The sequence below is a fragment of the Camarhynchus parvulus genome, chromosome 12 (assembly GCF_901933205.1).
Source record: "Camarhynchus parvulus chromosome 12, STF_HiC, whole genome shotgun sequence".
Classification (NCBI taxonomy): domain Eukaryota; kingdom Metazoa; phylum Chordata; class Aves; order Passeriformes; family Thraupidae; genus Camarhynchus; species Camarhynchus parvulus.
Window position 1 is genome coordinate 7,829,397 of NC_044582.1, and position 566,753 is coordinate 8,396,149.

At 41.4% G+C, this 566,753-nt stretch overlaps 13 protein-coding genes across 28 annotated transcripts; 5 read left to right on the plus strand and 8 right to left on the minus strand.

Moving 5' to 3' along the window:
- Positions 1–4,944: 4,944 nt before the first annotated feature.
- ARHGEF3 (Rho guanine nucleotide exchange factor 3) lies at positions 4,945–110,455 on the minus strand. Its single transcript, XM_030956758.1, is given in 17 exon segments — positions 4,945–5,985; positions 6,937–7,123; positions 8,103–8,273; positions 8,440–8,697; positions 10,087–10,163; positions 10,265–10,361; positions 10,656–10,718; positions 12,461–12,631; positions 17,652–17,759; positions 55,596–55,658; positions 76,059–76,125; positions 98,506–98,601; positions 109,903–109,994; positions 109,996–110,123; positions 110,126–110,193; positions 110,195–110,367; positions 110,369–110,455. Coding segments are annotated over 17 exon segments (2,223 nt in total). The 3' UTR covers positions 4,945–5,668.
- Positions 110,456–117,999: 7,544 nt separating this feature from the next.
- Positions 118,000–174,149, minus strand: IL17RD (interleukin 17 receptor D). Of its 2 annotated transcripts, none has more exons than XM_030956588.1 (13): positions 174,081–174,149; positions 135,637–135,694; positions 132,302–132,427; positions 130,391–130,509; positions 129,619–129,739; positions 128,540–128,584; positions 128,294–128,445; positions 127,846–127,911; positions 126,934–126,988; positions 125,890–126,000; positions 124,097–124,281; positions 120,951–121,887; positions 118,000–118,477 (listed from the first exon to the last, which is right to left on the minus strand). In XM_030956588.1, exons 3-13 carry the CDS (start codon positions 132,390–132,392, stop codon positions 118,362–118,364), a joined length of 1,998 nt encoding a protein of 665 aa, XP_030812448.1. In that variant the 5' UTR covers positions 132,393–132,427; positions 135,637–135,694; positions 174,081–174,149; the 3' UTR covers positions 118,000–118,361. The 2 variants fall into 2 exon arrangements, with proteins under 2 accessions (XP_030812448.1, XP_030812446.1); XM_030956586.1 differs by lacking the exon at positions 174,081–174,149 and adding an exon at positions 157,938–158,136.
- Positions 169,729–176,179, minus strand: HESX1 (HESX homeobox 1). 2 transcript variants are annotated; one of them, XM_030956590.1, is made up of 6 exons: positions 175,952–176,179; positions 174,081–174,182; positions 171,568–171,826; positions 171,254–171,459; positions 170,834–170,935; positions 169,729–169,920 (listed from the first exon to the last, which is right to left on the minus strand). In XM_030956590.1, the coding sequence occupies exons 3-6, from the start codon at positions 171,779–171,781 to the stop codon at positions 169,822–169,824; spliced, it is 621 nt and encodes a 206-aa protein (XP_030812450.1). In that variant the 5' UTR covers positions 171,782–171,826; positions 174,081–174,182; positions 175,952–176,179; the 3' UTR covers positions 169,729–169,821. The 2 variants fall into 2 exon arrangements, with proteins under 2 accessions (XP_030812450.1, XP_030812449.1); XM_030956589.1 differs by having other exon boundaries at positions 175,023–176,179.
- A 168-nt stretch (positions 176,180–176,347) lies between these two features.
- On the plus strand, positions 176,348–200,803 carry APPL1 (adaptor protein, phosphotyrosine interacting with PH domain and leucine zipper 1). Its single transcript, XM_030956676.1, is given in 23 exon segments — positions 176,348–176,479; positions 180,801–180,899; positions 181,413–181,472; positions 182,189–182,198; positions 182,201–182,259; positions 183,027–183,114; positions 184,634–184,675; positions 185,476–185,534; positions 185,983–186,129; positions 187,515–187,597; positions 187,700–187,858; positions 188,608–188,796; positions 189,273–189,315; positions 189,929–189,985; positions 190,508–190,599; positions 191,171–191,353; positions 193,261–193,310; positions 193,689–193,863; positions 193,967–194,003; positions 195,016–195,162; positions 195,340–195,390; positions 195,745–195,834; positions 196,025–200,803. Coding segments are annotated over 23 exon segments (2,124 nt in total). The 5' UTR covers positions 176,348–176,425; the 3' UTR covers positions 196,175–200,803.
- A 1,345-nt stretch (positions 200,804–202,148) lies between these two features.
- On the minus strand, positions 202,149–209,237 carry ASB14 (ankyrin repeat and SOCS box containing 14). The gene is made up of 10 exons (XM_030956810.1): positions 209,110–209,237; positions 208,528–208,582; position 208,350; positions 208,042–208,173; positions 207,786–207,944; positions 205,827–206,072; positions 204,978–205,149; positions 203,513–204,056; positions 202,569–202,722; positions 202,149–202,474 (listed from the first exon to the last, which is right to left on the minus strand). Exons 1-10 carry the CDS (start codon positions 209,235–209,237, stop codon positions 202,281–202,283), a joined length of 1,785 nt encoding a protein of 594 aa, XP_030812670.1. The 3' UTR covers positions 202,149–202,280.
- A 1,485-nt stretch (positions 209,238–210,722) lies between these two features.
- DNAH12 (dynein axonemal heavy chain 12) lies at positions 210,723–268,887 on the minus strand. Its single transcript, XM_030956935.1, has 74 exons — positions 268,828–268,887; positions 267,936–268,099; positions 267,632–267,722; positions 267,337–267,360; positions 266,230–266,419; positions 264,894–264,972; positions 264,266–264,424; positions 263,391–263,586; positions 262,822–263,010; positions 261,875–262,025; positions 261,674–261,765; positions 261,240–261,418; positions 259,848–259,983; positions 258,963–259,088; positions 257,194–257,328; positions 256,160–256,353; positions 255,096–255,312; positions 254,379–254,564; positions 253,817–254,017; positions 252,561–252,755; positions 252,208–252,329; positions 251,805–252,087; positions 251,082–251,201; positions 250,537–250,693; positions 250,144–250,316; positions 248,669–248,821; positions 248,027–248,266; positions 247,337–247,582; positions 246,915–247,034; positions 246,099–246,208; positions 245,282–245,465; positions 244,397–244,537; positions 243,410–243,493; positions 243,138–243,326; positions 242,359–242,478; positions 241,395–241,583; positions 240,585–240,736; positions 239,749–239,887; positions 239,496–239,662; positions 238,177–238,432; positions 237,689–237,988; positions 236,802–236,980; positions 235,051–235,243; positions 234,770–234,931; positions 233,269–233,463; positions 232,342–232,475; positions 231,957–232,119; positions 231,426–231,506; positions 230,410–230,586; positions 229,900–230,031; positions 229,382–229,471; positions 228,284–228,424; positions 227,909–228,150; positions 227,421–227,568; positions 226,357–226,502; positions 225,732–225,946; positions 224,650–224,842; positions 223,667–223,859; positions 223,065–223,237; positions 222,395–222,535; positions 221,105–221,263; positions 219,950–220,094; positions 218,978–219,128; positions 218,479–218,732; positions 217,790–217,930; positions 216,972–217,109; positions 215,655–215,888; positions 215,084–215,269; positions 214,448–214,551; positions 213,190–213,394; positions 212,885–213,022; positions 212,397–212,488; positions 212,096–212,163; positions 210,723–211,252 (listed from the first exon to the last, which is right to left on the minus strand). The coding sequence occupies exons 2-74, from the start codon at positions 268,097–268,099 to the stop codon at positions 211,062–211,064; spliced, it is 11,853 nt and encodes a 3,950-aa protein (XP_030812795.1). The 5' UTR covers positions 268,828–268,887; the 3' UTR covers positions 210,723–211,061.
- Positions 268,888–269,708: 821 nt separating this feature from the next.
- On the plus strand, positions 269,709–275,836 carry PDE12 (phosphodiesterase 12). Its single transcript, XM_030956565.1, has 3 exons — positions 269,709–270,978; positions 272,011–272,089; positions 272,789–275,836. Exons 1-3 carry the CDS (start codon positions 269,731–269,733, stop codon positions 273,229–273,231), a joined length of 1,770 nt encoding a protein of 589 aa, XP_030812425.1. The 5' UTR covers positions 269,709–269,730; the 3' UTR covers positions 273,232–275,836.
- Positions 275,837–278,248: 2,412 nt separating this feature from the next.
- Positions 278,249–289,802, minus strand: ARF4 (ADP ribosylation factor 4). Its single transcript, XM_030956566.1, has 6 exons — positions 289,496–289,802; positions 283,485–283,565; positions 282,891–283,000; positions 281,679–281,750; positions 281,039–281,164; positions 278,249–279,523 (listed from the first exon to the last, which is right to left on the minus strand). Exons 1-6 carry the CDS (start codon positions 289,560–289,562, stop codon positions 279,437–279,439), a joined length of 543 nt encoding a protein of 180 aa, XP_030812426.1. The 5' UTR covers positions 289,563–289,802; the 3' UTR covers positions 278,249–279,436.
- A 1,514-nt stretch (positions 289,803–291,316) lies between these two features.
- On the minus strand, positions 291,317–312,935 carry DENND6A (DENN domain containing 6A). Of its 2 annotated transcripts, XM_030956875.1 has the most exons (20): positions 312,737–312,935; positions 310,077–310,115; positions 309,930–309,972; positions 307,149–307,261; positions 306,100–306,180; positions 305,651–305,756; positions 304,475–304,554; positions 302,973–303,032; positions 302,287–302,342; positions 301,822–301,944; positions 301,550–301,645; positions 299,436–299,530; positions 297,640–297,705; positions 297,484–297,548; positions 296,771–296,860; positions 296,024–296,077; positions 295,833–295,942; positions 295,184–295,286; positions 293,666–293,740; positions 291,317–293,188 (listed from the first exon to the last, which is right to left on the minus strand). In XM_030956875.1, the coding sequence occupies exons 1-20, from the start codon at positions 312,914–312,916 to the stop codon at positions 293,057–293,059; spliced, it is 1,767 nt and encodes a 588-aa protein (XP_030812735.1). In that variant the 5' UTR covers positions 312,917–312,935; the 3' UTR covers positions 291,317–293,056. The 2 variants fall into 2 exon arrangements, with proteins under 2 accessions (XP_030812735.1, XP_030812736.1); XM_030956876.1 differs by lacking the exon at positions 302,973–303,032.
- A 6,312-nt stretch (positions 312,936–319,247) lies between these two features.
- Positions 319,248–399,037, plus strand: SLMAP (sarcolemma associated protein). 7 transcript variants are annotated; one of them, XM_030956402.1, is made up of 24 exons: positions 319,248–319,320; positions 319,425–320,783; positions 351,151–351,298; positions 356,808–356,880; positions 357,702–357,738; positions 359,155–359,217; positions 360,221–360,316; positions 360,589–360,660; positions 361,323–361,463; positions 362,105–362,242; positions 363,485–363,653; positions 363,739–363,789; positions 364,331–364,381; positions 367,902–367,964; positions 373,595–373,651; positions 377,070–377,155; positions 377,397–377,475; positions 382,057–382,179; positions 382,762–382,836; positions 384,107–384,427; positions 385,250–385,367; positions 385,680–385,851; positions 387,236–387,370; positions 391,915–399,037. In XM_030956402.1, the coding sequence occupies exons 2-24, from the start codon at positions 320,586–320,588 to the stop codon at positions 392,002–392,004; spliced, it is 2,556 nt and encodes an 851-aa protein (XP_030812262.1). In that variant the 5' UTR covers positions 319,248–319,320; positions 319,425–320,585; the 3' UTR covers positions 392,005–399,037. The 7 variants fall into 7 exon arrangements, with proteins under 7 accessions (XP_030812262.1, XP_030812261.1, XP_030812255.1 ...); XM_030956401.1 differs by lacking the exons at positions 319,248–319,320; positions 319,425–320,783; positions 351,151–351,298; ... (5 more) ...; positions 367,902–367,964; positions 373,595–373,651 and adding an exon at positions 390,809–390,898 and having other exon boundaries at positions 360,234–360,316; positions 377,416–377,475; XM_030956395.1 differs by lacking the exons at positions 319,248–319,320; positions 319,425–320,783; positions 351,151–351,298; ... (5 more) ...; positions 367,902–367,964; positions 373,595–373,651 and having other exon boundaries at positions 360,234–360,316; positions 377,416–377,475.
- An 18,811-nt stretch (positions 399,038–417,848) lies between these two features.
- On the plus strand, positions 417,849–506,779 carry FLNB (filamin B). Of its 5 annotated transcripts, XM_030957074.1 has the most exons (50): positions 417,849–418,093; positions 420,956–421,031; positions 434,514–434,614; positions 435,741–436,148; positions 459,428–459,676; positions 460,684–460,781; positions 461,657–461,804; positions 464,910–465,028; positions 465,763–465,840; positions 466,619–466,781; positions 468,058–468,255; positions 469,941–470,078; positions 471,198–471,324; positions 471,845–471,981; positions 472,353–472,546; positions 472,866–472,979; positions 473,484–473,627; positions 473,966–474,089; positions 474,355–474,515; positions 475,039–475,129; positions 475,367–475,536; positions 477,568–477,685; positions 478,364–478,626; positions 479,256–479,853; positions 480,076–480,249; positions 480,621–480,783; positions 481,170–481,330; positions 482,003–482,170; positions 482,774–482,863; positions 483,660–483,783; positions 484,043–484,199; positions 485,780–485,969; positions 487,777–488,024; positions 489,781–489,855; positions 490,562–490,664; positions 491,554–491,694; positions 493,202–493,330; positions 493,814–493,987; positions 494,141–494,299; positions 494,675–494,878; positions 495,434–495,586; positions 495,888–496,010; positions 496,558–496,824; positions 497,058–497,195; positions 497,286–497,401; positions 499,211–499,343; positions 500,348–500,524; positions 502,896–503,114; positions 504,069–504,272; positions 504,977–506,779. In XM_030957074.1, the coding sequence occupies exons 4-50, from the start codon at positions 435,800–435,802 to the stop codon at positions 505,162–505,164; spliced, it is 7,959 nt and encodes a 2,652-aa protein (XP_030812934.1). In that variant the 5' UTR covers positions 417,849–418,093; positions 420,956–421,031; positions 434,514–434,614; positions 435,741–435,799; the 3' UTR covers positions 505,165–506,779. The 5 variants fall into 5 exon arrangements, with proteins under 5 accessions (XP_030812934.1, XP_030812930.1, XP_030812931.1 ...); XM_030957070.1 differs by lacking the exon at positions 482,774–482,863 and having other exon boundaries at positions 417,851–418,093; XM_030957071.1 differs by lacking the exon at positions 482,774–482,863 and having other exon boundaries at positions 417,851–418,088.
- Positions 506,780–515,215: 8,436 nt separating this feature from the next.
- Positions 515,216–520,754, minus strand: DNASE1L3 (deoxyribonuclease 1 like 3). Its single transcript, XM_030956838.1, has 8 exons — positions 520,561–520,754; positions 519,002–519,090; positions 518,276–518,368; positions 517,871–517,983; positions 517,267–517,379; positions 516,791–516,948; positions 515,863–515,959; positions 515,216–515,649 (listed from the first exon to the last, which is right to left on the minus strand). The coding sequence occupies exons 1-8, from the start codon at positions 520,696–520,698 to the stop codon at positions 515,521–515,523; spliced, it is 930 nt and encodes a 309-aa protein (XP_030812698.1). The 5' UTR covers positions 520,699–520,754; the 3' UTR covers positions 515,216–515,520.
- Positions 520,755–527,762: 7,008 nt separating this feature from the next.
- On the plus strand, positions 527,763–542,807 carry ABHD6 (abhydrolase domain containing 6). 3 transcript variants are annotated; one of them, XM_030956668.1, is made up of 10 exons: positions 527,763–527,866; positions 531,209–531,277; positions 532,946–533,093; positions 536,383–536,539; positions 536,928–537,041; positions 537,303–537,435; positions 538,650–538,807; positions 539,586–539,640; positions 540,061–540,161; positions 540,984–542,807. In XM_030956668.1, exons 3-10 carry the CDS (start codon positions 532,975–532,977, stop codon positions 541,158–541,160), a joined length of 1,014 nt encoding a protein of 337 aa, XP_030812528.1. In that variant the 5' UTR covers positions 527,763–527,866; positions 531,209–531,277; positions 532,946–532,974; the 3' UTR covers positions 541,161–542,807. The 3 variants fall into 3 exon arrangements, with proteins under 3 accessions (XP_030812528.1, XP_030812529.1, XP_030812530.1); XM_030956669.1 differs by lacking the exon at positions 527,763–527,866 and adding an exon at positions 530,949–531,080; XM_030956670.1 differs by lacking the exons at positions 527,763–527,866; positions 531,209–531,277 and adding an exon at positions 531,853–531,953.
- Positions 542,808–566,753: the final 23,946 nt, after the last annotated feature.

Sequence of the window (566,753 nt, forward strand, 5' to 3'; positions counted from 1 at the left end):
TTGGACCATACAATCTCTGAAGTCCTGCTTATTTACCAAGCAGCACACAAAGTTTTCCTCATCACTTGCTTTAACAAGCTATGTCTTTGCAGTTGTACAGAATTATTTTTCTGTATTAATTAACCTAAGTCTGGGAGAGATGATCACAAAAATTACCCAGTACTAATTGATAAATGCTCCAGCAATTCCAGATCACTGCAGCACACTATGCATCTTAAATCCCAATAGATATCAAACAGGTGCAGTTCACAAAACAGCAAAAAACACCATAGGAAGAGGTTACTTAAATACTCTGAAGTGAAAAAAGAGGTTATAAAATCTGTCACCTTATTCTCTCTCTAGTTTCTGGTTTCTGTGGTTTTTGATACTTGCCAAGCATTCCACCATGACTCCAGGGCTTGCACCAAGTGGTTTTCCACCCCAGTACAAAGATCTCTTTGATTCTGAAATCAGATGATTTTAACACATTAGTAATACAGATTTAGATCAGATTAAGAGCCACAAAGTAAGTCAGAAGGGAGGGTTGCATGCTCAAGGAGCAAACTTGGGTGCTTCCTCCAGACATTACTTCAGTATCCTGTTATGAATGTAAATTTAATAATTTGAAAACTAAAGTAGAAATTTGAAATTAATCAATCAGAGTATATAATTACAATTTAAATAACCACAAATTACTATTTTACTTTCCCTTACTACTGTAATGATGCAAAACACACCTAATTTCTCCAAAAGCTTAAGAGTTAACTTTGTACCAACTAAATTTCAGGTTCCAGGAGATCAAGGATAGAAGAACTGTCTAATTAATCTTTCTTCCTAGACCATGCAAAGAGAAGAATATTTGGAAAACTCAGAAACAAAACCTAATTTACACACTTGGAAAGAGCTTTAGTATCATTTACCAGCCATGGAGAAAATATGCCTATGATATTAAAAGGTGAGATAAAATGGGGCAGGAGTCAACCTGGCTCTGTAAAACCAGGAAGTAGTAGCAGAAATTCACCTAGTACTTTTTGTTCCTAACAAATATGTGATCCTCAGGTAAAAGAGTGAAAATATCTACTTGTATTTTTGTAAGAATTTGTAAGAATGAATACTTTCATTTTATAATTAATGCATGTAATATCTTAAAATATTTAAAATTTCCTGTCATCAAATTAGCTGTGAGACTACATTATTTCCAAGAGATGGCAGCACCAACCTGCAAAACACATATTTTAAAATCAGTATTCATTAATAAGCATTAAACATGGAAAAGCTGCACATTCTGGATCTGAAACCCCCTTTTAAAAGGACACAAATCATCTTCCATGCATGTGGAACTTGGTTTCAGACTCTGTTAGATCCTGGGAATCAAGATTCATCTAAGTGCCAGGCAGTGTCACCATAAAACCTCATTTTTATCAAAAAGTACAATCCATTAAACTGCTATCTGAAAGTTCTGATACAGCTTTCAAATTCTGGAAATTCAGTGAAACTTTAAGCAACCTGGTTCCCACTGTCACAGAAGCATTCCAAAGGCAGAAGCCCTGGTTCAGGTGGGTCACGCTAAACAGGAGAAATACTTTTTGTACCTGTGGAATACAAAGCTGTGTTTCATGTCAGGTACATACAGGCAACATGTGTATTTGTGACTGTAATATGTGTGGAAACCGACCATGGGACAGTTATAAAGATGAATTCTAATAACAACTGAGGAAAGTAAAGCATGGAAGAAGGCCTTTGAACCTATCCTTTGTTTGCAATTAACCTTTCTAAGTCTTAAGTTGATTTAGGAGCATTTGAATTAAAGCTTTAAGGATGTTGTTTTTAGACAGGAACTTTCTGCTTGTAGTTAAGCCTTAGAGTTTTGAAATAATAACCCTTTGAAGTGTAATTTTAGAATATTGCTTGTAGTAAGGATCTTTGAAACTATAGCTTTAGAATATATAAAAAGGAAACGTACTTATCTCACACCTTGACAAAACAGTGAAAAGCAGCTTGAGAAAGGAAGATGAACATCAACTCAAGGATTTATAGTTTCGACCAAGGGAAGCTGGACATCACTGTTATGAGATTTATAGTCCTTGCAATTAAAAGATGGACCCACATCTGGAGAGCTGGACCTCACCAGATGGGATACTCCTTCCTTCTTTCGGAAACCGGACCTCACCATCTGGGGATACTCCTTTCTGGGATACATCCTGAGAAAAACTAAATCACAATAGTGTATAGAATTGTGACGTAAAAATTTGGAATAGAAACTGCTGATGAGTAAAAACTGGGAATAGAAACTGCTGAGAAAGCTTATGAGTACCCCTATAAATACCTGTAAGCCTCAACTATCAGTGTGCAGTTGGAGAGAAAACTTCCCCCACCTGTACCCAGCGCTGTAATGCTCATACTTTACCATACTAATTAATAAATTGATTGCTGCTTGAATATTGGCCTAGTCAAGCTTCTCATTTATAACATACCCTGCAATTTTGGCCCTATCCTTACCCAGATTCCAGCAACTGTTCTTGGCACTGAGCTTCACAGATCTTAAACTTACAGTTCCTGGTGTCTCATTACAGACCTTGGCGTTCCCGTCGTCATCCTGGCTTTGTTCTTTTCAGTGCTGCAGAGCAAATCTAGGGAAACAAAAGCCACAGACAGTTCAATTTTGTGTTGCAGTCTCAGAGGACCCACACAGTTCACAGAGTCCCAAGGCCATTCTCTTTGCTTACCTTTCCTTCTCAGTCACAACAATTTCTGCTTTTACCTTATTGCTTCTGGTCCATCAGGTCTTTCATAAGCTACAGCTACACTGACTCTCCTCATCAGGAGCAGAAGAGCAAAGAAATTTGCCACAAAGGGATGGATCTGCCCCCTCAGATCACTGACATCCTGCCCTTGAGAGCAGGCCAGCTCATCACTCACCCTTCTCCCTGAGTGGGAGATGCAGAGTGTTCATGCCTCAGGTTCAGAGGTGTCTCTATCCCTCTCCTCATTTTGCCATCTCCTCGTGGTGATCCTGGAAGCACTTGACACCTCAGGCTTTTACTCACTGCCTCTTGTCTCTTCAATGCTGCAACCCCAGACTCCCCTCTGGACACCAGAATTACTGACAATCATGAACATATTTTATGTATATGATTCTTCCTCTTCACACTCATAATTTTACATTCTACCCGTTCTTTTTGGTACATTTTATTGTCCAAGCCAACCCCTCCACCACCATCCTCCTGCCACAATCAAAAGTCATCCTTTCAAAAGCAGTGGTATTTTAAAAGTGCTAGAACTAAAACAAGCTTACCAAATCCAGCATGATATCAGTATTCTTAAACTGGAAAGCTTAATCCTTAGGATGATTTGAAGAGAAAAACCCAACATCATTAGGATTAGATCAATCAGTAGCTAAGTGCAGGTCGACTACAAAGCACAACCAAAACACTCCAGAATGCTGAACAGTGATGGGTGGATAAATTATAGTAAACAAATGTAAATTAATCTTCTGAGATTCCGTGGCTGGTTGGAATAGCCCAAAATTAATAATTTCAATTATTAATTGTGACCCACAAGGAATTATGAGAGAGAAACTGATGACAGGACAGTACATTTTTGTTCCACCTACTTACTAAATTAATTATGCCATACAGAACCTTGGGGAATGTGGTGAATCTGTTACTCCTGTGCATTTAGCAAATTAGATCCAAATATGAACCACTTTATCAGAAACAAAATACAAGCTTTGGTCAATTACATTAAAGCCTCACTGCATGTGCCACTGAAATCTTTTTGTAGTCTTCTTCCACAACCAACCAAACCAAATAAAAATCAAAATGGTTTAATGTAATTTATTTGAAATGCTTCCAGAAAAGTTTAAGGCCATTAGTAAAAATAGTCAAAATACACATTCGTTCTTTCTTCTCTACCTGAACATTTTACATGCCTTTTGCTCTTTTTCAACATTTTTGCTTAACAACTTCCCTATGCCTTTTCTTTTGCAGATTTTTCCTTTCATCTTCACTCATTCAGTTCTAAAAATGAAGCAGTTGAAATAAATTACAAAGCCTGAAACAGAAAAGAAAATTGATTTTTTTAAAAACTATAAATACAGAAATATGTTCTATAGGGTAAAAATGCCATTTTTTAAAAAATAAAAATACCTTGTTTTATATTGTTTATCATCTTGTCACACTGATTTCTGTAATGCACATCAGCATATATATATGTAAGATAACTAGTAAATTTTATGTAAACTTGTAGAACACAAGAAAAATATTTTTGGCAATAACTTAGCAGTTTTTCTACTTTTGTTGTTACAAGTACTTTGCACAGGTTATCTTGTGTGATACCAAGAATCATTTAAAATTTGTAATATATCATTTTCATAGGTTGCCATACAGCACTGGCATTATTTCTTACAGTAAGAAATAAAATACTACCCAGGGATTCCTGAAAAATAACAGGATGATCACTATGTGTTTTAGACTGCATTTAAGTGACTCATCTGCTTCTCATCATAATGAGTAGGTTAAATCAGCCACCAGAAAACACAGTAACATTTCCAATTACAGTATGAAATGAAACAAAACAAAAACTTTTAAAACAAAACTTGAGGAAAGTAAAAAGGATGTAATACATCCTAAAGGACAAAAAATTCCCTTTTTGTTTAAACTTTCTCTACATAATCCCACAGGGTCTATATGTAGAGCACCATTTGTATAAAATCATCACTTAGTTTTAAAAACCAACTACATGTAATTGTAAACAGACATTTACAGAAAATTAAATGTTTTAACATTAGTGGTGCTTAAAACCAACTGTGGAGGTCAGTGGAGTGCAAAATGCTGAAGAGGGCCTATTCACAAGCAAAGCTCCTTTCCATTCTTATTCTGTATGGGATAAGATATATATATATGGCACTGAAAGCAAATTACCAGCTTATTTACAAACATCCAGTATTCTCAGCTTTTCATTTAATTCAGTGCTGGCTGTAAAGGTTTGGTTGTGGTTTTTTCAGTTGATTATTTTTAGCATTACATTCTTTGAAAAATAAACCATCTTACTCTGCTGACCATTTGAAATGTCCAGATTTTAGTAAGTTTGGCTCTTGAATCTTAGGACAGTGCTTCATTTTGAAAAATATCCCTAAAGAGTCCCTGGTCCCCAGAGGCCTGCTGTTTGTAGTTCTTGCTGATTTAATACCACAGGAGTTTGGATAGCTTATTGCAAGATAGTTTTCTTTTTTGTTCCAAGAAACTACTTTTTCTTTCCATACCTTTAAGAAAACTTATTATCTTGATACACATCCTGAAATTCCATATTAAGTCCACATCTTCAGCTGCCCCCTTTAAAGGGCAAATAAAGTACTTAAAAATTAGGGAAAGGTTATTTATGTAATGCATATATAAACAGTAGTTTAGAGATTCTGTTTACAGCAGGACATTGAGAATAACTGGTCAAGTACCTCTTTCATCCACCTTGGGTGTTTATGGAATATAATCACAGGACACAAGTTGCAAGAGATTCCAGCTTATACAGATGGGCAGTTACAGTACGACACTCACAGGTACAAATACAAGAACAGCATTGACATTGTCACAAAAAAATATTCTAAAAGTGCTTCTCCGAATGGTTCCACGTATGGAATGCAAATACTGTACAGGTAAGAGACAGACTTTCTTCCAGGAGCTGTAAGTTTTTGTCAAACATTGGTTTCTATTTGCTTTTGGCTGTCCCAGGAGTTCGTCTGCTCCATGCGCTCGCAGTCGGCGCCGAGCTCGCTGGTGTCCATGCTGCAGTCAGACTCACAGTCCGACTGCTCCATGCGCTCCGGGGCCTCTCCCCGGGGGCACCCAGGGAACCGCGCCTCTGCCGTGCCTGCCGTGCCCGCCGCCACCTTCTCCTTGGCCTGCCGGATGCAGTTCAGCCACTGCTGCTTGTTGAAGGAGTCATTGGCTTGGAGAGAGTGAGTCTGGCTTTGGGATCCATTTTTGAAGCTGACTCTAAAGAAGTTTTTGACTGAAAGAAACAATATATATATATCAAACCCCTGAATGCTTTGGCTGAATGGATTTTATAATCAAAGAGCATATTTAAGTAACAAAATTGCACAATTTTTGCCTTAGGGTCAGACAAGACCATGTGGGACCAGAGAAAAGAGTCTGGGTATCTTCTTGTTTCTGGGAGAAGACCACAGAACACTACAACTAGTTATTTCTAGTAACTTCATATTGCTGGGTTAAATAATTTTGGTTCTGCCATGCATGAGCTATCCATAAAGCTTAAAGTGAATCAGCAAGATTAAAGCTTCTCCCACACTTTAATGCCGCTCCTCCCACCTTCCTTCTCCTCTCCTTTCCAGAACCTTCACTGAACGCAGTGTCCTTGTGCCAGCCAAAGACTGCCTCATCTCTTCCTTTCACTTCACTAACAGAGGGGATACATACAAAAACCCCTTGAAGTTTTGACCAGATGAGATTTAAAGGACCCTTGTAATAGAAAAAGCATCTTCATAATGTACTTAGCTGGAAGGACATAAACATGAATAGCTGCACTCTTGACCCTGAGTACTACAGTATCTGCCAGCTTCAAGTGTTATTGAATAACAAACAGTGTCTCCAGTACAAGGAAAGGCAAAACAGCTCAAGATTTCAAAATACGCTTGCTTCTAACTTCACCTTGCAAAGTTTGCAAAACAACAAAACTGTGCAGTTTTGCCACTACAGTCTGTATGTTCTCCCCTTCTCAATTCAGTACAGGCATGTGGAGAAATTCTATTATCAATATAACGAGCTTTGAGGAAGAATTGAAAAGAAACAACTTAGAACGTAATAAACTAGCCTGAAACAAAATTCAGTATGTTGGATGGGGATAATGTTAATTTTAGAGAGACTATTCCTATGTCCCATTGGCTGGTATCTCCCAGTTCTGATGACCCCACATGAGCAAACAGAAGCAGCTGTTCCATACTTCTCTCGTTGTTGCTGAAGGCCCCGCGCAGGGAGCCGCCCAGGCGCACCTCTCCGTCCTGCAGGTCCTCCAGCAGCAGCTCCCGCACGGGGATGGGCTGCCGGTACAGCTGGTAGCACAGCTGCTCGTTGTGGGTCACGGCCCGAGTGATCACCAGCACCTCCTCAAACAGGAACACGTGCAGCTTCTGTGAAAAGATTCGTAGGAATAATGCTGTATTACCTTTCTTGAAACATCATTAAACCAAATGGAACTAATAAAGTTCGCCAGAAAGATGAAAATCGCCAGTTTCTTCCTGCTAGTTTGGTACTGAGCTACCTGCCTGACCTTCATCGGGTGAGCCAGGAAACAGCACCTGTTCCACCTTTCATTCTCAGCTCTGGGGTGAAATAGGACCCTTCCACTATGCATAACCATGCTCCATAGAAGCAGTTCCACAGCTGAAAAAATGCACTGCTTACTTTGTTACTTTCTAAAATAAATTTTCCCGAAGTTTTATCTACTTCCTTAAGTGTCATACTTCCATTAGTGTCAGCAAAGAAAAAAGATCTTTTTTCATTGTTTGTCCATTCAAAAGTTCTATTTAACATTGAGGGGAAAAAAGCTAGGAAAGACTGAGTTCCCTTCTACTAATATAATTTTTCCCCCTTTTTAACTGAAAGCTCAGATTGTGAAACTTATCAGTAGTGCAGTGTCCCAAAGACTGGAATTCAAAGTACCAAATTTCTCTAGTCAATAAATTAACCTTGATCTCAACAAAGAATCAAGTAAAACATTTTGAATAACCACAGCCTTTGACAAATGTAAAGTTTGTTGGTACATTTTTGTCTACAAAGAACACACATTTTGTGTGTTCTTTATAGACATCAATATCACATGTCTGAGACATAAATTTAGGCGTTTTCCCTGCAAGTATTGAAATTGATCAGGTTTACAATTTATCCAGGATATTGCTAGGCTCCATAAGAGATATAATAATCTTATTATCTCCCTATACAGATACTTAACTGCTAACAAAAAAAGATTAGTGTTATATATAATAATTAATATTTTTCAACTTCCTATATATTAGAGAATTATGTTTATGTGCACTCACAGCTCATTTAGCTGTCGTGCAAAATGAAGATATCTTTCAAGTTATTTATGAGAAAACATCTATTCCTTACCACTCCCCTGTTGTTCTTCAGTTCCCCATGACAACACACAGCACGTGAATTATCAATCAATGAATCCCTTTGGCCTTCTTCGAGATAAATAAGTCTCTCTTTGTAATACTGGCATTCAGATTCACCAGTCTTTATGTTGATTTCAGCCACAATGCCCTGAATTATATTTATCTGCAGAAACACAATGAAAACACATGAATTTTAATTACACATCCAATATTCAGCTGTTCATTTAAGCATTTGTGTTTTTTTATATTTTATATCGTTTCCCTTAATTCACTAATAAGCTAGAACTGCTATAATCTCCTAAAAAACCCCAAACCCAACAGTAACTCACAGCTTCTTCCAGATGCTGTTGATCTGGATGATCATTTGGTGTGTGTCTTAAGATTTCTCTGAGCAGCAGTGGGTATTTCACCAAACGGCTTCTGGGGATGTCAAGGAAATTCCACAGGTCCAGTTTGCGGCTGAAGGGAGACTCCAAGCACCGCTGCAGGAAATCCTGCACTCTGTGGTCTTGTTTCTTGTGGTCCAATAAAGCTTTGGCTGCTACTTGATTGCTGCAGTAGCTGTCATACGAGTTCAGGCATGGCAGCTGAGGAAAGAATAAATTATTCTGTAGCTGAAGCAAAGCACAATTTCCTGCACTAAAAGGTTCAGGTGATTCAGGACATCAGAATTCCTGCTGAGACTCCTTTAGCTGGAGATTTATCCACAGGTTATTGATGTCATGTTTCCAACAAATATAACCTTTACAAGGGTCCTCAGACCACCTTGTTCAACATTTAAGTAATTTAGAAGCACTTGCCCATCACTCAGATCCTACAGATCTCGGTTACTATTGCAAAGCATTAAAAATATAAATTACTTAAAACTGAGCACTATTTAGTAGAGACAACACTAAGAACACAAAAGCCTGGCTTTAATTATGAATGGAAATAAAAGCCTAGGAATGAGTACTCCCAAACCTGGCCTTTTTCAGATCATCAAATTTCTCCAATCAAACTTCTATATTGCCCACAGGAACCTTGACCAAACTAAGATGACAAAACTATATATATATATATATATATATATATATATATATATATATATATATATCTGAAAAAAAACCCTTGACTGTTGATTAGAGCAATATGTACCCTTACAAAACCTGCTGTATTAAAAACCAAACCCGCAAAATATTTTAAGAAAGGAAATTAGGCTTGAATATATCTGAACCAAGAGAAGTTCACTGATGTTCAACACACATGAGAAAATATATTTTAAATTACTTAATGCAAAGAAGATTATTTTGACATTTAAAAATTATTTATCATTAACTATTTGCATTATATACATTATATAATGCTTCCCTTGTTGGCCATAGGCCACACTTTCACATAGGGCTGCTAAATATCATTACTTAATTCCATACAATTTCGAGCCTTTTTTTCCCCTGCTAAATTTCATTACTTACATTTACTTAAAAGCATACTTCTCACATATCTAAAACCAAAAATAACTCTTTCTGATAACAATGAACAATTTTATCAACAAAACCAACAAAAGCTATTTTCAGTATTTATGCTGTTGGATGCTAGTGAACATGAACCTATCTACTTTATCTTTTATGAGGGAGCAGCATCTCTCTTGTGTCCCTGTCTGACTTTCCAAGGAAAGCAGAAGAGAAACATGAGCAGATTCTCAAAGGACCTACACAAGAAAAACTCTAGTCTGATGCTTGATTTTTATTTAAAGTATATTAAATAGTGCTCAACTCCTGAACAGCAAAACCTTTAAAACAAATATCCCAGTCTAAATCTTTTCATGGAAAATCCCTGAAAAGAGAAAATATTCTATTGTGTTCCCAAATAGTTGCCTTAACTTTTAAAAGTATTTTGAGAATATCTTTTTGACACATTATAGAAAGGAAATTGTCTGAGAAAAACTACATTACATCTCCAGACTAAAGTCCCAAAATTGGTTATAAACTCTGCCTTACCCAGCCCACGAGGATGTGGCCAACATGATCTGTTGATCCATCAGGTTTCCTGACTTCTTGAAGTCGCCTAAGAAGATCTGAGAGTGAATAGAAAAAAAGAAGAGAAACCTCACTTTCATAAACCTGACTTTAAATCTATCTGCTATAATTATGCAGCCGAAGACTATTAGAGTTTTACCTTCATGCAGAGGAATTAGAGAGTCCAGTGTTCCAAAAATTTGGTTCAGCTCTTGCTCTGTCATTATGGAAAGCTTAAGCATTGGGTCATGATAAGCCTGAAAAGAAAAACAAATATTTGCAGTTTGTTGGTTGCAAAATTCATTATAAAATTTAGTGGTCTCTGTAACTAAGTTTCATACCCATATATTAAACTACCAATTTCATACTAAAAAAAAAGGCAGCACACTTAAGTGTTTCAGAAAGAACGGGAAGATTGAAATATGTTTTGGATTTTTTTCCTCTTTTACTGTCTTAGCAATTATAAAAAACAAAGATTGTTTTAAATTTGTTATGAACCAATTAGTACTCTTTGTTGTGGTTTGGGTTTTGGTTTTGTTTTTTAAACAGACCTTTTTTGCCAACTTCAGATCTTCTATCAGATCTTCTTCTCCCTGGGAAAGTTCAAAGATAGCCTGTAAAAACAGACACAAATATTAGAAAGTATCTTTATTTAATCTATGCTCCACTTCCTGGGTTGATGTTATATTTTGAACAGCTGTCTTAACACCATGTAACAGCATTTCTCTGCTAAATCTAGAGAAATAAAGTAAGGCTTTATTCCATAACTACAGAATCAAGTGCATTGTTTTTTAAAACAGTTATACTAGAATGTTCATTAAAAGCTTATCTCAAATAGACAAATAATTTTTTTCCAAAGGGATGTGTTCCCAGATGTAGGAATTCATTTTTGTGGTGTTTTGACTTTGACTTAGCCACTTATACAATTGCTTGCATATAGGAGTTTGTTGTGTTCCATTTCAGCACAGGCAGTGGCAGAAGTTACAGGGGATTCTACCAAGAAGGAGACAGATCTTACTTAAAGTATTTCATGGTACTGAGCACTTTTATTTTGGTACCAGTTCATTTTTTTATTACAAAGGCTGAGCTTTAGATAACTGTTGGCTGACGTTAGTTCCTCTTAAAGCACATTTGAGACTTTAAAGCTGGCAGATGAAAAATAACACCATCCTAATTCACTGGTTTAACAAACCCCCATTGTTATTAACTTTTCACCTCCTTAAAATGGGGTACAGGAAGAGTTAAGGACATTTTGGGCTAGAATTCCTTGCTTTACAGTCAAAGTTTTCAACCAGTATAAATCATGGAAGCCCATCCCCAGCTGGAGCAGATTGCTGGGGCTCAGGAACCCCCATTCCTGCCAGGTTTGCCCTAGTGCAGCTCATGGGCAGCAGGTCAGCTGCCTCAGCAAAGCACACAGGATGGGATCAAACACACAGCAGAACCCTCCTGCTAAACCTGCTGGGACACAGCTCACTTATTTGGGTTGGAGCAAGGATCCTGGCTCCTGCCCCCACATAGCAGTGACTGCTATACACTGTGCAAACAGTTTCTACAGTTCAGCTTTCAGTAAGCTGCCTTTGAAGTTCTCAATTACAAATTTGTTTCCTATGAATTCCTCTACAATGTTAAAATTTGCCTAAGAAATGCTTGACACTATTGTTGTTTGATTTATGACTCAGTCCCTGAAATATTCTCAGGGAGATTGTTACAAGCTTTGTTGATACAGCTAGAAATTTCTTTAGAAAATAAAAATACCTCAATTCTAAAGGAGCTGTGTGTTGACTATAATATGAACTATTCAGACTTTGTCTTGTCTGACACATTAAAACCCCTGGCATGCTTCTGTTTTGCTTTGGAAGACACATTTTTTGATCACTGTGTCATCTGTCTAGCACTGGAACCTTCCTCAAAGAGAATCTTTCCCAAAAGGGAAATGATGGTGCATGTTTGTGTGTCTGTATCACCTGATGAACACCTGTTCCTGGCACAGCATGCTCACCTCACATTACTAGAACAACAAAATCAAGCACCAAAATATCAACCATGACTACAGAAAGTGTCAGACAGAACATGTACACACTTGCAGCCAGCCACGAGACATCTCAGTGCCTTTGGTTTGTTAAGGAAATACAATGAGCTGGATTGAACAAATAACACATTAATCTAATATTGCTCGAATTATAAAGACTAGAGGTGGAATTCTGCTTCTAGAGCAGGTGCTGACACATTTGAATTGCAGAACATCTTCAAGTGCTGCCCCAATGCCTGCGGGCATTCCCAACTCTACGCTTTAAAGGCGACTTTTGAACATGAAATTTATGATTAAAAAAACATTCCATATCTATATCTGTACCTCTTGCCTCTTGATTTCCTTGGATGTAAGCATGTGATTGACACAGACATCGAAGGTCTCACTCCAGAGTTTGCTGTCCCTCCTCTTGGTGTTGGCAGGGGGCACATTGCGGGACCACGGCCGCGGGCTGAACAGCTCGGGGCGGCTCTCGCTGCGGAAACTGATGGAGCGCTGCGGAGAGACAAGGGGGCTTGTGTCACTTCAGCTTCAGGTCACACCCTCACTCTGCTCATTTCTAAGGTTCAGCACTACAAACAAACGCTCTCTGATCGGTTTTTCCTTTGAACTTCATAGCAACATTTAGTACCAGGAATGCAAGAGAAATTATTTCAATACATTCTCATGGAAGGGCAGGGCCTCCATGCCTGCAGCGAACTCTGTCCATGTCCTGTCCTCAACATCTACAAAACTTCTGCAATGCATTCCCATACAACTGGCACCAAGAGAGTACTAAGGGGATAATGCAGAATGGTGCAGCACACTAAACTCACAGAACTGATCAAACACAGAGTTTCAGTTCAGTGAACAGACAGGAATTACTGGTACATTCACTTCTACTTCACAAAAAATTTAGAATTAATGCAAATATTAGACACTCTACCTCTATGTACCAGCATCTCTGTATCTACTATCTGGTCCTAAACTTCAATAAAGCCAATTTCAATTTTAAGAGAGACTTGAGAGTTCTAATTGCCTGTAAACTCTTAAAAGGATTTCAGGCTAAGGATGGATACTTGATGCTCTTACTATTCTATTTTGAAAAGGTTTCTTTTTTGCTTCATTAAAATGCAAGGCTTCTTTTTGAGGTCATACCTCTGAAATGCTTAAACTATCTCACATAGTTGAAATACTCTACATTTTTATTGTTATTTAAAACCTGCCTTACATAACAAAATCATCTTTCAATTGCCTTGGGTAAGAATATTCAAAACAACATAAATTCTCTCAATTTCCAGGTTGAAGGCAGCATACACAAAGGACAATATTTGAAATTCTTCTCTTAAGATAAGAGCCCGTGAAATGCCAACAGAGCCTATAAATACTATGTTTTCACTATATCAGAAGACATGATATAAATTTAAAAAATCTATCCTTTAACAGAAGCCATTCTGAGTTGTACTTCGAATTGACAAAGACCTTAACAATAAACACACACGCCTTCCAAAACTTTGCAAGTCAGGTGCTAGTCTTCCTTCAAGAGTTAAGAAGATACAGAAACAAACATGAAATCACATGCTTAATTTCACTTGTTATAATGAGGAATCATGGAGCAAACTCAAATTAGGCAGTATTTTGGGAAAAGTGACCTTTCACATGCACTGACAGAATGTTCCTCCCTGCTGCAGGAGAACACTCCATTCAACTCTCCACAGCCATAAATTGGGCAGAAGGGGCACAGAGAGGCTAAAAGACTCAAAATGAAACCAAACTCCCCAAAATCCTGCTTGCTTGTTTGCTTAGCATCCTTGCTCCCTAGATACAATGAGTAAATATTTAATTGATTTCTCTCATCCATCAGCCTTTTCATGAACCATACAAAGTGTACCTTGCTTAATAAGGGACACAGAACTGAGGTTATTTATTAGTGGAATATAGCCCTAAACTGAAGTGCTACCAAAAAATTCTAAAAGCAAATTTGAAGACACTCTGATGCTATCTTTGCTTTGTACTTGTCAAGAAGGAAAAATTTAAAAAAACCAAAACAGTCATGTGATAGAATCCCTTGAAGGAACTGCAGGAATGTCAAAAGAGCATTTCTACATCTCTTTTTAAAATATTTTTAAAATATTTTCCTATAAGGAAGTTTCTGGCTTCCTTAAAAAACATGTCCCACACAGTGCTTAAAAATTATGCCTTGTGGGATGATGAAAATTTTCATGTAATTCCAAAAACTAAAGGAGCTGGGGAAAAATCCATCCACAACACCTCATTTTGTTTACCATATTTCTCTTGTGGCAACAGATTTTCCTGGCTCTTCTAAGACTGTTTCTTGAAGGGTCTACGTGTTACCAATGTTAATCGATACAATTAAGAGCCCTTAATTAGAGCTGCAGTAAAGCAAACAACTTCATATACTGGGCAAAGGCCACTAGTGATCAAAGCTGTGGCATTCAGAACTGATATTAAAAACAATTTTCTTCTTGAGGATATTTAGAAATTTTTGGTGTCCTAAGACAGAAAAAAGTAATTTGGACTCCCTACTTAAATTCAAGACACACTGATTAAAATGGAAGTTGCAGAGGAAGCCAGCCAGACTGCAATTTCTTTCTTCAGCATCAGCTGGAGTTCTTTTTCTGATCCTATTTTCTGCTTTAAGCCAAACAGCACAGCTGTGAATAAGACCAGGCAGATCACCACAATCACTGGTGTAGCTTGATGGAGACTGGAAATACAGCTAAATAAACTGGCTTCCCAGGTGGGTTACCAAGTAAGAATACCTGCTTGGCATTAGGTATCCTGCAGCGGCACACACAGAGTGTGGCTGGCAGAGATGGACTAACAGCATTTTATTGTTCAGCTGTTACACACTGCCCTACATGACAGGAACACAATGACTACAAATAGTCAATAACAAACAACCAAACCAACCAACCAACTAAAAAAAAAAAAAAAAAAAAGAAGTCCCTGAAAGAAAACCTGAAAGACTTCAAATATTTTTTGGAATCCTTATGAAAAAAGCATTGAAAATAAGTGGAAAATTGGAATAAAGTGAAGTACACACCAAAAAATCAAATACTTCTATAATCAATAAAATATGCAAAACATAAAAAGTAGCCAAGAACATATCTCAAAAAAAAAAAAACTACACAAATCCCAGACAGAAATTTTTTCCTGTCCTCAAAGTCTATTAATGTCAAATTGAAGTCATATGTACAGAGGTAAGGAAAATGATACACAATAAATTTTTTCCCCTCTTGCATAAAGCTTCCATTTAGAAGAATATCTAAGAAGGTTTGTTTGAAATGCCATAAAGGAATCTCAGAATTTTCTAACTCATTTTACTGATGCTGTTGGAGTGGTCTTTTTAGATGGATGTTTTGCTGAATTTGTTTTGTTTTCTTCCAGGGGAAGAAGTTGTTTGTTCTGCATGTTGTGGTGATGAATTTGTTTTGTTTTCTTCCAGGGGAAGAAGTTGTTTGTTCTGCATGTTGTGGTGATGACAGAAGTTTTCTTCATTTTACAGACACAGAACATCTAACAGCAATGCAAGAAGAAACATGGGTTTTGACTGAAATAACAATGAAAATACATAAAAGTTCACTCAGTAAGAAAAATAAACATTTTTTTTTCTTTTTTTGGGGAGATCACATGATGAAAAGAAACCTATACTGTTCCCAAGACACAGTAACAGCTATGTCAAAACATCATGAAGTGAAATAGCCATAGGTACTTCCCGGAATGTTTCTAAGTAATTCCAAGTGGGACACCTGAGCACAAGGTCAGGTGCTCTATAGCACCTGCTATATATTGTCCCTGCTCTGTAGCTATTGAGAAAATCAGATAAGACATCAATTTACAGCTGGGACATCACCAGCAGGATCTAGAGAACATAGAAGCTGATTTCTCATCGCAGCTCCTCCAAGCACATAGAGGGGATGGTATAAATAACATCACTGTTTCATCTGCTAATTAAAATATATTCTCATGGGCAGTATGAACAGAGCAAACCAGAAATGTTTGCAACAGTAGGACTTCCAACAAAGCTGTTATTTTCCCTCCTATTTTTGACAAACTTTACCCTGAAACACATTAATATAGTTCTCATTTTGGAAAGCTGCTACTGCATACATGAAAGGATAGTTGTTTTGGTTAGTCTGAAACAACTTTATTAAATACAGTATTGTTCTGGGCACTGCATTGTGCAGTCCCAGAGGCTTTCACTGCAGAACAATAGCACAGGTACCTAAATGAGGCCAACAGCTGCCTAAGGCTGTGGAAAGGGAAGCATCCTGCTCAGCAGCAGTTTGGCCAAAAATTAAATCCTTTTCCACACTCCTCACAACTGGAACTGATGTGGCCCTTCCAGAGCAGAGCCAGTTTCCCCTGGAGGCAGACTGGCAGACTCTGCAGGGGATTCACAGAGCCCAGGGGATTCAGGGAGCTCTGCTCCAGTCACGCAGAGCTCACCTGCACCGAGCCAGGCGGGGGTGCAGACATTTGGCTGATCCTCCAGCCCCGTGCAGAAATCTGCACTTTCAACATCACAGGAACCAAAGACAGGAAAACCAATGTCAGAAAACCCTGTAATATCAATTTTCTAGGTAATTACAACTACAGAAAAATGGAGTTCTTTCCCATGACTTTTTATTTCTCAATAGACTCTGAAGTTTTATTTCTTTCCTCCTGAACAGGTAACTTCAGTAAAGCTCTAATTTAGGTAATTTTGATTAAGGAACATTTCTAACACATTCAAGTTCCTTTTACAGCTCCTCTTGAAGAAATTAAGCTTGTTAAATAATTATCTTTAGATCTTTGACATACCTTCTTACATAAACTCTTTTAAAGAGGAAAGAGTGGCTTTCTGAGCCAGACCCAGAGCAGTGCTGCAGCTCCCAGCTGTCACTGCAATTAGGAGTTGAGCACCCCAATCTTTTGCCATCTCTAGGTCTGAAGGCACAAATGCTTTATAAACTAAAGTTCCATTAGTCTCCAAGTATGTATAATATTACATTCTTAATCTGCAACATCAAAACTGCATTTAAAATTTGTTAGCCTTTTATTAATTTTCATCATCACCTTCAGAAAATGACTTGGAAATTTCCAATTATTCACTAACTCTTTTGTTTAGCTAAGGTCAAAGTTCACTCTACAGGAGGAAATTTAGCAGTCCTACCTGACCAACTATACCAAAAATAACACTTTCAAAGAAACCAACCAACATTAAGAAAAAGCATTACGTAATATTCTCTTCATCAAATTTTTAAAGCAACTGTAATCCTTTGGTAAACTATTTTTATATGATACAGGTGCAATAGTTTTCTTCCTGGTAAGTGAAAAACATTAAACAGAGAAGTGATTTTTTTGAGGTAAGAGTTTTAAGCTGAGTGACCTTGTGGTGACAAGGCGCCTAAGCCTGTTTGGCACATTGCAGTGGTGGGTATCTGTGTACATCCCTGCTGCAGGAAGGCAGCTGCAGCTGAGGGGGAGCAGCAGCAGCAGCTGCAGCAGCAGCAGGAGGTGCTGCCCTTACCTGCAGGGTCTGGCTGAAGCGCTTCAGCGGAGTGGCTCGCACAGGGGGGATGAGGCTGGCCAGGGATGTGACTCTGGAAAGAGGCTTGACCCGTTTGTTACTGGGCTCCTGCAGCACAGGGAGGAGGAAGGAAAGGAAAAAAAGTCAGCAGAGTGTGAGCATAATCAGGTAAAGATCACTAACAGTTCTGCTGATTTTCCTAAGAAGGCATTTGTAGCAAGAGCGTTTGCAAACCTGGTCTATCATTAGGGCAGTAAATAAACAAAAGCAGTTTCAGATGCTGACAGTGACAGATTGCTCTTGGCTGGTACATACAGGTCCTGGAAACTGCTGGAAAATGTAATGATGGAAAAGCTGCCACGGCCAGGAACGGGGAAGGGAGGCAAAGTAACAGAAAATAATTTGATTATTTTTACTCATTCTTAGCAGAAAAATTTTCAGCAGTGCTCCACAGCTAATCCACGTTATGATCTTCTCACTGAAAGGCACACTTTCAAATATAAACAATTCTGTGTGTGCCTTTGCTTCTGGCACTGTCAGCATGTGACTCTATTCAGTTAAATGTATTTTCTTCCAGAATATATAATTTAGACAGAAATCTTTACCTCTTATTGTCTCTGAATGCATGTTCTTATGAAAATACATATACAGACAAACACATTAATAACATGCTTACATACACCTATTTTTTGCATACACTATAAAGGAAAATTAACAAAATCTACCATAAAGCACTGAATTCAATGTTGTCCTTCTCATATATATTTTAACAGCACAACAGCACCCAAAGTAATGTATAACCAAAGTAATATGCCAATTGTCCTGTAGATATATCTTAAAAAAAAAAAAAAACCAAACAAAAACCAGAAATTGTAATACAGAAAAAAGTGACTATAAATACATAAAAAATAGAGCAGTTACCCTTGGCTTCCTAACCTCCATCTGACATTTAACAGATCTCGAACAGCACATGCAAAAGGCAACAGAAAAAGAGCCAAACCTTCCAAGTGAAGTTAAAAACCCCATCCAACACCATATTTCAAGGACATCCTAATGCAGTTCATCTTTCTTTTTCAGCCATGCTTATAAAGTTTGTGTAGGTTTGCTATGCCTCCAATTGTCTGGACATAGCTTTAAGAAAATGAAGCATGCCTATTATCCTTTTCTTAAGATAAAGAAATATAAATCCTTCTGGAAATAATGCAGATTTGTCATCCTTCTTGATACCAAACAATAAATCTCAGCAGCGATGACCACCATCTGTATTACTGGCAAGAAAAATTCTCTTCCATTAGTGCAGCAACAGAGGAAAGGTGAGAAGCAGCTACATATTTAATTTACTTCTCAGCAGGCAGACCTGGAAATCCATAAAAGCCAGCTGAGATGAGCGACAAAGTGTTCAACCCTCTAGCAAAAATAATGTATTCCATCACACACGACACCTGGCATTAAAGAGCTGTAGCAATCTAAAGCAAGTTAAATCCTTATCTTCATCACTGCACTGTTATTCATAATCCTTCCTTTTCAGCAACCATGTCTTTGAGGCAGGTTTCAGGAGCATTTTTTTACGTCATTGCAGCACTTGCTTATATACTCCCTCACCTCTCCAGCAGCAGCATCCCACCCCTCCCCCCCCCCCCAAAACACAGGGAAAACCTTCCAGATTCCAGTGCAATTCTCCTCTAACTGGTGGCACAAGCATGAGCTGGCTGTGCCTGTTCTGAGTGCTGGTGCCCAGAGCAGAGCCCCTGGCAGGGCCGGCTGGTCCGGAAGGTGCAGCACTGCAGTGCAGGGACACAGAGCCCTGGGCAGTGCCAGCAGCACAGCCTGTGCCAGCAGCTCTGCCTCAGCAGCACGGGCACTCAGCACCAGCACCCCAGCCCTGCTGCAAAACCTGGAAATGAACATTGTAGGGACTTCCTAGGAGATAGGGAGAGGAGGATTAGGATTAATAGAAATTATTATTCCTTCTTTATGCTGTTTCCCTTCTGGCATCCATTGCCCCCATCCATTTCAAGGAGAAAAGTGCTAAGGCAGTATAATATTTACTAATGTTCATGTTGCAAAACCTCACCGAAAACAGAAACTGATTTTAAAGACGAACTCCAAGCAGAGTTTCAGCCACCATCAAACACCATTAAGATCTTGTGGAACCTCTTGCTGTGAGCCACTAGAGGCCAGCCGTTCCCCCAGCAGGCAAAGCCAGGTCAGGTAACTGCAGTCCTGCCCTTCTGTGCCAGCACCCCACCTTGAACTCCTCATGCAATCTTATCGTGCTCTGATTTCACATGGAAAATTCTGACCAGAATTCAGAACAGTTAAATATGCAGTCCAAACTTAGAATTCAATTTTATGGAAAGAAATCAGCATTATTACAGGATTCTCTCAAATAACATTACTACAGATAACTTCAGAAGCCTGAGATTTTACACCTTTAGCAATGAGTTCTGAAATAAAATCTTGTTAATCCTAAATTCTTAAGTATGAGGAAAGCTTTTCTAAATACTAACAACATGATTTTCCCCTTCACTAGAAACTGTTTGGTAGGTTAAGATACTGAGCTGGAAGTGAAAACTCATCAAATCTTAGTGTTCCAGGTGTCATTTTATTCAGAGAAGTCTCACAACAAAAGCCATCAGCACTGTGTCACCCTTTCTACTGTAGAAAAATGAAATTTGTACAAATAAGGCTTTGACTGTGCAATGAAAATACAGCACTACCAGAGCAATTCTAAAACTGCCAGACAGTAATGCTGAAACCGCTGCACATCTGATCCCAGGATTTCTGCTGTACTTCTACATCCACTCTGCCTCTGCCTCCCCTCTCATCAGCAGCCTCATTCTCAAGCTGTGTCACCTCTCCAAATCAGCACTGCAGAGAAGCTGAACAAACTACTGAGGCCAGCAATCTGGAGAGGGAAAAATTCCACAGTCAAGGGCAAATTCTGAACAGGTGGGTGCTTTTCTCACCAAGGACTCTGTTCATCACAGCCAATGACACAAATGGAAAGGGAGGACTGCATGAACTGTTCCGCTTTACCCAGAAATACTGACCAGAATCTGCACTTGCACATTAGTCCAACACGTTCATTATTTCACTAATTTGTCTCTGAAGACTCTCCAATTCTCCAGTTAACCAGAAGTCCCACAGCCATAAAACCCTTTGGGGTATGAATCTTGAGTGGTGTCTGCCCAGCACAAGGAGGCTCCATGAGGACACACTGCACTGGTGGAGTGAACACCAGACTCCAGGCTGTCCTCAGAGCTGCCAAAGGCATCCCTGCTCCTCTCCTCCTGCCTCCCCCTCACAGCTCTAGGAACTTACAGGGGATCAAGAGAGAGGATTTAGGGGCTGGATCCACTGCAACAACCATCACCTGTCCAGACAGGGAAGCAGGCCAAGTTATAACAAAAAAATTCAGGAGTTACAATGTGCTGCCTGACCTTTTAAAGCCATTATGATTGGTATTTAAAAAAAAACCCTTATTGCAGAGTTTTGAAATTATCACATGTTAGACTGTATTTTCAGTTATGAAGGCTTGCCAAAGCAATACGGGAAGTGAGTTGAAAAAAAAAAAGACCCAGACTACAGTTTGGCAGAGTTTCCAAAATGTGGAGCTGGTATATGTGAATAAGTAACATTAATCTGACAGGGCTTTAAATTTGATATAAGGCTAAATAAAGCTGAGGGAAACATGAGTGCAGGAACTTCAAAGGCTGAACAGTCGAGTGAAGTCAAATTAATACCTGACTAGGCTAGAACAATGAGCAGATGGCTTTTGGAGGGAGCTGTATATTTGAACTCAAAATGACTTCGGGAACATTTGAATTCACAGACAAAAAAAAATTTAAACTGCAAATACCATGAACACATGCAGCCTCAGAAAGAACTTGAAACTGTGAACAAACTGATAAAAGGAGCAAATCTGTGTCCAAAATATAGACAGCTCTGAAAACCAGACAATGGACATTTCAAACACCTACTATGTCCTTCTTTGTACATTTTTCTAATACACTTTTCTGAAGAATTAGTAGGAAGAAAGACTAATCACCACAGCATAATCAGTGATTATCACCAATTTAAGATGGGAAACTAACAAACAAGAAGTTTCAAAGGTGCCATGCCTCCAATTAGGCATGAAGGACACAGGGCTTCCAATCGCTTCTTCATTCTCATTTACTTTTTATTTATAGGTACAATTATATCTCCAGTATCTTCTATATATTAAACTCTAACCCAGTGGTTTAGACTACTGAGTAAGCAAGGAAAGCTCTATCTTTTAATGTATAACTCTCAAAAAAGACCCTTCTGCTGTGGGACAGCAGGAAAATGCAGCATTCAGCTCCAACCAGAGCATTACTGGGAAGCCACACTGAGCAGACTAAAGCTGCCAACTCCCTCTTCAGTAAAATTTAAGTCTTTTTGCCTTGCAGAACCGAGTAATGTCTTGCTTTCTAAACTGTGATATGGTAGTTTCACAATGATGACATCCTGACAAAAAGGTAATTTTTGTATCATTATTTTGGATCTGATGCACAGACCCAAACAGATGGCTATTTAAAAGCCTGAATCTTAGCACACAGCACCTGCTCCAAGGGCACGCTGAGCATTCAAACAGCCATGGAAGTGTGTAAAAGCAGAAGATCCTGTGAAGAACTAGGCACTTACATTAGCTGCAATGCACTGACAGCTAAGTTCATATTATTCATGCTTCTTCATTAGTGAAACTGGCACCAAATAATTGGTTATACTGTATCCAAGAACACACTACACAGATATGAAATCTTCTAGAAGGCTATTTAGGAGAAGAAGGTAATACTTTGGTGCTCTTCATCAGCAAAATTTAAAAACCCTCTTTTACAAGTATATGTAAAGAATGGAATATTCCCGAAGTTCAAAGCACAGTGAGTTAAACCCATTTAACTGTATCAGTTTTTGATACATTATCATTCAAGACCACACACAGCCTAATTATCACTCTTTGGTGGATAAATTACTCTAGCAAAAGACTGCTTTTCATTTCCTAATAAATAGAAAGAAAGGAAACAAAAAGAATGAGGCCAGATTCCCTCCATATTGCCCTAAGAACATCAGAACCAATGACCTGGATAACACGTGCTGAATAGCAGTCTAGGTACCATATAAAAGGTCTTCACTTGCTCCAGTACCTCACTTCAAAATTCTTCCACTCTGTGCCCCTCAAGGGCTTAGGCACTGATTTCCTGCCAGTGAAGAGCCAATTATGTTCACTGCTGCTATGATTGTTTTTCCACCTGACTCCCATCTCTTATCAGCAGCTTCAACAGCGGTCTCCATGTCGGAGGGCTGGTGCTGAATCCCACAAACAAGGGAAAATGTTTCCCTGAGGGGCCATTATTCTTGTGTCTGCTGCACTACTGTGACCAGGATATTGTGTTGATTTTTCTGATTGTATTTAAAACCAAACTCAACAAAAGGAACTTACAAAGGTTTTTACCCAGCACAGAAAATAAGTGCTATGTGAAAACTGGTACAGAAACACAGCATTTTAGAATAGTAGAATTTATCCTGTTTACCTTTAACCTTCAGAGGCCAACTGGACCCACACACAAAGTGGCTCAAATTGCCAATGCCTGTTAGAATCTCAGCTTACTGGAGTTCAGCAAGTTCTGAGACATTTACAGCAGTAATTCTGGATTTAAGGTAGCTACCTTGCTTCACATTTTATAAAAATCATGCTGGTTAACTTTTTTCTATTTTTGATGTGAATCAGGACAAACAGACATCCAAAGCATTCATTCTGTGCTATGGGAGCATTCATTAGGGAAAAATGTCTTAAATTAGTCTCAAGAGTGTTAAGAGTGTAATAAACAGAAGACACTATAAATTGAAACAGTACAGTAACCTTTGTTTCATACCTAATTCACAAGCAGTGCCAGGAAACTCTAACAGAACCATTCTGTTTCAGATTTCAAGTAACTGGTTATATTTCCATAAAGGTTTCCATACTTTAAAGGTTATTAGTTTTTAGTCAACTTTATAAGGGTAAGTCAACATTTGTCATGGCAGGAAGCCCAACAATATTATTTTTGTTAGTCTGCTACTAGTTAAATTGGCCTCAGATTAAACAGCTCTAATAAATGCCCCTGAAACTTGGAGTTTAATAAAAAAAACCACATTCAAGCTCTGTTCCACAGGATGTTATCAGTATTTAACCCTCAGCAGGATAAAAAACAAAACAAAACAAAAAAGGTTGAAATAGAAAAACAACCTATGTTACAACAATCCTTAACGCAGCAAACACTTAAATCTAAAAATAAATTAAACCAAGCATCTCAAGCTTTGTGTACCTTCAGAGCGAAGCAAGTCTAAAACCAGAACAACATTCTCAATTGATTTTGGCACTAAAAAGACTGGGGTTTTATACTGAAACAGCAGAGAATTTCCCTTTGCTTCATAGTATCTTAGAAAGATTCTGATTGGAAAATTATAGAACAGTGCTTCTTCTAGAACTGAGGTGTATGGTAAAGAAAAACAAAGCAGGTGACTCTAAAGCAGTTCTAAGTATAGTTCAGTGTTATACAAAGGTAACTAAATCAGCCACATGAGTCCATACTAAAACCTGGGGCATCCCTCTACTAAACTGCTAGCATCTCAAGGAGAATTTAATGAGCAATTTTAGTGAATTGACACAAAGGCAACTTGATCATACAGTTAAGTGTGTGCATTGCTGATACAGTTTTCCTTGAAATCCATAAGGTCCCATGCACCACCTGCACTCCCTGATGGTAGCAGGAAGAGGTTTGTTGTTCTTCCTCTGTCAGTCTCCTTAAAATCAGCAAGCAAACAAAGGAAAATCCAGAGCCTTTTTTTAATCACAGCATTACAAATAAGAGAACCTGAAATGATAGCTGGGGTTCAATGAACAACCATTTAGGGAAGTGATGAAATATTCCTGGTCAAAGACAACAGTGAAGTTTACATGATGTTATCCCACCATGTGTTAATCAAAGACTGGCTCCTGGCTGCACACAGGCTGCCCTCCAGATTTCATTTGCCATAGGCAGGGCAGAAGCACTCAAGTGTCAGCAGCATAAGCACAAGCTGCATCCAGCAATCTTGACTGATCATTTGTCTGCAATATCCAGAAATCAATACCTCTATCAGGAGTTAGGAAATGAAGGCAAATTAACAGAAAAACCTCACACTGAGGTGAATTAACACAAGCAACAGAAACCCTGAACAACCCAGACAACTAATGTAGAGTTGATTAAATTCTGCATTTCCTCTCATTACAAACTGCTTGTACAGGCAATCTAGAGAGACCTTTTCCATTCTGGAACTGACTGGATATTAACCTGTACTGCCAATTAACCAGCAGATATCATACAGTGATTTACTGAATGGAAAATAAAGACAAGCTGTTTGTTTCACACTGCCATTAAGCAGAACAGATCAGCAATTCCAAGTGCAGGGCTTTGACATGTTTCCAGCTACACTGCACATGAACTTACCTGAAATACGTCAAAACTGCAACTTACCAGTATTTCATTAACATGAAATACATACATTTAGCAAGATCAAAGAAAATTCATGACTTGGAGTTTATCTCATAATCTTTTGGCCTCTCTCCCTCTGGCTCCACGCCTGGTTCCCTGTTAATGATGTGCCATGGCCTAGAGGCCGCTGGGTTCCCCTTCACATTCCCCGTCCCCACATAAACACAAATAAACACCATCCCCCAAATAAACACCATCCCGAGCACCAGGCAGCCCAGAGCTCCTGCACCCCTGCTGGGAGGATGGCAGGAGACAAGAAGAGACAGGCTGCAAACAGCCCTGGCTCCGAGGTCAGGAGCACTGTAAGGGCTATAAGCAGACATACAACATCCTGGACACACAGAGGAATTCTCTGCCCCTGTTGTAGTTTTCAGAGCCTAAATCCAGGTACTGTGTTAGATCCTGTATGGCAGAGCATAACATCCTTACCCTGAGGAATTTGGGAGTTCCTTCCCATGACCTCACATTCAGACCTTTAAACTTCAATCTGTGGCTGTGAATGCTCCTTCTCACCTGCTGCCCACCCAGCCTGGGTGTTGGCTTTAGAAAGGGAAAAATGGAAAACAGTGTTTGTCATCAGGGAAGGTGTGGGGCTTTTTATAACTAGAGTAAGCAAGTTTCAAATGTTACTAGTTGTTTCTATTTTTGAATTATAAAAAAGTTGGGAAGAACCCAACCCCTCTGTACTGTTCATCCCTAGAATTGTACTACAGGATTTTATGTGGGGCATGTAAATGGTTCAAGTAAAGACCTTATAGTATTTGCCATATTAACTCAGGTACTAGGTACTGCAGTATTTTGCTGCCCTTAAACTGCACTTTAAAAGAACTATGATGACTTGGACTAGAACAACAGTTTTTTATCAGAATCCAGATTTTAGTATTTACATATATTTTGGAAATTTCATTTGTCATTGTTTTATGACTGTGCAACTTTCCACAGAGTTTATGCCAAGGGAGCTGGCATAGCTGAAAGAAAGAGCCGGAAGCAGAAATCCTCAGTTCTCTTTTCTGCCACTGACTTGTTCCTCAAAACATCTATATAGCAGAAAATCTGTTCTAATCCAAACATACCAACATTTATGCACAATTTGAGTTATTAAAAAAACCAAACAACTTCACATGTCAATAACTAGAAGGAAACTGGTGTTTGCAAGGGCAGAAACGCCCAGCCCGGACCCGGGAGCGCTCTGCTGCAGTAACACCCAGCTGTGGCAGAAGGCGCCCAACAGCTTTAATTCCCCTTGTAAATGCTAAAAGCTGAAAGAACAGCTTCATGTTAGAGCTTACGGATTTTTCCCCCGTACAGATTTCAAAGAAACAGGCTGCATACACCAGTCCTTATAATGCCTTTCCCAAAGAGTAGCTTTTATTTCTGCTTTCTTAATCAATTTTTTGGAGTGGTGAGTGATCTTACAGGATATTTAAAAGTTTCTTTTTCAGAACGCTGGAATCCCATCCTACTCTCAGAAAACAGCTCGAAAGCAGAAGGGTGCATTTTCTTGTTCGTATAAAACACAAGCTGTTTTCACGTTGTAATTTTGATTGATCACATCTGTTACTCAATACTTCCTCATGCTCTCAGCTTTCACTGAGTCTTTTTCCTTGGAATTTGATTATAATCAAGCTTCCTAACTGTAACAGAGCAACACTTTAGCTCTTCAGATCTGACAGTTCTATTCATTCACAAAAAATCCCTTCATGCAGTAAAGGCTAAAATCATGTTTCTTTAATATTATCATTAATATAATGAGTCCCTTTGAGAAGAACATTCAGTACCTAACAGCTTGTGTTTTCCATAGACGCATACACACACACTTATGTTGTTAATTTTTCAAAAACACATAGCTGAAAAGAATTCCACTTCCCTTAAGCTCCATAATTAAGTCTCTCTATGTAAAAGTACACTGGAAAGCAACAGTGCAGCATCATCTCAGTTCTTAGCTTAACATCATGATTAAATAAGGTCACTGGGCTTATGTTACTTTTACTTTAGACCTAATCAAGTGGGGAGGTAATTAATCTTTGATGGAGATGTATTAAATGAACCTAACTTAATAAGCTGTCTTCAAGTTACTCAGCAAACAAGATTAATAAAGAAACTATATATTTAAGTAATAAAAACTTTCAGATAAATGTTCTGCCTTCCTCCAGAGCAGTCACAATCCTTAATGTCACTGTTTTTTTCCTAAACACAAACCAACATTAACCTAAAGTATCAAATATTTAAGTTTTTCATGAACATTGCTGAATTTGAGTTAGTGAATAAGATTTTTTTAATGTCACTTGAAAGGCTTCCATGCTTTTTAAGAAATGGAGCAGTCCATCTGCTGACAGGACAAGATTTTCAGTTAACTGTACATCAGATTAATTTTTTGTTTATTGTGATGAGGAAAAGACAGTTAATGTAAATGGTGTCTTAAAGTTAATACTTTAAGACACCATTTTACTGATTCCCTTCCAGGTCCTACATAAGTTTAACAATTTGTAAGTAATGCTTAGTCCTGGAATAAAATACAGCTAAATCTCTTTAAGCCACTAATGTAAAACAGGTACGTCTCAATGAGCTATTTTAAAGATTAATTTCCCTAAAGTGACAGATGACAAAAAAATCTAGATTCCGTTTCTGGCTTTATTCCAAACGAAAAGTGAATACCTAGAGAAGGCAGTAAAGGATGCCTGAGCAAAACGGGTATCCATACACTGCAGCCTGTTCTCACACCACGTTACTTTTCCCCAGAGCAATGCAGGTCACACAATAAAGAAAAATAAACCCTGTCAAGCAGTACCTCGGTCTCCTTAGCCGGGCTGGTCACCGTCTGCGCTTCCAAGGCGAAATTCGCCCTCTTGGCGGACAGGTAGCAGGGATAATCCTTGGCCACCATGGTGGCTGCCGGAGCGGCGCCCCCGGGGCTCGTTGCCGGCTCGGTGCGAGCGGCGGGCGGGAGGCGCCGGCCGTGCCCGGCCCCCGGCAGCGCTGTGGCTGAGCTGCGCCCCGGCCCGCGGCCCGGAGCGCGTCCCCGCGGCCGGCCCGCCGCACACTGCGAGCTGCGGCAGCGCCAGCGCCGGGCCGGGCGGGCCCGGGGGCGGGGTCCGGGCCCCTCACACACCCTCGGGGCCCGCCCGCTGTCGCTGCCGAAGGAACGAGCGCCTTGGGCCTCGCTGTGCCTTCCGTTCCCCGTTCCGGCCGCCGCAGCACTAAGAGCGCACGGGTACAGGGATGCACTGACCGGGCGCTGCCCGCAGGATGGCTGCGAGAGCGGCTCTGGCAGCCGAGTGTCCCGCAGGAGGACAGGACAGGAGGGCAGGACAGACAGCGCTCCCCAATGGCACAGACCCCAATCCAGGCCGGGCTCCAGCCCGGCACACGGCAGCGGCACCCACATTCAGTGATCTGTGCTCCCCTGATCTGAGCGGAACCTGCATCATGTCACCGATGTCACGGTGCCACAACACAGAGCATCGCTTTAACTCCCTCCTCAGCACGCTTTGCTTTTTTTTTTTTTTTTTTTTTCCCTTCTACCCATATTGCTGCTTTTTTCCTGTCTGGCAGGCTGGAGCTTGTTTCTTGTGTTTTTGAAGTTCCACTTTTGTTGCTATGCAGGCTCCCCTGCCTGCATCTCTCATTGTACCAAGCTGAGAAAGTGGAAAACTGCTTCTGCCTAAGGTATCTCACAGGGCATTTCAGTGTCTGTGCAGCCAGGCAAATTCTGTTTGATGGTTACCTTAAAACAAAGCTAGTGAAAATTTCCTGAAAACACAGAGGAAGCATTAGGGGCCCTGTTTGCAACACAGGATCAGTCTGACAGAGACTATAATACAGGGGACAAGGAAAAGGAAATTGAGTAGGAAGCTGGATGGGGGAGGAGGGAAGAATATTTTCAGCCACACGGATGCAGCCCAAGCAAGAAGAACTTCACAGACCTTGAAAATAACTGATTTTAAAGGAAGATTATGTGATGGATGTGGCTTTACAAGCATCTATTTTTCTAAAGGCTGTTAATCAGATAATGATGACTTTAGAATAAGATTAGTCAAATGGCAAATCTAGTCCTCATTTGGACACTTTCCTTTGACTTCACCAACATCCCAAACATATAATAAGCTCTCACACTTACCCTCCTAGGCCTTTTGAGGAGCAGCTGCAGTACAGCCAGAGATGCTCTCCTGTGCCTGTCATGCACATCTCTATTTTATCTCTATTTTATCCTCTGTCTTTAAAACAAAAACCCACTAGCTTCTCAACCCTGAAATTCCTGCAAAATCACTAGTACAGTTATCAGTACTTCTAGACGTGCAATGATTCTAGAACAAAATGTGACATTGGAACATTTGGATGTTCTGTGCCTCCTCATCTGCATCACAGTAGGGCAAGACAAGGTTGACTGAAAGTGAAAGTGCTGACAAGAGGCACAGAACAGCTTTCATGCAGATAATGGTTAAACAGATAGGACATACAGAAATGAGAGAGATTAGAGCAGATGTGATAAAGACCTACAAACCACAGTTGACAGAAGCAAATATGGAATGATTTTTCACTGTGTTCAACTACAGCAAAAAAATGCTGCATCAGATTAAATCACATGGTGGCAGATTCAGAACAAAGAACAAGGAGCTAATTCTTCATATCATATGCAACTTTTGTATTATACACAGCAGATACACAGTATCTGTCACAAGGTGCTGCTCCTAAGAAACATTCTCAGACACAACTTCTTGACTGTTGGGGCAATATTTTGGGAAACACCACAAGCAGCTATTTCTAAGCATCTACTTCTCACCATCACTAGATATTTGGTGTTAGGTGAGATCAATTCTTGCAGCCATCATGTTACTTTCCATATTAAAAAAGGAAAAAATGTAGCATTTTATTTGAGGACTACATACAAGTGTTAGCTCAGGATTTCTGAAGCTATGAACAGTTACTTCAGTCACACGAATGTAGACTCACTTCTGCAAATCATCTTCCATGTGATGTTCAGAGGACATAGCTCTGAGCACAACCTGACAATGTTGGGCACTTTATCCTCACATTTCAACCACATTAAAATACCACTACATAGAAATTGTAAAAAATGGTCAAGAATCTCCATGAGAACATTGCAGCTGCTGTGTAATCATTTAAACCCAAGCAGCCTTGATTTCAAATAGCATCTGTGTATGTTTGTTTATGAAGGTGTATGTTAACACCATTTCAAAAATCAGCTTCACTTAAATCATTTAGACAAAATACCTTCAGGGCATGTTCTCAAAAACAATCTAATCCTGTAACATGCTTCATGGCATGAACAGCACTTCACACAGGACAAGAGTGTACTGGTTTGGAGATTGAAATAATGAACTTGAGTTTATACACAAAAAAATATGCCAAGAAAGGGATCCTGTCATTTCTCCATTAATCAGGCCAGTGCATTTCAGCTTGACTAAACATTCTTAGGCAACACAAGAAAAAATAATTCTAAAAGGAATATGATTTTCAATAGGCAGGACCTTCGTGTCAGTAAGTTTCAGAGCATCTTGTATCTACAAGATAGACTTCAATGACATGGAAAGTAGGATTCATTAGACCCCATGGACATTTGTTTACTCCACCAGAAAAGTGTAAATATAGTTTTAGGAATGAAATTTGGACCCAAAGTTCATTGATGAATGGCACTGAACTTTATAATATTATCTGATGGAATAACAAATGCAAACAACTCTCAGAGAGTTGAATGTCTGTAGAATGCTATGTGCATTTATAAACAATGAATTATGATTACAGTTCAGCCATGGTATTGAATCCCCTTTGAACTGTGTATCAAACACTTGGAGTCCCTTCTGAAAGATCTTACAAACTTAGTGTGATTTATACTTCATTTCTACATGAATTTAGATTGCACAGTGGCTGCCCATCAATAGTCACTGCATTGTGCATGTGCACAGGGGCCCAGGCAGAGCCAAACATCAGCTCATAAACCTGTGGCTGAAAGACTCCCTAGAGAACTCCAGTTGTACAGCAGGAGAAACAAAGGTTGCAGTGATTCCACTAAGTGTGGAACCAGAGAGCCCATGCTTTCCTTAAATTATAGTTAGACTACAAGTCTACACTAACACTATAAAAATTGTGAATCTGAATTGTAAGGTACTTTCAAAAAAACCAACGAGTATTTCAGATAAAATGATGGTAGTAACTAGATTGCAGAGCAGGCCAGTGCATCAGTTTTGCCATTTCTGGAACACATTTTTTGTGGGTCTAGTTCAGTGGAGGAGGTGTAGGAGGGTTTTAAAATCTATTTAGGCCAACAAAGAATTTACTTACCTGTCAAGGAGAAGTAAGGAAAGTATTTGGTAAGTCTGGAAAGCCCAGCTCAAAGGGGCCTAGCACTGCTGACCTGGTTGAGGTCTGAAGTTCACTGACAGAGCTGTTCTGTGGTCATGGTGTTCACACCTACGCCTTTAGTTCATTCCCTCACAGATTCAAAACTTAACACAGAAGTAACTCTTGCTAAAACATCTGTCAGCACAGCAAAACCCTTTGAGATGTGCTCAGGTTCAAACCTTACAAAAGTCTTAAATTAAGTAGAAATATTGCAGACACATTTCAAGGAAAAAAACCCCAGTAGTTTGCAGTTTATGGAATATCTCTCATATAATCTATGCACCCTTCCTTTCATTTAAATTGAAAGAAGGTAGATTTAGATTAAATATTGGGAAAAAACCTTGTTACTGTGAGAGTGGTGAGACCCTGGCACAGGTTCCCAGAGAAGTGGTGGATGCCCCACCCCTTGAAGTGTCCAAGGCCAGGCTGGATGGGGCTCCCACCACCCTGGCCTAGTGGAAGGTGCTCCTGAGCATTGCAGGGGGTTGGAATGAGATGAGCTTTAAGGTCCCTTCCAAATCAAACCATTCTGTATTCCATGTATGTGGTTTTACAACAAACAAACCAACCAATAAACAGAGGCTACTGCTTAGGAGAGGCACTATTCACTGCTAGGAATATTAAAGCAAAGCTACAATTCCTCCTATTCTGAAATGAGCAGTGAAAGTCAGCCAGGCTAATGCTGCACATACTGAGTATTTCTAAAGCCTCTCTCCAACATGCTCCAATCTTTAGGAAGCTTTCCTTTCAAGAAACAAAGACAAACCAACAACCACCACCACTGAAACCACATTCAAACAATCCAAAGAATTTTTGAAGCAGTCTTTTTAATCAAACTTGAAGAATTTGAATCTTCTCAGAAGACGGAATGCAGAACCACTGGCAGTGTTGAGTGAGAAGCCAGAAATCACATAAACTGCTAAAAAAAAGAGCATTTATCAGGCAGTTACCCAGCTGTTCAAGAAACTGCAATTTCCTCATTGCAAATACAGATTGTTCACATGGTAACGAGTTCAAATTTACTAGGTAATAAATATTAGGAAGACACTGCTTGATTAAACACTTTGGTGCTGAGAAATTCCAATAAAAATATTAGATAGTTAGTGATTATCATTAAAAATGTGCTCTCAAAAACCATACCTGTAATTTTTCCAGATAGAATTCTAATCATGGAAATATCAGTGCAGAAAAATGAAACACATCTCTGTGGAACATGTGACATCACAAAACTGAACCCCAAATTCCTATTCTGCCTTGATTCTCCGTTTGAAGACCTTTCACAAGTTCATTATTTGTGCCACGTGAGGAGTACCATGAGAAGGAGGAAATTAAGTTTCCTCACTATTATCATGGGTTGTGCTTTGGGATTTGCAGCCAAGATGCCCTGAACTATTCCCCAACTTTTCAGCCAGTAGCAGCAGTCTCCCTTGTCTCCCACTATGAATGATGGCTATTTCAAAACACCACCCCTAGCCTGAAGTACACTCATGTCAAAGTGATGGTGAGCCATGGTTCTCACACCAACCATCGCAAATGGTTTGCTGTATAAACACACATCCAGTTCAGGCTGCAGGCTTTCCAACTCACACAGCGCTTCTTCATACAAATGTCACTGGTAGAACAATTCTGCACTGGAAGAGAAACAGATCAAACAACCTGCCAAGTTGTTTTGATTTGTTTTTATTTTGTTAAATTCATGTAACTTTTGATTACCACAGGAAATATTGTACAGTTAAAGGATGCCTTGTAACAATCACTTTCATACTGAGGCAGAAGCACTCCTTTCACGAGCTACTCTAGGGATAAATAACAGCCCATTTTGAAATCTGCCTCAGATTCATATACAAAAATCGTTTTGGTGACTGGCCTGCAGCTCAGTGCTAAGGCTGGCTGGCCTGGAGACACTGGGAAGGGTTCACACTTCTCCACCCCACACCCACACCCAGCACTTGGAGCTCCCCGAGGAGGGAATCACAGGGTGTGGTGAGTTGGCCAAAATGATCCTCCACGAGTCACACTTACAAACAAAGCAGTTGGTTGAGTTTGTCTGAGTACACTTCCCTGGGGACAGCAGAAAGGAGGAGGATAGGGCTGTTTCATCCACTTGGACTTTAAACAGCTGCTCAAATTCTGTAGAGGGTGCATTGATCACCCTAAGTGGAGAGTCCTTTCCTGAATTTTTCATTGAAAGGCATTCTAGGGAGAGGAAATTACTGGAAACACTTGTATGATGTTCAAATGAGATTAAATGAAATTAAAATACTTTTGTTTAAGTTACAGGCACTGGGGGAGCAGGAATTTCTCTCTAGAGCACCTATGCTGACTGGAAAATTAAGTAACAAATTTCTTTATGAAAAATCATTATCCCTAATACACAATGTTCAGCAAGACATCACAGTAGTGGCCTATTTTATGTTTTGATTAAATTTTATTACAAAAACATTTATATTACATGAGTAACTCTGTAAAATTAGTCCTCAGAGTGGACAGTATTTTGTAATTTTCTGCTTATGTATTCATGTATGTTTTGCTTATATATGTATGTATGCCCAGATAAGAGCAAGAAGAAAATTCTGTTCTTCTATTCAGAAGCAACAGGAATTTCCCCTCTCTGTAACTGATCTCACAATACTGTCCAAATGCCACTTGGTTTGACCTTCCAACCATCCCCTCCAAGTGCAATATGCAAAGCAAAGTTTGGGGTTTCTAGGGTTTATTAGGCAAATCACATAACTGGGGGATGAAAAAAAATCAAAATCCAAACCAAAGTCTACAAAAAATCTCAAACAAAAATAAGTAAACAAAAACCCTAAAAAACCAACCAAACAAACAACAAAAGAAGAGCTTGCAGCTACAAAAGTCCTTTTCAGGTCAGAAATAAAACTAGCAAAAAAGGACATGACCTAGGTCTTTTGAGTTGTCTTTTCCCATTTACCTCTTTACCTAACCATATAAACTTCAATCCTTATTATACATTTCTTAGTGTTCAGCTTGACACAGCTTACTGTGCTGCACTCAAGGCCCCAAGGGCTGACACAGAATAGGATTTAACAGTATGGCTGAGGGGGGGAATTAGCAATTTGCCACTTGTACAAGTATAAACCTCACTCTACCCAAATTCCTCTTCCATTGGCACTGTAACCTCTCCCTGCCACCTTATTGCAACTCTAACATTCATCTCCTCACACAGGTAAGTCAGCAGTCCAAAAACCCAAAACCACTTTCTGCTATTTTTGTGAGCTGAACAAGTTACTGTGGCATGAGAAAAGCACCAGAACTCACTTCAGATGCTCTCAAAGCTCTCAGGTACAAATAAGGACAGGACAGGGAAAAGGCTGGTTTTTCTCCTCCTAGTAGCTCTAAACTGTTAGCTCAGCTTGTTTCATGAAGTCATACCCAAAGAATATTGTCATAATTTCATTCTTTGGATGAGAGATTTGGATCAGGAGCCTTATTTATTTATTTTTAAAAACAAACCCACCTATTAATTTCCATAACAACTGTACACTATTACTCATCTAGTTGGTCATTTTTGCCAATTTGACTATCTTAAAATTAGAACATTGTACCTCCTGAATAAACATTTAGAACACAAATCTTGAGACTGATTTAATGTTCTCCTTAATTCTCCTGAATTAAGGTTGGAAAAGACCTTTAAGATCATCACATTCAGCTGTTAACCCAGCACAGCCCACACCACAATACATTAATTGCAAAAGGTATTCAGAAAAATTAAATTTTGCCAATTAAGATCACCAAGCAACTCTAGAAGTTTAGAGGTAACGGGCCTTATGAAAGTCTAACCACTTTAGGAAATTAAATCAGCAGCATGAAAATTACAATTCATGTACTCTTTCCCAGACCACAGCCAAGGATGTGCCAGCAGTGTTTCCAGATCCAAAGGTAAGCAAATAAAAATTGTTTGACACAGATTACAAGACACCCATGGGAAAGAGTGGTGAAAGTCAAGCAAAACACTGAGACTACTAAGGGCTTCACAAACAGAAAGAAGAGTCTGATAAATCCACTACAGTGAAGCAGCCTTGAACCTGAGAGGTCTTTTTTTCACACTGCAATACTGACTGATCACCCATTGCAGAAAACCTCCACATTTGGTCCTTAACAAGTTCCTTGGATCACTCAATGCCTTACAATCCAGATTGCTACAGTGATTATGCAAATTTCAATATTCCACTGCAGTGGTCCATTAATATCTTCAGAAATGTTCAATTCCCCTATGCAGTGACCTACTGTACAAACACATCAGACAAAAATGAACACAAGAAACTAAACCATCTTTCTGTTGCCCACATCCTCCCCCCTAAGAGCAGGCAGGAAAACCATGTTATAACTTCAAAAAGAAGTGTCCTTGCAAAAACTGGTAATGCTTCAACAACTGATAGAACTACTCTACTCCCAGTACAACTGCACTGCTGACCTGTATCCTTAAAGATGGTGTGGCATGAAGTAATGATGTGACTAATCTTCAAAAGACAGCTGAAATGGGACATAACATCTTCAAACAGACAACAACAACCCACACTGAGACAGAACTCCTTTGTTCATATTCCTTTATCAAGGATTAGGGAATGGAGAAACCATTGCCAGGAATAAAAAAGGTTTTATTTAAAGTTACAAAATAACTGTCTTCCCACGTGTTAATAGAATGATGTAATTCCATCCCATGGTACAGAAGTTACTATAACAAGTTTTAATTGCCACAGAAATACAAATTAGAAGATTTTACTCTCCTGATTTAAGAAAGTCAGCTGTAATTTCTGAAGGCTGTCTCCTCTCTGGTCAAACTGTTAACCACAAACTGCTCTGACACTGCTCAAGTTCATCCTGCTTTTATGGGATCATTATCAGATCTCCAACCACAACACACCACAAGTGTTCAACCATGAATTTTGGACAGGTGACTAATGATCACAGTTAATTTAGTTCCCAAGACAGCAGAGAGAGTCAATAGTTGGGAAAATGTCTCAAAGTAATTCCAACCATCACAGAGAAAATATTGTTTACTACTTTAAAAGCTAAGAAAACTCACAACTGCATCAGAACATACTTCTTGTATCTAATAATCTTGGAAACATAGCAATTGACTGAACACAAAGGCATGATGTTTTAGCAAACATTCTGATTTTATTATATAATTGGGATTGGTGTTAAATTACATGGATATCAAATATGATATCTTCAAACCTCCACAAAACCATGAACTCTTAATAAACCTCCTACTCTAATAAACAGTGAAGTGTTAATATAAATGACAGTAGAACAACATAAGGAGACTTAAATATCAACCACTGCCCTAAAATGACTTTGTTCTAAGAATGCCTGTTAAACAGAGAGTATAGTGGGGGAACAGAGAAGCCATGTACATTTAGTGCAAGGCACTGCTCTCGGGGCTAAAGAACATGAACAGCTGACAAGTGTGTTCTGACCAACATGTAACTTTTGGGAAAGATTCTTCTGATAAAATGGGGATGTATAGCAGGAGAAAAGCACACAGATTAAAAAAGTAAATAAATAAAAATCAAGTTGAGAATGAAGGCTGTTATTCTAGACCAGACAGGAACAGAAGTGAACAACCTGAATGGCAGGTTTATGGGATTTGTGGGATTGGGATAAATAATTTATCTATCCTTTCAAAAGCCTTTGCAGTTTCTGATTGATGCACAATAGAAGTCATTAGAGCAATGCAAAGAGGAGCACAGAACAATCAAAGTGATTACCTAGGAAAATGGTAAATAATATACAAAATTAGATACAGGGTATATAAAAGGCCCTACTTCTCAGTATGATATTGATGCCATTCAAGAGCACAGCAAAAGAATTTTAGAAGAGAAGGCATTGTCACATTAAATGAATTCTTGTATTATGGGAGGCAATATGTTCCTTAACTGATGGGTAGAACAAATTTAGTGTTGAAGGCTCTGTACCATGAATACCCCACGAGCAACCCACACACTACCCTGCCCAGCATGAAATTTCCAGAGACAATCTTTTTACTTAATGTGACCTTCATTTACTCAACATTTTCAGAGTCCTTTTACATGATCTTCAGCCCTGCACACAAGCAGCACTTTAAGTAGACATGCAAGAGATCTTGAATTTTTTTTCTTTAAATCCCTCCCAAGCAATCTTATTTCACTCTTCAGCTGTCAAACCCTGAGTTTGTGTGCGAGTTCTAGGCTGCTACAGAAGAGAACAAGGTTACATAACACTGCTTGGTAACTAAACTAGCTGTAGGAAATGGGCTTGCAAGCACTTTAACAAAGAACTGCTTTCCGTAATAAAAACAGAAAACAAACTTGTAACCATCCAGAACTGCTAATTTTGATTGAAGAAAAATATTTTGTCACCTATAAAAGTTGAAAGAGGAAAAGGAAAGTAAAATGTGCAACAGGAGTAAAGCCTATGTTTTTCCAGGCTGCAGAATTCTGCACTTTCATTTTGATTAATAATTATCCATTAGAAACATGATAACATTTCACTGTCTCTGTACTTATCTTATTCTAAACCAAGTAGCAAACAAGTGGGACAAAAAAGTGAGCAGTCTGCTGGCATGTAAACACATTGCAATAAAGCAGAAGGAAAAATGTTAATCCTTGTGTCGTACTTCAAGCACATTGTCACACATGGTACAGGTGTTCTCAGTGTGCTCTGCCAGCTCCCCTGGAATTCACTACTCCATTCCTCCACAAAACAAAACGGGACCCAGGAAGAGAGGCACACACTGAGTTTTCAAGACTACCCTAAAGGAGTTCCAATGACAATCCACAAGGAAAAAGGGGTAAGTCCTATGAAAAGTCCAGCCATTGCACTGATGAATCCAAACTGAAAGGCTGAAAGGACAGCTTCATAAAAGCATAGCTGTACAATAAATATTAGAATGCACCTCATATCTGCAGTAGAAACACAGGTATGTTATTACATACTGTTCTCTGGAATTTGGTGGGTTTGTTTTTGTACAAACACTTAGAGACTACCTGCTTCTGTTCCTAATTGCTTCCTGTAGGGCTGGTATTTTTATTAAACTGAAGGATATCTCTCCAAATGATTGCAGTTTTGCCACAGTAAGAATCCATCTATGTTGTTAGTTCAGGAAGTGCCATTTGTTTCAGTACGTGCTATCTAACAGCAGATGTGCATTAAAACGTGTCATTGCAGGATATATTAACCACATCACATGAACAAGCCAAACAGCTGAAATAAGAAGCTACAAAGACCTTTTTGAACATGAGCAGCCTCCCTGATCTCTATGAAACTAAATCACTAGTCTGGTATTACTTGCACATATGGGAAAGGTACAGTAACTGGCAACAGATCTTATGGAAGGCACAGTCTAATGCTTTGCACTTGTTTTACATTCGCTACCTACCCTACAAGCGTCTCTTTTTTTGTCCTGAGTTATACATTTACATACCTACAGTGTATCTACAATTGAGTTTGGATACAGATATTATTTCCCCAATATACAATAGCTCAAGGAGGATAGCTCAAGGTGTACAGGTTTGGATTTTTTTAATCATTGCCTTGCGCTCACATTCTTACTCAACATTTGCAGCATTTGATCAGGAAAAATCTCTAAATCAATCAGCTTTTGACCCAATATTTCTGTTAGTATTGTAATATCCCCCCCACCCTCTGCAAGGTCCAAGGTAATAAAAAATCCTATTAGCCAATTTTTACATTTGTACCCAGATTATGAGAAAGAAGCTTTGGGTGAGATATTGCAGATTTTCAAAAGTAACAGTAGCAGAGATAAACCCAATTAACAAATTAGATAAGAAAGATACTCCTTGCAAAAAGACAAAGTAGAAGGACGGAAATAATCTTTAACCCTGATCCTATCTCTGGTGTTAGGAGATGAGCAGCCTTCACTATGACTTGCTATCCAACTCAGTATGAAAATGTTACCAAACATCATGCTGAAAAGTAACATCAGAAATACTGTCCAGTATTCCTCACCCTCTCCTTAACCTTACAGAAGCATATAGCACAAATCCAGTTTTGCCTCTGACCACAAAATACCCATGTACAGTTATCTCTGTAAGCACAATTTGCAGGCAAGTGGCTCAGGAATTGGACATTCTTTGCAAAGAAAAGCTCCACAGATTTTGTACTGGGAATCCCCAAAGTTTAGGGATCATGGACAACAATATTAAGCAAGGGTATGTTTACCAACAGCTTCAGGCTTGTAGTTAGGAAATTTTTATAATTTTTTTAATTTCATGTGGCCACAAGAATCATTAAGGTGCTCTCTGAGACAGTGTTATCTGCCATCCATAATCTCACGACTACTTTTTCAGACTTTTTTACTAACTGTGACAGCTGTATTTGTGAGGTGATCGATATTCACAAAGTGCCTGAACAATTCACATTGAAAAAAAGAACAAAATAACAGAACTGAATGACACTCAATACCCATCCCCTCCCCCAGTACTAACCAGTGGAAAAAAGGGCAAGAATACTAAAGATATATTTCAAAGAGATAACACTTTGATCATAGTTATTAAGATTCTTATACGATGATTTTGTTAAATATTTTTCCATATGTGAATGAATTCCACTACCTAAGACCACAGCTTCTTTCCTACTGTATTCACTTCTTATAGGGTGAGGATTATGTCTTGTTTGTGAAACTGGCTGGAAGTTTCTAATGGTTCTTTTCAGGAAGCATGCATGTGTTTTCCAAACCTGTTCCTTCCTAAACTTGCTAAAGCTGGCCCCAAAAACGTATCAGGAAATAACCAGAGGATGAGGGGGATGGGGAAGGAACTTCAAAGACACCTTTTCTTAATTAAATCTCGAAGTGTTACTTCTTCCTGTTGAACTGAGTCACGCAGGGCTTTAGCTGTCACACCTGACAGGGGGAGGGGAGGTGTCAGCACGGACAAGAGGTTTGTGTTTCAGCTGCCTCCTGTAATTGGCAGCCTGGAATTAATTAATGAAGTGGAACCAGCACACACTTGAGTGCAGCACACAATTAGGCACGGCAAGGAGTATCAGAAACCACTGCTGCTTGCTTTAATACTCTTTCATTGCTACAGAACATGGAGAGGTAAAACAGGGAAGGCAAATGCCAATTAACAGAGACACGAGGGTGCCTCTGGCAGCCACTGGTACCATCTGGGTCTCAGTCTGCTGCTAAGCTTTAGCTGAGCAAGCAGTGAGAATAGTTATCTTACTTAATAAACAATAGCCTTTCCCATTTTTAGTCTTTTTTGTCTCAGAATTATTTAAAATATTCTGTCTAAAGCCATATGATTCATGTGGCTGCTCCAAGTAGTCTCAGCTGGAACTTCTCAGTTCACTGTATCAGCATTTCAACTACCAATTCAGCTGGAAAGCCAGGGTCAGGAATGTGTCAACTCCATGGATTCATCGACTCATGACAGGAATGTCATTTCTGTAACCTTTCTTCTTGATCAGCTCTTAGTGCTCAGCACAACCCACCTTCCCATAGATGAGGCCAGATATTTAACTTCTGTATTTTAAAGAACAATCTTTGGAGGGGTATGGACAAAAAAAAATCCCCAGTTATTTTTGGAGCATTTCCTTCCATTTATTTTTGTTGTTAAGTAACAGCAGATTTTACATGCTTATTTTTGGGTTCTGCTTTAACTGCCCTGACAGAGTACTGCAAAGCAGCAGCTGATTCCTTCACAAATGATGTGCCTAAACAAATCAGCACAAGTGACTTTTGTAACTTTACAGCTACATTACATCAATACCTACCAGAACCTGAGTGCCAGTGACTGCTGCTCACAGGGTAACTTGCACCCATTTGCAGCTGCACAGAGTTGCTGTTGATTCAGTTTTGCTGTACATAAGCCTCAATTCAAGTAATTATGAATCCTATAAAGGAGAAAGAAGCCATTGAAGCTGTTTTCAGGTGATGCCATTCCAAACTCACAAGTGCAAGCTTGGCTGGCTCAAAGTGCTTCCATATCAGGAAAGGACAGCAATCTGAGAACAATAAAGGGTTCCTTCATTAGCTGTTGCAATCCCCAAGGATAAGACCTACTTTTTCCATATAGAAGCTTCCACATGGAAGAGCTATAACATTTTAGCTTTTCTGATGATCCTTTAACAGACAAAAGATATTAATGCTGCCACTAACAATTTGCTCCTTCTTCCATTTCCTTTTTCTTTACACAATGGGAAATTTCAACTCGTTTTTGTGGAGTTACTTCTAAGAAGTGGAAAGTGATGCAAGGCAAAATGAAATCTGTCACAGCTTCATTACCAGTGTAGCTGTACCTACATACACCATAGCAACTGTTTCATAAAGGCTTTATCAATTCTCCCTTTCCCACTTGCATATAGGTTTATTTTTTGGAATGACCTCACACATCAGGTTACAAGAAAAAAACCTGAATGCTGCTGAGTGGACCAATTCTTTGCTTCTTAAACTAAGGTCACTAAAAGGAGACTGTAAGATGAGAGCTTTACCAGTAAATCCATCCAGCACTTACATATCTACAACTTTGTGGTCTGTTTAATGTTAAGAATTACTTTATAAGATGTCCTCATCTGTATCTCTCACTTGTAGAGGGTTTTTTAGCCTACTTAAGCGAACACCACAAAGAGGAAGTTATTTTTAAAGAGCACTAAGAAGTGACAAATGTGAGAAAATATATCCAGCAAGAGATACACTGTTGCTTAACTAGTGGATGAAAAATTATTAAAATGTTGACATTATGTATGTTTTCTGCTAATGTAAATAAAACTAAAAGATGACAACAGTAAGAATCAGAGTATAGCTCTACTGTTGGTGCTAAAGAAATTACTTTGGAAACAAGGCATCTCATTTGATGGAAGGGAACATTCATTAATATCATGCCATGCCATATCCCCAGACACAGGAAAGAAAAAGTCTCCCTGCCAGGATGCCAAAGGGAAAACTATTTTTCCTGAGACCAACTATCTTAACTTCCTGAGGAGTTAGGCAAAAGCTGCCAGTCAGGCACCTAATCCTACCCATGACCCAAGAGTCCACTTAGAAAAATCACTGAATTTAAAAATAGAAAGTAGAGGAATGATGAATGAGAAAGGCAACAACAAATAGGAAACAAATATTAGCTGTCTCTGACCAGGTAGTGTATTTTGGAACTTCTGTAAATGACATTTTTAAAGCCTATGTGCAGAATATTTCAAGTGAGAATTTGATACAGGTGCTGGCTAGAAAGTATTCTGGCAGAGATCAGTACATTTAGCTGTGCTCTAAGGGCTCTTAGCATTTTGGGTTTGGGAGTTTTTCTTTTTCTTCTTACTCTATGACAGAAGACCATCGCATTGACTTCATGCAGTAAACTGATATTAACAAATTTGTACTGAAGTACTTCCTGGCACTGCTTTTACTTTGCTTACTCCACAGCTATGCATCCTGCATCAAAAGACTGTCTCAACGACAGCAGGTCCTGAAATTCTGCACCCAGACCAAGCTCAATTACATCATAAATGAGTACAAGAATAGTAGTTTCCATTTTTTTAGCAACATTTCCATATTCCTTCAGGTTTGATGTCTACATTTTCTTAGTACCCCTAAGGAAAAATAAGCTCATCAGCATTTCACAACCACAAAACCAAGCCAGAGAATATGTAAGTGATAGATGAAGTTCATGAGAAATATGTTCTGTAACCACAAACAGATTTTTAACTTCAGGCAATGTCAAACCCAGCCTCCACATCACTTCCTTGGCCAATTTCACATAGATACGGGCAGCAAGGTCATTATCATAAGTGTTAAAAACTTCATGTGAGCAGAAAAAGGCATAAAAAGCCACTTATTCAGACAAGAGGTTAAAAATGCAAAAAAGTCTTCAAACATCAAACCACTCAAACTGCTTGAATTCAGAGCACATTTCATAGAGTGCAGGAAGTCACCGTGCTATTCTAAGTGATGGTACAAAAGAAAAAAAAAGCCACAAAAGAAGCACAACAAACATGCTGTAAGCAAGAAATACCAGAATATAAAACAAAAAAATCTCCCAGAAACAACACAATGCATAAATGAATAACATACTGTAAACAACATTTTCCAATACAACAATGCTCTTACAACTCAGCTTTATGCCTCAAAGTTGACTCATTTGTCTTAATTAAGAAGCAACTATGGAGCTTTCATAAAAGAGGTAAGAAACACTTCATCCAACTACTCTGTACTACCTATAAATACTTTCAGAACTTTAAATAATGGTTAATTAGTAAATAGTATAAGAAAAACTTGTGTAGCCTCTCCAAAAACGCTTTTGCTCTCATGACAAACCCACTTGACAGAGTTTGCCTCTTTCAAAGTCTCATCCTGTTCCCATCCCATCACATACACATCCCTGACCACCTCTGGATCCAACAATAGATAGAAATTAGACAAAAAGTATCTGATTTAGAAGATGAAAGATCTGATACATTGATATCTATAATCAATAAATAAGACCCAATGCCTATTCAAACTTGCAACTTGTCTTTGTTAATATTTTCACACAATCTGGGTTCCTACTCCTTAGATGAAATCAATAGTTTCTGGAAGTAATTTTATTAATTTCACAGGAAGAAAGAATTTACTGCCAGCTTCTCCCCCTCCAGCTAAGGGCCTGCATTTGTTTTGTTCATTATTGAAGTTCTGGAAGTGTACAATTAGTTTAATTTATTTTGAAAGGTCTTCACTAACCTTTGCAGAAGAGTAACTTATGACAAGAACACAGAAGATCTTGACCAAGCTTATCTTTTTAAGCCTCAACTATCCTACCTTGCCACTGCTTGTCTCATAATTGAACGCTACAACAAACCAGCGAGATCTCTTGAAAGATGAAGAATTCACTGAAGGCCCAATAATACATAACCAGTTTTTACATTTAAGAACCCACCTCAAACACTGAAAAGGAAAACCACAGAATCAGAACTTGGACCTTAAGCAGGTGAACTGCAATTCCAGCAGTCCTCTGGACACTCTCTGTAATTATCAGGGTCCCTACACAGCCACCAGCTACACCAGCAGGAACATGTTCTTGTGTTAGGGAAAAGGAATTATTTAAAGCTTTAATTGTTGTTTAATTGTTTAGATGTTTATCCACAGAATTGTAAAACTAAGCCATCATAAATCGGAAATTTATTTCAGTAAGAGGCAGCTGATATAGGATAAACTTAATATTCACAACAGTACCATAATGCTTTGTTTTATTTTATGAAGTAGACAAGTCACTCAGGCTGTTGATGCCTCACCAGGTAAGTGCCCTGAATATATTAAGATCAAATTTGTTCTGAAGACAAGGATGACAAATTTACATTTCTTTACAAACATGATTCAGTACAGTAATGTAATTTGGAAGGGAAAAATCTCAAATTATAAGTTTTAAGAGGAAATACATAAAAATTCATTACGTGGTTTTAATCAACATGCTAAAGAAAAGCCAGATGAGTGGACTGTTGCTGTCCTCTGAATTGCATTTTTAGAAAATCAAATCAAAAATCAATTACATTCTCACAATGAGTTAAAATTGAGTAGAACCATTAAGCACAGCAACAGATATTTAAATATATTAAGTTACCTACAGTAAGATATGGAAATTAAATGCTTCAGCACCTTTGACAATTCTATGCAGATGAATGCATTCATCACTACCTAAGCATCTTTAAAAAAACCCGGCATAAAATTCTAAGTAATGCAAAGGAATACCTCTGGCAGCTAAACTGCCTGCATTCCAGGAAGGAGAGCTTTAAAAGATTGTGGTTTTGTTTCCAATTCTATCAAATGTTCACTAAAGAAGCCAGCTGACTGAGATAAATCAAGTGACTCCCTCCTCCATGAAGGGATTAAGCTCTTAGAGGCAAACAAAACTCAAAGGGCAACCTCTACCACAAGTACAAAGCAAATATATACAGTTTAAATAATGTATTTTATGTACAAAAATAGTAGATGAAAGTCTGAACATTTCCCAAGAGAAAGTCAAATCCTTTCAGTATTGGTTTCTTTGAGAACAGTGGTGAAAAATATCAGCTAGATTGTTATAAACATTGCTTTAAGAATTACAGATCAGTTAAAAAATAGATCTTTTAATCCAGCTAATGGCTGATATCACAGATCAGACAGAAGAGAATATAGTGGAAGTAAATGAAAAATCTTCTCATATAGCACCCAATTTACATTTTATCCTGCAAATGCAGAACTGGGTGAATGAACCTTGCAGGTTTATAGCAATTTTTTTAAATTTTTTGCTGACTCATTTTTGTAGTCATTTAAATTAAGAAGTTTGAATAAGTGTAAATATCTCATAAGTTACCACTAGAGATGTTCTGTCCTCATCCAGGTGGGATGACTTAACAAAATACTATTGTTCAGTCTTCTGTATGTTAGTGGGTATATCTAAACCACCAAGAGTATTACTCTGCAAGTTTTAGTTCTCTTTTTTCTGCAGTCTTGCTTATCATCAGCAGAGGTGACATGCTAATATACTGTTGACAAACACATTCATACACTTGGAAAAAATAACATTATGGTTATTTGTAAAATGCTCTTGGAGCATTTAGAGACACTTGTTAAGCTTCTACTTGCTGGGGGCCTTCCCCTCCTGGCTGCTTCCCACAGCATGGAAAGGGAACAGGGTGCAGGTGCACAACAGAGCCAGCAGCTGTAAGCAGATACCCTTCAGCTGTCCTGATTACAGAGTTACAGTGATAACAGAATGATAGAAAAACAATAAAAATTTTCTCTAAGAGATAAGAGGATCTAAAGGCTAGCAATGAATTCAAAAATCACCGCTATGCAGAGATCATTTTCTAGGATAATTGTGGCATTACCACAGCATTCTAAGATTACCCCAGAGAAAAGTATGAAACTTTTACGACAAATCAAGTTACACTTCTCTAAGATTCACCTGCTTATGTCTCCCTACACTGCCCTGCACTGGAGGGGGGCATTGGGATGTGCCCTTCCCATTGCAGTCACAGCACTGGCACTACAGAACATCTCCCAGGAATTTCTGTGCTTTGGTCTCAAAGCAGGTCAGGAAAACAAACACGGATTTGTTGCATTTTTCAGATAAGGATCTGATCAAGAGAGAAGTCCAATGAGCCACTGAAGGGTACACAGAAAACTTAATGCTCATGAGGGAATAAAAACAAGCCAAATAGACCATGTAACCACAAATATCTGAGCGAAACGTCTTATCTCTTTTTTAAAAAAACTACTTTCACCAGCTAAAATTATGAAGTACCTACTAGAAAATGTTTAACAGTAAGCTTGTCTTTGTTTTCCTTGTTACTAAGCTCTTGCTGAAGAAGTAATTTGAGAATGACTTTCCTGCTAAGATGCAGCTTGTTTTAAAAAACACAAAGCCCAGTATAAGAGGTTTCTTCAAAAGATGGAAGCAGATGATATCTATTATTTAATGAAAATTACCTCAACATACTGATAAAATTACTTTAGCTTCACATTAGATGAAACAAAAATACCTCCTCTGACCTACCTAAGGAAAAGGCACCATCTGAAAGAACTGGTTATCTCTAGGTCCTGGCTACAGTAAAAAGTACCATACACCATACAGTAAAAAAGTACCATACACCTGTTCAGGGGATTTTATACTGATCTGAATGCTCACATGTGGTATAAGATAGTGCAAAACTATCTGTAATGAATAATTTCAGTATCATTTAATTCAACCACCAGGAGATGGATGGGACAATGCCCTTACAAGGCCTGTCCTAATGCTATGATGTAGAGAGGCATTCTGGTGTATTTATGCACCAACTTTCATTTCCTGTTATGGTTGGTCACTTCTAGAGGCACAGCCAAAATGTAGCTGGCATTGCAAAAATGTGTGGACTTTAACTATACAGCCATGCTAAATCAATGAATCCTGACTTGGCTTCCACTCCAGACTTCAGAAAGCACTGGACTATGTCAAGCACTCCCAGTGGATATTATTTGAGGATGAATGGGCCATCCTTTCCTTCTTCCATAGAATAAATATAGGTAGACTGCTTCAGTCAAAAGTTTAACATAACTTGAAAAACCTCAACTCTTTAGCTCCAGGCCACACACAGCACATTGCTTACATGGTGCCTTCATTTTTTTTACAAATTATGTCTGCACAGTCCATATTATAAATTCAATATAAAATACAGTTACCAATAATGATGTATAAAACTTAATTTTAGAAAATGTATGGCATTATACGTTATTTATGTCTATAGAACTAATATCAGGGTTTATTTCGACCTCTAAATAAACCAAATTACAGTAACTCATTACTTGATTCAATTTCATTATGAAAACCTCCCCTGCAAGCCTTCATCAAACCAACCACTACACATATTGCTTAACAGATATCCAACTTCATAGCTGCCAATAACATCTGGCTAATTTCAGTTCACAAATGCTCCCAGTCTGCCATGTGGAAAATAAGCAAATGTCAAGCCTGTTTCTGTAACCCAAAAGTAATTTAAACTCAATTCAAACTTCAGTTGCCATTTTCTGTTATGTAGAATATCATAAATTACACTGTTATTACTATACAAACCAATTCTTCAAAATAGAACACAGACTTATGTACACTGCTTTTGACTGAATCAGAAAGATAAACTGTGTTACATGAAAATATTATAAAAATTACAAAATCTTCATATTTCTGAAGATAAAGTTATCTTCCATCTCATATATTTCTCACTGAGGTAATTTGCTGCTATTGAGAGCTAAGTCCGCAGACTGAGTGCATGTTTTCGATGAAACCTTAGCTCCTTTTCTTCTTTTATCAGTATAGCCAAGGGAAGAAAAAATTGGCACCTCACCTAACAATTGGTATAACCTGTTTCCAGATTTTTATCAGAAGCCTTCTACAGTTCCCAAGACTTTATCATAATCTAAGATTTGACCAACAACTAAACCCCACAGCCAAAGTACAAGGGATAGCTTTGCAGTGTCTGAAAACCATCAGGTTTGGGGTTTTATCACATCTTTCTTGCTCCACAGTGATGCACATTTCAGTTTCAGAACAGTAACATTGAGCATGCCTCATCAGGAAAAAAAATTTGAAGAAAAATAATTTTCTAGGAACTGACAAGTTCCCCAACAAAACTTCCCCAACAAATCCCCCAACAAAACCATTTCATGGCTTTACTTCCCCCTCAGAGACTGCAGAATGCCACAAACTGTATAAATAAAGAATTTCAAAGGAAAGGAAACTGCACATACAACAAATTGATGATGTTGTATCAAATAATGCCTTGCACCTGAGTTTAAATAGAAGCAGACAAATAGATGGCAGCAAGTCACAATAAGATAGTGCTGTATTTTGAGTTAAACCATTAAAAAAGTTAGTTTTAATGATCATACTTCATTTAAGGTATCTATAGACCAGCTTTAATTTCTAGAAACCGGGTGAAAACATACAAGAGATACATTTTCTTACTCAATTTCCAAGTATGTTTCAAGAATGTTTGGTGTGTGTTTCCAAAGGCTTGGCATATTTGTACAGGCAGATTGGCACTGAAGATGTTCATCATATATTCGCTGTCTTCACCAAAATAATCCTTGAGATTTAATGGAACTATTAGCCAAATTCTGAGAAGTTGTTCACATAAATAAAGAGTAATTGTGTAACTACACAGGAACTCTGAGATCATACTAGAAAGCAGAGGGGGGAAAAATGCAGCCTGACCAGCAATTTACACATTTTTCCAATAGAGCATTGTAGGCCTTATCTAATGAGAAATAGCAAGAGAATTAACAGAATAGAGCCTTAAGATACAGAACATTACCCCAAATAATGCCAGCAGCAGAGGGTGTAGTCTATGACAATCATATGAGGCATTAATAATGGATTAAGAATAGTCACTGTATAATGAAGTCAGAATCCAGATGAGCACTGACCACCCTGCTGCATAGCAATATTCAAAGGTTATGAATAATTCAAACATATTGTATAGATCTTACTGGGCAAGCTGAAGACCTTTTACACTATGAACATGCAACAGACCACACTTTAGAGAAATAAAAGACGCAGATACAATATATATTTTAATTATCTTGACTCTGATAAACTGATGTGGAAATAATCCTCTCTAAGCTTATAAAGCTAGCTTGCCATACCTTAGCAATCAAATATAATTGAATTTATAATGAAGTTTAATTAGGTCAAATAATGTTTCAGCTATATTGACTATTAAATACATAATAAATGATCACTTTGCACTAAAAGCAATAAAAATTAATGAACTCTGGTGTAGCGTATGCAAATGTAGCTCAAGTCTGGGTACCTTTTCGTTTGTATTTTATACTGAGACAAATTTTAATAACTTGCAAATAGACAGATGAGCAATAAGACATTTCCAGTTCACTCATTGGTAAGTGACTAATAGGAAGAGCTTAATTTTCAGAAATGATAACTGTTCGATAGAACAAAAATAAATGGCTCTTCTGAAATTTTACCTTTACATGTCTAGTTCATCGTGTATTTGTTGTATGTTCCTTCTCAAAATAACAACAACAGCAACTTCCACGAGTTTACAACAAATCTGCACACAGTCAATTGCAGAGGAGAACTGCACACCATTGTCCTGATTCTTTTTCTGGATTGAATTTTCCTCAAGTATCATTTTATTCTGAAAAGCCCAAGTTTTGTATTAGGTTTTACCAGCTTTTTGTTCTGGAAATCTCCTGAGTTACTTATGATTTTACAGAGCTCAGACATATAAGGCACACAGTATTATGACCATTACAAGATTTCAGCTATGCAGTTACTCCCTTACAACAGCCATTAAAAATGCAGTGCTGGTAAGTACATTGCTGAGTGCAATGATCTCCAGATAACAGTGTTCACCACCACTTTGCTCAGTGGGATGAATTAACTCTATTTAATAGCTATGGAATACAAGAAAGAACCAGCTGCCTGTGCCTGACTAAGGAGCACAGCCCTCCAGCGCTGCACCAGGCTCAGGAGAAGGTTGCACTGAATGAAGAACCACATTTCAAAGCTGGGTTATGAGGAAAGAACAAAAGTCACAGCAGCAACGAGGAGCAAAAGCACAGACAGAAATAATCCAGAAGCTGCTCAAAATTTAACTAAGGAGAGAATGTCTGCAACAGGAGGAATATAGAGCAGGGCTCATTGAGGTGTTCTAAACACAAAAAATACTTTGCCCTCTATGATCATTAAAGCTGTCTCAGTTTACATGCCCCAATTCCCCAGCCTTTAAAGAGACAGCAATAAAATCTGAAGTTTATGTAAGCCAGGTTAGTTACATAATGTCTGTAAATCATTATGCATACACAGATCAAGAAGCTATCACCATTCTAAGAGCACAAGCATGAAACACCACTGGCTGAGTTAACTGGACAGACTGAAGTCCATAATTGACTGAGTCCATTATTGACTGATGAAGCCTCCCAGTGGAGGCCAACATGAACAAAGCCATGTCAGATATTAGGCACATCTCCCTTTAAATAAACTCCTGACCGCTGTGGCCTTGTACGTTCATGCACTCAGCCCTCACAGTCTGCTGGCCACATCTGTCACAAGTTATCACAAACTATTTGACATTCAGGAGATTTGCAAATCCACTTATTTAAGCTGGCAATAAAATGAGCCAAGTCCAACCAGTCAGTTTAATAAGCCAGTTTATCAACTCCTGAAGCATCAATGCCAGTCCAGATCACTAAACAAATACAAAGATCATTTAACAGGCTTAGGTTACCAGTCCTTGTCCTGAGTCAGCAAAGCTCCAAGCAGTGTTTCCTGTGAAAGGAAATTCTGTCAGTACGACTTATTCCCTTGGAAAAGACAGGTATGTCTGGCAATGGTCAATCATAAAAAAAAAAAATTAGATCTATTTTTGTAAAAGGACTGTAGACACATGATGATGTAATTGGCAGGATACCCATATGGATGTTGCTTTCCAAGGTATGAAGTAATCCAGTCATTAAATAGTTAATAGCCTCTTTCTCTGCCACCCCCACCATCTCCTGGACAAAGGAGGCCACCAGATACATTTACACAAATTGGAATGTCAGACAGTAAAGATGGCCAGAACTTTCTGTTGCCAAGCACAAAAACAAGGTCCATCCCTGAGGTGATGCCTGTGAAACCAGCACAGAGTGAATGCACCACCAGCTTCTCACATCAGCAGCTCAGGGAGCTGGAGACCTGACCAGACCAGCAGCCATTCAAACCAGACAGTGTGCTGCACAGGAGAGCCTAATACACTGATTTGTTATATACATACAATATTTAATAAAAAATAACCAATTTTGTACACAGCTTGAGAGATTTATTATTTGTAAAAAGTTAATGATCTATCATTATCCCACTGAAAATCTGAATATGTAATAGGGAACACATGCATTCAAATTTTCATATTCTTAGGCCTGGAAAATAAATTCATTCACTGAAGATATATAAACAATTTGGCACATCTTTTCAGGGCATAAGAGAGTTGCTAGACAAAGGAACCTGAACATTTAATTACTTACCTCATGCTCTAATCCAAAGACTCCAATTAAGCATAGAGCCCTCATTAAGTAATTTCAAAATTGTCATTGCTTGGAAGAAAAGAAGGTATTGCATCGGGCTAATCAAAGTCTCCTGAGAATAGCCATGACAGGCTAAGGATGGATCTCAGGTCAGCACCACTCCCCCAGCAATAGTGAAAAAAGCTGTCCATGTGAAAGCAGAGAACACCTGGTGACAGACACATAGTCTGCTCTCCCAGACTCAGAAATATGCAGCTTCAAGAGCTTCCTCAGATGGATGGCTTCACTCAGTCTAACAGCTCTTGGCAGTTTTTTCTTCCATGAATTTACCCTACTTGTTTGTTGAACTTCTGCAAAACCTCTGGTATCCACAACATCCTGTGCCAGAATTGTGCCACTGTGTGGTAGGTGAAATGGCATTATTTTGCTTTGGTAGGAACCTACAAACAGCTTTATTTTGTTCCCTTCGTTCCAAGAGAAGGAATAACGTTACATGGACCACTTCTCATGGAACTAATCATGTGCCAAATTGTTCCCAGGATATTTTATTTCAGTTTATATAAGTTCCAGTGTATTTGACTGGTTTTTAAACAGAAACTGTTCCAAACTTTTAATTATTCTAGACACTTCTCACCCCTTACATCAGCCCCCTCTCCATTTTTGGGCATTAGTTACTCTGTATGTGAGGCAACAGAGAAAGGAAAAGTGACCTTGCATAACACCACCACAGCTGGTTTCTGTGAGGTATGAACTGATTCTTTTTGACATTTTCCTTCTTTTTGAAATTTGCCATCACAAACATGAGAACAAAAGACAGCCAACTCTCTGCTTCATAACAGAAATCTTGAATTACCTATAATGTAAGCTATGGCTCTCGAAAATCAAAACCCAAAACACAAAAAGACACATCTCTACTCCATATAAATAAAATTTAAGAACACACAGAGAACAAAATGCTTCCACAGGTAAGTATTCAGCCAAGGACTGCCAGATCCCAGCCATCCCTTTTGTGCCACAGCACCCCACAGTGCAATTAGAAGATCCTCCAGTGTTTTCCAAAACCACAAGCCACTTGGTATTCAGTCTAGTTGCATTCTCAGCACTGTCTTTATCATGAATCATAGAAAAATATGATGTGAAAGGAAAAATAAAAGTTTATTTGCCATGTCTAGGAGGCTCACAAAGGTGATAGTCCTTCTTTACTAGGGGTGATGATAATCTAATGGGCAGGAACACAAGTCATGGGAAAATGTAAACTCTTCCTGTCCAACTTGTTTTAATGTCAACAGCACCTGGTTTTGATGGGCACACTTGAACCATGACCTGAAGTTAAAAAACCTGAGGGTGTTGTTCTAAATTCACATGCCAGGCTCATTTCTTAACCAAAGGCACCTACCCTCTCCAAGTCAGTTTTCTTGACAGTTTAAGTCTCCTGCCACAGCCAGAGGCCAACTGGCCCTAACAGCAAGTCCTGCCAGAGGGGAGGGCACAGTACCACATGCTGAACAGGAACCTGCAGTTCTGCAATGTGCAGGAGTTCAGGGCAAAGCAAGCTTCAGAGACGCAAGAGACAATATAGTCTGTACAGCGTAAATCAATCAGCACTTCCTGGTAACAGAAAAAAGGGGTGACAAGCTTGAAGTTATCTCAAGCAGAAAAAGATAAATCAACTCATGTTTATATAAATTGTACATTTAAATAAACTGATCATTCTTCAAGATGCAATGCATACCCTTTATATCCTCATGGGATATTCTCCACCCTGTTGGCCTGAGTGATTCTGAAGCACTGTAAGGAAAGATTCAAACTTCTTCACCCATTCATTTTTCACCCCTATTTTCTAACACCAATTCCAGCATTCATTTACATTGAAACAGTGAAATTCTGCCTTGATGATAGTGGGAAGAATTTTCTTAACAGCCCTTCACACATTTTATTGATAAGATCCCTATAAAGTAGGGATTTACAAATCTTTTAATGAAAATCCAAATTCAATGGTTTCATTAGTCATTGTCTTATAGATCAATGTTTAGCGAATTACTTTTTCTCTTCTCAGATTCATGTTTGTTTTGGCAATAATAACGGTTACACAGCAATACTAAGAAAATAATAGTTTATAAAATTTAAGTGGTATTTAATAACTGCAAATGAAGGACATTGCTACTATTATTGCTGTATCTATTGCTCATCAGAAAAGCACAAACCTCACTCTGCTCAGTGCTCTGTCTGTATTTCCGTGGAGCAAACTCAGAGCTAAGATCACATTAGATCACCCTCCTCCAGGAATTCTATTAGCAGAAATTGTCCCCTTCAAGTAGAATTTAAATCTTTAGCTATTAGCCAAAGGAGAAGCTATATTCATCCAAAGATTTCTACAGCAGTGTAACAGATCCTACACAAGGAAATTCTACCTAATTGTCTTAATCACTGAAGAGTAAAATACACACATTTTCCAGAAACGTAAAAACAGCTAAACCCAGCATTTTCCATCCCAGATGAGAGTTAAGCATCTAAAAATTATCAATTAGTCCAAAATAATAATAAATAGTCAACAATTTCCAATTTTCCCTGAAGAACAACAATTCCTTTCAAACTCCTTTAAAGGAATAACAATTCCTTTGAAGTTGGGCCCAGTGTCAGGTCTGATGGGATGAACCCACATTAAAGTATTAGCTCACAGACAAGGTCAGGCTACTGTGGGTTTATGATTTCCAGAATAGTGCTGGATTCTACCCAGCTCACTTGAAGTGTCTGCAAGACCTTGTGTTTGTCTGCAGCCACCCAGGCAGGTGAGCCCTTAAATGTAATTAATGCTTCAAAGAACAGGTATACTTCAAACCAAAAGTAACATCTGATCATTAAAGAAACCACAGCACTAAAGCAGTGTTGATTCTCTATTTTTTCCATTACTTTTTCTGTCTGTACTATGTGAGAGGTCTACAGAAAAGGAAAAGTGGTTCAACAGCTGACTGTAAACAGAACACTGCAAATATTGATGAAAACACTGAAGAGAAGGAACGGCAAATTTTCCTACCTCTATATTAGTTCCATGGATCTGAAACTATAACTTCAAGTGTACTTTTATGTCACAAGTTTACAAGAAAAACAACACTCATTGCTGTTTACTGCATAATTACCCTCATTAATACTTTGATTCAACACCCACCATCATCAACAGGAAGAGTTTGGTTCTTACAGCTTGCATTAACCACCACTGACAACTGAAATGGAATTTCTCATACACCCATTCAACAGTATAAAAGCTCTATATTTAAATCCTGCATTCACAAAGCCCTTTTATCATGTTAATTATTTACTAATAAGAGATTCAATGCTTTACAATAAACCATCATTATGACATCATTTTTCTTTTAAAGGTTTAATACAGAAAATGAGAGAAGTAATATAACAAACTTTTTTTCATAACAAGCAGAACAAGTTATTCATGCTATGTATGAAAACAACACAGCTGAGAAGATGGAACAGGCTTATTTCAGAATACTCCTAACAGCCATATTTTAGTTTCAGGGGGTAGAGAGGGAGGGCAAGAAAGAAAATTAAATTACTCACACTTGTATCCAGGCTGCAGATACTGATTGTATCTTCATCCTGAGTACTCTGTTTCCGTTTTTTCTAAAAAGCAAAATGAAAAGAAAGCTCAGTTTTGATGAACAGTACCAACTGCCTTTGGCTTGATCCCAAGACAAGTATACATCATGATGTCATACACATAAATATATGTGTATATGTATTTAACTTACTCTCATTATCATTGTAATCACCATGTATGTGAATATAAACTCTCTTTTCAGGAGTTGAAAAGCTACCTATTAGCACATAGTGAATCAAATGCTGTTCCTTTTCTGCTCAGATAGGTTCATTGCAATTAAGAAACCTACTTCTAACTAAAAGGATAAGTAATTACTCCATGTTGGAAACTGTATTTTGGCACTTGATACGAACTTTTGTAACTAATAAGACCGTTAGAAAGAGAAACTCTTATTTTGTGCTGAAAGCCTACACTTAAGATTTTTCAAGGGCTACCTTCAGCAATCAAGTCCTATCCACAGACAGTCAATATAAAAGGTGAAATGTACTGCAGGAATCACATGAGTGCATGTTAGGGTTTCACTCTCCATGTTAGTGATTTGCATTCTGCTCCATATTCAGGTTTTGGGTTTGTAAATGGTAAGCCCTCCCTCATGTCATTTTGCAGGTTCACCGCAAGATTAATCTTCATGCACTTTAAATAAGTGTGAAATGTCATTTAACAGAGCTCTGCATTGTCTACCAAGCCAGGAAGCTTCAGGAAACAAGAGAAGTCACAGAATACATACATGGCTCTTATTTATCCAGCTGTGTTGTCTTCCAGTGTCAACCAGAGATAAGCAGTAACACACAATTATAGCTGGGATTTACTTTCCACTCTACAGAAGTGAAAGATGAGCAATTTAAAGACCAAAAACTCCAGCCAGATGCCATACAGAGTTCATAGCTTATGGGATGTCCAAATCTCAGCTAAAAGGTAGAAGCTGCACACAATGAAGGTATTTCTTATTAAAAAAAAAAAGGTAGAAAAATTGTATCTCCCCCATCTCCAGTGTTCATGCCCCCAGCTCTTGTGAAGCCAGGGAAATAACTTCAAATCTACAAGGTCAAGCATATGGTTTCTGAAAACTGTTTCTTTGATGAGAAAGAAATTATAAAACTGGAAAGTACCAGCCCTCCAAACAGTGGGCACAAGTTAAGTAAAAATGAAGGGCATTTGGATTTGGAATACAGCTTTCTACAAGAGAAGGATAAATTAAAATTGTGCATGGACCTGGTGTACCTGAGTCTATGCTAACTGATGCTTCCAGTGCACGGATGGGCAGGATGCAACTGCATCCACAGCTTGGGATGGTGTGGCTTTAAGTGTGACATCTTAGACTTGATTTCACTGCTAATGGAGTGTGACCAATGACCACACACAACAAAAGGGCAGCTCCTTTGTTAAACAACCAACTATGAGATTCTTACTGCAGTCACATGGTTACAGATTAACACAGAAGGTGGCACTTCCAACACTGGCCAGCTCTAAGGAAAGTGGATTGAGACTATAAATTACATAATATGAAGTAATAGGCAAGGCTACAGGATTAAAGTGAACTTGAATGAGGCAAGGGATAGTTTTACTGCAGAGGGAAGGTTACACAACAACTGTGTGTGGGTTCTAACAGCTCTGGGTCCAAAACACCAGAGGTACCATGGCCAAAGCAGTGGCCATGAGGACAAGCATCCATGGCAAGGCTATTCAGGTAAAGCACAGCACAAAATGGAGTCAGCAGGAATTAAAATACTCATATCTTATTTTAAGGCAACCTTTTTAGTTATATAGTAAACATCAATATACTCCTGAGTTGATAAAAATCAGTATCAACTGTGATGTACAAACCAAAAGCAATAACAAGATAAAAGTAAAGTGTAGGAAAAGCAATTACATATTGAGTTAGTCTGGGGCAGCCTTCACAAAACAGATCTCTTGCTCTACCCCATACTTCACTGTGCTAATCAAAGGATCATTCCTCACTTTATTTTAGATCTTCTACTTACTGAAAAGTACTGCACACATAATATAAAAGGTACTGAATATGAAATGTTATCTGGAAGCTTGCAAATATTATACTCATTATGTTCTCTGTGAGCCTCAGTGGTTATGCAACACCAGACATTTCAAACAGAAATTGTTAAATATTAACCACTGCAGGCAAGATTAATGATTTAATATTTCTGAGAGTTTCAAGAGCTATTATCATTGTATAAGTGGGGGCAGGACTTCATGGCAAAAAAAAATGCAGTAATTGAGCTACCAGACCATATATAAATTTCTTTGCCCATAATAAGTGGATTAGAAGCAAAGATTGCAGTGGATATTGTGCATAGAGCATAAGGTGCTCATTAAATTAATCCCTGCTCTTTGTGAAGATCTTTTCCCCAAGGGGGTTACAAGTCTTATCTTAGCTGTCATAGCACAATGCAACTGACCCCTGAATCTGCCTGTCCCACAAAATCACCCCTTGATTCTTGCTCTGCATTTTCTGTTTTAACTCACATGGCACATGAAGCAATACAAACCTCTCCCCAAAGCAGCCCCAAAGCTCAGCCCAGTGTAGCAGCCTCTGGCAGAGCCCAGGGCAGGGTGAGGAAGCACAGCAGGGTCCAGCAGGGCAGGCTCAGTCCTCACTCCAGCTCTGCTCCTCCCACCATCCCCAGCACACTCTGCCCTGAGTGTCCCCCTGCAGCAGTGTGTGACACTGACCACAGGACACCCAGGGAACTCCACACTGGGCTATGAGCAAAGGGCAAATGCCATCTGACCACAGAGCATCTCTTCATCAGAATTTGTATGTGCATGAACCAGACTAAATTGAAAAATATTATGATGCTGTTTGCCTTGCTGGGAAAACAGCAAAGCTTGGAACACTTTGATAACTTTTTTTGATAACAGTATTTAGAGGCCTTAAAAATGGGCACACACCTGCATGAAAATAGTAGCAAGTACTTGTTCTGATGAGAAATGTGTCTGTGTTTTCTGACTGACCACACAGGTGCATTACCTGCATCTGAACATGAACCTCTGGGCTGAAAAAGCTTTTTCTATCATAATTTTGAATCCTAATGTTTGTGATACTGTTTTCCAAAAGGCTGTGCCTACATCCACAGTTATACAGACAAACTTCCTGGCCTTAACACAGCAGGAAAGAGCTGCTTTCCATAATTATCTCACAGGAGATGAGAAGGCAAGATATTCAATTATATATTAAAGTATTGATTTCATTAAAGGAATTAGAGCAATAAGACATTATTCCTTACTCTTATAAGGATTAACATAGTCTCCATCACAGGGTTTTAATTATCAATACCACAGATTTATACTTTACCACCTGGGAGATGAAATGCAAAGATGCACAAAAATAGCTTGACAAAACCCATCTTCTGATGGGGAAGGAAACGCTTTTCAGAAGAGCTGCTGACTTTTGTTAAAACATCTCTCCATTCTAGATGCTTAGAAATGGGTCTGCACACAGACTGTTATCGAAACAAATAACAGCTCAAGATAATGTATTTGCATAGGCACATCATACCCTTGGACCTTCTTAGTCAGAGACAGACGCATTTCAAAACCAAACACTAAAAAACTTTGAGCCTTTTTTCATACCAAAATCCATTCAAATGAAACAGACCTTTCCCATGTCTCCAAAACAAAAAGTCCAAAACAAAGAAAAATTAGAAACCATTCAATTAACCTGTATTTCAGATTGTTTTCATATGAAAATATTTTCTAAAACAGCCTTTCCAGAACATACACCTGAACATACCTCAATACTGCTAACTGGAAGAAAATAACTTTAAATAACAGAGTTTTATGATTTAAATAAATGTAAATAAGTAGAAGTGCAGATATACACACCTACACACACATATAAAAATATATACATATTTTATGTATACATACATATAACAAGTGTAAATACATATATACACACTTGCAATAATACAGAAAAGGGAAACCATTTAGCTAACAAAGTTTTGTATCATTTTTACTGCTGAGAAGAAGGGAGGAAGAGATTCAGCACTCTGGGATTTATGTTCCTCTCTAGCTTATGGCACACTTTTATCACAGATAATATCTGTACCACACTAAATTAAAAGACAAAACTACCCAAAGACAAACAATTTGAAGAGATCAGGTAGAGCAAAGATAAAAATCAAAAGGAATTAATGTGGAAGAATGGGGAAAAACTGATCAAAGACTTAATAAAAAGTCAAACATCACGAGTCAGGTTGAAATCACACTCCAAAGGGTGGATTATGTCTGCATGAAAAGCAGCATTATTACATGATTGTTTTTATTTTAATTTTAGAAAGCAATCAGTATCTCCTGAGCCAGGTAAGAACCCCTCTACATCTACAAGGAACCTTTCCACCCAAAGCCTGATGATGGCTTTATGCCCTAGGAATCACAGCTGGTGCTGAAGTAGCTCAAAATAAGGCAGGAGCACATCATTTCTTCACAGAAAGACATCAAATCACAACAATAATCCAGACTTTCATGTGAATTTCTGGTCACATTTTTATCACAAATTTTATACAACTTTTTTTAAATCCAGTTAGCCTATAAATTCTCTTAAGGTTAGTTGAATAATGACTAATTTAACTTTTCCTGCTACAGGTGATGGGCTATAATCCCACCAAGCAGAGTTCAGAAGAGAACCAGAAGAGACAGCAGTGGTGTTGCACTACCCAGCTTCAAGCCAGAATGATACTGAAAGAAACAGTAAGCCTCACGTGGGATTAGACACTTTCCATCATATCAGACTCCTGCTGCACTGGCATTAAAGCATCTAAAATGAAATAAAGGCAGAGAAGATACACACACACACACAAAAAAAAAGCTTGAGCCTGGCTGATATAAAGCACAGACCTAGAAGGTCTGTATAGCAGGAGAATGTGACATATTAACCACACAAACAGCTTGGTGTGCAATCCCCAACAAGAAATATCTGCATTTCCTGTTGATTACAGGGCTTGGTTACGAGATAGCCAATTACAGTTTCACAATGAAGTGACAACTCGTTCTCTAGAGTTTAAGCCCTTTCTGAAAGAGATGGATCTTCTTCCACCTTTAAAGGTCAGCACTCTTGGCCTTCACCACAGCCTGTCACTCACCTTCATGCCAATACCTGTGAGCCTTCCTGTTCATCTCCCACTTCTGTGGCTGTACCACCGACAAGAGTTTGAGGGATGAGGAGATAAAATCATCTTAAAACAAGTTTTCCCAGAGCATGATGCCTTTTTTAGCTGAATAATGCATCATATACGTTTTTGGAGACCATAATCTCGGAATAGTGAATTCTAACACAACATTTTTTGAAGTCCAGAACTTGCTACCCTGAATTTCAGGGTAGCATTTCTTTATGTTATATTGCCAAAAGGAACTTACAATCAAAAATTCTTTAGTGTTATAATAATACTTTCCATGTATATTGTCATGTATATTTCCAGGGCCCTCTCCTGTTTGGAATATCAGAGACATTTCATTTTCTCAAGAGTGACACAAAATCCTTAACACTATTTCTTTTAAGGAGAAAGTGCCAGAGATGACCTGACTGCAGTCTTCACTGAGGCTGGTCACATCATGGGCAGTCCAACTTCCCACCCTGCACATGTTCAGCTGGCAGGAGCCCTGGATACCAGTGTAAGGAACAGGACTTGCTTGTTCCTGATGTTCCAAAGAAAACAAACCAAAGAAAAAAGAGACTCTGCTCTGTTACAGCACAGCAAAACTGCAATGGAGGTGAAATAATCTCTGCCACTGATGACTTTTACACTTTTCAAGCACTTCCAGGAGTCATTACATCTCTGCTGGCCGAGATGGCAGCTCCTAGGCAGCCTCCCCTCAGCACAGCCAGCAGCTCTGCTTCTGCACTGCTTGTTGTGATGGATTGGAGATTTTCCGGTCAATGTAATGTAAAAGGAACACTGAAGTGAACAATGAAATGAAAGTTATATTCAATGTGTTTAACATCAACAACAGGAAATGGGTGTGCATGTACGGGATGCTGTAAGGACAAGGATTAGCACAGCTTTGTTTGAGAACTGGTATTTACTTTGTCTTTATTTAACCTTCTTCCTTCCCCTTTTGGAAGACAGAGGAGAGGACCAGTAACTGGAATCTAGAACAGTTAAATACACTGACACTTCTGCAAACTTTACAGTAAAGTCCAAACCAAATTCAGCTAAATAAGTCACATTTATTTCTTCTGCACAGAAGGTTTTTGTTACTTGAGAATCCTTTCTCAGCCAAAATCTGAACACTCCTACATAAGTTATGCTTCTAATTAACACAATCAATATCCAATGATTTTAAACTCACCAAGTATATAAATAAAAAATAAGATGCCATGTGAAAGAGTCCATACACTATTTAGATTCAGCTTCTGTTCTTCTTTCAAACACTTTTCAGCTGGGATCTGTCAGATCCAGTTCTGTATGTCTCCAAGTAACATAACCAGTCAGCATGCAAACATCCCTGGATTCCTTAGTCTTCGGCAAGCTGAGGTGATGAATTTGCAGCTCCTGGCCTTGTATGTTTGTGCTGAGGAGTTTAGCATAGGATTGGTTGTAAAAGCAAGAATAATCAAAGTTGGGGTGTTTTAATGCTCTAACTCTATCCTTAGAGGTTTTGGCACTTGCAGGGCACACAGGCTCTTGAGCATCAAGTCACAGAATCCCATAGGTTGGAAAATCCCTCTAAGATCACCAAGTCCAACCTTTAACTCAGCACTGCCAAACCACCCCTAACTCACATCCCTCAGTGCCACAACTACATCGGTTCTATAAACCTCTTGGGATGGTGATTCCACCAGTGACCCTGGCAGCCCATTCCGGTGCTTGACAGTGCTTTTAGTGAAGAAATTTTCCTTAATACCCAATCTAAGCCTTCCCAGGTGCAACTTGAGGCTCTTCCCTCTTGTCCTGTCTCTTGTTACACCTGAGAGAAGAGACTGACCCCACCTGGCTACACCTTCCTATCAGGTCTTGTAGAGCCATAAGATTTCCATATCCCTGATTTGCCTCACACTACAGTCCCCTGCCTTGATCACATATTTCTGAGAACTTCAAAGTATAGTTTTAGTCAACGTACACATAAATATTTTGAAATAACTTGGATTCCTAAATGAGAGGAATTTTTAAAGTTTTCCAAGAAAGGATGTTGGGGCTGGAGCTGCAAAATGTGAGATCACATCTGTTCACTGGTGTCCCTAATGGGATACTCTTATTCACATATTAACAGTCCAAAATCAAAGTTCAACACAAATCATTAAGAACAAACAAGTACTAAATGCTAACCACTGCAACATGTAAGACAGGAAAGTTTTTATACAGCAGTTTGAAATGACAGATTTTAACTCTGTACTTTGTTCTACTCTTGATGAACATGACAATCAGGAAGCATTTAATCCCAAGATATCTAACCTGAATCTCCCTTGCCATGAAAAAAGCCCATTTCTTCCCATCCTTCACTTGGCAAATACAGAGAACCAGTGCCCACTTCGCAATTGTTTACACACGCTCAGATAAGCCTATACTCACATCTTATATCATCTTGTTTTTCTATACACAAGATGCACTGAATATTTTAAACCTCTCTCAAATGCTGTATTTTCTACAGTTATTATCAACCTTGCTACTTTTCTGGCCACATCTCTTCACCCTGCAGTGTCCGTAACAGCACCCAGTTTTCCAGGTGCTACCACACCCACATGCTACAGAGCAGAAACATCCTGCAGAGTAAGTACAGTGTAAGTAGGATGTGACATCGCTTGCACTTTGACAATGGAGACAATAATGCATCTTGCTATAAATATTCCTCTTTGAGCCCTAGCATAAGCTAAAATTCACATTTTCAGGGTAAGAGACTGAGGCAGAGATGTTAACATGTGTATGACAGATAAGCAGAAGCAAAGACCTAAACCCATCACCCTGCAGCAACAAACAATGAATACAGAGAGAAAAATAAACCATCCTCCATCCCATTGGGAATAGCAGAGTATGTTACCTCAACTTTTAGCAAATTTCGTCCCTTACACAAGGAAACATTACTGCCAAGCAACATTTTGCTATCATCAATACCCTATCTTAAATCCTGGCATGCTTGGAAGGAGTATGTGTGCAATTCCAACTTACACACAAACAATAAAATGTCCCATGATCCCGATTCATGCTTACCTGATGATGCACAAATAAGCAGCACCACACCATGAGTTATTTGTATTATACTCAGATTTTAGCAGGTTTCTCAATTTTCAGCGTGACAGTGGAAAGCCTTTGCTACAAAGGAGTCCCTCTGTCTGTCCCTCAGTTCTCGGCAGGAACTCCTCCCCATGCAGCCTCACAGTTTGCTCTCGCTTCCTGTCATGCAGTGCACTGCAAGTCTCAGAAGCTGATCTGCACTGCTGTGTCTATCTCTGTCGTGGCTTTTTTCTCCCACGCTGGTTCACAATAATATTTTAAACAGACAAAAATGTTTTACAAATGGCCAATAAGCAAACAGCACCAGGATGGCGAAGGTAAAGATATCACTAACAGGTTTCTAAAATAACAGGTAGGTGTTTGGGAACTTTGAGCCTCAGTAACTGAAACGATCCACCTCCACCTGTGCAATTCTTACACAGCAGCAACGGGCTTTCAACTCAAGGGCAGACAACTATGTCCAAATGCAGATGTCTCCGCATACAAAACAGCTGGTAGATACTGGGCAGAACTTTTAAACATTTTACAATTTTTTAACAGTTGAGAAGTTATGGGATGTGTTTAGGAGATCTTAAATTAACAGAGGCATAATGGTAAAAACAGATTGTTTTAGAATCAGCCTAGAATAAAGGAGCAAAGATAAGCATGGCAAAGCATCCCAATTTTGTGTGTAAGGACAAGGGCAGACTTTGATTTTATCGCTAGAAATTCAATGTAATTACAAAGAAAGAATTACAGCTCACTCTTGATCTGTTCCTATCCTGTTTAGTCTTCTGTGACTTGCTCAGATCTACAAACACAGAGCTGGTTTTGCTATCAGCAGAATTCTGCATTCTTCCAGTAAGAAGAAAGTAAAAAAAAAAAATTAATTTGGGTAGCAAGATAACAGCAATTCCAACTTCATCTTCAAAGAAAACAAGTTCTGAGAGAGCTGGTGCAATCTTTCTTCAGAATAAAAAACTTCTGCTGAGCTTGGAGGAAGAAGATAAAGGTGAAACTGATACCAGTGAGCAACCAGTTCCCTTGAGAAGAGGAGCCTGACATCTCTGCAGACAGAAAATACGAACTGAAAGATCTTTCAGAAAGCAGACATTTTAGGCCAAGACTTAAAAAATTACTTAAGTACATCACTCTTGGTGAATGCTATTGGCCTGTCTTCTCTGCCCAAAAGTGAGGGCAAAATCCAGCCTAGCCACCTTCTTTTCAGATCCTTCCAGCAGAATATAGTACACTTTTCCAAGGAAATACATATAAATTCTGTATATAAGCCTACAATATTTTTCAAGTATTATTTAGTCTCTATTAATTTAGATTAAAGTTATTTCTTAAATAATCTTTTATCCCATACAGGAAACCCTAATCCTCTGCTATCAGAATTTGGTAACACCTGACCCAGGATCAAATACAGGAGTGTAATTTTTTCAAGTGTTATGCTATCCATAGCTCTTCAATTGCACCAAAGATGAAGATAGGTAGGCAGGTATTTCTCAATCAGATTTCCTGGTAACATCTGGATTTCTGTATTCCACTTCCTGGAGACCAGAACACATAAAGACTTTAACTTGCTATGCTTCTTTCTATTTGCACTTGCACTACTCCTTAGGCTGCCTATAACCACCTGCCTCAACAACCATCAGCATTTAAGAAGCCCAAAGGCAGACACCACAGATTTCAGCTTTCTGTCCGGCTTTCTCTCATCAATCTAATAAACAACATTTAAAGTCTTCTGGCCCCCTGCCTGTATCAATCAACACAAATTAATGGGATGGCAAAACCTGCTTTCTAAGGTCTGAGGGAAGAAAACATTCTATCTGTGTTTTTTCCCTGCAGTTGCACAAGAATCACCTCCAAGGTACTCTGCACTTGGTTGACAGCAGCATCAAGGGTGTCCACCTGAAATAAAGTGCATCTTGAATTTACATTGTAGACAGCCACACAAGTACCAAGGAAGGAAATCTAAGATACCCTGTCTAGATTCCAGACAGTAACTTCATCCAAAGAATAAGGTCCAGAAATCAGAACTGACAAACTCTGAATATGTAAATACATGAAAGCTGCTCCTTTGGTTCCTGTGCAGTTAAGCAGTTCTGTCCAGTCCAACCAAACATGAAATGAAACAAGGCAGTACCATGAACACAGGATCAAATAAACAGCCAAAAAATCTACAAAGCTGAGTAAAGGGAATTAAATATTGCTGTAACTATAGTTTTCAAAAACAAAGGATGAACACCAGCTATTCCTTTTTCTTTTTTTTTTTTATTAAACAAATAAATCTGACAACACTGTATTTCAGAAAGTTTCCTGCCTTAGTATTCTCACTTGTAAAATGCCCCCAGCACTGTGGTGGCATAAGGCTGCAGCCTGTCAAATGTCTGTAACCAGCAGCACATGACAAGTCTTTATTCAGACAGCACACGACAAGTCTTTATTCAGACAGCACACAGACAGTTTCTAGTTGCTGTGTCAACAAACAGCAAAATGCAAGCAAAGCTACCTAAGCAGATTCACTGTTGCTTTCTTCTCCAGAGTTGTAAAATTACAGATATTACAAACAGGAAAATAAATCATAAAATCCTTCTTCCAGGGCAGTATCCTACTGCTGCAACCAGGTATTTCACTGCACAAAGGGGAACATACACATCTCAAGTGCTGTGAGGTTTGACCTGGCTCTTTCCAAGGGCTGGGAAAGACACTCATTGGTAGCAAATTCCCTGCAAGACATCCAGATTTGCCCACCCCATCTCCCATACTACAAACCATTGAGTTTGCAGCTTCTCATCTATTCTCCCAGAGATAAAGATCAAGGGAAAGCTCAGACAATGCTTCCCAGAATGGGGAAAAGATTACCATGATTTGTACAAGACATTTGGAAGAGAATAATTTTTTTTTCTGAGATTAATTTTTTTTTCTTTTTGTAGTACAGAAGCAAGCACCACACCAAACTGCACCAGCCACTGCCCAGCTGAGGACCCTCAGGATGCACTGCAGCTCTCTCCCATCTCCTCCTGGTATCCTTGCAGTCAGGACATGCAATCTGATCTTCTTAGGAAGATCAGCACAGCTGCCCTCATTCTGTGACCTTTGCACAAGGCTACAGCTCTGCTTTGGACTCTTGGAAGGGTCTGGGAGGACACAGGGTTTGTTGAAACTTAAGACTGCTACTTCTGAGAATATTTAAGGTCGTGAACTACTGAAAACGGTGCTTGGAAAAGAATTAAGTTTCGCAAATTCAGTGAGGAGCTTGCTGGCACAGAGACAGATTGAAACTGTTTTCTCATTGTGCATTATGAGTGCTTTAAGAATGATAAATTTAACTCTCTCTGAAAAGCTGTACAAGTAACCACCATCTAAAAACAGACAGACACAACCTGTGTACAATTTTTGCATCAAAAACAATGTAATAAATATTTTAAAGTGAGCATTTTACATATTCTGAGAACATAACCTCAAATTATGTTAGGATCGTATTATATATCCTGAATATATAGACTGTATATATACATATCATATTATATTCATCTTCCATTACAATGGGATATCCCATTTCAAAACACATAACAGAACCCAGGAATTACAAAGATTTGTCATCATGAATGAAATTTAAGAGCTTCAACAGAACCGAATTTACTTCAAAAATTTAATTTAGTATTAATAAAGAAATGTAACAGTATGTTCTTACACATGCTTAGATTGTAAATTCTTTGGAGAAGTATTAGTTTATTACTATGTTTGTGTAATATCCAGCAAAACGCAGACCTTATTCCTACTGGTTCCTACTGTAATAACAAAATTTGTTTCCAGGCTGCAATAAATAGAAGGTACCATCATATTCTTCTAACTAAGCATTTGTGTCAGATTTTAAAAGATGGCCATCACTTAACTGCTGCGTACATTCTAACCACAGCATTAGCTTTCAAAAAGAATCTTGCTCTTATGTTTAGAAATAATTAGGATTCATACTACAACTGAGATGTTTGACCAATTCTGGTTGTGAAAGCACCTCTGTGTTTGGAATGAAGGGGAGTCCTCATGGAGAAACCAACAAACCCCCTCAAAATGCTTCCTCAAAATTGAGAAGAACTCAAATTTTCTTTTCTTTTCCCATCAGCTTCAGGACTGTTTATAAGCTGTTTCAGAAGTTCAGAATTTTTCAGGAGGCTTTCCTTCTCTCCTGGTCCTTCAAAGCATTTTGTTTAGCTTTTGGTCATGAGTACAACTTGACAAACTAAATTAGAACCTGTGGGAATGCAGAGGGACTGCAAATGGAGAGGAAGATGTTGGAATAAAACCACCAGTATGGAGGATTTCCCAACTGTCTTTGGATATACTTTTGAAACCTTTTCCAAATTTGTAGTCCATTTATTTACTTTTTTAAAATTTAATCCACAGTTTCAAATAATAATACCTAAGCATTACCTACTTGAAAACTTATTACAATCAACTTAGAATGATCACTTAGGTTTTGCACTATAAGCACTAGGAGATTAGACAACAAACCATCAAAACAATTTGGGGAAAATGGAAAGTTACATTAATAATGTATCTTTTTAACAAGTTGTGATAACAACAAGTCCCCCTGCAAGCATCACTAGTAAAACCAAACACAACAGCAGTTCAAGCCCATGTGAGCAGCCCTTCATTTGCACAAGACAATTGAAAATAAAACTGCTAATATGAAAGAGTGTAGCATCAATGAAATACCAATGTATAGTTCAGAATTACTTCTAAAATGTTGATTTCTCAGACTGGACAAGAGCATCACTCAGTTAACCATTAGAGGTTTCTGAAACAAAGTTATAGGAAATAGTAATTTCACATCACGTGTTCTCAAAGAGCAGCCACTGGTGGAGTGGGGGAAAACAAAGACAAAGAAATGGGCAGAGTTGGGTTGGAGTTAAACTGAACAGGGGTCAAGTTCATCTGCTGCTGAACAAAGAAAAGAACAGTAAATGACAGCAGGAGTACAAGGTAACACCCAGTCTATGATTAAAGACAGGAAATCTGCTCTATAACAGAACATCCAACTTAGCATAAGAGAATCACAATTGGACCTATCTGCTTTATCACATGCTGCTTCTAGCTCAGTATTGTTTGTATGTACAAAATAGCTGGCATGGAGGGTTTACAGCATATACAGAATATTTCTACTATAAATAACAAACCACACCCGGAGCAAAAATAAACTTGCTACAAAGCACTGACAAAGATCATAAAACAAAAGCCTACAGGAGTAGCAGAATGACCGTATGAGGTATTAAAAAAAAAAAATCCATTCTTTAAAAAGATAAAATGAAATTATACAAAACCCCTCCAAATGGGAAATATCACAGTATTTCCATTATCAGAAAAATTCAAGCTATTAATTGAATAACTGAGCTTTAGTAAGCAGAGTATCTACCCTTTACAACAAAAGTCATGGGTGAAAACTCTTGCAGATGTCAAAGTCAGTAGAGGTCTTTTCAGGAATGCCCCAGCCAAGTGCTCTATGAGGGCCTCAATACTCTTGCCCCAAGAAACATAAATCTATATATAACTGCCATGTAATCAACTTGGAAGCATCTCTGTAAACTAGGTGGACAGTTTAATGGCTATGTACTTAACTCAGAGATGACTTCTTGGGAGTCTTCTTTCACAGATGTAAACGCTGTGAAAGTTTTATAAAACAGCTACTGAATTGAATTAACGAAGTCAGCGCAAACTCCTGAGCAGTACAGCACTCCCTAGGTAGCACGAGCAGTGATAGCTCATAAAACATGCACAGGTTTGTCTGCCTGAGTCCCCAACTATTGCAATCTTGGAATGTTGAAGTCTAAAAGCCAGCCAGCATCATTCTCCTTTGTAACTAATTATAAAAACTCACAGCTGTCGCTCCAGCCCATTCCTGTTGCCACACTACTCTATGCAGAGGACCTTGTAACTTACAGTACCCATTGACCCTACAAAGAAATATGGCCATTTATTACAGGCCTAAGAATCCCACATATCAACAAACGATGTTTGGCTGGAATTTCAAATAAAACATTCTAGTGTGACATGGCTAATCTTACATCACACACTGTGGGTAGAAGTTGTGGTGATTAAGCCATGCTGACTCAGCACATGGCTTTGGAGTAATACATTTTTTAATTCTTCAAATTTTATAACTGGTCACTCTGAATTTGTACTTGAATTCAGTGTATACATTAAGAATATGACAATTCTGATGTGTTTTGAAACTGCAGATGGAACTGACTGCTATCCAGTTACGCAAATGCCACACAATGAATTTCTGATAGCATCTCCATTTGTGTGCCAATATAAACCTTGCTGTTCCAAGAGAAATTAGTCTTGTGACTAATCAACAGCAGTTCCAGTGGTTTGTTCAAAACCAAAACCAATAACAAGCTAAACCATTTAAAGCTCCATAGATTAAGCAGGGAAACACCAAACCCAACTCTTTAACCAACAAAAATTCATGTCCAGGGTGAATATTTGGTAGCATTTATAAGCTCCTCTCTTCTGAACCAGAAACTGTGTATCATGGGAGGATATTCATAATCAATGGTGTGGAGTAAAGCTTCCCTGCTCCTGCAGTGCTCCCAAGAAAGAACTGCAAGAACAGACGTACAGGATTGCTTCTTACTATTTCTGCTGTCGGGTATCAGGGCCATCCTGGCCCAGACAAGGTCAGTTCTGGACAGCAGCACAACAGCTCCTCCACAGAGGCAGACTAAAGGCAAGTCTGAGCAGAGCCAGGCAGTAAAAGAGAAGGGCTGAGACAAACTCTGAAACAGAAGAGCTTGAACCCACTGTAAGAAGACAGAGGAAGAGATCTAAAAGGAGTGAGTGGCACACAGGAATCCACCATCCGTTGGAAAGCAGAAAAGGAATATGGAATTCTTCTGTTCAAAGACAAAGGAGGAGGAGACAGGTCAGAGATTAAGCAACCATGTATCTTTAACCTGCTGCAGGTTAGAAGACATGGGACTCTGCAAAGGCAAAGGGAGGAGAGCAGCCATGGGGAGCAGGGATCCCAGCTGAACTCTCCTGCTCGGAGTCTCTCTATGGCACAGGAAGGAACTGACTGCTGACTGCTAGCTCACAACAGGTACAATTATTCCACTCCCAGCTATGCTGCGAGTACACAAAATACTCACGTATAAAACATGCTTAAATGCCAAAGTAACCATCCCCCTCTGAGGAAGCTGCTTAAATTGTGCACAGGAGTAAACTGAACTAACAAAAAAACACATGTGTTTTTTAATGCATATGATACCTTGTGTTTTAAAATCTTACTGGACATACCAAGAGATTATGGTATTTAAACACATTTGATTTAGAGACAGTAGTGCATAACATCGTTTCAACAAGTACGAAAAAAGGCCTGTGTGATACCACTTCTAATAAGTTTCTGTTATAGGTAACATCATTGCTTAGGCAAACAACTATCAGTGGATACAGAAATTAAGTAAATCCAGGGAGAATTCAGGAGAGGTACAGAGGTGTTTTCTATGGTAGCAAATAAGCATATAGTTTATCCAATTATTCATCAATTTAAAGCCAGGATAAAACTTCTTTTCTCTCTTAAAAATTTTTATCTTGTTGAGATTTGTGCACCCTGAAAATGGGATAACTGAAGTGTGCCAGTCTGCACAATAATATACTGTTTCCGAAATATTGTCTGAAAAGTGTGGAATTCTCATTTGGCATGGCAGACACCTTTCCCCCCACAAACACATGCGCAGTACAACGAGCACAGAAACCACTTACATGTCTAAAATTGACTTTCCGCATATTTAACACTTTTTTATGACAAGTTTCTCATAAATTAGATCAGCCTTCCTCACAGGTGACCACATCTGCAGCTCAGCTAGATGCTTTTAAAAACCAGAAAGGAAACAAGGAAGGAGGAAATAGGAAGAAGCCTCATTGCAATAAATTATCTTCAATCTTCAGGCAACTGCACACTAAACACATGCCTCAAACTATTTCAAGTACAAAATGTTGGTTTAGATTTCACTATTTATTTTCAGCACTGAAGATCTTCAGCCAGATCTGTTGTGTGTAGCAGAGAGGAAATAAAGAAATTATCATAATGGTTCAGATGTTTGCTTAAAGCATGCATTATGCTCTCTCAGTGGAACAGTGGAGAGGCATATCAGAGACAAGTGCAGACAAAACCAGCATCCTCTTCAGTTCTGCCTACAGCCCAATATTCTTCACTGATCAAGTAACTGCTTTTCTTTTGACTGACTGGCAATTTCTTCATAGTCAACTCAAATGTCATCATAGCAACACTGTAACACTACTTCTGCAATTTTTTTTTTTAACCCAATCATTTGAAGACTTCCATTTGTATATCTAAGTCTAGAAGTTTATCCTGCTGGCATAAACAAAGTGGGCACTTTTAAGGGAGCAGGAAGGGAGACAGATAAAGCAGCCAAAATCTCTAATTCTCAAGAGATTCTTATTCTTCTTGAACTCAGAACTTCCTTGTTTATAAAACTGACTGCTCTTAGCGAGGCAGAAAATAGCATACAAGCATATAACTCAAGACTGTATCATAACTACCAAAAAACCACAGAAGCTTTAATCCTCACATCTAATTGTGTGTGGATGACTACACACATGTAATCATCATTTGATGGAAGGCTTTGTGAAATGAAGCTGTTTCCCACTCTACACAGCAACATAACACATTATTCCACAGACACTCAGAGCAGCATATTGACCTGCTCTCTCCTACTTATAAGCACCAAACAGTGATGCAGAGGAAAGCCACTTATCTGCATCAAGGTTTTAAGGGAAGGGTGGCATGGAGATAGGATGGACAATGAGAGTTAATGGTAATCAGAAGATAAAGCAAAAATAGAATTAATAGTATTTTTTGGGTCAAGATCTGGGCTAGTATTTTCTTTATATTCATTATTGACCTGCCTCTGAACTGCCCTATCCCTTCAGATATTTGTGCTTCTTCTCCTTACCAAGTCCCAGGCACAATTTGTTCCCCACTGACATCATCTTGTCATCTCAGGGTCAGCACTTTCAAAGGCTGAACTGATAAACCTGCAGTGCTCTATGGATTTCTGCCTCCACTTTTTACTTCCATCTCTCTGCTTTTATACTCAGTAGCTTTCCTCCATTTCTTGACTCTATCCATTTCCACTCTCTCTCACAGTTCTTTCACAGCTCTTTGCTTTCTCCACCCTGATTATCCCTCTTTCCAAGTTGCAGATTCCTCCTCTTTCCTTCTCCAATCCTATATCCAAGATAGGATTTTGCTTTTATTCCTTTTCTATAGTCTATATTTTATATTCCTTTGCTTCATTCCTTTTCTATTTTAAGTACCACCTCTAACACCTAATCTCCTACATTCTGGTCTTTCCTCCAGTATGGGATATTCTTATCTCCACAGGGTCATTGTTTCTTCCTCTGGAATGACAGTTGACACTATAAGTACTTTTCCTTTATAATACTCTATTTGCTAGATACCTGACTATAAAAATCTCTTCAAACCCCAAATTAACCTGATGCTTTCTGCGTATGCAGGAGAAGCTTGCAGCAAAAAGATTTCGCTGCTCAGTAACATAAAGTCTAAATTTTATCTCAACCAGGTTTGGTTTATTCAGTTTAAAAAAAAATTAGTAACTCCTTTCTCTCCACTGATATCTAAACACTGCCCAACACTCTGGAAGTCACTGCTACTACTACCTAGAAACAACAGAAACGCGATGTCATTCTGACATGAAAATCCCCATTGAGAGAGTTGAACATGACCTCTAACCATGGAACTCAAAAGTGCTGCACAAGATGGAAATCTGCTTCTTCTGATAAATTTAAGTAAGGAAAAGAGAAGTGCAGAGGAGTTTCTTTGGTAAATGTGTCACATCCGGGCCTTCCTTATCTTACTCCGAGGTTTACGTTGGTGTATTTTCCAGGTTTCTTTAGCATGTCCTTTTATCAGCATGATACTGAGACATTGCAACAGAGTGAACTGACTGCAAAGCGAGGACACGGAGATGAACACAGTGTTGCAATTCTGTGCTAATCATTTTATTCTTTGTTATTATTTGTGACTGTTGAAATGATCCTGTATTATAGTCTGTAATAACAGAAATAGAAGTTAAAAAAAAACATAGCCATGAATAAGTCAGCTCCAGAGTTGTTTGTTACACTCAGCTATGGCTGTGCTCCACTGTCAACATTAACCTAGTTATTTTAGCCAGTAAGGTTTTAGTCCTGTTTGAGAAAAGACATCAAAGCCAACCTATTATCTTTCACCATCTCTATGAAAACCTGTGTGGCTTCAAGTCTGCTCACTGGGCTTTTCATAACACATTTTTTCCACCCATCAAAATAAAATTAATGCTCACACAACGCAAATATCAACCGACACTTAGCTCTCTCTTTTCCAGTGCTCAGCTATCTTGGCTTCAGCATCCAATCAGACCAAGTGAACAACTCAAACAGGTTCTTCCCTTGATGCAGCCATTTATGTCTAACAATTAACTGCAATTGCCTACTATACACTATATGAAATATTACAGCTGCAGAAATTGACATCTGTGTTACTATCTCATAAGTTTCCTTAAAAATAAGGTGGCAGCCACCTGCCACAGTTCTTCATTTCTACACATGAAGGAAGCAGCTTGAAGGTCCCTTAACTTGTTGCCTGTTTGCTCTCTAATACACTATTCCTACCTGCTTTCAGGGTCTTGATTCTGAAGGATTTTACTCCCCAGTTCTCTGGTCTTTGGGTACAGCTCACTCCACCTGCACCACACTAGATCACAGACCTCATGCTGCCACTGTGAAACCAGCCCTAAGTCTTCACTTCATTGAGTTTCTGCTCTGAACTTGGGATCACTGTTTCTTCAGCTACAACTCACACCTACAGTACTCTTCCCACTATTTTCATATCCACCTTCTTCCACAATTACTTTTACAGCATAGCTGGGAGAGAACTGAGGGAAATGCTAGAGTCAATTTTATTTTTATACTGGCTCTGAAATGTATAATTAATCTATAGCTTAGAGGTTGTTGGTATTTTGCCTACACTCTTAACCATGCCCTTGTGAGGGAACTATTTTCTCAGTATCACCGACAACTTCACCCTGGTGTGATACAAGAAACAGTGACAACAAAAAGCTCACAGTGAACAATAGCGGATGCTCTACTTACAACACCAAATTAGAATGCAAAATTCAGTGAAAAATATTTTTTGTTTTAATGAAGTTGACCATATTATGAACAACACAGATCAGTAAATCCATTAATGCCATTAACTCTTTCAGCAAAGCATTTAAGTAATGTCTGTCTACTTAACTATTTTGTTGGAAGGAGCTCAGAGGAAACAAATTTCTATGGTCTCCCAAATACAAGTCAGTCCACATTAATGGTCATTCAGTGCTCATTATACTTAAAGAAGTCTGCAAGGTAGAAAAGCCTTTTCTTTTAACCAAAAGATTAGTATGACTTAGATACAGCATGCAGTGACTTCTCCTGCACTGTATCCCAGGCTCCAGTACCTACACACACAGTGAACACACCATTGCCACAACACCACCACCACAGGAAGTTTTACACCAAATGGTGTAGAAGGGCTCACAGTCCATATGGGACAGAGAGGGGATAACGCGGCTGACTCTGAACAAATTAACCCACCAAGAAGCTACCTCTGAAACCTGAAGAGGACAAGAATAAAAGCTCCTGATATCAGCAGCAAATATAAAGATTTTTGATGTCACTTGCATTGCTGTTTCATGTATCTTTTCAGTCAGTTTCATTGGAAACACACAAGCTTCCACATTTCCTTACTCAGCCAAGCAAAGAGAAATAAAACCGATTCCCTTCTGCCTTAGAGACCCACATAATTTTTGTTATGATCTAACTGTACTTCTGCAAAGTTCACATATGCAAGCTTACAATAACTTTACAAATATCTATATTAGAATTAAACAGTATCAGTCCAGTTTCCATTATTTATTTTCACATATGAAAACACACCATATTTTTTTTAATTTAATGTTGGTTAATGTACAGTGTGATTACGTCCTGCATCCCTCAGAATAATACAATCAAACACATTAAAAAAAAAAGCTGGCATTGTTAGAAAACCTTTTAAGGAGGGTACAAAATTAAAATTTCCAGTCTAATTGTTCGCCATGATTTTAGTCCTAAGAGATCATGGTTTAACTACAAAGTTACACTGCAACACAAGGGAATGCTATACCCTGAACAAAACAATACGAAACTTACCCCTCTGAAATTCCAGCCCTTGGTAGAAGAAAACAAGGAAAAATTATTCTGTTGCTGCTGTTTCGGCCTGCAAGATGAGACAAAGAAAAGTGTTTACACTTTCAGCTGCCATATTTTCTATCTCAGTAACAGAATAACAATAGAGGGAGAAAAGAAAAACACAGGCTTCAAGTACTGAGACAGTTAGACTTCCTTGGCTGTACCTCTGACAGGTTTCTGTCTTCAGTGCAGTTACATGTTTTAATTCAAACTGAGCACTATGGGACATGGCAGCCTGTCAAGCAGTCAGAGATGCTCTGACTTGATATTTGACAGCAACTTATTCCTCCCGCTGATTTTCAGCAGAGAGAGCCCCGACCCAAACAGTTTGTGAAGCCACAATTTTGCCACGTGATGCAAGATGGTGCAGCTGGACTGGAGGGGGACATTTCAGAGCCTTTAATCCTGACAGTGGAGCTACACAAAGCTGTAAAACAGCAAGTTAGCCAGCCTCCTGTGTGAAGCTAAAGAGTAGAAGCTGACTTCTGGTTTAACTCCTTCCAAAAATCTTTCTCCTACCCTATAATTAACACTAGTCAATTATTTCTGAAAAGTAACCATAACATGGCTCACTTCTCTCCTAATGAGTGCTTTTTACCAGTATGATCCTCAATTAGTTCACACAGGTAGACAAACATTGCTGAGATTTTACACATGAAGTCAGATCAAAGCTCGAGTGACCTGCTGAAGCTGACCAGACCAACACATGGTTTGGCAGCAGGACCCAAGTGCTGAGCACGCTGCAACTCCAACCTTGCAATTAGACAGGTTACAGAAACGACCACAAATAGTAACAGGAGCACAAAAACTTGGTTAAAAACCAGCAAATTAAATGGCTGCTTGTCAAATCTCACCATCCAACAATAACACAACGTTAAAGCACTGAACTAACACACAAGTTCTTCCTGCTGCTTATAGTTCCTGAAGGACTCCAACACACCATATTTTTTTCATACAATCAGGATATGAATAGTTTCCACTGTCTTTTTTTCTGTCTCCTATTTTTTGGTGTAAAATATTTGGTGTATGAACATTTTTGTTTTCATGTTCATTAAAACACATCATAGAATTGTGATCACAGTAAATATTTTTAGATCACAGCATAATGCAAACAATTATAATCATAACAATTAATTTTTGTAACACCAAAGGTTGAGATATAAATCTTCTTAGTTTTTCACTGTACCAGCCTGCCAACCAGAAAAAAAAATGTTGATATTGAAGTGCATTGCTAAAGAGCACAAGGCAGCACACACAACAGACTTTAGTAGTCCCACTAATAAATCCTCCACTACAGCTTTCCAAGTTAAAATATTTTGAAATTCAATTTCTAACGTAAAAGCCTCACTGGAACAGTAAGTGCATTATAAAAAGAGAACAATGTGATAAACAAGAGTGAGTTACACAGATTATCAATTGTCCTAATGGTATTTGACACCTTTTTATTCACAGATGATCTCACACTGGAAACCAGTCAGGTTTTTGAGAAAGTACTGTGAGCTTTCTATGAAGTTGTGCTCCATAGTAATTTTTTTAAAAAGATATGTTTGAACTTACATTTCATAATTTTTATCTTATATTTTAATGCCGTCTGTGCATTGCTTTTCCCACTTTGTTAAGAATTGCAGTAATTCTACACTAACTAAGATGAATGTAGGGGAAGCAAACAACATTTCAACTTCAGTTTATGACAGTTTAGACAATATTTCAAGGGAAATTAATGACTTGATTAAAAATTATCTATCCCCCCAATCATTCTGTAATAAGAACTGAGAACTCTGTAATGAGCAATAAATTTGTCATATCATCCATCTACACTCAACTGATGTCCATCCAGCAGAAAGAGGATGACAAAAGTAATTGTTATCATCAATCTGCAACTTTGCCATTCACTGACAGCAATGCAGACTACACAAACACAGTCTTTATAAAGAGCAAACACATCAAATCTACATTTTGCAATAGGTATTCTCTTCCCTCTTGTCAATCAAGAGCCCTACTTCATTTTGATGAGAGTCAATCTCCCCATCATTCACAATGGCCTGCTAACTCTTCTTTTTAATGCTACTGTGGTGTTATCAAAGGGCCTTAAATGTAGCAGCCTAATCAAATAACCCAGTTTTACCAAAAGGAGCTAATTAAAAAGTCAGAGAAGCATATGGAGATCACTGTGTGCTCCTCCATGACTTGCTGACCCAATCTGATATCAGGGTACAAGAAAATTCTCCACAAAGTATTTTTTTCCACCCAATGTGTGCAGCACTCTTCTAAAACCAGACTGAAGCATTCCCTGTTTTCTACTCTGTCAGAGGTATCTGAAGTCTGGAACACAGTGAACGTCCCAATTCTCCCTTCCCATTACAAACAAGCACTTCATACAGCCCATCTCAAAGGTACCGAGATATTAGAACTGCAGAACTAGCCCACCGTTTGTCTGAAAGACTGCTTCAGAAATCTCACTGTTCCCATTACTAGGGATGATCTAGATTAAACATATTTGTAAATTGTTTACAATCACCATTCTGAACCAACATTTTTCAGCCTAACACACCCTCAAGTGAAAATGAAGTAACATAAATCTTCTGATACTCAAATGCACCTCAAGTGACAAAATTGAGTTCTATCAAAAGCAAGGCCTCATTTACAGTTTTCAGTTTGGTCCTTCACTATCTTAGTTATTTTGATCACTAGGTCTTCCCACTGTCAACATCAATGAAAACTGTACTGAAAAAAAGAAAGAGCTGCAGCTTTTTCAAACACATTTTAAATTAATGTTTTGCTCTTTTTTTATTTTCCGACTAACAGATTACTAGTGTTACCTCAGATCATTCTGTTTACTGGATAAATCCTTTCCGAAGTGCTGCAGAATATGAGTTAATTAAGAAACAGCTTGTGTTATAAAAGTATTAAAATACTAAATAGCTATTTGATATTTTAAATACAAAACTGTCAAAGAATTCTATTTTGGCAACAGTCAATAGATATTACACTTTGGTAGGAGGGCTATGTGTCCAATAGTGTATTAGATACATCTAGTTGCATAACAAAATAATTTACAAGACCAATAATAAAAATCATCACTGGCATAAGTAGGTAGCAGATAGAACAAAATAAAAGATCAGCTTGAAGAAAAAAAGAGGAGCTATTAATGGGCATTAAAAGCAATGAACAGGCCTGACTTTTAGAGGCAAGTAAATCTAAAATAAATTATTCAGATACCATCATAAGGATTTTTCAAATGTCAAGGGGGAGTCAGAGATGGTTCCTATAACTGAAGTACAATGATGAACACTCTTGAAATGCACCAAATGGGTTATCACAGACTAGATCCTGGTGAGATCACAGAGATTGAGACAGGAGGAGTTCCTCCCTAAAATTACTTGTAAGAGAGTCTCGGAGCTGCAATTTCTAACATGTGACCTTTCTTACACATGGATCTCTTTTCGTTTAGCTAAAAGGCACCAAAACATTTTCTCCTGGGCACCATAGTGTTAAGAAGGAAAGACAAAGATATAAAAGGGATATAAAGGAACTCTTCAGACAGTGGGAGGGAGGGGTCACCAAACCCTCCATCTGAGCTTGGCTTGGGGATCGCTATGGAAAGTTTACCTTGGGAATAAAACCTGAAACCAAGTCCCTCCACTGTGAGTAAACTGTAAGTGGGGTTGGTCCCTTGGAGAGGCAGCCCTGGAGAAACTAAGCATTGAGCTCATCCCTCTGTCTGAGTGACACACTGCTCCTCCTCATCAGCACAAGTTTTAACTGCATATCCTCCATTTCACCTTTCAGCTCCAGCACTGGCAGTATAAGCCAGGAAATGGCAGCTTCACTCCTCAGCAACACAAATATATCTCGGACCCCTTGAAACATTTACCAGGGAATGACTGACTTGCTTACCTGCTATTTCCTAGTGATCCTGCAGTTCAGTAAGAACCATTTAGCATTTTGCCAAACTAAACTTTTATTACTCTGTGCTCTGGCACTTGCTTTGGCAGGTGCTTCCACCACTATTTTGTAGCCTAGGGAATAAAACGCGTTTGTCCTTAAGATATACAGGGCTTTCTGTTTAGGTTCCATCACATACACACTATGCATATATGATAAAAATATTTTTACAAAATAAATTCACATGCCTTTCAGAATAAATCAGTGGAGCTTTTTTCTGCAACCTTTACTTTGCTGTAGGTTAGTTATATAATGACAACTGGTAGGTAAAAGTGTATAAAGGAATCTAAAAACTAAAATACAGACTGTATGTCGAAAAGTTTGTATTACATTTGCTAACAAAATGTTTTATCTGCCTTGAAGCATGATAAGTGAACAGTTTATGGCAGTTTATATTAAGCTCACACAACTTTTACATCTTCATCTGATCTTCCAGTCTATCTGCACACAGAATCACTGACTACAAGAGTATTTCTAAGATATGAATATCCAAACTGTGCATGTTTTGTTTAAAATATTCCGCTGCTACATCCGTTCAAAGATAAAAGCTCATTTTTCAGATCTACATGAGTACTCAGATAATGAAAAGAAAGCTCAAACCACTTGGAGACAAACTGTGCTAACTAAAATTTCTTTTCAATCTGCAAAAATAGAGGTTGTTACTACGGCTGTAAATATTTTACAAAGATACTGTTAAATAATAAATAGTACCTACTGCTCAGATCTGGTCTTTGTGATGTCATCTGCTCAACCCATCAAATATGTACACTAAAACACTGGTAAGAAAACACATTTATTTTTATTTTAATACATTGGAATAGTTGTGATACTAAATTCCATGCACAAAACATGTCAAAGTGGTTTACCTGGTGAAGCCTGAGATGTGCAAGAACATTTTAGCTTTGAACAGTAGTTTTGAATACAGACTTTCTCAGATATTTAAATAACAGGTAATAATAATGTACCTTTGGTACTGATTTTAAAAGCTGGTTAAGCTCATGCTTTGACCTACTTAATAAAAAACATTGAATCATCCACTTGTAATCTCAAGCACTATTTCTCTTTTATACTAAGACTGTGCATTTTGGCACCAAACTGAGATTGTGGAAAATTCCATTTATTTTCCAGAAGTGTAAAGCAAATCTAACACAACAGAATTTGGCTCTGAAAATATTTAAGTTCATACAGAGAGTTTACTCGATAGGTTTTTCTTGCTAAAGGCAAAGTAACTCTAAGACTGGGTGCATGTTTGATTTGCCAGGGCCCCATCCTGCAGACAGAAGCTCATCACAAATGGGTAACTGGGGGTGGGGAGGCCCCTCAGCCGAGCAAGACTGAACACTTCGTGTCTTGAGAGAAACAAAAATACCAAGGAAAAAAAACAGATGACTGATTTTCAGCTGCTGTGCTGACTTCCTGAATGTGAACATAATCTTTTACTGTCCTACTCTCATGAACTGGCATAAATGCATTAACAAAGAAAAACAGCCCCTGTGAATGTGGCTGCAGAGCCAAAGCAGGTACATGTAGCAGTGAGCTGTCACACACCTACTCTTTTCCCATGCTTTCTGCAGAACATGTTTATTTACACTGTAAATCAACGCACCCTACCATAAAGTAGCTCTAACAAAACCCAAAGAAGCTACAAAATGCATTTTTTCATTTCTGTATTTGATTCATTTCCTGCAAAAATTAAAAACATCCTTATGAAAGATGAAAAAATGAAATCTGAAGGCCAACTGAACAGCTACTTTCCAATCTAAAACTCAGACACTCCACATGATGTAACATTTCACCTTCTGAAGAATAACAAGCTTGATTTAAAGCTTTAAAGAAATAATTTGTTATGTCTTAATTTCTAATTATTGCAGGTTGATGCAATAAATGCCATCAATATACAGGACTATAAAAGCATCCTCCTTGATATACATGAACTCTGGTCACATCTGAGAGAGACCTCCCTGGCTCTAGCCAGCAGGAGGACCCAGACTTTTCTTTGTTACACAAAGGTACAGCTGTTATCTTTATGTTTCTATGAAAAATATCACTTTTTCATGAATATTACAAAAGGCTGAGATGAGAGATATAATTCACAGCTTTGACTATGCAGCCTAAAAATATTCCTGTATCGTTTCAATACTATTTGGAAGAAAAACTGGCAATAATGCTTGTAAATTTTTAGTCATTACCTCAGCCCATTTCTGTATCTCACAGACACACTGAATTCTTTACAGGGAGTACAACTGCTCATTCAAAAGAAATGTTTGCTCATTTCCACCCAACAGCCAGAGAGGAACCTCTGGTCCATGGAGAAACAAGATCTGGTGGTAAGGTCTAACTGCCTGCATCATCACAGTCAGAAAAAGCCAAGCCACGGGGCAAAAGCCCCACAACACTCATGCTCAAGGAAAAACAAGTCTGCTTCGTTTTGTTTTCAAACTAGAACCTAAAGCTGGGAAATCCACTTAGGTTAGCAAGACTGAATACTTGCTGGTTAGACAGGAAAAAAAAGGTTTCAACACAGAGAAATCAAGCAAGGGATTTCTTAGCTGTTCAAAATCCACCCAAATAACATTTTCATCTCTACCACAGAGAACCTACTGACACCGTCAAAATCCATTCCAATGCCACCACATCATATTCTTGATAAAGGAAATGGGTGTGTTCTGAAAGCCCTTTCTGTTTGGATGTATCTCATCTGGCTCTTTCTGAAGGTAAACTTGAGTTCCTGTGGAGCTGTGATTCACTAACAGGCATTCAGAGAGATCAGAAGCACTGAACAAAGAGGGCAACAGTATTTAAAACAAGTAACATCTGGAGGGAAGTCAATCCTATACACAATTTTAAAACTTTTGTATTGCTGGTTCCTTATCCTTCATTTGCAACTCCATATTTTTTCTGCATTACAGCTTGCATTTCACCTGAAAGGGCAAAAATTGTAGGTTTGTAATTAAAATGTTGTATAGGATCATTATAGTCAATTTCAAAGGCTTTTCTGTGTTGAAAAGTAAAACACTCCTACACACCTTTTCAAGAGAGCTGCATGATACTTTCACACCTTGCTCTCAAGGATATGGCACTAAGCCAGTCAGACAAGGAAAGAAATCTGTTTTTATTAAATGTGATCAGTTATAGAGGACTAACTTTCAGCAAAATGGTTCACTGAGCGAGACTGTTCTTGCTTGAAGGGTTTCACACTGAGTGACAAGAACCTCTCCTGCAATCTCTATGCAGACAGACCAGAACATCTTATCTTGAGATTGTAACAGGTCTGTCACCACCAGAGCTAAGAAACTAAACTTTTCCAGTGGATGCAGCCATGCCCATGACTTATCTTCAGCATGTAGTAACCACCTCTCCTGAAAAGTCAAATTATACCACAATTTTCTGTCTCCATTAGTTCTGCCTTCCAACATGCCTAAAGGATTGGAGGCTGCCATGGCAAATTCCACTTAGCTACTTTGTCACATACAGGTCAATAATTTGGACATAAATATCTCACCAAAGATTAAATTCTGCAGCATCCTGGGGCCTTGCTCAGAATACAAGTATTTTATAATGTCATAACTACAACATGGACAACAGACATTCTCCCACACATTGTCAGTTAAATAAAGAACAGAATATTAAGAAGTGGGGGGAAAGTCAGAAATTCATAGAATAATACAGTCATTAAGGCTGCAAAATACCTCCAAGATCATCAAGTCCAACCTTTCACTGCCCACCACCATGTCACTCAAACCACAGCACTGTCACATCCAGTTGTTTCCTGAGCTCCTGCAGGGATGGTGACTCCACCCCATCCCTGGGCAGTCCGTTCCAATGCCTGACCACCCTCTCAGTGAAGAAATCCTTCCTGATGTCTAATCTCAAACTCCCTTGATGCAGCTTGAGGTCATTTCCTCTTGTCCTCATCACGTTATCAATAACAAAATCTTTCATGGGATGTTGCAATATTTATATCAAACCTGAGGGATAAAGCTTCAACTTTTTCAACCTTTTGCCATTTCTAGAGATTTTACTTAGAATTTTTTTTTATCCCAAATCATGATATTTTATCTTTTTCCTTTGAGTGTTGTTTCAAGGACACGCATCCAACAAAAGTTGGGAGAGAACACCTATTATCTATTTGATTACCAAGACCAAGTACAGTAAATGCAACAAAATATTTAAGAGACAGCTGAAACATCTGTAATGCATGTGATATCAGCATGTGATATATAGATACAAGTCATCAAGATCAAACCATGTAGCTTTTAGACTTACAAAGACATTTTTGCTTCTAAGACTTTCACCTGCATTACTAGCAGATTGTACACCACAGGGGCCCAAATAAATAGTGATTTCACCTCCATTTCATCACATTTCCATCTGCACAGTAATTCCTATTAAGTTACATAAATAACTTAAGAGCAACTATCAGGCCCCAGGGCTTAGAAAACTGCTTTCTCCTCATATTTAATGAAGTGCTCTTCATTCATATTCAGCTTTAACATATTTCTGTAGATCTCAAAAATAATTACCAGAATCTTGTAAATATTTACTAGTTCAGTTTCCCTTTTTCTATACCTATAAGTCATTAGAACTTTTCTTTGTGGCCACAAATCCCCAGAGTACCAAAAGTATTTAGTGTTACTCCATGACAGTGAAGCTACCAAATCAAGCCCTGCAATGCTTTCAAGTTTCAAAGTTTATTCATATCATAAACACCAGACTGGCTCCCCCTTTGTTCTGAATGAAAGTGAAATAAATATGAACAAGGCAATTGTATGCACAAAGGCCAGTTTACAAGTACAAGGAGAGCTAGATGCAACAACAAACAGTTTCAGGATATTTCATTTAACACTGAAAAATTTATTTCTGAAAAAAACAGAAGAGTTTTTGAAGGAAATTTATAAATAGACATTGAAGTCAACAAATACTGACCTCTACCATCTGACTTGTGTGATCCTGACCTTTGCTGCACAGTGAGGTCAGAAGGCTACTAAGACAGTGCTTATTAACAGCATTTGTCATATGTAAATGATTTACATAATTCTTCAAGATAAAACTAAGTTATAGTTCCTGAGCGGATTTTATACTACAAATCTGGCCAAGGAAGTTTCTTTACAGCATAGAACATTTGAAGCCAGTGACAAATTTTACACCTAATATTTGTAACACTTTTCATTGGTCTTTGGGATGATATTTCAGCAATACATTGAAAAGGTGTTTCTACTCTGAAACCAGACACACCTGTCAGCGTATGTGGGGTTTTATGCAAGAGAATGACTTCCTATCAAGTAAGCACCCCCCATACTTTCAATGGAGGGACATTTAACATGAGATGCAAAAGCAAAATGTTTTCAGTGAGTTATTATTCACAGCTGGGTTCCCGTGGGAACATTTTCTGCATCACTGTTGCCATAGTAATTACTATAGAAACCCTGAATGCAATGGACTCAAACCTTCAGACAGTGGTACCATTAAAGCTCCATTCAAAATATCCACTCAGGACAGAAGATGTTCACTTATGTCTACTTTTGTCAGCAACAAGTTAGTGTATTTATATTGAAGAGAGTAGAAAACCTAACTACATTAATTTCAGCCCAAGACCATTTCACAAGAACATACAAGAAACCTTGTTAAATAATTTTCTTAAGAGCACAGAATCCTATATTTTAAAATAACATTATACCAGTGATGGCTCTAAAATGGTTTATTTTTTGTCCCAGGTCAAAGAACATTCCTTTAAAAGTGCATTTCTCAGTAGGAGATACCTGGAGCTAGTTTTTTTTCCCAGAATGCATATACAAGCATATATAAATAATAAATTTTATTTCTATGGGTAGATACACTCCTATGCTTTTTCCCCTCCTTCTTGATTACAATCCCTGCAAAACCAGGCATTAACACATGAAGTGAGGCACAAACTGGGATTTTGTTGTAAAGCAGAACAGTGATGAGCCACCAGTGGAGGAAATTAGTAGCACTTGCACATCTGCACAGAGTTTTGTTCTTTATTTCCATCATGATTTGGGGTTTTTTTTCCACACACTCTCTGCTGTTACGTTTCCTCTGAAACTTTTAATGCCATGCCTTTAAAATAGAGCACATTTATCTTTGTTCTTACTCTGCTGATAGCTAATGTATTTGGCTTTCAACAAGGTACATTAGAGACACGCACTGAAATATTTCATTATAAAAACTGAAAATCCCCCCAGTCACAAACACAAAAGAACAGGCTGTTCAGTCTCTGTACAGAAAGCACTGGAAGACATCGACAATATCCCCAGTCAGTGCAGCAGCTGAAGTAAGAGTCGAACCACAAGGGAAGAAATTAAACACATGTTGATTTGATCAATGATGATGCAAAAGTATTAAACATTTCCTTTGTGGTCATGGATACCAGAACTGCTGTTGGTAGCCTAGGTGAGTGATCCTCCTCCTTTTGAATACATCAAGTGTGTTTCTGGAGCCAAGCTGTTGGATTTTTTCCAATCACTTACACTATATCTCTTGATTAATAAAACAGTATCTGTGCTTTCAGGACAGCATTTTTCATTTCCAAATACATCAAAAACAATGTTTTATGAACAATTGATGTGAAAAGAGTTCACTTCAGCTGAACTCTCACCACCTCTAACTGAAGTGGGGGTCACACATCAAGGATTTCAGGCTGCTGCAGGATGCACTGAGAATGTTATCTAAGAGCCCTCCAGGCAGATCTCCCAGCCCTGACAACTTCAAACCCAGAAAGAAGAGAGATGCAGCAGATTTGATAGGTCGATCACTCGGGAGAAGTGGCACAGTAATGAAGGATAAGTCTGCAAGTCTGATGTCACACTATGGGCTCTTTGTTCAGGGTAAAGATTGAAGATAAAAGCTGCTTTCCTACTTCCAAGAGACTAGGCGGCACCAGAATGAGGTGAAGCAGCACTCACAAGGCACGGGGTGAGATGTGACCTCATGGTCACAGCCAGAGCTGAAGATCTGAGGTTTGGCACTGAGCACACAGGCTGACAGCAGAACCCCACCTGCTGCAGGCAGACTGTGCTGGGGCAGCTGAGGAAGGACCTTCCAGCGGCAGCAGCCCCCAGGTTGTGTGACCACCTCTGTGAGCCCCTGCCACGCCAGGGCTGTGCCCAGCTCAGGCAGCACCTGTGCTGCTGCCCTCACCGAGGACAGAATGGCCACGCTCTGCGGGGACCTCCCTTGCCAGGCCGGCACTGACCGGCACCTCTCACTTCAACCACACACTTCTGCTAACACTGGAGCTTATTTGCTCTGGCAGTTTTTACATCTTCTAAAAAATGAAACCAGGCAATGAGTTCAAAAGTTGCTGGCAAGACTAAGAGCAGAGTCACATGTCATTTCCTGAGGAAACCAGGCTCTCTTCAAACCACACAAACCACACACATGCACCTTCTTTCTGCAAGTCTGACTTGCTAAGGTGCCTCAAAAAGCAAAGAAAATGGTTTCAGAACTCTGAGCTGCCATGTCCCTTAGTGTCCTACTGAGAAAGATAAAAGTTTGGGGAGTTACTTGGTCGGATCTTTAAACTCAAAATGGGTCATAACTTTCATTCTTCAAGTAAATCTATGGAATGGGGGAAAAAAGCTTGTTCTTTAAATTGGCATAATGAATCAACCACCCTACTTGGGGAGAAATGAAATTATTTTTTGTCCAAGTTCGTAAAATTGGGTGGCTCTTCTCAAGAAAGAACTATTTAAAATTACTAGCAAGTGAAAAATTTTAAATATTAAATCTTATCCACAAAGACAAACATTAACACTGTGTCTGATATGTAAACAAAGAGTTTTAAGATGATCACTAAACTCAACTGCACTGTGAAAAAAGATGCAGAAAGAAGCATCACAGTATTTTTACGTTATCTTTAAACGGAAACCAGATCAAAGCAGTTATGTCTTTGCTTTAGTGAAATATAAACAGAGTTGCAGTACACTTGTAATGGAGTTCTACTGTGAGCAAAAGCCTCAGTTAACAAAAGAAATTGCCCTGTAGTGCATTTGAGATGTAACTGATTGCTAAAAGGCTATTAAGGCATTAAATTACCATAGCAGACATTTATTGTAAGCATGCTCTGGTATCAGGAGAGTCAATCTTTGCACACCAATTACAAAGCCTAATACACAATTAACACATGATAAAAAGTGGGTGTAACTACGGTTTTTCAACAGCTCCACACAAAAACCTTTCTGTTCTACAGAAATCTCAAAACATGTACAAAGTACTGTGTAAAGAACCTGAAATTTTAGACATTTCACTTTCAAATAAATACAAGCACTTGAGTAACTCAGCTTGTTTTCCTCCACAAGTTAGCACTGTAAACAAAAGAAATTCACGAGCTTTGTTAAAATCCCGTCTTGACTAAGTCTGTAACAAAGCAAGACAGCCGGCATCCATACTGATCCCAAATCTTGCTCTGCAGCACCAGAGTCTTGTTTACCTGAGCAATTTCTAAACTGCCGGGTTAGGCTGAGAAAACAGCTCAGCATTCTCTCCAGGGAAACACAGCTTGTTGCTTCACAAGACTACAAACTATCCTCATCTATTCACCTACCAATGCAAAATCCTAAATCAACAGTGACCTGGTGATTGATTAGACAGTTTTAGAGACTACCAATATCTTGGCAAAAGAATCACAGATTCCTAACTGGACAAAAAATAGTATTTTAATCATCAATTAAAACAGTTTGACTTGAAATTGGCAAGGAAATAATACTCAGGAACTTTGATGGGATTTAACACAAGACCATTTCCTATAAATAAGGACACCAGAGATCCAGAATCCAAACCAAGTTTTTACCAGTTCTCAAGTCTTTGGTCAATCTTCCTACCTGCCCTTTGTGACAATTATGTGTTTCTGTAGGTAGGAGTCAGTTGCTGAAAAGCCTGAGGCAGGAGCATGGTAAGAGAAAACTGTGATCCCATCCTACCTTTATGAGAAAAACAAACAGCTGAACATCCATGGCCTGTGTTCCTCAGGGAGACAGGGACAGCTGCTTCAGTTACATGAAATTACACATTAGTAGAGGAACATAAGAAATCACTATTTTGTTTATGACCACAATATTAGAATATACAATTTTTCCAAACTAAGCGTACAGAGTCAAGGGACGTCTCACAGCTGTCCTCCTGCAAAAGAAACCTGCTCAACCTGACAGGAGAAAGCCCTGCAAAGCACACCTACAGAAGGACACTGCTGGTCAGCGAAGTCCAGCCCTACCCAAACAGCGCACACACACACAATCAGCAAAACCACACACATACAACCTTCAGAGAGGAAATGCAGAAATGGTTCTGGTGCTAAAGAATTTACCTTTTCAATACCTCGATACACTAAAAAACTACCACGAAACTAAGTATTGTAATTGTAAGAAGTCCTACAAAACAAGGGACAAACACCAGTAGGTGGGAGAAGCTTGGCTACAGTTCAAATGGAATTAAAACATGACATATTTCCTAAAGGAAACAGCCCGAGGTGGGCCAGCCCCCACGGCGAGGAGCGCCCTCGTGGGCACAGCGCGGGCAGCAGCGACTCGCACAGCCCAGCGCCGCTCCCCTGCTCCAGCACACCGAGAATGGGAATAAATCTTTCCATTTTGGTATTTCAGGAAGAATAAACCAGCAGATTATCAAATAAATTTCAATGGTTACTGATAAACTAATTTAACTCTCTATAAAATCCTCTTTTTTTCTCTCGGCTTTCTTCTTCATTTGTATGGAGATCAGATATTTCCCACAATTTTCTGTTTTGTTATCAGTGCCCCATGTCAACACAGCACAGGGGAAGAAGATGAAAGAGTTCTTTGGGTCAGTTGCTAATTTAGATAAAGGAGGATGTCCGGGGGAAGGAAAAAAATCTCCAAACTTACAAAATCTGATGGATGGGACAGAGAAGGTGCTATATACCAGGGCAGACAGAATAAAAGCATATCAACACCTTCCCTGTCTGCGCTTTGCTGCAAATCCCTTACTGATCTGTAGCTGACTCAGCGTGACTCCCTCCCTGCACTGAGTTAGGGAACAGCAGATCTGAGAGGGAGGGGAACGTGCTGAAGCATGCCCAGGTACAACCTGCCAGATCTAGCTCTGTGTAGTAATAAATAATGGATTATAAAGTGTCAGATGTCAATGTATCTAAAGAGATTGCAAAGAGACATCAGTTTTTTAAAAAACTGAGTGCAACTTGTCTTCTTTTTTTGATCCATCTAGTCACATACAACTTGCTTTTAACCTGTGGAATATAAACACATTATATAGCTTTCAAAATAGAGTCACATTTATCTTACTGTTCTGTACAGAGTGGGGCTGGGGGGATGCCAAGAGAGAAAAACTGAGAGCTCCTCCTTTTTGGTGCAGTTTGCAGCAATTAATGAGTCTTTGAAACAAAATCTTCTCTACAATCAGAAGGATAGTAGCAATGGAATTCACTGTTTTAAAAACAACTATAGAATCCATTTTTTAAAATGAAGACATAACTAACCAGACAGCTGACAAAACACAGTCAGCTCTTGGCCTTCACCACTGAGTACAAAGCCTGACAGCGATGACAACAAACCACCTCTAGTCCTGCCAACAGGTTAGGTTAATTTTTAATTTATGCTTCTTACAATAATTAAGTTCAAAGTCAGGAAAGAAAAACATGAGTTCTTCATACTAACCAACACAAGAGGATATTCTGAAATATTTGCAGGTAGTTTTTTGTCGCATATTTTTAGTGAGTTTCTGTTCATAATGACCTTAATACACACAGGTTTTCTTTTTCCACATCAAAAGAAACAAGGCTGCTAAGAAATCTCCTTGTGTAGTTTTAAGGCAATGGAATGACAACCTAATACAGAAAAGCTGTCTTCTGTATCCCACAGATTTGCAGGTGACCAAATGTATTCAGCTTGAAAGATATATACTCAAATCATTGTCTCTTAAAACACTTAGCTATTGAAATTTCCAGGGCCCCACAGGAAAACACAGATAATTTAACCAGTTCACCTCCAGCCCACCTTCCCCCACATAGGGAAGATCAAATTACAAATCGCCCTTTGTTTCTGATCTTCTGTTTCCAAATACTGCAATGTGTAAATATTCCCAAGGAAATACCGTTTGTGCTCCTTAAAAACTTTATCACCAGCTCCCTCTACAGCCAGAGAATTAACATATGTAAGAACTACATTTCTGGGGGGAGGGAGGCAAGGAGAACTGTCTTCCTATCAGTATGAGAGTATTAACTAGAAACTCAGCTGTAATACATGCTGAACAAGTGTATAAAATAAAACACACTGTTTGTAAGAACAGATTCTGGAGACAGTGAAAAGGAATCATGACCAAGGACAAGAACCTTTAGAAAGAGAAGTAGGGTAAGCATACAGGAAACAGATGGTTACCAGTGGTAGATCACTGGGTTTGGGGGGTTTTTTACATTAAAAAAAGGTCACAATTCATATAGACACATTCACCCACAGAGAGAGAATCAAGATGTTTCAAAGAGATTAGCAGAAACTCACATTCACTGTCCCCTGCTCTGCCAGTGAGGAGCTGCACAAGAAGGGATGGAGATGGTCAGGGCAGCTGTTCCAAGCTGGCCCCAGGGACATTGCACAGGCCAGGAGGCCATGCCCAAGGGACGGGCACAGGTCAGTGACTGGTGAGCAACCCCCCTGTGCATGGCTTGTTTGTCTGTGCCTTCAACTGCAGTCACTGCTAGTGCTGGGAAACGCTGTGATTGTAACAAATAGGCTTTGAGTCTCCTGAATTCCTTTAGTGCTAGCTAAAGCAGGACAGTGCTGCATCCTGAATAAATGTGTGCAAGTGGTTCCTGCAGCCTTAAAGACCATGGGCCTGAGCAATGCTGATAAGAAGCTGCATCTCAGCCAGACCACGCTGGAGTGCACTCAAAGAAAAGGTACCTTTTTTTTGGAGGCCTCTGACCAAAATGTGATGATTTGAGGAACAGAATGTTCCCCAGATGATCACCAGAGACCCTCTAAAGATGCCTACTCTAAATAAGCTCCAAGAAGTGATTTGAATATACAAAGAATTTGTGTGAATGTTTAGCATGTATGTATGAGTCTTGGGAAACGTAATGAATATGTATTAGCTACATGGATTTAAACCAGTGCGTTAGCTAGTGGGTTAGGCAGAAACATCCCCCTCACCTGAAATCTGGCACCTAAAATAAAAGTGATGCCTCTTCCTAATACTGAAATTACAGTGCTAGAGAGTTTTATTTCTGACTTTTGGTGATACTATCATCGTCGTCAGTTAGGGTTAAGCTGTGACAGCTATGAAGGAGGGATAGCAGTGTTTTCCTTTACTTGGCTTGTTAACATGTTTCATATTTTTCAACAAGAAATTTTGACTATTTCTGCAATTTTTGTGGGTTTTTTCAGAAGATAATAGAGAAGGAAAAGAAATTACATCAAGATGCTGCATATCTGAATGAGGAAATGAGGCTCTATAGCATGAATAAGAACTAAGACAGATGACAAATTTCATCCTCATTCTAAACTACGCAAACTCATTTACTTTATATTGGCAAGACAGCACTGAAGGAGATGTTTTCATCCTCTATAATCATAATTTCAACTTATAAATGACCAAAATCTGAGTTAGAGATGGTGAGGCCTCCTTCCATAGTGTATTCGTTACTAACATTGGTGATCCAAGCATGATCACCTGTGTTATTAATCACCCTGATAGCAGGCACTCTCTAATTCATAGAGGGGGGGCAGGGAGGGGAAAATGAAAGTAACTTTAAAAAATTTCACATACCAAAATGTGAAAGCCTGGTTCCTTATTTAAAGCTATATAGATTCAGGTTCTCAGTACCAGTGATTCCTGTTCCAGCCAAGCGAGTTATACACACACTCCAAAGTGACATTTTCTATTAAACTTATTTTTTTAGATTTCACCAGGAGAGCCCATAGGGAAGAATACAACAAGATACTTTTAAAAAACAGATGGACTGACAGATTTTTACATTCCTTTCCTACATCAAAGTAAAGGTTACAGTTTTAAAACATTCTGCATTTCTTTAATAAAGAAATGTATTTCACTCCCTCTATACACTCCCGGTGAGCACTCAATTTATTTGTCAGAGTACAAAAGCCCTGTCATCAGCCCATGCACTAACACACATTCATAAGCAAAATACCATTGAGGGCAGCCTAAAGATGTCATTACCTTTTACTTGGATAAAATTTCTTGACATTCAACTGGAACCAATCAGGTATTTCAGAAATGTTTCTTGTAACTCCCTCTCTCAGCTAACAGCTTTAATAAAGAGACATGTAACATTAAAAAAGCAGGTAGGACCCAATGGAGTCATAACCAAGTATTCAGCAAATGTTTTAAGAGACACACAATCAACAAAAAATTATTTGCAGTATGGCCTAGAGACAATGTAATCACATGCACAAGATGCAGATTACAGCTTGATCTAGGAACCTCGTGAGTGATGATATCTCACAAAAAAAAAAAAAAAAAAAAAAAACGAACCCCCTGCAAAAACCCACCAAGCAGTAGCCTTAGCTTAGTAAGGTGTTTTTTGAACAAGCAATTAGTAACCCACCTCGGCTTCTGTGTCCTTAATGTGATCCCAGAAAAAAAGCCAAGGGCGGGGTGGGAAGGGGGAAGGAGAACAGCCAGAGAGGGTAGTGGGCACAGCCCCTCATCCGAACCACGGCTGCCACCTCGTGGGCTCGGGCCGGGAGCAGCCCCAGCGCTTTACTTTCTCAAGGCAAAATCAAGAGGTTTTTGATCCCATCCAGGATGAGGAAATGCAATCCATACTTAGTTTTGCAAGACATAATGACTGAACATATGTTTAAACTTGTATTTGCCTCTGGGGCATATTTTCTTCAGCTACAAAGCCCATTTCATGTATGCATGAGGCACAGTCAGCAGTTGGCGAGTGCACTTACTTTAACCATTTCAGCACATTCTCATCCCTCACTGTTTGTGGGTGTGCTCAGAGCCTCATGAGTCACCCTCTCCATGTCCTACGTCATTCTCCTGGATCTTCATCCACTTCCTTTAAGGGACTGCTCAAGGGCTGCAAGGCCCAATGCAAGTGATTCCCTTGTAACAATTTTCAATTCTACTACTCCTTTTATGGGCAGAGAAGTACTTTAAATAAACTGAGAAAGTTAGGTAAGATAGAAGTGATTTTACATACATACAGTAAATATTTATCTGCTTTATTAAAAGTGGTTGGTGATGATTGTTATGTTATGCTAACTGTCCTGAATATTTATGGCTTTCCAAGAAAAGCATTTTCTCACTTTTTAATAAGACATACTAGAAAGCAACTAATTCAAGGCCTCTTGCAGATAAGATTAATTTTACCCAGCTATCTGAAATGTTAATCTGTAATTTATGGGGCTTCCTTTTTGCACACACTGTAACCTTGTATTCCCTGAACATGTATTTTGTAATCAAACATCTGCAGTTAAACCACACTTGACTAGAGCCAGTTTAATTCAGTTCTTTAGGATCATTCATTTCTACTGATTACACAAGGATATAGGAGAAACAGGGAAAGTTGTGAAACTTGTTTCTCTTCTTACTGTAATTCCAGACACATAATTCTTCCTTCATCAACTGGCAGCTGGCAAAAGCTGCAACAGAGCCATGATGATTTATTGTCACGAAACCTGACTTCCCACACAAGCTACGAGTCAGCCTGTGCACTTGTCTGCCTGAGGTACAGAAGGCAGCAATTCAGCTGCTCCCTCCTGATCCTCACTGGAACAAGGGCTGTGTGATTAAAGCCACAGGCATTAAGGTAAGATCTATGTGGTATCTACTTTGTTCCTTATGAAGTGAAGATGTGGATTTTCAGCTGCTCACCATTGCTTTCCTTCCTGCTTTGACTTAGTCATGGGGATGTCAGGTCAAGTATTGTTTTCATCTCAGTTGACTCTGTTATTTCTATTTTGTTATTGAACAGATGAACTTACTAAAAAAAAAAAAAAAAAGCCCTTCAAATACAGGTTGTACAATACTCCAGAATAATTACTTTTTCTATACGAAAGAGTTTCCAGACATCTGCACACTTAGATATGACAGCAAGCTGCTCTTTTTCAATGTATGCAATGATGGAGCTGGGTTTAAAGTTAGTTTATGGAATATCTAAATTCAGTATCTAAGCAGGTCTTCCTTCTCACTCTATGGACTTCTTCATTTCCACTCTATGGACTGCAGTTTCAATAGCTTCCCTTCTCCACAAAGTCACCAGTCTCAGATTAGAAAAGAAAGCTGAAACAAAAACAGTCTGTTACAGCATAAAACAAAAATGAAAAGATGTTACAAAGTTTCTGTCCTCAAACTCAGTTTAACCCAAGTCATAAGTACAGAGTCAGGATCCATTAGAGTCCATATATAACAGTGCTTGTTTGGTTAGTTCTAAGATTTATAGATTTATTTATTCATAATAACACAGACAACTTTCAGAGAAATTTTGTCTAAAAGTGATTAAAACTCTGTTATAGAAATAGCAGAACACTGCATACTTCATAAGGAACATGGCACAGTATTTGGAGACAGAAATAGAAAGCCAAGGCACCAAAACTGTCATGAGACATCCAGAACCCAAATTTCAATTATTAGTTTTAAAAGGATTAAATACTTCCCGATTTAATCCTGAGTAACATCATGAAGGAGTGACTAGCAAAATTTCATCCAGCCTAGAGGAAGCACGTTATAAAATCCACATACAATAACAACACCTGGAAAATTTCCAATTCTCCTGCACATTTGTTTTGAAAAACAATGTGCCAGCCAGCTACTTTCACAGAAAGCCTGGATGAATTGACACAGTTCCCACTTGCTCCCTAATCTTTAGTTCCTTTCTTGCAATTTTCAACATTAAGACACTGAGAATCTGCCAAATCAGGAGCTTCTACAATTTCAAGGCTCTCAAGCCTTGATTGTTCAACACTCTTGCACACCAGCTCAGAGAGCTGATATTGTTGATTTTATGACCATCCACCAAGTTCCTTCACCTTCCTGCTTATCAAGAGCAGCTTAATTTGGTTTGCACATGAACTGTGCCACAATACCCTGCAGTTATCAGACATTCACAGCAGTCACACTTCTGCTACACCAGCATTCTCCTGATGCTGTAATCTTGTTTATGTATGTTGGGAGAGGAAAAAGCAACAGAACCAAGTGAAGCATTGCAAGCTTGAGAATTCAATTCTTTTTTCATCAGGTAGATGCACCAAACTATGCAGATGCAGAACACTGATACACCAGCATGGCAGACTTGGTGAATGGCTGTACAAGGTAACTGGGGTTCAGTCAATTATTTACTCTCCCCTCTGTTTCTAGGGGGCCTTATGCAACATCAATGCCTTTTATATGCATCCTAAGTGATGGTTTAAATGATGATAAGGTCTTGCTCAGAGCTTTTCTCTGTGGATGCTTTTGACTTAATTGAATATATTACCCCGCCACTGTACACTTTTAACAACAGACATTTCTAATCTTCCTATGACTAACACCAGTCCTTACCAATACTCATATTTTCATGAAAATAAACCCAGAACCATCAGAATGTAAATAAGTTCCAAGAATCAGACAATGAATAAACAGCAATAAAAGAACAATGCTGTAAGGCAGTGCACCATTGAACTTTATTAGGCTGAGAAAAATAATGTTCATTCAACTCTAGTATTCACAGAAGCCCAGAATAAAAAATAGTATTTTAGAAACCTAACCAGACATGCACCACACTGCTATTGATAAAGTCCTCTCCGGGCCTCCTTATCTCCAGGTTAAACAATCTCAATTCCCTCAGCTGCTCCTCATCAGACTTGTGCTCTAGCCCCTTCCCCAGCTCCCTTGCCCTTCTCTGGACACTCCAGCCCCTCAATGTCTTTGTGTAGTGAGGGGCCCAAAACTGAACCCAGGATCTGAGCTGTGGCCTCAGCAGTGCCCAGTACAGGGGGACAGTCACTGCCCTGGTCCTGCTGGCCACACTATCACTGATACAGCCAGGATGCCACTGGCCTTCTTGGCCACCTGGGCTCACCTGGGCTCATGTGCAGCTGCTGCCAACCAACATCCCCAGATCCTTTCCTGCCAGGCAGCTTTCCAGCCACTCTGTCCCCAAGCCTGGAGATGCAGGGGGCTATTGTGACCCAAGTGCAGGACCCATCAATTTACCTTGTTGAACCCCACACCACTGGCCTTGGCCCATGGATCCAGCCTGTCCAGATCCCTCTGCAGAGCCCTGCTACCCTCCAGCAGATCAACACTCCCATCCAGCTTCGGGTGCAACCTGCAAATGTACTGAGGGTGCCCTCCATCCCCTCATGCAGACACTGATAAAGATATTAACCAGAACTGTCCCCAGATCAATACCACAAGCAGGATATAAACATCAGCAAGACAGCAAAAGAAGAAAGTGTTTGTGTCAATTTCCCACCCCTCAAGTAGATTTCAGTAGATTTGTGAGTCAGGAGGGAAGCCCAGAGTTCTTCCTCATCCCGTCCTTTTATCCAAAGATTTTTTTTTGAGAATGTTCCAGAAGAAATGTTTAAAAGAAGCTACTTTCAGGTATTATTATGCTGTTAGTTTAATATTACATTAAAACCAAAACAAAAAAAAAAGATTATTTGATTTCCTGACAGCATGCAACAGGAAACAGAACATGAATTTTCTAATATTTCTTTAATTCTTTAGCTTTTCAAGAGTATTTCTCAGACAACAAAAACAACATAAGGTAGGTTTTTGTTCATATGGGTGTCATGCTTCCTGTCATGAATTTACTGGTTGTTTGCCACATGGTAAATAAATAATGCAAAAAATCCCTAGCTAACAACAGCAAGTAAAAACCAGCAGGCTCTCAAGAAAAGGCTCATTAACCCAGGTGGAATAGTCTCAAAGCCTTTTCAACCCCCTGTTCCCTCCATGGAAACAAAGCAGGTGCTAGAAATTGCATAGTCTGTGGCAATTTTCACCAAAAAAATTGTTATGAAGTGTAAGCATTTCTCCACATCTACCCTTGAATATTTCAATCGCTTTTTTCCTCTAGCACAGAGTAAATTTTTTTCTATACACAAAGTAGAAACTATTGGCTTTGTAATGTCTCCCAGGGTAGGAATCTCAGGAACCTCAGAGCACTGAAGGTCCTGGTACCAACATGGCCCAGCACCCCAACAGCAGTGGGAGATTAAAACATTTGCCATATGTGAAAGATCCCCTAAGCACAACTGCTGCACTGCTGAAATGAACAGGAGTTTTTCCACAGCCCATCCCCCATGACACCCTGTATCATGTCGTCTGCTAAAACCTCAAAAGCAAAATAAAAAATTTCCCTTTCTCCTTCTCTGTTGTTAAATAATGCAGACTTAATGCATCACTTAAAACAAATAATTATTTTACCTAATTTTCAAACTGCATCTCCCAATATTGCTGCCTACTAACCTCTTAGAAAATTAGAAGCAATGCTTACCAAATTTTTTCTTGTTCCATTCCTCCTCTGGCACACTGGTTTATTACAGCAGGGTTACTCATGGTAAGAGGTGAGCTTTCAGAAATCATTTTGTTTCTACAAAAGAACAATAACAAGAAAAAAAATGCTATTTAAGTAAAGGCTGTGGTTACTAATTAAGTAGAAAATGGAAACTTTAGGACAAGAACTTTTAAAAACCAAATACAGTATGTTTTACTCATTTAAGTAAATGTCCTACATCAATGACATTAATTGGATGAATACACTGAGAAGGATTTGGCAGTTTTATGGACTTGCTAGTTATGCCAAATCCAACACTGATTGTCTTCTGTTTACTTTTCTGAACACAGGCCAAGAGAGTTGATGTCAGCAAGCCTGTAACCAGGGCTGTGCATCATGGCAGCTCTGCTAATTCAGAGCAGCAGCCACAGCCAGCACTGCTGTGGATGATCCACACACACAACATCAGGAGAAAACTTCCATTTCTAACAGGTAAAGCTTTACAGAAGCTTTTCAGCATATTTTAATAACTTAAGATCATACTTTGCCACTTTGCAGAAAACAACCATTCATGGCTGAAGTCCCTCTCTAAAACAGCACAGACATATTCCAGTTGCAATTGCAATTCCCAAGTTACAGCACCTACAAAAGATCTATATGGTCAAATAAGTTTCCAATAAATGACTTGCATGGCAAGAACAAATGAAGACTCTACATTAATGCAAGTTAATTCCACCATGAAACAGTAATCATTTTTAGTAACAGGATCCACAATGTTAACCTGAAACTTGTGAGTCCTATAGCTTCCCTACCCACTCCCATTTGCTTTTAAGGGGGGGAGGATATTTTTAGCTATCAGTCATCCTATTAAACTTGATTTGACACCTAGTTTGTATTATGATCAGCACAAGACCTAACCAAGAAATCAGGCTCAACTGTATATGAATTAAAATCTACCAGTATATAACCAGAAAATAAGCTGTGCTTGTCAAGATAATAATCCCTTACTTTTTTCAATAGGTACAAAGAACCATTAAAAAGCTGGTTTGACCTATGTGAAACCTGGGTCAAAATCTGACTTGACAGATTTCAGGGACAGCATGAAAAGCTGAGCACAGGGCACACGTCCCATCACTGGCAGGTACATAAAGCCAACCTGCACAAACTAAACGCTCTGAAGAGAATGCCCATCTTGGCTTCAAAAGTCTGCCCATGCAGGAGTGGATAAACAGCCCTGGCAAAGCCCCTCTGTGAGGGCAGGAACAGACACTCAGCCATCTAACCTTTTTGGATCAGCACTTGACCTCAGATTTTCTCCTGATTCTCAGGTGGATCATCTCAGAAGAAATTAAGAGAAAACAAACAAAAATGCCACAAAGAAAAAAAAAATCAGCAACACAAAAACCCCACCAAACAAATCCACACAGAAAACCCTTTCTTTCTAAAAGTGGCTCAAGCAGCAACATGTGTTGAAAACAATTATTACCTGCCTCTCTAGTCTAGAATAGCACAGGAAGAGTTTTTCTTAAATACATGTTAGAGCAATATTACCAGAGTCCATACTTAACATCTTCTGCAGAGTTCCCCTTTCTGAGGGAGCAATTTCCTAACCTGGGTAAAGCCCAGATTCTTCAATGACCACACAAGTTATGGCAACAAGTGCAGGCACCTGTACCAGTAAGATCAAAGGTCCAGGGCAAGGTTACAAGGAGTCCATTAAATCTCAGAGTTGGAAGGTCAAAGATTCAGATTACAAAACCCCAAAGGTTGCCATTCCAGGAAAAAAAGGTACAACTTCCACTGTTTTCTAGTGGGCTGGTACTAGAGCAGTACTAGCTCAGCACTCTCCTCCCCATCCTTGGAAATATCCAAGCCAATACTCCATACCTATCTCTGCACTGAGGCTTCCACACTCAAACAGCAGCAAAAGCAGAGTTAAAGTTACTGTCTAAAAGTTATTCTTTTCTATGAACAACTGATGATAAATGTTGACATAAATCTAACAGAAAATAAATGAAATATGAAATATGAAAAATGAAAGCATTATGTTCTGAGATGCTCTGCAAAAGAAAACCACATAAAATAATAGAGAGGAATACATCTTGTCAAACTCCCCCACATTCCCAGGCTGATATCTGAGAACAGCAGCAGCACACTGTGCACCTTGAGTGACTTTTGTCTGTATCAGCTGTCCACATCAGCTTCTTCCAAACCACACTCCCTGGTTACTGTCTGTGGAGATGGAGGCACTGCCAGGGCTTGGAGGCCACCTCAGGACTGCACCCAGCAGCTCTCCCCAGCCACACCTGGCAGGTGGGACAGCAGGGGCTCAGACAAGCTTTGGGGACACACTTTTGTCACACTATTCCTCTCAACAGGTCTGCACAGGTCCTTTTCACTCTCTACCAGGAGCAACAGGTAATTAAAGAGCTGATCCCCACAATACTGACAAGTTTTATGGCCTTGTCAAAACTCCAAAGGTATTCTAATTTATAAATGGCAAACAGAAAACTGGTATCTGTCAAAACTTTACAAAGCTAGGGAGACCAAGTATTACCACAGCTTCTCTTACTTGAAAGTCCTTTCAGAGAAAGATTCTCAGCCTGTAGATTCTCTCCTTACTCACATGCCACAGAGTTCCCTTAAGACCCTTTCTTGAGAATATTTTTTTTTTACTTAAAATAAAATTATTTAAATATGTAAAAGAGGAATATATTTTTTCAAGCATTAAGAATATTTTATGGACATATTTCCAATGAACACATACTGCTTCAGCTGGTCTAAAATAAAACTGAATTTTTTTTTGTGTAAAGAAAATTGTAAGGCTTATACTCTTTAAAAAATATTTTTCATATTCAAAGTGAGCCACAGAAAATGAAAGCCAAAACTAGCAAAGGAAAATCTTGTATATGTTTAAAAATATATATGCACACAATCAGAATACTATCACTATCCTCAGAAACCAGCCTCCAGCAACAAAAACATCTTAGAAAATGAAATGCAACTCAAGAAGCAAAAGAATAATGTTCAGAAAAAAATACACTGTTCACAGGTGCCTCTTTCTGTATCACCATCCAGCTCCTGTTTGGACTTGAACTCTACAGCACAGGCAAGGTTCATGATGAAACTTGAACGAGGAAAATAAATCTATCATCTTCCCTCCTAATAACTTGAAGCCAGATGCTAAGACAAGTCAATGAATATTAATTTAAGAGAGTGCTCAGACACATTCTCTTCCTCAGCCTCTGCACACTGAACCTTGCCTGTTCCAGATAAGGGACACACTCCTGGATTAGGTGCTGTCCTGGAGATCAGGCTGTGCTCTAATAGCAGGCAGTGGTCAAAACACAACTGCAGAACAAACACACAGCAAAACAAAGCCAGAGTGTTTATTTATAGCAATTAAGTTTATCACTACTCTCTCTGTCTTACTGAGGAAACTTGAAGAAACATCCTTGCTGGTTTTGATGAGACATCTGAAATTCAGGATACTTAAGTCTTCTATGACCAAGTATAGGTTGCTTAACACTAGAGTCCCCAGAGGGAAATATAAACCCTAAATTCTCTTATGTTATCTCTTCTATACTTCCATTGAAAGTATTAACTCTGTTAATACTCTAAGGCCCACCTGCCTTAGAGTAGATTCTTACATCACATAATGGTAAAGAAAAGCCTAGCAGTGGTAAGCCACTAGCTCAAATACTGACAAGTGTGTTATATTTAAGTATATTTTATTTATTTGTGTTTAATTTTGGGAGTTCTGCAATTGCCCTTAAGGGGACAAAAACAAAGCTGGGGGAAAGGCTCTAGTGTAGCACAGCACTGAAGCCCCTGAATACCTGCACAGAACAGCACTGCAGGATCTCTTGAACAGAAAAACATGAGAAGGTTCAAGAAAAGTATTCAAGTCACAACACCCCATAGGCTCAAACCTGACTTAGATCTGGACAAATGGGGTAAGTATCAGCCAATCTCACTAAAACTGATTCCCTATACAAAGCCCATTTTCTCCTCCACCTTTTTTTTCCCCTTGCCCTTGTGTTACTAAGTGTAGATACACTTTGATCCTCAGGCTAAAAATATTTTTTGCCTTTCCCTCCACACCCTATTTGTATCTCTAGACAAGATATCCACAGTAGCCGTAGTTAAAAAATAACATATCTTTCAACAGCTGTTCACTACAGTTAAAGCAAAAATAATTAATATCTTCTGATGAAACATGTTCCCACAGTTCCTCACCCTCACTAAAATGCTTTGCATTGTTGAAACAGTATCTTGTTGTACTTAGCTGATAGGGAAACCATGAGGAAAAAAAAAATCTTTTCTGAACTCTAAGAACCCTCAATGCAGAAACTATTATTCTTCTTAATGAAAAAGAAGGCAGTAGCAGCACTATGTAATGGGCAAAAATGAGCATCTACTACAGGGAAAAAGATGTGTTACTCACCACCACTCTCTGAAGCAAATGTCTCTACGCTCACACAGCCTGAAGAGCTGGTTACCTGTTAGCAGGTTTAGTGTGACATCTCTGAAGAGGCCATTCCTATTTTCTCACCAACTGTCTGAAATCTGCTGTTTCTAGTGAATGACCACGTTTATCCTTGCACTGCTCTCTGAAAAGCCACCTTTCCCCACCCAAAGTCAGCAAACACGAGTATCTCCCATCTCGAAAGCACTCAGCTCCCAGCCAGCTGCCGCCTTAGGCAAACAGTTTGCTAAAGGGCACATTTGAACTTTAAACCAAACTTCACTATTTAACTGCATAACAACAAATTCTAAAAACAATATTTTCTTGACATTGTTTTCCTAAGACTCTCAGATATGGGAGCTGCAAAATATTTTTATGCAACTACAGCAACACTTCAGTGAAACCAGGTGAAAACTCAAGAAGCTCTTGAGGAATATTTCAAAGTAGCAGCCAGGTCTGAGAATTCCACTCTGTATGAGCACTTCAATCCAAGTCATCCATGCAGCATACCATAAACTTGGTTCCACACACACCATGGTTATTTCAAGTTTTGACCTCATGAACACGTGGCATTTTATTACTTACTCTCTTTGAGTCTTTAAAAATGCACCTGATGCTCTAAAGAACTATGTTTTAGAGGACCTTTTCAAATACCTATTTTTGAGAGTTTTTATTCCTGTTCTGAAGGCATCCTAGCAAAAATATATGCCTTCTGTCCTCTTCAGAAGTGCAGTTAAATCTTATACAGGTACTTTAGAGAAGCATATATACAAAGACATTTGGAGGCAGCACTTCAGAGAACCACAGATGCTGCACATTTTGGTGAATCTGTCAGAACTCTTCAAGGTGACAGAGAAGCAGCTTTAAAGGAATGATCCTGCTTCACATCAAGTGTTGAGTTTGGCTCCCTCTCTTATAGACACACAGTTGCTATGGACAGCGAGACAGTCCATCCAGCATATAGAAAAGACAATATTTAGTTTTGAGAGAGCATAAATGTTGTACTTAGTCTCAGCACAAAGTACATTAAAAGGCAAAAGACAACTATTAAATATATAAATAGATAAAAATTCAATCCAGGCTGAAGCCAGACCACTGACATGAAAGAGTGCTCCATGCTGGAGAAATACAACCCAATATGAGACAACATTATCAATAGAACCAGTCCTTTGGCCAACTGAGCCTTTGCTCTTTTCCCTAAAAATACCAAAATCAATGGAAGGCAATCAATAACATTGTAATCCAGCTAACATTACCATCAGTGAAAGCCCCTGGAGAAGTTTCCCAGCATCAAAGAGAGGACAGGGTTACATCTCAGACAGCTTTCAGAACCATGATAAAAAAGAACAAGAAACAATTGAGAATGCTGGTTTAGTCTGTCTTGCACATCAGCATATTAAATAATGCTGCTCATCAGTGCCAGGAATAGAGGAGCAAGGACTCATCCACACTCTCCAAACTGCAGTAATCAGGAGCTGCCAGTGCTTTCAAGTCAAACTCCAGCAGTGCAGGGCACAGTAGGGAATGTTTGTGAGCTGTGTTGTCACTTTTAGGCACAGTAGTTGACTGCCATATAAATTTTAAAAAAATTAAGGCTTCAGTATTCTTGTATCTTAAAACTTGCAACCAAACCACTCATCTGATTAGGACAAAATTGAACATTATAAAACACTTGCAAAGACTTCAACAATGCATTTTAAAGAGAAGGTTTAAAATGCAGAAGGATACACACAAAATGAAATATACTGTTTAAGCAGAATACAGAGAACACTAAGTACTATACTCTATTGAATACACACAGGTATCAAGAATTTTTCTGTCATTGATGTTGAAATTACATACTTGTCCTACATCAAATCTGTTTCTCTCTGGACTAAGAGATCCAGATGTTCCTATTTCAAGTCTCTGGCTTCAGCACCAGGCAGCAAACAAAACAACCCATCCCTTCTACCAGCATGCAGGGAGATTTCTCCAGCACTGCCCATTGCTCTACCCTTTACCCCTCTCCAAGGTTGTATTTCTTTTCAGCAAAGCAAGCAAACAAAACACATCAGGATGATAATGCAGCTTCCACTGGAGACTTAATGCTAGCCTTTGGTCAGTTTCCCATGCAAAAGGGTATCTGACTTTTATCATAAACTATGATTTCAAATGCAAATACAACTACTTTTAAGCTAAACATATTGTATTGTGTTTTGCAGTTGACTAAGCAGGAAAACAATGTGGAGAGGTCCTTTCCAAAGAATATGAGTATTTATGTTCTCAATTTAGTGACTCATACAACCAGCAATTTGAGATTTATTTAACTCTATCCTCCTCAAACTTCTGTATTTGAAAGCAAGCACTAAGTTTCCATTCAAAAGTTGTAACAATAAAACACAAATATTTTTTCTATGTTTTTTTTAAATCTAGATTTTATCTAGAGGAAAACTACTTCCAGAAGTGTCTTTTTATGTTTCTTTTCGTGAAGAATATTAAAAGGGCTATACAAAGCTAAGTCAATTTAAGGAACAACTTACTAAATAAACAAAAAAATGCATTTTCTGAAACTAGCACTGAAATTAACCCTTTTTCATGGTAAAGGCAGACTCAGAAAAACAGAAGAAAAATGAAATACAGCATGCATGCCCAGTATAAAGTTAAGGCAACCACTGTCCCTTTTCTTCATATCTTCTCATCCTTTCAGCGTATTCCTGCTTCCCTCATAATAAGGAGGTTTATCCTCAAAAAATATACATTTAGAAAAAAGTAAAACCAAGAGAAATAGCACCACATTTTTCCCTTTATCAGAATCATCACTACCAGGAAATGGCAGCAGGTTAAAATTTTATCTGCTTGGAAGGGTATCATATTTTCTGCCTAAAATTAAAATGATCATGCTTTTAGCCTACCATCTTAATAATCATAATTATTCTATTCAGGATTATTGCACAGTTCAATACAATTCACGTTTGTCTTGCATTTATATTCTTGGTTATTCAATACATTGAAAGACAGACAAAGAGTTGTATTGCCCTAAAAATTGAATTTTTACAGCGTTTCACCTGCAATTGCTAAGCACAGTCAGAATCCAAACCTACCTGGGAAAGTTTTCAGAATCCAAGCCCACATGGGAAAGCTTGCAAGACCACCCATCCACACAACAATCAACTCACTTGAGTGAGTTTTTTCCTTGGTATTTAATTATTTATCTATGGAGCATCAACAAATGTTAACTTTGACAGCACTTCTGTAAGCAAAGCATTTCACCTAAGAACCTCCCTGTCCTGGGGGATGTCAGGCCTGGGACACCCTCAGCACCGCACATGTCCACACAAACCTGCTGCTGCTGCAATTCCTACCTGCCTTTTTTAACCTCTCCCAAGTACAGGCCATACATAAGCAGGAAGAGTCAGTCACCCCCAAGATACATCCTGTCCAAAGAGCTGATTGTCATCTTCAGGAAACAGGCGATAGCCCTGAAGGAACACTAGGAAGGAACACAAAGCCTTCTGAAGGAACACTACACGGGCACACTGTTGTATTTATAATAAAACCAATAGGATTCCTGATACAGTACACACAGTAGAATGGACATACTCTTCTCCTCATTATAATACCGAAAATTAATTACGGAGAAATGGTGAAGTGTTTAAAATAAACTAAAAAAAGCTGTACTTTAACGACTAAAATGTCTAAGAGATGATACCAGCAGAGCAGCTGTTCTTGTTCTACAGAAACCACACAAGTCCAGATCATTCTTGCCAACTTTCCAAGTTTATGTAAGCTTCAGCAGTGTAAAAGCCAGTAAGCTTTTCTGGATGCAAGTTGTACCTCACATTGATTCCACCTGAGAGCTATGAGGGCAACCAGAGGACCGTGAGGGTAATTAACTCTACAGAAAGGGAAAAAGGAAGAACAACAGTATGGGGCACCTTCCTCATTACATTTCTGATTGCATATATAATGATTTAACACAAAAGGCCAAAACCCCCTCTCATTACCAAGAACATAAACTTCTACTTCTTGTCCAGTTCAAACAATTTTTTGGAGGAATTGCCACATTTTACTGCTGGCCATACCTTCAATCACTGCCCTCAGCAGTGGTCTGGGTAACACACAGGTTTCTGCAAAGACCTCTCCGGCCAGGCAGCAGCCTCCCCTCGGGCTACTGAGCAGCCCTGGTTGGGAAGTAAATGAAAAGTAAATGAATGTACACACCCCTGTGTTTGGGTATTAACAGCCTGGTCCTTTGGCCAGGAACCCTTTCAGCTGATCCCGGGCTGTGCCGAGCACTGCGAGTTAATCATTGCCCACATGTGGGTACTTGACAGCACATCCCTGCACGTTCTGCCCCGGCCGGCACTAGAGGGGAGAACACTCTGTGTGTGCTTGCACATCCCCTGTGCCACATCTGGGGTGGAGACCAACACAGCCACATCCTAAATACACACTCATTTCAGAATAGTTACTTTATATAAGAAAAGCAGGAGGTGCGAGTTAATCACGCATTAATGGAGTGTATTTACCAAGTCCTTTATTTTCCATTTTTTTTTAGATACTACATAACAGTAAATTTACACACTCCTAAAGACTTATGCAAGGCCTCAGCTATTTGTTAATTTCATGTGGCCCAAACAACTGGAATCCACAACACATCCCCACAAGTTGAGAGGCACACTTTGGTAACAAAGCAAAGACACATAAAGAGACTACTTGAATTAAACAAAATTGTCTTCCACAATTATATCATTCACCAGTTTCCCTCCATATCTCACAGGAATTAAAAGGCAACAAATTATTTCTCCAAATGCAGCTCTCACTCGTACACTGAGTATAAGTTGTCTTCAATAAAATACAGCACCTACAGAAAGCATTGCAAAAAGGACTCTAAGTGCATTCATTACAGCATTTGTAGCAGCAGGCAGATGCTCTCACCCAAAAAAAAAAAAAAAAAGAAAACCCCGAAAAGAAACCCCAAAAATTTCTTTCATCAAAGGAGACTGCTCAAAAACCTAAACCACGGAAACATACAAATAAAACACCAGGATAAACAAAATTTAAGAGGTCAGGTTAATTTCCTTCAACACTTAAAGCAAAATATTTAAGATAGGAAAAAAGAAACACTCAGGAGCTTTTTAACCCGGGAAAAAAGCTCCTGAGTCAATATGAAGGTGTTACACATAAACTCCCGAGCAGAAGCGGGTGTCACCCACTTCAATTCATGAGCAGCAAAACAAAACAGTTTTGTTTAAGGCCACGTGGTCTCACTTGCTACTTGCTGGAAGCAACTCCACATAATACACCTCCAAATTACGTGCACAAACAACTCCCACAACTTGGAATCAAGCCAGAACAACTGTCTACACAAAAACAGTGCTGAGAAGAAATGAGCTATTCAAAACAGAGCGGAGGTCTGTGAGAATGTGCAGGGAATGATACTGAGTGTTACAGTGGGTCACAAGGCCTTGTCACACTGCTAACCCATACACACCGCTCCTATGGAGAGCGAATGGCATCTCTGTTCAAAACAATAACATTTTATTTACTGACACTGTACTGACACTGCCTAACAACTATTTACTGAGAACAGGTATCATATCATACATATGAAAAAGTTAAATACGACTCAATCCACTAAATGACAAGCCAGAGATATACCCATGCATTCCCTTACCTCATCCGCACCAGGGCAGTTCTGTTTCACACTCTCTACCACCTACATTGTGCAAGCACTGTAATTCTGCAATAAATACTTAGCTCCATTCGTTTCCAAATCCCATGGGTTCTCCTATTCTGAACTCAAATTCTGTACAGGTACAACATCCATCTCATAACTTGTTGCACTCAGCAGACCTCTGTACATGCTGCAGAACGAAGTAGGCAGCCAAAGTAATGCCATAGCAAGTGTTTGATGATGAGGGAATTTCCTCTGCCCTTTAACTGTGAAAAAGTACTAAAGGATAACATTGAACTGGAAATTTCACTACTAAATGTAGGTAGACATGGAAAAGGTACACAAGAACGTTCATAAAGTCGTAAGATTTAAGAGCTATATAAAAACTCAATTTAAAAAATGAAATTCAGGGAAAAAATTACCGGAGTTGAATTTCTTGCATGGATGTAAATGGTTCCGCAGCAAATCACAGTTCCTGGCCGCCGCCGAGCCCAGCACCGAGGAGCAGCAGCGCACTGACCGCGCAGCCACACGAACCGCCCCGCGCCTTCACCTGCGCGCCGCAGAGACCGCGCTGCCTCCCTCACAGCCCGCCGCGGCTGCGGAGCCTCGCTCCGCAAGTGTAACTCACTACGCTCCCCGCTTGTTTTTTTCCCCTTTCCTTTCGGCCCGAGCCTCCCCCACCTCCTCGCCCGAGGCGGAGGGAAGGGCCGAGAGCCGGCTCCGGGCCCCGCCGAGGCAAACAAACAGCAGCAGGGCACAGCCGGCCCGTGACAGCCACCGCGGGGCTCAAAGCAGGCGGCCGGCTCCGGGCACCGCGGCCCTTCCCTCGAAGCCGACGCTCGTGGAAAATTGGCCACTACACAAACGCTGAAAGTTCTTCAAAAGCATAAACTAATAGAGGCACCCGAGAGGGAGCGGGTCGAGCGCCCGCCGAGCCCGGAGCCGCCCCCTCAGGGCCCCTCACGGGGCACGAGCGGCGCCCGCACCGACCGGGGCAGCGCGGAGCTGCGGCCTCCCTGCCCGGGGCATCCGGAGCGGGGCGAGGAGCTGGAGCAGGACCGGCCCCGTTCCAGCCAGTAGGAGCTGCCGGGAGTCCCCTCCCGACCCGCCGCTACAGCTCCGTGCCGAGTCCCGTAAGGCGCGGCGGGTTCCCCCGGAGCGACCTCCGCTCAGCTCCGCCACTGCCGCCGCCGGCTGCCCCAGGAGAGCCGAGCCCGTCCAGTTCCGCTGGGCAGAGCCCACCTGGCCAGCCCCGAGGGACAGCACTCACCTTGCGCCCTCCTGCTCCTGCCCCGCTCCGGGCATGCGGCTGGCGGAGCTGCCGCCCCGGGCCGGTGGCAGCGAGAAGGAGCTGCGGAGGGCGGGCACGGGGAGCCGGCGGCAGCGGGCGGGACGCGGTCCGGGGGCTCCGGGCGGCTGTCACGGCGGGCGGAGGCAGGGGCTGGGTCTCTGTGTGTGCGCTCGCCTCGCCCCGCCGCCCGCCCCTCTCTCCGCCCTGCCCGCTCCGGATCCTTTCCCGGCTCCAATCTGCTCCTCGGTTGTGTGTCCTGTCCTTCCTTTCCCTCCGGGTCCCTTCTGCACGGCTCGCCCCGGCTGCTCGGGCCCACAGCAGCTGCGTCCGCAGCCCCGATCGGCCCCGGCCCCCGCGTCTGCCGGGGCTCCGGGCTGCGCTGCCCCGGCCTCCCCCCGGGCAAGGTGAAGGAAGCCAAGCTGGGGATGAGAACAGCTAAGGACTCAGACCGACCAGAGACAGGCAAAGGACATCGCGCCACGCTGATTGTCTCGAACGATATTAACAGCAAGCTACCAGGAGCCGGTCCCATTAGGTTAAAAACTTGCGGAAAATAGCGACAAGTAACGTATAGATGGGAACAGGCCACGTGTGTTTTGGACAAAATAGTAGTATGGAAATACACTCAAAAGCCCTAGACCTGGAAAACCATAGCAAAGCGAAGATGGAGGTAGATGATGAGCACTTTAGATGAGGAACTCTTTCTAGTCTATGTTTGTACTGTGCCTGGTAAAGATCATCTTATTTTCTTGGACCGAAGTCAGTATAATAATAATAAATACTAACAATTACATCACTTTAAACAAATACACATTCAAAAGACACGTAGGTGGTAGGTCTCTCACAGTAGTAGCATTGCCAACATAAAACAGCCAGCGGAAAAACAATAATAAAAGGAACTCATCACGTTTTGTAGCCCAGGCACCAGAAACACCTGACAGCAGAATAACTAATACTTAACTATGGCTTGGCCTTACTTTCTAAACAACACCTTGTGAGGAGATTTCATCTCTCAGTTGTTTCTAATTGCTGAGGATAGGAATGTGGTATGGAAGAGACATATGGACATCAGACCTTGCTTTAAGTAAATGTCTCCAATTCCATGCCATTTCTGCAGGTTGAAATACTACAGTAATCTCTGAACTCCACACTGTATGAAATGAAAACATTCCAGAATTATCATTTTTAAAGATACTGGTTTGTAAGGTGAATTATTTTTAAACTAAGGACAATTCAACTGGATAATAGCCCTCAAGATGCCATAGTAGTTTTACGTAATAGTTTACAGCTGGAGGGTTTTTTTCTGCTCTTAAAGTAGCAATTCTCATAAATTACACAGGTGTGTGGAGACTTGGCACTTCTCTTGCCCTATGGCCGAATCAGGAATTTATGTTTTAAGCAACACCAGGTTATGGGCAAAACCTGGGCTCCCAGCAGCACTGATATAATCAGGAGAAGGGAGAAACCTGTGAGGTTGCTCAATCTGATAATTTCTGATGGGTTCCCCAAACACTGACCCTTTGTCATAGCTGCAGCCAAGATAAGGGAAAACAGACATCCCATCCCCTGCTTTGGCAGTGCCCGTTACAAAAGCAGAGGTGCACAGGATATAAGTGCATGTCCCTTTTTCATCCAGGACTTACCATGCCTGTCATGGAAAGCAGCAGTTCCAGACCTCTGCTTTAAAGCTTAATTCGATAGTCATTATCAGAAAATGGGAATAGATGCTCTGTTTAGAGACCCTTAACTTTTAGAGTATTTTATATGTCCACAAAATTTCCACTTACTTATGCACACAGTGAAAGAACAATTAATTGATGTAACATTCATAATTATATAACAAACTAGAATCTGCTCAAACACACCAACTAAAAACATTGTCCAGAGAGACTGAACACTTTTGAGTAATTACTAATTGGTATTTTCTGGGTTTAAAGACAATATATTATATAATGTAATTTGTAATTGTCGTTTATTCAGCATTTTAAAATCATGGCGAGCATGGAATTTTCTTTAGTATGCAAAATATAAAATTCAACTGTTAAATGTATAATTACTTCAGTCCCAAAACATTATCTTAAAAACACAATGATATCTGACTATTATACTTAAAAAAAAGTTTAGCAAGCCAATTAAAGGTTAAAAACATGAATATCCAAAAAAATGCAGTGGTATTTCTCAGCTTTGGAGGCAGCCTAGGCAAAGAGGGGGAAGGTCAGAAACACAAATCCTGCCCTGTTTTCCTGATTCACTGCCACTGGTATTCCCACTCCACCCTCAGTAAGCATTGTCCAACTCTTCAGTAAAGAGATGGTGCCTTCCTTCCTAACACCTAAACACACCTTGGCAAGTTTGCAAAAGCTACAGTAAAGAGCAGACAGTTTCCTTTCTGTTGGTGACTCACAGCTTTTATGGGTACATCCCCTCTATGAGACATTGCTAAAGACAAGTAGGTCTAATCCTATTCTCACTTTTAATTATTTTGAAATAAGTATGATGTAACTGACAGCAATTAAATCACTTTAGATGTTCATCAAAATTATAAAGGAGTCATTCTTGCAAACCAGGTTCTCATCAAGCAGGGCACTTCCAGAGGAGCAGCACCAAGGAGTGCTGTGGGGCTGAAACAGGCTCCTGCAGAGCCTGCCCCGAGGTACCTCACACTTCAGAGGTCTCTGTGGGGTGTTGTGAAGGAAATAAAACATTGCTTCATGTCTGCCCCAAATCTACCTCTTCCTCCTGCTGCAGGTCTTGCTGTGCCTCTGTTTCCCACCATGCTCCAGCAGTAGATTACTGCAGTGGTGCTGCAGCACTCTGAGACATCAACCAGTGGCCTGTGGTTCCATCACAGAAATTATTGCAAAACACCAAAGCTGCAACAATAATCTCTAACCAAACACACTGACTGCTCACAGGATCACCACTATGGCTCAAGACATGAAGCCCTGTGCTCTGCCTTCAGCTGACACCAGCCCACCTCCATTCCCAAGGGATCCATCTGCTCTACTTCATCCAGCTCCTACCCAACTCTCACATAACATGAGGACAGTAACACTTGCTCATGGCCTGTATGTGACCAGTTGTGCACCTATAAAGAAAACTCTTGTCTCATCCATGTCCCACTCCCATCATTAGTATCTGATTTCATAACCAGACCCATTGAGATTGGTTGAATCACTTGAGAAATAAAGCATTACAAAAAGGGTGTGGCCACTGCCTTCCAGAAAGGCCTAAAGAATTGCCAAAAACACTTTTATATCGTGATTATAGTTCTACAACTTGCACCAGAAATTATTCTCACCAGACAGTAGCTTGCTGCCCTGAAAATATTCTTGGCACTGATTTCCTCAATGTAAAATCCTTTGGGGATTTTTTTTTCTTTAAAACACAGTTCAGTTTGGCAACTCTGTGAAAAATAAATAAACAAACCCATTCTCCAAGTGTTTAATTTTCCCTTTTACCATGCAAGGCATCCAATTTGACAAGTTTAGGTCTCTGTAATTGAATTAGAAATAATTTTTTTTAAGCATGAAGAAGGTGACTTCTGTTTTTAGGTTTGATCTGTATTTTTACTGTACTGACAAATGTAATGAAGAACTCCTGGTTTGCAGTTATTAGAAGCAGTCAATATTCCAATGAAAGAGAAACTCTAAAGGTTAATTTAGCTTAAAATGGAAAAAAAGACTGTATCAGTTTCCTAAGTCCTTGGTACAATCTAAGGTTCTATGGCTGTTAAGATACGCAATATTGAAGAAACTGAAGAAATGTTGTGTTCCTAGGAAAATGAATTATGATTATCAATAGAAAGTATTATAGGTTGAGTAAAATCTCATCATAAACCTGTCTGGTTCTTACAAAAATTCAGAGCAAGTTCTGTGAGCAATTTGAGGTTGATTTACAGTTAAAGGGTTAACACAGAACTTGCACAGGGAGCAGATGGTCAGAGAGTTTAGAATTACATGAAACCACAGACATACACTTCCCCCATGGAGAATAAAAACCAAAATGATGGACTGCCACAAAACAAACTTACCTGACTCTTATAATCAACAAGACTGCCTCTCTACAAGCAGGTTTTTTTGCACACCAGTAGCAGCTAAATAGTTAGAATTCCAACTAAATCAGCAGCCCAACAGGACAGCATTCCATACACTCACTCATGCTAGTTCAACCTGCCATCTATTGCCAAGGCCTGTGACCCTACCAGGAGAACTTGGAAAAAAGTTTGATTTTTGTAAATTGGCCTTCATTCCTTCATTACAGATTTAAGTCTTTTTATTACGTGATGAAGAAATTTCTCCACATGTTGACTTCTTCTTGCATGGATTTTTACTATTATAACTACAAAGCCTATTGTATCATAAATTATTGCATGTCACAGTTGAGAGAGCCACGATACACAGAGTATCACCACACAATTCCAGAAGGCTTTAAACATCCATCCATACACAATAACACCTCACCTCAGCAGAAGGCTTCAGGCATCTGCCCATGCAGAGTAACATCCCATCACTTCAGGAGGCTGCAAGGGTCTGCCCTTCTTGTTCTTCAGCCCAACCTTTTATCCCTTCCTGTTGATGCACTGCACCTGTGTGCCCTCTGCTCCCTTTGGTGGTTGGTCAGTGCCCCTGGGCACTCCATGGCTCGTTGCTGGCAGTGCTGCTCTCAGCTGTAACCCATTGGGGATGATGAGGCTCAGCCCCACTCCCAATTACCCCAAACTGTGTACCTACAATTATATCTAACATTATGTAACTAGATCCCCTTCATTTACCCAAGTAACATAAGGAATCAGAGTGGTTTCAAGGCTTACCCCTAAAATTACAGTTTGCAGGGTTCACTGACTGGAACAGTGCTTTGAAATCAGCTGGATGAAAAAAACTCACATATAAATCTTAAGTATTTATCACATCCTCTTTGATAAAATGAATCCAGGTTACTACAGTTTTGTGGAAATGTGTCACCTGGCACGCAGAACAACCATGTACTGCTAGGAGACCTCCAGGGAAGATACAGGGAAAAATTACATAAAATCATATTAATGCAATTTTATTAAAAAATAAAATCTGACCCAGTCCATCCCATACAGAAGTTTTAGAAGTTAACATTTCTTAGAGCTGCTCAACTATTAAAAAAACCCATCAAAACAGCTGCTTCCCTCCCAGCTGCAGGGCATGAACAGCAGGTAGCAGGTCTGGCTGCTTGTGTGTTGTGTTGTGTGGAACTGCACTCAAAGTGTGCAGGACAAAACCATTGCACTTTTCAGCCATTTCTTTTTAATAGTATAAGAAAAGCCCAATGAATGAAATGACACAAAAATATTTTATTTTGGTGTTTAACTTCTAAATTAAAGTATGACAAAACATTATTTCTGAAAATGTCAGGTGCAGTCTAATTTCAACAGTTGATGTGTCCATGGACAGGTATGAATTATGGCAACAACTGTATATATACTCCCATCCAAAACGCTGAACACACTGTCACATCTTGAGCCTTCAGCTTTCCAATGTTTTTTCACCCTCCCAGAAAATACACTATATGAAACATCCCATGTCCACACACTTGAGTGTAGCAGAAATTCAAGGGATCCTTTCACCATTACCATGATGTTTAGAATTTACTAATGCTTGAAAACAGTAGTAAGCTAACCTCTAGTATGTGTGTTAACATATCTTTAAAAAAATAATTTTTACAAGGATTTTTGCTGCTATTCTCAGCATAAAGAAGTCTTGCCAATTCAGTACTATGTCCTCCAGTATCTCAATATACACAGTATCTAACTGTTTTAGGAATTGTGACTTTGTAAAAAAGCTATACTAAGTTAAAGTATTACTTCTCTTACTTTTGTAAACTTTAGGTGTGGGCCATCCTAATCTATATTTTCACTTAATTATGTTGTCTTTCTTCTGAGTACATAAAATATGCTGCTTCCACCTTAAGCTAAGAAGGAATAAAGGAAGTTTTCTTCCTTCCCACCCCTAGATGTGACTGTCATCTGCATAGACTTTTCATAATTAACAAATAAGTGTTGCAAGATTGTACAGCAAATTTTGAACAAATAAAAAAAACCATTAATGACAAGTGATTCTTTGTGCAACTGCCTTCATCCCTTTTCAACACTCAGCTTTCTTAGAGCTCAAAATGAAAACTTAATTTCATTTCATAATACCGATTCTGCCACTGTATTTAATGGAACAAGGAAAGCTTCCCAATCTTTAGCCCAGCATTAAATAACAGTAAGTGAGCTGGAACTTCCCATGGATGAAAGCAGCATTACCTTCACCAGCTCACTGCTAAGAAATGCCTCCTCCTCCTCCTTTCATGTTGTGCAGCTTTGGATTTCTATGCACAGCAGATCTTCAGCACACAGGTTGTGTCACCTTTCTGATTTGGCTTATTGAATCCAAACCCTTTCTCCAGTAAAAAACAAGAATTGCACCAAATCATAGCTGGATATCCCTCATAGCTGGATTTAGTGGAGGAGCATTTACCTCTAAATGCTTCCCTAGTGTGACCTTCAAGCAATGGGAAAACATGGAGAATTTTACCTTCAATAAGGCCCAAGGCACAGCATTAAAAAAATATCAAAGGCACAGATGATTCACTATGTGTGTAAAATTACCTAGACTTAGATGTTGCAAGTTTTGAAATTTTCCTGGTAACGTTCTTTGAAATTCAGAAAGCAGAGAAAAAAAGGAACATTTCATTACTGGACAAGGCCCTCCAGATCCAACACATGCTGACCCAAATGATGACAGAATTCCATATTACAACTGCAAAGCATGTCAGAGTCCTGCCATTAATTGTTATACACAAATAATTGTTACAGCACTTTCTTACTCCATCTGTGATAACCATCTCAAGAGTCCTTTGTTTGGAAATTGCAATGATTAAATAAAAACTGACACAAAGAAACCCAAAACAAAACAAAAACAACCCGTGAGCTTTACAGCTACTCAGCCAAAATCATCACTTAATAGTTCTATCTCATGCTATTAAAATGGATAATAAAATGTAACAGTTAACAATGTCTAATTCTCATCTATTAAAACTAAGAGAATATTTGAGGTATTTGAGTTCTCCCTTAATTATCTTTAAAGTAACCTCCTGCTAGTGGAATGTGAATTCAGGTTAAATGAGCCAGAATTTGACTCTGTGACCAGAATGAGCAAAGGCACATTGGTGAGGTATCCTTTAGTATTTGCTGTGCCCATACTTACTGTAATAGTGCCTGGAATTGCAGTTACAGAGACGCATTTCATTTCAGAAAACTTGCTCCTGGGACACAGGAGGGACATTTTGGATGAAGCTTTACCCACCTGGTCACTGCAGGAAACAGGACATGCCTGCTCTGTATCAGCACATAAAAATGGCCAGTGGTAGTTTTTGCATTTTTCCTTAATATAACACTATTGACAGTACACAATCTTAATCACTAAGTGATGATAAGTAGTGTAAACTGCAAAATAACTCACTGGCTTCTGTTAACTGCTTGGCTCAAGACAAAGTACTCCTGCTTGTTAACTGCTGGTCTTGGCTTGTTTTAGCCCAGGTGGTTTTGTAGCACCTGTCCTTGAATGATATTATGAACTCCCCATAAATCATACTCCTCTCATGGCTGAACAAACCTAGAATATCTTCAATATAAGCTATGGTCTTCCTTCTCCCATCTCATTCTTTATATCAGCCCTTCAGGAAGAAACAGGAAGCTTTGTTTCCATGGTATCATTCAGAACATGGAGGACCTGTATTTTTGTCTATTTAGAATGATGCTCAGCCTCAGAATGGGGCTGTCTGTGAGTCACCACAGCCAGACTGCAGAGGAGACACAGGAGATCAATGCAGGGGAGGGAGACATGCACTGGAATTAAATACTGACACACATTAGCATCTGGGAAAAGGAGGCTGAGGAAGAGAGCTCAAACATTTTGAAAAGAAAATTAATTCTGATGGAGAATTTCTTGATGTCACCTTTGGCATTTTATCTTGCTTCTGAAAAAAATCCTGTTCTCATTCACTACAACACTCCTGCCATCAAGTACATCAGCACTTAAAACTAGAAGCTGGACTACAAAATTTCCTAAGGCTTAATGTTCCAAACTATTTTATGCCCAGTTGCAAAGTTATTCCTAGCAAAAAATAGTACATTTTGATTATAGCATCTGTAAACAGTGTAATCTAATGACATTTAAATTATAACAGGAATTATTTTAAATGTATGCTCTTCTGGTTTTCCATGCTACATTTTTCAAATCATGAAAGAGTTTTTATAAAAATACCAACAGATTCAAGTTTACTGGCCACAAAAAATGGAATAACAGATCTTCTTCAGGGGCAGTTTGTTCCTTCACGTAGATTTGGTGCTGAGACAGTGTGGTAGTTAAAGCACAATCAGAGGCTGTTGATAAAGTGGCAATGCATAACAATGTTGTAATGTATTATAAAGGAGCAATTGCCTGCAGTTCATCAGTGTGGATGTGGCAATGAAGTTCTGCTTTACATATTCCAGGCACTAAGAACTTTGTAGCAGTCATTACAGGAGGTTCTTCTTCCCCTATAAAAGGAAAAAAAGTGACATTCATTAATTGAAACAGAGATTTTGTACTCATCATTTCAGAAACAATGCCAAGAAAACTTATGAAGTGCCTCTGCACCACCTTGTCAGGCACTCCTGAGGCTAAACTGTCATGTCAGCAAAATGTTATCTAGAGGTACAACACTGATTTTCTTCCCAGGCTGGACTTCTTCGGGAAAATCTCATTAGTGAATGGCCCTAGTAAAGGTTTGGTTGTTGGTACTTCATCAAAATTAAACTGGTTTAAACTCCAGTTGAGGATGCCAAATATGATGATATCTTTGAGAATCTTTACTTTGCAGACCAGTAGTCTGCTCAGGAACTGCACTGAAAGATAGAAAGGATTTATGAAAGATAAATCAGGAACTGCACTGAAAGATAGTAAGTTAGGGGATTTATGATTTTTATTCAAAAGATTATATCAAACTGGCCTTTAAAGGAAGAAAGGAAAGATCTTTTGAGATTCTAAATGTCAGAGCTATTCACATCTGTTCTGACCAAGTAACAGGTAAAATAAGTAAAAAACTGAAATGTAGGGTGAATTCAGAGCAATAATTTGGATGTGTCTATCTCTCAGAACAAGAATAAAAGCTTAAAAATTCTATTTACTCCTCTCATTAGCACACATACAAATATTAGGGCTGTAAATGTTTTGTATGTCTGGGACACTAAAGAAATTTAACGGGTTGCAATCTAAAAGGGAGATGATGGTTTTAGAGCCAGTTCCAGTGCTGTCTCCTCTCCTTTGTGACCTGCACCTCATCAGGGCTGTGGTTTGGGTGAGGGAGGTTTGGGGGAGCCAGTTTGGGTGGTGCTTTTGGATGAGGACAGTAAATGGGAAAATGGCAGAAATTGTGGTTTCTTGAGACACTGGAACATCAGTGCAAAGATCCAACTCTATCAGCAAGAGCTCTAACGTTCAACCTCTACAGCTGGAGCATGTTAACAAGGGGGTATGTGACTTGAGAATTAATTACTGGGAAGACTGCCTCTTTCTTCCTGTGCCTCCCTGCAGCTGGGACACCCAGCTGACAGCTCAGCCATTGAATCAGGAGGGGGACACTGGGAAAGCATTCTTCCAGGCAGGCCATACGTTTTACACTAGCATCTGACTTTCACTAGAACCTTTACAGAGATCATCTGCACTTTTTCACACAAATGTGAGAAAAGACTCAGTTAGAAGATGGTAGGAAAGTAAAAAATATAGTTTTAATTCTGGAAACAGAGTAATTGTGGCTTCATTAATTAATTAAAACAGGAAATCTGTATTTTTTTCCAACTGGAGTTTTTTTCAGATTTTAACTATTCAGTCACATAGACTATCTAACTGATAGGTGCTATATCTGTAAATCAGCATTTGTATTCTCTTTCTCCAAGATCATTCTGGCATCAAACATTAGTCATGAATAATCTAAATAAGAATTTAAAAAATCATTTACCCAAGAGAAAAGTCTAGTTAATGCACTGTCAACACTTATTCTAGAAAGCAGAATAGCATACAACCATGAAAATACAATATTCACCTGCAGTAGCTGTGTGGGAAATGGATTTGTACAGAGTTTAAGTTTTACACAGCATACTGTGTAAGCTTTGTGTTAAGTCTTAAAAACTCTCTACAAATCCATTTCCCACATGGCTGCTTAAGGAAAATCTCAGCAGAGCACTTTTATCATATCAATGCAATTGCTGAAACATTCCACACTGAGATAGTTGTGATGCCAGTTCAATATCCTGTAACTAGTAAGGTTAGATCAGTCTTTTTATACAGCCTGAGGCAAAATTTACACCTTCTAACTGGAGGTATCTGAGCTGGGTGTCTGTTCTGGAGAGTGTCTTCCAAGCATTTAAATTACTCCATTGAAAGCCATTTGTTCACTCCCCAGCCCTGTATCTGGTGAGAAGCCTGATGTCATTCTGAAACTTGAGTTAACCACAGTACAGAGGATACCCCTAAAGGATCCAGTATGTGCTGGAGCCAAACAGGATGCCAGGTTTAGATTTATGGCTGGCTGTGAGAATGCTTCACCATTCTGGATTACAGCACACAGCTGTCAGCTGAAATCCCAGCTGCCAAGGGGTCCCTGGAAGGAAGAAGCTATCTCTCCAAGAATAGGTCAATTAACGAGCAGTGACTTATTAATAGAATTTTAGTGAAATCTTATCTAGCTAAGATTTCCTCCACACACTGTAAGTTTAGGAAAAATTCATTTTTCCAAAGTTACTCTACCTATTTTTATCTTTATATGATATTTTTATTTTATATATTATTTTTACTTTTATTTTATATTTTAAAATATTTTAAATTTTGTGTTTATTTTTACCATCTTTACAGAATGTTCACCTTTCTCTGCAACCTTTTATATGGCTCCTCACATATTAACTTACCTATTTGGAGATGGCAGAAATATGCACAGTAACTGAATGTAAGTTTGGATACACTGCTGTATCTTACCTAAACCTGATGATGAAGAAACACTTCCTGTAATGGAAGATGTTTCCATTTGGTCTGTCAATAGTCCTTCCATTAAAGGTAAAGATAATTCAGATGAAGGGACAGATGAATCATAGATCCCAGAATCTCGAGGCATGTCTTTCAGATTTGAAGCTTTAACAAGATGTAGCAATGGCTGAAGGACAGAGCTGCCACCACCCTGAATGTCCTGAGTTTCTATATCTTCTCCAAGGTTTAAGTGCTGAATGATACAGTGAGAGTCTGAATTCCCCACTGAAATGTTTAGATCTGTTTTCAGGTAAAAATCACTATCCATCACCTGTTTATTCACCAAGTCATTTAAAACCAAGCCTGAATCAAATTTTTCCATGACAGGCTCCGAGTAGTGTAAAGAAGGTGGAGGGAAGGGAATGAATTGTTTCTCAAACCAATCTGGTTCCTGATCAATGAACTGATGCATGTTGCAAATAGCAACATAAAGGGACCTCCCAGATTTGCTCCTGAAATAATTCCTTTTACTGATGTTAACAGGAAACCCCTCTGAATCCTGCACACTAAGATCTCTGGAGTGTAAGTGTGAATAGAGCTGGGGGAGATTGTCCATGAGTTTGTATTTTGTGCTCAGATCCAGAATGGCAGGGATGTCTCCCTCACAGGAGTAATCAAAGTAGACTGCAATGAACTTGCAGAGGTCAGCTGAGTTCTGCTTGGCCTGACGAAGCTTCTCTGCAACTGTCAACACAGCAAAGAGAAAGGGTTCTCCTTTTCCTGCATCTTTGGCTACTCCTCTGTGCTTCCAGTTCTTTTTTTCAACAAAGTATTTCATTCCTTTGGAACACACAATGATGATAAACTGTGACTCATTTATTTTTTTAATAAGCCACTCCTTCTGATCTTCTTTACAGCTTTTCAGATCTTCCCACAAATCTAAAGCCACCTAAAAAAGTGGGAAAAAAATCTGGTTAAGTTTAATATATATAAACCCAAGTGGTTCCTTAAAAAAACCCACTATGGATTTGATACATAGCAATATTTTTGGGGGAACAAAAAGAACATAGAAAATGTGGCTGGATGAAGTAAATTACAATTAACTTATGTAATCAAATTTGTTATCATCAATCGACAATAAACAATTGTGCTTGCCTCAAACATTTACCATTGTATGTCTGGGTCCATAATGTGCTGAATTGAAGAAGACCTTTAAGGTCAAGTCCAACCATTCAGCCAGCCCTGCCAAGTCTACCACTTAACTGTGCCCCTAAGTGCCATATTCACTTATCATCCTTGCATATTAATGAAGTGTGATGCCAAGAATTTTCATATCTAGATAGAAACACAATTAGTGCCTATAATATCAAGATCTTCCAGTTAGGATGCAAAACAACAGCAATTTTATCTGATGAGAAAGCTCTGAAAGTTTTATCCTAGGAGTTATTTTATTTTGTACTTGGTCAAGCTTTCTGACCATTCTACATTATCTGAAATGCTTGTGTACACCAAGATGAGGGACACAGTGCTTCATCTCACAGGAGGAATGAGTAGTAGGATGACAGAAAAAACCAGATGTAAAAAACTTGCATAATGGACACACATAAAATCACTTATAAAATCTTTGAAGCATTTTCCAGAGAACAACAACTTTTGCTCTGCTGTGTCACCCACAGCAGAGTGGAAAACTTTGCCCTATCAGAAGACAGAGTAGGTGCATGCCCAGAACACAAGGACTCCTGAAAACTGCTGCCACACAGTTGGCTACAGGAAGCAAGTGATCCTGCCTGAGGTGCTGGTCAGCTGGACTGAAGATCATTGTCAGCTCCTTCCAAACAGACAGCTCTAGCCTGGGGAGGAGAGGTCATTTTACTGCTGCCTGGGAGATGTAGGTAGTTTTGTGTCTAGTTTTGTTTCTGTTCTTCAAAATCCTGTGTGGCCTGCTATTTGTGAGAAAGGATTTTTATTATGGACAAGCTATTATTTTAAATGGCTATTAAATGTCACTGGTTTTATCCTTTGAGAAAACATTCCAATTCCATATGAAAAATACTTGTGCAACTCTTCTGTTATGCGTTAAGCATCACTTTTTATATTAAACTCCACAGCTTTAATAACAACATGTATTATTTCTGTACATAGGTGCTATCACTATTTTGTTATATCAATTTTGTATGCTGTCCAAGACCATATATTCCATGGTTAGAGCACTAAGAGCTCATCTCAACACTATTCCAAAGAGGGGCAGTGTAGTAGGGCTGAAGTACGTCTCTAAAAGGAGTTTCAAGTAAGTTAGTTACAAAATAGTTTATCCTGAACTATTTTAAGCAGATGAAAAAGCTGTGACCATCCCCGCCAAGCACGAGGCCTCGGCTGTGTTTCTGTGTTTGGTCACCAGAGAGCAGAGCTGCTGTAATGAAACCCAGCTCCAGTTCAGGCCAGTCACATCCCAGGGGTGGGGGAAAAAATGAGGCACAAAGAGATCAGCAACTGTCCTGCCTTTTCCAGCTGGAAAGTGAAAAACGGGTCACATATTGATTCCATTTCAGACAGCAGTATGAGATTCTAGGCCTGCTCATTCAAAGTAGCAATTCAAATGTCTCTCTCATACCATTCAAACAAAAACGAAAAAAAAAAAAAGAGCTGCTGATTTTACAGTATTAATGTAACAGATGGGAAATAAAAAATAAAAATCAATTAGTAAGTACATGCTGTCAACAAGTAATGATAATAATGCAGTTTTTGCTCTATGAGCAGAAGTCTTGATAGATTCAACTTCTTTTAAATTACACTTTAGGAACACCAAAGTGTATCAGGTAGACAACAATACCTCTTTGTGGCTGCTGACTCTAAAGATGTAAGGCCTACTGAACAGAAAAAGCACTTAATTCAAAGCAAGCTAAACATGGCTGAATGAAAGTCCTGAAATCACGATCTTTTACTATTCTCTTGGTTTGGGTTGTTTTGGTTTCTTTACACTGGATAAGATCTGTTAATTTCCCCCAGTAAAGAAAATTCATACAGCCTAGATTTAGAAAAATAACAAAAGTTATCTCTTTGGAAAGGAGTGACTGAAATACCAACTTTTCAAGCACAGAATTTCGGGAGTGCTGTTTCAATTAAGGAAAAGTTGTTTACATATGAAATGCTGAGTTTACCTCACAGCCACAGAAGTCCTGAAGAAAATAAGCAAAGCACTGGATGACATTAATGTGTTTCTGGCAGTCTTTGCTGGAATAGCAGATGAACACTTTTGGCCGGGGTCGAAGTCTTTCCACATGGAGACCTGCAGCATATGCTGAAGATTCTGAGCTCTCCTCATCTAGATGGGAATATATATTTTCTAAAGTGCAAGAGAAAAGAAAGTTTTGTTTTGGGCTTTTATTACTTTTGTAGGCTTTTTACTAATGCATGCAGTAATGTTTGGTTTTTTTTCCTAAATATTTTCCTCTCCTTTCCATCCTGAAAGATAAAAGTTGTACACACTCTATTTATCCAGCTTAAGAGTTGCTGCATGTGGAATACACTTTCAAAGTCAAATGTGCAGTTATTTCTGCCCAACTCAGAAAACACAAGGAAGGTTTATTTTATAAATAGAATGAAGTTGTTTCACCTTTCGATCTCAACAGTCTTCACATCTCTGTTCAAACACTATAAGCCTAAAAGATGTATCATCTTCAAGAGTTCCCTGTCTAACAAAGTCTCTTGTTAAAAAAACCCAAACCACAACATAAGGAAGGTAAGAAAATTAAACTCCAGGTCCACAGACCCTTTCAGGATATCCTACAAGATTTCTCTAGTATATATACACACACCCATGTTTGGACATTAATTTGAATTAAGATATGATTAATTTAAACCAAAATAGCTATTAGTGTTTATTTCCTTGCATAGATCCTTTTATGCTGGAGCATAAAAGTCTGGCCTTACGCCAGACTAATTCAATCTAGTTCTACAGCTGATTAAGCTAATTTGGAATAAAGTATGAGTATTTCAAAATACAAATATCCATCCAGGGATTCAATTCAGAACAATTCATCAGGAATAACTATTCTGGAACAAATCCTCAGAGATTTGTCTGGGTTTTTTGTTGGAACTGTGCTAGCTGTGAGCAAAAAGGATATATACAGAAGACCAGGAGGTAAAAGGATTTAACCCAGCTGGCATATAGCACTTGTAGTATATCTCAGTGCCAAAATTCAGGTGGATAATATAGATATGTGAGGTTTGGAGAACTAATCTCTTTTTCCATTATTCATGAAACCACATGATTCTTTAAATTCAGTATAAAAAGCCAAGGTATTTTTAACATTTAAATGTATCAAGTGTTGCTTGCCAGCTCCTGGATACAGAGGAGAAGTCAGCAAGGAGGAACGGAATCTAAAAACATCTGCAAGCAGGGCTTACAGTAAATTTAGGAAGATAGCTTAAAATGAAAGGTAAAGGCAACTTCCAGGAAAGTGAGCAAATCTGGAATAGCAGCTGTATATAGTATTCCAGACAGCACTGTGAATTGTATTGGCATCACATGGCTTTACTTTCCTTCTGATTCAAAATAAAGATGAATTAGGTATTTATGAGTAAAGTAAGGGAATGTTTAAAACATACCCATTTACAAATCTGTTTGTAATCTACATGGTCACGTGGTACTTTCTCAAAGAAAAAGACACATGAAATAAAAAATATTTTCCAGTATTGCTTTTGTTGTCTCCTTTCTACAGTGAAGTCTTGGTCTGTGATACAATACTGTCTAGGCAACCAATTACCATCAAGCATGATTAAGAATTTGCTGTAAGTTTCAGCACGCATAAAGCTGAGGGAAGGAAGAACAGAGAAACAGAAAAGCAAGCTTTTCAGATAAAGGTATTTCTGGAGTCAGCCTATCAATGAGGACTGTTTTGGTTGCGAAAGCACATCTGTCAGTGGCACTGCACTGAGTGCACGCTCCCACCTTGCTGTTTCTTGCGGCACATCACGGTGAAGAGCGTGGCAAAGGCAGAGATGACAACCAAAGGCACTGTGATGGCAATGGCTCTGATGGGGCCAGCCCAGGGAGAGTGCACTGCCAAAGAAAGCACAATTAGCCACATGCAAATCAGCTGCATTACAATTATCAAAACAAATCCTCACACTGGGAATGCAAAACTGCTGCAGTACTCTATTATCAGGTAATTGTCCAAGATACAAGATATCAAGTATGCTCAAATATCATGTTCTCCATTTCAAATTAGGTTTTATGGTGGTTGCCCCACTGCCACAGCATCAGTGACTCTCGTAAGTAACAAGAGCTGCAACTCACACCAGCCCCAGGAGAACAGTCCCATGACAAATAGTTTGGATGAGTTATGCAGTAGTCATTTGGACCTGACATGTTTTGTTCCAGGGTGCTGAACCTGCCCCTTAGAAAGAACTGCCTTCCTGCAGAGCTCACCCTGAGAAATGTGCATTAGGATTCAGTGCATTTTATCCACTGCCTCCATCTGTGGCTGTTTTGAGGTGCAGTTGCACTCTGAAATCCCTATTTAGCTTCTCAAGACCAGGTCTGACCCAGAGGCATGTGAAGCATTCACCTGACAGTTCTCCAGACTGCTGGGTTTGGTACCAGGGCTGAAAGACACAGGTGATGCGATCAGGCTGCTCCCACAGTTTCACTGCAGTATTTCCACACTATTGCACTCTCTGTTGTATGCAATTAAGGTTATCATTCCTCTCATCCACATATACAACAAAAGCCACCTTTCCACAAAGATTTCTCATAGTGGATTGATCTAAACTCCACTAAATAGAAATGCACAGAGATGCACATGTGTATGCTCAAGTGTGCGTCTCTATTTCTTTTTCATTAGATCAAAAAAGCACAGCACAATTATCTCAATAGTCTAGATTATGGCAAACAGATAAAGGTCAAATAGAGATTTATTTCCAACATAATTAAAACTGAATCTAAATTAGTACAGTAAGTATAAGTATATTGTTTAAAAAACAGAATTCATACCTGGTTTTAGTGCATAGTGCATTGTTTTCCTTGTTGTATTAGTGTCATCAACCAGCTTGAAAAAGTAAAAGATTAATTTTTTTTTTTCAATATGAAAATAACTGTAACAGCTTTTATGACCAAATGTGAAGAAAGGTACTGTTCAAAAGTTAAAACTAAAGGGCAGCACAAACTAGTATAATAAAAATTGACCAAGAAAGAGAATTCCAATTAAAAAAATAAAAATTAAAGTCCAGGAATTATGCAGGCCCACAACTTCAGATTAAGGCACAAAGTGTGCACTCATGGAAGCAAAGCTATGGAAAGGTCAAGAACATTCTGATGCCTTGAGATTCTAGTCTTTGTATTTTTATGTATTCATCCTGTACCACATTAGTGCACAACTCTAAACTCCATATCAAGTGCTAGTTAACTGTCCTCATGTTGTGGTGAGACAAACAATCCCTCTGGGCCTGTGATCCAAGGACACCCTACAGCCTCAGGCCCTGAAAAGTATAAACAAAAGTGAATTGGGGGAGAACAAACTGGGGGAATTTGACTTCATTAGCTGAAGCTGTAATTGGAGGATTAACTCCTGATATGTAAATGGACCAAACTTATATCTGTGTGAATAACTCCTGATCATCATCCATTTTGGGTGTAGCCCCCTGGGGAGGCTTCATCTGCCCTTTATATACCAGAAGGCCCTTCATTATATATCTCCGCTTTTATTCTTCTAACTTTGTCTGGCCTCTGTTTCTAGGTAAGCCCTAAAAAGGGATCATTCTAGAAAATTTATGTGCCCAAGTTACTTCAGTAGGGATACCTGGAGTTCAATTCTACCAGTGTGATTTGAAATATTTTAATTTTACTCCATTTTCCCATTAACATTTTCACTTAGGTGTTGTACAGAAGATTGTTTAGAAATGTTACCTCAATGATATAATCCCCTGGAGACACATTCTGAAGCACACAACTTGTAGTGTCTGTGTTCTGCTCCTACATAAAGAAAGAATATTTTGCAAGCAATTCACATACTTTGAAAACCTAATAAAGAATTCACATTGATTTAGAAATAGGCAATGCACTCCTGTATTAACACACCTTAGACCAGCAGAACTCAGTCTGCCCATTCACTGATACAATGTCTGCTTGCAGAACTGACTTGTGCTATCCAAGCCCAACGGAGTCCCCAAGCCTGGCTGTGACTGATGAGTGCTGTCACAGCCCAACTGTTATTTACATAACTAGTTCCAAATAGTTTTACAATTTTAAAACTGACACTATTTTATAGACAGTTTTTAAAGTTTCTGTAAGACCTTACAACACCTCATGTTAATGGGTGCTGTGTTTTTAAGAGCTGCAAAACTCAGCCACGTACCTGTCTGCAGGTCTTTTGCTTAAACAGTCCTTCATGCTTCAGTTTGTAGTGAAGAAAGTAGTACCTAAACCCAAAGTTGTGAGGGGCATGATCAAAGGACACTTGCATGTTAAAACCTTGCTGGGTAACATTCACATTCCTTGGCTTCCAGTCTGTCAGAGGAGACATTCATGAATTGCAAAATGACTCTTCAAGTACAGAAACTTTTTAAAAGATTAATATATAGAGATATTACATTTTACTTACAAGGTTTGCAGACAAGGTTTTCTGGCTGTAGCAACAATTCACATGCTACAAATATAGAGAAAAAATATTAATTATACAGTATCAAACTGCTATGCTATTTAAACAGTAAAGGAACAAGGGCCAAAGTAGGGAGCTCATTTTGAGAACTCTCACTTCTTTCCCAGAGTAAAAGTGCCTGGACTAAATGCATTTTGCAAACTTAACTCCTTTGTTATGATTTCAAGTCCCTTCTCATCTTTATATGAGAAACAGAGATCTATTAATGTGAGTATCACATTTCTTAGCCAGAAAAAAGGGATAACACCAGGCACAGCACATCAGGAGAGGAAGTTAAAACTAGTCTTAAATGTATTTACTCAGAATAAGTAAGTATGCTGAGCACTACTACTACTGTACAGCGTTAACAGACAGACTGGAAAATACCTTAAGCAAGTTTTACAGGGGAAAAAACCCTTAGCAGGACAAATATCAACAGTTCACCCCAAAGGGTACTTGGAGTTTCTCACCATACTCTGTGAGAACTGAGGAGCTTACTCAAATTTCTTCTCTACACCTCCAATGAGAATTGCTAAGCAATTGCAAGAAATCCAACTTGATCTGCTGCTATCTAATTTTAGATGTCCTCCCTTACATCTGTCTGTAGATAGCTGTTTTTAAATTGTAATCTCAAAGGCAAAAAACAACCTGCCCTTCTTCACAATGTCCAGAGAGGAGCAAACCATCTTCAAGAGTTACCTGAGAACCACAGGAACAGTCCTGCTCCAGGCAAACCTGAGATAATCTCAGGCCTACCTGACACTTCTCTTCTGGTTGCTGCCTAACACTTATGATCACACATCACACATTTATCTACGGCACGCAAATTCTTTCTGCTTAACACCCAGATCTTCCTTCCACAACAGCGTCAGTAACTACTTAACCCAGACTCACCCAACATCATCACCCACTACAAAAAAACCAAAATGTTGGGAAAACCAAAATGTTGAGGGGAGGAGAGGCCCACTGAAGAGATGATAGGCAACACTATACAAAATGCAACACTACAGTACATGCAACAACATATTATGTGCAATACTTACATCTAGTTCTGAAGAAAAATGGGTGATAATTACTTTCATTTTTAATGGAAGGAAAAGGAACAATCTTTACAAAGTAATCTGTTTCAAACTTCAAGTTTACAAAGGGCTGGGACTCCATTCCCTACAAAAAAGACATGATTACACATATTTTCAAATCAATGATCATAGCTGAAAGTATTCTTCAAAACCAGCCCACAATTTTGCAATCAAAGGCTGAAATTAATACATTAAGAATCCTTTCTCTACCCCTCTATTCCAAACTGACATGAGGAACCTCAATCCATAGCTGGATGTAGACTATTACAGATGTGCATTTGTACTCCAGTCACCAAAATGACAGTTCCCAGCTTCAGGAAAGTTTCTATCAAAAGGAACAAGATCTGTCTCTAAAGCAACCAATATCATTAACTTCACCAATAATACTTTTGGGACTCTTTTACAAGGGCATGGAGCAATAGGACAAGAGGGAATGGCATCAAACTGAAAGAAGCAAGGGTTAGATTAGATATTGGGAAGAAATTCTCCAGTGTGAAGGAAGTGGGGCCCTGGCACAGGTTGCCCAGAGAAGCTGTGAATGCCCCATCCCTCCAAGTGTTCCAGGCCAGGCTGGATGGAGCTTGGAGCACCCTGGGATAGTGGGAGGTGTCCCTGCCCATGGCAGGGGGGTGGAACTGGATGACATTTAATGACCCAAACCATTCTAGGATGACAAACACCTTCAAGACTACTCACAGTCACACACCACAAACTTGTCTTGAAACAAAGCACTTACTGTTCGTTTAAAACTGGGGCTGAGCTGCTTTGGATCTTTTAAAACCATCTGCTGGCATTGTCTTCCCTCTGATTTTAACTCCTCAAGTATTACTCGAAATCCTTTCAGGTATTCAATCCCTACAAACAGCAGGGCATTTAAACAGAAGGTTAATATTTCAAAATGCATAATGTGGTATTTAATGCAATTTCAATATATTTCATTTAAGAATAAAACTTATCAGTCATATGAAATATGTTTGTATTTAATAGCTGTTGCTGTATGTCAGTTCTGCATATTCCATCTTGCCTGTCTAGAGTTCAGTCTTTGGCCAAGGTTACAATCACTGCATACTTGTGTAATGCTTGGAACAGAGGGGCCCATGTCTCATCAGGGGCTTCCAAATTACCACTGCAATGTAAGTTATCAGTTCCCTTCTTCACGTTCAGAAATACTCCATAGTAACTTCACATTTCCATTTTAACAATCAAATATAACATTTTGGTAAATTATAGAAATAGTCCTTTATAAATTTTACTATCATGTCTGAGACTACCAGATTAAAATGGTAACAATTGTTACAACTTCTTTAGTTCTAGTACAGTAAGGGCTAACAGAAAACTTGACTTAAATGGAATGGAATTTATTCCAGTGCATGTATACTTCCAGTTATTCCTAACTGCTGCCAGAACTACACCCATTTTGTTCAAGTTACTCTACTGCAACTTAGCACAGTGTCTTTACAATGTTCTCATCACAGAATTACTTCATGATATGACTAAACTGAGTCACACTGATGTGAATATCCCAGGAAAATGCCGGTGTTACCCTGTGACAGTTTTGTGGCTCAGGTATTATCAAAGGCACCACACAGCTCTTTAACTCTCACTACTCCAGCTAATTGCATCTCTTCAACAGCATTACACATATTTATCAATGACACAGTCACAGCTTTTGTAAGCTAAATGCTACATAAATCAAAATTGACTCAGTTTATGCTGTGCTTGTCAACCCAAAAAATAAAACTCCAAATGTATCATTTTCCACCACCTCCTCTGGTTCACTGGTTTTCACAGGTTTGTGTGTTTTGATTAATGTGTCACAATTTTGTAGAAGATAAAGTGTTGCCAAATGTGTTCTTAGCATTCATGGAACAAAAGCACTGTTTGTCCTTACACAAAGACCCTCAAAGTGCCCAGTTCCCAGGTTACCCAAGATTCCTGAACTGCGGTTCTGTCCTCAAGCTCTCCAAAGGATTTACCTCTGGTGATCACAAGGAAAAACCCAGGCTTTGTTTCCCATGGATGTTTGATTATCCAGTCTGCAGCTGAGGATTACCAAATGCCTTCAACTGCACAGTTCTGCAGAATTCAGTGGAATTTTCACATATTCTTTTAAAGCCCATAAATAAGTTTCTCAGTGGAAATGGATTTCTGCACATCCTCAGTTTTGGACACTACTGCTCTAATGGGGAACAAGATACTTCCAGTGACATTGAAGTATTTGAGGAATACTCTAAATCACCAAACCTGGCAAGGAAACACATTGAACTCTGTATAGCTGTAATTAGAAAATGTTTTCCACCTGTAAGACAATCTGCATCTTAAAGAACCTTTAAGTGTATCAGGAACTGAACTCAATCAATGCCACTGAAAGGCACCAAAGCCTTCGGGCAGAAAATGAAACCAGGGACAGTTTCACAGCTCTGAAGAGCAGGAATTCACTAAGCTGGGATAGTAAAAAGCAGTGTATGACTGCAGAGAACATCCTAGTTTTAAGAAAAAAAAAGGATCTTTGCAAAGGTGTTAAGAAATCCTTTCTTTTTAGGCAGTGTGCATCATTGAGTCCAAGCATAATTTAATTATTTGATTTAATACCTATGAGCATGAAGTTATTACCAAATCCATGAGTCCACTTCCCTCCAGAACTTACCAATGGCATTTGCTGTCCAAAGGATCACCACAGCCACCTGTTCCTGGCATGCAAACTGACTGATAGTGATGTTCTGCACATCTCCAATCATGTGTCTTCCCACTGAACTCAGATACGGAGTGCAGTCTAAAAACATGGACAAATAAACACTTGAAGAAAAACATTCTAGCTGACAAATTCCCTAACATGTGTTCAAGACTGAGCAAAGTAGAAGTACCAGTGAATTATTTTCTATACGGACTACACTGCAAATCTAGATGAAGTTTTTGTCTCAAGACCCAAAACCCCTCAAAACCTCACAAATCACTGAGCACAACCACCTGCACTGTGTCACAGGACTCCCAAGGATGTTAGCAGTTTATACCACCAGTGTAACCTGTCACCCATCACGTGTACTGGGACTCCCAAAAGAGAACAACTTTTACTTATAGCAGTTGAAAATACTATGAAGACTGACATTAATTTTGTTCGTGTACAGTGCTCAAAGCAAGAGCATGTTGGTCAATGATCAGGCACATCTGAGAACAATAAACCATGAGAACTTGAGAACTGTTCAAGAAGTGCTTTTAACCACGATCCTGCTTGATCCTGACCACAAAGAACCTGCTGCCTAAATCCATCTCCTCTCTGCCTTCCATTCTGCAGCCACAGCCCTACAGACCACTTAACTGCCACTGGCTTCACTCAGGACTGGTTTTGTCTTGCTATCCTCACAAAATACAGTTTATTCCCTAAAATTACAGTGCCACAGCTTTCGCTTTAATCAAGAAAACAAAATATAAACAAAAGATTCCTGAGTTTGTTGTTGAACTTGTTCTTTTTAAAAGAAGAAAACAACCCCAAATTTTATTACTTTTAAAGCTTTACAATATTTAGGCTCATATTTTGTGGCAGGAAGAGAAGTAGCAGGCAGGGAATTCACTAGTTCTGGAGCACAGAATACATGAAGACAGGTGTGCAAAAACAAACATTCTGTTTCTGAACTACTGAAACTAACAAAATCCAGAAAAAATGGATCAGTAGATTGTGTGTTACTGACTGATGATTAATTAAAAAAAAAAAAAACGAGAAAATTTATATGCTATATATTCATCTATAGAGAGCTTGTAGAAAGGAAACATGAAAAATCAAGTGCTATGATATGCCAGTACAGGAAATTTGAATTTAATTCAGAGGTGTGATCTTAAAGGCAAGGAAAGAAAAATTATTAACTGTAAAGGAGATTTAGAAAATGGCTTTTTACTATGAATAACCATGGCAAGGGGTCTTTTCTATAATTGTCACAGACATAAGAATAGAACACTACAACACTGCCCTTTACAAAAGCTGGTGCTTGGTTCTGACTCCACTGTTTGTAGAGCTCAGTTGCTATGAGGGAACTCAGGGACAGCATGAACTTCCTCCTAGGAGAATAGAGGATCTCTTTCAATGGAAAGTCTGAAGTAACTGGTTTTTGCTAGGTCTGGATCTAATTAATAGCAAGCCCAAGATTTTGGATCCTGGTTACCAGAATTTTATGGCCAAATGACAATTTGCCAAAATGGGATCTAGCACAAATGCCTGAAGTTTTACTGCAAGTTACTGATTCACAGTTATAAAGAACAACAGTTTTACGAAGAAAACAGCATGGAAAAAATCATACTTTTTAGGAAAGCACTTCTTTTACTTGAATACAAGTGACATACTAAAAATACAGACATTTCTTTTTCACATGAATAAATAATCCAACTAATTTAGCATCATAAAACACATTTTCCTAGAGTTGCTCAGTGGCAAAATAAGAGCCTTTAAACCACAGCCAGCAAGCCAAATTTTCTTTTGTGCTGGCTTATTAAAGGTAAACACATATTTCCTTACTACGTGAGCTCTTTAGTCTGCATATCAGCAAACTCTTTTCCTAGTCCTGCAGAACTCAAATAACTCCTTTGTCCAGGAAGCACACAGTGCCAGCAGAATTGTGAATTAATACTTCTCATTGGTTAAACACAGTTTCTAGTGCCAGAATTAATGGAAGAAACATGACACATACTGGGATTTAAACAGACTCATTGTGTTAACTACATGTGGGGATCCCTGTTCTGACTGGTACCATATCCTAGTTTTTGTTATGCAGATTTAAAAAACAATACAACGAAACTTTTTCTGTAGTGACCACCTACATCTTGTACAATCTGACACACTGAAATTTTGCTAATTTTAAGTATTAAGATCAAATTAGATTAAAAAATTCACAGTGAAGGATTGCACATTCAGAAATTAACATAAAAATAGAAGAGCAAAAGGTTGATCAACAATGAAACACATCAATATTGTTAGGTTTCCTGATGCACGCTCTCTATGATGAAACTTTGCCTACATTCTGCATCTGAGGTAACTTCTTTGGGTAGGCAGAAAAAAACACCTATGACTTGCACTGACATTAAAACAAACACTGTTTTAATGTAAATCAGCACCTTGTCTTGACTGTACACTGAGTTTATACATGATGGCCACTAGCTGCCCACATAAGGATAAATTCTTAATGTAGTTAGCAGTCCTGCTTTGACAACTAGACAGCAAACATGATAAAACATCTAAAATAACCTCCAACAATAAGATACAGCCATTTAGCAGATGTTTGAGGAGGTCTGAAGTATTAGTGCCCAACCTGTTTAGCACTGTTACTCGGCAGAGATGACTTTATCTCAGTTTAGCTGCAAAGCCCAGCAGAGCTGCTGCAGTTCTGAACCCCCTCTCTGCACTGCAAATGCAGACAGCAGTGTTCCACTGGCCTGGGCCCGTAGCTAATGAAAGGTTCTCACTGATGCAACCAAATGAAAAGAAGCTATTCAATATTCACATTCAATATTAATCCTTGAAAAGACATTTTTTAATATATTACCTGTATACAAATACAAACTAACACATTTTCTAGCTTGAGACACACATTATGCCATTTTCACCCAAAATTACCCATCAGAGAAAACCTGCAGAAAGCTCAAAATAATCCTTTCCTATGTTCTTGTGTGTACTGAATCTTTCAGTGACTATAGTTTTCACAGAATAAAATAATTTCCTATAATGTTTCAGTCAAATACTGGGCAAATTATGTAGGCCAGCCTGAAAGAGAAACTACTACAGATTCTTAGATAGTTTCATTATCAGAGAGACACAGAAGGAGAACATCTACCAGACCCAGCAGACACAGATTTTCTAGATTTTAAAATTATGTCAATATTTTGACATTATTTTGCATATGCCATTCTTAGAGCCATTTTAAGAGACATGTTGCTATATATTGACAACTCTGATGGAGGCCTTGATTTCTGTGAATATAGTGCAGATTTTCAACTTACTGTCATATTTAAAGGTGATGTTGAGCAGTCCATTGTTCTTTGTGACTGATGACAGTCCCTGCAGAGGAAAAACAAAGATATGGAAAGTCTGAATGTAGTATTTGCATGAAGACATGAAACTGTGGCTGAAGTTGTATGATCTGCCAGTATATGGGAATCATAGAAGCTAATTTTTGGGAGAAAATTATGTGATATTCTCAACTTCCACCATCCAGGTGAACTGTGCATGTACAAAACCCATACCTTAAATCGAGGTTTAATGACAAACCAAATTGGGTTCTCCAGGGGAAACAGGGTGCAAGAGAAGAGAGGAGAACATCAGCCAAAGAGCTGTTTTCCACTCACAGCCATGAAAAAGAGCATCAGAAGTTCCAAGAGAGTGACACTGCAGAAACTCATCATGCTACCTCAGACACTCTTTTCTTTTATCAAATCCTGTTAAAGCAGATACTGCAAACTGAAGAGCAACCAGAGAACTGCCAGGGAGAAACCCAGGCTGATGAGTCTGCTGCCTCTTCTCTACTTAGAGAAAAGAACTCTGGCCTCAGACATGCAACACCTTCCCCTTCAGAAAGCACTGAAATTGTTTTGAAACACAAAATGTAGCATCACCCTCACAAGACACCAAGCTGAAAACTGGAATGTTGATTTTATGATACAATATCATTCCCTGAAAGGCAAAATACATCATATTTACCATTAGCTTAAAAAAAATACCACCCATTTACACAGAATTGTATCTGTGTTCACTGCTACAATGCAAACAGCAAAATTCATCAGTTTGCAGGTTTGCAGCAGGAATTAGATGTTGTCAGGATCATGCCTGAGCACTCCCTGGGTGCCTCTCCGCAGTCAGACCCAGGTATGTGCAAAGAAAAACAAGGTACGAGTTGTCAAGTTAAAGAAAACTAAAACACTTCCTCCTAAAGGATGAAAGCAATTCAAACTTTGATAGCACTGTTACAAGTTAAATTTGTAATCTCACTTTCTTCTTAGGTAGCTTTTAATTGTTCAAGTTTGATTTAGTTTGGCATTGAACCAGCTGTTATACAAAAAAGCTTCCTGAAACAGGAAGTTTTTCTTCTTGAGTCTTTCTTTTCAGTTGTAACTTTTCTATTAATACCTGTTCTAGTCTGACTCACTTTCTGCTTCTCTAATCTTTATTAAATGTCATTTAACTTAAAGCAAAAGAAAGACATGATTTGCTTTTAAAAATCACAAAAAAGTAACTACTGACTTTTTTTAAAGGGAGGATAAACCATCAAATCAATTTCTACTTGTCTTCCTTTTATCCTAGAGCTGAAGTTTTGGGAGACATAAAATTTACTAAACTCCACAGAAAATTAGCACATGTATTTTTATTCATTAGATAGGATTTTTATGTGCTATGTTAAAATAAAGAGACAACACTTCTCCTTTAATTGCATTTCTACTGGGATTATGGTGACATAACAAAATATGTAACAGTATAAACATAAAGAAATATACCACAAGCATTGATAACTTAGAAGTAAATACAGACATAACAGAAGCCAAACTCTGCTGAACTTATGCAGTACACAAGACTCAGAAGTGGCAAAAATTTTCTCTCAAGTGTAGAAAAGGTACAAAAAGGCTGCAGCAATTAGTGAGAGAATTAGGGTCTCCCCAAAGTATTGAAATAAATAATTATTATTTTAGTTAGAAGTTAAAACATGTAAGCTACTCAGATAATTTCATCATGCTCAAGTTCAGTATTCAATCCCTCAAGGACTTACTGCTGAGAGTTTAAAAATATATTCTTCCAGGAAGCATTGCCTTGGTTTTGAATTAAAGTAATTGTGCTATTTAGGCAGCTTATAGCTAGGAGAACTTGTTTAGAGCATCCTACTTCAAAACTATAAATACCAATGTTATGGCCTCAGGGCTCTGAATTCTTAGCTAATTGTCCCTGCCATGGGAGGAGGGTTGGAATTAGATAATCTTGACTGTTCCTTCCAACCCAAACCACTCTGTGATTCTATCATTAATTAACTAAGAACATTTGTTGAATTTCCATTTGTTTAATTTAATTTATTCTGAGCTTTACTAGAAAACAAGTCTTTGCGTCCTGGAGCTTTTCCTACAAAACCCCTGTGGTCTACATACTTCTATACATGTGGACTGAGAAGAAATACATAGGAAAGAAAACAGTCAAAACATCTTTTCTGAAGAACTCTAGACCACTGATCTTTGAACAGATAAAGTTGAAACGCACACATATTAAATTACAAATAACCTTATTTGTCAAAAAGCTGGGGGAGCAGAGGAGGCATTAGTCACATTAAATCTCACATTATGTGAGCTCAAAGCACAGAACTCCACAGAAAACATGATAAGCTAAAATCCAAATCCTGTATCTATACTGGCCAAGCAAACCAGGAAGAATTTCCATCACACACCTCAAATCACAGAGATCAGCGCTGGATCTGTTCCTCAATCTGTATAAACAGCCTGGATAATTAAGGTTAAGATCCCCAGATATCCCAAGTCAGCACAGATCTAAATGAGAGCAATCCACATCATCTCCTGAAGAATGAAGAGCTCAGTTGGATGTTCAAGGCATGTACAGGCATTTCATTTCATTTAAACATCCATCTTTCAACATGAAAGAGCACAAGTATTAATAAAAGACAAAGACTATTATATGAAGTTAACCTCTATTCTTGTTTGTTTAGATTTTTCTAATACCCAACCCTCATTTACAGTAACAGCTCAGTAATGAAATGCACTCATGACAACTCTTTCACCCATTACTGGGCCAGAGAGGAACAAAGTTAGGATTACATATCCAGAAATAAAGCTAAAATGCAATTTGTAACCACAGGAACTAATTGTGCCTCCAAGAGAAGTTAAATTTAACTAATATCTGCTGCCAGAGGCATAAATTAAATACAGTTGAATGAAATTAAAACTTTGTTTGATTTTATTGAACTTTTCCCTTTTCTTTTTAACCTAGAACATATAGTGTTTCATATTTGAAAGAAACATCTATTTTTCCTATCCAGCAATTCCTGCCAGAGATAGCACTGGTGATAGAAATGGATGGGTGATTTCAGAATAGTTCTATAACTAATGTTTATTACAAACAACATTGAAATACACTCCAACATTCTTCTGTTGAGCAAACACTCTTTCATTCAAGAAAGCCAATTGATGTGTGTGACTAGGCACTGTCAGGCAGCCACTTGAACATAAATACAGGGAAACAGAGAGAGAAGCTAGCACTAATTACAGCAATCTGGCAGAGGAGGTAGGAAATCACTACCCCTCAAGCACAGCCTTGTGCAGCAGACCAAAACAGTAATCATGATTCATCTTTCACATGTTGTTCATCAACACACACATGGTCCTAATTTCACACTCCCATGAGGCAAACTGAAGGGACAATTGTTTTTGAACTTTAGCATCAAGATGAATGATCAATGTTTATCATACTCATTGCTCAGTAAAACAAGGGCTTTATATTTGACATCTGCTCTTCTTTTTTCAAAGCTTTATTGATGCTTTCAAGCAAGTAAAAATATTTTCTGTTTCTAGAGTCATCAGTAAAATGATGAATTATCTGTATTATTTAGATGCCTGCATTTTGAATTACTTTCAAGAGAATATAACAGAATACATAATCCATGTTGATGTTTGCTATATAAGTTGTGTGTACTCCACTGACTGCAGAATGAATTCTAAGCCCTGGTGGATGGGTTTGCACTGTTATTACTTCCAAACTTGGTGTGACTGACAACTGCAACCAGGAGTTTTGGTCAGAATTACCTCTTTATATATATATATATATATTCCTGCACTGCATGCACAAATTATGAGAATAGCATTTTAAAACACCTCTCAGTGACACTGCAGAAATAGGTTTTAATTTAAGTGAATTGAAGTTAATTAATGCAACAGATTTCTTGGTGCCTATTTCATATTTTAAAGAGGAACCTCGACTCTAAATAGTTTGGTTTTAACTTCTTTTACTCATTTGGCATCTTTTGTGTTTGTTCTTATGTAAGCAGCACCATTTACAAGAAGCTCACAGATTTTGGCTGGTTCTTTGTTGGTGGCTATTTAGTGTTTTCACTGCTTCATCCACAGCCCCTGCACACAAGTTCAGCTGCAGAGGAGCTGAATGTGTCTCCAGAGAACCTCAAATTCCACCTGAGACACCAAAGGCAAAGCACTGCTTTTACTTCATTGTAAATAATTTATTGGCTGGGAAAGAAAACCATCACTTGTGAGCACGAAGGAACATCTTAGAATAATAGGAGCATTTAGGCTGGAAAATACTTTTAGATCACTGAGTCCAATCACCAATGATGGTTTTATGGTTGACTTCCTACATTTTGTAATTACATTTTGTTCTGAACAACTTCTGCCATTTTGAGTAGATATGATATTCTTGATGTCCTCCTATCAAGAAGAAATATTGAATTGAACAGCTGCTGGCTTAAATCCCACAAGGGGAGGAGTGGTCCTGAAAGGTATTCATGGATACTCATTTCATGGGGTCTTTGGGGATTTTTGAGGTGAAACACGCTGGCTGAAGAGCATGAGCCACAACACATCCCATCTGAACAAAAGAAAACAGAAAACCTACCAAACCAAATAAATAAAAATGCCTTTCCATTATGCCCCATTCCTGCCTGGTTTAGTTTCTATTTTCAAAAGGCAGTGGAAGGTTATCTTACACTGCTCTGTCTGACAGAGCAGTGAGAAACCAGTGCAAGGAGAAACACTGCCAGAAGTACTTACAGCCCAACTCTCCAGATGCTCACAGCCTTGTGCAGCTGCTCCCTGAAATGATGTGAACTGGTTTCTTTAAGGAACAGGCAGCAATTAGGGGCACAACAACAAGGGAAGCAAGTTTAATCTGCACTGCTCACCACCTACTGTGAAAATCTTAAATCTCTGAGTCAAACTCAGGAATTTAATGCAGCAAAGCATGGCACAGAATGGACAGTACCAGCTCTGATTTCTCTCATGCAATTTGAAAGTTTGCCTAAGAAGTTTTCTGTTGTTTGCACTGACACAGTTTATTTTTTCCAACATTCTTGTGCAAATAATGTTTGGTAAATTAAAAGCCTTCTCAAAACAACCAAAAAGCCTCCAGAAGTTAACAGAATAAATATTTTCAAATACAGCCCATTTCCCACAAACAATACTGAAATGTGCTGGTCTCAAGATATTTGGCCAAAAGCCAAAAGTCTGTAGCCAAAGCAGTGTTCTCTTAACTGTGGGACATGACCCCTGGCAGGAGAATTCCCAGAAAAGAGGTGTTTGGGAAGGGGAAGGGGGAGAAAAAGCAATGCCAAGACAGGTGCAGGAGAGGTGATTATGACTGGGAAGGAAAGGGGCTGGAAATGGCAAAGCTGCTTTTAGAAGGACCCAAGACAAATTAGTTTGAGAAACACTGAGTTGTGCTCTAAACAACAAACAGAATAACACTTATCTGAAATAATGGAGAAGAAATTAATGAAGCCTGCAGTGGATGTTTACTGTTTAACACTGCACAGCACACTGTCAAATCAACAAGCTCAGAGTGTCTTCCTCTGTAGGAAGTTACCCACAAGCTCAGGAAGCCCACAGGGTTCCTCACACTTAGTGGAATGATTACATGTGCACTGAATTTTAGCTTATGCCCAAGCACTTCTAAACTAACCCATCCATGAAACAATTAAACAATCTATTTTCATTCATTCTATTGTCTGTGCACTTAAGGTGCACACAGAGCCATAAGCTGAGAGGCACAGTCTTTGTCTCATAAAGATGCTGAAACACAGAAGACAAACAAGAAAATGTTTCAAGAAGTGACTGAAGCATGATAGATCAATGGATATATGTTATTCATATTAACATATATATCATTTATATGGGTATGTTCATTCATTCCTTTTGCTCACCACATTAAGAAATTATGTAGTTTTCAGAGGACAGAACATCAGATAAAAAAGAAAGCAAAGAAAAATACTTTAGAGTTATGAACTGTATCTTTCAAGATTTTACGCACATAAAGGTTTGCTGCTTCTCCTAAATAAGTACTTCCAAGTGAGGCAGATCCAAAAAGAAAGTCTTTGCCTTTAAAGCTGAGCAAATGCAATGGCACCTGGAAAACAACTCATAAAGGGTTCCCTAACAATTTTTTGCTGCCAAATTCCTGCCTTTCAATCTGGAAACTCCTAGCACAAGCTCTTCATTTGATTTCAGTTTCATCCAAAGGAACAGAAAATCTGCAAAAGTAACTAGCACTGACTTCATAGGTTCAGTTTTAAGCTTCAGCCAGAACACAATTCACAATTATGACTAAGTCAGGGTGGGTTTTTCACTCTTCATTTCTCAATACAATGCCAAAGTGCACATACACACACACAAAAAAAATCACTTGGGAAACTGTCATCAAATGTGGATTAACTGCTTTACTCATAACTGCTTGACCTACAGAAAATTCTAATCTGAAATTTACTGCAATGTTGGACATTTTCATTGCAAACAACTTCAGAGCAAGCAGACTACAAATACTCTATTTGCAGTACAGGGTGAGTTTATCCAATCTGTAACTTCTGAAAATGGTAAAAACAGCTGCTTTCAAGGAAATCTTTAAAGCAGAAGATCACATAAAGGCTGGAATGTGAAACATTTGACATAGCACATCTATTTTGTTTAGGTGTATTCAGACAATGTTTCCTCCCAGGTGCTTCTCCTGCACTATTTGAAAGTCACTGAAATTCTTTGAGAGTTTGTTGTCAGAAAATATGAAATGCCTGTTCTTAGAAAGGTCATTTTAGTTCTTACTTACATGAATGAAACACACAGGCACAAGTACAGAAAGTATTACATATTCACAAGAGACCATAACTGCAAAGAATATTAATGTACATTGGTTTTGTGGGACCAACATATAAATAGACCAAGGCCTTGGCTCAGGAGGAGGTGGTGGCTAGGTAATTTAGCAATAACTGCACTGATTAAAGTGCCACAGAACTCCTAAAACTTTTAAAGTAGATAGGATTTGGGATTCTTCCATCTTAATCCCTCCCTTTGAAATAACACAATTATTTTGGACATAAACCCCTATTCTTAGGGATTTAGAAACACACAATTGTTTAGAAACACACACTCATCCACGAGCCATGAGATTTTAAAACTGAATTCATAAGCAGTATGGCTCTAGTCCAGGAATAACCGATGATTTACTGGTCAAACCCCCATGTCCTAGCTTTAAAGAATCATTTACCATTCCACAAATAGTGTTTATAATACTTCACATGAAACTTGGTTTTACAGGAGACGAAGCAAAAAAAAACCTCTCCTTAAAATAACACAAGCATCTCCTCCCAAAGCTCCCATCCTTGTGAGCCACAGAACCTAAAAAGCTTTGGGCTTGAAGCCAGGACTTGAAATGTGACAGGGACCAACTCAAGTGGCAATGAAAAGGTGCCTTGGGCACTAAGCTCACCATCAGGGGGCACAAGAAGTGCTACATTTATTCCATACACAGCCATGCTCTACATTTTGCTCACCAGGAGTGAGGGGCAGGTTGGTGCAGTCTCAGGACATACCAGCATGATGACTGCTCCAGACTTTTGTACTGTGGATGAGCAGAAAAAACAAGCCAGAAAAACGGAGGGGCCACCGTGTCAAACACAAGGACTAAAAATACTTTTGGGTTAGAAGTGAATGTTCCTGTACATCAACTGTGCTAATAAAACCAGTTACCTTTCCCTACAGATCCTAGGAAGAAATCAAGTACTCCTCCTCCCTTTTCCTCTGCCCTCAGTTAATGGAGAAGCTGCAGGCAGACTCAAGCTCAGCTGTGCTGCCTTTCCCTCAGCTGTGCCATAGACACAGGCTTTGGTTCTTTTGCAGTTTTTTACTCCCACCTCCCAAAATCTCTGCCAAGAGAGATTCTTACTGCTGAACTATGCACTTTTAGGAAATAATTCCTTCTCAAAGCCTCTGTCTAGTCCAGGTCCACAGAGAAGATGAAAACTGCTCCAAGCTTAAGCAATAATACATTGAACAGAGAGGATTAGAAGGTCCAGCACTTGCTGGGTACTGATGTACATGGCTGAACTTCAGAGACACAGGCAGATACTTTTGGTGGCTGCAGATTTAAAGCTTTGGCTGCCAGGGAATTTTTACACCCCTGGTTCCCCTCTACAGAGTACAGCCATCATGTCTGCAGCCAAAAAAACTCAATTTGGAAGTGTCAGAAACACACACAAAGCTGCACAAACACTTCTTGCTCACCTGAAGGATACCTGGAAGAAACAGTAAAATATTCCAACTATACCAGCCTGTCTCTGCAGGCAAACTGGAGCTCCCCCACTTACAGACAAGCAGGAAAAGCTCCACCAAATAATCAACACTAGGAATTTGAACACAACAAAATAAAACCATCCAAAACACAGTTTTCTGAGGAAACATCCATGAGAATGTTTCTGAGAACTGCCAACCTTGAATAAAGTTCACCTCGTGATTCACCCACTCCTTCACACTGAATCCTTTCTGCCATCAGGATTCTTGAGGCTTTTCACAATGAAAAAAGGGATGAAGAGAAGACAGAATACATTCAAATTTCCCTGTGTACTTGTCTATCTTTGGTACTTGAATTAGAAATGCATTAAGTATTGCTAAATTTTACTGTTGGAAAAAAAAAATCAGGGCAATGTGTGTGTTTTAAGTATATCTGTACGGGCAAACTCTTTGGGCATTCTGTGCTACCAAGTCCCTTGCAGTGTTTAACTACTATAAAAGGGAATTTAGATACAAGATTTGAAAGAGAGCTGTAAGGTTTGAAATGGTACTGAAACTCCAGTCTGAGTGCACTCAGTTTCCACTACTGAAAATCACACCCTATGGATAACCCACTTTATAATCCACTTGATCAAGCTGAACACTTCAAGAGATCCATTTTTTCCTGAGTATTTTATGTTAAGTGCTTTTGGAAATTGGCCAAAGCAAAGGTTACACATCCTATCTGTGTGGTACATGGCAGTTCATAACTGCCCTTTTCATACTAATTAATTCAGTACTTGACATGAAATGTGATATCTGCTAAAGCACTGACACAACCTGTACCACAACCTGCTTGGGCTTTCAATTACTTCACTGGTGCCATTTGCTTAACTACTATTTAACCACTTGCAAGATTTCCATTCTATATCTTTTTCTAGAACCTTGGAACACTTTTTGTCCTTTTATTATTGGTTAAAATTTAATTATCTAACTAGAAAAACAAAACAAAACAAACAAACATCAAAACCAAACCCACAAACCCATGGCAAAGAAAATCTATATCTTGAGAACATTTAATTTTTCAGTCAAATCAAATTTTTTGAAATTAAAAATTTCAATACTCACTAATAAATAATAATAGGAAATTGTACTGTGGGAAAAATTACACAAACATTAAAATCAAATGTCTGAGGTACAAAAGCAGGCTTGGCATATGGATCTGTTCTGTCATGGCCTACTCTGACAAGATGCAGGAAAGGTACAAAGTCAAATTAGCCTCAGGAAAAATCCCCCTGCTGTGCTGCACTAAAGAAATACCTCTGGTTTCCACACAAGCAGCACCAATAAGATCCAGACTCATTCCACACTGTCCTTACAAGTCAGAGGAACCTGCAAGAAGGGGATCCTAAACTGTCATTTCACCCATTTAACTAAAATTATAAAAACATAGAAATTAAAAAAAAATCCTTTCAGAATCCTACATCAAGCAATGAGCTGCTGAAGTAAGCACAGCACACAAGAGGCAGTTTTCAGTTCATATCCTTCCATGAGATCCACAGTAACTAACAATGAATCCTTAGATTAAACTTTTCTTATCTTGAAAAGGCAGAAGTGCTTTGTTTTTATGTACAGATTTAATTAATTCTTTTTTAACCTACACCTCAGATAATAAAACTGCTCCAAACTGCCCAAATTAAGTAATAAATCTTCACCTTATTAAGGCTTGTTTCCTATTTTGTGTTCCTGCAAAGCTGAAAAAAAATTCTACACACCTGAATAATTTACTTGATGTAGGGTTGAGTATTTCAGGATGTTAATACATGATAAAGATAAAAATTTACATCTTTTTTTCTGTTTGTTTTTTTTTCATGACCCCTGGACAATCATGTCCATTTAAAATGTAGTTAATTGAAATACTTTAAATACTTCAAAACATAGAACTGTTGAAGTACTACTTAACACATGAAAAACATACCAAAATTTCCTCTGCTTGAAGTTTCCATTAATAAAGTTACAGTCCATGGATCTCACACTTTATATTACATTTGAAGAGGAGACAACCTGAAGAAATGCACTGAGCTGGAAGAACCCAACCAGCACATAGGAATTCACACTCTTAAAAACCCAACCAATTACAAACACAAAGCTCTGAGACTTTGAAGCAGTTTGGCCACTGCACAGCAACTCATCAAATTGCTGCTTACTTGGCACACAGAGGTACCTGAATAGACATTTCTGCTATTCCTTGAAAAGGTTAAGGGATCAAGACTGAAATAAAGAAAATATGTGATATTAATAAGCAGTATCTGCCCATAAAATACTATAAAGCAAAAAACCATATTTGAAAAAGTTTATACTCTTCTTAAATATTTCTATTATATGGATATTCACAGTGATTTTCCTGAAATCAGACACTTTCACCCTAGACCATAGACTGAAGTGATTTGAAATGGAAATATTTCCTGTCCACTCACTGCCAGTTTCTGTTCCCAGAGTGATATAACAGATGACATCCAGTACAATATATTCTTTTATTAACCATAAATTTGAGCCTGCTTTAGGGATTTGAAGTGTTCAGTTTCATGCTGAAAAAATATAACGTTATCCACAGACCATCAGCATGTGTAACAAAAACAGAGCCACAGGTTATGTGACTTTGATAAAATTATGACAAAATTTCATCTGAATTTAAAAATGCTTGTAAAACCATTTATACTAATTGTTTAACCTTTTATTCTTAAAGATCCATGCACATTATCTGATTTTTTTTTTTTTTTGCAGGAAGTAGTCACTTCTAAGAAATTAAGTCTCTTTACAGAATGACAATGAACAAGTTGTCTTCTGGCATTCACCTTATTTAAGAAGCCAGAATGCAATGGAAGTTTTAAGACAGCATTTAAATACAGAGATTAAAAAGTTAAATTGAACCTGTGTTTCTCACAAACTTTCACTTAACTCCTTTCTATCAACATTAAACTGAACATATATGTAGCTAATCCTAAAACACTGAACAGGAATATACAAAATACAATCACATTATTGTAGTAAATTCAGAAGTAAATCCAAAGATTATCAAGTTTCACTTCCAGTAGAAATTACAGCTTTCAAAAGGAATACTACTTGGATATAATTGTAAGATATATACATGGAAACAAGTATTTTTTTTTGTTGCAGTAAAACCAAAGTGGGAGGAGAGGGAGGAATCACACCTAGAAATCCAAGTCAGCTTGCCACAGACAAGCACACAGATAAGCTACTGGAGCTTCAATGGTTGAATGAAATATAATAAACAATAAATAAAAGATGTAAACCAAATGCAATGTGGTTACACTGAGCAATCATCATCCACAGCTACCAGTATTGTTAGACAATATTGGATGTTATTCTATCACTTATTTGGGGCTTTGATTCCTACATTTACTGCCAGAAGGTAATAAAAAGAAACTTCTGTCGTTGCAGCTCATTCTTTAGTGAGCTGAATGTCCCATTTTCAAACCTCTGCATGACATTTCACGGCCAGTGGTCCTTAATGAAAAAGAACCCCAAAAGTGAATGGCATGATTACTGAATTACTCTTACAAATGAAACTATAAGAGAAACCTAAGCTAGCCCAACTTGCATTATTCCTAGCTAATGAATAAAAGATAAAGGTTTTGTTTCCTTTGATGTTCTGAAGAAGCATGGAAAAATAACTTTTCACCTGTTAAGGATCTGGCTGAGTTAGGTGTTTGTTTATTCTTTTTGGTTCTTATTTTAACTCTTTTCGTACTCAACCTATTCCCCCTGTCAGAAGGTAAACCAAGCTAATTATTAAACACCACCAACACAATTTGTTCAAAACAGAGAATTAAACAACAAAGCAAAGTTGTAACTATGCAATAGATCATTTTACTGGTTCTTTGAAAAGTATCTTAGCTCAACTTTTTGTAGTAAACAACAGAAAAAGCAAAACCCTTAGATATTCTTTCATAACTAGAGCATAACTTGTGAAGCAGTACCAGAAGACCTCAGATAAAATTTTGACAGAGTAAACAAAATGAAAGCTTCTTATAATGGGGAATAATCCTCAACTGTAGTCCCTGCACAAATTTGCTCACAGACACTGTATTAATAAGGGATGCTGTCTTTAGAGCAAGGTAAGAAAAATACAGAGTTAATAAGACCCTCTGGGTTGTTCTGTAATTCTCGTGGTAAGCTGACCAAATTCCATTCACAAACTGCGGGCTGGCTGGTGAAGTGCCCCCCTTGGGTTACAAATGAATACCCTGCTCTTCATTTCCTGGCAGGAAGGGCTGGATAGCCTTACCCTGAGCTCTGTATTCCACCACAGAGCTGGCTGCATTTCAACAGATGCTGAAGTGATTTCTGAAACATTATCATCTTCTTGCTTGTGAAAAACTCACTGTTAAAAACACTCCTATGAAAAATGTTGAATAATTTATATGCTCGTTATACTAACCTCAAACTCTTTTGATGAGATACTTCTAAAAGAGAATCTAAATTAATACAACTTAAGGGTGGGAATGTTAAAAACATCTGAATAGCTACATGGAACACTGGGCCTAATCACAAAAATAGCCTGGGGATTTCCTGGCTCCCCTGTCCAGTTCCTCTGCCTCCATGCTGTAGTTCACCAATTCTGAACATATACTTGACGTAAATGCATGGGGACCTCATTTTATCCATGTCATTGAAATTACTCCAGTTGTGAAAAGGGGAAAAACAAAAAAAGTAGGCATACTTTCAATTCAAGCTGCTTTAAAAATGTGATTTGCATTGCAGCTGACAAATAGGTGCATTAAAGCAGGTGGAGAGGGAAGGGCAAACACCAACACCAAAGTGGGAAGAAACAGAGTGAGAATTTCACGAAGCAGCTTCACTGCTGAGTCAATATAAAAACATATCTATACCCCTGAGCCACAAAAGAAATAAACTCCATTGAAGTTAATAGAAGTTAGGGCACTCCATTCTTTTTCAGAATCCCACTCCAAGCTTTTCAGGGTCTGCTCACACTTATATGGTAAAGCTTAAATCACCCATTTACACCCCATATCTCTCAAACTTCAAGGCCAAGCCCAGCACAAGCTTGAAAACTTTGCCAAAAAGGTTTGTGATTCAGCAACACCCCCTTCCCACACCGTATTTAAAGTTCATTCAGACAGAGCACCCTTTATGCTCAGCAAAAATTGCACAATTTGCCAGTTTCAACTTCCATCCTCGTTTTGTTACCACAGCCTACAACTAGGGGCAAGCCTAGACAGGAGGATAAAACTGATTCCCATAGAAGCTGGAGGAAGAGGAAGCAGTGCAGGCAAGCTTTACAAGGGCTGAGAGACAAGACACAGACTGGGACCTTAACAGCTCAGACTGAGGAAAAGAATGGAATTCTTCATTGGCTGGGCAGCTGTAACCAAAGTTATTCTGGTACCTTTGATTCTTCATTGGCTGGGCAGCTGTAACCAAAGTTATTCTGGTACATTGGAGGGGGGGAAACATCACAGAATCATTAAGGTTGGAATCAAGGAAGTTTTTCCTCTGGGATAAACAAATTTCCAACTTCACAGCACACTCCCCACTTCACAAGAACACACAACATGGGCTGTTCCAGGATACACCAATGAGACTGAAGACAGAAATCATGAACAAAGCCTAAGCAGCAGCCACTGCCCAGCTGTGGGCCAGCTGTGCCCCCAGTCCTGCTGTTCAGCTCCCTGGCTGCACTTTAAGGTGGCTCTGTGCAGCTCTGCCCCTGCTGAGGACAGCACCCAAACCCACCCCATGGATGCCCTGGGGAAGTGAGGCACTGTGAGCTTGGGACCTCTGTCACCGGGCAGGGGCAGCCCCAGGGCCACCCAGAGGAGAGGCTGGCACCACCCAGCTCCTGCATGGAGCCAGCCCCAGCAGCTCAGTGCCAGCCAGCACCACAGCATCAAGCCACTTCAAGTATGGAAGAAAACCCCATCAAAACAAAAGTCAAAGTGTTGCCACTGATTTTAATAGGTAGGTTTTAGCTCTTCAAACAAAACAGCCAAATGAAACCAGAAAGAAATCCCTTAGTTATCCATGTTTGAAAGGAAAACAGACGGGGGTGCTGTTCCTACAAGCAGATGATGGAGGCCTGCTTGGAGTTTGCTTAAATCACAGTCTAATATAAAAAGAACATGTGACTGTTGTTTCTAAAATTGTATTTTTTGGATGCTTTCTGATTTCAGACCAGTCACACCTGGAATTACATGTGCTTAACTGAGCAGCTGATAACTTTTAATTTTAACAATTTAGAAGATTAACTCTTTGGATCTAAACATTTCCATATTATGCTTTTTATGAGCTACACTACCTTCACATATAATTTTAACCTGCATTATTTGGAAAAAAAAATTCTCTTTTAGCTTACAAAATTAAGGTTTCAAAAAGGGGACTTTCACAAATCAGATTATTCTTCAGTATTTTACATACAAATAGCTGAAACTTCAGTATAGATAAGCAAACACAGAACAAATTTTCTTTCATAAATACCAGAATTCAACCCAGCAGCCTCCTCATCTTGGAATTACCTAACTTTTAAAGGAAAATATTAGAAAACATATGGAAATATTATGCTATATAATTGCAAAACTCAGGAAGACAAATTTTATAAAGGAAGGGTGAACTTTAAGCATCAATATGAGTTTGGGATTTAGTTTGGAGAACTAAAATCCTCCATTTGAAAATACAAAGCAAAGTTAATTAGAAAACACAGTTTGAGCAAAGGGGGCTCTTGCAAAGAGTTCTTAGAAAGGATCACCTTGAATGTGTTTGATGCTGAGGCGACACCATAACTTTTCTTCACACAAAAGCAGTCATCTACAGAGCACAACCAGATGTTAAGTTTTCTTTTCTTAGTTTCTGTAAACCTCTGTGACCTCTCTCAAATTAAAAAAGGGAATAGCATTTTTAAAGCCACGGGAGCTATAATTAGTGAAGCATTCTAAGGATTTTCATTAATTCATAGCCAGCCAACCAGGAATTTTCCCACAGCCGTATACAAAAAAAAGTCAGGGAAGTCAGTGATTGCTTGGTTGGATTTGAATGTAGTCAGAAGTAAGATCAGAAATACCTAGTCACTCCCACTGATATAAGAGTGAAGAACATAGGCAAGGTCAGAAATTAAAATCCAAGTCTGCCCACCAACCATGAGGTAAATCCAGCAGGGCCATATAGCAGGGGGTATAGAAATGGGCATTACACACAATTTTGTGAGATAAAGGATCATACGGCTAGATCATTCCAAATCAATCATTTGGAAACCCAAAGCCCCGAATGTGCAGCCCCAAGCAGACCTGCAGGCCTGTCATGGCTCCAGCCAGCAGCGCCAGAGCTGATTGATGCTGTCCAGTTGTAATGTTCACAGCAGCTCACGGCCCCCACACACACTGATGGAGCCCTTTGAACTCCACACGCTCCGGAACAGCCCCTCATTGTTCCTGTGAGCCCGGGAACAGCACACGGGGAGCGCCAACCTTCGGGTGGGATGCTCTGAACACAGAGGGTGCGGGGAACAGAAGGGCAGGATCCAGCGGCAAGAGGCGGCTGGGCCCCGGCAGCTCCGCCATGGGCGCGGGCAGGGGCAGCAGGAGGGACAGACAGACCCCCGGGCAGGAGGGACAGACCTGCGGACAGGGGGGACAGGAGGGACAGACAGACCCCCAGGCAGGACGGACAGACCCGCGGACAGCAGGGACGGACAGACTCCCGGTGCGCTGGATGTCTCATTCCGCGCCGCCACCAGACTCTGCCTCAGGCAGCGGCGGGGCAGCGCCCCGCAGGCACCGCCGAGCGCGGGCACGGCACCCAGAGGAACAGACCTGACTCAGCGGTCACGGACGCACAGTTGTGGCTCTCCTCCATCAACCAGAACACACATGCCAGAGCTGATGCTTTCAGGTACCATACCTGATGTAGGAGTCCCCTAGCACAAAACTACCTCTCACATTTATTTGGGCTCATTGGAGCATGACTGATGCACCCCAAAAGCAGATTTACTGTCTTGCTGAATAACAGCCCAAAGGGAAATAATAAAAATAGGATGTCTGGAACAATCCTTCAAAGCCAATAGTGACATAATGTTGTAATAGCCTTCAAGTGAGAGAATTTCAGAGAATACAGCATCTCCTGGAACATGTTCTGATGCCTGATAAAACTCTAATGCAAGCTTCAATTATTTTTAATAATCAAATCAAACTTTGTGAGAACAAATCCCAACCTGCACATTTGACTTTCCTCACACTTCTGGAATCTACCATGCAGAGATGAGAGGTGACAGGAGAACAATGTACCTTTAAAATCCATAAATGGTGTCTTGGACATGACACTGAAAGTACAATTCACTAAGAGAAACAAGTTGAAGCATGTTAAAACACACATTTATACCCTGGTTTGGCTGGCAGAATTTTGGCTAAGCAGAGTGATAATACCTGTGTTTCTGTTGTATGGATATTGCGATGAACCTATCCATTACTGGCACATGCCTGTATTCACTACTGTACTAAGTATATATCTGGTCAAAGTTTTTATGATAAAAACCCATAGAAATATTGGGTGTCAGGATGTGCCACTCCTTTTGAGGAGAGCTGGGGAGGACAGTGAAACAATTATAAAATACTATAGGCATGAGAGGATAAAATCCTTTTTCAAGTCTGCACTTAAATTTTGACCTTTAAATGAAGTCTCACATTACCATAACCTAAAACCTAAAGTATTTCAGATGTACTGACCTAACATTATGTTAGGTTTCTGTAACTTAAACTTCCATTCAATCCTTTTTTATAATTCATAGAGAGATAAGGATATAAAAAATAAGCATTCATGTAACTCGTACTACTTTTATGTGGTTTTTCCTAGGTGTGATGTATTAATGCATAATATTAATTTTTAAATATAAAAACAATATAAATATAAAAAGTGCTATAGGAACATCAGCACTAACCTAAACTTTTAGAAAAAATGTATTTCAGATCCACCTCATTATACTGGTAGCAGTAAATATAATATCAAAGTAATATGATTGAAAAAAATTTTGCTTTTAAAAACTAAAAATGGCATTCAAGCTTAACAGTTCTGCAGGAATACTTCACACTCCTCTTGTTTGCTTCTAAAAACACATGCTAAATTTATGGGTAGAATTCAGCCTTTGAGCATAATTAAGCAGGCAAGCTCACATCAAAGCTTTGTTTCATCATCTTTAGACTGATCTGCTGGACAGCCGGTCCTAATTAAACACCCTTTAAATGTTGCAGTTTCAAGTAAGTAACATCCATGTTATATTAACATTACCAAGTAATTAACTAAAGAAAAGCCAGCATCAGCTAATCATGACAGCTTAACATCCTTTCACCCGTGGACTATAAAGTATTAATCTGTTAAAGCAGAACTTGTTCTTAAATAAATGTCTCGAGATTTTCAATTAACAAGTCTACTCCAGCAGTTTCCATACTTGTACTTACTGAAAAGCAGATTTTGAGGGGAAGTAAGGCAGGGAGTGGAGTTCAGCATCTAAAGTAAGGGACACATTCTAGAGAGGAAATCAATCAAATCTGTAAAGAGTCCCAAGTGACTCCAACTGCAGAAACCCTGTTAAATCAACAGCTGATAAATTATCATCACATTCAGATTGCCCAGTTCCATGCAAACACATAAGGAAATACACAATTTTGTTGGAAATACTGAGAGTTAGTTTCAATTACATAAACATATGTTTCCATATTTTTTCCTCTAGGTCATGTATTTGAATGCTCATTCTGAAAACACAGCATTAAACTGGTAGAGCCCCACAGTTCCTGAGGAAACAGTCATCTGTGACTTTAAACATGAACATATTTATCCTACTTTGTGCATTTTTAAATAGGCAGATTGTCATCAACACTTTCTGACACCAGAGTAGGAACAGGGTCTCATTCTTTGCTACATTTTTCAATCAATGAAATTCAAAAGAAAACCCCAAAACAAACCCTGGAGGGACCCAGAAGCCAAACTCTAACTAAACAAAAGTAATACAGACGCCTACCTGCATGGCTGACCATGCCTGCAAAGTCTTGCACTCAACGTGTTGCATTGTATCTAATCACAGAACACAGGAAGCTTTAAGTGACACATCTCATCAATTCTGAAAGGCTATCACATTGTTCTAGATGCCAGGGAGAGAAATCCATTGATTTTATAAATTCCAAAAAAATGGCAGCCAGGGAACTGCTGGCATCTGCTCTGCAGAGCTTTAAAGCAGCTCTGGAACTGTCTATAGAGTAAAGAACACCCTGATGGCAAACATTAACACCTTCCACCATGCTCCATCATAGGGCTGTCTTCTGCCTAATACCTTTAAAAATTTTTAAATACTCTGCAAGAGAAAATCTGGGTTTTTTAACTGTTGGAAAATAACATTAAATAGAACGGAGAAATTTAAAGTTTGGTAATTTCTTACCATTTTACAGGGTGTGTTTCCTCCAAAATAAAGTTCCCAAAACATGTCCTCAGCTGAGAAAAGTATTTTTGGATGATCTAGCTGTGTGCCTGGTAGATTCCTAACTGTGGAGAAGTATAAGTCTGCTTTGGTATGCCTGAGGAGATAAATGTAGGGACACAGCAGCTTGAGCCTAAAGAATAATGAGGCAGGCAGAGCTCCCAACAGTGGAACAGTAGGAAATCTTCAGTGTCTCTGCTCTGAAGTGAAAAGGAAATAGAAAATTCCTTACATAAAGAGCATAGGAGGGGACACAGGGAGTTTCAGGGAGAATGCACGGGAACAGAGCTCTCCAGTCTGTCTGAGCAGCTTTGCTTAGCAGAGCAAAGGAAGGTACAACTCTCTGCTAACAAGGAGGGGAGGGTTGGTAAAATGCTGGATTATTTATTCTTCCTCATCATACAGCCACATTAAATTTAAGCTTTATACTGAACACGATTTAACGCCAGGAACTCCAGAGGAATTAAACATGAAAAAAATTACTTGTGTGTAGTCCCATTAGAATCTACAAAAAAGATTGAGAGTAAAGTTGCTCATGTGTTTAACACTGAATAAATGAATCAGAAATATATTCAAATAATCCACAGATCACATGTCTGTCTTCTCTGTGCATCTCATGGCTTGTTTATAGCATGAGAAAAATTCAGGGTCTACTTTTCCAGAATAGCTCCCCATGTGGACACACTTATTCTAGATTGAAACAGGCCCTTCTCTGAACTACTTCTATTCTGGATAAAGGTATGCATATGAGGTCCTAAGATCATCCATATGGAAAACTACTTTGCAGTACTATTCTACTTTAAGCAAATGGCTACCCTAATGTGAAATAATATTAAGTGTTGGAATACATCAAAATTCCTATTAAACATCAATGAAAGGAATCTTACACCAAGCAAAGTCAATCCAAATTCTACAGTCCTGAACCCACTGAAATCTGATAATTCTTAGCCACAGTAATGTTACTTGTCCTGGTATTAATTGCTTTCCTGCTACACACATGTAGAGTTTGCAAGACAAATGCCAGTGTATTACCAGAGAAGATACATAATACAGGCTATAAATATATTTTGTGATGGCAGTTGTAAAACAAACAAAAAGTCACATCTAGAATGGGATTTAGTTTTTAGTTTTGAAAACGTTAGATATTAACAGTTTTAGAAGCTATGAATAAAGCCAACAAATACTTCCTCATCAAATTCTTTTAACCATAGTCCAGTAATATGCTCTCATTAAGTCAGTTTTTTACTGCTACAAAATACTAAGGATACTTAAAACCGTATTTTGCACAGTGAAAGAATCTTGTGCATTACTTGTGCATGTATGTATATTACCTCTGTGTGTATGGAGAAAAATGGAACATGGATTCTCAAAAATAACATTCAAATGATGAAAAAAAGATTCACCATAGGGAACTGCAACCCACCTTTATAATTTTAGCAGAGGAAAATACCCAATGTGCATATATCTAAATGCACATACAAACCCAGCTAGCTACATTTTATTTTTCCTTGAACAACCATTAAAAGTTAAATTATATACTTTTAGATTATTTATGCCCTTGAGAATTACCTCAATTCAACCACTTCATTTAATGCAAACTAGACGTTTTTACTTTCTCTATATAAAATGTTAAGATTTATTCATGCCCTTAACATACATTAATTAGACACTACTTATAAATAACCTGCAATAAGAATAACTATTTGAATAGGATACAATTACTTAGGGCTTGTGTCCTTTCAATCAGTCAGTGTCCCTGCAGTGTTTAGAGTGGCAGAGGGGAAGTGGCCTGTGGTTAAACAGAGGAAATACCAAGGAATTTTAATAGAGCAAATAGTCTCTTTACTTCCTACAGGGTACTACTTCAAAGGCAGCCCTGCTCCAGAGCAGACAATGTGTTAGAGGGGCCATCAGTCATTTAATAGCATGTCAAGTCTACTCAAAACTTACATGCAGCCCAAGATAAATACCACATAACTGAGACAATGGGTACCATCCTGCAGTCATTACTCTAATAAACGCTGCCCTGCCGGCAGTACGGAGGCAATCATGTGCAAGGCTGGTATTGCGAAATCAGACCACAAAATTATCACTACACAATCAGACAGCGTATCTAATAAATTGGCTAGGGAAGTCTGAACTTGAAGCTGAAAATACAACAGAACCAGAAACTAGTACAAATATTTCAAAAGCTAAAATGGTACATTAGTTGTGAGCAATAAAGACAAAGGGGGGTTATGCTAATTGGAAAGAATGTAAGTTCTGCTGATTTAAAAATCACTGTATTAAAAGAATTACATTGTGATAGATTCTTGTTTGACACACACAATGACATTATGTAAGCAAAAAAATAAATCCAGAACAAACTGTGTTGCATATTTCTATACAATATATATTAATTCAAGTGTATTACAAGTCATGTACTATGACTTGTAATAGTGATAATTTACTTAATAGAAGATGGAAAACTTCACACAAATACACAGAAGGTGTTATGAGCCTGCTGAGTATCCTGCCCATGTCTGGTGAAACACACAATAGACGTACCGAGCCAAAACACTTTATTGCTAATTCTGCGAAAAAGACCAGACAGGGGAGTCTAAACCTGTAATTGCTCCATCCAAAACAAAGGTTTAGATCTTAAATTTTATCAGGGTTTGAAGTTTGTTTTTTCACACTCTCCTTTTACATATTTTCCGATGCTTTCGCCTTTCTAAACTATGCCCTACAAACTTCTGAACTCTGTGTTGCAGCAACGTTCTCAAAGGATCTGATCTGAACCCAAGAAAATCCTTAGTGACAGTCTAACAAAAAGGAAAAGCAATGAAAGTCAGTTGTGTTCCCTCCAGCGTTCCCGGATCACCACGCTTCAACTAAACCTGTAACCAGCCATCAGGAGAAAGGACAGGAACGAACCAAAACACACAACTCAAAAGTTACTAAAAGTACATTTTAAAAAATTAAAAAAGAAAAAGGATATGAAAAGCAATCGAGAAAAGTCTGACAGCAAAACACACCAGAAAGGGGAACAAAAGGCAAAGACCAGTAACAAAACGTTTATCACCTTCCTCCCCTCTTCCCCCTCCCGTAAATTTCCTACATCCTCTGTATAATGATCAGGCCTGGAGCTAAGACCCCAAGCCGGCCTCGAATCATTAAAATAACAAAGCCCCAGCGATCGCTTTTATCCAGGTCGGCTCGGGGAAGCAGGGAGCTGCTAAAGGACCTGTTGAGTGACTTCTTCACACTCGCCGGCTACGAGCCGCCTCTGCCCTGGGCGAGAAACCCATAAATATCCCCGGCCGGGAAATGCCACCCTCCCTCCCGGCCGCAATTAACTTCCAGATGCAGAGCCCCGGGGCAGCGTTATTTGTTGAGAAGTGTCCCCAGGGCAGCCGCTCCCTCCCTCCCTCCCGCACGCCCGGAGCGCTGCAGCGCCCCGCGGAACCCCGCGCAGCTCCCCGCGCCTTGCGAGAGCCCCGTGCCCGCCGCGGCCGCTGCGCGGGGAGCCGGCAGCTCCGCTCTGCTCAACTCCGCTCTGCTCCGCTCCACTCACCCTCCCTGCGCACGCATCGGCCGCCGGGGCCCTCCTGCCGCCGGCCGCTCCCGCAGCGAGCCGGGCAGCGCCGAGGCAGGCGGCGAGGGCCAGCAGGAAGGAGCCGAGCTGCAGCCCCGGTGCCATGGTCCGCAGCGAGCCCGGCGCGGGCGGCGGTGCTGCCGCCGGCTGCGTGCCTGTCTGTCGGTCTGTCCGGCTGTCTGACTCCGCGGCTGTCTGTGCATGCGCGCCCGGCCCGGGGGCGGGGGGTTCGCCCGAGCCCCGGCCCCACCGCCCCCGCCCCGCTCCAGCCCTTGCGAGCGGCAACAATGGGAGGGAGCAGAACCTCTTGCGGTGCTTTGCTTTGCACCCTGCCCTTCCCGGGGAGCCCCCCGCTCCCCGGGACACCGGCGGCTGCTCCTGCCTTCCTGCAAATCAGGGGATCAAGCCAGTACCGGGCCGATCCCATCTTCGTTCCGTGCGGCGGTACCATATTCCTGATCCACTCACTACATTGCAATGAACAGAGGTACCAAGGAAGACCAGTCATAGATCTTTGACATAATTCCATGCATTACAGAATCACAGAATCACAGAATCAATTAGGTTGGAAAACACCTCTGAGATCATCAAGTGCCGTGTCCAATCTTTCCTTAAACACTTTCACAGGACAGTGACTCTTCCATCTCCCTGAGCAGTCCATTCCGAAGTCAAATCACCCTTACTGTGAAGAAATTCCTCCCAATATCCAACCTCACCCTCCCCTGGCACAGTTTAAGGCTGTGTCTTCTTGTCCTGTTACTGCCTGGGAGAAGAAGAGACCCCACAGGCTACAACCTCCTTTCAGGTAGCTGTAGAGGGTGATAAGGTCACCTCTAAGCCCCCTCCAGGCTAAACACCAGCTCCCACAGCTACTCTTTAATTACTCTTTAATTAAGGAAGACAAGCTGGAAGAATATACTATCATAAAATTTTCAATTGCTGAAAATGCAAAGGAAGTCATACGTGGCAATAAATATTTCAACTTTTTCAACTGGAGTTAACTCTGACATTAAATTTTTTGATGAAAACACTTTTCTTTAAAATAAAATAAATCACATTTCTGATAAATAACAAATGCAAGGTGGTCTAATATATCAGCAAATTATATCAATTTCCTCCCCTTTTCCTCAAAGTTATGTAAGAGACAGAGCAGCCCAAGAAGGCTCCTCCAAGACACAGGATGATTCAGCTTGGAAAAGACCTCACGGGTCACTAGGCCTAACCCTCTGCTCAAGGTAGCCCTAACTTCAGTTTCAGAGACAGCCCAGGGCCCTGTCATGCACCACTTTCACATATCACTTAACTCCAGTTATTTTGAAAACCTTGATTTTAGTACATTCTGTTTGCTATGATTGATCTTGGACAAAAATGTCATCCTAATGGAACAGACAAACCCATCAGTATTTTATAAAAGACATTAATTATAGTTTGGATTAAAATAGTATGTAAAACCACCACTAAGGCAATCAGTTGAAAGGAAACATGACCAGCTGGTAATTTTTAACTACTAGTGGTTTTGCACCTATCATAGGTTTTCCATCCTTTGTGACTAGTGGTGAAAATAATATGATAAAGCTTTCTTAAACTGTTTGTTTAAGTTGATGGATCACAGCCCTAGCACTCAGAGTTACCTTTGAAAACAGGTTTGTGACTTTAGGATGGCTATTGCCGTCCATTGTGACATGAACAGAAATTACTTTTTTTACATTAAACATTTTTTGAGAAAAAATTAGAGATTAGGCCATTGTTCTTTGCTGCTCTGGGATAAAAAAGGTTCTTTTTGATCTCCATTTCCCCTGCAGGCTGGAATTCTGAAAAAGGCAATATTAAGACTCTAGGTGGAATTCCACTGACTTTATAATAAGATGTTTTTGGTGGTCAAGTACATCCAGGCCGGAATGGAAGTTTAGCACATTTTCTCACTGTACACCACAAACTTCTGTCTGGGTATTCCTGCTTTACCTTTTCCTTGCATTACTCAGAAGTCATCTAACAGGCTTTAAAACTATATGAGCATATGAGCATTTTTATTTTTAATCAAGTCAGGCTGCGTAAAAACTGTAAATAACTAGTCCTTTTATGTTTGAATGAATTACAAACACATAAAATACCACAGCATCATGGCTAAAGAAAGGAAGACATATGTACAGTTCATTTACAGGTCAGTAAATACCTCTGTTTTCCATAGCCACCTATGACAAGCAAGAATTCCCTGTTAACCATAATGCCATTGATCTGCAACTAAATCTTCTAAACCATGGGGGAAACTGTTTAGCTTTTTCTGTTAACTGAGATCTAGACTGCTGGAGAAGCTGTAATTTTTAAGTGAAGACAAAATTAGCATTATCTGAGCTATTGATGCATTAGCCTATGATGTTTTTAACAAAAACAGACACACAACAAATAGTGCCAATGCCTTGCAAGCAGAACAACTGAAGAACTCACAGGTGCCACTGGTTACACTGGCAGTATCCAGAAAGCAGCAAAATGGTTGGTCATATTTACTGAGAGCTCAAATCTAGCAGCACAAAGCAAAGATGCTGTCTGACAAACCAGCACTGATACTTCCTTCCCAACAGTTCAGCCTAAGCTAATAAAAAATGACACATCTGAAAAACAATTCCTCCATGCTGCCACCATGTCCAACTTATCCTGTGAGTGCACTGGCTGAACACAGAAGTATTGCATTGCTTCAGATCCATTTAAAATAATTTCCACTGAATTCTTTGGTGAAAAACAGTAGTGGAGAGGCAGGAATCAAATGACTGCAGTTAATGTTTCTAACTGGAGTCTCCAAACTGCTGTGAGCTCATGGAAGGGCAAAAGTGGCTGTGGGGACTCTGCTTGTCTGTAGGTTCCTTTGTCCTTTTTACAACAGTCTCTTGTTTCTGAGTAGTATAGAATGCATAATACCCAAAAGTCATGGGTATCAATATCCTGCATTCTACAGCTGGTTTTGGTTGCCACTCTCCCATCTTGCTTAAAGCTAAAAATCTGGGTTTTTTTTTTCCTTCTTCTTTCTGAGCAGCTGTTCCCAGATGGAGGAGACAGTGAGAACTCAGCAATTCCTATAGAAACATGAAAACTCATGGACCAAAAATTTTCAGTAACATGGTTAAAAACTCCCTACAAAATCTTTCTATTGCTCAGAGAAAATTCATTCTTGGACTTATGCTCCATCCACAGTTCAGATTTCTATCACTGAATTCTCTCCCAAGAGAGATTGACCTTAACTGCAAAAGAAACCATTCAAACAGCTCCCTTTGGGGCAGAAAGGATGCATCAGGCTTGCACAGTATTCAGCTAAGTTAGACAATCATGGCTATTGCAATATCACAATATGGCAGTAAGTCAATAACTCCTGTTACAGACACACTGCCCACTGTTAGGAAAGAAACATCAGATGCAGTGAACCAAGCAGACAGTGTGCTAAAAGAGATCCCAAAACAGAAATCCCTCAATGTGAGGGTCTTCTGGAACTTCATCCAGCAGATCTCTGAAGATAGAAAATCAGATCTTTAGAAAGTACCCATTTACATGAAATTGTCCCACTTCCATGGGGATGGTTTATCTATGGGATGAGCACTGAGCATAAAATAGAGGAAGAACCATCCTCCATGATCAAACCTTAGGAACAAAACTAAGAAGTGTGAAATGGATGTGGACACTGCCAGCACGGGCATGAAAATTTCTACCTGTGTCAGGGGTCACAAAAATTCTGTTTCCATGGAATCTTCTGAATTAGAGCATGCCATAGTTTCAAATGATCTGGCCAGGCTCAAGTGAAAGGTTATCAACTGATAAGAAAACAACCACAAACCATAAAATTGAATTGAAATTTGAATCAAATCTATAAATTGTTATGAATACCCATCTTGTTCAAGGCAACTGTTAAATCATTATGCTTTGAGAAATGTGACAAAAATTCATGAAACACAGAGTTCTCAAAGAAAAATCTGTATTACCAGTGTCACTTTATAGATGGGGAAACTAAAGCACCAAGTCATAAAGACGCTTGCTTTTATGTCTTGCACACATACTCAGGGCTAAACCAATAATTAGATTTGGAGTTAGGAAAGACTCTGTACCTCAGTAAGACAGGAAAAGACGCGTGTGTAGCTTTCTTTGGTTTTAATTTGCTGCTTTCTGTAGAGACATACTCCACTTGCTAAGGTCATCCAGGCAGTACCAGTGGGTGAGAGCCTCCAGAACAATTCCACTCCAGTGGTGCTGCTCTCTCAGGAGTGGCAAAGAGCACCCAGCAGGCTGTCCTGGCAGCCAGCTGCCTCCTGCTGGAGCCATGTCTTTATTGGCACTTCTGGAAGAGCTGATGCTGTGTCCAGATGGGAAAGTGGAATTGGATGCATGAATTCTACTTTGACACTGCCAGCCATTTCTATATCCAGATGCTTTGCAACAGGTCCTGAAATGGAGCATCCAGTCCTCCCTGCTGCCCAAGCCACATCTCCAGAATCCCACAGAGTTTCTCTCCTGCTCACTTTTTTTTGGTCACAGTGTCATGTTTGAGATTTTACTCAAAATCTCAAGTCCATCTCCAGATATTTGGGGATGTTTTGAGGCTTGTAGAGTTCTGAGAGAAGGGAGGGAATGGTCTTGTGACCTTTCTGGATGACTTAATCCCTTCTACAGGAAATTGCACTTAATGACCGGAGAAGTTTAAGTCCTATATTCCTAGAGGCTCAAGTCAGCATCAGATGTAGGAGTATGTTATGGTGAAAAGGAAATGACTGAACTAAACCAAACAGCTATTATATGAAAATTACTTCTGATCACCATCAAATTAACAATTTGTCAGTGATCCATGGATGCAAATCTTCATATAATGTTACCCCTCCCCAGACCTCACAGTTCCCTGTATCATATAGACCCCTCCTTCTTCTACTGTCAGAAAATGTTTGCAGTCAAATGTCTATTTTCTGTATTTCTGTTTAGTTTTGTATCTGTTTATTCACATGAACATAACAAAGGAAGTTCTCTAAGATTATTCAACTTAGTGATGTGCCACCAAGCACACTCCCCCCTGCTCCAAAAGCACACCAAAGTGACTCACCCTGTGGCCACATGTTGTTTCTGAGGGAGCAGGGCAGGACTGCATCTTTCAGCAGCAGTCTTCTGTTACACTGGATTAGGGGTAATATGAAACTGCACTTTTAAAGAAGAGTAGATTTATGATGCAAAGAAAATTAAAAATTGTATGGATGAGTCATTTTTCAATAAAAATTCCGTTGAACTGAAATTATTCTGAACCAACACTGTATCCCCAAAGTTATCTATGTTTTATTATTTAACAAGTGAATAATTTGTAATGTTCAATTTTAAAATAATATATTTCTGCAATTTAGAAATTTTATCTCAAACAGCTATTAAAAATGCAAACCAAGATCCTCATAATGCAGTTTGAATAAATGCCAGAAATTATAATGAAGTAACACCTTTACAAAAGTTTCCAGTTTTAATTCTACCCTCAACCTTTTCTTACTGCAGCACAATGCTTCCCATGCAGACAGCCTGTCATTTTCCTTCTGCAGGGAAATACGGGGGAGGGAGGTGGGGTGGGAGAACAACCCTAACCTGATTTAATAGTCCATTGTACAATTCAACAGCATCCTGTGGCAATGTCTGCAAAATTAATCCTAGCACACTAAGGGACCCCTCACTGAGCATAACCTGCCTTAAACCCTTTCCCATTTAACTGAGGGAGAGCTATTTGCTCAAGCACTTTGGGATGACATCATTTGCTATTTGAGGCCAAAAGCTAAGGGTAATTAAGGCTAAAGAAAATGTTCTGAAATTTTTGCAATTAAAATGCATAGAGACACTTGTAACAGATACCACTGCAGAACAATAGAAACATGACTGGAAGAATTAAGAAAAGTTTGACTATTGTGCAACCAGTGTGGAAGAAGACTGGAAAGCCCTTTGTCAATAGCACATCATTCTATTCCCACAAGGGGAAATACACAAACAAAAGAAAATACCAAGGCTGGAGGCATATGGAAATTTCCTTTTTTTTTGTTTATATGATAAATATTCCCCAAAATATTCCAGTGTAATTTTAGAACACTTTATAACAGATTTACGAAAGAATGCACAGCAGTTCTACATGACTGGGCTGAAGAAAACAGAGGAAGGGCCCTATTAGGAATGACAATTGTTGCTGGCAGCTCTACCTCTCCAACAAACAAACTCATGGTTCTTTCTCTCTACAGTCTGGCATATTATTTTAAAACACAAATCTGAAGCAGTTGGATATCAGGATTGAGTTAGCTGCTTATTTTTGGAAAGAGTAAGATAAATATGCAGATAATAACAGACTGAAATGCAGTGAACAAGATTTGTTAAGGCTCCATGGAAAGTTAAATCCTGTTAACATGGTAAACTACAGTAGATTAATATTATTTCTTTCAGTAGCAACCACTTAAAACACCAGTCCTCCTAAACCATAAATTGTGATAAAACTAACTGCCCAGGATTGTATGTTTACAGAGGAAAGAAGGAAAAAACTGGATCAGTTTTTTTTATTTAAACAAAAACACCCCCAAGAAAAGATTTTCCATGTAACCAACTTAAATTTTACAGAAGTCTCAGCATTCTAAGGGCAGTGCTGATGCCTCCTGAGAATGCTTCCCTCTGACTTCCTTTCTCTGCCAAAATGAATTAGAGCAAACTACAGGAATATTGTCAGATAGACACATCCCATAGCACACAATGGAATGCTACTCTGAAGTTAGAGAATCCTACAAATATTTGAATCATGACAGATGGATAATATCATATTTTCTAATATTTTGCTCTGACTGAATTCTTTGAAAAGCAATTAGAATGGTTAAAAAGTTCACAGTATTTAAACAGCACACAGTAATTTCTTATCCTTCCAATGTGATGAAACAATGAAAACTGAAAATCTGGTGGCAATAAGTTTTTTGCCTGGCAAATATTTGCATTGACAACACTGTATTTATTATCACAGAAGAATTATATTAGTAGATATTGTAGCAGAAGTCATTCTAAGTTTTACACAATAATGAGTGGAGTTATTCTAGAACTGCAGGATACTTTGTCAAAAGCTTTCACAGAATCATTTAGCTTAGAAAAGACCTCTAAGACCGAGTCCAACCTCTGACCAACCATCACACTCTGAAGCAGACCACTGCACTCAATGCCACATCCAATGGTCTCTTGAGCATGTCCAGGGATGGCAAATCCAGCATCTCCCTAGGCAGCCTGTCCCAGTGTTTAACAACCCTTTCTGTGAAGAAACCCTTCCTGACAATTCCCTTTTGGAATGTGAAAATATTCTCCTAAATAAACTGACAAAGCCGGGCAGTCTTACAGACACAGAGTCCCAACAGCAGCCTAAATTCATTTAGAGGTAAAAGGTTGGGTGTTCAGAGTATCAAAAAACATTAAGCATCCACTCATCACTAAGTTCTGTTCAATACTGTGCACAATATTGTGCACAATACTGTGCACAATACTGTGAGCTTTAAAAAATCAGGCCTTGTACGTGTGCAGAACATCAATTCGGTCACAAATGTTGTGTAATTGGAAGGATCAGTCAATCCCCTGCGGGCATCCCGCGCCCCGGCCCCGCTGCAGAGTGCGGATTAAATCCCACAGCAGTGGGGCTGTCATTGCTAAATCCGGCCTCTAGAGGACAGAAGCAGCCCAGCACTTCTCTAGGCAGTTCAAATACAGACCAAAACCGTTTCAAAATGTATGACTTTAAAGCCTGAATTTATATGGAAAAGCCAAAGAAACAGCCAGCGATTTTTAGTGCAGAATACTTTATCTGCTATCTTCTTAATTTCCTTAATATGGCATCATTCATAGAAACTGAATCCCAAGATATTTTGGAGTATTACTATGATCCATACAAAATTCTAATCATTAAAAGTAGGAAATTTATCAATAAAAGATTTTTTTTTCATTTTCATTTTATAAAACATAATTCAGTTATATAGACAAGAGAATGCCCCAGCATCTAGAAATTGTGGTCAGGCACTTAAAACCTTAGAAGTAGTAAAATGTCATGGACTGGTAAAATAAAAATTCAGTTCTAAGAGAGCAAGAAAGGATCAGAGAAAAAGAAGGTGCAATAATTGAGTTGATGCAAGGTTATGGATTTTTTTTAAAGGTCACAATGAGATAATGAGTTTGAAACATACGCAATTTAAATATTGCAAAGTCTCAAAATTTCATAGTGATTAATAACAAGACTAATGACATAGATAATTTTTAATGAAGAGGACTATCTTATAACACCTGCCTACTTCTGTCCTTCAAGCCATCCTAGTGGCAGAGGAAAACCTGCTTTAGGAGCTAGGAGAAAAAAATCTTGGAACATAAATGCGGAAAGAAGGAATATTTACCTCTCTTTCAGTCTAGGTGTTGTATCAATTTTACTGGTCACACATATACATCCTTACAACATCCCAAGCCTGCTTGAAATTTAATATCAAAAGCACAACCTGCACCTGTGTGATTCCACAACATACTCTGTTTGCTCAAGATGCTGAACTTCACAGCCACTGATTCACAACATGGATCAAAACACACTTGCAAAACCTATCACTTTACTGCATTTTTTTTCTCTTTTTCCTTTTAGATTTTAAGGCACGAGCAATGCAGTGCTTATTCTGTCACTCTAATACCAGCCCCATAGCACATCCCTGTGATCAAATATAAAACTTACCCAGGGGAATGAAAGTCACTGGCAATCACACCCAGCTACACCAAAGCCCATATCCCCAAGCATTTTTGATCATGTTCTTACCTCCTTGCTTAATAAACAGTGTCCTGCAAAAAAACAGGTATTAAAAGAAATCCAATTTATTGCTGTTTCTAAATTCAACAAGTATATGATTAATTTTCCATTTTCTAATTAATCTAAGAAAGCAAAACTTCAGTGGTAACACTGGGCCACGCAAGGCAACACTTCACTCTTCCTGGGATTCTCCTGAAAATGCTGCTGGCCACCAGTATCAATTTTGGGTGCCCAAAATAGACAGACTGGTTTCCATATTTTCTGTAGCCCTTTCCCCTCATGTCACACAAATCCAGGCACTATTCCCCCACAAAGGAATCTAGAACTGAAGGCTGTTCAGCAGGCCTGGTTTCCTCTCCCTCACCAACAGCTTTGTTTGCCCACTGTGACCACAAGAGCTCCCTTTCTGAAGCAATCAGGTGGGATTCTTATGCCCCCCAAGAGGTTGGACAGCCCCAGCTCCCCCTCATATAATGATTATTATACTTTGTCTTTTTATTCTTTCATTATCAAATACATACATAAGATATTATAAATTGCTCATATAAAATAACAGAATGTGATTTTGATTCAAGATGAATCCATTAACGAAATAACAGGACATGAAATAATAATTCAGGTCAATCACTATAGCGCCAAAATATTTTTAAAAATAAAATACCTTATATTTCCCATCCAATAATGTAAGTCCTTTAAAATAAAGGGACAAAGATCATATGGAAACTAAATCAATCTAAGGAATGAAAGAGCAGGGCTGGATTCCAGCATGCAGGGTGGCCTCCCCCACTGCTGTTCCTGCACAGCAAACACAACTGTCACATACATTGCCAAGGGAGCCCTGCATATTGCCAGGACAAGACAAACACCCTGTGAAGTCCAGACTAACACTTTTCAAGGTGGAAAAAAATCCAGCTGTATTTGAGAAAGTGGTGGGCACAGTTTAAACCCACGCTGGCCAAAACAGGTATAAATGTAAAGTGAGAGGCTCTTTTTTGACTTGCTGACTCCTTTACTCTGGGAAGAACACGCTAAGCCAAATGAAGCAAATAATTCAACTCTGCTTTTAAATTCTTTTCCCCCCAGCACTGTGTGGGACACTCCTAGCACCTCACACTAAAGATCCTGCTGGTAGCATTTGCTAATGGAGAGCAGGATACCAGGGCCGGTGCTATTATTATTCTGCTACTACTCTACAGCTTCTCTTAAATTGCTTTGTCAGACTTCCGTCACTTGAGACAAGTTCCATTATAGCAGACTTTAGGTGTATTTAGGTATTTGCCAGATAATAGAGTAAGGTTCTTAAGCAATCAGTCTGTACAGATTAGTCTAATCTGTTGCTGCTGGAAACTTTGTTTCCAGAAGCAAAGTAGACAATAGTTTCAGATTACCTGCAATAAGGTTAAGCTATGGGCAATATACGTTTTGAGGTGTGAAAGGTGTGAAGAAAAACAAAATAAAAGAACGCATTCCCAATATTGTCTTTGCCTTTACCAGATCAGGCAGGTATCTGAACTGAGATTTCAATTTCTCTAAAAACTATTTCTAATGGATCTGGCTCAATTTAAATTGCTTTACTTGTGTTTCTCTTAAGTATTTTGGAATGCAGGATACAACAGAATTCAGTTAGGAATGTTATTTCCCAAATCCAATAAAGCACAAAAAATAATGCTTCAATATCAGATAAAAGTTTGTTATTTCCGTATTAAAATAAGATTTCCAGAAGCAAGCCAAACAATTCAAGATTTTTAGGATTCTGCATAAAAGGCAATGAGCCAATGAACACAAAAACATGGAAGGGCCAATAGCTGTCACCCAGTTCTAAAGTAATGCAGTTTTTCAGTGATATGTTTCAGAAAATATAGAAATGTTTTTATTTAATCTCTTGTAGCTCAAACTATAATTCAAAATACTAAGTAAGGACTGTCAGATCATCCCTCCCTTTAGCTTTTCCTAGTATGAGACTACATAAAATGATTTTTCTATCATCCTATTTTATCAACTTACCTTTCATCCTATTGGACAACAGCTATGGATACAAGCATGAAGAAAGGAAGAGCAATTCTTTGTTCATGAGATAATGTAGAATTTATGTCGAGCAAGAAACACAGGCTGGAGTCTCACTGAAGGTCACCAGCACATGAGGCAAGTGATTAGAGCTCTGCTGAACAAAGAGCAGCATCAACCTGTACTTACAATGTTTCCTCACATTATGCACATGAAGAAAGAGTTGAGGGGTTTTTTTTTGGTATATGGCTCTCCTTGACTTCAGGTTCAGTATCAAATATAAGGATAATTAACTTTCATGTACTGTTTGATAAAAACGAATTCAACACCCTAAAATTAATGGCAATGATCTGGATATCTGGCCTGGCCCCACTGATCTGGTCCCATGAAATGCTACATTCTGTCATTAAAAGATAATAGGGCAATTTCCATAACTGTAACAGTTATACTGACAAGAGAGGAGAAAACCAAGTTAGAGAATTAAATAGGCAAATAACCTAAATTAATTAAAATTACATTAAAAGATTATAATTGTCAGCTTCTTTTAACTGAGCAATGGTTAAAACTGAAGTCAGTTGAATATTAGTCCTTCCATTGGAGACACCTTTTTCTAAAAATTATCTTATTTATGCAAACTATCATGTTCTTATAGATAAGCTATTTAAACTCCAATGCAACAAACTGTTTCCTGTAGCAAAATCTATTTTGCATACAGTTTATTTCAAACTTGAAACAGACTTCTTCTAGAACCATAAAGCTTATCAAGTTATCTGCAGTAATTCATAATAGGTAAAATTCTCGTGCAACCCAGGGTTTGCATTGTTTTAAACTGCAAAAATATCTCAAAATCTCTGAAAATACTTACTCAAATATATATAGGAAAAGTTCACTTTTTCCACAAAAAGTAGATTAGAATAATACTTCAAGTATTTACAGTTTATTTGAATGAAAATTATAATAAACTTTCAAATCTGGGCATTAAATCATAATTACTATATCATTACTTAATACAGGTTATGAACAATTTTTCATTTTCTGTAGCAGTACTGTAACAGCAAGCCATCCTTCCTTCTACTCCAGCAGGCTGGAGGTGAAACTATTTTTCACCATTAGAAACTGAGATTCTCTGTGTGATCTTTTCAGCTTTGCACGGCGGTTCTGAAACCAGATCTAAAATGGAAAGAAAAGGGATGCTTTTCAGAAACACAGCAGTGGAAGCAGAATAATATTTGAAACTTAAAAGTATTCACACAGTATGGCAATATTTTGTGTGATGACAGCAGTTTGCAAGTTCAATATAAATTTAAAATCTGCAGATGCCTGTAATTTTAACACCACAGACAAAGAAAATAATATCCCCAGGTTAACTGGAAAATGAGATCAGCTTCACTTAATTAATATAAAAGCTGGTATTAAATTCCATGATAGAATCAGATCTTGGAAGACCCTGAACATCTGGAATTCACACATGTCTTATGGTGCTATTTCTTCAGCTGCTTAACTATTTGCAGCATCAAGTTTCTCATCAAGCCCCATATAATACTTGCAACAAAAGCCTGATAAACAATAAAGCAAAGCCCAAATTCTTATGTTTACAGTATGCTTCTTATCACATTGAATTGCCTGGAAATCAATAATTAACATTCCTGAACAGATTTTGTTTTTGGCCAGAGAAAGACATAGGTTCAAACACTGGTTTAACACATCTGTGCTCTGCTGGCAGTCTCACAAATTATATCCATACCTGTTTCAAATTTATTTTTCAAATATGGTGACAAGTAAAACATAAAAAATTATTAAAGAAATTATCAAGTTCTGCAGATAATAACTAAAGATTAACAGAGCAGATATTGTGGAAATATTACAGTGATTAATTCCTCATCAGTGCTATGGAAGGCTTTAGATTTCAGAAGGAATTCAATGGTTTCCATTTCACAAATCATTGAAGGCATGTTTCTTGTATATACATTGGTTTAAATTGAGAGTATTAAATTCTCATTAATGCTGTCAAACCACTTATGTACATAAGCAGAGAGTACATAGAGCTGGAATTACAGAAAAGTTCAAATAAGTCTTTAATTACCTGGATCCTGTCTTCATCTAAATCTAATTTGTGAGCTAGCTCTTCTCTAATATCAATGCCGGGGTAGGAGTTCATTTTAAAAACATTTTCCAAGACTTCAATCTGAGGAGGTTAAAATACACTTGTTGAATAGGTAACACTATGTTCATAGCAGTAATACATAAAATAAATAAAATAATAAAATAACAGCTTCGTTTGTTCAACAGGAGACTTCTGATCAGTGTTTGCACAATTCAAATTCCATGTATAAACACAGATCTGCTGAAATTAGCAACACTCCTGTTAATTTACACTAGTTCCTGATTACATTTCTCTCTGCAGAGGGACATCACACTGAGCTTATCAGCTGTTAGAGGTTTCTTCCAACGTTTTACTAAACTACATTGTTACCCATTTGTTAAATGCTGAGAAAAGCCCTACCTGGTTTCTAGTGAATGCAGTTCTTGGTCTTCTACCCCGGTACCAGCTCAATTCTCGTTTGAAAGACAGCGTTTCAGTGACTGAAAAATATTTTTCACATTTCAAAACGGTTTCCTCTTGCACTGGACCACTTCTAGCATGAAATAATGGATTTTCAGAACAAACAACAGGGATTTGCAGATGGGGATTACTGTCATCACCTAAAACTAGAAAGAGCAAGAAAAGGAGAGCTTCAGTTTACTGGTTTGTAGTAGAACCAAGACAGTATTTTTAAAGGGTAAAAGCTTAAGAGGTTACAAAACAGACTGTCTTACCCAAGCTGGTGCATGCATCCATCCAGGGTCTGTGAGGTTTCCCAGCTGGAATGCCATCTTTTTTCTGCTCCAGTCCCAATATACTCTCAATTGAGAAGGAGCAGTGTGTGGTTTTGCTGTCTCCAAAGCCGGGCACCTTGTGGCGCTGCGGAGAGGCCGCCGTGGTGGCAGCACAGAGCGAGGGAGCAGCCATGCCTTCGCCCTCAGCCAGCATAGCAGGGGCACTGCGCTTGCATTTCTCCACAAGGCCTACTTATAGCTATGTTGACAAGGGGGTTGGATTTGTAACGTCATTAATTAAAATCTTTTATTAGAAAGTTTTAGCATGTCAATGAAAACTCTCCCACCAAGAGGCACGAGGAGTTAATTGTTTATTTGTTTGCAAGTAATTAGCAACTAATGGTGACACTAGGGGGGCCACCAAGGGGGACAAAAAGTGTTATCTCTCCTAACCAGAGCATCGACTTCACTTTCTCAAAAGAAGCTGTGCACAAATATAGTACTTCTCTTTTATTTGAAATCATTAATGTATAAAATCAGTTTTTTAAAAAACGTTATACTCTAATGGACTCCACTTACCTAAACATAGAAGCATGATAGGAAACCAGTCAAGTAATAAGTAATCTCATTTAAGTGAATTTCCTTCCAAGGAAATTTAAAAAATAATCTCTTAATGCTATTAGGGTAATCCCGATGAAAATGCCTCTGTTTTTTCATATGCATATGTAATGGTGAACGTGGTCAATAAAACAACAATAGCTTTTGGCATAAGGCACTGTGCAGTGGGTTGGCAGTGTTGTCAAAGCTCAGTGTAATTGCCTTCCAAGTGCCTGGATTAGTTAATAGGAACAGTTGCACCAACTATTTTAAATAATTCATGCATTCATTTTTCTTATTAAAATAACTTTGTTGCAGCCTTTTTGAAACATACCAGATGTGAAATTTCCTGATAATTCTTCGCTACATAAAAGCAAAATTTCAAATAATAGAAGCAGTACACTCAAATTTACAGGTTTAAAAGATGCAGAGGTATTCTTCAAGTCATTACAATTACATTTGTTGCAGTCAAATTTGTAGCTCTAGTAAAATTTTTTCTCATAGATGTCTCTCCCTCCTTGTGGGTTTATAGCAAACAGAAGTATATTTAAATCCTACAGAGCTAACACTCAAAATCACACAAAAAAGTTATGAGTAATGGGAAGAAAGGAGATAAAGGCTTTGTAATAAAGACTGACAGAATTCTGATTTCATCCATTATAATAAAATACACACTATAACATTTTTATATTCAAGCTCATCTGTCAGTCACACTGCAGTTTACATCACGCGCTCAAAACCAGCTTTTGGTTCGGGCAAAGAAAAGGAGGAATTTCTGTAGAGACACTACAAAATCAAGATTTGTCCAAAAAAAAAAGGCAAACACGAACACAATATTTTTATTTGAGGAGGAAAAATCACCCCTCCGTCTGGCCTTTGTTTTGTGCAGTAAGATTGTTGTCAAACCAAACTATTAAAAGAGTGACAATTCTAGAATTCATCTTACCAAGGACACTTCTCACACATATCAATGGGTCTTGAAGCAGCATGCATCCACCTGCAATGTTCACTTGCAAGATGAGCTCCAGTCACCGTTTATGGACCTTAAGCCTTCTCTTGAAAGCTGTATTTCATTGTTTTGGCCCATCAGTATTGAGCACTGCTACCTTGCAACCCATTTGAAATTACCTATGGACTTCTAACTAAATGCCTTGGTAGGGGTAATTAGAGCAACACAGCAAACATTAAGTTGGGACTCCTAAGTAACCAATAATAGGAAAAGTCACTGCTCCTTGGATATGCAAATCCAATCCTCTTACAGCATCATATACTTGATGAGGCAGGAAACTAATCACCCTTTCAGATTTTGCACCACTGTTTTTTGCCCAGGGACAGTGGAGTTCATCTCTTTAGGAGATGGGAAGCCTCCACTGGCTGTTTGCACCAGCTGAGGAGACCACACTGAGAGCTCTTGGGGGCTTTGGTCTGAAGGCTCAGTTCTTACTCTTGCTGCCTTTTGCCCTTCTCATCCACTGCTGGGTCACCTTTCACTAGAGCTTGGGCACCATTTCCAGCTTTTAAAAGGGTCTAAATGGTAAATATTATCTTTCTTCATTACTTACCATGCTCCAAAAATTCACCTTTCCCACAACCTCTTTACCCAGTATCTCACCACCTCAGAAGTCATGCTGCATAAAGTTCTCTTTCAAATATGTTTTTAACATGAATAACAAGTATTATATTCAAAGCCAACTTCAGAATTCCCAAGTTTTTTTAAAGCAAGAATACCTCAAAATGGTAACAGCAATTTTCACAAAACAAAAGCAGTTAGCTATTTCTTGGTTGAAGTAAAAGCTATTTTGACACAAGGAGATTAAGTGAATGCAGGTAAATTCAAGGTTAATCCAAGGTTGCCACCAGCAAAAGTATGAGGAGCAGTGTATTAAAAAGTGGGAAACACTGCAAATAAAGCCTACCTTACCCACACAGCTACCTTCACCCTCCAGCAGAGGCAAAATGTTCTCTCCACAAGGGCACACATCTGGAATCCTCTGAAGATGTGTTCACTGCTCTTCTCTCTGTTGACAAAGTGCCAAGCGTTAGTTCCCCACATTTTTAAGGCTTATTAGCAGATATTTTGCAGAAAAAACAACAACAAAACATAACAAACAGAAACCAACAACCACCCCCAAAAAACCCCAAACCAAACAAAAACCCAACCCCACAAATCAAAAAGCCCAAACAACAACAAAAAAACCCCTCACACACTAACAAAAAAGGTCTACAGTGCTGAAAAGAGTGTCAACACTACAACCACAATTAGAGGGTGCAGAGGGGTTCTTCAATTCATTACTATTACATTTGTTGCAGTCAAATTTGTAGCTCAAGTAAAACTTTTGGATGCCACTTAGAGCTGTAAACAAACAAAGACAACTAAACCAAATCCATTTAAAGTGACCACCTTCCTGAATTCCACTGGGAAAACGATCTTCCAGTACAAAACAAAGTAATTTCTTATTGCTGTAAAAACTGCTGTAAAGCTTGGTCACAAGTTAACTGTCTCAAAACCAGAAATCACATATATTTATTGGCCATGAACCAATGTTAATGTCCTGTCACATGGCTGAGATACAAGACTTAGTCTTTACAACACCTTGTAAGATAACCCTGAATTATTACCCCTATTGACAGGAAAAGGGAGAGGTGCTGTGACTTGCTTCAGTCAAGTGAGTCACCAGCTGAGCTGGCAAATTAATTGACTGAACAGTATTAACTTGGAAATTTCTTCACCACTCCCTACAGGGAAAAACAAACCAACACAACAGCAAAAGAACAAAAACAAAAAAAAACACCTACCACCCATCAAAAAACCCAAACCAACAAAACAAAAGCTACCTCAAAAAAATTTAACTGCTTACCATTTAACACACCAGTCCTGTCCTTTATCTGCTTTTAATGGTAAATCATAACCTGATACAACATAAAGAATGGTCTCATAGCAAGACTGCATAATCATTAATCATTTGCTCTGCTGAATGATTCCATACACTTTCTAATCTAGTCTTGGAGTAAGTTCATCTGGTCCCAAAAAGGCAAAACCAACAAGGGAATTGGTTTTTGTTTTTGTTTCTTCCCCAGCTAAAAACTGTCATCAAGTCTACTAAGACTTGCTCTCTCAGACTACCTGAAAGGAGGTTGTAGCCAGGTGGGGGTCAGTCTCTTCTCCCGAGTAAGGAGTGACAGGACCAGAGGAAACAGCCTCAAATTGTGCCAGGAGATGTTTAGATTGGATATTGGGAAAAGTTTCTCCATGGGCAGGGCGGCACTGACAATCACCATCCCTGAAGTGTTCAGATGTGAGGATCTGGCACTTGGGCACACGGTTTAGTGGTGAACATGGGCTCCTGGATTAATGGTTGGAGTCAATGATCTCAGAGGTCTTTTCCAACCTTAGGGATTCTACAATTCTAAGTAATTTCAGAGCTAAACCAGTTCACAAGTCCAACCAATGATCTGTTTTGATTTCAGTGAGCCCTCACAGTAGTTTCAAGCATTTAAAATTTGCCACCAACCTATGGCACCACAATTATTCAGTCCAAGAAAGCAGAGATACTAATCTTTAATATCTAATCAGAATCTCTCCTGTCTCAGCTTAAGGCCTCTTGTCGTCTCACTGCAAGCACCATAGAACCGACTGGCCTCCACCTGGGGCCTATCCACATGGCAGGGATAAGAGACTTGGCAAAAGGGATGCTCCAGAAAGAGAGTGCCAAAGATGCTCCAGAAAAGCATGGCAAGAGTGCCAAAGATGCTCCAGAACGGCAGGGAACCGATAGCGCTCCCTTACTGTGGAACGGCCCTCAAGATAATTGTCTGTGAGGAGACGACAGCAACCCGCGGAGCACAGTCAGACAGGGCTGGGAGGACACTTTGCTTGACAGCCGTGACCGCACTGCCGGGCAGTCATCTCAGCGGGAACGGGGACGGGGACAGGGACACGGCCCCGGCTGCCTCGGCGGCACTCCGCACACGGAGCCGCCCCCGGTGCCTCAGCCCTGAGGGGCCGCGCGCGACGGCCTCATCCCCCGCGCCTGCGCGCGAACGGACAGGCCCGCCAGCCAATGGGCAGCCGAGTGGGAGGAGAGGGCGGGCCAATGGGGAAGCCGGGCGCGCCAATGGGGAAGCCGGGCGCGCCAATGGGGAAGCGGGGCGCGCGAGGGGCGGGACGTCCGGCGCGCGGCGGGCGGGGGTCGGTGCGGGTCGGTCCGGCCGGGCTGGCGCGGGGGCAGCGGAGCCGCGGGGGCTCAGCGCGGTGGCCGCCATGCCCGGCATCGATAAATTGCCCATCGAGGAGACGCTGGAGGACAGCCCGCAGGTGAGACAGGCCCGGCGGAGGCCGCATCGGGCCCAGCCCCTGCTGGTGGGCCCAGCGCTGCTTCCTGTCGTTCCCGGCTCGGGAGAGCCGCGGCGGTGGCGGGAGAGAGGGTGACGCCCCGCAGCGCGGCGGGGACGCTGCCCGCACGGCCCCGCGGGCTCCGACCGTGTCGGCTCGGGCTCTCCGCCCCGGCCGTGCCCTGCGAACCCCGCTCGGAGCTCCGCGGCGCCGTCACCCGCTGGCCCTGCCGCCGCCTCCGGGGGTGCCGCGGGCTAGGAGAGGGGCCGGGGCTCCGGGCCCGGGTGCTGCGGCACCTCCGGCGGGGCAGTGCCGGCAGCGGCACCGGCTTTCTGATCCCCACCCCCGCCTTCGCACTCAGGCTCGATTTTGGACACGTCCTGACCACAAAACCCGCGTTGCCTCCTCAAACTATTTTTCCTCTTTGTTTTTCACCAAGGCGCGTTAAGGTTTAACAGAGCCGTGGGAGCAGCGGGGCTGGGTGAGGTTATCACGGCCATGGTCAGTGCGGAGCGCGGGTGGGGAGCACATGGTGCTCTCCGTGCTCCGACCCTGCTCTTGCATCGCCGCTCCCTGATCTGTGACAGCGATGCTCTGTAGTGCGCTGGAGTTTCTTTCTAAAGTAGGAAATGCTTTATTCAGTGTCTCTGGTTTCTCTTGTCGGCAGCAGCAAGTCCTTGTACTGTATTTCATAGATGTTGGAGAAAGTTTGCAGTGTATTTTCTTTTATGGCTGCCTTTTGAATTTAGATCCTTGTTCTGGTGCATGGTTTACATAGGGAGCAGTTTGTTCTATATTGCAATAGCATGTGTATTGGTAGTTCTAATTCCTTGGTCATAGGAAGAGAAACTTTCACTTGTTAAAAAGGGAAATTTAGCCCCTAAAATGACAGTTCCTTTAACAATTCTATATGAAGTGGAAGGACGACTTTAAAAAGGCAAAAGAAGGCCATGCAGAAAAGGAATAATTGATTTCCTAAGGACAGTGCCCCAAATAGGTCAAATGCTGAATGTGAGATGAGATCTCACCTCTAATGTGGGTTCTGGTCCGGGAGCCAAACCTGTCATCTCATGAAGAGGAAACAATTCTGAAAGTCTTGTAATAATACTGATTTTAAAAAACTATCTCTTGAAGGTCTTTTCTTACTACAAGGAAGTCAGAACTACTCATATTTATAGGAAATGGCAAATGTAACATGAGTTTAGGACCATCTGAGGACGTTTGGGAAGCACATGAAAAAAATGTTACTTATTGGAATGCAATTGTAGTTCCAGAATCTTCCATGTGAGGTTAATTGTGGTACAGACAAGCAAAGACAGATTCAGCCCAATGCGTTTGAGATGCTTGAGTAATTGGATTTGTCAATATTGTCTTTTGTAGAAAATATTTGTCAATGTTGCCTTTTGTAGGTAGAAAATTTACATCTTTCAGTCAATTTTTCAGATGAATTCTGAGAGCTGGGTCCTCTAGTAAGGACTCAGTGTTCTGTTAGGTTAGTCCATTTGTTACAGTTAATTACAGAAATAGTTAATTTCTGTTACTTCGAAATCAGTGCAGTGGAAATGGCAGCAAATGTTGCTTGAAGAAAGCAGAAGCCTCTCTCTGGAGGAGCTGCCATGCCTTGGGTACATTCATGCTGAATATTGCACAGCCCACCAGCCTGGGGGGTTGTTTAGTGCTGCACCATGGCCTGCAGTTTGAGTTTCAGACACTGACTGTAGGTATATAAACATCATATCAAACTTATTCTGTGTCTGAGGAAGGAAAGGCTTTTCAAAAATGTCAAACCCATTCATTTCCTGTTGTCACAGGAGCAAAATCTAACCACTGTGCTTGTCAGGCCTAAAGCAAAGGCCAAGTTTACACAGTCTTTTGCTATGCAAAACAGAGCAATTTATTTATTAACCTAGGACATAAATTACACACACACACACACACACACACACACTCAGTGTGTGTTTAGAGAGACTTTCTGCTCACACTGATTTGCATTCCCCAAGCATTGCACAACAAAAAACCCAAGAGACTGGTGGCACAGGCTCTGTCTCCTGTCACCTGCAGTGGCCTCCATCTGATGGCATGGAAGGTTTAACACTCACTTGTAATGAGAGGCTTCTTTGTGCAGCTTCTCCCTGGTCCTTTCCTGCTTGCTTGCTTGCTCACAAACACGGATTGAAAGAAACCTAAAGAAAATGGAAGAGGATGCAGAATTTTACTAGAAACATAAGTAAACAGTTGCTCTCATTTTCTGGTAAGCGGAAGTCTGCCATAACTTATTTACAGGTTCAGGTTAATTTCTTTCCATCAATATCATATGATGTTGTTTTGATGGTTGAACATCAATAACAGACATTTTTAAAGTAAAACAAAAAGATATTTTTTTTCCATGTTCAGTTTTAAAGAGTCAATATAATCCAGAAACCTTACATAATACTCCTTTGAAATTACAAGCTCAGGTTTATTTATGTTCAGGTTTAAAGGTCATGGGTATGTAATTCAATGGTTATAGTACCATGTAATTTTTTCTTTTGCATTTTTAAGTCTTTGTCTACCTTAATGGGAGAGTCAAGGCTGTTAGGATGACACATGTTGCCACACCTGGCAAAAATTTGAGTTCTCCTCCACCTCTTTCCACTTGATTTGTAAACTAGAACCAGCATTAAAGCTATTTTTTTGCTGATTATGGGGTTTGATTATATTTTTTAATATTTAAATATTTTTTAGACATTATATAGCATGACAGTAGTTGTGATAGAGTCAGGCATCTAATGCAACTTAGATAAAAGAATCTTATGTCAGAAGGAATTATTAAATAATATACTTTATGTAGGTTTAATATGTCCTCTTTGATTATCATTAAAAGCAAATCATCAGAAATAGCTGAAAAATACCTTTCATGCTTCAAGGGGAGATGGACTAAAGACTTCAGTAATTTCAAGACAGTCTAGGGAAGACCAAAACACAGAATTTCCAATTCCAAGTGTTTAGCAATCATAATTTGGGGAAAAAAACAATTATGTGCTTATGATTCTTTTAATTTTCTGCCTGGTCATTAATTTTGGTGTAAACCTAGAAAGAAAGCACGGTCCTTTTGCTAAAACATTGCCAAAGTATTTCCTTTGTGGCTCTTGCAAGCACTGCTCCTGCTTCTACAAAGAAGCATCCCAAGCAATGTTTTAAGAAAAGTCAGTGTGGCTGTGCAGAGTTACTGGTACATCCTCTGCTTTTCCCCCTTTGGGATTTTTGGTGGAAGGAAGCCATTCAAAATCCTCATGGTGAGGAGAAATAACCTTGCTTCCAAGTGCAAAAAGGATGCAAGAACATGCAGTCAGCATCTCATTTAAGCTTACAGGCAAATTACACCTGAGCAACCTGATTGCCTTGTTATGGAGTCAGTCCCTTGGGCAGGAGGGAGTGCAGGGGATGTCAGTCACCCTGGCTTATGCAAGGACTCTGACATGGTCTGGCAGCATTCTTCTGGCCAAAAGGGAGAGGTATGGACTGTGACCTGAGTGGAGAAACTGCCTGGCTAGTTGGGCTTAGATGGAGATCAGTTTTAGTCTAATAGGTGGCCAGTGATAAAAGAGGTTGGTTTTTGAGGTGGAGGTTGTTAAGCACCATAGTGATGCACACTGTGCAGTTGGACACAGGAGTCATCAGGTTTGTGGGTGACACCAGCTAAAGAACAGACAGACTGACAAGCTGGGTACGGACAGATCTTTTCTCTCCCTTTCAGTGGTGAGAAATCTCTATGTTGAGGACAGTCAGGTGCAGGTTGTATTGTTTGTTGTGGTTTGGTGTAGTTCCTCAACCTTTTGATCACAGAATTGATGGGTATTCCACAGGTAAATCATAGGTCCAAGCACAACCAGCAGCTGTCTGTGTTCAGGTTGGACAGTATGAGACAGTCACAGCCTTTATTTGGATCTCACTGCAAAGGAAATTAGTATACCTGGCAAGCTGTTTAATACCAGTAATCTTCACCCTTCTCCTTAGGGATGTACCATAGTGAGCCCAGTAGTTGCCCACAGTTTCTGTATTTAAAAGTTGTCCATCTCTCCTGGCACTTTCCTTTGTGAAAATGTATCAACCTGGAGAGAGGCTGACAGGAGGAGGAAGGCTGAGCTTGGCTATCTGTGAGATTCTTTGGCATGCAACAGGTATCATTCCTTTAAACAGTACTGGAGGGTTTATAGAATTTTCAGTAATGAAACCTGAAATAATGCTATTTAACTCTGAAATTCATTATATTTAAATTCTTCTAACATGCCATGGTTGTGTTTTGGCTGTTTGATTGTTGCAGACCCGCTCTTTGCTGGGAGTATTTGAAGAAGATGCTGCTGCAATATCCAATTACATCAATCAGTTGTTTCAAGCCATGCACAGAATATATGATGCTCAGGTAGGGTTAATAAAATTCTTGAATGCATTATTAAGCTTTGGAACCACATTTCATGTTTCTTTAACTTCCACATGCTTTTCTTTAACTTCCACATGCTTTAAATGTAGAAGTGAAATCAAGTAAGAATTAATGATTGCTTTTCTTATGTTAGGGAGTGCTAAGACTAAATTCTTATGATTCATTTTACAACAGAATTTCTTATGTTCTTTCTATAAGTGAAATTATATTCTCTGTTCTCTAAGTAACTCTAATGTATTTCCCAAGTGTTTCTAAAATGTTGCACACACTAAAATGATCTCGGTGCGTATAATGGTATGTATCAAGTGGGAGGTGATTTTTTACCCACAATATATTCATGTTTCACTCATCTAGAAATAACTCCACTTTTATGCCAGATACAGAATCTATTTTGCATGTTTTTCTAAAAATTTGAGATTGTCTGTGTTTTTAATTTAGATATACTTTACCTGTTTGACTTTTATTGATTTTCATGTTTCCCTTTTTTTTAATCAGAATGAATTAAGTGCAGCAACTCATCTGACTTCAAAGCTTCTGAAGGAATATGAGAAACAGGTACTGCATAAATCATGTTGTCTGTGTGTGGTCAGATACTGTGCTCAAAATACTGTGTATTTCTGTGGTATTTTATCTCCCAGAGCACAGTGTAGAATGAATTTGGGTTCCTGATAAAAGGAACTGCTGTGGTTGGTGGTTTAAATTGTTGCCAAAGTAATCTACTGTCTTTATTTTAGTTCTTCCAACTAAACCAGAATGAACTTCCTCTTACCATGAAGAATATTAATAACTTTTGAAATATTTTACTTTTGGATTAGTTTTTTTGAGAATTGCTTAGGATAGTTCTGTTTGGTTTTAATTTATAAACCTGTTTACCCTTAAGTGCTTAAATATCAATAGTCCCAAAGAGAAGAGATTGCATTGCAATCTCCAAATTACAACCATGATTTGCTCTGTGAGCATAATTCCATCTCTGAAAGCACAGACTGGAATCCATAACTTTCTTCCCTCATAACCTGTACTACGAAGGGTTCTCTGTAGCTTTGCTGCTTGGTCCCCTTTTCTGAGGTTAAAAATGTTAAAAACAAAAATTTTCTTCTTTTAAGAGGCTGCTGGTCCCTATCCTCCTTTTCCACCTAATGAGATGAACTGCTTCAGTATATCTTAACTGTGTAATAATTTAAAATAATGGAATACCTGATACACTCATAGAGATAATTAATCCAGTTTTGTGAATGGCACTGGAAACAACAAAACTCTTTTTGCCTTCTCAGCGTTTTCCACTTGGGGAGATGATGAAGTCATGACTTCCACTCTGCAGCAATTTGCAAAAGTGATTGATGAGGTAAGTCCTTGTATGTGCTTTCCTAATGCTGTCAGGTACAGACTTTAACTACCTAATTACTCCTTTTTTTAAGCCAGGAGGTACAGAAATGACATTCATTTGTCAACAAGGTAACAATTAATTGTATATTGCAGCATCTATTTAAAGTTGCATAACCTTGACATAAAGAACAAATTCAGCAAAATGAGGATACATTGCTGAAAAAAACATAGTTGAACTACTAGAGATGGAGCCAGAACCATTTCACAGTGGCAGTTAGCAGCTCTGTACACGAGGGTGTCTGTATTGCCTGATTTCAGGTACCTGACTGCCACAGGACCCTCCTGCTGTCTCTCTTGGATACTGACTCACAGGACACACAACTGAGCACCATAAAGAGCTGAATCAGGATTTTTGTTGTGATCCCTCTCCTCACTTAAACAGCATTTTAGGAGGAGGATCACATTTTGTTCTACCTCTGTGAGCTGTGAAAGATGGGCTGTGACGTAGCTGGAGGGAAACTGGAGAAATAAACAGACTAGTCAGGATGGATGAGGCTGGTTTTGAACATGATCCAGTAGCTTGGAAAAGTTCAGAAAAAAACTAAACTAAAGGTTTTCTGTAAAAAATTGATGATGAGATCTGGAACGTAGAAAAAAGTAGCTGCAAAAAAAGGAACATGCAAAAATGTGTTTGAGTTGTACATGTTGTCTTTGAGTGACATTGATTGTGATTTGATTTGGTCTCAGCACTGCTTTCCTAAGATTTTCTTCTTTTGTCTTTTTCAGCTCAGCTCTTGCCATGCAGTCCTTTCAACTCAGCTTGCAGATGCAATGATGTTTCCTATTACCCAGTTTAAAGAAAGGGATCTAAAAGGTAGAGGACTTGACCAAATACTGTTTTTTTTCAACAGCAGCAACAATAAAAACATAGCATTTAATCTTCATAGCTCTTGTTTCACTAAATAGAATACACCACTTATTTTTCAGCTCTCAAAAGTATTCATCTCCCCATTTAAAAAGCAAAGTAAGTTATTTCTATTCATGAGAGTCTTACAGTTGGACTTAACATTGTTATTGTTGCAACAAAAATATTACTTATATTAGGGAAGCACTTCTATTCAAGATGAACAATTAACAGCTACTCAAAAACATTAAGAAAGAATAATTTTCAGATAATTTGCATTTTCAGGAAAGATTTGTATATCAGATCATGACATCTGTATAATTGCTGGACTAAGTTCAAAAGGCAAAGTGCCAAAGTTGTAGAATTTACCATATTGAGATTTAGTAATATGGTTATTCAATTCTGCTTGTAGCACAGGTGACTTCTAATGTGCAGACATAAGGTGCTTCCAGCTTCTTATTTTTGTAATAATTGTACTTGTGCCTGGATAAAATAACATCTGTGTGATGATGATAAATTTTATTCAAGATACTGGAGTGAACAGACTACTGTGGCAAATGAGCTTCCAAGTAGAAATTAGGAGTTAAACCCCAAGTAACTTAAATATCCCTATTGTGAACATTCTAGAGTGGGTGTGCCTAAGACATGAATATCTAAAGTCTAAATTGAAATAAAAATTACAAGTCTTTCATAAGTCTTCTAACTCTTCATGAATTTTGGAAAATACTTCTTTGGCAATAGGTCACAGCAAAATTATGGATTGAAAAGATTATGGTTTGGTTGGGGTTTTTTTTGAGCAAGGGATCATGACTATTCCAAGGCTGATATTGCTTCTCAGGACCTGAAAAATCTCCTGTTAGTACTTACTGAAGAGGCATCCCTGAGGCAATAATTGCAAGTTACATTTTCCCACTGCAAGATTTAGCCACCAGCTGATGCAGTTTGTATTGACCCTCCACTTCTTTATGGGCTTCACAGGCACTTCCTGGTTCTCTGCTGGTTTGTATTGCAATATGGCACAAACCACAGCCAAGATCAGAACAAGTGTAAGGTATTGTGCTGGTTCCTGTTCCTGGCACAGTGAGGCAATAACTAGCTGGAACCCAGCTGATTTTAGCTAGGAGGAGTTTTGGGCTTTGACAGTGCCCATCTCCCATGCTTGCATTTCCTCAGCTCAAACCAGAGCCCAGACTGGAACTGCAGGAGACACGTTTGCATTGGTGATGATTTTCAAAGATTTTTGAAAAGGAATTCCTCCTTACAGTATCACAATACAGTTTTTTGGGGGTTTTTTTGGTAAGCACAGAAATGGTCCTCAGGCCCTAGGCAGGAGCAGACTTGCCTGGCCATGGAGTGCCTGTGCTGGTAGCTCAGTATGGTACAAGGTGACATTGAGATGACTGTAAGGTCAAAGTTACATGAGAAACTGTAATACATGAATTTTACACTAATAACAACTTACTGAAATTGTGATCTGTTGTTTTTCTAGAGATATTAACTCTAAAAGAAGTTTTCCAAATTGCAAGCAATGGTAAGTGTTAAGTACTTAATCTTATCAATATTACAATACAGCAGTGTTATTGTAGATTATTATTTGTCCTTAACTAGTGGAGTTAACCCTGTAGTCTTAAAGTAACTAATTAAGGTGTAATTTTTCTGAGTGATACTTAGGCACTCAACTTTCCTGGTTCACCTGTAAATCTCTGCTCTGTGTACTGAAGCATTAAGGCAAATTGAAAGGGTTTTTTACAAAACCATAAGTGTTTGTATGATTATTAAATAATGTAGGATTATGCCACCAAAATTACAAAAAGATTAAGGTGGTAGCTCATTTCTTAAAGACAGGACCTGATCAATAAAAAAAAAATTACCTTCCTAAAATGAATTGCATAGTTCTCTTCCCTATTATCAGAAGTTATTTTTTAGCTGCCTCTAATATATCCATATAGAGAATTTATTATTTAAATAATATTCTACTTCTCTCAGTGAAAACTGTATCATTGTTTTAGATGCAAAAAATATTAGATACAGGTTTTCATAATGTAAAATTTCTCTACTTAATGGACAGTTCTTCTTTGAAAAATAGTGGATGTTTAAGGGAACTTTGTCACAATTTGGCAACATTTGCATCTGGTTAGAATTTTTCTTCAGCCCAACTATTTGTTGCTGTGAAGTGATTATAAACAGACAAGAACTATTCCTAAAGGTGCTAATATGACAGAACTTTGCATTCAGCTGTCTGTGTAACGCTGTGATGTAAAAGGTTTTCTGCTCTGTTTCATAAGTCATTAATTTGTGAAAATGATCATAAATTCTCTCTTGATTGCTTAGACCATGATGCTGCCATTACCAGATACAGTCGGTTGTCAAAAAGAAAGGAAAATGAAAAGGTTTGTAAACCAAAATCTTAATATAAAGATTTTTAAAGAAGCTAAGAAATAATTTTCATTTCATATATATATTTATGATGGAACACAATGTATGGCAGATTCTGTGTGACATTTGATAGCTTTTAGCAGTCTAGACAGCAAAGCAGGTTTCTCCAATACATGCCTGTCCTGTAACACTGACAGTGCTTTAGGAATAATATTGTGATGTCATATTCAGTTTGTTTTTGTGAAGAAATAACCACACTTTCGAGGTATTTGTATTTGTTTTTCACACATCTCGTGTTTAAATTAGGGAAGTAGAATAGTAAAATATGCAGCACCTGGTGATAGAGGGTAGAACATGACTGTGGGCTTTTCCATGATGGCTATAAAGCTGTCCACAGGGCATGTGATCAATGCCAGTCTCAAACATTCCTTTTTTTCTCTCCCCTTGCCTGTGTCTCTTCAGATCAAGGCTGAAGTTACAGAAGATGTATATACTTCAAGGAAAAAACAGCATCAGACTATGATGCATTATTTCTGTGCATTAAATACTCTCCAGTACAAAAAGAAAATTTCTCTGCTAGAACCCTTGCTGGGATACATGCAAGCTCAGGTAATTTCAGATTCTGAAAGCTGTAGGTCTCAAAGAAGAAATAAAAGTCCTTCATGAAGGTTGATGTACTGAAATCCATTGCAAGCCCTCTTCTGCAGTCCAAGGAAGGAAATGGAGAAAAAGAATCATCCATCCATGTCTCTGGGCTGCCACAGTTGTGCCCTGATGGTGCTGGCAGTTAGCACTGCTCATTGCCCACTCACTGCAGGGATCTCTTCATGAGACGCCCTCACTGCCATCAGAGGGTCTTTTAGCAAAGTTTGGTCACAAATATAATGGTTCATTTTCCCCTAAAACTCAGATGGCTATATTTGATGTAATGCCTAGACTTTCACTGCTGGGCACTTGGTTCCACTAAATGGAAGAACTGATTAGAGCTTTTATGCAAGTGCACATAGAAGTGAATCTTCTCAGCAAATAACATGGAGACAGTTAAACTCATTCCTATGGTAGCTCTTCTGAAATGAAATACTCACCAAAAGCCACAAAACTTCTGTTGCCACTCAAGGCTATGGAAGAGCCAGAATGCTAAAAAACTTTCTGCTTTGGTTTTGCTTAATATTATTAAATTCATTATTGGTTTACTTGAAGATGGGTGCATCAGAAAGTACAACCATAATAAAGTTATTTGGACAGAATTAATTTCTGGTTTTGGAAGTCTGTTATTACACATGAGCTTTGGGGTTTTTTGCAAGTCAAGCTTTCCAGCATCTGGCACTGCTACAGTGACCTGAGTAGAAATCAACTTCTGCACACTGTCTGAAAGCTTTCCAAAGTCAAGAACTCTTGTTTTCATTTGAAACTTTGCAGCTTGTATTTAAGAGCCAAGTTCTGCATGTTTTGTGCAGTAAAGTAAATGCAACCTGTTCTTAGGGTGGAGCTTTTTGCTGAAACAGAGGGGCAGGGCCATGTCCCAGGACTTCCTGTTCTAACCTCAGTGTAGCTGTGGCAGATTTTCTGGCCTACTATGGAGTACCCTGGGCTTAAAATACATAAAAATATATATTGTTACTTCCCTGTGTATGGCTCTGGACAAATCTTCCCAGGTTCTTTCCTATGTGCTCCAAATGCCCCCCCCCCATGACAACAGCTAGCAGAATGGTGGCATTGAAAAAGGACAGAGGGACCCTGGGAGTGTTTCCTCTGTGTTTCTGTATTTCCTTCAGGAAAACCTCTGTTCACGTCCTTGTGACACAAATGTCACTGCAGTGCCAGCAGCAGCCTTCAAACACACATTCTGCTGCTTTTAGGAAGAGGCTTTGGTGGGAATGAGGGATGAAAACAGATTTCTGAGAAACTCTAACCTCCTATGACTTCATCTGTTAATTGTTAGTGTAGTTTTATTAATGACTAAATTCTCCCTTTTCCTCCTTTTCTCTTTAAAGATAAGCTTTTTTAAAATGGGTTCAGAAAATCTTACTGAGCAACTGGAAGAATTTTTGACCAATATTGGTACAAGTGTACAGAAGTAAGTTGGCTTTATTGAATTTTGAACTTTTATGAAGATTATTTTTTTTCTGTTTCTACTATTCATAAATTATCTTTGTTAATAACACATTTTTTATCTTAGTGTTCGCAGGGAGATGGATTGTGAAGTGGAAAACATGCAACAAACTATAGAGGACTTGGAAGTAGCCAGTGATCCACTGTATTTGCCTGATCCCGATCCTACCAAATTTCCTGCCCATAGGAATCTAACAAGGAAAGCTGGCTATCTCAATGCAAGAAAGTAAGAGTAACTTGTTATTAAAAATTCCAGAGTATTTCATTTTGGGAAAGGAAAGCTAAAGTACCTGGAAAAATTTTTAAGATGTTAGCATTGCTGGTTTTATGTATTTAGTTGAATAAGTCACATAAGAGCTATTCTGTTTATTTCTTTGGACTTCTTCACCTAGTTAGTATTAAATTCATTGTTACACTGACATAATGTCATTCAGATGCAAAGCATAATTATCCTGATTTTAGTCTAATTTTGCCTGAATTTTCACAGTTTAAAAAAAAAGGTTTGAGAGTGTAATTTCTGTGCATCCTAACTGGGAAGTAACAAGATTCCATCCATCAGGATTGTTCTGGAAGTGTCTGTTAAAGCTTTGGGATTCAAATTACTAATAAAACATTGTAATTTTGATCTAAAAAAGGCAAAACACTGTTAACCAAAATGCCCTTGGAAGGAGCTTCTGGATTCCATGCAGCAGTGGCTCATTGTCCACAGGAGGGAGCTGTGCCTCTAAGAAAGTCCAACAGCTGTTTTTCAGAGCTACTAAAATAAATTGTAACATTTAAATTTTTTACTGTAGTTTATATAATAAGCTCCAAGGAATTAAAAAAAAAGTTGATTACTTTTACAACAACAGCTAAAGCAAAAAACTTATTGTATGTGGCATTAATTTCTGTATTAGAACACAATTACAGCAGCTAATATTATGGAGTGTCTGGGCAGAAAGGGAGGCTAACTGAGGACTTGTTTTTATCTTTTAGTAAGACAGGGCTGGTGTCCTCCAGTTGGGAGAGACAGTTTTACTTCACTCAAGGTGGAAATCTGATGAGCCAGGCAAGAGGAGATGTGGCTGGGGGACTTGTGATGGACATAGACAATTGCTCTGTGATGGCTGTGGACTGTGAGGACAGGCGGTACTGCTTTCAGATAACGTCCTTTGATGGCAAAAAGTGAGTGCTCTTACACTGCTGCTTCCTCTAAGAAACACTGGACTCACTGATTAGGGAAAGGAAGATGGTCTGCCTTTGGCCAGATGTTAACTTGATATATTCTGTGGATATTTAGAAGCAAAATCTTTTAACAGTGTGAACTGGATTTTTGTTTATTAACTCTATAATGTAGCTGAGTAGTATTTCAAAATAAGATTATGGTAATTAGTTAACAATCACATGTTATTGCATTTTGTGAATACTTAAGTATTACATGGACACAATTAGAATTGTGTTGCTTTTCTGTTTCCTGTTGAAAGGAAAGCTTAGGTTCCTCCCCATCCTAATTAAATGTTGTCTGCTTTCAGCACAAGCAATCTTCAGCCTTTCATAACTTGTTGTTCAGTGTGTAAATATGAAAATGTAATTTCTTGGCTGACTGTATTAGTCAGGCATTTTAAATACAAAAAACTGTGTTTTCCATTCTTCTCTTTCAGGTCTTCAATCTTACAGGCAGAAAGTAAAAAAGATTATGAAGAGGTAAGCTTGTAGGAGGTGTGCATGGAGCCCAGTGATTTTCTGCTGCACAGAAAGAATGCATTCCTAACCATAGCTGGACACTGCATTTTTTTTTCTGTTTCTACTTATTGATAAATTATCTTTGTAACACCATCTTAGTGTTCCTGTTAGTTTCCTCCTTCAGATAAAAGTTGAAAAGCCAGGAACAGGAGCAAATGGTTTTCCAGAGCAGAGAGAGAAAGCAGATTCTAGCTTGCAGATGCAAGAAATGAGCAAATTCCACAAAAGCCAAATTGAATTTTTATAATGTCTTGAGGAAACAATGTCATCTGCAGCACAGAATAAAGAACAGAGAATCCTGATGAGTTTTTTTTAAGTTCTTTGGAGTTGTGATTTAAGCTTTCTTTAGTTTTAGTATGACTAAAATAATTTTTTTGAGGAAAATCTAAAAGGGTAAGGTGCAGTATGCAGGTGGCAGTGAATTTAATGACAAGCTGGGTGTGCAGAATATTTGGCTCCCTGAATTTACAAAGAAAGTAGAAAAAGTGCTGAAACAGCAACTCAGGTATTCAATCCAGTTTGTTTAGGAAACATAACAGATTAATTTCTTTTCTTTTTCCTTCCTCTTTTTCAGTGGATATGCACTATAAACAACATATCTAAGCAGATATATCTAAGTGAAAACCCTGAGGTAACTCTACTAAAATTTATGAGTAATATGTTAATATTTATATTTATAGAGCAAATTCATATTGATAAAAACTTATATAAGATTTTTGCTTACTAAATTAGGGGAATTGGCCCACTAAAAACTGTTTTATAACAGAGCATGGATCTGTATATGAAGTGTGTCTTTATGGGTTTTAGTTCAGTTGAGGGCTGCATTTCTCAAATGAGATTTTTATTTTTGTTTTCCTGGCTACATTTGCTTATTTTGCCAGCATTATCATTGGAGCTTTTCTGTATTGCTGCCTTTTATTAACATTTGCAGTATTTTAAGGCCAATGTGTTCATTTAAATTGAGAAAGTTAACATCAGGTTAAGTGTGTGAAAAAAAGCTGGAAGAAAATGCTGGAGTTGTGTTGGTGAAAATTTAAGAATGCAAGATTCTCATGCAGGGCTGAGTTTGTAACTTCTCCCAGTTACAGATAAATAAAATCTGAAAGTTTCTTCTGAGAAAAGTGTTTTGAGTTCTTGTTTGCCACCTCTGCAGGAGACTGCTGCCCGTGTGAACCAGTCAGCTCTGGAGGCTGTCACTCCTTCCCCTTCCTTTCAGCAGAGGCACGAGAGCCTGAGGCCAGCTGTGTAAGTGAAGCAACCAGAGGCCATTTGAGGTGCACATAGAAAAAGAAAATCCTGGATAAAGTTACAGGGGAAAAAAAAAAGCCTTACAAACCTACAGATATTTTTGTGATCAGAACTAAATCTTTGATAGGTCAGAGGAAAATCTCCTGAACACACCTTTCACTGCTGAAGCACTGCTGAGAATCCATTGTCACAAGTAATCCTAATGCCAGCTGGTGGACTCTTTGGTTGGTTTCATCACAGCTGTTTTGTTGTGTGATTTCATTATGAGATTTTTCTTCATGTGTCCAATTCCTGGAAGCAGACCTCAGATTTTATTATACTTAATACATGATTATATATTGATGTTAAATCAATCTGATGCAATTATTAATGGAAGTAGTAACTTTAACTTAAATTTGAAAAACAAAACATAGATTTGTTTGCTATACCCCAACCTGCAGGTTTTTAGTTTTTGTTTTGTTTTACATCTCAGTTCTCAAATATTGTATTGGTGTCCCCTGTGGTTGAATTCATTATCAGCCAACCTGAGCTCACATACCCTAACTGTGCCTTTCTGGTTTTGTTGCAGGCAATCTCGTCCTCCTGCAGCTCGTACCAGCAGCACAGGGTCCCTGGGGTCTGACTCAGCAGCTCTCTCAGCACTTTCCTTGGATTCCCTCGTGGCCCCTGACACTCCCATCCAGTTTGACATCATATCTCCAGTCAGTGAAGATCTGCCTGGCCAAGCAAAGTCATCAGGGCAATCGGGCAGGTAGGAAATGTAGAGAGAAGGAAAAAAATCCCTAAAGTTAATGTTATTAATTCAAAAACCAACAAACAAGAAAACCACATTTAAGATGCAGCTCCAGCACACACATTGCCTTTTTCCTGACTGATGTCACAAATTTTGCAGTGGCCATTGGAGCAAAAAAATTTGTTAAACTGTTAGTTGGAATTGTACAAAAAGGCTTAATTACGTCACTAGAGTCAAGGTGTAGTTCTCTATTTTGCAGCAGCTTTTCTTGCTTTAACAGCCAGTGCTTTTATTTATTGATTTATTTTAAACTTTTGGTTTCACAAAGTATTTTCCTTTCCTATTGCTTGCTCACCCAGCAGCTTGGGTTATTTCCTCTTGGAAACTCAAGAGAAATTTGGTAGCCCTGCCTCCAGGTGATGATGGCATACGATGACTCCTCTTAAGCTGAAAGGTGAGTGAAAATGGTCTAGGCTTCTAGAGTAATTCCACATACAGACAACTTAAAATCATCTTAAGAGTTCATCCAAAACATAAAAGCATTTTCTCCTACTTGTTATTATATTTGAGTGGGAGATGTACTAAAAACCAAAGACCTGTAAATCATCACTGCATTTCTAGAGCTGTATCTATAGAATTCAGATATGAACAAAATGTATTTGCAGATCCAGCCGCTCCTAACAATAAAAAAAAACAGCCAAAGAGATGAAAACTAATTTATGTGATTCTTGTCACAAAAATGTGTTATATTCCCCTGCCTCTAGGAAAATATCTGATTTTTGAACTGCATCTCACAGATGTAAGAGTTGAAATTATATATAAAAAACTATTTCTCCCTTTTTCCACAGTTTTCTTTTTATTGTTGGTATAGCAGGATAAGCAGGTGGCCAACTAGATCCTTCAGAAGACGCTGATATAAAATAGACTTGAACTGTATTGCAGGAAGTGGAGAGTTTAAGATTTAGCTGAACTCCTGTCAGCCTTTAATAAGATGGTTCTTGATTGAGTCCATGTTATCTAAACATTGTAACAATGCCATCTTGGCTTCAATCTAGAAAAATTTAATATTTTAAACCAGACATCTCTTAGTTAAAACATTTCTGACCATTGATAAAATAAACTGGCAGTCAGTATGTGTAACTGAACACTTTTTTCCTCAGAGTTTTGAGATTTGTTTTTAGAACACTAACTATTGAGGTAACACTTTGATTAATCCCATAAAAAAACCTAATTTGAACTGTATTGACCCCTTACCAATAGCTTTTCAGCTACCAATCATCCAGAGCGAAAGGGTCATTTCCTCTACATATTTTAAATAAAATGTTCCCATTTCCTGTGCTTATTCCTTTACTGTTTTTGAAAAATGCAGACTTGGAAGCCTAGAGTATTTTCACTTTTCTCTGTAACTGATAGTAATTCTGTCTCTGAGAGCCAGAAATAGCCACATTTCTCTTGACTCTAGGAGTAAAACCCCAGTGATGTTTGAGAAAGCTGCATTTGAAACATACTCAGGGGCTTCTCTTGAGTAAGTAATTCAACACCTTGACAGTGATGAGAAGTGGATGCTCTTATGGAATACTGAAAGGGGCTGGTTTTTGGCTGTGCTTCCTGAAGCTGTTCTGTGAAATTTCATTCCCTAAAACTATACCTTCTCAAACATTACCAAGTGAGCAAGACCTTCTGTGGCAGCAATAGGACAAGAATATCTGGTATTTTCCCCATGATGTGGGCCCTCAAATACAGCAAGTTATGCCTCACTCCTGATAGAATTGCTTCTAGAATTGGTTCACGATACATTATTCCTCCAGATGACAAATTTGTGAACTCACTACGTGTTGGTATTTGACACAGCATGAGACTACTGCACTGTCCACGAGTGGTTCCTGTAATCTGACTCCTGCTTTAATGTTTTCATTTTTTGTTAGACGCACAAATCCTTTCGGTGAATCTGGAGGCTCAAAACCTGAAACAGAAGGTAAAACAAAACGTCACTTCAATGCAAAATAAAAATAAGTTTTGACAGTTAGAGTTTTGTTTTCATCTCTAGCTTCTCTCTTCTAATTTAACAACAATTTTAAAAAGCTTAATTACATTGCAAGGTATTTGATAAGTTAAATCAAACTACTGTCTGAAAATCCACTGTAAAAATGATTCATTGCATTTTTGTATCATTAACCAAATGCGAAGATGTGTGATGTGCTGTGTAGTAACTGCACCCCTAATTATTACATAGGAACAATCTCTTTCCAAGTTAGGAGGAGCTTGGAGTTTTCCTGACTGCAATCCACCTTTGGTTTTGAATGGGAAACCCAAAATGGAGTTTGTTTTTTTATCAATACTTTTTTTTTCTTAGATTCAATTCTTCATCAGTTATTTATTGTGAGATTTCTTGGCTCTATGGAAGTGAGGTGTGATGAAAGCCCAGACGTTGTTTATGAAACAATGCGTCAGATACTCGCAGCTCGCGCCATCCACAACGTCTTCAGGATGACAGAGTCACACTTGTTAGTCACTTGTGACTGTTTAAAGTAAGTTTGCTTCCTGACTTCTACTGATGTTTATTTACAGAATGATCTTCTTTCACTTTGGTAAAATTTACTTTCTGGTTTGTCTTTAAAAACAAATTTTTAGGTTAATTGATCCACAGACACAAGTTACAAGACTACGAGTAAGTAACTTTCCATTTTAAGATAAATACCCAGCAATGTAATTCTTTTACTTTGAAAATATTATTAGATCATAGCAAAAATCACTGATAGCATGAGATTTCCAGCCAAATTTCCAGTGTTATTAGGACACCAGTGCAGACATTTAGAAACACTTGCAAATCAGGTTTAGGGGAGTGATTTCAATAGGTTAAATTGGCTTTTGAGACTCCTTTCTCCCTGGGATCTGAGAGGGTAAAATAGTAGAGGGAGAAGATTAATGATGGAGTCACATTAGTTCTGAAGTCCAAGAGGGTTTGTTTGCTGTTTGGTTTGTCTGTTTTGTTTTGGGGTTTTGTTTTTAATGTTTTGACATTAAGTTCAAAAATGCTCCAAAGCTGTCACCTTCTACAAGAGGTACATCAAGTGAGGGTATGTCCCATATACTAAATGCACACATCTAATTCCAGGAAAACTTATCCTTTCAGTTCATAGCAGCTGTGGTAGGGACTCTCAGAATTTTTAAGTTTATTGTTTGATGAGTCTTAAAAAGATAATTTGAAGTCCAACCTCTTTTAGGAATAAGAATGCAAAACAGTTTTCTTGTAACAAACTAATGAGGGTATGGGTTGGGTTTTTTTTTTCTTGCTTATATAATTAGGAGAACTGAGCTAATTGCAGTAAAGGGTTTTTGTAGTGCCTTTACGTGAAACTAAATATTGAAAGCTTAGTAACAAATGTAACTATAATGAATGATTAAAACAAAATAAAACTTCCCTTCACTTTTAGGAAGATGACTGACTCACACTGCAAATGTAGTCCCTTTTTCTTACATGGAGTGTGTTTTATGACATTTGCTTGTCTTTGGAATAATTTAGTCTTTGCTGTCTAATCCGTTTGTGCTTTGTAATTGCATTTGGTCAGGTAACTTCTTGTGCTGTGGGTGTGCATTAATTATTGTGCAGTGTGTTGAAACCTCGTGTGGCAAATCTTTGGAATCAGTTTTAATCTCTCCCTGTCTGATCCTTTTGGCAGTTCCCTTTGCCCAATGTAGTGCTGTATGCCACACACCAGGAGAACAAGCGCCTGTTTGGATTTGTGCTCAGAACCTCAGGAGGGAGAGTGGACAGCCGCCAGACCTCCATCTGCTATATATTTGAATCAAATAATGAAGGGGAAAAGGTATTGGTGATGGTTGTGACTTGTATCACTTGTGAATATGGATTCCAAGATGCTAGATCCATTCAAACCTGTCATTTTAAGTGCCTGCAAATGCTTTAATGTACTGTTGTATTTAATTTGGGATGCTGGCTGAAATTTAAAGGCATTTTTAATTATTTCCATCTGTTTTGTGTTTAGATTTGTGACTCTGTTGGATTGGCCAAACAGATAGCTTTACATGCAGAACTGGTAAGAATCTTTTTGGGGCAAAGGATGCTGGGGAGTGGAAGGAAGGGGGTATATTTAAATATGTGTAATAAGTTGTATTCTGCAAGATGCCTCTAGATGCAGCAATAGTGTTGTATATTTTAAGGGTCTTTTTTCCTAGAATTTAAATTCAAATGAAAAGACTGACCAATATCTACTGTAGAACAATATTCAATATAGGATTCACTTTGCTACTTTTAACAACCATACCAGTCCTTTAAAAGCAGAATATTCAAAACAGTGAAGTCACAGTCTTGACCAAGCTCATATCAATCAGTAGTGTCCCAAACATCTCAGGCTGTTGTTACTGACTTTATTTACATTTTTGCTCTTTAGGATCGAAAAGCCTCAGAAAAGCAGAAGGAAATAGATAGAGTCAAAGAGAAACAACAAAAAGAACTGAATAAACAAAAGCAAATTGAGAAGGTACCTCTTGCCATTATTTCTTAATATTAGGTTTTTTCTACTTACTTTCTTTTGCAGTTTTGTCCAAAGCTGTCCACTGATAGTACTGTAGATCATTTAGAAATTGTAATAATGGTATTCTGTGTCCATTGCAGATGGCTTTAAGGGTAATACTCTTTTTCTGATTTCCCAACCCCTCTTCTCAATGTAGGACTTGGAGGAGCAGAGCCGGTTGATAGCAGCTTCCAGCAGATCCAACCAGAGCAGCACAGAAGGACAGTTTGTAGTCCTTAGCAGCAGCCAGTCAGAAGACAGTGATTTAGGAGAAGATGGAAAGAAGAAGAGAGAATCTGAAGCCTAAGGTTGCCTGCTTCATTAAAATTGGAATCATTAATATATCTGGTGAAATGGCACAAGTTCTACAAGAGGTGAAATGTAGGTGGAGGGTCTGTCATGTTATAGAAAAGACTTCACAATATATAGACCCTATTATGCCTTGATTTTTCTTCCTCAGTTAAGTGATTCCTATTTCCTGTCAGTATAATTTCTCTTGTATGCCAGATTAAGCAGGTGATGCTGCCATGCTGGTTACAAACATATGTTTTCTCAAGGCTTCTCTGCAGTATGGGAAAAAATGTGGGTGTTTTCCCCACTTAGTTCTGTGCAATTGACTGCTTTGGAAGCAAAACTGAAAACCTACTGGCCTTCAGCAGTAACACTGAAATTTGTTCTTTACACTGCAGCAGGGAGAACACCTTGCTGGAAACGAAAGTGGATGTCCAAATAAGACAGTGCTAAGCTTTACCCAGTTTGTTGCACATACCTGTTCTTAGATTTAGAAAGAAGGATCCCCTTTAACATCAGTGAGATGTGCAATAGTTCTAAACAGAAGGATCTTTTTTGTTTCACTTTGCACAGTATGATACTGTCTTGATGTCTTTTCTTTTTTTTTTTTGGTGAATTCAATGCCAAAAAAACTGATTTCAACAGGAGAAAAAGATACTGTCAGACCTAGATAAGAGCTGATGAGATGCAGTTGAACTTCGTTGCATGAGGAAAAGCATTCCTCATCAAATGATAAGAGTCATGTATATAGCCTTGTAGCACAAGTGCCATGTTCTTGGTTTTTCCCCAGTACTTGGAATAAAAAGCTGTAAACCTTTGAGTTCATTTTTATAAAACATGCTTAGAGTTGCAGGAACATCTTTAATTCCACCATATGAAAGTCTTCTGCATATGTAAATGCCTTGCTGCTAATACTACATCTACTGGAAATAAGTTGAGGCTCTTTAGTCTTTTTATGATTTTGCAAACAGAATTTACCAGTTCTGAAGTAAGAGGTGATACCAATCCTACATCCTAGAGTCAGTTCTAGAAAGCATTTTTCAAAGTGATGTCTGTTTACAGCTTGTAATCTACACTCCATATTCCATACCCTGTGTAATATTTATTTTGTATAGTATTAGATGTGCATTCACCTTTTGAACCAGAAGAGAAATCTTGTTTGAAGAGAAATATTTATTTTTGCACTAATTACTATAAATATTAAAATCCAGAGGAACAGAAGATAGCTCTCTAATAGTGGCATGAAAATAACAGGATATGTAGAGAGAAGAGAATATACTTATATTCCAAGTTATAATATAACAGTTATGAGTGATTTACAGTTCATTGCAGGGCATTTCTGGTGTTCAGGAATGGAAGCAATTTTCAGAGTATCTCCTCAGCAGCTGGTGGTGGCCCAGCCCTTCCCAGCTGGAGCTGTTCAGTGCTGAGGAAGTCAGTGAGGAATCTCAGGTCGTGTCTGCTGGATGGCTGTAGGTGCACAGAGGGCTTTTCTGACTCCTGGGAGTGCCCTGCATTGGCCAAAGCCTCCTCCTGCCCTTGGTGCTGAAGATGTGACTTTGTGTGCAGGAGTTGGTGGCCTCAGCTCCTGTGACAGGAGAGAAAGGCAGCAGTGCTTGGGCAGGAGCAGAGGAGCTGGAGCTGCAGAAGCTTGGGCAGAAGTTTCATACCACAGCAGGGGTTTTACACCACAGGGATTTGAGCGGCCACCAAAGGGCTCTGCCTTGAAAAAGGAGGGGAGGAGGCTGAGGAACAGAGAGCTGCCAGGTTCTCTTCCTGAGTTAGTAACCAAATCCTCTTCCAGTGTGATTTTCATCCCCAGAGTAGCCAGTCAGTTGTAGAAATATCTGCTTTTGCTGTTGCCCAGTTAGGTCACATAGTATTGCCCTGTGGCTGGATTTAGCTGGCATAGTGCCATATGGACCACACCAACCTGAGGCTTATTGTAAAAGACAGTGGCATTTTTATTTCATATCTAGGCTTCCATTCTCAGCTCCATTTTTAAGAGGCTATTTTTATTCTTGCCAACAAAAATGTACAGAGAGGCACCAAATCCAATTTCTTCCCTTTTTGTGCTTAAATCGAGGCTTACAGAGAGTGGCGAGGCAGTTTGTCTCTGCAAATTATTCCAGTTTGTGTTTGTTTGTTTTTATTTACTGATATTTGTTTTCTATCAAATAATATCACAGGGTAGCTCAAGGTTGCTGTGTCTTACTTGTATGTTTCTCAAGTATATACTGAGGATGAAGCAGTTTGGAAACAGCACAGGGAGCTTATGGAATCAGTGATCCTCTAGTGTCTAGAATCCAGTCCTCGGCTTGTCAGAGAAGAACTAATTGTGTTAAGCACTAGAGCTGCAGTAGCCCAGGCTCCAGAGGGAGGACAGATAATAGACAAGCACTCTCATGAAAAAGCATTTCTGATGTGCAGCCTGTTCTGCATTAGCCTTATTGAAGAAATGTCAGAAGATGGAATTACTGTATTTTTTGCAAAAACTACCATTACTCATAGACATAAATCTGCAAAGATGAGGAAGAAAGGCTAATGAAGTTGGCAGGTGAATTTACTGTCAAATGGGATTTTTTGGATTTAGCAATAAATATTGGAATTACTCCATTTGCTTTTCAGGCTTTACATATATGGCATTAAATGTAGCTTTCTAAAACAGACACAGTAGGAGCGAAATACATTTCACTTATGTTGGATGATTCTCATCTTAACCACTAAAACATTGAAATGCATGAATGAAATGTAGGGGTTGCTTGTTTGCTCATTTAGGGGAGTTTCCCTGGTGTAAAATGAGCAAGAAAGTATAAAAGCATCTGGGGTAATGATAAAAGCTGCAGGAGGAAAGGGATGTCAGCCAAGCTGGGGAAGTCAGACAGGAATGGCAATTGAGTTAGCAGGGGGTGAGAATGACTGAGCTTTGCCTAGGGAGGATCCCGTAGGTTGTAATTAGAACTTTCTCAAGGCAAAAACAGATGCTGAGGTTTCATACGTGACCTTTCTTCCTATAAAGTTTAGAACTACTTCATTAGAAAACAACTTTGTTGAAAAAAAATCAGAATGATGCTTGGTATTTTCCATGAGAGTATATAACTGGTAGTAGGAACACCCTCATGGTCTGCTAGGAACTGCTGTGGTAGAATTTCACCACCAGAGTATTTTGTTATTGTAACTAAACTGCTAGATGGTTTCATTTACTAATTTACAGGAGAAACTCTCCTGTTTATTATTTCCTACTGCCTTTTATTCACAAACTGATCTTTCAAGCACCTTTGGCTGAAGCTGTAGTTTGCTTCATGTGCATCTACTATTACTTTGGTCACTCCTGAAAATATTCTTTCAAATCCATGATTTTGAAGTGACTTCAGGTAGGTACTGAATTGGCCGTGTTGTTCAGGTCTGTTGCTAATTGCAGCCTCATAATTACTGCCAGTTATCCCTTAAGTAAGAGGATATGAAGCTCATTACACCGTGTAGATCCACACACTGCAGACCAAGCCAGTCTTGCTGTCAGCTGTTTAAACTACATACATTCTTTATGTATGTAATGGCATGAATATCCAAATATATCAGGTGTGTTTATGGGTATGCATTTTATTGCAGTACAGATGGTAGCTGGCACTCCTCTGTGCTCGCTGCTAGATTTGGCCAAGTCCAAACCAGAGGGCAAGGATAAAGTCATGTACTACTAAAACATATCTAACTGGATATGATCAGGTAGTCAAAAGTCAGCTGCATGTCATAGTCTTACTTCCTTAATCTGAGTTGGAAATTGTATCAAGACAATTTACTGTCTAACAGTAAAGTAATATTTCAGAGTTAAGAAACATTCCCCTTCTAAAGGGCTGTCAGATTTCCACTTTATGTGGATGTAAACCCAGAGCTGAAAACTGTCAAACAGCTGATGCTATTTATGAAGCTGTAATTGACATACATGGATATAAAGAAATAAATTTGACTGTTTAGGGTAAATTCTGTCTCTGCTTAAGGTAAATACTGATTAACTAGTTGCACAGCATTTGGGACAAGCCAATGGTGAAAACTATGCTACAATATAGTCTCTTATTATTAAGGACATAGTTCACCTAGAGAAAGAAAACTGCCACTGCTTAGTGAATTTAGTAGAGATATTGTCTAGTGTAACAGCAAAAGCTGATACTTTATATTCTTTCTCTTGCTCTATACTACAAAAAATTCTTGCAAGGTAATTAGTCCCCAAGGCTTCTTGTTTTAATTAAGCACTAAGTTGGTGTTTTGTTCCCTGCCACAGTGGTATCTGAGTTGTCATGACAAGAGTAAGTCAGTGTATCATTGTGAATGCACTTGTATTCCTAATGAAGTTTATATTGCAAGCCGAGGATTTTGTACAACCTTTCTGGTCATTTTTATAATAGAGTGGAGTGGTCAAATTCTTATGATGGTGTTCTGGATTGGTCCTGTTCTGGTGAAGTGTAAGTGATTTTTGCAGTGTTTGAGACTGACTTGCACATTTTCCCTGAATAGCTGTATTAAGAACAACCAATGGCATACTTATGTCAACTCTGATTGTTGTGTCTTAATCTTGGAAACATGGGTAGTAACCCTATTGTACCAGGGCTCCAGTCAGCATTTCATATTTTAAATAAAAGCTTAACTATAGTAACTTTCTGGGTGAGACTTGTACTGATGCAAAAGCCTCCTGCATTCTTCATCTTACTGACTTTGAGGAAGTACCATTACTGGTGACAGATTGTGTTCCCTTCCATTAAAATAAATTCTGACATGCAGGTAGTCAAGTGTAGCTCAGTTCTCTTAATTTTTATAGTAATAGCCAGATAACCTCAGAGGAAATTGTTATACTTGGGAATGCTCATAACCTATTTTTGCAACAATCAAGAGACTGAAGGTGAGCAGGAGCTGTGGCAGCTGGCTGGGCAGGGCCCATGGTGGGGCAGTGAGGGCTCTGCAGAACAAGCTGAGTGCAGAGGCTTTACCAGCACAACCATTACCAGGGGCATTGGACATATCTTCACAGGCTGAGTTAGTTTATTATGGGATAAACACCATGTAAAAAACCACTGGCCATAACCACATTAAGGTTAAATTTGTATTTTATAAGGTTTGTAGATTTTTCTGGGGAAAAGCAAACTTTTGAATTCTGTAACTTCTGTGATAAAGATGCATGTATAACTAGAAAAAAAATATCTATGCTTACTTGATTATGAAGGAATAAATACTACTAATGCCAAATGTGTTGATGAACTTCTTTTTTTCTAAAATAGGAACTAATATTTGCAGTATTTTTAGAAGGAACCGATGAAGGTCTGTCTAAGGAACATGCTGTAGGTCTTTCTAAGACTTCTGTAAGACTTCCTAAAATGACAGGGATCCAAAAGTTTAAGCTCCACCTCTATAGAGAGAAACTCCAAAAATTGCAAGCATGACTTTGGACAGCACTGTGTATGGAGAATCCAGTTCTAGAGAGAATAGTCCAAGTTCATGGTGGATGAGACATGCCAGTACCTGAGAAGGAGCTGCAGAACTAACACAGCTTTCAGCAGGGCCACCTTGATAAAACATTGGTATGTCACATGACCTGCTGTGATAAGCAGAGGTTTCTCAAGCTTAATCTCATTTAATTGCCGAGAATGGGGGATTGCTTTACTGGGTGAAGAATTACTTAAGCTGCTCTTCAGAACTTCACAAATAAGGACTATTATCTTGCCAAGAGAAGGGAAGAAGTACAAGAGAAAACTATGTCCCTTCCTGGTTTTAGTCAAATCCCTGACCTTTAACTAAACCCTGAGTTTAACCCTGGAATGAGGGTAGGGGTATCTGATATGACAACCTTTAACTTAGCCATAACACAAGGCTTGCAGCCCTGTATTGTTCACTTCCTTAACTTGTCACACTGGGCATTTAAAATATTGTTGCCATAACTTGCAGATAGGTCATAGTCCAGGAGATCCTTAAAATGGGATCACCAATACTTACATTTTGGGGGTCTCACCATTTTCTTCAGGGGGTGAGGGGAGAGCACTGGCATTCCTTAATGTGCAGAGGAGAGAAAATCCCAAAAGCAAAAAGCACATCAGTCTTATCCACATTAAATTCCCTTCAAAGTACAGGACAAATACTTATGCACAGTTGAGGTTGTAGATCCCTGTGAAGTTTTCCTGTCCATAAAGATCATATTCCTTGTACAGGATGTAATCTTTCAAGCAGTTTGGCAGTGGAAGGAAGGTCATGAAGACAGGGCAGCGGAGACGCAGCCGGCCCATGCACGCCCGGATCTTCAGCCGGCAAAGGTGCTTCAGAGAGCGAGGATTTGCTAGAAAGGAGAAGCAAAATTAAAATGCTGCCAAGCAAAAAGGCCCCAGTGCCAAACCAGCTTGGTTTCATTAAAAACGTAAACAGATACTTACTTAAAATGAAATGGATGTCTGGCCAGAGTTCCTGTTCTTTGAGAACTGCTTCAAGCTTCCAGCAAATCTTAACATGATCAACGTAATCTAACATGACTCGCACGACTTTCCCAGACACGTGCTTCAGCCAGGACAAGGTTATCACTTCACAGAACTGACAGGAACAAAACATTTAGTAGGGTAATAATTGATACTGCAGTAAATTACTTCTTTCTCTGAGGACAAGAGCAATTACTTGAGCAGGGTTTTAGAGGTTGCCACAGCTTGCCTAAGCCTCACTAGTAGAATCTAAAAATTTGAGAGATGGTTATTTTGTACTAGATCCAAAAATAAACTTAAAAAGCTGTATATCTGGGGACTTGGTGCTTAAAAAGAAGTGCTACCACTCTTGACTGGAATTTAGACTTGTGTCCCAGGTGCTTAATAGGAGGATCCACCAGCCCAGTTCCTGCATCATCCCCTTATCTTTAGGTTAAAGAAGGGTTTATTAGATTCAAATGGACTTTACAAACTGTGAAACAATGACACTGTTGAGTGTCTCCAGGAAGCTCTTTAGGTTTGCTAATTTCTGCTCAGTGCTTATCCCACCACCTCCAGGGGTCCTTTCAACAGCCTTCCAGTCTTGGTGTTCTGGTATAGGACAATGTAGAGAGCCAACCTGCAAATCTCTGCTTTCACAACGTGGACAACACTGCCCTGGAGTGCCAGTTCCTTAATGATCATCAGCATATCATCAGCTATATTTTCACAATTCAAAATTACTGTTTACATCATTTGCTGTCATGAGCTAGGCTTCATAACACCTGGTTAATTTTAAAGCCTTGTCTATTCCTCTATGTTTAAGCTGTCTTCAAACCTTCTTTTTCTAACCGTGCATTAAGCCCCTTCCCATTTAGTTTTAGGAAGGTGGCAGGACCGCACCCGCAGCCGTGTGACACCCTTACCATGGTGTCTTTGATGACGGTGGAGGTCCAGCCGTCAGTCACGTACTGGGAGTGGTCCCCGCTGCCCCAGGGGCAGTCAAAGCAGCGATGCACGTCGTAGCCATAGTTCAGCAGCATCCTCAGCATCACCTCGTCCTTGAGGGCGTACTGCAGGGCTGAGGGGAAATGCGTGGTGTTCACGCGGCAGAAGTAGTTGACGTTGGCCCCATGGCGGAGCAGCAGATTCATTAACTCGTAGTTGCCCATTCTCAAGGCTATTTGGAGGCAGTTGATGGGATCTTGGTTTGTCAGGGCTCCAGCATTGAGCAGCAGCTGTGTGGAGCAGATATCCCCGTTGGAGACAGCGAAATACAGCGCTGATTTCCGATGGTCGTCGTAGCCTTTGCGAACTCTCTGAGCCAGCATAAAATTGGCATCAAAACCCGACTGCAGGAGAAACTCAAGGCACTGAGGATGTGCTCCTGCTGCTGCTGAGTGAACTGGACTTATCCCACTTTCTTTAATGGCAGAAAAATCAGTCACTGGAACTAAATATTTTAGAGCTCTGAAAAATTAAAACCAGAAGCATCTCAGAATCTTAAACATTTTGGTTCACCTAACTCATCTTTGATTTTCCTGTGTTGTTTGGCTTCAGAATTCATCATGACTGTTAGAATAGTCTTAATATACATGTACATGGCAAATCAGTACCATGGCATGCATTGACTTGAATTGCTAACACTGCAATTGTTAGCCAGCAATGGATACTGACTTTACATCTACTACGCATATAATATTATTACATTATACTATTATTCATGAACAACCCATTCCTTGCTGTAGGAATTAATGATTCCTTTTCAATAGAAATTTTTCCTGAACGTTGAAAGCATAGTGTTATTGCTTAACGTATAGGGATGAGGGAATTAATGGAATATGTATTATAACATGAATACATATAATATATAATGTTATATATACATCTAAGTTTAAATATAACAACTAATATACAGAAAATATTCATACAGAAATTAAGAATACTCAGGTGCTTGTTCCTCATTTGTTAGTTGTGATTTTGGCATAAATATCTTCCAGTAGTCTGAGTCTCTTTAAAATAGGGATAACCTTTACTCTCTATTTGTCTATTTACTATATTCACCATTCACATTTCTCTGATGGAGTGGAGATGAGACATTGACCCAGAGAGAGTGACAATGTTCCCAGAACCTCAGCATCAGACTGGACAGTGTTACTACTTGTGACAAATGGGGAAATTCCAGAGGGATTAAGATGTGAATCCTAAAATCATGAAGACTTTATCCTAACTGGTCTCTTACATTCAGACACAGAACAGACATATTTACACAGTCAAAAAGAATTCCTTGTACAAAGCTACAGATTTTCTGTCTGCTTTGAATAAGGTAAGATTAGTAAAATTAATATTTCTGGTGTCACTATTATTTGATTTTTAAGTATATTAACTCACAGAAAGTGTCCTCTATATGCAGCTCTGTGGATTGGCAAATGACCCGAGTGCTTTGGAACATTGGCATCAGCCCCATATTCTAGTAAAAGACTCACAGAATCTGGATTTCCTCCTCCTGCTGCTTCAAACAATATAGAAGCACAGTCCATTGCCTGTGAAAGAACATCTGCACCTGGGAAGAAGCAGCAAGGATCTTCACAGTAGTCACTGTAAATATTCATCTCCAACCCCCCAGTGATATGGCATTTTGAATTATATTCTCCACAAAACAGAACCACTGTGGGCATAAATCTTCATATTGGATCCTTGATTTTAGATCTGTTTACGTTTATCTAATCCTTAGAACAAGAACGTCCAAATTGCTTTGGACACAGTAAGAATTGTTCCCAGAACTGCACCACCAAAATATTTGATTCTTATTCATCAAAACAATTGATTTTGGTTTACAAACAATGCATTTCAATTCCTTTACTTTACAAAGAACAGGCAGGTGTAACTGTTAACATGAGAGGACCCAGTATCCAAGAGTTCATGCAATCCAGTTCCAATGCTGCTGAATCACCATGTAAAATTCCCCCCAATATCTTATCAAGTGTGCCCTAGGGTAACCTCTCTACGTGAGAAAATAATAGAGCATTTAAAAACCAACTATAAGTACTCACTAAAATATTAATATATTATTTTAATTTTATACAAATTGGTATTTATCAGGCCTTCACTACATCACAACAACCCTCACTGCAGATGACATTTAATTTTCTCTAGTAAGGTGAGCTACTTCTGCTGCTGTTTTTGAAGGCATATCTGAAGCCTTCTCCTCCTATAAGGTCCTATATAATAAAGTCTCACCTCTTTGCAGTAAAAGCTCCATAATTTCTGTGTGTCCCATCTGTGCAGCCAGTGCTAGAGGTGTGAGGCCATATCCACTGCGGGGGTCAGGGTCTGCTCCAGACTCCAGGAGAAGCTGTACCAGGTCCTTCCTGCCCAGCCTGGCTGCCTCATGCAGAGCAGTTCTCTCATGTACACAGCGCAGATTCACTCTGGCACCAGATCGCAGCAACAAGGAGGCAATGTCATAGGAATCAAGTTTAATTGCTGTAGGACAGCAAGCAAAGCATCAGACAGGATTGTTATTCAGTGCTATCTGTGCACCATAGCTGCTATTATGTGAGTGCTCACTGTTCCTGGCAATGCTATTTATGCAATGAGAAATGCCCCCCTACACTGAAAGGTTTAAGTCATCAACAAGTCTGTTCTTTGCTTCCAGGACAACACTAAGTATGCAAATGAATCATTTCGTGGTAATCTCTCTCTGTAGATTTTTTTCCTCTCTGTTGCATTTGGTACTGGAACAGAACACAGCTTTCCTTGCCACTAGGTGGAGACCACACTCAGGGCCCCGGTGCTCAGGAGCTGCCACCAGAGCTCTGTTAAATCTCCACGAGCAGTTGCTACAATATGAAACAAAGCTTGTAATGACTCTTTCGTATGCCTTCTGAGCTTAATGAGGCTGAAGTCTTAAATCAGGGAGGATCTTAAAAGAGAAATTTGCATTAGCTCCAGTGGATGGAATGATTAGGCAACACCCTTCCCTCCTTCTCCTTTGATCTTCCAGGCTGTGCAGGATAGTGAATATCCTTCAGCAGGACAGATTAGGCTGAGCAGCTTCATGTGCCACAGCTGCTTGAACACCAGTGACAGCATTCTGTGACAGAAACTGTGATGTCCCATTATCTGTGACCTACATGGCTGCTTTAGATAAATTCCATGCATCCCCTTCTTGGGGGATGGTGCATTTTAATGCTGTGCACTTCAAAAGTATCTAGGAGCTCAATACATTTTTTTAAGCAGATGGACCTGACTTAAAACTGCAGCCATTTTACAAGGATGGACTGAGGGTCCTACACATGACTGGTGGGCCTTTTTCTCCTCCTTTAACAACAGTTTTGAAAAATAAATCACCCTTCCAATACAAAAAAATGAATGGGATCATCCAAGAAACTTGAGTGCTCCTTTAGAATGTAGATAATGAGAAGACACTTTCCTGTTTTTGGGTAGGATTCAGTAAGAATGAAGGCATCATAGCCCAGACTGAAGGAAGGGAATGAACAAAGGGAATTAACAAAGAACGCTTTTGAAAACATTTTGGCAAAATAGAGTTCTTTAGAAATCATGAATTGCAGTTCTTGTGCATGATCAAATTAAAGTGGCATTCACACAAAGAATGTGGGTCTATACTAGGACTATAGTAGCTATGGGACCTTATTCCGAAATCACAAAATATTGAAGAGAAGTGAACTGAGAATGTCAGCCTGTCTTCTTCACTTGTCATCCTTGGACTAATGACAGCAATGTCTAAATAGGGACAAACACTGCTTTGCACCCCACATACTGTAGATAAATCAGGCTGGTTTGCTATAATTTTGGATAATTAAAACCAATTACCATAGGTTTTTTGAGAAAAAAAGGCTGATGCAATGAAGGAGATACCATATGGGCAGAGAATATGAATGTTCTATGCCTGCAGACATGAAGGGCAGTAATAGCATGAAGAAGCAGAAGGACTCACTACCTGGCACCACTGCAGAAATGATACCAAGGAAAGCAGAGGATGGCACTCTACACTTCATGAAGAAAGCTAATTATCATCTGAGAAAAACACAGGTTCAGACCTATTGAATGTTGAGATTTTTTTTTTCTCCTTAGAGCAAAATATTTTAGGCATTGAAGTCAAATATGTCACCTTAAAACCTAAAATGTATCCTCACCTCATTCCCTCACCTCTCCACCCCTAAAAACAGTATTCACCTATAACTAAAGGAGAATCTCCCTCTTCATTTTTAACATTGGGATTGCAGCCATTGAGCAGGAGAAAGTGGACATTGTCCACAAAACAATTTCTTACTGCCACCAAGAGAGGTGTTTCCCCTTTTAGAGTGGACTGTTCCCACGTAATGTCACGGGAGGCTGAAATACAGAAAAGCAGAACACATTTGAAGGTGGGATGATTTATCAAACTTTACTTTGTAAAACTTTTTGGTGGAAAACTAGGAGGACTTAGTACCTTTGAAAGTTATTTCAAGGATGTTCTTATTTAGCTGTGCTGCAGCTTCATGCACAGGAAGCCAGCCATGCTGATCTGCTTCTTCAAATGCAGAACTGTGCCTCACCAACTTCTTCAAGGCCTCCTCTTGGCCTGTGATATTTTAGCATAGATACATATCCCATTACACATCATAAGACAAAATTCAGGCAGCTAATACATTGAGTGCCATTTATCCCACCAGTGTATCTTGCTCATTAGAAATGAAAGGCTGTAAGTTTTCCTCTAATTTCAGGAGATGCAGCACTGGAATTTTTGGAAGAGGTGACCCTTGAACCCATCCCACTTCCATGATCCTATCTAATAAGCTAGCTTTTGGATGTCTTGCTTTTAGTTTCCTTACTTCTCCCAAGACTATATAAAGGAAAGCTGCACTTAAATCAGGTGATCATACCCCCAAAGTGTAGGCATTGCTCAGCCATTCCCAGGGGTGTATTTGTACTTAACTGTCCGAATTGCTGCAATGATCTGGCCGTGTTCCTTACTTGTGGTATACTGGAAACTGCATAAACAGAACAAGAATAAAATCAGAAGTAAAAATTCATGTGAAGCTAAGGATATAATTATACCTTACTTCAAATACTCTAATGTAGACAATATGTTAAGTTTTTCTAAGTTACATTGGTTTTGTGAGGGTTTAACACATTGAAACACTATTTTTTTTTGTCTTTTCCTGACACTGTAAATACTGAATTTTTCACACAAAGGCCAACAATTAAATGCTAAAATGAGGGGAAGCTCCCATACCAATCTACTTCTACATCACCTACTTTTCTTCTTCACAAAGCCTTATACTCATTAACATATTGATGTAAAACATCACCTGAAAGTTTCATATGTTTCATATTGTCCAAGAAACAGGTACTCTTTTTCAGGGAGAACTCAAAACTAGTGAGCTACCAGTGCTTTCCAGTATCCATGGGACAGGGTCAGCACAATACAACTTAGGGAGTTAAAGGAAAATAAGGCCTACTAAATGCTTACAGTAATGCCAAGAAAACACCCAAAATAGAAATAATAACTTATCACCTTTCAACCTCTGTTGCACTGCCACTTGTTTCAAACTTATGCCAATCTTGTAAGCTTTCCTGAATAGCTTGCTGGGTAGAGATTTCCTCATCAGAATCACCATCAACCATATACACAGAATTATTCATGGCAAATCAGCACCACATGGATCACTTCTGTAGGGAAACACTGTTTTTTAATTAGAAGCAGATGTTAAATCTTTAGGTTAGATCTGGAGTAACAGAAACAGCAAACACTGTGTCAGTATCAAGAGAAATGAAACACAGTTTAAAATAAATGACTACACTGTTATATGATTAAGCAGTCATGCTGTTCTTGGCAGATTCAAGATCTCAAGATATTCCATTAGGCTCAAACCTCTCATCTGTTTTACCTTATCAAAACTTCCACTTCTGTCTTTCAAAAAAGCTGGCCTGAAAAAACCAAAACAAAACAAAATGACAGGGCAAGGTAAAATAAAATTAATAAATAAAACTGAAAGCTAATAAATAATTTGTCAAAATGAATGAGTACAGGAAATTTAAGGAAGTTGTCAACATGCCAGCTACAAAGCTTGGAATCATTCTAGAAATATCTTAAAGCTGGGCAGAAGTAATTCATAGCAAATCTGCATAATTTAATTTGTTACCTGGTCCACTTAATGTGTGATTGCAAGGCCTTGCTCTGTAATTGCATATATAGCAAAAAAGAGAAATATATTAGCAACATATACAGTAAGATACTGTTAGTAATTGATTTTACTATGGTTGAATGAGTACATAGACTACTTTTTTTCCTAAAAGTACTACTAATTTTCCTATGCATTGAGAAAATATACTGGCTTTCCTCACCTTCTGAAAGAGGGAAAATCTCTGCCTTTGAAGAAAGTTGAAAGTGACATTTTCAGGATTGTAAACAATCTCTGCAGAGCCCATGTCCATTAATAGCTCACTATAAATACCCAGTCATAAGATACTCTGGGACTTTCTCCACGTTTCTTTCACACACGTCAGCTATGTTTAATAATCTGACCTGATAAGTGCTGCCAACAAAAGAAGGAATTAAAAGCCCATTTTCCTTGTAAAAATACTTTTGAGTTTTGGAATAACAATTTCAGACCTATAGCAGTAAGTATTACACTGTAAAAAGAAAAGTCTTTAGTGTTGTCCTAGGAGAGCAAACTAGAGGTGGTCCTAGGAGGTGGCTTAAGAGTGAGACAGCAGAAGAAAAAAAAAACTTGAAACAATAAAAGTAATCAAATAATCAAACAAAAACTCTGTGAAAATTATTACACGTTCCTGATTGCTTAATCATAATTCACATTAATATAAATAGAAAAGCAATTGAAAAATAGAATTTTTAAAGGGGAAAGCAGTTTCAGAAAGACAGACTTACAGTGGTTCAACACCCAATAAGCAGGGACACAGATGCCCAGTTGTAATAGTGATGGTAGGATGGAGTAAGACCTTTATGTACTCAGTTATTCCTACTGTATTTTTGGAGGGATCCATACACAGAACAGATGATGGCTGTATCTGAATGCAAGGTGGAAACAGTTCTTTGCTGGAGGAGATGTAGAAAGAATGCTTGAGTAATGTTTTTAAATTATTTTTAAAGAAAACAAAAGTGCAGAATCAAGTTTATTACCTATAATATTTCTCTCAGAAAGCACAGACTACTTTCATTTCCCATGAAAATATATTTTGTTATATGCAACTAATGCACAAAGAAGGTGTTAATTTTAATAATATCACCAAGGGCTAAAATCCTAGTTGTACAGCTGACAGATTGTAAAGACAGTCTACAATAATAATTATACACACTTAATACAAAAGCTTGAGGGTCAGAAAGTATTTGCATGCCCTCTCACAATACAAAAACCTCCAGATGGTTCTTTTCCACACTAAGTTCCATTTCCTCTGTAAGCCAGCAGAGAGAAGCAGGTGTGAAGCCTGAGTGTGAAGTGTCCCCAGTCAGTCATCCAGCTGGCACAGCAGGGCCACGCCTCTCTTGATCCAGTGCTGCACTGGCTGGTCCGTGTTGAGCCTCAGGGCAATGACAAAGTTTGTGGAGTGCCCCGTGGTGGACAGGACCCCTTTACGCTCACTTGTCTTGTAGAGTGGGCAAACGTAGGCATTGGTCTTCTTTATGTCTGATTTTACAGCTTCAAAAAAACCCCAAAAGAATGCATTACATTCAGCACATCTAATGGTAAAAACAATCTACATGCAAATGTTAAGTATTTACAGTAACATTTTTAAAGGTCAATAAAAATGCAAAATTGTTTTGTGAACAACAGAATAAAATTATCTGGCTTTTTCTTGTGTTTTCTTGTGTGGTTTGTTTTGTTCTTAAACCCAACTAATTTAGCTAAAATTTATTTGCAGGACTCAATGCCTTCCTGTGATTCTACCAGCTTTGTAATACTCAAAGACACATTAAAATCTGAATAGTTACCTAGCTAATACATAGCTTATACATGAGTTTTTCACAGCTCTACAAGAATTTCTATCTAATTGCCAGAGAAGCTAACTTCAATTCAAGTCATCTGAGACCCAAGCACAGAACTCCGCAAGAATTCTTTGTATGCCCAGATTTCTTGCATGGAACTTGCGCAAAGCATAAAATCATGAAGGTCTGAATAAATTAATCCACTCTCAAGAAAAGGCACAAGCAGAGAAAGTGGCAAATTTTAATACTGCCTATTTGCTAACACTTAGGTTGCAGCAGTTGCAGTAGTAAGTCCTGATTTTGTGCATAAATGCAAACGAGGATTTACTCCTCTCAATCAAAGAAAACAAGAATTGTGAAAATTATCTTACTAGTAGGAAAGACAGCTATCACAGAGCTAAAAATAACCTGAGCAAACCTTGCTAAATCACATAAGGTAAAACACAGTTTTCGTAAATCTGTGAAAAGTTCTCCTCAGTGATCTTCAGTAAAAAAAAGGAAACCACTGTTGCAATTTCTCATTGAATAGCTCACACATCAGAGAAATCATACTCACCTGGCTTTATCCAAATGATTGGCATGGCATCAAAGAGCACTTTGGGATACTGCTCAGTTAATATTCCCCTGGAGAGAGACAGCAACAAAGTCATTGTTTGTGGCTTGAAGGGTTTGGTGGGTGTTTTTTGGTTGTTACTTGCTTGTTTGTTTTTATTTACCCATTTTCATGCATGAAACAGTGCTTAATTTGGTGTGTTATTTCAATAATATGAAACGTATCACTTAAATTATTTAAACCAGTCTTGCTTGAGCACTGAAAAAAGCTTTCCAGAACCAGAGTGAAACATTTGGCTACTGACTTGGTCCTGTCCCAGCGAGCTCCATCTAAAAATAATCCATGGATGTAAACACCATCCTCTGGTGCAGTATCAGCAGTATCCCGAGGAATAACCTGCAGGGAATAAGTGTTACAAGTCATTAAAGTCTCACAGCTCTTTGCTTTTTGAGCTATTATGCCAGTTTTCTGATCAAACCAAACTGAGAATAATATATTAACCCCTTCTTTTCAATGCTACTTTTATATAAATCTGTAGAGACAGCAGACTTCTCTGGGTTTGTTAATTACCTTTCTTGTAGGTTACAAAATGAGGCTTTAATTACACAGAAAAATATACACGGTTTCCTTGAGTGGAGTTCTGCGTCCAGTGATAGAATTGCTTTTAATCACTTTGAGAATACCTCTTCCACAGAGGTTATTTAGCCTGCCAGTCCTGCCAGGATTTATTTACTACAGCTCACAACATCAGGACTCAGATTAATAAAATATTAATTTATAGTTTATCCATACCTCAAATTCATATCCTAGAAGGTCAATAGGAATCTTGTGCTTCCTGGCATAGTTTTGCATGGCTCCTGTTAGGAAAGCTTGAGTAAAATAGAATCCTGATAGCCAAAAAACAGCAGGCTTCCCTAATTCATACCAATCCTGGAGAGAGAAAAGCAATACATTGAACAACTAGAAAAAGAGGAATCCCATACTCTTTGACTATTTTCTACATAATTGTACTCAGAAAATCTAAACAAAGCCTATCACTCCTTATCACTCACAAATTATAGATTGAACAATTGGCAGCACTGCCACTTGTGCATTACCTGTAAAAACTTCAGCCTTGCTAGCAAATCAACAATATAGCTCCCTAATGGTTTTAGACTTGGGTATGAATGCTGTGCCCACTTCTCAGGAACTTTTCCAATAAGGAGACTGCCAGACAGAGCTTCCAGTTCAGCATCCATAACAACCAATCCTTTAATGGCTTTCTTCAGGTTAATTAGTGTAATGCGAATAGTTCGAATTAAACTAGAATTAAAAAACAAACAATTTTCACACATTCTGCATGATTTGTTAAACATGACTATGTCATTGGAAAAAAAGTAAAAGAAGTGGATTATGGAGGCATCTATAGAACTTTTATAGCTTTTAAATCTATATATCTAGATAGATATCTGCACAATAAACCATGTCTGTAAAGTCATGGATTTGGGCATTAGTGTAGATTTATTTAAGACTACAAACAGTAATTAATTCTTTTGTTATCTCTGATTTTTTTTTGTAAGAGGATAATTTTGGAACTCCAAATGTATCCATTATATTATAGATGAAGGAAAAAGGTTTTGATTGCAAAAGAAGAGGGTGTGCAACAAGGATAACTTGGAGACTTAAGGCCAGAGAGCACTTGGGAGAAAATTAAGCAGGAGACATGAAGTGAAAAATAGAAAAAAAGGAAGACAGAGAATATTCAGAAAGAAGGAATGGACAGGCAGGTGAAGATAAGAAAGAAAATTAGGAAACAAAGTCAAAAAAGAGATTGAGGACCCAAGGAGAAAAATATATTCAATTCTAGGTTTGTAGTCTTAGAAGAATAATTGTGAAAATTAGGCATAGGAAAAAAGCATCAGGAAAAGGGGGAAAAATTCATGAGAAAATTAAGAAACAAAAATATCTCCATTACAGAAAACATTTAATAAACTATAACTGAGCATGTAGACTTTCTAATTCTTTTACCTTACAGGTCAGAAATATGAGGAAAATAAAATAAAATTAAGGTAATGATGGTGAAAGAGAAAGTGAAGTTAAAAAAAAAAATCTATATATTGTTTGCATTCTCTTTTCCCAGTACCTCCTCATACTCTCTTCTTTTCTCTTTCAGTTAATTTTGCCTGACATCTATCCTACACTCTGACTCTCCACAAGGAGCAAGGGTGTTTGGACTGCAGGTATCACTGCAGGCAATTAGAAAAGAACAAAAAAAAATATTTCACACACCACAGGGCTTACAGAATATGATTTGCAAGAAATATTTTTCTGTGAATGGAATGATTTCTGGTAAATTTAATAAAACAATGTTCTTACTGGTTAAATCTTTCCATTTCTTGCACCAGCACAGTGTTCATACTTTCCTCATATCTCACTGGATATTTAGTTAGGCAACTTTCAATGTCAAAATCCTTTGGAAGCTGTAAATGACAACACATTTCGAAATCATTTAATATATCACTATGATTTTACATTAAGGTGTGCAAATGTGAAAATTTGCAGAGCAATAGAAACCACTAAACTTTCTGATTAGTATCTTAGCAATACAGGATTCAGTAGTTCAATCTAAATAAAAATTTGTGGGATTTTAATGTTCATTTTTTATAAAAACACCTAGAATTTTTAATATTAAGAAAATTTATTAATATATTTCTATTTATTAATTTTAAATTTGTTCATGTGAATGAATCAACTGTTCTTTCAAGTGCTCTTTGCTCTCTTTTCTCTCTTTCTACTGTCTTCTGCCTATTTAATAAAATTAATAAAATTTTTTTCCAACTGAAATATAGCTGTGGTCTGTTACAGCCACACAAGTTCTTACTTTCACATTGCACTAAGTTCCTTTCAGAATGCTTTTCTTTCAAGATGAAATCTACTTTACAGTGAAGATTCTAGTTAAGGAATTTCTGCTTTGTAAAAAGATATACTGAAGTAATTTATACAATACAATACCTTGCTGAGGATATCATCTGCAATTGCATAAAGAGTGCTGTCACCACCCCCAGAAGTTCCCTGAGAACCTCCTCCTTGTGTTAAAATGAGAGATTCAAAGAGGGTCTTAGTTTGCTGAAGATCTTTTGCAATATCCACATTTTCATGCAAGCCAAATACCTCTGGGTGCTGAGTAAAGGGAAGATTCTAGGCCAAAATAAAAAAAAAAGTCTGGGTGACATAAAGCAGGCGGAATCTCATCCAAGGTTTCTTTAAGAAGCCAAGTGAAAACTTCAGCTGCAAGTGAGTGAGGACCTTAGTAGCAGGTATTTGCAGACAGAATTACTGGTGATAGAGCCACCACTTCTCATGCAGAAAGTAATTTCCAAAGAATCGATGCTACACATGCCCCTATCTACTTAGTGATTCCCTCTCCAAAACATTTGAGATTATGGCAAGGATCATACAAGGATGCTGGCAAAAACCTGAGCACACAATTAGTTGTGCTGCAAAACTACCTCTTTAAGGCTTTCAGGATTGCTTTCTTAGCACATCATTGTAACAGTGCAAAATCTTGTTGCTACTTTTTTACCTTAATAAACTCGATGTACTCCTCATATGTGCCTTTGGGTGGCGCATAGTAGTTGCCACTGGGAGAAAAAGTGTACCGAGGATTCTCGATGATATCTGGGTTATAGAAATCATCCAGCATTGTCAGCAGCAAACGTCTGTCCCAGTCATCTGTCACTCGACCTCCATAGTTACACTCACCAGTCAGGTAAGAGACAGCTTCAAAGGGAACGTGGCTGTACTCATTGATGAATAACTGAAACAGAAATAAGAGTGTAGGGGGATAGAATATAAGAAAATAAAGATAGTGTAGAAAGAAATCTTACCCCTAAGGAGTTGCAGCTGGGCCAATTATCAAAGATTAGGAACAGGCCTGACTTTAACAGGCCACAGCTGTAAGCAGTGAGAAGAAGAGTGTTATAAAAGAGTGGGGTGGCTGGTTGAGAAGGGAACTGGAGTCAGTTGGCTGCTTTGTGAAGAAGAAAGAGTCAGTGCTTTGAGGAGTTGCCCACAAGAAACACCAAGAAGGTATGAAACTTTTGTGATGAGGAGACAACAGCATGGAACCCCTGCAATAAGATGACAATGTAAGAGCAGTTCTAGAGACTTGCAATATCTGCTAAACAACAGTGGGGCCCAACAGACTAAAAAGCTGGAAGTCATAGCATGTGTAAACTGCAGTTTATGGAGTTTTCTTCCTAGGTGCTGGAAACTCAAACTCTGAAATCTTCATTCTTCAATTATTTACAAGTGGATGATTTCTCAGTTCGGACGGACATTTTTCTGCACCAGAAATAAACATGTGTTTCACTTAATGTATCTTTTAATCTTCCTCCAATGTCATTCATTAACTTCTTGGTAACTTTTTCAAATCTTCAGCTTCAACTTCTATAATTCAGTTTTAATTCTCCTGACTTTAAGACAGAGTGTCTATAAAAGGTTCAAGGTCAAGTAGTGTTCACCATCTCATTCTGGGGAAGGAAAACAGTCTGAGGTTCTGTTAACTACCAGTATACATGTAAAAAAATGTCCTCCTACTAACCAACCTAATAGGTGACTCTCATTGCCACGGGCTACCTCAAGAACAATGAGCTCTCGTACATGACAAATTTAACTTTTATAATACTCACATAAATTCATTATATCCCATATGCCTGTAGAAATCTAAACTTTTTATGTCATTTAAAATTTTGAAAATACTTATGATTAACGTTCCTTGCCTTTACAGCTGAAGTCCTAAATATCTACGAACATTTGAGGTAACTTTAGTGTATTGCTCCTTGTGACTCCCAGCTGTGTTTTGCAAGATCAGAGTTCAGGAGGTAATCAGTGATTTTACCTGCAGCTGTCTGATACTGATTCTCAAGTCAGATTCATTAAATCCATAGGGTATATTCCAACCCAGGGGTCCAAACTTTCTTCTCTCCTGAACAAGAGCATGGAAGAAACAAACTCCAAAGAGTAGTTTCTCCCACACCTTTGAGAAAAGCAAAAGAAAAATGTATTATTAACTAGTCTGTAAGTTCACGGTAGTCTGTAACTTGTGTAGTGAGCACCCTTGGATTACCACTCTCCACCCAGGTGTAAATCCAGGCCACCACTAAGCACCTTGTGGTTTTTGCCCAGGGAACAAATGCACACACAGTGCCACATAAGCAAGCACATTTAGCCAGTTCCTCAAGTACCATGATATTCTTTAATGTATAGGACAACTGACTTCATAAGAATTCCAAAAGCACCAGATATTTATTTTCAAGGTTCATTAGATAAACAAAAAATACAAATGTATTTTCAAAGCAAGTCCTTAGGTGCTGTCACACCTATGCACATTGATAACTCATATCTCTGATGCCACTGTTTTTCACTTCCTTCACAGGTAATGATTAGCTAAGTTGTTCACCAGGTATCAATAATATATGTGGGCACTGCAGTATTTGGTCCCTGGTAGCAAGAAAAGGTCTCCTCAGTGCTTATCATCTCACTAACAACAGACATGCCTTTCTAATCAATGCTCAGAGTCCATGTACATTGTGTACTATGTGTGTGTAGCATGTAAGTGATTTAATAAAGCATAAAAAACCATTTAAAATATTGCTACATGAAATTGGATAACAAAACCCCGAAGTCCAAAATCGCCTCAAGAGATAGGCACATTACCAGCTCCTTTCCAGGGCATCCAGCAAAGAATTCAGGATCAGAAATAGGATCAGAAAGAAATGACTGAAGTAGGTTTAACCGGAGACCAGTAGGAGGCTCATTTGTCATCTTCACACCATTCTGCAGAATGGTTACTGGAAACTAGAAATAAAAAAAAACAAAACTGCATTCAGAAAATGTGGAAGAGATTCTATATTAACAATATACTACTATTCTATGTTTTTTGCATTAACAACTATCTCCAAGAAATTACATTTTAAAGGTCAACAGCTTATAAATAATTCTCCAAGGCATCAAGAAAGTAAGACTCTGCTGTAAATAACAAACCTGTATTTTAAAATATTTTCTTGGTATTTAACACTTCACAGATAAAATGCAAGACTAATTTTTTTATTTATGTGAGAGAAAAAAAAACCCTTCTCAATCATATATGCTGACAGATTGCAGTTTCATTGAGTAGTACACAAAATATTGCACATCACAGTATCAAAATATTACAAATGAAGCTTGATATTAACATGTTTATAATTATTTTTAAATGTCCTTTATTGGTTAAATTATCTCTTCAAAGCCTCATTGCATTTCAGAGAAGTTTTGTATTATCAGCTCATTCAGGTATACAAAAATTCCCTAAAAATGTCATCAACTTTCCCTTTCCCTAAACAGAGATTATAGGGCCATGCACATACCTTTGGCGAGGGGTAACTTGTAAGCCAAAGTCTGAATTCTGGGTGACATTTTTCACCATCAAGCTCCTCACATATTTTCTCCAGCATTGGCATCCATGAGACAGCTAAATGACAATTTTGTAAACAAACCCATGTTCCTTCTTCCATTCCTGTTTGAATCATTTTTGTAGCTATTGGTCCTTGCCCTTGTCCTAATGAGATGGACTGAAACTTATCTCCTACCATCTCTCTGTCATTTGCCAGTTTCAGGAGGCCTTGAACAGAAAGAAGCATAAGATTTTAGCAGTCATATTAAAATGAATTTCTGAATTATGTCAGAAAAAAATAAAAACGTCTATTACAATTCTGTTTACATGTACATACAAATTAGCATTTTGAAGGGGCACAGAATTCTACCAGTCTGACACAATGCACTCACATCTACTTGCAGAAAGTGGAAATTAATCCTCACTGTGGATTGAAGGGGAATTTGAGGTCCCTACTTTCTGTGTATACTTACTAGACATGGGATCTGCTCCTGGAGATAGTACAAATATTAAAGGGACTGTAGCAGTTGAATCTAAGTAACTTTTTGCTAGATCAAAAGGTGGTGGCTCTACAAATTTCTTCCCCAGTTTTTCAGTAACAAATGTTGTTATAGCTGGACCAATCTGGTAAAAAAAAAAGCAAATACAAACCATTAATATAGACTTAAGTGCAGATCTGACAATGTCTTTTATGCCCAAGCCTGCAGACACCTCTCTGATTTGCAGAGATTTGAGACCAGTCTTGTAGAGTGATCCAAAAGCAAAGGTTTCAGGTTTCACCTCTTGTTGACACCTCCCTCCTTATTTTTTCCTTACAAGAGGAATAATAATGCTTTTAGAAAAGCAAGAATAACATGCCTTGTATAAAGAATAATAAATAACATTAAGACCTTTAGTCAGGCTTTTCCTGATGCGGAGGACAAGCACATTCTCCCTTGGGATATATTAATATAATTATTTTTTATTAATTGAAGGGAGCAATTGCAATATGCCTTAAATTCTAACATTGATAGCACCTCAAGAAAATGCAATACAAGAGCTGCTAAAAGCACCAAAGGCAGAATTTGTTGAAAGTTCATCTTGGTCATTCAAATCAACACATTTTATCTCTTTTTGCCTTAATTATCATTTGCATGAAAGCACAAGATATTAGATAACCTGTGTATTTTTTTTTAGGCTGATATGTCCTGTTCTCAAATATATTGAGTGCAGCAAGAAACAGCCTAGGCATGAAAAAATATTTCAAGAGAGCTAGAACAATGAGAATCCTCCAAAAGACTCATTAAATCACATCAGAAAGAAAGATTTCAGCTGATGCTTGAGGTGTTTGTATTGGTCACTTGAAAAATAAGAACAGCATTTACTTTCTTAATAAATATAATGAAGAACAGATTAATTACTGGAAGAGGCATGGCACAGTCTACAAACACTCCATAACATTTTACCTTGTCTGGTCTTAAGCACCGAAGAACTATCATCTTCTGTAATTCACTGAATGTATTATTCAACTCTTCTGGTAATGGAAAGTTTTGAGGCTCTTTGCTATCATACATTTTTTGCCATTCACGTATATTTTCAGAAACATGACTCCTAGAGAAAAAAAACCACAAGTACTATAAATACCTGGAGTCTTTTTTTTAACGTTTATCAAAGGCAAATTACACTGTATTGTCATTTAAGACACTTCATATCTATGTCAAATAATAATCCTACAGCTGAGCTTCTCCATGCTGAACGGTGAAAAATCTCTTTCCACCATGCTGCTGAGGAGAGATTCCACCTGAAATGTTCCAAGCTGACAATAAGTTGTCTGTTCCTCCAGGTAGCACTGCTTGCACCTTCATAGGTCTGGGTGAATTTTCTGCCTCCACTAGTTCAGGAAAACACCACAATTTAACTGAAGAAAATTACCAGGAAATTTAATTAGGAAAAAAAAACCCAACTATTTTCCTTCACTCAACATGCAGAGTATGTCCTTGGCAATGGGACAACTCTCAGATTATTTAAAGGCAGGATCATCATCCACATTGCTACTTGAACTCCAAAGGGGCTGAAACAAAAAACAGCCTCAAAGAACTTCTTCTAAGAGAGCAGTGTTACTGCATTGAGATCAAAATGCTCCAAATATTTGCACTCAGCTAATTTATGGAAGTCCTGTACAGCCATGTTGTCTCCAGAAATTAGTGTTAAATTCTATTTAAACCCACGGTGAAATTGTACTGAGTTCAGGAGAAGATAGTTTACTAGAAAAACTCCTTCCCCAGAACTGCAGTGGAATTCTGTTACATCTACCATCTCTGGCTTTCACTGAACCCTTTAAAACACTGTTTCTCTACCATGAAGACATTTCAGAAGAAAAATTTCTTTAGGCAACACCTCAAATAATTTAGAAAAAATAGTTTTATTACATAATATTATAAATAGTGATCCGACTGATTGGAGTAAGTGAAGCAAACATGATAACGAAAAAAAGGGGCTGGTTTCATCCCCCTTGCATTCTGGCACTGATTTGGAAAACATACCAAACATTTCTTTCAGCATGTAACATATGTATTGGTCAAAACCAATTCAGGCCAATTCACATCAGTATTTTACCATACCTCAGTCTTTCCATAGCTGGGAATTCACTGGCACGACATAATTCATCCCAGCTCTTATCTGATAGCCAAGATGGATCTGGATTCTTGTGCTCATTCTTGAGACCCACACCTCCAGTTAGTAAGAACATAAACTCTTGATGTTGTATTTCATTACTAGCCCTATATATATTAAAAAAAAATCAACCAGTAATTGAGATACAATTTTACATAATTTAAACAGTGGTTTCAAATTAATCACATTTCACTGCCCTTTAGGGATGCTTCTACTTCAGTAAGAGCTGAGATTAGATTTCAATATTCTATATTCTTAAAAAATTGCATGGTAAAAATGTCTGATCAATACTAATGGAAGGGTTTCAAGAGGTAAATCTTACAATCAATAAATTGTTTAGGTTGGAAAAGACCTTTAAGATCAAGTCCAACCATTGACCCAGCGCTGCCAAGCTATCACTAATCCCTGTCCCTCAGTGCCACATCTACACAGCTTTTAAATGCCTCCAGGGATGGTGATTCCACCACTGCCCCGAGCAGCCTGTTCCCGTGCTTGACAGCACTTTTGGTGAAGAACTTATTCCTAATACTTGCACTTCTTTTTTTTTTTTAAGTGCAATTATTCCTGGTTTTTAAAGGCTTTGCAGAAAATAACGCATTCTACAATTACAGTACCCTTACAGACTGGCCCAGGAAGAACATCCATGTACAGATGAGTACACACTGTAATTAATTAAGTATGCACATTGTGGTTGTGCAATTTTGAACATATCATTTCTTTCATAATGTATTCAGACAAAATTAGGAAGAGAAAACTAAAAAGCTGGTGGAAAGGAGAAGACTGAATCTGAGATCACATGATGTTATGCAAAAAGGTAACAGAGAAAAAATGAAAAACAATGACAAAAACCTAGAAGTTGTTGGCATTACACATTACTGCTTAAGTTTTCTTTCTAAAATGTTTTCTTAACAGAAATTGGTTTTGACATAAGTAATGTCAAAATGTATGTAACACTGCCCAGATCCTTTAAAGAATGATTTATCATTGACAAAACCATTGACAAATGGGCACATTTGGCACACTTTTTTTTCATAATGCGTCCTGTAGTAGTGATACATGCACTCACACTCTCTTCCATTTTTTAATATTATACATCTTAGAAAGCCCAAGGTATTCGTGACCTTACTCCAAAGGCATTATTATCAATGTGCACAAGAACATTCCATTTCACCAGTACCTGCTTCCACGATAAAATCATTAGTTTCTGTTAGTAAGAGACTTCACAAAAATGAGCTTACATGAGCAGATTACAGCACAACAGAAATGAGAAGAGCAGCTTGTCTGTTTCAAACAGTGAACGACAGACTTGGCAGTACAGATTGTAGGTGAAGTGGTCATTTAGATACTGAAGTCGCTTCTTCAAAACTTTGGATTTATTACTAAAAAGAAAAGAAGTGATAAACTGAGACTTCAAACGGAATAACATATACAATCCTTAAGAAATCTCATCTATTTAGGGTTGCAGAGGATTTATATCAGACCCACAGACTCCACAAGGGACTTAGGTGTCAGTTTCCCCAAAATTTCAACTATACTCCCTGTCTTTTTAAAAGACTGCAGCACTTTTAGAAGTCCCAAGCAAAATAATAAGTTGAAATCAATTTGCCACAGTTAAGTAGTGGCCACTCAGTCTTCAAAATGGAGCCTATTTCAGAACCTGACATCACACTAAGTCACATTCTTAAAAATACTTAAATATAGCACATCCTTACAGTTCATAATTTGTTTAAACAGTAACCAGAAAGATAAATTAATTCATTAATAAATCTTGTTTTCCTTCAAAATCCTGCATTTAAGGAGGCAAACTGTTTCTAGAACTGTTTCGTTCTCTTCTCATGAATAGTTTTCTCCACTATTCATAAGAAGAGAATGAAATGCCTTTATTTTCTGCAGAGAGACCCTCTTTACCTGTCATGAATGGAGCTGATATAGAGGCTGACAAACCAGCTGAGGGAGTACTGGTACATGGGGTCGATGTTGGCCAGGTCTGCGATGCTGAAGAAGAGCACGGCCGAGTGCTGCGCCACGGGCCGGTACGCCTCCCGCGACTCCGCGATCTTCAGTTCCGTCTTCTCTGCAATCTGCACAGCAACAGCAGGGGACAAACAACAGCTTCTAATAGCCTTAATACTCTTCATGTTCTATAAAATGTTACTGCTTAATAGCATTTCTGGAATAGTTCCATACAGCACTGAAACACCAGAGTAAAGCGACTTTTCTGCTCCAGAAGGCACCACCCCAGTAGGTAAAACGAGCACTTGGCCCTACCCCAGTGCTGCCTGATCTACTTACCTGCACTACAGATACATATATTTTAAAACATTTTAAAGACTGAATAAACTACCAGTGAAGATTCTAGAACAGATCCAATTTTATCTCTCTTTCCATTTCACAAGTATAGAATTTGCTCCTTGTGCTATGCATCCAAATCAGAGACCTTCTGCCGGACACAAATTTTAACATTTAATTTCTCAGTATTATTGAGGGAAGCACACATACATACTCCTTACCTGCTGTTTCCTTGTGATCTCATTAGCCATGACTTTGGCAGAATCCAAGACCTGGATGGCAGTCTCATCTTCCAGAATATCACCTTCAGATGACTCTAAAGTTTCTAAAATTTTCTTCTCAATTTCTTGTAAATTCTTTTTATTGGCTGCAGACTGAACAATGAGAGCATTTCTTTCCTCTTCTAAATCTGGCCTAATGAAGAAAAACCAAAATCAGTCAGCGCTCATCTTGCACTGACTGCAAAAGAAGCCCATGAAAATTACTCCCTCTTCCTATAGGAAGTTATTTATGAATATTCTTTTCAGTTTAAGGAGGTTTATGGTGTTTAACATCTATTTATACTGGTGAGTATAGATTTCTTTGCATTACTTCTACTCAGTATTTGGAAATGATGGTCTAATCTTTAACATCTTAGCATTTTGAAAATGGCAGTGCATCCCACTTTTCCTTTATTGTATCTCTGCTGCCTGAAAAAAACCCACCAAGTGATACACAGAGCCAGTTTACTGCTGGAACACTTCTGTTAGCAAACAGTTACACGGACATGCCTGTCCAAACCAGATACTATTTCTCCTTGCCTTTGTGAGGGCTCAGATATGACCCATAATCAGTTTCAGAGGCACTCTGCATTTATTTCATACAAAATTAAAATGAAATCCTCATCATTCGACACCTTCGTCAGGCAGTTCAGTCACATTGAAAAAATAACAATAATTATTCAAATAATATTTAAAAAGTTTTCTAATGTTCAAGGAATATTTCAGGAGAAAATTGCCATGAAAAAACAATGATTTCACATCTGCTATTTTAATTGACTTCTGGACACTTACCCCTAACACTTCCCTAATAAACTTTTTAAATAATAAAAGCAACATTCATACCATGTAACATCCATTATTTTATACAATAAATTAATTTCCCATTTCCTGGAAATTTTACCATAAAAACCTTTAATGGCTGTTTACCATAAAGAGAGACTTACCTCTCTTCTGCTACAACAATACCTAGCAGCTGGTCTTCAAGTCCCTCTGGTGTTATCATAAAATTGAGTAATAAAACTTTCGTAGCAAGTTCAGGCATATAGTGTGGATTTCTTAGTTTTGTGGTAATAAAAAACTTGAAATCACTGGAATACTCAATAATGCTGTCACCAAGCCTGATGCACTCCATACCTCCTGAAGTTAAGAAGAGAAACATTAAAAAACTTATCTACTCCAATTATTCATAGGAAAAAATACATCTGTCATTAAATAAAAGCAAACTTCTCACCAATGACAAATTTTCTGAGAAGTAAAAATTATTAAATATATCTGAGAGTCTGAAAAATTCTCGGAGACCTCAATGAGGCCACTTATCCCTCTCAGCAGATGAAATCAAGTCAATCCTATCACTACAGTAGTTCCAATTTGCATATACAAAAACTAGAGATGCCAAAAATGAGCTGTGGAATTATTCCCAAATATTCTATTCTTACAGACTATTCTTTCATTTAATTACTTGTCTGAAAGAGGAAACCACAAAGAAAAAAAAGTGTTTGAGCTTTCCTTTTGTTTTTAATTCTGAACATGAAAGGACAACTAGGTAAGAAGGAAGGGAAAACATAAATTTCTTTATGTGCACTTTTCTGTCATCTAACAGGAGGAAAAGCTGAAAACCAAATTCATAGCTACTTGCTAAGTACAGTGAAAACTATGCCTTAAGCAAAATGTCTTGACAGCTTTATTTGCTTTATTTGTGCAAAATTTAGCAAATATTATCATCAAACTAAAACATATGAAAATTAACAAGAAAACAATTTCACTGACAATGTTTCCTTCACAGAACTTCTTTAGTCTCCTATAGGGATCTGGTAAAGGTTTTCACATAAAACCATTTTCATGATAGGCAGGAATGAAATTTATTAAAAAATAAAACTTCAGACTCTTGTGCTATAACCATTCTCTTACAAGAGGCAGAACTAAGGCAAGAAGAGAGCAATATGAATAAAACATCAGGTGGTGCCAGAGACTAGAAACTAAACATTAATGTCCTCTCCTTCAGGGTTCTAAATTAATTCTGCTGTACCTTGTTTAAATGTCTGTTTAAGCAGCAAAGGTTCAAGAGATGGGTCTAATTCTTCCCCAACATTTTCTAGCAGCAGTGGAGTCCCAAACTGAATGCAGTTCTCCACAGTTCTCATATAATCTGCGTCACTGATCTTGATAACATTCAGACGGTTGTCCTTCTCAAAATTCTTGATCCATTTATTTGCTTGACCTTGAGGATCAATCATTAATGGCCTAGAAAACACAGGATGGTTTTCTCAGTACTTGCAGGCATTTTCCAAAATTTTAAACTATTTTACATGTTTCTGTATTAGACTGTCGAGAAGAAGTGATAAAATTTAATTATGTTATTTTAAGATATCAGTGAATAATGGATGCATAGGTGTTTTACAATAATTTGAAACGTAATAGCAGAAATAGCTATAAAAGTTGCAAAAAATGTTTAACAATTTTCATAATATAACCAGAATACAGAATTCTTGTAAAATATTCTACCTCCCCCCTGGAATATAAAGATTCCACTCCTTTTAAAATTATATTGCTCTACAGAAGCTACACTGTTTCCAGATACATTCTTTTTTTTTTTTTTTTTTTTTAAGTGGGAACTTGCTTGGATTTGAAAATTAAACCTTTTTGTCACCTACCAACGTCTTGAATTGTCAACAATGACCCCATTGTCTACAGAAAATACATCAGTGGGCAAACCAGCAATATTCCAGGCTCTTATTTTTACTGGGTCACCAAGATTCTTGCTCAAAGAGAAATTCTCAGAACAAGGGATTTCTTTCTCCTGAAAAAGAGGGGGGAAAACCCAACAAAATAAACGTTTTTCTTTATTCTGGGCTTCTTGATATCTTTATTAAATGCTACTTCAATCAAAAATGACAATGCGCATTTTGTTTTAAGGGACTGAAATAGGTCATGTATAAGTAAAAATCCTGGGGAAAATAAAACCATAATTTCAATAATTAACTACATTTCCCCACTAAATATGTACTCTCCCATCAAATTTTGTAAGATTTGTCCAGTTTTTGGTACATTCATGGAGGGAGGTTTGTTGCATAAAGTTATAAATTAATACATACACAGTTGGAAATACCTAATTAAATCTTCCATTAAATCAGTACAGTAATCCAGTGCTGATTTGTTACTGTTTCATGCATTTTAAGTGTTTCTAAATCACTTGATTTATCAATTATTTATGAATTTATTTGGTTTATGAATTATGGCATTCATATGCCATTAGGGTGAGGGTTAGGGTTAAATGTAAAGGTTAGGGTTCCTGTGTTGAAAGTGTCCCTTTGCAAACCACACAATTAACCATATAATTAACATAAAATATTTGATGGTGTAAGTTATAGAATGTTTTACATTACACATAACTGCATTTTAAATTTATTTATTTTGTTTAAAGGAAAAATACACAAAACAATGAGATTTTACTTCAGTAACAATCAAGCCTTACAAAATGAATGACGGTCTCTTGTTTCTGATATGCTATTTTGGAGCAAATTATAGGTGTAGAGTAAATTCACTGATTTAATTAAATTCAAATCTACAAAATATTGGATCAGCAGAATTGATCCCATTGCTTTACCCATGAGGGTTACTAGGCTATCATTAGGTAAATTACAAGGGATTTTTGAAGCCTTTTGCAGTTGTCTCAAAACACCAAAACATTTAGTTAACTCTAAGACAACCTTCTAACCTTGCACAGTTTGCTCCAATCTTTGGTACAGTCTTGTCGAAATCCAGCAGTAAAAGCCCCCAGATATGCTATTACACCAGCTGATATCAGAATATCACCTGTCAGATTATCATATTCCACTTGAAGATCACATGCAGCTTGATTCCATCTATGACAAGCAGAAAAAAGTCATACTGAAACCTCCGCATTAATGATATTGATGTTAAAAACCAACTTGGTTTTGTTCATCTTAGCTAAGAATAGGTGAAAAATATGAAAACCTCATTCATGTATTCTATTCTCATTTTAAAGAGATTTCTGCTACAATTCTCCCAGTGTTGCTGCCCATATTTTTATGCTACAAACAACTAGGAATATTTCAAGGTGCAGGACATTCTTTAGTGTTTCAGTCCTCAGACAGAAACACAGCATTAAAGGCTTAGAGAACGTAATTTCAAGTTCTAGTTCTACAGTGGTTGTTTTATCTCACATTTGAACTTTAAACTGACCTTGTTTTCTCTCCACCAAGGCCTCCAATCAACTTCTCTGCTCGTTCCAGTTTTTTAGCACACAGATCAACCTGGAATTCCAAACGAGCCTTTTCTTCTGTCTTTTCAGCAAAGGTTTTTTCCAAAGCAGCCAAACGGCCTTCAACTTCTGCAAGTTCTCCTCTCTTCTGATTCAACAGCTCCATTGTCACTGCCAAGGACTCCTCTGCCACTTTTAAACGTTCTTTTTTGGGTTCAATTTCCTATTCAATTACAACCAATCCACAAACGCTTTAGTACATTTGTGTAACTTTATTATTAAGTACAATGCTTAGGGTGATTACACGGAGCAGAGGAAGATTCCATAGCACCAAGGGGCAAGGACCAAAACCACACCTTTGATACCCTGTGAAAGACTTCCATTCCCTTAATCCATTTGCATAAACCCTCTGCTGCTGAGGAAGCTTTAGCCACCACTTGTGGATCAAACTCTGGATTAGTCAGGTACTCGGTCCGAATCTTCTGCATGACAGCATCCTGGGTAACAGAAGCATTACAGCCCGTCAGATCTCACAGCTGACACTTCAAAATTGAACTGATTCATTGCCATTTCTCTACACAATGAAATAACAACTATTCCATAATAATTATTGTAGGAATCACTGCTCATTTGATTGTTTTGATCTTCCTGTCATGTTACATAATCTTTTCCTGAGTTCATTCTAATCCTATCCTTACCCTTTCTAATAATGCATTTGCTGTATCTTCCATGTGGCAGCTCCATAAGGGCTAAGAGCATTACAGTCACATAGAAGCCTTAATTTACACTGCCCCTTGTGCAAAACATACCAATTCCATTATTTGCTATCTTTTTCTCAATACACAACTTTGGGGACATTATAAAAATGCATTTCTCCTGATGTAATACAATATGTAATTACTTGTGCCTACTTTTGGGGATCAGTTTCATACAGGGCAAAGATTATTCTATCAAGAACAAAGCATATTCAATTTCCAGTTAGTTCAGCAAAAGGCAAGAATCACACTTTTGGACAGCAAGACTTTGGGAGAAAAGATCATATTTGAAAGGTCACATAGCTAGTACATTTCTGCATTTACTGTATATCTGCCAGTATAATTAACAAAATATTACCCATTTTGTCATCATTCATTCATTTAAGCAAAAATAATACAATTAGAAAAAGATGTTAAGAAAGGCAGCAATGGACAGTCAATTATAAAAAGAAGTGGTTGATCTAGTAAAACTAGCAAAAAAAGAAAAAGGCATAGGAAGGCTGGACATGGATCAAATGGCTCCACTGAAAAACCCCAGTCAACTCCCAAAACAGAATATGTGAAATGAGGCTAAAAGGACACAGGTTCAGAAGAAACTGATTGATTTGGACAAATGATGTCTCCAATAAAGTATTTTCTCATTTTATTTTTTTTTCCCTGCAAGAAAGTGTCTGGGAAAAATTACTGAAAAAGCCTTACCGGAATGGGTGTCTCAGAACAGGCTTTCAATTCCTTTAAGAAATTAATGTTGCCAAGCATTTTCTGGCTTACACCCCAATAATCCCAAATCTACAAAACATAGTAGGAAATATTTTTTCAGGCTTTAAAACAAATACACATACAAAAAATTACAAACCTCATTTAATTAAAATTCATGAATATTTAATACTGATAATCTGGTATCTCCTTGAGATGCCAGTAAAGCAGAAATTCTGTCAGATCAAACATTTCTTTCCAATCATACTTTCAGTCAAAAAGTAAACAGTGTTTCAGGGAAGTTATGTATTATCAATCCCCAGAAATGTGTAAAGCAAATTAAATCTGGCACATTAAAAAATTTGGAAAATAAGGAATTCTGAAAGTTTTCAGTAAAATCCTGGGTGGAGGCTATAAGTACTTGCCTACTTTAATGGACCTTGGGTTATCTTGTTTATTGGATAAGTGTTGGAAAGAACATGAATTACATTTTTATTTCAGACTATTGTCTGCTGTTTTACCTTGCCTCCAGATCCTGAAGGATCCGCAATTCTTTCAGGTTTTTTTTCTCTTATGACACAGACAGCAGCCATGACAAGTTTGACACCAGAGGGAGGATTTTTCATTGTTTTGACAACTGCTATATCAGAAGGCTAAAATAAAAAATACATGAAGTATTATGTCTTTCTCAGCGCTCAGTAGATGAACTGATAGAAAAAAGAGGAATTATTACACCATTACCAATGAACATAAGTGGTAACAGAGGACTTTTAGAAGGGATGACACAATGTTACCATCATGATTAACAATATCCATCACTATCCTCTATGCAGAGGAAAAAAAAAAATAAATGCTAATAAACTGTAAACTAATGATTAAATAAAATTATGCTTTTAAAATTTCATTTAAATATCAAATAAAATATCATTTATCATACTGCTTACACAGGTGCAATGATCTGGCAAAACAGAAAGCCAAACATTTTCAGAGTCTATTTTTAACATTTTCCAGGGCCCCACTATCAAGCTTGCCTTCAAAGTGTCAAGAGCACCAATTGCAGCCTCCATGACCGGCAATGCCTCTGCCAGGTCACTCTCACATTCATTTTTCAGTGCCTGAGCTTCTTCAGCTTTTGCTGTAGCAATTTCTTCATCCACTTTAACAATTTTTCTTTTTTCTTCTACTTCTGCAGATTCTACTTCTATAATCTAAAGAAAAACCACGAGTGGGCTTTATTTATATCATGCCACGAATGATCAAATAAACTGAAATTATCTACTGTAGAACTTAAGGAATACTGTAAAATATAAAGGGAACATTGAACATTTTATTATGTTAAGATCATTCCAATTTTAATATGTTAACAGGTAAGTCCAGCCTTTATCCAACTCCCTTTGCAGTTCTAGGGAAGTGACATTCAGTTTTCTTAGAGGCAGAGGAGATATCACTGTATCTGTAAAAACACTTAGGAATCAGAAACAAGTGTATAACATCAATTAAATCATGCTTTTTTGGTGATGCAATAGTCACATACTAGATATATTTTTATATACTGGAATTTTCAAAACACCCAAGATTTTTGATCTGAAATCCCACTAAATTCCCGGGATCCTTCTCTAAATCAATCATATAATCCCATGCAAAGATATGCATGCATGCAAAGACAGACCATGCAAAACTGTTCTTGTTTGTTTTGTCATATCTGGTCACATGGAAAAACTACTTGAGGTTTTTGCAATGTTTGTGAATCAACTTGGGAAACCTGATCAATCACTATTAGCATGAAAGTTCCTCTAACATCCTTTAGCATGGAGCTTAGGCAATGACTGTATATCCAGAGAATGTATTTTATATAAAGAATGAAATTTTATTTCTGTTCTAAGGCTATAAACATAAATAACCAGTTTCAGAATTACTGGAAACCTCTATAAACAAGGAGTGAGCTCAAAAACCTCAATTCAGCTCCTACTTTCTGAAAGTCACACATCAGTGAAATAAGACACGTGCTTACATTAAAAGCCACAAAGTTGTATTTGTATAACTCTACCTGCATCATGCTTGCATTTTCCACTTTAGCCTCTTCCAGTTTGGGCTGCAGCTCAATTAATTCTATTTTCATCCTACCAACCTATGCATATACAAAAGAATCAGGTGGGATCCAGAAGGGTCAAGCACAATTTCCAGCAGTTTCTTTAAGACCTAGATTTTACCTAATGACTAATTTATGGATTGTTAATGTAACATTCAGTTTCAAATCAAAACATTCCCAAGACTTCTTTTTATCTCCTACATACAATATCTAATTCTAAGAACTATGATCACTTACAGTCACCTGTTAACCACCAAGGAAATGACAGCTCTGTTCATATACCACTTAACAATATATGCTTAGAGATGTATGGCTTTAGCACAAGTTCTGTGCTTGCAGGAAAGAAATTGCAAAATACATTTCATAGTTTTACTGTTGAAGTTTGAGCCGAACAAAATCTGAAGTAGCACTTTTGACTGACTTCTCCAGAAAAAGACCCGCAGTTGACAAACATTTCCTAATTTCAGTTCCATATTTGTGGTGACTCACCTGTGACTCAGCAAAAGCTAGTTTATCTAGCCCATTCACATATTTCTTCTTGGCTTTCATTACACTGTCTCGTTTCTCAGTAAGAAGTCTCTGAAATGCAGCAATAAGCTCAAGATAAGAAGTAGGAGTAACATAATTATGGCGTCCCAGACTTTGTAAAAACCTATTTAAAAAGTAAAAAAGAAAGAGTAACTTAAATTGTGATTTATTTTTTAGTTTATCACTAGCAAAGTTATGTAACTGTTTGATAGAAATTAACAATTTCAGTGATTTTATATAATTTTTATGAAGGCAAATAGTTGTGTTAACTTTTAATATATAAATGAGTAGCAATGAACTCAGTCACCTAATACTTTCTGATTGTTTGCAAAAGCCACAGACTGACCTTTCAGAGAGTGCCAAAACTGAAGTATGAAAGTATTTACAGATGGGCACAACTGCCTGGCGCTCAGTGTCTGTGAGCTGAAGTGTTTCTAGGAACTTACTGGCCACACGTTCAAGGGCATCTTCAGGCCACGGCTGAGGGAGAAGTGAGGAAGAAAGTATTTGTAAAATTCAACTCTTAGCAGTCTTCAAATGTTAAATCAAGTTTTAACATCCAAACCAGCAGAATGAGACATACTAGTCCCAGCTGCATCTCAAGAACAATGAACTGATAAAAGGGTTGGTTAGCTCAGGCAGCACCTATGCAATCTTTTCTGGCAGCTCCTGGTTGATCTTCTAGCTCAAAGTACACAGTAACATCCCATACAAACAGTGCTGTGTCTATTCATCCTTTGGCAGAAAAATTAATTGGCATCAGCACTACGCCAAGCAATAGAGCTAACTGTGCTTTACTGAGAGCAATACTGCTAATATTGATACTATATCTCCCAGTTTTACTCTACTATAAAAGATCTACTGATAAACATCAGGATTTGTATTTGCTAGTCGCTCCTACAATGAATGACTTGCTTAATAGGCAGCCACAATTAAGGTAATTTTAAAGTCACAATGAAATGGTTTCTCTAGTCCTCTAAAACATACACATTATGTAATAAAATTACAAATTTCCATCATCAAACTAAGACTATTCATACTTCAGAAACATGTAGCAACAAAATTTAACTTTATTTAGATGTAGAAATGTTGAGATCACACATCAAAGAGATCCCAAAACATTACAGAAAAGGTTTATGCAATTTTAAAATTTTGGAAAACAAGGAGTACTTCTACAAAGAAGATAAAAGAAAATCTAATGGCACTTAGAAATATAGAGTGTTAGAGAGCTGAAGCAGATTTTGGAGGAAATAATATAAATATTTTCCCATACCTGGAACCAATCAATAGTACAGCAGTTGATGAGTGATGGAAACTGTCTCAGACGATTGCGGAAAGCATCTCCAATTGGGCTGAATGCCACCACAATGTGGAGATTTTCTTTGCAGTAGTTCACAAAAAGTGCATACAAGGCCAAGGGACTGAGTTCTTCACCTTTATCAGCAGCCTGAGCTGCTGCACGAACACCCTTAGGAATAATACATAGCATAAAAAATGTTACATGAATTCTCATTAAGCACATCTGAAGTCCTAGAGCAATCCTATTAATGGTAGCATCACCAGGAAATTAAATTTTTAGTGGAAATGAAACAAGCAAAATAAAGTAGAAAACTAGAACAAGTAGTAAATACTGTCTGAGAACAGGATTGCACTCTTTATCTGCGACCCTTTCAGCATTTGAATGTGTTCCAGAAATGATCATCTGCTGCTCTGAGCAACAGAGAGTAGATCGTCACAATAGAGTAAAAGAAGAATTCTTTGGAGGGAGCAAATTTAAATGAATAAAAAACCAACTTTGCTCCAGCTGGCACATTGTGGATAGCTACCAAGTTCCAGCATATACCCTCTGAATATGTTCACACAAACTATAAAACTGGAAAAGAGGCATAGTATTTTAATATTGCCACTATATACCGGGTAAGAATGAAATAGTAATAGAAAAAGATCATAAGAATTATAATCTAACTTCTTTGAAAGATACATGAATTCAGGTATCAACATGCTCCATAATTTAAGTGCAAGAAAAACCAGGAGTAACATCTATAAAGTGATACAGATATTGTAACAAAGAACATTTGTATGTGTACTAAGAATCATTTTGAAAATCTACTAGAAGCATACCTACTTAATTTAGCAAAAACATACAGAGATAGGGAGACAGCACAGCATGCAGTTCCAAATATTGTTTCCTAACATTGTTTCCAACTTGATGTATACAAAGATTGATGTCTCTCCCTCCCAAATTGCAACTGCTATTGTGAAAATCCAAGCCTGATTTGAGTTAATTTTGTTTTTAATTTGCCTGAGTACATTGCATCCTTACTTCTGAGCTAAAGTCATGGAGCACCTTTGCCCACTATGAAATTCTGTCTAACAATGCCCTAGTGCCCCAGAGAGTAGGAGTCTATTGAGAAAGGTAGGCCATGTGTTCAATAAAAATGTCACATCCTTGCACTTCACTGATCAATGAAAACATTATGATGCACAATCTTGTCCTACACAATACACTACAAAAATAACTACAGCCACGGGGTATTTGTGAACAATGCAAGTTCTCTACATGCACAACTTGATGTGTTTGTGAACAGAGCACTAGGTCAGAATTAAAGCTTGCAGTTGGCATAAACTACTCCATAAGTTTACTAAGTTGATTTATCAAAAGTCTCAAAAAGAAGTCACAGAATTAAGTGCAAATGTCCAAAAGCCACATTTCACACTGAACTGACCCAGTAGATTAAAAGGGAGGTGAAATTAAAGAGAGCTTCTGAAGGTACCTCTATAATTTCTTGTTTTTCATCTGCTGCAAAAATATTGGGAACCTCTCCTGTGTTGAGGACGCTGTCAATATCTTCTAAAAAACTTTCTTCCTTAATTTGTGCATCTGTGATAAGAAATACAGTTTTCAACCTCTGAACACCTGCACTCTTCAGAAGTCTCTGAAAATACAAGACAGTTAAAATTGTACATTCCAAAACAAAATTGTATGTCCCAAAACAAAACTGTACATTCCTTCTTTAAAATTAAATCAAAATGTAGACAGGTTATTAATACTCACTTTGAGATCCTCTCTCCACTCATTTGTGCCATAGGTCTTAGAAATCTCTGGTTGAAAAACACACATTTTTGCCATGAAGGCTGCCAGGCGGGTCAGAGACTGCCGCCCGCTTCCCCCCATCCCAACCAGCAGAGCGTTGCCCCCGGCCTGCTTCAGGATGCGGCTCAGTCGAGACAAGTGCTCCAGCATGTACCTGCAGTGGGAACACACTGATTACCCAAAGAGCAGAAACATGGCTATCCAAGCACCCATAAATCTGGGAAACAAATCAAGGAGTAGCAACTCCAAAACAAATCTCTGAATGCAGGGTGGGGTGGGGTAGAGAGGAAGAGGAAGAAAGAGAGTGGGCATGAACCACAAAATAAAGTAAAACTTATAACTCTTCTATTATACAAATATCCGTGTGTAGCTAAATTACTGCAAATTGCTAGAAAGAACATGCAGAGGTAAGAACAGGAGTACTGTAAGGATAAACGTGTTAAAGGAAATGAAAAACATTAATTCTCTACTTCAAAATAACAGCAGTATTACCAATTTTAACTTTATTGAAGAACAGCAATTTAGTATCCTTTTAAAGTAACCACTGAGGGAACACGGTTTATATCAACAAACATCTCCCTTTCCTCTACCTTTGACACTGTTTTACAACTTATATGTGGAATTGACATTGGAACATCCTCAGGAAGCAGTATCTGCACATTACTGAGAGTCCTTGTCAAAACGCAGGCATTATTTATCTCAGAATATGAAGCAAGGCCTATAGGAGATCCCCTGCTTAAACACAGGGCATGGGGTAATTAAAGCAAGCTGAGCAGCTATTAAAAGTAATCTCCAAAAAACTTTCAAACATTTCAAAAGAGATAAATTCTTGTTTATTTTTACTGGTTAGAAAAATAAAAGAAACAAATTCAGATGTTATCCATGAGACAACTCTAAGGCTGCAGTCCAACAGGCTCTCCTGGCTTCTGTTCAGGGAGGTCACTGCAATATTGCTCCTACACCTAGGAAGTGGCCTTTGATTAGAGGCTGCCAGCTCTTCAAACTGAGAGCCTAGCTGTACATACAGGCTCTCAGAAATCCAGCTCGGCAAAATGACCTAGACTAAAATAAGCTGCTACTAGAACTGTTTGAAGTAACCCTCATCACCTTCAGGAAGTATCGACGTGTCAAGTTACCCTGGCAAATATGAAGAGGTGGTAATCTCTAGCAACAGGGAGGAGGAAGGAGTTTGACCTCCCAATCTCTCTCAGTCGTAGCTCTGCATGATCACAAGTTAAAGTAACAATAAGGGCTTGCAGAGTCTAAAATTTCACAGGATTAGCTGCAGTACCAGCTGGGTGCATGGCTATGCTGCATAACAGAGTGGACAGACAGCTTTGATTATGAACATCTCCCTCGTGGGATGCTTGTCCTTGGGGAATGAAAGTCCAGTGACATCCATCTTCACTGGTGACAGAAGCCTAGGAGAAGTACAGCACCTACTTGATTCAGTGCACAATATTTCTCTAACAACTAAGGAAAATATTCAAAGCCCCTTAGGAGAAAAGCTTCTCATTACTTACTTCCAGGCAGAAAAAGGAGAAGCATAAAGAAAAAATCAGTTCGCTTCCATTCATAAAGGTGTAACACCACAAACACTATAAAGGATGCAAAAAGGAGAGGAGACATACAGAAAACCACAGTCCACAAAATTGAATATACTGAATTATCAACTACAGCTTAAAGCTCTTAATAAAACAGATCATAAAGACCTGAAAACAACAAGGTTCATTCTTGTTTTCTGGGTTTGATTATATTCATCCAGACACTGCTCCACAACATCACTGAACTCCTCAATGCTTGGAATCTCAACATAAAGTTTTTCATCTCCCTCAAGTTCTGGATCCATGTAGTCACCAAAACACAGACTTCTCATGTTTTCTTCTGTTACCTATGGCAAATATTCAGCAAATTATGAAGTCAAGTTTAATATTTAGTGAATATATTTCTTATTGTAATTTTAGAAAACAAAGGAGAATTTAGACAAATACCCCAGACACAAGAATAAGCATTCCAAAATATTTTGATTCACAGACAACACCCCCCTCAAAATTATGCTTCCTGCATTGAGCTATCCACCTATTCTTAATTTTTTCTTGGAAAACAATTGGCTCAAATAGCCACTAACAGTCTCATAATCATGACCTTCAGATTACACCAAATTCATACAGATGTATATTATGAAATGGACAGCTAAGACCACAAAGTTATTTCTTCTATACTTGAAAGCAACTACAAAGGACATACAAAAACAAACAACAACAAAAAAATGAAGACAAGGCATAAAATATAACACAACTACACAGCATTTTGGATATTAAAATTTAATAACAATCAAAGGATGCAGATGTACAAATTTATTTTAAGGAAAAGTAGCACATTTTAAATGTAATATTTTTTGAAAAGAACGTTCATGTACAACAGTTAAACCCTCCCAAATAATTTTCATTTCTACATTTTTTTCCTTATGAAGACATTTGGCCAATTCAACTCAAACTTTCAGGTGCATTTGCGTCAAAATTTCAGCTATGATTAACTCCCATGTCCTAAACTTGCAATAAAAGCAATTATTTTGCAACAGGTTAAACATGATACTCACAGATGAGCTTCCTTCCTTCAGGTGTGCAAAAACTCTATCAAATACTTCTTTGAAATGTTCTTTCACAATATCTTTCACTAGATTGAACAACCAGGTTCTGTCATCATCTTCCACCAGACGGTCGTAGAAGACACGGAACACCTCGTGTACAAACAGCCGAATCATCACGTGTTTGTTCTGAACTGCACTTTTCTTAATGAGCAAACAGCCATGGATAACGCGGGAAAAGTCACGCAGGTTGAAGGTATAATGAGATTTGGCTGGTGTGGGCAAAAGATTTTTGATGGCTTTCTTATACACCTTCAGATAACAACAATAGAGAGCAACAAAATCAAAAAAGTAACACTGACTGTACTGTTATCATGATTCCTAAATGTCTTCTGAAATGTTATTTCTCAAAAAACCCTTTCACACTGCAAAATTGTAGAGACAAAGGAACTTCAATGAACAAATTCAAGGAAATCCCCAGTAAGGTATTTGCCTCTTACCTCTAAAGTGGCAGTGACAATCTGATTTCCAATTGTGGAGAAGTCAGGAGGAAATTCATTAATCTTTAGGTAAAGAGCAACGACGGTGGAGAAGATGCGGATCATTGTTTCATCGCTGAAAGAGTTGATGCTGCAGATGTTGAAGTGCCGCAGGAACCGAGGGGTGACAGGATTCCTCCCACCCCCTGGGGGCCCCATAGCAGCCAGCAACTGGACATCAACAAGGGTGATTTTAGAGGTGTCCTTAAAATCATACCTTCAAAATAAAATGCCATGTGACACTTAAATACAGATATAACACATTTGTTACACCTTAGATGCATCTATATGAAAGACCACCCCCTGCATGCATTAAAAAAGTATTTAAAAAAATATATAAACATAGTGGGCATTATGTAATATAATATATATTTCTATCTATTTTATCTTTTTAAAAACAAACAATGCCTCCTCCCCAAAATACAAAAAACCAACTAGTCCTTTAACTGTGCACCAGTTAAACTCAACATACAATTTCCTGGCTGGAAAGAAAGATTATTTGTTTAAACTGAGTTCTGTAAAACCTGATACGAAATTTTGAGTATTAAAACTGTAAAATATCAAGGTATATCTCTATTCAAGAGTAATAGATATTGGAGCAGTGCCTGGAGTCACAAGAGCAGCTGTATTTGAGAAGTGCCTGGAATCACAGAATGATCCAGACTCACGAAAACACCTGTTCCTATCTTCCAATATAAGCAAAGCCAAAAACCTCAACAGCAGGGAAGACTTTCAACTTACTTTATTTCACACCTATTATCACACCTGATTTCACTGTGAACTTGAAAAAAACATTTTGAGACCTTGTTAAAAAAAATTTACTGAATAATGAATGAGAAACACGGATAATAGGGGAAGCCAACATAAGAAATAAAATCAGAAGTTTTATATAATTGCATATGTATAGATATGTACAGAAAGCTGCCAACTCAATCTAAGGAGAAAAAGAAAGAAAAAGAACAAGAAACTACATTGGAAAAAAAGTTAAAATAATCAAGGTGTAAATGAATAATTTTACTTATATATAATAACTCTGCTGCTCAGCACTAGAACATTCTAAAACACTCAAAATTAATTTGATCATGAATTTCCTAAACTGAGAAGTCCTTAGACAGTAAAATACAAGCTGCTTCAACTTTAAATAGTGTATTTTTATATAAACTAAATTTACACTAACATTTACAAACCACTTCAAAAAGTTTTGAAAATAAAATTCAAGGGAATAAAAAGTAACAGCAAATACATCAACAAAAATTTTCAATTGTATTTCAAATAATTACCAAAATCCATGGTCACAGAACTGTCTTAAAAGTTCTATTGGAGGCTGTGCCCCATACTTCTCCAAAGCTGGCATATTCATATCATCTACAAAAATAATGCACTTTTTTCCCATTGGAGGGCCAAAAACTCCTTTGCGCCTCTTGTCCAGCCTGGCCATAATAATGTTCTGCAATGCAAACAGGATCACTCAGAACACAGATTACATATTCACGTCCACAATCTCCTGAGACCAAAATGATCTGTTCTACTAACCTGAGTCTGATTGGCACTGGTTCGAGCTGAAAAATTAATGAAGAACGGGAAGAAGCGCTCCTTTTCCAAGTTGTTCATTAACTTGTCCTTGACATACACAGATTTCCCAGTTCCTGTTGGTCCCACTAGAAGCAGTGGTCTTCACAAAGAAATAAAGCACAAAGACTGCAGAAACCTAACATTGTAAACTAAAAGCAGCTAGAAGTCAAAGATTTTACTAACTTGCCCTTCTTCTTCTACCTCCAAAAACATTACTTGCCTACAGAAGAAACTGAAGTGTTCTAAGACATTCATTAAACCCTCTCATAATTTTAGTTTGCTTCCATCATCAAGAAAATGGGAGGATAAATAAACATTTTTCATTCCCTCATTCTACTGGTGTTGGAGTACATGAACAGGGGAGGTAAATTTCTCCAGATTGGCCTTTCATTAATTCAAACCTCATAAAGCTTTCAGCCTTGGAACCTGAGGCTAGTTTTTATTTTATTCTCTTATATGATCTGACCATGACTAATATAAATGTTTTTCATAGGATTAATAATAAAAAAAATCCTAAAATATGTATTTAATTGCCAAAGTAGAAAGAGGGTGCAACAATTCTTGGGTTGTCCTAAGCTCATCATCAGACTGCAAATACTAAAGTTAGACTGTAATAAGGTTTCACAAATACTAAAATCAGACTTCTGGGCAGATTTTTTTATTTGTAGTAAATGTCTGTTTTAAAAGACCAAATAAACTGAGGGTTTGATAAAAACAATGAACTCAAAGGAAAGAATAAGAGATATTTCGACCTATGATCAAATTTCACTTCAGAAATTTGTAGTGAAGCAACTTACCTTCCATGGGTAATGAACATGTCTAGCAAATAGGTATAGCGAACTGTATCCATAGTTGGGACTATGATATCTTGAATTTTCACATTTGTATCACTGTAACTAATTTGTTCAATAAATTCATTCCAGTGAGCCCAACCTACTTTGCCTTTGAGCTAGGAAGAAACACATATGTAGAACAGATTGGTGTTACACATATGAAGGGTTTTCTCTACTACTTCACTTTAGAAAAATTAAAGTAATGGATTTTAACAAATTAATGAGTATTTGATGTTTCAAAAGTTCACATATTTAGTTTGCTTTACCTCACTAACAAGGAATTAAAGTACATACCTAAACTCAGACACCTTTGTTTTCTTAAAAACTTTGTCTGGTGAAAACTAACAAAAAAACCACATCTACAGAAAACCACAACAAAAAAACCAAAACAAAGCAGTCTAATAGGCACTATAAACAAAAATTGCAAGACAGACTACCTATGGGCTTAATATTCTGCTTTCCTTTTGAACAGCCCACATTATTCCTTCTAAACAAAAACAGATTTGAATCTGTCAACTGAGCTTGGGTTACAGAAGAAATATGCAGTGGCAGTATTACAAATATAACTGAAATGTACATCTTAGTATTTTATTTAAAAAATTGGCCAGTGCACTGGTATTTGAAAAAGAAACTAAAAATGTACTGTGGGATTTAATTCAACCAACGCTCCACAACACCCAACGGGCTTTGTACAGTTAAAAAACCCACCTGGCTGCATTTTACTTCTGTTAGGACTGTAAGAATCTATTTAGTGCATGCAGAAGCCAATCCTACCTGATACACGTAGTCATAGACCAAGCCTTTCTCTTCTAAGGGACACTCCCATGTTCCCAAATTCTCTGGGACAGGATTTGTTTCAGATTCCCCAGACAAAGTTTCCCTCAAGAAATTATCAAAAATCGTCCTGCTGTCATCATCACAAATTCCACCAATGGACCAGATTATGGCAAAAGCAAAACAACCCTGCAAAGGCAAAAAGTTAGTAACTGTATCTAAGTTGACATGTTACATGAACCTTGTACGGTCTGATTAACAAACATAATTCTAAAAAATATTGTTAAGCAGAGGAATGTTAGCAATTGCCCTTGAATACCCCTGGCCTAAAGAGATTTATAAATATGACTGTAGACAGAAGACACAAATAATTTTACTCAAGGACAGAAAAAGAGAGAGAACAAAAAATAAAGGCCACTGACTGCAGTAGTATGTCAGATGACAAAGCCTGAGAAGAGTCCTAATGACAAACCGGGATCTAGGAATTTTATAATTTAATTTTAAATAACTACTTTCATATTCTCTTTCCTTCAGTTTTTCATAAGACTAATTACATAAGGTCAGACAGAGGATCCAACTAATATAACTGTCAGAAAACCCTCTTACATAGAAATTTTTGCTCAAACAAACAAGCCAATCAGTGTTGCATGAATATTTATTTCCTTTAAGAGAAAGAAGACTCTTTGATTTAGCTAACTTCCTCATTACTTAAAAAGCACATTTAATAAAAATACTATCCTATTTAATTGGAAAAAGAGTAATATTTTTAATCATATTTGTCACTTGTAAGACTTCCATCTCATCTGGGTACCTCCACAGTATGGGGAGAGAGAGCAAGAAGGTAGTAGAATTGTTTCACATGTCTCTTATTCACAAATTAAAGTTACTTTGATTAATAAAATTGTTTTGAAAACCAGCATATAGAGAAACAACTACACATTTCTCTCCATGTTAAAAAACCAACCATAATCCAGGCACGGATGCTTTTGTTGGTGGGATCTTCTTCCACAGCTGGACAAATCAACATTTCAAAAATCCGTGTAAGAGCTACTACAACATTGATCTCACTTGTGGGAACCAGTTCCTAAGAGATTCAAAAGGTTGGATGTCATACTTTACATACTTTTAATTAATTTATCTTTTGGAGATAAAATACTAAAACAATTAGATCACTGGCTAATTCTAAACACACACTAGAAGGCAAGGTTTACACTGACTTTTACTCAGAAGATCATTTGCCCTCCTCAGTCATTGAAATGCCAAGACCTTTAGCTCATTAACCATGTTCATGGCTACCATGTGAACACTGCAATTAAACATCCTAAAGCAAAATAAAACCCACAGAAGGAACTACAGCAAAACATGAGCAAAATTCTGAGCATGTCACGCTGAACTTGCAAGGAACTACATATTTTTTCTAAAACTTAAAAAAAGTATTTCCTTATGCAACATGAGAGCTTTAAAGAAAAAATGTACAAAATTCTCTTGGGAAGACTTTTTAATCAGTGTTTTAAATACTTTAAAATACTTACTTTCATACTTTACTTTTTAAAATAAGAAGATGAAAACTATGATCAGGTTTCAAGCCTTAGCTGACATTCTCATTTTAACTTTTCACACTGGTCCCAAGAGCTACATATTCATTCTAACCGTGCTTGGTCATGAGAGAACAGTCACCTCCTACCAAGGGTAACAGAATGGAAATGGCCACTAACTACTGCAGGAAAAAATAACAAAAAATACCTTGCACTGTCTCTGACGGACTCTTAACGCTGGTGGTACCAACCAATCAAAAAGTCCCTGCAGAAGACCTTGATGTTCCTCTGAATTCAGAGGTTCAGGCAGTTTACTCAGCCAAGAGGTAACAATTGGCCTCCAGCCCAGCTGAGAGGGCTCCAAATAAATCATGCCACAACGACTGACTGTAGCAGGCTAAGGAAAAACAGTAAACTCATTTTATTGTGCATTGAATAGACTAAATTTTGTTTAATACTTTCATTAAATACAAAACTTACTGATGCCTGGGAAAGATCCATAGTTTCAAAAATTAGAGTCATCTGAGGGGACATTTGGATGACTTCGCCACTCATCAAACAAAGCTTGAAAGATAAAAAATAATATGCAAAATAATTTTTTAAAATTGTATTAAATTACACTTCCTATCACAGGGGAGTTCTATATGAAAATTGGCAAAATCAAGTAAAATCAAAGGTAAGGTTAACTACATAAAATGTTTAACTACTTGTATCAATAGATTCTTATCAAGTTTTTGCTCAATTCTTCACTTAAACCATAGTACTCCATAGTAACCTACCAGTAGGTTCATTACAATCAATCTTGCATATGACAAGAAGAAAGGACAAAAGATACCTGCAGCTATTATTGCTTATACTGAAGCATTCCAGCTGGAGACACGCTACCCTTTTGTACTAAAGTAGGAGTCCAGCTTGAGTACCTTGACACATTATCATACAGAACTTAAAAGTTCAAATGTTGTGTCTATTTTTTATATTTTCTTTGGGATTCCTAGGGCCCATTCACAAAAGTGCTGTTACAATTTTGCCTTCAGAAGCCATTCTTTTGAAAATGCAACCCTTTGTATCTTGAGATTGTCTTGAAATATAGGTGTCTAAGCTTGTGCAGTCTTAGAAATAATGGGGTTTATAACACAAAATTAATTGTAATTTTTGACATTTAAATTTCAATTATTTATTAGAATATTTTGTAAGAAAATTACATTATGGTATTAAGGAAATGCTACATAATTCATGTCTTTCAGCAATGAGTTGATATCGTTATTATGATTCTAATACAAACAAACAAAACAAACAAAAACCTCAATCAAAAATAAAAAAAAAAGCTCATGACTTGTCACCAACACCATCTTGCACCTGCTCTTCTCAGAAGTCAGGCACTGCAGTTTGTATTTGTGGTTTTATACACAGAAGAATATTTTCAAAATGTCCCATAATTTTCTTCAGGCATTTTTCACTGACTGCTACCTTTTTGTTGTCATCCAGCACCGTGTTCATGCTCTCTATCCACAGGGTATCGATGGGGCCATCGAAGATGACCCATTTGCGCTCGGGGGTCTCGGCCAGCGCGAATTCCCTGAAGGTCGTTGCGACAACCCCGTCTGTCCACTGCCGGTGGGGAGTGAGACAAAAACACAGAGTTCAACCTGAGCTGCCAGCCACAGAAACCCTTCCCTTGGCTTTCCATTATCCCTCACTTTTAACTGGTCTCCTCTTGTGCTGCAGAGAGCAGCATCTAACTTCAGAGTTTCACCAAGGGTCTTAAAACAACAGCAAATTTTAAAAAAAAAATTCCACTTGAAAAAATACCATAAGAAAAAGGACCAGCAATTAAATTTACTGAATCTTAGAAATGCTTTGGCCCTGTCTTGCACCTGTTTCTCCCCAGAATCACCCTAATTCTCTCCAGAGTCACTATTTCACATTTACTGCTTCATATTGTTCCTCCTCTAAACCTAAGTTTCACACTTGGGAACCCATGAGTTCATAGATTTTTCTATAGAGTTTTTGCATTACTTTGATTATACTGGTTAAGAATAGACAGAAAAATGAATACAATTATGTTTGATATGATTTCCTAGCATGGATGCAACTATAAGAGGACAATGACCTTCAAAATGGTATTGCTTTCTTTATTTTTGCATGTTTAAACCTATGTAACTGCATACACACATGGTACTGCAGTTTTTACATCCTAATTAAAAACAGGCTACAAAAGTATTAGTTAAAATAAAATTTACAATTGTGTTCTCATCTGTGTTTAAAATCATAATATTATGACTTCAAGACTTTACTATCCATAATAAAGGAAACATAATTTACAGGAAACATTACTTTTAAAATATGCATTACCTCATGGGATATCAGATCAAACTGCCCAAAAAGCTGGCCCATAGTGATTGATTTTGGATTTACAGTTCTATAAATGACTTTTTCTTCTTCACCATAACCACGCTCTTTCATAAGAGACAGAGTATCTGCCAATACATGTAGAACTTTGGTCTTCCCAGAAAATGGCTCCCCCACCAGCATGAAGCTGTTAGATGGAAAAAAATTCCTGCTATTAATAAATCTGTCTTGCAATTTAGGCTTTCACAGATCACATGAAGGCCAACAGTATAAAACACAGCTTAAAGCTAATTTTCACCTAATTTTCAAAAAGTGAAGCAAGTAAATTTTCTTTGAACATAAAAAACATCTTTTCCACAAACTCAGTTTATTTGCACATGCAAATATGATTGCACAATCTTACAGAAAAGATTAATTGATGAGCTGAATATTAACCATCATATAGCTCATGTCATATTGTATATATTTCCTCCAGTTGCTATTCTGTATTAAAAGCTAGGAATAAAATGGCACAGATCTGACAACTAATACTTTAATAGAAATAAGCTTTTACAGTCCTAAGTTTTCACCATACTGGCATCAGCACCTAAAATCATTACACATGCGCAAGTGCTTCTGATATCAGGAAGAGTACAATTCCTCAGACATACATCCACAAGAATTTTGGGACATGAAAAAGCAGTATCAGTAATCAGCTGTTCCAAAGCTGATTGGAATGAAGAGGAATATTATGCCACCCTCAAAACCTTCTATAACTTCATATAAATTACTGCTACAGTGTAAGTTAGAACAAAAGATAGTGCAGTGATGAGAACCTTACCCATGTCTAACAATCATCATTTCATAGGTCTGTATCATTTTCTGCATAAAAGTTTGTACAGGTTGGACATTATGTTGAGTGCAACACTCATTGGCACATTCCAGAAAATCCTAAAATCCAAACAAATCATAATCTTATTCCTGCTACAATTTAAATTATTGTCCTGCACGACAATAGAAGAGTTTATGCTCATCAGAAAGGGTTTCAAATTAATTAATAACTAAAATTGTATTAGTCAGAATATAGCAAACCTCTTGGAGGAAAAAACTCCCACTTCTGTACTTCATTTGCTAGAACAGAATTTAACTACAATTTTTATCTTGAGGAGAAGGCATATCACCCTCAGGAAACCAGCAGTGTGCTTCAGAATCAAACACTTTTTTCAAGATCGTAGTATTTACTGAAAATTTAAAAACTAATCCAATTTGGTTTTTCCAACATACTCATCCTTTCCAACCATTCTCCTTCAAAGATTGTTTCAAGTGTTGCTTAAAATAAAGTACAAGCACAAACCTTTATCTCACTTAATTATGTCCAATAATTAGGAAAGAAAACAGAAAGCCTAAAACTTGGTAAATGTGCAAATCAGTTCCCAATCTGTAACGTACAACTCTTCTGAATGTAAGGGAACTCAGATGTGGCTTATATTCAGCACAGATAAAAGAATTCCCTTTGCTACAAAGTTTCATTACAAACATTCAGCAATTTTGCTCATCTTGAAATACCTCACTGCATCAATTGCAACTGATTACAAAGCAAATCACCACAGAACATCAACAATGGTCATGACCAAGGAAAAATTAGAGGAGTACTTACATTGTAGTCTGCCTCAGGAAGCTCAATTCCAGGAAATAAATCACTGGTTATACCCATGAACAGAGGTATATCATGTGACAAAAATTTGGGCTCATTCACATCTTTAATTGATCTAAGAAGCTAGAAGAAACAAATACACATTTTGCCATTCTCATTAAGAGACAGAGCATAAGGTGTTCAACAATTAAAATAACCTAGTATGTAACAAAGATGAATTCATTAAATGGGGCCTTTGATAAGAAGCCCAACCACACAATCATCAGAACAGCCCAGGAAAATGCAGCATGTATTTTATTATCTTAATTTCACAAACTATAAAACATGGCTCAGTGATGAGACAAGATATGCTGGAACTGCCTTCAGACCTTAGAACTGGATATATCTATGAAACTCCTTAAACAAATATTCCCTTGGGAACTCACCAATATATCTTCATCTTCTGTGGGAAATTTTAACTTTAGATTCCCCGCAGCCACCAGCACAGCTTTGACTGCCCGCATGCCATAGTCGTAGTGATACTGAGAGGAAAGCTGTTCTGAACAAAGCCTGTAGGTCATGACTATCTTCACTGACAGTGACTTAGCATTCAAAAACCCATAGGAATAGAGGGAAATTTCTGCTATCAGAGCATAGTTTGGAACCATCATGGCTACCGTTCGGAAAAGAACCTGGAATACATACCCAAAGAAACATCTTCAAATAATTAATATAGGAATGGAAAGCAATTCAGAACTTTTACAGTATTCATCCCACCACAAAACAGTATCATCAATATTTGCAGCTTAAGACTCCCTAGGAATTTAACCTGAGCTACGACCAATATCCATCTTAATGTACAATGCAGTACATTAAGAAAAGACACTGTGCCTCCAGCACTTTTCCCTCAGCACCCTCTCATGAATGCCAGAATGACATTTGCCCCTTGCACAGATACATCCAGCAGAAAGGAAATGTGGTCCATGGCAGTGAGAGAATTCTTTCAGCAATCTGCAGTTGGTGTGCTCCTCATGCTGCACTATCTCTGCTTTCAGTTAGCAAAGCCTCTTCATGGAAACAGCTCACCTGGACAAAACTATCATCACAAAGGTCATAGATGCATCTTATTATTTTACCTTCAGATTATCTGGAAGTTCAGAACGTCCTGCATAACCTGGATTCATAGTAATTGCTATAAAACAGTTGGGGTTAAGATTCAGCTCAGTTCCTTCAAAATTAAATGTTTCTAGCTTCATCTGTATGGCTCTTTGGATGCAAAGGATCTGCTGTGCCACTACAGACAGCACTTCCAGTTCAATGCGATTGAATTCATCAAAACATGCCCAGGCACCTGATGAAGCCAAACCCTTGAAAAACTGCAAATGAAGAAAGAAATCAATAATATTGCTAACAGAAAAGTTTCAAAAGAAACTAAGAATATAATGTAGGAAGTTTAATAGATTAAAAAAATACAATTGCAATAATAATGCTTAAACCTCTTTAGATCATAGATCACTGATGTACTGAAGAACAAAGTTTTGACTCTAAAGCAAGCTAAATCAGAAGATCCCAATCCCATGAACTCTTGTTTGTTTCATGTTTTAATTAGAAACTGAATAGGCTTTCATAAAGCACAGAAAACAAAACATGTAGAGAATAGCATATAGCATCCAAGGGCAGCAGAACACAGGGGCCACATCTATTTGTGTCTGCAAAACAGGGACCCTGAAATTTTCATGCTAAAAATAAAATACAACATATATTTATTTTCTGTTTACCTTTCCCATTGCCAGGTAATCAAGGCCATCAGAGCAGTTAAAGACAACACACTGAACAGCAAGAGCTTTAGCCAAATCTTTGGTGGTCTCCGTTTTACCTGTTCCTGCTGGACCCTCTGGGGCACCACCGAGGTTTAAATAAAAGGCTCCAATCTAAAGCACAGAAATAGTTTATGGAAATTATTTGTATGAAATTCTTCTGAATGAAAATGGAAAAATTAAATTGCACTTGATAGTTTCATGCACTTATTTTATCGAAGATAAAAGTTATGGTTTTCCTAATTAAAAAGCATCTGAAATGTACTTACAGCTGGGAAAAATAGGCAAGAGAATTTCATTTTGATGCTAACAGAGGGTTTAGCTTTATAATCATCATGACCATGATTGGTTACTCAATCTTTATTATACCCAATCTTTCCGTTCTTGTTTAGATACACCTTTCAAATTAAATTTGTTGCAGTTGCTTGTTGTTACTCTTTTCTCTCCATCTGTCCTTTAATATATTGTTTTCCTCTTTTCTTTTTCTTTCCCACACCATCCCCCTTTGATGTATGTGCCTTCCATTGACTATTCAGTATTCTTTCCCATTCTCCATTGAAGTAGGAGGAAATCTGACAGAAAACAAAAGTTGCAGACTTTAAGCAAACAGTCCAATCCACAGTCCAATACATATGTGGCCTAGTTACAGGGCCACATGTGTACTGACTGACAGGTCCTGGGAATACTTTATTAAGATCTTGGCAGGCAAAGGACAAGACTTCTATTTGCCAGAATGCCATGCTTCCACCTGCTGTGCTCTGATTCAAGGCTTGTGAGCCTAAAACCAAAACAGACTACCAGCTGCATCACCCTCTCACACCAATGCACCTTGATGTTTTGACAAACAGATACCAAGCATCAGCTACAGCCACACCACGTGTGCTTAGCAAAACCTGAAATCATACTCCAGCAAAGAGACTGCAGTAACTGATAATGAGAAAAACTGTATCTGAGATGACTTTGATAACTTTCAGCTGTCAGGTTAGCTGAGGATAAATGAGTACAATAATAAACACCTCTGCCAAGAGCAGGGGTACTAAAAAGTGGCCAAACTTGTACTAATCTTAGGAACAGTGTGATCACAAGTGATTCCTTCTCCATTTAATTTAGCAGCCCCAGAACATCAGAAAAGCACTTTGCATTCTCATAATCTTTACAGTAATCAAATATTGTCTTTTTTTCCTGTGTGTTTTAAAAAAGCAAAACCATGACAGAAGAACACGCTAATGTTTCAGTCAGGTTGGTGCGCTGTCCAGATTTGTGGTTATGAGTGATTTTCATGTTTAACATTCTGTAGAAATTACAAACCTCATTCTAGCAGAAATAGCAGAGTGTGACAAGAACCCTAAGCCCCAGAAGGATGGCTGCCTGACCGGTGTGAGCAGTACTAGAGCACAGTAAGTACAATCTGCAGTGTCCCAGGAGGAAGCTCGTACCAGGGTGCGGTAGCACCTGTCTGTGAGAGGAGTGATCACCAGGCGGGGGGAGTTGCCCAGGTACTCATAGGCGTATTTCACATTGCAGTTAATGATGCACACGCGAACGTTCTCGTTCTGCCAATAATAGCGCAGCTGTGCGAGCCACTGAAAGTCTGTTTCATTCTGCACACCTGACAAACAGAGTTGACAGCAATCATAAAAGATGTTGTAGATAGCTGGATTTTCTATTATGGTTAAATTCAAAACAGCTGTGAAATTATAATGCTGATGTTTGTAGCCAAATACTCACAAACCCATCTTAGTGCTGTACTGTTTTAGGTAGTAAAATCTGATTGGTTAATGATTTTTTATTAAATACGTGTTAAGAAAAACGTCTTCAAATATAATTACCACTTCCAATCATTTCCTTGATGACATCTCTAGCATGAACATCAAGAGTAACCAAGGCACCCAGTGTAATCCTTGTTTGCTTTGACAGTTTTCCTCTCACCAGCTCTACAATATCATTAAGTTGAAGCTGAAGTGTATCATAGTAACCCTTTAAGCCCTAGGAGACAAAAGGTAAATTTTAAACTGGTTATATCACAGTTTCAAGTGTTCCAGACTTCTACATGTTGACTAGATATCTTAACAGAGGTTGCTTATTAAGTTACCATTTTATATTGTCATGGTTTTTCATCAAATTCTCTCTTACCCACAGCTATGCATTTATGTTGCAAAGCTACATTTTAAACTATGATTGCTCTAAATAAGAATATTTAAGTACTTGAATGAAAGGTATAAATCACTGTACATAAATTCATGTATGTCAAACACAACACTCAAAATTTTTACAATTTTATTTTAATTGTAAAAAACTGTTTGATTAAGCAAAATACAGCAGCTGAAATGAAACACTAAGAAAGATTTTTTTCAAATTATGCATTACACAGTACCTTGGGCCCATGGAGAAGAACTTCATGTACCTCACTTGTCCAGTACATTTGAGACACACACAACACTACTTGGCCAGGCCACTCCAGAACCCAGCGCTTTCTCTCAGTCTCTAGATAAGCCTGAAAGAGTTACATACATCATACAAACACAGTGTCTGGGAATAAATACAGCAATGTAATACAGGAGTTTATAATGTAATCCTGTTAATATTCCTTGCTGAAGAATGCTATTTTCCTATTTGCAATGTCCAAATGGAGCTTCAAATGCTCTTTTCCCCTTAGGTTCACAATTTTTTACCCAATAATTTTAAATATTCTTAGAATTATCCTTCCATATTACAGAAATATTCCCAACTCGTTAACTTCATACAAAGAAATATTTTCTGTCTAATGATTTCCTTTTAGGAGGAAGCAAGCATATCACAAGTGTTCTAGTTCTAATTCATAAGAAACCTGAACTATTACATTGGATGTCCTGTAAAATAGTACTGCTGTGAAACTTTTAGAAGAATTTGTATCCAGTATTGTAAGAAAACTACTTGCATCTTATTCAAACTAAACTCTAATATATATCACTGGCCTATTAAATACATGTCATGTTAACTTGGTCCTGGCCACATGACTTCATCAGCTCCTGTGTTGAGGAAGAATTTTAGAAAGCCAAGAGACAGCCACAAAACAAAGATAGGTGCTACAGTTCTTAAATTATTGTAAATCCCATACCATTCTTGATCTGGCAATTACATCACGTACAGTCTTCAGCATAACATCTTCTACTTGAATTAACCACTTCTCCACTGCACCTCGAGCTTCAGAAGTAGAAATGTTTGAAACCAGTGTCACACGCTCCCCTTCAGAGCTACACATGCCTTTAATATCCAAATTGCGAAGGAAGTCCAGCTTAGCAATGCCTTCAAAACACTTCTTCAAGTGAGGCTGAACTCTAAGAGGATCCTTAGTCTCTGATAGGATCTCCAACATTTCATCATTAGACAAGAAAAAGAAGCTAAAAAATTAGAAAAAATATACAACTGCATTATCAAGCTATTTTTAAGACTGATCTTATTCCCAACAAAAAAGCCCCATTCAGAATCTGTGGGTTTTAAATAACCAAAGCTCATCATACCGGGGAAAGAAGAGACGTTTTCTTTCAAGGTAAGCATTAAGCCCTTTCATGATTTTGTCAAGAAGTTCATTACATTTCTGAAGCTTCTCTGTTAATCCTTCAAAGGAAGTAGCAGCAAGAACCTGTAACAACAGGTTACATGTGCAAACTGTCAGCTATAAATGAAGTATTTCAAACAGTAGAAATTACTCAAATAAGGAACAACATAACTTTTTTTCTTGAAAGCCTAGGGAACTGAAATCGTAGTTCACTGTATATATTCTGAAAACTAAGCATCCTCTCCCACCTCCACCCAGAAAAAAAGAACACAAGAGAAGTTACTGCTTCCTGTCAGGAATGGACATTTCCCTTACCTTTGGGTCTTCAGCACAAAACTGCATAATCTCTCTCCACTGTCTATCCACAGTCTGAAACTGCCGTCCCTCTTCTGGCATCTGTTGCATAATATCCTCAGAAGAAAAGATGGGTTCCAAATACAGCCACTGTGCCTGCACTTTGAGCCACTCATCAATATTCTCCTGAATTTTAATCAAGCGGCTTTCCCATTCCTTTATAAAAGTTTAAGGAATGTTAACTTGACATTTCCAAGCACAAGACAAATTATGATAATCTGACAACAAATTCAGGAAAGGTAGACATTGTGGTATTCCAGCTCCCAGAGAGAAAAAAAAAAAGTCTACCAATAAACAAAATGAAAGAAAAATATTTAGGAGTGTAAGTTCTTCCACATATATAGATGGCCAAAGGAGCTCAGAAATTTTTACTCACTTGGAAATTAATTTTCCAAACTGCATTTATCACTTTAGTGCTATGAACTTTCAACAACTTAATTGTTAAGCAATAGCCAGGAGGCTACCAGTGATAAATTCTATTTCATCTCCCCACAGCAAGGGCTCTTTTAGCTGAATGGCAGCAGGGACACAATACCAGAAAAGCCACCTCAGCTCACAGGAGATATCCAGCAAATCAGGACAATAGCAGATACCACTGGAGCAAGCTGCCAGTAAAGTGTAAGTATGTTCACTGAGCCTGCTTGAGCCTAAATATTTCCCACATAAACCAACAATGAACTGGGGAGAGTAACTGCAAAGCAATTCCACCAGCTTCTCTCCTGTCAATAGCCATGGTGTTAGCACCATAAAGACTACTCTAGCCCTGAAATTCAAAGGCAAGTGTAAAGCACTGCCATCATTGCTCTGAGGCCTGATTTAAAAACACTCTCCCAGCCATCAAGAACTTGCTTTGCCCTGAGGAAAACACTGTAGTTCAAAATTTGAGTCCAAAACTCAATAAATAAATAAATGTTCTTATTAGCAATAATAGAAACACTATTTCCAGTTATTAAGAAGCAAGGCTAATGGAAATAGCGATTTGGAAAAATATGAGGAAAAATGATCATGTTCTCTTGGTTACACTTGAATCTGAATGGAAGAGAGAATTCCAAAACAGTAATAAGGTAAGTATGACTTATGACTCAAAAGATTCTTGCTGAAAAATCAATGAAAACATTTTGTTAACAATTCAAACAATAAAGTTGTAATACAATCACTATACTATTGCACTACAGTTATCTTACAAATAAAAATGGTTGAAAAAGTACTCATTGTACCCTTATTTCAGTCTCAAACGGTTTAATGAAAGGTGATCCTCTCATTGTCTGAGTTTTCATAATCTGATCATCAAGAAGAGCCTGAATATCATCCACTGCAGACAGAATATGAATACCAGTCTCACGATACACATTTGTGGTGAAGGAAATTGAATCCCAGGTTTCCTTCATGGTATGCATTGCTTTCTCCAAGGAAAATTCCTATTGAAAAAGGAAATAGCTTGGTCTAGTCACTGAATTATTTTTTTTCCAACTCTCTAATTCAATATATAAGCATATCTAGCTGAATAAACTATTTTGCTCTAGCAGCACAAATTAATTATTTTTTTATTTTTCCTCAGTATATTCTTTTCTTGCACACAGAAAGCAGCACACTTGGGAAATACTGATGATGTCACATGAGATACAAATTCTTACACTCATTAGTAATATATAATGGGCCAAAGTCTCACCAAATCTCCTTTGTTGAATAATGGCAGAGACAAATAATGCTAATAAGTCATAAAAGTATTCAATAAGAGACCTGATGTCACATTTGTCACTATCAAATCTCTGTGCTTACCTTGCTTGCGCCTACACTTATTGCTGTAAACTGGTCCAAGTAAGAGGATAGATTCTGCTTTAAAACTTTTCTCAGGGTAGTTCCAGCATCTGGTGTTATATCATATCCTGCTATGTCTGACATCTGCTTCCAGTGACGTTCTCTCAAGCCAGGATTACAAAAGACAATCACAGTGGGAATATACTCCTAATTCAGAAGAAACATTTATAAGGTAGATATTGTAATTTACATGATTTCTTAATTTTTTAATCTTTTGTGTGCATTTAAAATTCTGCTACAGCAGCTGAAGACATGAAAATCTTTTCCAAGAAGTGCAGATGGCTGCACTTGGTTTTCCATTCAATTTCTAAATAATTATATCAACTACTGAAGAAGAAATATAAAAAACTATTAAGCATAATTTTTCAGTGATGCTAAATTTTGCTTCTATTAACATAACAAGAGTCCCATTTCAAAATTCCCAACTACAACCTTAAATGTTTTTCTGCATCCAAAAATGACTTTTCTCCTGTATGTGTGCTCTGCTTGCAATTCCAGAAGCTATTAAAATTTTTTAAAATCCAATTTTATTAAAATGAATGAGACAGTACAATCTGGAAATGAGGATTAAGAACAGCCTCACTCTATCTCTGACTCTGCATCATCTACATGTATTAAGCCCTGAATTTAGCATTTGTCCCTCAATATCAGATATTAATATGTCTCATGTTTTCTTACCTTAAATTCTTTAATCTGCTCCAGAACTGAAGAACACATTGTAAGAGTTGGATTACCCATCAGACCTGTGTATCGCGCTGCCTTTTTCTTCTCCGTTGCCGCTTTCTTCTGCTTTTGTTGGAAGAGTCTTAACAGTTTGTACATCTCTCTATAAAATTCATCAATCTCAGTCTCCATGCTTTCCCCATCTAGCTCCAAAAAGGTCCCATCCATCCATCTGAGGAAAAAAAATAAGGTTACAAAACAGAATAACAAATGTAGCCCACAAATAATTATCACTTTGTTTTGCAACACACGAATAGTATTTAAATTTAAGCAAAGCTCTTCTTCCATGTTATTGTTATTCTTTGCAAAATTCTAAAGCCCAGCTAAAAGTGGCTCAACCACATTCTTCTGTGTATTTGTGTAGTTCTCTTAAGTCAGACACATACTGAAATTGAGTAACTGCATGAATGGACAAATATTTAAGTTAAACTCTAGAGAGAGATTGACATATGACATTTAAAAATACACTACGTCTTGTATTTTCAAACCCCCCACACTTTCAGCCATAGTACATGATAACTTCTAAAGAATACATGAAATAATAAAAAATCTCCCTCAATTTAAACACAGAGTACAGTTTTGTGGTAGAATGTAACCACCAAACAGCAATATAGTCATTTGAACACACCATTTTGGACAGCTGCTAGGTTAAAAGCAGTTTTGGTTACATGCAGATGATGAGCTCTCTAGCTGAGCTCACGTGTGTGATTCATGGTGTGATTCTTGGGGCTGTCCTGTGCAATTCCAGGACTTGGACTTCATCATCTTTGTGGGTCCCTTCCAGCTTAGGAAGTCCAATGATTATTTGATTCCATGATTACGTTTTAAAAATAAAAACAAATCAACTTTTTTTCTAGCTGAATTAAAAATAGCAAGTCTGATATATATATTACCCTTTTACTTTGCTTACTAATAACATGTTGACAAGAAAACAAATCCATATTCTACATCTGACATGAATAAGACCAGGATAAGCATTTTTCTCACTCTCCCTCTTAGAGCATTTAGTGCTGAATTACCTCCTTTCTGTTCGCTGCCATTTCAGTATTACATTAAAAAGTTTCTGGTATGGTTCTATCTCAGCTCTTAAGTTGTTGAGGAGAGGGAATTCACTTGGTTTCCATCCAAGCAGAATCTCTTCTTTATTAAGAGCAGCTACTGTTTCATCAGTGTCCTGTATTGCTTTCTGTAAAGTCCTCACGTCAGTCACATACTGAAATCAAATAATAGTATATCTTGAGAAATAACCAAATTGTGCTCTGAACAGCTTATACCAAAATATAAGCTTTCACATTAAAATTTTAGAAAACAAGATTTAAAAACTTTTCTGCTTATTCATGAGTATATAAACTGTGAAGAAACCAGATGAACATTATGAAATATAAAATTGGTTCTCATTACTGAATTTTAGAGTATTTTCAAAATGTGTGGGCTTTAAAACTTACTGCTCCAGGAGGCAGGCACACAATTTTTATGTACATGGCATATCATATTGGTAACTGGGATCTATTAGCTTAGGATTTCTGTTTCTGCTTTGAAGTGCTTTGTTTTTCAAAAAGCCAATATTTCTTACTATGCAATATCCTCCAATTAAAGCACAAGACATGCTCTGAAAATTAAAAAATACGGCTAGAAATTCATGAAACTTTGGAGCCAGTGGTCTACTCTTTACTAGCATAACAATTAAGTTTTGAGGTTTGTAGGAAAAAAGTATCAAATTGGTAACTGTGCTGGTTTTGCATTAATTGATTTGTGGTAAAGAGGGAAAATGAATAAATTATATTCGTGGGTGCACACACTCTTTCTGAACTTCTATTATTGGTACCTATCAGATAATTCTAGCTTTATAGCAAACTTTCCTCTAAATAAAATGGTAAATGCCAGTGGTAAACAAAAATGGGAGAGGGACTGAGCTTGGTAACTGTGCCAATAGGATAATAAATGTTTTAGTTCACATTTGTTACACTGATTACTTTTAATTACAATTTTTTCCATGATCCCTAGGTATTAAACACATAAAACATTTATACCAATTTTATACTATTAATCAAACCTGCTGCATGTGATCCAGTTCTGAGTATTCTTCTAATTCTGACACAGATTTATAAACCTTGTCTAATTCACCATGCAGGTTCTCACATTTCTGTTGCACTTCTTGTTCTCGTTCAGCTTTAGACTGCTGGATCAGCTACAAAAGAATTTATTTTTTTCATTACAAAGGTGATTTTAAGTCCTTTCAATAATTAACATATGTACTACCATCTAAGCATTTAATGCACACAGACAGAAAACTAACAGTACAGATAAATTATCGACCTTGCAACCGCTGATTTTTTTTCCCTATGTCCCATTTCAGAGTGTGCAACCTCTATATACCAGCATGGAAGCCTCATCTCAATAATCATAGCAGTTAGGATTGCCTCAAAAGCCTCCTTCAGGAATCAGGAGACAGAAAATAAAGCATTGCAGAAAAAAATAGATATTCTAAATTTTGGGATTCAGTATTTTACTGCCAAAAAGGACACCCACAGTTGCTGAAAGCCAATGTTATCCCACATGTACCTGTGGCCGTAAAAGCCAGAAATTCTAGAACATAAGACCACCTTAAAGCACTGGGTATGCACACTTAAGGCTTTGTTTTAGGGCACCAAACAAAAAAATCAACAAAGAGAGAGGAGATTTCCTAAGACAAGGACACCTACTGCCATGCAAAATTTGAAGCAAACAGAATTTCACCAAAGGAGGAACCACTCTTTTCATTTTGCACTAGAATAAGAACAGACTCATATCTGAAAGTATACAATGCAAATATACAGACTCATGAAAACTTGATGTGAAACTTTTCTTGTCCTCAACCTCTAGCACAAAGCAAGTCATTTACAGCCAGCTACAGGGTCCCACTGCTGAGAGATTCTTACTAAGTAGTGAGATTCACTCTGTACTACCATTTTCATTAAAAGGAGTTAAAACAAGCATCATGGACTCTCTGTGTAGAAGTAGAAAATTAATTTTACTGATTTTTTGGGGGGATTAAAAGAATAATTTGTTTGCATGGGGATAACATGCAAACCAAGTATTTTATAGACATAGCAGTCTCCCAGGCTGGGTATCTTTTCAGTCAGAGGCATAATTAATACCCTTGGACAAAACTTATTAAAAGAGAAATCCTTACTTGTAATATTTAAAAGATACTGATTTTTAAAAATGTTAATTATTAATTCTTTAAAATTTTAGAAGAAATTATCATATCAATGCTAAATTACTACAGAGGCAAAAGAACAATAAAAGGCTTGATTCACTGTGTCATAGACAGAGACAAAGCATGCTAAGCAAGATGAATACAGGTGGTGGAAGAAAAGTAATCTACAGTCACACAGAGAAAATGAGATGCTGCATATTTTCTATTAATTATTGCTAGAAAACATTGTTCCCCCTGTTCTTTTTTGGACAGTACAAAATACCATTTTAACCAAATGACTTTCTGTTCAGACACTCAGTCTTATTAAGGGCCTGACAGTTACATATTCAAGTACAGTGTAGTGAATTTTCATCTACCTATGTCTTACCTAGTACTAACCACAAGCATATTAGGATAATCAGATTTGCTGAAGCTTTTAAGTTACAGTGACAGTTTTAAAATTTAGCCACAAAAAGCCCACTTTTGTTACAAAAATCTGGAAATACGCTATTCATGCATGTCTAAATTAGTATTGTTCATGTTATACGTGTATGTACATTTAGCCTGCTGAGGAAATAATAGCTCAAGTAAAGTGAGAAGTCTAACAAGCCAAAATATACCATAAACTAAGAAAATGCTCTTACAGTATCATGCTCTTTAAAAATGCGGTTAATCTTCTTTGGCCAAAATATAGCTGTTTTATTTAGTTCCATGTCTTCGGGAGTAAATGGATAAACATCTATCAAGTAACTCATTTGCCGACAGCACTCCTACAAAGAGAGATTTCACAAAACTTTAGGTATGATAGATCTGTTTAAAATATAGGGCATGATAATATTATCTATAAAGATAAAATAAAAATCTACATTTCATGAACTTTTCAGAATTCAGAGCTCCTTCAGCCAATTGAATATTAACATTCAAAATATATGTGTAACATTTTTCAAATCCCTGCCCTGATCATGAGCTTGTTTCTCTAAATAAGACTCCTGTGTTCTGTAAATCTATATGCAGAAATTCTAATGTTATTAAGAATATACAAAATATAATTTTTGCAGATATAAACATGTTTATAGACCTATTACCATCAGAAAATCTGACACATATTCACACACACATTCACAAACTACTCCTAATGTAACATCACCTATATTCTGCTCAAAGAGTAAATTGTTTCTTGTGTGTTCAAAGTCTGTTGACTGTTTTTACACATAAAATGTTCTTTATACTGTCTATTAGATTTTCACAAATAGATTTTTAAGCAGTCCTGAAGTAAGTCTCCAAATACAAAAAATAAACGGACTGACTTATTAGAAGCTGCATTTCCTCACAGACTTGCAGAACACATAGGAATGGGAACAAGAAGCAAATGCATTTGGCAAAGAATAACCTGGACTTCCCACTTCTGTCTGACGTAACACTGAGTTTATTCACACAGGCAGAAAAAGTCTGCCCTCTGGAATTAATTCTTTATTTGTATAGGTCAGCATGTCTAATAAAAGATCAAGAATTAAAGGATAGTCTTTTACCTTACTCCTTCGCACCAGGTCCTGAAAATCTTTGGTTTTGACTTTCTTCATGTGTTCCATTATTTCTACCATTTCTTCTGTTGACTCAGGAACTCTTAATGCACATTCCTTAATGGCTTCACATTCACTGATTATCCTATAGGTTTATTTCACATAAAATACCAATATTTTAAGATGCTAGTTTGACTGGTTTCAAGCTCAGCTTTAATGCAATTAAAAATTCAAATTACTTCTTTAAGTATTCTCCCCTCACAAATTCCATTATTTATGAAACTAGAAGGGGAATATGACCAAGTCAGTCTAGACAAATACCGGTTTCTGACTTGCAATAATTGCTTTGTTTGGATTTTGGGGTATTCTTCTGAAATAAATGCTTTAGTAACCTGTTGTTACTAAAAGAACTTCAGCAAACTATCATTAGTGTACATACAAACACTTTCCTAGTAAACATTGTCTCACTTTGGTAATATGGAATCGCTATAAAACTTGGCCATAATTGTTCATTTTAACTAAAAAATGTAGTAAGAGTTTCCCCCTGACTTAATCCATACCTGCAAATTAACCTCCTGTTAACTAAACTGATATCCTGTAAGGTCATCCATATAGAAGATAAAGGGGAGGTGGTGGATATAATTTTTCTGAGTTTTAATAAGGCTTTGGATATTGTCCTTCACAGAATCCTTCTAGAAAAGTTGCCCAAGTGCGGGATGAGCGTGTGCATGGTGTGCTCGGTGAAGAACTGGTGAAGTGCAGAGCTCAAAGTGTTGTAGCAAATGGCTGGCAACTGTTACCAGCAGTGTTCCTCAGGATTCACTTCTGGGCCCGTTCTGTTCAATGTATTTATCACTGATTTTGATGCACCATCAGCAAGTTTGCTCATCATACAACCGTGAGGTGCTGCTGACTCCCCTGAAGGATGGGACACTTTGCAGAATTAAACATTTGACTACGATTAAGGGGATGGAAGGCAATGAGTTGAAATGCCAGACTCTGCACCCAGGATGGAGTAATACCCAGCACAAATACAAATGGGGACGAATGGCTTGAGAGCAGCCCTGCTGAGGTACCCAACAAGTAATAAGAGAGTCTAACTTTGACAGTGCAGTTAATACTGTAATTCACACATAAATCCAGAACAGTAATAAAGTTCTTGGATCTTTGATCTTTGATCTTTTAGCTCCTCCATTATCCAAGTCCATACTAATATGTTCTCCTACCTTTATTTGAGACTAACACGGCAGAAGAAATACAACAGCCTGTGCAAACTGAATTAGATCTTTAGTTAGCCAAGAACCTTCAGTAAACAAAGTATGGTATATTTGCATTTCTTCTACATGTTTCTGCTATGCATTTAACACATAGAGCATTCTCAAGCAGAAAAATTCTACTTACCTTTCATTTTCCTCTCTGTAATCTGCAAATATTTTGTCCATTAGCATTTTTGCGAAGTTATTTGCACATTTAGCCAAACCTTGCTTTAAATCCTCACAATTCAAACAGATCATAGGGAAATAAATCACCTCTGGCAAACTCATGATTTCCTTCTTGAGGGTGAAAAATTCATCTATGAACTTCAGAAAAACATCAGACTTTACACTTCAGAGCTGTTGTTTAAAAACTTGGCTACATGAGTAAGTATTAGATACTGAAGAAAAGAAGTAATGCTTTCTTCTATTTACCATAAATTTTTAGGGAAAAAATCAGTTACATTGTAGGTAGTCCATATATTTTTAGCTAAAGGCTAAGAACCTGTTACCCTCTGCTACCTTGTCATTATTGCTATATTTATAGTAAAAATTATAAATAAAGTTAGAATTAAAACTTACAGTAGTGTATTCATCAAAACTGGGTTGCTCTGCTATAAATGTGTTTATCCGTTCATCTGCAGTTCCATCTACAAGCCAGCCATAATTTTCAACTACAATTCAATTACAACATATTTATATTACTAAAATGGATATTCCATACAGCAAGCTACTTATTACAAAGAAGTGACACAACTATTTACACACTCTTCTATCACTTACCATAGCCTTTAAAATGTTGCTTTGGGCCTTCTAAGTTGTCTCTGATAGATTCTCCCAGAGTGGATTTGGCCCATTGTACAGTGTGAGCAGGAAGCTCAGCATCCAGAGTTTCAGTGGCACCCATTAGCCAAGCATCTACCCTTTGGAAGTTCTAAGAGCAGTGCAAGTGTTGATTATTTAAATTTTAAAAAGCAGCACAAGGATAAAAGTAAGTTGCAATCTGCAGAAGACACGATCACAAAAGTAAGAGACCCTAACCATGACCAAGTTCACGTGCTTTATACACATGTAGAATGACTTTTCCTGAAGCAGAGTTGAACATGAAACATGTAAAGGAAAACAAAAAATTATCCTTGCATTAAATGAAATTATTTAATATATGCAAATACAGAAAACCAACCCCAAAACACTTCTCTGAAAGTACCACCACATGTGACTAGTGACCAATACTCAGTTCATATCTAAAGCCCCCAGAAAGGCTCTCTTCCCTGGAACCACAGACAGGTTCCCAAGACATCAATCTTTTGATGTTGTATATAATAGTTTTTAGGGATTTGAGTATTTTCTTTTTCTTAGAAAGAAAAGCAATATCAACTCTAAGTTTCCTTGTGTTTCTCTGGAGATCTTAACTTTAATGAAAATTTATTGTAAATCAGCACACATATAATAAAGATGTTATTATTGTAATTGCAGACCCAAAGAGCAGACTAAAACAATCAATAGCAGGTGCACCAAGTTTTTATAAACAAGGAGCTACAAAATTACTTCAGAGCCTGGAGTGCCACTGGGCATCAAGATTCATGATGTGACCTGTAGAGTCATTCTGGAAAATAAATAAAAGTTGGATTCTGATCCCATTGCCAGGGTAGTCAGACTCCTAAATCACAAGTATTTTCACATACTGAACATCTTAACAATTGCATAATGAAAAAAACCCAAAAGCACACCTGGAGAGTCTGTCCTATACAATCTACTACAAACAGGATTGCTTCTTCTAAGTCTTGTAAGCTTGGATAAAACTCCATTCTATTTTCATCAAGAGTCAAGTCCATCTTAAATATAGGCAGACGTCTTCTGTCTTCAGGATCAAAAAGTTTCACAAAAACTTCAGTTGTTCTTTGCAGTAATTCTTTCAGCTAGGTAATAATATAGATCACCTATTAGTTGACATATAAAGGACTCAACCCATTTTCCACTCATCCATTAAGCCAGGATTTCCATTCATTTTAGCACTTCTGGCCTGATTTATGGATAACTGAAGCAGTGTGAATTTTTCTAATAATTCTAAGTAGAAATCAGTTCTAATTTTTCTAGTGATTATTAGTCCCAACCCTTAAATGATAAAAGCTAATGAACAAGTAAGCATTTCAGCAAAGTCCATGCATCTATTTTTGCTACAAAAGTAAGTCTATCTTGAAAGCATTTTCCTTTGATTAGACTATTGTTCCACTATTTTTCTACAAAGCAAGTAATGTTTTAATCCCATTAAGTTTGTCATGGGAGGGAAGACATTTACCTGATTAGACATAAGCACAGCCACACAGTTATAAAAAGACTCAAGTTGATCCAACTTTACACCATCCAGCGATTCTGGCTGACTAAAGAGACTGAGAACTCTTTGGTACCACGTAGTCATTATCTTGTCTTCTGCTTTAGAACAGCTTAGGGATGCATCAGTTTTTAAAGATCTACAGTCAATTGGTCCTTTCAATCTAGAAAAGAAAGTTGCAGCCAACTTTATAAACAAAATTTAAACAAACCAAACATGGAGTAAGGTAACAATACAGACTTTTGTATTACAAACCTAGTTTTTCTCTAGCAGGAAGCACAGTGGGAATTTACACATTGCTTCCGTAGACTAAAAGGAAAGAAAAAGCCTGCCTCAAATTGCAGGATTTCCAGAACAATTACCAGAAAAAATAATGAGGAAAAATATTTTGAAAATTATCTTTTTGAAAACTATGAAAATTTAAAGTTCCAAGATTAAACAGAAAATTCAACTTCTGAAAACCAGCAAGAAGTCTGATCTTCAAGGTTAGCAGAGAATTTTCTATGATGATAATACTACTAGAAGCTGATTTTTCAAATAATACTTAAACAGATTTCTATGGAAATTAAGCATTAAGAATAAGTGAATAATGGGGAGAACTTTACAAAATTAAAGGCAAAATACAAATCAAAAGGTCTGATATTACCAACAACTTGAATAACAATAAAATACATAACAGTGAGAAAAAAAGTCACATGTCACAACACAGAGTAACTTAATCACAGTACATTAAAATGGTGCATCAAAGCAATGTTCTACGATAAATAATAGAACTGAACAAGCTCATCTTTGCCAGCTTCAAAAACCTATATGGGTCAATATTTCAGCAGAACAGACTTTACCTGCAACTAGAGAAATCCACTACAAGAAAGTTAAAGAATGCTGTATAACCAAAATCCAGTAGTGTTTTCATTGAGGGGTGAAGAATACGTAAGGTGGAATTTATTTGGTTTTTTGCTTTGATATAACTGTTACGCCACGTACTAGAAAAATCCAGGCCTCTAAAAAAGAAAAAGCATTAAAAAGCAACCAAAACAAATAAACAAACAAAAATTAAGAGCTCAAGCACTACTTGAATAAAGTACTGATACATAAAAGATAGCATTCAAAAGATTATTCTCTAATGTGAATAGTTAATTAATGCCACACACATGTCCTCACTACCATGCAGTGGAAGTCATACAGATACTCTGTCTGATAAAACATGCTCTATCCTCGATGGTATTTTCAGATGCTGCTCTACGGAACTATAACTGTAATAAAACGCTGTCAGGGCTAAAACTTTGTAGAGCATTCAGATAAGAGATGTTCAAATGCAAGATCCTCTGCAGAAATTTAAAAATGTCCCAGTAAAAGGGACTCCAGAATTAATCTTGCACCATAACTCTGCCCACACAGCTCAACAAGAATGTTCCTCATGTAACTCAGTGTGTTTTGCCAGTGAGTTATTTGCTAACTTAATCCACTCACAGAGGTAATAAAGGCAAAGGTGCCTCCTCTTCCAACTTATCAAGTTCTTTTATGTCTGGTTTAACAAGAGCTCTTCTCACTAAAAAAAAATACATGAACATTAGAAGAAAATTAGGCCATATTCAATAGTCACTGTACTTCCTTGAACCAAGCACACAGTAGGAGGAAAAATTGTGTCACCCTAGTCTGCAAAACACGTTCTCTCAAAGGTAACTGAAAATCAACAGCTTCTGCTGAATTTTTATACAGATTTGGGTGCCTTAACCCCAATTCTGGCTCCTGTTCCTGAAGGTTTTCAGATGGGTTTGTGCTTAAATAATTGAATACTTCTGCAGTTTCTTTGCTGAGGGGATGGTCAGTGACAGCAACAGGCTCCTCAGGGAGGTGGTCATGGCACCAGTCCTGCCAGAGGGCAAGGAGCACCTGGACAGTGCTCTCAGAGCCCTGCAAGGAGCAAGGAGCTGGACTCTAATCTTTATGGACCCCTTCCAACTTGATATATTCTATAATTGCAAGAATTTATGGCAACTTTGTTACATAATTACAGTGAAGTACTATAATTATGCCACTGATGAAATTACAAAGAAGTTAGTCCAATGTTAAATTATTTATTTTTTAATCTACATTTTTAAAAAGATCAGCCATTCGCTAAAATATTAAGAAAACTGAGCCCAATTTCAGATTCCAGTTACTACAAATAAATAATAATACAAGATTTCAAGGAAAAACACTTTCAAAATTCCAGTTCATGACTCTTCTTCAAAGGTTTTAAAATTGAAGTGAGTTGTATGAGTGATATCTGAAAACAGTAATTATCTTTGCAGATTTTTATTGTGAGCTTCCTCCTGCAACAAAAGCACCATCAGAAAACTCATGAATGCATTTGTGAATAAAAAGCTTAAAAAGCTGCTGTTCCTGAAGAGGTAGAAAGAATGACTAGTACCTTAAAAGTTTCTCCTTTCTTTAACAGTAAATAGCAATACATTCTTGCTTCAAATTAAATAGGTTAAAGACATAATCAAATAACTTCATCAGCAATCAACCTTTTTGACATGAGGTGAGGTCTGCAGCTGTCTTTGTCTTTGCTTGAACTGTACTTTCAGCTGGTTAACTTTTTACTGGTTCAAATAAAGTTTTCAAATAAAGCAAGTTTTGCCTTAAATATTATGGGCAACATGCATTTGATAAGGCAGGAAAACCTAAATCAGTAGTTGATTACAAAGATCCTGCCTGGCTGAAAGAACAAACCAGAAAAATTATTTTAAGCACGAGAATATGGAGTTTATAACATATATACGAACATTAATATAGGTGCTGAGTAATTTGTGGTACTTACACACACATCTTTGCATGCTTTTTTCATAATCCCTTACTATCTCCTTTAAAAGGTCTTCAGTGAGCAGCTCTCTGTCTTTGCCCTCCATAAGTGACTGTGGCACCATAGCAAGCATGGACCTCAGCCACTGCTGCTGGATGGGAACCATTGGATTACTCTGCACGCAGTTCTTCAAAAAGAAGTATTCTGCCTGGAAGGACAAGATTTGCAGAGCTCTAATAACTACCTCTGTACGTGTTTTTGTGTTAGGCTTGGCAAAAGTCTCTTTTTATTCATAATTTCTTCATTTCAAAATTTCTTAATTTCCTTAAAGGTGGGGTATTTAATCTAATCTTTTCAGTATTCACTGACTAATACCCTAAAAACTGCTTTGTGGTTGGTAACATGGTCTCTGTCTTAATGTTTAAATATAAAATATTGTATTTGTCAGTATGGCATTTTCCTTGGTCCCCTGCTGAAGTTTATGGCTAACAAGAAAATAGTTCAAGGTTAAGGTTATTGTTCTTTAGACAAACATTTATCTGGCAAAAAGTGTAGACAAACACCCTCCATAAGGGGCGTGGGTCTTGCCAAAGAAACAGGTATTTCTGCTTTTGATTGACAGTTTTTGTATAAAATGTCTACATAATGAGTTTGCCTAACAACAGCTAGGCAGAACTGGTGTTACCTTAGCCTACTTAATGTAAATATTTCAATACTAAATTGAGTTTCAACTGGGTCTCAGAGATGAAGTCTTACTTTAAAAACTATACACAAATTTGAAGCTTAGTGCATGTTCTTCAAATTAAGGGAACGATGTCAAAAACTCCTTTTTGTACAGGCTAAGGTACAACCTATGACCTCAACTGGAAAAAAATCCTGAAGCCTGTTAGGTTTTTTTTCCTAAATAATGACCTTTAACCAAGGTTAAATTATTATTGATAGATGCTCTTTCTAAAACACAAAAATACTTTCCCTCTACAGGACCACAAGACAAGATTCCTATTTTGCTCCTAATCAATTTTCCCTCACCAAGATTACTTCTTCTTGTTTAATAATTCTGCATAACATACTTCTCTTAATTCACTCTTCAACGCCAAAAAAAGCAAATGAAAGAATTTAACTCACCCTTAGTTGTCTTTCATTGTCCATCTGTATAAAAAGAAATGGAAAATTGTTATATATGAAGAACATACAAACAAAAATACTGGAAATATAAAATTTAGCAAATATTGTTCATAAACAAAGACTTTATTCTACAGATATACGGGCATACATTTCAATTGGATTACCTGAGTATATAAATTCACTTATGAATTACTGAGCAAAACAAGTATCTTGAAGTAAATTCTAAGAAGGAAAATAAATGTCCCAATAACAAAGAACTAAATAGAAAATACTTAATAAAGAAATACTTTCTCACAGTAGAAGGCAGTTCTGTGATAGGAGGTGCAGCATCTCTCTCCTCTCTTTCATCCATGTCAATGTAATAGACTTCAAGAGCTCGATCAATTCTAAAGTAAACCACAGCATCAGAAGTGCAGAAAAACTACAAATAATACAACAAAAATAATGCTAGCACCTTAATCAATGCAACCTATTTTTTCATCTTGATCACTAAATCTCACTATAATTATATGAAACAAACACTGTTATTTGTCAAATATCAAATGTGTAATGTCTCTTTCACTTGAATTTCAACATGTCTTGAATTACATGAAACTCACAGTATCTGATTAATGATCTTTTGCTCCTCCTTGCCTTTGTAGTATGCCAGCAGTTTCTTCTGTGATGGTGACTCTTCAGATACGACTGGTGGAGGTAAAGCAGGGGGACGAAACAAGGTTCTCAAAGTCCGTTTACTGGAAGTTGCTTCATCTGAGCGGTCCATCTAAAACCATAACAAAATCAAAATTCTAGAACACAATCCTGTCCAGAAAGGAGTTTAACACATGCATCTATTAAGTTGAATGTACGTAAGGCATAAAATGAGGTCACCTCAGGGATCTCCACAGTTTAGGTATGAGTTGTTTCAAAGAAGAGAACAATAGTTTATATGGTAAAATGGCAAAGTTCAAGGGAAAGTGTCTACATACAGAGCCTGTCATAAGAAGAAAAAAAAAAAGAGAGAGAGGAAGAATGAAAGAAAAAAAACTCCAACAAATTTCAACTAAAAGATTACTCTTCTATGGCGGATTAATTGCCTGAGCGGGGCTATTCCAAAGCCTAGCGGTCGGGTTCCCCTGGAAACACGATGCACAAACTCACCACTGCATTTCAACAGCTTCCCACAGGGGAGCAGAAAGCCAAAACTACCTCCTAAATCAGTGGTATGCCCTAAAAACGCACTAAACCGGGGATGGTGGATGCATCAAAGGACACAAAGGACTCAACCACGGCCGGACGGGACACCGCCTTTTCCCGGCGCTCCCTCAGCGCCGCCGCCCTCACCTCTCCCGGCGCCGCGGCCCCGCTCGGCACAACAGCGCGGTTACCGCGGAGCTGAGGGCGGGGCGCGGCCCGTGAGGGGCGCTCGGGGCTCCCCCTGGCCGAGATCAGTGCCTGTCGTGATGATAGGAAAAAAAGAAAAATAAAAATAAAAATTTGGAAAAACATTACCTTGACCGTCCCGGTTTTCCACAGAGTTGAGAAAATCCGAGCGAGTCAGAAAGTCCCTCTGCTCCAGGCTCTGCCTGCACCAAGCAGATCACAGCAAAAATGCTTGAGAAATTATAAATATAATACCCTCAAGCATCAGGTGGCTGTTGCTAAGCTTTTCCTTTTTGTACAACTATAAATGGAAATTTTAAGGAACTCTACAGATTTGTTACCCACCTGCCCACACTTGGCAAAAGAGGCTTTAAAAGCCTAATTTTGTGTCTCCGGGGGCAGAGCCCCACACGCAGAGCCCGAGGAAGCAGCGGGGGATTGGGTGGGGGGCGTGGGGGATTTTATATCTGTTTTCCAAAGTCCTGGACACCTTGCTAGCGTGGCTCTCACTGCCCGGGACTGTTCAGCGTGAGGTCTCAACCCAGACATGAAATGTTTTGTCACGAACAGAACACAAACCCAAACTCTTGACGTTAAAGGATTTATCCGCAGACAATTAGCATCGGGGCGTTACGAGAGGGACCCGCCCACGCCTCGAACATCTGTTGGCTAGGAAGCTGCGCCGAGCAGAAGGGGTTTCGCTGCTGAGAGAGCAGAACCCGCTGGTTCTCCGGTCGGCCAGACTCACGCCGTGCCGGCGGCTTAACGGCGGGGCGCGGGCTACGGGCACGGGAGCGAGAGCACGGCCCAGAGCGGGGCACCGGGAGGGGGCGCTGCCTCACGGCCGGCGGCGCGAGCCCGCCCCATTCCCGCCTCCCGCGCGGCCCCGCCCCTTGCCGCGCGCGCTGAAGGCAGCGGCAGCCCCGCCCCGCCCGTTGCCCCGCCCCCGTCGCGCGCTGTGACGGCACGGCAGCCCCGCCCCGCCCGGCGGTTCCGGCCGCGCCCCGCGGAAGCTGCAGCGGCGCCGGGTCCATGTGGCGTCGGCTCCGCTCCGCCCTCCGGAGCCTCCGCGGCTCCTCCGCTGCACCCTCGCACGGCGGTGGCGGCCGCCCGCCCGCCGCCATGGAGCGCGCCGTGGTGCGCTGCGTGCCGTCCGAGCCCAAGCTGAGCCTGCGGTTCGTGCTGCCCGACGGCAGTACTCGGCATATGCAGCGCGACCAGGCGGAGCCGCTGGGGCGGGCGCTGGCGCGCATCGCCACCAACGCCGCTAAGGGCCACGGCAAGGCGGGCAAGAAGAGCAAGAAGGCGCGGGCGGAGGGCGCCGCGGAGGGCGAGGCGGCGGTGCCAGCGGTGCCGGCCGTGCAGCTGTTCTCCCGCGACGGCGCGGCGGTGGCGGAGGAGGTGCCGAACGCGGCTGCCTGGCAGGACGGCGCCGTGCTGCACATCGGGGACGCGCGGTACCGCGTGGAGCGCAACCCGCCCGCGCTCACCGAGCTCCGCCTGCCGCGCTCGCTCCTCGCCGGCTTCCCCGTGTGCCCCAAGGTGAGCGCCGAGTTCGCCGCGCCGCAGCACTGCCTGTTCCGCTGGTTCCGCGAGCAGCGCCCCGCGGGCAACGGGGAGGCGGCTGGGGAGGCCTGGGTGGAGACGGCAGCGGCCGAGCGCGTGTTCACGCCGTCCAACGCGCTGGTGGGGCTGCGCCTGAAGCTGCGCTGCACGCCCGGGGACGGGGAGCAGCGCTACGGCCCGGCCCTCGAGGTAGAAAGCAGCGGCCCCGTGGAGGCCGGGCCCGGCGCCTGCACCTTCGACGCCCGGCACCTCTACACCAAGAAGGTTTGCGGCCACGGCTCCGTCCGCGCCGTCTCCTACAACATCCTGGCCGACACCTACGCGCAAACGGAGTTCTCCCGCACCGTGCTCTACCCCTACTGCGCTCCCTACGCCCTGGAGATCGACTACCGCCAGAACCTGCTCAAGAAGGAGCTGGCGGGGTACAGCGCCGATCTCATCTGCTTGCAAGAGGTGGATAAATCTGTGTTCGTGGACAGCTTGGCCCCGGCGCTGGATGCTTTTGGACTGGAGGGGCTGTTCAAGATTAAGGAGAAGCAGCACGAAGGCCTGGCCACTTTCTATCGCAGGGACAAGTTCAGCCTCCTCAGCCAGCACGACATCGCTTTCAGCAAAGCCCTGCTCTCAGAGCCGCTGCACAAGGAGCTGTGTGAGCAGCTGGCCAAGTACCCCCTGGTGCAGGAGAAGGTGCTGCAGAGGTCCTCTGTGCTGCAGGTACCAGCTTTGACATGCCTTCTTCTCTTTCCCTTCTTTTTTCCCCCTTTCTCCTTCTCCCACTGTCTCCAGGTGCAGCAGGGCCAGCGTTGTGGAGCCTCAGGCAGCAGAAGGGAGATGAGGGATTAAGAGTTTGAAACATGGAACTTTTGTTCTCTGTTAGCTGGGGTAATGAATAGAGGAGAAGATCAGTTTAGGAACAAAAACAAAACATTGAGATCTTACTGAACTGCATATATGGAATTATCAAAATTTGGTAAAAAAAGGCAATATTATTTTGCTTTAAAATGAAGACAGCTGTTGAGATGCTGAGCCGGGTAGTGATTCCTGGCTGGTGGTATTGGCAGCCAGTGTTTCATTACTTACTCTTATATGTCAGAATATATTTTATAAAACTTAGATCTTATAAATCAATTTTAGCTTAGTTGAGTATGCTTTATAATGCCTCTTTAGCAAGTGACAGGAGGGAGACAAATAGGTTGGACAGGTGTGTGAGCTTCCTGATGCCAGAGGGTCTGCCGACAGAGCTGTTGTGCAAGTACAAGTGTGTAAGATAGAAGGCTGTGTCAGGAACTGCAGAAACACCAGTAAAAGTTTCCTGCTCAGGGACTGAGTAGGACTAATGGGATTTCTTTGATAACTGAAGTCACTTCCAAATTTTTGTTCGGTTTAACAATTGTGGAATGCTACATTTGCTTGTTGAAAATGGAGATTTAGCTCCAGTTCTGTTGCACAGAGTGAATACAAAAGTATTTCAGAATGGTACACCCTGAACAATATCTTATGAAAAAATATGGCCAAGCCAGACGTAGTCAAAAGAATGTTTGTTAAATGATGTAGTGGTAATATTTTGGCTGATACCCATACCTTATATAGAAGATTATTGAAAATTACAGCTCCTAAATTGAGTTCATTGGTTATAAGCATCAGATTCTTTGAACTGGATTGCCACAGAGGCATAAGCTAACTAGTGCATTTAAAAATATATAACCTCTCTATTTAAGACTTAACAAAGACTGTTTTCTCTTAAAGGTTTCAGTTCTTCAGTCTACAACTGATCCTTCCAGGAAGCTTTGTGTAGCAAATACCCACCTATACTGGCACCCCAAAGGTAATTTTGGCACATTCCTGCATGTCGGATAACTGGGTTTGGAAAGGTTTTTGCTCTTCCTTGGGAGAATAGATTTCCCACCATTCTTTTGCAGCTATAGCCTTTTCTTCTGGAACTGAGGGTTTCCTGCCTCACTTCTTATCTAGATGAAATCAAGCTAGACTCCTAGGTCTGTTTATATATTTATTTTTTAGTGTGACTAGGAGTCAATAGAATCCAGCTGAAAGCAAGGCAAGTCACAGTACACACAATTCACCCAAAAAGCAGACCATAAAATAGAGAGAACTTTGTGTGTGCTTATGGTTTCCCAGACCCGTTGAACATGGAGCTCTCCCAGAGTACTGCTAGGAGGGGCAACCAGATTGGGCTCCAGAAGCTGTTAGGAGATTCTTCTCCTCTCAGTTAGTTTTCTTTTGGCTCTGTGCATTTTTGGGAATATTATTAGGATGGTTGCCATGAAATGAAAAATTTCTGTATATGGGTGTTAAAGCTTCAGAGTTCGCTCATGGGCGAGTTTAAGTTGAAATTGTTACTCAAAAACTTTCATAGTCACAAACTTCAAAGGCTTCTTAATTCATGAAAACTATTCTAAAATTCAGGATTGTTGTTTCAGAGCTATGTATGCTTAAATGAGCAACCCAATGAGCACCTCCAGTGCTGTTCTGCATTATTTGAAATAATACTGTTTTATGTCCTTAGGTGGGAACATCCGTCTGATCCAGATTGCTGTGGCCATGTCTCACATCCAGCACGTGGCATGTGACTTGTATCCCAGGATCCCAGTCATATTCTGTGGAGATTTTAATAGCACACCCTCCTCAGGAGCTTACAGTTTTATCAGCAGTGGTGGCATTGCTGAAGATCACGAAGACTGGGTCTCAAATGGAGAGGAAGAAAGGTGCAGTATGTCTCTAAGCCATCCTTTCAAACTGCTAAGTGCTTGTGGAGAACCTGCTTATACAAACTATGTTGGTGGGTTTCATGGATGTCTGGACTACATTTTCATTGACAGAAATGCTCTAGAGGTGGAACAAGTTATTCCATTGCCAAGTCATGAAGAAATAACAACCCACCAGGCTTTGCCAAGTGTTTCACATCCTTCTGATCATATAGCACTAATATGTGACTTGAAGTGGAAATAGAGTAGCTCTGGCATGGTGCTTTTGGGGGTTTTTAAATAAGAAATTTAATTTAATGTACTGCTGGGCAACGGAGGTTAGACCCTGACTTGTATGCTACTGAAAGGAAAGCCAAAATGATTAATGAAGAGTTCATGTGTTTAATGGCTCTACTGAGTATTGTCACACTGTTCAGAATATTTGCATGACAATTTCCCCCTTTTTTATATGCTAATGGGAAAAATACATTGAATACAGGGTTTTGAAAATTGGATTATCATATACCTTTTTAGTGCTGTTTTTAAAGAATTAAGAATTATTTTGTTTAAAAAAAGTCTACAAATTGAACCCTGTTTAATTCAGAAATAAACACAGAACCCAAACTCGAATGGATTTAGTTGACTCCACTTTGATTAATATAATGGTAATTTAAGTTCATAAGACGTTCACTTACCATTACTGTGGCACAACTTCTAGTAAGTTGCATGAACAATGTACCTACCAACTTCTGAAATGATGTTCTTAATTATCAGTGAGTAGACCTTGTCAAAAATCAACCATGTTAAATTCAAGGCTATAATTTATTTGGAAGCAATTTGTCTGCCCACATAACATGGGTAATGAGGATAATGTTAACACCTTGTGAAATTGGACTACATGAAGAAACAGCATCTACTTTGAACATACACTCGTTCTGGTGAGTCATCAGCAATAAAAGATACTGGAGTTTAGGACAACCAGCTTTGGATGTGAGGGAGCTTTTTATCAGTATCATCTGTTTTCAGGTGGGGAGAGATACAGAACAATGTGGTGCATTAGTTATCTGTGCCTAAATCTTTACAAAGTAACACAAGTGACTTACAAACCTTTATCACAATGGTTATATTTTGTTTTTCTCTTGCATACAAAGACAACCTGAATTTGTAGTGTTTTTACATGCATTTTTATTTCTAGAAATAGCCTAGTTTGCCCTATTTTGTAGGATGCAGGGAAGTGTATTTTATCCATACCTTCACAGAATGTGTTGGAGTGGGTTCAGTCATTTAACAAGCCCTGCATCCTTCACCCATAGAAAACAAAAAGCATTTGGAAACCATTCACTTCCTCATTCACCTAATAAAACTCCCTTTATCAATTGTCTGTCACTGTTGTCAGTTTGGGGTTTTTTCCTAGTTACTGATGTCTTCCATGGCAAAACAAGTCTGCCTGGATTGATAAAAGCTGTGTACTCTCTCTTGCACACCTGCTCACCTCCCCTACATTCTGGTGCTCTGTAGCTGGGATTCACTCAACTGTTTAAACACTACCCAAACCAGGAAGTCACTTTCAGGTGAGATATTTCTGAGGGTTGCTGGTGCTGTCTCTTGCCATAGTAATTGCTGTGCTGTGAAGGGTGATGGAAGTGAGATTGTATTACTTACGTGGGCCAACTGAACTCCCTTTGTAACTCAACAGAACATTCTTGTCCTCATTTTTAATTACCAATCCATTACAACTGGGTTACTTTGTCTTTTCCTAAAACATTAAAACTTGTAACTTGTCCCTGGAACCAGAAGATGGAGCTGCTCAGAGAACAGACTTGCCTGGTGCTCTGCCTCCCTTCCCAGAAACAGCAGCTCCCTCCTGCTTGCTCTGCTGGCACTTCGGCTGCTGCCTCTGCCTCCCTGCAGACCAGGGAGAGGGAGTGCAAAGGGAAGCTGGAATCTGCACGAAGCAAGTAGTGAGGACAAACACGGCACTGGAACAGGCCCTTGCACATGGCAGATAATCCTTTACTATGTTTAGGAGAAATTCAGTCCTGTGAGCTGATGCTGGGGAATCTCCAGACCCTGTATCCTCCAGTTAGGAAACTGCAGCAGCAGGGGCTGACTGCCAATAGCAGCAATGTGTTAGGAACCTGCCACATGTCAAGAATGAGAATGCAGCACTAGAGTCTAGATTAGGAAAGGCACAGTTCAAAAAACCTGAGTTTTTTGAGGTAAAAGAACCCTTAGGTATACCTTTGGCCCAGAGCCCCCAAGCTGTATTTACATCTGTATAAGGTAACAGATGGTGCTTCCTACTGCACTTACGTTGATTTTTAACTCCCATTTTTGCTCTCCCTACACCTCTGGACCTTGCCCAGCAATTAATTCTTCCTCTCTAAATCACATCCAGAACCCACATTTGTACAAGTCCCATTCAAGTTGTCTCCATTTTATTTCATAAACCTAAACTCACCTGTACTTGTTCCTCACCCACCTGTACTTTTCCTCATCCAGCAATTGGAAAGCTTCATGCCCTTCACAACAAAAAACTGGGTAGGATTTTCTTTGCATCTTTGTAAATGTGGATGGGATTTTTTGTTTTTGTTACTCTACTTTCCCAGACCACCTGTTAAGGAAAAAGGAAAATCTATTTGCCTTCTGCTTGAACTTCCCATCTCTGATTCATTAAACTTCAAGAGAGACAGTGCTGCCTCCTACCTGTCTGTTGTCTCAGGAGAGAGTTGTTTCTTCTTCCACAGCAGCTCCTGCTGTGGACAAACTCATCACTCACAAGAATATTACAGAACTAAGGGCTCTCAAAACACTGACCTGAAGGGAGCACACTTGGCTATTTTTAGGCTCTGGGTATTGTGAAATGTTTACCTGTGTATTTGATACATACAAAATCAACCAAGTTCTGCCAGATCCTTCAGACTGGTCTGGCAACTTGAAACTCCTATTGTTCTTTCCCCTGACCATATCTGTTCCAGACAAAGAGGTCTCTTATCCTCCTGCGACAGTACTTGAATTCTTGCACGACTCTTACATCATTACTATTTTTGAAAAGTATAATTCAAGCATTAAAGTAAAGCACCTATATGTAACATGATAAAGCAAGCAAGAATGCCAAATATGATTGAGAGATGGATGAAGAAAAGGGAGGAGAAAAAAGGTATGAAAAAAACAAGGGCAAAAATACCCAGTGTGCTAAGGCATCAGAGCTTTCAACATGTCAAATTAATTGTGGGGTTGCCTTGTTTCTCATATTCTTGGCAGAGAAGGAAAATTGTTTCAAGTCTTCCAACTCCTACCCAGTAAGAGGAAAGGCCTTAAACATTTCAGTTTTGGCAGCTCAGCTTTATTCACAAATCCAATGGCAGCATATGAAATGTAGCTTCTTAAATCCCCATTCTTGACAAGGACGGGAAAGACATACTGGACATGGTGATGTGCTAAGTTTCATCATATTGCACTCAAACTGCCTTTCAGACCTTCATAGAAGGATTTCTTAGACTAACAAGGGACTATTAACTGGGCTCTGGATTTTCTTTACTGGCAAACCCCAAACCTATGTTTTACACAACCTGGGCTATTCTTGTAAGCAATTAAAAAATGAAAATCATGCATGTACTTAATATTTGATAAATAAATTGTGTCACCGTGATCAAATAAAAGAAAATCCACTCTTTCTTCAGTATTTTGTTCTCTTAGTTAAGCTGGCCATCTGACACACTGAAATAAAACTTCCTGTACACAAATATTACTTGACTAACTCCCCAGTGCAGAACTTACCCATGTGTTTCAATATAGAAGGTAATGTATACAAAGAGACATTTCAGCTACTGGAACTCAGCATTTCCTGTCACTACAGAGAATGAGGAACACATTTCTAGGAGTCTCATGCCTGCTCAAGATTTTGAACTTTGGGGACAGCAGCTCAGTTCAGGTACTTGACTTCTGATAGGGAAATTACAAACCACGTTAGTATCTAAACTCCTAACAGACAAGAAAAAATTGGGTGTTCATGGGAATTTCATCTTCCTCTGATATCAGTATGTTGTTACTGATATCCAACATTGTCTTCCTGTGTTTCAATGCAAGCTGTAGCCTTAACCCTCATGCAGACTCCATCACTCTTAAATGAGGCTCATGATCTTCATTACTTTCTGACTTTGAGAAATTATTAATTATATAGCAGAATTACATCTACTGATTCGAAAACCCAAGCATGACGACTCAGAAATACGAACTTTGTATATACATGTTGCAACTGAAAAGAATAGAGGCTCAACAGAGCTCACCTAAACCTGAATACTTGCTCATTTAAATAATTAAATCTCTACCAAGCAGAATGTTTCCTTCACGGTAATAGGCCTAATTTAAGTATCTACTGTTTCATTTAAAGACTACCTCTAACCGTGTAACAAGCATTGTTTGTTTTAACCTACTGGGACTACAAAAACCAGCTTGTATTAGAGACAAGCTGTCTCTTCTGAACAAGGTGTACCTTTTAAGGTTTAATTCAAGGAACTGCATTGCTAGAAATGTGCACATCAACAGCTACTGATCAAATGCATGGGTATATCAGCTTTGGTTAATAAGTAATCAGCAATTCATTAAAGGTGCAGGCAAAACCCTTCTCACCTTACACTGTTCCTGGGTTTCCATTACACATTGAAGATATTTAAGGACTCTATTCAAAAATTCTGGGATGTTCCCTGCTTACCTGTGCTCACAGTAACAGCACCTCCTAAGAACTGAAACCTCACTTATAGCAGAAGCTGCCCAGGAAGGTGTTCTGAACCAAAACTAGCTTGAGTTTACCAGACTTTGTCACTGGGATTTCTTGTAGCAAGGGTAACCAGACCTGGGTGAAAAATGAGAAGCACTTAGCCTGAAACTGCAACACAATCATGCTTTGGGTTCCTAAAGACATCCAATCAATAGGACAGCACATTTTAGTGGGAGGATTGAGCAATATTTGCTTCTATACGGCAGATAGGCAACAGAAAAATAGATTCTAAACTACCCATTAGTAGCAGCCTCCAAACACATATTAATTTATGCCTTTTGAACTACAAAGGTGTAAGGGGACAGAAATATGAAAACAGCCAGCAGCAGTTGTGTAGAGATGATTTTTGGGGAGTGATTATCAGCATTATTATAATATTTGCTATATCCCTGTAAAAGCACTCAGGTTACCTTCCCAGCTAGCCACCAACAGAACCTGTGACTCTCCTGCTGGGACCCATGTAGGTTTTGACGTGTAGATAAAACTATGAAACAGACATGCATGCTTTTCAGGCAGTTCAAATTTGTTTTATTACAATTTTTTAACTGTTAGTATTTTCATATCTGGACATCTTGAAAGGAATTTTAGATTTACAACTTCAAAAGACATTACAGAATTATGTAAGCCCCAATGACAGCTACTCTACTGCACTGTATACAACTTGGTTGCCTCCCTTCCATGTCCCACTCTACACAGCTCCAAACAAGTGAAAATTTGAGATGGGTGCTCATATTCAAGCTTCAGGAAAGCTCAGTATATGGAGAAAGAATAAGTGATAATTTGCATTCAACTATTTCAGGAATCAAGAAGAGAATACACAGAACTATACATTTTATCATTTTATTAGGAATAATTCCAAGTGGGTTATGAAGAAACGAATCCATTGAGTCTGATGAATTTTCCAAAATTTCCTTATGAAGATATGTTCACCAACAAACAGTAAAACTTCAGCAGAACTATTATACACTGGGCAAAAATAGTCAGGCTGATACCAAAAAGCAACATGCAACATAAAAAAAAGATACTATATAAAGGAAGACAATCTGCTGAATATTAAAAACAACCTCAACATGAGCTCTTCGCAACCAGCACAGAACTATTCTACCCATCAAATCCAATTCACACAAAGGCAAGTTGGGCTAACAGAACCCAAGGATTAATAAAATGTTCCTCAGTGCAGTAGATTTGTATAGTGTTTTAGAGCATTTCCTTGGCTTGGAACAAGCAGAATTAGGAAATCTTTTTGGCAAGGGAGAGAAATAAATACATACGGAATGCTACATTTTTAAATCAGCAGACTGTCTGAGGAATGAAACAGGGCATCAGTAAACTAAGAGTAGCAGGGAGAAAAAAATTAAAACATTAATTTATTGGGGCTCAAAGAGTATTCAAAACAGATCTTAAAGATGTCACAATAACTATATTCAGGCATTTAGGCTAACAAGGGGAATAAAATCAGAAGATACACTTTTTCCAAGTTAAGGAGATTTTTACCCAAGCATATTGCTACCTTTGCAACATGTAGCTCGGTAAACAATAAATTGGCAACAAAACAAGTTGAAACGCTGTAATATCCTGCCCAAATATCAGTTCCAGATACCGTAATAACCAAGATGCAAACTAATTTTGTTGTAACAAGCCTAGACCACTTATATCAAACATGTCCCTGGTGAAAGTCATCCAGTTGGAATTAGCGTTTTGAGAGTTCATTTGACAGCCAGTCAAGTCCCTCATACAGACCAGTTCCTTGCGTAGCACAGGTAGCCTGGACATACCACTGTTAATGTAGAACACAAAAATTCAATTTAAATACTGACAAAATGCAAGCTAAGTTATGACAGTGTGTGACACTCTTTAGTGTTGTTAGAATTGTGTGTGTGTGTGTATGTTATACCAGTGTTCTTTAAATACTGTTTTGTGCCATAAGTAGAGTCAAGACTGAACAAATGGTATTTTTAAAAATTTTGAGACGTACATGTAGTGTAGAGGAGGTTCAGACATTATCCAGAAATTCCTAACCCTGCTCTCCCTTGCAGGACTCCCTCCCCTGGACAGGATTCCTACCCAAATGACTTATTATCCAGGAACTAACTAAGCAAGACATAGCCCCAGCAGCAACACTTATCTCTCTCCTCTCCCTGCTAAGCTTATTCTTCTACCTTCGTCTCGAATACTGCACAACAATCACACTCCCTCCACATACCACAAACCGTATAAAACAATGATGTACTAGTAAACCAACCAGCATTACAATTGCTATCTTAACCACCCTGTCTGTCATACTCCTTCCCATGTCCCCTGTGATCCTTACCATTGTCTAAGAAACTTAGGATTACCTACACCGAAGGCCTTCAAAGCCTTAAACAAGAGTTAAACCCTCTTAGTTTCTGCTAAAGTCTGCAGGCCATTACCCTGCATCCCCTATATGCAACTCAAGTGCTTTAATTAAGCTAGGACCTTCCAATTTACTAGGCAGATGGGCTTTGCTCCCATGATTCTACAGTTAACAGCTATATGCCCTAACCAACAGGCCTCTGCTTAAGGCTCCGGTACATATCCAATGCACATCAATGAGCTTGCAACTCACTATGAACTTCACTACAGAGCTGATAAGAAGAGGAACTGAACCCCTGTAAAAAGGACTACTAGTAAAGGCTACAACATAGCTTAAGGCATCAAGAAACAAATACAGAATTTGTATTTGGTTTACGTGCTGAAAACTACTTCTTGTCTCTGAAAGACTGCTCTTTGGGAAGTGAACGTGGAATTATCTACATGAATGGACCTCTGAAACAGCTTCTATGCACAGGATCTTAGTGTGCCAACATAGACACTCAGATTACAAAAGGTGGGATGGCTCATGTGAAGCAAACCTGTGACTCTAAAGCTTGAGCAGATGAAATTGAATGTTTTAGAAGCTACATCATTTCCTCCTGGAGGTGGGAATGCAGAATGCATTTGTTCTCCCAGAGTACTGAGAAAACAGGAAATCCCATCACATACTTTGTGAAATGCTGGATGTCTGCATTTCAATGACAGACTGGAGTGTTTGTATGTTTTCAGAAAAAGGTGAGAAATGAAACACCCCTAACAGCTGAACACACTGGATTATACTTCTAAATCACTTATTTTGAACAAGGACCTGAATTATGCATTATGAAGTTTAACAGCAGGTGTGTGCATCTTTCTACAGAAAGAGGTGAAAGCTATCCTTTCACTTAGAGGAACTTTACATTTATGATAAATAATAGAGGGAGGAAAGAGTTGAGCAGTGAGAAAGCTGAGCACTTACAGTTCTGTTACGCAGAGACTGAAGGCCTAGTTTATCTGTCATTTCACTGATTGCCATGGCATTTGGCAGATCCTGTTTGTTTGCGAACAGAAGCAGCACTGCATCTCGCAGCTCATCCTCCTGAAGCTAACAGAAAAAACAGGCATGTTATTAAACTGCCTCAGTTAAATAAGTCAGTTACTTCAACAAACACTAAAAAAATCTAAATACTGATTTAAGGGTTGTAAATATTTTCATTCTTGCTCCTGAAGTCACTAATAAGTACTGAGTGAAATTCAACTAGTATACAACAGAACTCCTGCAATTAAGGAAGTCATCTTTCAATTTAAAAAGTTTAAATTTATGGGCATTTTGCCGATGAAATGTCCTCTAGCATCAATCTGTTCTTCCAAAACTCTTTTCCCGCTGCATTCCTATCAAGGTTTCATGAATGAAAGGTTCACACACATTACTGGCTCTCTACAGAGTGGAAATTACAACTTGGTGTACTACATGACCCAGAATTACCAGCTGAATACAATATGCACTGTACAGACTCCCTAAAACTGTAAAATCCGAAATCTCTTAGGGAACCTGACAAACATTCAAAAATAGAACAAGTCAGTCTAACAACTATACCTCAGAAGATATTGATATTTACCATTTTCTGCAGCTCTTCTGCTGCTTCCTGGATTCTCTCTCTGTCGTTGCTGTCTACCACAAAAATGAGGCCCTATAGTAAGTTAAGCAGATTTGAAAAAAACAATGTAAATGTGTAGCACTATTCTTAAACCACCAAAATACTCATATTGAACATTGTGATTGCTTACTCAAGAAAGAGGACAAATTTAACAGAAATTTCTGTTTAAACAATGTATGATGTGTGTCTGAACAACTACCTAAGGCTCAGCTTCAAAATAAAGTTAGGGGAAAAAATGCAGCAAAATCACATAAAACAACTCTTCCCCCTCCCCTTTCACTCACTGTATTGAAAATCACAAGTGCTTCACCATCTCATATTTAAGTGAAAAAGCCCACACCCTTAAAGTAATGCCTGAATTTGTTTAAAAAAGTTTTTATCAAACAGTACTTCTAATGGCATCTCTGTTATTCAAGTGCTCTTCTTACACAATTTACTCTTAACCTTTCAGTCTGAAAACCTTGCTTTTATCATTCTCTTCAAGGAAAGAGAAGTATCTTTTAGAAGTATTTAGCAACAGGACAGTAATAAGGAACTGAAAATAAATATTGCTCTATTCACAATATGGTGGTGCAAGGTCCCTTTTATCAATCCTGACATCTATATTTTTCTGCACCAATCATATGCATCATGCTGCACACAAACATAATGGAAACAATTCTATATTCAACACAAAAAACCCCAAACAAACTCACTGCAGAAGTTTTCTGATACTAATAAGCAACTTACCTCACTACTTGTCAACCAAAGGTATCATATTCATGTCCCAGAAACTCATGGTAGTCACATAATTGTGAAGCTAGCACTTTTCAATCAGCTGGTAACAAGACCTTTTACCATATTTTAGCTGCTCAGCTTATTAAAAACACTAACTTAGCATAGTAAAAGCTGTATATTTTAAGAGTTCCTCACAACAAACCAGTTGCTCTGGCACATTACAGAACACTGGTAGATCCTAAAGGACTTGATCATTGAGAGGCTACACTCACAACTAGGTTTGAAACCTTCAGGGGAACAAACTGGCTTCAACTAGAACAAAATCTGGGCACCCTCAGAAGTTGCAGGAAGTAGTGCAGAGCCTTTCTGAAAGAAAGAAAATAACTTTCCATATGTACTCTACAAAACACAATGAGGCTTTACAAAGTAGGTCTTCAACTATTGCCATACTCTTACCTGTGTGTTCTGGAAATAATGCCTCCAAAGAGGTCTAATTTTATCTTGACCACCAACATCCCAGACTGTGAAACAAATGTTTTTATATTCTACTGTCTCCACATTAAAACCTAAAAATGAAGGAGTTCAGTAATTAGAAACAGTTAATTCTAGTGTTAAAAACATAATTCTAACCATGCTAAAGATAGATACTTCCTAAGGTACGCTTCTCCCAAGTATGGATAAAATGGCTTATCAATATGGAACTGATAAATCAAGAAGAAAATTCATTAAGAGGGGGAAAAAATATGAATCACTTAAATCCAAGTCCAAGTGGCTGAGCAAATCTTTCAGCCAAACTGTGAGATTCGTGGTGTTTGGGGGAAGTGGTGCTATTGATTTCATTCCTGTCCTCCTGGGCATCTGCTACTGGCCATGGTGAGTAGCTGGATTCTGGTCTGGATGTCTCTTTGGCCTGACACAGTTATGGCACTACCAGACAGTTATGTTTGCCTTGATTCTTATTCTACTACAAAGACATCAAATCCCTGCACTCTTCAGAGGCCTCTCAGGTTTAGAATAACAAGAATAAAGATATAAGAACTGTGATCTTACCAATAGTGGGAATTGTGGTGACAATTTCTCCTAGTTTCAGTTTATAAAGAATGGTTGTCTTACCAGCAGCGTCCAAACCAACTAGAAGGAAGAGAAAACTTGCTTTAGTTCACAAACTTAACTACAACCTGCTAATTTCAAAGCATGTCATTTTACATGCAGAGTATTAGGGGTTTTTTACTGAGAACAGCTTTTTAAACACTGTTAACTCATTTCTGAAAAACTGCTGTGTGTTTTTCCCCATCTCCTCTACCCAGCACTGAGAGAGAACAAGTAATGAAGAAAACAAGCTCAATAAGATGTTTCCATTCACAACCTACAGGCTCACAAGTTTCAAGTAATCTTCCTTGGTATTTGTGTTAACTAAGCTTTATCATTCATGTTGAAAGTTTCTTCTGTGTAAATCAGGAAGATTTTAAAAGCCTGGCAACAATCCACAAGCAGTACACAGTTTCTAACTGATCACACATTTGTTACTTCACTAAGCTGGGGAAGGCCTCCCTTATTCAACCTCCTGCAAAGCTCACCTTCACAGGCACTCCTGGACCAAGCCAAGCTGGCACTATACATGAAAGACACTTTTTGTCCCTTATTCCAGCCTCTCCTCCTCTGCTAAAACTTTAGCACTGAAAAAACCACAAACATCAGGCAGCTCTCATCATCCCTCCACATATACCACAAGGGCTGTAGGTATTCATCAGAATATCATTTCCATACAGTGAGATCCACTAGGATGCTTCCATTAGGAGTCTCCTCCTAATGACTGTTGGTCATTACAGAAGACCTTCTGCACTTAAATTTGCTGTTCTGTTTCTAAAACAAAACCTAAGCTTGCTGTTTTTCAATGTAAGCTATGTGGTAAATATGGGACACTTCAGAAAGAAAATAAAACAAAGCCTAAAAGACATTTTTTTAGACATATCACCAACACTGCAAGCATACACTGTAGTTTTCTAAAACTGTTTGGGAAACTGCTTATTGTTAAGCATTTTGGAACACATAAATGTAACTCAAAATAGAATTCTTTAAATTAGAACCCAATACCTAACACAAAAGCACCTCCATAAACAGCAGGCACTGAACACCACAGCACAACATGTCTCTTGTCAGTAACATTTGCCCAAGCAAAAATACCTCCCATCAAAACAGTTAATTAATGCTTTTGCTAGAAACCAAATGCTATCCTCATTTTATAAGGATAACACACATTCTTAAGCATTCTGAGTTAACTTCCTACCCTGCAACTGCAATATATTGAGCTTTAAGTGGTTTGGTGACTTGCCTATTAATAATACAACTGTTTCCTTAGCATCACAAAAAAGAGGGATTCAAAATTACCTGCTCATTCAGAATGAAACCAAACTCTTGATAAACCTCCTTTTTCTCAAGACACAAACTGCTGTTGCAGCAAACTATAATTGTCCTATATTCTAATAGTGTGCATAAGATTAAACATGCCAATGCACCTTCTTTGGTTAAAAAAAAAAGAAAAAAAAGAAAAAGTTGTTTTAATTCTTAATGTCATGACAGCACGAAAGAAAGGGTGTGGAGTGGAAATCTACCATCAAAACCAAAGTTCCTTGACTCTAAATTTGCTTCAAATGAAATGTAAGGGGTTTGAGTTTGCTATTGTTTAAGTGTTGGTTTCCTTCAAAACCACACACAAACATGAAGAAAAAAAGTCACAGTGCAGCAGAAATTACACAAGAACTTGCAAGTCATGAAACTTGTAAATGCCACCATTTTCCCCACACCAGTCAAGTGTCAGATCACCTTACAAAACCCTTTAAGCTGACTTCAGAACCCTCAAATACTGCAGCTATACTGAAAACCAATGTTTTTAACAGCACAATGATGAAGCCCAACACTGTTTTCATAAAGCTCAACCTCAAGTAAGCACTTGTAGGACATGTAGACCTTCTTAAGTACATATAATGCCTGTACATATGATAGGGGTTTTTTCCAGTAAATTAATAATAAGATAATTTAGTGAACCAATCAGAGTTACAACTACTACTCAAAGCTCTTCTCTTATTGCTCCCCACCAAAAAAAATTACTCTGTTATTAATATAACAAACACTGACAAGATCTGTTAAAATTACCAATGTAAGAAAGATGCCACTGTCTACTCGAACTGCTCAAGTGTATTTGAGGTTTACACTAACAACACAGATAAAGACAAAGAAAAAAGCTAATCTCATTCCAAAGAACATACACAGGGTATCAAGATCCATTTGATGACTCAGAGTTAAGAAATGAGAAACTAGTAGAGAATTTTAAACTACTGCCATATCTCGAAAATATTGCCCCAGTTACCCACTCTACCCTCGTGCACCTCAGTGGTGCTGGCAGAAGGCTGCAGTGCCTGTGCAAGCACAAAGCCCAGACTTTGTTTAAATCCACTCTTACCCACAACTCTTGGTTAAGCTGTTGGACTTTGCACCGAGGCAGGCTGAGTTACAGGGTTATGGGTACGTGTTTTCTTCTTCTGATTTCACACTTGAGGTAGAAGCTTAACTGAGGGAAGGACCTTACAAAAATCCCCGTGACCCTATTTGCAAAACACTCCTCTTTTGGCCAAACTGCAAATGTTATGAAGTCTAAAGAAGCAAGTCATAAAAAGCATAGCCTCCATTCATATTTCTTACTCCAATCTGTAATTTTAAAAAATTTCAGAGCATTAAATCACATTTAATCTTCTGGTGGGAAGTGTAACTACTGCTTTTAGTAATCCAAGAATAAACAGGTTTATATTTGCACTGGAACACTAAATGTAAACCTATGAGCTACTGCCACAACATAGACTTCACCAAGATTAAAAGTCACATCTTAAATCCCCAAACAAAGTAAATTCCCAATTCTACATTTTCACTGATTCTACTGCCTGACTGGCCATTGTCAAGACCAAGGTGTAAGAGACTCAATGAGGGGTGTAAAGTTAAGCAATTGTACTGCAAAGCACCAAGATTACAACGAAGTACAAATGGGAAATGCAGACCTGTACTTGCAACCATTCACATTTAAACTGAATCAAACATCATCATCTTCTAGCTGGAGAAAAAATATCTACAGTGCTTTCAGGTGCTGCTAAAATCACTGTGGTTCTAAGCCCTTACTCCTCTTAAAGAGTATTTTATTCACAGCCTGTCAGTTGTTTTTCTAAATCTCAATCTTCTAGTTCACTTGTCCCTAGGTACATCATCCCTGACCACATCACATCCTTCATTAACCAACTCCCTACTCTGAGCACTGGTGGCTGAATACCAAGCTGCTTCTCTTATCACAGCACAAAACTTCATAAAAACTACAGAAAGCCAACAGCAAGCACACCAACAGTTGTCTAAAACAACACCCACTCAAATAAAAAACAGCTAAATTTTTGTCATCTGTTGCAGTGACACAATTTCTAAAGAATCTGACATTTTCCACCCAATGTATTTAATAATTACCTTTGTATTTGAAGCACCTGAGTAGTTACTCTATCAGTTAACACTTGCACAACTACACCAAGACACAGAACAGTAAATTATGATACTGAAAGGTGCACAATGAATAGGTATCTTTTTTCCCCAAGGAGAAAAACCCATCACTGAAGAGTTTCACAGACAGGTACATGGAGGATTAGGACTCAGTGTTTCTACTCTTAATGCCTCAGTTGCCCAATCTGACTTTCAGACATTCAGCCCTATCCCACAGTTCTTTCTTTTCCCTCATGTTATGCCTATTTTGAAGAAAATGAGTGAATCTTCTTTTCATGCATTTCTTTCAAATAGTAACTTAATATTTTCGAAAAATACTTACTTATACTAGTACATTTAAAAAAACCCCAAAGTTTCAGTAACAGTATAACATTAAATATCCACTTCATATCATAAACAGAATTTGAGAACATAAAAAATAAGTGAGCGCTGTTGGTAATGGTCCCTGATGAGAAATACTCAAATTCTGCAGAAATCAATAACACAAAGTCCGTTTTAGGAGCTAAATTAATTCTAATTAGTCTTCACGTCTGCAGAAACAGAAGAAAGCTGTGAAAAGGAAGATATAATTATAAATTAATTGTCTGTTGGTATCAACTCACATAGTATTTTTCCCATAACTACTTTACCCCATAAAGTTATTTCTTAATTGGTATTCTACATATGGAAACTTAAATGTCTGACCTTGTAGAGCCCCATTTTCAAACCATACACTGAACATTATAATTCAAAGTGCTCATAGATGATGCAGAATGCTATGAAGAGATTAGTTTTAGTGTTACAGTTATACACAAATTATGTCATGTTCAGCATAACATTCCGCTTCTAAACATCCAGTTTATGTCCTATAACAGATTCTCACCACAACATACCCTGAGTTCTACTCTCCCATACTACCTAACAAATACAGTGCTGTCCTGTGCCCTGATCCAGCCCTACATTTCAATACAAGGCCTTAAAGTAAAAATTTTTAAGAAATATAAAAATTAATTCATTTGAACCAACTGCTAGAAAATGCACCTTCCAAAGCCAACTCTAACCTAAATTCAACCTGATTTCCTACCAATGAAGAGCCTTGCAAACAGTTTAGATCTGCATGACATCACTTTCCTGTTTTCAGTGTTTTGCAAAAAGTAACAGAGCTACAAATACCACAGACTCTGTCTCATCCTACATCCTACAGTCAAGCTCACTTGGGGACTTCATTCATTAAGAGTCACATGAAGAGTCTGGCTCTTAGGGAGACAACCAAATCACCTCCTTGAAACCAACACATCTACTAAGCTGTCTTGAAGACTAAAATGACTCTAGATTATTTTGAAATGGATGAGAGTCTCTAATTTCAAACAGTTAAGATATAATAAAAATTTCTGGGTATGCAATAACAAACTTTACCATCACAAAATATATGGAGAACTTGAAAGATTATAATTTTTAAAAGCTGCACTACTCTGTCTGGTGTGCATATCCAGGCAGCACTAAGGATGGGTGTGTGCCAGGAAGTTTCACAGTTAGAACCCGCTGCCCTTGCTGGCTATATCCAAATGAGCACTTTATTCAGTTCCTTAGGACAAGCTACTTCAGTCAACGACCATAAACCAAATTTCATTCACTTTGGTAACAGAGTCTTGAGAAAAAATTAGAGGCTAAGAACTGTTTGTACAAAAAGCTTACAGGGGTGGGTAGGTGGGTGGAAGAAGGCAGGGAAGAACTCGAAGCAGAGGAGGAAATACCAATGCAGTATGTGCTGGCTTTGACCTTTTGAACTATAATCTGAAAGTGAGAATCTTCAAGAGCCACTGGCTTCAACTCCTACACAGCCCGTATCAAGAGAACAGATAATTTCAAAATAAATGGATATTAAAAATAAATTATTATGGGGGCAGGCAGTAAAACTAAGCAAGCACTGCAAGAGCTGCCTAGAGGGTTTTATCGGTTTGTACCCGAGGCACAAAACTAATGCCCACGGAGGCTGTACCGAAACGCCCTTTCAGGAGAGCCAGGATACAGAACTATAGCTCCCTACAGCTGCCGAAAATCGGCCATTATACGGCAGTCCTTACGCCCCTGCTATGGCACACACCAGGCTTTGTCACATCCAGCCCGCGGAGCCGCAGTGCCGGGGCAGGAGGGCCCGGCCGGACCCTCCTGGCGGGGCTCGCTGGGCGCCCGGCCCGGGGACAGCGGCCCTGCCCGGCCGCAATCCCAGCTTTGTTCCAGGTGCTTCAACGGGGCTCGGCCTCGCCGGGACCGGGGAGCGGCGGGCGAGGCAGGGAGAGGAACGGGCACACGGCGGGAGAAAAGGAAGGGCAAATACAGCCCGATCCTCACCCCCTATGCTCCCCGCCGCTCTCCCGGCGCCCCCCCGCCCAGCCCATGGGATGGGCAGAGCGCGGTGTCCGCGCCCCGCAGTCCGGGACAGGGCGATTCCCCCGCCGTGACCCGCGGCCCGTCCCGCGGCCTCCCCTCCCCCCTCCGGCGGGACTCGGCTGCGCGGCCCCAGCCGGCCCGGGCTCTGCGGTGGCCCTCACCCATAAGGATGCGCATCTGCTTCTTGCCGAAGAGGCGCGAGAAAAGCGAGGAGATGGTGAGGCCCATGGCGGCTCCGGCGGCGCTGGGCGGCGGCGGGGGAGCGCTGAGGGAAGGAGGGCAGGAGGGAGCGCGGCCCGGCCGGTGTACGCGCACGGATCTCTCCGCGCGCGAGGCGAGCCCGGCAGCGGCGGCGGGTGCTCTGTGACCGGGGACCTCGCTCGGTCTCTGCCACGTCACGCTCGCCGCGGCCGCCCCGGCTCCAACGCGGACACGATCACGTCACGCTCGCCACATCCCCCGGCCGCGGCACCGCCCTCCGCCACACGGCCGCGGCGCGGACTACGGCTCCCGGCATGCACTGCGCAGCTCTGCGCCTCGCGCTCATTTGCCGTCGCCGCGCGGCACGACGGGGGATGTAGGCGGGCGCGCCCGCCAGCCCCGCGCAGCTTCCGGGTCGCGCGGAGCACGCCGGTTGCGGCGGCCCCGCCCTGGCCGGGGGACAGGTGGCAGCCCCGGTAACGCTCCCCTCGCAGCCGCCGGGCGGGGGACGGCAACAGGGTCCGCTCCCAGCATGCAGGGAGAGACTGGCGAAACCGATCCTCGGAGAGGCTCCAAAAGCATCCCAATAGCGACAAGGTCATTTAATAAAGAAAAAACCAAAACCAACCCCCCCTAAAACTCTAAAATCCCAAACCGAAACAAACGGCTATTATTTATTGTACACATATACATATACACATAGTCACTACTACAGCAATTATTAGGCATCCCGGTCCCAGCAGGACCCCGCCCTGACCCGCCCCAGAGGCCCCGAGCTGCGGCACAGGGCTGGCACCGAAGCACTCTCGGTTCACGGGCAGGGAGCGCCAGACACGGGCACGTAAGAGCAGAATAAAACTGAGCCGAGCCAGGGGCAACGTTCTATTCACAGAACGTATTTACTTATCCTTTACTAAAGAAAAACATCGTTAATGATCTTTATTAAAATAGTCCTGAATCAGATATTAACATCTGGCTACTAAGCCAGATAATTGAGGCTGTTCTTTCCACAGAATAATAAAATGGTTTGGGTTGGAAGGGTTGGTTCCACCTCCCTCCTATGGACAAGGACCTTCCACTAGATGAGGTACTCAGTGCCCTGTCCAACCCACCTTGAACACTTCCAGGGATGGGGCATCAACAACTGCTCTTAGGTATCATGTTGAAAACCTTATTCTAATTCTAAATGATGTTCTTCTGAACCCAAAACCTGGTGTAAATTAAGATGGGAAGTTGTATTTTTGTAAAAGAAATAAATCATACTTTAAATCTAGTTTGTGCCCAAGATGTTAATATGATCCTGACCATGAAAACTATCAGGAAGCTATAATCTAAGGAGTCCAGTTCTAGGTTTCCAATATTTACCCATCTTCTGTTCAGAGCATTCAGTATTTACACTTCTTTTTTGGGCTAGGAAAGTGAAGCTTCCCTGTGCTTGAGGACAGTTACTTTCTGGATCTCCAAGCTGGCCTATTCTTAGTGTATCGGTTGTTCCTACATACCTTTCACTATTTCAGTTCTTTGAGTACAATCTAACAAACACCTGCCTTAGAATCCAGGCCCTGCCATTTGCTTTGCTGAGGATCCTGCAGCTCTGTCTCATTCCAACCATGATGCATAATCAAACCACAACACCACACCATCACATTTCTGGTCAGCTCAGGGGTACAGTTTCATCAAGCAGCAGTCTTTTCAAGCTGAACGGCTTTGCTTACACAGGGGAGGGGAAAAACCAAGCAAACCAAACACACCCATCATCTAAGTCACATAACTTCCAAAGAAAAAAAAATAAAAATCAAACTCTTTATTTTTGTTTAAAAAAAAAGTATTTGCAGTCATGTGCTAGTTATCATAGTTGTTACCAGTTTACATGGTTCCAAGAAACAACATAGTGCTACAGATTAAATAGTTAAGATAATTTAGGGTATGAATGGCCACTTAATAATTTCTGATTAGAAATGCTTTTCACAGGGCGTGCAAAAAAAAATTTGCAAATAGCAATTAATGCTGAAGTGGTATAGTTTATGTAACATAATAGATACAGTAAACTTTTGGTCGTGAGTAATTGTAAATAAAAACATAACAGTATTAAAATACATTATTTTCATAAAAATACTGTTGTGACACTTTATATCTAAATAAGACATTTTTATAAAGATGGTATGAAATATTTGTTATACAAAAGCATGTTCTTATAGCAGGATTATGTCTTAAGATTTAAAAAATTCTATCCAAGCACTTAAAAGCAGAGTTGTTTTTTTTTAATAACTGTGATCCACTTGACATATAGAAGTATATGCTGTGTGTGCACTATAACATTATGTTTGCTCTACTTGAAACTGGTCAAAGTACAACACTGCATGTGGAGCAGCTGAGTTCTTATATACCACTGAAACTTGTTCAAGAAGATAAAACATCCCATTCTTGTTGCTGAATATGCAAGAGGAAGGTAGTCTTTATGCATGTCTGCTGTATGCACATACTGAGAATAATTTCATGCTACAATCTTTTTTTGCCAGTCTGACCTGTCCAGAGGCTTTCTTCAGATGAAGCCAACATTTTCTCCCTCCAGCCTCATCACCTCCTCACACACCTGACTAGGTAAGTCAAAAATAATGAAGTTAAAAATTATAACAGGAGCTGACTGGTATGATCTCCAACTGAAACAGACTGCGTATCAGCTAACTCTACCAAAACTACCCATTTTAAAATCCCTATTAGAACACCACAGTGTTCATTTCCTCTGATGAATACTGCATGCTTACATTTACATGAGTGATCCAGTTGAAATCCTGTATGTCAGCAGTTTAAAACCACAAATTAGTATATAATTACTTTAAGGCATGTAAGAGCACCCTGATAACTTACACTGAGTGGAAGAGATTTCCTTTCAGGAAATTTTTGTCAGCTGCCTTCTCTTCTTTAAAGATGCTAAATCAGTATCATTTTGGAAAGATGGTAAGAAGGAGAAATACAGAAAGTTAAGAATGGATGTGATCATTTCAGTTGCTCCTGAAACAGTTTTAAAAGCTGTGATTTACCAGTAAAATACCTCAATTTTAAGGCATTCTGGCCAAATCACCAATATGTCAGTTGGACTTACCACTAGCTAAAAACTGAAAGTAAAAAACAAAGAAAAAGAATCAGATACTACATCAACAGGACAGTACAGGTTCAATATTGCCTACCCCTGAGAAGGACTGGGTATAGCAGCACCAATTGGAAAACATTCTGCAATGCCAGCACTGCACTGTAGTCCTATACTGTGGCCCAGTTTATATGCCCACAGATCATTCTTAAGAGCACTTATTTCAAATAGTATTAGACATAAAAATCCCTTTAGTTGCATTGGTATTGAGTGGAAAAAACAGTGAGAATGATATAGTGGGCTATACTGTTAGTACAGTCCGTTTGTAGTGTTAATGTACTGGTTTAGAGCTGTGTTCCAAACTTGGTAAGCCACTGTCTTCTGTGAGACTACTTGCCTTCTGTTTTTTGGCACCAAAAAAGCTCAGCAGAAATCATGTTGTGCCAGTTTTGAGCAAGATGTCCTGTAAGTCATCTGGCAGTGCCAGTATAATATCATTGATGTGTGTCTGCAGCTTTTTCAGTGTGTCAGTTTTCACAGGAAGATGTTCTCTGTCAGCCTGCAACTGCAAAGGTACCAGAAAACAAGATTTGTACTAAAAATGCAAGGTTACCTTAAGAAATATCAAAGTCATGTATTACAAAATCTGGAAAATGAATTCCTCACTTGCTGACTGAGTAGGAATTTGGACAACAGCAGGTTTCCTCAGCAACCACACAACAGTGAGAACACTGACTTGGACTTTCAGAAATAACAACAAAATTTGGTTTTCTTCTTCTCTGGGGATTCAGCTCAGTCACAGACTTAGAGGTAATTTAAAAAATCCCAGCAATAGAATGCTTCCAGCATAGCCAGATGATATTGGGAAGCCAAATCACTTTTCAGGCATGGCTGAAACTGACTGTTTCTGTTTTTCAAGCCTGAATGAATGACTGAATCTTTAAACTACCTAGATAATGATGAATATTTTCATTTATGTACTTGCAAAATCAGCTATATAAAACTTTTATGTAGCTAAGTAATGTTCAATTCAGTTACTTACCAGTTTATTTTTTAACTTTAAGACAAGATCCACCGTTTCTACCTCAGTATGCTTCTGACTCCAGAAAACTAAGTTCTGAAAGAAAAAATCAGGCATTGAATTATTTATGGTTGCATATGTAATTTTCAAAAGAGGTCTTAATCTATACCTAATGTTCAGAATAGGTATTTTCCTTATTCCGATGCCATTTGCTAACCTTATTTTACTCATGCACTGTCTTTACTGTGAACTACAAAATCTGCTTTATTTGTACTTCACATAACAGCAAACTTGCACACAAACACAATACAAATAAATTAACGGGGGGAAAAATCCTGCCAAACAGGCTCAGTTTGAGAAAGAGCATCTACAATGCCAAATGGCAGTGAATGATTACCAAATCAGAACTGCCAGCACAATGAAGTATTACAGTAGTTCAGGGCAGTGCTTACTGTTTCTAGGGCACTAAAGGAGATCACAGCTTGATAACTAGTAAGATACAATCAAGTGAATTTTCTTATGGAAGTTCTGCTCCCCTACCCCCTTACAACTCCCCTATGAAATACATTTGTTCATCGACAAAGAAACATTTATTTTGTGGGTCAAAAGAAAAAACAAGAAAGGAGCAGAATCAGTAATAAATTTGTAACACATTTCCTATTCTTTGATTAAGTTCATGTCAAATACAGTTGGATAGAGTCTAAGTTGTATAACTGACCTGCAAATTATTTGGTCTGCTCTATTTGAATAATCTGTTTGGATTTGCTACATTTTTAGTGTTTGGGAATTGACAAGGCAAGGGATAAAAATAAATGGCTTTTGAGAAATAGACAGAGCAATTTTGTTTGTTTGCTTTAAAGCTGTAGTGTTGCCTTACTTTGTTTTTGTTCTTCTTATTCCCTCTCTGGCTGTACAACATCTTCTGCTCTGGCAATTCCTTTTTCTATCAGTTGTTCCAACTCAAATTATATTGATACCCATTTCAGCTTCTTAATTAAGGAATGGCTCTTATAACATCAGAATAGTTATGTGGAATTTTGTTATATATAAACAGACTTCACTTCTAAGGTTTCCATTCCTATTCATCAGTTGTAGGCTTATTTACTAAATATAACTAATTAGCTGTCAATTAGAATGTCAAATTAGCTGAATTTTTACCTTTAAAGCTACAAACTGTATTGTAACTGAAAATATGTTGTCAAGAATGGAAGCTGAACAGAGTAATATTGTCAAGTAAGAGGAAAAAGCTTTTTTTTTAGAGGGTGGGTGTGTGTACTTTATTTTAAAATACACAACAAACCTAAAAGTAGGTTCTACAAAGGATGACAGTTGCTATGACAAGCGAACTGTATTTCATGTTGTTCTCTTGCTGTGTCAGTTCTACTTGTACTTGTTTAACAAAATCATGTTTTGCTAGATCAGGATTCACAAAACTGTCAACAATGTCACGTTCAACCTATGAAAGCAGGAGTAAAACTGACTTGTGGGAGAATGTATTTTTATTACAAGATGATAAATATAAGCACGCATTTTTCTAACCTCATTACAGAGTTCTTCTAAATGAAGGGCCTCTAACTTCTGGGTCATTTCTTTCTGCCGGTTCCTAAACCAACCATCAAAGTTGGGCGATTTCAAAAAATGCCTGGTAAAACACCAAAGAAAAATACATTTTTATTTTATATTTAACACTGTGGTAACAGTGTTTTCTACATTATCAAATGTAATTATATTTGAGATTCAGTTAGATATTAGAACCCTTTCTCTATATACTTTCAAAAAGATGTAATATTCTAAAGTAGAGATGAACATTAATTCTAGTACTTAAGGATTGAGAAAAGAATGTAAAGAACACGTGTCTGAAACACAATAAAGATTAGGGAATTTTAGGAAAAAAGAGATCAAGGCTCAGTTTGAAACAGCCTAATTTTCATATTTATGTTTGATTGGAAGGAGAAATCAAGTTAGAACCAGAAATAAAACCACAAATAACAGAAACCTGTAATGTTAGCAAAGAAGAGATTTAAGCAAGTAAAGTATGCTTAGCCCTATCAATTTCTATTAAAGCATACATTCTAAAAGAAAGTCTTACTCAAATCAATCCCAATTGTAAGTTTCCTCAGGAAAAAGAGCATTAATATTATTGATCTGTTTTAATTTACATATTTTTTATGCTGATGAAAGAAATTACCTGTAAAGTCCTATCCAATCTCCCTTTAAACCCGAGGTGAGCTGTGGTCCTGCTTTTTCCAATGTCTTCATGAAGTCATCTTGGCTAAACTGCCTTAGCTGTGGTGGACTCTACAGACAAAAAAAAAAAATTAGCAGACCTTGATTTCTCTAATTACCAATTTCCAGCTCATTCAAATTACACTTCCTCACCTTCCAGGGTGATATGCATTTCTGCAAAGGCATTAAGCTTGCCACGTAACGTTCCTGGGGAAAGGAAAAGGAAAGGTTGTTTGCATAACCAGTATTAAGGACACACAGTCCACATGTGTGTTTACTTATTGCTTGTGACCACAGCATTTTCTCTTCCCAGTGTTAGTACAGGGTGGGGTTGTGCGTATTTACCACAAGAGAAAACAAGAAGGAGCTTATCTTATATAGACTGTACTTCCCAACTCCAGAACTTTGAGCCAGTAAAGTTCAAGAAGGACATGAGGCAAAGAAGGACAGGAGGCAAATGCACAGATAGAATATCTATATCCTGAACTTAAGCCACTGGTAAACAATCACTCTTTTCTTTGGAAACAGTCCACAGAAAGTGGACAGTCCACCCCATATCGTGGGTGATTCCAAACAGTAACCGCACTTTGTATCAAGTGTTTGGAAGAGATTTTCTGAGTCCCTTAGCCAAACATTAGAGTTAGAATTAACCCACAGAGGACTGTCTGAGCTGTGGCCATCTCTGCTCTAGCAAGGCTTGGCACAGGCATGGCCACAGCCCCGAGGTGTCCGAGGCACAGGGAGTGGGGCCATCGCCAGTGTGACAGCAGGAGGCTGTCCTCACCAGCTGGGCCCAGGCTTGATTCCAGGGTTACACTGGAGAGCTACTGGACTTAGGGTAACTCCAGAAAAACTACTCCTTATTGCTTCTGTAAAAACCCCATTACTCTAAGAACTCACTAAAGGAATAATGAAACTTTCCGTCAGTTCCAAGAAATAGCGCCGAAGTATCACACTCTGGGCTTCTGTAGGACGCTTCTGTTGTACTCCCTTAAAAAAACCCAAAACAACACATCACAGTCAGTCTGTTACTCCAAAGTATGTAGGTAGTTGTGGTGGGTTTACTTTTTATGAATATTTATTATAATCTGTATTCATTTGCCATATGCCCACACACAGAACTTCCTACCCTGAACCAGGGAAGGAAAGCAATAGCATCAAGTTCTTGTGTACAGACATTTGTCTTTGCAATTACTGATTTTTTTATTTTCATGTAAAGCAACTCAAGGAAAGAAACATTTCTATAAAGAAGTGTTTGCAAATCAGTTAAAATCTGGAAGCTCTGATTCTTACACATCTCTTTAGACCAAAGAGACCAGAGTGGGGGTGGCAGAGGATGGAAAACCTCAACAGATGAACAGATAAAATACCTTTAATTCTTTAAATTATTAAGCTAACTTACTGAGGTCCACCATTCATACAGTTATAGAAGCTGCTAATAAGGCAGCAGCCCTTCTACAATGAGGGTGTATGTACATCTATTTTGTTATGATCTGGGGCAAAGGAAGCAGAATCCAGTTTCAGTTCAATTACACTAAGAGCAGCCTGATATGAAACCCCAGTACACAAAACACACAAACCAGCTGCCATTAAGAACTGATCTACACCATTACCTTTTGCAACTGCTTAACGATTTCTTCATCTTTGTTCAAGTATGGCTTGTAAGAGGTATAAACACCTAAAGGAAAGAAAGCAGCATATAGCCACAGGAGAAATGAGGTACACCTTTTAAAATGAAAACATTGACAATTTAATTCTGAAGTTATTACCAGGTTTGGAGTCCAAAGTTTTAAGGTTCTTCAGTTTTTTCACTTTCACCTGCTTTGGAACTTCACCTGCCAAAACACATAAAGCCACCTTACTTGAAGACTAATGTTGTAAGAAACATTAGAAACATTGACAAGAATCCAAGTATATATCCAGAAACACTCAGCAAACACGTGAATAACAGCAAATAGACTTTTGATTTAAGTCTTCCTCGTTGAAAAGAAAAAAAAACAAACAAAACTGAAAACAAACAAAAACCCAAACAAGCAAAAAGAATACTAAAAAAGCCCCACAAACAAAACCAGCCAAAGGATGATCTTCGGAATTCAAGCAGCCAATTAACATACAGATATATAGCAGAGAACAATATTTTCTTAATTTCATATTTTTATTGCATTTTCCCTTGTTCCTCTTAGTGTAAATGCTTTTGGGAACAAAACTTTGGTACCTTGGCATAATTAAAATTTGTATAGAAGAAAATAAAATAGTAGCCACGGATTAAGTGCTGTAAGAAAATGAATTTAAGTCTCCTTTGTCATAGGCCATACTAAGGGCTTTTGTTTTCCCAATTTATCCTGCTCCAACCAGAAGACCTTAAACCTGTTCACAGTCTTGCAGCCTCATCAGAACCTTCCTCCTAAATCTATTTGGATGCTTGACTTTAGAAACAGTAATAGTTAAATTGCTCTTGGAACTGCAGAGTTGGGGAAAAAAGAAGGAAAAAAACCAACAAAACATAATCAGAACCGCTCTTTGTCCCTAAAGAAATAAAATATAAATTTTTAAAGACAAGTCAGACAGATGCTTCTCTAGAACTTCCTGACTCAGCATTTCCCATAGCTACATCAAAACTAGAATATCATACTTGAAACTGTATAATAGATTTGAAGGCCACCTGTTTAAATGGATTTGCAGAGTTGAAGATTCTACTTTCCAAACATTAGCTACACAGCAGCAAAGTAACTCTTCCCCACACTACCCTAACCCCCACAGGTATTCTGACCATACACAGACATGGTATTTTCAAGTTAAGCAGAGCCTTGCCTAATTATATTGACACAGTACACAATCCTTAATTAATTCAGTGTACTCAGAAGTTAAAATTAACTTCTACAAAAAATTAATTTTATGGTGTTTTATCTTAATTGCATATTTATGCATTCCCACTGCCAGAACAGTGTAGTGAACCTGCAGCAGCAAACAGCTACATTCAGGAAATTCATACAGTAATTAGAATGGTGGCAATTGACACGTTATTCAAACATTACATGAAAATTCTACGCTCAATCATGTAAGGAAATAATCCAGACTGAACAATTAATAATTACTGGAATATTGCCAGATTAGAAATATATTTTCAAAATATTGCCAACAACTTTTTAGATTACTGTAACATTCAAATATAGCTTTCATATGGGTCTCATTCTGTGCTGGCTGTGACTGATTTATTATATTCTGTTCACACTAAAATTAACATCAGTAATATATTATGTCTCATTTTAATACCTTATTGGTAGAGATACAAATTCAGGATTCTGTGAAAGGTAAAACATTATTATATAGTATATTATAGTATAGTCTATTATATAATGAGTATTACTATCTTTTGCATTTAAGATACTAGCTTTGAAAAGACATAGAGCAGTCAAAATTCTAATTTCACTTGACAGATTTACATCCATGAAAATTTAGTTAGCATTAAATTAAATAAATGGAACATAATTACATATGTTTGTAAATAAATAAGCACACAGCTAGATCCCTTTGCACAGGATTGTAGAAAATATTTCTATTTTACCTGGAAGCTTGATATCTCCAATTCGGATAATGTGAGGCCAGTGCTGAAGTGTTTTAGCAAAAAAGGGATTTGTCACTCCTAGAATGACAGATGGCCTAGAAAAGTAATGACAATGATTAAAATATGACAGCAAGAGCTTCAGCCTTAACAAGCAGAAAAGGTCAACTTAAATTCTTAACTTGAAATTATTTTCCTTTGGTATTTAAGAGTTACATTTTAAATTGCACATAAGAGGACAAACGTTTAGCAAAGTTTCAATGTTTTAGAAAATAACACAGGTATCTTAAAGTACAAACAATAACGACTGTTGAATAGAATAAAAATGACATCATCTGCTTAGACTTGGCTAAATTCTGCCCACTTGCAATGGTGAGAACAGCACATTATAAGTTATTAGGAGTTTGTGATGTGTTGGTTTTTTGTTTGTTTTTTTTTTTTTTTATGAACAGGAATCTGACCCATATTTGAAAGACAAAGTGCTACTTTTCAAGGTTTGATGATAACAAACCCTCAGTACTTGAATGTGCATGTCATTAAGAAAATGAGACACTTAAAATCCCACTTGCTTTAAGCAGCAGTTATCAAGTGATGCAGCACAAGCACTTGAAGAGCACTGTGCCCCACCTCACACTCTGCCAGATTTCTCTGCCTGCTCTGTGCTTGGGCACACAGGGAACAAGGGGCAGTAATAGCAAAGTGCTGCAGCATAAGCCTGCAAAATTTGGGATTTATAGCTCTGATATGATGACGTATGAACATGTTTTTCAATAGAGTGGTTGCCACTCGTTTTACAGTCAAACATCAGCTAAGGAATATAGCAGTAAATCTCACTGAAACTGCCATCTTAAAAATAGTTTATCATCATTTTGTTAGACTGGTCTTAGAAATCCCAAAGTTTAACACTTTCTGTACACTACCCAGAAGTTTCCCTGCTTCACTCTATTATTAAGATAATATAATACACAGAATTGGCATAATTTGGATTCCTCACCTTCTTAGAACCACGGTTTTAAAAACCTATCTCCAATCTTTCCAACATTTTGTTTTCCATAAAAAAGTCAGGGCAATTTCAGCTCTATTTCAAATACTAATCCCTGTAGTGACCAACCTTTTTATTTTGCTCCAGAAGAGTGGATGGAATTCTGAAACATGGGTTACTAAAGTTTAACCAAATTCTTCCTGGAATTATTTTTAGAAACTAAATTACATACTGCATAACCATTCCCATGGAACACAATCTAAAACATATTGCCTATGTTTATGTGTTTCTCCACTGCTCCATTTCTGGCAATACACCAATTGAGAGGAAAACTACAGTAAAGAGAACAACAAAGTAAAAAAAAATCCAAATCAACAACCTCTGCCTGTTCTGACATTAGAAGAAATTTATCTATTAAAAGATCACTGAATCTAACAAATGCATTCCATTCCAAAATCAAGCTGCATTTAAATAACAATATATTAAGAAATACTGGAGGTGTATGCTCTCAAAATAACAGCACGATTTAAAAAAATAATGGGAGAAAAAAAGTGTCCTTAAAGCAGTTTCAAACATCACTGGTTTTGGACATTCACACTTTTAAAAAAATAGTTTCTGACTTATTTACATTAATAACTTAATAAATTTAGTGATGAGATATTTGATTTTTAAATTGTCTCAACTAGGACTTAGCTTTACAAAATAGCTATATGGATGTTGAATTCTACAAGTCACTTTGTTTAGCAGGTAATTAAAAAGTAAAATACAGCAGAATTTCCCAAGGAGCTACTCTGGAGCTGGTGTTGCACAGACAAACCCTTATGGAAAACCAAGGACTTTTCTTGGGTTCATACTTGCAGTTTGACTTATTCTGTAGAGAAGTATCCTATGAAACTCAAGCCTGGTTTAATTATGGCATTGTTTCGAAACTTCTTTGTCTTATCTAACTGGAATAAAAACTTAAATCAGCTAATTGCTGCACACTGCATTATAATCTCACAAAAAAAAAAGAAAAGAGTCTAAACCTAATTCTCTAATTATAGAAATCCAGAATAGTTAAACAGTATTTTAATACAAATTTATGGTTATGAGTAGCTTTGAGCAACATCTTCTCCAGAGAGTTGGATTTACTTACGGGGCTTGTGTGCGAGTTGTGTATTCTTTGAATTCACTGTCGTGGATGGTGAAGTATGGCCTGAAGTCACTGCAGTACTTCAGTGGTGAAATACAGCTGCAAGGTACAAGAAGGATGAGCTTGATTTATGTACTCAGTGCAAACCTTCATGAAAGACACAAGCAAATCTAAAATTTGTAATGTTTTATCACACTCAGATCAATGAAGGTCCACTCAGCTGGAATCTTACACCAACTCCCTTAGCCATAGTTAGAAAGCTCTACTGCATTTACCTAACAAGGGCTAACACAGTTTCTGAAGATTCTGCTGGTGATGGTGCCATCACAACAAGTGGTTCTCCCAGCAGCACCAGCTCCCAAAGCATCTGAATGTGGAAGAACACTGGACAGAAACACCTAAAAACAGATGGAGGCAGTTTAATACATTTGACATCATAAAATACGTATTTCTTCTGGTTAATAAAGGCATAAAGAAGAAGTTTGTGGTAGCATTTTAACAGTAATTTGAAAAACATAAAATACTCCTGTAAACTGGAACATTTAATGAACTTGCTTATTTATTGCTGTTTCAGCCTGTGTATTGTTGAAACTGTGTTTTAGCAAACTTTACAGAAAAGAAATATTAAAACCAACACTGATAAATATTAGCTTACAAGCCATGAGATGTGTTAAGGAATTGCCATAAATCAAAAATATGTGGGAGTTCACAGCTAGGAATTAATCAGTCCAAGCTCCTACCTGAAAAGATCTACTTCATGAACAGTCGGTAAAGCCATGGAGATCTGAGCATCTGCCTAAAAGACATCGCAATGCTTGGTTTTTAGTCATCAGAACACCTAGGTATTAAATGAAATGGTTTCCCTTAAATGCTTACAGACAGTAGACAGGATATAGTCTAATTATTCACGTACTGCTGCAGTATATAGTACTGTATATTATCTCCACAACTACCTTTGTGTTCTATGAGCAAGACATCTCCCAAGACACACCCCCCCACTAACAGGCATGTGGCTTTCAGTCCAGAAAATCTATAAAATACCGAAGCTGTTTCAAACAACTGCACATGAAGACACAGACAGATTGGTTTCATAAACATCTTCTATGGGTAAAGACTTTCAATTCTGTATTCATCCTCAAAAAAACCCAAACTATCCAAACATTAAAAAGATGTTCAGGTCAGCCAACTATCTTCTTCCAGGACCTGGATATCTCTCCCTGCTCAGGGTTATGGGGTTAGAATATCCTTTCTATGAAGAATCCAAATCTGGACTACTCCATTCAAAGTTTCAAAGATTGTGGGTTTTATTATTATCATAGATTATGATGATTTGCTACCCATCTTTTCTAACTAACAAGTTTAAATAAGGAAAGCAGATGTCTAGCTTTGTCTGGGGCTGTATACAATATCAGTATCTAATCACTACCTGGTGCATATTCTGTACTATCGATGTTCCAGGCTTGTCACGATATGTTGGAATCCGCAACTTGGAAAGAAAAAGAAAGATTTATTTTCCCTTGTACTGAATCCAGCAGGCACTTCAAATGCTGACTTAGAGAAAATCTGTAACATTTTGAGAAGATATACTACAGCATGATGCTTATTTTCTCTATAGAACTTCCACCTACAGAATTTCCAGCAGCAAATTGACTAATAGAATATGAAAACAATACTCCAGTTTAAAAAGAGACTATTGGTAAAGTAAGTCAAAATTGTAACTGCAATTTCAATAAAAATACCTCTAAATTTTGGGAAGAATGATCTGAAATAAGGTCTTGGTGGTTTAAGATGTTACAGAATTACTTTTAGAAAAAAATTGTCTCCTAAAACATCAAGATGTTCTGGCAAATGAGACTTGCCAGAATCCAAATAGTCTGAACATGTGAGGCTTCTCTGGCCTCACAGTTTGCATCTGTAAGTCTTGAATTGAATCATAGTGGAAGCTGGTATGCACAAATGGATGTCATTTACACACAACACTTAAAACTGCCCAAGCAGTATAAAAACCAGGGACAGTATCACTGGACAGTAATTATGGCTTTACTCAGTTTAGGAATGCAATTTCAGTTCTCATGGGTAAGAATTATTGATGAGATAAATGCAGGCAATACCCAAAGAAGACATATCTGACACTCCTCATCACCCAGGATCCAGAAACATTCTATTAAATTTCTGCTTTTAGTATAGTTTCAGAAACTTCTTTCACTCCCTGGTAAAGCACACATGTCTTTCTATAAACTTGAGAGCATCTGCTGAGAAGGTACTTCTGGCTGTAACCTACAACTTCATCAAATCAATTTAATTGCACTTCATATGGATTATAAAATTAATACAACTCCCAGAGGCCCAGTCCTTAACCACTGTATAAATTCAACAGTTCTTCACTATGCCCTAGATATAACTTCTTTAATGGCTTTCTTCAGACATATTTCACTGCCATTAAACAATATAAACAGCACAAGCAATTATTTCTGGTGTGCAGGACAAAAAAGATTTTTACTTGTCAGCTTTCAGGAATGAGAATGATTTTCATTAATATATTTAATTTGCTTGACTGGAATTTAGCTCTCAGTATTTTGAAGTGCTACTTTATGTTTGATTTGACAAACATAATTAGCACTAAAGTCTCCAAGAATGCAAATTCCAGAGAGATAATACGGATACTGCAACTAGTAGTTGTATTGAAACATCACTTTTTAGTAACTACTAAAATTAAATATTAACCCAAGCACTATAAAAGATCCTCCCCTCCTCCCCTCAATTAAAGCACTTAATCAGGATCTCCCAGACCTTCACTCTGACTGCTGTAAACATGTACTCTTGTTTGGAAGAACAGGACAATAAAAACAAGGCACAAGGCAGTGAGGAACTGTACAGTGAAAGGTGGGGAAAACAGCCTCAGAGAAGAACAAGTGCAGGAGTCCTCACCTTCATTATGACACCCATAAGAGGCAACTGCAGAACTTCCCCTGGAACTGGTGCTGGCCAACGATCAATGTCACTACAAACTGAAAGAAAAATACCAGAGTTTCTGCAAGCTATAAACCATGATCACAGAGTCACCTTTGTGCACACTGCAACTTGAAATTAGTGCTAATAATCCACAGCAGTTCTACTCGTCTCTCAATCACACTAAAGTTTTACAGCCTTTTAAACATTACGTATTATTCCATTAGAACTATAAAGATTTTAATTTCAAGAAAACAGTGTTATCTGGTCTTACAATTTTTGTAATAACAAGACTTAAAATTAGTTGAAGAAACATTACCTGAGAAACGATGAAAGTACATACTAAAAAATTTTGAAAAGAATGCCTCTATTTATGTATATTGGCCACTGCAGAACCAATGAACACCAGCAGTTAAGGAAAAAGCTGGTTTGTAGTTGGCTAGAAAGTTTTTCAGCATTTTCTTGTAAACCATTATGAATATAAGACATAATTCTCATAGTTTCTGCAGAGCTTATTTTGCTCATAATACAACCTCTCAAGAAAACAGGTGATTGAAAAATGCAATTCTTTCATGGTTTACACAAATTGTTTCTCAGTGAAAACAGAAAACCATGAAAGCTGTATGGGGCAGGCACAGTACACAAAACAGAGCTCTTCCAGGCAAAGAGTAAATAACTTTTCTATTTGTCTTTCTCCAGCTCTTTCAGCTCTGCAGTGAGGCTGAGGCACCTGTTACCAGCACTGCTCTGTCACTTTTTCCATTTGGTCAAAAAATAAATAAATCACACACACAAAAAACCAAACCTCAAGCAAGATGACATTTGTACAGCTGCTAGCAAAAGCTGCCACACTGCCCAAAAGGACTTGGGTGGTGAAGACTGCAAAGTAAGGATTGCCATCAGCTCCTTGTGCTTAACAGCTGGTCCTGAAACACACACAACCCTAGAGGTGTTTCAGGAGGGACCTCCAACTCTCCCAGGGAAGATCTAGAATTCAATTAGCTCTGTTCAATGATCTAGAAGTCAAGCCAGTTTGCTAAAATTTCAACCCTCTACCCTGCAAGAAGACCAAACCACAAACTAGAATATGACAGTGTTGTTTATTTCTCCAGAAGTATGTGATAGCGTAGGAGTTCAACATTGTAGGACCACTACCTGCTTCCAGGAAAGCTTCGCTTTTTTCAAAATATTCTGGTGCTATTTGCTTAAGCATGGTACGAAAGAGATGGACATAAGGCAGCTTGCTGATGAGGACCAGCGACTGGAATAAAGAGTAACAAAACAGATTTTCAGTTAACACTCAGTTCTACTGCACCTGTTACCCTCAGACAACTCCAAGTGGGACTCCTCTCACACATGCAAGCCAACCACACATCTGACTACAGGCAAACTGCAGACAAACAGCTGCCAAAAGTACCCAACTTTTTGGTTTTAAACATAGACACAAAACTACCTCTTCTGACAGCATAGCTGATGTAAAATTTGAACAATTTACTATAAATTAACAACTAATTTAGCTAGAGAGCAAGACAGTTTTCCTCTTCCTCTGCAGTCACTGAAAAATAATTTCTGAATTAATATTTTCCTAAAAGAACTGAAATTACCTTCTGGAAATAGCCTCTTTTTAATGATTTGTCTCGAACTTGTCTGAAATACACATAGCCATAGTAATATGCTGAGTCTTTCTGCAAAAGAAAGTAAAAAATTCAATACAACCACCTGTTACTGCCCTCCTTTTTGAAGCATTCAACATACAGTTTAAAAGCCTATTCCCCTGTGAGCTCCAAAGCTGATTAGATACAATAAACTAGAACGATTAATGTGTTTATTAACATTATCTTCTTTAGTAAGTACTTCAAAGAGAAAGCATCATCATGGGAAAACAGCTGTGCTTTCTGGCTTTACTATTTTTATATCTACATTCTCCTGAAACCAAAACCAGAAATAATTTCTTGAGGAATAAAGCAACTTTTATAATTCTGCAAAGTAGCACTAAAAAGATTTTAGCAGTTAAAAACCTTAAAGCTCTGACTTGAAGAGATAAAACCTAGTCTTTCAATGTATTAGTTTTACAAAAGATTCTTGGAATATTAAGGAAGTAGGCTGTCACACTTCAAAGACAAGACATCAGCTTTATCCTTCCTTCAAACAAGAAGTCAAGTGTTTGCCAAATAAACAGAACTGAACTGACTTTGAGAATCAGGCTCCTAGAGGCCTCAATATTCCCTATGGACATGATGAGAACAACTTTCGGCCACTACCTCTTTTAGGTAACTGCTCCAGCTTAAAAATTGAAGGGTGGAAACCAAGACAGCCCAGCTTGCTTGGAATTCTTTAAATTAAGTTATAAAGCACTTCATATTTCCACAACAGTAATGGTTCTTACAATTTGATCTACGGGTTCCTAGTCAATAATGAAACAGATCTGGGCTTCAATTTAATTCCTTGTAATCCAAAATCCACACTAATAAAACAAAGAATAGTTAATGAAACTAATTATTATTATTATAACATGCTACAACAAACATGAGTTTTGACTTCCAGGACATCCAGTTCAGAGATTTTTCTTTTCAAATGTTATATTTAAAGGTGAAGACCCACAAATTAACGTTACCCAAAAGAAATTTAACTTCCTTTTTTTCTCATTTCCAACCTTTAAGTAAACTGGTAGATCTCTATCCAATTGGTCCAGAAAACAACAGAATGAGACTTTCCTTCCAGGAGACCGTCGGAATCTAAAACAAAATTGTGTGTCCCCAAGACAACCTACATGGGGAAGAGAGAAATGACAGACAGTATTCCGAGTTTGAGCCTTGTTTAACATAAGCACTTGCTTACAGCCAAAGAGGTATTAGAGTTTTGGTTCATTTATCTTGCATTGCCCTTGTGAACATTAATATATTTATAATTTTATAAGCGGAAAATTTGGCATCTCTGCCAACAGTAAATACAAGGAAACAGACATCTCTGCCAACAGTCTGCAACAAGGAAAAAAAAATCATGTCCTCAAACAGGTCAAATGGCTCTTCTCCTACTGCCATTCTTCCCCATTTCATTGGCATGCCTGTATAGTTTTGATCATCTTAGCCATGTCATTCCTCTGCTACATGGCTGCACTTTACCTCTTTTTCTGACACCATACAGTTCATACAGATGTCACACTGTAGGAGTGCATTATGCTGATCTGTAACTCCACAGGCAGGTCTAGGATTCATCACTTTGAAAGCTGCAAAGTTAATTGCTTAAAACTGAGTGAAATTGAGTAGGACTTCCCAGTAATATCCCCAAGGAGCAAAGTTTTCCTTCATTTCTATCAAAATGATTTTCTTAGAGAAAAATGTAACTAATTCTCTGCAGAACTGTTTCACCAGACTTTAAAGTTCTATTTCATGTTCTCTTTCAGTCACACCCATTCTGTTGCTACAAGCACAGAGAGCCCTAGCCCTGAGGCAGATGCACTGGCTGTGCAGAGTAACACTGACATGCACAGAGCACCCAGGGCTGAGCCTCAGAACCCCAGGAGCTGCACTCAGAAACCCTCCATGCACCAAGACAAAACCAAAAGTAGCAAAACACGGTGAGATGGGACCTTGAATTCAAACAGGTAAAAGTGCTCAGCAATGATAAGAAAAACCACAGCACATGCCAATACCACAGCAATAAATATTTGCTTCAACTTTTCAAAGCTCCTTCCCTTCATCCAAAGGAAAAAAGCCCTCATGAACTATTATAAAAACCTACACACAGAAGACCTAAATTACCCTTAATCATCACTATGTTCAAATATCATTCAGAATATGATGTCTCCTTATTTAACAAGTTCTTGCAGAGAAGATTGGTAAATGTCTAGTCTTTTTTCAATTATCCATGCAGAGAAGGTAAAGCATTGTTTTAAAAATAACTGTACTGCAAAACTCAGCTTGAAACCACAAGTGTTGTGATCTAGTAGCTCATTTAATGAATTTTGTCCTCTAAATTCCCAGCCACAAGTACTGGCATAATCTCTCTTTGTAATATTAAGAGAAAAAAGTTGAATTAACCTTTTGAGCCATGAAAACCTGGGATGGGCTGACCTCAAATTTAGCTGCAAGCTAATAACTTCCTTCACTGTTCTATTACATAAAGCTTTTCTTTTTATGCTAAGGCCTATGATGAAAAAATAAATCCCAACAGACAGGATACACTTCCAGCCTTGTGGAAGGCAGGTTTTACACAGGTTATTCCCTCTACATCATTTGAAACTTTAGCCTACCAAGAATGATCAAGAACCAGTAGTTCTCAATAGGGACATCATAAAAAGCAAAAAAGTGGAATTTTTCCCGGCTGAAAATAAAACCTCCTCACATATACTTACTCTGCCTGAAGTAGAATACTACACTCTTATTTGAAAAAATACATGAAAAAATTTTAAGAAAGCAACCTTTGCTCCTAACACATGATTTTGTACCCTCAGGATACCTTTTAAAGACTAAAGATAATTATCACCATTAACAATGAGAGTAATTAGAAGATACAGTTAACTCCTATTTCAGTAACAGAAAGCTGTGCTTCTATTTGCAACAGAATAGCAAGAACAGAGAAAACACCTTAATTTTAGTGATATTTAAACAAAGGAGAAAAACTAGCCAAAATACTTTGTAAAATTACATAAGAGAGAGCTCACACATCTGCATCACTCCCTATCCAAGTGTCATACTGCAGAGCATCCAAAAGCACAGATTCACTGCAGTTACAGGCACAATGTTGGTCCTGCAAGTTTTGACTTCTGTATAGAAATAAATGTGAAAGAAAGTGCCTGAACTTCTATAATTTCTTTTTGCAGGTGGTCCAACCCATCAGCCACATGTCCCAATTTCTCCTTGGCAGCAGAAGTTTAAGATTGGAGAATAATTTAACAAGCAGGACCACGCACAGCTACAGACACAGCAAGAATGCAGAAGATAGCTGAGGTTTTCCTTTCACAACTGTTCTTTCTAAATGCTTTTGAATTGAAAAGTCAGTTTCACTGTTATGAACTTAGAAAATACACATTTAGTCCTTTATGAGAAGAGGGTTCCATATACTTCCATTTGCTTTATTAAATCCTTCAAATTCCATGCCTACTCTCCTCTCTACAGTGACAATACTATTATTTTGTTTAAAGAGCAAGATTGAGATGTTCATTCTTTACTTGCCAAGTATTCTGAAACGTCTGCACAAATGTCATCTGGAAGGTCTTACACACTTACATAAACCAGAGAAGAATCCTCAGACCTTACTGCAATGCAGACAGTTGCAGTTTTATATTTAACCTTAGCTGCAACATTTCTCTATTGCAATGTTAATTAAGATATATAAATACGTATTTGATCTAAAGCCCAGAACACATCCTGTCAAAATCTTTTTTAACACAGTTTAGTCCAACAATAGACTACAGAGAGAAGAAAGCACTTACCTGAATTAGAATCTGGAAAAGACAAATAGCAAATATTGGTTTTCTAAAGGGTAGGGAAAAGAAAAGACAGCTGTTATATTTCCTGAGATACAATATATTTGTATTTCCCAAGCTAAAATCAAATTATATATAGCAACTATTACTTACCTCTTTATCTGTGAGTTTGGAATGTGGAGGATATATCACCTAGAGGAAAAAACCAGTATTATTTTATTTGAAAATAAGCTGGGTATAAGCAATAAGTTTCCATCAAATATTTTAACAGTACAACACTCAAACACCTTCCCAGCCGTAGGACATTTTCAATTGTAAGCTACTAATATTGTGTCTCAGTTCTTACCTTCATATGCTTTTAAGCTTTCTTGATCACCCATCTTTCCAAGGTATTTTGGATGCCAGTTAGAGACCACACACATTCATTTAAAAAGGTACATTCAGAGTGCACACTCTGAGTAGTTGTGATTTTTGGTGCAAAAGGTCTCAAAGGAGAGGAAGATTACATCTTTTAGATTTAACTTGTACATGCAAAATGCAGCAGAGGATTACATTTAAAGCAAACGCACATTGTGTGAAATCTGTTGCAATCAAAAGTCAGGCTGGAGTAACCAAAATTCAACCACAAAACATGATCTATATTATTACCAGCTCTTGCAGGATGAACACTAGTCCCTAATAGCAACTGTGGAAGCTCAAGGAATAAACTCAAAGTCATGGCTTTTTGTACTAACAGAAAAACAAATAGATCATGTAGTAAGCTTGCACAACACAGAAATAAAAAATGATGCAACACAACTAAGATGCGGAAGCACAATTACTTCAGAAAAGAAAGGATGTACAAAATCAGTGATTATGCAAGCAGGTGGGAATAGAATATACAGGAAAGAGGACAAACCTCAGACACCTAAATTTCAACCAAAAAAGTCCTCAAAACAACCCACAACGCACTCCAAAACTTCTGAAATGCTTGGCGAGCTTATAAGCAGAAGAAATTTGACATAAATTCCAGGACTATGTTTTAAAGAAGGTTTCAGGGCTTCCAAAGATGGGACCTAGTTGAAGAGCAGAAGTTCAATGCAGGAACAGTAGCTTCATGCAGTCCTCATCTTACCATACAGCTAACATCCCATTATCTCATTGAATCTTGTTCTGCTCAATGTAAGTACATTTATTTCCTGGAAACACAACACTATCCTACCCTATAGAAAACAACAGATATACCCACTGGCTGATCTCTGACTAAGCACCTTTCTGTCCTCCAGCCATAAAATCTCCAGGGCATTTTTTTCTCTCAGTCTCCTATCAAATGATGTCCAGCTGTGTAAGACACGATTAGCACAACTGAAGCTGAAAGCAGACACCAGTGGAACACCTGCATTCTGCATGGAGTAAACCTGTCACTGCCTCTTTTCCAACTCTTAATACTTTCCTTTGCTATCTTATGCTAAGCAGCTGTACACTAAATGTAACTTTCAGAAGCTGAATGATGCTGAATTATCCACATTTAGTCAGAAGACTGGCATACAGACTTGAATTCATACTTGTTCTCCTCACTAGCAGGTGTTTCTTCCCAGAATTCCTATATAAACTGAAGCTAATTATTCTTCCTGCAGCTACATACTGGGCAAAAAAAAACCCCAGCAAAACAGGCCTTAGTTCTGTAGACATTTTAAGTCTCATTTTATGCATCCAGTTAAATTAATGTGACTGTCAACTGAGAAGTCTCAGTCAGGACAGAGGCTGTGCTTCCCTCAGCCACTGAGCACAACAGCTGCCCAAGTCGCAGGTTATACAGAAACCTTTGTTGTTAACACCGCCTTACAACATCAAAGGAAGAGAACTCAGATAATTAACACAGTATCCTGGTTTTATCTGCATTTCTTTGTGGCCAACAGTTACGTATTTTACGTACTGCAACAGCCTGGTTGAATTTTAGGCCAGTCTGCCATGCATTTACACTGGCACCCCTTTAAGGCAAGGGAAGGAGAAAGAAAAAGAAAGCAAGAGTTTGCTGTGCAGTCACATGGTGAACAGGGCAAAACAGGATGTGAAAGTGATCCGAACAAGAATTCTTCTTTCAATTTCCCAGCACTGTGAGCTCCCTGTGCCCTCCCAAAGCGGTGCCACAACTGTCCCTGTCCCTGCCCTCCCCAAGCGGTGCCACAGCTGTCCCTGTCCCTGCCCTCCCCAAGCGGTGCCACAGCTGTCCCTGCCCTCCCCAAGCGGTGCCACAGCTGTCCCTGCCCGTGCCCTCCCCAAGCGGTGCCACAGTTTCCCCGCCTGTTGCACAGAGGGCACAGCCGGGAGTCGCAGCCGCAGCTGTGACACTGCCAGGGGCCGGCATCCAGCTTGTGCGGCAGGAAAACGCTTCAAACCCGTAGAGAACCTTTTCGCACACCTCAGCGACCTGGCGAACTGTTAATTATGAAGATCACTCACATTCTCCTTATTAGCACATTTTTTAACACCTAGATGCCATAGAAATCAGCACTATTCGTACTCAAAGAAAGCCGACGATGTACTTCGTGCAAATCTCGGGACACGATGCAAACCATTTAAAAGCGCCCACCGCCAGCACAAGCAGCACCATGAGTAGAGCTGCACCAGCCTCACCCGGGACAGCTGAGCCGGTTCACCGGGGCGCTGCCCCGCTCGCCGCTCCGAGACTCCGCACAACTACGCCTCCTCCAGCACGGCCGAGCTTCCCCCGCCTCTGTGCAACACCGGGGCCAGAGGAAGCGCCCGATTCCGGCGGGGCCCCGCCGCAGCCCGCAGGGCGAGCGGTGCCCCCCGCCCGCCGCCGCACGTACCTCCACGGCCTGGCCCAGCTCCAGGTCGAAGCCCACCACGCACACGCAGTGCAGCCAGGCTGAGAAGCGGTCCCAGGGCAGCAGCGACAGGCACTGATCGGGACTCTCCGGCTCCGCATCCTCCGCAGCCACCTCGGCACCGCCCGGCCCCGGCTCCGGGCCCCGCTCCCGCCGCGACATGGCCCCGACCCCGGCCCCGCCGCGCGGAGTCAGGTGACTCGCGTCGCCCCGCCCGCTCCCCCCGGAGCCGCTCGGAGTGGGAGGGGCCAAGCGGGCACCGAGGGGAGGCCAAACCATTCCTGCGGGGAGCGCAGGGGGGGTGGTGGGTGCCTTAGGGAGGGAGCGCCCCCGCGCGGCCCGCCAGGGAAGGGCTACGGGGCGCAGGCCCGGCCCGGCCCGGCCCCTCCAGGCGGACACCGGGCGGGCGGAGCTGCTCGGGCGGAAAAAGCGGCTGCTCTCTCGGGGCTGCGGGCACCGCTCCGGCCCCAGGGAGCCCGCCCCAGCGGTGCTCAGCGGGGTGCTCGCGAGGGCAACTCTGCAGGCAACGGATCAGTCAGCTTTCTTTTCTCTTTGACATGACAGTGACAGCCAAGTAATGAACAGGCGTGTCTCCATCGTGAGCTATGCACCGCTGAGCACGGCACGGGAGGGAGATGGAAATACCCCTCTGGCTGATGGCTGCATAGCTTCACCCTCACAGGATCACTGGGATGATAATAAAAAAAGCATCCAAATCTCTTAAACCCTCTTTTATTGCCTTAGCCAAAGCCCAAGCTCTTTAATAATGTAAGAGCTTTCAAATAGTCTTTTAGCACAGTCCAACAGCTATTTATATTTCATTATGAAACATTTTGTAGAGTTAAAAGTGCTAAATAGCTACTTTATTTAACAAAAAAGAAAAATAAAATATGCATTCACCTCCCCCAAAACTCCTGACCTCTTTTAATTTAATTATTCACACTAGACTTTTGGTTGACCGCTACTAGAACAGCTTCAGCAGCAGTAGGTGTAGATGAGCTGCTACCTGAATCACTCATGCCATTTTTTCTCCAGAACAGGAGTTGCAAATATTAAAACCAAGATAATACATCTATACATACTTAAAAGAAAATGTAGGACTCATTAGATGCACTGTTTCCTTAAGGCCCCTTAACAACATTTGTTTATCTATCAAAAGCAAACTGCTAGGAATTAAAGTATGCTTTGATCACTAGAGTAATTTTCTAGACAAAAGATGAACAAACATATAACTCAGACAAAATTATAACACACAAAATTATCATGGTAATAACTTGAGATACAGCGGCCTTCAGTTATCTAAACCATGAGTAGCAAAGTGAGTGTTAGATACAGGCTGAGATAGGAATGGGGCTCCGCAGTGTGCAGCCTCGGGCAGGCTCTGTGGGAAGGTTCTCGCCGTCTCCAGCTGCTTCAGGTACTTTACAGGGATACCATGCAAGACTCACAGATTTTTCAAGTAGTTAACTCCTAAATTCTGTGATTCTCTTGACAAAAAGACATGACTAAGACTGAGCTTAATCAAGTTTAATTCAGTGCAATGAGTCTCAGTGGAATTTAATTTGCTGTTTCCATTAAAGAACTTAAATGGTCTGGCCAAAAGCTTTTATCACTTGGTTTAGGAAAAGATTTCATGTCATTGCTTCTTGTAAGCCTTCCCTTGTTTATATTCTTCCTGTCATGGGCAAACCAAAATTTTTAGCTATTATCATCATGCATGTCCTTCTAGTTTTTGCTGGCCCCTTCTTAAATTTCCATGTGAACAAAAAAGTGTAAGTGTATCTATGTGAAATAATAAGAATAAACTACTTAGTAAGAGTGATACATTTTATTAAACAGTAAATTAATTCCACTGGGTGCTTAACAAATAATCTTTTAGCAGGAGAAAGTTAAGAGAATAGACACGTGGTCCCTGATAAAAAAGGTACAGAAGAAAGGATTCTTACCTACTGGAGATATTCCAAATAAACAGTAATTCAGAAAGATTTTTACTTAGCCATTTAAAATACATTTTAGTTTTGATAAAATGTGATTATCTCCTTCAGTTGAGAAAGAAAAATATTTCTGCATGTATTGTAACATTTAGAAACATCTGAGTTTCTTCTTCAAGAAGCATCAGTGCAGGACAAAAAACAGACTTCAGAGTTGGGGACCAACTAACTGAGAGCATTTTGCTACAACTTGCAATAAAGCCTCATAAAACACGAGGGCTCTGCATATGGAATATGCCCTTACAAATCTCCAGGAATTCTGCCTGTTTTGCAGAAATACAGCCATCTGTTAATATCTGGAAGGGTTTGGACAAGAGACACTGCTAGAAAAAGCATGCCCTTGATGTCAGTTGCTGGAATAAAAATGAGAAAAGGCCTATGTGGGACAGCTGGGTTCTAAAGATCCACAACTGCTCAGTGTTTGAGCCTGTCTTGCTTTCTTTCATGCTCTATCTTGCTCCTACAGCTGTGATCTCTCAGCAGGATGGTTTCTATCAGGTAGCAGCAAATGCTGTGTCGGCTGCTGGCTGGCCAGGCTCCATCAGCTTCAGCAGGGAGTGACTGTGCAGACTGCTCACATCCACAGAGAAACACCAAAGAACTGCATAAACATCATCTGCTCATCTCATCTTCCACTCCATCCCCCGCCTCGAGATTTCAGTTTAAAGCAGTATTTTATTTGTATTTGAAAATTATATTTGGTCCAATAAATACATTCAATTAAACAAATAAACACACACACACAAAAGTCATAATTACTTTTAAAGCATCTTTTCCATTTTTCAAACAGACACAGAAAACATCAGACATTTCAAAAAATCAATATTAATATTGACTGTTAAATTGATATATTAATAGAAAAGCAAATAAGAGCTGGTCACATGATGACTATGGTCTGCTAAAATGATAAAGCAGTGAAAATGCCAGATATTTCAACCTGCCTGATTTAATTTGAAATGAAAAAAAAAAAAAAAAAGTAAAATTAGCTATATATTAGCACATGTATTAATGGTATGCATGTTACATTATACTTATGTATATATACCAAATACATGTATTATCAACATACTATGCAATGTACATTGTATATATAAACAGATAGGATATACAGCACATAATAAATAATAGATTTTAAATCATTGTATAAAACACTCATATTTATTATATAATCTAAATTGAACAGTATATTCAGTATATGCTCACTACATATATTACATAATGTAAATGTTATGTTGGTAAGACACTAATTTGTATACTGGATACAAGTATCCTTTTTTAATGCAAATCAGAAATAGGAGCAGAGAAGGATCTGAAAGAAAATTGAATAAATGGAGAACCTACCTGACAAGAGAAGATTAAACTGGTAGAATTGCTTATTCTTTCAAAATTAATGCCAAAAGATAATGCAATTGTTCTTTACATAACCAGTCAGAGAGTTAAAAGACCACAAACAGAAAATAAGTCTGAAACTAAAGAACTAAAGAAGCACTAAAATAAAAATGTGTAACCCCTTTACTAAATCTGGGGTGATAATTAGAACCAATTTTTTTAACAGTGGAGAAAACTTCTCTGAAACATTTGCTTACTTTTGACAGCTTGGTTCAGAATGTTTCAGAAGCCAAAATCTAGATGTTTTGCAGATATGCACATGATCTATCACAGCTGCATTTCATCCTCCTGAAACAGACATCAGCTCTTTAGGGGATAAATGTGACAGTGACAGCCGCCTAAAGTGCTCCCTTTCCCTTATCCAAGATGGCTACGGAGCAGGCTCCTTCTGCCCTCAGCTATGATGGCTATCATAACATTTTCATGGACTTCCTGCCCAGAAAAAGGAGGGACACAGTTGGCTCCTGCTGCCCTTAACTAACATGGCTGCGAGGTGCTTGCCCGCTTCACCTGTGTGACAGCGCTCGCAGAAACGAAGCAGGAGCCGGAGCTGACACTTCCCTCCTCCTCCTCCCCTTTCTCCTCCTCCTCCGAGCACAGCACAGCAGCCAAGCACTTCACACACAACTCCTCACCCACCTGTTGCTTTCCACAGTTCTGGGATGGACACTTTCTTGTAAGCAGCAGACACCTCATAAAATACCCATACAATAATTGTATCCTCATTTCAGAATGCAACTGCTTTCTGTAGTTTCATCTTAGCCTTTGACTCTGCCCCTGGTAACTTCTGAACTCATCAGGCAATTTGAAATAGGAGCTGAAAAGCCTGAGGGATAACTACACCCACGCAGCTCCACTGAGAGCTGGCACTCATGCAGAGAAGGAAGGGTCAGATTAATGTCCTGGATGAGCAGTGGGTACAGCTCAGCTGTTACATGAGCCATTTGGCAGTGCCAAAGAGAACTAGAAAGGCAAATATCACTGCCACCTACTTTTCTCATACCATTGCGTGAGCCTGTCCCAGTGGGATTTCTCCAGGGGATGAAGGGTTCAGGAAAACATAATATGCCAGTGGCTTACAGTTTAAATGACAGTTATATTATTATGTTATGTTATTATAAATACTTAGAACATCAGAGAAATGTATCCACTGCTCAGTTTATTATTTTACCTGATTCTCTTAGGTCCCGTAGATGGTAATGGATCTTTTTCATCTCTAAGTTTACTTCCAGTCTCCTTTCTCCATTAAACATGCACAGAAAAAAAAATATTTTCAGAAACATTCTTTTCATTCCAACACCTGTAGTACCCTTTGTCCCCACTTTTTACACTTTGCAATTCCAAAGTGCTCTCAATTATTTCTACTTTTGCAACTCATTCCTTCAAATGTAACTCCTAAAGGACCTAAATTTATTCTCACTTTCTCCATCTTCTTTTTATACCTTTCCTTCTCCCTTTGATTAGTTACGGCACCTTGTATGCTGTAAGCAACAGCCACACAGAATTTCCACTCATTAAAATAATTAGTAAGAGCAAATTATGATTATATTTATCAGAGTAGTACAATCTCATAAGCTGATGAAAGCCATGAAGTGACGTGCCAGATTGTTTTCCCCTGTCGGGAGAATTAAAACTACGGATAAACACTTCTAAACATTCCACCTATCAGTTGTTTGTTTTTGTCTTCACAAAATCAGACTTGTCTTTAATCTTGGATTTCATTTCTCTGTTTCCAACACAGATGCTACAGCCTGGTTTTGCTGTTGTTTTCTCACTGGATTGTTGGAAAAAACTAGTCTGTTATGAATCAACCTCTGTTCCCCAAATCACAATGCAGTCAAAAAGAAAGGGAAAAAAAATGAAGACAGCCCTGAGATTTTACTGTGCTACAACGAAGAACATACCAATCATACTTTGTGTCATACACTGCACGGCCTTACCTTGACTGCTGCTTTTCCCCTCATCCACTGCTGAAGTGCCTGGCCCAGCTGCACTCCTGTCCTCCATGGCTGCCAGCTCTTTCTGCCATCTCCCATATCCCTAATCCTAACACCCTGTCACTGGGTAATTATAGTGCTGGCATGACCCCAACATCTATCTTACATCAACAATTCCCACTTGTTTGCTTTACGGGGAATGACGGAATTAAAAATGTATTTGGACTGGAGAGACTCGTTCAACACCAGACGACCTTGACAAGTGACCTTTCCTTGGTTTCCAGAAAACAGGCATAAATATGACCTTGGATGATGCTCCATGGCGTACTGAAGGAAGACACAGCAGTGTCCCCACCTCAGTCCTGTCCCTGCAGCCACTGCTCCAGGAGTCCCCCTGCTCCAGCTGCCAACCTGCAATAAGACATGGCAAACACAGCCAGCATTGCTCTGGCCCCAGGACACATCAAACCACACCGCGCCTCCCCAGGTTTTAAACTTGGATCATGAAACGACCAGACGTGCACAGGGAAAGCAGCAGCATGTTCAGGAGACTCCTGCAGAATCACATGCAAGCTCTGCTGAGAACGTGTCATCCCAGCTCCTCCTCTGAGCTCCACCCTTTCACAGAATCAAAATATTCTGAGTTGGAATCAGATCATCGAGTTCAACTCCTGGCCCTGCACAGGGTGCCCAGGGAATTACACCGTGCGCCTGACAGCGCTGTCCAAAAGCTTTGTGAACTGGCAGTCCTGGGGCCATGACCACTTCCCTGAGGAGCCTATTCCAGTGCTCGACCACCCTGTGCGTGAAAAGCCTTCTCCCAAAATCCAACCTAACCCTCTCCTGACACAACTTCGGGCCATTCCCTCCCCCTTATTTATAAGGGCTGACGGGCCCCGCTCGCCCCCTCCCTCCCAGAGCTGAGAACAGCGAGGGCAAAGCGATGGCACGGGGCCGAACTCACCTCAGCGACCTGCCCCGTGCTAGCACGTCCCAGCCGTGCCCCTCCGGGTGAACACCGGCCCCTGTCCCCTCACCCCTCTCTCCTCCCGGCCTAACCCGCCGCCCCCTCCCGCGCGCCCGGAGCGGGGCGTGACCCGCCCGTGCCGCAGCCTCATCGCACGCAAGGCGCATGCGCGAGGGCAGCCGGTGCGCACGCTGCCCGTCCCCGGCCCCGCCCCGCCCCGGCCCCGCCGCCGCGGCCACACCGGGAAGGGCTCCAGGCGCTATGGCGGCGGCTGCGCGCAAGGTAAGGGGGGAGCGGGGCGCGTCCCGTGCCGCCCGCGGGGCCGAGGAGACGCGGGGGGACGCGCTGAGGGAGGCGCCTGACCCGGTTTGTTTTGGGCCCCGCAGGTTGGAGGAAACTTCCCGCGGCCGGTGGCCTCCTGAGCTGCAGAGAGACCGAGCGGGAGCGCCCGGGCCCGGCCGCCAGGCCTCTCCCGCCGCCGGGGCAGCGGAGCCGCACTGGGCGGGCGGAGAGCGCGGGGGTGCGCAGCGGGCCCGCCTCATGCGCAGTCACCTGCGGAGGGGCTGAGCGGAGCCGCCGCCGCCGCGCCCCGCGCCGGGGGCTCCTGGCGAGCACTTCCCGGGGCAGCCCCTGCTGCCCGGCCCTGCGGAGCCGCCGCCGAGGGACGCACAACGACCCCGCCGCCGGCCGGAACCACCGCCGGGGAGCGACCTGTCAGGGCACCTCGCAGGCCGGCCCCGAGAACCCTTCCCACGCGCTGGTTTGTCCCCGGGAGAAGGCGAGTTGGGAGCCTCTCCATGCCTTATCAAGTTCCTTATCTGAGCGGCTCCCAGAAGCTGTAGAACAGTTCAGCTTTATCTGGTGTAAGGGAGAAAAACAGTGTAGCTCTCGCACTCCATCCTGTATCGAGGACCACCTATTCTGCTGGGGTTTATCACATGAAGATGGTGAAATGCGGATTGCTGGGTGAACCATTAGGTCCCTGTTGTGGAACGAGGGCTTTGTATTCGCCTTCCAGTTCCTGATCTGTGCCGTGTGTGAGAGGACGCTAATCTTTCTCCTTCATCCCCCTTCCCTAAACCTTTCCTTGCTTCCATGTTGCATTGGTCAGACTTTTGGTCAGTGTTGTTTACGGAAGGAGGGGGGAAGAAGGCAGTTGAGGTTACAAACAAAAGTACTTGTATGACTCATCTACTTGGATTTAAGACATTGTATCATTCTTTCACGGGGCCTTTGCTTCTTTCTGAAGGAATCAGATGCTTTTTCCTATTCTTCCAGAGGAGGATGGATTGAAAGTTGTACGTTTTAGACTTTTCTTGGGCCACTGCTGATATTATTAAAAGACATAATGGGACTGTTTCACTGGATTATTGCCAGAATTAGTTTACACACTGAAACAATGAGTTGTTAGGCCTCTCATATGATAATATTTGTCCTGCTTTAAGATAAAGTTGCTGTGGAGGTGTTTTTAAAATTGCGGAGGACAGTCTGCATCAGAAGAGGCTCTCTTCATCTCTGGTTGGTGTGGCAACCACAATCTGTCCTCGATGCCTTCAGCCTTGGCCATCTTCACTTGCCGCCCGAACTCCCACCCGTTTCAGGAGCGTCATGTCTACCTGGACGAGCCTGTCAAGATCGGCCGCTCGGTGGCTCGCTGCCGGCCAGCCCAGAACAATGCCACCTTTGACTGCAAGGTGCTCTCCAGGAACCATGCTCTGGTCTGGTTTGATCACAAGACAGGCAAGGTAAGATGTTCGTGTAAAAACACTGAAACTGCACATTTGTTTCAGCAAGTCCCTGTAGATTGTGGATCACTCTGGTTTTGCTGTCATAAATGTGGTTGCATAGGGCAGGAGTAAGATTTGTGATAAAGCAGTAACTTTCCAGGTAAGTTGGTAATTTCTTACTAAGCAGAAACTTTGAATATTAGGAAAAGTATATGAAACTAACAGTTGAAAAAGGTTAGTTGAAAGGCTTGCATGTGTCTTATTTATTACTGGACATAGGTGATTTTGAGGTGAGACATGCAAATGTGAAAGCATATTGTATCAATATAGTAGTGTCATAGTATTTTTTTCAAACGCAGAGAAATTACTTTTTTATCGGTGTGTGAAAATTGTTCGTGAGGAGCATTGAAAAATGGATTTTAAAAAGATACTGTTCTTGTTTGGCAGTCTTCCTACTTGTCCTTTTGAAATTTTGTGGAGTATTTTGTTTGGTTCTGATAGGAGGTTTATTACTGGCAACAGGAGTGTAATGGGTGGCATTCATGATATAGTCTTATTGTTAATGAAAATGGTCTTAAAATACATCCTGTGTTCTTAACTGTTCCTCTCTCAAGTCTGGCAGTCTTGTTAAGCAAAATTGAGGGGTCCTGTAGTGCATGTTTTGTCCACTAGGGATTGAACTGGGACAAGTAAAGTTGTTTTACTTAATGACTGTCAAGTTAATTTTAAAAATCCAGCGAAAAATTAACAAAGGGCAGACTGCAGTTGCTCAGCACTCTATTCTTTTTCTGACTATATTGATATTATGCTCTAGAATTTAACATGTTCTAAGTCAGCTGGTTTTTAGCTTCACACCAAGTCCTTCTGTGAAATGCAGTCAGTGTAGCTCTGGATTTTAAGAATAATACGGTCTGTAACTCATGCAGATTTTTTCAGTAGTATGACACAGCATGAGGAGCAGTACAACGCAGTCAAAGTTCTTAAACCTTCCATTGTTAGCTATCCTGTATTATGCAATACTTGGACATGATGGGACAAGACAAGCATTTAATTTCTTAAGGCTGGATTATTGCTTTCAAGTTACCGGCAGGTAATTGTGCAAACTGCTATCTGTATTAAACGTTTAATTAAGCATCTTGCTTTGGCTCTATTGTGTATGTGATATTCATTCTTGGATTCTAGAAAACTTAAGTGCTTGAAATACTTTCAGTATAGTCTTTAACCTTTCTTGTTTGATTCAACAAAGTAAAATCTTCCAATTTATTGTGCTGTTTTTAAATTAGAAAGCATTATGCATATAGCTTTTTATCAACATTTCTTACAACTTACCAAGACTTTAAGACCCCCATGTGCTCTATTATGGTTACAAATATGATCTGTCATTTTCAAGATGGTTAATTTGAGAAAGCACTGAGTGTTGAGCAAGTCTAACTGATAGACAAGCTTCAAAAACAATCGGCTATGAGGATTTTTGTTTGTTTTGAATTTCAGTTAGCTGTGCCTTCTCTAATATAGGTAAAAAATTGTATGCTTACTCATTTATCTGTTTAAAAATAGCAACTTAGTAGTAGTAATTAAAAGGATTGTATTTAATAGTTCTTGAGATAATGTCATGTGATGATTTGACAGAGGTCTGGTGAAAATTGCCAAGGTGGGCATCTGTAGCCATAGTAAACAACTAAAGAACGGGTTTGTGATGATGCCCTGGAATCCACTCCTATTGCATGTTCTGTGTGGTGTTGTGAAAGGTTTAAAGCACAGGTATAGCAGTGAGGAGAATTTCAGATTTGTGCTTGTTTGTTGGATGTGTGGACTGGCTTTTGATCTGGTTGAGTATCTGAATGGTAAATTGTGAGACGGTGGGGTGGGGGAAATGCGCCATTAGAGATAATAGGTATCAAATGCTGTTGTGAAAAGGTAGTTAGAAGATACTGATAAATACAGGCTTGATCTTGAATCACAAGAACTACTTAAAAAAATTCTGTGGTGCTTTCAAAATGCAAAGAAAAACAGGCCAGAACATTTACGTGCAGCAACATCAATTATCATTGTTTACATAACTGCTAATAAGCACATCTCATTTAGGAAATTGTCATTATCCTATCAATGACCTATATATAAACCTGCACAAATTCTCTTTGTCACAGTATTTGTAAACATTTCTTAGACTCTTACATATAGGACATTCATAAATTCTGTATTTTTTGAAAGGTAAAAGACCTTCAAATGTTAATTTAATAATGAGAAAAACCTTCAGCTATTTCAAAATAGTTTGTTAATGATCTGGGACTACAGTTTCATAAGTTGTGGACTTTGGCAATACCAGTTTCGGGCATTGCCAGTCACTCAGTCCAGGCTCTGTTGCCCCTTGAGCTGCCTTTCAGTCATACTTTATTACTCTTTTTTTTTTCCCCATGTGGGCTTGGAGTTTTATTTTGTTTATTGAATCATGTGAGTGATCCTGTTTACTACATAGCCTGTAAACAATTTTGTCAGTATTATCTGTAAATAGGGGTAGAACCTGAAGAGAGGGAGCATTAGTAAGCTATGTCAAGGAAAGTAGTACAGAATTTTTTTCCTAAGGCAGAGGAAGGTATAAGCTGAAATGTGTTGCATAAGTAGACCAAGCTGAAGATAACATGTTACTTACAATTGAAAGATGTGAATGTTTATTTTGTATAAAGGCATTTTAATTATGCATGGAAAAAGTTATTTGCCCAGGGAGATAATGTCTATGTAACACCAGCATTATTAAGGTTGAAAATAGAGTGAGTTTTCAAGATCACCAATATGTAGCAATTAAAAGGTACTTAAAGCTGGATTTGCTTTTTAAAATATTTTAAACATAGTATGTGATCCTAAATATATGTATGATAAAGGTGGAAGGAGATGGTGGTGGGATTATCTGTATTTAGACTTTTTCTGTACATAGTAATATTTTTGAAGATAACTGGTGCAATGCCTCTTCCTTCCTGTGTTTGTAGATATAGCATAATAACTCCTAGTTAACTAGTGGATTTTTCATGAAGTGATAACATTAGAATATTATAATTAGAATTCATTTTAGTTTTATTTTTTTTTTCAGTAATTGCAAGTTAATGAATCTGGGTTTTTTTAGAGGTGCCTGAAAAAGTGACTCACTAGATACGGAGGAAGTAGATGCTGTGCTAAGCATGGAGTGTTCCAAAAAGTGTGAATCAAAGCAAAAGAAAAAGTGGGCTATACTTCAGAAAATCTAAATGTGTTCAGCTCAAATCACTGCATATGAGAAGAGACCCTTTAAAATAGTGTAACTGAAATAATCTTAAACTTGTTTTTTTCGGTTTTGTTTTCATTTCTAAAAATAAGCAAGTGGAAGACCTTTGAGAATTTGTATGTGACTTCCAGGCTGAAATGCTTCTGACAGATGGAGAAGCTTTTAGTAGAAACCTGAAGCTTCCAAACAGATATCCAGGCTTTCAAAATCTGGAATTATTCAGTCCCTGACGTTGTTGTGAGTTGCTATTATAAGTACCTCTTATAGGGAATTCATTGCCACAGTTTACCAAAGAAACTGTGAAAAATAAAGTATTTTCTTACATAAAAAGCACCCCAAAGAACTGGTCATTTTTAATAACTGAAAAAAAAGTGTAGGCACAAGTTGATGTGTTAATGGTAGCTAATGCTATTGTTTTAATTTAATTCAGAGTGGATGTGAATTGAATTGAGCACATTCATATCTTCGTGATGGAAATGCTAAGTACTATATTGAAATCCATAGTCCCCATAATAGTAAATGAAATTTGTTAGAGCTGTGCATTATGGCTTCTAGTCTTAAAATATGGGACATAAAAATACTGCAAAATACTTAAAGAAAACAAAACAGATTTCCTCTCCCCCCCACCTCCCCAAAAAAAAAAAATTCAAGAAGAAAACCCAAACCCAACCAATCATAGCAAACCCCAACAACTCAAACCAGCCAGCCCAAAGGTAGGGCCAGTTTAACGTGATCTGAAGGACACAGTGCAGTTTCCTCTGGTCTGTTTGGGAAGACCCCAGGCCTGGGAGTCTTGCTGTGGTGGGGGTGAGCTGATCTGCTGAAGGGCAGGGCTGCCCCCAACACAGACCTGCTGTGCCGAGTGAACGGGCAGGCAGGGGCCTCAGGACAAACACAGGGCTGCCCTTGGAAAGGAAGAACCCCTTGCAGCTTATTGGACCCTGTCTGGCATACTGCATTTCATTTTGGACCACTAATGCAACAAATACATTGACAAACAGGAGTTGAGATTAGATAGTCTTATTTTGCTGTATTGTACTAGGGAGTAAAGTAAATTGATATGAAAGGAAGCAAACCAAATTAGTAAAGAGGAAATATGTTACTCACTTAACATTACATAAAATGTTTTGTGGATATCAAGAACTTGGCATGATTCAGGAAAGCACAGAACATTTTCTTTGGATGGTCTGTTTGTTCAGAAGTATTTTAGTAAATTTGTCTTAAAAAACTAAGCGGGATATGAAGAATGGTATTTGGAATTGCAGGGTTTTGGTGGGAAGTTTTTTTTCCTTCTGCTTCCAGTAGAGAATCCTGTGTGATACTCTGGCCTGTTTAGTGCTGATCTGTGTAAAGTGTGTTTAGTTTCCCATCTATCAGTAGCACTTATATTGATAGATACCATGTCTGTTATTTGTTTTTTCCTCTATTATATTTTTTTGACTTTCTGTTAGGATTGTTGTCCGAGAGATGAACAGATGTTTTATTTTTCAGTACTCTTGATGTTGCTGTGTGCTTACAGTCTGCAGTGGAGACACTGTCTTCAAAACATTGAATATTTATTCCAAGTGCCCTGGAGGACTGACCTGGGATTTGCCGTAATGCACTGAGGTGAAACTCCAGTGCTTAGGTGCCTCTGGTAAGACGGTGATGTCAGGCAGCCCTCACATACACCTGTTAATATTTTTATGTAAGTGCTTTTCACCCTGAATGAACCATCCAATTTTATACTGATATGATCATGAGAATAGTATGGGGTAGGGAGCTCTTGCTTTTGACCAAGTTCAGCCTCATGGTTTTAGGAGCTGGTGTAGGAGTGCAGGCAGCCATTTATAGTAGAGGTAAGGCAGTGCTGACAAGGATTTCCCTGCAGAGATACCATCTAGAGTCACTGCTGCAGAGTTAATACTGTAATTCTTGGAGCTGATCCATTGCAGTCATGCTGCATCTATCCTGAGCCAGGAACACCAACACATTGATTAGGCTTTAAAAACAAACAAAAATCCCTTTCGTATTTGCAATGAATTTTTACAAACCTCAAATGAATCAGGTTACTTAGCTGGAATGAAGGCCAGTAAATGTGTTTTCCTTAGATCTCTTATGGGGTGGTTTGGGTTTGCTCCTGGTCCCAGGCTTAAAAATGCAAAACCTTGCTTCCCTACATTTTTATTATATAAAGTTGTTCTTGATTTTTACTTTTTTATATGTTAGTTGGGCAATCCAGTGATCATTTGCAGATGTATTTACATGGCACTGGAGAAATACTTTGATTTGGCTCTATCTTCTCATTTTTCTTAATGTGACAGCCTCATTTGCTTATTTATCTCATGAAAGTAATTGAATTTATGTATGCTGTAAAGGGCCGTGTGGGTGAGGAGTGTCCATGTCACTGTGCTACTTTGGCTATTTTGATTTGAGTCTGATCTAGCTAAAATTCTGCAAAATGTGTCGATACCTACTCAGCTGTTTTGTTGCATTTTGGATTTTGTCGTTTCTTTTAACAGATAACATAAAGTGAAAATGATGAGTGTTTTTGGAACCAGGACAGTGAAAAGGAAGCAAGAATGCTGTCTCCATCCCTACAGCTAGCAATTTTACACTCTATTGCTACTAAATTATATGGCTATTTGTTGTCTCTGGATTTTCTTTTGAATCACATCAATACTTGCTTCTTGTTAATGTTCACTTGCAGAGAGGTTGGATTATCCAAGAGCTCTGAATTTTGTTAGATCTTGCTGTGACCATGCTTTAATTTTCCCAACTTGTCTGTCTTTCCAGAAATGTTTCTGCTTGTGGCAGAATTTTTGGAAAAAGGCTCAGCATTGTCACATTTTTGTTGAATATAGACAAGTGTTTTTTCCGTCTGCTCTAGGAAGTGGGAACATCAGGCAGAGAGATGGGCTGGACTATACCCATCTTGCAAGAAGACATATCTCTGCCAGAGGTCCAGAACAGTTTCCTCCTTGAAAAGGAAAATCATTGTGCTGGAGCCAGACAATTAATTGGATACAATTTTCCTGTTGTGTTGTACCAGACTTGTGTGTGATTGAGCAATGCCTTAGAGTTTATTTCAGTCTTGAGAAAGTATAAATAAATGATGAACTTCCAGCAGGCTTATAATAGAAAGTCCAAAATCCTGTAGTAGCACTGTAGTTGAGTGGAAAAACACAGAAAATGCTAGCAGGAGTTTGACCTTTTTTTCCCCCCTTTCTTTACTTTGGTAAAAAATAAACATAAAAAGTTCAGGGATTAGTCAAGGGTAGTTTAGGGCATGAGGAATTTATAAGATCCTTGCAGAGCTAAGGAACATTACGGTATTGATAGTTGAACTGTGGTGTGTAGTGAAGGGAAATATATGCTATTCATAGAACTTTTAGGTTATAAAACATTAACCAACCATTGGAAAGAATTGACAGTTAGATGGGCTCAATTGCAAATGTCCTAATAGTGTAGAATCTGAGAACTTCTAAATAAATACAAAAAATAGTAACAGTGTTGTGCTACATTAAAGTAAGTTTTTCCCCAGTAGGAATATCTTTAGTTTTAGTTTTTACATGATAATTCAAATGTCTTGAAAATATTTATTACAGAAAGTCTTCAATACAGAAAGCATGCAATGTCTCACATATATATATATAAAACATATATAAGAACAGAAGGGTGATCTTTTGCTCTTGTGTTAAGATAGTATTGAACAGAAACCTAAGAATTAACTTATTAGTGCTGAATATTCTCATAATTACACTTGTAGTATTTCTTACATAAAAATAAAATGAATGCAAGAGCTTAAGATGGAAGAGTTATGGCTGCATGTAAGCATGTATTGAGTAATACCCTTTTTAAAGGAAAGAATAGAAATGTTATGTTTCAAATCCAGAATGGAAAGCTCTTTAATGGGCCAGATAGATATTTGTACAGCAAGTTCTTTTGAAGACATTTGGTACTGGCTGCTGCTATCTGCATATGTCATTAGTCTTATCTGATACGGAAGTTTTTGCTCTTAAATGGAACTTTTCCAGAGTTGTTCCTTTTTTGGAAGTGGAGTGAGCTGAAGTTTAAACCTTGATTTGTTTAAAACTTACTCTTGGCCATAGTATCAATGTTCTGTAAGTGTTTTTTTTTGTTTGTTTAACTCCACCCCAGCAGAGTTTGATGATTATGCCTTGCTTATTGGTTTTGGTTTGTTTTTTTTTAAATTGGTTTTCTTGAAGTGTAATGCTTAATTATATAGGTAGAAGCCAGATCTCTTGGTTCTGAAAAGCTGAGCATTTAGCCTGCCTACCTTTTTGCCTTTTAATATCCTGGTGACCTTTCCCAGTAAGTCGTGGCACAATTAACTGTCATTCTCTCCTTTTTCTCGCTGTTAGCTGCGATAGTTAAGCCAGAACTTAGGGGCAATAGAATTGCAAATCAGTTTCTGTAGTATTACTTGTGATTTTATTCTGCCAATTGCTGGGTTTTGCACTTTTGCCTACTGTTTCCAGGTACTTGAAGAATCTGAAAGCTTTCAGGAGGCGCAATGAATTATTTGTAATTCGTCATGTTTTGAACTCGGTTATTTAAAAAATAAGCTTTGTTTTTTATATCTGATTGTGAAAGAATCCATTCTGCAACCAAGTTATTTTTGCAGGTCTGTGATCTCTGTAGGTAACTCCTTGTTGTATTCTTATCATTACAGGGATTCCTCTTGCTGGATGCCAGAGGAATTTTTAAGGTTATGTCAATATTAACACATACTCTTAAGGGACAAAGAATAAGTTTGATGAAGTTCCTTTGTTTCGATGGATTCCAGAACTTTAGGTCATTAAATAGGGTGGTAGCTACTTTGAGTGAGGTTACAATACTGTGAACAAGGGCAGCAAATCCTATGACATAGATCAACTGGCATAACTAAGGTTGGTGTGTACCTCAGGAGATTGTCCAGTCCCATCTGCTGGTCCACAGCAGGTCTAATGAATTGAGGTTGTTGTGGACTTGGAAGAGAATTTTGTGTACAGAATTAATCCCTACTAGGAAATAAGCTTCTGAGGTCAGTGGCAGGCATATTAGCTGGTAGATTAGCCTGTGTTGCTGTTATCTTATGTTAGTAACTTCCAGTGTATGTATGTATAGTTAAAATTTAGTATTAGGCTTACTTGGAGTACTCCTTGTGTAGTGTAACTTAAAATTAGTACCAAAATGTGTCAGGTAAATTTAAAACGCATTTCTGGAGGAAAAGAAGCACTAAATGAATGACATAAGAATGTTCCTAATTCCATAAGGGTGGAAATAATACAACACTTTCACTTATAGTTGTCAACCACTACTTCCTTTTTAACAACTCAAAGGGGAAATTTTTTTTTTGGTCTTCTCTTTAAGGACCTTTTGTAGACGGCATATTCCATCACTTGTAAGAGAAAGCCAGGAATACAAATTGTTATGGAAAGGGTATATTTGTTTTTGCAATCTCCGTAGCTATTCGATGTTAGGTAAAGCTGCTGGTTGTGCTACTTAAGCAGAGCTTTGGTAGGTATATAAATATTGTCAGTGACAGTGAAGGCCAGTGATTTGGTCTATGAACAGAGCCCTTCCTATGTAATTAGGGGAATAAGTGATAGGCTGCTATTTATATTAATAATATGTTACCTATAACACAGAAAGGCATGTGGATGTTCTAAGTCTATTTGAATGCTCTTTACCCATGGCGTCATTCTGATCGTTGGTTACATTTATGAATGACTCTTAATTAGAAAGTTAAAAGTATGTGTGCTGTGTTTAGATAACTTCTAACTTGCACATAAACAGAGAAGAAAATGTTTCTGGAGTTTTTGTACTTGAACAAATGCATTGCATCAGCACACAAGGACAACCTTCCTTTCAAAGTGCATGTTTTGATCCTGAATCTCTCTGTACACATGCTGCCTCACTGACTGAGACCAGCACAGATTGTACATCCATCCTGTGGCAGCATATTGCTTCCTGATCAATTTAATACAGATCTACATTTTAGCTGCAGATTGACCTTCCCTGACCCCGTGTTCCAGAAGTGGGCTTGGAAAGGGTTAGGTTAGCAAAACACTGCTTTCCTTTCACTGAGCCACTCTGGGACATCCAGATTGCATTTCTGGGGGCTCCACAGCTCACCCTCTTCTGGGATTTTGTTTGCTTCACAGATCAGTGTGAATGTGCCTGCAGTTGAATAATTTTGTACACAGATGTGCAGGTAAGAGGGTTTTTTTTGGTCTCCTCTGGTTATCAAATGTAAGGGTGCTCATTTTCCTTCCTTTTTTTCCCATGCAGCTTAATGTTGAGCCTTCAGAGGATAAGTGTTGCTGAATAAATTTTAGATGATGATCTGAGTTTTATAAACTAATACTAAAGGATCTTCATGACTATTATTCTTTATTTTGGGATCTGTAACTTGTAATCTCTTTGATGTATGTTATGGTTTAAACTTGCTGTATGCATTTTGGTTTATAATTGGTGTTTTGTAAATAATTGCTTTGTAATATCCTTTAAAGCCTTTTATGAAGATGTAGTTTTGAGTCTAATGTTAGGGTACCTGTAATCTTGCAACATGATTTCAGTGGCTGGATCTGCTTGCTGGTGCTATGCCTCAAATCTAGAAAGTATGTTAAACCATTCTGCTTTCAATATTGCTTCAGACAGTTATTATACAGGTGAGCAAAGCTCAGTGGAGACTATGCTGTTTTGTCCAGACCAAAACTTTTCAGACAGTAGAAGGATTTTAAGAAATAATAAGTGCTTGGTTATAATTGTAGACATTTGGAAGAGGTAATTTTTTTCAACTGCTACACTCATGCTGAGGTGTCCCAAGTATTCTTTTTCATGGGACCGTTGTAGCGGCAGGATTTTAAAATGTGAATTTGTGATCATATATGGACAGAAAATGTTTTAACCTTGAAGTTTAATTGTTTACAGACACAGTCAACATGCATTTTTATTTCAAAACTGGTTATATTTAATATATAAAATTATGTTTAATATTTTTATTTAATGGTGAGATAGTGGTGACATAGAAAAGAAGAAAAGAGGCAAATCAGCTTTCTAGGTATAGTCTCTTCTATCTGAAAACAAGTCGTGACTTCTGGAAAGTTCTGCTTGAATTTACAAATAATGTGGTAAAAAAGTCACAAGAAAAATAAATTTTGGAACTTAGGAAGGGGCCAACTTTTTTTTTTTTAATATTAGCAGTGACAGTATAATTGCTAGGACACGAAAAAGGACTTTACTGAGTATACTGAATCAAATATGAAGAATGGATCAACTCAGTCTTTTTTGTTATTTTTGACCCATATAACTCCTGCTCTGGGCTTTCCTTTCCATAAAGCTGGAGATGATACAGTGAATGGACAGGACCAACCTGTTGCTGATCAGAGAGTCACAGAATGGTCTGGGTTGGGAGGGACCTTAAAGATCATCTCATTCCAACACCCATGCCGTGGGCAGGGACACCTCCCACTAGACCAGGCTGCTCAGAGTGCCCGCCAGCATGGCCTTGAACAGTTCCAGGGATGGGGCATCTTCCAGTTGTTTTGGGTTTTTTTCCCCCATCATTGTTCCTTTCTTGGTATTTTTTAACTTCATTTTGCTCATTAAGTACTAGCATAGTAGTAATAGTAGTAGTTATTATTATTATATTCCAAAGCAGAAGAATTTCTGTCAGTGCTTTTAATACTTCTTGGTGAAATGTCCCATTTCAGTAGAAGAAAAGCACACCAGCAATAAATGACTACAAATCACAGAGGTATTAGGTGCACTACATTTGCTCAAACAGGAGTGCACTTTTATCAGTTGTGTCCATGGGCAGGTCTGAGGGCCATCTCAGCAGGGTTCTTTTGGCTTGTCCATATGCTGTGTAGACTTAGGCTGGTGGAGGTGAACTCATTATTTCCCTCATGCATTGCATTTCTGAGCATTTGAAAGAGTAGGAGCTATACTTGCCTTTTTAATGCAGCCTTTGAAGTATGAGCGTTGTTTGCTGGCATCTTAAAAGAGGGAGGAGAAGGTTTATCTTCTTTGATAAACAAACCTTTGGAAAGAGCTCTGTGACCTTGCTTGAAGAAGGATTATGATGACAGGAATGTCTTGTATATTTATTTTATATAATCACAAGTGGTAAATTCAGTTAAATGTGGCTTGTTTACCGTGTAAAACACTTAGATACCTGCCTGCACTTGAGGCATAGTAGAGTATTATTATTTAAATGTCTGAATTATGATAATTTACGTACTCGTTTAACATGCTAGCAGTGTATGAAGCCAAACTTAAAAGTTTTGAGAACATTATCATTTAAATAACTTCAGTTGTTTAGTTTTTTTCAAGTATTCGAGCTTTAGATTCTGGAGAATAGACATGGATGACAGTTCTTTATAAAGGTGTTAACAGGTTTTTTCTGCTTGGGTAGAACTGTTAAAGGTGTCCTATAACAGAAAGCCTGCATGACTTGCATCTTCCCACAATACTAATGAGAAATTGCATTTTGAAAACTGTGGTGGAATACAGAGGCTTTGTTATTTGCTGCAAATCTCAGAGCTGCAATTCAGAGAGAACTCTTGCTTTTCAGTTTCAGTTCCACTCTTTTGCAGGATTTTGTTGCAATTCAAAAGGTACATTTTTCACTATCAATTTGTGTTTCTCCATGGTTTCTAGTACCTTTGACAGAACAACTAAAGCAAATAGCACAGAGCAAAATCTTGTCAGCTTACACTGTGCAGTGAAAATGAATTTTAGAAAATCCAAGGTCACTGAACCTACATGTTTCTGAAAATGTTGGTGGTAACACTCACTTAGAGCATGATGCTCTTGCCACCATTAGGGCAGTAATCTAATTGAACAGGAATAGTGAAATGGAATAGGCAGCAAAAAAGCACAGTGAACCCCAACATCAGAGTAGGGTGTTTCTTGTTTCCATTAGCTGATCCTCTTGAGACCTAAAGCCTCTGTAGCAGGGAGTTCTTTTCTGTATTGTGTTTTTGTGAAATGCTGGGTAGTAACTTCCTTTCATTTTTAATGTATGTATATTACCATTAGAAAATATGATACTTCAGGTTGGAATTAAATTTCCCTTTATTTTTTCTGGTTGAGAAGGTGAAAAACAAAATGTTCTGCAAAATACTGTTCTTGGGAAAGTATTTGACAAAACTGAAGAAATAAGAACAAATCTATGGGAGAAAAGGTTATGGGTACACAGAATATTTCTAAACAAGTTGTCAGATGCCAGGTGAGCTCTTCTGTATAACTGGTCCATCATTCATCCTATCCTCAACATGTTGATTCTCACACTTGGGCCACTCTTAAAACAACTGAAATTAGACTTCAGCTCTCTTGTCTGTCCTCTGTAATGTCAGTGCTGTCTTCCCTCAGTCTTTGGGATGAAAAGAATTGCAGATTTTTAAGAGTTACCTTTTTTTTACAGTGCCTCCCCATTGAAGTCTATAAGTAATCCCAACTGCTGCCTTCCTCTTCCTATCTCTTTCTGCAAAGTGCAAACCACAGTGGTAAAATTCCAGCTTTGTGAGCCTTGCCTTCCTCTCATGTCCACGTGGATTTGAGCAGTGTATGGTGATGGAGCAGCCAGGCGTGAGTCAATTTAGGGGCTGGACAGAGGGGAGAGAGGAAAGGCTGGAAGAAACTTTTCTTCTTCTGTTTCTCATTCTTTCTAAATACAAGCAACCAGTTCTCAGGTCACTTTCTGTGGTTTGAGCTGGTAACCATGGAGGGTGGCCTTCAGATGCTCAGGTGCTGTGAGGGCAGGAAGCACATCTGTGTGGTCAGTTTGGAGAACTGGTGAGATAAACTTTGTACCAGCACTGAGGCTATGCTGGGGATAGACAATTGGGTGAGAAGAGCACTGAAGATACCAGGGAGTTTGCATGGGAAATTCTACAAGGATGGATAGAGACAAGGGGATCAGTGTTACAAGTGAATCAAGTGATGCAGAAGGGAATATTGAAACTGAAGAGCAATCGAAGTCACAATTGCACACTCTAGATTGCAAGTTGTGCTTTAAAAAAAAAAAAAAGAAAAACCAACAGGAAACATGTATTGCTACTTCTCCTTTTTAAATGTACTTGTACTATTAGGAACAGGTGCCCAAAGAGCAGAGTTCTCTGCTATGGAAAAATGATCACAAACATTACAATTATCATTTAAGGTAACAAAGCTTTTTATTGGTGATTTTCTGTGTTATGCTGTTTGAATATTTAGTTTTTAAAAAATGCTTACTTCTCTCAGGTTCTATTAAAATATTCTTAGCATGTTGGAAAGAGCCATTGTTACGAGCAGTGCAGGAATGGCAGTTGTAAGGAGCTGTATTTGTAGTGAAGTAAAGTATTTCCAGAGCAGATAGATATTTTTATTTTTTTATTGAACTAGTCATGTAGTTGGAAGATGGGTCATCTTCCATGAAAGATTTTAGGAAAAATAGTTTCAGTTCCTTATATAAAACTGTTCTTAGTGAGGAGTGTGCTGTCTCTCTGCCATATTTGAGACACTTACTGTTGAGCACTTCACCTGTTTTTAATTGTGAGTTGTTAATGAGAGCATTCCCTATTAGAGTTCACTAGGTGGTTTTGGTTGAAGTTGAAATAGCAGCATGGAAATGTTTGTCATTTGTGTGCTTCTGGTCCTGTGTGAAGTTTTATAGTTATTCTTGTCTAACTGACAAAGAAATAAATGTTTTGCATTCTATCAAAAAGTCCACTGTAAGAATACTTGTGTTGTAATTTATTGTGGAATATTGCTGTCAAGTGACTTACTTTCTGTAGATTATTATTAATTTTCTCTTAAAGTAATTAGTGAAAAATGCATTAATAATTTGCATATTGGCTATTGTATGAGTGACTGATAAAATCTAGAAGGACCTACTGAAATTTAAAGAATTTATATTTGAAAATTAGTTTATTCAAAATATTTAGGTATTCATAAAATAGTTAGGAATAAAGATTTAACTTCAGTTGGTTTAAAGTACTTTTAGAATAGTAGCTGTGTGAGTTCTCTTGGGATTTTTCTCTGGTTGTTACTCTGAACTATTGATGTTTGCACAATTTTGTTTACTAGTTTGCTGTTTCTGGTATTTAAGTTTTCAAGCTAAACCTTTCAAAGGGAAGTGAAGAAAACAGCAAGGTTCCTGATGTGCCTGTTAAGAAACACTGAGGTTGAGAAACAGGTGGCAGAAAGCTGCTGGGTGGTGGTTGATGATCGTGTGTCGGGCTTTGCATTGGCTCTGCTTGGCACTACATGAGTGGATGGTATTGGAAGTCTGGGGACGCTCAGCTACTGAGTCTGAAGGTTGGCAGGTCCATCCAGTGTGTGCAGTCAGGAGGTAGATAAGCTGCTCAAGTTGTCCAGTTTTGAATGAAGTGTGAAAAGTATAACCTAACAAGGTAAATTAGGCACCTTTGTTAAGAGCACATGTTTATTTTATCAGACTTGAACTAATTTTAAGAGACAGAGAAGCAAGTAAATATATTAAAAATGCACTTTGTCCCATGAGAGGTTAAGAATTAAATATACTTCTAGTTCAGAATTTTAGCCCCCCTCCCCCCTCTTTGTTTTTAAGGTACCTTGTTGAATGTTGAAGGAGTGCAGGATATTCTGTGGTGTTTTTCCAGTCCCTTGTGTGCTTTGCACGTGTTGCTGTTGCATGCAGGGAGGTGGCTGGTGTGCATCTCAGTTCCACCACGTGTCTGTGTTTTGTCTATTCCAAAAGAAACCAGAACATATAAACAGGGAGAGAGCTGGAGGTGTCCTGTGGTGCAACTCTTGAGGGGGGTGTTAGGGAGAAGCGCACGGCAGCCGTGCACTGCTCAGGGTGTGTTCCGTAATTGCTGAGATGTTACTGCTCCAGCATAGACCTGCTGTCAATGAGGGAACTTGGTGGGATGAAAACTATTTGAGATACAGAGAGAAGAAAGCAGGGAGCTGACTCCTGAACTTCCCTGGAAACCTAGATGGGAGATTGTGAGTGCAGTCAAGGAAGGTGCAGTGCAGTGCAGCCAAGAGATCTGTAAAGGCTTGGGGTGGTGTGCACGGTACTTTCCTGCTGCAGTCTGACATTTGAGAATGTCTGAAATACAGCTGCTTGCTCAGCCCTGAGGAGCTGCTGTCAGGTGGCAGCGGGAGGTGATTTTGAGATAAGCAGGAGAAAGACTAGCTTACTTCTGTCCAGGTCTGTGCTAGACAGACTAATTCCTGCCTACTAACCAGAGCTATGTGGAAAGGTACTTTCATGTGAGAGGGCCTTGCCTTTACTTGCTTCCTGTATCTCTTAGGTTTTGCAATTTTGGTGGAAATTCACATGAATTTGTGTATAAGCAATCAGGAGAGCTGTTACTGATCTATATGCAAATTTCATGTTCTGTTTCTGTTATAACAATAACATCTTAATTGTTTTAAGTCTGGCTGGGCAAACTTGTGTTTTTCCTGGTAAACACTTGAAAATTCATCTAACAGAAGTGTCACAGATTTGTTTGGCATTTTAAATTTTTTTTCTTTTATTAAATAGTGCAAAGCTGTAATAATCCAATGAAACATTCAACCAACCTGCATCATGTATTGTGTTTGATCTCCCTAGTATCTGCTTAAGACCCGAGTATACTACTTGGCTGCAGAAGAAAATATTTTTCCAAAAATTTTAAAAGAAGCAATAGGCACACACATGTTTCTCTTAAACTTGTGTTTAACCGTGTTGCTCTTAATGCTGCCAATTCCCAGTGGCCCAACCTATTTTCCTTTGAAATAAGCTTTGGATAGCATCTAATTCTAATTAAAGTTTATTAAAACTTTGTACTAATAGTAGACTAATTATAGGTAGTGTAAAAGTCTTGCTGATTTTCCTTTAATCAAAGTGTAATCTTGTCTACAGCTGTATTAAATTTAAGCTTAGATGTCAAACCTCTTGGAATGTCAAAGCTTATTACTTAACAGCAAACATGTTTTTTGTGGGAAGGCTGTGTTTGTACTGGGAGTGCAGTTTGAATGTTATGGGAACTTAATTTGAGGGCTCATCTGTTTCGGTGATGCACAGTACAGATCTTTTTTTCCGTGGAGTAGATGGGCCAGTGTAGATGGGACTGATTTCATGCACAGTACCAGTGCAGTGCCACTATTATTAAGTGTCATCATTTTTAATGACAAGCTTGCTGAGTTTTCTTCCATGCTGTTTGGACTATAAATTTTGAAATAATTCTTTAAATGTTTTTGTTTCGAGCTTCTAGTGTATGTCCTTCTGTCAGTTGGGGTTTTGGTCTTTAGTAAATGACTCATTTTCCTGGTTTGGTTTAGTTTTGGACCTTGTTTTCTGTTCTTCTAAGAGCATAGATAATGAATTGTAGCAGACTTTAATATATTAAATGTCAAGAATACATTTCAACAAAGGGTGATCTTTGTACAGAAAAAGACTGTTCTCAGAACAGAAATTTTTTAAAAATGCTGATTAGACACAGAAAAAATCTGCTGTTAATTCCATTTCCTGCAGCATATGGCCAATTTCTAGCTAGCTAATTTTTACCATTGATTAGGAAGTTCAATTTATATATTTAATGGGAAAAGCCTTTGACAGCATTCTGGTTTTACCTATGCTTGCTGATTCTGGGTAGAATTCCTGTAACTTGTATAATTTCAGCATCATGAACACTGAAGTTGAGAAACCTAATTTTAAAAATTGACAAGTATGAGAATTGTTAATGTGGATGTTCAAGTGCAGAAGTAGCTTGTCTGCTAAGCTTTAGACTGTAAAGATGAAATTAATAGTTTAGGCAACCCACAGAATATGTGGGTATATTCCTATAATTAATGGAAAATTCAGTATTTAAAAAAAACTTGAACAACCAAATCTTCATAAAATAAGCAGTGTTCAGCTGTAGTTTCTGCTCTTGCTCTGCTTTTTGTTGCATTGGTTTTGCATTACCCAGCCCGGGCAGTGTGTTATGTATCGTGGCCTTGCCCTCTAGTGGCTGCAACTCAGCTTTAAATAGGGAATGGAAAAGGCATTTTCGTGCTTAGGGAAGGGATTTGGAAAACTTTTTATGGTGGTTTAAAGAATTAAATTATCGGGGCTATTTCTTCTTAGACTGACAGTGTAGAACCTCTGATGCTAGAAAGACATTCTTTTTGTATTTTGAAAATTTTTGTCTGTGTTCTAGAGGAAAGTATGGCACATTTAGTACAAAAAATTGTTAAGCTTGATAATGACTTTTCAGAGGTCTGGGTGAGCACTCCCTCAGGCTTTTCAGCTGAAAGGGTGTGGGATTGCCAGCAGTACTTTGCAGTTCCCCTGCTCCTAATGCCCACTGGCAGATTGGTCACAGGCACTGATGTGTTCTGGGTGCATTTCTGTTGACAAAGAAATTAAGAGATTTGGGTTATTGGTAATTTTTTTTGTGTGTGTGTATTGCTTTTTATTTTTAGCTTGTCTGAAGAATCGCATTCACGGGTACAGGTGTTAGCAGTGTAACATCCTTGATGACCCTGATGGAAAATAGATAGGAAAAAGGCCAGCAAAATACTTCTGTCTGTGTAGAAAGCTGTACCCTGGCAAGTTTTGCCATGTTAGCAACCTGTCTAATCTGTAAATCCAATGTACCTTGCATGAGATTTTTGCCCTTGACTAAGACATGGGAATTGTGAGTCACCAGGTTTGATACCTCAGTTACCAGATCCTTGAACCCTTATCTGCCCTCTCCCCATCCCTCTGCTGGCCTGGTTCTGCCATGAACCTGTGAGGAGAAGGTTGCCCCTTGTTTTGAAGCCAGTAGGATGCAGGTAAAGACATGAACGATTCTGTAAGATTGCCTATCAAAAATCAGCTCATACTTTTTCTCCCATTGCTGGCTGACCCATCTCCATATGTGGATTTCTTAAGTTTAAAATAAATAATCTTTATTGTGTAATTGTTGGTCTCAAAGGAGCACTGGAATAAATCAGCCTATGTTCATGAATGCCAGTATTTAATTACTACTTGCTTTAAAAGTCCTGATCCAGGAATGCATTGCAAATAAATACAGGCTCCTCCCAGGATATTTTTCTCTCACTTTGTTGGAGGTATGGCTTGGCAGTGCCTTGAGTACAAATATTAAACTCCCAATTGTCAGATTTCTCCTCTGTGCTGGAAAATGAATTTTCCATCTTTGGATGGAGCTGCACCCTTCTCTTTTGGTGTTTGGTTTCCAGTTAATTGCATTTGCTCTCTGCATGGAATGCTGAAGTACAAACACAGAATGAAAATAAATTAAATTTAGTAATTTTTTTTTTTAAGGTTTGGTCTGCCCTTGATGCAGAGAAGTCTTTGGAAAAGCAAGGAGGAGCATACTGCTCTGGTGACCTGTTGTTTTCAGTATGAGGAGCTGTGTAGTGAACTCTCACTACACTCTATTTGGGTAATACTTGTGGTTTGGACCTCTTACAAAAATATCTTGTTTGACATGATTAAAACTGGTGTGGTGTCATTTGTACTAAGGCAGTTCCCTTCAGTTAGGATTTGTACTTTTGCATCTTTATTGGCTGTTTTGAATTTATATCACAGTGGCTTTAAGTTTATCCTCAGCATGGGCATTTTAGCTGTAGTTTAGCAATGTGCTGAACATTCTCCTTGTGACACTTGTGCTGTGTGAATTAATAGTTCAGGAGCAGATGATGGTAGAAAGCAAGCCAGCATTGCTTTGTGCAAAGGGGAGGTGAATTAACTAGGCCTGCTGCAGATGTTTCTTTAAAAAAAAAAAAGTACTGTAGTGATATTAGACAAGTCCTTTCAAATGGACTATGTCCCTTAATAAAAGACAGGCAGGAACTTTCTTAAATTTTTCAGGATATTTTGAGAGGTTTTACATTAATAGAGATAATACCAAACCCCCCCTGCATTGCATTTAGAGGTATCTGTGAAATCTGATATGGGTTTTTTTTTTTATTTGAACGTGTGATCACTGGGAGTTTTCTCTGCCATAAACCAGCAGCAGTATGGAATTAATGATAGGTAAATACAGTGCCTTGTGTGGAAGGAGTAGAAATGAGAAATAGTTTGAAATAGTTTCAACAACTCCCTTTACTCTCTAAGTTGTAAAGTCAGCATGTGAAAAGTGATTCTTCTGTGCCGGAGTAGAGGAGCTTTGATGTAATGATTAACTAATTCAGCAATTTAGCAGTGAGTTGCAAGACAATTAAGAAGCTTTTGCAGTTCTGCACCTGCCTTGAAACATCGGGTTGTGTTGGGAGTTGGAGTTTCCTGATAAATGAAGGAGCTGCCTCAGAACCTTTTGCTTTTGTATAAGTAGTTCTTCTCTTCTGGCAGGGTACCTGGTAATCTTGGCTTCTGTTGTGGTTTTTCTCCAATTTGCTTGCAAATGAAAATGTAATTGTTTGCTGATAGAAGTTCAGTAGTGCAATTTTCTTAAGGAAAACTTTCCTTTCAATTAATTTTTTGCTAGTGATTTAGTTGCCTCATTAGCTCGAGATTTTTGAGGAAGCAGAAACAATGGATGATGATGGTGTTGGATTTCTCACTCTAAGTATTTAGTATTTCAAGATTACTTTTTAAAAAATCTGGTTTTCATTTGTTCTTTTTCTGTAGTTTCTGGTTATTCTTCAGTGTTTTGCCATAAAAACAATTCATTTGGTTTCTTTAGTAGGTGTTAGAGAAATTTGATTTTAGTTTTTGTTTATGCAAGGTTCTAGTAAGGTTAGTTAAAATCCAAAGACCAGGAGAGATTTATGCCTTACCTCTGCTCTTAAATTAGGGCAAAGCTCTGTCCAAATGTGACAAACCTCTCTCTTTGTCATACTTTTCATTGCAGTAGTCAGAGACGAAACCATATTTTATTTTGGTCTTGAGCTTCATTAGGTTGGCCAAAGAATGTTAACTATCAAGTTTAACCATTTTTTTTGATTGTGAATTTAAGAATAAAAATTTTTGTTTTCTGAGTAGTCTTAGTGTTCTTCACTAGTGTAGAATATTTATGGGTGGGTTTGCCTCCTAAAGGTAAGACTAAATTGCAATAGTACATTACAAACCTTTTGAAACATGCATGAAACATGTATTTGAAAAGAAATTAAGATTGTGTATGAGAACCTGCTCTTTTTGGAGCTTATTTATTTTATCTGGATACATGTGTCCTACAAATACAGTCTTTGGGAATTTGTACATGTTGAGAGCAAGTTAACTTTACTTACTGCAAAATTTGAGTATGCCATGTTGCCAAACTTTAATTACATTTGTTAGAGTAAATAATAGTGTTTAGATTTCAGTCTGGTTTTGTAGGAAAGTATTCCTATAAGGGCATCAGGATTGATGAGTATTTCAGCAATATTTTACACTTAGAAGTAATTAGCCTGAAGAAGCCTGGATTTCTGGGTGAAGGCCTATTAGAGTGTTTTATTTCTTTATTTTAAAGCTGCATTAAGTTGCTGTATATTTCCATTATTGATTAATACAAAGAACACAGTAGCATTAAGTGAAACCTCAGGAGGTCACCTTGGCCATATGTTTTCCCTCAGGTCCATGTTTGATGTGATGATAGAAGTTGAGATAAATTATACAAAGTAATCACTGGTGTCACAGTGATACCTGATATGTGGCTGTACAAATGCCTTGTATAAAGAGAGGCTGAGCTTCTTTAATGAAATAAAGCAGGAAACTTCTTTGCAAGTACGATTTCCTTCTAGAAACCTGTTTTTATCTACTTTTTACTGGTTTTATGGGTACATTGCACAAGTCAGTGTTTTAATATGGAGCAGGAAAAGTTCTTTCAAAGTCTCTGGGTGTTATGTGAGATATTGTCTTCTATGACAGCAGTAAGACAAAATAAATATCTTCTTTATATTGTTTTAGTATTCTAATGAGTCAATTTGAGCATCTTGGAATGATGTGTGAGTAATCATTTCCTGGGAAGCTTTCTGTTGATTGTACTTTCTTGTTAATGTATTTTAGCTTTGCTGTTAAAGCAATGATGTACCTTAAAATTGTCTCAGCATTTTCAGGATGGGATTAAAATAGTACTTGAGAATTTTCATGTAGGCTGAAAATTCAGTTTCCTTGAGAATATTGTATATAACCGGTACTGAGTAGAGTAGTTTTCTTGTGGGAAACTTCTGTGCTTTGTCTATATTCTAGAATGGAATTGCATCTTTTCTGAAAGTGTTAATATCCTTCATCTCTTTTGTGATACATGTACAAAAGTTTTCAAGCAGGATGTATGTGAAGGGATAGACTTTTATTCCGCTGAGAAGATAATAAATACAAAATTCTTGAAGTTATCCTGAAACCATGTAGCACTTACAGCAAGAAGTCAGAAATTTTGGTGAACTGCTAAGGACAAAAGTTAAGTAAAAGAGACATTCTAAAGAGTAGTAATTAGTAACTATGGTGACACTGTAGCAAGGCAGTTGGCTATATATAAACCAAATTACTTGTAAATTAGAACTCTTCCTCTACATCTCTTCTTTTTAAAAATAGCTTTTTGCATCAAAATTAGTGACACTGATGTGTAGAGAGGGATCTATTTTTATATGGTGGTGTTGCATTTTGTGGCTTGAAGTTTTCTGTGAGTATCTATCTTGTCATTCTTTTCCTTTTGACAGCGAATGCCTTTTTGGATTATTGGAATAAATCTAGGGATAGATCAGGACCCTGGTACCTGAGCAGCTTCTACCTTTTGCAGTCACTTCATGCCACACTTTGTGTTTCCTGCAGAAATTTTTATTTAGAAGAGAAATAAATATTTTGGATCATGCCTAGGATTGCTTCTGCTCACATCCTTCATTGTAAATCTTCTACCTAACTGCAGAATTTTGAGGAGGCCTTACAGCATAATAGGGAGTGTCCAGGACTTGTTCTTCTCTGACTTGGTGTTATACTACATTTTTCCATTATGGAATGTGATTGCTGGGAGGTGTTAATTTCACAGCTGTCAAGTTAGGCTTGAAATGGTTATTTCTAGAAAATAGTTTGTGTGTTACTTGAATGTTACCAGTTCTGCTGAAGGAGGGTGAAGGTAAATAGGTTAGAAAGGGGAGCCATCATTTGTGATAATGTTTCCATTCACATTGGTTGTGCACAGTCATAGTGCACAATCATAGAATAAAAGCTTTGTTTTCAGTTTAATCTGTTACATCAGTATTGGTATATATGATATATTTATCATCTTATATGAAGGATTTTTTTGCTGTATAAACTGCTATGCCTATAACACTAATGGTTCTTTCCCCAGATATTTTCTTCTTTTAGGTGTTTGGAGTGTTGATAGATCCTTTTGAAGCTAAAGTAAACAAGAGCAATCTGCAAGTGAGTTAGTGATGTTCATTCAGTTCTCCACTGACTGGTGTTGAGGGATTCAGGAATTGTAATGCCATTTGTTTACTTACTTACATTTTCACAGAATCACAGAATAGTTAGATTGGAAGGGACCACAGTGGGTCATGTGGTCCAGTCTCCCTGATCAGGCAGGGTCACCTGAGAGTGTGCAGCGCAGGATTGTGTCCAGATAGTTCTGAAAATCTCCAGTGAGGGACACTCCACAGCCCCTCTGGGCAACCAGTTCCAGTGTGCAGTTACTGCAGAGTAGAGAGGTTCTTCCTCATATTCAGGTGGAACTTGCTGGGCATCAGTTTCTGCCCATTGCCTCATGTCCCATTGCTTGGTAGCACAGATGAGAGCCCAGCTCTATCCTCTGACACCTCCCAGCAGATACTGACAGACCTTGGTGAGGTCCCTTCTCAAGGTGCTCCCAGCTCCCTCAGCCTGTCCTCATAAGAGACATGCTGCAGTCCCTTCATCATCTTTGTCCCTTCTGCTGGGCCTGCTCCAGGGGCTTCGTGTCTCTCCTGGACTGAGGAACCCACAATTACATTTTTGTATTTCATGAAAGCAAGGATGATGTAGGTCATGGTTTCCTTAATTTTCTTAATTCACCTTGAGACAGTTGTCTCCTAATAGAGAGAACTTCAGATTTGACCACAAGCAGTAGGGATTTTTTTCTCCTCATTTTCATATACATGCTCAAATTTTGAATAGTGAACATTGGTTTTAACTTTTGTCTTAAACTAGAGGACTTGGATTATGATATAGTTTAAGGTCCTACACTGAAACTTTTAGCCATCTTCTGTCATTCTCTTAAGTATGAATTACTTGGAAATATGGAACAATACTGCTTGAGAATTATATTTGATAAAAATAGCTCAAACCATTTAAATAGCATATTTTTTAAGATTCATGTAGCTACTTGTGAAACTGAATACTTAGAAAGAATTGTTTAATATTTTTAGTAGCCTTTCTGTTAATAAAGACCACTTTCTAATACAAATCAAAAATCATTGTAAAATAAGTGTCTGATATCCTCTTTCTGAATTTTTGGATGTAAAGTAGATGATCTGTAACTACTTGAACAATAGTATAGAGCTATTGATTAATAGTAATCCTGAGTCCTGAGCTTTTCACCTTCAAATGAGTAAGCTGAATTGCAGGTACTAGCAAATGTGTGGTTTGAATAATGATTTAGAAAGTAAATGTTGTGCTTAAATGGGCACAATGCATAGGAGGTGGCATTAAGTCTGCAAACATACTTTTTTTGGGTGCTTTTCGTTTTTAATGATTTTAACATGCCAGAATTTAAATTTCTGATAGGTGTAAGTGTATCTGTAAAAGTCAGCAGTTAAAATAAACATTGCAAAGTCATGTGTCAAAAAAAGTCTGTGCTGAAATGTTCACGGGTACAACTTGAACATTCTGCTTTGTTCTGTTGAGAAGAGTGACATTTTGCTTCTGAGGAAGGCACTAGAGCAGCTCAGGGCTGTAGCCAAACACGTTTTATGCACAGTTAATTGTTGGTGTCTCTCATTGCTGGGCATTGCCTTTCTGCCTACGTAAGGTGACTCCTCTTCCTCCCCACGAATCCATCCATCTTCCCTTCCCTTTCATAGTCCCTGTGCCCTTTTTGGGCAAAGTCTGCTGACCACTCACATAAAAGTTAAGCTGAGTGACAGGACCTATAGTGAACTTCAAAGCACTTGAACAACCAGGACATGGCAAGGAACACAGGGATTAATATTTTATAGCACCTCAAATAATGTGTCTGCAAAGGCCAAGCTGTGTTTATACCCAGGCTCAGCTGTGCTGGCACAAAGCTGCTTTTACTGGCACAGTTTACTTTGCTTGACAACAGGTATGAGTAACCAGCAGGGTTGTCCTGGCAGTACAGACAACAAAACTTCAAGGTGTAAACAGACAAAGGAACAATTTGGTTAGCAGAAGAGCATATTCCCTGCTGTCCTTTCCCCTCTACCCCTTTGAACTACTGGCAAGTTTGGAAGGATAGCATTGGATTCCTGGGAATAGCTGAAGATTTTAACCTTTTCTCATCACTGCAGCTGGATTTACATTAGGCTTACACTTTGAGTTAAAAACACAGTGACTTTTTTTGTCCCATGCTGTATCAAAGAATGTCAATTTTTTATCCTTTTTTTGTTCTTTTATTACTCATAGAAAAAGTGGTAAAGTTTATTATTTTTTAGAAAAGTTACTGAAAACTACTAGCAAGTTTTGCTTCATTTGAGAAACCCAATACTTGTAGTCCCTGAAAAGCCAACTGCCACTCCTTCACTCTGTTCAATCTGACTGGAAAATCCCTTTCTTCACAGCTGGTTGCTTTTAGTTTCATAGTGGGTGCTTGCCTGGGGTAGTTAGAAGCATTTTAAAAAGGAGTTTTCATAATAACTCCAAAGTTAATGCACTAGTTTTGTTTCTGAGTTGAAGCAGTGGGGTTTAGTAAGCAAAGAGCTATTAGATCTATGTGTTTAAGAAATGGAAAACTAAATAGAAAAGCAATTTTGCTTGATGTACCCCACCCTGTGAATTACTCTTGCTTATGGAGACAAATACTTCTACTTCCTTGATAGACGGGTGGAGTTAGGCAAGTGAGAGGAAAGGAATTTGGGATCTGTCTAAGCAGACCAGAATGAGAAACTCAAATCAATTGGATCTGGAGGTAATTTAGCATTTGAACTTCTCTATCTTACAGCCAAAGGACTGACCTGGAATTCAATATGGTTTGTACAGTGTAGTCTGCTAGCAGAGTGCTGCTCCCAAAATGAGAAAATTGTCAGTGTTAAGACTTCAGAAAAGATAAAATAATCTTGTAACAATATGAGAAAAAAAAAAATCTAGCCACAGTGTGGCAAATGTTGGCCCTCTAAGTTTGACCGTGGTATATATTTTGTTTTAAAGTCTTTGGCTTTGCACAGTTGGACTTGTGCACAGTGTATTTTGTTTCCTGGTAGAATTCTCAGCATGCAACGAGTAAATGAACTCAGTTACATTACTGCTTAGTGAAGTATCACTCCAGGGCAAGTATTCCAATTTCTAGATCCCCATTTATTTCCTGCTTTTGGGTATTAGCTTTAGTACTCAGGGGGTGCATTTATAATTCCTGCATTAATTGTTCAATGATTATTTAGTAAGTCAGGGACGAATCTTTCATCATTAACTGCAGCATTTTCTGATTTAACTGCTCTGGCTAATAGCCCTGCTGCCCCTTTGTGGTGGTAACCATGGCAAAAAGGAAACTGCCAGCTCCTTACGGGTTATAGTTCATAATTTGACAAAATAATATAAATCTTTCTGGTTCAAGCTAAAGCCACAAAGGTATAACAAAACCCTGAAGCTCATGGGAATTGTGTGTACTTCTTTCACAGAGGAAATAAGAGGTGAGAAAAAGAATGGTAAACTAGGCGATTCTGAAATTGGGCTTCTTTTTCTACATTCATTTTTTAGGCAGTGGAAATTTATTTAATACATAAAATATATTACTTTTTGTAAAAGGCAATAGCCTACAATTTGGTACTTACTTAATTATTAATTCAGCTATGGAAAGAGGCTGAAATAGGTTTAATTATATGTAATGATTTCTTCTTCTTCCTGCATTTTTTGATGTAGAAGTTGTTCCTCTTCACATACTGAATCTCACATCTCTGTGGACAAACTGCCATTGTTTTGCAGCAATTCTCCTCACTAGTTCTCGGAATAATTGCCCTGAACTGCAGTTTCAAGCTGGGTTAGGTGGAGTAGCAGTAATGTGCTATTAAAATGGCAGATGATGGCTGTACATAGTAATAGCAATATTAGAAGAATGAAAAAGCTGGTCAGTTGTTTCTTCCTGTAGTTCTTCTGTAATTAAATCCAGATAATCAAATCACTGAAGAAGTGTGCTACTTTCACGATTTTCTATACATCTCTGAGCCCATATTTTGTCTTCTCTGAGATCCTTCAGAAGTGTCTCATCCTGTAGCATCCTGTATATGTCTTGGGAAAGAAAACACATCATGGCTTTCTCACTTGTCAGCCTACCTCCTGGAAGATGTTGCAATAGTGATCATTAAACAGAATGAGTTTGTTATTGTTAGAGTTTGTTTTATTACTTTGAAGAAAACAGTTAACCTACATTTCATAAGTTAGGTTAAAATCTGTCCTCGTGGTGTGTAGCAGTTTGTAACTTCCTAATATCAGTTAGAATTAACATATTTTATGTGCTTAGATTTGATGTATCATGGTTTGGGATCACTACAGAAGAATCTTCTATTTCTCTAATCAGGAAATACTAGCAATTTGTTATAGGGGAAAAATCATAGTGGTATCTAACTGCATGAAAATAAAACATGAACTGATTTAGCAGGTTGTTGATGCTCTTGAGTCATTGACCTAGAAGGAAGAATGTGATTTTTATGCACCATAGGTCAGAGCAGAGGAGATACCTTTGTTCCATTTGCAAAACTGAAGAGTAATTTGAAATACTATAAATACTAAGTTTGTGAAATAAGTACATAATTCCTTGCAAAACAGGGAAACAAAAATCTGTATTTTTTTTTGAAAATTCCGTACTGTAGTTTCTAAGGGAAGTGGACTGTACTTGGACAGGTTTGTGTGTACTGATGAACTGCAAGTTTTACTTGAGAATAAAATCTTCAAAAATTTTGTGGAAGCAGCCTGGTAAGGTGTGTGCAGTTAATTGATCTTATTAATGGCTTGTATGTGGGAGGGTGTATAAACAATAAATTACTAAAGAAGAAAGAGAGGCTAGGAATTTTTTTCTTTGAGATGTTATGATAATGGAACATACATTTCTTGAATACTTTGTGTGTTATCTTATATTTTTTACGAAAGGAGGGGAAACCAGTGCTCACACAATATATACAGCTATCCCTTGAATTAAGGATGTGGTCATGCTTTAACAGTCCTCAAAAGCTGAGTTGTTTTGAATGTGTGTGAGCTGCCATCTCTGCTCTACATTGGACTTGTTGTTAATATGAGGTACAAAAGGGCTGGGACTTCACTCTGGAGAGCGAATTATAAAAGCAAGTGTAATTAGGCCAATATATGCTGCCATTTTTTCTGTCAGCTTAAGCACCTCCTTGTTTACCTTGCATCAGCTCGAAACTGGTTTGCAGTGACTGAACAAGTGCCTGAGCCAGTCCAGGTGGTGAGGTGGTGGCACAGCTCAGCAGTGAGAGATGGGAAGGGCAGGAGGCATCGCTGCTCTGTGAGCTGGCACTGCTGCCTGAGTGCGCTGGGAGCAGGGAGGAAAAGTGGTTCTGGGCTCCTGGAAGGTGCTGTGTTACATAGCTGCTGTGCAAAAGGTGTTGGTTTGGGAATCTCAGGACCCGCTGTGCTTACCTCATAATTAAATAGTACATAAATCCAGTATGCTGCCACAAGTATTAGTTAATGTATAGACACATTTGTTTCAGGGCTTGCATTTGATTTTATTTCCTTAAGATAGTTTTAGTAATTATGGAAAAGGGATGGAGAGATTGACCTTTGAGAAAGATCATTTGAACTAGTGAAAACCAGCATGGAAGTAACATTACAATTTGCTACCTGAAAGGGACTGGCTCAATGGGTTCCTGAGGAATGGCTACATTAAAGATAACTGAATCCCTTACAGCAAGATTTGAAGGCAGTGTATTTTCCCCTCCTTAGACATTAGCTACTAACATGTGGCTGGTATTGCTTCTTTACTAGATACAGGAAGAAGCGTATTTACAAACAGGATGAAAAGACTTGAAGACCAAGCATCACTTTTCTAAAATTTGTGTAATACAGTTCAGTAGTATGCACTTAAGTGGACATAAGTTACATAATATTAAATGTAATGTGTATTTTCTGTAGACATTTGTTTACAAATATTCTTTTGCCGTTTGAAAGTTGTGTCTGCTGATGTTTTACAAGTTTTGTATTGCTGATGCTCTGTTGCACTTCTTTTCCTGTGGTCACTGTCCTGTATTTCCTTGTGCTATCTTGTCTGAATCCCATTTGCGGAGTCCACAAAAATGTGGTTACAAGGGGCAGTGATTAATCAAAATGTTGGGAGGGATAAAAGGCAGATATGCTCAGAGAAGAAAAGGGTGGGGAAGAGCAAATAAGCAGAAGCATGTTTATTTCTCCCTGCCTGTGACTCACTTTTTCATAACAGAAGAATTTTCAAATGAAGAAGAAAGCTAATTGAAAACAAACAGGAAGCAAGAAATAATTACCTCTGTGATGAACCATGAGAGGGTTCAGTACTTTCAGCCTATTAAATTAAGAAGCTAATTAATTTGATTGGCTTTTAAGCATATAACTTATAGAAGCTGTATGATATACTAGTATGTTAATAGATAGTATTTAATACTATAGAGAGTATTATTTAGAGTGGATTTGATTATTAATATAGTGAATGCAATCAGAATTTCTTGATCTATCCATAATTTATGTTTACCTTCATCTTTATCAGTTTATGACGGATTACTGTTTTCCTTCAATTGAAGATCTAAGGTGTATCTGTTGGGGGGAGGGAAGTCTTTCACATTCTGCTTTTCATTCTTTTCATGTACTGCATTTCATTTCTAACACCTACCTGAGCTTTCCTGTGCTGGCCTTCCCCTTGATTAGTGAGTCCAGTGACACAATGGAATTCCAGCTCTGTGCTTAGGGCCACTGGGTTATGCCATATAAGATGCATCTCATGCACTCGGTGTCACTTTCCAATACAAGATCTAAGGAGCCCTGGTGCTCTACTCTCACTCCGTTCAAAACCCATCTTTCCCCTTGACACTGTGGTTTTGAGCTATGTATCAGGATTTTTTTTTTGAGGCCTGCAATAATAGAGGCACTTAAAAACATGGCAAATTTTGCAGGGAATGCTGCAAAAAAGGAAAGGTCAATTGGTTTTATAAGAAAAAGATGGAAATACATTCATTTCTCTGAACACAACATCTTTTTCCCCAGCCTTATGCCTGCTTTGGGACTTAATGAGATTGTTTGAGTGCAGGAAGCCAGTGATTTCTATCATTCCAGCAGGTTCCTGTAGCAGCTATTCTTATCTTGGAGTAGTGAGATTGACTCATTCCAGTAGTTACACCTGGCTGTCAGTAGCGTTCTGGTCCCCTCTTTTGTGGTGTCACTGCTCAGGTCACAGCCAGTCACTCTGGTCTTCTGCTGGATGGTTGATTTGTAACCTCTTTTCAGATGCAGAAGTTTAGACTACAAGTCTTGCATCATAAAAGCAGTTTCAGATTCACTAAGTTTCTACTAACATTTAATTAATTCTGCAGTTGGGTGTTTTCAAAAGTACTTGAAATCTTGAACTTTAGTTAATGATGTGAACTAGTATTGCTGAGAAGTAAAAGCATCCTGTTGGTTTTCTTTAAATTTCACCATGGTCTTTTATTGCAATTCCTGAATTCTGTCTTTTGCCAGAGGTTTTCCTTCAGTTGCCTTCCCTGCAGCATGATTGTCATGCAATACTGTTACCTTGAATGTATGAGCAGTTAGAATTTTTGTGTGTTGACCGACTTAAATATGAATTGTTGTATGTCTGTGGCAAAAGGTGTTGCTGCTAATGACGTGTGATCCTCTATTGCAGGCAGTAGTTCAGACACACTTTGTAGCAATTATTTGCATAGTGTATGTGCTAGAATTCAATCATATGTGAACTCAAAATCAAATACAATACTTCTTGATGATGGGAAGGTGTTGCATCCTGATGAGGGTGTTTAGAGTTTGATACATTTGTTATCTTCTAGAAATAAATTTTATCTAAATAAAGTTGTGCTTGTATTTCTTGTCTTTTCCCAGATATCTTATTGTTGTTTTTGTTTGTTTGTTTACAGTTCTATCTTCAAGACACTAAAAGTAGTAATGGTACCTTTATTAATAGTCAGAGACTGAGTAGAGGATCTGAGGAAAGCCCACCATGTGAAATTATGTCAGGTGACATCATCCAGTTTGGTGTAGATGTGACGGAGAACACGCGGAAAGGTAAGGGTATGGATCATTTTTTGGTTTCTTTTCAAGTGTATTTATGTGGAACATCTTACTACAATCCAGTCTTTAAAACTAAATGGCATTCCCATTGTAAGAAAACAGTCTTGTTTTGTTTTTTGTTACTTCTTCCCTCCTTTGTGCTGGCAGTGAGCCCTGGCCCCATGTGGTACCTGATCAAGAAACATGTCTGCTGAAAATACAGGCTCTATTTCTGCCCTCACACCCCAAAATGGACTTTACTGGGTTGATTCCATGGCCTACTTTCTTCCTTACTGTGTGCAGGGGAAGTGTAGGTCTGGAAAAGGAGGCTCAGCTGGGGCTGTGTGTTCATCTATTGCCTCACTTAAATTGACCTACAGCAATTTTAACAACGCAGGCACATGTTTGTAAAGCTGTATTGGGCCTTTTGGATTTTATTATTATAATTGTAATTACCTTTCTTTCAAGCCCTTTGAACCTTAAGGTTTCAGCTAATGGTATGGCAGAAGTATGAACCTGAATTTCTTGATCAAGTAGTCAGTGTAGGTTTGAAACAGGCTAACAATTCTTTTCAGGATACCCACTGTTTCCTTCTGTGTCAGCTACTGATATTGATTTGTGCAGGTACTTTAAAATGAGAATAGAAAAAAGTTGCTAGCTGACAAATGAGGTGATGGCATTTTTGTTTGGTTTGTTTTTCTTGCTGTCTTCTTCCCAGTGTGCATGCTCAGGAGATGTTGTATTATGGCAATAGCTCTGTATCTGTGTTAATTAAAATGCAGCCTCTATCTCTTTTCTTTTGAAATTACATAGTATGTCAGGAACCATTTCTTTATCTTTCTGGAGACTGGTCTGTATGGGGATTATCAGACTATAAACTTTTTTAAAAGTTCCCTAATGGGTCTGCTGGTTTCTGTAAGCATTGAACTTTTGGCCATGTTCTGTAGAATCCTACCTACTCAGCAGCACACAGATTTAGCATTAAAGGTCAATTGCCATCACCCCTTTACTGCTTTTCTGAGCAAGACCTTCATAGAGGGTATCCTTAAAGAGAAGTATATTAGAGAAGAATGAAAATAATATTAAATTGGATGGCTGATGATAGTTTTTTAAAACAAGCGAATAAACGAAACGTCCATCAAAGCAATCCTCTTGCAAAGCAACCCCCCCCCAAAGCCCAACAAACCACACCATAGTACAACAGGAGAATTTCTTAAAGTGCATTAAGTGAACAAAACATAAAGATGGCACCTGCTCTGTTACTCGTGAATTTTGTCTTTAGCCAGATGGGGTTGTAATTCTCATATCTGAAGTATCAGAGGAAGGTTAATGAATGTGTTTAAAGAAAACATTGTTAAGTAATGGTGGTGGTGGTATTTTGTCATCAAGAGCTTTTGGAGCTGTAGTATTTTTGAGTGATTCATTATAGTGAAGGTCTTACCACATTGTTTTACTCTTCTCAAAAAATGGTATAGCAAAATTCAGCTCCAGGGTGCCTAGCTGAAATTGCTGGGAGTTATTGAAAATGTTTCCATGTGAAGTGATTGTAAACATTTATGAATACTAGCAGTACACATGGAAGAGATCAAAAGTATACACTCCATCTGATGAACTTGGAACTATTAATTTGATGAGATGTTGTCCTTGCTAAGAGGAGATGAATATCTTCAAGTGTATTTAGGCTAAAACAATTTTTATTATAAGATTTAGTTGGAAGAGAAATTGGACTTGACTTGCTTTTATCAGCACATTGGAGTTAGTTCATGGAAATATTTGCACAAAGTTAATCGTAAGCAAATTCTTGCCATGAATTTTTGCCAGTAGTAGTTACTTGCTGTGGTTTTGTGTTAGTTTTACAAAGCACGATACATTACACAAATGCTGGTGACTCGGCATTTGTGTAATGAGTGATCAGATTAAGTTGCCTTCCTTGTCCTTTTCTCTGGCTTTGAACTTGGAAGCTGTGCTCATGTTACTCATGAACGTGTTGAGCTCGCTAATGAGGAAGAGGATACAAGTTTGCTTTCTTCCCTCTCTGCTCCCCCAAGCAGAGAATGAAGATTTTATCATCACAGGGTGTTTACCTATGAATATGGTTGGAATGCATGTAAACATGGGTTTTTCACCAGTTGGTTTCAGTAGTCTTAGATGTTACTGTTAATCTAATCTAGTCATGAAACAGACAGGAAAGTAGTTTTTAAATTGGTGATTCCCTTTAAAAGCACTTTGCACTCTGGTATTTACATAATGTCTTACTTGCACAAGACACGTCAGCAATCTGCTGTGTGTAATTATAAGGTAATGACAGGACAGAACGGGTGTACTTGCCCATGTAAATTTTAAATTCTGTCAGTATTGCTAGAATACATTTATTTTATTGTTGAGGCTGTGTTTTAGTAAGTAATTTCCTTGCAAATGTGATCTGGATTTGGTTCATTAAAATAGTGGCATGTTCAGTATGTGATTTTTCAGGTTATCGGGTATGAGAACCAATTCCTCAGTTTCCTGCTGCTGAGCCAAACTCAATAACAGCTCCTGGAGAAGTGTTTGCATCCCTCCTGCTTCCTTATTTGTCCACTTGCTATATTACTGACAAGCACAGGGGCCTCGCCATTTCCCTCTCCTTAATACAGCAGTACTGTGTTAGTGTGGTTTATATTCTTACAGCACTTGCTTAATTTCCCACTTGTGCCAGAGCATTCCAAGTTAATTTGTGATACTTCCCTGCACAGCAAGCAGCAGCAGCAGCTGCATTGCAAAGCAAGGTCAAATAATACCAACATGATTTAGTTCAAATGCAAAAATGCACATTTTTCTAGTCAGGTTTGGACTCTCATACATCTGTTCTGTCATGGGATGTTTGAGGGAGGTCATGTAAGTGGGGAGCCCCACAGCAGTGTGTGCTGCCAGGCAGTGCGCAGACCCCCGAGGGGTGTGGGGGGCTCCTCAGGGCTGGGTACCACATTAACGAGTGAAAATAGAAACAAAAGCATCACTGGCGAATTGTCTCTTTAGGAAGCAAAAACTGAGACAAACCGAAACGGTTTCTGTGTTCCTGTTGTGCTGTAGAGCAGCAGAACCTGTCGGGGTTTAGGACGGGTCCTCAGGGGTTTTGGAGCTGTGAAATGTGGGTCAGCTGCGTGTTTTGGAGGGGACCAAGAAGTTTGTGACTCAAGTGTGGAACAGCAAATGGAGCAGGAGCGGGGTTTTAATCCGTGGAGAGAGCTGTGGATGGGGGGGCAGGTGTTTCACGCCGTGGAGGGACGTGGCTGTGGGGCGGCAGTTCGGTGCTCTGGACGGAGCCGTGGCTGTGGGGCGGCAGTTCGGTGCTCTGGACGGAGCCGTGCCTGTGGAGCCGCTGTTCCCGCTCCGGAGGCCGCGCGGGGCGGGGCGGACCCGGCGGCCGCGGTGGCCGGCGCTGGGGCGCCCCCTGGCGGCGGCGCTGCGCAATGCCGGCTGTGCCGGGGCCGGGCGGGAGCGGCGGCCCCGCGGAGCGCCCGGAGGTGAGTGGGATGGAGAGGGGGGTGAGCCTGGGGACGAGGGGTGCCTCAGCTCCTTTGGGACACCAGGCGTTGGTTTACTGCCTTTTCTTGTTAATTCCTCACAAGAAATACTGTAGACCTAAATTGAAACTATTGCTGCTCTTCCGCGCAGTCAGTACTGTATTCATGTTTTCTGTGTTGCTTTCTCCTTATTTTTCCAATTGCAATGAACTGATAGCTTAAGGTCAGACTGCAGAGTTTGGATATTGTTTCATTTCTTACTATTTTAATTTTATAAGTTTGTCAAAATGCTTGGTACCTTTTCCCAGTCATTGTCTATTTGAGACCTTTGGCTAGATGTCTGTTATGTCTTAATTTGACACAAATAAAGCTCCTGAAGATTTTAGGAGATTTTTGTCAGTCTAGCTGTTGACAGAAAAAATTCAGAATTATATAATCGTACAGTAGACCTACCTGATATGTGACCCGAAGGTAAAGCTGTCTGTTGCCATTTAATGTCAGGTATCCTAATGTTTTCTTATTAAAATCACTGATTTCCTCTAAAAGAAAGAATTTTGTATTATGAAAGCTATGTATTACAGGGTACAGCTAATATTGCTAATGTATTTTTAAAATGTTTTTGCAAACTGGATTTATTCAATTTATAAATAAAGACCCCAAACCCTGCAGTTTAATCTGTTCTGCCCTGGCAAGTAAATTTAATACTTTACCAGGTCAGCTTGAAAAAAACAAGATGCTCTAGCCAGGAGAATACGTCTCCAAAGCATTAGCTAAATAAAGGTTAAAACCAACTTGTCTTGGTTGGATCATTTCTCTCTATATTTAGATTCTATTGAGGTAGCTTCCTTAAAGACCTGTCTCATTTCCCTGGAGTATTACCAGTGTCCTAAAACGCCCATTGCCCTTTTTTTTCCAAAGCCAGATTAACTGTTTTGCTGATATTAATAACAGAGAAAGGAGAGCAGCTATTTGCTTTTGTATGTTAGTGGGTGCTGGAGGTATAGTGGTCCATGATAGGTGACCACACACTCATTTCTATCTCACTTGTGGTAGTGTTTTGGGAACAATGTGCAGCTATCTTTCCATGTATCTGCAAATAATTTTTACTTCCGAATTAATAGAACTATACGGGGAAAAAAAATCAACCAAGACACACACATAATTTGACTGTTTGGAAAGGCATTGAAAATCATATCTAACATTTTTCAAAACATTGGGTAGAAGGTTTGGACTTGATGTAAAAATCAAATATTGCATTTCCTCCTCTTATTCCTTAGGATCTTTCTCGAGTTAAACAAATCTTGAATTGAGTCCTCAAGGAGCAAGTTTACCTCTTCTGAAATGAAAGGCCACTTGGCTAGGGCTATGCAGTAGATGTGCGCTGCAAGCACCCTGAAATAGAAATGTGTTGTCTTGAATAATGCTGCTTACAGTGTTCAAAAGGATGTACTTCTCAGTGGTTCCTGCACACTTCTCTGCATTTCCTTTTCCATCCTTTTTTGTAAATAATAATTGCTTGGCAAGTTCCACGTTTTGAAGTAAGTGTCGGTGACACAAATTGGACATATTACCTTCCAAGTCCCTGGATATGCTTGTCAGAATCTTTTCCAAAAGGCAGCTCATTATTTTGTTCATATCTCTGCATTCCTGTTACCTGGTGCAGGTAAGATGCATTCTGCTTCACTCATTTATGATCAAAACATTTACTTTTTAAACTTAGTACAGTAAAGACAAGTTTCCAGTATTGCAGCACGTGGAAGAGTTGGAACTGGAACTGCTCCACAGCCAGGACTGAGTACACATCATGACCTCTCCAAGTTTATAATGATGAAGTTTCCTGAGTCCAGAGGAGGTTTGAGAAGGCAGACCCGGGCACTGGTGCTTGAAGGTGTTCCTGCCTCCTCCTCTTTGCCTGTCTCAGGGTTTCTTTAGACATTTTGCTTGGTTACTGTAACATTAAGCACTGAACTTAAAATGAAGTAGTAATGGATCACAATGACTTAGTGTTTGTTTCTTTTCAGTGACCCATGGATGTATAGTCTCCACAATCAAACTGTTCCTTCCAGATGGAATGGAGGCTCGATTGCGATCAGAGTAAGAATATTGATTCACACGTACCAAAGTTCAGCTACTGTATGATGAGGATTTGATGGACATTATGTTTAAAATCATCATGGGAGCAGTTGGTTTGCCTGTAATCCTGCAAAGCGAGTAACTGAGTGCATGGTTCTTTTGCAGGCATTATGAGGAAAAAAAATCAATTTCCTTGTTGGGTTTAGTAATTAAGACAACTCTGAAGAATAAAAAAGTTCTCTAGAAGAAGAAAAAAATTCTTATGTAGTTGGGCTTTTCTGACTGTGGTTTACTCTACCGAAATGGGTATTAGAAACAGAAGAATATTAGAGGAAAATAAAGCAAATAAGCAAATTCTCCTGACCTCATTCTTTATTAATGATTATTTTTTTGGCTCTTTAAGATGCACATAAACTCAACTAAAGTGAAGCTAACAGAAACTCAGATGAATATTGACAGCATTTTCTGTCTATATGCCCATTTTTGGGAAATCTTCCAGGAATAGTAGAAACCAAAAACTTTAACATTTTATGTGCACTGAGTGCTAATCACAAATGGCATAATTTTAGTCATCTTTCATTATCAAAAATTTTGTGGGGTTTATTGCTTATTTAAATATCCTTTTATCATTAGTATCCAGAAATGCTTGTGTGAAGCTTTAGGGTATCTTTGGTTGCTTGTGGGAAGATAAATAAAAGTAAATTACTATAGAAGATTTTCCATATAATTTCATGTTTAAATAAGAAATTGTAAAAATGTATGTTGTTATATTTTTAGTTTTGATGAAAATGTCCAAGTACAACATTTATTTATTTTGTGTCCACTCTTTTTTTATTTTTTAGTGTTATCCATGCACCATTACCAAGTCCTGTTGACAAGGTAATTCAGTAATTTGCTGGTTTATGCCTTATTCACACACATGCTATTTTCAGACTTGTTGTAAAGATGAAGAAATAGTGAAATCTGTTCAGTAACATTTTGATATGTTTTCCACTGACTCTTTTTACCTCGTTTAATATTTTGAGTGACATTTAAGGTAGAGAAGTAATCCAGTATTACAGTGTATATTTGAAGGTAAGTTGACTTTTTACATTGTGGCACCTGAAACATGGCCTTGGAACACAACCATTGATGTTAAGATGGTTAATTTCAGGTACAGGTTGACAGACTAACATGTGTTGCATAATTTAATGCTTGATGTTCTGTAGGACCCAAGAGTAGCTCATGATTTGTGTTTGGATGAGGTCTGTTTTCTTTATATCATGTTTTTTATGGAGGAGAAGCTGTGCTGCACAGTCTGGAAAGCACTGTCCTGTTCCCAAGGAAGACTGAGACCAAACCTCTCTGCCTCTCCTGTAGAGCCAGAGTTGCTCACTGTAGAGTCATGGAGTCAGTATTGTAAAGTGTAATTCTTAAACTCAGCTTTGGTAATGTGGGGGACTTGTAGAAAAGCTGCTAATAGATATTCCCTTGAGAAGAGTGATCGGGAGTTGATTATTTCTCTAGCCTCTAAAAAGAAGGATTAACTCAAATATGTTCTAATCAGAGTTTTATGCATGAAGAACAAAATATCAAACAACTGTGGAAACTTACTTGTGAAGCCAGCAGCCTGAGGAGTTTATAGACTGTGTTTAAATTGAGATTTCAAAACAATATGTATGGCTTGAATTCAGGGCAAGGGGAGAAATCCTGGGACTGTAGGTATAACTGTGGGAAACAGTTAAAAATTATTTCAGTGTAGGAAGCCTATAAGAATTAGTAAATAAATTGGCTGAAATAAACCCTCAGAACAACCCCCCACTTCTCTCCAAGTGAAGAACAGTTTGTTATTATTCAAAGATAATACAGGTATTCCTTAATCCTGAAATAGATGCTTACAAAGGGAGACAATGGTGATAACTTGTAGGTCAGCAGGAAGTGTGCAGCCGTAATAGGTGTGGTGACATCGATCTGGAAGCCCACATTTTGTGTTTGTCACTGAGTTGAATGGCTTCAGCTTTGTGCCCCTTGTTTCTTTATTGTCAGTTGAGTCTCAACTGTACCGAAAGCTTGGAACCCATTAGTGTCTTGGTGGTTCAAGAAGTTGTGCAGAAACACAGTGGGACCTAAGACCTGAGTTGGGAAGTTCTGTGATTAAAAAAAGCATAAATAATAACAGAACAAGAAATAAAGCAAAATGCTATTATTAGGTAATCTGAAGTTTACCTTTGTGACTAGATTTAAGTGAATTTTGCATTACTTGTGTTTAATGAAAAATCCAAAACCATTCTAATTCTTACTTGTCTTCTCTTTCAGGTTGCTGCTAACACTCCCAGTATGTATTCTCAGGAATTGTTTCAGCTTTCACAGTATCTACAAGTAAGTTTTCTTTTAAGGGCATTTATTTTGGCTGAATATTTTTGTTCAAAACACAGATCTTATCCTGTGGCTTGTATCTACTGGAAACTACAAAGGAAGGGACAGTGCTGGCAGCTCTTCTTCCTCACTGGCATCACCAACCTTTCTATGCCTGCTTCTGTGTCAGTTTAATAGGTGTGCTTTTCCCAAGATGTCACAGCACAAAAGAGTTAGAATGCAAAATGGTAGCACGTTAAACTGTGCTGATAGATAAAAGTAAACTCTTTAGAAAGGATGATAAAATCAGCTTTCTGGGAAAAAAATGAAAACTTTTTTGCTGATAAATTCTTTCCAGGTTTAACTGTGTATAAGTTCTACTGATTTGTTTTGCCTGGTTTATTTGATAATGGCAATTTTTATTTGTTCACATCAAGGCTTTTGAGATGGATGATACTATCTTTATATGTATTTGCTGACATAGCAGGAAGGAGCTCATGCAGATGCTCTTTCCTTGGAAGCCAAATACATATTCACTCACCAATCTGTTCTCTCTCCATATCCTGGAGTTAACGAAGATGCTCTTCTGTCTTCCTGTCATAAACCAAAAATCAAACAGAAATAGTAGTTCTTGCTTGGCATTTCTCTTTTGTGACCTCATTTGAGGATGAACAGCTCGTTGCATGGAAGCTGCCAAGCTGTCCTTTGGTGTCTGCAGTTTTGTTACTTAAATTATTGAGGAGATGAAGTATCTTTAAGTCTTGGGAAGAATAACAGTGTGTCCTCAGTATGTGCAACATAGCATGAAAAATGAATGGTTTAGGAACCTGAGGTTATAGGATGGCATTTTCTAATTAAACCAAATCAATTTGTGGATGGATATAATGGAATAGGTTTATGGTTTTGAACAAGTTGACAGTGTTTGCTATTCACATTTCCTTTTTTTGTTGTATTTTGGGATCTCTTCTGTTGCTTGATTTCCTGAGTTGTTCTAGCTGAACTGAGTGATGCCCTGCTCTCTTCACAGGAAGCCTTACATCGGGAACAAATGTTGGAACAGAAGCTGGCAACCCTTCAGCGGCTACTTGCTGTCACACAAGAGGCTTCAGATACTAGTTGGCAGGTATCTGCTGGATCCTTTCCTTATGGACTCAACTGAGCACTGCCATATAAATTTTAGCTGTTAATGCAGGGAAAACACAGCAGAAATAATAAAAACTTTATGGTGGTTCTCTAATACTGCAAAAGACAGTGTTTAATGAATTAGTGGTTGTGTACCTTTGAAATAGCTATTAGCAGTAAGTACTCCAACAAAATTTAGATCTTTAAAGCAGAACTCTACTGGCACTACATTAAGCATGGGATAATTCTAAGGTGATACTTCTTTTCTTCTAGGCTTTAATAGATGAAGACAGGCTGCTATCAAGACTAGAGGTTATGGGAAATCAATTACAAGCTTGTTCAAAGGTAAGTAGTTCACTTGAAGTCAAATATTAGGAATGCTGAAAGGCAGCTCTTTTCAAGTGTTTTGGAAGTAGCTAGTTGTAGGAAAGCATTTGGAACATAAGCTTTCCAAAATGAGCCTATGCAGCTTTGATAATCTGAGTAGCACAAAAACTGTCCATCCGCTCTGTAATTCAAGGCATCTCAGTAAGTGGCTGTTGTTTCATTGCCCATGTCCTGTCTGATATTCAGAGTTACAAGTATATGCTGCCCTGATTATTGTTTAGGCCACCTATGTCTGCCTTGGATTTTAATTTTTATTTTATTTCTATTTCCTCTCAACTATCTACATTATAAAAACTTTCTCTGCAGGTCCTGTTTAAGGTCTTTCCTCTGGGACCTGGTTTGTCCAGTTCTGTGTCTCCTAGACTTGACATTGTCTTAGCAGTGCCCAAAAAAAGTGCAGTAATTCTCCTGGGATCAAAACTGACCACTGAATGTGTGCTGTCAAAAAATAACTTACTTATACTCAGTCATGTCAAGAATCTTTGATCACTGATTTGTAGGTAACATTTTCTCATCTATCAGAAATTGCTAAATGTTTTTTAATAGAACAGGCTTTATCACAATCTATTTAATGAGCAAAACAGTAATTATTCTATTCTTGAATTATTTTGCACGTGCAGAATCAAACAGAAGACAGTATACGAAAAGAGCTTATAGCATTACAGGAAGACAAACACAACTATGAGACAACAGCCAAAGAGTCCCTGAGGCGGGTCCTTCAGGAGAAAATTGAAGTGGTCAGAAAATTATCTGAAGTGGAGGTACTGAAGTTTCATGCCTGTTCTTCTGGAAGTGCTGAAATAGTTGTAACTACTGCTGTCTAGACCCCCACTTTGTTGCTGTGTTATGTCAGTATCTGTTGTACTCTGCACTTGCAGGATATTTGGTAGTATTGTTTATTTCTCCTATTGGACGGGACTAAGATTGTTAAACCATTAATGAGAAACTATTCTTTCAGCTCTTCCCTTTTCTCCCTGCTTTCAAAATTCATGATTCTGTCTTACAGAAGTTGCTATGTGTGGGACATACACAGGGGAAATGACATAGATGCTTTTAAGAAAATACTGTAAGACCTTGTTTAAACTGCAGCATTTATGGAAACATACAGTTAACCACTGTACAAAGTGTGCTTTAAAAGGAGCTTTTACAATGAGCTTTTACAGTCAAAGTGTTAGACACTCTTTTGAAGTAAGATTTTCTGCCTTATAATATCTCACATTATCCACTTTTCCTTTATTTCCTTTTTCTTTATCATTATTTGATATATTCCCTTGGTGAAGAAGTCTCATAAGACTGGTTGGCATCCTGTGCATATATACTGCTTGGAAAAAATAGATCATCTGCAGTGTTTGGTAGTTTGTCTGTCTTTTGTTATAAATTGCATAATCATTCTGTGTTACAGCGGAGTTTAAGTAATACAGAGGATGAATGTACACACCTGAAAGAAATGAATGAGCGGACTCAGGAAGAATTAAGGGAATTAGCTAATAAGTACAATGGAGCTGTAAATGAAATTAAAGATCTTTCTGACAAGCTAAAGGTAATGACAGAATTTCATCTGACTTAGGATGGAATAAATGTGATAAATGGAACAAATAAATAGAGTTTAATTTCTAATGCAGCTAACAAAAAAGTTAAGAAACTTGTTAAACAACAGTTAGCAATAGAAAGATGCATATCACCTACATATTCTCTAGATTCAGTTTTAGTGTAATTGAAACTTTCATCAGTTAAGTAACTTCCTAGAAAGTTTCCCTCTTCATTCACTTTGAAAGGTACCATATTTTTGGGACTGAAATATAGTATAAAATTATGTGTAGTATAAAACTTTATATCCAACCGCTTTTATTTGGACTAATAATTTTCAAGCTAAACATCTGAAAGGTAAGAGGAATAAAAACTAGAATTAGAAATAAATTTGCATTTCATGTTGCCTCTTCGTGCAGTTACAACAAACATAACTAGTCCACCTTATTGTAATATGGCTTATCTTGCTATCAAGTTTAATATCAAACTAAATATCTACATCTATGAATGAAGTAAATTCATATTTAAGGTCCTTTTGCTGAAGAACAGAATAATCACTTTATGATAAAGCCTGTTCTCCAGGAGTCTCCAATCTAGTTAAGTAGGGGTTGTGGAGGAGGAAGGTAATGGTGTTATCTCTGGAGACCTGAGGCAGTTGTTGCATTTATATTGGATAAATACTGGAATTGGAACCTAGGTTTCTAGTTCAGTACCTCAGAGAAATTTTTCTTTCCAAATTCAAAGATTAAATTGCTGTACTTACGGCAGCTGGTTTCCCAGTAATGGGATGATCACTGATGATGAGTATACCCAGAAGGATCAAACCTGAAATTTATTACCTTGTTTTGAGGGAGGAGGCAGTTTAAAACTTATATTCTTGAGATTCAGCAAGGAAAAAGATGTGGCTTGTAATCAAGGTGGTCTCTGCAGTGTACATTCAGTTCAGAAGGGTTCTTGGGTTTTGATTGAATTGAGATGCTGAAGACTTTGGGCATTTCTTAGTTCTAAGGCCCTTTACTGTTGCTGTTAAATTTATGTTCCTCAATCAAAAAGTTGCTTCAGATATTTTGAGATTTTCTCGGTCTACTTGTAGTGAAATTTGTATAAATGTAGTAGATTTGATTTTTTTTCATTTTTTTAAATCTGATTAGCTAAGAAAGTCACTTATGTACATTTAGTCAAAAAACAAGATGATCTATCCTTCCACATGTTGATTTTGGTTTTTTTGGTGGATTTAAAAAATCTTTTTGAGCAGGTAGCAGAAGGAAGACAAGAAGAAATCCAACAAAAAGGACTGGCTGAGAAAAAGGAATTGCAGCATAAAATAGATGAAATGGAAGAAAGAGAGCAAGAGCTTCAAGCAAAAATAGAAGCTTTGCAGGCTGATAATGACTTCACCAATGAGCGGCTGACTGCTTTACAAGGTTAGTCAATAGTGGGGAAAAAACTTTGATTATTTGTTTTTCTTTTAATCTGTGAAATACCTTTTTCTTGGACTTCTGTTTACAGTACGGTTAGAACACCTGCAAGAGAAAACTCTTAAAGAACACAACAGCTTAGGTAGGTGTGATCAATTTTTTGTTTCAAGCTGGTTTCCGCGTTTGCTATTCCGTTACCTTTGTTACGATAATGTCGTAGTCTCGATGTCTGGCAGAAGAATTCCAATTCCCAGTTTCCCCAGTAGTGCCGAGTCCCAGTTTCCCCAGTAGGGAGCTCTCCTGGGCTGCTGGAGCCGTGTCAGGCAGGGCCGGCAGAGGGCGCTGCTGCTGCGGGCGTTCGCTCCGGCCCGGGGCTTGATTTAAAACACATTTTATAACACATTTTATATCACATGTAATAACACATTTTATATCCATCTGTACACACGTATATCTGTGTAATAGGCAGTCATTCTTTGGCTTTAATAACCTCTTAGACGTTTGAACAAACAGCAGCATCATCTCTAGCAGGAAACACATCAAACTGCCTGGTTTGTCTGATTAGGTACTTGTGAGGAGGTGGTATGGAAAGCCAGGTGCATTTCAAAATGCTGTGTTTATAAAGAAAGAAAGCCCAAAACATTTTTCTTGATTCCAAAAATAATGCCCTTTCTTAATCCTAGGCATACAAGTTGACGACTTCATACCTAAAATTAATGGGAGCACAGAGAAAGGTAGTGTATCTGAGGGCTACCTTTTGTCTTATGGTTGATGTTTGAAAATGAACAAATTCAAAATGTTCTCTGAAGTTTTGCTTGGATTTTTTCCTCTTTGGAAATGAATTTGTCTACTCCTGACCAGCTTTTTGGGGTTTTTTTTTTGGGTATACTTCCAGTCACAGTGTTGTTAGAAAGTTCTGCAGGATACAACAAAACCATTTGGAGGCTGTCTCTTTTTGTTGGTTTGGTTTTTTTGTTTGTGATGGTCTGTCACTGGAATAAGGAGTCTACTGATTGAATGTTGTCAGGGTTGTGACACAAGAAAGTGGAGAACTCACTGATTGTTTTTCCTTTTTAATTTTCTCTTGCAAACACATACACATACAGTGTTTTTCTAGTGTAGTTGGATATGATAAATAAAGTCAGCAAAACCTATGTTTTATAACTTTAATATGAAAAATGTGAGTATATAAAATTTATAACAGTAAAAACTAACTTTTAAAAACTCCAGAAATACATTTATGTGAAACAGGAATTCATACAGATTGAACTAAGTGATAGTTTTTTCAAGGCCAGTTAGTTAGAGCCAATTATTTTAGCTCATGTGTCTTAACATGCACAGAGTTTTTTGAGTGAAATTGTCCAATATCACATATATCAAAAAATATTCCAGTTATGATTCCAGTTTGGTTAATTGGCTGAGATATATTTGTCCTCTTATATCAATTTAATTTTTTTCCTTGATTATGTAGCTTGCTTCTACAGTCTGAGGGATGGTGGTAGCATTGGTTTGGAGGTTCAGGGACCTATATAGAGAACTCAGGGTTTTAACCAATATTCAGAGTGTTTAAGGACTCCTGTATTTGTATTTTTGAAACAGAATTTTAAAGCTCCATATACATGTATGTAAATTATGAGGTTCTAACTAGGGAGACCAATAGCAAAATCAAAAGTTAATCATGACATAACCTCCTTATTGGGAGCAGCAGTTAAACACCTACAGGAACTGCACCAAAGCCTCCCCTAAAGTTCCCCTAAAGAGTACTGGTTGCCCCTGAGTGCCTTGGCATTTTAGGCACTTAGCTCTGGGTGCATCCTGAGCTTAGCAAACAGGACATGCAATGTTTGTTCCCACTTCTCTACACTGCCATGAGATTTTATTTTTATATAGACTCATCCATCTTGCTGATGCCTGATTTTAGGTTGGTAATGTCTTAATATTTGATGGAATGCTTAAGAAATAGATCTGCTTTTCTCTTTTTTAAACTAGAGCTAATTTGACATATTTTGTAAAAGTTTTCGAACTCTAACTTCAAGTATAATTTATTTTACAGAGGAGTGATTTATGACATGATACTAGATTTGATTTTTTTAAAATAAACACTTTTTGTTTGTTTTAAAATTGTTGGCAGGAATGTCATGTGAGATTTTTAAATACTGATGCCTTTTACAAGTCCAGATTTTAAAATTGCCCATTTAAAAGTTGTGTGATTATAACAAATACCATTATATCATTGAAACTCACTTTTTTGGTCGAAGGTGAAGAAGCAATCCTTTTTGGACTTATTTTGGGTTGTACAAGAGTCATTGTCACCTGAATTGATGCATGACAAGATAGATTCCTCCATCCTATGAGTAACAGTGGAACTTGTACTTAAACCTGGAAGTTTTAGGAAGCTTTTTGCCTGGTTATTTTTCTTTGAGTACAGGCAACATATAACTGCTCATTCAAGTTCTCTTTCTGTGTGTTTATACAATCTATCACCTTTTTTGTCATGGACATACCATGCTCTTTCATTATTCTGTATTTTAGTGTAACTTTTCATTATTCTGTCAGTTGTACATTTTCCTGCATCTCTGCCTTACCTGATCCATCCTGTTTCTCTGGCATTTTACAGCTTGCTGCCCTGTGTTCTCTTCATGACAGTCTATGATTTTTGCATCTTCCAGTCCCTTATGTATCCCTTGTATGACAGATGGGCAGTTATTTGCTCTGTCAGATTTTGGATTTTGTTCTCTTGAAAGCAGCAGGAAGCAGTTACTGCTGGGTTTTTTGAGGTTTTCTTTTGGTTTTGGTTTTTCTGTTTTGTAGGGGGTTTTGGAGATTTTCATCTGGGGGTTGTTTTGGTTTGGGTTTTTTTGGTTTTTTTTGGGGGTTGTTTTTTGTTTTGTTTTGTTTTTTTTTTTTGTTGGTTGGTTTGGTTTTTTTTTTGCTATGTAGTTCTGCATTATTTTAGAAGAGCTAAGAATTTTGAGTTTATAATGCAGATTGAGCAACTTTGGGATATGAAGGAAGAAAACTGTAAAACCCATGTAAAATCAGTATGCTTTTAAAAATTCTTTTGTCTCTCTTTCTCTCAAAGTGTGTGCGCAGGCACACTTCCTGGCCATGACTGGAATAATGGTTTACATCACTTATTTCGGTGGCTGTAGCAGTCAGGAGCTGTATTCAGAGCAGAGGAACTAAGAACTAGAGGAACTAAAGCCTCTCCAGAGGCTTTTAATAAAAAAAGTGTATTAGAGGATGATGGTTAGGCATTCATTTTCTCTCACTGGACATGCAGAAAAGAAGAACTTGTTGGTACAGCAAGCCCCTGATAAAAGTTGTGTAGAACTAAGTTGTTTCAAAAAATTGTATTTTTCTCAGTGTGTTGCACCACACCTGGCTTTCATTTTTAAATTTTGTGAGCCAAATATTGTATGAAGAAGATAAGAGAAATTTGTGTATAGTCACTTAGAGGACCAGATAAAAATGGAAAGAAAAAAAAAAGGAATTTTAAATGTGGAAAATAAATTTTACAGCCATGGTGCTGTTTTTTAAAAGTTCTGTCCTTGTGGGTTAAAAAGTTTATTTTTTAGACTAACTTTGAGATACAGTAAAGCTTAGCAGTTGAACTTCTGACATCAGAGCTAATGATTGAACAGTTTGGTTAGAACATAGCACATCCTGCAGGTTTGTACTGGTGCCAGCCTTTTCCCACTGCTGGACTCTTGGTCAAAGGATTTTGAGGTTCTTCAGAAAGGAAGTGTTTGCACCTTGAAGAGATGCAGGATTCTGATGGAGTTGGGGGCTGAGTAAGGACCTGAGAACAGAGCCCAGTTTTAGGAACTCTGCTGCAGAACTGTCTTTTCAAAGTGAAACTGTTTAAAAAGTATAGGCATGTATTCAACAACACTTTTAAAATAGAGGGTGTTGGATATGAAGAATCAACATGAAGACTAATGAAAAACCTTTAAAATACCCTTTTAAATATAATAAAAATGCTGAAGAATATAGGTTAAAAACATGTTTCTTTTGAAAATGCAGCTGAAATACTTTTCTTCTGATCAGTTTAAAAGAGTAATCTATTTCCTAGTATCACTCAGACATCATTTCAATTTCATGTCTTGTCTGCTTGCATATTAACTCAGATTTGATTCAAAAGTCCATCGTGAATACACTGACAAATATTGTTAATGTGCCTTTCAAAATTTTTGTTGCATCAATTTGAAAATGATAAGAAGATGTAAACTGAAGTGTTTCTTTCTCTACTAGAGCACTTTCTTTCAAAGAGTGGAGGGGACTGCACTTTTATTCATCAGTTCATAGAATGTCAGAGTGAGTACAAGAGTGTTCACATTTGCTTTAAAAACAACAGAAAACACATAAAAAGTGGATGAAACCAGAATTTGTCACTACTATTTAATATTTCTGTAGTAGCAGAAATTTTCTAAGCATAGAATTGTGGCATTGTGGTATTAAGCAGGGGTAATAGGATATCTTTGCTCTTGCAAAGTGATGGTCACATTCTCTTCTCAGTTCATCCATCATTGTGCCCTAACCAACAAAAGGGTGGTGATATTGCCACATGGTGTTTAAAACTGAGTGTAATTTTTCTCCTGTTACAAATTAAGTTGAAACCTGTCAGTTTAAGAAAACATCACAGGCAGCAAAGGACAGAGAATGAGGTGCCTTTTCACTTACCTGTAATTTATCTGATAATTAAAGGCCTTACACATTCTCCAGATTAGTTCTAACAAAAGAGCAGGAGGGAAAACAAGTCCGTATTTTGTAAGTGGAAATCTAAGAGACTGTTCTAAGAAAAACAGAAAATTGCATACCAGTCTTTAGAAAGATGTGCTTATCTGGAATGTGAAACGTGCTTTTCAAAGCAAATGCTTTTGAAAATGAGTAATGAAACAGCACTGTCTGGACATCTATAATTAAAGAAAAACTGAAGATATTTATACTTTTCGTCTACTGAAAGAAAAATATCATTAGAATGAAGAGAAGCAAAGTGCTATTAAACTTCAAGAAAACCTGGGATTTTTTTACTTTAGAGTTTATAGAAATTATGTACCTAAAATTGAGCAGAGAAGCATTTACAAGCAGAAATAAGACAGGATCATTTTTGACATTATGGCCATTGGACTCTTTCCTCTCAAATTTTCATGAGGAAGGGTAGCAACTTGTTTGATTTTACTGCTTGTGATCCAGATTGCAGTGCCATAAACCAAATTACATGATACTGCTAATGTTTGTCTAAGAACATTTAAACTTTATTTGAAAAATGTTTATTTGAAAAATAATTGACTGGTAGCTGTTTTCTATAAGGCTGCAGTTTAAAATTATTCTAAATTTTGCAAAGATCCTGTATGAATATTCTTTTTTCAGTATGTAAAAATGAAGTTAAATGCTTGTGTAAACATTTTTCTTGTCTAGAACATGAAGAGCACCCTGTGTAATGTTCAAACACAAATTGGTTGCCTGTTTTCATTGTTTGGATGTTAGCTTAGCCTATTTTGGCAAAATTAGGTTAGTATCACTTCTGCAAACTAAATGTGACCAGTCCTGTCATTACTGAGAAGGAAAAGTGTATCTAGTATCTAGTAAAATATTCTAAGATGTTAAAGAAGTACTGATAAGAGTAAAATTAAAATCAGTGGATTTATGCTTACCCATTCTCAAGACTTTGAAAGCTACAGTGAAAAAACTGCCAGGCCTCAACTCCTTCATTTTTCAAGGAATTAATAGAGTTCAAAAGAGCTCAGGATTTTGCATTTTTTATGACAGTCTACGTTTTTACTCTCACATCAAGAAAAATTCCAAATCATTGACTCTTGTATTTCTTCTTGGACTGAAAGTTTGCCTTTTCCACATTCAAATATGTTTAGTCAGGCCTCACAATATCATGAGGTCAAAAACTGCAAACTGTAGGATCTGTTCTTTGCCTTTTGTATGTAAATGCTGCCCTTCAGTCCTACTCCTGTTCTTTGCTCTGTGTAGCATCAAGAGTTGGGGACTCCTGGGGAGAAAAATCACAGTTTCAGAGATTGTCAGGAAATCAAGTTTTAAGGCACACAGCAAATAGTGTAGAACAATATCATACAGAATGGCAATACAGAGCAAGAATATGTAGCTCGTCATGGGGTAGTATGTTGGGGTTTTGCCCAGAGGCTTAAGTACTGAGAGGGGAGCAGGCTTATTACTTAAACAATAATGATCTAATAAAAATTCCAGAAACCAGATGGTTTGTAAAATCCAGCTTCTGTAGATTTTTAAAGGTATTATGTAATCAGTTTTATTTTTCAAGCACAATGCTCTCACAATACCATCCAGTAACGTGTCCTGACCTCTGACATCTGTGGAGTGTTATGAAATCTGGCTCTGAATGATCTGGGAAGTCTCTTACTTTCTGATCATTACATCCAGTTCACTTGTTGCTCATTCCATAGCTTTTTTTTAATAACCACTGGTCAAAATCAGTGATATCAAGAGCAGAAGTCATGGTGCTTCTTTTTGATCGGTCCATGATATGCATTATTAGCAAAAATGTGATGATGTATAGACCAAAGTGAGATTTGTTGCCCTGCTAATTTCCTGTCTTTCACTCCAGTCTAACCCTTCTTTCTTTGTGTCCTTTTTTTCCCCCCTTACTTTGTGATTTTTGCATTTGATTTTAAATGCAAGTCAACTTCCTTCTTTTCACCAAGCTGATTTTTGCAGATTTATTAATAGTAGTTTTTGGATGGATTGAATGAATTGAATTATTTTTAACTTTTCCTTTGACCTGCAGGTGACTAAGTTAAAGCTGCTTAGTATCACTTTTTTCAGATGGTTGGAAATTTGTGCATTGAGGGACAGGTTTTTTTATTGGTTTTCAAACCTGGCCTTCAAAGATGATGCCAAGATATAAATGTAGAGGGGCCATGTTAGTTAAGTGATAATTGTAATGTTAACAGATCTTAGTTATTATATTGCACATGGTGATAGGCAACCTAAATCTAAAACTGAGTTCTTAAATTGAAAAGGTAGGTAATGCCTAAAAACCTTAAGGAAATCTGGCTTTAGGCTGCAAAATAAAATATGGATTATCTTAAAGGCTAACTGAAAGCTTAACTTCACAGCAGATTGTGTCAGTAAAAACATTACTATTAACTAACATTACATAAATCTACCTCTCTGCTTTCTGCTAAGTAGGTACTAGATAGCATGAAAGCTAAAGTTCTTTTGTGCCAGAAATTCAAGCTAAGATCCTTACTCTAATTTATATTTTGGCAGCCAAGATTGCATGTCTTGATTCAGGGAAAACACTAATTGATTTAAAAACAAACTAGGTTTATGAAGTTTTCTGAAATAGTAAAGTTTAAAAATGCAGAGATTTGAAAGAGCTGTTTTAAAGAAGATATCTCTATCTTTTTTCCCCCTCATTGTTGTCTAGATTCTACCATTTTTAGTGACTAGGGTGGTAACAGTGAAAGATGAGGTTCTATGGAGTTTGGTAATACCAACATCCAATTTTCTGTTTTATCTAAAATACCATATCTGTCATATCTAAATACCAGCATGCTGAATTAATCTGGTTTGTTTTTTTTTTTTTTGGCTTATGCCATGTATTAATGGTAGCATTCCCGAAACACAGAGATTGTTCACTTGTTCTGAAAGTGAGGAGAGGTGTCAGTCACCAAGTGCAAAACCCTGGCTGTGCCAGCTTTGGGGCAGGCTGGGCAGAGCCTCATGTGCTGCTGCTCAAGGTCTTGGCTGCAGAAACAGTACCAAGGATGTACCTTTTGTACAAATGGTCAAATCAGTAGTGGACTCTAGAGAACAATAAGCCACCATGGAAATGGGGAAAAAAAAGCCAAAAAAACCCCATGCCTGCAGTTTCTTTTAGCCATGGAAACAGAGTGTAAAGAACTGCTGCAAGAGTTTCAGTTTGGAAAATACTTGTGTCAAGAAGGGTAGTTTGTTTTGTATTGCAATTATTCAGGGTTTAACAGTTACTGAATTGTGAAAGCTAAAGGATGCATCAATCCATAATGCTAAATTTTCCTCTGTAAGCTGATTACAGAAGCCTATTTTAAGCTAGCAGTCTAGCATGGTTGAGCTGTTACTCCTTCAGCTCAGTTGAAAGCTGCTTGTTTTTGCATTCAGCTGTTTTATTCAGATCTACAGGGAGAATTCCCCAGCTTTTTTCTTGCTGCCTTCCCTTCCACCCCTCTTCCAGCCACAGCTCAGTACTGGAATAATCATATATGAAGACTTTTGTTTAGATTTATTTTATTTTAAAATGGAAGAAGACTCATGGTATCACTTGAACTCCTGACTTTTGTGGCTGCCAGTAACTTGATTCCCTAGTGCTGTCCTCTGTCTAGGCAGTCATTCTCACCAGCTCTGAGGAACTTGAGGCTGTTCTGAACTTGGATGATGAGTGATCTCCTACAGTTGCTTGAGAGCTTAAGCCAATCCTGAAAATCCAGTGTGCTGTCCATGTGTTTCTGAAGCAGTGTTAGTAAAATGTTACGTTAATGCAGAATAATATTTGTAGATAAAAGTAGGTAAAGGGGACATCTCTTTTCCACTGGCTTATCTGTCTGTGTGGGAGAGGGCAGAGTACAGGACAACCTTTTGGCCATGAAAACCCTTCTTCAGACTTCAGAGCTTTTTGTCTGAAAGTTTGTCTACCATCTAGGTTTGTAAAAGATCTTTCCTCCCAGATCTTGTCCTGCATCTGTCGTTAGATTGTCATAGTTGCAGCAACATGCCATCAGAGGAATAGAGGGAAAGGTTAATCTTCAGAGATACTTGAAGCTGAAAAAGCTTAAAGTAAGGATTTTTTGGGTTTTGTATTTTGTTTTTGATTTAAGAGGATTTACTGTGATCCATCTTTTAGTCTGAACTCTCCTGTTTGTGCTGTTCATTCAGCCTTCTCTGTGTCTGTTTCCTGTTGACAGCACATGGAGTATCCAGCAAACTGCATTCCCTGCCTGGTTATGAGGGATCTGACAGGGACACCATGGAGGGGAGGCAGAGGCAGCTTCTCAAGCCTGATATTTCAGGGACTAACAGCTTTCAACATGGACTAGACTGTAAAATCTGCTGCACAGAAATCAAGGATGTGATCTGTAAGATGGGATCCTCAATACTTCTGTGTTGGCCTTGCTTCTTAAGGAATTAGAAATAATGAAATCTCATCTGCAAAAACAAATGAATTATTCAGTAGTTTTTTTTAGTTTCCTTCATTAATCCAGTCCTGCTCTTCCCTCGGTGTTCTTGTTTACCTTCATATCCTAGCAGGAGTTAGGATGAAGTTAGCAATCTAGTCTCAAATTCCACTTCTAAGATTTTTGTGCACCTCACATACATGAGTAGACTTCCCTAAAGTAGACTTTGGATAAAAACTCCATTTTTTATTAATCTGAATGTAATGTATTCCTAGTTTTTGGAGTTTTGTGCAGCTCTCTTAAAAGGTTTAAACAAAGAAAGGCTGTTTCTGTGTACATGTCACAGGCACTGTTAAAAGCAGTGGTAATTTTGAGGGGACTTCTCTCTTGCTGTTTTACTGTGGTGCATTTCGAGATTTCTGCTGTGTTGGGTGGATGTCTGTTTCATGCAACCAGCTCTTCAAATTCCTTTTTTGATAACTAAACTTGAGAAATGTGTTAATTATTTGTTGCTTCTGATTAATTTTTTTTATTTTAAAGTACATAAAATTAATTTTTCTAAATTCTCATTAGTGAAGTGCAGCATTATGTAAGTTAATAAGGAGAAATAATTATGCACTGTATCACAAAGTCCTAGTAGGCTTGTGTGCTCTGTTTCATTATTCCTTGCCAGAATAAAGTTTTTGTTCAAGGCTGAGTAGGAAGTAATATTATCAGCTTTTAATTTGGTCATGGAATGTACTCTACGTAGATGCGTGCAGGGAAAATTTGAGCTTGGAAAGTAACACTTATTTTGTTTGGCAGACAAGATCATAGATGAAGAACATCTAACCAAAGTGGAAGAAACAAAGCTTTTGAAAGGTTAGACTTCTGGATTATTTAACTGTTTTTGAAGCATGCTTTTTCTGTCACTCAGTGCATGTTCTGTGTTAAGCCAGCAGTTTGAGTTTTGATTGAATACGCATTTGAAGAGAAATTCAATAAAGGGAAGGGAAATTGTTTGCTGAACTCTACTCCAGATACTATTGTAGGCTAAAAATATTTAATGGAAACCATTTTTGAAGATTGAGTGCATGAAATGCCAGTCTCAATGTTGACTGAGTTCTTACTTGAATATGCATTAAAAAAAAAAAAAAAGTAGTTTTTGTAAATTCATTTCAAGCTTTAGTGCCTGCATGAATTCCAAATGGGATTTTGGTTTTATTATAGAGCTACATAGAAATAATGTTTGGTGTCATTTTAAGTTTTAAATAAAGGTGTATTTGAATTTGACTATTTTCTATCTTATCTCATAACTTTAAGTATTAACCTCCTAAATGTGTCTTTTACAAGTAAAATATATCTGTGCCTCTCCAGCTCTTTTCTCTAATGTATAAAGCAAGTTAAATTAAAGGAGCTAATTAGAAAAGACTTGTCAAGTAACAGTCATCCTTACCTTACAATGCCAAAGTCAGGACTGCTAACAAGTGTATAGATCAATATTTCTCAAGTGTCTAATAATGTAAGATTGTTTGGACTTGCAGGCTCACTCCTCTCTTGCAGCTTTTTATTGATGTCTGGACATAGTGCCGCAGTTCTTTACCCTCTGAGCTTCTGCCAGGTGTTGTGTTGAATAAATGTTTGTTTGCTAAAAGGTCCATTGTTACAGAGATATTTTAATTTATCTTCTCCTCCTTTATTACATGGAATGGCACCTTTAACTCCTTTCTGTACGTGAGGAAGCTATAGACAAGGTGCCATATTTGGCAAAAGAATGCATACAATAACTGTAACGCAACACTTGCATGCCCCTTCCATTGCAAAGCTCTGAGCTATTTTTAGTGTTTGGTAATATATTCTAACTCATCAAGTATGATGTCAACACATTTTAATATACTTTATCACTTTAGCTATATTTATTCAGCTCGGTTTTATTATGGGAAATAGGAACAACTGCTGTGATATAATATAGTACAGGAAAGAGTTTTGTGCTTATGACTCTGGTTCCAGAATAGGAAGCAGGTTTCTAATAATTTGTCTTCTGCTGTTTCACATGTAGAACTGGTGCATCTTTCCTCTGGTGCCTCATCTTTTGTGCCTTGTTTCAGAGGGGGGAAGAAGCTGGTGTACCACGGGTGGGTGGGAGGGAAGTATATAAGGGTGTGCTGTGGCAGAGAGAATTAATCCAGTGGTTGGAACTTGCGCTGTTCCTCCCATTTTGCACAGAGCAGGGAAGCAGTATTTCTATGGATGCCCAGATATGGTAAAGTTAGTTGCACGTGGATCTTGCTCAGCTTAGTGCTTCTGGATCGGCCACTCATTAAAGTGACATGGGTGAGGCTTTTAGGTTATACTTTTCTTAATAATAAAGAATTATTAAATAATTCTTTAAAAAATAATGTGTTGGTTTAGTAATTATTACAGTTTTAGTGACAATCCTGTGGGCTTGGTTCTATATGATAATGTAAAATGTTTTGATTTGAAATACCTTTAGATATTAGTTAAAAACCTTATTCCTAAAAATAAGAAAGATCCCTTTTTGTTTTAGCAAAGAACCACCCACCCCCAGAGATTAAGTTTTTAACTACAAGCAATCATTATGAATTTTGACATCTGCTAGAATGGGAATTGTGTTTGTAGTACCTGCTGGGTCTGAACCTCTGGTATGCTTTAACTGTACAGATGCTTTTCCCCTTCCTCTTCTCCAGTGATTTTGGTTGGGTTAGGGTGGGAAGAGTCTCGCTCTTCACCAGCTGCTTTGTTTGTACTTGCTGCCTTCTGTTTCATGTATAAGTGGATGTTAATCTGGCACAGAATTATAGAAAACTTTTCATCTTAGATTAAGAAAACTTTGTGGGTTTTTTCTGTTTTTTTTTTCTGTCCATGTTCTGTCGTGTTGATTTCCTCATGCAGCCACACAGATTGTCTCCAGTTTCCTCTTCTTTTGTTCTGGGGGAAATTAGTTCTGTGTATTCTCTTGTTATTTAAAAAGATGTCTTATTATTCCCTTGGTGTTTACTTATTTTCATATACTAATCCTGTTGTATAACGCGATTTATTTATTGATGTGCCCCTTTCGCCCCATGTCCTGGTACTTCATTGTTGCATGCATGTTATCTATATGTGGTGAAATTATTTGTGTTCCCTGTGCTTTTCTCCATGGATGGGAGATGTCTGTGCACTTGGAATGCTATATTGACCCCTTTTCATATAATGTCTCTGCCTGGAACTTGAGACTCAGAGGAAACCTCTGTTAACCTGCAGGTGGGCAGCAGAGCTGTCAAAGCAAGGCTCTGAATAGGCAGCCAAGAAAGATTTCATTTTGCATAACCTCACCTGTATGTTGGTGACAGTTCCTTGCTGACAGACCTGCTGGGTTAGCCCACACCAGAAATGGTCTGCTCTTTTTAATGGAGCTATCAGAACTAAACAGTAATTGTTATTTAAGAAAAATTTTTAAAAATTTCTTTCCATCATGTATAATATTTAGACTTTGAGTCAGGGGTGATTCTGTGTGGGACAAAGATGCACTGGTGTAATTAAATCCCCTTAATTTTGAAAATATGTGGTCTCTACGAAAAGTCTAGAGCTGGGGAAAAAAACCCCAAAACAAAAAAATCCAAACAACAACAACAACAAAAAAACCCAAACCAAAAAAGCCCATCAAAAACAACTGTGTGCCTTCACACTAAGCTGCATGTAACAAAGTGCTGAATTATATATGAACAGATATTTCACGAAGGTAATTTTTTTGTGGGAACGACATAACACTGTTTCTCTTAATACAATTTAAACTGAAAGTTCTTTCTAGAAACTAATGTATTAATTTATATTGCTGTGATTCTTTAATGGTTCACACTATGCTTCTTTTGAACAGTACGGTATGTGCAAGACTTGTTATTATGTAATTTGTCCAAAATATTGAAACACAGTTTTATTCTTAACAGCAGTTTCTTTGACTTGCTACAGTATCTGCATTGTTCTAGTTTTCTTTTCTTATTTGTTTGCTGATTGAATCAGCTTTTGCACAGTTCCAGCTGGCAAGAGCGCAGCATTAACCCAGGTTCAAGCTGTGCACGAGGCGATTGCATCCCTTATTAGAGGGTAGGCTGGGTTAATGATTCCAGGGATGTGGAATCCATTTTAGCCCAGGCTTGCAAAGAAATAAGCACCCAGCAGGTTTTTAACTGTTTCTTGAACCAAGTTGTTTTCTCTTGACATTTAGCAGTAGTTTGGTGTACAGGAGAAATTATGAACAAAGCATTTATTGATTGTAGTTGCTTTTCCTTGTCTCTTGCAGAAAACCAAGCACGAGTCAAAGAATCGAACGATTTGTCTGACACCCTTAGCCCAAGCAAGGAAAAAAGCAGCGACGACACACTACAGGTAAGAGTGTAACTGAGATTTCTGTAACCTCTAATTAGTTTGAATTAAATCTAGGTAATAATGAGCATTTTCTTAAAAGAATGGAGTATATTATACAGAGTTCGAGACAAGCTTGGAGCAGTGTTGTCTATTTTGCGGCTTCATAATTTGACTCTTGTAAATTGAGAAGGGCATAAAATCTTCTCTCCATGTACAGAATGTGTATATGAGAACTGTCTGCAGTCTGCCTGCTCTCTGAAAGGTGTGGGGTTTCTTTTTAGATGCTCAAATGGATGACCAAGATCTAAATGAACCTATTGTCAAAGTAGCTCTTCTAAAAGGTAAACAAATTTACTTTTTCAATTTCAGATGCATAATCTGTATATGTAATCTTTTTATCTACCTGCTTTTTATCAAATAATAAAAAAATAGTTAAAATAGAATTCTGGAATTCAAAGATGTTAGTCATGTAGTAGGGAAGAGTTAAATTTAAATGTTAGTAATGACTCCTTTGAGTGATATAAAACCACACTTTCGAGTGTTGCTATAGAAATCATCTGTGTATAAATGTAATCTCTGTACTCACCAACGCTGTTCTAGGAATTTACATGTTACAACTTTGACTTGAGAATTAGAGTCAGTACACTTTTAAGATTATAGCTGGGGAGAGGAGGGATTGTTCCACCACTGACATTTTTTAAGCATTGTCAAATTTTACTTGCATAGCTTCCATCAGTGTCAGAAAGGCTTCTGTCAGTTTGCAGCTGATGGGTTAAACAAAACAAGATTTTAGATTTTCTTTTTTAACACAATCAAGATTGGAAGTTTGTATTGTAACTGTATTTGGAATTATGGCTGAGGCTTAACTTTGAGCTTCGTTTCTATAAATGTAAAATTTTTATTGGTTTTTATGCATTGAAGGCATATACTTAGTAAGCAAGCTGATATTTACATATTCATTACTGAAGATTTCTGTGGCGTAATAGTTATTACATTTAGCCTATTGAAAATCATTTTATGCTTCTTTAACAATTAGACACTTGATAAGATCTGTAAAATTATGCTCCTATTGAGATCACAAGGAAAAGAATGTCGCAGTTCTTTGTGACTCAGGAAAAAAGGAAACCATAACGGAACGTAGGAGACCAATAAAAGAGCTTTTCCCTGCAATTGTTTACACTCCCTAATTTTACGACAGAAAGACTTCCAGAAATTGCACAAATTACTTTTGCTGTTTGGCGACGTGTATAAAATTGAGTTTGATGTTTCCCAGTGGACATCAGTTCAGCAAAGCAGTTTAGAAGGGAGGGTTTGAGATACCGGGCATGTTCCGTTTGGAGTTTGCTCTAATGTCTGCAACTAATAACAAGTATGTTTAGTGACTTTCTGTGCTAGAAGGTAGACTTTGATAATGGTGTTTGTAGTGACTATAGCAGTCTTATTTTTGGTTATAAAACTGAGGTTGGCAGCAACTTTTCCTCTTGAGGCTATTTATGGGCCTTCCTATTTTGCTCTCACAAAACCATTAAAAAATATCTGTGCAATGAATCATTTGCCCTTTTAATTTTTATGAAGACTCTATAAACCCACGGTTTTGCTTGAGTTTTTTTTCAGAGACCGACTTCATGTGCCTGACTTTGTCCTAAAAAGGATCTGATTTGCCTCAGAAAGGTTTTCAAGTGGACTTGTTATGCAGCCATATAATTAAGGAAGAGTGAGAACATTTTTGATCTGGCGGCTGTTTGGAATGCAGAAACGGCCGCTGGAAAAGGCAGAGGTCTTGTTGAAATTTACAAAAGAAATTAATGGAACAGGAAAATTATGAGACTTCTCGTTGCTGTAGATTCCTCCAAGCATTTTCTGTCAAAATTTTTGAATGCATTCAGGATTTAATTTAAGTTTCTACAAGTCAGAATCTGTCAAGGAGGGGAAGGGAGGAAGCTGTGACAGATTAGTTGGCTTTGTTTTTTCCCCCACAAGGTAAATGACTTTATTAACCATTCATAACAGTTCCCTGGACACTTCTGTTTAAACAGGCTGTTGGTGACTACTTATTGCGAAGTTAAGGGCAGGTAAATGTTAAGCAGATGGAAAGGAACAGTAAATGTCATTGGAAGTCTGGTAATCTTGTTCTTACCAGTGTCCTTGTGTTTTCATAGTAATTGCAAGAGTGATCCATGGAATCTTAGTAGGAAATGTTTCAGCTGAGGATTTGCTGGATAGTGGTAATTTACATAAGAAATTTTGAAAATCAGCAGTGGTCTGTCAGCTCAGAAAGTTTGGGAACCATTGTTTTGTCAGAATAACCAGATACTTTTTTTAAATATATTATGCAGTTTCCTTCATGTGGATCTTATGAAGCTAAAAAAAAAACCTCAGGGTTGTAATTGTTGTGTCAGACTTCACCTGAGTGCCCTGAAAATTGTCTTCTAAATAACCTGAGAAATCCTGCAAAATTCTGAAGGTAAACTTTTGGAAGCGAGGCTTGAAGAAATACCAGCCTGCTCATAAAGTTGTTACCACAGGCCAGGCACATACAGATAAAGGACCAGTTAAGACCACAGCCTATGTGGGCTTGTGTATTATTTATATTATCAAAAATAATTTTTAAACTAAAGTTGTTTAAAAATTTTTTTAAACAATTTTATACTTGTCATTAGAGTCAATGTTATGGGAAGCCTCACTGTATTTGTGTGGAAGACAAAGTGGTGTTAATTGAGAACATTTCTTAAAATGTGGCAAACAAACTGATCACAGATTAAAATTGTCCACGAGGTAGAAAAAATGAATGAGGAAGAAAAAATACTGTACTTGACCTTTCCTTTTTTATTTAATTCTTTCTGGCACCTTGTTGTAATTAATGGTAACTCCTTCGCCTTCTCTGGGGACAGTTAGCCCTGATGTGAATTTGCTTCTAAAGGGTACTCATTCTAAGCATAATGATATTTAGTAGCTTTATTGTTTGTAAATAGGGCAATCCTACTTAGTGAAGAAGTACTTTTCAAAACTAGAATTAGCCCCAAAACTATATTTGTCAGGCACATGGGAATTCCCCTTTTGTGTTGATGTAGGAAAGTTTTCCTCTCATCTCTTTTGAAGCAGTACTGTCTTTTATGATGTGTGCTTTCATTGACTAGAAAATGCTGCCACCATAAAAGTTCATTTAGGGTGTCTGTTGTTGGATTTGGGACACTGCCTCTTTATCAGGCATGATTTGAGCATAATTTGTCGACTTCCTCATCCATTTCTTCTGAAAAGTCTCATTAAAGAGGGTTGAAAGTCTAATTGCTCTAAATCTTTATCCATGAGAAGCTAAGAACAAAACATGTTCAGTAAAGAGAAACTTGGATTTAGAGCTAATAAACCATAAAACAAAGTATTTGGATGAAATATGAAGTCCTCTCTGTTCTTTCTGCTCTCATAATTTTGTTCTGAAAAAGTCTAAAAGCACATGTGTGTTCTCAGCTCTGCTCAAACCCACCAGTTCATTACTGTGAGAGCAGGAAAAACAGCCCCTTAGAGAGATGCAGTATGAAGACTTTAGCATGATTTGCTAAACAATTTTCTTAATTAAGAGAGCAAGAAAAAAAATCTATAATTGTTTTATTGATAACATATACAGCTGAATATGAATGTCAAGAGTATAATGATGAACTAAATTATAGTTTCTTTTTTTTTTCCTTATTAATGCAAAGTCTAGGCAAACCAAAATAGTATTTTTTTCTAAGCCTTTATCTTAAATCCATGTGGTCTATAGTTGCAGACATTTATTGACCAGGTAACTGTGTAACCCTTTTTTTTTTCCACCCTCTCTCATGATACACAGCTGGAATTCTTTCACCAGTTTTCTTCCTTTACCTTTCTCACCAAACAAGCTTTATATGAAGTTTCAGCCCTCTCCCCATAGAGTTTATTAGTGCTATTTGTCCTACTGAAAGATCAGTTTGTGCACAGATACTGCTTAAGGAAAATCTAGTAAATTAGTTTGCTGGATGCTGTTGCTGGCTTTGCAGATACCTGCAGGCTGGAGTGTTCCCGCATCTAATTTCTAGATGTGTGCCCATTAGAGGACACTGCTCTTAGTAACAAATACTGTTTTCCTCTTTTAAATTCCTCCAAAACTTAAGCTGTCAAAGTATTTTATTTTCTGTGACTGTAAGTCTTCTCTTATAAGCCCAAGAGGCATTTGATATGTGTTTTAGCTAATGCAAAATTTATGGGGAAGAGCAAATGTTTTTATTTAGAGTTTAAATCGTGTGCATAGATTTATGATCATATTAAAGACATACCTAGTATTTTAAGACTCAGTTTAAAAAAAAATCAAGTGCAATATTTATCTTACTATTCACTAAGGCTACTAAATGAAATAAGGAGGTTGGAATTTTCTTCTTTTTCTTAATTTTATTTTAGGAAATTTCCCTAAATTTTTCCTTTCCTTGTTGGTCCTCAGAGGGAGAGGGAGAGGCTGAGCCTGGCAATGTGGTGGGTGGGTGGCAGTAGTGAATCATGGAATAGCAGCTCTTGCCTGAGCCTGTGCACTGAGACAGGCTTAGGGCAGCTTCCTTTAAAAAAGACAAGCTGTAAACACAGCCAAGGATTGTCTTAAGCTTTTGTTGTTCCTTGTTTTTGTCAATACAGAAGTCCTTGCCAATTTATACAGGTTTTTTTTTAACTCTCTAGTTCTTCCTTGTTAATTTTTGTTTTATATTGCATGTTATAAGTAATGAATGCTTTAAGGTTTGCATATGTTTTACTACTTTTAAAAGTATATTAATATTTTTGCTAATATTTGATTAATCTAATTTTGAGTTTACATTAACTAACTTTTGAACATTTGAGTAAAAAGTTGCCAATCAGCACATGGCAGCGCAAATGAAGCTGTTGTACAAACTTATGATTCAAAGAAAATGTTCTTTTGTCAGATGAATTGCAGGGTGCACAATCAGAGACTGAGGCTAAGCAAGAAATTCAGCAACTGCATAAGGAGCTGATTGAAGCCCAAGAGCTAGCTAGGACAAGTAAACAAAAATGCTTTGAACTTCAAGGTGAGACCCAGATCAACTTGGTTCTGTAGGGTATTCATGAAAATTGTATATATCAGGTAGTTCAAGATAAACCAACATGTTTTCATAGTATTGAATACATCCTTGAACTCAGTAGATTTCATCCTTATTTCATTTAGATAATGGATGTAATTGAATGTCTTCAGTGGTAGTTCTTTGTTAGATCATCCTATCAGCTATGTAGCTCTGTTGTTTTTAAGAGCAAATAGTTTCGTTCAGTTTAATTGCATATTGTTCAGTGTGCATTAGGGGTTGTATTTACAATCTTTTTTTTTCCTTCCTCTTACACCAGTTTGCCTTTAGGCACACATGGAGTTTTCAGATCAGGCAACAGATTATATCAATTTCAAATTAATTGTAATACTACCACAATAATGGAATGATGTCTTAGTATTAACTTTTATTAAACTACTTACACAGTTTTACTACCTTCGATAACATTCTGAAGTAATATGTTTGCTTAATCTTTTCACTGAAGGAGAGATTGTGACTAAAATTAATTACACAGGTGAAATTCATGTCACTAACAAAAACTCTTGGGCACATTTTCACTTTTATTTGTAGCTCTCTTGGAAGAAGAGAGAAAAGCATATCGAGTGCAAGTTGAAGAATCCAACAAGCAAATAAATGCTCTGCAAGGTAGGATTTTTTTTCCCCCACTCTTTAGGGAAGCTATATAGTTTTGACTGTTTCTGTGGCATCATAGTCACTAAGAAAGGAAAATGTTTAGTTGAGTGTATGTTTTAAATCTGATTTCTTTCACTATATCTTTGAATGTTGTTGTGGAATGTTTCCTTTAAATTCCTATGGTTGTAATAGTAACTTAAAAAATGCAAAAGGTGTAATCTGTAATAGGGACCTCTTCTTCATCTCCTTTTAGTCTTTCCCAGTTCTAGATGATCCAGAGATTCTTACTGTGGTGGCCTTCAGAGCACTCAGAAGCTTTAGGTGTTTTGTGCTAGTCAGCCTCTTCACTTCATTATAGGATCCTCTTAAAGGAATTTTTCATCCAGATCCACATCCAGCATCAGAGCATGCAGTAAAGTTGCTGCAACAGAGACCCTGTCCACGCTATTTTAAAAATTGATATAATCAATTGTGCTCATTTCAGCCCAAAATGGATACAGCAGGATGTAATCCATGATTTACACAACTTCTGAGTCAGGTGTTCTGTATCACATTAACTTATCATTCATGCATGTGAGTGAGCTCGTTGGCAAGAGTCTGTCAGTCTGTCCAGCCTTAAGGTCAAAAAAGGCTATGTTATGTTGTCATTTCCTTAGAGCAAGTGTTAGTTTGAAGAGCTACTCAGGCACTTAGGGTTAGGGTTACACCTAGGGTTAGAGTTTTGTAAAACACAAAGCCCAGAGCTCCAGGTACACTGCAGCTGCAAAAGGCATGCCAAGGGCAGCACAAAACTGCCACAACATGCCTTCCTCTACAGCTTTTTCATCAAAACCAGCTTTAACCCTAGCTGCTTTTGCTGCCTAGGGTTAGAGTTAGGATTACACCTAGGGTTAGGGTTAGGGTTACACTTAGGGTTAGGGTTTTGAAAACCACGAAGCCCAGGGCTCCAGGCACACTGCAGGTGAAAAAGGCATGCCAAGGGGAACACAAAACTACCACAACATGCCTTCCTCTACAGCTTTTTCCGTGCAAACAGCATGAGCCCTAGGCTGCATTTACTGCCTAGGTTTAGGGTTTTTCTTTCTTTTGACTCTCTGTATTACATGGCCCACATACTTGCCTCTTTAAGGTACAGCATTTGACAGGATAAATATATTTTTTCAATTGCATTAGGCTTCTTTAGCCCTCTTAAATATCGATGTGTTGAGAGAGGGAGGTAAGGTTTTTAAATTTATTGTAAATACAGTTTGAAAAAATATTGACATGAATGTCTGCTTTCCAGCTCAGTTGCGAAGGTTACAAGAAGAAATTGAGAATCTTCGCAAGGAGAAGGAGAATGAAATTTCAGCCACTCGAAATGAACTAGTCAGTGCTCAAAATGAGATTCTGTCACTTCAAAAAGTAGCAGAAAAAGCAGCCTCAGAACGAGACACAGATATTTCTGCCTTGCAAGCTGAGCTGCAGACGGTGCGAGCGGAGCTTGACCGCTGGAGGAACGATGCCTCGGACTATGAAAAAGAAATTGTCAATCTGCAATCCCGGTTTCGGCTCAAGTGCCAGCAGTGTGAGGAGCAGCAGAGGGAGGAGGCCTCTCGCCTGAAAGGTACTTGCTTGAAAGGATGTCCCAGAGCATCCTGCCCACTGTGGTGGATGCCAGTTACTCAAATCACTGTTTCTCTGTCCCTCTGTGGTCATTCACTCTGTTTGTGTGTGTGTGTGTGTGTGTGTGTGTACATACACCTGTATGTATTTATCTCTGTGCACCAGGGCTTGTGGTGCACACAAAAAAAGACATTTTGCATGCTTCATTAAACAGTTGTTATCAATTATGCATAAACTAACTTATGGCTAAATTACTCTTTGACATTACTAGACCAAGTGTAATTCCACTTAGAAAGGATGGAAAACTTGTACAGTTTGAGGGATTCATACTGCTGCCAAAAAATTTCCACAAGGACTTGTGTAACTTCTCTATAGTTTAAGACTGTTAAGGGGGAGCTCCTGACTTTTCAAACCAAACTGTCACTAAAGCTTATTGCTTTAAACATTCTATTCCTTGAAACAGAGGCATGGTATTAGTGATTCTCTTGCTATTTTCAAGCCTTGGAAATTATTTTCTTCAAATATACTTTTCTAGCACTGTTTCTAAAATATTAGAGTTGACCCATAAAAAGACTGGTTTCTACTCCTTTGTGCCTTAGAAAAAGCTTTAATGAAAAAAGTAACTTGTTAGGCACTGGGTCATAAACCTTATAACAGTAGAAGATAGTGTAATGTTTTACAGGTGCTCATGAGAGAATTCATGTGACATGATTACAAACAAGTAAATTTGAGATTTACCAGCTTTTCCTCCACTAATCAGCTGGTGTTCCTTGAAGCAGTCATGAAATAGTTTTACTTAATTGAATTAACTTATTCATTGCAGATGAACTTGAAAAGTTGAAGGCAGAGTGGATTGCTCTGGAAGCTGAATGTGTTAAACTGAGGAAGGAAAATACTTCACTTACGTCTGAACTTCAGAGACAAGAGAAGGAGCTTTCTAGGTAAGGGCACAAGGTTTGTCTGGGGGATACCACAGCAGCTGAAGAATTTTGCTGATGGTGGTTTTTCCTCCCAAAAGAGATACTAAATGTTAATTATACACAGCAAACTGTGGACATATATTTAAAAGCAAGACCATGGCCAGCCTTTTGTGTCAGCACTCTGCTAGGGAGGCAATAATGGTCTATATTTCTATGATTGCTCTAAGCTGGTATTTACACATCAAAACCAATATGTTAAACTTTCAAGGGTGAAAAGTGCCAATTTATGTAAATTTAAAATGCATAAGGAATCAATTGGATTTTGTTTTTCAGCTCTCAGAAACAGAGTTTAGCGCTAACCAGCGATATAAGTGTTCTTGAAATGTCTCGGAAGGAACTTGAAAATCAGATGGGATCGTTGAGAGAAAAACATCAACGGGATGCAGCCAGTCTGAAAACTCAACTCAGTGAAGCTGAAAGTCAAGCAAAAGATTTTCAGAAAGAGGTAACATGAAATATTTCCATTTTGCAAGAATGTAATGCTCAATGACTGACCTGTTGAAGCTAAAAGAAAAGGGACTTTTAATTCTTTACTTTTTCTAGTAAATCATTTTTTTACATGTTTATAGCAAGCAGTTTAAATGGTAGCTATGAAAATATAAACTGGGAGTCAAATCTAAAAGGGAAGACTTCGAGTAAATACATGTGTTCTTTGAGAACTTCCTAAACTTACGTGCATTACTGTAGTGAATTTACTTTTAAGATGTTCAGACAGGTAAAACATTATTCAGAGTTTTTTTAGCTGTTATGAGTCAAAGTTAATTTTCACAGTCTAATCTTCCCACTTAGATTTGAACTCTTCTATTTGGCAATGGGACTACATATTCTTTACAAAGATCTTTTATCTTAATGGATTTGTAAGTGCATAAGGAAGAGTCAGCATTCTGAGCATGTATTTAATCTGCCTGGCCTCTAAAGATTGTCTGCAAGAAGGCCACAGTCTCCAACACTTAGTGCTTCCTCTTGTGAACATTTTGAATGTTTCCCCAGTCACTGTTCTTAGTTTCTTTTGCAGTCCTTTCGTTTACTCCATGATTAATTTATCCATGTCACATTCCTTACAATTCTCAGAATCTGAAAATCCCAGTTGTCTTAATCTGTTTTGTAATCAGATCAGTATTTGTAAAGATGCCTCATCTTCTAAATTTGTGGTGAATGCCAGTACTGAAGGTCATTGGTTCTGTCCTTATTAAGCACAGTCAGGAGAACTGCTAGAACAGGAAAAATGGGATGTGGGTTTGAAAAAGGAAGAACTACCCATTCTGTAGGAACATGTCCCATTCACCCAGTACTGTTTGTACTTGACCCACACTGAGGATTGTGGTATGACAGTAACAAGGCATAATATTTTTTTTTATGCCTGCCTTGCTCGTATGTTTGAATTTGCTGTGTGGGAAGGAGGTTTGATTTACTTCATACAATGTGTTGAATTTTGCACCTATTAGAGGGGTGTAAGCTGCAGCCTAGTTGTAAGACCGCTATTCAAATGTGAAGGACTCCTTGTTCCCCTATTTCTTGTTTCATCTCTGTAGTTTTTACAGTGCTTTCCAATATGACAGTGAATAATTGGTATGAGAGATTAATTAAAGCTTTGCATTTATTTTGTGTTTCCTTGGGTTTAGTAGTCCTAGCCCTGCCAAGCTGGGCAAAAAAAAATTAATTTAGAAAAAAGGAAATCTAAATTCTACCCTGCTTTTATGAAAAGAGAGTGCAGTGATGCAAGGCGAGTCAGTCTAGGCAGATGACAGCAAAGGGAGCTGTGTGCTAAGCAGATGTCAGCATGTGCTGGGTATCCAGGGGTCCACACATTGTTCTCTCTTTGTCTTTAGTATGAAAGAACACAGACTGTGCTCTCAGAGCTGAAGGCCAAGTATGAGGTGGCTGAACAACAAAACCAGTCACTCACGGAGGAGCTCAAACAATGTAAAGAAAACCTGAAGCTGCTACAAGAAAAAGGAAACAATGTAAGTCTGTACCAAATGTGTGGGGAAGTCCGGTTATGACACAGGCAATTCTATTGATTGTAGGAATATGGAAGAGTCAAATAGAAAAGGATGAACTTTTAGAGAAAAAAAAATGGGTACCATATTATGCAAAATTCCATTCTGGTCCTACCTGTGCAGATTTGCAGATCATTACACTGTTACAATTACACATGAAAGTTAAATTTACAGTTGCTTGACAGTTTTAAGTATGTCCTTAGGTACCTGCTCTCTTGAAAACATGTGGCTTAAATACTACTGAACCAGAACTAAGTAAAATTTTCTGATTTCAAAGCATGATGCAGGGGCAATAGCTGACAAACCTGTATCCAGATGAATTGAGTAAACCTTTTCAAACTGCTCTCATTTTATTGGTATTGATTACAATGGATGTTCCCACCTTACTCTTGCTTATGCTTCTTAACCATGGTTATTTCTGGTGGGCTCATGCTTTAAGCAGTTCAGTAGAACTGTTCTTTCTATTCACTAATGAAAACAGTGCTTTCTGGTTTTCAATTTAATTGAAAGGTTGTATCATTAGAACTGAGTTGCCAGCTAGAGGCAACTTTTTATTTTACTGAGATTCTGAAATCTGTCCAACATTAAGGGTGTGGCAGACGCATTATAAGGCGGTCACAGCCTTATTTTAGGTCCCTTACAACCCTGGGGGGGCTGGTTTTGTGTTCCTGTACTGCCTCTGTGGCCAGTGCAGGGTGAACAGCTCCTGTAAGGCACAGTACAAAACAGGAGGATAATGAATGCTCTGTAACAGACTTTAGCAACTGTTTCTCTGACTACGAGGAAAGTTTTGCTGGTCCTATCCTCTAAATCAGCTGGATGCTTAAAGTTTGTATGAATATCCTGGCCATAATTAATTCTTGAATATAAACCTTGAACATCACGGAGCTGTCAAAGATGTAAAGAATTCAAAGCCTTTCTCACTTTTTTCAGACATTTTTCAGAAATATGGTTTCATCATTCTCTTGGAACCTGATTCTTGCTTAGGATTTTTCTGCAGTGCTCAGAGTTACTTGACTTACTTAAAGCAGAAGTCAAAAACAACCACACTAAAACCCCACTCCATTTTAATAGAAGAGATCACACTGAATAAATAATAGTGAATGTGAGATTTTCTGCTCTGTTAAAAAGATTAATCTCAGAATCAAAATGATCAGTGGAAAAGGGGGAAAAGTAAAGGATTGAAATACTGTGAAGGAAATTGGAGCACCTGATGAAAGTGGAAAAACTGAAAGGAAATTTTAGGGAGAATTAGAGGTGAGTATTTAAGTGAAAGCAGAAACCACAGCAGTTGCCAAAAGCTGCTTGCAAAAGAGGAGTTAATTGTGACAGTTGAAACCTGGAGGTCAGGGTGTGATGAAGAGCATCCTCCATATAAGGGCAAACTCACTGCTCACCAAACATTACTCACAGTTAGTAATGTAAAACATATCCATCTTGGGGATTGTTTCAAACATCATGGATACTGGGCTGAGTTCCAAGGTCAAATTTTTCAAGTACCATTGCCCCTTTATGCTGGAATCATTATCTGCTACTTCATTTCTGAGGACAGAAAGTGACTTCCCACTGTGGGATTTGTTCCTTTTTGCAGCCCATCTGTGTCTGAGTTTGCATATCTTCATATTCTAAAAAAAGATGCACAATTTTATTGAAGCACGGAGTTAAATACTCCTTGACAATAGGGAGATTTGTTATGTATTGATAAGCTTGTGAGGAGAAAATCTAATAATTTGGAGGTGCTCTCATTGAATGTGGATATTTATCATTGGTTTCATTTGCCAAGAATGTGTATAACTTAAAAAATGTATAGAATTGTTCAGTGAATCATCAAATGTTACAAAAGACAAGCTTCTGTACTCCATTTGGGATATCATTGAAATATTAAGTTTGAATATTTAAGTTTTACTTTTATAAAAGATGGCAGTGTTGTGTTTTTGAAATGCTTAGCGGTGTGGTGAACACTTGTGTCTGCATGCTTGTAGCCACTGGTTACTTCCTGATGCGCTTTACACAACAGATATAATGATCTGAATGGTTTGAGAACATCAGCTGCTCTGGTTGATTTAAACCTCTGGCACTTTTTGAACACTGCTGTGATTATTTCTGCCAACAGGCTTTCTGTGGGAAGGTGGCACTGTGATTCGTGGCACCCGTGACACAAAAATAATCTTGCATGAAAAAGTCTTCAACAGTTACACATAATTTTTCTGTTAAGTATTTGCCTTGATTGAAAAAAAAAATTAATTGAACAAGACTAGAATACCTTCTAATATTCCTGTATTTTGAACCGTATTGGAGGTTCTATGAATTAGTGATTCTTACAAATTCAAAACAGGATGAGATTTTACTTACTAATCACCATGTTTTAGAAAAGTAAAGCATGAATTTATAATTTGTTTATTTGACTGATCAAAATCAAGGTAGCTTCAGCACAAACAGTATTTTTTAAAATATTTGGCATGGTTTGACCTTAACCTCTGTGTGTCTTTGTATGTGCACAAATATATAGAGTAGGATACAGAGAAAGCAGATGTCTTCCAAGGACAGATTAAAAAGCATTTAGGTCCATTTTTGCTTTTAATTTTTCATATCACAGATAGAGGCTGTTCCATCCAGAATGTGCAGTAGTTTCCATGAGTAGAACACAGCTGAGAAAAAGTGTGGATGGTTCTGAGGAGCCATAAGCTGGATGAACCCTGCAGTCTGACCAGCTGCTGGTTTGGCCCAGCTGCAGCATTTGATCAATTTACAGAATTGCATTTGGTCACAAGGCTGCTGACCTGGCAGAGATGCTGAGCTTTGTGGTATCTCTGATAAAAATGTGCTTCTCTGTAGTAACTGGATGTGGATTGTACAGTCACGTTACAATCCCACGGAAATGTCTGAACTGCTGGGTTTGCCTGTGGACATAGCTGTAATTGATTCACTAATGGAGGAAAAAAGATGGTTTTTCCAGAGGCTGGTGATGGAAAATGGAAAAGGCTAACTAGCAAGGAATGAAGAAATAGCTGAAAAATCCAATATTTGGTGTGAGTCCATCTCTCAAGAAATCCAAATAGGATTTCCTCTTACTTAGAAAAACTAAAACTAACTCTAAATAAGATACAGGCAAATCAGTTTAACATTCATATTGTTTTCAAGTGCTAAATTCCAAGTTGTGATAAGAGGTTTCTTGGAACATTTTCTGCTTACTTCCCTTTATTTTTAAACATCCCTGTTCATTTGAGTAGAATGGTGTACTAACTTTGTATACCAGATTAGACAATGCTGTAATGTGTTAGATGTCTTTAATACATTTCACTTAAAACAAAACTTACTGACTTATTTTCCCCTCTCTAAATCATCTTTACCTGATTTGATTTATAGCACAAAGTGATTTTTAATATCCCTTCCCTTCTTTAGCCTTCCATATTACAACCCGTCCCAGCCGTATTCATCGGCCTAATCCTGGCTTTCCTGTATTGGTGTTACGGCCCATTGTGGTAGCGAAAGGTACAGGCACTACTGTTCAGTCAATGTATGTTTGTCCCTCACCTGTTTGTGCCATTTCTGTATCAAATACTGCATGGTGAAATGCTCACAGGTATTTCTCTACCTGAAGCAAACCCTTCATTTAATATGCCATTCTGTTGACACTGACGAGCTGAGCAATCCACTAATCATTTAACATCTCTGTGATTTCCTGAATTCTAACAATGAATTTTGTTCTAACTGGTGCTTGAACGTGCCTCTTCTAACTCGGTCTCAGTTTGTCTTTAGCAAATGGGCTGCCTTTTGCACAATGCTGCAATGCTAGGGCTTGTAAGAAAACTTAATTGCCTAATTAACTATGAAAAATGAAGAGTTTGCCTCTAATAATAAAATTCAACAAGCTTTGGTTCCTATCTATGGACTAAGAAATTCCTCTCTGGCTCTAAACACTTAATTTTTCTCACTATTGCTGATGGAAAGATGGGAAAAAAGACAAGAAATAGGTGGTTGGTTTGTATTCTGAACTCTCAGCTTGCATTTTCTCTTGTCTCTCAGTGTGTCCTCCTTTTAAAATGCCATTGTTGTCATGCAATGTTGTGACAGTCTGTTAAAAATGGTGTTGTTAGGATCTGCTACAAACTAAGTCACAGATCTGGCTTTAAAGAGTCAAAAGTTAAAGATGTGCATAAACCTCTGTGTAGCCTTGACTTGGCATGAGCCATGTTTTAAACATCTCAAGCCTTGGCACGTTCAGTGGCAGATTTCTCTGAGGTGTGTGCAGTAACAAAGCTGGGAACACGGAGCTGCCAAGAGTCCTCCGGCCCGTCCTCAGTCACCAAGAGCTGTGGAGTTGCTGTGCTAGAGGAACATGGTTTGCTGTGGTGCTCCAGGTCAGGACTAGCCTGCAGCAGGGCTCCTGGGTGACATTGTAGTGATGCCTGCCAACAGGTACTCAGGACTTGCAGGAACCACCAGGTAAACTGATTAGTATGAATTAGAGCAAATATGATATTGATTTCTTTTTTCTCTCCACACAGAGACAATGGCCTTGGATGCCTGTGATGGCAGCTTTGGTTGCTGTAACAGCCGTGGTGCTGTACCCAGGCCTAACCAGAGCTTCTCCATGAGAACTGTTGTTGAATCCATACACCGTCCTCCCTTTAGAAGCTGGCAACATTCATTTACTGAGGGAAAACAGATTAATTATCTTCCTTTTTACCTCTTAATACAGCACAGCTCTGCGTGAGAACAGCAGTAGGGTCATTTGCTTTAAACTGTATAAAATGTATCTGTCTATAAAGAGGGAATAAAATTGTGATTCATCATTCTGTGAGCAATATTTTTGCTTACAACTTCATGCAAGTTTTAAATTAGTATGTTGGGATTCCGAATACTATAATGGTGGCCTAAAGCAGGCTTCTTGGTACCAAATTATTTATAATGGCTAGGGTTGTGGACACTGACTTTAGAATCTGATTGCTAGACTTAAGAGGAAAATACTGATTTGGACATCCAAGCCAAGTAACCTTGCAGATACTTGGGAAACAGATGCAGTGTGCTCAGTGCCTTTCAGTATGATCTATTTTTTTTTAAACTAGTGTATCATTTTACTTGCTGTTAGTCACTGAGCTGTTGGGAACAAGACTTAAGAAAACTTCTCTTACTACGCCTTTCGAAGGAAGCATATTTTTCTTTCATAAGGATTGCTTTATTAATGGGTTTTGGGAATAAACACAATTCATGTCCAGCCTTAAAGAGATAGAGATGCTGATGGTGAAGACCAGCCTCAAGTATTTAGTGTGCGCGTGTGCGAGTGTAAGCATGTGTGTGTTCTTGAGTGAACTAAGGTGTTTCTGGGAGCAAGTACTTGGTCATTTGATGGACATAGTGCATTGATTCAACTTATGTTAACTTTAGTTTGAATGTAATTTATTAAATTTCATATATTTAAAGAGATACGTTCTTTAAAAGTATGAATACCTTCTCACATATCACATGTATCAGTTTATTTTTTCAGTCATTTGATACCTTCTGACTTGAGCTGGAGAAGCTCTTTAGAATAAGCTTTTGTGGACATAACTTTATTAAGAGAACTGCTACAGTACGTCTGTGATAGCTGAGAAAATCTAGATACATAAAATACTACAAAATTGGAATCATATACCTGATGAAGCATTGTCAGGTGAAGATGATTTTAATTTGGTAGTAAAATTTTGTGGCTCCTTATCACATGGCTGTAAGTATGATGCAGTGGTCCCCATTACAAAGTTTATTTTCCTTATCTAAGTACTATAACTATAGCTATTTGCTGACTTTTGGTGGGAATCACTGTAGTTAGTGCTGAATTAAATGTAGACAGTAGTTGTCTTGTTCAGCTCAACAGTTCTGTCAAAAAAGTTTATTAAAGACTTAAATAATATGTTAAAGAATGGTAAAGTAATATGGCTCTGCTAAAGGAAACTTCAAAATAGGGAGGTAATCTCAGCAATTCAATTGGCTTTAAATAATGTTATGGCAATCGACACATAGTTTAAATATTTAAATAGAAATTTAGTATATAATTTACTTTGTGAGGTTTTAAGGGTCATTGTCCTTTAATTAAAGGTTCTATCTTAAGTTACATGGGATTTGCTACTGGGAGGATTATTAGTTGGAGAAAATAGTCCACAAGTGACTTGTAGAAAATAACTATTGTCATTTAGTTCATTCATTTCATCCTTTTCATCCTTTTCAGTTGCAGGAAGCCACCCAACCACAGAACACTCGTATGCCAGTGGTACTTAGTACCTCTTGTATATAGGTTATTGCAAATATTGTTCTGAAATGCTTAACTTCAGAATTACATTTTTTTAAGTAATTAATTGTTTTAAATCTATTTTGTAAAGATATAAAAATACAATAGAATTTCTGGAGTACAGATTAAACTATTTGCACTAACACACGTGATGTGCATGATTTAATAAAATAACTTTACTCTCCCTATGCATGTTTGAGTTGAATGTCATTTGAAAACAAGAGATTCATGCTAAGTTTCTTTTGCACTAGATATTGCCACAGTTACTAGGCCCAGTGTCTGCAGCATGTCCAGTAAGAGCAAAAGACTTTTTTTTTTTACCTTTTATTTCACATTTGTGCTGGTTTAAGTTTTGGTCTAGCTGATCCCTCTGTCTGTGGTTTTCAGAAGGAAGTGGAGTAGGAGAGAGTCCTGGAAGGCTTGGGAGCATATTGCCATGGAGGAGGAAGAGGTGTTGGAGCTGCAGGGTGGATGTGCCCATGGCAGGGGTGGTGAGATGGGAGGAGCAGTGGCTGCAGGTCCTGGGCAATAGAGGAAAGCCCTGCAGGGGGAAGGGAGCCTGATGCTGCCTCCTCACCTCTTCAGCATCTCAAACTCCCTGTTTGTCCCTGTTTCAGGTACTGTTTCTTCTGCAGTGGATTCCCTCCCCTCCTCCTGCTGGTAGCCTGAGGAGGTGGAGCCTGGCAGAGCCGGGGGTCCCTCCTCCCTGGCAGCAGAGAAGGTGCCAGGTTCCCTGGGGGCAGCTGGGGGGCCCTGCACCACAGCAGGTCTGCCTGGGGCTTAATTTGTTCATGTATTAAAGACAAATGTTGTGTTTTCCAAAATCTTTAGCACGTCAGAGAGCTGCAGTTTGAGGCTGAACATGGTTGTATTAAAGGAGAAGTATTTCTAATTTCCTTATGTGCATGTATGCATATTTATATTCTATACACAGGTGCATAGTACACATTGCATGGGGGCTTGTGCTTACAAGTATACCTGTGGTTCCCTAATACAGTGCCTTTTCCAGGAGTTCTTGACATTTGCATGTTCAAAATGATGAGGAATGAGCTAAAATGCACAGTTCACTCTTCTGTTGTGAGAATCCCTGGAGAAGGGTTGGGTAACTGGGAAGGTGCTGTTCTTCAGTGCTTTGATACTAAAACACCAAGTGGAGTTATTTTGCAAGGACTCCTTGCACAAACCTTTCTGGGTTTTTATTGCTTTTTTAATGGTAAATGTGTGTGTGCTCTTTTACATTCATATTTAGGTTCTTTCTTTTGTTACGCTTGGTTAGCTGAGCCTTGGAGTTTCTATACCGAGCAGTTTTTCACACATGTGAGATGCTCCACTTGTAAAACAAGTGCTCTGAGCTTGCACTGAAGTTTGAGGTTTTAAAAAGGTTCCTCATAGTAGCAAAGTTAGAGAGTTGTTTTATCAGTTGCTAGTTCAATTTGGAAGATTTAGTATAAATCTTAGAATATCTGAACACTTCAGATTTGTCCTGGGGTCTTGAGTGAGGCACCTTTTTTAAATTCAAAAGGAGTTACCTACATGGGGACTACAATATCAGGCCTTTTATTTAAAAATACAAATATGTGAACAATATAGTGTGATTTTCCTTGTAGCTGAATTAAATGCGTTCTTCCAGAGTCTTTGCGTCATCCTTTTTGCAGAATGTCTGGATTTTTTTGGTGCTAAATGGAGAATTGTGAGCCTGCACAATCTATTGCAAGAGTTCTCATGAAACAGTGAGAATTAGTATCAGATAACTGATAGCTGAAGCAAAGGTAATCAGTCACCTGTGCATGTATTTTTGGGGTATATCCCTGAGCTATTTTTCTAATCAAGTCTTCTGAAGTATGTTACCTGTTCCAGATTTCTGTGTGCTTTATGTAAGATTTTGAATGTCTCCTGCCTTAATCCATAGGGTTCTGCCACTTGCAAGAATAATTTCTTTGGCTTGAATCTTTTCCATGACAAATCCACTGCCGAATTCATTCCACCAGCAGCATCTGAGTGCTCTAAAACACCAGGTCACCACTATGGCTTTTGGGAAGCCACTGTCCTTTGCACTGGCTCTGCAAGTGGGGCTGGCCAGGTTTCACCAGGGGCCTTTTCCCCCTCTGGCTGTTCATCCACATTAGTGTTTCATTAGCAACTGCCTCAAAATTTTGAGTCTCCTATTTGAGTCTCCTATTAATAATAGCAGTTGATCATAAAACAGAATTAGAAGCCATATTCTTTCCTTCTGTCTTGCATATACCTCTAGGTCTGTTTGAAGAGTGATTGCTTCCTGCAAACAGCTGCATTGAATTCCCCAGATCCAGCTGATTTGCCCATCCCAGTCCCTCTTTGCACGTGCTTGTGAACACAGAATTCCTCTTTCTTCACTGGTGGGGAATTGGGCTGCAGTATAGGGGATTATTTTCTGGCTTTCGTGGGTTTTTACTTTGTACAAACTTGTTGAAAGTGAGCAGAGGTTTGTCCAACCAGAGCCAAGTTCTTCTGCTTGGAAGAGAGGGGCTGCATTCATTCCTGCTTAAGATCTGGGTGCTACCAGTGTCTGACTAAAGGCTCCCAGCAGTAGAAGGTCAATCAGCAATTGAAACACAGGTTTTGAAGGGAAGGGACATTACAGGCTCGAGTTCCCATTTGTAAAGGTAAGAGGAACTCATCTGATCATTAATCTGGATATTCCAGTCATAAAACTTCAGTCTGATTTCAGCAGCAGCAGCAGCATGTCAAGAGGTTCAGCATTCATTAGGAAAAAAGAATTCTTGCTTTGAGAAGTTCAAAAAGTTCAGAAAAAGGATCAGTCGCCTCTGTAGATAAGGTACGTGAGCAAGTACTGTTCTCTCAAAAAACCCCAAACCAATCCCCAACCCTGTGTTTCAGTTCATCTTGCTTTGCCTTCCAAAAATGGAACTCCAATACATCTCTCTTGGAGGATGTTGTTTTGCTGCAAATCTTGTCCTGATCTAGGGATTTGACATACTGTGTTCATACCTTCCAATCTTATGAATGAATTTTAAATTTTTTTTCCTCATCCCTCTAGTTTTTGTTGTCAGCTTTTTAAACAATTTTTAATTTTCCAAATGTTACCTTTTGAAGAGTAGATGCCAGAACAGAACATGTCCTTACAGTTATTACCATACTAACATCATATGAATAGACAATAAGGTTTATATCCTGCTCTGGTATTCTGGTTTGATTGTCTACCAGAACTTTTTTTGGGGGGGATTCACTGACTTCTAGCTTCTAGATTTAACTTTGTCGATCAAATCACTGTACTCCTCACATCACCCCAGTATGAGGTGCACCCTGTGGTATCTGACTTTGCAATATTTTTTGGTAAAAACCACTGGAGGCAGCAGGCCCAAGCAGCAGCCTGTTCCCATCACTGTTCAGCACAGCACTGAAGGAGGTTTTTTCCCCTTTAGGTTTTATAGGGATGGCTCCTAAAGCTTTATTTTAGACTATTGATCATATGCTATTGAACAGTAGTGAGAGAAAAGCTGATCCCTGAAGCACAATAGGGAAAATATTCATAGAATAATTCCTTCACTTAGTTTTCACAAACTGACAGCTGTTCTGCATTATTAAACAGTGATAGTAGTGTAGTGATCACTTTATTGGAATGTCATGACTTACAAAAGTCTTGGTTTAATAACACTATTAATAAACTCATTTTTTAAGAAGCTTTGAAAAGGGGGATTTTATTTTCTAAATGCTTTGACAGGTATGAATTATTTTACATTCTTGAATCTTTTGCTGACTGCTTCCTGTAGATTGTTCTATGATCTGCTTATATCTTAGAATGAAGCAAAGCCAGTCCTTTTCCCAGGATCAGACATTTTACTGTCTTCCCTCAGCCCCATCATGTTGTTTGCACATTTCTGACACTTCCCTCTCCAAGCATTTCAGATTCCAGGTTGTTCAGTGACTGAGTTTCTCAGTGAGCATCATTCCCAGAGCTGGCTGTGTCTCAGCCCCAAGGCACTGAGGGATGTGGATGTGTGTCCGTGCTGTTCTGGGGTTGTGCTTGCATGTGGTGGAGCAGGACATGGGCACTGGTGTTCTGTGGCCATGAGAGAGAGTGAGGTGTAATTGAGGTTGTTGGGTAAATGGTTCTCAGCTGTGGGAATGGAGATGTTGGCAGGGAGAGGTAATTCCTGTGTTCTGTCAGGTGAGACACTGAAAATGCCAATGTGCTGCCAAAGTGTGTCATCCCTTCCTCGTGTCTGATGAACAAATCCAAAGCCTGGGTTAAACTAAAAGCAATGTTTTATTACCTGATCATATTAGTCAGTAACTGAGACAAAAGAGTGAAGTCATCAGTTCATTCTGTTCTATTGGAATAAAATGTAACCAAAAGCTTACCTGTATTTGTTTCAGTACCCGCTGTTGGGACATGGATTTATTTTTTTTTAGAAACACCGCACACACACTATGGTAAAGTACTGCCTTCAGTATGGAATGAATTTGCTATTTTAATCTTTTCATGCTAGATCATTTATGAAGTTTATATTCTATTTATATTTCTTGTAAGGGTTCTTGCTCTGGAAAATAATTTTATTGAATATGTCATCAGTTTTGATGTGACAAAACTACTTCTTGTCTTGAATACAGTGGCTCTTACTTTAAAAATGTTCCAAATATGCAATATGTCTTTTGGGATGAATAAATGGTAAAAATTATGAGAATAAATTTACATCACAACAGAAAGCTGATTTGTATTGTACATAGTCTTTCATTCAGCCTAACTCCAAATTTCAGCACTCCCTAACTTCTGAACCTGCTACACTCTTCTTTACTGGGATAGAAGACAAGTTGCTAATTAATGAATTGATTAAAACTGATTTCAAAGCTGGAATCTATTTACCTGTTTACTTTGTGCAAATGGGATTTGCAGCCACATGAGCTTCCCTCCTCTGTGACATGGTAAAGCTGGGCTCCAACAGGTCTGAACCCAGGGAAGGAAGGGCTGGAGCACAGGGTAGGAATGCAACCTTGGTTTGTGCAAGAGTTAAGTGGGTTTAGTGGTGAGACATCCTCAGGGGATCAGTCACTGATCATCCTTTTAGAAAGACCAACAATCCTACAGTATTTATCTTTACTGTAAATCAAAGGGAATTCTGGAGTTCTGTTTCAGTGCTGACTCAAGCAAAGGACATTCAATGAGTCACATAATTTCAGCAAGTTTGAGGAAGGAAAGTCTCCTCCCTGTTTGGAGACTGTGTGGTTTGGATCCACCCCAGGGTGCAGTTTAAGTACACATGGTTTCACTCCAGGCAAGCAGTAAGTCCTGGTGTAAGACCCAGGTAACTTATCTCTTCTATTTTTCAATTTAAAAAGTTACAGTCAGAATTGGCATTAAAACATTCTTCCAGATGCAGTAGATGGTCAGAGGGGAGGAAGGAAACCTAGAAAGGTGATAAATATATCTGCTGCTCTTCATGAGACATTGCTGGTAGCATTTAATGTGTTACAAGTTTGTCTTGAATTCCTGTCTCCCAACACCAGTGCAGAGCTCTCTTCCTTAGACCCAGAATGAGTTTATTTCTGAGTAATACTACAGGTAAAAGGGGGTGATAAAGTTTGCTCATTTTTAAAGGTTCAATGTCAGTATTCCAGGCTCACTGGATGTGATATTCAAGGCATTTGGTGTTTCTGTTGTAAATGTAGCAGCCACAGCTGACTGGCAGTTTTTCTGTTGCAGAGCCTGACTGGAATCGAACTGTAGCTGGCCATTGTAAGAGACATTTATTGATCTTTTTTTCCCCCCACTTTGCAATTATTGCAGTGGCACATGAGCAAAGTCATAGCCTGCAGCAATTTCACTGTCATTTTTTAATTGCACTTCTTGCCTTGGGTTGGCCAGGTGTTGGTGTGCCTGTGCTACATGTTGCAGCAATAGTACATCCTTCCCCTGCAGACTTCTTTGAACTGTAGTTCTTCTTTAGAAGAATTATGTCCCAGCCAATCATAAATAAATAAATATGAACATATTATAAATATAAACATTAAATATTAACAATCTCTCTTATTATTATTTTACATTATTGCCTTTGCAGCAAGTGAGGGTGTACCTTAGCACATCCATGTCCTTGTTCAGGAGGATATTTAGTAGACAAATACCAAAAAAATTCTGGTGTCTTATGTGGTGTGTCTCATTTGAAATCTAGAGATTGGTAAAAAATCATTTACCCCACAGTGATGTTTCTTCCAGTAATTGAAAAACAAATACTGGAAGAATTCCATCTGAATGAGCCCTTCTGGGATGTTTCTTTGGTGAGAACTGAATTGCTTTGTCAGATGTGTAGGATGTTGCATCTGCTTGGAATGTGAGTCTGTGAGACATCCCTGCTACTGAATGACTGCCTTAGATGGGCAGGGAAATGTATCAGGGAAATCTTTGTTGTAAATTTGTCAGGATGGAAGATGAGCCACGGTATTGGCAGAGATAATTCTCAGCTGAGGCACCTCAGTTCTGCTTGTGTGCACGTGGACTCACTAACAGTGGTGTTCTTTTGGTTCATTTAATGCAAATTGTTTCCAGTTCTCATGAAATATATTTCACTGGAGATTATTCAAACATGGTAAGTTTTCCATTGTAAAATAGAGAACAATAATTGTGTATTTAGTCATATTCTGCAGCTGTGTGGCTTAATGCTTTAATTTCTTGGACTTCATACCTCAGTGCAATCCTGCTAGCTCAGACACTCCTCAGCAAACTGCTGTGTTATTCTTTAAATGTTGAGGGCATTTTGGAGTACTTCAGTCCTTTTGGTTGTGAAGATCCTCTGAAAATATAAAGTTTTAACTTTATGTGATGTGAAGGTTGCTTCCTGCAGCCTCTGAAGTGCAAGTTTGGGAAGCAGTGGGTTTGTGCTGATAAGTGTGGCCATAGGTGTCCATGGCCCAGGTGTGAGCAGCCCTCTCCTCTTCAGGAGAAAAGAGGATGATGAGTCAGGGCGGAGTCACATCCTGTTAACACTGCCTGGGGACACCAGCGCTTCACTCTTCCTGCTTCTCATAATGAAAGCTGAGAAGCCATAAAAAGAAGCTCACTGAAGAGTGAGAATGGCAGCCACAGGTGGCTGAAGGACTGGCCTATCCTGCATGCAGGAATCTCACCTGCTCAAAAGCAGCTCAGGCTCAGCTCTGTGTCCATGGAGGTCTCAGGGTCAGGAGGGCTCTTTCATGGCTGTGCCTGGTGGCTGCAGACCAGGCACACACAGTGGCCTTGCCTCCCTCCAGCTGAGAGCTTTTCTCTGCAGTCCCAGGCTGGGGTGGTTTGCTGTGGTGTGGCTGCTGCTTTACAGGTGCTGGCACCTGCCTCAGGGTCTGCAGTGTCCAGAGTGAGAGAGAGCTGAAGCCCAGCACTGGCTGGACCCATCTGAGCAGGCTGTGCATGCCCACCAGTGAGAAGCAGTGTCTGTCGGTCTGTCTCCTGCATCTCAGTGTGCTCTGCTCTGCCCTGTGGGGTTGGCTTTCAGCTGGGCTCCAGCATACATGGTAACAGAGGGACTTAGCTTGGATATTGGGAATAAATTCTTCCCTGTAAGGGTGGTGAGGCCCTGGCACAGGTTCTCCAGAGAAGCTGTGGATGTCCCATCCCTGCAAGTGTTCCAGGCCAGGCTGGATGGGGCTGTGAGCAACCTGGTCTAATGGCAGGTGTCCCTGCCCATGGCAGGGGGTTGAAGTGAGATTATCTTTAAGGTCCATTTCAGTCCAAACTGTGCAATGATTCTGGGACAGGTCAGCTCAGCTGGTCAGAGCAGAGCAGGTGCCAGTTCCACCAAGGTTGTGGGTTTGGTCCCTGTATGGCTCATTCAGGAGTTGGGCTCAAGGATCCTTGTGGGTCCCTTCCACCTCAGACTGTTCTGTGATCAGTTTGTGTTTCACAGTGCACATTCAGTGACCAGCAAAGCTGTGCTTGCATGGATTCCTGAATCCAATGGCCGTGGAGCAGAAACAAGCTGGTGTAGCAGAGCAAGGGGCTCCACTTATCCATACATTCTGTTTTAGTGGGATGAAGCTTTGTGCTTCTCAATGCATTTTTAATGGGACAGAGATTTACATAAAGATTTTAAGCTTTTAAAATTCAGTGTGTTAGAAGGGTGAAGTTGGAGTTGCCACCTGTGATGTGTACTGTGTGCACAGATCTCTGCTGAGGTATCTTAGTTTAAAAGAGGGTGTTTAAAAACCTTCCCCAAATATATTATATAGGTTATTGGCTGCCTCCCAATAACTTTTAACCTGGCATTGAAGCTGGAGAGGATTTTTTTCTTTTGTTTCTGTGCTGCATTGCTTAATGCATGCAAAACTGACTTGTTTAAGCAAGGATCTTCTACTAACAGCTTGAGACTCAAATCACAAATTTCAAATACATTTCAAAACATGTTTTGTGGTGGAAAATACTTCCCCTACAGCCTTCTTGGGGGTGTCCTTGCTGGTAGTTGCTGCTTCTGTTTTTCCTCAAATATGTCAGGGTGGTTTTGCTGAAATAAATTATTTGTCATCCTCAGAGCATAGAGGCCCTGGTGGCTGTGTTGTCCCTGAGCATGTCCCCCCAGCAGCCCTGAGCTGGATGTTGGGTTGTTTTGGTGTCCTGGACAATAAACCCGTGGCCTGGGAAGCCTGACCTGGCCTGTATCAGCATGAGGGGTGGCAGGAGGAAGGTCCAGGTGTCTTGAGAGGAAGGAAATGAGTGGAAACCAGCGTGTTTTGGGGAATGTTCCCACACAATGCAAGGGAGAGGCATGGGGTAGGGGGCACATCAGGAAGGGAAGGGTCAAATGGGCCTGGGAAGGATGTTCCTGGGTTTTACCACAGAGGGAAAACGTACTCTTCCACCCTTGAAAGAGCATCCCCATCCTCTGCTGGTGTCTGCTGCCTGCTCCCTGAGCCAGGGTGGTGGTGGAGAGCCCCAGCTGCTGCCCGGGGCAGGGGGAGCTGCCCTGTGTGACCTTGGGGGCAGTGAGAGGGAAGGTGCTGTTTAATGTTTAACACACTGAGCAGGAGAGGGGCCTCTCAGACAATGTCTGCCTTCCTGCCCTGTGCCTGAACCTCATGGGAAGCCTGCTCCATTCTTATCCCCTTCCTGGCACTGACCCGTGGGTCTGCTGTGACCTGAGGCTTCCTGTCACCCCTGCAGGGCACCTTCCTCCGTAACCAGGTCCATGGGCTTCACTTGCCCCGAATGCAGAAGATTTCTCCTGTCTATTGCAACAGGGGGGTGACCTGGAGCTGTGTTTGCAGCATTAAGCAGATGAACAATAAAATAGCTGCCAGGGGATTTGAACTGGTGTCCTGGAAGCGAAGTTTTTGGTCTGGGCAGTCCCAGCTGCAGGAAAGGTGGTGGGATGGGATTTGGTGGAGATCACGTTGCAGAATGCAGCTGGGTACACTGCCAGGGGGGCACAGTGCCACTGCAGGGTGGGCAGAGCCCCTGGTGGAAGCAGCTCTGCTGGCCCAAGTGCCAGGACTTGTGTAGGGCACAGTGGAGGTGCACCCGAGCCTGGCTGCATCAGGAGAAGGTAAGAGCTGGGAATTCTTTTCTGCTGTAGCAGGAATGACAGTGGTGCCAGCACATCCCCTGGTCTGTCTTGCCTTGGCTAAACTGTGTCCTACAAGTGAGATGCCTTTGATGCATCTGTTGCTTCATTGTGTCCTCATCCATGGAGCTTGGCTTGAGCCATCCCTATGGCTGAGAGACAAAGATCCTTTTACAACTTAAAAGAATCTTTGTTCTAGTTTTGTTTTGTCTAATTCTCACTTGCGTATAACAATGTACATAATCTATATGGAAAAAATTATCTTCACTTGAATGTTGTTTTCTCTATACATATGCCAGTGGAAAATGCTTCATCAATACTCCTACAATCCTGCAGACCCAGACAATGCAGTTCTTAGTACTGTTTCAATCTAAATTACTGACAAATAAAATAGTTTGTTAATTTTACCAGAAGCAGATGTCAACTTTCTAGCCTTAAAGCAAAAAAACCCCACAAACTAACAACGTCCCCAAAACAAAAGGAAAAAACCCTTTAGACTCAGTGGGTGGCCTAAAGGCAACCATCCCTGTGCCTGTGCTGCTAATTGGGCCCTGCCTGTCACCCTCATTAGCCCTTGGGCTTTTGGGCACTGCTGAGAAGGAACAGCCCCATTACAGGGCATTGGGAGAGGTGTTCGTGATGTCTCTCTGTGGGAAGAAAAATTCAGTTCACACCCTGTAAGTCCAAACTATAAGGTAAAAATAATCCCTTTCTATTCTCTCCTAAACAGAACTGCTCCTGGAAAGCAGAAACAAACCCTAGTAATTGCTCTATGTCCCTGGAGTCCTTAACAGAGCATCTGCAGACATGACAGGAACAAGACCTGCTCCGGATCCCTGCAGTTTCAGCCGTGGCAGAGATCAGTTCATGCGTTACTGTTTCAGTGCTCTGTGTGTGCTCAGTGCTGGGCACTGCAAAGAAGATGACTTTTATTTTCCTGCTGCAAAGAGGTTGAAATCTTAACATCCTGAACATATGGAAGGAGAGTTTTCTCTGACTGTCAAAAATCTCATAAAATGTAAGCTGGGGGGAGAGGGGAGGCCACGTGCATGCTCAATGTTCAAGAAAAACCTATTTGTGCTCAGTGTAATGACAATATTTTTTAGTTGCAACTCTCCTGTGCAGAAGTTTAAGCTCCCTACTGTGGACAGAGTGAGAGCAATGAGAGCTACATCACTTTTAACATGGCCAGTTTTCTAAGAACAAAAGAAATCTGTGTCAAGTATGTGATTTGGGTCATTTTTGCACTTTTTTTTTGTCAGTGCTTCTATTTATGCCCTGGCCCGTTCCTCCACTCCCCAGCCTTGAAAGAAAGTAGACGTGGTTGATAGCTAAGATGAAAGAGACTGGTTTCCTAGATCTGATCTGAGCACCATTGCCTTTATTTATGTAAACAGTGACATCATCTTCTATTGCAGAACGGGAACCCTGAACAGTTACAGGAGAGCAAATTTAGGAAGTGTCCTTATGAGACAAGTGTGATTCATCTTCAAGTGTGTACATTTAAGAAAGATGCTGTATCCTGAGTCAGATAAGTTCTGTGAATCTGACTTTACTCCAGCTCAAACTGTCATGTATTAGCAAAAATTAATCACTTTTTTCTCCTTTTAAACTATTTGAAAAGTGGTGCTTGCAGCCTGCTGGGAGTGTGAAGATTAGCAGAGCCAGCTTTTTTGTCCCCTTTCAGCTTTTCCAGAAATCTGCTTTTGCACTCCTCCAAAAGCCTTTTGTAAGTGGTGCCTGACCCATCCAGTGACGGTAAGGGCTGCCTTGTTCCCGGGATTCAGTGTCAGTCAGCCAGGGGATGGTGTTCAGGGCATTGCTGAACTGCCAGCAAACCACTTGGTTTCCTGCTGGGGGAGTTTGCTGATGTCTGTTAGAAAATCCCACCACAGCCAGGGTCAGTCCCTTCTCCATCACACAGCGTGGGGAAATATACATCCTTTTTGGCCAGAGCTGCAAAAGCAAAACCATAGAGCACAGTATGGCTGAGCTGCTGCCAGGGGTGAACATCTGCTCTACAGCTTGTCATTCAGCCCTTAAAGATGTTCTGTGAGCAGCCAAGAGCTCTGCCCTGGCTGGGTTCCTGCATCTGTTTTGTACCTGAATGGGAAATCACTCTCTCCAAAGGGAAGGGTTGCAGATTGGCAGGCTCCACCTCTGTGCCAGCTGCACGTGTGCAGCAATGCATGGACGTGCCTTCTGGAGGGAGAAAGCCCTGCTTTCTCCTCATGTGGATTTTTTGTGCCATATTCACTGAGAAGAATTGCTCCTGTAGTGAATCACCATGAGGGAAGTAGACAAAAGCTCCCCATTTCCTAGCACCTGCCTTGCTGCAGGGACATGTGTCTGTGCCTCTTCTTGCTGTTAGGAAGTGACTACATCTGTGCTGGTCGGGCAGGGACAGAAGGCTGAAAGTTCTTTGGGTTGGCTTTGTTTGTTTGTTTGTTGGTTTAGAAATTAACAAGTGTTTAGCAAGCATTAGTGATTGTTTCCAGTGAGTTTGCTTCCAAACTTGGCCTCGTGTCATGGGAAAGGCTGGGGTTAAGTGCTGTTGGATACTGGGAGGTGCCATGGCCCAGTGTCCCCCAGCCATGTCCCAAACCAGAGACCCTTCTGTCCTCTCTGAATTGTTTCCTCCATGAGTGAAGGCAAATGTTGCATTATACCAGGGGCAGAACAGCATTTCCCCAACCTTCCTTGTTTAGAAGTTGTTGCCACTTTTCCTTGGCTTTAAGCCAGGGCTGGCTCAGCAAACCCTTGGGTCAGATTCCTGATTTCTCTGCTCTGCTCGGTGCCTTTTCCCGTTGTCCCCATCAGCCTGGGCTGGCCCTGCCAAAGGCTCCAGTGCCACTGAGCCGCTTTGGGAGAGGTCTCCAACTTGCTTTTCACGGCTCCTGCCAGATTTCCCTCCTCTAATGCCTGAGTTTCGCACTTAAACCTGAAGAAGATCCCATCTGAAGGTGTTGTGGCTTTCCAGCTCCCTGTGGGAGGGGTGACTCCCTGATGGCACTTTGTGCTTTGTTTTGAGCTTACCAAGTGTCTTCACCCTCATCTCAAAGCAGCAGCTTTATAAAAGGGATGAACTCAGCTGGCAGAAGTGGGATGGTTTGGGGCATCTCACAAATATGCATCAGTTCCTCACTGGGCCCAAATCACAGCAGTGCCCCAAACAGACCCTCAGTGTGCTCCCCACTGGTGGGGGTCTGCCCAGGGCTCAGGGCTGCTGCCCTGGCTGACATGCAGGGCAAGAAGCAGCTTTCACTCCTCCTGCTTCCAGGAAGGTGAGGAGATTTGGACCAGTTTGGGAGAAGCTGATGCTCATTTGGAGAAGATTTTGAGTGCCACCTTCATGTGATGATTCTCAGGAGTATCCTTGAGATACCATTTTTCCAGAAGATTTGCTGTGCCTGGTAACTTTAGGGATGTGTGTTTCTTGCCTGGTCTTACTATGATCCTGGTGAGCCATCTGGAAATTTCATCCTATGATTACTCCAGGATCTGGAAGACCTTTTGTAACTACTAATCCCAGAAACAGATTTTTCCTTCATCCTGTCTGTCAACACAGCCTTTAACTTATTTTTATGGGCTTCAGCACATGTTTGAAGCATCACTGCCTTAGGATACAATTTACTTTTTCCAGAGTATCTCAGTGCTCCTTATATCTACTTATAGCACTTTCTGAGGAACAGCTGTTTTGTGGGTATTTATTAGGATCCTCTGTGTCCTTCAAAACTTGACACATCTCTGTTTTCACACCTAGAACAGGAATCAGTGTGACTTAGCATGCCATGAGCATGAGATCCTAGGAAATTATGCTTTGTGGTGCCACGTATTTTGCTGCAAAAAAAAAAATTGAGTAATGTTTTCATTGGTAAGATGTGATAAATATTTCATTAAAAAATATTGATGCAATTAAGGCTAGGGGGGTAAAGCAAAAAGACTAATCTAAGATAACTGGTGCCATGCTAGATTCTTGGTATTTTGCCCCTTTTTTTTTTTGTGTGTGTCTCTGGCTCTTGTTCACCCACCAAAATAACTTGTGGATGAAGTTTGCTGTATGTGTCTTAACTGCTCTGTGGAGGGAGTGGGATATGGCAGGCAGGAATCCTGTGTGCAGGAAAAGCTGTTTAAGAGAGTGCCATCAGTGCTGGGGGAGTTTGGGAGGGTCTGTGTTGTCATCTTGCCTGGAACCATGGCCTGTGTTCCTGCTAGAGCATAAGGCCCCAGGCAGAGGTTCAGAGAAGCAGCCTGGAGGAGCCTGCAGGACACATTTCCCATGGCTGGAGCCTGGCAGAGTGAGGAGAACAGGAAGAGTCTGTGTGTGTGCACAGCCCAGTGAGGGGCTCGCTGCAGGTGCCCAGGTGTGTTGTGTGCCTGCTGTAGAGTGGGCCCTGGAGCACTTGCAGAGCTTTGTGTAAAGCCACCCTCTGCAAGTCAGCAGTGATGCAGGGAGAGCTTTTTCTCTCTTGGTAAGGAAGAATTCTCAAAAATTGTTTTTACATTTCTTGGGAACAGAAAAGCTTGACCTAATTGCTGTTCTGTATGCCCATGGCTTCTGAAAGGCCCAGCAGGATATAAAACCACCAGTTACCAGTTCTGATTTTTGCCAGGACTTCAAAGCGTTTCCTTTTATGCAGTAATCTTAAAACTAGTCCAAGAAAACACTCACACCATTACTTAGATATTCCAGTTGTGCCACCAATATGGAAACTTAAATTATTATATTTCCCACAGGCAAAGCTTCCATCGTTAGTTCAACTTGATGGTCTTCTGCTTGCTGGTAGGGAAGATGCAGCTCCTTTCCATGGTCTGAGAAATGGCTGCAGCTCAAAGCTGAGCCAACAGTGATGATTGATGGACTAAAAAAATAGGACCTTAATATAGTAACCAAAGTCCTATTTAGACTTTAGATGTTTTTTAATCATAGTCATATCCTTCTCTGGAAAAGAAGCTTCTCATGCATCATTTAATAATTGTTTTGTTATTTTACTGTTTGAGATTACAGCTCCCATCTTTATCACTTGTGCATCATGCCCAAACTTTATCAGTAGAGATAAAAGCTTGTGATTAAAAGCAAAATTACTCAGGTGGGACCCAGTCCTATCCCCTAAATCTTAGTCACTTCTTGAAAGCTTTGTAAGCAGTGCCAGTGTGGCCCTGTGTGATCTGGCAATGTGTTTATTTTGTGAGCGAGGCCATGGCACAGGGTTCATTCATGTGTGCTCAGCAAGCCATGGCTGCTCTGCTCCAGAGATTGTAACCAAATAATATCAATGAGTTATGAAATTGAAAGGGACATGGGGGTTTTTTGGTCAGGTTGTATTGGGACTTTCTTGATAAGTGCAGTTACATGGGCAGAGTCTGAGGTATTTATTTTTTCTGCTAGAGTGACCTCACAGTAGCACTTGACCTTGCAGTCTAGCCAAGGTAGGTTTGTCCCTTGGCCACTGGGCCCAGGAGAGCCCCAGGAGATGCACCAGGTCCTGGTCAGGAGGAAGTCCTGGAATGCCAAACAACAGCCCCCAAGGCCAGCAGAGTCCCATCGTACTCAAAGTGCTTTCAATGACTACAGGATGTGTGGTCAGAAATGAAGAGGTTGCTCAAGAATCGTTTAGATGGAGAGAAATGCTCCTGCTTAAGGAAATATCCTGCTGAGTTTCTCCTGGAAAATAATTTGATGTGTAAAGTTGTATCTTTTCCAGATTATGCGGGATGGGATTTAAGAGTGAAGTGTCTAATTCTCCAAACTTAGAAAGCATGTGGGCCTCAAAACTCTTTTCCCAGTTGGAAAATTTGCTGTTAAGAAAAGGAAATAGATTTTTATAAGCAATATTTAATTCAAGCATTTGGCTAATTCTCCTGCTGCAAAGCTTTTAGGTCAAATTCTGGTTCATTGATGTGGATCTGGAATAAAAGGGATTAGGAGAGGAACTGGACTCTGAAGTTAGGAAAACTTCGGTTTCTTGTTCACTTTTTCCTACTCATCAAATGTATTTTTAACCTATGTTTCTATTTTAAGTGTTGTAGGGAAACTTACTCCTACGTGTCTGCCTTTGCTCTTTTTCTGCCAATTGTCATCAGCTCTGCCATGGGTGTGTTCCATTTTTCTGTTGCAGAAAGGGATCCTGATCATTCTGGACATGACATTGTTGTACAAATGCTGGGAATTTCTACAGTTATTCCATTAGGTTAGAGAATGGAAAATGGGTGGTTTATTATTCTTATTACTCATTAAAAGTATGTGTTAAAACAGTGCCCTGTTTCACAATGTGATGTTCTGCAGTAGCTCAGGGCCTGAGGGAAGCCATGTCCAGCACCTTCCTTTTGTTTCTACATGTCTGTGTATTCACAGAAGTGTGTGTTGTGTTCAGGATTCCTACAGGGATCACTTTGGGGATCCATCTGAAAGCTTTTCATCTGGCATTAAGGTCATTCTCTGTCTGTCCTTGCCATTTCTCTGTTGTGTGTGTGACCCTCAGCTCCTGTTGTCCACAATCCCACTCTCTCTCAGCTTCCAAAACCTTCCCATTTCCCAGAGTGAGTACTCTCATTCCTAGGTCTCAGACACCTGGCAGCCATCAATCCACTGTCATTTACAGTATCCTGTAACACCAGTTGTGAGTGCTTTTTGTTTTCTGTGTTCATAAAGCAGCTACAATGAGTCTGTTAGAGGAGCCAGGTCTGTATCCTGCCCTGGCTCTGGTACTGTGGAGTTGTCATGGATGTACTGCTTTCATAAATGCAGCAAACAGCATTGCCAAACCCAGTGGTTTATCTGGGGCCATCCATGTGCTCTGGGAAAAATAGCTCATCGTGGGAGAAAAGAATGATGGGGGGTTTTCCTCAGTTTCCAGTAATTACTTTCAGAGTAATTATGTTGCTCAAAAGAAAGAGCTGCTGCTTGTCTTGTGAGAAAAAGGAGATAAGAACAAGGAGGTTAAATGTGACAGCTCTTTGGGATACCAGCCCTGCCAGTGCTCCAGAGAGAGGAGAGCACAGTGGTGATGAGCTAAATTCACCTTGGGGCAGGAATTAGTCAGGTGGGAGATTCTCACTAGATTGAGGGTGTCCTGGGAGGTCTCCTGGAATAGGGAGAAAAGAAGGGGCTTGGCAAAGCAGAGGACCATATCATTTTTCTTCTGGTTTTCACCATGTAATTCATGCTTTGCTCTGTAAAGCACTGTGATATAGTTTGTATACATTATGTAAAATAAGTTGTATTCTATTATATTGAAGAAATACAAATATAAAATAAAGACAAAGGATGGAGTAAAGGAGCTGTGTGGTAACTGGACCCCCAGTCCCCAGTTGCACTGGTTGTCCCATTCCCCAAGTCTGTGGTTGCAGGTCTCTGCCATCCCTGGAATTATTTAGGTGTTTTCCACATGATGATAAATGTTAAATACAGACTGTCCTGGGTGAAAAGGGAAGCACAGATCAAATTCTGTCCACATCACTCTCCAGGAGAGCCTGTCTCCACCATCCCCTGCTCTCCTGCTGTTTGTGGCATTGTGCAGCTCTTCTGTCTCAGGAGTTTTAAGGAACAATTTTTAACTGTGCTTCATTTCTTTGCAGTTGGGAAAGCTCTAACACATCTCCAGGCACAACTGGCACGTGGGCCCTTTAGAAGTAGTGCTGTTGGTAATGGGACAGCCTGTGGCAATTTGTGATCTAGGGAAAGCAAAACCCCAACTCTCCGGAGTTTGAGCGGGGGGGAGGCTGGGAGGGAGGTGAGGATGGCTGTAAGCACTTCAGATGGGCAACTTGCTATTGCAGAAGTTGGATCTGCCCAAAAATGCCAAGGGGCATCTTTTATGGGAACAAAGCTGTGTTTGTGAGCTGCCCGGCAGCAGGATGAGATCCTGCTTCTGCATTTCAGGCCCGAGGAACAGCAGCATCCCGAGCCGCGGCAGCGCGGGCGCTGCGGGGAGCGAGAGCCGTAAATCCCAGCGGCTCCCGGGCCCGGGAGGAGTTCGGGCTCTTGGCTCGGCCAAGGAGGTCAGCACAGGGGGCTCCCGGCAAAATCCTTCTGCACGGTGGGAATTTCTCTCTTGAGCGACTGCCGCACTTTTTAACTGGAAGATTAATGGAAGGGGGCCGTGGAAAGGGCCGGAGTGCCGGAATTAGTTCATTAGTCTCTAAGCAAGCATGCAGTGAGTCACCGGCAGCGCTTCCTGCGCGCTGATGCTGTGCCCGGAGCTCTCCCAGCCATCGGCGCAGCGCTGGGAACTCGCGGGACCCCATCACCGCATGCTGCGACTGCGGGCTGTTAATGCTATAAAACAAAACTAATCTAGATTAATTACACTGCACATGTCATTCATCTATAATCCCACTCCTTGGCCTCTTTTCCTCCCAGCAGATCTCCCCATTGTTTTCTGTTCCTCTCTAAAGGTGTCCTTGACTTCCTTTGGGTTTCTCCATTTTTTCCGAGGGCTGGGATGACAAAGCTGCCTGGCTGGCAGCAGTGCCTGCTCTGCCCGTTCACCTGGGGCAGACCCATGTCTGTGTATGTGGAGGCGTAAACAGCCAGTCAGAGCTTCATTTGGCTTTGATGGGCACCAGCAGTGCCCTGTGATGGCAGTGAGGTGCTGCAGCACAGCAGGGTGGGTGGCTGGAAGTGCTCCTGGTCATAGGATCATAGAATATCATAACTTGGAAAAAACTCAGTCCAGCTCCTGGCCTGGCACAGGACAACCTCAGGACACCAGAAACGATGGTCCTGGTAGGGGATGCACACAGGATGTGTCTGTTTCCATGATGTTACAAAGGTTTGCTGCTACCTCTGACAGAAATGGGTTGAAAATGAAATCCAGCCATTTAGGGGACCAGCCTGTAACTGCAACCAGTTCTTACTCTGAAGCAGAGCATCGTGTCAAACCAGTTGTCTTCCTCACATGGAAGCAGTGGTGTTTATGTGCAAACCTGTGTGCAGTCCTGGCTGCAGCACTGTGGGGTGAGACAGCCTCTCACTGCACTGCAAGGACCTGGAGAGAGAGCAGGGCCAAAATGGCAGATTTTTCATTCCTAGGGCACATCTCTCACCTGCACTGCTGACCCCTGGCCAGGTAAGAGAAGCCCCAACCACAGGTTCAGGCCTGGGCATCCAGGTGCCCCCTCCAGCTCATCCTCCACCACAGGATCCTGGCACAGGTTTGTTTAGCAGCAGATCTGGGGGTTGAGCGTGAAGGGACCTGCAGCCTGCATGACTGAGCATGATCACTTGCATGTGCAGCCACAGGAGGCTGGTGTCGGTCCCACTGCTCTGCCTGGAGACTGTCCAGCTCTGGTAAATCTATTGCTGCCATAGGTACTGGAAATGAAAAGGTGTCAGCTCAACAGGGAAGCCTGTAGGATAAGGTCTGGTTACTGTCTGGAGCCTGTGGCAGCATTCCCAATGACTTGAGTGGGAGAAGCACCAGGACCCTGATCCCCTGAGAAGATAAAGATCTAAGACTTACTAAATCTGGACAAAATAAGCTGTACTTTTGTTTTCCTGTGAGTTGTTTCATGCAAAAAGAGATTTTGAAAAGATCTTAATACCTCACAGAGGATTGTTGCACTTTCATGTGATGCCAGTGGGATCAGCATGCCAGTGGATGCTCTGGTGGGTCCCAGGGTGCAGTGCCTGGAGGTCTCCAGCCCCTCTGCAGCAGCAGTGGATTATGGGCATCATTCAGGTATTTTCCAAAATGTTCTGAATTATTTTTTGCTACAGTCACTTCCAGCAGGTGTTTTGAAATGTGGTGACCATTTGTTTTTTCTCCAGCCTTTGTTTTTCTTCCCCGTTCACCTGTTTGAACACTCTTGCCACAGGGAAAAGGACTCAGAGGGTTCAACCACTGGCTGGATTTTTTTTCCTTTTATTCTTTGCCTTCTCTTTTTTTTATGACTGCATTTTTAAATGGCATGTTTATAAGTGTGGACCTCATTTTCAAAACAAAGTGTTTTGAAACTGATTTTGCAAACAGCTGTTGCAAAGGACAGCCCAGACTGGGGACCTTTCCCATCTGTATCTCTGACTGCGTCCCTGCAAAGGTGGTGTCAGCATGGAGGGTTCTGGGGTAGGTACAAGAGGGGCTCATGACCCCCACAGGGCAGTAAAAGAGCTGTTTTGAACTCTTGGGCTATCCCAGTGTCCCCTCAAGCTTTTCCACCAGGTCAGACATCCCCAGCACCAATTTTCCTCAAGAAAATATGCAATTTCTTAAGTAGTTTAAATACAGTAACCTGGGGAATCTGCAGACCCTGCTCACACCTGAACTCCTCCCTCCTGCACCTGCTCCCCACAATCACCAGCCTTGGGAAGCTGTGGCATTTACCAGCAAAACCAGCCTGTCTGTGGGTATGTTTTCAGTGGCACTTTGTGCATCTGCTTTTGATTGCTTTAAATGACAGCAAGGGGCCAGCTATGTTTAAATGGACTCAGAGGTGAGACCAAAGAAGTGAGGCTTAAAATTCAAAGCAATCCGACCTGCGCTGCCATGGCGTCATGGTGTGAGTAAGGCGCTGGCACAGAGCCATCTCCTGACTCCTGGGACAGATGCTTTAAAAGCTCCTCACATGGGCAGTTCAAATGATGTACACATGGGGAGAAAGAAAATAGCGTTTAATTGAAACTCTGTACATGTATATCTGTTTTTAGGATAAACAAAACAGATTGGGCAAATATTTACTTCTGCCCCTACTGCTACAAAGCAAACTTTCCCACAGCTTTTGACAGACATAATCTGTTTTTTAGCCAAGATGGTGAATTTGTAATGACAAGGTTTCATTCTGAATGTTTCAGGATTTCCTGATTGGTTCTCATGCAATTATTTTGATTAACAATGAGGTTTTCAGACCAACTTGAAAGGGTCTTAGAGCCTTAGGAATAACCTGGCTCTTGGTTATTCCTCTCACTGGGATTATTTTTTGCAGCTTTCTAGCACTGGAATCAAATTCTTTGCAAATCAAAGCAAACTACATCTTAAAAATATTTCATATCTCCACCCCCCTCTGAGAAGGGTTTCTTTAAATTTAGAAAAATGCTTGTACCCATGTCAAAAAAAAAAAAAAACAAAAAAAAAGAAAAGCATAGAATTGGGATAAGAATGAAATCCCAGTGTAATTTTTAAATGAAAATATGTATTTTTAATAAAAAGATAAATGCTTTAGGTGGTCATTTCTGTGAGAAGGCAACATCTGAAAACAGAAACTGAGAAGTATTCAGGGCATTTCTGATTAAAAAAGAAATGAGATCTCATACTAGAAATGTCTGGATGTTTCTCTTTCATTTATAAACATAGGAGGGAGCTTAAGGAATTAGGAAACATCCATTAGTACTGTTTACTCAGATTTCATTGTTCTGTTCTTATCACTTAGATTTTTTACCCTTTCTTTAAGATGATGTGGAAATCTCAGACTGGCTTTAGAGTGTGCATGCCAGCAGATCCCCTCCTCACTGCCTGTCTCTGACTGTGGGTGATGGCACCTTTCTGCAGATGGGAACAGTGCTCAGGAGTTCCCATTCCCAGAGAAAATGCCATCATTGACACGTATCCTTAATTCAAAGCAATGCATCATGTGCTTGGAGCCAGTGCATCCTAGGCAGGGTTCAAATCAGCAGGGACTGCATCTCCTTGAGCTGTCCCCACAAGTGCCCACAGTACACTGGGCTCCTGCTCAGGGCCAGGTGAGAAATGAGACCTGGCTCCTGCTCACAAGAGATGCACATGGAATAACCACATCTCCATTTTCAGCCAGGGTGCTGGAGCTGCCTTGCCCCAGGGGGAGGGGAGGGAGGGTCAGCAGCGCGGCTCCACAGTGCCCACCCTGGCACTGCCACCCTCACTGAACTGTCTGGGATGATGGAAGGTTGATGTCAACCGGGGGAGCCTAAACATCTGCAGTGTAACACTGAGATGTCTGCTGAGACAGGTCTTGCACTTACCATGTCCTAGATTAATTTGTCACTTTATCATAATTTAAATAGAATAGTGGATTTAATTGTCATAGTGGTAGAACACACTGAGGATTGAGAGGGTGGTTTGGATACAAGCTGAGAAGCCTGTAAATGAAAAAAAACCAGTTTTTGCTTTCTGTGAAAGTGAAGCTTTCTGAGTTCAAGCAGTTACCCAAGCAAACTGTCCAAGTTGAGCAAACTCACTGGCTAAAGGTAAGTACGTGTAGCATGGTATTTTCTTTCACACCACCAAAAGTGGAAACATAAGCAGCGTGTCTGATGTCATCTCCATACAGATGGGTTTGAAATGCTGGCTCCCATCTGAAACATCATTACTTTTACAGTGAACTTTTAAAAACTCTATTATTGCTGCTAATATTATGTGTATGTATTTTAGAAGTAATTTCCCCGGACTCCAATAAAACGTTCTAACAGAGTTTTGTTCTCTAAACAATTTTAACCCGTGTTTTGCCTTTTGGGGAGTACTTTTGGCCCCCAGGCAACACAGAAGAAAAATTACTGGCTAAGTAACACCAGATGCAGGAGACACTGCTGGCCACTAGACAGCTCCCAGATGAGAAGGCCTTACAGGTTGAAATACAAATATGTTTTGTAATGAAAGCAGAAACCCTCTTTTACTTTAGGGCACAAGGACCAGCCATGAAACACAGAAAGGTTTTTTGTTCGGGTTCCAGCAAGAGGCATCATTATCCATAATTACATTTTTCATACCTGAAATCAAAAGCCCCAAAGCTGTCCTCCCTCCAGAGAGGTTCAGAAAATGATCTTAAATGGAAAATGATCTTAAATGTTTTTTTTCTGACCTCGGGGTTGAATGAAAAGCTGCTGCAGCCCCTTGATAAGGGTGTCTGTATGGGGATTATGTGTCAGCCACCATCTCGTGCCCCATCAGTGGTGCAGCCTCAGAGATTCCACGTGTCACTGCAGTCACAGCCTCCTGCTCTGCAGAAAAAAGGCAAGGGGGCACCTCTCCCCTCCCTCTCCCTCCCTCAGGCTCCTATTTTTGTGGTCAAAAGTCACCTTTTACATAACTCACAATGCCCGGGAGCTGAAGGGGTCTGGCTGCGGTATGCACTGATAGTCCTTTGGGATAGGAAGAGACTCTGCCAGGTGCACCCCCTCTGGAGGGACTGGCTGAGGGTCATGTTATTTATATTGGGCTAAAATGCATTGGATTGACTTAAGGGTCTCAGCAAAGCCTGTGCCTAGGCAGCTCACAAGTGAAGCCCAGCCACAGGGTGCAGGGTGGGACGTGCTGGCATCAGAGCCATGGGTTACAGGAGCCTTGTGTTGGTTGTTTGCTGTGAGCACTTTGTCACCAGTGATGAGAACCTGTGTGGGTTCCTGTGGATGCATGGCTGGTGCACCAGAAAGGACACTGAGGTTGAGCAGGGGTGGGCAGCAGCTGGGCTCAGCATGGTGAGTGCCAGTGCACCCAGGCCAGTGAGCACTGTGCCCACAGGGCACTGCAACACCCTCGGCAGAAAACCTCCTCCGAGCTTGGAGCTGCTGCCTTCCTGCTCTGGCCCCATGAAATGCTCCTGTCCCTGCCATGTGTGGCCTTCCCTGTGACATCCTGCAGCCTGCCCACCTGGCACATCCTCCTTTGGAGGAGGATGGTAAGTTCATGCCTGTCCCTTTCCTGTGACTTCCACCACAGCTGGGCAAGAGGGCAGCCTGTGTGGCAGCACACTGTACTGAGCCATGATTTTATGCCTAGCAAGTGGTGTTTGAAGAAGCCTTGCAAGGGGCCAGATTTAGCTTAGTTTCTGGGGGAGGCAGGAGTCTACAACTTCCCATCTGCCAGACCTGAACAGGCTGCAGAGGAATAGGGAGGTGGCTGAGGGTGAGAGTGACCCCACAGCCAGGGTTTAGGGACAGGACTCAGTGCCTTTAAACCCAGAAAGTGTTTCCATTGCTCAACAGTCACACAGCAGAGGAGTGCAAGAGGAACATGGAGGTCAGGGTTGACATCATCACGTAACCATTTTTCACATCTTGCTGGAAAAAGCAGCAGTTGGAGTTCCTGATGGCTGCCACTACTCTGTCCTATACATTTTGGTAGTAGCACATACAGAGCCTAGGGCTGGTGTGCAGAAAGCTGGAAACTCAGTGGGCTCCGAGGGCAAAGCAGAGACAACTTTTTACCCATGCCCTTGCACAGGCATCTTGAGCTGGACCACAAAACCCCATCACGAGGAACCCCTCTCTGATCTAAGCAAGGAGGAGCATGGGTGCCCAGTCATGGGCATGGCCAGGCTAGGGCTGGCTGGGGTTTCCTGGCAGCAGGGATGGGGCTGGGATTTTCTGGGGCCCCTTCTCAGTGTGCTCTTTCAGATCTGGGTTTCTCCTCTGCCAGAAGCAGTTTCCACTCCCTTCAGTTTCCCAGGGGCTTGGTGAGACAGGGAAAAAAGTGCTGTCAAAGTGCTCCCTTCCCTTCCAAAGTATAAGCCCCCGGGGTTCCCAGCAGGGATTTGGCAGCCACAGGAATGTGTGGGAATACACAAGACTTCAGGACAGGGCTTAGGAGTGTATGTTGTGAGAAATGTCTCACTGAGGACTTCTTGGCATCACACCCACCCCAAGTCTCAAAGCAAAACTGCCCATGCCGACCCCCCCATATCCTGGTTTCTCCCAGGTGCATGTCCTTGTTTTCAGCAGCCTAAAACAAGGGTGTGCCCAGAGTCCCTGGCAAGGGATGAGCACAGTGCTGCAGTATTTGCTGATATTGTGCCTTTAGGGCGTGAAGGAGTTAAACTTTTCGGATGGAAAGCGAACTGAAGATCAGACTAGCAGCCTGGTGACCTCCCGCCGCTGGGGCAGCGGCAGCTCCCAGCCCAGCCCGGCAGTTCCATCCATCCATCCATCCATCCATCCATCCATCGGCGTGGTGCGGCGGGCAGCAGGGTGCGGTAGGTGCGAGGGGAGGTGCGGGCACCATGCGGGACCTGCCCTCGGCTCCGGCGGGACCCCGGGGCCGGGGCCGGAGGGCGGCGGCAGGGAGGGAGGCTCCGTGGGATGGCGGGAGTGCACGGATAGCTGTCCCTGTTCTGCTTTCAGAAAAGGAGTTGTTCGAAGTGAGCTTGTCCCGACACTGCCTGGGGAATTGTGATTTCTTGCCTTTTGGGACACCCAGTCAGCCCATACCGAGAGCTTGGGAAAAGAGAGTTTTGTAGTTGAACTCCTTGCATGCAGCAAAGGAGGACACTGTGGGTTTATTTCTCCCTGATGAGGAAGCAATGACAGTTGCATTATTTAATCCTGTCCTCTGATGATGGTCAGAGATTTATCAATAAATGCAAAAAGCAGCCAGTCGGTTTACAGTTTCTAAACAATGAAAGATTTTTATATAAGTGGAAATTGGGGGGTTTTCCCCTTGAACTGAAAACATCTGATTCTAAGTAGTATTGCCTGGTGTGCTAAGTTGTCTCCCTGGCTCTTCAGTTTATTGAGCATAGCAGACTCTCTGGTTCAAAGACAAAGTGCCAGTAATCTGAACGTTTATTTTGCAGTAATAAAGTGGTATTGTTTTACCTAAGGATTTGCATGAACATTTCTCATATAATTTACATTGTAATGTAATCATTTTACATGATAGAATTATCTTGTTCAGAAAGCATGGCTAAATCAAGTAATGATAGTTTCTGGTGAAGAAACAAGGCTTACTTAACATAGTTAAAAGAAAAACAAGAAGAACCACAATCCTATACAACTAAAACCAAAGTAGTGTTCTGTGCTCTTCACTGCAAGAATATCTTCAACCCTTATGGCATTTTATGTTTTTCCTTAGAAAGAAATCAGAAGACATATTTCTCTAAAATTTGAGGCTTTTTTTAAAACTGAAATGCTCTTGGGATGGTGTTTGAAGGAGGTTGCCAGGCTGCTCCGCGGTAGTTTCTGCCCAGGCGAATGGAAGGGCAATCACCACATTTCAGTCAGAAAAGCTCAAATTGCTCTTTACTGGCCTCCCAGTCGCTAGAACTTGATTCCCCCAAGGTACTTTCTGGCCAGAGATGACGCTCTTGATTACAGAAATTGAGGTCTCCTGGTAATTGCATTTGATTTATTCTTCCGTATCACGGAGAACGAGTCAGTGTGATTCTTTGGAAGTATGAACTCTTCCAAATGCTAACGTGGGGAGAAAGAAAACAGCAATTTTTATTATCTTCTTAACAACAGCCCACAGGAATGTGCTTTGCAGTGAGCGTAGCTTACAAGTTCCCCTGCCTCAGCTCTGGCCTTTCCTGAGGGCTGCTGGCACAGCCAGGAACTCCTCTGCTGACTGGCCAAAAATCCATCAGGGGAAGCAATAACCAAAGAGGGGGAAAGGAGGCCATGGGATGCATTAAGAAAAGAGCTCTAAAAGGTCATTAGTAGAAATGCAATGGGGAGCCCCACTCCTGAGGGCACCCCAGAGATAGCCTGTGGCTGCTCAGTAAGATCCAAGGGGGATCTGGACCATCTCTTGGGGCCAGGCAGCACCTGATGTAGGTGACATCTCATGGTTCCCTGGTTATTTGTCTCTTAGGACTGCTAAGAAGTGATGCTGTATGCTATGGCTTTTGTCATTGACTTAACACCTTTCCACAATGGTGGAGTCTGCCCCTCTATCTATAATTAATGCCACAGAATAAATGTCCTAAGGCAGGAGGTAATTTGTCTGAGGGGGACAGAACCTGCCCAGGCTGGTGAGGTTTATTCAGCAGGGATTTGATACTACTCTCATTCAAGTGGATTATAAAACACCCATTGATGTTTTTCAGTCACTGATGACTTTCTGTGGGCTCTCGATTACCACTGCAGCCATGTCCAGAGTGTTTGAGTGTGTGGTGGGGGGTGCACAGTGTAGAGAAGTCTGCTGTATCCTGTTTTTGTAAAGGGCTTTTCCTCTTAGTAGTTGTAGTGAAAACAAACATGTGGGAGAACAATGGGACTTTTTTTCAGTTTTCCTCTGGATTTTTAAATACAACAAAAAGCCTATTAGAATTAAATAAAGTACATTAACATAAAAGGGATTCCTATATGTTAATGAGGAAAATAAGCGTAACTACTTGAACATACAGTCACAAGCACAAAGGTCATTTGCCTTCTTGATCCCAGCCTGTGTTTTTGCAGTTGAAAGCCTATTCATTAAATACCTGTGAAAACAGAGTACTGGTAAAGAACAATGCCTGTGCCATAAAGTTGTTATCTGTAGGAGAGTTCACACCCCAGAGAAACACCCTCGCATGCTGCTGGGCACTCTGCAGGCTTTGGAGCTGGCAGCTCAGCAGGGACCAAAGGGGAGTCTGCAGAAAGGATTTCCTTTCTTCAGATAAACGCAGAGGTATTGTATTTGTTGTGTCTAAAATGTTTTTCAATGAGCAAACAAGGATAATTCTAGTTGCTGTAAAAATTGAAGTAATAATAACATGTTAATGCTTTCTAGGAGTAAAACTTGGAATCACTGTTCATAGGATGAATTGCTCCCAAGAAAACAGGAACTAGGGTGAAGTACAGTATGTGAGGTGGGACAACTACCTTCAGCTGCTCCTATTTAAATTACATATGTTTTAGAGAAAAATCTGACATTGATTCTTCCTTCCATAAGGAGGTGGAGGATCTACTGTAAGAGATAGTTAAGGGTACAGTTAGCTGTTCACAAGGCCAAATTACTCCTGTTTGAGCATATGTTTTCCTATTGTGTGGCTGCTTAGCTGCAGCTTTCTGCCATGAGTCACTTTTCCCCTGGGGAGTGGAAACCCCTCACCTCTGACATTGCTCTGTCCATGCAGGTGCTGCAGCTCATGACCACACCTGGCCTTGACCTTCTCAGCAGCAGATCAGGATCCCGAAACCCTTCACTACAAGGTGGGTTTCCTGTGCCACAGTCATCATCCTCCTTGCCGCTCTCCTTCTTCTTGTTGTCTTTTCTGAGTGGCAAATTGCAGTTGTCAAGTGTGTTTATATGGAAGGAGATTATTCATGCTGCTGACAAAGTCCAAGACTCCTCTGACAGAGTAGCTTGCACTTCACTTTTTAAAGATACAATATCCTGGGCTCTCCAGGTATCACAGACTTAGTTTCCCTTTATCACTGGTTTAATAAACTGGTGTCACTGGTTTATTAAAGAAGGGCTGCTTGTCATTGTCGCTTGAAATGCAGCTATATATGGACACCAAGGTGAGGACACTTTCCAGACCCCATCCATCAGTGGGCAGGTGAGAAAGGCTGAGGAATATTGGTAGGACCAGATTTCATCCCAGTGTGTTCTGTGTCTGTTGAGGTCAAAGTGCTTTGTGAAATCAATATGAATTTAAAGGGATTATTTTAAGAGTGGGAGAAAGGGATAAGGTGCAATTATATCAAAGTACCACATTGAACATTATTTGGAGTGTAAGATTTTGGATTTCTTTTGAAACAACATATCCTTTCAAGAATTGGTTTGCTCTTATTCATTTCTAACACATATTACAAAGTCAAAAAGAACAGTTTAGAAGCGCCTGAAACCAAGGGAAGCAGCTTTTTGCCATCATTCTCCTGAGAACTGTATGCATCAGGGTTTTGGCTCCAAGTCATGGTGATGCTAAATTTAAAAATCCTTTCAAAACAGGGCTCAACCTTTCTCACAACTCTCTTAATAAAATGCTCAATGTTGAAGTGATAATGTTCGGAACAAAGAACACTTAGTATAAACATTTAGCTTGTACTAAATAAATTACACTTGGTCTTACAGTCACGTTACTGGTGACAGCTTGTACAGCCTGCACCCTTCCCCTGTAATTCACCAGAATGAAGCAAATATACATTGTTGGGAAAAATTTCTTGACTTTTGTCAAAGAGCCCAACTGCTGTCAGCAAACACATTGTGGGAATATGAATCTGGAAACAAACAGATCATTAGAGGGTAAGTTAAGGTTTTGTGATTTAATTCTAAACATGTTGAGTGAGTGAACCAGAGATGTGCAATGCCAGAAAAACTGTGCACCAAAAGGGTTTTTTTCTTTAATGAAAGCTGGTATTTTTATTGAATACAAAGTACTTTGGGTGACAAAGATGGTTATGTATGGAAAATATGAAGTTTTGCTTGTTCTGGAGAAATATGAAGATCACTTGATCAGAAGTAATGTTGTGCCAATGCAAGTTTAACATTCTTTCCTTGTGGAAATTATTCATCCATTTACAGAACTTCATTAAAGTACAATAATTTTCCAATGTTAAAAAGAGTATATATACAGAGGATCTCTGCTAGGACAGGAAATAGTGATCTGGGCTTGTGCAGTCACATCTCTGGTTGGATATTATCCGTGCTTTGGCCTGTTACAACTGTACCAAGGGTTGAGAATGTGAAACAGCTTCCCCAGTCAGAGCATCTTTTTTGGAAAAAGCCTGAGCTGAGGCAATGGTACTGCCCAGCCTGCTCTGACTGCCAGAGCCACTTGGGTCAAGGACCATCAGGAAGACAGGGAGCCAGAGGAGCTCTTTGCAGGTCTCATGAGAGGACTTGTAAATCATCTATGGAATCCTGAGAGGGCACAACTGTTCTCAGCCTTTTAGAGAAATGTAGTCATGTCGGGGCAGGAAGGAGGAAGGGAGCCAGGCCCCATTCCCCAGCATGAGACTCTGCATCCCTTGGGATGGGCCAAGTGCCTGTGATCAGGCTTGGGCCTCTTCTGGCCTTTCATTCCTGTGACACATCTCGAAGCCCTCCCCCGTGTCTGGGCACATCGCTGTAGAACGGATATCCTCATCTGCCCCTGCCCCTGTTCTGCAGGGACAGCCACAAGGCGGTCTGTGTCCTTGTGTACTTTGGCAGATGCTGGAACCTTGCTCTCTCAGGGAAAAGCTGCTTTGGTCTCTTCCCTTCCTATAGCCAGACAGCTACTGTCTTGGCCTCACTGCTCTCTGAAAGGCAGCCTGAGCTGCTCTACTGTATTTGAGAGGAGAGGGCTATGGTGAGGGAGCAGCAGGACATCTCTACTTCAGAGTGTACCACAAAGCCCATGCAGACCTGGAAGACTTCAAAGCTGGCTCATCTGCCAGGCACCTATCCCTGGAGCACTTTCTTCAGTCAATAGCAGCTCTGCCATTAATGATTACCTGCAGTGTCAGTATAACAAAAAAAGGATATCCTTTGAGATTGTCAACCTTGTCTACCCTCTAGCACATTCAACTACATCCTGAATTTCCCTAAATTTCAAGGATTTGCTTCCTGTGATCTTCTTTGTATCCCACTGGCAGCATTAACCTGAATACAAATAGGAAATTATAAGACATTTCCCAGAGCCTTTGACAAGATAGCAAAACACTCCTCTTTCTCAGGAGCAGAAATATATTTTTATTGGAGTAAATGCCCCTGCAAAACTGGCTGCAGCCCCATGAGCTGCTTGTGGCCAGGGCCCTGGGGTCGCAATGGAGCTCAAACTTGGAGGTGGCTTCAACTGCCCCTGCTGCAGAAGGATCCCTTCATGACCATGTGCCAGAGTCTTTCTCATTGCTGTCAACACACCTCCTCTTGCCTGGCCCTTCTGCTGGGCTGTCTGCAGTGTGGTCAGGCTTCCAGTTACTTCAATACTATGTTTTATATGCTCTTAATTTTATAACAAGATAGAGGTTGATCAATACTTTCTACTATTTCCTGCCTACTCTCACAACACTGGTTGAAATAGTTATTAAATCAAAAACTCCAGCCAGCTCTGTGAATCCAGCCCAGCACTCAGGGTATGGTTATGAGGGATGTACTGGTCCTCATCTCAGGGGGAAGGAACAGCTTTTTGCTGCTCTTTGTTTCTCTCTAGGAGAGAGCACTGATGAAGGAGCAGACTGCAAGAACACGAGAGCACTGCCCAGAGATTTTGGGCTGTTGCGAGAAGATACCAGACAATAACTTAAGAAAATCTGCCCATTGGAATCTGAGGTTCAGAAGTGCTAATGGCCAGGATAATGTGTTATTTATTGCAAACAGGCATCTGGAGTGGCCTCAAAGGCCTGGATGTCCGACTGCCCTGCTACATGCATCAAAACCCCTCTTCAGAGTCTCAGTCCCAAATTCAGTCTCCAAAGCCAAACAGTGATGGTATCACATTCGCTTTTCATTTCTGTGTGGGCACTGTGCCCATGCAGTTATAACACAGCTGAGTCTGATTTTCATATAGTTCATTGTTTATTTATGATTTACTATAAAGTTGAGCTTGTCTTATTTATGAGCAGCCATGAAGATATGGGATTTCATCCACTGGGTGATGACTCATTCATTGGGTTGGACTCTTCAGCTCCTAATACGTGACATATTTTGGACTATTGGATGAACAGCATTTCTGCATGAGCCCAAATTAAATGAGGTGAATGGAAATAATTAGTTGTTTGTTTTTAAAATCATGTTTGTAGCTGGGTTTGTGCTGGTTCAGCTCCAGGTTCATTCTAGCAATGTGCACAAGGGCAGGATGAGTTGCTGTATACTATGGTGGAGAGGTGATGAGCAGCATTTCTGAGTCAGACGTCTAAACATGCCAGGGGCGACTTTGCTTTGTTTCTGTTGCACAAGGAAGAGCTTTGCGGTGATGGAGCATTTGATACTTTCTATGAACTTTAATGACTGCAAGATTTCTTGTGCTGCTGCAAACAATTTGAGAAACTAATTTGTAAAATCACTCATAAAAATCTCATGTTCTTTCTGTAATAATAAAACTCGGCTGGAAAAAGAAATACAAATCCTCAGAAAGAGTAGCTCAGCAGGAGTGTACTTCGGCTGCTCTTGTCTTGGGCATGCTCTCCCCTCCTGTGGGTGCGTCATGCCCCATGAGGTCAGCAGGAAGAATTCATGCACAGGCAGAAATATCGCCCCCGGTAACGCTCAACTACATAAGGAAAATGAAAAGTTTTTAAAACCTTTTCCCCCTCTTCCTGCCCCCAACTCCGAGGGATGGGACCAGGACCATGGGAAACGTCAGAGTGACTTTGTCGCAGTGAGAGGTTGTTATGGCTTACAAGTTTTTACAGCCAGGAGCCCTGCCAGCAGAAATTTATGCCTCCATTTCTGCAGTAACGATGCTTCCCAGAGCTGTCAGCCGGCAGCGGGCTGGGAGGCAGCAGCGGGGCGTGTGGGGGACTCGCCATGACATAATCACATTCCTGCGGCATGAGAAGATACTCCCAGGCCGCAGCAGGGGCAGCACAGCCCCTTCCCTGCTCCCACCCCATCACTGAGGTTCTCAAGGCCTGGGGAGTGCAAATGAACCCATCAGCTGTGCAGGCTTTGTGTGATTTTGGGGCAGAGTGACAGGAAAGTTGCCCACTGGAAAAGGATCTGGGGATGTTGGTCGACAGCAGCTGCACATGAGCCCAGGTGAGCCCAGGTGGCCAAGAAAGCCAGTGGCATCCTGGCTGTACCAAAGATAGTGTGGCCAGCAGGACCAGGGCAGTGACTGTCCCCCTGTACTGGGCACTGCTGAGGCCACAGCTCAAATCCTGGGTTCAGTTTTGGGCCCCTCACTACACAAAGACATTGAGGGGCTGGAGTGTCCAGAGAAGGGCAAGGGAGCTGGGGAAGGGGCTGGAGCACAAACCTCCTTGGGACTGGCTGGGGGTGTTTAGCCTGGAGAAAAGGAGGCTCAGGGGGAGCTTATGGATCTGAAAGGAAATTGTAGCCAGGTGAGGGTCGTCTCTTCTCCCAGGTGTAACAAGTGACAGGACAAGAGGAAGCAGCCTCAAGTTGCACCTGGGAAGGCTTAGACTGGGTATTAGGGAAAATTTCTTCACTAAAAGCACTGTCAAGCACCGGAATGGGCTGCCAGGGTCAGTGGTGGAATCACCATCCCCGGAGGTGTTTAAAAGCCGTGTAGGCACTGAGGGATGTGAGTTAGGGGTAGCTCGGCAGCGCTGAGTTAACGGTTGGACTTGGTGATCTTAGAGGGATTTTCCAGCCTAAGTGATTCTATGGCTCTATGATTTCACCGCTGCGGGGTTTTTTGGTAGGGATTTTTATCAAATGAAACCAATAAGGCTTTTCGCTGGGGCTTGTCCGGCGCCTGGAGCGGCGGGGCCGCCGTGAGGGCCGGGCCAGGCGGAGCTCGGTGGGCCGGCAGGGGGCAGCAGCGCCAAGGGCTGTGTGGGGGCGGCTGGGCCTGAGGGGGGCCCGGAGCCGCGGGCATGGGGCCGCGGGCACGAAGCCGGGCTGTGCTCGCAGGCACCCCTTGCCCACTTCATCCGTGCTCCTAAGAGCTGTCAGAGCGGCTGGATCTGCCGGGAAGGGAAGCTGGTCTGCCTCCCTCAGACAACGAAGCCGTTCTCCAGTTGTACTTCACCGGTTTGCAACTGCTTCATCACCCCCTGCCACTTCACTACTGGAACTTTGCTGCTGTCAAGGAACCTGGGAGAGGATTTCTGCTTTGCAAAAGGAAAATTTGCAGTTGCTTTGAGAACAGCAGAAAACAGTACACTGCTGCCAAGGCTGGTGAAGGAGCAGGAGGAAGGACTCTGTGGGGCCAAACCAGCCTGCCACAGAACAGGGAATGGCTCATCTTACTGTATGGAGCTCCCAGGCTGTGGGCTGTGGCTGTGTCAGGGCACCTGTGCCAGCTGAGCACCAGCAGCACCAGAGTGTTAACAGCCACATTGATGCTTTCCCCACAGGATTGAAGTCTTCCACTGTGGAGTCTTCCCACCTACTGCTCCCAGGGAGATGGAGATAACACAGGTGTGCTGGCATGTGCCCTGCTCAGCCCCATGCTTTAGGACACAGTCATACCAGCTGCTTGCCAGCCAGCCTTGGCCGTGCCAAAGGAACTAAAGTCCATGCAGAACAGAGGAAGAGTTTTACATACAAAGTTCAACAAAGAGAACATATATCCAGAAGACAACGCCTGTGCAGAGAACAGGAGAAGGAGACTTCTTGTGGGTGCACCTGGTCCTCCTGGTGCATCTTGCAATCTGGGGGCTGTTTCTGGTCCCTAAAGGAGCTGCTGCCGTCTCCCTCCCCAGGCTTGAGCCTCAGAGAAGCCAAAAGCAAACAAGGGCCCCCAGAGGCACCTGGGCGGCCACCATGCTGTGCCTGTGCAAACATCCAGTGCCTCTGAGAGGGGCAGCGGTGATAACCCGAGCTTTGCAGAGCTCCTGCGGCCCTGCACTGGTGACATCCTCACTGCTACGCTCCTGTGGGGCTTCCACATAGCACAACTGGCCCCAGCTGGATCAGATCAGCCCCATCCTGCTGCAAACTATGTTATCACCAGCGCTGTAAAGATAAAACTACTTACCTGGGGCTGCTCTCTCTGTAACTCACTCTTCTCTCCCCCTTCTCTACAATCACTATTACAGCAATGAGGCAGCTGGAACTAGGCACAGTGACCACCCTCAGAAAAGGTTCTCAAACAATGCCCCAACACTGTTCCCCTTTTACATTTGGCTCTTGCTCACTCTGATTAGTAGGACTGGGCTTGCCAGGGCTCTGGTTTTCCCCTTCTGTGTCATACCAGGCTCTTGTTGGTATTTTAGCTGGTAGGGAAGTGACGATACTTACAAAGTTCCTTGCTTGGAGTGCCACACCAGATGGCTGATGTGAAATGCAGCATCAGCTGCTGCAGTGGCTGAATTGCCCTTTGAAATACACAGTTTCTTGATTGAAAAGGGCCTATTTTTACTTTTGGTCCTTTTCAATTAGATAGCTTGTGACTGGGCTCATTTTCAATATCATCTCCCATTTCAGGACTGCCAGGCACACAAGGAGCAAGAGGTGCCAGCTGCCCAGCTAGCTCCACCAGTGACACCTTTCTATGCCACTATCTCCCATTAGTTTACCTTTTAGTCCTTTTTTTCTTTGTTTTTTTTCTTTTTTTTTTTTTAGCTAGTGATTTTGGGCCTGCTTCACAAAATCCAGCAATCATCATTTTGAGAAAAGCAGGAACCTGGGAATTGTAGGTTTTGCCCTATAAGCCAAAGGTTGAGCAAGAGCAGAGTGAGGATCCCCCCAGGGGAATCTCACATTTTTTAGGGACAGTAAACAGCCAGAGAAGATGCTAGGAATTGGTAAGACACTGACTGTGCCATGGGGTGGGTGACCTATTCAGCTTTCTTCCTGCCCTGTTTTGTCCCATCTGAGACCTCCAGTTTCTTTGGACAAACCCTTGCTGAGTTGTCCCCAAACACCCAGCCCCCTGGTTCATGCAGGGTACACACAGCTCAGGGTTTTCCAAACCACCACCTTCCTCCTGCCCACCCTGGGGTGATGTTTTCCATTTGTTCCAGAACAGCGGCCACACCCTGCCTTTTCCCCCCTGCTGGTGCTTCTTGCACCCGCACGCCCGCCTTTCCTCTTCCAGGGTGTTGCTGGGCAGAGCTCAGCTGCAGGACGTTGTTATGCTGCAATATACTCGCTAATAGCAGAACTGACTAACAACTATGCAGGGGGAAGGGTGGCTTGAGACTGGTGAGTGCTGGCCAGGTCCAAGTGCTTTTCTTCTGCTTTTTATTATTCCTAATTCTCACCCAAATCAATGTGATGCTGTCCTCAGAGGCCTCTGCCATTCCTTCTGGTTCTGCAACATGTTTAAAACCTTAGATTCCTTTCAAGTAGAGGAATGCCCCCAAACACATGGCCTCACACGTACAAGTATTTATGGAGGAAGTTAAATTCTCTAATTGCTTGGCTGGATCAAGCCCAGGCTCCCAGCACCGCACTGAGCTGAGCAGCAGAACAATGTACAGCCCTTGTGTCCTTATGCACCAGGCAAGGCTTATCAGCCCATGGAGGGGCTAATAAAGCAGCTTTCAAATGAGTCAGTAGACTTAAAGCTTCTTTTACACAAGACTTCTGTCTGGGAATATTTTTGTAAGAATGTTTAAAAAAGAGACAGGAGCATGACTTCAGCCTTTTGCAGAAAGCAAATCCACTTAAAAGTGCTTTTGGGGTTGATTATTTGCCATCATGAGAACACTGCAGTGGGGTTGGTAAAAGTGAGCACCACAGTGTCATGCCTTTCCTCTGAAATAGCTGGGATTTTGTGTTTTCACTTGCTCTGTGCACTGGCATTCTCACCCCACTGCTGCATCCTGGAGTGTGTGCCAGGAGACCCAAACAAACTCCCCCTTTGGCTGGACATAGGTCAACAATTTTGTTTATGTCACACAGAAGAGTTTTGGTTTGTTTAAAAAATATACACTGTTCCCCTGGAAAGTGTTCCTTCCTATGCTACATCCAGCTGTCCCAAGGAGGAGCTTGGCTACTCCTCTGAAGTCAAACAAAACTATTCATCTGTATCTCAGGTTACAACAGCTCCTGAAGAGTAACTGGGAAACACTTGGAATTCTGTGTAGTCCATGAGCTCTGGCAGATGTGAGATGCTTAATTCCAACTTTACACTGTCACTCCTGCAAACTCCAACTCACAGAGTAAAAGCACAGAAATTCAAACCCTGAGAAAAATGGGTGTATCATCTAAGGAAGAGAACTCTGGTTACCCTGAGTGCAAACACAAGCAGTGAGTAAGGTTGGAAGTAAGCAGAGAAAATGTCTAATGAGGCCCGTGCCTGCGGTATCTGCTAGGGGCAGGAAGCCCTGATTAGCTGCACACTGGAGCATTGTGTGGGTTTGTATAGGATCTGACTTCCCAGGTCATGAAATCAGATCCTGAGTTATTTTAAAAATGAGCTGCTATTTCAAATTATTTTTCAACCTCATGTTTGATATGTCAAGTCACATTTATTTGGGTAAGCTATGTTTCACACGGACACCCACAGTGCAACCATTGCTGCATTCCTGGTGCTGGGGGCAGGGATAGGTTCTGGCTGAGAGCAGGCACTGCCCTGAGGACAATTGCACTGCCAGGCATTGTCCTCAGGTACCAACACAACTTTGTTTGGATTTTGGAAAGAGAGATGCTTATATATGGCTGTGAGTATGTGTTTTTTCATTTAAAATCAACTTCACTAAACAGAAGTAAAATTAAACGCCCTACAGCAGTTTATCAGTCAGAAAAATAGATGAACCAAGAAAAAGATATGAACTTCGTAACATTTCCATGGAAACAAGCAGCAAGGGTATTTTGGACAAATAAATTAGGTGAATTCCTGCATGAGACACTCCCAGGGAATGCCCTGTCCTTGCTCTTCCAGTATGTGCTAAATGATTTCAGTTTAGTTTTCTCTTCTGATTTCAGGATAGCAAAAAGCACAAGCAGGCTTGCTCTTGGGCTGTTTACAACTTGTGTCAGAAGCAGACCTTTAAATTCCAGCTGTGGGTCTCCCTGGGACCCAAGGCAAAAGCAGCACTGCAAGTTCTGGCAAAACACTGTGTTTGCCAGATGGATGCTGCTTTTGGCACCAGTTTCAGCTTCTGGATACATAATACAATGCAGCAAGACATATATATACACATATATAATGCAGCAAAAAGTCTGTGCAGAAGTAAAACCATGTTCTTCCAGATATAGAGAGATGAAAATTGCCCCAGACACAACTGCTACTAGAAGCAACTGTTGCCTGAATAGACTTTCCAAAGATACATTTCAATGCAAATTCTAGAACAAGTTATATTTTTCAGCATATTTCTAGAGATTTCTCTGCCTAGAGATACCCCTCTGTCCGATTTGGACTGAACTGCTGCTGCAGGCTCTGATACTGCTGTCTTCCTTGGATAACAGAGGAGGAAACAGAAGATGGAAAAACTCAGAACAAGTTGTATCAAAGGTCCTAGCCAATATCTGTATAATGCAGAGCTTCTTTGCCTTCCATGGAGCTGCTGAATAAGGAAAATGCAATCCATATGATGCAATCCATTTGATTCATGCTTTGACTTGAATGGCTTGGTTTGGCTTCACTTTGTAGAGATCATGGTAACAAAAGGAGAGGTTTAATGACGACTTCATCAATTGAGAATAAACACTTCTATTGTCTTTCAGAACCCAGTAAATAGGTAATGTGTGAAGAAAATGTGCAGTGTGTTTGGAAACCTTTGACACAGGAGGCTGGGAGGACCCGGCTGTGATGCTGAGCCAGGCTTGGTGCTGCCAACTGTGCAGCAATGCCATTTATGGTCACTTAGTCATGAAATCCCTTTGACTTACAGTGCCTGTGGCTTCGGAAAAGGCAAACCTTTAACTACTGTGAGCTGCAGCTGCTGGATCTTTAGCGTTACTGGCTGGGTGCTGGGTTAGCAGATGAGCTGCCCTGTGGGGATGTGAGGATTAGCATCTGCACACATCTGGCTTCAATGTGCTACAATTTATTTTATGGCATTTGTTATGCATGGTTTTTGTTTTAATGCACAATGCTGTCCTGTGTTTGGATAAAGCTATTATGTGCCAAAAAATTATAAATATTTAAGATCTCCTGATAAATTTCTAAAGCTACCCGGGTGCTACAGCCCAATTATTCTTTTTCCAAGCTTTTGCCCTGACAACTAACAAGTTTGACAGCCACAGGGTACAAACCTTCAGTGTGCTTCTGCTTTGACAGAAACCTTTGGAAAAGATGGAGGCATCCTGCTGGCTTTTCACCACACATTTCTGCTGAGATATGATGCATCTTCAAAGTCACTTGTGTGGGGTTAGTTGTAGTGTGGGGAAAAAAATTGTTCCTTGTGTATTAGCAGTACCACTGAAATCTCAGAGAGGTGATAACAAGCACGACCTGCTGGGGCAGAGAAAAGTCCTTTTACCTGCAAAGACTCAGCCTGAATGCCCAGCCATGGCCGATTCCTGCTCTAAGCAAAGTGTGCAGATGTTGGATTAACAGTTGAGATTAATTCCTATTCTTGTCCTCTTACAATCAAAGCAATCTGTTGCTGAACAATGTGTCAAGCAGAGAGCATGTACAGTGTCCCAAATGGCTGGGATCTCTCATGTATGGGCCATGACTTGGAGGAATCCAAGAACATATCATCACATGAGACTGTGATAAGTTGATTACCCTGAAACAGACCTGACTTCATTAGTCACCCCATCATGTGCAGTTCACTGATGTCAGCGAGGGCCCATGCTGCCGCACCCCACACCCTTCTGCTTCTGCAAAACCAGGCTTCAACAGACTTTTCCTCAATGAAACAGCCAGTGTTAGAACTTCCATTTCCCTCTGCTGTTAGTATGCTCCGAAAAACTAATGGCAAGGGTCTTTTTAAATTCAGCCTTGCAGTGAATTACCACAGAGGAAGAGTATTTTTAAATTGGTGAAAAAAACCCATTGCTGTGTACAACTGCTTAAAGAGTTGTACACGAGTTGTACACAAGTTGTAGCCAAGAAAGCAATGACAGTGTTTTTCCTTCCTTGTATTTGTGTCTAGTGAGTAAAGGAAGAATGGAATGGAAAGATCCTTGTCATACAGAACAAATAAAAAGAAAAAAGTATCCACCCCAGAGCATGAAATCTCCCTCTCTCTCTGCCTACATACATACATCCACACAAATATCTACCCATATAAATATGCACATAAGGTATTTCTGCAAGGCATACATTACTTCATTTGTAATAATATACAGTACCAAGATGGTATTCCAGCAAGTACAGATTCATGGGTTAGCTTGTTTTTATTTCTCTGTCTCCTGATGAAACTTGAAACACGGGTTCACTTTTGTTAAACTGTCTTCCAACTTCATTTCAAAGGAAATACAGTTTTTCAGGTCAAATGTGACCCAAAGAAGAATCTGAGCACAGAGCAGTACAGAGGGACTCTCTCATCAGTAGATGAGATCAAGCATTGATGCCCAGCCCTGCAGTTGTTGCTACAGCTGGATATCACATTTATGGCCAGGCAGGTCCCAGACAGGACAGCTCTCCTGATGTCAGTCACCTGTGCAGGTGATGGGGTACTGTGCAGGCAGGGGCTGCCCCTCTTCACTTCCCATCAACCAGAAATCTTGATCAGACTGTAGCTGTGAGGGTCACCTGTGACTGGGAAGAAAGGAATGAAACAAGACCTGTTCCACTGAGCAGAAATTATTCTGCTTTTTTCATTCTCTTCCCATAGAGCAGTCATTGTTTCACAATAATCATGAAAGCAGTCAGGATGCAATTCTCATCAAAACCCCTGTGATGTGCAGGGAAGGGCAGCTGTGACATGGGCTGCTGCATCCAGACCAGCAGCACCCCACCAACCCTGCATGGTCCCAACAGCAACAGCCTCGACTGTGCCACTGCCCTTGTCCTGAGTCTGTCGGGCTGAGCTGGGCTTGTGTGTCTGTGCCAGAGCTTTGTTGAGCACTTCACATCTGGTTTTGTGCCTCAGTGCTTCTGGTGGGATGGATGGATGGATGGATGGATGGATGGATGGATGGATGGATGGATGGATGGATGGATGGATGGATGGATGGATGGAGTGGTGGAAAACCACTCAAAGAAACCACTGTCCTTATGTGTGCAGAGCATGTCATTGCACAGTATATAATTGGGATGAAAATTTTCTTTGCTAGGTCTATGGAAAAATTACTTTTATTGAAAATTTTAGCAAAATACGTAAGTTAAAAATAGAGGTCCTAGTACTAATTCTGTCTTTTTCCTGTGAAATTCCTATTCACTGCCTTTTTTACAGAAAAAGCAATGGTTGAAGCTTCAACTTGCAGCATGGGACGGGCACAAAATGATATTGAAGAGTGTGCATTACTAGGTGTGGCAGTGAAAAGGAAAGGAAATTAAAATATTATAAGCAATCAGCTAATCCGGATGTGGAATGGTTGCTAAGGAGTCCCAGCCCAGGCCAAAGTCAATAAGCAATTAGTATCTATTAAAAGATGAAGTATAGGATGATGGGAGAAAGGTCCTTGAGAAAAGGCTCAGCTCCATGTTTCCAGGCTGCTCTCCCCTGGGCTGGACAAGCCTGCGCTGACACCAGAGCTGCTCACAGAGGCACCTGGCTGCAACATCTCTATGCCCTGCACTGGTTTTGCTCTGTAAATAAAAGCTCTCACTTAATGTCAGTTTTTATTTGAATAATAAAAGCAACTTCCTGCTGCTTGGCTCAGTAATTTGAGGAAAGGGCAGTGGCTGCTGTGCCATGAGATACACTTCAACATTTCAGTATACTAAATCTCATCTCTGATTTCTTTGATAGTTTTAAAACAGGAGGCAATGCTGATTAGGGAACAATGGAAGTTTAGACATAACTCCTACATTACCTCACCTTTATATTTGCTTCTTTCTTAATTTATTGTCAAAAATGCATCTACTATAAATTATTCTGGGGGAAGGATCTATTAAGACAATGGAGAGAAACTATGGTGTGATGGTTTAGTGGAGGCATTAGAATAACACCCTTGAAAGAAAATAATTGGACATCTGCATTCTAATTTTCTAGCTGAGAATGACTATAGTAATTTAATTAAATAAGATTTTGTCGACTGTATTTTAATGGATTTGTTTTCTCTGACAGACACCTGCACCTTTCAGAGTGGCAGCCTTGATGTAAATAGGTAGACAGGCACACACTTCGCTTGGATAAGTGGAGCAGCTCCTGGTAGCAAAGCCAAGACTGTAAGTGCGTGCTGGGTGAGCGGGTGGGCACAGGCTTCCCTCGGGATAGGGACATGCAGGGACACCTCACCGCAGCTTCCTGGGACCCAGTAAGTGTCATGAGATGTCTCGGCGACCTCCAAAAATTCAGTTTGCAGCAAGGCAGCTGGAGTAGTTCTATTGACTCTGCTGTCATCAAATGAGTCAGCGGCAAGTCACAGTCTCGTATGTCAGCAGGGAGTGGCGCGCCAGGAAATCAGTCACAAAACTGGGGGGAAAAGCAAAGAACCCCTCAAGAATTCGAACCGTAATTGACTGTTTTTAGAGATTTCTATTATTTTCAAATGGCCGATTCCAAATGTGTGTGTCGGCACAGAGGTAGCCGTCCCGTTGCCTCATCGCACCCCGTGGGAGCACCCTCAGCCTCTCCCGGGGCGGGCTGTGCAGAACCGAATCCCCCCAGCCCAGCGCCCCGGCTCTGCCGGCCACCCTGCACAGCTCTGCAGGCCCGGCGAGAGGTGTCACCCACCCATGGCTGCACCCACCCACGGCCGTCACACGGCGGGCGGCCTGCCCTGCGCCGCCTGAACGCGGCTGTGGTGGGGGTGTGCGGGTGGGTCGGGGGCTGCGCTCCTGCTCCTACTGCGGGTTTCATTTGTCTGTGGGGCGAGGGGGCTGCACCCCGACCGGGCACTAGGGCCAGGCCAGCTGCGCTCCTGCCCGTGCCTGGGGGCCGCGCCCCAGCCCCGCCCAGCACCTCCGCCAGGTGAGTGTCGGCCCAGGGTGGTCCCTGGTCCATCAAGGGCTCTGCCAGGCCAGGCCAGGCGAGGCGAGGCCGAGCCGAGCCGAGCCGAGCCGGGCCGAGCCGAGCCGAGCCGAGCCGAGCCGAGCCGAGCCGAGCCCATCCCATTCCATTCCCAGGCCGGCCCCCGCGGGCCGGTGCGGCGAGGAGCGGGGTTGATGGGGCGGAGGGCGTGCCGCTCCCCGTGGATAAAGGCCGGGCGGCGGCGCGGGGCCGCGCAGAACCGTTGGGTTGGGTAGCGGGGGAGGCGGCAGCAGTGAGAGCAGGAAAAGGAGAGGGGCCTCCGCCGAGCGCGGCGCTCTTCACTCTCTCTCTTCCCTCCCTCCTTTCCCTCCCTCCCCGCAGGCGGCCGGGCGGGGCGCGGGCGGAGCTCAGCGGATCTAGGAGGCGGAGCAGGGCTGGCCATGAGCACGCAGGCGCGGGGTCAGGGCGCGCGGAGAGCGGCCGATCCCGACGGCGAGATGCCCGCCACCGAGAAGGACCTGGCGGAGGACGCGCCTTGGAAGCGGATCCAGCAGAACACCTTCACCCGCTGGTGTAACGAGCACCTGCGCTGCGTCAACAAGCGTATCGGTAACCTACAGCATGACCTGAGTGACGGGCTGCGGCTGATCGCGCTGCTGGAGGTGCTCAGCCAGAAGCGCATGTACCGCAAGTACCACCAGCGGCCCACCTTCCGCCAGATGCAGCTGGAGAACGTCTCGGTGGCCCTCGAGTTCCTGGAGCGGGAGAGCATCAAGCTGGTCTCCATCGGTGAGTGCGTCTCCGGCGCGCCGTTTTGTTGTTTTCTCGTTTAATTGTGTGTTTTCCTGCGCTGGACCTTTGCCTGGCGGAGCTACGGCGGGCTCAGGGCAGTGGGGGCTGCGGGCTCGGAAGCTGAGGGGCTTCTGTTGCTTCTGTTTTTAAAGAGCTGGGTGTGCCGTAGGGCTGCCCCACAGCGCGGCTGTCGGGGCTGGCAGTGAGCTCCTGTCCTCCTCAGCGTGCCTCATGATCCCTGCTTCATGGGTGAAGCTTTGCTTTCAGGTCTTTCCTGAAGAAACCTGGTGCCGGAGCGTGTTCTCTCCCTGTGCAGGCAGTTCCTCCAGGCACTGACCCGTCCCGCAGCCCGGCAGGGGTGTGCGGCAGGACGATGCTGCTCTAGCTGGGCGTACCTGGGTTCCGGCACGGTGCTGGACCCAGACTCTCGCGGCTGTGCAGAAATAGCTGCAGCCGTAGGTAGTCTAGGGGAGCGGGGAGACTGTGCTCAATACCACAGCCCAGTAGATGATGGCAGTGTTCAGATTAGCATTGATGCCTAAGCACGGTTGTAGCTTTTGAACAGGATTGCACTTTCTCCTCAATATTTCTGCTGCGATAAGTTACGGCAGGAAATGTTCAAGGAACCCTGCTAAGCCCAGGCAATGGGTGCTTTGAGCTGGCATGAGATTTGCCTGCCTGTGCCGTACTGGGGCGTGCAGTTAGTTGATAGCTGGTAGTTTGGAGACGAAGGCTCCTGGCATGCACGTCGGATTGCTGTGATCCCTCAGGAATGCATTCGGTGACCGTTTGGGGAATAGCTCAGGTGTGGCTCTAACATAGTCTGTAAAGCAGCAATTTGAATGCCTGAGAGATCTCTGGGAAGGAATGTGAATGCCTTTTCTAGCTCTTTGCCAGATAACTATAACTACTGCTTCCTGATGATTCTGGCCTCGATGAATTGTACAGCTGAATTTGTAGAGTGTAGCTCTCATCAGTTGTCTAAAATGCTTGGCCAAGGTAAAAGCTGTTTCTCTTCAAAGGCTGTAACTACAATAGCAAGAAAATAGAAACATCTCCAGTTTGGGAGAGACCTGGCCCTTTCTGGAAACCTGTAGCTGAGTACCCTCTTCTTCCCCTCTGTTAGTATGTAAAAGCAGCTTTGGACAAGAAGTGAGGACTATTGGTCCCGAGTGGCTGATTGTCCTCCCTGGGCAGAACAGCTAACTTGCAACTGGGAATGAAGCTGGTGCTAATTATTTACTTAGAGATGGAGTCCCTTTGCACTCAGTGGGGTTCGAATTGCAGCTGCTGATTCCTGGGCCGAGCTTTTGCTAACATCAGAGCTCACCTTTCTGTGGCAGGTGCTGGACTAGCTCCAACACCAGGCCAGCATTCCCCTCCTATTGTATTGTTTTCCCTAGAAAAATGTTGTTGCTCCAGCTGCCTTCCTCTTTGTCTGTAGAACTTCCCGAGGGTGATGGGCTTAGGAGATCAAGGCTGCTCCAGTCAGGTCTGGCTTTCAGTGACTTCCGTTCTAGAAATGCTGCTGCAGCAGCACAGCTCCTTTACATGGTTGGGCTGAACTGCAGGATGTCTGTAAGCATTTAAGACATGTCTATTTGTTTTCCAGCTTACTTGCTTTGTGTTGATTATTAAAAAACCAAATAAAATTTTAAAAACCCAAACCATGAGAAAACTTGAAGCTTTGAGAGAATGGGATGACTATGACTGCTAATGCTTTTGCCATATCCCAGCTTCTGCATGAAGGAGTGTACAGCTCCATCAGGGCTCTGCCACCTGAGCTGGAGCCAAGGAGTAGCACAGGAGCCCTACTGTACAGTCCTGGATAAACTGAGCCTGTCCTCAAAAAACGCTCTGAATGCCCTTTCCGAAAAAGACATTCTGAGTGAGCCTTGCAGTGCTCTGCTGGGTTGAAGAGCCAAAGCCCTTGGCACCTGTCCTGCAGATGCAGCGTCCACTGGGATCACTACCTGTCCCTGGTGTGTTTTTCCCTGCAGGTTCTGAAGAACTGGAGGCTTTCTTTTTTTCCCTACTGTTTAGTCTCTTTTGTGTTGTTGAACAAAACCAGGGCCATTGCAGACCCTGGAGCTGAAGTAAAAAAAACCAAAAACAAACAACTAGTAAAGGCTCTAGGTGGAGAACTTTTATGACCAGGTTGGTTGTTAGGGCCTGGGGTGTTTAGGACCAACTCTGAGCCAAATCAACTGGGGAAACCTGACAGCTGCGCCTGCTGGATTTCTGGCATTAATAATGCCATCAGTCCTCTGCTAAGTGGATGCAGTGCCTGTTCCAGTTATTATTTAACTTCCAGGAACATTTTGGAAGCCATGTGTTATGGCTCAGCTACTGCTGCTGTGCTACAACCACATTTAAAACCTTTTCAGTAGCAAGGTTTTGGCATTCAGTGTTTGTCTATTTAAAATGAGTCTGCCTATGCACAGTGTTTGACCACAACCCTTTCTGGATGCACATTAGAAGCCCTACCTCTCCTGCTGCTGTTACCCTTGGTTTAGTCTCTGCTCAAAGTCTTTTGCTAGTTTCAGGAAGCTTTTCTTCTAGGCGTGAAGTGTCTCCACTTCAATGCAAAATTGACTGCATGTTTGATGTACTGTAAAAAAGACCATGAAGCACATAGGTGCTTTGTGCCATCCAGCAAAGATGGGAGCGAAAAAGCTGCTGTGGGAGGAGGTGACTTCACAGAGCCTTCTTCTCAAAGTGAGGTGGCTGCTGTGCTGTTCAAGTGTTAACAAGTGTTAAGTCTAGCCTTTTTCAGTGTCTGCTAGACTGAGATAATTGCAAATTCCTGGGTGCTGAGTGGCATGCTGCATGACAGGCATTGGGAGTAGGATGCCAGGAATGTAGAGCACAAGGGCTTTCTCTTGGTGAAGGGGCTGATCGACTCTACAGATTGCTTAGCAGAGAAGGGAGGGGAGTTGAAGCTAATTTGGCACTGAGTTTGTCCCTAGAAACCCTGGTAACTGGTAACAGGAGTCAACTCATGTAGCTTAGAAACAGAGGAGTTGGGTGACTGAAGCCTGGCAAATGGTTTTGGGGTGAGACCTGCCGAGTTGAACCCAAGCTTGCAGCTGGCAGGTCCTAGGTGCAAACTCTGCTTCTCAGTAGCTGTTTGCAGTGTTCTCATGGCCACTGCTCATCCAGCAGCCTTGTGTCACTGGTAGAAGGAGGATGGGTGCCAGGCTGCCTTGTTGAGTAAAACTGCTGTCTTGGGCTGCTACAGTCAGATTGAGTAAACTGAAAAATGTGGTTTCTCTGCCAGGTTGCACTTTCACCACCAGGTAAGTGAACTGACCTGGCTTGCCTCAGCGGCAGGATGTGAAGTGGCAATGAAAGTCAGTGGATGGGCAGTGGCATGTCTGTGCCATGGCAGTAGGATCCACTGCTGGCCGTGGCTACTGTTGTGTGATTTGTTTACCGATTTGTCTCTGTGGTGATCCTGTGTCCTGCTGCAGTGCCTGCAGGGAGTTCAGCTATGCCAGGAAGGAGATGGGTGAGGAGAGGATGGGGTTATAATCATGGTCAGTTGGTACTTGCCTCATGGTGAGTTTGTTGGTGACATATCCCAGCTGCAGGAGTACTGACCAAACATAACCTGTGCATTGGGTGGGGTTTTGGCTAATGATCAAGTACTTGATGCACACACTGTGGTCTATAGTGTGCTTAAGGTAAAAGTATCATGACCTGTGAATCTGAGGACCTTATAGAAATCTCATTTTAGGAAAATAGTTGAAAACCAACTTTCTTCCCTATGCTGCTGATACATTAAAGAGTGACAAAACAAAGTGTGTATTTCTAAAGGGAAAACTAGTCTTTTGTAAAACAGTAAATGTGTTGTTGTGTAATGCTTAGAGCTAGGTCCTTGAAAACTGAAAAAAGAAAGTGTGTTTTTCAGCCTGTGTACATTTAAGGGCTCTTTTGTCTCACTCAAGGTTCTATTAATATATCTTAAAAAGGTAGTCAAAATACACTTGCATTTTGTCTGCCACTTATCTGTGACTTCCCTGGATGCTGCTTTCTGGAAAATATCCAGTGTGTTTTGAAGCAGATTTCTGCTTCTTGGAAATATGACACTCCTTCCCCTTGAAAATAATTTTTGATAGATGTGCAATGGACCTCTTTGCTGGAGGTGGCTTCAGCTTTGGAAGGTGCTTGGTCTCCTCAGGACCTTCTGTTTCATTAGTTGGACTGCTGGTCTAATGAAAAAGTGCCGTTGCCTGAACTATGAGTTCCAAGTTACAGGAGACTTTAAGGTAGCTTACACAGACTGTTCTTGCATTCTTTTACATATGAGCGGAAACTTGTAAAGTGATCAAACTTGAGCGAAATTACTTAGGGCCAGCTAGACTAATGTGCTAAACAGCTTTTTCATTTAAGGCACTGAAGGCTATGCCAGCTATTCAAGATGGACTGAACTCTTAACTGCTCCATATTCTAATGCCACGTCCTGTATTGACTTACATGAGGATGTTTAAATCTAAATGGGTTAGGATAACTCTTTTCTAGCCTACAACTGTAACCTAAGAATGTGGTTAGCCTTGTGTGTGGTCATGCTCCAATGTTGCCAGCATTGTTCTGTGTCTGCTTCAAGCAATGGGAAGTAAAACAATGGTCTCTGGATCCCCCAGGCTGCTGAAGAATTCTGTTTTCTCTCTGCTGCTCAGAAAAAGACTTTAATGAGCAGCTAGTTTGGGTCCTGAACAAAGGTCTGCTAAGTTTAGACCACTAATCCACGTTTAGCAAGCACACCAGAGCAAAAGTGTTCTGCTGGTTACGCTGGAGTGAACAATCCTCTGCTGTACTGTGATGCTTACCAGGTCCGTGCCACCAGCACCAAGTGGCCCTGTCTTCCTTGATTGCCTGGCATGACAGTGAGCTCATGAATGTCACCTGAGTCATAAGTCATTACAGTGAAAGAGAGACAGAGCTCAGTGAATTGGTGTTTGGCTCTGTCTGGTATGGTACCAGTGTGCCTGAAGAGCTTGTCACAGTGGCTCTTGCTTACAAAGCGTTGAGCATGACTGGCTGTTGGTGATGTAGCCAGGCTTTCTGTAGACAAACTGTAGGTGCCTGTGGGGTTTTCTTGCTTTTTTTGTGTCCTCTGATAGTACTGTGGGTCCTGTTCTAGAGTACCCACCCATGGAGAGGAGGAGTGCACCGTGGTAGTGATGGTGGATGGAAGTAGATGGGGTGGGTAGCTGCAATCAGCTTGGATGTGGCAAGAAAGACAGAATTGGATATACCAAGTGTGTCTCTGCCAGAGGAAGGAAATGCTGTGTAGCTGGATGTTAACTGCTGTGGGAAGATTCAAACCTAAAATATATGTAGAAAAGACTAGGGGAAGGCACCACCTACCCTTGTTAGGAGAGCTGAGCAGTGTGGTACAGCTTTCACTATATGGCACTGCTTAGCTTGTTGCAGGCTGAATTCCTGCTAATGGTCAAAAGTGGTGGGGGAACAATATGTGTGTTTAGGTGGTGTTTGGGAATAAGAGTAGCAGTTTCATGAAGATGCTGTGTCTGTGAAACTTGTGCTAGCTGCTTGTATATCTTTTCTCGATTGCTGTACTTGTCTGTCTGTGTGCATGGTAAATGTGGATACTCGCCCGACCCCCTTGCAACCCCCCCACTGGGTGGGGTGAGTAGAGCTCCCCTTGCTCTTCCTGGGAACTTGACCTTGGGTTCAGAGTTGAGTCAACTGAGATCTGAGGTTCTGTGCGATGGGCTAAGCAAGCTCTGCCTGTTTATTTGGATTTGTGCAATGAAACTCCAGTGAGTTTTTCCCCCTAGGTTCTGCTTCTGGGGACGTGGTAAAAGATTTTCTTTCCCCACAAGGCAAAAGTTTGTGTAGTTGCACTCCTGCTTGTTTCTGTTCCTCCTTAGGAAGAACTCATGCTCTGTAATCTATTAGGGAGGACTTTCTTCTAGGTCATCATTAGGAGATAAATCCCAGTTCTGTACTCAAAAGCCTTGCAGTAAGTGTATGCTGTATCTTAACCAGATGGTTCTCTGGGCTCTGATGTGGTCTCTAACCTGTCTGTCAGCCTCCCTTGGCTCTCTGTCCCTCCTGCAGCTAACCTTGAATTTTGAAGATGCCTACATAATATCTGGTACATCACAGTGAGGATTGGATCTGCTGTGGTGGGCTTTGGGTTCACTTAATGGATTGCAAATCCTTGTGTAAGCACTATTCTGCTGTAAGCAGTTGAAGTCTAACATCCATAGTGAGATGTATGGTATGTTTAGTTCCTACTGTGCTTGTACAGCCAACTGGGATACAACCACTGCAAAAATAAACTGGATTTTTTGTGTCAGTGAATACAAGCTAGGCCACTTCTAAAAGCAGCCAAATGAAACTTTGCCCAAGTTCCTGGGGAAGCAAGGGTTGCCTGGCACATCCTCCCTTGTGGTGAGTAAGGCAGCAGACACTGCCCTGGGCTGCCTGGAGTGAGCAGAGGGTGGAGTAGCTGAATCCTGTCTCCCCTGGTGTGATGGGTTGAAGTTCTTTGAACCTCCTGCTGATATTGTCCTTGAAAGAAAACAGCCATGTCTCTCTAAAGTGTCTGAGAAGAACGGCCACACAAGCAGCTGCACTGTCTAGTTACTAGTGGGATGCTTCCTCTGAGTCAAGTGATGGCCCTTTGCTGTTCCTTACAACCTGGAGAAGTAGACAACTAAACTAATGGGAAGGAACCAGTGAATACAGAAGGCAATCTCTTACTTTAAAGCATAAATTCGGCAGATACTTCAGAATTAATTTGTCTGGGTCACTGAAATATAGCAAGTTTTACTGATCAGGCTGGTGAGTTGGTAGTGGCAGAGCTTTGACCATCCAGGCTGTGGCCTTTCTTGCATAGGGACAAGCTGTTTTCGTCTAACAGCGGCAGCAGGTTGCATGTACTCTCCTGCCAGTGTTATCCAGTAACAGCACAAAAATGACTGTGGGCTGCAATGACATCATGGGCTGTGGCTCCTTCTCCCTCGCTTCAGGCCATGCTGTAAATCATGACGCATTTATTTGTCAGAGCATTGAATTACGGTGGCATGAGCTGGCCAGGCTCTGTGGCTGCACCGTTCCCAAATGATGGCTCCTCTGAGGGCGAGGTGGGCACAGACTGCCACAGAGAGGGGCAAATTGGGCAATGGCTGTTGCAGCACATCCCACTGTCACATTGCTGCGGTTGGTTCTGGCATGGTGTGGGTGCTGCGCTGAGCGGAGGCTGTCAGCCACCCTCCGCTCTCCCCATGCTGCTGGGGTGGCTCTTGCTGCATCCTGCTTGCCTGGGTGGGGTGCAGGCATTTGCAACACTGGCCACAGCCCTCTGCGTGACTGCCCTGCTGCAGAGCAGCAGCTGAAAGCCCTGGAGGCAACTGCTAGTCCACACACAGCTGATGTACTTCCACAGACTTTTTGTGCTGAAACTTGTGTGATGAGCTCTGGGCTGAGCTATTAAATGCTGCTCTGAAACGCCAACTCCTATCTTTTGCATTGGTGCTGTGAGCATGTCTGGCCCTGGGGGCTGCCCCAGCCTGACCTGGGGGTAGGAAGCTGGTAGCTGCTCTCCTTTGCACCTCACAGCCCATGGCAATTTCGGGCTACCCTGTGTGCTTGTGGCTGCCTACTGGTTTTGATTAGTCTGTGGCCTAATGTAGATAATGTAGATAATGTATTCTACATTTCTGAGCCTACATAAAATGCGCTGTCATAGTTGGTGGGCCCAAAACGAGCAAGTGGTGAGCTATGTTATGTACAGTATGTTGTGTCTGCTCTGGGGCCCTGCAGCAGAAGGCAAACACCCATGATATGTGCATTTGAAGGTTATTCAAACACAGAAGAGGAAATGCTGTTCCCCTTGGCTAGATACTGACTTGCTCTATCTGTGTTTCCTTTAATTGGTGTAATTAACTGTTTTGCATTCCCTTTTCTCACAACAACCTTGCAGTAGTAGGTGCAGCAGTTTTAGTGGACTTTCCATAGGCAAATACTGACAAGCCAGGTCTTGGAACTAGTTTAAATCTCAGTGCTAAAACACTGCTGGGTACATCTTGGAGGTGAGCTTCAGCTTTGCACAGATCCTCCCTTTGTTGTAAGGTGAGTGATAGGAGCAGGTTTCCCTAGTCTCAGGCTACAGGAGCAAAGAGCCTGAGCTGGGGTATATGTGCAGGGTCCTGCATTTGTCTTTGACACATCTTCCACACTGGGAACTGACAGTATAATAAATACACCTTGTATCTGTCATGGTGTGAGACACAAATCTTGGATTTATCTCTTGGCTTTTGATGCTTGCTACAGCACAGGAAATGTTGGCTTGCTAAACAAAATTGGTGTCTAACTGTCATCTTGATGGTGCAAGGTATCATATGTTGCCTCACCATCTCAGCTAGACAGTGAATTTCTGTAGGGTTTCTCTGCAAAACTAGAAGTAATTCTGCTTGTTGATCACCCAAATAATCTGAAGTCCAGGCATCTTTGAGCCTCCTTCAGCACCTGGACGTTCCTAAGGGCTGCTCTTTGCTGATGTCACTCTAGTTGCCGTGGCTGTCTGGGCAGTTGTTACTTCCCCACACATGGGGAATTACCAAATTCCCTTGTGGGGGACAAGTTAATGTCTGAGCAGACTTAAAATACCATCTGTGGGAAGACTTGGGATGTTAATCGTGTTGTTTCAGTTTTGTTCCGGCTGTTGATTACTAGTGTGGTTGTATGCAAATATCCTATAGCTCATGTAACCGCTAGAACAAGATCAATGATCTAATTAAAAGTCAAATAGAAACAGCTTTAGCTGTCTCTGGGGATTATTTCTTTTGGTAACTCTTTTAGGCATGTAGTAAAAATGCAGCTATGAAGAAGCAGAAAATCTAGGCTGGTTACTGCTGGGAAAATTTATGGTGATGCTTGAAAGGGCAGTGACTTCTGGTGCCACAGCTGGAGCTCACCAGTGCTGGACACTGCTACTGTCAGAAGTCAGGACTAAGACATGGAGGCTTTTAAACCAGGACTGGAGGACCCTCTATGGTGGTGCCACCTTAATGCTCTCAGTACTTTGTGATCATGTGTTCCTGTGCTATTTAGTGCTGACTTATGTGAGTTCAGTGCTCTTAACAGAGGATGCAGCACATGTGCTGGACAACTGAACACTGACATTGAACTTGGGTGGCCAAAGGGAGGAGGGTAACTTGCCACAGCCCAATGCAGCTGCTTTGGAGAAGACCCCAGCTTGCAGAGGTTGCAGCATGTTGATAAACCAGCTCCTGTACTAGTAGTACTTCTCTGGCCTAACCTGAGTGCTGAGCAGGGGCAGGGATTGCTCAATCAAGGTGCTAGTGACCACGTGAATTGTCTGCTTGGTGGGAGGCCACAGTCAGGGGACCCAGGAGTGCCGGCAGATCCCCAGGCTGCAGTGTGCCTGCAGCTCCCAGGTGGCCAGTTATGTTTTTTGCATCCAAAAAACATAGAGGAGCCTGAGATAGTCTTCTAGTGGTCCAGGTTCTCTCCAAATACACGAGCGAAGAAACACTGATTGCATTCAGCTCACAGCCGCTGTACAGCGGGGTGGCTCAGCACTGCCCTTGGTGCTGTCACACTGGATGATTGGTGGCTGCTCAGTGAGCATTGCTGAGCATGCTAATGACTTGCAGACATTGCAGCTATAAGGATAGAAGCATGTGCTACTCCTGGACAAGGGTATTACAAAGACCTTGTCCCATAGAATTAACTGCTTTGCCATTGAGATTCTCACTTCAGTATATCCCAATCTACTGCTTTCTTGGAAGAGGCAGTTTGGAGCTACTCTGTGAGGGTTGTGTCATGGAGAAGGTTTGCTTTGCTGTGAAAGCACTACAAGCAGCAGACTTGAGTGAGGAGCTGCTAGTTCAGGCCCTGTAAACAGTGGAGATGTCTGGGATTTCCTGGGTGGAAAGCTCTGCTGATTGACTCTTGACTCAAACAGGGAAGCCCTCTGAAGTTAGTGGCATAAAGCCCTACTTCAACACTTCAAATTTTGCTGTGGTTTTGTATCCTAGCTCTGAGTTTGGTGTTTGAGTAAAGAAATATTTATTTTGATATAGATAAATAACTGAATAAGACTATGTCCCTTTGAAAGGTTTTAATTGGAAAGAGAAAAAATGAGCTGCTTCATGGTGCTGCAGCTATTGGTTGAAAGCACTGCCTAAGGCAAAGGAAGTGCAAATATTTAAATTAACCAGCTTTATTACTTAAACATAGGCTTTAACAAGCTGCAGAATATTTCTTATTCTACCTGTAAGAAAAGTAACTCAGACTTCTGAAGCAGTACCTGGTTAGCTGCAGCGTTTAAGCTCAAATGTGAAGCTGAAAGAAGCAGCCCAGACTTCCTCTGAGAGTAAGATAAACACCTGTGGGGCTCTTGTTGTGGCTGGATGAAGGTAAAAGTACACCAGTAAACATTTTTCAGGGTGAAATGGAGGAATTGCTAAAAAACAATGTTGTCTAATGCTGCATCAAACCTGGTAGGTACCTGGAAGAGGTATGGGAGATCAGACAGAGCAATGTAGCTTGTGAAGTTGCTGCTAGTATTCCTTCCAGCTCTAGAAAAATTGCCTCTAGAGCCAACGCTCTACATTTTTAGTGTTGTGTTAAAAATGTGAAATATTATAGGCTTGCAAATGTGAACAATGTGAGACTGCAGATTAAAAATGGGATCATGCAGCTGGTGAGGATTTGGGTAATTGCCTGCACCATTCTTGGTCAGAATGTGTGTGATGGAGTGCTGTCCCTGAGAGTAGGGAGAGAGATCTGCAAGCTTGTGAAGTTTTGAAAGACTTGTGTGAAGCCTTTAGTTGGAGGATTTGAAGTCCAGCCTTGGAGAGGAAAGGTAGTATCCTCCTGAGCACTGGCTAGTCTGGAAACTGTTAGCAGCCAGAGCCTGTTATGGCTGAGCAGCTCCTAAGTTGGGTGAGGCTGATGGTGTCAGATGAGCAGACCTGTCTCTGTGTTTTGCTAGGAGAGTGGCAGGATGGCCCCTGAGCAGAGCCCTGGCATGGCACAGGACCCATGGCACAGGAGAGTAGTTCTGGGGCCTGGGGCTGGCGAGCCCATGGCAGCTGGGGTGAGATGGGGACTTGGACTATTCGGGGCCATGCAAAACCCACACATTTGAAGCAAAGCTTTGCTGTGCAGGGAGTGAGTTTGAGTAGGAGCTGCGGGTGTATGGTTTGCATGAGCGGGTGTCACACAGCTGGGGCTAATGTGTGCTCAAGCTGTGCCATTAATCCCAGCTGGTCCTCTTTAAGGTGCTTGGAGACCACCCGTGCACACTGTGCCTCCGCAGACTCAGCACCGTGTTCCGGCCATGAAAGCTCCTCTCAGAAGAGGCCTGTCTGATAGTGGCTGCCACAGTTGGATGAATTATCTGGGCCTCAAGCCAAGCGTCTATTCCTTATGTTAGCGGCTTGTAGCTGAAACTGTATAAACACAGCGCTGTCGTGTGTGGGGTGTTAAACACACAGGGCTCAAATCCACACGGTGCAGGGGAGAGCCATGTGTGATGTGCAGATGGAAGTGTGTTTACTGTGTTGCACAAGCATACAGAAATGTGTTCAAGCTTCATTGTTTCCCCAGAAGGAGGGGAGAGCATTTTCCTTCAAGATACAGCACACAATATTGTTTAGTTAAGAATTGGAATTTCAGGAAGAAAGCAACCCCATTCCTTCTTGGAGAGGACTAGTCATGGTTCCAGTGGAGGTGGAGGGTAGGTGTCTGTATGTGAAAGCTCATGGGGAATTAAATCTAGCTGGTTTGCACACAAAAGCTTGAAGACACCTTCATAATGATCATGGAAAAGCAGCAATACTTTCCAGGCCATGCATGTGTTTGTAGTGACTTTGTCGTGCAAATCTTGCTCAGTGTGCAGCTGCAGAAAGCAGCCTGGCTGTGTGTCACCTCTTCTGTTGGACTCTCACATGGCCATGCTGTGGTGATGGCTGGAGCTTGAAGACAGGATAAGGGCTCATTTTAGGTGTTTCACATCATCACAGCAGTGCTGAAGGGCAGTGGCCTGGTGGGACAGTTCTGGTGTTGGGGTGTTTGGGTTTTGGGCTACTTCTGGTGCTGTGTGTTTGTGTTGAGTGAGTACTATATCTGAATGTCAAAATGAACGGATGAAATTCAGATTTGGGGGGTAATTCCAAAGTATCTGTTCTAATCTGCACTGAAGGTACAATTGCACATGTCATAGTTTAAGCCCAGCCATAACAACTCAGCCCCACACAGCTGCTCATTCGCTTCTCTGCTGTGGGATGGGGGAGAGAATTGGAGGAGTAAAAGTGGGAAAACTCGTGTGTTGAGATGAAGACAGTTTAATAAGCAAAACAAAACAAGGCATTTATTTACCACTTCCTATGGGCAGGAAGGTATTCAGCCATCCGTCACATGTAGTGGTTACTGGGGAAGACGGGTGACATCACTCCAAATGTCCCCCCTGCTTCTTCTGGTTTTGTGCTGAGCATGATATTATATAGTATGGGATATCCCTTGAGTCACTGGGGATCTGCTGTCCCCTCCCAATTTCTTCTGCATCCCGAGCCAACTCACTGGTGGGGTGAGAGACAGAAAATGCCTTGATGCTATGTAAGCATTGCTCAGCAGTAGCAAAAACATCCTTGTGTTATCAGCATGGTTTTCAGCACAAATCCAAAACCCAGCCCTGTTCCAGCTACTGTGAAGAAAGTTCACTCTACTCCAGCCAAACTGAGCAGAGCATGTTAAAATTAATTACCTTGCCTGTTGCTTTTCAGGGAAATGGTTGGACAGTGATAGCTGGATTAACTCTGTCATTAAGCTGCGGAGGACTGCAGAGCATCTGTAGGATGATACCTGGGCTTACATGCTTCAAAACAAGCCTGCATAGAGCAGTGCTGTTAGGTGCTCAGAATCAGAGATGATCAAAACTGAGAAAAACCACAAATCTTTTGTAAAGCTAAAGAAACTGGTACGTTACTTTCTGATGTGTTTCTTGCCCCAAACCACAAAATGTGCTCCAATTCTCAGTACTTTGATGCTGCAGTGCAGAGTGGAGATGGGTTGAACTGTGCAAGGCTGCATGAATGGGGATTTCCTTTGAACAGCCCTGTGCACAGTGAATCACAGTCAGTGTAGCAATTCTGGTTTCAAATGGAAAAATTGAATCTTGGTGTATGTTGTGGCCAAGGATTTCCCCAAACAGTAATCAGTTCTGATAATTTCAAATGTGTTGGTTTTGGCTTCACAAAGTCCAACCCTTGCAGCTTTTGTGCCTGGCGTCTGTTACACAGGAGATGTTAGACAGCCCTATCTGAATAGGCTCATTTATCTCTGCAAGATTTTACATGCTGTTTCATATAACTATCTTGACCTACCCCCAGTCTGAATAAACACGTTGTTAGTAGCAGAGAGGTCACTTTGGTGCCTGGAAACCTCTGCATTATTATATTGCTTCTTTGGTCTTGCTGAGGCATCTTTTTTTTTGTAGCCCTGTCTTCCAGATATTTTCTCTCCAGTGTCTGAGGTGCCTGAGGGTGGACCTTCCAGTTATCCCCTGCACTGAAGATTGGTAACATTCATTCAGAACAGCACTAACAACTCTGCCAGCCTCTGGGAGGTCTTTGCAAGAACTAGACCGGTTTTTGACCTTGATGAGACCTGAAGTAACCTGAGATTTAGGATTACCTTAATCCTACAGAGATGGTTACAGCACTCTTAGGCTTCAGAGACAGTTTGTAGCTTTGTTGTGTCACTTGCATTGTTCTGGCACTACAGTTGTTTTTTTCAGTTCAGCTTTTCTGATAGAGGCTTGGCTTTCTAGTTGTGTATGCACAAGTTGTGAGGACATGCTTTTTTTGTTGCACGTGTGAATGAAACAACCTTGAGTTGATTGGACTCCTAGAGAAGTGTTTTTTGTGCAGTGTAGACCATTATACATTTGACTAAAATTTTAATGTCTTGCTTAAACTGAAATTTCTTTCCTGTGAATTGGCTAGTGGTGTTGCTGACTCAGGTGTAGCTGTCTGCTCTGATGGGAAGGTGAAGCCTTCCTGTGCCATGGCAGTACATGTACTGACTCCTGGGGAGCACAGACTGGGTGTAGGATCATTCCCTTTTCTCTCCTATCTCATAACTGGAGGAGGGAGGTGTAGTTTGTGTCACATCACTTGGTTTCAAAAGTTTCTCAGCCTCTGCCAAGTGTTTCTCAGCAGAGTGTAATGAAGGCAGGAGTATGCCTTCTTCCCCCTCCCTCCATCATTTAGCAGAAATCCAATTCTGGCATGTTCACTCCCCCCTGCAGGGACTTTCCTTCTCAAGTTATTCCTGTGTGATTAATTAGCACTTGGATGCCTTGTGCTGTGCTGTTCCCATGGCTTCCTGGAGCTTCCCTCTACCCGCCTCTGAACCTGGGGCTGCTGGGGCTGTGTCTGTGTGGGTGCTGTCCTGAAGCCCTTCAATACAGCCCCATCCCGTGCTACCAGGTGCTGGCCAGGGGCTTTCCCAATCCACCTGTTGTCTGTGAGGGTGATGCAGTCAGTCTTGCCATGCTGATGGCTGTGCTGTCCTGGAGGATGTGACACTGCTGACTCGAGCCCATGGGGAGCAGAGTTGTCCCATGCAGCCTTGGGCTCCGTTTGCATAGAGAAGCATGAAGGCTGTCTGCTCTGCCACCCAGCTTCCTCTCATTCCTCCCTGGAAACGTGGATCTTTGCCATTGAAGGGGTTGAATGTCACCTGCTGGTTGGGTGCAGTCTGTCCCCAGTACATGTGGGACTGAGGCATGTGGGACCGCGGTGTCCCAGCCGCTCCTGGGGCCGGTAGCAGCACCGGAGGGGCGTTGGGATGAGCTCAGCAGCAGGGAATGTGCTGTGCTGGTGCAGGGGCCGGGCTCACAGGGCCCATTGTGGGGTGGTTTTGGCAGTGGTGCCGTGGGCGGTGTCGTGCTGTGGCAGGCCCGGAGACCGCAGTGCCGCTGCCATGTATGGGGCGGGAGCTGCAGGTGGGGCACGGGGGTTCCAGCACTGGGGAAAGCCCTTGTGGTACCTCCTGTGCCCCGGCCGCCGGTGCTCGGCTGTGCCAGTGCTCGAGGTGAGCCGGGGTTTTGGGGTTAGTGTGGCGCTGGCGCTCTGCCCCCGCCAGGCTGGCGAGGGGCTCGCTGGCTGCGGACAAAGCAGCACTCATGGCAACTTGCTGCTCTACAAAGGCAGAACATTCACACGCCTTCCTTTCTTCCCCCCACCCCAAAAGGATGTCAGATAATGGGCATAGCATTCCTGTGCACTGTTCAGCTCGGTATCTGTGCTGCAGTCCTGCAGCTGTGAGTGGGGACCTGCTTGGCCAGGAGCAGCCGGGTCTGAAATAGCCACAGTGAATGGCAGCTCTTATTGTTCTGTATTGCATCCTTGCTCGCTGCTAATCCCATCCCAGCAGTGTGCCAGCAGTGCGGAGCCCTCCTGATGCTCACAGACAGTATTCACAGCAAGGGTTGGATGTGCACTAACACCTGTCTGCAGCTCTTCCTGGATGTGAGAGTAATGTGTTTACCTTCTCATATCCTAACTTGAGATATGGCACTTAAGGCAGCAGAAATCTAGGTGTGTTCAGACTGAAAGTATTAAGGAATTTGATCATAAGCCACCCGCAGTTTGACTATTTTCCCCAGCCACCTTAAGAATTCCTAATTTTGAAATTCTTGACTTCTCCTTCAAGCCCCCTTGGGTGATTTCAGTTTCTCTTGGAGAAGCTGGGTTGGTTGCTGTTGCTGTTATACTGCTGGCTTAAACTTGCTTTGTGTTATGCCTTTCTCTTCTGGAAGTGAGACATGAGTGTTCTCTGGGTACCTATTAAGAAGTTGGGTAGAGCTATTTTAATCTGTGCTTTGCTCCTGAGAGCTCCATTGGTTTGATAATTTTTATTCTTTACTGAATTAAAAGTCTGTGTGATATTTTTTTTTGCCAAACTTACACTGAAAGGACTGGATTTGAACTTATTTTTTCAGTTGCCAGCTCCACCTCATGAGATCCTTTCTAGAGGCCCAACATGCACCGAAAGGCAGTACAGGGTGATGTATGCAACAGTGGCCTGAAGTTCTGACATAATTGGTTTCAAATCCAGTTGAAGTAAACACTATTTTAATAGTTTAAAACCCTCTGAAGTGTAATGTTTAATATCTCAAATCCAAAGATTTGTCTCACAAAGGAATCTTGCTACTTTTTTTTTTAATAACCAGTCACCCTGGTAAGCCTAGAAGAAAATGGTTTCTGTCCCTTGCAAAAAGTAAAACCCTGTCTTTTTTGCCTCCTGCCCATGTCTAGTTCACCACTCAGTTACTGTTCTTAAAACCCTCCAGTGAAAAGTCATTCCTCCTCTGGAAAACCTACCTTGTAAAAAGCTTAGTGGATCTCTGAGTGTACATGGTGTATCACTTAGACTTCCTGAAGATACACTTCCTCAGGTGATGGAATCCCTGAGGCTGGTTAGCAAAGCTGAGGATTGGCTGTGCTTTGGCAGGGTGTGAGTGCTCAGCTGGGAGCCAGTGAGCTGAAAGCCCAGGGAGACTCAGGTAGGCTGGTTGCTGAGGATCAGCTGTTCTGGGGGGTCACAGCACTGCCTGCAAATGCTGCTGAGAAGCAGAGCTGCAGTGGGACTGGAGCAGTTAAAGGCTGGCAGTCACAGCTGGGTATCCACAAACCGGCCCTGTGCCATAGGCACAGCCTGTGCCTCCCTGGGGTGAGCGGCTGCACGCGGCAGGGCACAAGAGATGTGCTGACCCTGAGGAGCTGGGATGTGGACCTGGGCTTAAGGGACACTGGAGGAAATGATTGCAGTATGTTCTCAAAGCACAGAGGAACCCCTGTAATTGATTTAAAGACATATTATCCTTACAGAGGATGTCGCTAATGTCTTTAGCAGACATGGTAAGCCTGTGAACACGTACTGTATGCTTCAGCAAAGAATTTCCTTGGGCAGCTTGCTCAGCTCCATCTCATCTGCATACTTCTGTTTGGCATGTGGCTCTGCTCAGTGTGGTGTTTTCTTTGTTCCAGAAGATTAAGCTCTAATCATTGCTTAATTTTTCTGTCCCATAGCTGCTATAGCTATTTAAAAATAGATGAGAATAACTAGAGGTGAGGAAATGCTCAAAGACGCTAAGATCTAAAATTTCTACAGTCTCTTCATAACTGATCCATAATTAATGTGAACTTTGTGTGTGCTATACAAAATTCCTTCCGTGCCTGGAAATAAGGAGTAAGGGCTGTTGGTGAGACTTCTCCTTTGTTTTGTATTGAGAACCGTGGATTTGGTTTCTCCCTACATATAATGCATAGAACAAACGTTTAAATATGGAAGACATAAAAAATGAGGAGGAAGACCACTTTTTAGAGAAGGTGGATGCAAAGATCAGTGCTGGTTGTGGTTTAACTTCTCAGTGTGAAAATCAACAGCAAAGCTTCTGAGATGGCTCTGAGATAGTGAACAAGCTGTGTTGATTGCAGCCTTAGCCATGAAACTATTAAAAAAATAAAATTCACTACTCAAAAGCTGCTTTTTCAGTCCTTCATTTGTTTTGCAATACTTCCACAGTCTGTATGACTAGCTTGATTTAGTAAGGAAGCTGTCTGCCTCGGTAGCTTGTTTCCACTAATTGTCCAGCAGAGAATGACTTGCAGTTCTGCTGTAGGGCAGAGTTCAAGCAACATTGCCACAGTTTGGGTAGTACTTATGCTTAATCTGAATGCAGAGCAGACTTGCACATGAGCAGAAGATACTAGTCACAAACTTGTTTATAATGCTTTTTTGTTGTTTTTTTTTTTAATTGTAGAATTATAGGCCTAATAAAGGTCATGTTGTTCAAGCCGTGTGTTCTAAGTTGAATTTAGGGAGTTCTAATGGAGTAGATAAATGTGCAAGCTTCCAACCAGTGCCAGGTTTCAGTTCTGGCACTGGCTCCTGGGGCAGCTATAAGCAGAAATGCAGAGGATCAAGAACTGGCAGTTCTCTACTTGGTAGGTTGAGTTGGGAAGTTTATTGTGGCTCAAGCCATAAAAATGACACACATTTGTCTCAAAATGGTCACATTGCTGGCTCTGACTAGTCACTCTGCACTTGGACATCTTTCTTTTTGCTTTGAGGAGTGTGATTTTAGCAGTCCAAGTGTAACATATCGTATTAGTATTTTAGTATAGAGCAACAGTTATAAATCAGTTTGAGCAGTTGAAAATTGGTTCCTTTTCAAGACTGAGACTGGTGGTATGTACTGCTGGCCTATGGAATTGCCATAATCCATTTTTTGGGCTGATTGCCACTTAGTTAATAGGATAATAAAAGTGGAAGAATTACAATCTAGACTCAGAGGTGTGATGGAAGCAAATGAGCTCTGGTTCAGGCTGTTTTCCTGTTCACCCTACTAGGCAGCCACTTAATAGCTGACTAGGAAGCAGGATTCTTCTGCATAAAACTTAATGTTGTAGGCTATATATAGGTGCTTTTTTTTTTTAAGAAAGAGCGTGCTTGCTTATTCAATACTGTTGTTGATTCTGCAGAAGAGCTTAAGTCTGGCTGGCAGGTTTTCTCCAGCAGTCAGCATGTATGTCATGTTGAGATGCACCCTGACAGCAGGACCTTGGCAGGGGCTGACAGCAGCTCCTGCCTGCCTACAGCTGAGAGGGGGCGCGTCTTGCTGATGGCTGCTGCTATTTTGTTGATATTGGGTTATCATCAGGTGCTTCTAGAGGAGGAAAGCAAGTTGGAGATGGAGAATTGAAGTTAAAATGCAAGTTGAACAGTGTAGGTAAGAAGGAAGGTTTGTGTTAAATCCCAACTTAAACATTTCTGTGGTTTTTGCTTCTTGCTGGTTTAGGACAGCATGTCTAGCCATAAGAACTTGCAGACTGTCTGAAAGTGGTCACCTTGCTGCATTCAAAGTTTTGGAGTCCACAGCAAGAGTGGCAGGAGAACTTGCATATCACACCCACAAAATTCTTAGTTCTAATAATAATAAAAAAATCCCAAACCCACCAAAACCAGGACAAAACCCTCTTTCCAAACCCTTCATCCATTGGTTCTTCTAGATGGCATCTCTAAAGTTGCCTGTTTCCAGTTGAGCTAAAGTCCTCCCAAGTACTAGTGTGGAAGCAAGAGGGAGGGCCTGTGACATAGATTCCTGCTTCATGCCTGGGCTTCCCATAAAAATGTGCCCTTTGAAAGTAGAAGTCTAGTGGCTGTCAGCAAGTGTGAGTCAGCTGTGCAGGGACTTTGATCTCCAAAGCACACATCTCCTATGGAAACCAGGGAACATTGCTCTCTGACACACCTGTAGGGGCATTTCAGAGGTTAACATGAGCACTGTGACATGAATAAAGCAAGTTATGCAGATGACTATGCTTTCTCCAAGAAAGGTTACATTAAAGCTGTCTGCAGTGATGCTGTAAAGAGTTGGTTCAGCCCTGCTAAATGATCTTGGCAGATGAGATCCAGCAGCTTGGTTCCTCCAAGCCACAGGAAGGCAGGGACCAGTGGCTGTCTCCTGCATGGAGGGGGCTCCTTTAATCTGCGGAAACGTGGCTGGTGCTATGGAGTAAACACGCTCTCACAGCTGAAGGCAGGCAATTTGTTTCTGTCCACCTAACTCATTGAAGCTGAAAGCCAAATGCAGCTGGGGCTGGTGGAGATGAATTGTCAAGGGGCTGGGCTATTTGATTCAGAAGCACTGACATAAGTGTGCATCTCTATGTTGTAAATTTACTATGAGCTCCAGTGGAGCAGTTGAGAATCATGACTTTAGAGGTTCTGTAAAGCATTGACTGTGTGAGTAATAGGCATGCCTAAAAGTAATTTTTGTTGTAGGAAAGCAGTGGTGGAAGTCTGCTGTTTATGTAATCTATTTTCCAGCCTGAGATGGCCAGAAAGTGTCTTGAAGTAGACCAGGGAGTAGAGGGAATTCAGTGGCAAGCCAGCTGAGCTGGGATACAAGCAGGGCCTGCAGTAATGATTTTTGGTGCTTAATTGTCATTGTAATATATTATTTTTTCCACTATCCCTACACGTTGGCAGTATTACACTTACAGTGTGCATTCAGAACTGGTGGGGGCTGCTTGTAAATTTGGTTGTACTAAGTGTTCAGAGGGCCAGCTCTGTGCTCCCTGTACAGGACCTGAATGGATGCATGTCTTCCTGGTTGTCACATTCATCTTAAAGCCCAAGATGCACTGAATGTTTTTAGTCAATTAATGAAAAAGACAGCACTAAAGCAGAGGCTCTTCTGGTGAGGCTGAGTGCTCAGATGGAGCTGAGCTTTACAGCAGTGCATGGAAGCTAAGCCTGCTTTGAGTTGGACTTTGGTCTTCTCTTGAACGTGGAGGGTTCTTTTATATAGTCATAGGGATTGTGAGCCAGTGCTGGGAGTGGAGTGCCTGTGAGAAGGGCATGTGGGCAGCTCTGCTGGGTGCTGATAAGGTCTCCTGTCCGGCCCAGGAGTTCTTCTCCCTGCCTACTTCCTACCCCAAATGAAAGCAGACAAGCCCTCCTCCTTAGCTGGGAAAAAATGACATCATGAGATCCCTATGCCTGTCAGGAAGCTGGGAGGCTGCGAGGGCTTGCTAACTTGCTAACAAAGTGCAGTCGTGGCAATGGCACCAACCCCAGAGAGGAAGAGCTGTCCTGTTCCTGTGATGACCTTTTCCTGTCATCAGGGCAGCAGCTCTGTGCCCAGCCTGTCTGGATGAGGCTGGTGAGATGGGATATTCTTGCTCTTGCTGGGAAGCCTGTACAGGCTGGTTTTCCCCAGGTCAAGAACCGCAGCCCAGCTGTGCCTTTGGAGAGGGCAGTGGGGTGCTGGAGGCAGCTCTGAAGATGCAGCTGGTTGCTGCAGTAACCACAGTGCAACCACATATAGACATTATTTATGTGCTATAAATACAAAATGAGCAATTCCTTATCTTGAGTAATGTATGCGTAGCATTGTACTCAAGGTGGTTCTGTCCTACTGGCATTCCTCCCTGGAAATGCTGGATAGTTTTCTGAAATGAGCTTGCTTGTAGCATACTAAATCATGGCTGTGTCCCTCTAGTAAAAATGCTGATGTAGATATAAATCTGAAACTGAAGCTTGGAGGCATTTCTGGAGCAGAGGTGGGCTGGCCATTGGTGTGCTCCAGCACTACAGTGTGACCTGGTAGTTGTGCCATGGAGTGGGATGAAGGAGCTGCTGGCGCAGGGGGAGGGAAGGCGCTGACCTGTTTGTAGCTCAGCTGGAAAGAGAACAGAAAAAGGTAACAGTAAGGCCTGTTTAGTTGTTGCTAGGAGACCCACTGTTTATGTGATGTAGACTTTTACCTTGGAACCTGTAATTAAAACTCGGTAGGGCTTAATCACCCCATAGCTATCTATTGTGTATCTTGGACTGGATGTGCAATCAGCAGTGAGCAGTCAAGTGGCACACACATATCGTAATCCTGTAAGATTAGTCAAAACTGATGTTAAAAAATCTCATGCAAATAAATCTGAGTAGAAACCAGACACTAACTACCCAGAAAGTCCAAATGCCTTTCAAGGTCTTAAGTTACAGGATTATCTGTTTAGGACATACTGCTCTATTGTGAAACCATGTAAATATTAACTGCTTTGCCTGAGCATTGGGTTAAAGGGTGATTACTATTCTTGATCACTATTCTGTATAAACACTTGTTTTAAAAGTTAGTAGATCTTTTTGCATTGATAAAATGGTGCTGGGTTGCTGCTGTGGTCTCTACAGCTGAAGAGGAGTAGGTAAGGCATGCCCAGTGGGTGTTGGGCACAAGAAGGGTCATCTTGGAGGACTTGCCTGTTAACATTCTGGATGTGAACTGGAGAATGCAATCCAGTTACAGAACACTTTGCTGGCTAGGACTCTGTAAGATTTCTGTACAATAATTCTGGTGGCATGAAAGAGAGTTTATACAGCTGTAATTGTCTTTACTCTAGCATATGCTGCAGGAGCTGGAGAGTAGACAGAAGTTTCCAGGTTACTTGTAACTTCTGTTAACTGAAAAGGGATTTCTGTAACAGTTTGCACTTGAAATGGAGGAAAGAACCAAAAAATGCTGTGCTGTAATATTCTGCTGGGAATAAGAGGAATTGTCAGCTGAGAGCATCCTGAAACATTGCAGAAGAGCTCTGATTTGTGTGAACTTGAAGAATTGGAGCTGTTGGCAGTGTAATACAGCCTGAGTAACAACTACAAGCTCAAAGGCAGGGAGGCGTGAGAAACGAAGCCCACGCCTCAAAATTTCAAGAGTTTAATAAGGGACAAATCAATAAAACAAAAGTAACAGAGGCATCCAGTGTGTGACTCATTAAAGCCGAAGTAACTTGCGCGTGAATTTGCAGAACTGTAGTGGTCACTTCACAAAGCCAAACTGATGCAGAAAGGCATCCTGCCCCTGCAGACTTTGCTTATGAAAATCTCATCTTGATACCTATCAACCTTAAACTTAGCTCCATAGTGTGTCTTAAAGCAGAACAGCAGCGTAGCCACTCTGGTGATGAATTTTTTTTAAGCTGGAGCACGATATGGAAAAGCCAAAGCTGGCTCTTCTTTAATGTAGCTCTGAATTTGCAGTGTGAAAGGATTGTGTCTTGTGTTATGGAGCAAAGGATTGTCCAGGGACTTCCACTGCCCACTTTGCTGATCGTACACAGATCTTGATATATCCAATACAGACCAATTCCAAACTCTGTATTTACTTGTCTTCACTACATAGCAGCACTTTATTTTATTCCCTACCATTTTTAAGGCAAATTATTGATTTGTGTGGGAGGCATGTTTCTGTATATAAATGGTGTTTCCTAAATGGTGCTTTTATCTATGCCCTGGAGTGTATCATGCCTATTGGGATGCTGGTTTTGTGACCTCCATCACATGCTGTTTGGCCTTTTTCATAAGATACAAATGCCATTACAAAATATGAGGTGGTACTTATCCAAATCAAAATACTAGAGATCTTAAACTGCCACTTCTCCTGCTGAAGGAGCAAGTGACAAATCATAAAGCTGAAGGACAAGTGACAACTGGAGAGCACTGAGTCGTTTGACTCCTCTCTTTTTGCCCTTTCTAATGCTTCCTGTGAGGAAGGGTGTCTCTACCTGAACAAATGCCTGCAAGTGCCCTGGGTCAGTTTTCTTGTCCTTGATTACCTGCATGAGTGCAGGCGCACTGTTTTAAAAACACACCTCTTTTCTTTAGAATGGCAGGTAATCAGTTGTATGTATTTTGTCTTCCAGATAGCAAAGCCATAGTTGATGGAAACCTGAAGCTGATCCTTGGCCTGATATGGACCCTTATCCTTCACTACTCCATTTCTATGCCAGTGTGGGAGGATGAAGGTGATGATGATGCAAAGAAGCAGACTCCTAAGCAGCGGCTGCTGGGCTGGATCCAGAACAAAATTCCTTACTTGCCAATCACAAACTTCAATCAGAACTGGCAGGATGGCAAAGCACTGGGTGCTCTTGTTGACAGCTGTGCTCCAGGTAAGTCCTTTGTTCTGATGGCCAGTGTTTTCCTTGCTTGATGTCATTATGGCTGCTCTTCCTATGGGAGAAGGTTTTTGCTGCTGAGCTTGAGACTGGAATGAGGCTTTCAAGAAAACCAAGAGAGTCCAAAGAGACCAGCTGCAGGAAGCAGCAAGTTGTAAACTTCTTGGCCAAGAGAAATTCTGGCCTGTAGCAGAATGTGTGATTGCATTATGGGAGGCACCACATCTAAGCTTTGTATTGGGTGCAAGGGACAAAGGCACAAATGCTGGCTCCTAAATGGAAGAAAGGATCGTTCCCACGGCAAGTGCCAACAACCTTTCAACTTCAGGGTGCAGTGGGAGACTTCATGTGTTCTCCTGTAGTAGGTTTGCAGAGGGAGCACAGAGCTCCCTAATTGAACACACTAATTGAAACTTCAATGTTTAGCAATCTGAGACTGAGCTGCTTGTGGCAAATTATTTGATGTAGTGTGAAAAAGGCAAAATTTCCTCACTTTTTTAATAAAACAGCCTTGCTAGTGGGATTACAGGTGCTCATCTAATGCAATCTAGGCTGCTGTGGCAAGCGGTTGAAATGTTCTTTGCCAAATATGCTGAAAGATAACCAGTGAAACAAAAAGGATGGTAGATGTATTTGTGCTAAATTTAGAGTGGTATCTTGCACAAGTTACCCAGAGAGATGGTAGATGTCCCATCATGGGAAACATTCAAGGTCAGGTTGCACAGAACTCTGTTGAAGATATCACTGCTCATTGAAGGGGGCGGTCTAGATGAGCTTTAAAGATTCTTTTCAGCCTAAACCATTCTATGACTCTACACTGATTGTTGCCTTAGAGTTGTTTCTGTAGGTAGCATGTGCTTGTCTTGTTTTGGCTTCTGCAAAGCTCTGAATGTCTTTCTGCAAAGCAGTGTAATGCAAGGGGATCTGGAGTTCATACTTGGTTTCTTCAGCTCGGGAAGCACCTTGGCAGATAGCACACAACAACTGAAATGTGCTTGCAGGTTTGTGCCCTGACTGGGAGAGCTGGGACCCAAAGAAGCCCGTGGACAATGCTCGGGAAGCCATGCAGCAGGCAGATGACTGGCTGGGTGTGCCACAGGTAAGGCCACCAACCTTGGGCTGCCTGTGGGGAGCGCAGTGGCCAGCTTTGGTCTTGTGACTAGCTGGAGTTTACACTGAGGAAAGCAGGTGAAGCTGCTTGGATGCTTTGAAAAGTTACTCTTAACTCATGTAGAGTTGCCTGAGAAAGGGTGCACTGTAATGAAACACACTATTACATTTCAGAGCTCTGGTTGTATTTGTGTAGGTGTCTCTGCTGAAGACAGCTGCTGTTGCAGCATGTAAGGTAGGAGGTAAGGGCCTATGTGGTGGTGCCTGACATCTTAGTCCATGGAGTGAATTTGTTTTCCTACATTGAATTCCACAGAAGAAAAACGTACTGGCTTAGGAAATCACCTGCGATGATAATGTTCAAACAGAGAGCAATATATTTACAAACTGGATTATTTTCATGCTGATAAAGTTGGACAGAATTCCAAAAGTCTCTGAAGCAGCTTGTACTGTGGAAGCAGGAGTCACAAGTTTTACTCTGCAAGCCTTGCAGTTCAGAACTGTTGCATACAGGATTATGAATTACTAACTTTTTCAGTATCAATTATCCCCATGTCACTTTCCAAGGGGAACATAACTGCTGTTCTCTTGCCTTGGTGCCATTAAGCTTGTTGCAGTCTCCTGAGAACCCCGTGTAATCAAGGCAGAAAAAGCCCCCAGACCACACTGGGATAATTATGAGCTTCTTGATTTTCTTGCCTGAGATAATATATGATGTTGTGTGTATCAAAGAGAAAATAAGTGTAAGAAATCCCATTAGCATGTGGGAGTTTTGAAATCTAAGTCTGTGTCATAGTTCTGTTTCTGTGTTGACCTGCGGTAACCAAGCACTGGTACAATATGCTTAATTGCACTGTCTTTCAGGTTATTACCCCTGAAGAAATTATCCACCCTGATGTGGATGAGCACTCTGTGATGACTTACCTGTCCCAGTTCCCCAAAGCCAAGCTGAAACCAGGAGCTCCTTTAAAACCTAAACTGAATCCAAAGAAAGCAAGGGCTTATGGCAAAGGTGAGGACTTGGTGAGCTGAAGCTGCACAGAGCAGTAACTCTTCAGAAGGCTGGGTGGGGTTTTCTGCTTATGTTGAACTTCAGACCTACTGTAACTAACTGACGTCAAAGTTTCACTTGTATACTCTTGGTGTGGTGCCTGGTTTCAGAAATACATGGATATAGTCCAGAAGGCACTCCTAGTTCTAACATGTAAATTTCCCAGTCTGAACCTGTTCTGCAAGCTGCCAGCCTCCCATCCACAGCTGGAAGAAGTAGCATGATATGGGGCTAAACAACCTTGGCGTGGAATTCAGGCCAGCAGTACTGCTGCAGATGGGTGATGATCTGACAGTGAATGTTTCTTGTGATAAAGCACTCGTTAAAAGAAGGAAAACCTCATCACCTCACTGTCTCTCTGGCAGGCTCTCTGTAGAGACAGTTTTCCATTTCCCAGGCTTGATGTGTGTTAGAGTGGGGTAATTCTAAATTACTTACTTGAATTGATTGATAGTGTTGAATACTTTGCACATGTACAAAGATGGGTTGGTAGCCCTTGAGACATTAAATAGTGCTGAGCCTTTGTTAGAAAGGCTGTATTTACTGATTGGAAGGACTGAAGGCTGAATTCGCTGATTATCCGTAGATGCTTAAGCAATTGTAGATATGTGTAGGCATTCTTATTTTTAACTGACCTTTTCAATTGGTAATTTCATATAACTATGGATGAGGTTCTATTCTAGATTGGAGCACAGTCACAACTGAATAAGTAACAGATTTTTACCTTTAATATGGTTGGCATGTTGGAAGACATCTCTTCAGCATTACACTTGGCTCTCCATTCCACCTTTTTTTTTGCATCTGTGGGCTGCTGTTAATCCTTCAAGATTTTTAGAATGAGTATGTTTCAGAATTGGGTGTACAAGAGTGAAATGGAAAGAAACAAGACTTTCCTTATTTTTTTTCTGGTTTTCTTATTTGCCTGAAGTTTTTAAAAATTGATTTTCCATTGAAACATAACTAGTGGAATGAAGGGACATGGACTTTATTTATGCACTTAAGAGCAGTTGCTACAGTCAGAGTGGGTTTAGCACCTATCCAGCTTGGGGGTTGATGTTCTTTGTTGGTGCCTTCCACAGCAAACCACAATACACAGACACATTTTTCAGGCCCCAGATGTGTAAACGACTGATCAGCCTGCCTCAGTCTGTCAAGTCTGGCTTTAGTCATGTTTTTATTCATTCAAGAACTGGAATTACTTTGTCTGCTTTCATGTGTCTCTGGAGCCTATGTAATGAAAATTGCTTTAGAGTGAGTGGCTCTTCTTGAAAGATAGATGCTTTCATTAAGTTAATTGCCAAAACAGAGTCACTAAATATACTAATTGATAATTCTGACTGCTAAGATATGTTGGAACTGGAACGTGACTCCAGCAAGGGGCTCAGTCCTTGACTGAGCAGGGTCTTTTGGACAGGTGAGAAACAGGTTTTCATGCTTCCAGAAAAAGATGACTGTCAAGTGCAAAGTGGGTCAGTCTTAGCTCTTTTTATTATCCTTTTTCATGTAAGCTCTTCATAAGCTCCCAGCAAGAGTCTTAGCGTAGCACACCACTCTGAGCGCCATGAGGATTTGTGCTGAGGACAACCATGTGTAGAGCTGGTGTGAAATGAGCCTGCAGAGGGGATGTACAGAGTTGTGTAGGTCATCAGTGCTGAACTAGGAGTTCTCATTTAACCATCCAAAGCAGGCCACTGATAAGATAGTAAAATCTAGACAAATGAAGTCTAGGCTAAGAAAGTGCTGTAACTAATGGTGTCCTGGCTGAAATTGTCTTCAGAGGAGGATAATCAATCCTTCTTGTGCTTGCAGAAGGTGTGATACTTAACTTGAATGCCATGTCCTAATGCTTGTGAGATGGACTGGAGAGACACAGAGCAAATTCGTAGCAGTTTCAGCTGGATGATAATCTAGGGCTTAGTTTGAAAGAATGAATATGTCAATTGTTAACACCTTATCAGAATGCTCAGATTTCCTAGCAAAAACATGGTCTTCCTTGCATTACTCTCAAGTTACTGTTTTCTGAAGATAAACAAGTTCAGGAATTCTGTTCACTACCACTTCCTTTACAATCTATCAGACGTTGCACTTTCCACTAATTGTGCTATGAAGCTGTAATGCCCACGGTTTTATGAATCAGCCAAGGAGAAATTGCCTTGGACGGAATGGTATGGATGTGTTTGGGCTGGTCTGGAATCTGCAACTTTGGGAAGTTCTTCCACCCACTCAGTCTGACACCACCATGACAGATGTCATGACCTGGGACTGTGTACAGGGAGATGATGAAGCCCTGCTGGTAAATGCATGCTGTAGCAGGCCCTGTGCTGGGGAATAAGGAAATTGATTAAAAGTTAAGTGGAAACCACATGGAGTAGCGAGATTTTAACTGTTTTAAGAGGTTCCTGCATGCCATTTGTACAGTGTACATTCTGGCCAGGTAGTCTGAGCAGATTTCAAAGGATAGTAAATCTGAGCAGTATCTGTACTGCTGGATTTTGAAAATGGAGTAGGATGGGGCAGTACAGGTAAAAATTGTCTTGCTTAAAGTAAGTCTTTTTCTCTTGGCTCTAGAGTAATGGCTTCACCTAAAGGCTTCCCAGAATTTCTCTCCTGCCTCTCTAGTCGCTTGTCCTGTGGTGCAGCACACTTAAATGTTTAACTGTGTGAAGAGAGCAGCTCCTAAAGAGCAGCTAATGCACATATCCCACTTGCTGTCAGCATCAGCCCTACACTTGCCAGCAGTGGGAGTGACCCTCAGTACCTGTCAGGGTAACTGGTTTTCACCTGAATCCAGCTAGCAGCTGGGTTCCTGACTTGGTCAGAGATTGTAAGATGAGTCGAGTGCCGATGGTTCAACCAATTTTTAAAAATACTTGTATTGTAAGGGAAGGCCTTATTGTAAGAATCATGCTGTGGGCAGAGGGTAAACACATGATGTGCAAAAGTCTGGGGAAACTGATTCTGATGGCTCACAAGGGAGAATGGGTTGGACAGCCTTTGAGCAGCCTCCAAACTGTCTTCCAGGTTTTGTGCCAGCAGCTAATGTGCTGTTCTGTATTTGTCTCACAGGGATTGAGCCTCATGGGAACATGGTGAAGCAGCCTGCCATTTTCACAGTGGACACCATCAGTGCTGGGCAGGGTGACCTGATGGTCTTCATAGAAGATCCAGAAGGAAACAGAGAGGAGGTATGTACGTTAAGTGTCTTGTATGGAAAAGTCAGATTGGTCTGAACGCTGTAGTTTTTGCGGTAACCTTCATCTTTCACAAGTGAGTTCTTGACAAATAAGTAATCTAAAAAGAAATTGCAAAATACCGCTTATCTAAAGTGCAAGAAGCCTCAAGCTTTTCTTCATAATTGCCTTGAAAAACAGTCACTACCTGCAACTAAGCAACACAGCTCCAGTGTCCAGTAGTTGCAGAGCTTTAGCATGACTGGCCAAGTACACTCTGACCTGCTTTTAGATAACATACATCAGTAAATCACTGTCTGCATTTACTCATTCTACAAGAATGGCTAAAGCAACTATTTAGATGCCATGAATCATTTTGAGTTAAAATGCTGGTTTTAATGTTTATAGAAACTTCTCATCCAAGTGTTCCACTTGATCATGTTACAGCATTCCAGAGAAATACAGCTGTACATTGGACTTACTGTCTCCTCACTCTTGGCCTGCCTCAATACAGCAATTAACAGCAAAGGAAAGGACTGGGTTGGGAAGAAGGTGGCTTGATTCCCCTCTTGTAAAGACAAAACCAATGGGATTTTTTCCATGTGAGAAGAGGGGGATAGCAAGGATTCGTGCTCTCACAGCAACAAGAATCTAACAGTGCTGACTCTGGAAATAGATTGCAGTATCAGTAAAGAGTTCAGCTGGCGTGTGTAGGCACAGCTTGACAAGGGATGTGTTTTCTCTCCTAGGCAAAGATAACGCCATCCAGTGACAAAAACAAAACCTACTCAGTACAGTATGTTCCAAGGGTTACTGGACCTCACAAGGTGAGTTTTATGTCAATAACCAGTATTCTCTTGCTAGACACATTGCTCTGCTGGTTGTTAACATGAGCCCCTGAGGGCCCCCTATTCACTAATGGGCAAGAGCCACCTCAGGCATCCTGAAGAAAAGTTCAATTGATGTGGCCTTAGTTCTCCATCTGGCTTTTGGGCTGCTCCCATTGCAAGGGGGAAAGAAGTGTGTGTTGGGAGAAAGTACATTTGTGTTTGGGTATCAAGTGCTACAGCTGGGCCACTTTGTGCAACTCAAAAAGACAGTTTTGTGGGTTGTCACAAGAGATGCAGATGAAAACAGCAGGTTGTTTCTATAAGGTATCTCTTTGCTCATAGTACTGTACACTGTAGGGATTTTGCAGAGAAGGATTCTCTCCCTTTGTCCCTGGATGCCCGTAGTCACAGGTTTATGATGGATGATCCTGTTGCTTTGACACTTCCTAGGGTGGCTGGTCCCCACAGCCAGCCTGAAAAGATAAAATGCAAGTTCTGCTGCCACTTTATTGCTGGATGGAGATCCACCTTGTATTGGCACATACTGATTCAAGCTTCCATGCTGGTGTGCCTGACTCTAATCAATGGAACTTTAAGAAGGTGGCAGCAGTTAGCATGGGTCTGATGAGGGTTGTGGGATGGATGTTCCCTCACCTCTGAGGGAAAGAGTCTTTGTGTTAGGAATGCAGGTGCTTGACCCTGCGCTTGGCTTTATGGTGGTGATCTGAGCTCTGCCTCTGCCTGATGGGTCCAAGCTGATGCTGTCTGTCCCTAGGTTTCAGTCCTGTTTGCTGGGCAGCACATCTCGAAGAGCCCGTTTGAAGTGAATGTTGACAAAGCCCAGGGAGATGCAAGCAAAGTGACAGCAAAAGGACCAGGACTGGAGGCAGCAGGGAACATTGCCAATAAACCTACCTACTTTGACCTCTACACAGCAGGTAAGCAGGCTGAGTGATGATGGAAATCCTGCAGTGTCCTCAAATGTGAGAACCTAAGGCCTTGGAGAAATAGCTGTAAGGTGGATGAGGATTTGTAGCTCCATCAAACTCACGGGTGAAATAATAGCTGGGCGGCTCAGAAGGCTTCAGCTGTGTATGAAATACCTGAAGTGCAGAGCTGAGCTGCGGCAAGAGGATGCTAAGCCTGACCCAGAAATTTGCCATGAATTTGCTGGATGGTAGAAGTCAAGTTCCTGGCTGGTTTCTTTCCCCAACTCACTTAAAACAGGAATGTGACACGTTGAACATAAATGTGAAGGATAAACTGTGAGCCAACTGTAAACGTGTGGTGTGTTCTATATTTAGCTCTTCAGAAAGAACCTGCTGCAGTGCTACTTTGAGTTCATACTTCAATGATGAACTGGTTTCAACCTCTCTTGTAATTATTAGAGGGTTACTATCTTCATTAGGGCATCTTCATCACATTATTTGTTACCTGCTATTAGGCCAATGCTGTAGCCTAGAGGAATGAGTCAATAAGATGCTACAAATGTTAATTCATTTAGAACAATGTGAAACTACTTAGGGCAGTTACTTGTAGCATTTAAACACCAAAATATGCTGAGTAGCATATTTGAAATTGCCTTCTGCCTGAGGGATTTTAGGAATAAAATTGAATGTGGTTATGGTGAGGCAACTATTATGTTCAGCCTCTAATTGGGAGAGGGAGTGGTCTGAATCATGTAAAGACATGTCTGGCCTCTGAAAGTGTATAGAAAACTGTTTCTGTTGTATGATGAGTTGAATAAGATGTGAGAGGAGCAGGTGTCTGAACAGAAGTGAATACATGTAGTCCAGCAGGGAGAATCCTTGTCAGACCAGCATTCATTTGTCCAATCTCTTCATCTAAACCACTTCAAAGCTTGGGAGATTGAACTGACTGGTAAAGCTGTGGGCTGATATGCGAGAGAGATGCTACAGGGTGGTGTCCATAGGGTAACTAGGCTGTATGTATATTCAGTACTATGTTGTGAAACCCTGTGGCTGGAGCAGCAGAACCCTGTCAGTTTGACTTCATGGAATGCCACCATGCTGTCTTACCCACTTTCTGCTCAAATGTTTGATTGCTGTTCAGCAAAAGCTGAACACAGAGGCTGTGCTTAGAACTGGCATCAGAAGATGGCTGGCTGAGCCCAGACATCTGGTGGTGGTCTGAAACAGGGTGTCTGTTGCTGGTGGGGAAGCCAAGGCTCAGCTGGGCTTGTTTCCTTTGCAGGTGCTGGTGTGGGTGACGTGATTGTGGAAGTGGAGGATCCTCAGGGAAGAAGCCTTGCTGAAGTTGTAGTGGAAGACAAAGGCAACCAGGTCTACCGTTGCACCTATAAACCTGTTCAAGCTGGCCCTCACATTGTCAAAGTGACTTTTGCTGGGGAGGCAATTCCCAAAACTCCTTGCACTGTTCTCATTGGAGAGGGTATGTTTTTTAAAAATGCATATAAATGTAGATGGGCATTTTTCTCCTTTGATGTGATCACAGAATATGCTTGGATCATGCCTTTGATATTCTCTGTACCTTTTAACATCTTGGTCCTGTTTCAGTGGGTCACCTGAGTACTCTCGGGATAAACCAGTGCTCTCTAACAGTAATATGGCTTTTGTTGCTAGTTTCCTTTCTGCCTAGACTTACAAATGTTAAGCTGCCCTTTGAATTTTTTTGTTATTTATCCAGCTATGCAGTGTCTTGCTGTTTTCCACCCTTGTTCCTCAAATGACTGTATTTACTGTTTCCCTCCTTAATGGACACCTAATTTGCTTTCTGTTCCATCCTTACCTGCTCCTATGCTTTTAGATCTCTGCTCATCTCTCCTGAGCTACCCTCCATTTGTGGAATTTTGGACTTCACTGCTAATGGCTTCATAGTTGGTAAGAGGTGTGCAGGATGCTCTGTCATGTTTGCTCTTTGTAAGCTTCTAGCCTGCAGCTTGTCCCAGCCAAAAGGATTTTTGGTTTTGTTGGGGTTGGGGAGGAAAGTTGTAAACGAACTGAAGCTTTGTGTGACCCAGTCAGTGAAACTGGCTTAACCACAAGCTGCCTGACGCAGCTGTGTGAGTGCTCTGCAAGCTGTTCCCACTCCACGTCAGCCACGCTCCTGTGTGTTCCCACTGAGCTTTCAGAGCTGGCAGATGCCACACAATCCCCACTCACACCAGCCAGGGTAGGACACGGGGTGATGCTGGCTGCTGCAAGGGTGAGGGGAAAACCTGTAAGCTGTTGTATAATGAGTGAAAACCTAACAAGCTGCTTGGCAGACTTGTGCTCCTGCTGTAAGCACGGCATGCTTGAGGAAAATGCGTGTTTGGTTTACGGTGCTGGGAAGCTGTGGTTGTTTGTAAGTCTCTTCAAACCTCTCAGGTCTTTGGCGTTGAAAACCTCATGACAGCTGGGATTGTGTAATGAAAACTATTCCTAAGTGCACAAAATTTCTGTAGCCAGTCTGCAGGCCCCGAAAAGTGCTCAGAGTAAAGAGGCCAAGATAAGCCTAAGCCATGTGTAACCCTCCTGCCCCACCCTGCTTCAGGCTGCAGAGGGCTTGGTGACTTTGCTTCTGTGAAAGTGTGAACTGTGACAAGCATGGGGGGTTTGATGTGACATCTTTTAATGAAGCACAGGCAAAACTCAGCTTTGCTAATAGCAGTTATCCCAGTCATGTGCTTCTGAAAGACCAGCAGAATAATACTGTTCACTGGGACTTATCTGCAAAAGGGACCCTTCACCCTACACTGCAGTGGGCCTCAATGCAAAAGGCATCAGGTTGTGTCTGTGGCAAATATCTCTATGTGATAGCTATGTAAAAGCCTTGTATTAATAAGTGGCATTGAATTGGAAAGCAGAAAGGCTTCAGTGTTTGCAGTCATTCTAAAAAATGGTCTTGGATGGGGTCAGTGTTGCCTGGTGGCACTCACTGCTACTGCCTAAAAGCCAGGGGGCATAGACAGCAGCCGGGCAGATTCACATCTGTCTGCCTTAATGCTGTAACCTTCTGCTGAAAGCCAAGCTGTGGTTGCCCTGAGTCAATGTTAAACTGAAGGTTGTCCCAGGCTGGCTAGGCTGGGTATGTTGAGATCAGAGACAGTGGTAATGCCTGAAGTTCCTTTGCAGCCTGCAACCCCAGCGCATGCCGTGCCACTGGTCGAGGTCTGCAGCCCAAGGGTGTCCGTATCAGGGAGACGGCCGACTTCAAGGTTGATACCAGAGCAGCAGGGAGCGGAGATCTTGGAGTGACTATAAAGGGACCAAGTGAGTGCTGGGGTAAATCTGTGCTGTGCATGTGTTTTGGAGAAGGGGGAGGAGCAGAGCCTGGGAAAAGTAAGAGCAGGAAGAAGATGGTGTCCTGATGGAACTGATGGGATCTGTATAAAAAGCCAGACTTCAGAATGGTTTATTGGTGTCTTGTTGGGGAGGTTTTGATCTGGAGGGCTGAGTAAGGTTATATCTGGTTTTAGTTTCTTTCCATTTTAATGTATCAGTTAGCAAACAGAAAATCCATGCATCTGTCTGCTGTGACCTCCAAGCTTTATGGGTACACATTGCATCTTCATGCAATCTGTGGAAGCAAGTCACACACCATGGTCTCTGGCATGATGGAAATCCTGCTCTCATAAAGCTGGGAATGGCTCAAAGCAGTATTCCTGGTGGCACTAGCTGCTTAGGCACACAAGCAGAGGAGGAAAAGAGGCTGACAGAGACCATCTATGAGGATCCATCCCTGGGTCCCTTGGTCCTGAGCCCTGGATGTGGCCCTCTGCCTGGGAGGATGGGAGCACAGGGGCCGCTGGCTCATGTGGCCGCCAGCAGCAGTCCCTGTGTGGTATTCTGAGCCCGCCACCTCCCCCCGCCTAGGGCGGCATTCAAAGGTGCATTGTATTGCATTCACCTCCTCCACACACACAGAGCTCTGACTGTGTGGCTTCGTGAGGCTGGGGGGAAAAAAAGCAACAGACATATCAATGTAAATTTTAGCGTATTAAGCTTTTCTTCCTAAATTCTTCATCTTGAAGAAAATGAAAAGTAGGCATTCCCTGCATAGTTGTGGTTAAAAAGTCTGACAAATGTTAAGCTTTTTTGTTTTAACATATGACATGCATCATACTGCAGACTAAGAAAATAAAACACAAGGGAACTTATTAAGTCTGGTAACTTAAAATACTTTCTGCTGTATTTCTTCTGGAAGTGTTTGCTGTCTTTGTCCTAGAGGGCACATAGAACTAACTTCCCTTATAACCTGACCTTTTTTTTTCTGGTGGAAGAAATTTGTTCTTGCAAGCTAAAATAAATACTAGAAAACATGAACTTCTCTGAGTAATTGAAAGCAGGATGGAAACTGTTAAGTTCAATGCTGAATTGATCTTTCAACAGAGGGCTTGGAGGAGTTGGTGAAACAAAAAGGCTTTATGGATGGTATATATGCATTTGAATATTATCCAGCCACACCAGGGAAGTACGTTGTCACAATTACGTGGGGTGGGCAAAACATCCCAAAAAGGTGAGTCAAAAGTAGCTTTTGGGCATCTTTGTCCTTCAGTGGGTTGTGTAGTTGGTGGGCTTTTAAATCAACACTGACCTTTGAAGAAGCACTGGGGAGACAAGTTAGTTTTAACTTTTTATTTTTAACAGCCTGGTTTTGGGCTGCAGTGGCTTGACAAAGCTCTGAAGGGTGATTTGTGTCAGTCTTTCTAACACAAAATCGTGAATAAAAAACCTAATAAAACATGGTGGGTCATGCAGCTTGGACTTTGCTGTAAGATTTTGAAGGACTCTCTTATTTCAGTATCCACAGCTATAGCAAGCAGAGCAAGTATTTGACACTCAGGATTTGTGGTGGAAGATGGTGATGGGTTGGATGACATCCCTGCTAGAAAGACATTGCTGGGTGCTGTGCCACTACATGATAGCATCTTTAATTTGGAGAATTCAATGTAGACCCTCATTAAAATGCCCGAGGAAAAACACAGATGCTGTATTTGTCCCCATCTCTAATACCATGCTTTGTTTTTCTCTGGTAGCCCCTTTGAAGTTCAGGTGGGTCATGAAGCAGGTCCTCAGAAAGTGCGAGCCTGGGGACCAGGACTGCACGAGGGAGTTGTGGGCAAGTCGGCTGACTTTGTGGTCGAGTCCATTGGCACAGAAGTTGGTTCTCTTGGTATGTTACTTGACTGCGTTTCCCTGAAATATTTGTATCTTGCAGTGCTAGCAGCAAACTCATGAGAAACAATAGGTTTCCCAACAGTAAAAACCATGTCTGTAAGACATTGTGGTCTAAACACTAACATCCATAGTGTATCAAGGGCATGTCCTAGAGACAGGAGTGTGTGTGATGGAGAGTGTTACTCTGTGGTTTTGTAGGATGAGATCCAGAAGGGAATGATGGATGTATGATCTCCTGTACTGCTGAAGAAGGGTGACTGAGAGATCAGGCGTGTTTAAGGCTAACAAAAAGCTATTTGTGGAAGTGGTGTTAAATTAGTGGCCACCACAAACCTAACATGAGGAACCTACTTGTTCCTTTTTCAGGCTTTGCAATAGAAGGCCCTTCTCAGGCTAAAATTGAGTGTGATGACAAGAATGATGGCTCATGTGATGTGAAGTATTGGCCCAAAGAGCCTGGTGAATATGCTGTGCACATCATGTGTGATGATGAGGACATAAAAGACAGCCCTTACATGGCCTTCATTCGCCCAGCTTCAGGAGACTTCAACGCAGATAAGGTGAGGCACAGGAGTTCACCCATGGCACAGCATGTCTTGGATGTAACTACAGTAGAGATGTTTCTAAAGGATTCTGGTAGCAGACCCTTAAACTGCCTCTGCTTAAAGCTCTGAATTTGCCAAGATATTACCCAACCAGATACTCCCTGGCTTTTTTGAATAACACTGTTGTGGTTTTGATTTAATGTAATGAAAACTTGCTGAAGTAGTATCACATGCTTCATGGGGTTTGAGGAGGGGGCAGGTCTTCATACATAAATCACTTCGTTTTGTTTCTCTTTCTGAACTGCAAACTAATATTCTTGAGGTGCTCTTTTAGGTGAAGGCTTATGGCCCGGGCTTGGAGAGGACTGGCTGTATAGTGAACAATCCTGCTGAGTTCACAGTTGAAACCAAGGATGCTGGGAAAGCACCTCTGAAGATGTATGCACAGGTAAAAACCCAAAGGCAGCTGTGTGAAACTGCAGCAAAAGGACTTTAATACTGTTTAGAAAAATGACTTAAGTATTCCTACTCACTTACACACCACTTAATTCTGGACATGGGTAATTCAAGTCAAAGCTCTGTGCTTTGATCTGTGTAATGTAGTCAGGCAACAACTGAAGACAAAGTGGCTGCTCTGAAGTATATAAAGTACATGGCTTTGCTTCCTTACTTTGAAGCAAAGCAAAGTGTAATTTCCTTGAGTTGTCATTTGGAAGCACTGAAGTGTCTCTGAGCCTGTGAATTTTCTATGTGTTGTAGGATGGTGTATGAATGAGCAAGTGTTAGATGAGGAAGACTTGCAGCAGTGTAAATTGCATGTCTCTTCAGTATTTCTGAACTGCAGTTCTGGAGAAAAAAAAGCCTGACACATTTTGGAACAGTCTTGCGCTGTTCAAACTATGCAAACATTTTTGAAGTACCTGAACCTTCTGCTTGTATTACTGCTTTATAGGATGGAGAAGGAAACCCTATTGATATCCAGATAAAGAGCAAGCCTGATGGTGTGTTTGCCTGCTCCTATCTGCCAGTTAAACCAATCAAACATACGATTTCTGTTGTCTGGGGAGGAGCCAATGTGCCCAATAGCCCATTTAGGGTAAGTACAGAGATGAATAGTTCTTAGTTCTGGCCAAATAGGACATTGGTGCTCACGATTACTTGTTGGTACAACTAGGGTGATAAACCCCTCCTGTGGACTTCAAGGAGGTGTGCCCTTCTGCTTCATTTTTTTAGAAACCTATCCACTTGTATAAATCTTTCTGTTTTTACAAGCTCATGTGGTGGTCTCTTATCAGCCCAGCTGCAGCCTGGGCGATTTGGGGCCGTTCTTTTGTGTCTGTTATCCTGTAGCTCCTCTCCAAGCAATGCTCTGACTTGGCTGTGATCTCAAGTGCAACAGAGATGGGTAATTCTGACCCTTGTGAATTTGTGTAGGTTCTTATAGGTCAAGGGAGTCATCCTCAGAAAGTCAAAGTGTTTGGACCTGGTGTGGAGAGGACTGGCCTGAAGGCAAGTGAGCCGACCCACTTCACTGTGGACTGCACAGATGCAGGAGAAGGTAAAAGCAGGCTGGGCTATTCTGTGGTATTAGAATCACAGGTCATGCAAGGAGGGGATAATGTGGGGATAGTGTACTGTTCCATGCTGGCTTTCTTTATTTAGTGGAAAAGCCTTGGGAAGCAGAAGATTGCAGTGAATTGTGTTCTGATCTGTTACGTCAGTTAACATGGTGACTCAGACAGCTAGAAGGGGGGAATGGTCTGGCTGTTTGGCTGGCAATGTCTGTGCTGTCCAGTAGCAAAACCTCCACTTGCTTTTCCTAGGTGATGTCAGTGTTGGAATTAAGTGTGATGCTCGTGTGGTCAGCAGTGAGGAGGAGGACATAGATTTCGACATCATCCACAACGCTAATGATACATTCACAGTGAAATACTCACCACCTGCTGCCGGGCGCTACACTATTAAAGTGCTTTTTGCAGGAGAGGTTTGTAATCTTCATTTTGCAGCCTGATGTTTTGAGAATCTCTTTCTCTGCTCTTTGATCACCATGCATTTGCCAGTTCACAGCTGGCTCTTTCCACATCAGCTCACATGCACTTGGTTTGGTGACTGTTTCTATAGCAATGTAAAAAATGGAAATTTCTTTTGTAATAATTGCATGTATGCAAGTGAGAGGAGTTGGTTGAAGTTTGTGTAATGTGTTGGACTGGCATAATGAATGTGATCTCCATGATGGGATAAGGCTGCCTTCTAAAGGTAAAAAACCTAAGTGGCTTTTCAAGGAAAATAGGGGAAAAAATTTTTCCTTAAAAATAAAAAACAGAGAGAGACAAACTTCCAGGTGTTAACTTTGCCCTATATTTTGAGTTATACTAATCAGTAAGGCAATGTTTAAGTGAGGTGAAATTTTACTCAAGGTGTTGGAATTAGAGCAGAATTATCTTAAAACTATTATCTGTTTAGTGAAGAGTGACCTGGTTATTTTTGGAATTGTGTTTCTGTTGCAGGAAATTCCTGCCAGCCCATTCAGAGTTAAGGTGGACCCCTCACACGATGCCAGTAAAGTGAAAGCTGAAGGACCTGGGCTGAACAAAACTGGTAAGAGCTGGGTTCACGTAGTGTGACCAATACTGGATCCTGAGGAGCTGTTGCAGGATGGTCACAGCCTGGCTGAGCATTACTGGGATGCAGCAGCAGGGTGGGGTGTCAGGCAGTTGCAAACAATGCTTTTCCCTTGATATTTTGCTTGGCTGGGCTTTATTGGTACTGAATGCTTCTTGAGGAGAGTTTCTCTGTGTGAGCTGTGTGTAAATAAGAACTAACATTTTTCTTCAGGTGTGGAAAGTGGCAAACCAACACACTTCACTGTGTTCACCAAGGGAGCTGGAAAAGCACCACTGGATGTGCAGTTCAGCAGCTCAGTGCCAGGAGAGGCAGTGATGGATCTGGATATCATTGACAACTATGACTATTCCCACACTATTAGGTACACGCCCATACAGCAGGTATGTCCAACTCCTGTAGTGGTACAGGAGTGAACAACTTGTGTTGCTGTAGTGCAGTGACCTCCCTCCCTAGTACCTGTGCACTGAGGAAAAAGCAGAAAAAACTTGCCAGGGTATCTTGTTCCCCAGAATCCCTAATGCCTGCAGTGCAGTTGGAGTTGGAAAGCAATAATGCAATTTTTCTGGTGTAGTTATTGATAGCTTGCCATTGTTTTCTTTTCTATGGCAAGGAGAGATACTGATGCAGTAGCACACAGCTCACATCATCATTCCATACCTTATCAGTTGAAGAAGAAAGGTGGCAAACCTTCCTAGACTCCACATTGGAGCTGACTGCTGCCCCAGCTGCTGCAGTCCTGCAGAGCTGAGGTTGTGGTGTGCTGCCTGTCAGCTGCTGGTGTCAAAGGAGCTGGAGTGCAAACCAGAGCAGGCACAAAAAGAAGAGTTTGGGTGAAGCTGCACTAGTTCCCAGTAGGCAAGTGATGAAGTTAGTGCCTTTCTAGCAGCACCATTAAAGAGCTGAAAGTGGAAGCTCCTAATAGCTAGAAGTATTTTCCTTACACTGTACTTGTATGTTTGTAAAGGGCCTCTAAACACCAGAATGCCCAAGTCTTGTATTTTTGAGGATGTAGGTCCTCTGCTGCTGAGATGGAAGTGCTTTGCTACTCTTGTTCTCCTGAACAACCAAATGTGCTACTAGGTCATCTGCCCCAGCTTCCTTGAGTGGAGCTATGTAAAAGTGAACTGATAAGGAAAACTGCAGTATTATTTAACTGATAATGCTGGTTCAGAGTTCTTGGAAGCACCGTAGAGCTAACGTTTGTTTTTCGATAAAGCAGTTGCATGATCTCAGGATGTGGCTGGCGTGCCTGTTTGGAGAGGCTTTGGCTTGTTTAGTCAGGCTTGGTATGCAGAAGGGAGAACTCCTCTGTACTCCATGTGTTCATGAGCAGTACCAGATTTCTGTGCTTCACCTGAAAATCACTGGTGAAACAAGCCAGGTTTTCCACTTGAGTCTTCCATCTGGAGAAGTACCATGGGTCATGGAAGCGCTGTGGGCTTACAGGAACGCTCACAGATAGCAGTGGCAGGAGAGCAGCGGTTAAGAGATGAAAATAGGGTGCTCAGTAATTACAGTAGCCTTGTTGTCCCTCCATGCTGTGAGCACATGTGTCTTTCCTGGACCCTGTCCTACTCAGGTTCCTAAGCAGTAGTTTATGAATGAGACTGTGGACTTCGCAGAGCAGGGGAAGGATGGAATAGGTAGTTAAATTCCTGAGGGACAGCGTCAGTTGCAGAGCAGCCTTGGTTTAATGCTGTTTATTTGGTCTTATCTATCTTGTGGTGTTGCTACAGCTACCCGTGTGTGTGTTTTCTAAAAACAACCAAAAATAATCATGGAAGCTATTCACTAGCTTGCATGAAACATCCATGATTATTTCACTTGGGAGCAGAACCAGCCAAGAGTGAAAAGTAAGCAAACAGTGAATATAGCTAAAATATGGACTGCGGTAGGAGAGAATAAAAGGAACACACATCATGGGCTGGAGCTTGCCGTGGCTGTGCAGCATTCCAGCCAAAATACACAAGAGCATTAATCTTTCTGACTTGTAGAGCTTAAACCCCTAGTATTTCAGATGCTGTAATAATATGGCCTCTTTGCAGTCTTAGCTTTGGCCCTCTCCATGTGGTGGAAGGGGATACCTGGTCTGGAGCAGTGGGACATTCATTCGGCTGTCGGGTCTGAGCTCTGGGGGCTGGGAGCCAGCCTGAGCTGGAGGCTTTGCCAGGCAGCTTGAATATAGTCTAATTGAATGTTGGAAACAACTGTCTTTTTTGGTCTTCCTGTATTAAATAAAAACCATTTAGTACTTTGAAGAGCTGCAGTAGCATGAGCTTTAGTGTCCATAAACCAGTAAGTTTGGCTGTGGCCAGATAAAATAGATTAGTTGATGTGGTTATGTACTGCTTGGGTGTTGGTGTGTCTGTGTGAAGTGAGGAACTGAGCTAACATGTAAATTCTCCAACTAGGGTCCAATGAAGGTTCTGGTAACTTATGGTGGTGATCCTATCCCTAAAAGCCCTTTCACAGTGGGCGTTGCTGCTCCTCTAGACCTAAGCAAAGTTGTAGTCAATGGACTCGAAAACAGTAAGTACCTGTGGGCTGGAAGCCTCTGAAGGGTCTCGGGAGTCTGGATGATAGCCAACATGTCCTGCTGGAACAGGAGCAGGCAAAACTTGCTACAGCTTGGGATCAACTCGCTCCAACTTTATAACTTGACCACACTTATTAAAGTAGTCCTCTTGAAGGCCAAATTTCAATTTAGATTTCCTTTTTTTCTTTTCTTTTTTTGCTAAGATTACAAAGTAATGTGGAGAAAACATGTGTTTAGGCTTTGGTCATTTGTGGTGAACAGAGCACTCACTGATGAAATATGTTTCCCTGAGGGCTAGATGGCCATTCAAATGTATCAAACTCTTACAATACACAGTGTCATTGGTAGTCTTTTTGTTTTCCAAAAGTGAAAGAACTTAAGGCTGTGAAATATTGTTGCTTTCCTGAAATGAGCCGCTCTCTGATACTGTCAGACCACACCTTACAGGCTTGTTTTCCCCTGTAGCTTTGTAATGTCAATTAATCAAAGCATTTGGTTTTGGTTGGGTTTTTTTTGTTGTTTGGCTTGGGAGGGTTTTTTGCCTGCAGAGGAATGCAGACTGGTTAGGGCTGTGCCAGTACCTGCTCCCTCAGTGGTGTGTGCATGGGAGATTCCTTGGACTGCTGTCTGATGTTAAGTAAGTAATGTAAGATGGGTTTTGTCTTTTTCAGGAGTGGAAGTAGGGAAGGATCAGGAATTTGTAATTGATACCAAAGGAGCTGGTGGGCAAGGTAAACTGGAGGTTAATATTTCCAGTCCAATGAGGAAAGCTGTGCCATGCCTGGTGGAACCAGTTCTGGGTAAGGAGTGCAGCACTGCAAAATACATCCCACGGGAAGAAGGACTGTATGTGGTGGATGTGAGTTATGATGGCAACCCAATCCCAGGGAGCCCGTACACTGTGGAGGCCACATTACCTCCAGACCCTTCCAAGGTGAGTGAACAGTAAAGGGCTGTAACAGCAACTGATACCTGAAAACTGAATTGTGGGCTACTGCATGAGACTTGGCTTGGTCTTGGCCAAAACATGCCCAGTAACATCCTTGCTCAGAGTGCTCAGTAATTCTTTCTGCAGCCTCTATGACTTGTAGAATTCATTCCCGTTACACTGTATTTGAAAAAAAATGTTGAACTAATCAAAAATATGGCAAATATCCTGCATAATGTAGCAAATTTAGATATCACTTCTAATTTAATAGAAGTCTGTCTGATAAGCATCTCTGATGTATTAAGATGTTATTTTTCTAAGGAAATATATTTCAAGAAAAACATGCTGTCAAATATTTTAACATTTCCACCTTTTATTTCCCATGGAAATACATTTATACATAGCTGTATAAAAACAGCTATGGTGAGATTATAGATATCCTTGCTTAGAAACCTCTTTGGAGGAGAAGTACCAGCTTTACAGTAAAAATGGGCTGAGTGGCAAAGGAGACAGTGCCTTCTGTGTATTTTTAAGAGCCTGTTAATCGAGTCCCACATACAAGCAAGTCTAACTAGGAAGTCTTCTGGCAAAAACATGGAAAAGGCCGTTTAGCTCAACTGCATATTCTCTTTTAGGTGAAAGCTCATGGTCCAGGTCTTCGAGGGGGCCTTGTTGGAAAACCAGCCCAATTCACAATAGATACCAAAGGGGCAGGAACTGGAGGCTTGGGTTTGACAGTGGAAGGCCCATGTGAAGCTAAAATTGAATGTTCGGACAACGGCGACGGAACCTGCTCTGTCTCCTACCTGCCCACGAAGCCTGGAGAGTATTTTGTAAACATCCTCTTTGAAGAAGTTCACATTCCTGGTTCTCCCTTTAAGGCAGATATAGAAATGCCGTTTGATGTCTCTAAAGTCATTGCCACAGGCCCAGGTCTGGAACGGGGTAAAGTAGGCGAGGCAGGGCTGCTGAATGTTGACTGCACGGAAGCAGGGCCTGGGGACCTGAGGGTGGACATGGTGTCAGATACTGGCTCCAAAGCCGAGGTGCAGATCGATGATAACAAAGATGGGACCTATGTCGTTACCTACGTGCCACTCTCAGCTGGCATGTACACAATCAAGATGAGATACGGAGGAGAGCAAGTGCCTAAATTCCCAGCCCGGGTCAAAGTGGAGCCAGCTGTGGACACAAGCAGAGTTAAAGTGTTTGGGCCAGGAGTCGAAGGAAAAGGTGAGACTAACTGTTGTTATGGGAATTTGTAGGACTTGCAGTCCTTTCCATGTATTCTAAACGTTGAAAGTTGTAAAAGCCGTGTGTGTTTCCATGGTGATCCTTGGACAGACAGGAGTCTCATGTTCCCAAACAAGCTGTTTATCGTGCTGCTTCACCAAATGTTTTGTTGTTGGAATATATTGCACTTCTTGAAGTGACTCTTCAAAACATTTCCTGTAGATGTCTTCCGAGAAGCTACAACCGAGTTCACTGTGGATGCTCGACCTCTAACGAAGGCTGGTGGTGAGCACATCAGGACACAGATCACGAGCCCCTCTGGCTCCCCCACAGACTGTCTCATCCAAGACAATGCAGATGGAACATATTCAGTGGAGTACACGCCATTTGAAAAGGGTAACCTTGGGGCTTGTTTTCTTTTACTTGAAAGGGGAAAACCAAGAGCAAGCAGCTCTTCTACCACTTTCATTTGGCAAAGCCCTGAGGTTTGCCAGTAACTTGTTGGCATCTTTGCAAGAGGTCTGCCAGCAGAGGAGCTAATTCTGCAGGAAGTAGCTCTATTTTAACTTGAAGAACTGGCTTTTATGGTAACTTGTCTTTAGAAGAACAGTTTGTAGATGGAATCTCAGTTACAAAACACTTGTAAAGTCTTGTGAAATGCAAGAAGAAACTCTTATCCATGTACTGACATTTAAGTCTGTACCATCTTGTAGAGTTAAGTCATGAGCATTTTTAGGGAATTCAGGAGATGTTTGCCTTTTTTACAGGTCCACACACAGTCAGCGTGACCTATGATGGTGTGCCTGTGCCAAATAGTCCCTTCAGAGTGAATGTCACAGAGGGCTGCCATCCATCACGTGTGAAGGCACAAGGACCTGGACTTACAGAAGCTTTCACAAATCAGCCCAATGCCTTTTCAGTTGTCACCAGGTGATGGGGCCTGTTTGATCTTGAGGGAATATCTGAGGGGGGGAGGAGTGTAGTAGTGTGTGCAATGCAGGATGCTAAACTCAGTACAAATATTTATAGAAAGGCCAAGCCATGTCCAGCTGATGACTGAGTGTGCTACCTCATCATCTGCTCTGCTCTGCAAACATTTGACATTAGGGATTGATAGTTACTGAGAAGAAAATTCTAGGAAAATTTGAGTGAGGCGATGCTGAACAGCTTTGCATGGCAGCACATGCTGAAGGCTGAACATTGGAAGTCAGGATACCACGTTTCCAAAAAGGATGAAAATGCAGCCAGAGCATGTGAAGGCTACAAAGCTGCTTTAGAAGCAGGTGATTCTAACAATGTGTGTTTCTGCTTTGCAGAGGAGCAGGAATTGGTGGCCTTGGAATAACTGTTGAAGGACCTTCAGAATCTAAAATTAGCTGTAAAGATAATAAAGATGGGAGCTGCAGTGCCGAGTATATTCCTTATGTTCCAGGAGATTATGATGTTAACATCACGTATGGGGGAGAGCATATTCCTGGTAAGAGCTCTTGCTCAGTGGCTTTCAGAAGAGGGATGAAGTCAAACTATGGACTCAGAATTCTCAGTTGGCTGCATCTCTCTTGTGCTGTGGGATGATTTGGCTTTCTGCTTTTCCTCAGAATTCAGGCAGAAAACGCAGTGGCACTTACTCAGATAGGTACAGATGAGTGGAACAGGAAAAGGGACACTGACCCTTGACAAATAACTTATTACATACAAGGGGTGTGTAATACTTCATGTTATAGAAAATAGCCCTTTGGTATGTGGATGCATTAAGGATCCTTTTCTGCAGTAAGAGGGGATGTTTCCTGTTGTTCCCATTCTCTTTGTTGACATACTGAACACAGTAAGATATAAGGAAATATATTGCTTCCATAATGCTTCATTTGCACTTCTGGTTTCTTTCATGTTTATTTTTTTTCCTGAGGTGTGAGAAGTAGATAGGTCACAGATGGTTGACACCAATTCTGTGCAACTGTAGAAGCACTATCATTACACTTCTGGCTTTTGCAGGAGCAGAGGGATAGTGTGGAGGCTGTGGGGTTGTAATTCCTGCAGGCAGCAGAGGAATAGTAATAAAAAACCCTAAGGAAAGGTAGAGAAAAAAGACCTTTTGTTCTCTGTAACGGTTAACCTTGTAGTGTTTAACACTTACCATGTCAACTTCCAGGCAGTCCTTTCAAGGTTCCTGTGAAGGATGTTGTGGATCCCAGCAAGGTGAAGATAGCAGGACCCGGTCTGGGTACAGCTGTTCGAGCCAAAATCCCCCAGTCCTTCACTGTGGACACCAGCAAGGCAGGAATAGCACCTCTTGAAGTGGTGGTGACAGGACCCAGAGGTAAGAGCCAAAGTATTCCATCTGGCTGTGCCCATATCTCTGTTTGGGCAGGTAACATGTTCTGGCCCAGCCTGCAAAGGTGGTGATGCCACTTGAATGAGCATTTCCCTCTGCTCCTGTTCATCTGTCATGTGTCCCTTGGCAGCTGACCCACATCATGCTGTGACAGAGAGCTGTGTCCTAGGTAGTGCTGCTTTGGGCAGAGTCTTTGATGGCTTTAGCCTAGTCTTCAGGGCTGGGAGAAATGATGTGACTAACCATCGCTGGTGAACAATTGTGTGTTAAGTTTTAGATATCAAAAAGTAAATCCAAAATCTAACATGTGTACAGTGACTTGGGAAACCTGAGTCGGTGGATTGCAGGACTCTCTGAATAATGATGGAATTGCTCAGTGGTCCTCAGAGAACAGCAAGGCCCTTGGAGTGATAGCATTAATGGTGTTTACATTAACCTAGAAAGCCATGTCTCAGTGGCAGAGTATCTTGTCAGTGAGCACCTGCTGGCTGCAAGTCTCACCTTGCTGGGAGGTGAGAGCTGCCCCCCCCACTGGAGTGTCAGTCTTGCTGTGCAGGTGCCCTGCAGGTAACACTTGTTTAATTCTAGCGGATGAGACGGATTCCCAGGGATGGCGCTCCCCATTGAAAGCAATTTCGGATTTCTTTAAAGGTGGTCCAAAGGGTGACACTGAGACAGGTTTGAACTCTCACTAACTACTGGCAGTTTTGGTTCTTGGAAATCCGGTTGGCAACAGCAAGAATCATCTGCAGGAGGGAGCGGGAACCAACGGTGTTGCTTTTAGTCTGTGCATGGCAGCTATATACATTTCTTTTGTGCTTGCTTTACCACTAATCCTTTCTGTGTTTTAAAGCCAGCTTGTAATTGTAGACTGCTTTGTGTGTTGATCTAAACTGATATGTCATATAATCTTTGTAGATTTAGCTTAATGCAAATTGAAATAATTGATCCTGCTTTCTTAGGTCTTTGGCAGCTTGCAGGGTGTTCTTGCCTAGGCAGCAAGCCTGCCTTTCTAAACACCTGATTGTGAAAGACAGCTGGTGAATGCTGTACACCAACTGGCTTTAGATCTCAATTCTGTGCAATGAATCCCAATAATACGAAGTAATCTTGTAAATGACAGTACAGACAATTATAAGCATTACCCATTTTCTGTCTTGAAAGATCTTCAATACCCCTTTAGCAATTGCTCTTGACCTAGACTGTACCAAAAGGCAGATCTTTCTCCAATATTTTCATGCTAGCTTTTGTTTACAGCAAGAACATGGGAGCCCAGACAGCAGTGGATAAAAAAAATCTCAAGTCAATGGTTTTGAATATAAAATAAGGGAAGCTGATCATTGATCCATGCCTGTTGCTTTCATCAAAAAAGAAAATTGAAATTTGTTATAAATGAGCAGTCCATACTTTAGCTTTGTGCAGCAAATGTCTATTTTAATAGCATAGCTGAGAAAAAAATGTATTGCTTTTTCAGGAGTTGTGGGACCTGTTAATGTGGTAGACAATGGAGATGGCACCCACACGGTGGTGTACACCCCTATGCAGGAGGGACCCTACATGATCACTGTCAAATATGCCGATGAAGAGATTCCTCGAAGGTAAGGTGATAAGAGAAACTTTGGAGAACTGAAGATTTAACAATCCATTGGTGTTCTCCCAGCACATAAGCACCATTTACAGACTGGCTGTGGTCCTTTTTACTTAACCAGTGCAGCTCCTTGCATGACTTTGGGGTTCAGTGGTGTTTTGAGCCCACTGCACCTGCAGCAGACAGTGTAAGAGGGCTGTATAGCATGTGCTGCAGTAACTATCAGCCGCTGACTTGGGAGGAGGGAAAATAATGGGTTTCTCTTTAAGTCCCTTCAAGGTGAAGGTGCTTCCTACGTACGATGCCAGTAAGGTGACAGCGAGTGGTCCAGGGCTCAGTTCCTATGGCATTCTAGCCAGCCTGCCTGTGGAGTTTGCTGTGGATGCTAAGGATGCTGGGCAGGGACTTCTGGCTGTGCAGATCACGGTAAGTAACAAAACCAAGCAAGACAGGAAACATGTTTTCCAGGTGGGCATGAGTCTCTCCTTTCAGAATTGTCCACAGCTTTATCCTAACATACCCAATGTCGTGGAGACTGGGCTGCTGACTGGACACTAAGCTCTGGTACAGGAAAGTCTTGCACTCTGCATTTGTGAAGCTCTTGAGAGTGCTTTTGTGAAACTTCTGTCTTAAAATCATTAGATATGCTCTGTTTGGCTCTTGCCTAACCTTACACTCTGCAAATTCCCAAAATGAGATAAGTAATTTCTTGTAAGATTATGGAAATGCTGGCATTTGAAATGGAGGCAGTCTTCTAGCAGAGTTCAGCAAGGCCATGAGATAACAACCACTCTGAGCATCACGTTATGATAAATTAGATCACACATCTCCCTCAAGGTTGCCAGAAGTCATAAGCTGCTTAAGGAGATACTGCAGGAATGTTTTGGTTTATCTTTGTTACTACTCTTTCCGAAGTGTCTGGTGCCTGGACTCTGTGGCCTCAGTGGAAAGGTGTCTGGTTAGTGGACCATAGAGCACATAGCTGAGCTCTGGCATGCCTAGGTCATGGTATGCCTGGTTCTACTTGCCCTTCTGCATTCTTGCTCCTGTCCTGTCTCAATGCCTGCTCAGGTGCACCAAAGCAGTTGCCATTAATTCTGGTGTGCAAGTGTGCTCTTAAAGGATGCAAAATGCTTATCAGAGCTCCCAGCCTGGCTGGGGCTTTGAAGATCGGTTCCACAAGTCCTGTATGGTAGAATTGCATTAGGTGATCCTTCTGGCAGCATTTGTTTGCTTCTTATTCTGAACTGTTGAACCCCAAATGTTTCACAAGCCTTCCTGAAAGAAGTAAGCTCTTTCGTGCTGTACCTAAAATCTCAAGTCCTTTGCAGCTTATACTGTACCCCAGGCAGCATTAAGTCATAAAATACAAAATTGAGTCAACATGTGATTCCCTATAAGCAGACTTGGAAAACTTTCTAAAATGCTTTGTGCTTTGCAGCTGATGAGAAATGGTAGTTGAAGGGGCTGCATAGACCTGCTTTTAGCTGTAGACTTTGCAGTGTGCCAGCAGCTGAATGCCTCATGCAGGAGGATTGACAGCAGACTCCAGTAATGCTTCTCCCTGCCCTCAGACCTTTCAGGGAGCAGCTGCCCAAGGCTACCCTGTGCTTACTCAGGACAGAGCTACACAGTGTGACTGCTCATTTGTGCCTCAGGGAACAGGGAAATGTTCTTAATTTCCAACAGCAGTATGACAGTGAAGTGTGAACTTCTTACAATTAATATAAAGTTCATTAAAATGGCTTGCTGGTCTTAGAAACATTCTCATATCAACCAAAGAGTAGTTAATGATAGTACCGATTATTTTATAGTGGTCTGATATCTTTCTGCTCCTAATACTTGGTTCTTGTTACAAAGTCTTTGAGCAAAACATCTTTGAACTTCAAAAAGCTGCAGTTCTGTGTCTGTTTGAGACCACCTAGGTGTGGTTGTGAACAGATTTGATGTCCAGCTAAAGAAATTCAAAACCTTCATAGCGCTTAAATCTGGTTTGCATTCCTCAGGACCAAGAGGGCAAACCCAAGAGAGTGGACATTCATGACAACAAGGATGGCACTTACACAGTCACCTATGTCCCTGACAAGACGGGCCGCTACACAATTGGCGTTAAGTATGGGGGAGATGATATCCCGGCCTCTCCCTACAGGATCCGGGCTTCTCCAGCTGGGGATGCCAGCAAATGTTTGGCCACGGGTGAGTGTTAGACTCCTCTCTTTACTGTTGTTTGTTCTGGGTGCAAAGCTGCCCTCTGAGCATGGTGCAGTAGATGTGATGGGTGTAGAAGACATGCTTGAGACTTGTGTAGTCTGGCTGCTCTTACAGAAGGGGTGTTCCTAAAGATAAAGAAGTGTCCACCCTGTGGGTGAGCAGGGATCTCTTGCAGCCTCTAGCAAAATCTGTCAGACTGCCTGGGCTGTTATAAACAGACAGATGCAACTGTCTGATGCTTATTTTGGCATCAATAAATCTAGCTGAGAACTTAAGTGAGGTTGATTTAAAAATAACTCATATGTGTGTGTCCGCTGCATCTTGTCCTTGCACAGTGAGCATTCCAAGAAGCTTTTCATTGCAAGCTACACCAGAATTAATTCTGAGGATGTAAATAGCTGGTCATGTGCAAAGCCTGTTCAGGCTAGGTGTTACTAGTGGGGGTTTCTGCTGCTTTTCTGTGTGGTCAAGATTGGCCTGGGTCTGAACAGGATTTTGGGAAGAGACCCTAAAGACAAGATATTACTATGACTCAAGAAATCATTACCTTGGTGTAGGGCTCTCCAGATTTTTTTTGCTGTAGGAGCACACAGGGTGTTCATCACGTGGCTTTGGACTGGTCACTCTGGCATGCTGCCACCTCCCAGGAGGCTGTGGCAGGGAGCAGAAGTGGCAGGAACTAGTTACAAGAATACCACTGAACATTAAGTCCTTTGATTGTAGAATAAATAAATAAAATAGGCAAGGCCAAATTGAACGGGGAAATATAATCTGTTGTAGACCTGTGAGAGTGTGTGGGCATTGTGCTGGACCTGGGCATTGTGCAATTAGAGTGCACCTGAAGCCTGTCCATGAGCTGGCTGCTATCAAGTTGTTTTAAACAGAAATACATTCCTGACACAATGGAAGAAAAAAAGAGATATAATCAAAAAACTAAGAGATATCATCAAAATTTGTTTAAAAGATGCCTTAATGGGTAAATCTGATACTCTTCAAAGTAACTCAAGTCACTAACTATTGAAAGTAACTAAGATGGAGATTACTGCCAGATGCCAGCTAAAATTTCCCATTTCCAAGAAGTGCTTCTGATTCAGTGCTGTAAAGCTGAAATGCAATCACTGTAGGAGTAAGTGCTGGAATACTGCCAGTGTATTAAACCAGCAGGTTTGTTGCCAGTTGAAAATGAGCCATTTACCTGGTAACAAGTGAGGATCAGAAGCAGGAGTACTCAATATGTACTACCGCAAATAAGACATAATAGTTCTCATTTAAACACAGTGTTCTTCAAGCTAGATCTGATTGCTTCAATTTTGGCATTGTTGCATGCTGTTCTTTTTTTGGGATGTGTGGCAGAACAGTGGAAAATCGTGTGTGGAGAAAGTGTGGCCATGGCTGCTACTGTGCCCTTTTATAGCTGTTTACACTGGGAGGTTTATGTTAAAGCAGTGCAGCCGAGTTGCTGGCAGAAGAAAGTGCCTTTGGCTCTGCATAAAGGAATAGGATGATAAGAGTATGGGTTAAGGCATTGCTTTCTTCAAACTTAGCTTTTTTCCTCTCTCTTCCCATCTGGCCTCTCTGTTTGCAGAGGAGAAGGAGAACTGGTAGCCAGCTCTAGCATACCACTCTGCTGACCAGTTTTACAAATGTCCCTTGTTGTACATCTGCTCCCAAAACCACATCTGTGGCTCCCTGGGACCAGTGCCTTGGTACCATGTTCCCCAGGCACCTCACAGGCAGTCTGCCTGGGAAAACTGTCCTGTGAACACTTTCTGTAACTAAAATTGCCTTGTAGGTCCTGGAATTGCACCCACTGTGAAGACTGGTGAGGAGGTTGGTTTTGTGGTAGACGCCAAATCAGCAGGGAAGGGAAAAGTGACGTGTACCGTCCTCACGCCAGATGGGACAGAAGCTGAAGCAGATGTTGTTGAAAATGAGGACGGGACTTACGATATCTTCTACACTGCTGCCAAACCAGGGACCTATGTGATTTATGTCCGCTTTGGTGGGGTGGACATTCCCAACAGTCCTTTCACTGTCATGGTAAGCCAGTTCTGCTAAGCCAGTTCTGCTCCAGAAGTACCTCCCACTCAGATCCCTGCTGCCGTGTTTTATTTAGCAATAGGTTAACTTTGTGTGTAAATGTTCAGATATTTATTAGGCTAGCAGGAACTAATGAATCCTTGTTCCTTGCAGAGCTTATTTTGGGCAGGCAATATGGCTAAGTGAAATGGGATAGAAACCATCAGAGGATGAAGACTTGGCTTTTTGGAAGAAATTTGTTTTTCATTTCCTGACCATGTAGTTCTTTTCCTAAATGATGTAAGGGTGGTTGTAATCAGCTTCTACAACTAATTATGTTGGCCATTGTCAGATACAGTGCTCTGCCTTCTCTGTCTCTCACTTTTTATTAAGATGATCCCAAAATAAGGAACGGTCTGCTGACAGATCCCATGGAAGCAGACTGTTAGCTCACATTTAAAAATTACTTGTAAGTGCTAGTCAAACTGTTATAACCAAATTTTCCCTCCTTCTAATTATCTGCCTTCCTATGTGCAGCACTCCACATTTAGCAAACAATACCCCAGTCCCCTGAGAAGCAGACCAGGTGCCTCTCAGGGCTCACGGAAGCCCTTCTTGTGAAGAACATCTCTCTGTGTTGGCAAAACAATTCTCAGTCTTGTAATCTCAGCCCAGGCAGCCTCTGGTACATCTTGGTCCCTGTAATCACAGGACTGTGCTGAGTCCAGATGGGGCTCGTGGGCAAGTCTCTGGGGCCAGCAACTCTGGCTCTTCCTACCTGTCATCCTGGCAGATTGCTATGGGTGGCTGAAGATTTCCTTGAGAGAAACGACTCCCTTGGTCACTGCTCAAGGTTCACCACAGGAAATGCCTCTCGAGGTCAGGGAGCCCAATCCTGGCCAGCCAAAATTCCCACTTCCTGGCTGACTGATACATTATGTGTTTGACTTGGGTGTCTCAGCTGGGGACAGAGAACACTGAAACAGCAGCATTTCTGTTTTGCATTGGTTTTCTCAGTGGAGTCTATCCATGCAGAAGTTTGCAGTGGGTTATTTCATTAGGGTGGTTTGCAGTGGTGTAAATGGGCAGGAGGGGCTGGGATGGCTGAGCCTGGGGGAGCTGCCTGCATGGCTGTCAGTCCCAGCCACTCATGTTGGGTTAATGGGAGAGATGGGAATTTGCAAGTCGTGCTCTTGGCACACTTGGTGAGGAGAGCGTCTGCGCCAGAGGAAAACACGTTTGGTGCCTTGACGACGCAGTCTCAGCTATGAATCAGAGCAAAGGCTTTGCTGCTATGGCTGGATGTGGGCTGGGTCATTCACCCAAGTGCATGAACCAGAGCAGCCTTCCCACAGCAGCCTGCTCCCCTGCCTTCCAGCTGGCGTGTCATGCTGCACAGCACTCAGGGACTCCCATCTTGGGTTTAAACCTTTCCCTTCCCTCACTGCATCAGTCCCATAAGCAACTCTGATACTCAGTTCCACCAGTGGTCAGGCAGAGCTTTCCACTTTCCTCCCAAGCATACAACAATGGCATGTACTGGCTTTGTCCCTTGCTGTGCCACTGGTGGCTTCCTCCAGTGCCTGTGGAAGGGCAGTTTCCCAGCTTCCCTGACTGGATCCGGGTCTTTGCTATGGCAAGAGGACTGGGAGGGCTACACAGTGGGAGGAAGGCGTTGAACTGGAAGGAGCAGTGTGTTCTGAGCTGTGGAAGGTGGGAATGCCTCCATGCCAGAATAACATCTAATAACAACTAACCTGCCTCTACCCCTGCCCAGGCTGTAGATGCAGATGATGTCGCCGCACAGTCGCAGGAGCCAGTGGGCGCTTCCCCGCCCGGATTCCGCCCTTGGGTACACAATTTTTACATTTTTCAGCTCCCCATCTGTGTTCCATTTCAGATGACAGCCTGCTTCTTGGGACTGCTTGATTGCTCTGGTCATTGTGTTCATTCTTTCTGTTTCATCAATTGTTTCAATTGTTCTTGGGATCCAGACCTTGTTTTTTCTTTGCTGCTTGAAGGGAGTCTCCAAATAAACTCATGTAAACATGAAGAGGATCATTGCACCCACAGCTTCCACTTCTGAAATGTCTGCTGTTGGCAAAAGCACCCTGAGTGCACTGCTTTGTTTTCCCAGTAAAATCACAGTGTCTTGAGTTCAGAGTCGCATTGTGAAACTTGTTTCTTTTGTCTATTTTGTGTTGCAATCATTCTGCCCCATTTAAAAATCACTTTCTCTTCCAGGCCTTAAGCAACTAAATCCTTTCAGATGGAGCCACTTTGGGTCTTGTGTGCATTGTCTTCCATCACTTTGTGTTCCATTTTTATCTCTTCCTTTTTTTCCAGCATGTCTTCCATCCGTGCCGTGTTTGATTTGCTCTGCTCTGCGGTGTGGTGTTGTAAAGGAGAGCTTGGCCGGACACTGCTCTGGTGGAGCCCAGTCCTTGGCTGGCTGCAATAATCACGCTCTCTTCTGCTTGTGCTTGCAGTGGAGTTGCTCAGTGCTCATTTGGCTCTACCAGCCCTTTTGAAATGACCCATCTTTTTGCTTGCTTTAGGTTACAGAAGAAGCTTATGTCCCTGTTGGAGACATGAACGGCATGGGGTTCAGGCCCTTTGATATGGTTATCCCATTTGCTGTAAGGAAAGGAGAAATAACAGGTACCTGGAGTGCCTCTCAGGGAGATTCATGCTTTTTGTTAGTGTGTTTATCCATTTGCAGCTAACTGACTGGGTGGTCTAGACCACAATGTGTGTGGGAGGTTCATATCCTGCCAGCAATATAGCTGTTTAATTTCACATTGAGTGGCACCCGCTGAGGATGAGTAGGATATGCCCCTTCAATGGTTTGAGTTAAGTGAGGGGATTCTTGGTGTGTTGCTGTGGCCTTAGTGCTAGGCTGTGAGCTACTGCAGTACAGGGCCTATTGATGCTTTTTCCCTTCTGGAGCAGCTACATGCATCCTTGATAAGCTCCATTATTTCTTTTCTGCAGATGCTATAAAGCAGTTAATTCTGCATTCCTGTTACACGTACCTTCTCCAAAGCAGGTGACCCTTCTTCTACAGGTCTGGCAGCTGAGAGCATTGCTCCAGTAGCACCCTGGTTGCACTAAGCTCCCGCCCACAAGGCCTGTGTCCCCTCTGCCCTCTAGCTCAGCAATCCCAACCTAAGCCCTGGCCTGTCCCAGCTTGAAGGAACAGTCAAACTTTCCTTTTCAAAAGTGCAGCAGAAGAGGGAGTGACGAGGTAGATCAGTGCTTTGTATGCAGCTTGCTGTGAAAAGCTCCGTGGCTGCAGCAAACAGCCCTGCCTGTAGAGTTTGTAAGGTCACAGGACTGTTTGCCAGATGTCTACCACTGCCTTGTATTCATGTAGCTTAAGTAGAAAACGTGTCTGGTTAGTGTTCCCATTAGTCTCCTATTTGTGCCTGTGGGTAAGGAATTTAACAATTTAAAATGCTTGTTTAAAATGGCTAGACAATTCTCTGTGGGTGGGAGAGGGGAAGCAGGCAGCTTCTCCCTCTGTGACTCCCATGGTGGCCTTTTGTAGGTGAAGTACACATGCCCTCTGGAAAGATGGATACACCAGATATCATGGATAATAAAGATGGCACAGTAACAGTGAAATATGCTCCTACTGAGGTTGGGCTGCATGAAATGCACATAAAATACATGGGAAATCACATCCCAGGTAAGTCTGACAAAGCAGGCAATGCAAATCTTAGTACAGAGTCCTGCTGATGCATCTGGTTCTTGGTGAGGTTCTGTAGCTAAGTCATGCATGCTGTGGAAAGATCTGCCCATGATATTTTATCATTCAGCTGCCCTTTCTCTACAGGCAGTCCAGAAAGAACTAAAGCAAAGGAGTAAGTGCCAGCACATATGAGCTTCCATTGTGGTTTAATAGTACCAGCCAGGCTTAAAATGGATTTTGGTTTTGGGGAAACTAGCTTTTGTGGCATTTTATTATGAAGAAGAAACATACAATTTTCTAACTACTAGTTTTTCAGGTTGAAATTTACTGCCATGGTGCTCAACAAAACTACTGGTTACGGTGTGTGTTTATCCTTAAAACTGCATTGGCAAAAAATCTCAAAACTGTGGGGAGAACTGATTGGTTGAAATACTATAGTTACTATTTCCATCTGATTGCAATAAAATAAAACACACATGCATATTATGCTGTAATCTTTCTTTCTTCCTGGCTGCTTCTTAACAAACAGAAACCACTGCATTTCATTCCATTGCTCTTTTGTCCTTGCTCCCCCAGCTCCCCAGTGGAAGCACTGCCTGGCCTGGAGGCTGTGGCTGCCCTGTGGTTCTCCAGGCATGCTGGCTTTGGGGGGCTGGGCAGAAAGGGATGTGTAGATATGAGACAAAATACCTTCAGTACTGCCTGAGAGGGACTGCTGGTTCTGTTTGTACAGAAACACAGCATAACTTAGGCTGAAGTGGGGAGCTCAGTGATGTGTGGAGCTGCTTCAGTCTCTTCAGCACTTCATGGATATAGCACCCCCATAGGTGCTGACCTCTCTGCTGTGTTGGTTCACTAATGCCATTACCCTGTGCTGGGATAGAGAGATGATGTGCCACAATGTTTCTTTCTTGAAGGTTGTCATGCATCAAACTTTTTACTGTCTCAGCTGCAAAATCTAACTTTGGACTGAAGAGCTATCTGTGCCTTTTTTGAAACCATTATTGATTGTTAGTGACTGTGCTTTTTGTTCTTGTGCACCAGCTTAGCTAATCTGAGGCTGGCAAATACATTCTTGGATACCCTTCAAATTTGCTAGTTCAGGTTCATTGAGTCAGACAATGTGCTGTGCTAGTTCCTAATTCTGTGCTACTAAAATTCAGAATCAGTGCCTGAGCTGAAAGCCTGCTTCTGAGTCATGTTCTGATTTAATGTGCTAAAAATAAACTTGCAGTGAACAAGACCCTTTACAACATCAGTTAAGCTTATCTCTGGTAACTAGAGTAACACTTACTCTTCCATGACTGAATGTAGCACAAATTGTGGAAAAGTGTCTTTTGAGGATGGAAATGGAGGTTTATTTGGTTTTTAAGTGCATTACAGTCACAGTAAGGTTTTTCAGATACCATGTAATGAGAAGGGCATGCAGGAGCATGGGTATCAGCTCTTGTAGTCCAGACCACTCATCCTTAAAAGTGCTTCTTTTTGGTTTTTTCCCCTTTAGAGAGCCCTCTGCAGTTCTATGTCAATTACCCCAACAGTGGCAGTGTGTCTGCTTATGGACCTGGCCTCATCTATGGGATTGCAAATAAACCAGCAACTTTCACCATTGTCACAGAAGATGCAGGAGAGGGTAAGTCAGTTCTTTAAACCCATCCTACTCTAAACAAGGAACTTCTTGGTAGTGTAATGCACATTGGCTTTGATTTACATTCATCTGTCCAACTATGAATCTCTGTGATGTCACACAAATCACTTATGCAAATATCAGGCTGTAACTTGCAGTAAAAACTGGTTTATTACCCCTTCCTGAGAGCAGTAGTAGATGTACCCTGTGGTACTGGGTGCAAATTGTTTGTTCAGTTAAAAATAAAGTGAAAGCAGCTTAAATCTAGGGGATGATGTCTGGGTGTGGAATTGCTGTTTGGGAAATCTAAAGACTGAATAGAACTGTGGCCTTAGTGGGTTGGTCTGAGCTGGTTTTGCTGCTGTCCTTTGAAAACACACATTTAAGCTCCATTTTCAGTACCAGGCACTGGATATTTCTCTTTGGACCAAATCTTTGGACCTGGTGTTCACAAAGGTTTACAGAAGTGCCACTCTACCTTTTTCCTAGGTGGGCTGGACTTGGCTATTGAAGGACCTTCAAAAGCAGAGATCAGCTGCATTGATAACAAAGATGGGACATGCACAGTCACGTACCTGCCTACTCTACCTGGGAACTACAGCATCCTGGTAAAATACAATGACAAACACATTCCAGGCAGTCCATTCACAGCCAAGATCACAGGTATAAAGTTTAAACTTCTGGAAGCACTTCATATTAAAAATTAACCTCTGATACCATGGGGAACCTGGTTTGTGGCAGGAATTTGAAGTCCTCTGACTTGTTCTGCACTTAACTTTGTAATGTTTTGTGACTCGTTTCTCTTTATGTATTCAGATGATAACAGAAGACGGTCTCAGGTTAAGCTTGGTTCTGCTGCTGACTTCATGTTGGATATCAATGAGACTGATCTCAGTCTCCTAACAGCCAGCATTAAAGCCCCGTCTGGTCGTGATGAGCCTTGTCTTCTGAAGAGGCTGCCCAATAACCACATTGGTAAGATCTGAGAGATTACTGTGATAGTCTTTATTCCAGTTTGCTTTGCTTTGTAAAATGACTGACTTCTCTGGTCCTTCCCAGAAGAGTGTTGTTGAACCAAGTAGTTGATAGTGTTTGCTACAGTTGTCCAAAGACAGAAAAGTATGAAGAGTGGCCTCTTGTCTTTGCTTGCATGTGACGTGCCAGGTTGCAGTTGAAGTGGGTTTTGTCAGCATATATGAATGACCTTGTGGTCTGCTTGAGAGCAACACTTCAACATGAGTAAAGAGACTGCTCTTCCAGTATTTCATTTCTTGGTGTGATTAAGGCATTTAAATCAAGTATAACATGAATAAAAACTGAATAAATTTCTCACATTTCTCTGCTTTGTAGGCATCTCATTCATTCCACGGGAAGTAGGAGAACATCTGGTTAGCATCAAGAAAAATGGGAGCCATGTACCAAACAGCCCTGTGACAATCATGGTGGTCCAGTCTGAGATCGGGGATGCCAGACGGGCAAGAGTTTTTGGACGTGGCTTGGTAGAAGGACGAACCTTTGAAATGTGTGACTTCATTGTAGACACAAGAGATGCTGGTTAGTGCCCTCACAAAGGGACCATGAGATGCTGTGACAAGAGCACTGCCTCCTTCAGCATGCAGCCACCTGGTCACAAGCTGCCAAGCAGCAGCTGCCATTAAGCACAGTCATTGCTGTCAGTTGTTAACCAGAGACAGTGCTATTTTAGAATATGCTTTGTAAGGTCCTGGCCCATGTCTTTGTTACAACCAACAGAGACTGTCACTGAGGTGGTGCTGGCTCTAGTATCATTTGGTATTGCAAGAAGGAAATGAGGAAGATAGTTATTTCCCGGTTAGTTTAATGTGGAGCCTTGGATAACTTTTTAGCTTGGTAGATAACTTTTCAACATTATTTAAAGAAAAAAGGATATAGTCTGAGAATTTTAGGAGCTGAATGCATGCTGTGCCTCTGCCTGATTAGGAGTACAGAAATGCCATTAAGGCATCGTGCAACTCCCATGTGCCCATTGTGATACAAACCTACCAACTAGCACCTGCTATGGCTTTGGAATATTTTGTCAGATTTAGAGAAGAGCTTTGGAAATCTGAGGCTAACTTTTCTAAATTGTAGGTTATGGTGGGATCTCACTGGCAGTTGAAGGGCCCAGCAAGGTAGAGATCCAAACTGAAGATCTAGAAGATGGAACTTGCAAAGTGTCCTATTTTCCAACTGTGCCTGGTGTGTACATTGTGTCCACTAAATTTGCAGATGAACATATTCCAGGTAAGCAGAAGTGTTGGGCAAAATTTTGATTAGTACAACAGAAGTCTTATCTGGCTGCCCAGCGCTCTGGAACTGTGGGTGGGCTGTGTGATCTGGCTTGGACCATAAGTCCCAAAGATTCGAGGAGGTTCTCCCCAGGCAGCAAGCATCCAAAACTGTTCTTGTTACGTGCATGTATTTGACTGTTAGTTGTGCATGAAAGTTCCCCTGTAATCTCCTAAAAGTCAGAGGAAGCTTTCATTTCTGCCCTCAATGGTGTGGTAATAAGCAGAGGAGGAATGACTTGCTGTGATACTTACAGGCAGCCCATTCAGTGTGAAGATAAGTGGTGAAGGAAGAGTTAAGGAGAGCATCACACGAACAAGACGGGCTCCTTCTGTTGCAACAGTAGGAAGCATATGTGATCTGAACCTAAAAATCCCAGGTAAGCAACAACATCCTTATCCCCAGAACCACAACTTGCTCTTGTGTAGCATGGGGTACTTGAGAAAGGGAAAATACAAACTTGAGTTGTGTAAGGACATCCTCATATTAACATAGCTTAGGGAAGAAACACTGGTAATGTGTCTTTTCAAACAGTTAAAAATAAGCATAACCATGATCAACACATGAAAAAATAAATACTGGTGAGGCCTTAATTTAATTTATTCTGTGTACAGCAGGCTGGAGAATGGGCTGCACAGCTCACTTTAGCTCCAGGGTTTTGAGATCATGTTGGCTGTTAAATGTTTGTACTGCTGTCTGGAAACTGTGAATCATGTAGGCCAGGCTTAGCTGGCTGCACTTATCCAGCCACTTCATCTGCCTGTGTAGCACCTGGGAAGCTGCAGCTGGCCAGGTTTTCTGCTCAGAAGCACAGATAGCTGTGTGCCTCTTCTGTTATTTGTACTGGGTAATCACTTGAGCTCAGGTCCTGCTTCCAAAACCTTGCGTCACTTTCTAATCTGCATTTTTTTTAATTCTCTTGCTAGAAATTGATTGTGCTGATATGACAGCTCAGGTAACCAGTCCCTCTGGGAGAAACTTTGATGCTGAAATTGTAGAGTGTGACAAAAACACCTACTGTGTCCGCTTTGTGCCACAAGAAATGGGGGTCCACACTGTGGATGTCAAATACAAAGGGCAGCCAGTGCCAGGCAGCCCCTTCCAGTTCACCGTGGGGCCGCTGGGCGAGGGAGGAGCCCATAAAGTGAGAGCTGGAGGCCCAGGGCTGGAGCGTGGAGAGACAGGTGTTCCAGGTGAGTCCTCTGCTCTCAGTGGGCTCCAGAATCTGCTGGGCGCAGGTCTGCAGTGCAGTGTTTTGGCTAACAGGAGCCTCTGAAACTGCTAAGCACTATCTCCTGGGATGATGGGTTGAGCTACCATTCTTCAAATATGCTCAAGTGGGGAACTTCACAGTCTGTTAGGAGGAAGCTGCAACCCATCAGCAGCAGCAAACTTACCCTGTGTGTGCTCTCATGTGCTTCAACAGCTGAGTTCAGCATATGGACACGGGAAGCTGGAGCTGGAGGACTGTCTATTGCTGTAGAAGGCCCAAGTAAAGCAGAAATCACCTTTGATGACCATAAAGATGGGTCTTGTGGTGCATCATATATAGTTCAAGAGCCAGGTATGTACTGAGACCAAATCACATGGAAACAACACTGATTGTGACTTTCAAAGAAACTACGAACACTCACTGCTTCTCTTCTCTCTGCAGGCAACTATGAGGTGTCCATAAAGTTCAATGATGAGCACATTCCTGAAAGCCCCTACCTGGTTCCTGTCATCGCCCCCTCCGATGATGCTCGCAGGCTCACTGTCACTAGTCTTCAGGTGAGACATAAGGAAACATCTCTACAACTTACCACAGAGACTGATTTCGTCCTTGTTCTCCAAAACCAAAATGGTTGTCCTTTCTTCTAAGTAATAGCCTTGTCTTGGTTGGTGCTTGTTGTCAAGCTCAGCTTGCAGCCAGAGAGATTTTTGGCAGCTGGCCCCTGGGTGACTCTGGCTAGCCAGAGTTCGAAGGCAGAAGGCTCAATTGAGTGTGTTACAAGTGATAACACTTGGGAATTAGGAATAAGAGGCTCCAGAAATAGCATTGGAGGAGGTAAGACATGTTTCCCGTGCCATTAGCTGGGGGAAGGACAAGGAGAACTGAAATTTAGAGGTGAACCACCAGTGATCATGCTGGTACCAAGTTCCTCATTTGGCACACGCACGAAGAGCTGCATTTCCATGGGTGAGATAGCACAGGGCTGCATAGCTGGGACATCACTGCAGCCTGGCCAGGCAGACAGAGGTGGCCCCACCATGAGGTCAGGGTACAGATTTGCTCTGGCTGATGCCACAAAACCACAGAGTCACAGCTCAGATGATTCATGAAAGGTAGTGAACCTCAGAGTGAATCACAGCTTTGTAGCTGGTCTGGGCTCAGCTGGTAACCTCACCATGTAATTTGTGTATGTGTGTGGTTACAGGCATTAAAATACAAGTAACATTAAAGGCCTGACTGAAATCTCCAAAGCCAGAAGCTTGGATGTGAGACTGAGAATCTGTGTCTAAATATACTGTACCTCAGTCCTCCTTGAGTGGTGATTAGTACTTCAGTTAAAGCTTTTTTTGGTTATGTCCCAGCTGTGATCCCCAGGAGTTTGCCTGGACTGCAGGAATTCTCCACCTCGGCTGTGTACATGAACCGTGACAGCCTGATCCGGTAGTATCTTTTCTAACAAGGAGTTACAAGGGCGTTAATTAGTCACTGTGGTATTGATGTTTGCCTTGTGTTTCATTTAAAGACTCTTTGACAGGAATACTCACTTCAATTAAGTCCTGGAGAGGCAGATAAAGCTGAGTATTCTGTAACAGAGTCCATTGTGCAGCATCAGCCTCCACTAAACCCACATCAGGGACTTGTTTATACATTGTACCTCAGTTCTACTCAGTTGCATTTATTTCCCTCTTCAGGATTTAGTTGAAAACAAAATGAGGTAAAGTATGTTAGAGATATTACTGCTGCATAGCTGCATGGGCTGTGCTGGTCGAGGACCACTGTGGCTCAGATGTGGAGCTGTGGAGCTGTCTTGCCTTCCACCAATGGCCTGACAGCACAAAAACATCTGGTTTCATGTTTTAAATTACTTTCTTATGTTTGAGACATCTTGTGGTGGCGTTCTAAATGCAGCCTCTTGTGGCAAATATAAACATGCATATTACTCTTTCAGACATTTGGATTATCAGAGGCTTTTCCCTGAATGAATCTGGAATGAATGAATGGGCTGAAAAATGGAGCTATAGCTTAAGCATCCTTTAAATCAAGTGCCTGAGTACCAAGGACTGACCTCAGTGATAATGGGTGACTGGTATTGTAAACCTGCCTCTCTTTGATGTGGCACAATTGTCTGGCTTCCAAAAACAGTCTGTTACCATGGCAAAGTCAGCCTAGCCAACATGGGTGACTCCTGAATCAGCCACCCCCTAAGAGGGAGAGAGCGTCTGATTTGAGAGTTAATGCAAGTCACAACTTTATGCCTTTTGTTAAAATCAAAAAACCCTCATGCTGAAGTGGTTATTTCCCTGCCACAAATCTTGTGCTGTCTGAAATGAAGTTTGAGTTTGATAATCTGACTGTTGCGTTCTCAGGAGTCTGGATTAAAAGTTAATCAGCCAGCATCCTTTGCTATAAGGCTGAACGGGGCAAAGGGCAAGATCGATGCTAAAGTCCACAGCCCCTCCGGAGCTGTCGAAGAGTGCCATGTGTCTGAGCTGGAGCCAGGTGAGCACAGCTTGGTGATGATCAGAACAATTGCATGACCTCCAAAGCACACATGCTGTCACGTAGGGAATTTGGTTCCTCTGGCTTACGAATAGTGTGTCCCAAGGATGAGCATGCTGCTTGGAAAATGACTTTTTGGTGTCAAGAGCTGTTCAGTCAGGGTTATATCCATGTTTTTCCATGAACTAACAGCCCCAGATTGTTTAAGATAGAGGTATTTAAGTCTTGGCTTGCCAGTGAAGGTACAGTGACATTAGTAATAAATTAAAAATAATGTGGTTGTTGAATTTAACCAGGGAAGAAGTTTATTTCTCAAAGCCATGCTTCGATCTTTGACTAATAGTTTATGTTTAACTCACACTCACTCCTTCACATGAAATGTCAAGGAAGCTGTCTATAAGCAAACACTACAGAAAGCTCAACACCTGTTTCAGCAATGAGCTTTTCTTTTTCACTTGAAGTCTGTATGAGTTATGGTCTGTACCATGAACAAACAGCAGCTGTCCAGCTGGGGGAGATCAGTCCCGCCTCTGAGTTAACATGCAATCAAAAATGTGAAATATCAGCAAATTGCTAAATTACTTCATTAGATGAAGGTGTAGTGTCAGAGCAGCGCACTCAGCTCGCTGGTGAGATTTGGCTTGCTCTGACCAGCTGCTTTTCTTCTCCCTCAGCTGCCAACAGATTGGGCTATGATTCAGTTTTCATGTTTAGTGCATGAGTGAGGCAAATAATCCTCAGACTAGATGACAGTTGAGATCAGGTCCTAGTGAACAAGGTGAAAACACAAGCTGTAAAACCTTCTGTGAGAAATACAGCATTTTCCTGCTTAAATACGAGTTTAGCAGCTCATGTAGCTGAGTTCATTTAAACTGGGACCAAAATATGTCAAAGGCTTTCAGAAGCTCAGATTGCTAATCAGCCCTGTGTGGGGTTTAATTGGTGGTTTATGGTTGGATGGTTGCCTCTGGTTTGTCAGCAGAGCCCTTCTCTCCCTGTTGCAGATAAATACGCCGTTCGGTTCATCCCCCACGAGAACGGCGTGCACTCCATCGATGTGAAGTTCAACGGCAGCCACGTGGTGGGCAGCCCGTTCAAGGTGCGCGTGGGCGAGCCCGGCCAGGCGGGCAACCCCGCCCTCGTCACAGCCTACGGGTCCGGCCTGGAGAGCGGCACCACAGGTAACCCTTCTCCTGCAGACTGCCTGCACCTGGGCTTGGGGATGTACAGAACCTATTTCTAGCTGTACTTTTACATGACTTCACCTGCTAAGGCAGCTAAACTAACCCACATTCTCTGCTGACCTGAGTGCAGGCTAATTTTGCTTTCTAGCATGCTCCTCATGTCTTATAACCATCACTCACAAGTCTGCAGCCTATACTGAGCCTTAACAAACTTAAAACTTATGTAAATCAGCAACTGCAACACGCATTCACTGAACTGCTGGTTAGCAGCTGGGCTACAGCTCTGCTGGTTAGCTTAGCTCCACGTCGGTGGTCCCTCGAGCTCCAGGGATGCTCTGGCTCCCTTCCACACATGAACATGATGCCTGAGATGGCTGTCTAGAGATGAAGGAATCTTGTTTAACTTGTGTTAATTAAATGTCTATGAGGGTGTTACCGTCCCTGTTAGCTTTCCTTTGGTGCTTGCACCTCTAAGAAATCTCAAGTGAAATGCAGTAGGATATTTAAACCCTAGGGAGAAGGTGGGTTGTTCTGTTGGTAGTGTGCTATTCATGCTGCAGATGCAGCGTTGAACAGTCTCTTCTTGGAAATCTGACACCTTGTCTGCTGTGGCTGCCTCATCTGATAGTTCTCAACTCAAGAATGTAGGGTTTAGGGTTTGTTTTTTCATTTCTATGATTTGTGGCCTTAGTAAGTACAGAAATATTCCAGGATATGCACTTTGATTTATTTGTGTTCTTGCTCAGGCCACACACACAGGTAAATAGCAGAGTAAAATGATTATTTTTTCTCCTTTTGTAGTGTAAGGGAATAGCTAGTTCATTTTGTCCTATCCACTGCTGTCTCCTGTGGATTCCATCTCATACCTTTTTTCTCCCTGTGAAGACAAATACTACAATTATTCAGTCAAAGCTTCTGCTGTTCTGGAGGAACCAAGCAGTTGGTTTTGGAAACACGTAGATACACTCTATAAAATAAAGATGTAGCTTGAGCTCCTTTAATAGGTGGAAACAAAAGCACTCATTAATACCAGCCAGTGATGCATCAGGGACAGGGGAATATTTCTTCATCTATAAAGGTGCTTGGGGCTGTTTTTAATCTAAATAGGCTGTTTAATTTCAGCAAAGCTGCTCTGTGCCCCGTTGTTGAATCCTGGCCACTGCCAAAAGCACAGTGCCCTGGGAGCTGCTGAGCAGCATTTCAGAACAATGACCCAGTGTAGAGGTTTCAGTGGCTGAGCACCTGAACCATCCCCCTGGGAGGGCTGAGCGTCTGCAGCCTCCAACAATGCAAGCCTTCATCTGGGGCACAGCAGAGAGCAGTGCCTCTGAGCAAGAACTCTTAGTGAGAAGCTGGGAAGCTTGCTGGCTTTGAGAATTAACTTCTCTCCAGTTGAGCAGGGCATTGCAGGCTGATGCCTGGCTTCCCAGGCTGGTGGTGCCAGCGGGATGGGCTGCTGGGGCTCTGGAAAATGGCATAATCCTCTGTGGGAGCTGGGCTCTTCCCACATTGCGACACAGCAGCCTCTTTTGTGGGGAGGCTAGAAACTTCTCCTGAGTTTTATTCCCACGTCTTCATGCTTCCATTGCAGCAGCAGTAAACTTTCCCATGGCCATCCTGGTTTTGAGTGTGCCTGAGCACTTTATTCCTCCTCAACAGTGTCTCATGCAACAGCCCAAAGATCATAAATATTTGAGGCCAGAGTCTGACAGTAAATTATTTGGGGGCTGAAAGCCTTACTTAATTTTTTCTTGTGTTGCTGGCATTGTGTCATTGGCTTAGTATTAGCAGCAATAATTCAGCTGTGTTAACCAGATGCTGTAATTAAACAAGCTTTTGTTTCCACAAACTGCTTGGAGTGCTGTTGCCGAGCAGTTCAAACACACATCTCCTCCAGGCCATCTCCTGCCCCTTGTCCTTCCTGCTTTCTTGTGGGCTCTTCACTGCTGATTTGCAGTCCAGGCAGCGAGACAGCTCTGAGCTCTCTCAAACTTAGCCATGCTGGAGCTGTGTGGGTGTGGACTCTGATGCCCAGCAGAAAAGCTGTTGTATTCTCTCTAAGCCAGTTTTTTGATACCAAATTACTTCCCTTTGAGTCCTGAAGGGCTGTCATGACCCCTTCTCCCACATAGTCACATAACCTAACTGGAGGAGAGAGCCAAGATGAAGCTGGGGAGGCTGCCAGGGGTGCAGAGCTCCATTTGAGGCTGGCCTGAGCAAGGCTGCTGGGGTGGATGTGATGTCCCTCCCTGCCTGATGCCCTGGGAGACTGGTATTGTGCCGAATTCCCCCGTGTTTAATGCCTGAGGCTGCGTGTGTAACATCGGGTGTGAGGAAGAGTGTGTCTCACTGTGCTACGTCTTTCTAGGACTGCAGTCGGAGTTTTTCATTAACACGACCAAGGCTGGTCCAGGTACCCTCTCTGTTACAATTGAAGGGCCATCAAAGGTGAAAATGGACTGCCAGGAAACTCCAGAAGGTTACAAAGTCATGTACACACCCATGGCTCCAGGAAACTATTTAATTGGAGTTAAATATGGTGGACCTAACCACATAGTGGGCAGCCCTTTCAAGGCAAAGGTTACAGGTAAAAAGCTAACTAGTATTTACTCTGTGCCTGAAGTAGGTCATGTCATTCAGCAAAAAAATCCTCCCGAGACAATGTGATATTGTAGTCTAGATGCCCAAAACCATGAGAAGCAAAACCCTTTCTCCCCATCGCCTCCAAAGCCTAGCTGAGGGGTCTCAGGAGCAGCTACAAAAGCAGTAGTCACAGAGCTTGACAGCTTGACTCAGTGATGGGCCATAAAACAGCTTTATGGGGTAATATTAAGTCCTGATCTGGTGCTAGGGTCTTGCATGGGTTGCAGGGAAATATGACTTATTTACCCATTTCCCCCACCCTCAAAGCCTGAAACCTGCTCACCTGTAGCATGTGTTACCTCTCTTGGTTTCATTTTGGTGCAGGTATCACCTAGCCAGAGGTCAGTAATGCCTGGGAGGCTCTTAGGTGAAAATCAGGAAGGCTGGTTGAGGAAGCTTGTTCTCTCTCCAGCACTGTGTTTAAGTACAGGCTGAAGCTCATCTCTACTCCTCCCCCTGAGCTTGTGAAACCCTCTTGTGGTGCCCATAGCGTGGTGATGTTCTCGGGAGAGGGTGGCAAGGACTGCGCTCCCCCAGGCTGGGACACGCTCTGCTTTCAAAATGGGTTATTGCAAAATTGCACCTGCTTTTCTGCCAACTCAAGTAATTTTTGGCATTTGGTGATTGGAGCACAATTAACTCTTCTTAAGCAACCCGCTTTGCTTAATGAATCCTGAAGTTCCTGTGGTCCTTTAGCCACTTGAGGGCTCTGGGATGGGATTGTTGCCAGCAGTGCTGGAAGATGTCAGCTTAAAAACCCAAGTAGGAAATTGCTCCTCTCCAAAAATGCATTTTGGATGCAGAATGCATGCTAGTCATTAGGAGGGTTTTGAAACCTCCTTCTGAATGCCTTTCAGATGGGGCAAATCTGAATGTTAGAAACCTTTTCTGTTTCCAGGGCAGCGACTGGTTAGTCCAGGCAGTGCCAATGAAACCTCTTCCATCCTGGTAGAGTCAGTGACAAGGTCATCGACTGAAACTTGCTATAGCGCCATTCCCAAATCCACCTCGGATGCCAGCAAAGTGGTTTCCCGGGGAGCAGGACTCTCAAAGGCTTTTGTGGGTCAGAAAAGCTCCTTCTCTGTTGACTGCAGCAAAGCAGGTATGGATACAGGAACCAGATGGATGTTCAGGATCGGTGGTTTAGCTGAGTGTTTTTTTCTCTAAACCAACTTGCAGAGTTAAAATTCAGAGCTTGAGGTAATGATCTGATACTAAAGAAAAATGCTAAATGCTATACTGTGCTCACCCTGTCAGTCCTAATACAGAGGCCATAAAGTTCCCCTCCAATGGCTTAGTCTGAGCCAGGTGCACCTGCAAGAACCACAGGATTATGGCATGAGAACAAACAGACTGCTGAACTTAAGCAACCCTTGTGGTGCATTGTAGCGTGTCATGCACAGTGTTCCTGTTACCTTTTGATGCTCATCATCACCGTCTGGGAGCTGTGTGGTGGGTGGATTACAGGCCAGCTGTGTCCACTGGCCCCTGCTATTAACTTCTGATGAAGTACTTGTAAAGCAATACCAGCTTGTTTTCACAAGCAGCATTGATGGCTCCTGTGCTCTACTTAGTGGTAACCTGTCAGGTCTGGCAAATAGCACAGATAAACCCTCACCTCCATGAGGTTGAAAGCTTTTTAATATAAAATTCCTTCTTACACCAAATTAATCTGAGGTATGGCTCAGCTACCATTCTGTGAATTAAAATAGCAAAATCCATGTGTTACAGAGCCAATATGTTATGATAGAACCAGGCTGCCTTGTTTAAGCTCAGGGACACTAACAGTTGTGTGTTTTGCTGCAGGTTCCAACATGCTGTTAGTTGGCGTCCACGGACCTACAATACCATGTGAAGAGGTGTCCATCAAGCATTTGGGCAGCCATCAGTACAACGTCACTTATGTTGTCAAGGAAAGGGGGGACTATGTCCTGGCAGTGAAGTGGGGTGACGAGCACATTCCTGGCAGTCCCTTCCATGTCACCGTTCCGTAGACACCGCGCTGTCGGGCACTCTCTGCGTTCGCAGCTCAGATGCAGAGCTGTACTGGGTGCAGCCGTGTTGCACAATGCAGTCTCTAGATACACACGGCTCACGTTTCAATAGTCAGGCATAAATTCTAACTGTTTTTTACAAGCATTTCACTTCTATCCTACTTACCAACCTAATGTCAATTTATTTAATATCTCCTCAAATTGTACCTTTGTAGTACTGTCCGGGTCACTGTTAATGTTTGGAGAATCATGTGGATGACTAGACACTAATTTCCCTTGCGGATGTTAAAGACTTTAGATGTTAATTGAAAACTGGAATTTGTCTTTGTAATTGGGTATCTTAACTACTGATTTTATTTGACTGGAGACTTTACATTTTAGTTATGGAATATGACTTGGGCTGTCCCCAGTTCAAATTCTTTTCTGTAAAGAAATGAGGTAAAACTGGTACTATAGTAGGTGCCTTTGTATACTTGATCAATTTTAACGCTTAACATTATAAAAAGCTATTATAAGTAGCTTTACCACTCAAATTTAAAATATTTCTGAAAATGCTTTGCCAATGGTTTACATTTAGAAAAAGTTTATCTTTTATAGCAAACCAAAAGCAGATTGAAAATTACTTCCTGTAAGCTTTCAGCCTCTCTATGTTAATGCTTTGTAACTCTAGAGACAGTTAGCTTTTTGGCCATAATGCTAGTAATGCGGTTTTTAATGAGCTTGGGATGCTGGTGATGTTTCTTCAACTTTACAGATAACCCCCCCACCAGAAACTTTTTGATTTAAGAACAAGCCCTGGGTTGGCTGGGTTAAGTAAAGCCCCTGAAGTTGCCAAGCCAGGCATGGCTGTCACCTGTGTGGCCCAGAGTCACTGCAGTCCAGAGCACCAAGGTGTGTTGAGAAGATGACCACTGGTGTCCCTGGAGGCTGCAGGCCAGGTCAGTGTCTGAGATGAGGCAAAGGAGCCATCCTGGGAATGGGACCCACATCTGCAGTGGGACACAGGGTGGGTCTGTGAAGTTACCAGTAATAGCAATACCAATAATAGCAATATCAATGAACAAACTCCTCTTTGGTGCAAGGTGTTTTATTGTATCTCAGCCCAAGGATATGCCTGAAGCGAACTCACCTCTCCTGAAACCCCCTTTGTGCTGCAACAGGCGTTGCTGCTGAGGGTTAGGGAGTGGAAACTTCCTTGTAACTTGTCTGTTTGTCCCGGATTACTCCATACTACTTCCCAGGTGCATATCTGAATTGCTGCCAGCTGCTGGGGCTTTAGTAAACTCTCCTGATGAGCTCAAACTCTGCAGTTTGGAGAAGGTAGGATTTGTTGAAAACCTGTTGATATGTCACTGTCCCTTGGGAGAAGTTCATGCTTACGGTTCTGTAATTACATGTGGATGTACTGCTCTCCAGCACGGTTATTGGCAAAAAAAGGAAGGTTGGGGTTTTTTTACTGTGCTTTTTTAGTGCCTTAATGTGAAATGCTCACTACATTGTAAACTAGAAAGTAAAAACAAAATAAACTGGAATAAAATGCAGGATTGTAAAATTGTATCTTATAACTTATTAAATAGAAATGTTTGCTTCATTAAAATGTGCATGTTAAAAACAACATCGGATTCTTTTCATATGTAGTCAGTGAAGTTCAGACTGAAAGTACACCACACAGAAACTTCAGGCAGACCAAATAGCCTATGGGCTGTGCAGGTAGCCATGAAAATTTGGGCAGAACCTCAACAGCATTAACTTTTTTCCCCTGAAGCCTTTCTTTTTCCTGAAAACAAATTGGCAGAAGGTTAAGCCATATGTAAATGTGCAGGGTGCACTGGGCACAGTGTGGCTGGAGTATTACACAGCTGTGCTGGTTTGCCCCTGTGCAGACCCCAGGCACGGGGCAGTGCTGTGTCCCTGGAGCTGCTGTCTGGGCTGTAATTCCCTGGGATCCCTGGGGTTGTTTGCAGAAGGTGTCTCCCTGCACCTGGGGCCAGCACCTCCAGGCACAGCCATGGAAACCAGCAGATGTTTTCTCAAACACTCTCCTGCTGAAAGCCCCCGTGAAACCTGAGATGCAGTGGCTGCCAAGGACTTTCCTGCCCCAGGCTTATCAGATTATTTCCTTTTTATAGTTAACTCATTAGCCTTGTGGTAGGTGTGTCAGCCTGAGCCTGCTATTCAATGTTTTAAACAAAACAAGCCTGGATACAGCTGTTGGTGTGAGTAAACCTTGAGAGCATCTCACCTGCATAACTCCTATGTCCCAGTCCACCCTGTGCTTGTCTGGCCTTCTCTTGCCTGTTGCCCCTTGTCTTGGTTTAATGACACTGCCTGAAATTAGCAGGAGTTGTCTGTGAAGCTGATAGACCCTGGTTGCTGCTGTGGCTGGGTTTGCCTCCAGTAAAAGCTGAGCTCTGCTTCAAGTGACCAACTCTGCCTGGCCTGGGCACTGTCAGCTGTGGAGTGGCCACAAAAATGACCTTGACAAAAATGACCAAAAATGACCAAAAATGACAAAAAGGACAGCAAGCACCCAGTGGTGGTGATGAGAAGAGCTTCTTGGCAGGGTTGATTTTGGACAACAACCTTCAGCTACCTGCAGCAGCTCTGCCAGCTGAGGTGTGACTGTGTTGGGCACAGATCCGTGCTTTGGGGGACATTCTGCTCTGCTTTTGGCACCTTGACAAAGGTTTCTAAGTGCAGTGGCTACCCTTATGAGGCTGGGGTGTTGTGTACGTGTTTCTGGTGTCCCAGTGCCTCCTGCTGGGCAGACTTGCAATGGTACAAGATGCACTTTCTTCAGTATAGGAAGAGGACTAGCATCAGTTTTTTCCTTTAGGTGTGAAAGTGCTTTTCTATCAATTTGGTTGACCTCAAGTTCTTTTTCTTTTTTTTTCTTCATTGTTTATATTTCTTTCTTTGTTTTTAGTCTCTCTCCTTGGTGGTTTGCAGTAGCATTTGGCCACTTAGTACCTGTGAGTCCCACTTGGAACTTGATCCTTCCTTAACTGGCTTCAGCTGTCTTGTGAGCACTGCACTAGATGTGGCAGTGCCCTGGTGGCCAGCTGGAGCCCTGCCTGCTGCTGGCAGTGACCCAGGGCAGGGCACTGCCACATGGGACCCATGTGGCACCCATGGCACATCTGGGAGGCTCACTGGGTGTTTTGGTGGATGGTGGAAGGTAGGTCCCTGCAGCACAGCAGTTGCCATGGGGTGGTGACTCCAGAGCATTCCAGCCCCTGCCTGCTACTGGTGGGATGTGTTTGTACATCTCAATGACCACAGAAAGGGCTTTGGAGGTGATGTCCTGGAGCTCCTCACAGCCCATACACTCAGCCTGTCCTTCTCATCCTGCAGCTCAAGTCTGCCCTGTAGCCATCCCTGGCCTGGGCTGTGCTTGTTCCTGCCATACCCTGGGATCTCATGGTTGCCCACTGGCCCTCTCCTTTGCTTTGGGGAGCCGTTGGAGTTCCCTCTTCAGACCCCTCTGGCTGTCCATGGCCTTGGCTCTGTGTTTCTGATGGCCATCTCTGCAGCCAGCATGGCAATACCTCATGTACTGGGGTTTTGCATGCAAAACTGATAATTGCACTTTTGCCTTGTGCAGCTGTGAGTATTTCTAATAAATTAAATATATGCATTTAAATTATTTTAATAACTTTAACTTTTAATTTTTTAATATTATTTAAATTATTTAAAACATTCTATTTAATAATTCAAATTATTTATTCTTTACATAATTAATCTTTAAATCTTTATATAATTAATTCTTGAATCATTATATATATGCATGTATATATATATATATGTTTGTAAAGGTGTTCTAGTATACTTAATTCTTTTTGTCCATGTTGCTGCAGTGGTCAGTCTCCAGGCCTGGGCCTGTACAGAGCACTTTGTGTGTCCAAGCTGGATCTCCCTTCACCCCCAAAAAGCCCTGACCTGCTCTGACATCAGCTGGGTGCATGGCCAATGGGGGTGCTAGGGCTGTTGCTTAGCAGGGCTCTGGATTTGGTAAGATTATGCAAACCCTTTAATTACTTTTCCTTCTAATTGTCTGTTGAAAGTGAGATTGTGACATTTCTCATCCAGAAACTTTTTTTTTCCTCTACTCTCTTTTAGCTTCTGCATTTATTTGTTTTAAATGTATTTGATTATTTTTTTTCTAACTAATTTTTTACTCCACATTGAAATGTACTTGCAGTGCAGACAATGCACTTTTTTCACCTGAAAAAGAAGGGAACAAACTGTGTGTAAATCACATGGAAAAGCCTATCCAAAGTGGTTTCAGACATTGCTTGACAGAAACTGGGAAGGAGTTGCATGAAACTTAATTCAGGGAATGGCACAATGCTTTTTTACACAGTGTTTTTTATTTGTTTGAGGAAAGACTTTCCAAACCATTTGTTATTATGACAGCTGGCTGTGCCATGTTCTCCCATGAGCCAAATGAAACTGGTTGCCCTGTTGTCCTCTGCCAGATCAGGGACAGCTCTGGCACACAAGGAATGGGCCTTGCAAAGCTGCTGGCAGCATCCCCAGGTGTTTATCTGTGCTTTGTGCCTGCTGGCTTGGAGGATCTTATTTTTCTTACCTTTTTTCCTTATTTATTGCATCTCCTGTCCACATCCCGAGCAGCAGAAGGGAGTGTTTGGAATTCTGCTGCTGACAGCAGAACACGCACTGGAGCACCCGGCCTTGCTGGGACCAAATCCACTGGGTACCTGAACATGTCAGCATCAAACTCCTCTAAACAAATGTTTATTTTAAAAGTCATTTTTCCTTGTGTTACAGTAACTGAGAGATATTCCCATCCCAGGTGCCATGTCTTCACAGCTCCATCCGAGCTGGAAAAGCAGCAGGGAGAACTACAGCATTTTTTTCCTCCACAGCCTTCAGTAATGGTTAATATTCTCAGGTCCCTTTCACTGAAGGTTATGAAAACAGCCTTGCTGCCAGGCCCCCCTCTTGTGTGGGGCTGTTTCCCCAGGGCCTCCTGAGAGAAGGCTTTTAAATGGCTTTTCAGAATTTCTCAGACTTTTGGAGTTAATTTTCATAGTTGTGAATTTATACTGCATTCTTAGAAGAAATATTGTCACTAAATCAGGTTGGATTTATAGCTCCTGTCGCTGTTAATTTGACTGAGATTTAAAGCACATTTTTTAAATGACATGAATGAAAGACTAGTATATATTATTAAAAAAAAATTAATAGGAAAATATGATCTAGCAGGACCTAGAGGTATGTTTGACAGCTCTTTCCTGTGCTGAGCTCCCTTTCTGCAAGACCTTGGTACTGCAAATATTTACATCCCTGCTGAGTTGGAAGGCTGAGTCCTTTGGGCCCCATGGAGGAGCTGGCCTTGCCAGGGTGGATATTTCCTTCTGACAGTGATGTCCAGCTAGGGTGTTTTGTTTGGGGGGTGGGATTTTGCATCTGGCTTCCACAAGAATGGCTGGGGTCAGGTTCTCCTCCCAACAGAGAGGCATTCTGTGCCTCCATATCTCAATGCCAGCATTTGCAGAGCTTTTCAGGGAAGGTTTTTTGTTACTTTGCCAATATGGAAATTAATTCTTATAAATCTGTCTTCTCTCTACCAGAAAATTGCCCCTGCAAACAGTGACAGCTGAGACTCTATATTTAAAATTACACACAAAGTATTTAACCTTGTTTTTCACACTGGCTGGAAAACCAGCCTGCAGAGAAAGGGCACTTGTGGTTTTATACCAGGTGAGAGTGCAGAGGTTGTGTCCCTGACCTGTCAGGATGATGGAGAGGAATGTGAGCTAAATCCAGCTCAGGGAGGTCAGGGTTGGTTGTTAGGAAAAGTTTTTTCACGCAGAGGGTGGATGAGCACAGGAAAAGGCTCCCCAGGCAAGTGGTCACTGCCCCAAGCCTGTCAGAGTTCACAAACCTTTGGACAATGTTCTCAGGCACGTGATGTGAATTTTGGGGTTGTTGTGTGCAGGGTCAGGAGTTGAATTCAATTATTTTTGTGGGTCTCTTTCAACTCAGGATATTCTGTGATTGCAGAGAGAGCCTCTGATCCAAACTGATTGCAGTTTCCCCTGGCACTGGAAAAGGGGATGGTGGCACTGGTGCCAGAACAGCCTCACATCTTTCCCAAAACCAGGTAGAAACCACCAAAGAGCAGAAGCACAGTCACTAGAAGACATCCCAAGGGGCTGGGCAGGCAGGAAAGGCTGTGGTCACTGTGGCCCAAGCCAGCTGTCCTTGTGCTCCTGGTGCAGGCGTGGCAGGGACACCAAGGGGGCCCAGGGGTGGATGTGCCCTGGTCCTGGGAGCTGCTGCCACCTCGTGAGGCTCATCACAGCATCTTTTCTGGTTAAATAACTGTGGGCAACAAATAACCAGACCTCAAGCCAACAAAATGTTCCCTTTTTATTGCAAAATTTCTGTAGAAACTCGGTGAGCCCAGGGACTCCTTGGGGTCAGCCGCGGGCTGTCTGCAGTGAATGGAGGCGTCTGTGCACAGAACACGGGGTGATGCAGATCCATGGGGAGGTGAAATTCCCTTTCCTTGCCGCGGCTGGGTTTGCTGGCCGTGCTGAGGGTCTGGGTGTGAATTCCGGGAATCCCCGCGGGCTGGGCCCTGCAGAGATGCCACCAGAGGGGGCCCCGGTAGTGTTCGAGCGTGCCCGGCTCCTCTGGCCGGGGCTGGGGCCCTGCGGGACGGGAACCGCGTTACTCTGGGCAGGGAGCTGGGGGAGCTTGCAGGGGCTTTTACCATCCATAGGTGGGGGTGGGGGAAAGTGGTTTTTGAAATTGTTTTTCTTTTGACTAGAGGCAGGAGAAAGGTGAGTGCTGCCCTCACCTCCTTGTCCCCATCTCCCAGGCTTGCTGGGCAGAGAAAAGCTCCGGCAGGACCACTGAGCTCAGGGCTGCAGGGGGCTGAGAGAAGCTCCCCCAGAGAGCCACACGAGCACTCATGGCCCAGGAAGCCTCTGCTCCACTCGTGCTCCTGTTCCATGGCAAATGCTTGGTCAGGGAGTGACCAGCTCCAGCCTGGGGCACGAGTGCTCCTCACAATCCCTGCAGAGGCTGAGGGAGCCATGGAGCTGGGACCAGCTGCTGCCATCACACTGGGAGGCTCTGTGATTTTCCTGCCTTTGATTTTGCTGTCAGTGCCACCAGCACAACACAGCCCTTCTGGGGACTGCAGCTCAGTTGTTGGCTGCATATCTGTATGTGGCCAAACATCTGTACGTGTGTTCATCTGGTCTGGGACACAAGTTTTATGAGGAGTAGCTGAGGCAGGTGGGGTTGTTTAGCCTGGAGAAAAGGAGGCTCAGGAGGGACCTTATCACTCTACAACCCCTGACAGGAGAGTGTAGCCAGGAGGGGGTTGGATGAGGAAACAGCCTCAGGATGCACCAGGAGAAGTTTAGATTGGATATCAGGTACAGACCCTAGAAGAAGAGGCCAGGTGGGTCCCCGTGGGGCTCTGTACCAGCTCTCCTGTGTCCTCATTGCTGCCAGTGGCTCAGAAGAGGCAAAAGGAGCTAGGCAGAGCTCTGGGCCAAAGGGTCTCTCACCCTGTGGGCAGTCAGAGAGTGTCAGGGTGTGGGGAGCCGTGCCAAGGCAGGAAGAGATCATGAGCCCTCTCAGGTGAAGGTGCAGATGGACAAACCTGTCCAGCAGAGATGATTGAGGCTGTAGAGAAGAGGCACTCCTGCTTTGGGCTGCTGCTGTGGGCTCCTAGGGGTTTCCCTGCCAAGAGGCTTTCGCCCCCAGGGCAGTAAAAACCTCCCTCGTGTGGGTTTCTGTGGGGTGAGGAGCAGAGAGAGCTTCTGTAGGCTGGGGAGGGGCTCTCTGCAGGGCAGTGGGAAGTGGGGATGCCTCCAGTACCATGCATTGGAGAAGGGCTTCCGAAGAAACCCAGCCTGAGGGATTGGGGGTCTCAGCACTTTTAGTTCAGCTGAGCCCCCTCTGCTCTGTGCTCCCTGTGAACAGGGCTGCTGGGGAGGAAACACTTTTCCACTTCTGAAGAGCCTCTTTGTTTCTCTCCCAGCCATGGTCTGAGGTCTGGCTTGCATGAGACAAAGTCTCTCCAGGAATTTTGGATTCCCAGTGAAAAACTTCTGTTTGATCATAAATAAAGCTCAAGGAGCCTTATTCATCAAAAAGAGAAACTTTGTTCTGGCTGCAGAATATATTGAGGCTCCTGCAGGCTGGAACAACTTAAAACCCCTTTGCAGTTGGGGCAGCTGGGTAATGATCCCCGGGGGGAAATCTAGAGACAACAGGAACTGTTAAATATTTTAGGATGTAATTATAATATTGTCTAATGAATAGCTAGAGAGACAGACTGTGCTGACAGTGGGAGTCTGGGACACCTCCCAGCCTCTATCAAATGTACAATGTGAGTGCAGATGCTCTCTGCTGTGAATCCCACAAAACTGTCCCAGCCCTCCAAGGAGGTGCATCATTTATGCATTAGGATGTCTCTCTGCTGGTCAGAAGCTCAGCATCTCTGCAAAATGAACCTTTCTTCTCCCCCAAGGTTTGAGTGCTGAGCAGGACTCCATTTGGTGTGGGGTATCCCCTGAGTCAGAGCTGCTGTGGCTGCATCTCCTCCCAATTTCTTGTGCATCCCCATCCAACTCACTGGTGGGGTGGGACAGAAAATGCCTTGACTCTGTGCAAGTGCTGCACAGCAGCAACAAAACCATCTTTGTGTTATCCACACAGTTTTCAGCACAAACCCAAGACACAGCTCCATGCAACTACTGTGAAGAGCATTCCCTCTATCCCAGCCCAACCCAGCACGCTGCTCTGGACCAGCCACTCCCCAGGCTCTCTCTGGCCACATCTCCTATCCTCAAGTGATGCATAAAGGGCTATACCAAATATTGCAAGTAAGGACAAATATTTCCAGTAAAACTTAGTTGTAATTATGTATTTTTCATGACTGAATGTGTCCATTATTGCTTTTCTGGAGGGCGATTTTCTCTGTGCACTACTCCTTTCTGAAAGCCAGGAGACAGAAAGTGCTTACATGGAAGCAAGATGTGGGGCCAGAGACTCAGACTCATTTCAGCCTTCACATGAACCATCACTGATGTCAGCCAGACAGTGACATCTCTATAAAAATCCCAATGTAAATATTTGTTCTAAATCAGGCTTTTTTCTTTGTGTTGACTGCAATTTAAGTGAGGGAGCGTATGAAATGCTGTATCGTTCCAAGTTTAATTGCTACTAAAAGTTGGAGGATTTGTTGTCTGCCTTGCACACAATCTCCTGGGATAATTTTCTCTTAATTTAGTTTCTTTCCTCAAATTCTTCTCCCTGAACAGTCGGTTTCACAAAGGCCAAACTGTTTTCCTCCCACAAAGCCTCTCTCATTCACCTGCCCTCTCTGCCCCTTCAGCAGGCAACCTGGGGTGCATTGATGAAGGGAAATGAATATTTGTCTCTACTAGCAGTTGGATTATTCCCACTCCCCAGATGCCATCTGTGTGACAGGGTTTGGTTTGCACTAAATACTGCCTGTGGGCTGAGCTAGGAACATAGATTGCTGCACCATTACATTAAATAATCATCACTGAAGTCTGGTTCATCAGAGGACTTTGGGCTGCCATGGAGATTTTTTTTGAGGGGGGATGCAGTTCACTTACATGTCAGGATGCTGAAATCAGATTTTGATGTGAATTTTATGACACTCTGTTGGCAGCAGTGTCACCTGGGATCTCTGGGGCATCTCACCTGAGGTCTGCAGGTGGCCAGGGGTGAGAACCATCAGCTTCCTGCTGCCCCAAGCTTGGGGCAGTGCAGAAAAGGGGCTCTCACTGCCTGTCCCTCTGTCCCTTCTGTCTTTCCCAAATCCCTGGATGCTGTGACCAATTTAAACCCCTCACTGAGAAATACTCTAAATTCAGCAATATTCTACATTGCAAACCACCAGGTACAACCTCATGTCCACTGGCTGCAGCTCTGAAGCATAAACACACACCGAGAGGCACACACATGATGCAAAAAGGTCCTTTTTAGTCCTTCTGCCCCTGCAGAGGAATGGCAGAGCTCCAGAGCCCATGGGAACATGTGGAGCTCCCTGCCCTTCAGGTGTGGCAGGTAAAGCACACAGAAATATTTCAGCCCTGCAGTAGCCCCTTACATTTGTGACCAGTACAGTAAGTACAGTGTGCTGCTTCTAGCTGATTTATTTCTATATACAATGAAGAAAAAACCAGCATGAAGGCTTAATTTGCCTTCTCACTCAAAATATTTGAACTTTACAAAATATTTGGCTTTTTTTACCTGCTAAATATTGCACTTGCTGTGAGCATTTCTATACCAGACTTCTGCAAGATCTGTGCCAGGTAGGAGGACTCAGCATGCTCATGATCTCGATGAGCGGCTCTTCTTTGGTCTCCTCTTCCTTGAAAACTTGGATCTGATCCAGTTGAAGAAGCCTCCTTTTGCTTTTAAGTCAAATTCTACTGGGAAATGGTCACTCACTCCCAGTGCCTGCAAGGCAACAGCACAGAGGGTTGGGAGCTCTGTGCCAGCCCTGGCTGGATGTGGGGCGGTGGCACCATGGGCATTGCACCACTTTGGGAGGGATGGTCACAGAGCCCTGGTTTCACAGCCAGGTCTGTGTTCAGCACTGCCTGGGCACTGCTGGCTCTGTGCTCCTGTGTTAGCCCTCACCTGCTGCTGCAGGGGCTGTGCTCTGCCTACCTGCTCCTCAGTCATCTGAAACTCCTCCTGGAAATCAAAGATGTTGGCAGAGTGTGGCACCACAGCCTGGATGAGCTTCTGTCCACTGACCACAATCCTGCAAGGGACAAGGGAGGGGGTGCTGTGATGGGGTGCCTGACCCGTGGCAGCCACACTGCGCTGGGCTGGTGGCCAGAGAGGTGGCTCTCAGGAAGTCACAGCCATGTGTGGTTTGTCCTTGCCCATGGACTGCCCACCCAGAGATGGCAGCTCCTGTAGGTGCCACACAGGCAGAGAGGCACATAAATATCTTGGTGTGCACTGGCCCTGGAAGCCAGCATTAAATGACTTCTGCCTAAACCCACCCAACAATGCTGCAAATTTCACAGCCCTGCTTTGGATACAACAATCACAGGACAATGTCTGAGGTATCAGTGAAGGCCTGCTCAGGCCCAGGAATTCATCCTTCAGGAGGACTCTGGGCTCTAACAGCAGATGTATTCTTGTCGCTGCTGAGGGAGCTGCAGTGGCAGCAGGACTGCCACATGTCCAGGGCAAGGTGAGGTGTCCCCTCTGTGTGTTTGTCAATCCAAATTACAAGCACAGCAGCAAAAGCCGTGGTGCAAGTCTGGCATGGAGAAGGCAGCAGCAGCTCCTGCCAGGTGTCTGCAGGGCTCCCTGCAGATGAGAAGAGCTGCTCTCTGTCCTGTCATCTGTCCCCCCCTGAGCCACAGCAGTGGCTGGTTCTGTGTAAATCCTGCCCAGTCTGGTCTGCACTGGGCTGTGTGCTCCTGACTGGAAGCATTTGGATCACATTTCCCCTGGACACTGCTTTATCTCTGATGGCCTCATGAACATTTGTTTCCTCTGTTGGTCGCTCACACCTCTTGATACAATTTTTCTCTCAGAGAGTCGTAGCCAATGGGTGGTTTGGCAGTGAGCCCTTTACCTGTCATATGGGCATCTGGTGCTGTTCCTCACGGTTGTGTCATTTTTGTCACCAATTAGCCACAGGAACTCGGAGTAGGTCCTCAGACGGATGTTCTTCCACTGCTTCTGGGGAACATAGCTGCACCCAGCATTGAAGTCCCCCATGAAGATGAAGTTCTGGAAGGCAGGAGGATTTCCAAATGTAATCATGAGGACAGCTTTTCAAAAGAAGACCAATGAGGATTTTTATGACGCATGGATGCAGTGGGGTTTCTCCTTTCTGCTGGGCACATCAGGACACGCTGATAATAGTTTTATTAGGTGATCAAGTTTACTGTATAAAATGTGGAGAGCTCAATGAAAATACACCAAAGAGATATTTAAAACCTGGGGTGCATTGTCAATGGGTTTGAGGTTTTCAGCTCTGAATAGTGAATAATGTGGCCAGTGACTCAGTAGCAAAGCCCAATTAGTGACACAGATGTGGCAACCAACCTCAGTTTTCCAGCGTTGCTTGACATCTAAATACACATCATAGAGCTCATCAATCTCCCTCACTGCTGTGTCTGGTGTGGTGTGCAGAGGGATAATGGCAAACTCACTGACAGCTTCAAAACAAGGCAGAGGAACAAGAAAAATGTAATGGTTAGACAGAGAATGAGTCACAAAGAAACAGAGACTGACTTGTCAGCAAGGGGATTTTTCTGAGGGAGAAACAGCTTCTGCTCTGACTGTAGGCCAGGGTGATCTCTGTGGCTGCACAGTGACCCCCTCCAGGCACTCAGCTGGGCCTGAGGGGCTGTGCCAGTGCAGGCAAATCCTGACCCAGCGCACACACAGGAACTGCTCCCAGGCTGTGCCAGCAGCAGGGAATGCATCCACCAACCCACTGCCCGTGGCAGCAGCAGAGGCTTTCCCAGCAGGGCATGTGCAGGGCTGTGGGGTTTCCCAGAGGCAGCAGCTCTGAAGGGAAAATGCTGCCTGTGGGAGGAAAGACAGAGTGGGGTCTGGATGCAGCTCTGGAGCCTCTGGCGTGGTCCAGCCAGGGCTGCTGGGCTGGCTCACAGTGGAGCAGTGACTTGTTTCTGAAACACCTCACCAGTTTTGGGAGACTGCCACCAGATGACGAAGGGCTCTCTGGAGAAGACATCCTCATCCCCAGGCTGGGTGTCAGGGTACTGGTAGGTTTGTCTCACTGACACCTGGTCTTGCCTGCAGCACAATGAACAGGACGGGGGATGTCACACCCATGGCTCACTGAGGTGTGTCTAACACTGACCCCGTGCTCTGACCTGGGCCCCAGGCCACAGTCTGGGGTGGGTACAGACACACAGGTGGCTGTGCTGGGATGATCCCCACATCCTGCACAGCCCAGCCCACCTGCACAGCCTGCCCCTCTCTGGCTCCCTCACAGCAAAGCCACCACCGCGTCCAGCCCATCTCCAGGGCTGTGTCCCAGAGAGCAGGGGAGGGGCTGGCTGGTTGGCAAAGGGGGCTCACCCACCTGTAGATGAAGGCATACTGCTCCTTGTAGCTGTTCCTTCCCAGCCTCTGGCTGGCCACACACCTGTACTCCTCCTTTGGCCCCTTCCTCTGACTGGAAGGAAAGGGATGTTCTGAGTTTATTTCTGCACTCACAAGGGGCTGAATGTGAGATAATTTTGTCTCTGCTCAGGGGTTTGGGCATTGCCTGCCAGACCTCAGAGGCAGGTGGGTACAGCCACTAAACCCTTCTCAGGAGCTGGAGCCCTGCTCTGTCACTTGCTCTTCACTGCACCCTCTCCCTGCTCATTGCAGCCTCTGTCTCTCCTTCAGCTGGCTGTCATGTCCATCCAGCTGAACACTTCTATTTCCTCTGGATGTCTGGATTGTCCAGGCAAGCAATCCCTAATCTGAAGCAGTTCCAAGTCCTGCAGGAAGGTGGCTGTCCTGCTGCAGCCTGATGCCAGCCCCTGAGGGCATTTCCCCTTATTTTCTTTCTCCTTTGGGAGTTTCTCTGTAGCAAATTGAATTTAACTTGGTTATACTGATTTAAAAATGTGTTCTACAGTGGCCTGGAGCTGCCTTTGCTCCTGTCCCTCAGCAAGACTGTCAGAGTCTGGTCCCTCCTTGACACAGGGACAGAGCCCACATCCTCAGATGTTGCCCCAGGAAAGCGGCACGGAGCAGAGCACAGGCTCTTGCCAAGCAGCTTTCCCAACATTTGTCCATTTGCCCATGGCCACCCTACCTGGTGAGCTTCTCCACCAGGAGGGGACAAACACGGTTCTTGCTGTCCTTGATTTCCATCAGCAGCATGATGTCACAGCGGGAAACGATCTGCAGGGGGAAGGAGCAGGAGGAAGTTTGCACACGCCTGGTTTGGGAGGATTGGGAAGAATTAGGAAGAAGTGGCTACAGTGGTTCCATGGGGGAAATCCTGTGAGAAAGAGGCGCCACGCAGCCTGGGGTGGTGGGAGGGCAGCAGGGGCTGGAACGGAGCTTTTCTGCTTTCAGAGCTGCTGCAGAGCCCGGCAGGAACTGGGAGAGGGAACCCGGGAGCACAAGAGTTTCAGATTTAGCGGAAAACTTCGGCAGCTGACCCTGAAGAGGAAGTGTGGAGGGGAAGGGGCAGCGAAAGCCACTCTCTGAGCCTGGTTCCAGCATCTCCAGCAGGGCAGGGGCGCTGCCTCTGCCCGCCCCACTCCTTCCCCACGGTGAGCACCCACCTGTCCCAGGCTGCTGCAGATCCCTCTGGAACAGCCCCTGGAGCCCCGAGAAACCCCCTGTCCGGAATGGGCTGCCAACACCAGGGGCTGCACTGAGGGCTCGGCTCCCACAGCTGCTGTTGGGATTCCCCGTGGGAAAGTCCAGCTCACCCAAAGCCCAACATTCTCAGGGGCTTCCCTCTGCCCCCGGTTTCACTGTACTTCAGACCTCGTGGGGGATTTTGGTCAGGAAAAAAGCCCTTCTTTGCCCCCTGAAACTTACCCACAATTATCTAAGTGACCCCAACATTTAGTATATATATTTATATACACAAATACATATTTAGTACATATTGCCCACAGTGATGACAGCACAGAAGAACAGTCTGGGAATGCAAAGCCAAGCAAACCACTCTTCTCTGCCAGTTTGCAATAAAAGGAATACAACCCAACAATGTGGTGCCATTCCTCCTTGTGCCATGCTGCACACACAGCCCCTCACAATGCCAAGCCCCTTGTGCTCCCTCACTGTGCCATCTTGGAGGGCAAAGCTCCAAGTCTTAAAGATAGTTCTTTTTAAAGCCAGGGTTATCTTCAGCTTTTGCAGAGGCAGCCTGATGGTGAGGGTTTGCTTACAGAAATTGGTTTTTCAAATTTCTACCAGACTCTAATTTGACAGATACTATTTGCTGTCCTGAGAATAGGTTTAATTAGACAAGAATATTTGAGAACAATTAGCACATAAAGAAGGTAAATCATGTATCACAAAACAAAGCTTTATGGATTTAAATTGAAAATTATTTTTACTGTGCATTGAGGTTTTCCTCCTTTTGTAACTCAATTTCCAAAGGGAACTGCAACAATTTTTTCAGTTATATTCCCATGAAGGCTAAAATAACAACATACATTCTGTTCAACAATATGCATTTTGTTCAGCTGATTTTTACTTTAAGAATACAATATTCTTTAAATAATTAGCTCTTTTTTTTTTTTGCTTGATATTTAACTGTGAAAGACAAGCAAAGTGCAAGATTGTGCATCTAAGAAAAGCTAGAAACACCAGAAAGCTCAATGTCTGTCACATCCAGGCAAACAAACGTACCTTTACCACAGCATCGACGACTTCAGGTTTGGCTATTTTAGCTTCTCCAAAAGACATCACATTGAAGGAGCAGATTTTTAGGCTCAGAGTTGGGTTGAAATGGGAGAGTGAAAGCAAGAAGAAGAGCAGCATCTTCATGGAGCTGGGCAAAGTGAGCTGCTGCGAGCGTGCCTATGGACGTGTGTGTGTTTATGCACCCGTCCCTCTGCGGCTGGCTGGGGTCAAACCCAGCAGCCAGCTGGGTCAGTCAGGAACAGGAATCACCATTTCCTCCTTTCCCTCACGTCCATCTCCCACCACAAAGCAGCATGGAGACTTTGAGCTCCTCCCTGAGGGGAAAACAGGCTCTTCTGAGCCAGCCTCTGGATCCTGGCAGAGCAACAGCTCCAGCAGAAGCCACTGTCCCTCCCCACAGGGAGACACCAGCTGTGGGGTGCTGGCCATGACTGTGACCACTCTGGGCTGTGCTGGGCTGGGACCAGGCTCCCTGGGCCATTCCAGGCCAGCAGTCAAGACCAGGAGATGGATGGGGTGGATGGTGAAAGGGTCTGGGAAGCAGCAGGGGGGAAGACTGGGATTTCTGGAGGGCACCAGAAGCCCATTGAAAGGGACTGCCAGGCAGCCATGGTAAGATACATGATGCCCCAGCACCGTCCCTCAAACTGCTGGCCAAGTGTCCCAGCACAGGAGCCTTGGTTTGTGCATTTGCTGTGTGGTGGAAGGGGACACAGGAGTCTGGCTAAAACAACACCTGAGTGAGGATGCTGCAGGTGGGATGGCTTGGTCCCCTGAGGTGGCTTTTGCAGGGAAATCACCCCCCTACCCTCTTAATCCTCCACCACGTGCCAGCCCTCAGCCAGAGACACATTTGTTGGCCCTCAATCAAGCTATAAAGGCAGGAGGTGTAACAAGAGCTCAAGCCAAGTGACATCTTTAAGTGCCTTGATTTTTTCTCCCTGTGCTGACAGGGTGCTTTCATATCCTCCTTCCCTTCTCTAGGAACACCCAGCCTGCTGCACCCTGCTGCCCAAGCAGGTCTAGATCCAGAGGCACCAGGACATGGCTGAACCAACAGAACAGGCTGAGGTGCAGGCAGCACAAAGCACAGCACGTGGCAGGGCTCCCAAGAACATGGCATAGCTGGAAGCAGTGGGATCCAGGCTTGCTGGGGAGGCAAGTTCTCCAGGGAATGTGCTGCAGGTGTTGGAATAGGCACCACCAATCCCTCCTGGCATTACTGGAATTTGGAGCCCTGGCTGCCAGCAAGGGAAGTGTCACCACATTACTGCAGTGATTGCCAACCAACCTGGGGAGCGGGCAGGCCTTCCTGCAAAATAACAGGGATTAGGGGGTGCTTCCTCTGCTCTGGGTCTCCAGTGAGCTGTCCCCAGGCAGGACAGGCTCTGGAAGAAACTAATAAAGAGAGAGGGGAGGAAAAGTGGCAGCCTTGGAGGGGTAATCTCCAGCTTAACCTTGCTGAAAGCTCAGCCTGAGCCAAGCGCTTGCGACAGCAGCTGCAGCCTCAAGGTCGGAGTCATCCAAACCCAGAGCTCCCCCCAAAATCACGCTTGTTTTGGCTACGCTGGCATCAAAGAGCAAGTGGTTTTTGTGGTGCCCATGAAGGCTTTGACCCTGAACCATGGCTGTCAGTGCTGTGTTTATCTTCAGGGCTCTTGGCATATCAGTTACCTCTCTCCTCCGCCCCAGGCATTATCAGGGGGACAAACAGCAGCCAGTCACCTGCGGGGGGTGACACAGGGAGCTCATGTTCCTTTCTGCAGCACTTTACTCCCTGTTTACTGCATCTTCTGATCAGCCTTATCAGATCATAAAACCTGCTCGATGTGGGTGCATGAGCACTGACAGTTCAGGGCTGCCCTGTCCTTGCACAAGAAGCTGCTGCTGAAACCAGCACAGTCTGGGGTTCCTGTCCCCACTTGGAATGATGGCAGGTGAGGGACCCTCTCCAGATGAGCAGCACCTGTGGGACATTCACCAATAAAGCCCTCCTCAGGCTCTCCCTGGTCCCAGGCCCTGGAGGAGCTCAGCAGGCTGAGGGCAAGGCAGGAGCCAGTTTGGGCAGGGGCTCTGGGCAGTGAGCAGGAGCTGCCAGGGCCCTTTGGTGGAGCCTGTCCTGGGGCTGTGGCTGGTGTGCCACCCCCTGGAGCAGCAGCTCAGCCCCTCCATCTTCCTCCCAGTGCCCAGGAGGTGCTGTGGGGTGGATGGCGTGAGAAGTGTCCCTGTATCATGTGCTTGCTTAGGGTCCCCATGGGACGGGGGTGTGAGGGTCCTGCAGCCACGAGGGAGTTCCTCCTCTCCCTTCAGGCACAGCTGCTTCCTTTTGGCTGCCTCTGGGGAACACACAGAATTGTTTTTGTGGGCAGAGATGGACTGAGAGGATCTCTGAGGTTTCCTGTGCCTCCCTGGGAGGGCTGCAGGGAGACACTGTGGGGCCAGCCCACATGCCCTTCTGCTCTGCAGAGGCAGCCTGCTCTGGGTGCTCCATGAGGGGGAGCACCCCTGGGCTGCTGGGGCCTGGCTGCAGCCTCATTTCTCCTCTGTAGGACAGATGTGGTGGCTGAGTGCTGCTCGGGGCTGGGCACTGCTGGGGACACCCGTGCTGCTGTGCCCTTTCAGCCAAGGTTGCAAAGAGCGGCCAGATCGGCCTGAGCCCCAGCCTGTCGGGGTGTCCCTGCTGCCCCACCTGACTCCCCCATTAGCCTGTTCCCCCAAAGAGCAGATTGGCTCCAGGGAACAGGGCCAGCATGGGCAGAGGGTGCTGGGTGTGAGGGGCACTGTGGGGACCAACAGCCCCAGGCTGGTGCTCCCCAGGAGCCACCACAGCTCTGTTTTCTGGACAAGGGGCCTCCCCTTCCACGTAGCAGGCTTTAAAGTGTTGCATATCCCTTAATTTTTACCATTTTTACACAAATTGCTGCTCTGACAACATCTGTTATTACAGGGGGAGGTCCAGGAAGGGCCAGCCCCGAAGATGCCATCACCATAAAAGTGGGCAAATGAAATGGCCTTTGGGCTCCTGGTGACCTCATCACAAGCATCAAGCAGAGCATTTTATCACAGTCTCCTGGACTCTCAGGTTAATAAGTAGTAAAGCACTTGAGCCATTTTGGATTGCTAAAGTTCATAGCTGCGCTGCAGGCCATATATGGGCATTTGGGAAGCGTTTCAGTGCCAATACAATGGCAATATTGTCCTGCTGTGACCCTCAGGCATTTCAGTGCAGTGCAGGGTAAAAGTATTTGGTATGTAAGATATGTGGAATGTTTTGAATCAAATCTTTGATACTCAGTTTTTATTTATAATTCTTGAAGGTAAGTGTCCTACCTTATTAATTACTGTCAAGGCACAATTCCTTTGCTGGTCCAGGACTCTGATAAGGTTTTCTTTTTCAATTTAATATGTCAGTATTGTTCACTTAGTGGTTTGAAGCATGACAGCCTGCCCACTACAAAGCAGTCCAAGGAAAAATGCCTCATGATGTTTCCAGTTTCTTGAAGGAGACTGCTTAGCTGAGCTGTAGGAGAGCAGGAGGTAATCTGAAATACAGGCTTTCATGCATGACGAGATGAAGCTTTGAAGTTAATCCTCTATAAAGATATTGCAGCTACCAAATAAGGTTTTGTGCCAATAAGTACACCCATATTGTTAGCAGTTAAAGATGTAATTAAAATGCACATGAGACATGCATTAAATTTGAGTAGAGTTAATAAAGCATTTTTAAAAGCTATTATTAGGCAAGCAGGTCTTGCTTCATAATGTTTTAAACAGCAGGAACATTGTTGCTGTGTTTGTCCCAGGTTGTGCAATGAAGGCCCTGAAGAGTGACAGGGTGGCTGCTCCAGGTGTGCACAGAGGAGTTTTTACCCCAGTGCTCACCCAGAGCTGCTCCAGGCGTGCACAGAGGAGTTTTTACCCCAGTGCTCACCCAGAGCTGCTCCAGGTGTGCACAGAGGAGTTTTTACCCCAGTGCTCACCCAGAGCTGCTCCAGGTGTGCACAGAGGAGGTTTTACCCCAGTGCTCACCCAGAGCTGCTCCAGGTGTGCACAGAGGAGTTTTTACCCCAGTGCTCACCCAGAGCTGCTCCAGGTGTGCCCAGAGGAGTTTTTACCCCTGTGTTCTCACCCAGAGCTGCTGTTTGCAACAAGGTGAGCTGGGATCTTATCCCTGTCCTGGGGGATGAATTTCTGTAGCTCTGTGTTATTAAAGTGGCACTGCTCAGGGCATGGCAAGGCCTTCCTGAACAGCAGCTCCCATGGTGGGCTCTGGGGCGCCCACCTGCCCTCTCCCATGCCCACAGTGCCCTGGGCACTGCTCGTGCCACAGGGCCACCACTGTGCCAGTGGGAATAGATGGGGACAAGGCACCCTGGGAGGATGATTCAGCCCACCAAGGCAGTGTGCAGCCACTTGTTGTGATGGCAAACATCCTCACATGCCCTGGGGATTCCTCATCCAGCAGTGGAAAACACCATGCAAACCTTTCACCTAGTGGAGCAACGCTGCTTCTCAGATTGGTGAGGAAGTCTGAGCTCTCCACAGCCATCCTGGACTGAATCCAGCCACAGCTTCCACCTTCGTATGGGAAACAAGACTGTTTACATAAAAGGTTCGTGTCCTGGTTTCTGGGGCCATGCAACAGCTATTTCTGATTTTTTAAAATGTATTTTTTATCATGTGGTTGCTCTGTTTTAGATACATTTTGTTTCTCATAAGTCATCAATGGATCATGAATCATCATTGTGGTCATTGTCTGTCCTGCTCACAGATCAAAGCTGTGCTCCTGTGCTGGTGGGAGGCCCAGCTCCTGACACTGCCTTGGCAATGAGTAATTTTCAGCTAAGGCCAGCATAGCTGGTGCTGGGCTCCAAAATACCAGCAGCCTCAGAGGGTGACCAAGGGGTGACTCAGTCCTTGCCAGCTGCCACAGCTGTGTGATGAGCTGTCTGTGGGCTGAGAAAAGAAACAAAACTCATGGGGCAGGTCAGTGCAGGCACTGGCTTTTAATTTGGGCTTGCCACATTGCAGCCATCCCAAACATGGCCTTGCAGGGTCCTGAGGAGGTGCCCACAGAACAGCTGGGGTTTCCTCTGCAGCCTGAGGCTCATCTGCCCTCTGTGGGCACAGGGAGCCCAGCTGTGCCCTGCACTCCCCCCATTGCTCCCCCTGTGCCATCTCGAGTGCCGAGGTCTGCTGTGCTGTGCAGGGACAGAGGAGCAGCCTCAGCCCCTGCCTGGCCAAGGGATCAAGGCACTGCAAACTGCCCCCCCAGCAGGGCTGTGACCTGCTGGAGCTGTGGCTCATTCCTGGCAGTGGCTGGGTCAGGGGAGCCCATCACCACCAAAGGGGACTCTCAGTGACCATTCCCTGCGGCTGCTCACAGAGCCTGCAGGACTGGGTTCCTGCTCAGCTCGTGCTGTGTTTCGACACAAAACCATCGCAGGTCTCTGCTTCAGCCGCTCTATTTTAGGCCCCATCATTTGCTGTGACTGTATCCAGGGGCATTCCCAGCAGGAATAACCATGGGGTGGGTAATCCATGGCTCTGAGTCAGCACTGCCCTGCAGGTGTCCTGGCCGTGCATGAGAGAGCTGAACAAACAGCTCTGACTGCAAACAGGGTTTGAAGGCTTGTGAAACACCTCTCGTGTCCACCCAGGTCACCTTAGCAGAAACTCAGCTTTGTTTAGCCCAGCTTGACTGAGAAAGAAAACCCAAAACAGGCTGAGCCTCAACTTCACCAGGCCACCTAAACCCCTTGATTTTTGGTTATAAATCTCTTCCGAGAGTTCATGTTATCAAAAGCTTATGGTTATTGTAGTAAACTCTGACCTGGAAAGCCCTTTGCCCCAATTATCTCACCTTCCCCAGCCTGCCAGGGCAAAGGGACATCCTTTATCAGAGCACAGGTGGGGTGAGGATTTGACCCAGTTTGCATTTATTCAGGAGCTGATCTCATTTCCAATTTAATTAAGTTTTCTCATAACTTTTTGGCATAATTTAAAGATACACACCAGCCTGATATGTGACCCTTAGAGCAAAAGGATTCAATTGGCAGTTGTAGGAAAAATCGGAGCAGATTTTAAAATGCAAGTTGAAATGCAGCTCCTGATAGCAGTGCCATCTGTTGGGAAGGTAAAAGATTTGTAACCTGACAGACTTACTTTAACATCTGAAATAGGATTTCTATAGGTTGGATGCTCTGATTTCAACCTTTGTGTCCTTCCCATGGGAACATCCCTGACCAGAGCCCTCCCCAGACCCGGGAGCAGCTGTCCCCCACCCTAAGCTTGCTCCAGGGCCTCATGCAAGGGGGCTGTGAGGTTTCTCTGTGGGGTGCAGTGCTGCACTCTCCCCCTTTGTAGTTCTGTGGCAACTGTATTGCCATCCCCTTGACATCCCTGTTGCAACCCCCCGTTGTTTCCACGCTTGTGTCTCCTTGTTGTGACCCTGTTGCTGCCGTATCAGATTCCCTTTTTTATCGCTGTTGCATCCCCATGGCAACCCCGTTGTAAGAGAGTTCTGTAGCCTAGTTGCATCCTTCTTGGCTCCCTGCTGTGTCTCCCTTGCAATACCCCCCCTTTTACACCTCTCGTGGTGAGGCTGTTTGCGATCCTAACAAGTGACTGCTCGCAGCCTTGGGGGTGAATCATCTTCCCAGGTTAGGGTAAACCTAACCCTAACCCTGGTGTAACTGCCCACCCCCTGCACCCCTCCCTTACACTCCACTAAAGTCACATCACATTGCCACTCTGTGTCCCCTCTTGTACCCCCACGCTGTCCCCTGGCACCCGTGTTACACCCTATATACCGCTTGCACTTCTGCTGCAGCCCAGCTGCATCTCCTGCTTTAACGCCACTGAATTCCCATCCCAGCTCCACTGAATCCCCCATTGCACCCTCCTTTCCACCCCTGTCGCAATCCCCATGGAAGCCCCATTACTTCTCCCCTGCGTTCCTTTTGCAGTTTCACTGCATCCCCCCTTGCACTGACGTCCCTCTCCCTCCCCACTGTAGCCATCTTGCAGTCCTTGTCCCCCCCTTGTCATGGACACACCAGCGCTATCACACCCCGCCTTTCCCGGCGCTGTAACCCCGCTTTGGCCCCTGTGTCACCCCCTTTCACCCCAGCCGTGTCCCGCCTTTCCCCGGTGCCATCCCGCCCCGCGGAGCCGCATCCCCGCCTCTCGGAGCGCCCCGCGGAGCCGCACCGGCGCGGGGGAGGCGCCGCGTTCCGCCCGCCGCTGCCATTGCGGCCAGGCTCGGCTCGGCTCGGCTCGGCTCGGCACGGTGAGAGGCGGGGGGGCGGGATGCGGGGCTGGCGGTGGCACTGACAGGGCCGGGGGGAGGGAGAGGAGCGGGGGCCGTTCCGGCGGCCGGGTGTCCCCAGTCCCAGCTGTGGTATCGCTGGGGGTGGGCAGAAGATCGCGAGCAAAGAGGAAATTCAAGAAAAAACATTAAAACATATATTCAAAGATTTAATTAATTTGCCTTTAATTTCCTTCCCCCTCCTCCAACAATTAATCATTTGGTGGAGAGGGGGTTGGAACAAGATGATCTTTAAGGTCCCTTCCAAAGCAAACCGTTTTATGACTCTAAAGGACTCCATGGTCCCAGCTGCTGCCGCTCGGAGGATGCTGTCATTTTGCCGGAGGAGGATACTTTGGTGGGGGGCCGGGGGAGGCTGTGTGCTGAGGAAAGGGGCCAGGATGTGGCCCCTGGATACCCCTACCTCATCCTTGCCCAACTCTTTGCTACCCCCTCCCCAGGAGCCGGCAGAGTCCGAGCGCGCCCGTGACATCCGATGTGCCGTGCATGCTCTGCTGCGTGCGTGTGCGGCAGGATGAGGATGGCGACGGGCTCCGGAAGGAGGATGGGCACGTTATGAATCTCTAAAGCAGCAGCTGACTGGCAGCACAGCCTGCTTGGGTCATGCTTTGCATCCACTTGTGCCCAGGCTGGCTGGCAGTGATGCTGATAGCTTGTCCCTGCATATTGCCAGCCTGGGGTACAGCAGCAGGGTCAGGGACCAGCCCAGACTCTCTGGCTCGTGTTGGAGCCGTGCTGCACAGATACAAATGGCTCAGAGATGTAGGTTTTGTGAAACACTGCTGCAGAAATAATGATTGCATTGCTGCCATCTATAAATAAATGAAGGTGAAAGGGCACATTTCCCACTCTGGGCTCATTGGAGGCCAGATTAAGATTGAGAGCTGGCTGACAGAGATCTTTCAAATATTAATAGATATTAAATTACAAGTTCTCTGTGATTAGCACCTAAAGGATCCCATAGCAAACTACACCACTGGGGAATCGTAACAGTTGTTATGTCATCGTTTATAGTCAATATTATTTTTCTGGCTGCAGATGATGCAAGGGTGAGGGGGTTTCCAAGGGAAAGGGTTCACTTGTATGTTTTGGGCTTTTGTTTTTACATGGTTAGCGGTGTGAGTCAGGGCTTCTAGGGGGCCCACCTCAGTCATCGAGGTCCCTCAAAGACCCCTGTTTCTGCAGTGGAATCTTTAAATTTGTTGATGCTTTTTCCTTTCCAGATCTTAAAAAAAAAAACCCCAACAACCCAAAACATATGTTTTTGTGCTGCTTATCTTTCAGTGATTCAGTGAGGCATGGACTGTACTGGGTGCAGGTGGGCTGAGCAAAACCCTGGGTGCAGCAGCAGTCGTGCAGCCCAGTCCCAGTGAGCACAGCCCAAGACAGCCTTTGTGCCTGAATGTTGGCAGTGATGGTATCCATGTGATTCTTGTTTGTGAAATCCCTGCCTGGCCTTTCACAGGGCTGCCCAGTGCATCAGCTGCCAGCTTCCTCTTCCAACCCAGGGGCCTTCTGCCTTGGGGTGGGTTTTGTGCTGCTGCTGCTTCTCTTGTGGGGCTGGGAAAAATATTAAAGATACATCTGAGCTGCATTTTTGGGTCTTGTCCAGCCCCCCTGGAGTGATACACTGAGCTTGAAAGAGGAAAAATACCTTTGTCCCATGGCTTTGGGAGTGTCTTCAACATGTGGCCCCCTGTAGTGACCCACAGACTCCTTCCACCTGTTGGCCACTCTCTTTGCAGGTGTTGAGATCCTTGCTTGAATCTGACACAGGGGAGGAAGCAGCAAACAAATGGAGATGTGGAGTCTCCCCTTAGCATCTGTCCTGGGACCATCCCATTACCTGGGGTGCCTTGTTTTGGGGATCCTCCCAGGTGGGATGCAGGCTGTGGTGGTTAGTGCTTGTTGCCAGCATGGGAACCAGTGCTCCTGGACTGGCATCCCATGCCCTGCCATGTGTTCAGTGTGCTCGGCATTATCACTGCCTGATCACACATCATTTATCAGAGTTGCCTAATTGATGTTTCCAAGTTAATTTATGAAGTGTGTGGAAATCCTTCTGAGAAGCAGTAGCACCACTTGGGGCCACTTGCTGTGACTCTTGGTCACAGGGCACCTCAGAATGATGGATGAGCTGTGGTATGAAGACTTACGGCTGTTACCAGAGGGCTTGTTTTATTTTTAAACCCACAGCAGCTTAAAAAGCTACCCTCTAGCTGGTAGTAAAGGACTGTGCTGGGGCCTGGGGTGATGGTGCCTGGTCTCAGTGCAGCAGGGAGGGTTATCAGTCCTGGGTGGGCAAGGCACCATTGTCACCGTGGGTGCTCCCAGAGCCGGTGAGCGTCTGTGGGTGAGCTCCCACGAGTGTCCCCGCAGCACTGACGGGTGCAGGGGGGGCTGACAGCGGGTGCTGGGGACTGTGGTGATGGTGGCTGCCCCTGCCTGCACAGCTGAGCCTGCTGCCACTCTCCTCCATCGAGTTAGCCACGGAAATCAGTGGCGATGCCCTGACCAGGCAGAAGGTTCGGGAGCGCCATGGGGCTGCCCGCGCTCCTGCTCCCCCAGGCACCCGCGGCCAGCGGGGCCCGAGCGGGGCTCGCCGGGTGTGCAGGGCCGGCCTTGGGCCCCGGGCTCACCTGGGGAGGGGCGGCTGCCATGGCCCTGCCGAAACGCTCCGGCGGGATGGGGACAGCAGCAGCCCCGACTGCCCCGGGGCCTGCGGCCCGGGGATTTTCTGGCTTGAAGCAGCCCCCAGAACTGATGCTGCAGGGCTCCGGTGCGCCTGTTGATCGTCCCCCGTGAATGTCACAGCCAAAAATCTGCCAGCGAGCTCAGGCCAGCGTTTTGCTGCGTCCCCGGCCCGTCTCACACAGAGGGGAGGGGAGGGGCACGGGCAGCGCTTGGAAAAGCACCTCTAAGACAAAGAGGAAGGGGATGAGCAGCAGCTTAGCTGGCTTTGTTCTAATAGCAGTAATCACCTGAAGGGCGAGCATGAGCCCGCGGCGCTGGGTGCGCGCAGGCCTGCCCGCGGCGCTGGGCCCGGCTGTCCCCGCCGCGCTCCCGCGCCCTCCCGATGGCAGCTCCTTTGCTCCTGCCTGGAACAAGTGCACCCAGCGGGCTGTATCGTACAAAAGTCCGTATTTACATAAACAGGGGAGAGCTTGGTCAGAAGGTGAATATGAGACGTCTTGAAGGGAAGCTGGCGGCTTAAATACTCCAAACTCACCGGGCCGCCGAGCCTGCAGGGAGGAGTGAAAGCCGAGCTGCGATTTTGACCTTGTTCTTTTCCTCTTCTGACAGCTTTTCCGACAGTGCCGCTGCCCACAGCGAGCCGGGCTTGTGCCGAGAGGAGGAGGGGATCTCTGCAAGGTAAGCCGGGCTTTTTAAAGGCTTTCTCCTCGTCTGGCTTTCTAAAAGCGGTGTGGAGATGGAGGCGGAGGTGGCGATCACAGGGGCTTCCACCATCCCGCGCTTTCTGCTTCCTGCAGCCTGCTCTCGTTACGGGTCACCAAGGGGAACAATGGCGATTTCCGTGCTGAATTTCTGCCCTGTTTTCGTGACATAGCAAAAGGCAGCGAATGCTCTGGGGTGGCTCCCTCGCAGCCCTGCTCGCATGGATAAGGTTTATCGGTTGCATAATAAAATGTTTATCTATGAACAAGCCATGCTGAGAGCAAGGATCATTCTACAAAGTGTTAATTAAACGAATAACGACGTGTTGTTGCGGCTTGAAGACGGAAATGAGGTTTAGCTTTGTTAAGGAGGTGCCTGGTGGAAATATTTACCGTATTCCTCGATCTTCAGTTATTTTTCTATTTTCCCTGGGGGAAGAGGGCAAATCGGGCTGATGTTTCAGAGGTTCTGGACACCGTTTCTCTGGGTTTTGTGTTCCGTGGGGTCCAATGTGATCTCGTGTGACGGTGTCTGGGGGCGGGACGCTGTGACTGTGGTGATTGTGTTTCTGTTTCATGGCATCACATACCGCACACGCCACCGGGAGTCTTGCAGGAAGCTGGAAAAAATGTGCCTGTGCTGACACGGAGAGGTGTGGGGGTGGTGATGGGGGGAGAGCAGGCATGGAGGATGTTTCGTTTTACAAATGTGGGACAAAAGCGAAGTGCCGGGGAAAGGGGGAGCCGTGAGTTGGTTAGCAGGGGGAATTAGAGGAGATGTGTGTGTGGCAGCGTTTAATCTCTTAAGGAGAAAAATATATCCCAGCTGCCTGTGGTAGGGAGAGTTCAGGGACAAACATGACATTGTGCATGAGCTTGCCCTTGCTCCGAGTGTCCTCCACCTGCTGTCCCTGACACTTGTCTGGAGGATGCTGGGGAGCAGGGATGGGGACCTGTTATGCACAGGAAGTGCAAAATGTGGGGCAGAGGTGAGGATGTGGGGGTGGGGATAAATTTGTTTCTGATAAGGGCTGGACACTAAAGAGTGCCCTGCCAAGTTGTTTCCTTCTGTTCCCGAGCCCATTAATAGGCTCTGCTGCCTTGATTAGGTGGTGCCTGTGCAGAGCTGTAATGAGAGCTGGGCTCAACCCGTCAGTTCTAGGTCAGTGGTTGTGTGCTGGGGATTTGGGATCAGCCAGGGGGAGAGAAGGGAGACAGAGCTGGGTGCCTGCCTCCAAAAAGAAGCAAAAATGAAGCGTGGAGCCTGCCTGAACCTGGCCCTGCCTGCACTCATGGTGGGGGGAAAGGCTGCCTGCACCCCTCGGGGGCTGTGCTTGCTGTGTCTGCAAAGTGTCCCAAGGGCCATGCTGTGCCCTGTCACCCCGGACATGTTCCATGCCTGGTAGGAGGCTCATTGCCCGTTTGAGATGTGCTCTCCTGAGAGGATAACATTGCAGTGATTAGATCCATTAAGGAGCCAGAAGAAATAGGTGGGTTTTAAAACTGAAGGAGACGCTGCTGTGCTCCTGAAGGATGTCTGCCACTTGCAGAGCTGCTTTCCTCCTCATCTGGCAGCAGAGTTCTCATTTGGCAATGATTTGTCATAATTTCTGGTGGTTAACCTCAGAACTTTCCCTGAATGCAGGCAGGTGAGGCTGAGTAGTGAAGAGCAGCATGGACCTGGATATGCTGAACATGTTTGTCATCGCTGGTGGCACCCTGGCTATCCCCATCCTGGCCTTTGTGGCCTCATTCCTCCTGTGGCCCTCGGCGCTGATCCGCATCTACTACTGGTGAGTGTGTGAGCCCCTCTCTCGGTGTGCTGGGGGGGAACCTGGACCCAGCAGGGCCCCCACACATGGGTCAGGGTGGTGTGGGCAGGGCTGGGTGTTCCTGAGCTCCTCCAGGGCCATGCCAGCTGTGTGCAGCTTTAAACAAGTCTGGAAGAAGAAAATGGCATTTTCCTATTGCGTTTTGCTTTGGAGGCCAGGGTCTGTCAGGCCTCTTGCTGTCCCAGGGGTTTGGCTGTGCCGAGGGGCAGCTGGCCAGGCTGCCACTGCAGTGCCAGCTTGCAAGATCTCTCCAAGCCTCTCTGGGTTGCTTTCCCCAAGGCCAGGAGGGAGACTGGGAAGAGCACTGCCATTGCAGCATCTCCACCAGCCTGGCAGCTGTGGCAGTGTGGTGACCTCCCTCCCACCCCATCAACGTGGCTGTGCTGTGGCTGTCCCTGGGCTCACATGCTCCATCCCAGCTGACAGCCTGCTCAGAGGCAGGGACTTGTCCCTCATTAGTAGCTATGGATGAGGCTTTTCTCATCCTCTCTTTCTCTTCTGGAATGGAGCATCAGAGAAGATGGAGGGATGCTTTTCCTTATCCCCTTGAATCTTGTCCTTTCTGATACCAGGAGGCAAGCACTAAATCCTTCAGTCTTCCTTTGTCCCTGGAAATCAGAGATAAGCCCACTGGCAGCTTTCCTCTCTGGGTTTGTTGCAAGGAAAAGCTGGAGTAACCCCCTTCAAAAGTCAGGGCAGAGTCTCATCCCCCAGCATGGAGCAGGCAGCAGCAGCAGACAGCACAGGCAGAGCAGGCAGGGTGTCAGGCTGCCCTCACGTGCTGCTGGTAGATGGTGGCTCCTACAGTGCAGCTCAGGGGTGTTTCCAGATCCAAGTGACCTCCTGTGAGAGGAAGCTGTTTGTCCATCACAGCACTCGGGTGCAGCAATGGGATGAAGCCTGTTTCTAAAGGCACTTTAATTAGCAGCCTTTTATTACAGCATCTGAGAGAGGAGGGAGCATGGGATGAAAGCCCCAGTGATGGGATCATCACCCTGCAAAGGAGAGCAGGCAGTGTCACAGCCTTCTGCTGCCCCGTGGATGTCTGGGTGGTGCTGGCTTTGGCAGGCAACGTGGTTTATTCGTTTGGATATGTGAGCAGCTGGTGGAAGCCAGGGAGGATCCAGATGGGCTGTGGTTCTGAGGAGGATCCCTGCAAAGCACTGCAGGGTGAGTGTGGTCAGGGTGAAGCCTTCAGCAGCCACAGGCAAGGGCGGCAGGACAGGGCAAAGGAGGTGCAAGGTCTATGCCAGGATCTTGGAGGAGCCAGGCTGAGTGGAAGGTAGAGAATGCCCTGCTGCCTTTGTTCTGTTGGGGCTGCAGATAAGGAGCTGAGTGAAAATGCACTGTGGGCAGGTTGGTCTGTGTTTGGGTGAGGGAGAGAGCATGTGAGCAGGGGTCAGAGGACTGTCTTCTTTTGAAGGTGTGGTGTCCCCATTTCTCTCTTCCAGCATTTCTGGCAGTATGGAATCCTTGCAGGAATAATTGCAGTGCACTGTGTGTCACAGGCACCTCTTTTGTTAGGGACAGTGGGTGAGAAGCATGGGTTTGCCCTTACTCTTTCTTTTCTATTGGCTTCTTTCCAAGTTGGAGTTTTTTGGAGGGTGCAATGACTGTGTTTCCCCATCAGCAGAGGCAGGAGAGGTGCAGGAAGCACGCCATGCTGCCCTCCTCTTCCAGCCCCATGCAGCTCCAGCTTTGCAGCGCTGTTCCTGGGAGGTCCCGGGGGAAGCTTCTCCCTTCTTCCCTAATTCCCTGCCCCCTCCTTCTCCTCAGTGCCAGTCTGTGTCCTCAGCTGGCACAGTCAGGGGTCACTCCAGGCCCCCCTCATCCACAGCCTCTCTGCTTTCCCTGCTGCTAATGAGCCTTCCTGCCTGGCAGGATATCCAGGGCTGCCCCGCTGACCCTGGCCCTGGAACTGCTCTGCCTCTGCTGCCACAGGGGTTAATCAGTTTAGCTGCTGCCACTAAGTGAGTTAACACCTTGTGAGGGATCAGTTCAGCTTTGCACAGATTATTTTGCCTTCTGCTGAATTGATCCATTAGGATCAGTTGCTAAAAATGTTATCATCTTGCCCACTGGTAGTTCACACCAGTGCCTTTGAGGCAAGGACTCTTAAGACACTTATTAGGGAGAAATTCACCTCTCCTTGTAGGACCAGCACAGAGCTGAGATGCTGCTTAAGTCCCACTAACTCCCTCGAAAAAGGGATTATGCTAAAAGAGGATTTCACTATGCATAAGCTTTGAGTGGGCAGAGAGGTAGGACAGTCCAGAAGCGTTGGTGACCTTGCTCTTGTGCCTTAAATAAACTCTGATACGGCACATAAAAGTACTTGCCAGTGTCTTGGCCACCAGGAGTGGCCCAGCAGTTGTCCTGGCAAGGGTTGTACCTGAGCACAGGGGAAATGCAGACCAAGGGGCCCCATTCCCTGCCGTGGGCTGCACGTACACATCATGTGCCCCAAGTGTCACCGATAATCTCTGCCCAGGTCCTTTGGCCAGCAGTTCTGCCGCATCCTCTGAGCAGGCTGCAAGCATGTGCTGGCAGGACTGTCTGCCTCTGCTTTTAGAGGAACAGCCTTGGTGTTAACCTGCTATCTTCTGGGGTGCTAAACCCAGTGTAAGGATGGTCCACTCCAGTCCTTTGTGTGTGTATAAATACATTTTCAAAGGCTGTCTAGCTGGTCCATGGGAATTGGGTTTTTGTGGTGCTCCAGGGTGACATGGTTGTTTTGGCTGGGAACTGATGTGCTTGTCTGTGGGGTGATGTACTCCCATTAATGCAGGACTGTGTCCAAATAACCCTGTGACAGATCCACCTTATCCACCTGGGAGAACTGTCTCCCTTGGCCTGCCCATCCTGTACACTGCCTTGCCATGTGTGCTGCCCCCCTCTCTGGAGCCTCTGTCCTCATACCAGCCTTTGGGCATTTGCTCTTTTACCATTGTTGGTTTTGCCTATTTCCATTGCTAAATGAGTAATTTAAGGTATTTTTTTAAAGTTCTTAACAGACAGAGTGTCTCTATACACCATCTGCAGTGCAGCCAGCAGCCAGCACTATGCCTGTCCAGGGACCAGATGCACAGGGTTAGTCCCAGTAGTCCCATTATGGTACCAGTGAGAGCCCAACCTAACTGGCCTTAATAAGCCAAAAAATCTGTGGCTGCCTTCAGACTCGTCAGCTGCCTTCTGTCATGGCTGGGCCCTGGTCTTGTCTTCCTCAGTGGTGTTTTCTCCTTGTTTGCAGGTACTGGCGCCGAGCCCTGGGCATGCAGGTCAGATATGCAACCTACGATGATTATCAGTTCTGTTATTCCTATAGAGGAAGGCCTGGGTACCGACCATCCATCCTGATGCTACATGGCTTCTCTGCCCACAAAGACATGTGGCTCTCCATAGTCAAGGTGGGATTCTGTTTCTATCATGGTCTGGGCTTGGGGGCAGTGTGGGGGGCTCCTGTGATTGCATGCATGGGATGGGGTGACTGCTGTAACATGCCAGGAACACACTGCTTAGCTCCATGCCCATTTCTTGCTGCCTCCCTTCACCCTATAATGTGCAGGGCTGCAGGGGAAGAGCAGTACACACCTGCTGCCTCCATGGGAAGCACGTCTTGGCCGTGCTCTCTCATCATGTTATCCTTACACGAGCTGACTTATCCTGGTGCACGAGCAACCAGGGCTGCCAGGAGCAGAGTGACCCCACCCTGCCCCCACCTGGGCTCCCCACTTGCCATCCTGGGCTTTGCAGCAGTTTCCCTGCACTGTAACCACCCCTGGTTTGTTTCTTCAGTTCCTGCCAAAGAACCTGCACTTGGTATGTGTGGACATGCCTGGGCACGAGGGCACAACCCGCTCGGACTTGGATGATTACTCCATTAGTGGGCAAGCTAAGAGAATACACCAGGTAAAGCTCCAGCATCACATCACTTCTGCAGAGGGACGTGGGGACGTGAGGGACATGGGGACATGAGGGATGTGGGGATGTGAGGGATGTGGGGCCGTGAGGGATGCTAAGCCCCCTGAGTCTGCCTCGTGTGGCCTCACTCTCTCCCTTCCCATGCATCCAGAGCCACCAGCCTCAAGCTTTTGAGTAGAATTTCTCTAATGACCTGACCCCATGCTGTTGTTTCCTCTCTCCTAACAATGCTCCTTCTGCTCCTGCCAGTTTGTGGAGTGCATCAAGCTGAACAGAAAGCCCTTTCATCTGGTTGGCACTTCCATGGGGGGAAATGTTGCTGGTGTCTATGCTGCTCAGTACCCAGAAGATATTTGCAGCCTAACCCTCATCTGTCCTGCAGGTGGGCAAGGCAGGGGAGGGGAGACAGAGAGAGGGCAAGCAGAAGCCAGTGCAAAAGCCCAGGGCAGTGCTGGATGCAGTGGAGATGTGTAGTGCAAAGCATTTAGAAATAATTTGTGTATACACTCTGGAAATCTCTGGCAAAGCACAAGACAAAATCACAGCTTTGTGCTGATTACTCTTCTCCAGGGGTTTGGTGTTTGCCCCACTGTGCTTTGGTTAGAGTCAGGACTAGGGCAAATAGGACAAGTTCTGCTCTGCAGAAAAATGCCCTTTCCCTTGGGATGGCAGGAATTTTACATGGCATGTCTGCAGCCTTCAGGAGCAGGATTCAAGACTGCAGCAGAAATGGCCTCCCCATTCTGGCCTGCTGGAAGCCCTAGAATGCTGAAGGCCTGGGGCTTTGGGAGCTGGAGAGCTCTGACCTCCCACCTTTGGGTGCCTGCTGTGGGAAGAGCACTTGAGGGCTGGGCACAGGTCAGCAGAGTGTCCCCTCTATCCCCTCCATCCTGGACAGGGGGCTCAGGGAAGCCTGGGCATGATATGCTGCAGGAGGCATAGCAGGCAGAGAGCTTCTCTGCCAGGCTTTGCTGCATCCCAGTTGTCATAGCAGCTCCTTTCCCCTCCCACACAAGGAAACAGCTTCCAAATAAGCACTAAGGAGTGAAACAAAGCAAATGTTACCTAGCTACCAGGCTCTGGGGGCGTTGGGTTCCCACTCCCCTCTGGGAGAAGTGTTGACTGCCTCCCTGGCTGTTTCTGGATGTGAAACCTCTGTGTGGGGGCTGCACAAAGGTTTAGGATTTAAATTGCTGGGGAAATTTTCTTCAGTGGTGCATGCAGATGGGGCTGCTAAAATTGTCTGTCCAGCCCTGTGCAGTGGCAGCCTGGGCACTAGTGTTTGCATGTGATGAGCACGTAAAAATAAGCACTATGGCTTTGCTGAAATAGTCATGCATGTCTGCACCTCGTGCTGTGCCAGCCTGTGGGGGTGCCAAGCCTTGGAGCAGGAGGGAGGCTGGGTACCTCTGGGTGCATACTGAAGTGGCTGCATGTACAGATGTTTTCTTCCCCTCTTTTTATAATTTTTTTTTAATAGTGAGCAGGCAGGAAGCCAGAGGCAGGGATGAGGGAGGTCAGCACAAGGATGGTTTTTTTGTTTGGGCTGTTTGAGGGGGATCTCATCTGGATTTCACCCCTTCTCATTTTCCCCAGGGCTGCCAAGTACCACTGACAGCAAGTTCATTAAGCAGCTGCGGGAGCTGCAGGAGTCGAAGCGCATTGACAGGATCCCTTTAATCCCCTCCACCCCTGAGGAGATGGCAGACATGCTGAAGCTTTGCTCCTATGTTCGCTTCAAGGTGCCACAGCAGGTGAGGAGCTTGTGGAGGCTGGGGAAGGGGGGCCTGGAGGTGGTGAGAAGGTTTTCTTCTCCCTGAGCCTACATGGCAACTGAGGCAGTGCTGGGAGTAGAGCTAGAGCTGCCAACCCTGCCATCACCCAGGTGAGACACACCCAGCCCCACTCCCTGCATTTTTCCAGCACTTTCCTTTCAAACCCTCTTTTCCAAGCTCCCTCTGGCAGTCCCTGCTGGAATTCCTCCTCCTGCGAAGTTTTTGGCAGCAGGCTGGGATGTAGAAGGGTTTTTTAGTAAGTATGGCTGGCGGGAAGCATTAAATAACTAATGCAGCTGTTGTCTGATGTGGAGGGAGATTGTTCTCTGCTTTTTAAGTAAAAGTAATGGAAATGTTAATTGCGTCATTGTCAAGAGAGAGGAACTTGTGAGGGGCTGGCTATTAAACTAGTTTTCCTTAGGAAGTCTGGAGTGAGTAGATTGGAGAGTAAGAAAAAAATGTGAGGTAGTGCCAAGACCTTTTGTGTTTTTGCCAAAAGAGTACAAGAAGGAAGAAAAGTGCAGTCATGGCTGAGGTGGCTGCTGGCCAGGGTCTGCATCATAAAAGACAATATTGCTTGTTGCTGAAATATATGTTGCTTAAGCGTGGTTTCAACAGCCCCGCTTCTTAGAAAGAAGCTCATGCTGGGGCCAGAGTTGCTGGGGAGACAAGGGCTGCTCCTGAGCGCCCTTGGGCATGCTCAGCCCTGTACAGGGCTGCTCCCCTCCAGCAGATCTCCCCCTCTGTCTCCCTGCAGATCCTCCAGGGCCTGGTCGACGTTCGCATCCCACACAATGAATTTTACCGAAAACGTAAGTGCACGGTGGCAGCCTCGTCACCAGGCTTTCCAGCAGGACCAGCTGCTCCCAGCCCCCAGGTCCCCAGCACATGGGTGGGCCCCAGCATCCTGGGCTGTCTTGCTGAGGGTGGGAGGGGCAATGCCATTAACAGATTTGGGGACACACCTCGGTCACTGGTAGCAATGCACTGCCACCCCCACTGGTGACAGGGCTGTTGCTTCACCCTCGCCCTTCCATCCTGGCTAACAAGTACCTGTGAGGAGATTGGCTCAGGGCCCCTCTGCAGCTGGGCTTGGTGGCAGGGCAAGGACAGCCCATCTTCTCTCCATGGGTTTCCCAGTGAGGGGATACTAGCAGGACCACTTGGCCCCCCTTTGAGACAGGAAGGCCAAACATGTCCCTGTAGGACTGACTCTCCTCTTGCCCCACTAGTGTTTCTAGAAATCGTGGATGAAAAGTCCAGGCACTCTCTTCATGAGAACATGAGCAAGATCAAAGCACCGACACAGGTCATCTGGGGAAAGCAGGACCAGGTAGGCAGCACCTGCACATCCCCCCCAGACCTGTCTCCATCTCTGCCTGTGCCCACCCATGGGGCACGGTGGGGGCTGTGCTGCCGAGCTGTGCACTGCTCTGCAGGGAGCTGGCACTTGTGTCAGTGCCCAGTGGGTTTAGACACAGGGGCTCAGCAGGGTGATGGGCAGAAAGCTGACAGCCAGCTTTCCAGAGGGAGGAGAGGGCAGTGCCAGGGCTGGGGAGTGCTAGGGGCAGGTGGGGGGTAGGTGCCAGCACTGAAGCAGGCAAGGGCTGGGAAGAAGAATAAAGTGTCAGTGAAGAGAGTTGTCCTGGCAACTGGGAAGAGATGTGCTGTTTGTGGGCAGGCTTTGAGGCAAAATCTTAGAGTTTGTTTCAGAGGCAGGAGTGGGAGGGAAGATGTGGGAGGAAGCAGGCTGCAGGCACGCAGAGGGCTCTATAAATGCAGAGATGCAAGTGTTTGCTTGCAGTGATACCTTTGCACTGAGACAGCAGCTGAAAAGCATACTGGAGTTGCCTGCTGCATGCTGAGACTGGCACCTTGCAGCTTCCCTGCCCTGTCCCCAGGCATCACACGGACTGTGTGCAACTCTACTCCACACCTGGAGCAGGCAGAATCACCATCTCTGGATGTGTTTAAAAAAAGACTGGATATGGCACTTGGTGCTATAGTCTAGTTGAGGTGTTAGGCATAGTTTGGACTCGATGATCTTAAAGGTCTCTTCCAACCTCATTATTCTGTGATTCTGTGATCTCGGCTGGACCCCAGCAGGGTTTCTGCAGCATGCAGCAAAGCCCCTCTCTTTTTCCCTGCCCTGCAGGTCCTGGATGTTTCTGGGGCCAGTGTTTTGGCAGGCGCCATCCCAGACTGCCACGTGTACATCCTGGAGAACTGCGGCCACTCGGTGGTGGTGGAGCGGCCCCGCAAGACAGCCAACCTCATCCTGGAGTTCCTGGCACTGCTGCACAGCATAGACAACAACAAGAAGCAGGCCTGAGCGTGGCAGGGAGCCACGTGCCCATGCCAGGTTAACTTGTAAAGTACTGCAGCTTTGATACGTTCTCAGGGATCTTGTACGATTTGGGGTCCATGTGCCAAAGTCCCTGAGGAAGGCAGAATCACTGATACCCAAACCTATAGCACCACTGGCACAGCAACCTGGGCTCATTGAGCAACCTCCATAGATGCAGGAACAGAAGCAGAGTATCTCCCTTTTCTACTTAGAGGTAAGGTAGAAACGAGCTGAAATCACCCAGTGCTCATCACACAGCCACCCATCTTACCTGGGTTACCAGCACGTAGTTGTTCATGGCATTTACCTAAGCTATATATGAAATGTAGGAAGATATCTGGAATCCTGGACTGAGACTGAGACTTAACAATATTTTTACTACTTAGAGTCCATCGTGTTGCATGCTGCTGTGCTGTAAGAGAACCCCCAAGTGCTCCAGGCGTCTGCTTGAGTGCTCTTTGTGTAGCTCCTGATCTCATGATTTATCCAGAAAACAACAGAAAACTTCATGTGTGGAAGTCCAATGACTGTATGTGCAAAAATGTTTACACTCTGAGTGGGTTTTTCTAAATCTCTGAATAGCTCCTGTGTATTTGTAATGCCTTAACGTTGCCCAGGGCGTGGTGTCTGTGCACAGCCCACCTTGCCCAGGGCTGGTTCTACCTGAGGGTGAACACAGCCAGTGACCACGGGGTGCAGGCAGCAGCTTTGGCACTGCTGTGGGGCTGGGGCAGTGGGAGCTGCCCGGGGTGAGCAGCCCTGAGCCCGAGTCAGCAATAAACCCATGGCCAGGGTGGGATTCAGCCACCCAGGGTGAACTCTCGTCTCAGCTCCTCTATCACATCTTGCTGCTGAACACCTGGATGTAAATAACGATTTTCTTAATGAATTCTGTGAATTCTGCAAAAGCCAATGCCACTGGAACAGGCTGAGGGGTGGGAGGGGGCTGTGTGTGCCCAGCACAGGGAATGGTGAGGAGGGGTCAGCTTGCCCACGAGGTGCTGGGCCGTGGTGGGGAAAGGTACAATGTACTTCTGCACCCTCTCCATGAGCACAACTCCTGACCAAGGCAAGCTATGGGTAGGAACAGGCAATACAGGCAAGCTGCACTTTACAGGCTGCAAGGTGATGTTCAGGGATGGATCCTGCACCTCTCCAGGCGTGGTCCCTCACTGCCTGTCCCAGGGACAGAGCTCTGGTCCAGGTCTCAGGCAGGACCAGGGGGTGCTGGAGGGCAAGGCAGTGTGTGGTGCCCTCAAAGGCAGAGCAGCAGGTGGCTGTCACCCCTCAGTCACCCCAGCCCTCCTCAGGGGGTGGCAGTGGGTGCTGTTAGTGTCCCCCCCACTGACAGCTTCCTGAGGTACCCGGATCTGTACATACATCTGAAACTCCCTGTCAGCTTCTTGTCTCTTTTTAAGAGAAGAAACATTGTTCTTTTAGAAAAAAATAGAAATTTGCTGTTAACTGCTTGGTATTGTTTCTACTACAGGAGTTGATTTAAAGAACAAAATTGCTGGTAGTTTTATGTGGTAAAAGCCAGAAAAACTTGTTCAGTATCTATATGGTTTCTCATGCCACAGATTGCTGTATGCAAAGGATTTATATGGCTATTAAAATCTAGTGATTTAAGGAGTCCTTGGTGCAATGACTGTTTTTTTCTTTGAAGAAGAAGGTGTCTGTGGTGTGAGATGACACAGGGATCTTGCTCTGCTGCTTCTTTCCTCCCCACATTTCTGGGAGGTGCAGGTTTTGGCTCAAGGAATATTTTGTAATGGAAAGAGAAAAGTTGAGGACCCAGAAGGCTCAAGTCTCATTTCTTCAATGACAACACACTTTCCTTTTTTTCATATTATTAGGAGAAGGTGGCATCAAACACTTAAGAAGAAAATAAAACCTTAAGGGACAAGGGAATTGTGTTTTAAGCACCAAGATTCCTCTTAAAACCCTTGCAAGCATGTTAAATACCAATTTCATCTATTATTGCAAGTCTTACTGAACTCATACACTGTGCTAGGAATAGCATTACATCCATTTGCAGGCAAAAGTATTTGCATTTCTCCTTTCCCCAGGAGGCTCTTGAGGCTCAGCAGCTGCATTGTTTGCCAGAGGAGCTGCAGGGAGGGCTGAGGAGCATCTTCCTGGCTGTGTCCTGCCACTGCTCCACTGCTGCAGTGATGCATGCACCAAGGGGACCCTATTAATGATCACAGCACAGAGGTGGGAGGGGGCTTCTCCCCCACAGGTAGGAGCTGAGGTTGGGGTGGCTCAGGGCATCTGCATCATGTTTTGCAGTAGTTCAGCAATAAAACCCCTCAGGTCTATATTGGAGGGGGCCCAGGCTGGCCCCAGAGCAGCTGAGCCCACTGGAGAGGCAGGGATGTAAACTGCCTGCACCTGCAAGCACAGCTGGCTGCTGCTCCCATTAACCCTCACTTCCTGCTGGGAGCCAGGAAAGCCCACAGCAAGCAGGGCTCACTCCCCTGGGTCTGGCTGCTGTCCCCTTGGCACTGAGCTCCCAGGGAGCCCTCGTCACCATCAGGTACAGGGGTGGCTCTGGGCTGGGATGGGGCTGGGCAGGGGCAGAGGCTTGGGCTGCTCCTGGTGGGTTTTTGTGTCTTGAGGGCAGAATTCATGGAACCATAAGGAAACTACTGGATCCCAGTTGTGGCAAGCCCAAGTATTGGAACCCACACATGGCCTGAGCAACCTGGCATGGCAGGAGGGAGGAGGTGTCCTTTTGGTGTGCTGTCCCATGGATGAGGATTGCTTTCTGCCCTGGGGCTGGGCTGGGTCATGAGGCTCATGGAGGTTCACACAAAAGCTGACTGAGGAGTAGGGCCTTGGTTGTTTTGAGTCTTGATAAGGCTGTTGCACTGTATTCTGAAAAGAGATTCCAAAATACAACAGGGCTGGCTTGAAATAAATCTGATACTCCCTCTGAGCAAGCTGAGCATCCAAGTCTGTGGTGGTACCTGCTCTTGGAGTGTCACTGGGAGCAGGAGGGACAGAGCTGGTGGCAGCCAAGTACCTGGGTGCTTGGTGTGTGCCCAGTTGATGCTGAAAGGGAAAATGTGATGGCCTTGAAAGAAGGACCTTCAGGGAACCCTGGGCTGGGTCCTGTTCCACACAGTTGCAGACAGACACTTGTCTGCAGTGGAAAAGTGTCTTTCTTCCCTTTTATGCCCCAGTAAAGGAGATTAATTTACATTTGCTGCCGTGCGGGAGGGTTTCACCAGCACATTCTGCACAGAGCACTCTCTGAAGGGCAGAGTGATGCTCAGGGGGTCTGGCACTATGGTTTGGCTGCTGTGGTGGGTGTTCCCCACTCTGGCAGGCCCCCACTCAGCTGAACCTTTCTCTAACCCAGTGTGTGTCATAGTCCTAGACACATTATTAGTCATAGACACATTATTTTCCCCATGGAAGCCTGGATGAGAGTGCCCTGGAGCACGGCTCCCCTCTCCCACTATAGAGGGGGCACTGCAAGCCCCTGTCCCTGTAGTGGCAGGAGGGACGTGTTCCCTGTGCTCCCTGGGGACATGTCGAGGGTCCCCTGCCAGGACCCTCCAGCTGAGACTTGCGGTCAATACAAGAAAAAACACACACGATCTGGCGGGGGGTTCGGGTTTGGTTGTTTTTCCTTCTGGGAGGCCGTTTTCCGAGCGGGAGCCTCTTGGGGGCGGTTTGGGATTGTTCATTGAGCGCTCGCTGAGCCGCTGGCAGTCGGTGGCTTGTCCCTGCCATTGCCTGCCCGACAGCGCTGCCTGGCTGCTGCCTCTGCCCCTCCAGGCACGGAGAGCAAACCTTCCTTTCATACAAAGACAGGCTCCTAGGTTGATATGAGACTTCCTGAGGCTGTTTCACTATATCCTGGAAAGAGGTTCCCAAAAACAACAGGGCTGTCTTGAAAAAAATCGAATACTGCTTCTGAGCATCCAGGTGTGTGGAGGGACAGAGGTGGTGGGAGCAAATAGCTGTGAGCAGGGTGCTCTGACGGGGTGACAAGGGCTCCGGAGTCAGGCACACAGCCAGGAGCCAGGCACACAGCAGCCAGAGCCATCTCACCCTCTGGGAGCCCCACTGTGACTCCAGAGCCAGGCACCCAGCAGCCAGAGCCATCTCACCCTCTGGGAGCCCCACTCTTTCCCAGAAACCTCTGGAGAGCAGAGCCCCACCCAGCCCGGGAGCGCTGCTCCAGTGATTTTGTTTGTTCGATTGGTTGTGTTCCGGGAAGGCAGCAGGGGTGAGCGGGCAGTTTCTGGTAACTGCGCTGGGATTTTGCTTCCCCGGGGGTTTGCAGAACGTTCCCTGGCCCAGGCTCTGGCTCACTCTGTTCAGGTGACCTGTACCCCTGGGTGGATAATGCAAAGTCCTCTCAAGGGACAGGCACAGGACCAGCAGGGGAGGCTTCACTCGGGTCTGCCATGGCCTCTGCCTTTGCCACCCAAGCACTGGAATGCCCAGGAGAGCCTGCGTGCCAGGTCAGTGGCTGTCTGTGCACTGGAGGAGCAGCCCATGCTGCCCCAAAGCCATTGCATGGGACAGCAGTAATATAGAGCTGTGAGAAATCTTCACAAGGCCATCCAGGCCGTGCCTAGTTCTTCTCCTGCATGAGCCCTGAAAGTCCCCACTGGTTTTGGACACTCCACCACAGTTGCCCAGGAGCTGATGGGTTCAGAGGGCATCCTTATGAACAGCCTGAAACTGTGTTGAAATTTAGGCTTATTACTTCTCCTGTTCCCATCGGATGCTGGCAGAGTGCTCACAGGTCCATCTTTGATGTTCACAGATCTCCTGGGTCCAGAATAAAATCCTGGAGGCTTTGCCAGCTGCTGCTGTACCTGGAGGGATAATGCAGGCTGGGCACAAGATCAGGGCTTACACTTCGCTGGCTTCAAACAAAGGGTATCTTGCGACAGTGTTTCAATGGCACACATCCCAGTGAGTTTCGTTTAAAATAAATAAATAGTAACAATAACAACCCCTCACCACCCCAGATGAGGCGGCTCAGCCTATGAGTCACCCTTTTGTGCAGCCTTGAACCCCAGCCTGCTTTTGCACACGGGTAATTCATACCTGGAAGCAGAATACTGTGTAAGTCTTTCCAAAACTACATCCTCCTTTGCCCAGCCCTTTTTTTTGTCTATTTGCCAAGGTCATCAGCATTGTACCACAGCCCTCTAGAACATCCCATTGGGGCAGTCTCAGCTGAGCCACTGATGGAGCTGTGGAGAATCCCCCACTGTCTCCTCCCCTTTCCAAGGGAGCCACGGCTAACTAATGAGAAGAATTTTGCTGCATGTTTTGCAGCCATCTTGCAGGTTGAGTTAATCTTGATCTTCTTTATTTTCCCAGTGGGAATGACAGAGTCTTGCTGAGCAAAAACCTTACTAAAAGAAATCCAGTCCTTGCTGCTCTCTCTGCTTCTGGGACCTGTTGTCCTATTGCAAAAGAAAATTGATTTGGAGTAACGTGACTAATTCTTATTGACCACCCTGACCATTTCTGGGTGCTCTGTGTTTCCGTTCCCGAGCTGTTCGGGGATGCCACGGGCACCGCATCCAGTGCCTGCAACATGTTTGCCTTAGCGTAAATAACCCTTGGTGCCGTCCATGAGGTTGGGAAATATTTGGAGTCCTGCCTTTGGCCCTGTAGGCAGGAGAGGTCGTTGGCTTGTTTGCAGAGCCAGGTGAAGGCTGGAGCACATGGGGCTGCTCGGGGCCGTGGCTGTTGAGAATGGGGAGCGCGCAGGTGCTTTTGTGCCCAGAGGCTTCCCATCCTCGATGCCCGTGGCATCCCAAATTTCACCATCCCGGCTGCCCGGCAGTTGTGGCGAGGTGGCACCAGGTGGCAGCAAGGGACCAGCGCGGGGAGCGGCTGCAGCGCTCCGAGGGGAGCAGGGAGAGCCGGAATGCTGCACCCCCTGCTCCAGGCTGCGCCCGGGTGCGGGCCAGCCCGTGGTTGGGCCTGATGGCCGGGCAGGGTCTGGGCTCTCTCGGCAGGAGCTGGGTCCTCTGTATGTCCCCAAGCCGTGTTACCCGTCCAAGGGCACAGCCCAGCATTCCTGTCTCATGCTTGGAACTGGGTGCTCTTGGGGCCAAATTCTCTCCTTCCATTAGAGGACCAGACTTTGGAGTTTAAGGGCAAGTCACCCCTGCAAGGAGTTAAATAATTAACCTGTTTTGCAAGAGCCTCAATATGGCCAGCAAGCAAACCCCTGCTGGGGGTGCTGTCACCAGCTCACAAATGTTGGTCTCGGGTCCTGGCTCAGAGGGGGTGATGTGAGGGATGTGAAAGAAGAAAATTAGGTGGTGCTGGGCCAGGCTAGCACTGCTGGGAGTAGTGTCAGTTCATGCATCCCGTTCCAGGGGGCCTGGAGGAGGTGGGAGTGATGTATCTACTCCCTTTGTCCCTGGAGAAATGATGTCAGGCCCCCCCATCCTAAACGGCTCAGGAGGGTCCCTGCAGCATTCTCCTCTCCTCTCTGCATCTCTCTCCAGAATCCACTCCCCTGCCAGCAGTTCCTATCTGAGCAACCAGAGAACTCTGGTCAGAAGGGCTCCTGCAGTTTTCCCTGCAGTGCTGAAGAGCTACAGACCTGGATTCAGTTAGTGAGAGACACACCTGTGCCCAGGTTCCCTGGCAGTGCTCTCTGTCAGTGCCTGACTTTGCTTTAGCTGTGTTTGGACCCGAGCAGGCAGCTCTGGGTGGAGGCCAGTGCGGCGCCAGCACACAGAAATGGGATCAACAGCTCCTTCCTGTTGTGCAACTGCTGCACAGCCCACGTAGAGAATTTTTGGGAGATTTGTCAGGGCTTTTGTTTTTCCAGTTAATATTTATTTGCTTGTTTTGGGTCTTGCTTTCACAAACAAGGAATTTAAATAGCACAGGCTGAGAGGGGGCATGAACCCTGCCTGGCCTGCCCTGAAGTGCTGTGTCCTGCTCCAGGAGCTCCCTGTGCCCACCCCAGCTGCCCTCACCTGCCCAGCCTTGGCTTCCCCTGAGCATGACTCCCCAGTCCCACTGGCTCTGGAGCTGAGATTCTGGCACAAACATCATTTACAGTTTTGCCTGGCAGCCCACACGTGTTTCTGCTCTTATGTAATAGTTCAGCCCAGGGTATGAGCCCACTGCATCCATCCCCTACACACACAGGGGCTTTGGGTACCAACACCCCTGCTCCAGCGCTTGTGCTGCAGGCAAGGGACAGCTGATCTCATCCCTCTTGTGCAGAGCCCCACGTGAGCCCTGCCCATGTGGCTTCAGGCTCCTGGCCAGACAGCACTGAGGTGTGAGCTCCCCTCTGCTCTGAAGCCTGCCAAATGCCACTTCCCTACTCCCCACCTCCAGTAAGGTCCTCTCCTGGCTGGTCCTGGGGTGAAGCTGGGGACAGGAGTAAGGCACAGCACAGTGCTCTAACCAGCATCTTTCTAGCAAGACCCATATTTACTGGATTTCAGGCATTTTCTCCGTGTGTACCTCTGATTTCACTGTGTTTCTGCTGTGGTTCCCAGAGCAGGCACAGGGATGCAGGGTGTGGCCAGCTCCCAGGTGAAGCTGTTTGTGATGTGTAGGGGAAAGCAGGGAAAAGTTGCAAAACTTTTGCCAGAGCAAGAGATGTGTGGCTGACACGCTGTCCATGGATCAGAGGGCACCAGGCATGGGTGGCTTTTGGGAAAACAACCCCTGGAGAGGCTGCTAGTGCTGGCAGGAGCCTGGCATCCTGGCCCTTGAGGGATGAAGCCCACATACTCATGGTGCCAGTGGCACATGTGCCATGCCTGGGCTGGGGTGCTCTGTCACCAGTGGGGTGTAGGGAACCCTCCCCCCATCTCCATGTGCCGGGCACCAAGAGCTGGTGGCATCACCAGCTACAGAGAGTGACCTGTGTGTGCCTGGCACTGAGGGGCTGTGAGAGGGGGCAGGTGCTCTCCTGGGCCTCTTGCTCTTGGTGGGTGCCATGGGGAAGGAGTGCTCCCCTCCCACTGCCTCCAGCCCTTCCCACCATGCAAGGCAGCTCCTGCCAGGTGTCTGTGGCTGGGTTGGGAATGGTGGATCAGGTGAGGCAGTGAGCAGCTGCCTGCAAAAAGCTTTTTCAGGCTGTTATTTAGGTCATCCCTAGGGTCCCCAGGGGCCAGGTGACTGTGCCCTCATGCACTGGGCATGCCACAAACCAAACACTTGTCACTTGACTTCCCCCCAGCCCTGGGACATTGCTCTCTCTGGGTTTGCCTTTAATTGAGGGAGCGAGGTGCCTGCCAGCGGTCAGCTCAGGGTCAGCTCCAGACCTCCTGGTGCAATCCCGTGCCAGGCAGGCAAGCAGGGAGCCTGATATCTTGGCCTGATGACCGAGGGAGGCTGGTGTACAAAAGGCCACCAAGGGCTGACGGGCAGTGTGCCCAGGCACCACCCTCCTGCCTGCTCAGGGCTGCACTGGTGAGACCATGTATTTAAAACTCTGCGTGTCAGCACTGGGGTGCTGAGTGGCTCCTACAGCCAGGAAGGTTATTGGCTGTGCCAGTGGGTTCAGCTGGAGTTATTCACGTTGCTTCAGGAAACTGAGGGATCCCCAGGAAAGGGAGCAAACTACTGCAGTGGCTCAGGCAGCTCCTGAGATGGGGACATCACACTGCTCTGGAGAGCACAATCCCGTAGGTTTGTGTGAGAGTAGCCCTGGGAAGTGCCAGCCTCTCAAAGGTGGTGCTGGGAGGGACTGAAAGAGTGGCAGAAACCTTTGTACAGTCCTATCTGGGTCTTCCCCATCATAAAGAGCACAGCAAGTTTTCTTGATAAGAGCTGCCATAAAAGCTGAACCACAACCAGGAGCTCTCCTGGGATGAGCCCTTGAGTCCCAGGCTGCAGGGATGGGATGTGACACTGGTGTTTGTGGTCAAAGCTTGGTCCCACCACACACACACCTCTCCCTGAGCTGAGGACAGCTGGTGTCCTGTCCCCTTCCCTTTGTGGAAGGACAAAGGTTGGGGGGTGGTGAGAGTGGGGCCTCTCTGTTTCCCTCCCAGATACCAGCAGCATTGAGGTTCTCAGAGTTCTTTTTGGGAAATCAGAACCAGTTTCTGTGTAAGATTTAGTCATTGGGGGTGGGGATCAGACTCCTGGGACCATTCTACAGCTGGAGTGACTCCTCCAGCTTTGTCACCAGTGGGAGCTGGTTCCCCATTTCCAGGCTCTGCTCCACCTCCCATCCTTGATGATCACCATGTCCTTCAGAAATCTGCCTCAGAGTAATTCCAGGCCCCATGCCAGAGCTGGCAACACCCAAGACCTGGTACCAGACACCCACCCCCTGCAGCCCTGCCAGTGTGCCTTCAGCATGACCAAATTCTGACATTAAACCTCTCCAAGCACTTGCAAAGCAATCCTGTTGCCACAGGCTAGGCTGACTGGCACCATGTGGTGTTACAATGACCCAGAAATTGCCTTTTTGAAACTTTATTTGCAGCTGCCTGTTGCTTTTCCCCATCTCAGCTGCAGGGCTGGCAGCATATGAGACAGGTCACTGCCTGGGGCATTGTTGCTGAAATCATTTTAATGTGGCCAAACGCAGTCACATCATCACCTCTGCATAATCAGAAAGGAAATATAAAATCTAAGAGCAAATATAAGATATCATGGCACTACAGGCACTGGCACCCTGTGGGATGAGTCTGGCCTCACCTATGGCATCCTCTCACTTTTCCCAGACCCTCTCCTGCTGGAACTCTGTGCCCCCAGGGGTCACACAGGGAGCTGAAGCAAAGGGAATATGCAGCCATAGAGAAGCTGTCTGCCCCCCCTCCAAAGCTGTGGTTTCACTGGAGCACTTTAGAGGAGAACATGGTGACTCCATGAGCTTTCCCAATGGAAAAGCCTCCCTTGCTGTTGCTTTGTTTTTTCCTGGTGGCCCTTTCTGCTAAATGCTGCCTTACAGGGTGAGTTAGTATTTTTTGATATTTTTAGATGCCTCTCAGCCTGGTGTCAGGACTCTGTAATTAAAGAACTGTTTTGGCAGTTGGATGTTGCCAAGCTGGAGCTCTTGGTTTGGAACCTCCTTCCCAGAAGTATGTGCAGAGCCAGCATCCTGTCCCAGTGAGGGGATGGCCATGCTGGGAGGGACAGGATCCCCTTGGGCACCTGCCCACCCTGGCAGGAGGATGGAGGGGCTTGAGGGGCACAGACATGGTGGGCTCTGGTTTTTTTGAGACCTGAGATCCTGGAGCTGTGGGGTCCCTGTGCTGTGGCTCCTGGATGAAGGTGGCAGGCAGGGTGGCGCGATGGAGGCCAGTGCACCAGGGCCTCTTCTCCTGCGTCCTGTGTGCCCTCATTGTGCCTGGAGTGTGTCCCTTCTCCAACCCCAGCACTGGGGTCACTCGTCCCAGAACCTGACTGTGCCTCGACAGGCTGGGGAGCGCCTGTCTGAGCCAGCAAAGCCTATTTCCCTTCACAAGCTGAGAGATAAACCTAAAAATAACCCTGTTATCTTCCACTTGATCCAAATCAACACCAGCCCCAGCTGTAAATAGCCATGCATGTGTCGAGGTGGGGTGCAGGGTGTGGAGCACAGAGGGGGCACTGTCCCCTCTCAGGGCTGGCCCCACTGCAAGGGGAGGGGTCTCTGCACCAGGCTGCTGCTTTGGCCCCCCCAGGCTGGCCATGCTGAGAAGGGCTGTGCCCCAAGGGAGCTGCATGCCAGTGGGTGCAGAGGCTCTGTCCCATTGCAAAACAGGTCCCAGAAATAGCTGGATAAACACGACCCCATGCACTCTCTCTGACATGGGGCATGCCCAGCGTGTTACCCAAAAATCCTCTGGCCCTGTTACAGCTGCAGGGCCTGGCCTGGAGGGTTTCTGTGTGGGTCCTACCCAGCCCCCTCCTGCCCTTGGTCTCACCCACACTGATGTGCTGTGCCATGCTGTGCCATGCAGGGCTTGCTGCAGTCCCTGCACTTCTCCACGGGCACCAAGGGCGGGCTCCCAGCACCCTACAATTTAATACTTTCACCCCAGGCTTTGCTGCTCCCCTGCGCCAACCTTCCCCACCTCCAGGGAGTCGTGTGCTCTCCCGGCTGCAAATGCAGAGAATTTTTGGGATGGAGGCAGCAAAATAAACTGTCTGAGGGGAACATGGTAGGGCTGGGTGGGTCAGTGAAGAGAGTGAGCAACTAACTGGGCATTTGGAATAGGAACCTGTGCTGTTCCCTCCAGGTTAGGAGGAAATTGTTACACTGGTTAGTCTCCTGTCTTAGCCAATTGGAACAGCCAAACTGGGACAAATCCCTTCTTTTGTAACTGTTTGTACCTGCTGGGAATGGGTGCTGTCCCCTCACAGCATGGCCATCTGTCCTCACACACGTCACCAGGCAGGGATGTCAAGCTGGCACACTTTACACCAGCTCCAAGGTGTGGTTTCCTCTGGCCCTCCTGGGTGATGCCTGGTGGCAGTGGCAGCCACATGTCTGCCCACCTGTGTCTCTCCCCAGCTGCCCCAGATTGTGCCTGTGGTGGCACGGGTGAGGGACACGATGCACTGATGTGCAGTGTGCCAGGGGGGAGCCTGGCCCTTCCCTGGCACCAGCAGGCACGTGCAGCAGCAGTGCTGGAGGGACAGAGCAGGCTGACACTGCACCAGGGGCTGTGCCACTGGCCAGTAGGTTTGGAACCCAGAGGTGTAGGGGCTGCTGTTGGAGTGTTACCACAGCTTGGGGCTGTTTTGGGGCTCGAGGCTCGAGGTCACCAGCAGCCCTTTGCAGAAGGGCTGGGTCTTTGTTGGCTTTGGAGAAGTGGCAGGGCAGGGAGCCCACGGTGTCCCCAGTGCCTCATGCTGGGCCCTGGCCAGTGCCCTTGTGCTTCTCTCTGAGCACTGAAATTAACCACCAACATCAAAGAGGACAGGGGTTAAAAAAAGAGAGAAGAGGTTTTGTTTACTCGAATCAAAAATAATTTGTGGCAACGCATCTTCTTCCAAGGCAAACAGTGCAGGAGCCTGTCCGTGCTAATTTGGGAAGCTGAAAGGGAGTTAAATAAAAACATGAACGTCTGACAGGGAAACAACTGGTCTCGTGCACTAAAATAGAGCCAGGGACGCCAGGGAGCTGGAGCTGGAGGAGCTGGGGCAGGCCTGGGAGGGAGGCAGGGGTGAAATCCAGGGCAGCAGGAGGGAGGAAACCCGCTGGGCTCCAACATTGTGTAATAATTCACTCCGTGCTGAGCCCTGTGCCAGCAGCCAGGTCCAACCTGCATCCTGGGTGGGCAGGGCTGTGGTGTCACAGGGAGGGATCTGCCTGTGTGCTGTACAGGGGGGTTGCATGTCTCTGTGCCTGCCCACTGTACTCCACACTGAGGGCCGGGACCCAAATGGGCCATGTGGGGACACACAGACCCCCAAAACTGATGTGTGTGGCCACAACTGCAGGAAGAGAAGTGTCAGTTCCCAACAATCTCGTGATACCCTAAATGGCTGTTGTCCCCAGCATGGATGTTGGCAGTGGTAACGTGTCACCGCCCTTGGTAGCATAACTTGGGGGTCAGCACACCCTGGGCACCCCCTTGCAAGGCTGCAGAAGGATGTGGGGTGGTTTTGCCCCTGGCCTGGCAGCAGACACGCTCTGGGGAGGGGTCCAGGCGCAGGACATCCCCTCAGCTGTGTTTGTGCCGCAGGTCCGGGTGTGCCCGGCGGGCAGGGAAGCCTGAGCGGGCAATGCTGCTGCGGGGTCCCAGCAGGCACAGCCCCAGCTCCCCGTGCTGCCGGCTCAGCTGGCAGAAAGTGCCACCTCCGATGATGCTGAGCAGCACCACAAGGCTGCTGCAAGGCCTCCGGGTGCCACCGTGCCCTGGCAGCCGCCCCGGAGGTGTGACCGCAGGGAGCCCGATAGGAAAAGCAGCCGCTCTAAGGAGGGCGGGGATGTGTTTGGGCAGCGGGGAGGAGCTGCCACATCCGCGCCTGGGCGGGAACAGCACGGGCTGTCCCGGGCTGCAAACCTGTTCTGCCACGGTTCTATATGCTCCGAGGGCACCTGGGAAATGCGCCCAGTGTCAGCTCTGCCAGGAGCTGAGGGGCTCCCCAGCACTGCCCAACACCGACAGAAGGCCCTGCAGTGTGTTGGAGAGGATGGACCCCAATCGAGCCTGCTGATGGGGAACCAGCCAGTACGTTTGCTGTGTGGCTGCTGGGATATGCTCCATTAGGTATAGGGCTCGATCTTGCTCGGCTCCAGCCCCATTGCAGCTTTCCTGTGGTCAAAAGCAACGGAAATTTTGCCTCTGGGGTCAGCACTAAATAACACCATGGTCAGCAGGACAAAGTAGCTCTGGTGGGACACCAAGGACCACAGAAGCCCCATGTCATCAAGCACTGGAAATTGCTGTTTCTGAGTTAATGCTGGAGCTGAGCCTTGGCTGGGCAGGGACAGGGGTCCACCTGGTGAAAGGGTTTTGAGCTACAGAGGACATGTCTTGGGAAGGGGTGAACTTCAGCCCTGTGTTTACCAACAGAATTGTGCTGCCTTGCCAGTCAGAACCTGTCAGTCAGACCTTACTTGCTCAGGATTTTTTATGTTGGCAGGGTTTGGCTTCACATCCTCACCTGTCTTCTGCAGAGTGGGGAATGTCCCACCTCTTAGAAAGGGATTAATTGCTTGTCTATATTTTTAGCCAGTGTAGTCTGAAATTATCTGAAACTGGAGCAAGGGGGAATGTGGCACCAGGGAGGTCAGAACCTCAGGGGTAGCTGGTCGAGCTGCACCCTGGTAAGCGTCCAGCTGGAGCTGCAGGAGCAGATATCAAGGTGTACAGGAGCAGGTGCAACACCCAAAGCAAACAGAGCTACCCACAACCCTGATCTGCCCCTCTGCTAATGACAGGGCAGGATGGCTCTGGGGACAGCTGGCACAGGTCAGTACTTCAAAAAAATCACATGTACATCTGGCCATGCCAGCTTCTTAAAATAACCAGTCTGTTTAATGCAAGGAGAGTAAAACCAAGGCAGTTTCTCACTTTCCCTTTGGCACAGTCCTGAAGCAGAGGGCTCCAGGAGAGCTGTGCAGACATCCCCCCCCAAGCTGCAGCAGTGCCCCTCACCACTCTCATCACAGACAGACATTTTTCAAGGCTGACCTACACCCACTGCTCTGGTGGCTGTGTCAGCCAGCCCACTCCTCTGGGGTGAATACAGGCTGACGTCATTGTTAGTAATACAACACATGGGCATTTCCCCCAAGGGCATTTCTTTGAGAAATTGGACCGAGGCATGACCTTCCACCAAGTACAGTTAATTGCTAACAGGAGCACTGAGTTGAGGGGTGCCAGCCCTGATGCACACAGGAGGGGCAGGGGGAAGGAGGGAGCCAGGGTAATTTAGCATTGCATTCCCTTCCCATCCAGGTAAATTTGCAACATTTTCCAAAAATAAGTGATTCAGCCTTACCTGGCTGCCCAGGACAGAGGACCCTGGAGCAGGTGAGTTCCTATGAGAAGCCATTGGCTGGCTCCAGCATCAGATGGCTGTGGAGGGAGAGTATTGCAGGGATTTTTCCTGGAAAATCATCACATGTTTGACTCAAGTCACCCTGAGAGAAGCAAGCACAGCCTGGTCCCCACTGAGCAGCACAGCAGGGAGGTGATATCACATCTGTTGGGATCACGAGCCTGTGTGGGACACCCTTGCCTCCCTTTGCATCAGCACAGTGGGACGTCTCACAGACCACAATTAAATGGTCCCTGCTTAGCTCGGGGCACGCAGGACCCCACGCTGGGTGGAGCTCTGAGTGTGCTGGGACAGAGAGTTTGGGGTTTGCTCTCTGCGTCACCAGCCCAGGGGGGTGACTTCTCTGTGGTTTCTGCCCAGAACATTGGCAGCTGACAGCCAATTGTGTGCGCTCCCCCTCCCTGCTGTGCCCTGGGTGCTGTGAGGGTGTGGTGTACGTCCTGGGAGCCCAGGCTGTGGGCCTTGCTCCTCTAGGGGTTTCTCCCCCTGTGTTTTCTGCAGAGGGCTGAAGGCTTTGAATTGCTGAAACCAGCACAGCTGAGCCCAGAACTTGCTCCTGCCCAGTTGTGTATACATGACAATACTGGTGTGAGGACGTGGGCAGTCGCCTCCTCTCCCCTGCAAGAGCCCTTGTCGCTGGGCTGGGAAAGGTGTATTTCCTCAGGCATATTCTGACCCGTTAATTAGGTAATGGACACTGTGGGATGAGGTTTTGGTTTCACCCACTGCGATATCAAATGGAGATCAGGCTCTTGGCTCACGCTGCCCTCATTTAAGGGCTGTGCTGCCCGTGGCTGTTGTGAGGGCAGAAGGGCACCTCTGCTGCGTGCCCTGTGCTTGGCATGGGCAGCGGCTGGGGCGTGGGACTGCCATGCATGGCATGGTTGTTTGTGGTGCAGCAGCTGCTCCTGGGCTCTCTAGGATGCTGAAAGAACAGAGAGGGTCTCCAGGGCATCTCCCAGCATTCCAGTTCAAGGCATGGGGGGCTGTGCAGAGGTTGGGGTGACCCCAGCAGCAGCCCATGCTCGGGGTGCCCCATTTTTGCCAGCTGAGGGAGGTGGCACATGCTGTTAGCTGGCACAGCAGCAGGATGGCAGCACTGGCTGCAGCCCCTCCCCGATCCCAGCAGGCCTGCAGCTGGTTTTGCAGCCCAGAAACATTGCAAACGCTGCATTCCCTATGCCATGGGTTAGCAAAAGCTCTGGCATTAACTAGAACACCTTCCTCATGACCTGGAAAGGTGCAAGGAGCCAAGGACTGGTGCTCGTTAGTTTTGGGAGACCCAGAGTGGGGGTGATGTGCAGCCAGACTTTACCCTGGGATGCAACCTGGTGGAATCCATGCATAGCCACCCCAGCCTGGATGGGGGAGATCCATCTGCCCAGGGAAGGCTCATTGCATTGCTGCCAGTGCATCCACTCACCCTGCAGCTCTCCTCTCTCATTTTAACATGCTTTTCTCATCTGCTACACTGTTATTTTGTCCTGAAAGAACTTCAGGGGATTGCTTTGTGTCCATCCTGCTGGGAAGAAGCAGAGCCGCCCCTCTGCTCTCCTTGCTCCCTGGTGTAAGGAGGCCTTTTCTTTTTCTTATTTTATTTTAGCTCTTTGATGTCACCATAATTTATTTTTGCAGCAGAGTTGTTTTCATGATAAAATGGAAATGTTTCTCATGGGTGGCTTTAGAATGAAAAGCTGAGTGAGGAGGCTAAAAATAGCATCCCTCTAGCTGTGTGAGTGACTAGGCTGGGCAGGGGCTGCTTGCTGAGCTGGTGAGGGGACCTGGTGGTGCCCACGGCTGTGCCCGAGGAGACCCTGCTAATGGTTAACCCTTGCTTCGCTGGAGCACGTGGCTGGTTCACTGGCCAAGCTCAGGATTGCTTTTCTCTGGAGATAACCTTGGTAATGCTGCATTAGGGGCAGAGATCCCCTCTCCTGAAATGTGGTCCTCCTGAGATGTCCCCTCTCCTTGTGTGAGCTCTTGGTGGCTGCATGAGGACACAGAATCCCCGCAGGAACGTTGCAAATGGCATGGGTGCACAGGGCAGGGCTAGTCAGGGGATGCTGAAGCCCCCACCTTCTCTCCACCTCCAGAAAGGAGAAAGTCAGGAGCTGATGAGCAGGATGAAGCTAAAGAACCATAACTGAATAGCTGGCTCTTCCCAGCTCCTGCCTCTCTCCCCAGAGGTGCATCAAAGGCTGCCTCTGTGGGAACTGGATGTGTCCTGAGTAGGATGTGGCTGTCAGCCTTTATCCGCTGGAAGTAATGCTGCTGGGGAGAGCTCTCCCAGTAATGTCTCTCATTACATGGTCTGACTGCCCCGCTAGGAGGAAAGTTCATTCCTGTTTACCCTGTTGACTCATCTTGCCTTTCATCTTCTCTCTCAGATGTAACTTGTTATATGGTGCTATAAATAGGGTTTGCTCCTGATTACAAGTGCCCAGCTCTTACCATTTCTTGCCCAGGTGTGACGTCAGCAGAGAGCCTCCCGGCATGGTTGTGTAACATTTCGTTTTGGTTCTGGGAATGGGAGTGGGTGGGTGAGCTTGTCTGGGGCTGTCTCCTCCTTTTATTTTTGATGGCAATAGCTCTGAGGGTGCCTCTGACCAAATCTCATCACAGCATCCCTTTCTGTTGCTCACTCACATCTCTTCTGACCTCTAAGTGCTGAACCCCAAATCCCACTGCTGTGTGCCAGGCCCCACTGTCCTGGAACTGCAGAGCAGAACCACTCAGGCTGCTCCACAATAGCTGAGAGCAGCTGAGCACCATGGCAGATCCCTGTCCTGGTGGGCAGAGCCAATGCAGTCACTCGGTGTCCCATGCTTCTGTTGCATATTAGCAGAATCCAGCATATTTCCTGAGCGTGGCTTCAGAGCCTGGTAAGTGTGCCGTGGATGGCAGAAAGACCATCCCAGGAGCCTTTTTTGCTGTGTAGGTGCACAGAGTCACCCTGCAGCCATCTCTGACGAGGAGGTGCCAGGCTGGCTGGCCTGGCACGGCAACACTCCCAGGAAGCGTCAGCACATTGCTCAAAGGCGTTTGATATAAATAGCTGGGTGGCTCAAAGGGAAAGCTGCAATCAGGACGTGCCAGCACGAGACAGGAGTGGGTAAACACAGGTGGCTGCTGTGTCCGCCAAACGCAGCTCAATGACACCACCAGCATCTCACAAGCGTGGCCCAGTGACATAAATGTCCTCAGCATGGCTGCGAGGTGGGGAGCAGGAAGAGCAAAGCCCACAGCTCTGATAGGATGGCAGAGTCAGCAGAGATTATTTGGCTTCCTTTTACTCCATACAAATCCACACCTGGGAAGTAAGGACATTGAAAATGATGGCAGGGATTGAGCTGACTTTGAGAGTGAGCACTGTGGTGCCAGGGATATCTGCTTGGTAGCAGTGTCTGCAGAGTTTGGGGGCTGGTGGTGCAGCTCCTAGCCTGAGGCGCAGTGAAGTCAGCTTTTTGCTGAGAAATTACTTTCAGCTGCATGCAGACGGGGTTAAATTGCAGATGAAAGTCAAATATTTACAGCATTCAAATTAGCACAGTGATCTTCCAGGTTGGGAAACCTTGAGCACCGATTCCTGTGTTGAACAGAAATGTTGGCAAGCTGGTGGCTTTGCCCTGCTCTGGTCTTGCCACGGAGAGTGTGGACCAGCTAGCTTTGTTTCCCAGTTCTGTCCTTGAGGGATACCAGTTCCCTGTGGGTTTTTGATGCTAGTCTCAGTGGGTGAAAGTTCTGGCGTGTGCTGCCAGGTTTTTAAGGCCAGGAAGAACAATGGTCTCCATTAAGTGGATGTGTCCCATAATGGGGGCTATTGTGACTCTTGAATTCCTTGGTCACTATTTGGGTGGTTAATCACCCTTGCTCTTAAGTAAACAGATAGTTGTGCCTTATTGAAGGGAGGGTGTTTAAGAGATAAAAGTGTGCTCTGCTTATCTCAACTGCAGTAGCTCCTCATGGACCTGCCAGGCATGAGGGCAGATGGCTGATATACCAGGAATGAATGGTGCTGCATCTCCAGGTCATGGGCCACCCCTGAAGCTCTGCCTTGAACCTCCTACAACACTTTGAGGAGCCTGTCTCTATGGATCTGGGGTGATTTTTGACGAATTTGCATGACTCAGTGAATAGGGAATTGATCACTAGCCAGCAGGGCTGGCGTCACCAGCCAGTGTGAGAGAATTTGATGGGAACAACCAGTATTTATTGAGGTGGTGGCACTGGAAGGGAAGCACCCTGATGGGAGCCCTGGGGAAGAGGCTGGGACAAGAGAGCCTGGGTTTCCCAGCAGATTTAGGCAGCAGGATCTGGGCAGCCTCAAGCTGCTAGAAGCAGAAAACCTTATTGCCCTTATGACTGCTGTGCCATTGTTTCTAGTTTTGCTTTGCACTGATGGTCACAGACATACTGGTTTTAACTGAGATGCTGGAAACTGCTCCGGTGATAAGGAGTCTGTCAGGGCAGAAATGTGTGAGTTCATGCTGTGATGTCCCTGCTTCCCCCTTTCCAAAGCCCTCAGTGATAAGAAAGGCAGGAAAATGAAGAACCACAAATTCACACTTTGAAGAACTTCTCTGTTCACCTAAAAAGGGGTAAAAAAGCCCGAGTGGATTTTCCATCCTCCCCAAGGCAACGCACAAGAGTGAGGCTGCCTTGAAGCTGCCCCAGTAGAGATGCAGGATTTGGGACTCTGCAGGGGATTAAGGAAAACTCTCCTGTATGGGCACCTGCACAGGACACAGATGCTCTGTCTGTGATGTTTGGCTGTGGATTGCTTCTGAGGCACCAGCCATGGTAGGGTGGCACAAGCTGTGCTCCAAAGGCCTGGGGATAGGGCAAATAGGACTGGAGCTGCTCCAAGAGGGCTGCAGCCCTGGCTGAGCCACACAAACTGTGTCCCTGTGGGGTGACAGTGGTAACAGGTGACAACAATCCCTGCCAGTTGTCAGCAGAGGTGTGCCACAGGCTTCACAAGCAATCACGAAGTGAGCCTCTAGTCAGCTTCCCAGGGATGGGAAAGCCAGTGTCAGCCCCCATGGCTCCTGCACGTGTGCATGCCACTGGCCTTGTGCCTCCCCATGGCACAGAGCCAAGCTGCTTGCAATGAGGGAACCAAAACACAGCAGCCAGGAGGATTTTGCAGGCTCTTTCATTAACCTTGGCCCAGATAGAGTTTGATTTAATAATCCATGCACAGATTGCCTAGATCAGGGCAGCATTTGCCTCATCTCTGAGATGAGAGACAGAGAAAATAATCAGGAATGTTTTTTTCAGAAAACTTCATCATCTCCATGACCCATCTGACAGATTGGCCTAGGAGGGGGGGCAGCTGCCTTGCTCCATGCCAGACACAGCTCACATTCCTCCCATCTCCAGCACGGCTGCTGCACTCACTCAGCTTATGAGGCCTGCCCTACTTTGGATCAGCCCACAGCATCTTTGATTTTGAGGTCAGTGACAGCTGCTGGCTCGGCTGCACGCCCTTACGCCTGAAGCAGCTCAATGTAAATTCAGGACTAACAGCTTCCTTGGGCTGCTTTAACTCTTTCAGTATTCCTGGAGAGGAATTCGGTGTGAATTGGGATGGGGTTCAAGCCTTCATATAGCTGTGGTCTTCCACTGAATGAGGCTTCAGTTCTTCTGCTTAATTCTGGGTTTGATTATTGATCCCTCACTAATAACTGAAGAGGAGACTGGTGGGGGGACTTCATGGTGATCTACTGCTTCCTCTGGAGGGGAAGCAGAGGGGCAGGCACTGATCTCTTCTCTGTGATGACCAGTGACAGAACCCAAGGGAATGGCATGGAACTGTGTCAGGTGAGGTTCAGGTTGGATATTAGGGAAAGGTTCTTCACCCAGAGTGTGGCTGGGCACTGGAACAGGCTGCCCAAGGAAGTGGTAATGACACCACAGCTGCCAGAGATCACAAAGTTCCCAATGCTCTCAGGCACATGGTGTGACTTTCTGGAGTTGTCCTGTGCAGGATCAGGAGTTGGACTCAATGATCCTTGTGGGTCCCTTCCTCAGGGATATTCTGTTATTCTATGAATTTGTGATAATTGCTTTATGTTTGGCTCATACATAATCTGTAATCTCCTATTACTCCTTCTCCTTTGGGAGCTGGAGAGGATCTTTGCAATTCTCAGATGACCTTCTACAGCCTCTCCCCTTTGGGAGATGCTGAGCTTTTCTGGTGAGGCGCTTGCCCCACGCTGCCGAGAATGCACCCCCTGCCAGCCCTTCCCTGGGCAGAGGCACCAGGATACACCCTCCAGGCCTTCTGCATTGGCCAAGCCCTCCTGCTGCCTCACTGGGAGAGCCCTAGCCCCGTGCTGACAGCAGCTGGGGAGCAGCAGGAGGCCAGCACGTTGTCATCTCTGTTCTGGGAGAACATGCTGTTCCCTTCTGCGAATGACTCGGGAGGAAGGAATTTAACTCAGAATTTCCTCCTTAAGATCTCCAGCCCTTGTTCTGGCCAGATGCTTCTGGGAAAGGGATTTTGGCCAGCTGGGATGCAGGAGGAGGGCAGAGAGGGATTTTAGGGATGGGATGTCCCTGGCTAAGGGTGCTGAGAGCTTGGATCCCCTAATTTCCTAATTTCTGCTGATGGCTGAAATCTGGCACAGATTTCTGTAGCTGGCTACCATGGAAGTTCTGAAAAGGGGAGGAGAGAGGTTAAAACCCGTTGTGGCTCAGGCAGCCCCTGCAGGGCCCCGGAGGTGCTGGTACACACAGTGACAGTGTCAGCATGCCTGGGAAGGCACACCAAGCATTTGCAGCCGCTCTGGCATGCCAAGGGCTCATGGAGATCCCCTGTCCCTCCTTGCTGCCCCAGGTCTGTATCACTTGCCCTGGGCAAGCTGCCCACAGCTGTCCACCCAGGGGCTGCAGGGACCTCCATGTCCTCTTTGCAAAGAGATGCCAGCTGAAGCTTCCTCTGTGCCACGTGGCTGCTTGTGCCGCCTTACAAGCTGAGGCACCCTTCCACGTGGCCAGATAGCACGTGAACTGCTCTTGCCCAAAAGCACGAACCAGCTGCCAGGCCAGTCATGACTTCCCTGCCATAGCAGCTCTCTCTTTTACTTGCTCCAGAGCCATGATGTTCTTGTTTTGGCTCAGCAGTAGTCTGGGTTCTGTGAACAGCTGGCATAATTAGTGCTTTTGGTGCCACTTGCACATCACAGGCATTGAAACCTTTTGCAAATTTCTCTGTAAGAAGTAGGGCAGAAAGAGGAGAAGCACAGAGGATTAATTAACTTGCTTGGTATTGCAGAGCGAGGCAATGGCAGGGCTGTCAGAAAGCATCCCCTGGCCCTGAGGGAAGGGGGGCTCTCGTGGCAGGGCCGCTTTACGGCACCTTTTACAACAGCCGCGCTTTACGACCGCTTTTACGACAGTCGCGCTTAGCGGCATCTTTTACGACAGTCGCGCTTTACAACCCCCTTTGCGACAGTCGCACTCTACGACCCCTTTTGCGACAGTCACGCTTTACAGCACCTTTTACGACAGTCGCGCTTTACAGCCCCTTTTGCGACAGTCGTGCTTTGTGGCACCTTTTACCACAGTCGCCTCACGACCCCTTTTACGACAGTCGCGCCTTACGACTCCTTTTGCGACAGTCGCGCTTTACGGGAAATTTTATTTTGTGATCTTTGAATTTTTCGGATAATTTGGGTTTTTAAGGCAATTTTGGATTTTTTTAAATGCAATTTTTGGTGATTTTGGGGGAATTTTTTTGATTGTTTAAAGGAATTTTTTTGAGTTTTAGAAGAAATTTTTTGAATTTTTCAGGAATTTTTCAGGGATTTTTTTGAGGGATTTTTGGGGATTTTGGGGGGATTTTTAATGGAATTGTTGGGTTTCTTTAAGAAATTTTTTGGGGAAATTTTAGGGTTTTTAAGGGATTTGGGGGATTTTTAATGGAATTTTTGGGTGATTTTTAAATGGAATTTTTGGGATAATTTGGGTTTTTAATGGAATTTTGGGTTTTTTTTAATGCAACTTTTGGTGGTTTCTGCGGAATTTTTAAAGGATTTTTTTTGCATTTTTAAAGATTTTTTTTTTAAGTTTTGAGGAATTTTTGAAGGAGTTTTTGAGGGATTTTTTGAGGGATTTTTGGGGGGAATTTTTAGGGATTTTTAATGGAATTGTTGGGTTTCTTTAAGAAATTTTTTTGGGAAATTTTAGGGTTTTTAATGGGATTTTTTGGATTTTTAATGGGATTTTTGGGGGTTTTTAAAGCATTTTGGGGGGATTTTTAATTGAATTTTTAAGGGATTTTTAAATGGAATTTTTGGGATAATTTGGGATTTTAAGGCAATTTTGGGGGTTTTTTAAAGGCAATTTTTTGTGGTTTTGGGGGAATTTTTTGTATTTTTAAAGGAATTATTTTGGGTTTTAAAATAATTTTTTTTAATTTTTCAGGAATTTTTGAGGGATTTTTTGGGGAATTTTTAGGGATTTTTAATGGTATTGTTGGGTTTCTTTAAGGAATTTTTGGGGAAATTTTAGGGTTTTTAATGGAATTTTTGGGGATTTTTAATGGAATTTTTCGGGGGATTTTTAATTGAATTTTTTGGAATTTTTAAATGGAATTTTTGGGATAATTTGGGATTTTAAGGCAATTTTGGGTGTTTTTTTAAGGCAATTTTTTGTGGTTTTGGGGAATTTTTTTGTATTTTTAAAGGAATTTTTTTGGGTTTTAAAATAAATTTTTTTAATTTTTCAGGGATTTTTTGGGGAATTTCTAGGGATTTTTAATGGTATTGTTTGGTTTCTTTATGAAATTTTTGGGGGAAATTTTGGGAATTTTTAATGGAATTTTTGGGGGGATTTTTAATGGAATTTTTGGGATAATTTGAGTTTTTAAGGCAATTTGGGGGTTTTTTTAATGCAATTTTTGGTGGTTTTGGGGAATTTTTTTTAGGAATTATTTGGGGTTTTAAAATAAATTTTTTGAATTTTTCAGGAATTTTTGAGGGATTTTTTGAGGGATTTTTGGGGATTTTGGGGGGATTTTTAATGGAATTGTTGGGTTTCTTTAAGAAATTTTTTGGGGAAATTTTAGGGTTTTTAAGGGATTTTGGGGATTTTTTGGGATTTTTTAAGCTTATTTTTAGGGGGATTTTTAATGGAATTTTTGGGTGATTTTTAAATGCAATTTTAGGGATATTTTGTGTTTTTAATGCAATTTTCGGGGTTTTTTAAAGGCAATTTTTGATGGGTTTTGCAGAATTTTTAAAGGAAGTTTTTTGTATTTTTTAAAGAATTTTTTTAATTTCTGAGGGATTTTTGAGGGATTTTGGGGGGAATTTTTAGGGATTTTTAATGGAATTGTTGGGTTTCTTTAAGGAATTTTTTGGGAATTTTTTGGGTTTTTAATGGATTTTTCGGGTTTTTAATGGAATTTTTGGGGATTTTTAATTGAATTTTGGGGGGATTTTTAATTGGAATTTTTGGGATAATTTGGGTTTTTAAGGCAATTTTGGGGATTTTTTAATGCAATTTTTGTGGTTTTGGGGGAATTTTTTTTTTATTTTTTAAAGGAATTATTTGGGGTTTTTAAAGAAATTATTTGAATTTTTCAGGAATTTTTGAGGGATTTTTTTTTTAATTTTTAGGGATTTTTAATGGAATTGTTGCATTTCTTTAAGAAATTTTTGGGGGAAATTTTGGGATTTTTAATGAGATTTTTAATGGGATTTTTGGGGATTTTTAATGTGATTTTTGGAGAAATTTGGGGTTTGAATGATATTTTTGGGGTTTTTTAATGCAATTTTTTGCTGCTCCTCCTCCCTTCTGGACACGACGGAGGATGGAAAGTCTCCATCCAGTAGCTGGCTGGTGCAGTCTGCAGTCTCTCAGTCTGCTCCCCATCCTTACAACCTTACAGCTCGCTGTTGCTGATGCCTGGATGTTTGCAGCCACTGCCTGTTTCAAAGCAGCAGTTGCTGGCAGTGATGTAACCAGGTACTAAAAATAGCCTGAGGAAGGGTTCCTGAAACAGCATGAGAAACTGCAGGGAAGGGATAGATGGGAGGACTGAATTCACGAGAAATTACGTTCCCAATCAGTGCTGATTCAGTCTATCCACTTGGCATTGCCTGGAGTGCTGCTGCAGCAGGGGCCGTGGGCCAGGAGCACTTGCTGCTGCCAGCTCCCTGGGTCCTGCAGACCTGACAGAGCTTGTTCATCTCAGTTGGGAAACAGCTCTGCTCATCCCCATCCTTCCCAGCTCTCATGTGGGTCTTCTGGCTTGAATTCTTACCTGTGGGGAAAGCTGGTGGAGAAACCCATAGCTGGGTGGTAGGGAAGGACTGAGTCTTCAGCAAGGGACAGGAAGCTGCGAGTCACTGCCATGGGCACACACGTTACAGCATTTTTTTGGGACTGGTGTGCTAGTGAGTGAAGCAATCTGCTTGGGAAGCCCCCATGAACTAACTGTGGAACTTGCAGTAGTTCAGCCCATTCTTCCATGGTGCCCATCACATGAGGCTGAGCTTCCCTCCGTGGCCATGGCCCCAGGGGGACTCGTAGCCCTGGAGCTCACAGGCACTGCCAGCCTGCCCTGCAGTACTGTGGGCTCTGCCTTCGGCACCACCAGAGCTTCAGGAGGAACAAATCCATTGAAGGGAAGGATCTTGCTCTTCCATGACTAAAGAGATTTAGTTGTGGGGTTTTTTTTTTTTTTTTTTTTTTTTTTTGTTTTAATATGAGCTAGACCTCCTTGTTTAGGACATCCTGGCAGAGTTTTCCCCTTCAAGGTGGGATGAAAATGCTTATCTGCAAAGCTCAAAGGCACATGGGGTTATGTTCTGACTTCAACAGCATCATCTCCTCCTTGATGGCTGCAGTAACATGCATGACTGCTGAGGGGGAAATGAACAGGAGGAGCAGGCAAGGGGAAGGAACAGGAGGAAACCCACATCCAAGCTCCTCCACAGGAGATAAAATGTGAGAGCAATGTGGGGAGTGCCTCTGGGGCACACTGAAGGGTGGAAGGGAAGAGGAGGGAGGCTTTGGTTCCTGCAGTGGGGCATTAGTGCCAGAGTGTCTGCACCTGAGCCTGTGGTTATTTGGTTCTGTGGAGTTAGT

What these genes read in the sequence shown, in the direction of transcription:
- DNAH12 (XM_030956935.1), bottom strand. Translation starts at nt 268,099, where the DNA reads ATGGACCGCTCAGATGAAGCAACTTCCAGTAAACGGACTTTGAGAACC. An exon ending in CTGTGCTTATGTCTAATCAG is followed by an intron (nt 263,011 to 263,390) that starts GTAAATGTCTTC and finishes ATTATTACCTAG; the next exon opens with CTGAAAGAATTACTGCAAAG. An exon ending in AGTGGAGAGAGGATCTCAAA is followed by an intron (nt 234,932 to 235,050) that starts GTGAGTATTAAT and finishes TTGTATTTTCAG; the next exon opens with AGACTTCTGAAGAGTGCAGG.
- FLNB (XM_030957074.1), top strand. Translation starts at nt 435,800, where the DNA reads ATGAGCACGCAGGCGCGGGGTCAGGGCGCGCGGAGAGCGGCCGATCCC. An exon ending in ACCTGGGCTGAACAAAACTG is followed by an intron (nt 475,130 to 475,366) that starts GTAAGAGCTGGG and finishes ATTTTTCTTCAG; the next exon opens with GTGTGGAAAGTGGCAAACCA. An exon ending in TGGGGGAGAGCATATTCCTG is followed by an intron (nt 481,331 to 482,002) that starts GTAAGAGCTCTT and finishes GTCAACTTCCAG; the next exon opens with GCAGTCCTTTCAAGGTTCCT.
- ARF4 (XM_030956566.1), bottom strand. Translation starts at nt 289,562, where the DNA reads ATGGGCCTCACCATCTCCTCGCTTTTCTCGCGCCTCTTCGGCAAGAAG. An exon ending in CACCACAATTCCCACTATTG is followed by an intron (nt 283,001 to 283,484) that starts GTAAGATCACAG and finishes CTTCATTTTTAG; the next exon opens with GTTTTAATGTGGAGACAGTA. An exon ending in ATTATTTCCAGAACACACAG is followed by an intron (nt 281,751 to 282,890) that starts GTAAGAGTATGG and finishes AACTTACTATAG; the next exon opens with GGCCTCATTTTTGTGGTAGA.
- ABHD6 (XM_030956668.1), top strand. Translation starts at nt 532,975, where the DNA reads ATGGACCTGGATATGCTGAACATGTTTGTCATCGCTGGTGGCACCCTG. An exon ending in AAGCTAAGAGAATACACCAG is followed by an intron (nt 537,042 to 537,302) that starts GTAAAGCTCCAG and finishes TGCTCCTGCCAG; the next exon opens with TTTGTGGAGTGCATCAAGCT. An exon ending in CAATGAATTTTACCGAAAAC is followed by an intron (nt 539,641 to 540,060) that starts GTAAGTGCACGG and finishes TTGCCCCACTAG; the next exon opens with TGTTTCTAGAAATCGTGGAT.
- PDE12 (XM_030956565.1), top strand. Translation starts at nt 269,731, where the DNA reads ATGTGGCGTCGGCTCCGCTCCGCCCTCCGGAGCCTCCGCGGCTCCTCC. An exon ending in AGAGGTCCTCTGTGCTGCAG is followed by an intron (nt 270,979 to 272,010) that starts GTACCAGCTTTG and finishes TTTCTCTTAAAG; the next exon opens with GTTTCAGTTCTTCAGTCTAC. An exon ending in CCTATACTGGCACCCCAAAG is followed by an intron (nt 272,090 to 272,788) that starts GTAATTTTGGCA and finishes TTATGTCCTTAG; the next exon opens with GTGGGAACATCCGTCTGATC.
- SLMAP (XM_030956402.1), top strand. Translation starts at nt 320,586, where the DNA reads ATGCCTTCAGCCTTGGCCATCTTCACTTGCCGCCCGAACTCCCACCCG. An exon ending in GAAAATTATCTGAAGTGGAG is followed by an intron (nt 361,464 to 362,104) that starts GTACTGAAGTTT and finishes TCTGTGTTACAG; the next exon opens with CGGAGTTTAAGTAATACAGA. An exon ending in TCAGTTCATAGAATGTCAGA is followed by an intron (nt 367,965 to 373,594) that starts GTGAGTACAAGA and finishes TTTGTTTGGCAG; the next exon opens with ACAAGATCATAGATGAAGAA.
- DENND6A (XM_030956875.1), bottom strand. Translation starts at nt 312,916, where the DNA reads ATGTCGCGGCGGGAGCGGGGCCCGGAGCCGGGGCCGGGCGGTGCCGAG. An exon ending in ACAACTCGCACACAAGCCCC is followed by an intron (nt 299,531 to 301,549) that starts GTAAGTAAATCC and finishes TTACTTTTCTAG; the next exon opens with GCCATCTGTCATTCTAGGAG. An exon ending in GATTGGATAGGACTTTACAG is followed by an intron (nt 295,287 to 295,832) that starts GTAATTTCTTTC and finishes GTGTTTTACCAG; the next exon opens with GCATTTTTTGAAATCGCCCA.
- DNASE1L3 (XM_030956838.1), bottom strand. Translation starts at nt 520,698, where the DNA reads ATGAAGATGCTGCTCTTCTTCTTGCTTTCACTCTCCCATTTCAACCCA. An exon ending in CAGTATGCCTTCATCTACAG is followed by an intron (nt 517,984 to 518,275) that starts GTGGGTGAGCCC and finishes ATTGTGCTGCAG; the next exon opens with GCAAGACCAGGTGTCAGTGA. An exon ending in ACCAGATGCCCATATGACAG is followed by an intron (nt 515,960 to 516,790) that starts GTAAAGGGCTCA and finishes TGTCCCTTGCAG; the next exon opens with GATTGTGGTCAGTGGACAGA.
- HESX1 (XM_030956590.1), bottom strand. Translation starts at nt 171,781, where the DNA reads ATGCTGGCTGAGGGCGAAGGCATGGCTGCTCCCTCGCTCTGTGCTGCC. An exon ending in GGATGCATGCACCAGCTTGG is followed by an intron (nt 171,460 to 171,567) that starts GTAAGACAGTCT and finishes TGCTCTTTCTAG; the next exon opens with TTTTAGGTGATGACAGTAAT. An exon ending in CTGCATTCACTAGAAACCAG is followed by an intron (nt 170,936 to 171,253) that starts GTAGGGCTTTTC and finishes TAACCTCCTCAG; the next exon opens with ATTGAAGTCTTGGAAAATGT.
- IL17RD (XM_030956586.1), bottom strand. Translation starts at nt 158,063, where the DNA reads ATGGCACCGGGGCTGCAGCTCGGCTCCTTCCTGCTGGCCCTCGCCGCC. An exon ending in CATCACCTTTAAATATGACA is followed by an intron (nt 132,428 to 135,636) that starts GTAAGTTGAAAA and finishes CCATGTTTTTAG; the next exon opens with ACTGCACTCCGTATCTGAGT. An exon ending in AGCAAAAGACCTGCAGACAG is followed by an intron (nt 127,912 to 128,293) that starts GTACGTGGCTGA and finishes TTCTTTATGTAG; the next exon opens with GAGCAGAACACAGACACTAC.
- ASB14 (XM_030956810.1), bottom strand. Translation starts at nt 209,237, where the DNA reads ATGAATAATTCTGTGTATATGGTTGATGGTGATTCTGATGAGGAAATC. An exon ending in AGATTCTCCTTTAGTTATAG is followed by an intron (nt 206,073 to 207,785) that starts GTGAATACTGTT and finishes GCTGTCCTACAG; the next exon opens with CAATTAAACTTGATTCCTAT. An exon ending in AGACATCCATTTCATTTTAA is followed by an intron (nt 202,475 to 202,568) that starts GTAAGTATCTGT and finishes TCTCCTTTCTAG; the next exon opens with CAAATCCTCGCTCTCTGAAG.